This window comes from Ictidomys tridecemlineatus, chromosome 4, assembly GCF_052094955.1.
Source record: "Ictidomys tridecemlineatus isolate mIctTri1 chromosome 4, mIctTri1.hap1, whole genome shotgun sequence".
Taxonomy (NCBI): domain Eukaryota; kingdom Metazoa; phylum Chordata; class Mammalia; order Rodentia; family Sciuridae; genus Ictidomys; species Ictidomys tridecemlineatus.
The window spans coordinates 103,127,984-103,615,570 of record NC_135480.1 but is presented as its reverse complement, the minus strand read 5'-3'; the positions used below and the strand labels follow the sequence as shown (position 1 = coordinate 103,615,570).

General features: G+C 43.7%; 5 protein-coding genes and 4 long non-coding RNA genes across 21 annotated transcripts in view; 4 read left to right on the top strand and 5 right to left on the bottom strand.

Moving 5' to 3' along the window:
- Positions 1–5,908: 5,908 nt before the first annotated feature.
- Positions 5,909–144,399, bottom strand: Arhgef12 (Rho guanine nucleotide exchange factor 12). Of its 9 annotated transcripts, none has more exons than XM_078047171.1 (42): positions 143,570–144,399; positions 80,235–80,258; positions 79,041–79,126; positions 77,295–77,351; positions 67,332–67,376; positions 65,924–66,022; positions 65,125–65,174; positions 62,889–62,946; positions 60,700–60,878; positions 59,379–59,456; positions 59,065–59,184; positions 57,347–57,487; positions 52,303–52,377; positions 49,771–49,866; positions 47,637–47,747; positions 47,238–47,336; positions 44,453–44,495; positions 44,034–44,139; positions 42,228–42,365; positions 41,482–41,514; positions 41,048–41,162; positions 39,998–40,103; positions 38,472–38,684; positions 34,058–34,190; positions 32,925–32,960; positions 32,449–32,603; positions 31,182–31,328; positions 30,004–30,089; positions 27,642–27,767; positions 26,066–26,180; positions 23,720–23,820; positions 20,393–20,470; positions 18,979–19,054; positions 17,963–18,130; positions 17,083–17,170; positions 16,427–16,510; positions 16,206–16,285; positions 15,573–15,806; positions 12,807–13,274; positions 11,510–11,826; positions 10,416–10,485; positions 5,909–9,833 (listed from the first exon to the last, which is right to left on the bottom strand). In XM_078047171.1, exons 1-42 carry the CDS (start codon positions 143,599–143,601, stop codon positions 9,823–9,825), a joined length of 4,677 nt encoding a protein of 1,558 aa, XP_077903297.1. In that variant the 5' UTR covers positions 143,602–144,399; the 3' UTR covers positions 5,909–9,822. The 9 variants fall into 9 exon arrangements, with proteins under 9 accessions (XP_077903297.1, XP_077903298.1, XP_077903299.1 ...); XM_078047172.1 differs by having other exon boundaries at positions 49,771–49,863; XM_078047173.1 differs by lacking the exon at positions 59,065–59,184.
- A 2,921-nt stretch (positions 144,400–147,320) lies between these two features.
- Tlcd5 (TLC domain containing 5) lies at positions 147,321–154,892 on the bottom strand. 3 transcript variants are annotated; one of them, XM_078047174.1, is made up of 3 exons: positions 154,691–154,889; positions 152,099–153,902; positions 147,321–150,845 (listed from the first exon to the last, which is right to left on the bottom strand). In XM_078047174.1, exons 2-3 carry the CDS (start codon positions 152,295–152,297, stop codon positions 150,307–150,309), a joined length of 738 nt encoding a protein of 245 aa, XP_077903300.1. In that variant the 5' UTR covers positions 152,298–153,902; positions 154,691–154,889; the 3' UTR covers positions 147,321–150,306. The 3 variants fall into 3 exon arrangements, with proteins under 3 accessions (XP_077903300.1, XP_005328438.1, XP_077903301.1); XM_005328381.5 differs by having other exon boundaries at positions 152,099–152,298; positions 154,691–154,881; XM_078047175.1 differs by lacking the exon at positions 152,099–153,902 and having other exon boundaries at positions 154,691–154,892.
- A 7,128-nt stretch (positions 154,893–162,020) lies between these two features.
- Pou2f3 (POU class 2 homeobox 3) lies at positions 162,021–243,528 on the bottom strand. The gene is made up of 13 exons (XM_040285378.2): positions 243,297–243,528; positions 236,939–237,007; positions 215,178–215,212; positions 183,010–183,114; positions 181,671–181,773; positions 179,241–179,320; positions 176,302–176,484; positions 175,762–175,903; positions 173,899–174,035; positions 172,095–172,256; positions 166,120–166,186; positions 164,455–164,590; positions 162,021–163,506 (listed from the first exon to the last, which is right to left on the bottom strand). The coding sequence occupies exons 1-13, from the start codon at positions 243,322–243,324 to the stop codon at positions 163,467–163,469; spliced, it is 1,287 nt and encodes a 428-aa protein (XP_040141312.1). The 5' UTR covers positions 243,325–243,528; the 3' UTR covers positions 162,021–163,466.
- Positions 243,529–254,577: 11,049 nt separating this feature from the next.
- Oaf (out at first homolog) lies at positions 254,578–270,330 on the bottom strand. Its single transcript, XM_005328418.4, has 4 exons — positions 270,067–270,330; positions 257,694–257,828; positions 256,682–256,862; positions 254,578–255,154 (listed from the first exon to the last, which is right to left on the bottom strand). Exons 1-4 carry the CDS (start codon positions 270,328–270,330, stop codon positions 254,889–254,891), a joined length of 846 nt encoding a protein of 281 aa, XP_005328475.2. The 3' UTR covers positions 254,578–254,888.
- A 497-nt stretch (positions 270,331–270,827) lies between these two features.
- On the top strand, positions 270,828–273,684 carry LOC144377210 (uncharacterized). Its single transcript, XR_013437953.1, has 2 exons — positions 270,828–271,380; positions 273,507–273,684. It is a non-coding gene; the product is annotated as an uncharacterized LOC144377210 (long non-coding RNA).
- A 65,111-nt stretch (positions 273,685–338,795) lies between these two features.
- LOC120890017 (uncharacterized) lies at positions 338,796–343,773 on the top strand. Its single transcript, XR_005734282.2, has 3 exons — positions 338,796–339,070; positions 340,468–341,578; positions 343,327–343,773. It is a non-coding gene; the product is annotated as an uncharacterized LOC120890017 (long non-coding RNA).
- Positions 343,774–346,581: 2,808 nt separating this feature from the next.
- Positions 346,582–373,218, top strand: Trim29 (tripartite motif containing 29). Of its 3 annotated transcripts, none has more exons than XM_040285376.2 (10): positions 346,582–347,947; positions 356,277–356,372; positions 357,149–357,382; positions 358,747–358,945; positions 361,594–361,695; positions 363,943–364,035; positions 366,311–366,406; positions 367,861–367,959; positions 369,375–369,451; positions 372,137–373,218. In XM_040285376.2, the coding sequence occupies exons 1-10, from the start codon at positions 347,156–347,158 to the stop codon at positions 372,197–372,199; spliced, it is 1,851 nt and encodes a 616-aa protein (XP_040141310.1). In that variant the 5' UTR covers positions 346,582–347,155; the 3' UTR covers positions 372,200–373,218. The 3 variants fall into 3 exon arrangements, with proteins under 3 accessions (XP_040141310.1, XP_040141309.1, XP_005328436.1); XM_040285375.2 differs by having other exon boundaries at positions 367,858–367,959; XM_005328379.5 differs by lacking the exon at positions 367,861–367,959 and having other exon boundaries at positions 346,600–347,947.
- LOC144377209 (uncharacterized) lies at positions 358,414–359,458 on the bottom strand. The gene is made up of 2 exons (XR_013437952.1): positions 359,352–359,458; positions 358,414–358,588 (listed from the first exon to the last, which is right to left on the bottom strand). It is a non-coding gene; the product is annotated as an uncharacterized LOC144377209 (long non-coding RNA).
- Positions 373,219–485,997: 112,779 nt separating the features above from the next.
- LOC120889724 (uncharacterized) overlaps positions 485,998–487,587 on the top strand; it is a 15,238-nt gene continuing 13,648 nt past the window's right edge. Inside the window, exon 1 of the long non-coding RNA XR_005733791.2 lies at positions 485,998–486,332. This is a non-coding gene — a long non-coding RNA (uncharacterized LOC120889724). The remainder of the gene's footprint in view (positions 486,333–487,587) is intronic.

Here is a 487,587-nt window from a genome sequence, read left to right as displayed (position 1 = left end):
CAGGAAGAATAGAAGAGAGAAAAATAATGCTTCTTACCTGCAGGTAACAATGAACAGGAAGAAGCTACCAGAAGACAGACAGATGCCCAAAGCAGAGGGGAGAAAGGACTGTAAGGGACAGGCCTCAGCAAGTGAGGTTAAAATCACACTCTTATCTGGAGCAATACACAAGATCACCTAAAATGACCCAACAAGCCATTGGGTAACTCCGTCTGTTTTCTTATGTCATTAAGCTCATGGGCCATCTAATTTGGAAGGACCTTAAGGAGAAGAATCCTTATCCAACTTCTTCAGGGTGAGATGAAAATACTGAGGCCCAGATAAGGTATATGACTTGTTCCAGGTGAGACAATCAGCTAAAATCAGAGCAGAGATTAGAGAGAACTCAAGTTTGGTTTGCTCTTGCTTCCCTGGTATGGATGGAGTAGAAAACCAGAAATCCTGCTTTACACTAGATTTTAGGCCATGATGCTGGGCTCTCAGTTTGTTCAGAAAAGATTTCAAAGTATTATCATGACTTATTCTCTTCAGTGCAGTAGACAAGGCAATCAATGCATTTTTAGGAAGACAAAATACAAACTCATCAAATAACCATCCGATAACTCAGATTCCCATTAGAAATTAAAAAGAAAGTAAACAGTTTACATATTTGAAGAGAATAAAGATGTTTCAAAACTACCAAGATCTAGCTTTGACTAGAAGACAAATCCAAGAAGTATTAACACCCTGCATGTAGATGGGGGTCTGCAGCTAGACACAAATCACTACCAAACTAATGGAAAGTTTCTGGAACATCTACTATCCCACACTGTATGATCTTTTATTTTTTGCCATGCTGGGATGGTACCCAGACTATACAAGGGCACTTGAGTTCTCTTTAGTCTCTGCTCTGATTTTAGGTAAGCACTCTATCAATGAGCCACACCCTAGCACTCAGACCCTTTAACAGCAGCACCAAAACACAAGAAGCCCAAAACACAGGTTTCTCGAAAACCAAATTTCTTGCTAGATCAAACGTAAAGGATCATTTTTCTTTCTTTACATTTAAATAGAACAATTGGGTTAAACTAGAGGATTTTTTTTAAATGAACACAAATACATAATAGCCTCTGCCAAGAGCCTAGGATTTAAATGTACAAAGCTAGGATAAGAAAGGACTTAAAAACAGCATACTACAGGGACACAGCCACATCAATGTTTGTAGCAGCACAATTCACAATAGCTAAACTGTGGAGCCAACCTAGATGCCCTTCAGTAGATGAATGGATAAAGAAAATGTAGCATATATACACAATGGAATATTACTCAGCAATAAAGAGAATAAAATTGTGACATTTGCGGGTAAGTGGATGGAGGTGGAGAAGATAATGCTAAGTGAAGTCAGCCAATCCCAAAAAAACAAATGCAGAATGTTTTCTCTGATATAAGGACGCTGATTCATAGTGGGGTAGGGAGGGGAGATGGGAGGAATAGACAATCTCTAGATAGCGCAAAGGGGTGGGAGGGGAAGAGAGGGGGCATGGGGTTAGAAATGATGGTAGAATGAGGTGGACATCATTATCCAAAGTACACCTATAAAGTACGAATTGGTGTGAATATACTTTGTATACAACCAGAGATATGAAAAATTTGTGCTCTATATGTGTAATATGAATTGTAATGTATTCCGCTGTCATATATAAATAAAAATTAATAAAAAAGACATAAAATGTAGCTGTATTAGCAAGAGAGATATTTATATATTCTAAACTAATTGGTCTTGTGATTAAGATCCTAGAATGAAAAACAACTCTTGAGACACTGAACCCCTGCTTGGTAATTTTTCACTCAATCCTCCCAACAACTATTGACTATTATGTTCCCTGATTTACAGATGAGAAAATGGAAACCAAGAATGTAACCTGCTCGAGGTCACAGGGCAAGTAAGTAGAAGAGGTGGGAATGAATCCCAATCCTCCACAGTCAGGCGCTTTTCATTATACCAACAGATCTCAAAAGTGTGGCCTAGAAACCTCTGGGGGTGTCCAAGATGCTCTCAGAGGTCTGGAGAATCAAAATGATTTCCATAAAACTACTAGCACACCATTTGCCTTTTTTACCATGTTGTCGTTTACACTGATGACACAGAAACAATGGAGGGTGAAGCTACTGGAGGCTAGCATAGACCAAGGTTGTGACACCAAGTGTCACCAACAGTCACTCCATTCCTCACTGCTCACTTGCAATACAGATCTGCCTTGTCTTTTAAGAATACCCTGGATGAAGCAGTAAAAACTAATAATTTTGTCTGGCATAGTGGGGCACACCTGTAATCTCAATGGCTCAGGAGGCTGAGACAGGAGGATCCTACATTCAAAGCCAGCTTCAGCAACTTAGCTAGGCCCTAAGGAACTTACTGAGACCTTGTCTCAAAATAAAAAAGGGCCTGGGATATGGCTTAGTGGTTAAGGTACTCCTGGGTTTAATTTCCAGTACAAAAAAAAAAAATTTTTTTAAACCCTATTAGTTTTATAAAGTCACAATCCTTGAAAACACACTATTTTTCTTATTACACTGTTGCTGGAGATTGGAACTGGGGCTTGTGCACTTGCCTTTGAGGTATACCCCCAGCCCCACATTTTCTTTTTATTCTGTAATGATATGGAAAGTTTGCATAAAGTATGTCTGCTGCATACCAGAGTACCCTAACTGCAGATGAAGGAAAAGTACTTGTGCAAATGTTTGGGTTGAAACAAAACAAGCCAGTTTTCACTCTTTGTTCATTTTCTAAACAGAAGAACATTTTAACCTCAAAGAATGACTGTAAGCAATGAAAGAACAGACTTAAGAATTTGGCAGGTATTTTCTCAAAAATGAAAAAAGTGAGCCTATCACTTTGAGACAAACAACTACATTCACTGTCAATCATAAAATTCAAGATTTCAAGGAAAAATAGTATTTTGGAAATTTGCATCTACCACTTTTACACTTTTCTGATACAATCAATTGGGAAGTAAATATGATTTTTGGCATACTACAACAAGACAGCCAGCCACCTCAATGTTTAAAGCAGGACAATTCATACTGCCTAAATTATGGAATCAATCCAGATGCCCATCAATAGATGAATGGATTAAGGAACTGTGGTGTATATGTAATGGAGTTCTACTGAGTCATAAAGAAAAAAAATGAAATCATGGCATTTGCCAGTAAGTTGATGGAAATGGAGAATATCATGCTAAATGAAATAAGCCAAACTCAGAAACTCAAAGGTCAAATGTTTTCTCTCATAAGCAGAAGACAGAGTAAAATAAAGGAAAGGGGGAGGGAAGGATAAGATTACATAAGGAACCAATCAAATATAACAGATAAGCAAAAGGAAGTCAAGTAGAGGAAAGAGAATGGGGGGAGGCTGAGGGGGATGAAGAACTCAAACTGACTTCCATGCATGTATGAGTTTTTTTGGACAAATCCAACTAATATGTATAATTATAAAGCTCTAATTTAAAAAATGTGATTTTTTGACTTTATATAAAGAAATATGTCAATATTTGGAAGGCATATTTAACTCAGTAAACTAATGCTTCCAAATGACCAATAAAGGATATTATGAAACCATGCATGGGTAAAAGATACCTTTTCTCACACATTTAAAGTGTAAAAGGGGCCAATGGATTTTCAGTGTAATGGAATATAAAAATTTCATTGATGTTTTTAGATTCTACATTGCATCTCTTTTAAAAATCTACCACATCAATAATCTATAATTATCTGAAAAGGCTATTAAAATACTTCTCCCTTTTAAAAATAAATATTGGAGACTAGACTTTCTCTGTAGTTCATACTTCAACAGACAGCATGAAGAAGCACATACAAGAACCTAGCTGTCCTTTACACCTGAGACTCAAGATGGTTCAAAAACTTCTCAATAACTATTTTAAATTGTGGAAAAGAGTCTCTTTTTTAAATAAAAATGTGATTTATGTTAATGTGTAATGGATTTATTGCTATTTTTATAATAATTCTTATATTATGTAAATTTTTTCATTTTAATTTTGAATATAGTAAATACTGAGAAGTAGTCCACATATTCATAAGCTTCTCCATTAATCTTGAATAATTCTTAAGTGTGTAAATCAGCCCTGAGATCAAAAAGACTGAATATCACTGCACTATGTATCATGCTATCTGCCTTTGATATTTAAAATAACAGGCTTGTCATAGTGGTGCAGGCTTGTAATCCCAGCTACTCAGAGGCTAAGGCTAGAGGATCACAAGTTTAAGGACTGTCTGGGCAACACAAGAAACCATCTCAATAAAATCAAAAACAAAAACAAACAAAATAATAATAGTAATTTTTCCCCCTCTGGAAATACTTCTCCAAAAATTTAAATAAATTACCAAGATAAACCCTAATTAGTATCTTTGATCACCACATGTGCAGACAGACCCAATCCTGTGATCATGTGCACAAAGAGATTTATTTCAAAATGCTTGTAAATCCATCTTTATGCTACAGGTAGATCAAAAAGTACCCTCATCAATGAGAGAAAAGGCTAGGAAAACAGCTCTATCTACCTTAATGCTTTCAAACCAAGACCTCTGCCAGTGCTTAAGGAATGATGACTTCTCACTAACAGTAACAGATGGAAACAAACATATTCCCTGACAGCTAAAATTGAGGAAGTGTTTTCAGTTAGTAAAAAGAATTATTGCTGACATTCCAGGAGTAGAGGGAGGGAAACACTTAAATCTAGCTATTTGTAATATTTCATCATAAAATATCAAGATGACATCAAATTTCATTAAAAGGCAACTTTTAAATACAGTTTAAAAATAAGAGTAGAGCCTCTTATCTTTGAAATTGGTATTAAACTTTTGGTCATTTGGCTTGAAAGAGAGCAATAAAAAGTAGAAGTGACTGCTCAAATGCCAACAGTTTTATTTTCTCCATTCCATGAGAAGATGGCTGAAAGCAAATAGGAATGCTATATTGTTTGTTTTACCAAACACACACACACACACACACACACACACACACACACACACACACACACACACACACACATGCTTATAAACAGAACTAAGAGTAAAATAAGTTCATTTCTTACAGAGCTAAGAGTATAAATACTTAAATACTTTACTTTTAAGTCATCTTAATTTTTAATAGGTTTAAAAGATCTTACAAAATATTAAAATGGCATTTTTTGTTATGCTGCTTAGGTCTACCAGCCAAATGTGCCCCTAAATGCCTGAAAACTAAAATACTATCTCAAAATAAGTCAAATTACAATTTAATTTCCAAACCAAAATACAGAAAATACCAAAAGTCAGTGAGCTTTCTAAGTTGAAATGGCACCTTAAAAGCATAGAAAAACTGGTATGTAGGAAGCTCAGCACTGGGGATAGGAATGATAATAAAGATACCATATTTTTCATGTATTAAACTAGAGTTATCGTCAAGTGAACCATAAAAGCTGGCCCATTAATCCTACTGAATTGTACACTTAAAAATGGTAGAAATGGCATATTTTACATTACATATATTTTACCAAAATTTTAAGAAATTAATAATGTAATATACCAAAACCCATAGGAGTGTATACTTTAAAGGGAAGAACTGTATGATGTATGAATTATGTCTTAATAAATATATTTTAAAAACAGCAACAAAGCTGCCCCACTGCTAGGTGCCCTCTGTGCCATGCAGGGAAGGAAACCATGACCAGTACTAGGGTAATCATTAGCATGGAAGTTCACGTTACAGAGATCAACCAACCAGAGGAAACACGCTCCAACAAGTGGTAAGATGTATGAGAGTCACCGTCAGTAAGATGAGTTAGTTAAAGGCTCTTTGACTCTTTGACTTCTCTAAATAAATTGTATAAGGTAAATGAAGAATGTGTTCAAATAAAAAGTCACATACTGGTTCCTTTAAGCTTATTTAATATTTGAACTCTTATTTTCTATTTTCCCAAACCCCAGAAAACAGAAAGATTTTAGACGACCAATATTTTGCTCCAGAAACATACAGCCTTAACAGCTAGTTCATAAAAGAGCTATTTTACAAAGGTACATCTGGATAATTAGAACAATAAAGTCTTTTAGGCATTTCAAAATGTGATCAGTAAAAATACATGATTATTAATAAAGTTTTTAAAAGATATTTCCAGATTTTTTAAAAGAAATTTCTGTTAAAGAGTACATGATTGTATGGTGAACAAGGAAAATAAAATGTTCTAGTAGGAAGAGGTTTATTAAAAATAACCAACAGTGTGCACGTTTCAGTTACCATTTTTGCAGTATACCTGCTTAGCAGTTGGCACCTGGGAATGGCAGGGAGGCTTCCTTCTAGAAGGAACATTTTTTTTTCCTACTAATTTATTATCAAAACCCTCAGTTCCAGTGGGGAAGGCATAAGGTACAAGACAAAAGGAACTCTTCTTGAAGGAAGAATAATTTTGCAGATCACTCTGAAAAGGGTGCAGAAATGTCAGAAAAACATGATTTAAAAAACAAAAATTGTACTACTGGGGGGAGGGTAGGCTAGCCCACAGTTAGCTGCTATAAGTTCCTGCTAATTTTGTATTTTGAGGTCCTATGCACACAGTTCTCAATGGTGCCCTCTGTGACATGCAGGAAAGGAAACCATGACCAAAGCTCTAGTAGTTCCAAATAACATCATATCAGCTTCAGAGAAGAGGACTTCCAGTGTGAGGTACCAACACCTCAGGAAATGTGCCAAGTTTACTAACATCAAAGAAAAAAAAAAGATGCGAGTAAAAGAAAACTCACAGGAAATGTAATTATTTTCTTTTAGCTTCTAAATAATTGAGAGGGGGAAAAAAAAAGGCCTTTCTCCTGTATTACCACAGTCACTTCTTTCTCCCCCCAAAACAAACAAACAAAATTTTTTAAAAGGGGATTCATCCTAATAGTCATTAGAAGTTGTTTTGTGGGAAAGAAAGCCAAAAATCTTAGGAAATCTACCTCCCATGCAATGTAAGAATTACAATTTAGGTTCTAAAAGTCAACATAGCTCAGGAAGTTTAAGTTAGCTGATTTTAAATTACACAAAAACATATGGTCATGGCAATAATCTGATTTAAAATTATAGCACTTTGGGGGATTGTTGATTTGCCTTGATTAAGTCTATTCTCTGAAAAGGAAGGAGACCCTCCAAATGTAATTTGCCACTTAACAGTAAAAGAGCCGGTAAGCCCACAGGAGAGAACAGAGTATCAGTGCAGGTCACTTCCATAGCCATCATGTAACTTTCTGGCTTAGGGAAGGTTGTTGTCTGCCTCCATCACACTCCTCAGTACAACAGCAGATTCCAACTTCTAGTTACGTAACTTTGAGGAAAATCCTTTAATGGTAACCAATTTCACTCAAAGACAGGAGGAATATCTAATTCTATCTTCCCTGAAGGGGGACAGATATAATATGAAAGTCAAACAGATATGATTAAAATGGCCAAAATGAAATCAAAGTGTGGGAGGTCAGGTTAGGAAGGAGAAGGGAAGAAATTAGGATGGTAAGGTCAAAAGAACACTAAAAGTAGTAGGATAGATTTCAGAATTAACTTTATCTTGGGGCATGAATGTATTTCAAAGTACTAGAGCTACAGTCAAAGTATTTTTCCAGTTAGCCCTGTTTAGCCAAGGAAAGGCTAAATTGCAAGAAAAGAGAAGTAAATAATTACTAAGAACAAAATACTGGCTGAACTAGAAGAGAAACCCAAACTTTGCTAACTTACAACCTTCTTGAGTGCTAAAGAATTATGTAATGACCCTGTAGTGTCTTTCTCCTGAAGGTTTTAGTGTCAAGTGGCTACAGGTTTAACCCTTTTTATTCTATTTCCAGCAGCACAATGTAACCATTTGGTTTCTACTTGCTTCTCCTAAGAGATACAGAAAAGTTCCAAATTCCAAGCTTCACTTATTTGTTAGCTTCTGCCTCTAAACATTTTCAATTTCATTCTGAGTTAAATTATACTTGGCCTATGACTTGAAATATAATTTCAATTTATAGATGAGGTACAAAGATCCAAGTTGATCTACCTAAAAACATAGATCAGTTTTGAAAGGACAGAAACAGGAATCTGGATGCAGATAAATAAGCTTGTTAAGTTGTAGTGGTGTTTATAGAAGTAGTTGGGAATCCTCACCATTTGTGGTGAGAAAGCTTCTGTTTTTGAGGAAGGGGGCTGCAGTGAAGAAAAAAATTACATCCTGATTACCCACAGAGTTCAGAGGGCACTACTGAAAGATGTGAACAATGAGTGAACTCCTTCTTTATTAACAGAATTTACAATTTTGACAAATGAATTCATTTTAGTTGGCAAAATACTCCAGAAATACATTTACCTAATGTACAAAGAAAAACACAGAAAGCCAATATAAATGAAGGAGTTCTCAAGTTATAATTCTGACATATATATCCTCTGTAGGTGCTGCCAATACTGCTATTCATCCTAGAGCAGGCAGTTACCAACACTTTGCCTGCAGTATCCAGTGTATGCTCTGGTCTGCAATTCCTAAGGTCAGTCATGGCCCAGTATGGACAGAGTTTGTGGCAGTAAGGTCAGAGGAAGTGATTCTGGAGCTGGTGTGAGCAGTTCTGCCTCCTCCACCATATCTTTTTCACTCCACCCTGGCTCTCCTCGTGACTCAAAGAGCCCTTTGGCACCATCAGTGCAAAAAATTAGAGTCAAACCTCCAGGTACTAATATTTTACTGGCCTTATAATCAGCAGTACCCGTGGCTTACGATAGCCATGGTTCAACTCAGTAGTGATTCATTTTAGATAACCTTCCCAAACTCTTTACCCACCCCCATCCCACCCTTCCTTAGCAACCCCCACCACCACTGAAGCATTTCCATTTATTTGTTCTTACTTCCTGCTTAATCTGCAGGAATGATTTTACAAGTGCCAAAGTCTAATGTAGAATTATAAAAATGAAACAATATCAAGAATAACAAATTTATAGTCAAGAAAATAAAAAATTTGCTTTCCTCTCCCTCCCAAATCCCAACCCTCATTAGAAAAGATGACAACAGAAGAGAATACACCCATTTTCAAGTGCCTGCTATTTAGTATGTTGAGGATTCCTGTTAATTAGGGGTATATTCCAGCTATAGAGAAGCAGTGCTTGCATTAGGGTAGGAGGAAGCCCACTACTCTCTGACCTCTGGGCAGCACATAGCTCACATCTTCTGCACATAGGGACCACCATGCCTTTGAGGTGACCCTCAGAAAATCAGCCTGCTGCACAGCAGAGAGTATGGAACACAATTAGTGAAGATGAGATGCTTTTCCTCCCTCTGCTTCATCTCCTCTCTACCCAACCTCCTAATACCCCATCCTGACCTTTTTACTTCAGGAGCAATTGATCCTTGGGTGTACTAAATACAAAGGGCCAGAACTCTCACTACTCAATTAAAATAAACAAGGCAAATAAAAATTAAAATGTGCTTTCAAATACGGAATGAAGTCAAATAAATACATCTGATTTTCTTTTTCTTATGTCTAAGTACAATTTCATATCCTACACCCAAAGCTCTATACATTTGGTTTTTGTTCTGAATCAAAACGACTTTCCGACAGTGAGGAGAGGAGAGTGAGAGAATAGACGTTCCCTCACTGACAGACCAGTGCAGCTGCCAGACTGTGAAGAACTAGTCCTGCTCTGGGCACCTCAGGACATAGTTAATCCCAAGTGGTTCACAGGCAGATCCTCTGTCACACTCTCTCTGTGTCCACACTGGAACCAGGATGTGGTTGATACAAGGCCAATGCTCAAAATCCAACAACCTGCAGTCACCTCCAGGACACTCGGCTTTAACTTTTATCTGAGAAAACATAAAGATATGTGGAAACCTGCTTAAGAACAAATGAACACTGCAAAGAATACCATGAAATCTGTAGGCATGGTTATACATTTGTTTCTGAATCAAAAAAGCATAAAAGCGTACCCAAAAGCATACAAGCAAATGAATATAAACTGCTGCACTGAACACACCCAACCGTAGTCAAGGGGAGACCCTGTCCCTGTCAGAAGAGGCATGAAAGCACAGCAGGACCTGAGGAACAACCCTCCATACAAGGGAGTCACACCAGCACATCTCACCCTGAATCTGTGATTTACCAGACCTCCCACAGCTCCACCTTCTGCTTTCGAAAAGGTGGAGAGAAAGAAGGAAGAGAGTATAGCATGGGAACTGACAACTGCAGTTCTTCTGCGAGAAGGAATAGCAGAGTCAGCAGACAAGAGCTTTTGCTTGATTTATGATGTTTAGAAACAAATGGTTTTTAAAGACAGAAAAGAAATGGAATCTCGAAAGGTTTTCATTTTAAAGAATAATAAATCATTTCATTCAATGTACTGTTCAGGCAGGATGATGCTAAAGTTGGGAACCCATAATTTCACATACCTGAGTGCTTGTCTGTGAGGGCTGATCCAGCCAGCCTTTGGCAAAGAATAGTATAACTTTCCTCCACCTTCTGTAAAACAAAACCACAGGTTTTTCATTTGGACATTATAAGAAAAACAAATTTTGTTAGCAGGGGCAAAAAGTAAATTTCCTTTTCCCATTTCTTCCTTGAATTAATAGCTTAAAACCTTCCCATGTAAAATGAAAGCAGAGGGGGATACCCAGTAAAGGCAATTCTCCTATCACAGAAGTCACCCTGAAAATGGCCCCACCCCCGTGGCATAAACTATATAAACAACTTGCCCACAGTGGTTTTCTGGCTATCTCATCTCATCAGCCATAGGATGATATCACATATAATCATATGAAGAGGTGAAAATCTATCATATGAAATTAAAAGAAAAGCTAAGGGAGACCAGTCTTGAGCTAAAAGGCTAAGAACACTTTAAATCTATTCCTAAAGCCTTCCAACTAAACCATGTCAAGAAAAAAGCAAGTGGGCTCTAGTAGTGTTTTCTACTAGGGGCCAACCTGAATAGGGTCCTATTCAACCTGAATAGGCCACACAAGTCAGTTTTGAAACAGTAATATCTTCAATTACTAGTTTTAAAGAATTGCATTAATGTTCAAGTTTCTGGATTACAGAAGCCACTGAAGCCAATTCTACCCATCCTGGCATCTGGGAAACTACCAACATTACTTAGCGAGTCACAGATAATTAACAGGTTACAGCAAGTCAGAGCATTTCCCTGCTGAGATTCACAACTGTGTAAGCACCACCCAGCTCAGCTTACTGTTACTGTCATCTGATGGAGGGTAGCCAGCTGCCCCAAGCACTTTAAACTTCTTGAGAAACCCACACAAACCATAGTTATAGAACTACAACTTTTTCTATTCTTTTTGACTTGTCACAAAATAAACAGTATCGATCTTAGCTTTTTATCCACGCTTACTCATGAAAATGGTCAAAGAAAACATATGGTTTTAGAACCTGAAAAAGTTTATCAACATGAGCATTTCAGTCATTCCATACATCCCCTCTGCTAAATGTGTTCCTTATAATCAAGTCTTGTGGATGCTCAAGTGGGAAGTACCTTTAAGTGTTCAAGGTCAGCCTCTATCTTATGAATGTACTCCATGATCTGGCTTTGTGAATCTGAGTAAGAGGAGGGGCTCTGGATCTCAAAACAGGAATCTTCCATAGTTCCCCAGCGCCGCTGGACCAGGAATTCTGGGGTGAATGGCGAACCTGCCCCATCAGAATGAGCATTCTGGGGAGAATGCTGCTGATGGTGAGTGGAGTCCATAGAAGGGATGCCTGTCACAGGCTGCAGGGTAAATGAGGAAGCAACCTCCTCATCTGTGGAGCTCTCCTGCACTGTTTCATAGCCATCGAGGATCAAACAGTTTCCTATTGATGGAGTCAAAATAGTTAGATGAGATTAGTACTGCTATCAGGACATCAGAAAATAAAAAATAGAGATGGGGTTATATGCTGACAATCTGAAATGCTATTAACAAAGGGAAAAGCCATTAACACCCAAGCTTAGTTTTAAATCCATCAGAATTTTCTCACTTCAGATTAAAGCTAAACCTGGCAAGCTTTCAAGGTAACCTGTGAATAATTTCATATTAGTTGGCATTTTAAAAGTTCAGAGTTAGAAACTACAAAGTCCCTATATGATCTTGTCACCACCTTCCCTGCCAAATACCTCTCTTACTTGGTTTCTTACCGTTTTCTTCCTGCCCTATAAAAACTCCCTAAATACAAAAAGCCTGTTCCTGACATGCTACTTTGACTCCTCTGCTCTCTGCGGGAACACTGCTCCCAGGTAACCATGTGGCTTTTCCCTCACTTCACTCAGATACTACTTGACAGAGGTCCTCTTTCCAATCCCTATCTGCTTCATTACTCTATACCACTGTATCCCAACATTTTTCTTTCTAATGCTTCTCACTATCTGACATCTACTTAATTGTTTTCTTTTTTTTAATATTTAGTTTTTAGAAGTAGTTGGACACAACACCTTCATTCTATGTATTTATTTCTATGTGGTGCTGAGGGTCAAACCCAGGGCCTCACAAATGCTAGGTGAGCACTCTACTGCTGAGCCCCAATCCCAGCCCTTAATTTGTTTTCTTATTTACCATTACTCTTTCCCCTATTAGTACTCAAGCTTCATGAGGAGACTTTTTCTGCATTTTATATACTGTTGTATCTCTTAGCCCCTAGCATGAGGTCTGGTATAAGTAGATTTAGGAATTATTTATTGAATGAGGAATATGTACTACACACATGTAGACATATATGCAAACACAAATAACATTCATTCCAGCATACAAAACATTAACAATAATCAAAATCAAAGTTTAAATGTGAAAGAAACTTGCCTGAGATGCGTAAATTAACATCCTTCTCCTCCTTTTTAACTGCTCCATCACCTTCTGATGGATTATCATCACTATGTGCTTCACGGGCATCAAAAAAGTGCTCTCCACTCTCATCAAGACCCCCTTCTGGCTCTGTGGCAGGCATCTCTGGGGTCATAATCATGTGGTCCATTACTAAAATGTTACTTGCCTGGCTATCTTGGGATGCCAGTACCACTGAATCCCGTGGAGCAGAAGATTCAGTTGAAGTCCGTGGACTGTAACAAGCTGCAATGTCACCAGTTCCAGTTCTAAAGGGCATCTGTCCTTCACCAGGATAAGCCTTTATATTTTCAGAGTTCTGGATTTCACTATCTGCCTGCACCCCCTGAGAGGTTATCCTGTAACTTGGGAAACGCTGCCAGTCTTCCTGAGTGTTCTTCTCAGTCAAACCTAGCTGCTGTACCAGCAACTGCTTCAACAGACCCACTAAAGATTTAGAATGGGGGAAAGAGAAAAGAAAAAAAAAAAAAAAGGAAAGCATATTTATAACCATAGCCTCAGACAGCCAGAATCAGGTAGCTGAGTTTCCAATCATCTCCAAATCTAAGCACCTTTTAATAACATGTTGCCAAAATACCCATTTTATACAATAACCTTAAAAAAAAAAAAAAGCATCATCTTCTACAAATGACTTAACATTAAACTAGACTCAACAAGAGTTAAGCATCATGAATAGGGAGGTACTCCTCTTTAGGAAAAAAAAAAAAAAACCCAAATACCAACATCATGTCTCTATTTTGTTTTCTATATAAGTGGACTAAAACCCAAAAGGTACTTAAGGATGTTGAAAGGCTGTCTAAACTAGACAAACAAACAAAAAAAGCTAAAATTTCTGATTTTTCCAGGAGAACACTATATACATAGGCATTATTTTTTCTAGTTTTATTAGCCACATAGAACATTTATCATTATTAATAATACAAAGAATTTCCCTACATGGTGAAGAAGAAAATAAAATTGCCCTGTAATAATTTAATTCCTATTTTTTGGTAGTAGTGTATCTAATTTCCAAAGATAAGAAGATATTCATCTGGTTTTTAAAAATTATCTTACTAGCTGTATAGCTTCTATATGTTGTAGAAAATAAGAACCAATTAAACTACGAATGAACTAATAAATTTATGTTGAAGTCACTCGTACAATGACAGAGTTCTAGGGCAATGTTAGTCAAACTATCAGAGATCACCAAGACTAGAAGGGTACATCTGTGCATACCTGTAATTTAGCAGTTAGGAGGCTGAAGCAAGAGGATGTAAGCTCAAAGCCAGCCTCATCAACTTAAAGAGGCCCTAAGCAACTTAGTGAGACCCTGTCTCAAAATAAAAAATAAAACAGGCTGGAGATGTGGCTCAGTAGTTAAGCGCCCCTGAGCTCAATCCTTAGCTTTTAAATAACTTTAGCTAATTCCCTACTTTCATCTGGGGCTTAATTTCTATCTTATGTTTCTTTAGGAAATTAGTTTCCACATGTGTCTGAGTGTCTAACCCTCTCTTCTGTCTTTCACTACATTCACTTCCTGAGAGGTGTCATGAATTCTTATGGTGTTGACACTCAAATATCTCCCTGAAATGCCAACTTTGTGCTAGTCACTTTCTCTTGAATGGTTTGCCACTCATTATCTAAATGTTGACATGACTTAAAATGGAGCCCATAATCTGTGCCAAATCATCAAGTGGGGCAAAAAGAGGTGGTATTCTGACTAGAATATTGAAATTATCTTTACATTTTTGCTTTCCTTTGCCCTCACATCCAAATAAGTCAAATGCTCTAAGTATTTAATGATTCCTTAACTTCATTTCTACTCCTAAAACCATTCTAGTCCAAACCCTTTCAGGCTCAAATCCAGACTACTATGATAACTTACTTAGTAAGCATATCACTCTAAGCCTCTTTCCCTTCAAATCCTTGTATGACTTTTAGCCCAATTATTCTTTTTTCATTTATACCCTAGTTTAAAAACCTCAAATGGTTCTCTACAGCTATACCAACTGTTCTTGGACTTTTCCCCACCTTATTACACCTGAGAGATGTATCTTCCTATTTGTAACAGTGATTCTCAACCAGTCCAGAGAGGGAAGGGGGCAACTAATAGAGTGGGGTTTGTGTGTGGCAATAATCTGTGGTAGATAATATGATAATTTCCATGAGAAAGGTAGAAGAATATGTGTAGTTTGAAAAGGCTCTTAAAACATGGTAATATGCTATCCTTGAAGTATAGAGTGCCCAATTTGGTGTTCAAAGTTCACAATGGCTGGGCTGAACAGCACATTTTTTATCTTTTCAACCTTTCCCATAGTCCTGTAACTTACAGCCTCTACCATAGGCCAGCTAGCCTGCTTACTGTCTCTGAACACTTGCACAATTTCCTGCTGATGCTTTTGGTCTTACCAGTATTCTGGTCTAAATGGTTTCTATTCTATGCACCTGTCTGAATCTTACCCATCCTTCAAGACAATAATCACATCTTTCTTGTTCTCTAATGCCTTTCTCTGATTATTCTAACCCAAATCAATTCTGACATACCTGCATTGTTACTGTTTGAATGTTTCCTTAAAAAGGTATAGGTAGGGTGGGTAGGGGTTTCTATCATCTTTCCAATTAGACTGTAAATATCTTGAAGGGAAAAGTTTATACACCTTTGGATTCTTCCTAAATGGCTGTTCAGTACATTATAGAATGCTGGTACTTAATAGGTATCTGCAGTAATTTATGAATAGAACTTACAATTCCTTAGTGCATCCAATGCCCACCGTTCTTCTGAGACAGGCAAGTGTGGATCTGGGATTGTTATTTGATAATTTTCTCCACTTTCCTTTAGTGTCCCATCTGTATGCTGTTCCTTTGCAAACTGTCTCTCAGTCACAAAAAGATCATCCGTCTCTGATTTCCCAGAGATACTCAGTGAATGAGACTGAGGTTTTGATGATATTAAGGGAGACTCTAATCCCAAATCTCTGTCTGTTTAGTGGAACAGAAAAGGTAGAGTATATGTCAACAAAAAGTTTAACTTTTAACATGAAGTATTCAGAAAATACTTAGAAAAAAACAGCACATAAGTTACAAAGCATCAAGTAAAATACACAACACATAAAGCAATGTTATACTGGCACACAGAAAGTTTACAAGTTGAGTTTGTTAAATTGTATAGCTGATGCCAGCACCTGGGTAAACCAAAAGTTTCAAACTTTCTTTAGGTAATTTCAATTGGTAATAGGCTACATTTGTTCATTCTTATCAGTTTTTGTGTTTGATGGTGCTGAGGACTGAACCCAGAGCCTCAAGCATGCGAGACAAGCATTCTACCACTTAGCTAGCTACATCCCTAGCCCCCATTCTTATCCTAAGAGATAAGTTTACCTGGACTTTGTAGACCAGTGACTGAAATGCCATGCTGTTCTACTTTTAATTTTGGTGGTTCTTCTTCATCATTGTCTCCTCTGTAGGAAGAAAACAACAACAACAATCTTTCAGCTTCATGAGGTACCTAAACATCACTGCAAACAAATATAAGAATTACCCATCTCTTTTCTGACCAAAACTACAAAATAAGTCCTATTACAACACCAAGGAACACTTACTCGCAAGCTGGTGACTGTAATGGAATTGGCTTTGTGGATTGCTCCTTCACTGAAGCAGCCATTCGACAGATTAGGTCCTGCCAGCTTCACGAAGTTTGAAAGAAATCCAAAATACAAGAAGCAAAGGAAAAAAGAAATACACTCAGAAAGCAAAAATAAAAGTGAAACAGAAACCAAACTAACCGAACCAAAAACTCCCTACTCTGCCAGAGACTATTATTCTGGCAACACACTATTAAGTTAAGATTCCAAAATCACCCCTGAAAGAAAATTCTAACATGGGCATTTTACCCAGTAAAACAATTCATTTGATACTTCTGAGAAATTTTTCTTTAGAAAATTTACTTGTAATAGAACAAAATCAAAAGACATCAATGTTAAAAGGAACAAGTTCTTAGAGGAATATTTCTAAGAGAATATAGAGGAGAGCTGGGGATATAGCTAAGTTGGTAAAGTGTTTGCCTTGCATTCAAAAGGCCCTGGGTTCAATCCCCAGTACTACATTAAAAAAAAAAAAAAAAGAATATAGAAGAAGTGCTTAGTTTCAATATAGGTTTTGGTTTATAAAGTCTATTATAAAAACAAGTTCATGGAATATTATCCTTGGGATAATAAAAAATGTTAATTAGAACAAAGAAGCTAAATCTAATACATACACAGTCTTTTCAGAGACTGTCTGTGCCACCAATTCATAAATTTGGGCTCCGTTGTCTGACATGGAGATGACAAATAAAGCTTTGTTGTCTGGAAAAGAACAAGACAAAACTTATTTACTAATATGATCTAGAGAGTTCATAAGGGATATTTCTAGGGTCTTAATTTAGATAAAGATTGAATATGCTCACAATGCAAAAATTCATCAAGCTGTACATTTTAATTATGAGCAACTTACTGTATGTTTTACTACATATGTTACACTTCAATAGAACAAAGATTATAAAAATTAACACTAAATTCCACAGTAGTTAGAAAAAGATGTCAAAATCTAAATTACTAAACTGAATGCTATTATTCTTTTGCATTTATTTTGAACTGCCCCTTTACTAAGTTGTCAATAACATTCAGTGAGTATTGAGAAAAAAGATATCATAAATTTACTTTGCCTTCATATAACTAACAAGTTTTGAAAAGGATCATTGTAATACAGTTAAAATACAACTTGCCAACCTAAACTGGCTTTAATAAACCCAAACTACACACACCTCTTCAGTTATCAAAAAACATACCACTCTAATGAACGTCTTCTCATTGGGATTACCTCTCAATGCACTATCTTCATTGGCATTTATCAATGATTTGAACACAGAATAAAGACCAAAATAACTGCAAAAAAAATTCTAAATGCAGAAATCACTCAGAGAATCTAGGCATCCCAAGTAATTTGGGGGTATAAACTTTAAATTTCCTTTCTAAACAGTAAATAAACTGCATTTCATTTGCCTAAGAATAGCCAATTGTGCTATTTAAACAACAGTGACTACTGATACAGCTTCATAATTAATCTGGAGGTTACTATCCTTTGGTGGACATACTTACCCGTTGCCACTTGTCGAACCAACACTGTATTCAACTTAATGACAGGACTAAATGTGTGTTTGCTATCAGCTGTAGATGCCAGAATCTTACTATGACACCTTAACACCAGCCTATCATCCTGTTTTTGTAACAAAACAAGAATGTCCTCCAGCAGCAATGTGTACAGATCTAGAAATAAAGATGTAGAAAAGGTAATAAGTACAGAAACTGAGATATGTTTAATAAACTTTAAAAAAATGTCAGAGAAAATTTTTTTTCTCCATACTGGGGATTGAACCCAGGGGTGCTTAACCACTGAGGCACATCCCTAGCCCTTTTTAAATATTTTATTAGAGGCAGGGTCTTGCTGAGTTGCTAAGTGCCTCACTAAGTTGCTAACACTGGCTTTGAACTTGCAATCCTCCTGCCTCGGCCTCCTAAAGCCACTGGGATTACAAGTGCACACCTCTGTACCTGGTTGAGAAATTTTATTTCTGATAAAGCTAATAAATTTGAAAATTGACATTGGTATTCCTTCCTCCCTCCCTCTCTTCCTTCCTTTCTCTCTGTGCTGGGATCAACCAAGGGCCTTACTCATGCTAGGTAAGCATTCTGTCACTGAACAATATCCCCAGCCCTATGATTTCTTTCTTTCTCTTTTTTTTTAAATTTTTATTGTGTTTTACCAAAGTTAGTCTGTAACCAATAAGAACTAAAGAACAATATTCTCTCACCACACATAATTTGAGAGGTAATGGTCTAAAAAAAAAGCTGATTATAAAGATTCATTAGACTACAATAATGATGGAAATGGGACTGAATCATGAAAAAGTTTTCTGCTGCATTCCTAAATGAATATTTCACACACACACACACACATATATAACAAATAACACAAATAGAAATCCTCTAAATAGCATTGCTAACTCTCTTAAGGGAAAATTGTAAATGGTTCTTTCTTCCCTTTGGTAAAATGAAATTCTTATTCTTTTCCTTTTTCCACTCTTCTCAAAACTGACAGATAATATCAGACTCACCAATACTTTTGTCTCTATTCACCTTCCAAACCAATGGTCCTTCATGAATCATCTTCCTTTTTGTTAAATCCAAATTCTGCCAAAGTAAAGAGAGTTACACGCAAATTATTTCCAAGCACTCAATGAGAAGGTATTCTGTATAATTTAGTTTCTTTTCAAAACATTCTTAATATAATGAATACCATTTTCATTCAACTATTATTATGCTCTCTGTCTTGAAAATGGAATAGTTTACATTAAAGTAACCTGCATCTCTCTCTCTCTCTCCCTGCCCTGCACCCTCTGTGTGTGTGTGTGTGTGTGTGTGTGTGTGTCCCCACTGTGCAAAACAATTTAAAGTATAATTTTAAAAAACTTTAAAAAAAATTAACCTACATAAAATCTCTTAAATAGGAAAGGCATCTTGGAGAAAAACATTCAAGAGTATTATCTTTCAACTCTCACTCCAAAGAGATAATAGCTTATGATAACAAGCAGTAAACCAACTCATTCCCAATCCATCTCTTAACTGCAATAACTAGATGAGGGTGATGTACATGCTTATCTATAAGAGGTTTCTGAGTTCAAAGGTTCTAATTGCAAATAAAGCTTTAAGGCACAGCATTCACCAAGAAAAGTCCAAGTACTATTATTCATGCTTACTCTAAAATCAGTAGCTTTTTAGTAAGAGAATCATTTTTTAGCATTAGCAGCTCTTGGAAAATCTTTTTTGGAAATCAATGGAATAAGTACATTAGCATGCTTCTTGATAAACTGTTACATGTGACACAGAAATCTATTTTAAATAGTCACCAAACGAATCTGCCAAAACAACCACTTAATGAAATGGTATAAAAAAGACTCATCGCGCCTAAAAAGTTTATTAGTATAAAAGTCCACATACAAGTGGTGCAATTAGAAAACACTATTATTCCTGCAATGGTTTCAAGTTTTTATGTTTTTCAAGAGCTTCACAGAAAAATAATTAAGTTATTCTGCTTTACTCAATGATCTGGAAAGTTCTTGTAGTAAACAAGCTATCGAACATAATAAAATGGGCCAGGGATGTAGCTCAATGGTAGAGTGATTGCCTAGCATGTGCCCAGCACCATTATAAATAAATAAATAAATAGTTTTTTTTTTTAAAAAAAAAAAAGAGAGAAAGAATACAGCAACATTACTAATAATTAGTGTTCCTTAGTCTCCTGACAATTCCTGTCATGTAAAATTATAGTTTTTCACAAAATGGTCTAAAGACAAAAATAATTCTTACACAGATAAGACATATAAAAGGCAGAATAAAATCATAAATAAAGATAATCTATGATATACAACTCCTTCAAGTGATGAATATTCCCACTAAGATGTTAATTACCTGCTAGGTCTTTAGTACATTCTATTTTATTTTTAAAATTATGATTAGACCATCTCTCACCCTGAGCTCTTCAACATTTGGGTACTCTGATAACTTCAGATTGGAGGTATCAAGGCGACGCTGATAATCTTCTAAGCGCTGAAAATCAGGATGGAGCCAAGGTTACTGCTTTGGTCATCAATCACCTCTCCGTTTCCACACCAAGTGGACATAATTAATCTGTGTTGAACTGAGCTCCCTGCAACACTAGATATAACTAACAACCATTCTTTCTTAAAACACCTCTTTGGCTTTAGCATTTTTATACTCTATTAACATAACACATACCATTTACATTCAACTATTATTAACACTCTGTCTTGAAAATGGAATAAAGTTTACGTTCAAATAACCTGCATAAAATTTCTTAAATACGAAAGGCATTTTGCAGAAAAATATTCAGGAGTAGTTTTCCTTCCTCCTCCTTGCCTGTCCCTTCTCAATCTTCTTTTCAAACTCATTGGCCTTTAACTACCTTATACTTCTGAATATGTAAATCATATAGATAGTACAAATTTCTGAAGGTTAGTATGGCAAACAACTCTGTTCTTTTGCCCTCTCTCTATTCCCAATTGTCTCTAAAGAAAGCACTAATATCTATTTCTTGGATGGCCATTAAGAAAAATCCTATTCAAAGAGAATACATGCATATACAACCGTGTGTGTTATGTGTGTATACACATGCTTTTAAGATGTGGTAGTATAATATATTCACACATCTATTTTTTCTGGTATTCTTCATTCAATTGGCAGATTAATATATGTATTTCATGTGTGTGTGTATTAGAAGGGGTAGGTGATAGGAAATATATTTTGGAGATTGTTCCATATTAGCACATATATAGAGAGAAGTCTCATGTTTTTTCAAAGACTATGTATAATATTTAACTGAATGAACTATAATTTAACCACCTCTTACTAATAGGCATTTTGATGACTACCAGTCTTCTCTAATAACAAATAATACTGTAATAAAAAGACCTTAAGCATATGCCTTTGTACACTTGTGCATATATATCTTCAGGAGAAATTTCCAGGTAAAAACACTGAATCAAAGGTTATATGCATTTTTCTTCAACATTATGAAATTTCTAAATACACAGAAAAGTTTGAAATTGTGTCATGAATACCTGCATACCCACTACCTACATTCCACAATTAACATTTGTTTTATTACATATTTATCCATCAATTCTTCCTGTATCTATCAAATCAATCCATTTTGTCTTTTGGCTGCATCTCGAAATCATAGATCTAAGTATACACCTCCCCTAAATACTGCAGCATGCATTTCATAAACAGAAGTTCAATATCTGTGTAGAGTTCTTTAAGTAAAATAAGGTGAAGTGCACATATTTTAAGTGTATCTTTATATAATATTTGATAAATGCATATACCCATGCAATTCAAACTCCTATCAAGATATGAAATATCACCATCACCCCAGAAAGTTTCCTTCTACTTCTTCCCAGTTAACCTCCACATTCCCATTTTTCTGATACTTTTCCTACCATAGATTAATTTGGCCTCTTAGAAGTTTATATAAATAGTTATTTATATATAAGTATTCCTTTGTGTCTGGTTTCTTTTCAATCAGCATAATGTGAGATTCATTCCTTTTTATCCCCTGGCAGTATTCTATTTTATGACTACACCACAGTTGGTTTATCCACTTTCCATCTGATGAATTCTTAGTTGTTATGAATAAAGCTGCCATAAACATTCCAGTAAGTCTGTTTGTAGGCATACACCTTCATTTCTCTTGAAATGGGTCAAAGGGTATGTGCATTTAATTTAGATAAATATTGCCAAATTTCCCTTAGGTTTTATCTTTTTACCCTCCAAACAATACATTAGAAAGTACCTACACTGTTGTTCTACAGCCTCACCAACAAAGCTGTCACCATACTTAGCTCCTAAGATATTACACTCATTTCCATGGGTTCAATTAGCCTCTGTATATTCACAATCTGAAAATTTATCTTCAGTATAGTCCTCTTAAAGGTAGACCCACATAGGTAACTAATTACTGCATCTCTCCACCTCCTCAGATCTATCTCCACTCCTCCTGACCATCCACATATGCAAACCAGAAACCTGTGTTTATTCTTGACATAGCCTCTCCTCAAATCTTTCTCTGAATCAATCACCAAATCCTGCCAATTTCATCTCCTAAATATTCCTCCAATTCCTGTCTCTCTCAGAGCCACCATCAGTTATTCTGGACTGTGGTGAGACCCCTAACTTGTATCTCTCATTTAAAACCTACCTCTTTCAACCCACCCTCCACACAGGAGTATGAATGAAACCTCCCAGTAAAAATCTACACACTTCCAAGTGTATAATAAATACACACTTCATGTATATAATAAATTCCTATTGTTCTTGGAATAAAAATCAAAGGCTTTAAAATGGTTGAAAGAACCCTCTGTTGTTTGCCTCTGGCCTACCTTACCTCATTTTATAGTACTCTCACTACTTTATAGGCACGATCCACATTGATCTAACAGTTGTTACTCAAACAGACTGGACTTGCTTTGTATGTCACACATACTGCTTGCTCTCTATACCTGTAGGTTGTCCCTTTCCATGTTATTTTGACTCATTTCTACTCATCCTTCCAAACTTGATTCAAACTTCAATTCCTCTTGGGAACTTTTTCTGAAAGTCATTCTAACATCTCAAAACAAGGTTAGGCCTCCTAGTGAGATACTTACTGATAGTATCCTTAAATTCTCCTTCATACAGTTACCAATACTGACTCAAAATGCTTGTACTATAATCTGTTAAATGCCTTTTGATTCTACTAGATAAAAGTTCAATGTGGAGAGTTATTGTGCTCAATTTCTTAATCCCTCTAGACTTGCTCCCAGCCTACAGTGTATGTTCCACAGAATAGATAAATGAATAAACAAACAGCAAGAGATGTTCAAAAGAGTCAAATACAACTCTGATATAATAAGTTGATCTGAACTTCTGGGAGTGATGGCACATGCCTATAATCCCAGTGACTCAGGAGGCTGAGAAAGAAAAATTACAAGTTTGAGGCCAGCCTCAGCAACACTGGAAGATCCTTGGCAAAGGATCTTGGCAAGACTGTGTCTCAAAATAAAAAATAAAAAAATGCTTGGGATGTAGCTCAGTGGTAAAACACTCCTAGATTCAATCTCTAGTACTTAAAAAAAAAAAAAAATCTGTACTCACATACTACATGTATAGATGTAAAGCTAACAAATGTCCTTGCCCATCAATCAAGTAATGATAATTTCAATTATTTCACAGATCCTAGGTAATATGAATTTAATATTCTTTCAATGCCATCCTTATCTTCTTGCTTTTCCTTTTTACCTGTTTGTTTTCTGCCTCCTTGACAGCCTGATTTACATAATTTAAGATCTGACGACAGTGATCAGCAGCTTTCTTCACCTTCTCTCTTTCCATTGGCCATTCTGAATATGGGGAAGAAATTCAGAAAGTAAAATAGGAAAAATTTAAAAAAGAAAAAATATATAAATATATACATGAGATTTCATCTTATTTCAACAGTTCATAAGAACATACTAAGACCCTAAATATTTTTATGCTAGGTTGAAATGTATGGCAGAATCTCGATTTGGATGGTCTTTGAATAGGTGAGACCTCTGATAACAATACTTTATTTATTTTTATTGTGACCAAGAATTTTTTTATTTGAAGTTTTCTAACAAAAAACTAGATATATTCAGATGAAAAATTTTACAGTATTAAAATAATTTATTATTTTAACCTGGTTCAAGAATTACTACATATCAACATACGTAGTGTAAAAATACACCCTAAACAAATTGTATATTTAATTAATTATTTAAAACCCTTTTTGATAAAGAAATCAGTATCTATTTCTTAAATAGTTTTCTTCATTGTACTCTCTCAAATTTATAAATATAGGCTTGTAAGTGGCATACAACTTGGATTTTTTTTAATAGAGCATTATGGTTGTAATAGTAGTTGGGTTCATCCCAAAAAACTCATTCATGCATGAAGTCAATTTCAGTTCATGATCCCCCTTCCTCCACCCTTTTCCCTTCTGTTCCTTCCCCACCTGCCTCTACTACACTAGACTTCCTTTAGATTTTCTATTAATTAATGCATTTGACTAGTTCCTTATATAATCTTATCCTTCCCTCCCCCTTTCCTTTATTTTACTCTAGCTTCCGCATATGAGATAAAACATTCCACCTTTAAGTTTCTGAATTTGGCTTATTTCACTTGGCTCAATATTCTCCATTTCCATCCATTTACCAATGAACACCATGATATCATTCTTTTTAATGGCTGAATAGAACTTCATTGTGTATATATACATATATATATGTATATATACACACCATAATTTCTTAATCCATTCATCTATTGATGGGCTCAACTGGGTAAATTCCATAATTTGGGTATTGTGAATTGTGCTGCTATAAACATTGATGTGGCTATGTTGCTTTATATAGTAAGCCAATTTTAGATCTTTTGGGAAAACACCTGATGACAGTACTTTAAAACATAAGTTTTCATCTTTAAAAAGAAACTATAATATAGAACCCTAAATTCAGAAATTATGCATTACATAAAATATAATGATCACAATATTACACACTACAGGGGGAAGGTCTCAACTCACTTTGTAAGCTATATAAACAGGACCCTCTTTTCCCCCTGGAATTTCATAATGCAGAGCCTATATAATTATGTCCAGTGGCCCTGTTAAAGCAATATTTTTTAAATAACACAATTCAAAAAAATTCCAAAACAAGTTTCTTTGAATTTGAGATTATATCTAAAGAAAGAAAATCAATTACAATGTTTATATCATTAAAATAGAAGATAAAGTTCACCAAAATGTGCTGAGGCTACACTTTGCCTAAGGGATACCAAAATCAGAACATTCAGAATTATAGTCCTCTAAACAATGGTCCAGCTATACTGAACAGATATAATAAGGTATAAAAATTAACAGGTACGAATGTTTCTCAATTATGCAAATTCTCAGACATAGAAATAGAAATTAGACTGCACAAATATTAATTTAAAAAAAGTATAAGAGCCTAAAGCTAAACTGAGAAACTCAGATTCACTTCATGTTTCAAAACAGGACTGGAATGATAGCACATTGGTTTAATTTAGTAGAACTACATATATAGATTTAAAACATCTCTTCAACCCAATATAGATGTTCTTCAAACAAATATATATGCTCGAATGAGGATGGACAAACTTTTTCTATAAAAAATCAGATAACTGTTTTATACTTTACAGACTAAATGGCCTCTCTTGTAACTATTCAACACTGCTATTGCAGTATAAAAGCTGGCAGAGACAGTATGTAAACAGATAGGTAAGGCTGTGTAAGCCTGTGTTTAATAAAACTTTATTTGTAAAATAAATTTTACAAATAAAGTTTTATTATTAAATTGTGTGCCTGATTTGGACCATAATCCCCACAGTTTGCAAAACTCTCACTATAGCTACTAATGGATACATTAAATCCAATAGTCTAAAGAAGACTGGATTAGATTAGATTTTTTTTAGAAAATCCAACTCCAAGCATCAGGATGCTGTGAGAGATTACTTAGCAGGACATATTCTTTTTCTTTCTTTCTTTCTTTCTTTTTTTTTTTTTTGTTGTTGTTCTTGGCTTTTTTTATTTCAGGGAGAATGCTGTACCTGTGTATTTGGCAATGTTATCCAAAAGAAGTGGGTATTTAGTAAGCCTCTGCATTTGGGTGGGAATGATATCTTTCAGCTGAAGACGACGACAAAGTGGATTACTCTCAGCATCCTAAAATTAAAAGAAATAAATGAATATGTACTCTTATTAGGCAGTACATTGTACCACATAAGCACTAACCGACAGCATCCACAATCAACTAACAATTACCTTCCTGTGTTAAAACTGCTTTATGTTCACCTATTCAAAAAATGTAAGTACACTTTCCTGACTGGCATTCCTATTAAAAGTTGGTTAACTTCTTTGTTATCTGCCATTCCAAGTAGGTACAATGGATCACCAGTCTGGACATGACAGCTTATCTATATCAGAAGTCTACAAACATTCAGTAATGTGCCAGTTAGTAAATATTTAGGTTTTGAAGGTCAGTCTCTTAAAATTACTTGACTCTGCTGTTTTAGCAAAAAAGCAGCCACAGACAATTTATAAATGAATGAACATTGCTTTATGTAGTACAACAACAACAAAAATAAAATCTCTAAGATGGACTCCAAGATTTCCACATTTTGGTGGAAACACTCTGCATAATCCCATCCCACTGAGTGGATGAAATCCATGAATAAAGAGGAATATCATTCCTATGATTAGCTTACTAACTATCAGTTGCCTGTGAGTTAATCACAAAGGAGATTACCCCCAGGTGGGTCTGACTTAATCAGAAAAGACTTGAAAAGAAACCTGGGTCAGAGATCTCCATTCCTAATAGTCTGGAAGAAAACAAACATCTATCAATAGCTGTAAACTGGGGATTATATGACAAAGAGAAACATTCTATAGGAGACTGCTCCCTAGCCAACAATTAATAGGAAGGCAAGGACCTCAGTTATTCATTTTTAAGGAAATGAATTTGAACAACCAGTGAGCTTAGAAGAGATTCCTGAGTCTTAAATGAGAACTTCGGCTCTAGCTAACATTTTGATTTCAGCTGGTAAAACCCTGAAAACAGGATCTAGCTAAATTGTGGTCATATTCCTAAACAACAAAAGATGTGAGACAATAAATTTGCATTAAGTGGTCACTTAATGTATATTATACAATACAAAATAAATACAACTGTGTTCCAATTAAACTTTATTTTTAAAAATAGGCACAAGGCTGGATAATTTACCTATGGGCTGTAGTTATCAACTCTTATCTATACCAATGTAAACACCTACCCCAGTGAGTATGACTACTGTTATAGTCTTCCTTGGACCTGATATAAGCCCATTTTAATGTTTTAACAATATTCTTTTAATAATATATATATGGATGAATTCCTGATAAAATCTCTATGGTAATGTGGATTTCTACATCAAGTATTTTAATCCTAACATATATTTTTTTTTGTTCATCATTCCAAAATCATTTTTATGCTTCCAATAATTTAAGAGATAAATATTGTTATTTTAAATGTTAACAAAAATGTAATCCTGTAAAAGACAGTCTAAGTCAGGATTTTCCAAGTTTATTTGGTAATTGTTAAAAACTTGCATTATTTTCTTTTAACTTCATTATTTTCATTCAACTCACTTGCACAAATGTCTGGAATCGAGAGTCCTTTTTCTGACGAGACTTGATCATTTCCAAAGCGAAAGGTTGATTACTGCAAAACGTAGCAGCAGCATGTTTCAACTTCTCCTCTCCTGGTCCACTGAACTGTACCAAGAATGCAAAGAAAACAATAGAGAATGAGATACAGAGCTTATACAAGGCCATGCAAAATAAGAGACAACCATGATCCTTTCAACATTCTAGTAGAATGTATTCTCAATTGACAACAAATATAGAACTAGATATTTATGTGCAGTATCAATAGCTCTCCATTAGGAAAGGTCTGACCCTGACACATCCAGGCCTTTTCTGATCGGACATCAATGTTTTCTTGCTGGTAACTTATCATAACTTGTTACCTTTCAGCCCACACCACTACTAAATCAGATAGAAAGGTGACATTTGATGAAGGCAAAAAGGAAATAGAATATTTTTCAAGTGCTGTCAACTTCAAGGAAAAGAACTGTCAAACATGCATTGCATATCTATTGAAGCTAACCTTCAGAAATGAAGAAATTTCGATATTCTCAGATGAATGGAAACTAAAATAATTAGCTTCTATCAGACTTACCCTTAAAGAATGGTAAAGGTCTTCAAACAGGAAACTAATCATGGAGCATCAAGAATGATCAAAGAACAATGGAAAGGATAGAAATTTGGACAAATACAATAGATAATCCTTATCTTTACAGAATTAGATATTATGTGCAGTACAAATATACAATGTCCATCTTTTGATAATTATGATGTTTTCATCTTAAATTTCATTTTATTAATAATAAAATTGTTATTTGACTTTAAAAAAAGGGAGGAGGGTGACATTTGGAGAATACGAGACACAAAATGCCTGGAGACTCAGATTAAAATTTCATTTTCACAGACCCTGACACCTTTACAAGAATTACTGCTCCAGGAAACAAATCCTTAGGACACTAGCTTGTTTTCCTACTAACTATGAAATACGCTGTGACTAAAAGCAGTGTAGAGATTAAATTAATTACTGCTGCATTTGTGCAGAGACTAGAGTTGGCTTTGTTGGGGCGGGGGAAGCTATGAGCTTATGAACCTCTTGTGAAAAATTATGCTTTTTAATCAATATTTTTAATTTGTAAATTTGTTATATATGACAGAATTCTAAATGATTATTATTATTTTGGGTACTGAGGATTGAATCCACGGGCGTTTAACCACTGAGCCACATCCCCAGCCGTTTTTGTATTTAGAGACAGGGTCTCACTGAGTTGCTTAGAGCCTTGCTAAGTTGCTGAAACTGGCTTTGACCTCATCCTCCTGCCTCAGCCTCCCAAGATGCTGGGATTATAGGTGTGCACCACCACACCCAGTTTAGAATTTTAAAATTTGATGAAACACCTAACAAGTACTTCATTAATAGGGTGTTCTTACAAGTCAAACAAATAATTCTTTAAATAAGTACAAATCACAGACTTTATTGTAATTCACAGTCTTAACTACATAGTGATGATGGTGGGATGTGATGACCATTATTACCCAAAGTACAAGTATAAAGACACGAATTGGTGTGAAAAATACTGTGATATGAAAAATTGTGCTCTATGTGTGTAATAAGAATTGTAATGCATTCCGCTGTCATATGTAAATTAAAAAATTTTTTAAAAAGTTTAAATCAAATGCCTTCCTCAAGAAGGTTTTCAATACGTTCAAGTTTAGGTCCCTCTGCTATACATTCCCATAACAACTTGTGTTTTTCCCCCTTTTTTTGTACTCATCTTGCATTAAATAACTTAAGTTCTGTGAAGGCAGGAGACATGTATGTTTTGATTGCCACTAGCTCCTTTCACAGCACTGTACAGTAAATATTCACAGAGTTAGAAAGATGGAATTTGACAAAAAAACTACTACAGCCTTTGGACTCCTTCCTCATACTGTTCATAAAATTAAGTAATTTTCACTTTTCTACTATTGTGAGAGCAATCATGGATATACACTTGTCTCAGAGTACAATTTCAAGATCTGAACAACAGAAGATGGCTAAAATTCTGTACCACTTATTTTTTTGTGTGTGTGTGACAATATTTTTTAATGTGCAATAACTCCAAAGCCCTGAAAATTAATTTTTCAGATAGAATTACCTCTTGACAAGGATATAAATTATTTAAGAACCATTTTACCAGTTTTTAAAACACAAAGGACCAGTTTATTTCAATAAAATATAGCACTTAGTTTGAGCATTGATTAGTACATATTAATCAAGAATATCCACTCTAAACCCTTGCAAACTGGATGGGTTTGCATATTTAGAAAGACTTGACCTTGAATCTTATCATCAAATGTCTATAAAAACATTAAAAAATTTCCGTACCCAGGTCAACAGATCTTCCCCAATGTGATCAATAACAGAGGTCTCATTCCTCTTTCGAACAGCCTTCATTTGTTCATTCAGCCCAACTAAAGAAAAGAAAAAAAAATTTTAAATAAAAATTTAAAAAAAGAAAAAATTAGTACACAACCTTAAAAAGTTTAATACACAATCTAAAAAATTTTGATTGATAGTTAAGTTTTCAAAAACAAAATTTTCAGAATAGCACAACTCCTAATCTCTGTAAACAAAAATCTGAACATACGCTTATGCATCCAGAGACTGTAAAATAGTGTCTGAACAGTGTTTTTACTGTTAAAGCATCAAACAACATTTTTAGAAACTAGTATATTAAATATAGTGCAGTAGCATCAAACATCATTTAACCTCAGGACTTCATCTTCATAATCATGCTCAAAAAGAACTTAAGTCCACTGTTCCTTTCAAAATGTGTCCTGTTTATAGGCAACAGATGTAATCAGGCCTAAAGTTATCAATGCATTCTGATGGGACCTAACATTACCCAAAAAGTTGTAAAGAACATCAATTTGGTTGATAGGTGTTGGTGGGAAGTGATAATATTCTTGACAAAGAGAGACTGGAAATTTAGAGAAATAGTAACCTACAAAGAGCAGAATATCCTACTAGGAATATCCTACTATTATCTATAAAAGTAGATTATTCAAACAGGGAAAGACATAGGTTGAATTTTTGTATATTTACAAAATGTGTATCAAGCAACAATACAATAAAGCAATGCCTAAAATTTATCATACTATGGGATTCCATATTGTGTATTGCTATTTACAAAACCTACTTCTACATGTATTAGGACATGGGACACATATGTTCAAAACCTTTTATATTGAAATTGATAAGAAATGTTTAAGGGTAATTTTGACTATTCATGTTTTTAAGCTTAAGTGCTGTCTTTAGACCTGAAGCCCTATGATAACACTTCGTATACAAAGCTTGATGACTGTAGGGCAAAAGGATCTAGTCAAAGTTCCATCATTTCTTCATTTACATTATGTGCTCATATATAACTTCAGAAATGCTAATAGGGATATATTTACAAAATTACATGAAATTATATAAAAGTGCCAAAGAACTGCCATATAGACTCCCAATCTTTTCTCTATTGGAAATGTAGGGGCAAAGATCAAGTCAGTTTCTCTTACCATGAAGTTGAAGAATATCTTCCAAGTTTGAAAAAATCTTTCGTAGTTCTGAAGGTGAAAGAATTCCTTCTCTGGATACTCGCTGATAGAATACTTGATCAAGAACCTTCAATGTTCGAACATGAGCTCTCTCGGTGTAGAACAATTCTAAGCAAAAAAAAAAAAAAAAAGGAAAGAAATAGGGGAGGGGAGATATGAGTTATTTCCTCACTTAGAATAATTCCATGGGACTAAATAGAGCCTTTTAGCTGGAATTAGGTAGCAAATGAGCTAAATAATATTTAGCATTTACTTAGCAAATCACTTTGATTCCATGAAATTCTCCAACATAGTGATTCTGAGTTAAATGTAAAAAAATGAAAAATATCCTTCAAAATAATTTTGTACTTAAAAGTATACCCTACTCTTCCATTTATAATATCTACATATCAAAATGACAATATTAGAAAACTGAAAGCCTCAATACCATACAGCCTTTAACTTGAGCCTTCTTCAGAAATAACAGTACTTTTGGCTATCTAATTTTCCTATAAACTCTCATATATGGAACTAGACTGTAACTTCACTATGTTGTAATGTTGTCAGAGACAGGGAGGGTATTTATTCAAATGACATTCTAGGGATAAGGATACAGCATTCATGCCACATATCTGTCACAAACATATTGCAGTAACTAAAGAATGCTGAACCAGGGTTCGAAAGGACATAGATCCTAGTTTTCCCCTTTTCACTTAGGGGCTATATGATCTTTTTTTTAATATTTATTTTTTAGTTTTAGATGGACACAATATCTTTATTTTATTTTTATGTGGTGCTGAGGTTCAAACCCAGTGCCTCAAGCATGCTAGGCGAGCATGCTACCACTTGAGTCACATCCCGAGCCCATCAGCTATATAACCTTAATTAACTCAACGAATCCCATTGGGCTTTTTAGCTTCCTATTTATAATTTCTGCATAAAAAATAATTTAATCTGAAAGTAAAGTGACGGGATAAGTATCTCAATGATTCATCAACTCTAAACTATAATGCTATGGATCCTGAATATCTTGAAGGTTAAACATTCATTCCTATTAAGTTATCAATAAGAATTATAATACCATTTGCATTTTTTGAGTTGAAGCTTTCAAGGATCATTTATCTAATTTAATTCCATCTTTGTTTAAAACAAAGGGGTAAGAGAAACTGAAGCACACTCCAGGGTTGAGGAATTTGCTTTATTCTGATAAAACTCAATATACATGAATGACAAAAACAATTAAACTCACCATTAATCACTTCCTGTCTTTTGATCTCAGAAGGTTTGAGTCCCAATAACACTTCTCTACTAACAAGCTGCTGCCAGTTGGGTGGATCTGTCTCTAGGTCATTTTCAAATTGTTCATCCTCACTTTGACTTTCTCCAAAGGCTATGCTGTCAAACCTAACAAAGAAAAATGATAAATTCTGTTTGAGGACTTCAAGTGGATAATGTGAAGCTACACAAGTCTTAAGATTAAGGTAATCAGTCAGATTTCTGCAATTGATCAAAAAGCCTAAAATATCTTCCTGTTCTACAAAACAGCTTATAAATGTTATATACACCTTACGTTTATCTTTTGAATTATATGTGCATATTAAAAAATTTATACAATTTAACAGATTTGTGTACAGGGCTTCTTTTCCTTTAAGATTGGAACTTTAGGGGGAAAAGCTCTATTTCTTAAAATGTGCCTTTATTCAAAGCTACTTAAGATTTACTTACTTTCTAAAGGGCTTTGGTGTCCCATGTTCCATCACCCTAAAACAGTGGAGAACAGAGTCAACATGACATACAATTTTGAATCCAGAAAATATATAACATTTTTACAAGGGATTGGTACTCGAAGGAATACTATAATTATATAGAAAATTCTTGTGGTAGTTACAGTTCCAATTTTAATATTTATTTCCTTTCATCCAAAATTATAATAATTGATTAGACTTAATTCATTTTTAAGCATTTTAATAATACTTTATTCAGACTGAAATAACAAGACCTGATTATTATAAGTTGGGATATATATGAATATGTCAAAAAACTTTTTAGAAAAATCCATGTTCCTACCAACCAGATATATTTACTGTTAGCATTTTGGAATAGATCCTTCTAATCTTTTTCCAACTTTTTATAAAAAAAATGCATAAATTATAAATATACAGAACAATGAATTTTCACAAATTGGACTACTTTTTTGTATAAACAGCAGCTAGTCAACAAACTAAATACTACCAGCAAATAGAAGTTTCCTTTTCACCTCCTTCCACTTGTTGGAACTCCCTGTGCCCCAAAAGTAAAGCATTTTAACACCACAGATTCATTTTGCCTATTTTTGAGCTCTACATATTATAATGATACAGTATAATTTTTTCATGTCTAAGTTTCTTTTATTCAATACGGTGTGTGAGACTCATTCACATGGTTGCTCATAGCTGTCAATCTTTCATTTTCCTTGTTCTATGTCATTCTATTTTGTGACCACATATCAGAAAGAGAATGTCTTTTTTATTCATTCTATGTTGATGAACATTTGGGTAATTTCTAGTTTTCTGAATAAATAGTACTGCTATAAAAAAAAAAGAGTCAACCTGAAAAAAAAATAACGGATATCAAGGAGTTCATATCAAAGATACTGAAAACTGGGTCAAACTCCAATGGCTAGATAAACAATACTCTCAGAAATAGGATGTATTTAATGTAAAATGAACAGAAGAAAAATTTCAGTACCTATCTAATATTTACTACCAACAAGTGCTAGTTCTATATAAAGAAAAATGCTAGATAGTACACAAGTAGAATATAATTCAAAAAAACCTTAAGCAATGCCCTAAACTTTTTCAGATCTTCTTTCAAATTACCTTTCTACTTCAAACTCCTCCTCCTGCACTTGGTCTAATGCAGGAGGTGGGAAATCAAAGATGGTATTGGGAGTACGAGGTGTGCCATCCAATGAGTCTCCAGATGCTGGTGTTTCTCCAACTTGTTTTGATCCTGAAAAAAACAGAAGTCGGACATTAAAAGTGAAGACTTTAAAAATCTGAGACCCTGGAGATTTTTAAAAATGTTTAATGAGAAACCAGCAGAGAAAAGAGATTGACAATGTGGCAGAGAGTATAAGCAATAGAACAAAGTTTCAAGACGGCAAAAAGAGATGAGGTATTGAATGTATATAAAGGGCAAGGTTACTAGCTGAAGGCGAGGTTTTAGTTAGATGGACAAGGGGATTTGTAGAGTTATGTAGTCTCAAATAATGTTAAAGATGCATTTTGCTTAAACTTTGGATCCTTACACATCTGGAAATGTCTTTATCCTTTCCTCATATTTGATGGAAAGTTTAGGTGGGGGCAAAATTTAAAAGTCTAAACTGTTTTCTTTCAGTAAGTTGAAGGAATTGCTCTTTTGTGTCCTAGCAGTGTTATAAGAAAGGTGAAGCAGCAACTATGCTTCATTTCCTTTGTCTTAAAAGCTTTTAGCATTCATTCTTGGTGCACTGATGTTTCTGAGGACATTTTAGGTATAGATTTTTTTTAAATCACTCATTACATGCAATCATATGCCATATAACATTTCAACCAACAATGGACCATAAATACAATGGTCCCAAAAGATAACATTGTCTAGTGATAGCACAGCCATCTTAACTTGCTTATGTATAAGACTGTTATAGTTATTTTCTATAACTTGTTTTCTACCTTAAATATTGGAAGCTGTGGTGGTTTGAAAATAAATCCACAAACGCTTTGATAATCCTCCCTTCAGGAGTAGATCTTGCTTCCTCTCTCCTAAAGTATGGGCCAGATTCAAGGACTTGGGTCTAACTTGCAGAAGTAGCAGTGTGTACCAATAGACTAAGTTGTTAAGATTGTCGGCTTTCTTCTTGTCTTCTCTATCAGATCATTCTGGAGAAAATCAGCTACTACGTCATGGAACACTAACGCAGCTCTTTGGAGAAATCCATGTGGTGAGGAGCTGAGACATTAAGAAGGGGGTCTCATCCTTTAAAGAGACCAGATGCCAAAACCACCCAGCTAAGCTGCTGTCACATTTTTCACTCACCAAAAAGGTGAGTATTTAACGGTTATATTAATATTTTTTGGATGGGGAGTACTGGGGATTGAACCCAGGGGTACTTTACCACTGAGCTACATCCCCAACCCTTTTTAACTTTTTATTCTGAGACAAAGTCTCACTAAATTGTTAAAGCTGGCCATGAACTGTGATCCTCTTTCCTGAGTCTCTTGAACCACTGAGATTATGGGCCCAGGTTCAGCTTGTCTCTCCTTTTTTCATAGAATCCATTTCTTGCATTATAGATTTGATAACTTCTTTAATGTCTCAAAATATACTACTTAATTTAGAAGTATTTTTAAAAGTTCTTGTCTATTATCAAAAAGCATATTTTCTTTCTAGGGGCAGTTTTCCTATTTGGTTTGTATTCTTTCTTTGTGCCATTATATAATGTATCTGGTATTATATATTATATGAGGTCTTGACTCTCATATGCAGATTTTTCCAAGAGTGAATAGTGATATTCATATTTAAGAATGAAAGACCAGGCAGCTTATCTGGCTTTCTTTTGCTGCTGTATGGAAACAGCTCTGTTCTAGTTGAGGGCCCAAAGCAGAGTGTGTTACTGGCAAGCCTATTATCTGGCTTTACAGGTGCCCAAATGTTGGAATTCCAAGGCATCAACTCCATGAAAAATGTAACTCTCCCTACACAATTCACCCAATTTCTTTGAAAAAGAGCTCACTGAGACTCTTCTTGTCCATAAATAACAGACTACTAAAAGGGGTCAGAAGGTGCTGACATAGTTGTTTTGATTACATTATTATTATTATTGTTCAATGTATTCATCACTGCAGCTCTATTTCTTACTTACGTACTCCATTACACACACTAACTCTGAGCCCAAAGTCTCCCCAGAGTTTCAATGGATAGAATGGCTTCTACATTGGATTCCTTAAACAAATTATTGGTTCTGACTTCCTTTACATTGTTTTATCCCTTAGAACAGTCTTGTCCACTTTCAATCTCTCAAATATTTGTTAAAAACATAATCCCTTCCTCTACTATCCTCTCTTTATGATTTTTAATATCTTTCCTACTACTTTTTTATTTCAATGAGTCATGGAAGCCATGAAATATGAATACACTCAATCTAACACCTTCAGATATCCATACCTGACAAAATCCCAACAGTTCTCCAAATGTTACCCTCACACTTCCTTGCCTTAAATAGAAAACTGTTTACTGCCCCAATCCTTTCAAAAACTAATGTTTCTGTCTTACACTGTATACTTCAAGGTGGAGATATGATGAATAGCCTTCCTTTTCCCTACATGACTTTTAGATTATTATCTTGCTGCCTTCTTGTAAAATATTTGCACCACTGAAGTACTCACTCTCTGGATATTATCAGATGTTCTCCCTCCTCAAAACAATAATCTAGCAGCCCTAAACATTTGGCTGTTGGCTCATACTTCTCTTTTCCATCCTCAAATCATACTAGGTGACCTCCAAATTTTGTATATTAAGCTATTCAAATTCCTGGCTCCTTGGTTCTTTGCCTTCTTCATCCTTAGTAACCTTCTCTATGATATCTTACTGACCACTCCTACAGTCTCATCCTTGATCATGTCATCATCAGAAATGGAACAGCCTTAAGAAACACTAGTATAGATGGGCATTCCCTTCTCCAAATAAAACCAGCTGGTCTCCCAGCTCACTTGCTTAAGAAATCCTTCATTATAACAAGTATAAAGAAATATGGTAATAAGTTGCTTTCCTAATTTTCTCCTGCAATTACTTCTTTTCCTTCTTTACAAATCCCCTTGCCCATCTAACTAAAACCTCGCCTTCAGCTAGTAACCTTGCCCTTTATATACACTCAATACCTCATCTCTTCTTGCCATCTTGAAACTTTGTTCTCTTGCTTATACTCTCTTCCACATAATCAACCTCTTTTCTCTGCAGGCTTCTCATTAAACATTTTAAAAAATCTCCAGGGTTTCAGATTTTTTTTTTTTTTTTAGAGAGTAAACTATACAGATCATTTTATTTGTAACCTCGTGTGTTAAGAAGGGTCACTGTAAAGTAACAATCAATTAGAAAGCAACAGTCAACAAACCAGCATTTAATTTGGTATTTAAAATTAATAATTAAAAATCAAATGGAGCAGTGCTTAAAGTAACTAAGATAATTCATGACAAACACCATTAATTCAAGCTCTAATTATTGGAAATATGATAATTCGACATGGGTAACTTAAATGTATCAGTAGAGAGAGAATAAGGGCATATGTTAGCAAAGTATTAAATAAGTTTTCAGGGAGCCTCTAAAATTATCTTTAAGAACCTTAAAACTAGTTCTCTATATGCAAAAACTGATTAACTACAAATTTCTTTGAAGTTCTTTCATACATGACCTTATTTGAAGCAATGCATTTGCAAAATTCATGTCAAGAAAATATTTTTGAATTATTTCCCAGATCACTAGTTTGAATAGTCACTCCAGAGATTTGTCTCAATTTCTATTGAAAACCTACACTTTAATGAAGACATGCTTCTGAAAATAAGGTAATTTTTCTACAATCTGCTTATGAATAGAAAACAAATCTTTGGTTTTTAGTTAAAGTGACAGGAAGGGCTTTGCAAAAAGAAATACTAAATAACCAAAACAATTAAAAAGCTCTTAATAAGCAATGGGAAACTCCAACTCCATCAAGGTCAATAGAGTACCTAAGGCACCTCAGGAGCGGATGATTCAGTCATCTCCGTTTAGAGTTCTAATAATCTATATATATGATTCTGACCATCTGGAGAAGGTCTCAGATTTTTAAAGTCTTCTTTAGAATATCCCATCCCCCATATCTGCCTCTAACTACTGCCCAGTTCCCTCTATTCCTCTCTTACCTTTCTTTCTTAGACTTGGCACAATCTGAATTTTTCACTTCCTTGACTATTTCCCCTATATAACTAGCTGCATTGGGCAAGCATCTGCCTATAATTATTATATGCTGACTTCTGGTACAAAGCTAATGTCTGACAGAGAGCTCAGTTTTTTGTTTTTTGGGGGTTTTTTTGGATGAATGGGAACTACAAATTATCATTCAGCATAAATTTGTCATGGGTTAGAGAATATTAAAATGTTAAAATCAAATTAAATGGGGACTCAGTCCTGATTAAAAGAATCTGCCTCTCCACTGTACAATTAGTATATTTGTTTAAAAATCTTGACACCAAGTTAAGCTGAACTATAGCACTGGCTCACCTATATCATTCTCTTTCCCTCCTTCTTGGGAAAGAGTAGACCCTGAAGCCACAGAGGACATGGAATTGGCAGGAAGGTATCCAGTGTCTGTTCCTTCATTTGCTAAGCCACATGGCCGCACCTTAGCAGAGTCCTGGGGTTCCGGACTCACAGATGAAGGTGTGGATAAATGCTTAGGATGGCGTGGCTTCTGTAGTTCCATGGCCCTGCCAACTGAACAGAAAATGATAGTTAATAATCTGTGTTGCTAAATAACTTTAAAAAAAGAGGAAATAAAAATATCCAGGAAAAAAAATGCCTGGAATATGGGCCCTAGAAAAACATAAAATAATTATACAGAGCAAAGCACAGAGAAAAATAAAGAAGGGAGTGGAAGGGAAAGAAAGAGAGGTGGGCAACAAGAGAAAGGGAGAGGAAGATGGAGGAGGGAAATAAGGAGATGGAGGATGAACAGAAAAGGGAATGAGAAGGTAAAATCTGAAGGTAAGAGGATGTGGCAGAAGAAGGATCATGAGTAAAGGAGATGAGAGAGCGATGTGGGGTGGGGATGCTGATAGACAGAGATAGGTAGACATGTAGCTGTATCATTTGTTAAAAATAAAAAAGAAGCCCTTACTCTCTGTGATGCTTAGCAAGCCCCATTCCACTTTTTTCCTAACACTCACAACTTCATTATCACAATATGCCTCAGACCATACAAAATTATCCCTATTCTGTTCATTATCCTTATTCACATGCATCATTATATGAGTTGCAGGCACTCAGGTTATCATCCACAGCATTGTATATCCTAACATCTTTCCAAATTCCAAAAACTTCCTCTGTATCCCTTGGAGATCATGACAACATCTGTGGAAACCTCCAGGTCCTCAACCTCCTCTCAGTATTTCTCAATCAGGGCACTACTGGCATTTAGTGAGAATTCCACATCATGGAGGATACTCGGTATCACTGTTCCGCAACTCCACTTCTACCTCCAGCATGCCAGTAATTTCAAATGTGGTACTGTCCAAGACAGGAAGCACTACATGATCCAGTTGCTCTTCCCAGAGTACCACTATCCCTAATTCTCCTGCAACCCTCTTTAGTGGTCTGATCTCTCTCTACTAGGCCAGGGACTGAGGTGGAAGGAGATCAGAAAATAAAGCACAATGAAAAGGTAAAGAAACAGAACTACCAAGAAAGTAGTAAATGAGACTAAACAAAGTATGGTAGAGAGATCCATGCACATATTGTTTTTTAAATTTAACAAACAAAACTTGAATGCAAACAAAATCAAAAGAGATAAGTAAAATCATATCATGGACATCTAACAGAATACTGCCATTAAAGATGCTTATGACAATTACCCAACAACATAGGGGTACTAAGATTAGAAATAGCACTGAAAGGAAATGAACTATGTTGGAAGTTCAGTGACATCATCTCAAGAACACCTTCCTCCAGCCACCCATTCTAGCCAATGAGTCTCTGATGTAAACACTGCATGGAATGGAGGGAACGCAGCATTTCAAACTTCAACGTACTTGCACTATTGTCATGACGACTTGGTCTCCTTGGGGGTCCTAGAATGCTAGGGAATCCTCTTCGCTTCCCTTTTTCTTCGCCTTCTCTATCTTTCTTCATACTTTGCTAGAGTTGAGATATAATCAAAGAGATAAGAGAAACCTTATAGAAGATTTCTTTTGCTGCTTTCGAACACATAAATGTAATTCTAATGGCTACTACACACACACACACACACACACACACACACACACACACACACACACACACAAAATACTTCTCAGAGGCTGGTACATAGTATTATGAATACCTCAACTTCAAGATGTCTTTTCAAGCCCTTTAGAGATAATAATTTTAGGAAATAAAAGAGTAGTTTTACCAGGAGCTTATTATTAACTGGGTGAATTTACACATTACCAGGAGTTTGTTCTAAACAATTCATTCATCCATCCAACAATTTTATAATGTGAAAGCACTATGATAAAAGCTGGGGATATAATAACAAGAAAAGTCTTTGACCTCATAGAGTTTTAAAATCTAGCAACATGAAACACAAGTGATTACAAACTATTACAGGTACCCTAAAAGTATAAGGCAATAACATTTGGGGAAGGTGCTCTGTATAAACTGCTATTTTCATGTTTCACACGAATTAATAATAAGCTTACATATCTTTATCACTAGTTTCTTGACAATAGGGACCATATCTACCTATTGTTATGCCTAGTGCTAATGTGCTGATTTAGCAAATATTAAAAGGCAGGAAAACAGTGCAACAAATGTAAAGAGTACTGAGCCCTGATCACTTTTTTATCATTCCAGTTTTCATCTTTGTGTGTGTGTGTGTGTGTGCGTGTGTGTGTGTGTGTGTGTGCGTGTGTGTGTGTGTGTGTGTGTGTGTGTGTGTGTGTGTGTGTTAGGGATTAAACCCAGGGGTGCTTAACCGCTGAGCCCTTTTTATTTTTTATTTTGAGACAAGGTCCCACTAAGTTGCTTAGTTAGGTCCTTGCTATGTTGCTGAAGCTGACCGTAAACCTGTGTTCCTCCTGCCTCAGCCTCCCAAGTCTCACCTTGATTTTTGGAAGGAATCCAATCCGACCCCGCTTGTGCTCCAGATTTCGAGGTTCTTTCACTTTTACTCCTAAATGCTTCATATACATGAGAATAACATACTGCATTGTGGAACTGGAGAATTAAATAAAAATAAGACTTCTGAGAACGGAGGGTCAGTATGAATAAAGACCAAAACCCCAATCCAACAATGGAATTATTAAAATTAATTAAGCAAAAAGGAAAAAAAACTTAGGATTTATTCACTGCACACAGAGATTCTCCTCATATATCACTAGAATATTAATCAAATATAACACAAGGCCACCAGGGGGAAACCACAGTACATTTTTAAGTTAAAAGAAATCAATTGTAATTTAAGGCTCATAGGAGAAAAGAAAGTTTCCTTTTTTCTTAAAATTCTCGGGGTGGGGGGTCAGAACAATTATGTTACCTCTTTTCTTCTTCTACAGCCTGAGCAGTCAACCTAAAAGTACACATGTTTAAAAATAAAACATATAAGTTTAATTAAAATTTTGCTATTGAACTTAAGACACCTGAAACAACAGAACAAAACCAAATGCTTTGTACCCCACCAGTAAAGAAAAAGAACAGAACTATGGAGAGAATAGTAAATGAGATTAAACAAAGTATGGCAGAGAGACCCATGCACATATAAATCAGAAGAGATAAATAAACCATATCATGGATATCTAACAGAATAAACATCATCTAGAGTAAAATATCAAGAGAACCCTAATCCCCAAAGGAATTCTACCATTTTTGCACTTATCAATTGTACATGTTTTACCATAAGAAATATTTCCAAAGTCTATGAGTTAAAATCAATGAAAGTATTCACCTGTTTTGGATCACTGATTAGAAATTCCAGTGTTATTCATTTACCAACATCCAGAAAAGAAATGCAAGAACTGTGTGTGGTGTGTGTGTGGGGGTGGGGTGTTGGGGAGGGTTGGGGATCAAATCAAGATCCTGCACATCCCAGGCAAATCCTCTACCAATGAGCTACATTCACAATCTAAGAACTTTTTCTAAAATGAAATGTCAGGGGGAAAAATCATAGTTTTTGAAGTTTTATAACAAAATAAACACTTCCTCTTATACACTGACTGCCCTTTTAAATCTGTCTGGAGTACTTCAAGCAATATTAACTTTTCCACATATACTTCTATTACTTACAACACTTCTTCAATTTTGGCAACGATCTGTTCTGCACATGCCCGCTCCTTCTCCAAAATTACCCGGTCCTTGTCTCGCTCTGCATCAAGTTTAGTCAGCTCACTTTCAGCCAAGGTCAGTCCCATACTACGTTTCTGCCTAAAGGGAATAGGAGAAATCTCCTGAGGTAGCCTAGGGGAAAACCATCTCCTTCTGTAGATGTTTCTCAAAGTCTCCATAGCTATAAATTTCTAGGAACAGGCAAAATGTCACATCACCTATAATGCCAAAATTTTACAGGCAATCATTAAAAGATACATATCCTGAAAGAATATACCGAGCATAGACACAATACTGAGCTCAAATCTTGAAAGGACACAGAAGGTAGACTGTAGACTCTCAGTTCCACTCTAACCCTTTGACTCCAGATGTCTGAGGTTGTGGCTCAGAGGTAGAGCGCTTCGCCTACATGCATGAGGCACTGGGTTCAATCTTCAGCACCACATTAAAAAAACAAAATAAAGATATTGCCTCTACCTCAAATAAATAAATAAATACATTGTAGTCACATATAATAGTGGGATTGGCATATTGACAATGTTTTCTCCATTTCAATCCCTAGTATTATATCCTTCTGTACCTTCCTCCCTTACCCTGATCCCATTCCTCTACTTTATTGATCTTCCTTCTAATTTTTGTGTTATAGTTATATATAAAAATTGTTTGCAGGTAAATGGATGGAGTTAGAGAAGGTAATGCTAAGTGAAGTTAGCCAATCCCATAAAAACCAAATGCTGAATGTTTTCTCTGATATAAGGAGGCTAATTCATAGTTGGGTACAGAGAGGGAGCTTGGGAGGAATAGAGGAACTCTAGATAGGACAGAAGGATGGGAGGGGAAGGTACGGGGCATGGGGTTAGAAATGATAGTGGAATGAGATGGATGTCATTATCCAAAGTACATGTGTGAAAACATGAATTGGTGTGAATATACTTTGTTTACAACCAGAGATTTAAAAAATTGTGCTCTATATGTGTAATAAGAATTGTAATGCACTCCACCATCATATATGAATTTTAAAAATTAATTAAAACTTAAAATTGGAATGCATTGTGATATATTCATACAAGCACATGGCATAATTTGGTCAATGTTACTCCCCAGTTTTTTTCCTTTGCCTCCCCTTCTCCCTCATCCTTGGTCCTCTGCTTCTAACTCTATTGTTCTCCCTTCTATTTTCATGAGATTTCCCCTTTTTTATTTCTTATATCTCTCTAGCTTCCATATGACAGAAAACATTCAACCTTCAACTTTTTGATTCTGTATTATTTCACTTCGCATGATGTTCTCCAGTTTCATCCATTTGCCAGCAAATGACATAATTTCATTCTTCTTTGTATCTGAGAACTCCACTGTGTGTGTGTGTGTGTGTGTGTGTATGTGTGTATATATATGTGTATGTATATGTGTGTGTATATACACACACCACACGTTTTCTTTATCCATTCATCTAGTGATGGGCATCTAGGATTGTTCTATAACTTGAGTGTTGTAGGATGTGCTGCTATAAATACTGATATGTATGTATCACTATATATACTGATCTTAGATCTTCTGGATAAATACCAAGGAGTGGGATGACTGGTCATATGGTAGTTCCATTCCTAATCTTTTGAGACATCTCCATACTTTTTTCCTATTCAATAACAGGGATAAGACCACCTAGTTTACTTAATTGATAAGTGAAGTTTTTAATGTGCAACTTTTCCTATTTAAGAAAAATTAATTCAGAACAACCACGTAAGGTTTTATGTACACTAAGCTTACCGAAAATCTTCTAAATGCCTCTGAACTTCTGGGTGGACTCTTTCTTGCATAGTTTGGATATAGTGACGATGTAGATCCTCAGGAATAAGTTCAGGTCTCCTCTTTTCTGCATAAAGAAGAAAGGAATTATTTGATCTAAAGGTATGTCCTCTACAACATAAGTTCACTGGCAACATAGCAATGTTACTTTGTATCAATTTATCACGGAGAACCCCAAAGAGAAATTCTTAGTGCAATTCCTGCATTTGATCTCAGAATTTAGATTTCATTTCCCCTAAAATTTATTATACACTCTCCTTCTATTGTAATTCAGGGATTTAACCAGTTACTAAGCATTAGATAAAACCTTTAGAACTGAGTTGAGCTACATACAAAGAGGCATAGTAAAATTCTGCAGGATGTCGGTGCTCCAAACTTACCTAGATCTACAGATATTTCTTCAGGAACAGAAACCTTCAGATGCTAAAACAAAATCAAACAAAGGTGAAACAGCACTAAAGACTTTCTTTTCACAATGCTTATAAATATTTGTATAAATGGATAAAACAAGAATACCTACTCTGACAGGCATATTCACAAATGAGCTCATTTACTCATTCAGATCTCACAGCCCCAGAGTGTTCTATTGTTTAAACTTAAAAACAAGCCCTTTTCCCAGTTTTGTGGTATGAAGGAAATATCTACAGTTCTTTCACTTACATGACTGAATGTTTCAGTGTCATACTTGTTCCTAATGAATAGACCGATTCTGATTTCCCTTTTTTCTTTCTTTCTGGTACTGGCGATTTAACTCAGGGGTGCTCTACCATTGTGATATCCCCAGCACACTCTATTTTTTATTTCAAGACAGGGTCTTGCTAAATCACAGGGGTTGGACTTGAACTTTCAATCCTGCCTTGGCCTCCCAATCTCTGGGATTATAGGCACGCACCACTATACCAGGCTTGGCTTTGGTTTCCTAAAATCATTAGTTAATACAACAAGTTACATAGCACTTGAATTAAAATAGGTAAAACCTAAACTATGTGTATGTTGTCATAGGAAAAAGTGACTCATCTAACTGTGAGGTTTATTTCCTGGATTTGAGATGCTCACCCTACAGACTTCCAATTATTTTTCAATGTAAAGTTAAAAATCTGTAGGGTTTTTATTTAGTCACACTTACAGTGAGCAAGTATTGGATGTCAATGTTGAGTTTTTAATCAGTAATCATCTATAGTTTTTGCCACTGAACTAACTAAATTGAAGGTCTTAGAATTTACTTCTTATAGCTAGGATTTTCCCCATGATAACTACAGTTGTTCATCTCACAAGCAAACAGATTGTTGTGTTTCCCCTCCAACAGTTTGAGAGAAAACTTTATTACTCTGTATTTAGAAGAAATAGCTTAGGCTCTTCATTCTAATAAAGTATCGAATACCTATTTCAGTGATATACTTCCAGAAATTAAATGATTCCCATAAAGTTATCAAGTTTTAAGTTTTGAAAATAAGTCACTGCTAAAAAATTATGATCTCTCATATTCACTTTAAGAATAATGAAACAGACTGCAAAACTTTCTCTTTATGTTGCCAAGCAGTAGCTCAAATCATTTTTTTAAAAGTCTTTCTAGTACAAGTACAAAAAAATAAAATTTAATTTGTGTATGTGGAAATCTATATGAAATAAATATGACCTGTAGCATTAAAACATAATTAGTAAATTAACCAATCCTTCTTATTCTTTAATGTTGATATACTCTAGATCATGAGCAGCAAAGTATAGTTTTGACTTAGCCTGGAGCTCTCTTATAAAATAAAAAATTTAAACATACTTAAATATTCTGTCATTTCTTCATGACAATAAGCTATTTTAACAAAAGTGATGTATGAAAACAATGGCAGTATAATTCACTGAATAGATATATATCAGAAACTTCAGTGTTAGAGATACTGCATCATACAAATAGTCTTATTGAAGCTTATATTCAGGCCAGGAGAGCAAGTACACACACAAATAAAATTAATAAATAAACTATAAGTCCTAGAGACAAAAACAACACAGAAGAAGTTACAGTGAAGGGAGTGAGATTTAGAAAGCTGGTCAGGAAAGGCCTTGTGGGAAAGGAAAGTATATTTAGCAATACAAAAGTATGTAGACAACTTTGTAAAGGAATACAGAGAAAATGAGGTAGGAGCTGAAGGGAGAAGTACGATCAAAATGTGTATGTTTATTCTAAAATAAAAGAAAAAACAATGTTTTACATGTTAATGTAATGATTCAATAGGGAAAAAAAATCAACAATGCAAGAGAGCAGGGAAATAATAGCTAGAGCAAGGTCTCTGAGAAGTTATGAGGAAATACACTGGGTAAAAAAGGGAGAGCTGGCCATGGATAGAGTTTGGACAATTCCTCAACAGTATCCGGAAAAAGGGCTGAGTATATGATATGATGGAAGTATGTGACGTAACTTGTAGAAGTTCTTTTTTCTATACTTTAACTTCTGCAGAGAAACAAAAAGGTCATCAGCTGAGAAAAAGCTAGAACAGGAAGTGATACACATGTTAGGGAGAGAAAAGGTATGAAGTACTTGTCTAAGAAAACTGAAACATGAAAGGGTGCAATCCAGGCAGCATGATCACCCATTGAAGCATTAAGAGCTAAGTGCTTTTTGCTTCTAGCAAGGCTAACAATAAAACTTACTAGTTTAAAACCCTTACTGACATTTCTATTAGTAAAAATAAAGCCCTATTATCATTAATCTCAGTATGTGAGATTTTTGCCTGCCACTTTTTAGTTAAATTTGTGCCTCTAAGCTTCAAAGAGGCCATACAGATTTCAATTATACAATTATTATCCCTTGGAATACTAACAAATAAATGTGTGTGTGTGTGTGTGTGTGTGTGTGTGTATACATCACACTAGAATATAAATATATATTAGGACTAGCTTATTTTATACTTATTTTACGTTTTTTTCATTCCCTTATTCTAATTATGCACTTATAAAAGCATAAGTATACATATATAATCCCCTAAAATCTACTGTGAGAATTCATATGCCCAAAATTAATTTAGAAATTACTGTAAAAAGTAATCAATAATTGAGATATAATACAGATATTTAAAAGCACAAAAAAGTCCAAAAAATGGGAAGGACTACTGGAAACAGCAGGATAATAAATCAATGTACTAAAGCAAAGATAATATTAACATTTAAACTTACTGCAGATCGATCCAGGAAGAACTGATGAAACTCAAGAAAGATGCGACGAGTTTCTTTGGAATTGGTCTGTTTGTACAGGTCTGAATAGAGATAACAGAGCTGTCGTAGAGAAAGAAAAGGAAAAGACAAAGTGAAAAATCACCAAAAAAGGTAATTTGCTAGATCCTTACTGAACAGGAATGTTTGAACAGGCATGTCACCATCAACAATATAGTTTTTACCATGTAATCAAGTCTTTAAAAAGTGAATTAATAACATTTTAAGTATCTTTCATATCTGCCTTTATGTGTTTGGAAAACTAAAAGAAGTATATATGTGAAATCTTGTAAATATGAAAAGATCTATTAAAAAAAAGGTTCAATATAAAGACTGAATCAGTTAAATTGCAAAATAAGTTACCAATGTTGCAGGGTCAAACTGGGAAACTACATGGTGTAAGAAAACAGCCAAGTGAGCAGGGCGAGATTTTAGCAACTCAATGCTCTGGAAACAGCTGCACTGCCCATTGATCTAGAGGAAGAAAAAATCATACATCAATAACTCTGACATACAAATATGAAATGCAATGTAAGTTCAACTAATCACAACTATCCAAATTTCACTTTGATCTCCCTATTTAAAAACAAAAAACTCAATATTTTAAAAATTCCACTAAAAGTTATTAGCAAGATAGGCCATGGAATCTGAATTTCTTTCTCTGAAAATTAATCATTTCCTGGGATCAGAAAACAGACCATTTTAGGAGAATGGAAGTTCAGGAAATGATCATGTAGGAGCACATACTGTCTTCAAATCAGTATGTGAAAACAAATAAAATTCCTGAAACTGTAGAAAAGTTTTTTGCTCAACAATGGAGAGATGTTTTTCCTTTGCTTTCGGGCTAATCACAGAAAGAGAGTGTAAAATGGAGCTGTATGATTTTAAGTTAACATATTGTCATTTGTATAATCCCTAAATACTCTGAACATAGAAAATAGGTAACAATTAAACTTAAAGACAAACTAGCATTACAATTTCCACATGACTTTTCACACTTATATAGAGAAGAAAGTTAATATAAACAAATAATAACAAATAAAAAATACAGTGTAAAAAAAAATACCAATTCTACATAGTATCTGCCCAAAAATAGGAGATCACTTCCCAAATCATTCACAAGGCCAACACTATCTGACTATCAAAACCAGACAAGATATTACAAAAAGTGATATTCCAGACCATTATCCCTCATACATACAGAAGCAAAAAATTTTGGCAAAAATAAAAGCGAATTACATACAATATAAAAAAGGGATAGCACATGATTTGACTGGAGTTCTTTCTAGAAATACAAGGCTGGTTCAACATTCTAATATTAATCAATGTAATCTGCTACACTAAGAGACTAAATGTTTAAAAACCATATGATCATCTCAGGTTTTCAGCAAAATTCAACATCTAGTCATGATTAAAACTCATAGCAAACCTGGAATAGTCTTTTATTTAATAATCCTTAACCTAACAAAGAGCAGCTACAAAAATACCTATAGCTAACACACTCAATGATGAAGGACTGAATGCTTCTTCCTAAGAACAGGAATAAGGCAAGGATTTCTCACCATTTCAATTCAACCTCATACTATAAGTCCTCACCAGCGCAATAAAAGCAAGAACAAGGAGAAGGGGGGAAGATACACAGACTGACTAGCATGGTGTTGCACACCTGTAAACCCAGCTACTCAGGAGGCTGAGGCAAGAGGATTGCAAGACTGGAGCCAGCCTGAGCAACCTGGTGAGACTCTGTCTCAAAATAAAAATAAAAAGGGTTGGAGATGTAGCTCAGTGGTACAACACTTGAGTAGTACGCACAAAACCCTGGGTTCAATTTCTACTACCACGATAAAAAAAGAAGTGAAACGATACAGCTGGGCATGGTGGCATATACTTGTAATCCCAGAGGCCACGGCAGGAGGACTGAAAGTTCAAGACCAGTCTTAGTAACTTAACAAGGCCCTAAGCAATTTAGCAAGGCCCTGTCTCAAAATAAAAAAATTAACAAAGGACTGGGGATGCAGCTCAGTAGTAAAATGCCCTGGAGTTCAGTTACTGGTACCAATTAAAAATATATATATATTTTTAAATGCAAAGACTGGAAACTAGAAAAAGATAGTGTAGTTTTTTATGTAGAAAAATCCCCAAAACTATTAAGAAGCTCCTAGAATACAAGGACAAGAATTAAGCCAGATATTTCCATATACCATCAATGAATAACTGGAATTTTTAAAGTTTTTAAAATATTAAATATTCAATAACATCTCACCTCCAAAACAAAATGAAAATATAAATCAATGACCTAACTCTTACGGCCTTGGAGAAAATAAAAAAAAAAACTTCCATTGTTTCCACTGGCCAAAGGTAAAATAAGCAAAGTTAGTTCTAAAATTAATTTCAAATCCTTACAAATGTTATTTTAATCTCCAGAAAATGTTAATTTTTGCAACAAATGAGACATCTCAGAATGTCAAAAATTGATTTTTAGGAAAAAAGTCATTACCTGTTCATGCTCAGTACCAAAATCATCATCCTCTGCTCCAATTATATGAGGTGCAACACGGGTTGAGGGACTCCCAACAAGTGACTGAGTGTCCTGCTAACAGAAAAGAAAAACAGAAAAATTATCAGGTGGTCAAATTCAGAAAAAGAACAAAGCCAAATCATCAAAAAGATAATGGTTCACTTATGAGTAGGAGTTCTTTTTGTTTATTTTCTTTAAGGTACTTTATTTTCAAACCAGTGCTTCTCAAATTTTTAAGGCCATAATACCACTCCAGTTTAAAAAAACAAAAAATGACCAAAGTAGTATTGATAATTTTTTGGGGAAAGAGGGGAAACTGTTATTGACCCTTAAAATAATAAATACTCTTTGTTCACTGTACTTTTGGTTATCTGGTTCTAATTAATTGCTATATACCTCAGGTATTAAATTATACATATTAAATTATACCTTTTACATAAAGACATAAAATCGGCTTATAAGGTTACAAAAAACTTAAAAACAAAAGTGAATGAGGACAGCCCAGCATGGTGGTGCACACCTGTAATCCCAGAAACTCAGGAGACTGAGGCAGGAAGATCACAAGTTTGAAGCCAGCCTTAGCAATTTAGAACTTCTCTCAAAAAAATGGTGGTGGGGAGGCTAGGGGTATGGCTCAGTGGTACAGAGCCCTAGGTTCCATTCTTAATTAAAAAAAAAAAAAAAATGAAGATAAAGATAACAGGACAAAAAAAAAAGGAGAGCAGAAAGACAAATTTAGCAGAGGTTAATAGACCTGAGAAGTACAAATCAAAAATTTTCATTGAAAATATAATTAAAATCTCTCACTGAGCCCTAGTTTTTCATTTTGAATTCATTTTTATAAGTGTATAATGCAAGGTTTCTCAACTCTGTCATTATTGACATTTTGGTCCAAATAATTCTTTGCTATGGGGTTGTCCTGTGCATTGTATGAAGGTTAGCAGCATCCCTAACTTCTACCCAGCACTAGATGACAGGTGCAACTTTCCAGGTGTGATAATCAAAAGTACTTCCAGGCACTGACTGTCAAATGTCCCCTACAGGGCAAAAATCACTCCTAGTTAAAAATCACTGGTATATTACAATAACATTTAAAAGTAATATCACAAACACTGCTACAGAAACAAAAATAACCAAATTATAAAAGTAGGCTGGCAGATATCATGCCATGCAATAATTCATCTGTTTGTCTTCTCACAAAATAGGATTTAGCATTAAAAAGGCAGTACAGAGACATTAACATAATGTGATGTTTGAAGACCATAAACAGTAAAATAAAAAACCATATAAGATTAAGATAAGTAAATATTGGGAAACTGACAGCACTTGAACATGCAAGATCTGGACCTTGGCAAAGAAGGGTGGAGCCATATTGGTTTAGGAATTGTCTGCATAAGAAATTAAAGTTGTCTATATGTAAATTAATCCACAAATTATAAATTGAGTGGATAGTATGTATCTGTAGTTTTTCTTCCTTAAGTATGTTATGATACTGCATCTCCTAAATGCTCTTACTCTGCCTTTTTTTTTTAAATTACTTTTTTATTTCTATGACTTCAAGATTTTTATTTTTAAAAATTCAGGTAAAAGAACAGAAAATTGTTTAGAACAGTAGTCAAATTTTAATTTTATAAGTGATTTGATGTCTGCTTTTCAATAATTCTTATGTTGCCAAAAATCAATGTGTCACAAAATTCATTAAATATTTTACTATAAAACTTCAAACAAGTTGACCATGATGGCACACGCCTGTAATCCCAGAGACTCAGGAGACTGAGGCAGGAGGATTGCAAGTTCAAAGCCAGACTCAGCAACTTAGTGTGTTCCTGTCTCAAAATAAAAAATAAAAAAGGCTAAGAATGTGACTCAGTGGTTAAGCCTTTCTGGGTTCTATCTCTAGTATCAAAACCAACCAAACAAAAAACTTCAAGCAAATCTAATTTAAAAGTAAAATCAGAATACTAATACTTGGGTTTCTTCTACCTTTGGCTGTTGTAAATAAGGGTGCTCTGCTTTCAGTTCTTTTGGGTATATACCTAAAAGTGCGATTATTGGATCTTACATATTTCCAAAAGAACTGAAAGCAGAGCACCCTTATTTACAACAGCCAAAGGTAGAAGAAACCCAAGTATTCATTGTGCTGGGTGAATGAATAAACAAAAAGTAGCACATAATTGGGGAATATTGTTCATTCTTAAAAAGGAAGGAAATTTTGTCACATGCTACAATATGAAGATATTATGCTAACTGAAGTAAGCCAGTCACAGACAAAAAATATTGTAAATTCTATGTATATGAATAGCTAAAGAAAAGTTAAGAAGCTGGGGATGTGGTTCAGTGATAGAGGGCTTGCCTATCATGCACAAGGCCCTGTGATTGTCCAGCACCACAGAAGGTGGACAGGGGGAGGGGGAAGGAAAAGGAGAGAGAAGAGTAGGGAAGAGAAGAAGGAAAAAAACAAGAAGAAAAGGTAAAAAAAAAAAAAATTCACTTTGTGGATTTCATACTCACAGTGTCCTGAATTGCTTCACTTTTCTCTGGGCTTTCCTCTAGATAAATCCTCTCTTTCATGCCACTCTTGGGACTCTAATGGGAGGGAAAAAAAAAACTACTCAGTTCATTTCAACAGGCTCACCAAAAGACAATAAGGAAAAACAGTATTTTTTTTTTTTTTACAAAAAAATAGCATTCTGAATTTCATGTTTATATTTATAACTATTAAATAACTTTCATACAATACTTGACTCTACTATGTTTTTCCTGACTTTAGAAAGTCACTTAATCCCTCAGCTTTTCAGTTTTATGTTGATAAAAAATACAGAACCAATAAAACAGTTTTACCTAACTTCTACCAAATAACTCTAACTAGATACATTACATACTTCAAATGCATTATGTCAAAATCAAATTCTATTCATCTTCTCTAACCTCTGCCTTTTCCAACTATCCTTTCTTTTCAAATTAAAAGCATTTTGCCTAGGGCTGGGGTTACAACTTAGTGGTGGAGTACTTGCCTAGTATGAGCTTAGGTTCACTCTCCACTAGCTCAAAAACAATCCAACCAACAAATAAAAAACTCTTTTGCCCTATTTATATAGGGATGCCAATATAAAATACAAACTATATTATGACATGCAGAAAATTCAATTCTGGGAAAATGTGGAACTCCAAAGCAATACAGCCATTCCTCAGAGGAACTGAAAAGGAGGAACAAGAACTTGTGTGTGAAAGCCACTGGGAAGACAGACATTATCTATCATCATGTGTACTTATGAATATATATATGTGTGTGTGTGTATGTGTATGTATATATAGATATAGATATAGAGATATCAATATATCACAGTAGCTTCAAATCTATGGCCCACTTTAAAGAAACAGATAACTCTGGAGCTTAAGATAATAAAGACTAGAATAATTCCAACATAAAAAGCAAAAAAAACTATCAAAGATACTAAAGAATCAAGTCAAAGTAACAAAAGAAACAACCTGAAGGCACTCTCACATTCCAAAAACAGGGTAACTCTAGTTAGAATCTCTTAGTTCAAAATATTACATTAATTCATTCATATTCTCTCTCTCTCTCTCTCTCTCTCTCTCTCTCTCTCTCACTGGTCACCCTTGGAACATGTTAGGAAATCAACTCTTCTGAAAACAATCAGGGAAAAATATTTATCCTGCATTTTCTGTATAAGCTATATTTTAGGGTAACCTAAACACCTGTAAGGGAAAATCGTTCCCTATAAAATAATTCCATATAATAAATACTATAGAAAGAGCCAGGGGTGGTGGCACATGCCTGTAATCCCAGCAGCTCGGCAGGCTAAGGCAGGAGGATCAAACCTCAGCAACTTATCAGGACCAAAAGCAACTCAGTGAGATCCTGTCTCTATATAAAATATTACAAAGGGCTAGAGATGTGGCTCAGTGGTTAAGTGCCTTTGAGTTTAATTCCTAGTACCAAATTTTAAAAATAATGATAAAATTACAAAATCATTCTTCTGAAACCCCTAATTACATCATGAATCTGGACATTTAGGTCACCAATGGCACATAAAAACATTATGTAAAAGTCTGATAGGGAACTCTGTAATGAAGTTCCTCCTCTGAATGAACACCTTAAACAAATTTAGAACCACAGTAAGACAACCAGACATTCACTTCCTAATGTGACATAAAGAGATGTACATAGAACCACCAACAAAATGTTCCTGCCAAAAATCACACCTTAATCTGATCAAGACTCTAGATCAAACTATCAGTTTTCAGGAAATAAAGATAGAGGAACAGGTTACATAACACTGTGAATACAACTGAAAAGTGAGTTGTTTTACTAGTATATGACCCAATTTCTTTTACCAACAGAGTCCTACTACAATGACTCATCAACCAAAGACAACATGAAATCCTTGACTGAATCCAAATTCAAATAAACTATAAAAAGATTTTTTAAAGACGAGTATCAAAGCATATATTAAGAAAATATTAATTCTTACGGTTTGATAATGATATCATAGTTATATTTTTTAAACATCAAGTCTTTCAAAGACACATTAATGAAATAGTCTTTAAAATAACTCAGTGTTTGAAGGGTATGGAGAATAGAAGTTACATACAAAGCAAGTTTGGGTACATGTTGATGACTGCTGAGACTGAATTATCAGTGACATGTCAGGAATATTTTTGAATGTGTATGGTAATTTTCAAAAAAAAATTCAGAAATTGAAACCCAGAAGCAGATGCTCTGAATTTTGGATAATGATGTGGGACCCAGTTCCTTATCTTGAGAGCGGTGTTATGTGAGCATTCTTTAAAACCTCCAGTAAAGTGAGCAAAAGCAGAAATTTTTAATAATGATAGTATCACAAATACCAGAGTATACTATTTTAAAGGAAGGAAAAGAAACCTCAAAAAAAATAAAATCAGTGATTCAAAAGTTAAGAAAACAAACCGGTTCCTCCAAACTTATTACAGTACAATGGAAACAAACATGGAAATCCATAAGCTAAAAATAGAACATCTTTAGCCTCAAACTAACACTTGTAAGAATTCTCATAATTTTCCACAATATTCATGTATTTGTTTTGCCCTAATACCTCATCTTTAGTGAGAATTAAAAATATATGTATACCATTAGGTACAACTTCTGGCAGAAAGTAGGTATTCAATAAATGTTAACTGTCAGCTATTCTACATACATTTGTTATGTTCTAATTCAGTCAAGCAATTTTCATTTCTTACAGATCTCCCTGTTTCTATACTGCAATTTATTTTTTACACTGACATGTTTCTGATGGTGCCCTTCATCTGCATGCAAGATAAAACCTAAACACTTGACTCATTTATTTTGTTGTTCATTGAATACTACAAAATATCAATTACATGCCAGTCTTAATTCATTGGAATGCCTGTTACCTATACTTACCAATTAACTCACTGTTTCATAAAGTTATACTTCTAAGCCACAGATTTTATTGTAACATTTCTCTAAATAAAAGATAAAATGCAAATTTCTCATAGGTATCACTTGCTCTGAATACCTATTCTTTGGAAACATGAAGTCACATAAGAGTATCTATGCTCTCAAGGAACTTCTTAATGGTAGACAAACCATAAAAACAGAGAGCAATAAATAAATAATAAAAAAACGAATATAAGAAATATTCCCAAGGAGCACTGCTATCTAAGCTGAAGCCTTTATGGCCTCTACTCAAGATAATCTCAAGCCACTTCATCCATAACCCTAACACACTAGGTTGCTCTAAAATTTTCACTGCTCTCCCCAAATGGTATGTGTTTTCATACTTTAATAATGTTGTTTATATTGAGAGTGCTGGTACTTTGGAACTAGACAGAGGTAGATCATTTATTAACCGGATAAGTTTGGCAAAGCAATTAATTCCCTTTGGTCTCAGTTTTTCTTTCACAAAGTTACAGTAACAATTATACTACTTCATAAGGCTGTTTTGAGAATTAGTTTAACTAAGATAAGGAATATAAAACACTAATGTATGGTATGTATGACCAATAAATGTTAGCTATTATAATTTTTTTCTTGAGTCAAAATTGAAAGTTTCCGCTGCCATGAGTGGGGGCGCATGCCTATAATCCCAGCAGCTCAGGAGGCTAAGGCACAAAGATTCTGAGTTCAAAGCCAGCCTCAGCAAAAGCAAAATGCTAAGCAACTCAGACCCTGTCTCCAAATAAAATACAAAATAGGGCTGGGGATGTGGCTCAGTGGTCAAGTGACCCTGAGTTCAATCCCCCACACCCTCCCCCCCACCCCCGGCAAATTGAAAGTTTCTATTAAAACCTTTTACCCAATCATTAGACTCCTATCACAAAACAAAAAGTTTTCAAATTTACCTTGAATGAGGAACTCAGTCATTGGGTCTAACCTTCAAAAGGCAACCTGAGCCCACCATGTCTGTCTGCAATTCCAGAGAGACTCAAGAGGAATTGTTTGACCCTGATATCCCTGAGGAAGGAGGATTATAAGTTCCAGGCCTGCCTTACCACTTAGTGAAACCCTGTCTCAAAATAAAAAATACAAAAAGAACTGTAGATGTGGTCAGTTAAACACCCCGGGTTCAATCCCTAGTACCAAAAAAAAAGTAACCTGAATAATGGTTTATACAGTGACTCTCAAATTTTTTTTAATCACAACTTTCATTAAGATAAAAACCTTACATAGTTTACCATCACTTACATGTGTATGTGTGTATACAACAAAGTCACAAGAAATAAAATCTTCTATATACAAAGCACATTTATTTCCACTTCTAGTCTTTAAAAAATATGTATCTATTCATCACAATTTACTAACTTGATTTTTATGATCCATAGCTACAAAGACACTGGCTCAGACTACCTCCCTCATTCACTTTTAAAGAAAGTAACCTATTTTTAAGTCTTTTTTCCTGTTGCTTCATGCTTCTAAGAGAGTACTGATGAGTAAATAATGCTTAAATTGGCTTTTAACATCAATGTGGCCATGGTGCTACAACATATTTAACTTAATATATTTTATTACCATCTTCTAAAGAAAGACCCATGTTCACCTGATAGTCTCTGAGTTAATCAAGAAAGTGCTGTTATTAAACCTGTACTATTAACTGAAAGCTATCCAACAGAACTAAGGTTTTTCCTCTTTGTAATGGCAAAATGCCCTGTGATTCAAGCCTGAGTCACTCTCACCACAAATGGAATATTAACATGCTCTTAAAGATATCAACAGTTGGCCTCCTAGTTCGGTTAAAAACACTGGCATTATTAACTTCTCTACCCACAAACAAGAAGCCTACTGGGAAATTCCATTCCTGCAAGAGAAAAACTTGGCAATTGGTGTCTGAGGGAAAAAATGAATTCTGAAATTTAAATTTCATATCCAATAGTATTCAGAATTTCTGTTCATCAAATTGCTATATTAAAGACTGGGATGGTAGTAACTAAGTATAAAGATAACACTTCTAATTCACATAACTTAAAATTAAATCAAGAAAGAAGCTGTAAGAAGAGTACAAGAAGATCAAGATTTAGAAAACTTAATGCTTACATCTGCATTGTCACTACTAGGCCGAGATGCATCTCCAGTGCTCCAGTCTGTCCTGCCCAGTCCATCTCCAGGTTCTATTTCTGTCTCACTGCCTGTTAAGGCATCACCTAAAGGCCTGGAGGGTGTAACTACAGCTCCATCCTAAAAGAGAAGAAAGGAGGACACACATACAAACATGTAAAAGAGAATGTTCATTACTGGCTAAACAAAGAAACCAAATGGCATTGTGGTCAACATGTAGACTGCTACAGGTTGAATACTAATGTGATCAAGAATACTTACTGTTCTCAATAAAAAAAAAAAAAATTAGTAACTACTAACTCTATGATCTTAAGATGGAATGACCATAAAGACAGAAAAAGGGATATTTCCAAATATAGCCAAGAAATATATATATATATATATATATATATACATACACACACACACACACACACACACATATATGTAAATTTACATTATACATCTATAAGTAAAGAATTATTTACACTATAACTTCTGATTAACTGCCTTTCAGTGCTTCGGAGTTACAATGAATTGCAAATTCTGGGACAATTGCTATAACATAAGTTAATGTTAAGCTTTTAAATAAGGAATTACATTTCACTGTTCAAACAGGGTAAGACCGTGGCCTTCGATCAATAATAATAATGTGAAAGTGTCAACATTACTCCAGCATAATACTCAAAATGTGACATAGCAAAATTAAAAGTAATGAAAAAAACTGTGTAATGAAAAGTACATTGATACAAAAAGGAGACCTACATACTTTGTGACCTTGAATATGTCCATTTAAACAGTTCAGCCCTAGTTTTCTCAACATGATTTTTCATTTGAAAATGAGATTAGCCTAGATGATCTAAGTACCCTTTTAGTTCTATTACTATGTGGTTTTCACTTCAGCCTAATTCAAGAAGTGATAGATCATCAGCTTTTTCACATTTTAAATGGCTAAAGCAAAATTTGTCCCATTTTTCTTTCAGATAAAATATAAGAAGCTTTATACATCCTACATAAGAACATTACAAAATACATCTGGTTGACATACAAATGCTGAGCTATTTTTTCTAATGAGACCATTATCTGCATAACATACCTATACAGCAAATTCTATGTAAATCTATTTTTAAATTAAAATAAAAATATAGTAACTAAGAGTATAAATGTGTTTTGAAATCCTCAGACTGGGTTTGAATCACAATTCTATCACTTCTGAACTGTACTAGTTCAGAAAGTTGCTTATCTAAGATTTTTAAACTATATATGTAAAATGGAAGAAAACAATAGTATCTCACTTCAAAGGGATGTTGTGCAAATTAGAGAATGCTTGCATGTGTATTTAGTACAATGTCTATCACTGTGCAAAATCTTATGTCCCTGTTTAAAAACATATTTACTGCCATTCTTTCAAGATGGCAAAATGAACCACAAAAATGCAAATATATTTATCTAAATACATTTTTGTAGTTTATTACATCAAAGCAAAAGTGCTGGGTTCTTTTAAAATTATGGAACAAAGAAACATGATATGAGCAAGCAAACAATCAGAAGCCCTTATTTATTTTTGCTAATCATTACTTTTGTAATATTCTACGTAGGACATCTCGTCCTGTGTTCGAAAAACCACTTTAAAAAGGCAACTGCAACATTTTCTGACACATTCCCAGAAGAAAATTTTCCTACAAAAAGTTGGGTAGCATTTTTCATAGTGATGCTACCTGAGCAGAGCCTGTGGCTTTGGATAACTGCTCTTGCAGCTGAGGAATGTGTTTCTTGGCTTCTTGGATCTCTTTTAGCAATCTTTGGGCAGGTGTTCGGTTGTAATCTTCCTGCAATAACTGAAAAGTTATAAAAATATTTTGAGGATTAATTATGCCATGAAAATATAGAAAAAGTTCATTATTAATCAGTAAAATAGTTGATGGAACTGCTTACAATTCTACGGGACTGTGATTATGATAAACACCAACTCAACTATGCCCACTCACATTTTTACTGGCCTGTAAACAGCCCCCATTTCTACTTTAGTTACCTGTAGCCGTTCCTGTTCTTTCTGCAACATTTTTTTCAGAATTTCTACTTTCTGGTTATGAACCACATTATTTTCTTCCTGGAAAAAGAGAAAATGAACAAAAAAACCAACATGTGGAGAGTGAAGCTAAAAACAGAGAAAACAATATAGAAAATGTTCTGCCTCAGTTCTAACTATCAGTACTTTTAGGATTTTCTTCATTCCTGCAGTTATGAAGATGGGTATTTAGATCAATTCTTAAGGATAAAAAATTACAGGGACATTTCTGTCCTTCTATTTCATTTTTACTAAAGAGAACTTACAAGAACATTACTAATATTAGTTGGAAAACTGAAATTGCCTTCATTACATAAACAGTATCTTATACTTCCTTCCTTTGGATTGTTATTATCATTGCATGGCTCAAACTCCCAGTACTTCCTGCCTGAAATATGAAGACAATTCTCTAATTCCTCCTTGTTTCACAACTCTTTAATATTTTACCAATTTAATCTTCCTATAATCCTGTTACAATCATGTCACTCACTTGCTCAAAAGAATGTTGAATGGAATCTTATTGCTTATCCAATTACACCTGTTAATCAGTCTGATAATTGTGAAACATACATAGGCAATTTACTTTTTTCAAGCTCATCTTCTACCATTTACTTGAATAGGTATCAACCAAACAAAAGTCCTGAGTGCTTCCTGAAATATTTGGTGCTTTCTTGGCTCTTTATATCTATTTATCCTACTTCCTTTACATGGGTTACTTTCCTATTACCACCACTTAAATGTTACCTGTTTTACAAAGTTCAATACAAATAAAACCCTTTTATGAAAGCTTTCCTTATCACAACTGGATGTACTTTCTTCCTCCTTTGAACTCTCATAGAGAGTTCACCATACATGCATTCTGCTTTTATATTATGATTGCTTGTATATTCTTGATTCAGTCTCAATGAAGGTTTATTATTAAACACCTATTATATGTCAAGTAATATTTCAGGTTCAGGGAGACAACAATTAACAAACAAAAAGCTTCTGTCTTCTTAAATTATTCATTAGAAGATGACTAAAGACCTGGAACAGAGAATATCTTAATTATATTTTGGGGGATGACACATTATTTTGTATACAGTAGGTGTTTATTATTTAATTAAATTTGCCATGACAATACTCTGCAATCTTCCACATTACTACATGATTTCATATTAGGAAATTATTTTCTAGAATCTTGAACTTAAATCTGTCAATCAGTTCAATACCTCAAAACTCTTAGTATCAAATAAAGAAATCTTTATACAATTGAGCATTTACTAAGAAATTTTCCTACTCTTACCCCCATGAGCACAGGACTAGTGATTCGCTCCATATTCCCAGATGCTCCAGGTGAGTGAGGGGATGTCATGATGGGAGACATATGTCCAATGACTGATGGTTCTACTTCAGAGTCAGCAAGTGGAATCTGGGGCGACCCAGGAGGGCGTCCCTGAACAGTGAGAGCTACATAGGAACCAGCTTGGGGTGTAGAGATGGGAGAAAGAGAAGGGGAAGGAAAATAACATCATCAAGAAACTTTATATAGCATTTCACTACTTAATCTTTGATAGTTCTAAAACTCCAGTCATGTGAGAAAGTCCCATCATCCACTAATCATGTCTCCACAGAAAAATAATGCAATCTCTTTAATGACTGCCCTAAAAATTGAAAAAAAATATACTTTTCTATAGGAAATTACTCATAAGATCAGACTAACTAAAAGAAAACAAAATTTACAATCCCAAGAATATACTTTCCCAATTTAGAGATGATTAACATCAACCATCTACTAATAGATAAATTCAACTAATTTCCTAAATGTAAATGTTTAAAATCATCATATTTGAAGATAACACTAATTAGGCAGGGTTTAATTGACATTTTAGAATGTAATGGCACAATTTCAAAATAACTTTAAAAAAATGAATATGACCAAATAATATCCCACAAAAACAGGGAAAAACACAACAAGCAGAGAATTGTAACTGAAAAAAGTTGGAAGAGTAGACAGTAAAATTCACTAGACACATGAGAGGGAAAAAATATAGACAGAAAAATTATAACACAAAGACTCAACATTATTTACCTAGCATCAAAAAGAAATGAAATGTTCCAAATAAATGACTTTCTAGATAAACTGGTTTTTTAATGATAAAACCTTTTAATCAAGTTCTTCAATACAACTTTTAAATGTATTTCACACTTGCTTCCCAATTTAATCCTCCCAATAAACTCATTATCAATTATTTCATAATGTATAAGGTTCTAAAAACTATTTTTTGTTAACTAAATAGTCACAAATGCTATGTTGCAGGTGAGGAAAGTATAAATACTTGTTAACATTTTTTGGTCTTATTGCTCTGTCAAGAATGTCATCTATCACCTTACTTGGAAAGCAGGTGGAGTTAAATGGTAACAAGAAAGTGAAACTGAAGCTAGGGAAATATACAGTATGGAGCCCAAACTTCACTCACTTCTGAGATTCCCAAATACGTACTGCTATCACTTGCAAGCAAAGCTCAGAGGGGTAACTGAACCCTATCTCCTCCCTTTGCAGATAGGAAAATGGGCCTTACAAGCAATGGGGTCTGGCCTACCCATGTCTCACTACCAGGTGGAGAAGTACTATCATTGACCCTGAAGTACTTAGAGCTAGTTAGTTGCAAACTCTCACTGACTTGAACCCCAATTACACTATGAAGAAATAAATGCAGGGGCGCTACATACCTGAACCTGAAGATCACCAATTCTTAACCCTAAACTTTGTGAAGCCACTATTCTGGGTTATATAATCATTTACTTCCCTGAGGGCAAGAAAATGTGCTACATGATTTCTAAAGTTCCATTCAGTTCATCAGGCCATTGTGTCTGATTTCTCAACCTCCTCTATCTCAGGGGATGCATGCATAACAATTTGTCTTTCAAATATATGTATTCAATATCATCAAGAACTACAAGGATAGGGCTGGGGATATGGCTCAAGCAGAATCTTGCTCGCCTGGCATGTGCAGGGCACTGGGTTCGATCCTCGGAACCACATAAAAATAAAATAAAGATGTTGTGTTCACCGAAGACTAAAAAATAAATATTAAAAAAAATTCTCTCTCTCTCTTTAAAAAAAAAAAAAAGAACTACAAGGATATAATCAACCATATACATGGAGTTGACAGAAGATAATTATTAGTAAATTATAAGTTTTTACCTTAGTCCTTCCTTCAATGCAGGGATTGGAAAATTCCAGCCAAGGGGCTAAATCTGGCCCACAAACTGTTTTGATAAATAAAATTTAACTGAAACAGCCACATCCATTCGTTTACATATGTTCTATGGCTGCTTTTGTGCTACAATGACAGAGTCTAACAGTAAATAAACTACATGGCTCGCAAAGCCTAAAATATTTGCTATTTGCCCTATTATAGAAAATGTTTACTGATCCTCATTCTAAGGGTTTAAAAAAAACAATTAAAATTGAAAATAGCATTCACTTACATTTGATTAGCTTCACCACCTCCAAATGGTTTGAATGAGTCACCAGAGTTCCATTCACCTATAAGAAAATGAAAATAGTGTATGCCAGATACATTCTATTGAGACAATGGGTACGTACTCTAATTACAACAGTTACATCAAAATATGTATATATTTGGTTCAAAATGTGCTTTTATCACTAGTCTATAAAGTGTATTCAGCAACAAAATGAACTTGAACACAAAATCAGTCCTCTATTTAAATTACAACTTACTCACCATGACAAATGACAAAATATGCCATGAAACAGATTTAAAAATCCTTCACAGTGAAGAACTACTGTAATTAGAAAAAAAAAATCTCTGCTTTTAATTACCAGTTCACTGACTTTTCAAAGTTATAATAAATCAAAACATGATTAAAAAGTAATGTTTCCATAATGATACACAATTTACTTTTAGTTTTCCAAATATGACCTAATATTTACCATGAAAATTAATTTTCAGACAGGTTATATGTTAAAAAAAAAGTCATACAAAGCCTCCACTAAACTAATATATAAAGGTAAAAATATCAAACATGGATTTAACATTAATTTCTTTCTCTGAGGTAATGTTAAAGTTCGAATACAAAAGCACCCCAGATATGTCACATTTAACTATGATATCTAATCTTTGAGACACTCTTCTGGCATACAACACTATATGAACTGCACACATACATACATATAACTTCCTTTTTTTACATTGCACTACATATATCTTTCAATAAAGATTCAGGTAGACCTAATCTATTCTTTCTAAAGGCTGCAACTAAAAATGTAGTTTCTCCAGCCCTCATTTATGCACAATTTAGATTGTTCACAAGTTTTTGGTGTAATACTGGCAAAACCAATTTTCCTGTGCACATATCACTTCATGTTTGCAAACTTATCTCTTCAGGTATGTTCTTAAAAGCAAAATTGTTAGTCAACATTTAGATACTTTCTTAAAGGTTTTTTTTTTTTTAAATAAGTATTCAACTAAGTTTCTATTCAAACAAATTTTACCTAATTTACACTCAAGCTTATAAGAGCAGCCATTTATCATGCCCAAACTATGCCAACTATGGATTAGCAATCTTGTAAATTTCCTTACAACCAAATATATTTTTCACTTATCACTTTAATTTCAAATTAACTAAATCACTTAAGTTGAAAATATCCTAATCAATATGCTATTTATTCCAATTACTTTATGAAATTGCTGATGAAATTCTTTGCCTATTTTTCTATTAGAACTATTATTTTCTTAGTAATTTAAAAGTGCTTTTTAAATAAGGACATCATATTGTATAACACATTCAAGATTTCTCCCAAATTATTTTTGTAAAATATGTTCATGGAGTCTTTCCTTGTAAAATAATTTGATTTTAGGTAAACAAGTCAATTGTTTCAAGTGTAACTACTCACAAACCTATTCTATTTCTGCTGGTCAGAATTCAGAATTGAAGATATGTTTTTGAATTCTCCATTGTGTTCTACTGGTCTACATCTATACCAAGTCTACTTCTAGACTAGAATGACATACTCAAAATTAATCAATTCTTTCTTTCTCTCATTTACATAACACACTTTTTCTTTAGCTATTTTTTTTTAATGGTGCTGGGGATGAATCCAGGACCTGTATACCCTAGGCAAGCACTCTACCACTGAGCTATAAGCTCCATTTCTCTTTAGCTAATCCTAAAACTTTGTAAAGTTCATCTGTAAGAACAATCAGTTTGACAAGTAATACACTGCCACAATTTTATGCATATAAGCTATATATATAAAACACACATAAGTTTTATACACATACATACACACACGAGTGTGTGTATATAATTTATTTATTATTTTTGTGTGTGTGTGGTGCTAAGGATTGAACCCAGGGTCTTCTTCATGATAAGCAAGCACTCCACCATTGAGTTAAATTCCCAGCACTCCATATATTTGACAAGACTTTCTTGCTTACAATTAATATGGACAGAAATGATCTATAAAACATAGGGAGTTATTCTCCTACTTAAGAACATACATGCCTACTTATTGAAGTCTTTCATTATGCCATTCAGTAAAAGGTAACATTAATTTAAAAGAAATGAAATAGGGTTTTACAGTTAATGGATCTACATACAATGTGCTTCTTTTTATAAAAATCCTAGTGGAAAAAACTATATAGCTAATACATGTTGTTTTATAATCTTACCATGAGTGCTGTAATAGTCTTTTCCTTACCTTGATGATTCGATCACCTGTCTGTACTCCAGCCCGCATGGCTGCTCCATCTGTATAAAAAATTAATTACATAATATATTGATTCATTTATATTCATTGATAAAAGAGGAAGTGTAGCAAAGCAGTTAAAAACACAGGCTTAAAGTCAGATGTACTTATTCAAATCCTGCCACTGCCACTCACTATTTCTGTGACTCAGACTTATTTTGTTTTTTTACTCTAAGCCTCAGTATCACCTAAAAAATGGAGACAAAAAATATCCACCTCAATGGACTGGAGATACAGCTGCATTGGTAGAGTGCCTGCCTCGCATGCACAAGGCCCTGGGTTTGATCCCCAGCACTCACCGCCCCCCCCCCAAAAAAACCCTACCTCGAATTACATCCCTCCACATAAAGGAAGTATTCAATATATGGTAATAGCAAAAGGTGATATCATTATCATTTGGGAAAAAGAATTGATAGTTTTGAGCCCATTACCATCTCTTTATCCTTAGCAAAATATCACTAGTGTTATGAAGAAATGAATTCTACAAACTTCTAAAAGTGATGACATATAAAGTGTCATGATCAAGGAGTAACATGATTTCTAAAACTAAGAACTGTTTTCTTTCTATGAAGTATAAAGAAATTCAACTATGGTTAATTTGTTCCTTAACACTATAGATAAATCTAGTACAATAGTCCTCATGACCTGCAATCCCTGCAATTATTCTATTCTGGGCAACAGACACTATTTAAACTTTTCTATTCTTACTGTTTGCTTCCAAATAATAGAACTGTTTTTAAAAATGCCTTGCCTTCTTTCACAGACTGTACGAAGACTGGATTGTCTCCACTGACTGTCAGCCCAAATCCATTGTCATCTTTCTGGATGATTACACAACGCTGAACAAGACCTATACAAGATCCACAGAGTAAAGAGAGAGAGAGAGAGAAATAGGGAGAAAAAGGTAATGATTATATTTTAGTAATAAACTGTTTTCTATCTAAAGAAATGTACATAGCTTATGAAACTCACATATTATAAAAACACCAACCCATAAGTAAAACAATAATATCACAAGAGTCATAAATATTGTCTTCTCATTAGAGAAGTAAAGTAGAATTGTTCCAGGATTTAAAACAGTGATGATAAACTGGAAAAGAAAGTATCAGAGATGGGACAATTAAAAGGAAAGTCCACCCACATATATGCTAATTATTTGTAATATAAAATCCTACACCACTGTACTCTAATTGGTGTTTCACCTAAGAAAATTGAAGACTACAGGACATGAGGCCAGGAGTGTCTAATTCCAGAGAAATTCAATCTTAACCTCAATAAAATATACTCAGGAAAATAGAAACAAAGAAAGGGGGTGCTTACAGAATACCTGAAGAAGGAAAGAGTTCAAGGGAAGAAAAACTCTGGCTCATAGAAAAAATAAAAAGAAAGTCGGGCACTTTAGCACACACCAGTGATCCCAAATATTTGGGAAGATAAGGCCGGAGGATCACAAGTACAAGGCCAGCTCCAGCAACTTAGCAAGTCCCTGTCTCAAATTAAAATATTTAAAAAGCGCTGGGGATATAATAACTCAGTAGCAAAGTGTCCCTGGGTTCAATATCCCATACTGAGATAAACAAATAAATAAAAGAGGAGAAAAAAAGCAGAAAAGAGGGCTGAGGATACAGCCTAGTAAAACAGCACTTTCCTAGCATGCACAAGGCCTTGGGTTTCAATCTCCAGCACCACACACACACACACACACACACACACAAAAAAAAAAAAAAAACCGAACCTATGGGCCCAACCTATCCTTTCATGTTTTTCATATACTCACCTGATTCCTACAGGACAATTGGTTCCCTTCTACTTAAAACTGTCCAGGCAAGGTGAGAGAAAAAAGGGCCCAATCAAAGAAAGAGGAACATTTCAGACTAGAACCCTGATTACTTGTTTTTATAAAGGATCAAATCTGAAGTTCCTAAACTCTGCATTGGACAGACTGTATATTTTCAGTTTTACAGGAAAAATACACACACACACACACACACACACACACACACACACACACACACACAACATATAAAATAACAAAGAAAAAGATGATTAGAAAAACAAACACTTCTTTTAAATAAAGATTTTTATACCAAGAACCACAATCTTTTAAATAAATCTGATGTACAAAGGATAGGTTTAATATATTAATAATATATTCTTACCATAGTATATGCTTGCTGATAATGATGCACTATGAGTATGTGAGCCTATGAAATACAAAAAACTAGTAATAACAGGATCCCCATATAGAAAACATGAACCTCAAACTTATATCCCACACAAAGACTAATTTAAAACAGATCATGAGGGCTGGGTATGTAGCTCAGTGGCAGAGCCCTTATCTAGCATGTGCAAGTTCCTGGATTTGATCCCCAGCATCATGAAAAAAAAAAAAAAAAAACCAGACCATGAACCTAAACATAAAAGCTAAAACTTTCCAGAAGAAAACATAGAATCTTCAAGATCCAAGGATAGGCATAGATCTCTTAGTAGAAAAAGGGAAACAACTGTAAAAGAAAAATCTGGTAAACTGGTCTCAAAACTGAAAAACATTTGCTCTCTAAAAGCACATTGATACAAAAATGAAAAATCAAGTCACAGACTGAGAGAAAAATATTCACAATATAGTACAAATATCTGACAAAGAGCCTGTATCCAGATTATATCTTAAAAAGCAACTCTACAGTTCAACAATGGAAGACAAATTTTAAAAGGAGCAAAATATTTAAATAAGCATATCACAAAGAAAGATATACCAACAGCCAAAAAGCACAATGCAAAAGTGCTTTAACATCTGCCATCATCAGGAAAATGCAAATTAAAACCACAACGAAATTATTTTCTACCAACCAGAAAGCTAAAAATAAAAAGACTGACGATAACAAAGTTAGTAAGGATATGGAGCCGCTGGAACTCTCACATTGTTGGTGGGAGTGTACAAACCCTTGGGAAAACAGTTTGAAATTTTGCATAAAGTTAAACATAATTTACATATGAACCAGCAAGCAATTTCATTCTCAAGTAATGAAAATTCATATCCACAAAAAGACTCAAATGTCCACCAACAGATAAATGGATAAACATATTGTGGGTCTAACCATACTAAAAAATTACCTAGCAAGGAAAAAAAAAAACTACTCACATATACAACAAACATGGATGAATCACAAAAACATTATATACTAATCAAAACAAGCCAAATACAAAAGAGGGTACACATTATATGATTTAAATGCAAAGAGGAAAACCTAAAGTACAGAAACAAAAAAAGCAGAATAGTGATTGCCGAGGAGAGGAGTGAGAATGACTACAAAGAGAAACAAAGGAACTTTCTGGGGTGATGGAAATGTTCTATATCTTAATTAAGGTATGGCATGAGTATATTCATTTGTCAAAACTCTTCAAACCTCACACTTAAAATTAGTCATTCTTATTTCAATAAAACTGGTTTTCAACATTAAACAACTTGTTAGCCATCACTCTAGGGATTACTAAGTACTAAGCAGTATTTGTTTTCACAAATTCACCACTCCCACAAAACAGTAAATTCTAATGAGGGTGAAGAGAAATAGACTATAAGAATTCAAACTCTTTCATCTGTTCAATGGCCTCCTTCAATCAGAAAAACCACAAATCAGAAGGGTATAAACTATATAAAGTTAATATAACATATATAAAGTACTTAGCTCAATGCCTCACAAACAGAAAGGGTTCAGAAATGTTAGCTCTTATATTGTTATGATTAGGGACATTGCCCTTGGAGTTTGCTGCTCGGAAATATATTAACCATCTAGCTGAGTGCAGTGGGTACTCCTATAATCCCAAAGGCTCAGGAGGCTGAGACAGGAAGGTCACAAGTTCAAGGCCAGCAACAGCAACCTAGTAAGGCCCTAAGCAACTAAGGGAGACCCTAACTCAAAATAAAAAGGGCTGGGGATTTAGCTCAGTGAGAAAGCTACCAGTTCAAAAAACAAAAATGTATTACCCATCTATCCATGTCACCATTAAAAACCAAATACGAATACTTTTATATTAATATACTCTAATCATTAATGCAAATGATTCTCAGGACAATCAATCCTCATTCACGTTTTGGATGGGGAAGAAAGAGAGAAGGGAGATTTTCAAGAGCAAGGCTTCTTTTATAGTCAGCTCTAGAAGATGAAGGACAGCAAAAAAGTCAAGAAACAAATCGTATCCTCTTAAAAGCTTCTCCTAGGGCTAAAGATGTAGCTCAGTAGCAAGGCATTTATCTAGCATGCACAGGGCCCTGGGTTCAATCCCTAGTACTGCCAGGAAAAAAACAAAACCAAAAAACTTTACCTAAATATCCTCATGTAAACTCCCCCTGCACCTCTATTTACTCCTATCACATCACGTCACCATCAATGAATATTGATGGTATTTGGTTTTATTCCCTCATTATTATATGCTTCAAAAGTGCAGAGTGCTATATCTTGTTCACTATTTTAGTTCAGAAATTGGCATGTATTCTGGCACAGAAGAAACTTTTAAAAACTTGCTAATGAAATTCAGAAAAGTAGAGGAGTCTAGAGATGAGTGGAAGCCCAAAGAGGGAAGTGATTAAAAAGAAAAAAATCATAATTACTTTTACAAATATGTCTAGGGTCCTAAGAGGCTGCTACGGGTTAATATATTAGGATTACTGCATACATTATTTACAGAATACTGTAAATTTGCTTTTTCCAATTCATAATAGTTCCAGCCTGATAAACTTCTCTCTTAATTCTATATCAAGGAGATAATGAGGTACAAGGGATAAAGAGTAAAAGGAAAAAAAGCTAAGCACACATCTATTCATCTTTCTCTTCTCTCCATCCCCAAAATATGATTCACTTTTGTTCTTCTAAGTCTACTTGCTAATCTGAGACTCTAGTGTACTTCAACACATAAGAATTACTAGACCTCCACAAAAAGAATGCACTTTACATTTTAAACATGTAATCAGTTCAGAATCTATGAATTCAAATTAATTATTATAATAATTATTATTACTAATAATTATTATTATTACTAATAATTATTATAATAATACCCTATTGCCCTGTTAATCTGTGCCATCTGCATAAATTTAGATTTATGGTCATAATAAAGGGAAAACTAAGTCATAATTCAGAAATCCAATCTCAAATGCTCGCTTCTATGATGTTACCTCCCACTCACAAACAAATCAGATTTTTTTCTTTGTTCTAGAGATACATGATCTACTTGTAGAACAGAAGCTATTCTGACCCACTTCCGGGGAAATTCCACCTTCTGTAAGAGTGAAATCATCAACACTGACTAAATTATTACATCATAGCAAAGTCCTTGACCAAAAAACCTACTTTTGTTTTAGCAAATTTGTTTGAGTATTCATCTACTAGTTAGTTAACACTGCAGTCTACAGGTGCTGTAAAGATAAAAACAGAAAACTACTAGAAGTCTTTGCTCTCAAAGAACTTAAATTTTTAGATTTGAAATAACTAAGAATCAGATTATGGTACAGACAAGAGGCCCTATATGTTATAAAAAGAAGAGTAAGAGAAAAGTGCAATCTAACACCAAAACAGACATTTTGAATTTCATGAATTAAAAAATCCCCAAACTAACATTTATCGATTTTACTTTTTCTGGTTGAAGGCCATGGTTTTGTTTTGTTGCTAAATCCCTCACTATGATAAAGTTTATCAATCTAACTATCATACAAATATGTATATCTCTGAATGAGTTTTACAAAATCATACAAACACTTGGATGTAAGCTGTATCCCAGCACTTTATATAGAGACAGAGTGTGTTTAAGAAGAAGACAGTAAAAAGGCTTCAACTTCCTTGAAACTCTTATCAGAGTAATATTTTTTCACCCTCATGGTTCTTAGTGTCACATGAAGATTGTTCACAGATATCTATTTTTTAAGTATATATGTGGTATTGGTGAGTAAGTGTATCTCTAAATGCATTTATCAAAAGGTATTGCAAAGCTTTCTTTTGTACTAGCCTATGAATGTGTAGAAAGCAAGTATAGACTCCTATTATTTGTTTTCCTATTCTTTAGCACAGTGCCTGGCATATAATAGGTGTTCAATAAAGCATTACTAAATAAATCTGAATTTATTTTACATAACAGAGATTTGAAATAAATCATACTCAATTATTTTTAAATAAGAAAATTAGAGTCCTAAAGACCATTCAAAGTAAATAAATAATTCTGTAAGGACACTAATTAATCTCTGGTCTGGCAAAATTCCAACAAAAACAATTTGATCCCCAATCTACCCCAAACTAACCCCTCTACTTAATTTTTTTTTTAATTTTCTGTCTTGATATTTCCCCCTGGAAGCCAATAAACTGATATCATGCTTATTCTCAGTGAAATAAAAATATTCTGCCAAATTTACATAAATTATTCCTTCCTAAATTTTATTCCCCTTTCATAACAAAGGACTTTTTTGTTATAAATAACGTGGCATATGAAACCAACACAAAAAGACTATTTGTTGCTTAATAGGTAATTTTCAATGATAATATTTTGAAGGTGAAAAAAAAGTAAATCTTTGTAATGCTTTGGAGTAAAGAAGAAAAAGTGATAAATATGTATTCTGAAAAATTTGAGGGTCTGGGCATGTAGCTCAGTCAGTAGAGTGCTTGCCTCACATGCACAGGGTCCTTGGTTCAATCCCTAGCACCACAAAAAAAAAAAAAAGAGAGAGAGAGAGAGAGAGAGTAAGTATTGTCATATTTCACTATATTTTTTTAAAAGGTCAGAGCTATAGTGCCAGATAGTAAATTAATGAAAATGGAGTGTTAAATATGTAAGGCAACATGCTAAATCTCCTATGCTACTTTCGCCTTAGAGAGCACGCATTTTTAGTTTTTCTTCGCCTTTTCTTTTATTACATGACCAAACTTCTTTAAGTCTCACTTCTTAAGAATTAGCTTCGGGGAAGGGTGTGAAGAAAAACCATGTGCAACCTAATAAAAACAGCTCATTTTTAAACTGCTGCCAGACATACATGTTTTATGAGTAAGTCCTCAGATAATCCTTTGATTAAGAAGCCTCTGCATTCTAAATGCACAATGCTGCCAGAAAGAGGAGCCTCAAGTTCCAAGTATACTGATTTTATTCTTTTAGACCACTATCAGAAACAAGTTGCTTTTCTTTTCTTTTTTTGGGGGGGGGGGGCCCTACTGGGAAATGAACCTCGGTGCACTCTACCGCTGAGCTACATCCGCAGCCCTTTTTATACATGAGACAAGAGTCTCACTAAAGTGTGAGGCTAGTCTTAAACTTGTGATTCTCTGGTCTCAGCCTCTGGAGTCACTGGGATTACAGGCATGTACCACCACACCCAGTTATAAGTCTCTTTTCTAAGTTACTTGTACATCTACTTTATACTTTTTCAGAAAGGAAGAAAGAGCCAATTAAGATGGGACAAGATGTTATTCTATCACTTCTGTATACTAAAATACTTGATTTCAAATTCAGCAATCATTCACTTGAAACACACTTAAGAAAGTACCTCTCCACAGTACAATTCACAATAGCTAAATTGTGGAACCAACCTAGATGCTCTTCAATAGATAAAGAAACTGTGGTATATATATATATCCACTGGAACATTACTCAGCATTAAAAGACAATAAAATCACGGCATTTTCAGGTAAATGGATGGAGTTGGAGAACATGATGCTAAGTGAAGTAAGCCAATTCCAAAAACCCAAAGGCCGAATGTTTTCTCTGATATGTGGATCCTGATCCATAATGGGAGTGGTGGGGGGAACATAGGAGAAATGGAGGAACTTTATATAGGGCAAAGGGAAGGAGGGGAAGGGAGGGGGATAGGGGTAAGAAAGACGATGAAATGAGATGGACATCATTATCCTAAGTACATGTACGAAGACACAAGTGGTATGACTCTACTTTGTGTACAACCAGAGTAATGAAAACTTGTGCTCTATATCTATATTATGAATTGAAATGCATTCTGCTGTCATGTCTAACAAATTAGAATATATATTTTTTTTTAAAAAAAAGGAAGGTAATAGGGTAATGGGTTTGAAACAATAAAATTGAGAAAAAGGTACCTCTCCAAAGAGCCAGGTACCATAGAGGGTGCAAATATAAATATAGATGCAAATAACCAGACACAAAGCTGGATGTTAAATTCAGAAACAACAAAATTAGCTGAGCAGCTTTGGAAAAGCCCTGTGAAAAGACAGTATTTTTTAATTGACAGATAAAATTGTATGTATTTATAGTGTATAACAAAAATTTTAGATTTAACTATTCTACAGTTTGTAAATATTTAACTAATTAGCAAATGTATTAATTCATATAGTTATCATTTTCTGTAAGAACACTCCACATCCACTCTCGGCATTTTTCAAGAATATAACATATTGTCACTAATCACAAGGAACAATAGACCTATTAAACTTATTCCTCCTATTTAACTATAATTAAGTATCAGTATTTGAACTGCGCCTTAAAGGATGGATGGGATTCTAAATTACAGGACATAAACCAATCATTCAAGACAACAGTATATGAACTGAGTAAAGGTATAATATCAAGATATAGTTGGAGAATGCAAAATTTGGAAGAGCGTCTGGTACCTTTAGGTGAATACTAGTAAATTAAGTAATAATAATTTAGAAACAAATTATTACATATCTTAATAACTATTTGTACTTTATTAACAAGTAAATGACCAAATACTTATTTTAATAATATTAATCTCATGAGTCAAGGCAGAATATAGAAGAATAAAGACAAGGAAGTGAATAATGTGAAACTGAAGTTAAACAAAGTTATGAACCTATTAAAAAAGTCTCATGGTATGCAAAACTAAACAAGGCAGTGTGGATGGAATCAGAATGAGGGATAAAAAACACTGAGATGGTATAAAACAAGGTGGCCTGGCAAATAGTTGAAAAACAGGAGAAAACAGTTGAAAAACAATGAGAAGTAAAAGATGACTATAAGGAAATAAGAGGAAGTAAATGGAAGAACTATAATGTCATTGAAAGAATTAGGTAAATCAAGAGGAAGATTGATCTCTGGTCATTCTGAATTTGAGGGTGACTTAGAGTGAAACTATACCACAAACAATTAAAACGTAACTGGCAGCTAGAAGAAAGATTAGGAACAGAAACAGTGTAAGACAAGGGGTAAAAAGCAACCAATACACAAAGACAAGACAATTACAAAGATTTTTTTTAAAAAAGCCAAATTGATGAAATATAGAAAACAAGGAAAAGTAACTGCATTGCCAAATGGCTCTGAAGGAAGGTAAGAACCAAGAAAAGCTAATGGATTTTTCAAGCAGGATGTCTTGGTTCATAGTTCAGATAGCATGAGTTCAGAAGTTAGTTTATAAGAGGTTAAGAAATGAAAGAATTATAAGGACACCGAAGGTTCATATAGAACACTCTTCAAAAGGCTGAAGGGGGCTGGGGCTAGGGCTCAGTGGTTAAGTGCTTGCCTGGCACATGTGAGGTGCTGGGTTCAATCCTCAGCACCACATAAAAATAAATAAATAAATAAAGATATCATTCCAACTATATCTAAAAATATATATATATTTTTAAAAAGGCTGAAGAAGGACAGGGGTTGTGACTTAGTGGCAGAGCGCTTGCCTTGCATGTGCGAGGCCTTGGGTTCTATCCTCAACGCCAAATACATATTTATTTAAAGATATTGTGTCCATCTACAATTAAAAAATATATTTAAAAAAACACTAAAAAAAAGGAACAATCTGATGGGAGCAAAAATCAAACAAGAACTTTTCTTTTGAAAGATGTGAGAAGTCTGATTAAGAAAAATATATGCATTTTTTAAAAATACATAAACTATGAAGTACCCAAACCAAGATATTTAAAGGTCAGGTTGATAATCCTAATCCAAAAACCTGAAATACAAAATGTTTCTAAATCTTAAACCTCTTGAACATGAAACTGGAAGTGGGAAGCTGCACACTTGACCTCATATGATAAGTCTCAGTCAAAACAATCAAAATTATTTAAAATATTATATAAAATTATCTTCAGGCTATGTATATAGGCATATATGAAACATAAGTGAATTTCATATTTAGACTTGGGTCCCAAACCTAAGATAATGAGTTATGTATATCCTCATATTCCAAAATCCAAAAAATTTAGAAATCTGAAACACTTCTGGTCTCTAGTATTTCAGATAAGGGATTACTCAGACTGTACTGTTTATTCCTCAAAAGTCTGAAGTAGGCTTGAAATAAGACCATACACTAAAGCAGAAAGTCCCCAGTAGCTATGACTCTTCTCAGACATATTGTCACATTTCCAGTCTTTCCATGACACCTTTGAGTATCTTTTCTACCCATACTAACTGCATACAGTCTATATAAGTCTATCCACACAGTTGATAAAACATTTGTAATGTGAAAGAGTTACATTAGCACGCTAACTCACTAACTCTAATCAATTCGTCTCTCTGAGGAATGCTTTTTGAGGACCAGTGGCTCAGTTCCTTCCAAAAAAGGTATTTCAAGAGTTCTTACGGAGCCACACCTCACTTCCCAACTACCACTTAAAATGCTTCTATCATTACCAAGCTAACAGCGTGTCTGAACTAGTGTAATATTCCTATCACTGGTAAGGAAAATATTAGTATAATATTTCTTGTCATAGATTCCTAAATTTTTGCCCTCATCCAAAGCAAACAACAAGTAACTACATACAAACCACATATCTAGGAAAATGGTGAGGAAGATGAAACATACTACAAAGGCTACTATGAAAGACTGGAATTATCAGGACAATGTTGATGTTTCCAAGGACAGACTAAACCATAGGAAGCTATTTACATATAACAGAAAGAGAGGGTACAGGAATTGGGAAGTTATATTTCTTATTCATTGGAAGCCATATTTTGGAGGAAAAGAAAGCACATAAAATTTACATGCCACAAAGCCTTCTAAACATTGTCTGTCAAACTATACAGAAAAAGTCAAGTAAAAAACTATGGCTTATATATCTAATGTAGAATCATTAACTAATTTAGAACCAAACACTGAGCCTTCATAATATTAAACAGTATCAGATATTATAGGCTCAATTGTAGGAAGATGTTTTAAAAGAGGAAGGGGCAGTTGCATATGTTTTCCTCTCATATACTTCAAACTAGGAAACACCTACATCTAGGTAAACTTTCATTTGATCAACTCTATTACAAAAAATTTGGGTTTTGGGTTTTTATTTTCTTGAGGCTGAATTTGAAATTTTCCTAAAAAGAAGTATGTTATTTTTTCAGAGAATACTTTTAAAAGTCTTACTTCTGGTAATGCCTCTCCTACTCACTTTTCTCGAAAAACTTATTAGGTGCCAAAATAAGTGAAGTAAGCAGGTAAAACTGCAAAGGAAAAGGAAATTTCTACAAATATGGTTTTTTTATCTTTGAAAGATAGGATATGGTTTGAAAATATTAATGTTTTCATCATCTATTACAAAAGCTGACCATTAAGGTTAAGCTTGTTCTTTGTGAAGATTATTTTCAAGTTATCATTGAAATTTTCACATTCAGAATAAGCTTCAGGGAAATTTCAGAAAGGCACAAATTCTTCAAGGACGAAAATAAAATACTTCTATATTTTTGCTATTATGGATACATTCCATAAGAATGATTCTTCCAGGTAATGAAGCAATTAAAAATAAACAAACATTCCACAGATCTGCTAATATAGTAATTTAACACTTAGAGGAAAATATTTAACATTAACTGCTTAAACTCTACATAATCCAAATAGCAAACAAGACATAGGAAGAAGATGCCAAGAATTCAAAGCCAGTCCACGTTATTTGGAGGAACCAGACCCAAACATATTAGAGACAATCACTTTCCTAATATATACAGGATGAAAGGCACAAGATGAGTAATGTGGCCTATTCTTAATCTTCAATGTTAGTTTCTAGCAATCTTAGGCTTCCACATCACAGCCACATTAGAACCCCAGGCTCCCTTTCCCTGCAGTAGATCATGCCATGCAGAGCAAACACAAGAAAGGATGCAGTTACAAAAAACAAAATGAAACAGCATGAAGCAAGCTCCAAAGGTGCAAGGCTGAATTAGCTACATTAGCTTACCATATATCTCGGATCTACTCTCCTCTGAACTAGACTTTGTCTTCTTGGAGGAACTATCTGCACAAGAGCGGGAGAAAAGGAGAGATATAGAAAATATGGAGACCAATGTAAGGGGAAAAATTCATGGGGAAAAAAGAATGAATCATGATCAAGTTAAACCGTGCAAACAAAGTATGAACATCACAGATGATAGCACTTAGAACAGTCATGAATAGCACAGGTAATGACATATTTAAAGATTTATCAAAGAAATGACAGTGCAATAAAACTACAGTCAAACAAAACAACACATGAATAGTCCACAAAATACATCATCTGTAACTGGGAGAGATGCCAAAAGCACTAAAAGCTACAATAATCTCATTATAAAGTAACATACTTCTTTGTTAAATCTGTCTTTGGAGATGAGGATATCACAGAGGAATACAGAACAAATTTAACTAGACTATAATATTTTAAAGAATATAGGGCAGAAACTTATGACTTATTAGCAAGACAATTGTAACTACTCATATCAGTGAAAGGTTCTGAACCCCATGACTTCAAAATTAGGTGTCAGAGAATTCTCTCTTTACAGAGATCCATAGCTGACATTATTATTCCTACTTCCCAAAACTCCAAAATCAATGACTGAAATTACCTTTTACCTACTATCCAATATGAAGGTAAATTATTAGCTATCCACTTTGTAGTTTTCCTAGATAATATTTACAATATGTTTTCAAAATAAAAGAGGCACATATATTAAAAGTATGAAACATTTTAATCATATACAAAACATATCACTGTTAAATATTTAAAATTACATTTCTAAGTAAAGATATTTTAAGACACTATCTGAGATTATAGCGTTTACTTGCTTTATCTTTTGTAAAACTAAATAAAACACTATGTGATCAAAGAACATGTATCAATTTCAAATGACAAAAGCAAAACTATTAAGCAATTTTTATAAATTAAATACTGAGTTTACAAGGAGGAAGCAAAAAGCAAAGCCTATATTTTATAAAAGGAATTCAATCTATATGAACAGCATTAAGAATACAAAGTATGCTAACATGAAAATTCTAGGAAAGATTAACACTATAGAGGCTGAAAGACAGCTCCCTGAGGTAATAATAATTTCTGACTGAAGAAAAGGGATATCTGATCATTTGTTTACCCTAAAAAGATAATCATTAAATTTATAAAATTTCATTTTCTCTAATACTCAAATTCCCTATGATCATATATGAATTTTTAAATTACTCCAAAAGTTTGTAGTTATTATAACCTTGATTTTATGACATACTACCATTCATACCATAATTCATGTGTGTGTGTGTTTTCTGGGTTTTTTGTTGTTTTGTTTTGTTTTTTTGTGGTTTTCTTTTTGTGGTGGTGATGGTGGTATTAGGGATCAAACCCAGGGCCTTAGGCATGCTAGGCAAGCACTCTATACCTGAGTTACATCCCTACACCCCATGATTCATCTCAAAAAAAGTCCTTGGTGTGACTCAAATCTTCAATTATGATATACCCATTTCTTTTCATCATTTTTAAAAATATGATGTTTCCATAGTGGAATCTATAGTGTTAAAAGTCAAAAATGCAGGCATTCCTATTGAATGCAAAGATTTGATATTATATAACAGGAGTATACAGAGAGTACAGCAGATCAAACAAATACTCCTGAGGGGTTCAGGTAACTTCAACAGTATTATTCTCATATTCACTATTCTCAATATTCCCAACTAGTGTTTTTACCTGTGGGGTCAAAGTCATGTGATGCACTGCGTTCAACTTTCTGCTTCTTATCTGTTGGTGACTCTCGGTTCAAAATACTTCCATGCCTAAATCAAATCAAAGCAACCAAATATTTACAAGAAGTAAAGCATTAGAAGCATTAAAAAAATCCCAAAAGCATATTTTACAAAGGAAACTCGGAAAACTAGTTTACCTTAAACAGCTTCATAAGCCTCTCTAGTTTATATTTTTCAAAAGGTTTTAAAATCCAATCTATACTATGTTTAATACATAGTCTATTTACTTGTTATAAAAGTGCTTTCAAATAATAAAAATAGTATTCATTACTGACGTCTTATTTTATTCCTAGAAATAATTGCTTACAGTTTTTTGTGGTTTTCACAGGTTAATCACTATCATTTCCATTTAATGGATAAGAAAATGGAGCCTAAATGGAATAAACACATTCCTTAACCCAATATATACATCTAAGGCCTAATCAATTATACTGATCAGATAATGGCTAGACAACAAATAAGACCCTAACTATGACACATATACTACTATGGCACATATATATACATATATACGTGTGTGTGTATATACATGACATATATACTATTAATTAATTGCACTGTTATCCTGGAAAATTCAGTCAGTAAAAATGATAAACATACTGTAATAATTGGGAATAACATATTACATTTGAAATAATATTTATTATAATAATTAAGATGAGAAAGAAGAGAGCTATCTCTTTCCCAGGAAATTAATAAATATATAGATATAGACACAAATCTGAACATTTTGGATGTTTTTATTTATTGTCTTAAATTAATTAAGACTAAACTAGTACAAAAAGTTCATTAAAGGTAGCTAGCAATCCATTTTCACCTTACAAGCAACTCACAATTCAAAACAGTCACAAGCAGATTTTAAAATTAAATCTCTTCATAGGGAGTGACCTTAAATATCAATTTGAACAAACTTTTTAAATGCTTGTATTAAAAACACACTGAAAATATTATCAAAACAATGCTGTTCCAGAAAAAATACACAACACCTGTTACATTTTAAATTTGTGAAGCATTATGAAATTCTTTATTACTTAAATACACATTCTCAAAACCCATAAAAATCCCTGTAATTCCAAAGGAATGCTTTCAATTAAAATTTAACCTAAATTTTAGAATGAAAGGCAAATGAACAACTTACCTTATTGGTTTTTTGAGGGGAAACCTATAAGAGAGGGGAAAAAAAATAAAGGATGTCTGTAATTACTTCACTGGTAGGATTCTGTTATTAAATTTATTAATTATACTAAACCAGAATAAAGATTTTAAATCTTATGTTAGCTTTCCTAAAGAAAGATTCAACAAACAGGTAGAATAAGAGGTGTGATTTTTTAAAATATCTTTAATTTTTTAAACCTTTTTTCCTAAATATTTATATTTTGGTTTTAGATGGACACAATATCTTTCTTTTACATTTGTATGGTGGGGAAATTCCAATCCAGTGCCTGGTGCATGCTAGTCGAGCACTGTACCGCTGAGCCACAACCTCAGCCCCTAATCTGTTTAATCTTAAAGTATAAGTGCATTAACCACCAGTTGTCCCTGAGAATAACTTTCTTTAAAAAAATCCAAGGAAACCCTCCCACTTCCCAAAATATCTGGATGCTGATTATTGCACTATGGATCTGTATTTACCCTTTGATTAAGATCAAATCATAGAATTTGGGCATGGTGGTACACACCTATAATCCAGTTATTTGGGAGGCTAAGGCAGGAAGGTTTTAAGTTCAGGGCTGTCTGGCAATTCAGAGACCCTGAATCAAAATAAAATTTTTAAAAAGCTGGGATGTAGCTCAGTAGTAGAGAGCTTGCCTAGCATGTGCAAGGCCCTTGGTTCAATCACTGGTATAAACAACAACAACAACAAAAAAACATGATCCTCAGTTATTTATGTTTAGCTTTACTTAGAGAATTCTTTTTTTGTAAAATTATCCAGGGAGTACTGTTAGCTATTAACAATACATTCTAGTCAGGCATGGTAGCACATGTCTATAATCCCAGCTACTCAGAAGGCTAAGACAGAAAAATCACAAGTTCAAGGCCAGCCTGGGGAACTTTGAAAGACCCTGTCTCCAAATAAAATAAGAAGGGCTAAGAATGTAGCTTGGTGGTAGAGTGTTTGCCTAGCATGTGTAAGGCCCTAGGTTTGATTCCTAGTACTGCATGCATGCATGTATACATACATAATTACATAATTTTTTTTAAGTTTCAAAAGTAGAATGCAAAGGATACTTTTTTGTTTTCTTTTATTTGTTTTTCTGAAGATTCTGTAAACTGCAAGAACCAAAGCATTTCCTCCTGGTTGTCTTCCTTTTAAAGAAATATTGAGACTTCTTGATAAGCATTTGATGGTACACATAAACACTAAGTCAAATATCTTCCCATTATTTCAACCTATGATATTTTTTATAAAGATTATTTAGGTAGTAAGAACAGTGAGTGCTTTACTAAGAACATCAGTAAAAGTAGAGTTTTTTTAAAGGCTATTAATAAAAGATAGTAACAAACATAAAGCAATGATACTTGGATGAAACTATATTTTTATTTGGATGGAGGTAGTTTTGTTTTGTTTTGTTTAAAAAAAAAACTTGAAAGACAAATTTAGTTACAATTCCCTTTAACTACTATTTAAGTCAAAAGTGTCCACAGTGGGCTGGGGATATAGCTCAGTTGGTAGAGTGCCTGCCTCGCATGCACAAAGCCCTGGGTTCAATCTCCAGCACCGATCCCCCCTACAAACACACACACACACACACACACACACACACACACACACACACACAGACAATGTCCACAGAAAAAGACAACAAATCTAAAAATTTCCCTAATAAGTGATGGCATGTGAACACACAACGAATTTAGCAGTAACAAGGAAGGGGATTTCTGGGACAAGAAAGAGGATGCCACTCTAGGGACTATACCAATTATAAAAGACAACCAAATCTTCAGAAGCAGGAGTTCCTATGTAGTCCAAATATGCTTGCTGGGACAATGTGGGAAGGAATGGAAACATGTTTTTTAATTTATAGATATGTATACAAATTGGCAGAAAAAGATTTCCAACTGATCTGCAAAGGATAACACACTTGCAGTTATCAACCTTAGCTAACCACTCTGCCTCACAGCATTATAAAAACTCCTTCCCTAGAACAATGCTACTTGCGTCAGGATCTACAACATCTAGGGGGATTGGCAAAGAATCCTGGAAGTTCCCAGATTACTGACAGTAACCCAGTTTCCTGAAATATTTTCCCTTACAGGAGAATGGAAAAGGAGTGTAAAGAGACAACAAAACAAAAAGATAAAGCACAAAAACCATCACAATACAACTCACTTATCATAATGGACTTACTACATCCATAAGAAACAGATAAGAAAGAATTTTTCAAATAAAAAATTTTAAAATCAATATTTTTTCTGAATTCCACTTCAAAGTATATGCAAAACCAAATATGCACATACAATATGCAAATATATACATACATATACAAACATATGCATATACACCATAAATAACACTGTCAACAGCCTATTTTATTATCTTTCTATTTGTGATAAGAAAATTGAGACAATCCTAAACTTTTGTAAAATTTCTACCAGCTTCTGATTACTAAGACAGAGATAAAATCAGAGAGCCAGAAGTAGGAAGCCATAATCCCCAAGAAAAGCCTGGGGCCACAGTTGTAGATTTGACTCATCAACCTATTGATGGTCACAGCAATCTGCAATAGAAAGTCACAGAAAATTGCCAAGGTGCAAATCCTTGGGGGGGGGGGGACATAACATGACTAACAGATGCAGGATTGAGAATGGAGATAAAAGCCAATGACAGAGTTTAAGATGATCAATCAGAAAAGCAGCCAAGGAAGAGAAGATAATAAATACTAACAAATGCCACAGAGAGGCAGATCAGAAAGCTAAAAAGTGGCCCTGTTCAACATTAGCCTTATATGATACAAATTTTGGAGAACAAAATCCTATATTCTCAAGTCTCTGTCCACCACTAATCTAATCATAAAATCTCCTTTGTTTATATGTTTGCATGGAACAGCTGTATTTGAATGGTAACATAACATTAGAGGTGTCTAGTGAAACTGTGTCTGGCTTTCAAATAGATATTCAGTAGATGAGACAAAGGGGAATACAGAGAAGGAAGGGGAAAGGAAAACGAAAGAAAGAGGAATGAATTGGAAATAATTTTCCTATGTTCATATATGAACACACAATAGTCAATCCCTCCATAGTGTACAACCATAAGAATGGGGTCCTAAATAGAATGAGATATATTCCATGCTTGTATAATTATATCAAAATAAATTCTACTATATGTATAACTAAAAGGAACCAATAAAATTTTAAAAAAGAAAATACTAGGTTAGGTACATAAGCAAATAATGAACATCTCATATATGTGTTATGCATTTTTCTATATATCAAAGTCAAAATACCAGTATTAAGAATCATGATGAAAAAAAATGGAAAGGATTATCAGGAATTTGAGTCACTGAGATCAAGGGGACTAGATGCCCTTATTTTATTTTCCTATTTAAAGCATAGTTGAATCCCAGAAATCCCAAACAAGCGTCTTAAATGTTTAGAATACATTCCTTTACTAGATTCAGAATGCCCTTTTCTAGCTCTGAGCTCTAATATTAAAGTTCAAGGCAGCAATATATTAGAGGTCCTTCTTCACCCCCTCCTAATATGTTATTTCAGTGTAGAGGAGAATGTGATTGTTAATTAAATATCCAGTAAAAAATGAATAGGAAAGAAAAGCTTGTACATGCGATGGAGAGGGGCGTTTATAATTGGCATATTCCTTTAAGATTAAAGATTATTAAACAGAATTTTCCCTTTGGATTAAAGAGAAATTTCAAAGGGTCACCAAGTTTCTGTGTTGTCACATATTGTAATAAACCATTTATAAGAAATCATACGTTTTAATGAATAAAGAACTAGCCTTGACAATACTCCAGTAAAAAGTGCTGTGAAATCACATAAGAATGAGGACATCACACTCCAATTTTTGCCCTTCTCTTTCCTCCAAGGGATTAGAAATTTTTCTCCATATTTTTAGTTTTAATAGAAAATTTGGGAATATAGAGGGATCTTCTAAATAAGAGATGACTAAAATGAGGAAGACATAATTAAGGAAATTTTATCTACACTGAATAGTTGCCAAGATTATTAGCAGTCAAATAATGTTAGAATAATTTAGAATTATTAAGAATTCCACTGTAACATACATCCCAATTTGAGCATGTTATAATGTGTGTATATGTGTTTGGTGGTAGGAAGGCAGGGTACCGTACCTTCAGATCCATGAAATACAACACCATTTTATTGGAATCCAATCCAGTGAGAAGAATTACTAGACAGAAAAACTGCACAGTAAATAACAATTAAGCTAACAAAAAACTTCAAATTAGATAATAAGTTAATTCTGACATTCAGCCTTCATAAAAATGTTGATACATATCAGTGCAGAAGTCAGAAATGGGCAGGATGAGATTAGAATAAAGTATTATTGATTATTTTAGTCAATCAAAGTTCCATGTAATTTCAAGAACTTGGGTGCAGGGAACTCCTCAGAAAATAATAACTAAGTTCATATTCTAGTTTCACAGTTTAATAGGAGCTTAAAATTACAAGTTGCTTAACCTCTCTAGGCATCACCTATAAAGCAAAGATAATACTAGTACTTACCTCACAAATTTGTTTTGAGGATTAAATTAGAAAATGAAAAACAATGCCTAGCAAATAACATGCCACTTAATTATTAGCTATTACGAAGAACAGAAATAAAATCTGAACATTAGTGGCTTGAATTCAAATGAAATAGACAACTCAATTTAAAGACTAACAATACTCAGAATAGATTTTTAGTAAAAATTTGTAAAATGTACAGAAATGCAGAATTCAAAGGCACTGATGAAAACTGTAGATTTAACTCACCAAGTCATAGTACATAAAATTTACATCAATACTCAAGTTAATAAACTTCTCACCTGCCATAGAGTTTTAAAAAAAAAAAAAAGATCAGGTTAAAATCTAAACTTTAATTTTCCTGGCAGGTAGCATCAGTGATTTTTTTTTTTCTTTCAAACTAGTGAAACTGTGTTGACCATACCCACCATTTATTAGCAAAGAAGTCCTTTATATCCTCATTGCCTTTAAAATAGCAAGACTGAATGATTAAGACATTCCACAGGTTGGATCTTTATCTATAAAATAATTTAAACAGCCTAAAGTATAATTCTTCAAATTTGGAACTAAATTAGAATCTGAACCAGTTTGTTCTAGTATTATGTCATTTTAACAAAATAACAGCTAAAAGAGCATTTGTCTGCAAAACATAAAAAGTACAGTATTTAGCACATAGTGTCAACAGTAGCTGAACTGTTAATTCAATCTTTAGATCTATGGACAATAAGATCACAGAATGAAAAGTAGTAGATGACCACCACCCATGCCCAAGAGCAAAAAAATATAGTTCATACTTTCACCACCATCTTATAACTTGTCTGTCCAGCCTAGAGTCATCAACAGAGCTAAGGTTATAGAACTGACAAAAAAAAAAGTAAGAAAGGAGGAGGGGGCAGGTAGGAGAAGGAAGGAGGTTGGTGACAGAAGGAGGAGGAGGAGAAAAGGAAGAACTGTCCATATTACCGAGATACTTTATTATTAGCATATAGATCCAGAGAGCAAAAACTGGTTAGGAGAGCTGCCAATAAAACATTAGCTATATCAAATGGACTGTAAAGCAGAAGCTACAGCTGACAGAATGACTCATGGAGAATTTTTCATGGTGTTTTTAGCTTTAAAGCTCTGTACCTTGCAATACAAACCACAGAATGACAAGAATCAACGAGCTCACTTCTGGTATAAAATCCAAAAATGATTCACTATAATGTAATGTAATTTCTCAAATTAACTTCTATATAGATTAGTATACCACCATTGTTACTGAAGAATTTAAACACCCAAAGATCCTTAGTAAGGCTCTCTTATTTTCTGGGTGTATTTTGACAAATAATAGATTTTTTTTTTAAATTCTTTAGTTGTTGATTGATGTTTATTTGTACTTATTTATTTATATGTGGTGCTGAGGATCAAACCCAGTACCTCACAAATGCTAGGCAAGTGCTCTACCACTGAGCTACAACCCCAGCCCTAAATTTTTAAAAATAATTTTCATCCTTTCAGCCAGAGCTATTATAAATTGGATATTGGTTGTTATCTCTAAAGTGGGGAAATAATTAACAATGACTATAATGGCTATTAAAGGCTTTATTCTATTATGGATAATCTGGGAAATTATTACTTTTGTGAACATTTCCTAGAAGATTTCTAAATGACTTTCTTTTGAGATATGGACTATCAGTATTACCTTACATAATTTCTTTCATTTCAAAAAGTTGGGTAAAAAGAACTACCAAGAAAAAAAATAGTTCAAACATGATTAAACAGGTATCCTCATTCTATTAAACATCATTCAAACCAACAAATTCATGCTTATGGAAGAAGTATTAACATCATTAAACAAATAAAATAACCTGAATTCTACAAAATGACCTCATGATTTACAAAAAAAAAAAAAAAAAAACAGGAATTCTACAAAATGACCAAGATTTACCAAAAAAAAAACAAAGAGGTTTAAATCTTAATCTCATTTTACATTGCCTTATTTCAAGTTATGGTGGTAAAAATAATAAGAAAAATGTTCACTTAATCAGAATTGGGGGCATTATTCCCAGCCAAATTTTATATAAAATACATTGTTAACAATTTGCAAAACACATGAGAATTGTTGAGCAAAATCTGTTAAGACAATCTGCTTTGTACAAATTTGCTAAAAGACACAACTGTGCTTCTGAAAAATTAGACAGTTTTAGCTTTTACCAGCACCACTGAAGTGCAATGGAGACAAGCTCCAACACACAGTAATTACTTTTCAATGTGAACTTGAAAATTTTATTACAATGTAAAATTAAAAAATAATGTCAATTATTTCACTTTTTAAAATAAATATAGCTAGCATATCTTCTAATATAAAAGAGTTCTACTCTAGATTTCTACATTTCACTTGAAATTGCAAGTATATTTGTAGTTTGGTTGCATTAGTTAAAAAAGAAGAAATCTAAAATATCCATAAGAATAGCAATCTGTAGCAAGGAAAAAGAATTTTTTAAATGCCTGTAATCCTAAAGGCTCAGGAGGCTGAGACAGGAGGATCATGAATTCAAAGCCAGCCTCAGCAACAGTGAGGCACAACTCAGTGAGACCCTGTCTCTAATAAAATACAAAATATGGCTGGGGATGTGGCTCAATGGTTGAGTGCCCATGAGTTTAATCCCTAGTGCCAAAAAAGAAATCATAATGAGTTTATCTTACAAATTCATAAACATTTCTTACAAAGAAGCAATTAATTATAGGAATAGGAATGTTTTATTTAAAAATCTGATGAGGAAAACCAACCATATTTACATTAGCCTCCAAACCACAGAGTATTCAAGATCCCTGCTTATCTTCAGGTACTGTACATGGTATGCACTTAATCTATGAAGTACAAAGAAGCATGATCACAGCCAGGCCTATATCAGAAAGCTAAATAGATGAGGACTTGCCCAGAATTCACAGGAGAAGGAAGCAGAGGAGGTCAGAAAAATATAAACTTAAGTTTTCTCCCATGTGCTCTAAAATTGTTCAAAACTAGAACTAATATACATCTATTGTGCAAAAAGAAAAAGCTCATATATTTTTCATGTAGAACTCTAGTGGAATAAAGATTGAGCATATTTCATGTCTTCTACTTTAATTTTTAAAATTACATACGAAATGCATTATGGAGGGGCCAGAGTTGTGGTTCAGTAGTAGAGGGCTTGCCTAGCATTCATAAGGCACTGGGTTCGATCCCCAGCACCACATAAAAATAAACAAATAAAATAAAGGTGTTGTGTCTTTCTAGAACAAAAAATATTTTTTTAAAAAAGAAATGTATTATGGACAAGTCTTTTGGTTATATATCTCTAAATTTAGGTCATCATGTCCCTCAACTGGCAAGTGTTTCTCTATAAATACATAAAACTTAAGACACTTTATGAATATATAATATAAAATATAAAGACAAAATAAAACTAAAAAAACTGACCACAACCAATAGCATTACAATTAAATCTTCTATAAAACACACTTGAGCCAGGCATGGTGGTACACACTGTAATCCCAGTGGCTCAGGAGGCTGAGACAGGAAAATCTGAAGTTCAATGCCAGCCTCAGCAAAAGCGGGGCACTAAGCAACTCAGTGAGAGCCTGTCTAAATAAAATACAAAATAGGGCTGGGGATGTGCCTCAGTGGTCAAGTGCCCCTGAGTTCAATCCCTGGTACCAAAAAAAAAACCAAAAAACAAACAAACAAACAAAAAAACACCACTCTAGACACCCAAAGAAAGTACTTTGTTCTCTTCTTGAGGAAATTTTTTTCATTAAAATATTTTTACTGGATCTATTCAGAAAGTGTGTGTGTGTGTGTGTGTGTGTGTGTATGTGTGTGTGTGTGCACATATATGTATATAAAATATTTGTGCATTTTATATACTATAAACTTGTATATAATATAAAATATATATAACATGTTATATTAATGTTAATATATGGAATACATTAAAAGCAATTCTTGGTTTTCTACTAAAGAGATTTTTATTTAAAATATTTTTTTCTCATGTCAAATATTAACAACTCCTCAATCAGAATTAGCTAGCTATCCACTTATTTTATCACAGAACCACATTCTTGCCTTCATACCACTACATAGGGGGAAAACACCTCATTTTTACAGGAGAAAGGTGAAAGAATTAGTTATATGCATTCCATTTCAAACTTTCTGCTACAAAATTTTTTTCTTGACCCCAAACAAAGGAATTAAAACAGGGGTATATGTTCAACAGTACAACGGCTCACCACAGCACTGAATCTGAGAGGATTGGGCACAAGGTGTCTTTATTTCTTTTTCTTTTTTTTTTTATTTTGATACTGGAAATTGAGCTCAGGTTCTCATACATGGTAGGCAAGTGCTCTACAACATAGATATATCCCCAACACTCCTCCCTACTTATTCAAACTTTGAGACAGGGTGTCAGTTGCCCAGGCTGCCATCCTCCTGCCTCAGGCTCTCAACTAGCAGGGACTACCAGAGTACACTACCACACCCCACTCTTAATGATTCTGACATTCTTCTTATAGCATTCCAGAATTGGGAACCACTGTTCTAAAAGTTCGGTTCATTTTGACATTCAAGTTCCATGCTCTCCCTTAGCTGCTAAATATGTGGCTTATCTTAATATTCTAAACACATAGAACTACTGATACTAATAGTTTCTAAGTAAACTAATAACATTATTACATTTTCAAGATAATCTCTTTTCCTAAGGGACTGAAAAATGGGATTTATCTTTCTAATATGTGAGATTTCCAGCTGGGTGTGGTGGCACACACCTAAAATTCCAACAATTCTGGAGGCTGAATCAGGAGTACAAGTTCAAGGCCAGCCTGAGCAAGACCCTGCCTCACAATAAAAAAATAAAAAGGGCTGGGAATGTTGTGCAGTGGTTGAACCCTTGCTCAGCATGCATGAAGCCCTGAGTTTATCCCTAGTACTAGGAAGGAAGGGTGGGAGGGAGGGAGGAAGGACAGATGGCAGGCAGGCTGGCATACAAGCAATGCTTCTCTACTTTTTATTATGAAAAATGTCTCTTTTTCTTTATACTCAAAGAAATACATGAATAATATTTTAAAAATTAAAAATAAAATAGAAAACAAGAATCACCCATAATCTCATATTCAGCAATTTTTGTATATAAAGCACATTTTATTTTTCTATACATAGATTTCTGTATACAGTGTACAAAAGTTCTTTTATGAAAATTAAAGAATACTGGATATATTGTAACTTTAACTTAATAAAACAACATATTTTACATCACTAAATACTTCACTATAGCATCAGTTTTAAATATGCTCCATTAAATCCTAGGGGTTCATAAGAAGCCCCTTCTGGAGCATGTATCAGAGCTGGTTAGCTTTATTTTTATATTTGGAACTTCCAAACAAAACAAAAGATTTGATAATGAATAGAAATATGATATGCTTCTAATTAAAAAATGGATTTTATTTCAGCTTTCTATATGCCTATCTGCTTAAATATAATCATGTTTATGTTCAATATTATCTCCTAAGTATTCCTACCATGATCAAAAAAAATTTTGAAAGTGTTCCTGCTAATAATAAAATCAACCAAATTTTAAAAAATAGTATTTAGGTAAATTTTTAAATTTTTTTGCAATCTATAAATTATATTTATCCATGTTTTAAGCTATGTTTTATTTTAAAGTATTAAAAAATTATTTGCTTAATTATTTTATAGTTTATTAAATCTCATTGTCATCATATTGGATCTTATACTCCCAAAATGACATATGAAGTCATAAATAAACATATTTGAATAAAAAAATTGAAAAACAGAGCTGTAAATATTTTTTGATTGCAAGTTCTTATAATATGGCTATTTAATTAATTAACAAATTTCCTTTTGTACATATTTAGGCTGGGTCCAGTTTTTCAGCATAATAATGTTGTAAAAAAAATATCCCTGTAACTCAAATCCTACACTTCACCCTTGATTTTTTTTCCTTAGGATGAATTAATTCATTTAGATCAAGGAATCCACATGGGAGATGGATTAGAAATAACAGGAGTCTGTGTAGGTTCTAAGTAAATAGAAAAGAGCATACACTTATCCTCTCACTCAATTTCATGTACTCATAACTAACTTTTATGGAAAGAGACAGCAGTAGAACCTGAAGCAGCTATTTTGGCATCAGATCTTATAAAACAAAGGACCAGGGTAACATTATTTTGGTGCCCAACTAACAAGATATGGCACAAAGTGGTAAGACTCCCTATTTCTGCTAAAAATAAAAACAAAAACAGGAACTCACATAATATCTACAGATAGACAATCCACAAATTGAATAAATGACAAAAGCTAGAATAAATTCATAATATTCCTTCAGAGGAATTTGTGTTTTATTAACCATAACACTGATATATTAGAAAAGAGTAAGCATGGATGTAGAAGATACAGTACATGAAAAGGTGTATAGATAGATTCTCAATTTGCCTATCTTAAACAGGAAAATAATCCTTAATTGGGAACAAATTACATTTGCTATTGGTTGAACTGTATCCTTCAAAGATTAAAGCCCTAAGCCTTAGTACCTGTCAGTATGACTTCATTTGGAAAATATATGTGTGCAGGAGCTTTTAATGTCACATCTAAAAAACCTTTGCCTGACCCAAGGTAATAAAAATTGTCCCCTACATCTTCTTCTAAAGTTTATTGATCTTTCAGTTAGTTTTTCAGTGTACAATACATTTTGCAATAATTTTCTCATAGGGCATAAAGTATTGATGTAAGTTTACTTTTTCTTTTTGCATGTGGATATCCAACAATTCCAGCACCATTTGTTGAAAAATGGTTGTCCATATATGTGTAGGCCTATTTCTGCAATACCACAAAGGTGAAGTGCCCTTTTTATCACCTATCAGGGGGTACAGGTTATCAACATGAATATAACTATGATATTTACCTTGGTCATCTTGTTAAGTAACTGCTTGTGAGGCTTCTCCCTGTAAAGTTACCGTTTTCCCCTCATCATTCTTCATTCTTTAGAAGCAAGTCACTAAGTCCAACCCACTTTAGGATTTGAGAGGATTAAGCTATTGGAATTTTTCAGTAAGGAAGATTTGTGTCTTCTCATCCATATATTTATGCAGTCATTTATATTAGTATAAGCACATATATACTTATTTTATACTTTTATTCCAATACGTCATTTATTTTTCTGTTCAAATTGTTCCAACTTAAGCCATTGAGAGTTCTTTCAGGTTGGCACCTACATCCCTTTGACACTCCCTTACCCTTGTATACTTTTAGCACTTCCTTGTTTCTGGCACTAAAGGTGCTCTAGGCTCATTATAGTGCCAGAAAATATAAGAACATTTTTTCCTATTCCAACCTTATAATCACCATTTTTCCTAGATACCATTTTACTGGAGAATGGTATTTAGAAACCAAGATCCAATGGCCAAATGTGTCCACTGTTAGTGAGATGACACCATTCCTAAGCTCTAATAACAGACAGAGCTAAGAAATTTGTGTTTATCGTGTGTATGTGTGTGTGTAGAGAGAGAGAGAGATCTATAATTATTTCAGTATCTAGTGCTAAAAGCTAAATATAAGTTCATACTGATATCTGATTCTAATCCAGTACCACAGGGTTTGTCTTCCCTTGTTCACCTTCCCTGAGTGAGCACACTAGTTCCTACCATCTACAACTGATTTACTTAGATTGACTCAAACTGTTTGCAATATTAAACCAACCTTATACACATAGGTTAAACCTTACATGGTAGATATGTATATGTATGTGTGTGTGTGTGTGTGTAATATAACATATTATATAATACATATTATATAATATGTATGTACACACAGTACAGTATATTTGTATTTTTCATATCTATGTATATACAATATACATAGGTATATTTATGTACTTATATATTATAATATATAGTTGGAATTTATAAAATTCCCAACCATACTCCATCTAAATAATTTACTGGCATAAAGTCATTCATAATGTTCACTATTGTCCTTTTAATATCTATGGAATCTGTGCCGTGAATCTTTTCTTTCATTCCTGATGTTGGTAATGTTTGCGTTCTCACTTTTATTCTTGATCAGCCTGGCTAAAGGTTTAATAATTTTATTAATCTTCTTTAAAGAACAAGGTTTTAAGGTTAATTTTCTCTATTGTTTCTCTGTGTTCTTTTTCTTTGACTCCTGATCTAATCTTTATTAATTATTTTCTTGTGTTTACTTTGGTTTAAACTTGCTCTTCTTTTTGTAGTTTCTTAAATGGAAGTTGATGTCACTGATTTTAGACCTTCCCTCTTTCTAATAGGTGTTTAATGTCTATAAATTTCTATGTAGTGCTTTAGCGGCACCCCACAAATTCTGATGTATTGTGTTTTCAAATTCTGATTTGTTGTATTTTCATTTTCATTCGACACAAAATATTTTCTTATTTCCCTTTTTGATTTCTTCTTTGACCCTGGGATAATTTAGAATTGTGTTATTTAAATTCTAAATATTTGTAGATTTTTCCAGAGATCTTTCTTTTATTGATCTCTAATTTAATTCCACAGAAATCAGAAAACATATTTTGTATGACCTGAATTCTTTAAATTTACTGAAACTTATTTATAGTCCCAAATATGCCATCTCAGCGAATATTCCACACACCCTCTTAATAAGAAAAAAATGTATTATGTTGTTGGCTGGAATGTTCCAACGATGTAATTAGATCAAACTGATCAACAATATTGTTTAACTATTTTATGTCCTTTCTGAATTTAGTTATTTCTATCAATTATTGATAGTGAAATCTCTGGCAATATGGCAATGATAGCAGATTTGTCTAATTGCCTTTGTTAGTTTTGAAGCTGTTACAAGGTATATAAAGGTTTAGAAATGTAATTATGTTTTCTTTTTAAATTGATCCTTTTTATCATTATGGAATGATGTTTTCATTCCAAGTAACAGTCTATGCTCTTAAAGCTACTTTATCTGATATTAACATAGTCACTTTAGTTCTCCAGTTTTTCTTTGATTTATGTCAATATGACATATCTTTCTCCACTATTTTACTTTTAAACCATGTGTGTCTTTATTTTAAGGTAACGATTCTTGAGAGCAGTGTATGTTAAGCTTAATTGCTTCAATCTTATACTCTCTGCCTTTTAATTAGGATGTTTAGACCACCTTAAATGAGATTACTGATGTCTAGTTTAAGTCTATAATCTTGCTATTAGTTTTTTATTTGTCTTACCTGTTCTTTGTTTCCCCTTTTCTCTTTTTGCCTTTTTACAAAATTATGTAAATCAATTAATTGATTTTTAAAACAATTTGAATACTCTATTAATTAGTCTGACTTACTAAATTATCTGAAGAAATGAACCATGTTCTATTTGATTTTGTGTTCTAATTAACTAGTATAGTGCAATATTCAGAATATACTTAATTCAATACGTTTATCATACGAATTCATTTATTCAAGAAATTTTCATTAAGAATTACATGGGATATAAATAATTTCTGATCTAGAAACCACAGCCTTCCTAAGCAAACTCCAATTTTTTTTTTAATTATCTACCACTCCCCTCAAAGCCAAGATGACTCAAGGGGAGCTGATCCCATTTGCAACAACAATTTTTTGTTCTAATGGTGATTCTATCCTTCAGTAAGTGACTGGTTCAGAAAGAAGCATTGAGATTAGAAAGTATATTCACTAGAAGCATCTATGAAAGTAACTTCTGTATTCTTAATATTCATCCTTAAAGACTAGTTTAGTACAAAGTTGATACTGATAAAAAGATAGAAAATGACTGGACCCTTGACATAGATAAACCACTAAATCAAAAACTCCTGAAGCCTACTTCTGGACGTCCTTTTTATGTGAGCCAGTAAATGTGTTATACTTAAATCAGTTTGACTTGGTTTCCTATTACAGGCAGCTAAATGCATACTAAGTGACTCTGTGCCACTCTGTGCCAGGCACTGTTCTAGACACTGGAGGCTGTTTAGCAGTGCAGAGATAAGGCCCTTGCTCTCAAGACACTTATAGTCTATAGGAAGAAGACAGATTGTAAGCAAGTAAACAACTGTATCAAAGAATTTCAAATAGTGATAAGTGATATGAGAAAAATTAAAAAGATGTGACTGTGACTATATGGGGTAATTCAGTTTATTCAAAGAAGACCTCTGAAACCCAAATGAGGTGAAGGACCAAACCCTGAGAAGATCAGGGATGGGAGAGTTATAGGTAATGGAAAAAGCTTGCCCATGGTTACAAACGATAAGCAGCAGAATATTTGAGAAATACAAAGTCCAAGGTGGCTTTAGTGGAGAGAATGATCAAAAAGAGTAATAGTCAAATGAGGGGCCAGAAAAATGTAAGAATGTGTATATCATGAAAACAAGTTCAGATTTTATTCATAACATAGTAGAAAACCACTAGAGAATTTTAATTATGGTCTCATTTTGTCTTAAAGGAACACTAATGGATGGATAAACCTTCATATCACACAGCTTTGAACACTAAGAAAGTCAGGTTCAGTCTGTGTTTACAGTAACAACGTATTTTACCCCAAATGTCATCAAATACTTACCAAGTACCTAATATACAGAGAACACAGCATAAAGCGTGCAATATTGACAGATTCTTTCACTTCTCTGATCTCTCAAGCAAGAATTCTACATTATCTTCAAGGTAGATCATATTCATGAAAAAAAGACTAAATTAAAGAGAAATTAGCAAAGAATGAGGGGTAGCTGTTATGTTGTCCTTTCTACATCAATTTCTCTAGATAATGTCTCACAGATTTAATATTTTTTTAAAAGTGTGACACAACTGGGAGGTATTTGATAAACTTAGAAGTATAGTTCAGCTATAATCTCTGCCCAGGCAAGTGATTCGCCCTGTTCTAACACAAGTATTTGGATTTTTCCAAGAGCTGATGTCAGGGCTTTTCACAGAAACAGAACAGCATTTACAGGCCAGAAAAGGAAAAAGGGTTTCCCCAGCAGCTATGCTCAATGTGGCCTTTGTATGGTTCTACTGCCAAAGGCAGGAAGACCCTGCTAGATAGAGCTATTCAGTTCCTGAAAAAAAGTCTTCCTAGGAGGGTGGAGGATGGGAAGTGACCAAATTCACCATTAAGGGAACTCTATTTTCTATCAGGGCTTAAACCCTAATTAAAATGAGCTCATCATCAAAACATAGGTTTCTTAATTCTTATTCTGCTTAACTTACATAGGAAGAGGAGAAAAACAGGCTATAATAAGCATAAATTATAGAGATAAAGAAAAATACAACAAGCTGTGCCATTTTTTTCTGGGCTTCGTGTTTCTGAAAAATACTCAATGGTTTAAGAATGATTAGTTGAAAAACACTCCAAAGCTTCAAGCTACCTTTGAGTCCAAAATTATGAAAGGCTGATTGCTCCAAACACATACCATTCAGTATCCATAATAAGAATGCATAAAAAAATAAAGCCATGACAATAATAGTTAAAAATTGAGTAGTTTACTTGAGTACTTCAGGGTCTCTACTTTAAATACTTTCTATGTATTAGTTCATTTAACTCTAATAATAATGTTGTGAAATAGGTGTTATTTTTAGCCTGATTTTTATAGAAGAGAAATGTGAAGTTCAGAAAGATTAAGTAACTATAATTCACTAACTAGCAGATGAAGGAGCTTGGATTTAAAACCTCACTGTTTAACTAGAACCCCTACTCTTCACATCTGGGCAACCACCTTACAACAGATATTACTGACTTCCCTTTGGGTAAATTTTTATACTCAACCCAATGTTTTTTATAAGTAGAAGTCATAAAATTAGATTTAGTAATAATTACAAGGCATTTCATCTCCCAGTGCTACAGAATCTGCATTTCCATATCCCAAAACTCAGTAGAGAATTCAGTTAATATCTAATTTACTAGATGGGCAACTTGCCAGCTATATATCCAAAGACAAACATATTTCTACCTGAACAGAAAACTACTGGCTCCTAAATACAGATTAAATTACTTTTAATCAAGTCTAAAAGCAAAATTAGAAGGGGAAAAACTAATCTTCAAAGAAAGAAGAACATTATTAAAATCTTAAAACACTAACTATAAAACATACTTGCCAAATCTATTAAGTTGTGGATCAAGATCAAGGAAGTCCTGGTAGATTTTGACAGGAAACACAACTCCCTAAACATAAGGATCACAGACCTTAAATGCAGATGCCAACTATCCTTGGATTCAGAAGGCATATGGAGGTGTGTAGATTGTAAAGATCCAGAACTGGCACACTTCAAGATTTAGTATGCTTCTGGAGGTAAAGTAGATATGATGTGGAAAAGGAAACTGTCACCAACTCATAACACAGAAAACAATGTGTCCTCAAGCATTTTGCTATTTGTAAATTGACAAAAAAGAACAACAGAAAAATGACATAGTAATAACAGCTAACAGTGAGCACTTAACATATTACTATTATATCTGCATTACATATATTACCTCATTTAATGTTAAGTACTATTATTATCCCTATCTTGTAATTGAATAAACTAAGACACAAAAAGATTAAGGAAATTGTCCAAAGTCCGTGAATAAGCAGAAACGGTAAGATGTAAACCCAGACCTTATAGCTCGAAAGTCTTAAATACTGTGTTTTATAGGAAATAAAAATAAATTTGCAAAAATAATAGAGAAAAAAATCCAAAAACTACAAAATGATTTGATTCTGAAGACTGAAAGGGCACACTGTGTCCTAGAAAAACAGATACAAAACAATCAATGCTAACATATACACTGCTTAAGTTATGAAAACTTAAAATTTTAAAATAAAGAGCTATATGAGCATGAAGAAGGAGGAAGGGGGGAGAAGAGGGGGGAGAAGAGGGGGGAGCAAGAAGGGAGAGGAGTAGGAGGAGGAGTCATGTGCAAGAGGGAAATATTAAGCTGGTCTCAATATTTCTCCATAAAGACTTACTAACATGCCAGAAGACTCAAATATGAGAAAATGATGATAACAATGTCTAAAATTTCTTTCCTTTTTTTCTTCTTCTTTTTACTTTCGCCCTCAACTTTTTTTTTTTTTTTTTGCATACTGGAAACAGCAATATAAAAAATACTCAGAGAAGGAAATGAAGTAGCCACAGCTCTTCTCAGAGATTGGGGGGGGGGGGACTGGAAGATAAAAATCCATACAATAAGACTCAATCAAAATAACTTAAGAATATAGAAGTTAAGGTAAAAGGATTGAGGGTAAGCACTGGATCGAGTAACATACAGATACTAATAAACAAAATACTTTTAACAAAAGCTATCTCTACCTCATCTAACAAAACACTAGTGCTTTTTCAAGAGAGAACTAGTCTTAACTTTGTATCCTCACTATACCCCGTTTGGTACATCTGTACAAAGTAGTTACTTGACAAATGGGTTTTTTAAAAAATGAGAGTCTGGCATCTCCCTCTACTCTCATCCACCCCACTGGAATATAACAGCAGGGTCCTCTGGCTCACCACTATATTCTAGGATGGTGCTAAGGATTAGGTACTAAGAAATAAGTGTGTAATGATAGACTGGATACGAATATGGGCAGTTAGACTTGTTCCGTTTTCTGAGTTCATATCAGCAGCATTCTAGGCTCAAGCCAGTAGCTTTCTGGGTATATTCATTTAGATACAGCATGGCATCTCAAATTCAATAGATTCAAAACTAAATCCTTACTTTGTACCCCAAAACTGATTTTCTATCTCAATAAGTAGACCACCATCCACTCAGCTGACCTAGATAAGAATCTAGAAATCATTACTGACATCTTTCTCTCCCTCAGTACCCATATCTAATACCCTCTCTCCATCTATCCAACAATAATTATAGAACACCATATCAGATACTCTCTAAAGTCTGAAGACACAAGAATAAATAAAACAAATCTGATGTTCCTGGTGATTTGCCATCATAATGAAATTATTTTATCCTTAATACATATCTCAAATGTATCTTTTTCTGACAGTTTCCATTGCTAGCTTAGAACTCTTCACCTTGTTAGGCTTAGCCTATTGCAATAGTTTACAGGTCTTGCCCCTTCTATTCTTGCACACATCCTCCAATTCATTTTTCCATTTAGTGATCATACAATTTCAAAACACAAACCTTGTGTCTCTCTCCTATTTAAATTTCCTTCAACAGCTTTCTACTGCACTTACAAATATGACATACAAGGGCCAAATATAGCTCTCATTACCTTTCTAACCCCAACTATCACTCTCCTGTTCACTCACTATGCTTTAGCCATAGTGGCCTTCCTTCACTGCCTCACATGCATTCCATCCCCCAACAGGATCTCTCATGCTGGTCTATCTAGGACCCTTTCCCTGCCCTTAAAGCTTGCTAGTTCAGAAAGACCTTTTCTCTATGCTCCCCAATCTGAGTTAGAGCCCTCCTGTTATCATCTCCCATAATTATCCTATTCTCTTTTTTAATACCACTTACCACATCCTATACTTATTTTGTGTTTCATGTTAGTCTGTATCATCAGACAGTTCTATAAGCACATAGTAAAAACCACACACATGGCACAGCTCTTAAAATAACTCTATAAAAATTAATAATTCAACCAAGGAAGAAGACAAGCAAATATTCTAAAAAGGGAGAATTGCATGACTAAGTGTTTGGAGAAAATGCAAGTAGCTCAGTATTACTGCAGCACCAGAATTGGGCAGTTGGAGCCTAACGATGTGTAGAGAGAAATAAGCAGTAATACAATCAATTCAGGTCAACAGACCATACAAAGAATTTAAATTTTGTTATGTAAAAAGAACCCCTGAACCTTGAGGTTAGGGCTGGGGATTAAGGAGTTTCTGGAGAGACTCAACATAGGTCCATAACATCCCTCCTCCAAATAATCACTACTAAAGACAATACAGGCATACTGACAGGTTTTAAACCAGGCAGTAATATGATCCCATCTGGATTTTACACAAGCAAACAGCATGGAGAATGGGTGAGTAACACAGGAAAATGGTGGAAGGGAAACCAATTAGAAAATTATAATAGTACAGGTTTTTTTTTTTTTTGAAATGAGAGCAAAATCAGGGTTAACAAGAAAAAGGGATAAATATAATAAAGAATATTATGGAAATAAGCACTGAACCTCCAGTAGACTTAGAAAAATGAAGAAGAAAAAGGAACTCCCAGGATCAGGGTTAGATGATAAATTTACTATGCTACTCAGCAGGAAAAGAAATGCAAGAGCAGGATTGGGAGAAAAGTTTTGTCTGTCAAGGTCCCTGTAGGACACTGATGGAGATATCTATTAAGGACTTGAATTTAGGGGAGAGATCTGATCTGGAAATTCAGATTTGGATGACATCAATGCGTCAAGACAAATAATAAAAAAGATTTCCCTAGAAAATATACTTAACATCATCTGTAAAGTATAAAGGGTAGACCAAATCTGAAATCCTTCTAAAGTTATATGACTTTACTCATATTTTTATGGAATCATAAAAATTTATAAACTTAAGAAAACAAGTTTAAAAGTTCTTATCATATACCTATAGTTTCTACTTCCCTGTGTTCTTATAAAGTATTTTAAATTCAAATTTATGTCACAACTGTTACATAGCACAAAAAAAAATATTGAAAATGTTTAGTTATGACTTCTTTGGCAATATAAAAAATTGGGAGTGGGAGAATTTACCCATTTAAAAGAGTATTATATTGTAAATTACTCTGAAGGTCTCTCTTAAACAAATGTAAATGTAATCTTCTCTTTTATAAGATTTTTACTTCATTACAATCTATATTTCTAGTCCTTCCAATAAACATTCATAAGAAGCTCAACAAGAAAAAAAAACTATCAACAACAAAAACAACTACAGTTAATATCACACTTAATGGTGAAAAACTGACTGCTTTTTCTCTATAATCAGGAATAGCACAGTGTTGTCTCTTCACTTTTACTCAATACTGTGCCATTCTAGCCAGTGCAATAAAGCCATAAAAATAAAGGTATACAGATTGGAAAGGAAGAAATTAAACTGTCTCTATTCACAGACTAAATAATGGTTTTTATAGAAAACCTTATGTAAACAAAAAATTATGATTAACGCATTTAGCAAGGTTGCAAGACATGAGATCAATAATCAGTTGTAGGGGGTGAGGCAGTTCAATCCTTAGCACCACATCAAAAACTAAACAAATAAAGGCATGCTGTCCATCTACAACTAAAATTTTTTTAAATCAGTTATTATTTCCATACTAGCAATAAACAAAAAAAATTCATTTATAATGGCAAAAATATTAAATATTTACAGAGAAATTTAACAAAATATGTGTAAGACTTGTATACTGAAAACTTAAAGACATGGCTGAGAAAAATTAAGACCTAAATAGAGGTGCCATATTTGCAAATTGAAAAATCATTACTGTAAGATATCATTATCCCCAGACTGATCAACAGATTCAATACCTTTCCAATCAAAATCCCAAAAGGCTTTCTTGAAAGAAATTGACAAGCTGATTCCAAAGTTCATATGGAAATGAAAACATCTTGGGAGAACCAACAATCTTGAAAAATAAGAACAAAGTTGGATAACTAAAACTACTTAATTTTAAGATTTACTACAGCTGGGCCTCAATACACTGCTGAGGCTGGCCTCAAATTTGCAATCCTCCTGCCTCAATCTCCTGAGTCTCAGGGATTACTGGTGTTCACCACCTCATCCAGCTATAGTAACTGATACTAATAGTATAAAACTTGAAACAATCCAAATGTTCATCAACAGTTAGAGAAACTTTATGTTATTCTTCATGAAGCATCTTATGAGTAAAAGACTCTATGGTCTAAATATTTTCAACCCATCATAAATTTAAAAGGATTTGAGAGTATACATAAATCAACAGGTAAGTTCGCCAAAAGAGAACTTTGTTACTGTGCTTTTCCTGGCATAATGAAAGCATCTAATAATGTATTAGTAATTCATTAAACATAATAATAGATAAATACATGGTTATCAAGTTACAAAGCAGCAATAATTTTGTATAGCAAACTTAAGATTACTTGACTAAACTTGTTTTATAGGCTTTCTTCTTTTCAAGATTTCTATACACATTAATGCCATAAAGGATCATTGCAATAGTAAGATGAATAATTTTAGGCCCAATAGAATCTTCTATTATTAAAACAGTATTGAGTCACTTATATATTCTACCAATCTATAACTGCACACTATGTAGTCAGGTACCACTCTAGGTCCTTGTGATGTATTTGGGAAAAGGAAGAAGGAAAACCATAGACAATAATGATCTTGATGATTAAACATATATTGTATGCAATATGTTAGAAGATGACTGCATCCCAGTTATCTCCTCTCTCTACCCAAAGAAATCAGAGCAAGTTATAAAAGATCAGTAATAGAAACTAAATATATTTATAATAAGAACTCTAAAGCAGCAATACTTGTTTCCATAGGCACATATTATATAATATTATAACTGAATTTTATATTAACTTGTTCAACCCTCACACTTTATAGATAATTCTAAATAATTTACTCAGTCACTCAGTTTTTGGCAGAGACTAAGATCCCTACCTCTGGTCACTCCACAGACATTACTGTGAGGTCAAATAAAGGTGATAAAATGCTTTAATCTGTGCACATATACAATGGAATGAGTCTGACTGTCCTAGACTATTCCACTTCATCGCTTTGTTACTAATGATAAAAATACTTTATCCTCTTAAAATTAAATTTTCTCATCTATTAAAGAAGATGAGGATAATTTTTTACTTGGTTGTTATAAGGAATTAATATAGCAGCTTATATAAAACACCTACATTTCAGTACATAAACATATAACCAATACTTTAGCACCAAAATGGTATATCATCTGCATGAGTTTCTTGATACCTCTACTAACCTTGTATACATCTAAGGTACCTAGCATAATGTAAATGCTCAATATCAATAAGCATGTAAATTTACTTCTTAAGGTCATCCAGTTTTAAAAATGCAACAAACAGTATGATAATTCATATCAATGTGATAGAGATAATTAATAAAGCTTTATAATATGATTCAAATGTTTTCAACCTGTCTGCAGGAAAGTCTGCAGTACTAAACATTTTAATTTTATAAATTATAGTCTTGTCCTTCTGTCCACCAGAAAATCACTTCCTCTATGAAAACCACCTTTGGAGAAAAGCATTTTGTATCACTTCTATTATTCACATTCATGCCTCAGCTCCTCTATTTACAGATATAACAGGGAGTGCAAGGGTAGAATGCAATTCTGATGCCATCAGAGCTTTTCAGCAGCTTCTTCATATTTACAATCAGCATTTTAGTTGAGCAAAAATATCACCAACTGAATAAAGGACAAAATAATTCAAATTAATAAAAGAACACTTGGTGCTATGGATATAACCTTTCCCAAATGATTATATATTTTAATTTAGTTTCAAATGGAAAAAAAATCAGGAAGATTACTCTGTAAAAACACTCCCTTCTCCCACTCAAAGATGAATCCCTGCCCCCCATGTCCCAATCATGGTCCCTTGGGCATCAAAGGGAAACAATCATCCCGAAGCTTGAGATAATTAAATCACAATTCACAGAATAATAAGTCAAAGTCCTCAGCTAAGACTCAAGAGCCATTATGCCAGTTCAGTTCTAAAAAGGTTAATAGAAGGATGCTGCTTCCTATCCTTCTGAATAAAGATATTCCTGCAATGCTGTATGTTAAAACCTTTGTTCTCAGGCTAAGCAATTAAGGCATGGTTTTTCAAAACTAGGAATTTTCTTCCTTTAGGTCAAATAGGCTTTTTTAAAATAAGGGGGAAGGGAGTGTTTAAAAAGCTATTGTAAGAAATAATAATGAATTATGTAAAAATATCCTTTTCCTTGTTTAATTTCATTTCTGTTATAGCTACATCCCTTTCACTGAAGCTATTTTTCTACCATTTTGCCACATTTCATATATGACCAAGAAAACAAAGACTGCTATAGATTACCTGGATCACCAGACAAATCAGCAGACGAGTAGAAGCTCAAAAGGCTTGTTTCCATGGAGTAGAGAATGAAATCCTCACCAAACACACCACTCCCTTAGCAATCCTAGGCTTTTCCTTTATACATACATTCCACATCCTTTGAAAGGCATTTGTCGGATAATTTTACTGACCACAGAGGGATGATAAGATGAAACCCCACCTCTTCTCCCACCCCCAATCATCTACCATCATCATCTGAAGCCCAACACAGCACAGCTAATGGAAAGGCAGAGAACAGCATCCACATATATTTCCTTAGATTATACCATAAAACACACATAAATGACAGAGAAAGCAAAAATTCAGCCGACAGTTTTTTAAGAGAGCAGGCCAAACAAGTCCCAATTAAAAATACTTCCGGAAGATCTAATTATAGAGCTACAAAAGCAATTTTCATTCTGAATATAGTATGATTTTTAAATGTGAAACTTCCTGAGTACATAAAATGGAGTCTCCCAAATATCTTAAAAATGTGTTATCATTAATGCTCCTTTCCCTAAAGCCAAATAAACCAAATGTTAGCATTGGGGGGGGGGAGTCCCCTTTTGTTGGTAGTATGACCTCTTCAAAAGAATCTGGGATAGAAGATGGGAGTGGAAGAGAAACAGATAAAAATGGGGGGATGGGGTATTTTCTGCCCCAATAAGTCTAATTAAGTTTGTAAGCAAGGCTGGGAGGATTGAAATTTCTTCATGCTATTCTGTCTGTTTGTGTTTGATTGTTGTAAATCTTCCCAGGTCTCTAACTCTGCCCCAGGCATTACCATGCCTAGCACTTTGTTAACTAAAATACTTGCCACTTACAATAGAATGAGGGTGGTAAGAGACACACTCATTCAATCTAATCCCTACAAACCCTGTAATTTTGTTAAAAACAGTAATCTGCCTCAAACACTGTTCTCTAACAAATGCACTGCCACACTAGGAAAACTCATTAGCCTCTACTTTCCTTTTCTGAAGCATCAACCCAGCTTGGCAATTTAACATATACTGCATGTAATTTCTGGGATAAACATATTAGTAATGAATGGAAAAATAGGCTTTGTTTTATGAAACATATTCCTTGGAACAAGTAACTAAACCTAATTTCAAGTTAAATTCCAATAATTAGCTAACATACATAAATAATAACCGAAGATTCTGTGACTTTATAAAGGAATTCACAGGACCTCAGAACTATAGTTAGTGATGTATTAAGAATCAGCTTCCAAGGAAACCACATCTTGACAAATGTAGTTTGTTTTAGGAAAAAAAAAATATATCTGTGCATTTATACACACATACATATGTACTTTTCTATATATCTTTAAGATCTTCAAAATAATGTTCACTGGGCAATATTAAAAAATTGATTTACTGGGCTGGGGATGTGGCTCAAGCGGTAGCGCACTCGCCTGGCATGTGCGCGCGGTGCTGGGTTCGATCCTCAGCACCACATACAAATAAAGATGTGTCCGCAAAAAACTAAAGAAAAATAAATATTTAAAAATTCCCTCTCTCTAAAAAAAAATTGATGTCCTGAACTTATGGTTTAAGTACTTAATAAATTAGTAGTTACTGATTAAAGAAAACAGCCTTGATCTGCTAAAGAAACAAGCCCTAATCTTCATCACGTGGGGTCAGGCCCCAAATTCCTTAATAAGACACCTATAGCACAAGAGTTAAAATCAAGATCAACAAATGGGACAAATTCAAACTAAAAAGTTTTTTCTCAGCAAGAGAAGAAATAATGTGTGGTGAGGTGAATAGGGAGCCTACATCCTGGGAACAAATTTTTACCCCTCACACTTCTGATAGAGCTCTAATCTCTAGGGTATACAAAGAACTCAAAAAGTTAAACAATAAAACAAATAAGCCAATCAACAAATGGACCAAAGACCTGAACAGACACTTCTCAGAAGAGGATATACAATCAATCAACAAATACATGAAAAAATGCTCACCATTTCTAGCAATCAGAGAAATACAAATTAAAACTACTCTAAGACACCATCTCACTCCAGTGAGAATGGCAGCCATTAGAAGTCAAACAACATCAAGTACTGGCGAGGATGCTGGGAAATAGGTACACTCATACATTGCTGGTGGGACTGCAAATTGGTGCAGCCAATTTGGAAAGCAGTATGGAGATTCCTTGAAAAGCTGGAAATGGAACCACCATTTGACCCAGCTATTCCTCTTCTCAGACTATACCCAAAAGACCTAAAAACAGCATACTATAGGGACACAGCCACATCAATGTTTATAGCAGCACAATTCACAATAGCTAGACTGTGGAACCAACTTAGATGCCCTTCAATGGATGAATGGATTAAAAAAATGTGGCATTTATACACAATGGAATATTACTCAGCACTAAAAAATAACAAGATCATAGCATTTGCAGGGAAATGGATGGCATTAGAGAAGATTATGCTAAGTGAAGTTAGCCAATCCCTAAAAAACAAATGCCGAATGTCTTCTCTGATATAAGAGGGGGTTACTCAAAATGGAATAGGGAGGAAGGGCATGAGAAGATTACCACTAAATAGGGAAGAGAGGTGGGAGGGAAGGGGAGGGAGAAGGGGAATTTCATGGAAGATGGAAAGAGACCCTCTTTGTTATACAGAATACACATATGATGATGTGAGGAAAAAAAAAAGAAGTGTGTCACATTAGATTGGGTAGAGAGAAGTGATAGGAGGGGAGGGGCAGGGAAGGGGGGAGTGAAGGACAGCAGAATAAAATATAGACATATATATATATATATATATATATATGTATATATATATATATATATATATATATATATGGGGGTGTGTGACTGTATGACCAAAATGATTCTACAACCCTGCACACTCAGAAAAATGAGAAATTATACCCCATCTGATTCAAATGTATGATGTCAAGATCATTTGTGTAACTAATTAAAACAAATAAAAAAAAAGAAACAAGTCAGACTAGATTACTGACTACTGATATCAACAGATTTCTACCACCAATCCTGCAGTCTTCTGCTCCTCTGATGCTTAGCACTTTCTGATGAGCCCATCTAAGAGTCATGAAGTTCCCACAGGTTGAAAAATCTGTTAACCTACATAGATGAAGCAATTTCAATCCACATGTCAGTTTAAAATTTGAAGTTAACCAATTTCATATCTCAACATCTTTATCATCATAAGTCACCAAACAAAGTTTGAGTTACCTGTTAAACATGTAACACCCCTCGTCTAACAAAATCTGCCACTACTCCTCTCTCCACTAAACTGTTTCTCTGAGTACTCTAGAACTCTTTCATAACAAACCAAATAGTTTTACATTCTCAATTTCTTTATGGTATGCACTTCAACTTCCTTGCCTTGATTAAAACTTGACTATCCTCAAGGACACTGTTTCTCTTACTATCTTTTTAAATGGAACCCACCCCTCCTTCCAAACCCAACATTTTCAGAGTCCAGAAGGAACTTTATACCTTCTCAATATTCCTGAAAATCCAAATAACCAGTACACATATAAAAAAGCTGCTCAACTTTAAGAAAATGTATATTAAAATGGCAGGGGGGGACAGAAAGAAAATATACACAGTATTCACTAAGATATGGAGCACCAGGACCCTAACATACTACTGGTAAGAATTTAAATTGGTTCAGTCACCATAGAAAATTGTCTGGCAGTATTAACTAAAGCTGCCCAGCAATTCCACACTTAGGGAAAAAAGTCTACATTTGCTGATGCAAAGACAGGTCCATGAATTTTTTTAAATACATATATTTATTAGATGTTGATGTACCTTTATTTTATTCATTTATTTATATGCAGTGCTGAGACTCATACCCAATGCCTCACACATGCTAGACAAGCACTCTACCACCAGCCTCCCATGAATGTTTTTAGCAGCATAATTAGTAATAGTCCCAACCTAGAGACCACCTAAATGTCCATCTGTAGAATGAATTTAAAATTGAGATATGTTCATACATTAGAATATTAATCAACAATGAATAAATTATGACCACTCAACAATAGAGACAGAGGCCACAAACAATTTAAGAGAAAGAAACTAGATGAAAAAGAGGACATCCTGCATTTCTCCACTTAAGAACAAAAGCAATCAACAGTTAAATACAGACTCATCATATGACCTGCATATGACTCTTAAGGTGTTGATCCAAGTGGATCTGAAATTTTACATGCCTACCCAAAAACCTGTCCAGGGACATTTATAGCAGCTTTACTTATAAAGAGACAACACTTTTAAACTCATTTTCTGAGACCATGGCTACCCTGATACCAAATGAGGCAGACATTACTAGAAAACTAAAAACAATATCCCTCTCATGAACAAAGATGCAAAAATCTTTGTTCAAATATTAGCAAAACAATATTAAAAGACCATACATATTGACCAAATGGGGTTTATCCTAATAATGCAAGGTTGGTTTAACATTCAAAATATCAGTCTAAAAAGGAAAAACTGTATGATCATCTCAATAGATACAGAAACAATTTTTGACAAAATTCAATAGCTATTAACAATAAAATTTCTCACAAACTGTAAATAGAAGGATATTTCTCCAAACTGATAAAGGTCATCTATGAAAAACATTCAACATTCTACTTAATGATAAAATATTTTCAACTAAGATCAAGAACAAGGCAAAAATGTCTACAGGTCTGAGCTCTCCAATTTAAAAAAAAATCATTTTAGCTAAATGAGCAAGATAATGAAAACATATAAATAAGATTACATGTGCATATTGGATTACATGACTGGTGTAACTCCATATTATATACAACCAGAAGAATAAGAAGTTATACTTCACTTACGTATGATGTGTCAAAATGCATTCCACCGTCACGTATAACTAATTAGATCAATAACAACAACAACAACAAAATTTAACCTCAAAAATTTTCTTTTCTTAAAAGATTATAGACTGTTGCGATCCATCCATGGGCTGCATTGTGAGTTACCGTGCATTGAGCCTAGTGGTAAGAACATCTGGTATCTGGGAATGACACATTGTGAATTTCCATCCCGCTCTGCCATGTCCCATACAGCACCTGAGACGGATGTGCTGCCAAGATGCCAATCAACCTGCTGACTATAAGATATCACAAAGCAAGACTCTGCCCCTAAATCTTATCCCTGCCTTTGATATACCCCCTTAAATAAACCACTGGAGCCATCTTTCCTTTGTCTACTTCCAGCTGTCGTGTGGAATGGACCTATAGGGGGGTTCTGCTTTTGTAAATACATTTCTGACTCTTTGTCTTTTGTTCTTCACTAATTATTTCAGACTTTTAAATTTCCAGGTAGTTTACACCCCCCTCAGCAGGAAGAAGAACCCCTCAATGAGATGCTGGTCATTGCCCCCATAACAGACCTCATTGCCCCCTTAACAGACTGGAAACAAAGAGGCAAAATTGCCTTTAATCACAAATGACATGATCATCTACATTCAGAGATCTATAAGAAAAACTAATTGAACTAATAATTAAGTTTAGTAAGGTTATAGTAGATAAACTCGATATACAAAAATAAATGTATTTCTATATGGACACAATAATCAATTAAAAATGAACATATGAATACCATTTATGATAACTTCAAAACACATTAAGTATATAGGGATGAAATATATGCAATACCTATATGCTTAAAACTCTAAAATCTTCTGAAAATTAAAGATGATTACTTAAATGGAGAGAGATATTATGCCCATGTACAACAAGACTAAATTTAAGATGTCAATTCTCCCCAAGCTCATCTGGATTTAACACAACCTTAATTGAAATCTTTAAACAGAAATGAGTATGCTTATTCTAATATTCATATGAAAATGCAAAGAACTAAACAAGCCAAAATAATTCTTAGGAAAACAACAAGGCTGAGAGACTTACATTATGTTATTTCAAGATTTAAGATAAAACTAAGGTAATCAAGATATACAGATAGGCATACTGATAAAAAGAATATTATGGACAGAAAAAGTTACTATACTGAACATCATTCAAATTAATAACTTCTGCACTCTGACCAAAAAAAAAAGTGAAAGGCATTGTTAATGAAATAAAAGCACTAACTACAAACCAGGAGAAATATTCTCAAAACATATCTAATAAACCAGTTTCAGCACAGGAGGCTGAGGAAAGAGGATAACCAAATTCAAAGCCAAACTCAGTAACTTAGTGAGGTCCTAAGCAACTTGGCAAGACCCTATCTCAAAATAAAAAATAAAAAGGGCTGAGGATGTGACTCAGTGGTTAAGCATTCTGGGTTCAATCCCAGTACCACAATACAAAACAAAACAGCAAGACTGGCAGTCCCTTCTCTGGCTTCTCATTCTAACATGATCTTTCCCTCTTGCACACAATCCCATCACTGTGATTACACACTGGAAATGACTTTATTTACATTAAGTGGAAAAGGCAAAGCCATTGTACAGAATGTTGTAAAGTATTGAATGAAAAGGTGCAAGAGAGAACTTTTTGGGATGACAGAAATGTTACATGTCTTAATTATGGTATTGATGCTTAAAAACTATACATTTATCAAACCTCATCAAAGTATACACTTAGAATGAGTGAACTTCACTGTGTGTAAATAATATCTCAAATAGTTTCTTTTTTAAACAAATATAAAATGAAGGGAATAAGTCTAGGTGTCTAGAATGTAAACAGATGTCAAATTGACCAGCTTCTTTTAACTTCCTAAATTATTAAAACCTAAATTATTCCTTTAAATAAACATAAAATCTTTAGAATTTCACAAGAAAGCACACCTTTATTTCAAAGTAGACTTGGAAAGGCTGAATACTTTAAAAATTCAATTCTTGTCTCTGAATGTTATCTGTAAAAATATTTAACATTTCTTTGAGCAGAATATATCAATGTGATAACCTTACTATACATAAAACCTAAGCAAAAGTAGCATAACAATTCACCAAACTAGGATAGTCCTATCAGAACATTCTAGTACTTTAAAGTAGAAAAAAACTGATAAATACTACTTTGGCCAGAGTTATGGTTTGGATATGAGGTGTCCCCCAAAATTTATGTTTGAGACAAAGCAAAAATGTTCAGAGATGAACTAATGATGAGTTGCAACGTAATCTGTGGTTTAATCCACTCATGTGGATTAACGGGTGGTAATTGTAGCCCGGTTACAGCTGGAGGAAGTAGGTCACTGGGGGAAGGGGATGCTTTGAAGTTTATATTTTGTCCCTGGTGAGTGGATTGCATGCTCGCTCTCTCTCTTCTTTCTTCTCTCTTTCCTTCCTGGTTGCCAAGTCCTGAGTTGCTCCTTCCACCATGATATTCTGCCTCACTTTGGGCCAAGAATAATGGAGTCAGCTGTTGTCAATATTTGGTCACAGTAATGAAAAGCTGACTTAAAACAGCCAGGTAATCAAAGTCATCATCAACAGTCACAAATCCTGCTAACAGTACCCTCAATATGAGGTGACAAAGATGGATCTTCCAACAACACTTATTCTAGTTTTGTCGTTTTATACATTGCTGTGGGTATACCCCAGGGCCTCCCACGTGCTAAGCAACTGCTCTATCACTGAGCTACATTCCTACCATTACCCATAACTCCGGTCAAATCATATGAAAAATTCTTTAGATGAATTCTCATTTTACAATATACCTGACTAGTACTCCTCAGAACTGTCAAGGCCATCAAAAACCAAAGAAGTCTGACAAGCATGGTGCTACAGACCTGTAACTCTAGCTACTTAGGAAGCTGAGGCAGGAGGATCACAGGTTCAAGGCCAGCCAAGGCAACTTAGTGGGATCTTATTTTATTCTCTTAAAATAAAAATGTCTTTAAAATAGACTGGGGATGTAGCTCAGTGGTAGAGCACTTACCTAGGATGTGTATTCAATTTCTAGTACTACACACACACACACACACACACACACACACACACACACACACACCTCATCATAAGAAATTAAAATACTACAGGGAAAGTTGCAAGGGGAAGGAAACCAAGAAAAGAACTGTACAGCTGCTATTTTAAAGAATATAACAATAATTTCAGTTAAAAAAATATATTATACAGCCTTCCCCCTATATTTTTAGTATAATGGAAGAGGAAAAAACTAAAAGGAAAAGCCAAAAGATGATGTAACAGAGATGTTAAAAATATTCTTTCCTGCTGCTTATACAGCTGTACTCATGGTTTTGACGTCAATTTCAAGACTCCCATGGATTATAGCAACAACTTACTCTTTGGTGTTTGCTATATAAGTTTCAAAGTAAAACCAGTTGTTAATGTTCACAGTTTCCATGGTGAATATACTAACTTTGCTTAACACCTGAGACACACACAGTGGCTAATTGTGGGAGGAGGAAGGATAGAAACAGGATCATTCTGAGCGTGCTTATTTGAGTTGAAATTATCTTCTCCCTTAGCTCTATAAGCCATTTATCTCCTCTTTCTCAACCTTAACTGGAAAATTAAAGTGAAATGCCAATCTCTCCTGTTTCTTTTACAAGCCTAAAAAGGGCTGATGGGTAAATCACTAGTGTACTCTTTTAAATAGAGAGGTAATATAAAAATTTTTGAAATTTCAAAATACAGTGTATTGTGTGGTGAATTTTAACTTAACAGAGCTATGACAGTAATTTGAATCACAAATATATTTGACTTAATGTATCACTCATTAAAAACAAGTTCTTTGCTGTAACCAACATATAGGTAGTAATTTAAAGAGAAACATATTTTTTGATTTGTTTTCTCTGAGTTTACAACTACATAAGGACTGAGACCATTAAACAAAAACTTACATGGTCAGTTTTGCATACTAGAAGTTAATGTGTGCTATGTTGTAGCAGAGGAAATCACCTTTATCACCAGACATATTTAAATTCCATATTTAGATAAATAAAGCTATTGATTAAAGAGTAAACCTTCGAAGGCAGTCACAAAGACCAGATCAGATGTTCAGTAGATCAAAAAAGCTGTTTTTATCAAGTATAATGTTGATACATGTACTTGGCCCTACAAAGTAACCCAGCTAGATTCCCAGAAGTATCACCCTACACTTTATAGGTGATTAAATCAAAAAGAATGACTATTTCTTCCCTAAAAATAAAATAACATAGCAATACCATAATTATTAGACTTTCTTTTTAAATTTTAACTAAGCAAACACTTCCTTCTTGTGAGAAAAGCATATCTAAAAGTCAAAGCATCTCTCTTGCACTGAACACAGCTACATGCTCAAAAGATGAGAAATAGGAAGAGCTGTGCAGCAGTTAATGTGAACCACTGGAATAAATGAACTATTTATTTATTTATTTTTGATACTGGTGATTAAACCCAGGGGCACTGTACCACTGAGCTATATCTCCAGCCTTTTTTGTTATTTTTATTTTGAGACAGGGTCTCACTAAGTTGCCTAGGCTGACTTTGAACTTGCAATCTTCTTGCATCAGCCTCCCAAGTCACTGGGATTACAAGAGTGTACCACTGAGCCCAGTTTACTGAATTACATTTAAAGAAAGAACAATAAAGTAAAGACATTCAGTTATGGGCATCCATAAAAATTTTTTCCATATTTTAATTATTTATTAAAATAAGTTTTTAAGTTGCCACCATTATCAATATAAGAGTTTCTCATTGTAGAGAAAATGGGGGAAAACTAAAAAATATAAGGGAGCAATAGTTGCTCACTGTAGAGAATACAGGGGAGAAGATGTGAGGAAAAAAACCAAAGTCCTTCCACACATCATCTTACTGGTTAAACAAATAATTATACAGCCATCAAAATACTGTATAACCACAGACTATAGGCACTCACATAGAAATAAATCATTTCTAAAGTACACTGCTAAATAAAATTTTCAAGTTAAAAAATAGCATATCTTGGGTATCTTAATTTGTATAAAGAAATTTAATGGTGGTTACTACTAGTAAATCAAATCAAACAAGTGGGAAAGGGGAAGTATCTTGTTACTTTATATCTTATATGGCTGTAAAAGATTAAATGGCATTTTTATTACTCAAGTTGATAAAAGGTTACTGAAGGTTAATTAAGTTATTCTAATTTTTATGCATGTCTGAAATTTTATATAATATTTTCATTCACTTGTTACACTTTTAAAAACTGCTAAGAAAAATTCCTGTTGAGATTAGATTAATCCTGAATCTTTTTTTTAGCCTGTATTTATTTTTAATTTAGGGGTAGGTCCCTCTGGTAGATTGCTCTTTTAAAAAATCATCATAAAGCTAAAGTTTAATAATTTTTAAAAAGCAACCATCCAAAGTCCCTTAAAGTAGATATTAGAATAGATACGAAGGGGTAATGAGACAAAAGCTGAGTTAAGAATCTATGTAACTTTTTTCAAGGTCACTCAACAAACAAATGGTAGGGCTAGGATCTGAACCCAAGACTATCTGACAGTAAATCCTGCCGGCTTTCTACAAAAAGTTAAAATTTTGTGGGGAAAGGCCCACAAAAAAGGAGCACCTTGGGCTGGGGATGTGGCTCAAGCAGTAGCATGCTCGCCTAGCATGCATCGGGTGCTGAGTTTGATCCTCAGCACCACATAAAAAAATTAAAAAAGATGGTGCATCCACCAAAAACTAAAAAAATAAATATTAAAAAATTCTCTCTCTTTCTCAAAAAAAAAATGAGCACCTGTCTTACCATCTAAAACAGCACTTCAGTTTTCGGTAAGTAAATCTTTCAAATGCAAGGAGTTAACAAAATAAGGATTTCTATACTGCATTGGTCATTTGCCTAGAGAAGACCAAAATGTATTTGAGACCACACTTGAATCCCACAAAGCAAATTGCTTAACAACAACTGTAGAAAGGTCTGTCCCAAAGAACTTTGTACCAGACCAATGTATGACACAATGTGTGCTAAAGCACAAAATAACTACAATTCAGGGGCATTAAATAATCTTGATGCCAAAGTTAAAGACAGAACATCTACTAGAAAATGTAAGTATTTTGATTAAAGCAGATCAGCAAGCAGCCAGCTATTATCAACAAATTAAAAAGAGAAAGCAGTGACTTTATTTTAATCACAGGCATTACCTTGCTGTTATTACTATTTATCAAATGTTCCCTTAAAAAAGTCTAGTGGCCTTAGAGATTTCACCAAAAATTCTAATATTCAAAAGTTCATATTTAATATAAAAATATTGGAAGCTATCACTTGTGCTAGATGATAATCCAAATTAGTGCCTCAAAACTTAGACTGTAACATTAGCTTAGTTTTCCTAAAAAGAATCTGTTTTGGTAAATTGTGCTTTATGTTATTCCTCAGTTTTTCTGTTAATGGTCATTATGAAAGCTAACAAAACATTGATCTCTCACTTATGAAAATGTTATAGCAGATATGTCTCCGATGTTATCTTGAAACTCACAGGAACTTTTTTTTTTTTTTTTAATTCTGTCTCCTTTTCTTTCTGTGCACGTGGGCGCACACACAGTAATGGGGATTAAACCCAGGGGCGCTCTACCACTGAGCTATATTCCCAGCCCTTTTGATTTTGAGGCAGGCTCTGGCTAAATTGACTTTCTAACCTCAAACTTATGATCCTCTTGCCTCAACCTTTGGAATAGCTGGGATTACAGGCATGCTCCTCTGAGAACAGCACGACATTTTAAGAACTTAACATCAGAAAAATAATACTTGTTACAAGGGGGAAATATATCTACCAAGAGAACCAAATCTTATTTACCATTTTCCCACAGCATTCCAAAAGCAGACAGATTTAAACAAATGGCTATAGCAGCCTTTATTATTATCACATTAACATTTATCTCACTGTAATAACTTAATTTGTATTTAATTATTTTGTGTGCTGATGAGAATCAAACTCAGGGTTTTACCACTGAGATATAACCTCAGTCCTTATTTTAACATCTTTAATTGTGTTTGTTCATACATGTGCATTATTAGAAACCACTACACATCCTTTTTTTTTTTTTTAGGAGCCTGGGTATAAGTATTGTAATTTTTTATTTTATTTTGGGGGCTGCTGGTGATTGAACCCAAGGCCTTACACATGTAGAGCAGATGAGGTGCTCTAACTCCCACCCAAGCACTGTAATTTTTAATTTAATTTTAAGTTATGTATTCAAGACATTTTCCTTTCACAATGTAAATTTTTAAAAATACCTACAGCTGAGTTGGAGTAAATGGACTTTTCTCCTCCGTTAATAACTCCTTTTTGTATTTGAATTTTTAATTAGGTAAAAACCTCACACATACCTCATTTGATATGTGACCAAAATAGTATAAGCATAAACATTATTCTCCCTATACAGATTAGGGAACAGGGCTCAGAAGAAATGACTTAATTATCAAATAATTTTTGAAGAACAAATGTAGGGCTCATTTCTAGACATTCTGACCATATACTTTCATCTGTATCATACTACCTTAAATGAAACTTTTAGCCAAGACAACATTAAATTAAAATATCAGATGATAAGGGGCTGGGGTTGTAGCTCAGCAGTAGAATGCTTGCCTAGCATATATAGGGTGCTGGGTTAGATCCTCAGCACTACATAAAAATAAAATAAAGGTATTGTGTCCAACTATAACTAAAACAAAATATTCAAATATATATATATATATATATCAGATAATAATGGAGGAAAGGACAGAAAGAAAAAAAGAAAGGATGGGAATGGAGGAAGGGAAGGAAGAAATGAAGAAAATAAGAAAGGCAAAAAATGAAGGAAAGAGATTGACCAATCATTCATAATGGTACTGAAAATCATAAAGTACCTAGGAATAATCCTACCAAAGAGTCTTTTATTTTAAGACTTCTATAGATAAAACCACAAATTACTATTGAAGAAGAATTACCATAATTATTATAAAATAAGACCTGAAATTACTAAAAAAAAATCATGTTCATGTACAAAAAGACAATATCATAAAATGTCCATTTTCTCCACACTAAATTAAATATGCAATACAATTTCAATTTTAAAAATTCATTAAAGCTGTTAATGAAACTGACAAGCTGATCCCAAAATTCTTCAGAAAAAAAAAAAGCCAAGAATATCAATGAAAATTCTGAAGAAGGAAAAACTAGTAAGGGAACTGGCTATGCTTATAGAGAGAAAGTAATTCAGACAGTTTGGTGTTAGCATAGAAATAGTCATATCGGTGAAAGAGAAAGCACAAAACCAACCCACAAATTATGTTAACATTACATACAACAAAGATGGCACTGCAAATCAATAGGGAAAAGAAACTGTATAGTGTAATGGGACACAATTGGTTATCCATAAGAAAAAACAAAATTCAATCCCTCCTTATACCATATTCACAACATTTTGTTAACATTTATTAACAATGTTTATCATAATAATTAGTAGTTTATTAATATTGTATTCATAAAACTAGTTTATTATGCATATAATGCATTAAAATATTTTTAAAAAATAAAAGAAATTCAGGATATAACAGGGATTCAAATTTTACAAAGTATAAAATTTGTAAAAAAAATCTATAATGTTTAAAGATGCAAACTATGTATCAAAAGCATTAAACATATGGAAGCAATAAACACCAAATTTACAGTAGAGTTTACTTCTAGAAAGGGAAAGAATAGAACTAGAAAGAAGTACCAAGTAGAGCCTCAAATTTATCTCTGTAACTTTTATTTCTTCACCTCTCCCCATTCAAAAGATGATGCCAGATAAATAGGTACATGGATGTTCATTATTTCCTTTTTTTTTTTTTTTTTGGTCGTATGCTTTGCTGTATTTCACAATGAAGTAAAATGAAGAGGAAAAGAAATTTTAAAACTTAGATGTCTTAAAATCTTAGATGTCTTTAAACTCGTTTAATAATACTGAGAAAGCCTAACTTTTTAAAATGTAGAATTAGCTTAAAGAACACTTTTATATAACCCAAATAAACTGCTTTTGTTGAAACTATGCCACTCCAATTAATGAAGATAAAATTATAAATGTAATGCTTAAGGGGCTTAAGCCACTGATTCTCTAAAACTAATACCTGTTTGATCTCCATTATCTCTGAAATTTACAAGTTTTCAATTAAACCAAAAGATTTGAGTGTATAGTAATTTACTCATTAGTCACTATGTAAGATAATACTGTAACATGGAGATAGCTAAACACTATCTCCAACTCCTCTTTTTTAGCCACTAAAGAATAACCACCTGTATTATAAATGCTGGCAAATAAAAACTATTTAAGGGCTAGATGACATTCACTTATAAAAAGCCTCTAAAAGGGAAACATAAATAGAAAAAAGAATGGGTTTTGGTACTAGTTAGAGTGAGGTCAAAACCTACACATCCATAGGATCTTGAGCAGGTTACTGAACCTCAATTTCCTCACAGGTGATTAAACTAAATAAGAATGTTGTAAAGATTAGATAAGACAGGTACATAGATAGCCCAGTGCTCAGGATGTCTGAAGTAATAAATAAATATTGATACCCTTTAATAAAATACTGTTACTATCTTAAATCCACAGCAGTTTTCGTCTCTTATTCCACAATGGAATCTTTTTTATTTTTTTAAATAAAAAAATAATAATGGAATGCATTACAATTCTTATTATACATATAGACCACAATTTTTCATATCTCTGTTTGTACATAAAGTATTTTGAAACCCAATTCATGTCTTCATACATGTACTTTGGATAATGATGTCTATCACATTCCACCATTCTTGGTAATCCCCTGCCTGCTCCCTTTTCCTCCCTCTCCTCCTTCCCTATCTAGAATTCATCTATTCCTCCCATGCTCCCCCACTCCCTACCCTACTATGAGTCAGCCTCCTTACATCAGAGAAAACATTCAGCATTTGTTTTTTGGGGATTGACTAACTTCACTTAGCATCATCTTCTCCAACGCCATCCATTTACCTACAAATGCAAGGATTTTATTCTCTTTTATTGCTGAGTAAAATTCCATTGTGTATATATGCCACATTTTTTATGCATTGATTCACTGAAGGGCATCTAGTTTGGCTCCACAGTTTAGCTATTGTGAATTGCTATTATCTTATATTAGACAAAGGTGCCAAAAACACGCACTGGAGCAAAAATAGCATCTTCAACAAATGGTGCTGGGAAAACTGGAAATCCATATGCAACAAAATGAAATTAAACCCCTATCTCTCACCATGCACAAAACTTAACTCAAAATGGATCAAGGACCTAGGAATTTGGTAAACCAGAGACTCTGCATCTAACAGAAGAAAAAGTAGGCCCTAATCTTCACCATGTGTGATCAGGCCCCAACTTCCTTAATAAGACTCCTATAGCGCAAGAATTAAAACCAAGAATCAATAAATGGGATGGAATCAAGTAAAAAGTTTCTTCTCAGCAAAACAAACAATCTGTGAGGTGAACAGACAGCCTACATCCTGAGAGCAAATTTTTACCCCTCACACATCAGATAGAGCACTAATCTCTAGGGTATATAAAGAACTCAAAAAGCTAAGCACCAAAAAAACAAATAACCCAATTAACAAATGGGCCAAGGACCTGAACAAACACTTCTCAGAAGAGGATATACAATCAATCAATGAATATATGAAAAAATGCTCATCATCTCTAGCAATTAGAGAAATGGAAATCAAAAGTACTCTAAGATATCATCTCACTCCAGTTAGAATGGCAGCTATTATGCATACAAACAACAATAAGTGTTGGCGAGGATGTGGGGGAAAAGGTACACTCATACACTGCTGGTGGGACTGCAAATATGGAAAGCAGTATGGATATTCCTTGGAAATCTGGAAATGGAACCACCATTTGACCCAGCTATCCCTCTCCTCAGACTATACCCAAAGTACTTAAAAACAGCATACTATAGGGACACAATGGAATCTCTGGGTATTCCTTTTATCATCACAGAAATATTCTAACAGGTTTTTTTTTAAATTATTGAAAACACAAACTCTAGATAGCGCAGAGGGGTGGGAGGGAAAGGAAGGGGGCAAGGGGTTAGCAAGGATGGTGGAATATGATGGATATCATTATCCAAAATACATGTATGAAGACACAAATTGGTATGAACATATTTTATATACAACCAGAGTTATGAAAAATTGTGCTGTATATGTATAATAAGAATTGTAATGCATTCTGCTGTCATTTACTTTTTTAAAAAATCTATTTTAAAAAAAGAACCTAAGCAATAGAAATTGTTTTTATGCTGCTTTATAATACTTGGAAAAACTCCTATTGACACATTTTTCCCCAAACCATAGGAAGTTTCAAAGCTATTCACAAATCATAACAATTTTAAGATGCGATTATCAGAATCCTGGATCATCTACTCTTTTTTTCCCACATTATGATTCCTACTTGTGTAAACATCAAAACAAATACAAGATGTCTGCTGGACAGCAATTAAGCTTGTTAAAAACCATCTAACTCTACTTTGCCATTATAGCAATGACTGGCTAAAACTTTTTTCTTTCTACTTATTATTCTACCCTCCTGTGTTGGATAGAAATATAGTGACATGTGACCTTAGGGCTGGAAAGATGGGCAAGTTTAGAATTAAGTAATTTGAGTCACAATATTGGAATCAGACTGTGGTCATGTTAATTTACCTGTTGCTCATAGCCAGAAATAGGAAGACATCAGCCAATTCTTTAGAACAAAAACAGGGAACTAAATAGTCAGTCTGAATTGCTACAACACAGTTTTCACTCAGTATTTTCATTGCCCACAGCATAGCATGAAAAGACCAAAGCAAACACATCTAAATTTAAAATAAATTTAGGGTCCTCAAGGAAGAGCTATTTGGTATTGTTTTCTATTTTTAATTGAACTTTTGCCTCACAATAGAGGAATAGTTCATGGGATCACTTTTCTGCCTTTTTGTTGTTGCTTTTGGAAGTTCTACCAAGAATATGAATAATTTCCATAAATTTAACTAAAAATTATTCTTCTCTAGTTGCGAAGTGCTCTTTTTCAACTAAGAATATTGTTACAGAAGTGGTGCACATAAACTGATGAGCAAATCAGCCAGTCTTTATTAAAATAACCAGATCAACCAATTATTAATCTATAAGATGATATAACACATATCATCTATAAGATGATATTAACACATCTTCAAACTATTTGTCCTTTTTCCCTTAACAAATTTGAAATAGGATCTTTGACAACATAGGATTTAAAGAACCAAAATTATAAGAAAAATAAATCTGAAGTTGTTAATGACCTCACTAAATTTAAATACTCCTCAAGTAACACTTTTTAAGAGCTAATTTTTTCATATCAAATTCATTACATTTACATCAACACCCAGAAACTTAAGAGTCACCCTAGACACCACTCTTTTTCCTTTCATATTGCTCATTATAGTCATCTCTAATTTTACTATCACCACTGCCCTAGTTCAGGAACTTCTTATATGTACCACTGGAGTTTTCCATCTGCATTCCTAGTCTCAATAATTACTTCCCTCTAATCATCTATCAGACTACATACCATTTTTTATTAAAATAAGGATAAAATAAAAACAAAGTTTTCAATTAAAAAAGTTCTCATAACAAAAGATTACACACACACACAATATTTTTTACTGGAAGCCTATAAAATATAAGCGTAAAAGAATAAAACAAAAATCATCCATAATCTCACAATCCAGTAACAGCAATTAAATGTAGTACACATCTTAGAAGTCTTTTTCTTTAAAGCATTATATGTACATTTTTTTAAAGCACAATTGAAGCTAGGAATACATCTCAGTAGTAGTGTGTTGGCCTGTCATGCATAAGGCCCTGGGTTCTATCCCCAGCATATTTAAAAAAAAAAAAATGAGGGCATTATAGCTAGGCACAGTGGCATATACCTGCAATCTCAGCGACTCAAGAGGCTGAGGCAGGAGGATCACCAAGTTCGAGGCCAGTCTCAGGCACTTAGTGAGACTCTAAGCAACTTAGTGAGACCCTATCACAAAGTTTTTAAAAAACGGGGATCAACTGGGGATGTAACTCAACTGGAAAACACCCCTGGGTTCCATCCCCAGTACAAAAAGCAAGAAAATAAATTTAAAAGCATTAACTTTCAAGTTTTATCTCCTCCTTCTCATACCATGGACACTTGTGCAGTAAGCCTTACTTTAAAATGTCTTTAATGCTTACGCATATTCTATCAAATAACATAAGAGTTATTTGGGAGTTCCTTGCCATCACAGTTCCTAGATCTACCTCTTCAGAGGCACTAGACTTAGACTGGTTCCTCTACTTCTACTACAAATAAAGCTGAGGTTGATATCTTTGTATAAAAACTACAGCTAAGTCTTGATTTCTTTAATATCTTGAGATATTTACCCAAACCGACCTTACTAAATTCAAAATGTTCAAATATTTCTTAGGATTTTGCACTATATGTCAAATTATTTTCTGTAAGGTTTAAACAAATTTATATGCCACAAAGTAAAGGAAAGAGTCCTTTACTGAAATTCTCCACTTTGGGTGTTAAGTATTCATTTAAACTGTAATTAATATTAAAAAATAAAAATGAAGTTCCCAGCACAGGTTGGCATGATCTTGGGAATTTTTCTGAAATTTTCTGGTTGATACCCATGACTTGGCTTTATGCTATGGCACTATGACCTTCTCAGTCTGGTTTGGGACCTGTCTTGGAAGGGAGGCAGTTCCTACTTGATCAACAGTCTGTGACAAGGGGAAGTGGTAAGACTAGAGAAGTTAAAGACTAAGTAAAAAGTGGTCTTAAATGCAAGTTAAGAAACTTGCCTTTATCCTATAAGGTGTTGTTTCCCCGGCTTAAATGCCATTTTAATGATTTGCCACAGTCACATAAGCCCTGAACCATTAGGAACTTAATGTTCTTCTTTAACATTTTCATTTCCAAAAGAAACTTTATTTAAATAGGAAATCAGTACTATGTGACAAAACAAAAGATAATAGCAGAGGAAAAAAATGTGTAAATTATCACTCAAATTCAAAATATTAAAAAATGAAATGAAAGTAAAACATTCCTGGGACCAGGAACAGTAAATCACACTTATAGTCTGCTCATTATAGCAGTCTCAAATAGGAGACATTTCATATTCTTCTAAAAATCTCTTTAAGTCATGACATGACTTTAGTCATACAGCAGAAATTATCCTATCCAATCCACTAGTTCCAGTGGCTGATCATTTAACAGAAAAGAACAGTTAACAGCCAGGCACAGTGGTGCACACCTGTAATCCCAGTGACTCAGGAGGCTGAGGCAAGAAAGAGCACAAATTCAAGGCCAGCTGAGCAACTTAACAAAACTCTGTCTCAAAATAAAAAAATAAAAAGGGTTACATGTACATATAGCTTAAGTAGTGGAGCATCCATGGATTCAAACTCTGGACTGGAGGTGTGGTGAAAGGAGAGGTGATGAGATTTAAAACAGAAAATTATTTAAAAACATAGGTTTTTACCTTATTTCAACTTAAAATATATAAATGTATAAGCATTTTCCAATTTTTGAATATAAGATCAAAGCTTTTCCTTTAAGTGAGATAATCATGAGGGCCCCATTATGTCTCTTGGATAAGCTATACTAAAATACAATAGTTATAATTTCCCTCTTAGTTTTCTTACAATGGATCAAGAAACAAAAGATGCTCACAAAAACCTAGAGTATATCTTTTCCCCAAAGAGCTAATTTTTTTTAATCCCCAGCTAATTTGACAGCAATTTCTTCAATGACAAATCTCTATTCATATTTTCAAATCACATAAAAATCAGTTTTCATAGATAAAACCTCCTTTTGTGTTCTTATTTCATCAGTTTTCATAATATTTAATTAAACTATCTAATTCCATTACCACAAGCTGAGATTACCACAATCCAAACAGAAAGAATAGAAGTATTGAGACATACTATAGAATAGCTACACAAGCATTTAACCTACTGTGGATAAAGCCATGATCTACAGAACAAATGAAGTAAGTCCATTAAACTAAATAAGACTATGTATGTGTGTTCAACCACTGTTTCTCCTACTACTACTCAAATATATCAGTCACTTCTTCCAAAACCTAATAAGGCTTAGCCTCCATTGATGTTGCAGAAATTCATGAATTCCTAAACGGCTATACATCTTTACCCCATGTTGTCTCCAATAGCTCCTTAAATGTTCTGAGACATTTCGAAATTTTTATTTTAACATTAAGCATGAGACTCTTTCTTTGCAGTTTTGTATCATCTCTAACACTTTGGATGCTTTTTGTCACCCATTACAGCTCAAAACCATTTATTAAAAATCTTATAAAAGTATTCGTCACCTAACTTCAAAAATGGAACTACATATAGTGTTTGGCAGAAAGAGTGAAAAACTCTTTACACATCCATCAACACATTCAGGAAGAATTACAAATATTTCAGGAAGAAGTCTTCAACTGTGACATCCCTGTATGATGGAGACAAGCTTTCCAAATAGATACATCTGGGCAAATAGATTGCTCATGTGACCAACTTAAATTCATACTGACAAATCTGAATATTTTACATACAAAATGAAGTGAACAAGATAACCATAAAACTAGAACTATGAGACACATAGATAAACAGAATCTAAAGATGACCTTAGAAGGCTTCTCAGAACAAAAAGTTAATTTTTATTAGTATTTAACAATATACCAATGTAGAACATTAACTGAATTACAATCTTTCCAACTACAAAAACTTGAGTTTGAATTCTTGGTGTTACAATCAAAATTTTAAAAGGATGTGTCCTACTGATCTCATCTTATATAATCCAAACAAAGGTTATAATCCAAACAAAGGTCACTTTATTGTTAACTGACCAAAAATAATCTTCTCACAGAGAAACTTAAATTCAGGTAGGCAAACTGTAAATCAAGGAATGCACTATTGTATCTATTTCATTTTTCAATTTTTTAAATTTAATAACTGTACTTTTTCTACTGTTGCCATTTATATGTGGTAAACAATACTGGTTTTCTATTTGATGTTTCTTTTGGAAATGGATATTAAAATGTAACTTTACTTAGAGAAAAACATTAATAAACTAATAGTTCGGGGGTTATAAGACTATAGCAGATCATTAAGATGGTATCCAAATAATCTAAGTATAGGAAATAGTCTACAGGATAAAGGCAAGTTCCTTAACTGCATTCAAGACCATTCTAAATGGCCTTCCATTCTCTTTTCTCACCACTTCACTTCATCACAAACTTCATGTCCTAGCAATATCCCACACGTAACATACCATTCTTTCTGCCTAAAATGTCCATGTTAGTATCCATATTAACACTATCATCATAGTATGTATATAGTAATATATGTATAATATATATTTAGTAAGATATAGTATATGTATATATACTATATAGTGTATATATAGTAATATATGCATATATTTAGTTATATATAGTAATATATAATAAATGTTATAATATGTATTATATAATATATACAAAATTTTAAAATGGATGTGTCCTAATGATCTCATCTTAGTTATAATCCAAACAAAAGTCACTTTATTGCTAACTGACCAAAAACAGTCTTCTCACAGAGAAACTTAAAAAAATATATATATATATAATATATAGTAATATATATGTATAGTAATGTATATATAGTACTATATATACATATAGTAATATATGTATAATATATACATATTAATACTATTATCTTAGTATATATATATAGTAATATATGTATAATATATTATATATAGTAATATATGTATATTATATATAGTAATATATAGTATATATACTTGTAATATATGTATACTATATAATATATATGTATACTATATATAATATATAATATATATGTATAGTATATATGATATATATGTATAGTAATGTATGTATATTACTATATACATATAGTAGTATATGTATAATATAGACTATACTATATATACATATAGGTATATAATATACACTATATATTATATATATACAATATGTATAATATTATATATACACACACACAGTAAAGAGAATGAGGAAGGAAGGAATGGAGGGTAAGTAAGGGTAAGTACTAGAAACTGAAATGGAACAAATTATATTCTATGCATTTATGTCAAAATAAATCCTAATCTATAACTATTATGACGAATTAAAAAATTAAATACACAGTGGCGCATACCTGTAATCCCAGAAGCTCGGGAGGCTGAGACAGGAGGATCATGAGTTCAAAACCAGCCTCAGCAATGATGAGGTGTTAAGCAAGTCAGTGAGAACCTGTCTCTAAATAAAATACAAAATAGGGCTGGGGATGTGGCTCAGTGGACAAGTGCCTACTGAGTTCAATCCTATATACCAAAAAAAAAAAAAGAAAAAAAGAAAGAAAGAAATCCAAATTTTACCACTCAATACACATGCCACTTAAACTTCCTAAGTTTCTATTTCTTTCCCTATAAAATGGAGATTATAAAATTTATTACCTCATGAGGTCGTTGTGAGGATTAAAATATGTATAAAATGGTAGAGTGCCTAGCACATAATTTTTACTTAATAAATGTGATTTTGAATGGTTATTAATGATTACTACAAGGATCTACTACCTCATCAGAAAATTATTGGGCATTGCAAAAAGATTTGGTCAAAAATATATAAAAGGATGAAGAACAGAGAACCTACACAAAGTAACACAGTAGAGACTATAAATCTGGTGGTGACAATAAAGGCAAGAGTACATGTAAAAGGATATGGGGGAGAAGGAAAACAGAAGGCAAAAGAGAGGGAAGAAAACACAAAAACTGGAAAACAGAAACTTTCCAAGTAATAACAAGATTGAATATGTTCTCATATTGTTAGACAGTTCCTAGGATAAATCATGAAATTGCAAATTTTAGGCTATTTTGACTAATAAAATCGATTAATAAAATGGATTAGGCCATTTTAAAATTATAATAAAAATAATAATGAATAATAAAATAACAAATAAGAATAAAAGCCTTGGGATTTCTCAGTAACTCTATTTTACATTCTACCTTTGCCTTGAGTGCCTGAATGCAAGGTTCCAGCTCATAAGACAAAAAAATTAGACTCTTTAATAAAGTATCCTGGAGGTTCTATGGAACACAATTTAAAAACTTCTGCTATAATTTATATCAAAAGAAACTAAAATAATCTTTGGTTTACTCTTCTCATTTGAAATTTAAACTTTGGATTTGTGTTGATATTTAACTTCACAAAAAAAGATAGCTATATAAAATGTGTGCAGTAGCAAATACAGTGAACCAAGAGTTAAAAGACCTGGATTTTAAACCTTGTTCCAAAAAAGTTCTCACTGGAAAATACTAGACCAGTAAATTCACATCTTTGAATGTAAGAATTTTCCTCTCTGTAAAATGTCACTAACATGTGACTTGTTGGGTTATTATATGTATAAACTATAATATTTGTAAAGCACCTAGGATAATGCTTTATATGTGGAAGCTAGTCATTGTCAATAGGTGAGAAAATAGTCATAAAAGTATAATAAATGCAAATGTAAGCCACTAGTGTTTTCATACAACACGAAAGAAATAATTTGTTAGGGGCTCGGGTTATGGCTCAGAGGTAGAGCGCTCGTCTCACACATGCAAAGCCTTGGGTTCGATCCTCAGCACCTCATATAAATAAATAAATAAAATAAAGTTATTAAAAAAAAGAAATAATTTGTTAGATGTGACAATTTGTTAAAAGTGAATTATGCTTTTTGTGGTGATAACCTCGTCTCAAAAAATAAATTTAGGACAATGAGCACTGATAAATGTATCTATAGTAACCAAATTATTTATTGAATATATATTATTTACCCCCTCATAATTTTTCCAATTTGACTTTTTAAGTTTGTCAACCCTCAAAGAAAACAGAACATTCTCCAGATGAGTCATATTGATAACAGTAAATTTTTCAAGCTGGATAAGCAAAGATCTCCTCACTGCTAAGAGTGTGAGGAAGCAATGCTAGCTAAAATGAGATATGGTAAATATTTATGCAAAATTAACAGACCTTTACCCCACAGGGAGGCTGCTAGCATGGGAAAAAGCAGCTTCCCAGAACTCAGCATAGCGGATGTCTGTAGATCTCCCTAAGGGCTATAAACTCTCCACATCCATAAGAATGCTTCCAAGAGCACTGCCTTTTTGCATGTAGCCTCTTGGTAAATCTTAAACATAGTAAAATTCTCAAATTTCAATGCTTTAGTCTTTTACCTCCTAACAACCATACTTACTAGGCAGAAGACTTCATTTATGGGCTTTCTTTTTAGAACTACTATCTGCCAAGTCTGTTCTACATTTTCTGGAGTCACTAAGAAAATGTATAAAAAACAATTTATGGTTAAAAAGTGTTGGGCTAAATTTTTTTAAAAAATCACACACTTTTTCTCTCCATGTTGTGGCGTACATGGCTAGACTGAAATAATTCATGCTACAGTAATAGGAAAAAATTCACACAGAAGACATGAAGATTAAAAGTAACAAGGTTTTGTGGCTCAGAAAATTAATCTATACTTATACAAATTTACACCTATATATGAATATAGACTTTAAATGGTAGAAAATATAAACTAAATAATAAAAGGAGAAAATCACTATGCTAACAAGACTGTTTTTTGTTTATTTAATCTCCATTGCCACTTAGCTAAACATAGATCCTGGCTTAAAAAAAAATGCAACCCAATTTACTTATTACTCACTTAGGCTTCACAGAGGCCTGATCATCTACAACTAAAAGGCAGTTGCTGCCTTCACCTCCCCCACCTTACATATTCAGTATAATAAATTTGGGGGTCACTTCCTGTTTGCTTTGTGTTCCTATAATACTAAAAAATGTAAAACTTGTATTAGCTAGACCTTAAATTTCTTAAAAGAACTTTAGAATAATTATAATGGAAAATTACTTATAAGCAACACAGATTAAGTTCCAAAACAATCCAATTTATAAAGACCTGTTTATATTTAAAGCAATTAATAACATCTAATTTAAATGTAGCCTTCTTTAGAGGAAATTAGATAAAAAATCCTTACATCAGAAATGGAAGAGGGGATAGATAAATAGATTATGAGCAGAAAGAAGATACAATTATAAAATTATAATGTGAAGACTATTTTTAATACTGTTGTGGAAGACAAATACATTTTCTCAGTTCCATTCAATTAGATCAAAAGATCAACTGACCAATCTGAATAAGCCAATCAAAATAAGCAGAACTGACGGGCTGGGGTTGTGGCTCAGTGGTAGACAATTGGCCTTGTATGAATGGGGCACTGGGTTAGATACCCAGCACCACATAAAAATTTAAAATAAAGATATTGTATCCACCTAAAAAATTAAAAAATAAATATAAAAATAAGCAGAACTGAGACCATTACTACTCCCCAAATTTTTTTAAATTTCAAAAGGGAATCAATGAGTTGTAATTTCAACTCTTCTTTTTAGAAACTACATGACATTCAGTATGTTAGTAAACTTCTTAGAGCCTTATTTTTCTCAGTTTGAAAAGGAGACAACATTTAACTTACGTATAGTTAGCTATATTTAAAAAAACAGAAAATACCTCTAACACTGCCCATTACTTGAGTATCCAAATATTCTTTTCTATACCCCAAGTTTCATTATAAGATTTAATTTTATTTTTAAATGCTCATTTTCACCTATATTACCTCTTACCACCTTTCAAAATCTAAAATAGAGCAAAGAGTCATTATGATTTGAACATTATCTTGCTAAGCAAACTAGAATCCTTCATGGACCAAACTATTCCCATGTTTATCATCTCTTCACTACATGTTCAAAGCACAGACTTATAGGACTGCTACTTAAAGAAATCCATGAGAGAGTTCACCTTAAAGAAACGAAAATGCCTAATCAGTAAAAGGTGATTTCCTCTATCCAAAAGAAATAGGATCAGGGCTTGATACAGCATATAGCTCAGTTGGTAGAGTACTTGCTTTGCATGCACAGGCCCTGGGTTCAATCCCCAGCACCACCACCAAAAAAACAAAAACAAAAACAAAAAGCCAAAGGAAATGGGCATCTAACCCTCTTTAAATTTCAATTAACACCAATGCCCTTTCCATTACAGTTAACTCACTAAAATGTAATTCAACTGAAAAATAAGTTAAAAAGGAAAAAAAAAAAAAAAAGGACAGTATGTGATACGAAATTTTTTTTTAATTTGGAAAATAACATCAATTTAACTATGTTCTCATACCACTATATCCCCCAATGAAACTTTTTGCTTTAATCTTCAGAACTAATCGATAAATATCACTCTTAGGAGTAAATTTTTGAATGTATAGCTGTAATTCAGCAGATAGCAAAAGTTCAAAAATAACTGCCACAACAATGACCTACAAAGAGCAGGCATTCAATATTTACTGAATTAGTAAACAAATGAAGTAATATTGAGAAATACAAAAATGCTCAAATTTTGAGTGACCAAAGACAGATATAAAAGTGACTGTCGGTACTGGGGTTATGGCTCAGTGGAAGAGCGCTCGCCTTGCACATTCAAGGCCCTGGGTTCGATCCTCAGCGCCACATAAAAAAAAAATAAAGTTATAAAAAAATAAAGTTTCTTAAAAAAAAAAAAAAGTGGCCAGCAATCACTTTATGGTGCTTTGGCTGGGATGGAGTGTAAAAGTGAACTGTTAATTCTAAACATCTTACCCATGTTTTTTATTATTATTAAGAGTTGCAACTAGTCTACAATCTGAACTTTTAAAAATCTATTCATTACTTCTAAATACACCTGAATTCTAAAGAATAACCTATAAATTGGGGCTGGGGCTGTAGCTTAGTGGCAAAGCACTTGCCTAGCATGTGTGAGGCCCTAGGCTCATCCTTAGCATCGCATAAAAATAAAATAATTAAAAAATAGTCTATAATTATAAATATAAAAGATAAGGTAATTATCACAGCAAGTGGGGAAGAGAATAATTATCTTTCAAGCAGCAGCAGCTGAAAGTACATGTGAATTCAAAATCATTTCAAAAGCATAGATTTAAGGCTTAGGAAAACATAACTAATTTCTGAGGTTTTAAACAGTAACAGCTACTATGGCTTACCTCGAACTATGTGCCAGATACTTAAACTCTTTCTTATTTAATCTTCACAACAACTCTTCAAAATAAGTATATTCCCATATTTTATAGATGAGAAAACTAAACTGCTGTTAGAAAAGAAAATTTGCCTAAGGTCTCCCAGCTAGTAAATAACAGAACAAATCTAACACCAAAATCCTGACACTAACATCATCCTCATTCAGTTCCTTTCTACTTCTCTTGTAAGAGCAAAGAATGAACACATACACACCCCCTCATATATTAAATTCAGAGCTGAAACAGATTTCATGTTAAAAGGTACTTTTTATCTCTGACAAAAAGAATTATCTTGGGGTTAGGGTTGTGGTTCAGTGGTAGAGAGTTTGCCTAGCATGTTTGAAGCCCTGGGTTTGATCCTCAGCACCACATAAAAAGACAAATAAAATAAAGGTATTATGTCCATCTATAATTTAAATATATATATATATATATATATATATTAAAGAATAATCAAGAAAACTCCTGACAGGGGAGTCAGAATTAATATAATTAGTAATATTTGGGCATATGTGACTTAATTCCCATTTTTGTAAATAGACTAATACACTGTATGCTATTAAACTATAATTGCATGGTAGGAAGTTTCTCTCTCTCTCTCTCTCTCTCTCACTCTCTCTCTCCTCTCTCTCTCTCTCTCTCTCTCTCTCTCTCTCTCTCTCTCTCTCTCTTTTTTTTTTTTTACTGTTCACATCCAGGCAACACATCCAATTTACTTTGAACACTGTCACAAGAATTCTAATCATATAGGATTTCTGGGTAAATACAGTTAATTAGAAACCATAAACCTTTCCCCAAATTACCTACTAGCAAATAAAACTGAAATGCAACTAAAGTACATTTCCTTAACAAAGGTACTGACAAATTATTATCTCTAAAAAATAATGTTTTCAATTGTGATAAAATAGAAAAATAATAAGAAAAACAGCAAATCAAAGAATTATTCTCCATGGGGGAAATGCAGTTTTTTTATATTTTCAATAGACTATATTTTCCCACACAACCAAAGACAGAATCAACTCAATGACAAGAAAAACCCAAATTTAAATAATTTTATTTATAAGCCAGTTATGACCATTTTTTTCCTATACTTCCTAAAAAGATTCTGAAATAAATTTAACAATATAACTTTTAGCTAACTAAGGCTAATACCTATAAAGACTAATCTAAGTGTCTCTGTGCACAGTGATAAACCCAATTAAGAAAATAAATTTGACAGTAATACTATACTAAGATACTTTCATTGTGTTATATACAATAATTTATATATACACTAAGCTATGTAAACTCTTTGACTACCTACATTGTCACCTACCAATCTATAAACTGAAAAGGGGATTATCTCTTTAATTTGCTTCCCACTATTTCCCCCAAAAGAAAACATCCTATAAAACTGATAATAATCTTACATCTATAACATAATACCTCTTGCACCCTACAACCATGGAAATGACAAGTAAACTTACTGATGACACTGACATCTAGAATCCAAAATGGAGGCTTTCAGGTGCTCTAATAAATTAACTCGAGCTGCTGAAAGTGGGTGGCTTTAATGATTTCTAAACTAAAATTAGATAAAATTACTTTCTTACTTTTATATCATCTTAGAGATTGCCTTGAAGATATGACAGACCCTTTCTCAGTGTAACAAATAGCATAGGTGAGCACAGAATTTTTATAAATGATTCTGATGTTCTTCTCCAGAGTAAATAACATCACTGACTGAGAGCTCCCAGAAGAGCTGGAGCCATTAAGAGCTGGGATTCCTTTCAATTGGCATCATCCCAATAGAGGCTCAGTGAGAAATGAAACCTCCTGCAAATCAAATCTGTTGCAATGTTATTTTTTCCAGAGGTTAATTACCTGCTTCTGCTACACACACACACACACACACACACACACACACACTCTAAAGTGGAGTAAAGGCTGGAAAATAGATGACATTCTATTGTAAGCCTCCTCCAGAAATTTCAAAATGAAATCAAAACAAGCCCTCACTATCAAATTCCAGATACACTCCATGAACATCCTCTCCCACTTGACACCTATCAGCCCACAGCCCCAGGACCTCAAACCATAATACAGAGAGAATTTACTATAAGAAGTTACATTTTCAGACATCATCTTTTGGAGATACTCAGTAAAATATTTATGGGTAAAATTATGATATCTAGAAACTGTTTCAAAATAATTCCTTAGGAACTTAGAACAAAAGAAATAGATAAACCTAGACTGTCCATGCATTAATAATTGTTGGAATTAATGATGGGAACGTTCAACATACCATTCTCTGTACTTTTGTATATGCTTAAAATTTTTCCACTTAAAAAAAAGCTAAAAAATTGTTCACAGACTCAAAACAACCCATGTAACAAGCATTTATGGAGCACCTCCTATGGTACATTATATTATTGTCCTTAATTATTCAACTTTCTCTTTCCTTCCTTAATAGGATTACATACCCTTACCCATTACCATGTGACTTATAATGCCACCTGTGGGAGAAGTATATATTCCTACCTCAGAAACAATCAGCTTGACCATATTACCTTTTTTCAATCAATGACATTTGAGCTGATATCAATGATGTACACCATGACTGAGTGACATTAACTAATATTTGCATCAGTTTTCTTTGCTATTTTATTCTGCCAAAATAATGGCGTATCCTAGGCAGGTAATGTTTCTTCACTCAGGGTTCCAAAATAAGATACATGAAACAATGCTGCAGCCAATCCTGACACTACAGTTTGAAGATGATGATATGGCAGCATAATCTAGCAAAAGCTGATAGGTCCACCTACTATGGGAATACAGATGTAAAAAAATATTAAAATGAGAGGGTGGCATATTTTTTAAATGTTTTGGATATAGACCAATAAGTGTAGTTACCATTGAGGAGAGTATCTAAGAACTAATGAATGCATTGGGATAGAGGCAAGATCAAAAGAAAACTTTTTATTTAATACCATTACATATTATTTGAATTTTCTGTGCGTTGTATATTTAACCTGCGCAGAAACATTTAGTAGTTGGATCATTTAAGCCATTTTTTTCTTCCTTATGCTTTTCCATATTAAAAAAGAATCGAAGAAAGTAAAGCAAATAATTACTTTAAAATGATTAAGAATTATCCTCCTTCCTTGAGGAACAAAAAAATTGACAATTCATATTTAAAGAAAGCCTCCTCTCTACATACCCCAAAATAAGGCATATGACATACTCAATTCTATCATTTTGTTTATTTTCAGACTTCAGCAAAGCAAATATAGGGTTTTGTATATGGATAGCATAGCTACTGGTCTCAAAAGGAAATTCTCTAAATTTCATTATTTTAGTATTCCAATAAAACTGATGAATAAATCTGCTGTGTTGTTTTCTGAATAGGCTTTAACCAGTATCATATACAAGATACTCTACTAAGTTAAATTATGTAGGGTAAAATTTAAAAGGAGAACTGGAAGAAAAAAGAAGGAAAAATTCTAGTTACGACTTTTCCTATTTCTCAGTACTGAGGACTGAACCTAGAGATATTAGATATATCCCCTAGCCTTTTATTTCTTTTTTTTTAATATTTTTTAGTTGTAGATGGACACAATACTATTTGTTTGTTTGTTTATTCATGGTGCTGAGGATAGAATCCAGTGCCTCACACATGCTAGGCAACTGCTCTACCACTGAGCCACACCCCCAGACACATTTTTATTTTTTACTTGAGACAGGCCTCATACTCGAAATCCTCCTATCTCAGCCTCAAGAGCAGCTGGGATTACAGGAGTACACCACTGCAGCTGGCCTTTGACTCTTTGGAAATTAAACAACACTTCAATTGTCACAGAAATCAAGTTCAATAGAACAACATTTTATTACATGTTCCTACTTCGATTGAGCAGTATACATAGCAGTAACCTGCAAATATGACTATGTCTTCATTTTTCATTCTAGGATCTCAAAGCACTTTACAAACATTATTTTAATCCTCCTATCACTGGAGAGATAGATATTATACAACATAATCTACCTACCACTACAAATATTTAAATACCCTTTCAGTAGTACTTACTTGTCCTGAGAAGGTCTTGCCCAAACAGCCAGTAATACAGGAAATAAGCTGACAGTGCATGTGCCACCAACAATCTCCAAAAGGATCAGACCTTCACCCACAAGAACCACTTCCTCTGAGTAAACCACAGAAACTACACTGGGCAAACCACAATATATCAGCTTGTGTCTGTAACACAGGCAGATAACCCATCTAAAATCTATAGAAGAATATGGTTATACACCTTCATAGAATTTCCTATGCATGTTAAAGTGTACTGGAGAGAGAGCCTATTCTTACAGACAACATATAATCATATTCAGCATTATGTGATCAATTTCAGGTACAGTTCCTTCATACACTGATAGTCTCCAACAGTTTCTGTACAATAAAATAATCTACATTTTCATAATTCATGGAAAATCTACAAAATCCTCTCTGCTCTTTTAAATGTATGAAATGAAAATTAGCATTTATATGTTATATTTGAGCAAAACAGTGGTCTGAGAGCATTACCTTTATTTTTTGATTTATTTTTCAGAGTATAAGCATTAACTAAACCAAATTTTCTTATATACTTCTAATTTCTGCATGAACTCACAGTCCCAAGATAGGAAACAATTTTTCACTGGCCATTAGATTTGCTTGTTTCTAAACACTGGGAAACCACCCAGGCCTGTCATGTGATTATAATTTTAAAAACCAGGACTCAGCATTCGAATTAGTAAAAGATCCTGTTTTGGTATGAATCTGTCAGCTGTGCTGGTGCATGTTAACTCAATAAGGTAAACTTAGTCTCTTCTTGAATAAAAGTCAACGCCACACATGCTTATGTAACTTGAGCACAGAATCTGACCTTCAGCATCAATTTATGTATTATCTTTAAAGATTAAAAAAAATAAAAATCATTTCAGTCTTGGTTTCATAAAATTCTCTTGAAGTCTTAGAAATATCTTTCATCTATGGCTATCTTGATATCCCAGACACTATAAATTGAAAAAGTAAAATTCTCTAGATTTGGCATGTTTCCAAAATTCTAAAATAACTATCAAAACATAAAGATATCCATGTAAATAATCTTATACTCAATTAGTATCAAAGAAAACAGTCTACAGATAAAACAATCAAGAGTTCTATAATCTTAAGTATTTTACAATAATTTATGCATTTTTTCTGTTATAGTCTTGTCATTAGTAACAATTCTTACAAATATAAAGGCATCAAAGTAAAATATTTCAATTTGAATTATATATTTTGCTGGAAAAAATACTGCTAAACATTGCAGGCAGTTTCACTAACAGAAATAACTCACAGGAGACAAAAAGGTAAAACAATGAAAAAAAGAAAAAACAACATACAATCTAAGGTAACACAGACTGAAAAAAAAAACCACTGGAAAAGTAACAATTTCTGGATGTATCGCACAATATTACAACAGATACTTTATCTTAAAGCTACAGTCATCTCTTCACTTCAAAGACGGTTTTATCTCACATCTAACTAATTTAAAATATATATTTTTATTAGTTGTTGATGGACTTTTATTTTTATATTTATTAATATGCAGTGCTAAGAATTAAACCCAGTGCCTCACACATGCTAGGCAAACACTCTACCACTGAGCCACAATCCAACTGCCTGACTGGTTCCTAACACTTAAAATTTCTATAGTCTACTTTTTTGTCATATAATTAAAACATCTGTTACATTAAGGGCACTTATTTGAAAGCATAAGTTTGGAAAGAAGACTTCTATGATGTCAGTAATTGTTTAGTTGACTTGTTAATTATACAATTTATATGTTTGTTTCATTTGATTGCTACATTTCTTATATTAATTCTGAAAACTACCTAAAATAAAACTGGGGCTGAGGATGTGCCTCAGTGGTAGAGTCCTTGACTAGGATATGTAAGGCCCTGGGTTCAATTCTTAACATTGCAAATGACATGAAATAAAAGTTAATTAAAACTGAAAATCTTTCTACCTGTAATTTTTGATTATTCCTGAATCAAAGACTTCTGAATCACTGTAAAATTTTTGCTTCTCTAAAATATGGGTCAAGCTTGGCATAGTGGTGCATGCCTCCCAGCGGTTTGGAAGGTTGAGATAGGAGGAGGATGAGTTCAAGCTAGCCTCAGCAACAGCAAGGTGCTAAGCAATTCAGTAAGATGATGTCTCTAAGTAAAACAAACAGGTTTGAGGATGTGGCTCAGTGGTTGAATGCCCCCAAGTTCATCCCCAGTACCCAAAAAATAATAAATAAATAAATAAAGACGAAATATAGAATATTATATTTTGTACTAGGAGAGAAACTAAAGAAAAAATTGTTCTAGAAGAGCAACTGGGGAAAGCTAATAAAATATTAACTGAGACAGGTTGATTTTTAGACAATGGATCAACAGAAAATATACAATGTAGCTAAGCAAAAAATAAGGAAGGTAGTGGAATAGAAATAGTGATGAATAACTATTTGAACCATTTAGTCATATAAACATTAAAGAGGAAGAAAGCATTATGTAGCTTAGGATAATAAGAACATATAAGTACAGGAAAATCCAAAAGTTAAGTTTGAGCTGGCACGGTGACACACACACCCATAATCTCAGGGACTCAGAGGCTGAGACAGGAGGATCACAAGTTCAAAGACAGCCTCAGCAATTTAGTGAGGCCCTGTCTCAAATTTAAAAATTTAAATTAAAAAAAAAAAAGTTAGTTTACAACTAACTCAGTGGTAAAGCACCCCTGGGTTCAATCCCCAGTGTGGTGGTGGTGGTGGTGGTGGTGGTAATGATGATGATGATGATGATGATGGAGGAAGAAAGGAAAATAGAAAAGTTTGGGTTAAAGATCAGGAAAATCAGCCAGATGCAGTGGCACATGCCTGTAATCCCAGCGGTTCAGGAGGCTGAGGCAGGAGCATCCCAAGTTCAAAGCTGGCCCCAGCAATTTTGCAAAGCCCTGGGTAACCTATCCTGTCTCAAAAAAATAAATAAATAAAAAGGGCCAGGGATATGGCTCAGTGGTTAAGTGCCTCTAGGTTCAATCCCTGGTGCCAAAACAAATAAACAAACAAAAAGATCAGGAAAATCTTCCAAGACCTATCAGTTTTCTGTTCAGTCTCCTGAGGAAGTGATAGACACTTTATCTCTGGAGGCAGATATTTAAAGTTAGTATAGATGAGTACCAGAAAGAAAGAATCCTGCAAGAGAAAAATCCAAGTGAGGTTGGTAAATTTGGAAAGTAATTAAAATATAACAGAAAAATAATACACATAAAAGGACAATAATTTAAAATGAAAAATGGGCAACTTGAAAGTCAGATAATCCAGGTTAAAATCTTGGGCCTGTACTTTCCTGTTTTATTATCTTTTCTTAAACTCCATGTTGTCTTACTATGTAATGACAAACACAGGATCTGCCCTTTATGTTGAACTGAAAATATTGCAAACACTTAAAAAAAAAAATCACAGTACCATAGGATACCATTAAATACATGAACATATTTTATTCAAAACAAAAAAATAAAATTATAATTTTATTGGTTTTAAGATTTCTATTCAAATAGCCCTATTTTGAAAATTAGGAAATTACTAAAAAATAAAAAAAAAAGGAGCATGTCTTCAAATTAAGCTTTAAAACATCATAAAAACCAAGTTTTAACAGATGAGACCAAATGAAGTTAAGCTTTCTGTTCCATATTTCTGAAAACATGGCAGGCCACTTTCTAGGAGAGAAATGATTATATAACTTTTTTTTAAATATGTGTGTGTGGTCCTGAGTACAGAGTCCAGGGCCTCTTGCATGCTAGCTAAGCACTCTACCACTGAGCAAGACCCCTAGCATGGTAATAAGTGTCTATAATAAGATAAAATTATTAGCTGCAGAAGAATGCCTCAAATTATCTCTGGTGAACCATTCAAATATCCTGCTATTTCTGTGACCCATGGCAATCACATATGTATACTCAAAGATTTGTTTTTCCAATTGTTTGCTCACAGAATATCTACAATGTAAAATTTATAGGTTCCATGAACATCTGCCTCATACTTTTTTTTTTGAAAATTCAAAAGTAGTTTTTAGAAAAAAACAAAAATAAACCTACATGTCAACTCAAAATTATAGACTATATGTTGACAACTGGGAACCACAGAAGTGATTAAGCGGTATCACCAGGTTAACATACTTTTGAAATGATTTCAAATAAAATTTCTCTTGTCAATTCAAAGAATTTCCTTCTTAAAAGTGTGCCATTAGTAAAACTACATGACTTAATACTTTTTAAAAATTTGCTTTGTACTCTATATATGGACTCATAGAAAAATGTACAAGTGGATGCACTACTGCATTCCTATATGAACCAAGATTTTATAATGAACTAAAATACAAAAATAAAACAATGCAGGCCCAACACGGTGGCACAGGCCCATAATCCCAGCAACTAGGGAGACTGAAGCATGAGGATCTCAAGCTTGAGGTTGGCAAGTTTGAGGGCAGCCTTAGCAACTTAGACCCTAAGCAACTTAGCCAGAGCATGTCTCAAAATAAAACAAATTTTAAAAAAAGAAAAAAAAAAAAGTTGGGGATGTATCTCACTGGTAATGCACTCCTGGTTTCAATTCTCAGTACCCCTCCCGCCCCAAAAAAACTAAACTAAAAAATAAAATACTGCAAAGTTAGCACTGTGATTCTTATCCCCTATTTCAATTTTGTGTTAATCAACCGACTAGCTTTACAAGAAAATGTTACAAGTAATTTCACCTTGCAGATAATGACTCATACAACCTTAAATACAGCAGACAAGTATGAATTCTTTTTTTAGCCAAAAGCATTATTATATGCAACTGTGGCAGAAGAAGTATCCTGAATAAAAATGCTAATTACTTAGTACATGCATATAAAGTTACAGGTCTCCACATTCACTTTAAAAGTGTGCTTGAGTTAAACAAGCTTAAAGCTGATTTCAGTGCTAAGAAAATTCCATTACAATCAAAAAACTTTATCTACAAATCAAAAACAAGAAAAATCCATAAGTCACAGACAAAACAAAGATCCATTTATTTCAAGAAGGACCCTTATAACTTTCCTGCCCTGTCCTGTACTTGAAAATTCAGTTATGGAATCTGTCATAAAATCATTTACTGAGTCCACTGAAAGAGAACTCTCTCCTTATTATCCCTCCAAAGAAACTCTAATTATCATAGCATGGAAAAGCTCTCAGGAATAGAAGAAAGGCAAGAAAGGAAGATTAGAAACAATTAGGATATACTTTAGGTCTGAAGGCTGCAATTAATGTAGACTAAAAACCAGCAATCAGACATTTCTACCACTTTTCGAATGCTCATTCTAAACATTGAAAACTTATATAGTCTGCTGGTTTTCATAGAAGTTACAGCAAGCGACCAGAAGGTATACATATATCAATGACTTAATTTTTTTTGTTTTGTTTTTTTGTTTTTGTTTGTTTTGGTGGTGGTACTGGGGACTGAACCCAGGACCTTGTACATCACAGGCAAAGCACACTCATCCACTGAGCTACATCCTTGGTCCCAGATTTTTTTTTTTTTTAAAGCTGCTTAGATATACCACATAGAATCAATAGCTACCATGAATGTAATTTGAGTTTTTTAAGTTTAAAAAAAAAAAAAGGTAACTGAAGAGTAAAAGAAAAAGGGGGAAAGAAAGGAGCAAATGAATGTGTTAATTTAACTGCAAAATAATAACAGGATGTAAGAGAGTTCTAAGTATCCAAAGTGACCAATCAGAGACTAAACATAGCTGAATTCCATCCCAGCCCCAGCACGTCCCTAACACAAGAATAAAACCCTTCTTATCTTGTTCAGCCATGTGTCGCCTGCCACAAACTGCAAAACAGAACAACGCCCAAAACCAGCTAGTCTGATTTCAACTGAGGACAGACAGACTCTGTAGTGAGAAGCACCACAATGAAAGAACTCCAACTCACACAGCTGGCCTGGTGGTTCTGTATACTCTACAGAACAAAGCCATACCACATAGAGTACTTCAAACTTGAAAGGATCTCTAAAAAGCTACACTGGCACTATTAATTTGCCAATAGTCCCAGAATCAGTAAAATACACCCAGCACAAATTAGAGCCAGATAGTGGGGGGAAAAAATGAAATAGGTAGGGTTGAGAGGAAGCTAGAAATTATTCTACATTTATAATTTTGTTAAGGCACCCTGGCATAGAAATAATACCAAAACCATTACTTCCAGATTTCACCTCAATGTATATTCAAATAAGGAATCTCTCTTGAAGAGAAATGGCTGCTTAATTTTTTATAGAATAAGGTGATAAGGTGTGTTTGAAAAAAAGTCATATAATAATTCCCATTTTTAAAATATTAGAATAAATTCCTAAGAATCAGTTCTCAGCAAAATTAAGCAGCTTCTGATTTGTTCCTTTATCTTTTAGAAAAATATGTCAAAGGCCACGCACAGTGTCACAAGCCTATAACCCCAGTGACTCAGAAGGCTGCAGCAGGAGGATTGGAAATTAGAGGCTAGCCTCAGCAATTTTGCAAGACCCTCAGCAACTTAATGAGACCCTGTCTCAAAATAAAAAAAAAGAACTGAGGATATAGCTTAGGGGCAGAGTGTTCCTGAGTTCAATCCCCAGTACTTTAAAAAAAAAAAAAAAAATAGTAAGTTTAAAAAAAAAAAAGCCAGGTGCAGTGGTACACACCTGTAATCCCAGTGATTCAGGAGGCTGAGGCAGGAGGATTGAGGCCAGCCTCAGCAACTTAGTGAGGCCTGAGCAACTTATCGAGACCCTGTCTCAAAATAGAAAGGGCTGGGGACATTGGCTCAGTGGTTCAAGCATCCCTGGGTTCAATCCCCACTACCAAAATATTTAAAAATAATTAATATTTAAAAATTAAAAATAAATTTAAAATAAAAATTACCTCATTGAGCAGCACCTAGACCATTGTTAATCCTCAAAACAATTTAAAGATTAATCTTAAAATAATCATCTTTTGTGCTCAGCCCAATGTCTGGGAAAGAACAGGCTTTCAGTAATTGCATGGTTATTAAATATTATTACACTATCTAATTTACAAAAAAGGACACAAATCCCAAGATTTTATTTCCAAAAAATGAGACACCTGAGAAGCAATGCTTAAGAAATATCATTTCTTGGGGGCTTTTAAGTGACTTTTGTAAGGAATCAGTTGGTGACCCTAAGTTCTGTTTCTACAAATTAAACACCCAGCACCTCAATGAAAATCAACACCACATCAATTCCTAGTAAGACTTCTTGTCTACATATTCAATGAAAAGGGCAAGAATTGAGTGGACCAGGAAAACAATTATCCACACACCCGTGAAAGTGATTTCTCAGAAGCAAAACACCCTCAAAGGAAAAGAAATAGGGATAACTAGAATAAAACAAGAACACATTACTCATGTGAAGTGTATTCTCAGAAAAATTAAAAATTTATTCACTGAAAATGAAAGCCCACTTACCAAAATATGCAATGGATAAACATAAATAGTTTAAATATTTAATGGAATCTTTTAGGTGAACATTCATGTGACACTGCAAAGCCATCAACAGGAAGAGGAAGTTCTGTTTCTGGAGTAGCTGTTATGGTATGATAATGGAATTTGGCCCTTTTAAAATCAACAAATGAGTCTTACAATTGGGTGAAACCCTCTTATTAGGAAATTAAACTACTTTCTGAAGGAACACTATTGTTGCACTCTTCACCTGAGATTTGCCTTTAAATTCAAGTTATTTGATCTATTTTTATGATGTAATAGTTTGAAGGCCGACTTCAATATAAAAGTGAGCTGACTGAAATTTGGGAGTAATATAGTCCTAAAGAAATTCAGAAATAAAACGTGGTAAAGCAAGCAATATGCTTTTATCCCTTAACTTATGATTAACTCTTAGAGACTAAGGGAACTCCAGTTCAACCACACATAGTCTATACATACCATCCTGCAACACTGATAAGTAAACAAAATCCACTTGCCATGCTTGCGCCTTGCTTAGAGTTTCCATCCCTTAAACTTAAATGTTTCTGGGAGATGAAATATGAAAATATATAATTAAAGGCAAGTCCCATAGTTTTTTCTCTCATTGCTTTCAGCTCCTGGATTCTGCCTCCGGCAAGAGCCTTTGATTTACTGGCAATGTCAACATTCTGGAAAATTATTAGACAATTAATAATTAAACACTTCGGGTCAACACTCAAAAGAGATCAAGTTCACAAATCACCATGCAGCAGGCTGAAAATTAAGTCCAAGGATAGAAATTTCAAAAATGTAACAATGTTTAAGAAGTAAATCCAATGATGCACCAATACCCATGGACTTCAAGAACTGACCTTCACCCAAAATGACCTTCCTCTTGCTTCAAGATGGGTACAGAATTCTAATGCACACTTGAGACAGAAAAACACAATCGTGGTTTCCACTACCTCTTCTCTGGGGAAAGTTTCTCTCCAAAAAGCACTACATTTCCAAATTCAATCAACCGGATAACTTGGCAGATCCCCTAGACTAATTGCACAGCTCCTTTTTCCTATGCCTGTCAACTTCACCGGCCAAAGGCAATCTGCAATCACTGACTTTCCTGTTGGATCAGGCCAAATCCAGCGAGGAGGAACTCATACCCACCTGTCCGTGATAGTCGACTGTGTGCCACTCATTGGGGCCCTTGGCGAGAGGTCCTCCTTTTATCCAACTTGCATTTTAAGGTAACACCTCCACCCCACCCCCAGTGCTCTAGGATCAGGCCCGATTCCGGCGGGGACACAAAAGTCCAACTCAAAACTCCATTCAGTCATCTAGAACATCCGATTGATGAGGGTCAAGGAAAGGGAATGCGGATTGGAGCAAAACAAGTTATTTCCCAAAACAAACCCAGAGAGTCAGCGGAAGGCAGTTCTAGAGCTAGGGATAAAATCCTCCAGAAGGCACAAGGAGAAAACTTCGTCACAGAGGGAAGTCCGCGAGCCGTGGGGAGGGGACCTGAGAATCCCTCCGGGGCTGGGGTGGAACTGGCTCAGGGACGGGCGTCGCCTACTGCTCCGGAGTCGCCGGGCCTCGAACTGCCAGCCGCGGCAGGACCGGACCTTCTGGCCCCGGCTCTCTATCTGGGGCTGCCGGCGGCTCGCGGCCGCACTCTTGGCCGAGTCTCGGGCCGTCCCGCGCCGGTCTCGAGCAGCCCCATGTCCCCGGGCCCAGGGCCCCTCTGGTCTTTCTCGCAGCCCCCACCAGGATCCAAGCGCAGGGTCTAGTCGCGGGTGCTGAGGGGGAGGGGGTCCCACAGCCCCAGGTGACAGGGACCGGGTCTCTCAGCGCCGCGGGCTGCTCCCCATCCCTTTAAGGCCCGGACTCTTCCGCAGTCGGCACCGGAGGCGGCGGCTCCTCCCCGACACCCCGGCAGGCGATGATTCCCGCGAGGAGCTGAAGTCCCCGTCCGGCCCAGCCTGGAAGTCCCGGCCCAGGAGCGGGAGCGGCGGCGGCGGCGACTGCAGCACTCCCAGCGCAAGGCCGGCACGCCGGGTCCTGGGGGCCCTCACGGGAGCGCGCGTGGAGGGCGGAGGAGGCCGCGGGTGGTGGGGGCCGCGCGACAATTACGAGCGCGCGCGGGGGTTCCGGTTCCGGTTCTGTCTTCCCTGGCCCCGGCGCGTCCTGCGCGAGCGAGCGAAGGAGCAAGCTCGTCCCCTCCCCCGCCGACTTTTTGGGCCTCCTCCCCTCTGACTTCGGGAAGCCGCCTCACCGGGATCCCTCCGCCGCGCGGCCGGCGCTCCGCACCCGCCGTCCGCGCGCCGTCTCGGTTTAGCGCCGCCCTCGAGCGGACGCCTCCGCCGAGCCATGTTCGAGGGAGCGAAAAAGTAGTTCTGCGGGCCCGAGGGAAGTGGCAGCCTACTGGTCCTGGGACTCCCACCCAAGGCGCCTCGTTTCTCCGGGCCTCTGAGTGCTTGGGGTGTGCACCTTCGAAAATGACTTGCACCGAGTCGGCTTTAACACAGCCGCCCTTCAAGGAGCATTCCCTCCAATCCCAAGGAGTTCACGATGTAGGGTCTTTGATATTATCCGCCCCACTTGTCCTGGAAACTTTTATTCCTGAGGAGGATGTACTTATTCATATTTCCTGACAACATTTATCAAATGCTTTTGACTTTTGGACGCGAGCTCAGGTCCGGGTGCCTCCTTCTCTCATGGAACAAACCCCAGCCTAGACAAGTTTTGGCGATGACCGCTCACCTGAGGCACCTGCTGGCCTCGTCCTCCAAGGGGCCCGTCACGCACAAGCCTTGGCTGCCAGTGCTGGGCTGGAAGAGGGAGGCCCGGAGGGCTGGCAAGAAAGGATTTGGGGACTAGGGCCAGCGTTTCTTGGTATAAATATTGCTTTTAGGCTGTTTTGCCTTGGCAAAACGAAGTGTATTATTTGCCAAATTGAGGAAGCATGGTGTTTTCCATAGCGACTTAACAAGCTTGTTGTGGAAAGAGAGAGAAGAAAATAAAGTATAAGTATTCAGTAAATAGCATCCGGTTCTCTCTGAAGACTTCTTAATTTTAATTATTTTTCTGGTTTCTTTCTGTAGAGGGTAGACACTTTAGATAACTATCTAGTTTTATGATGAAATTATTCAGTATTATGACAATTGGAATACCACATACAAATATAGTTCTCCAATCTTCCTGTGTAAAGTAGCTATCTCTTTTATCCAACTCTTTTCTGACTTCTGAGATTAAACCTGCATCGGTGGTAAAGAGACTTTCAGCCATTTTGTGGAAATCCAGTCTAATAAACAGTGGATGTGGAGAGAGGAAACAATTACCTCTTAACAATGCTGTTTCTAAAAGTCATTCCACAACAGTTCATGAAAGGATCATTATCCCTGAATAGATGCATGAGTTCAAGCTGACGTTCGAAAGGGGTAAAAAAAAAAAAAATAGAAAAGATAAACAGAGCCAATGATGACTCTCTTTTTGCTGGATTTTTTTTTTTTTTTTTAAGTTCAGGGCACAGCCAGCTAATTTTGTAATGTTTATTTTTGGAAAGAATAGAGGCAGATTAGGGTTCCAAGCCACTTTCCTATGATTAGACCTGGACACATTGCCACCTGCTGGTGCATTCCAACATGACAATTCTATTCTGGAGGCTCCCAGTTAAATTGTTTCTATACATAACTAGAATGAGTTCACCATTGGTCCATATTCGGCAAAATACACACCTTATCCCCTATCTTAAGAAATTGTCCATAAATGTACTAAATGTCTTGTTTTCCTTTATTCTAACAATGTTACAATATACATATGGAAAGAATTGGACCCCATGACTCATCAAATGCATTTTAAAAATTAGTTCCCATCTTCCATTCAAGTGTGCCTCAGTACTTAAGCTTCAGGAATAAAACAAACTGGGAAAGTTTCCTAATTCACCTTCTCTTCCTTGCATACAAAACCTCTTGGCAAAGGGCTGTCAAGATCCTTCCAAACTTAACAGACCTAAGGTTCTAGCTGTGAGCAAAGAAGGCTGTGGGAAAGCTTCAGAAGATGGTTAAAAAAAAGAAGAAGAAGAATTGAAAAACTAATGGTTATTCATCCCAGAACTACACTTTTTAAAAAATTTTTTTAGCTGTAGATGAACACACAGTATTTTTATGTGGTGTTTTATGTGGTGAACCCAGTGCCTCACACATGCTAAGCAAGCACTCCACCACTGAGCTACAACCCCAGCCCCCTACACTTTTTTTTTAATAATGAAAATCTCTATAATCACCCACAAAACACTAGTGATAAAAGCAACAACTTACAGTTTTGGTAGAGCCACTATTCTAAAGACTCTCTGTATGAAAGTTCTTCAGAAGAGTCAAGCTGGCCCACATAGAATACCCTTCCTTGGGTTAGAGTCCTATGCCCAGAAAAGTGACAGTGGTGACACAGACCACTAGTCAGACTCTTTGAGAGGTTTTTTCCAATAGGAGTTATTCTAAACCACATCCTCATTCTGTCATTCAGTTTTTCAGCATGCTTATTATGTACCTACTATGTGTCAAGGACTGTTATAGGCCCTGGAAGTTCAGGCCTTGAGATGGCCAGAAGCCCTGTCTTCAAGGACCCATTCAACATCATCATATTCAAGGGAACTGCCCAAACAGGTGGCAGAACTAGAAAGAATTAAGTTCTTCCTCTTTTGGCAAACTATTTTCTGTATGTTGGTTATTGCCTCTCCCCAAAATAAAAATATTGTAGGAATGATTAATGTTAAACAGCAGATTAGAGATATTTCACCAGTAAGTGTAAATAGGAATCAACATTTCTACAAGTCAAAGGCAACTACTGGGCTTCTTTCCTCTTTTTATTTATTTTGTAACTTCTTGGCAAAACTCAACAAAGACATAAGGGCAGACTCTGAATTTATAAAATGTTATTTTATTTTTTATAAAATTTAGTACAAATCTTATCGAAATATAAATCCTTCTTGAGCAGTGTTAGTTATTATTACATAGTAATCCAAATGCAAATGAGTACTTCATTTTGTCAGGCCAGACCACAGGTTAATTAGCCCTTTATCTACTTGTGGTGCAAAAACTCAACATCTTAACTGCTGAGTCATCTTCATTTCACACTTTTCTCCCAGAGAAATTTCTTCAGTTATTAGCACAAAACCAAAAGAGCTGAAATGAGGGATCCCCCAACCCAGCATTTATTCAGATTTCTCATTATGAAACAAAAACAAACACATTCCCATGAGAGTACCCCAACAGCAAGATCTGCAATCCCTTTACGTCTGATGGGTAGGGAAGAAAAGAACTGGTACCAGATTAAGCCTATTCATTTGTCTGGTATGGAACAGGTTGCAGAGTGCCAAAATTCAAGAGCCAGCTTTTTCTTTTTAAGTTCATGCGCCAAGCCACTCTTTTCTGCTAGGCTTTTGCTGAAATCAGCATTCCCCCACATCCTACTTTGCCCACAATTTTGCTGGAAAGAAGTTCACCAACATTTTAGGGATACTGATCATAAAGAGGTGGAGATGCTGTCTGTCAGATTATTTCAATGTCCAGCAAAACTTTTAAATTACAGTCGATTTAATGTGCCTTTAAAGTTACTTTTTCCTTTGCAGTAATAACTTTATGCAGTATTAGACCTTCCCTGTCCCCAGTTTCAAAGGCCAATGATTTTCATTTTCAAGACCACTTATTAGGTTAGTATCTCCAGTGGCCATGGACTGATACTTCCTGTTGACCTTGACTTCAGTAGCACCATTTGCTTACTCACCAACCAATCACCATTGGTCAAATAAGATGGTAAAAATAAATAAGCAATAAATACATAAATAAATACTACTTCATCTTTTTCATAAAAACCCTACATTAAAGGCCTCCATTAACAAAATGCCATATAATATCTCTATGAAATACAGAGTATTTCATTCATTCACCTGGGGTTTAAATTGAGAACAAGAGTAGACAAGTGACATGCTTAAATGATCTGGCAAGGGAATAGCAAAATCAGTTAAAGTAAACTCAGGAATTCTTGATTCCTAACCCCTTGTTCTAAATTCGTATTTAAGTTCCTCCTATGTGAGATTAAAGATTATCACACTAAATAAAAAAAAAAAAAATTTCCCTTCAAAGACTGGCCTTGTCATTTTAGTTTGTTCTTAGAGACTGGCACCAGTTTTAGAGAAAGGACAACAAATAGTAAGAGTACTAAAAGGGAACGTACCTGAAATGCAAAAAGAAAAGAAATTAGCCTTATCACCCTGAGGCCACACATTAAAAAGTCTTTGGTTCTAGTTTGCAACACGTACTCAGAGCTGAAACCTGAACTCCCATCTCAAGCACAGTGGAATCCACATGGTAAATCCCTATGGAATTTAGTCATGGCCTCTCATGCCTAGGAGATTAATGCACAAAAGCCCCGAGAACTGGCATAGTTTTCCTGGTTGGGCAAAACCCGTACAACAGGACTCAGTAAATCTACCCACACCTCATTCATCTCATATCCAAAGTTCTGGCTCTTATGATTTTTGTGCAAAAAAAGTTAATGTAACAGACCCGACCTGCTCTTCTCGGAAAGGCCTACAATGTTGGCCCTTGATGGGCATCTGGGAACTTAGATTATGAAGGGCTCTCACCATTCACTGATAAGCCTGGCTCAGCTGGGCATGGTGACACATGCCTATTATCCCAGTGATTCAACAGATCGAGGCAGGGCGATCACAAACTTGAGGCCAACCTCAGCAACTTAGCAAGACCCTCAGCAATTTAAGGAAGAATCTGTCTCAAAATTAGAAGGGCTAGAGATATAGCTCAGTGGAAAAGACCCCTTGGGTTCCATCCTTAATACCAAAAAGTAAATAATAATCATCATAATAATAAAATTTTAAAAGACTGGCTCATTGTTCCTTATTTTTGTGTGTGTGTAAACAACAGGGCTTGTGCTGAATGCTGTTTTCCTTTTGGGAATCTTGAATCTTGCTACATGCCAAGAGGCTGCCTGTATGACCAGTCGCCAGTAGAAATCTTAGGCACTGAGTCTTTAATAACTTTCCCTGATAGGCAATATTTCTCATAAATTGTCACAAAATATTTCCAGAAGAATTAAGCACATCCTGTGTGATCCAAATGGAAGAAGACTCTAGAAGTTTGTGTCTGGTTTCCCTTGGTTCCAGGTGCCTTTTCCCTTTGATAATTTTACTCTGTATCCTTTTACTATCATAAATCAAAGTTGTGAGTGAGACTGTATGTTGAGCCCTCTAATTCCTCCTAGTGAATTATGGAACCCAGGGGGTAGTCTTGGGGACCTCCAACACAGTGGGCACAGGGAGGTTCAGGAAGTGACCACCTACCACTGCCAGTTTCACTCACCTCTTATCACCCTTTGTTTAAGCAGATCCAATTCTCTGATCAGTGCTCAGAATGCCAAATGTACATCTCTTCCTCAATGTCCTCACTTTATAGTACATGGAATGAATTTAAATAAATGGGCTACATGAAAAGCAGGAACAAGTATATGCTGAAGAAATTCCCAAAGGAACAAGAAACAGTACTAAATTTCTTCCAGTTTCTTTCAAGGCTATCTGAATATCATGCTTCCCAAGGACAAGAGGACCCAAGGTCACTGTATTTTGAAAACGCCAGTAGTTCTCACCTCATGGTCCTGACATCTTCCCAGCAATCACTGAGGATTCTCACTTTCCACAACTGTGCCATTGTAGATGTTACTGTTTTAATACTGTATATGCTCGGCTTGAAGACTGACCAAAGTGATCAATAAATTTAGCCCTTTTTTGAAACCGAAATTTGTTATGAGCGTGATTCCACGACAGTCAGATTTCTGACCTAGTTCCCATGGCTGACTCAGTCCGATCCAATATCGGAAGCAAGCCTTGGCTAGTGTGTTTTGAGATGTCCATTATGTTTTAGCTGCCGTTCCTCACTCCGCCCGCTTCTCCAGGCATGGTACTTCTTGATGCTTTTCTTCCATGCAAAACGCCAGATGCTAAACATAAAACACCAAGACACAGCATACATCGCTACTCCCCCGACTTTCACAAACCACTTGGGTGTGGGGGAGACCATTTCACAGAAAAGCAGGCGAGCTCCTACACCAATCCTCACTCCAGTGAACAGAGCCACAAAAAGGAAATCCACCACATCTCCAGTGAAACTGTGATAGTGTCCTGTTTCACGGAGAAACCAGCGTATCTGGAGCAAGGGGTTGGTGATCTCACTTCCAAAAAGGACTGCATTGACTTCTGTGCCTGACTCCCCAAGCACCAGGGCCATGATAATGCCCAAGATACTCAGTGTGTGGTGAGCCAGCATCAGGGCACCCTCAGACTGGAAGTAGATGCACCAGCCCAAGTCGAAAATGAAGTAGCCCAAGGTGAGACAGAGAACGTGAACTTGGAGAGGTGTGTTGGGTGAGCCTGAAACAAACCAAGACAGAAGCAAATTGAGTAATTGGGGATTGTGCCATCTTGCACAGTGATCCTACATTGTTCTTTCAAACCTTACAGAATCACTGAAGGATACAAAAAAATTATGGCAGGCGCAAGCTTTTGAATGATAACAACAAAGACTAAAATCTAAAACCTTGATCTTTATCAAACTGAATGATGTTGGCCCCAGAAAATGCCATTCTAATGAATCAGAACAAGGAGTGTTCTCTGCTGTCAATAATCTCAGGGTCCTCTCTATAGAACAGTATAAAATCAAGTCAGTATGTTCTTCCAATTAAAATCAATAAGGATTTTTTTCCTCTTTTATTTTTTTAATTTAATTTCTTTTTCTTGGTACTGGGGATTGAACCCAGGAGCTTTACCACTGAGCTTAGGTTCCTTTTCTATTTTTTTATTTTGAGACATTATTTTTAGTTGCTTAGAGCCTCATTCAATTGCTGAGGCTGGCCTCAAAGTTGCAATCCTACTGCCTTGGCATCCTGAGTTGCTGGGATTACAGGTAAGAGGCCACTATGCCTGGCTTTCCTCTTTTCTTTAACCAGGTAAAGATCTATTTCCACACTTGGGTCATTCTGTCCTAAATGTCAGAAAAATTTCTTAACTTAATGGATTAAGTTATTGGATACTAGCAGCACTAACCATTTTGAAAGCAGACTCTGGAAAGAACCCCCCAAATTAGGATATTCCCATGTCCAAGCACATAGCGTGCAAGAATCTGATATGCTTGAAACCATTAAGAACCATTATATAAAACAAAGCTTAAAAACCCCTTTCACCTCAATTTGACAGATTTGGGGAAAACTTGAACACTCAATTTGGGAATCTAAGGAAATTTTTTAAAAATCTATGGAATTTTAAAAAATCATATTCCAATGGAATTGTGGGTTGAATTGTGTTCCCCAAATTCTTATGTTAAAGCTCTAGCCTCTTATACCTCAAAATGTGACAATATTTAGAGATGGGACCTTTAAGAAGGTAACTCAGTTCAAATAGGGTCATCTGGGTGATCCCTAATCCATTAGGATTGATGTCTTTATCAGAGATTAGGACACACACACAAACACAGCAGGGTGACTATGTGAGAGGGCAGCCATCTACCAGCCAAGGAGAGAGGCCTCAGAAGAAACCAACACACCTTCCACCACCTTGATCTCATTCCTCTAAAACTATCCCTGAAATCATGAATCGCTATGGAAAGATCCCTAATGTCCTCTACCTACCTGGGTGGGTAAAAGGCCAAGGACCATCGATGAAGCCAATATAAGCTGAAAGGACTATAGAGAGGACTCCATGGGTGAACGTCACCAGTCGGCAGCTCCACTCATAGCTTCGGTGCTTATTCAGGTGACAGAAAGATGCATAGATCGAGAGCCAGCCACAGAGACTGCATAGCACCTGCAGACACAGAGCCACTGCCATCCTATGACAAAAAGACCAAAACCAGAGAACAGCGGATGCACCCTAAGAAAACAGCACTGGGGTGTTCTGTATACAGGTCCTCATTACTGTTATTGAATAGTTCAAAAGCAGCGCTTTTACTGAAATGCTTCTTCCTTATCTACATATACAAGAATCTTCTATTGCAGTATGGCTATATATGGGGCCACTCCAGGGTCCTTAGAGAAAACATGTTGGCCACTGGAGAAAACTGTAAATGAAACTAGGAACTGCATTCTAACATCATACGTTATGGTTTGTATAGGAGATGTCCCCCCAAAGCTCGTCTGCTAATACAGGAATGATCAGAGGTGGAATGATTGAATTGTGAGAGCTCTGACCTAATCAGTCCATCCTGGTTGGAATGGACTAAATGGGTGGTCACTGTAGGCTGGTGGGGCATGGCTGGAAGAGATGGGTCACTGGGGGCGTGCCCTGGAAGGGTGCACCCTTCACAGATCCCTTTCTCTCTTTTTCTCTGCTTCCTGGTTGTCCTCTGTCATATCCTTCCCCACCATGTTCTCCCTCATCTTGGATCCAAAACAATGGAGTCAACCATCTATGGACTGAGACCTCTGATACCGTGAGCCAAAATACATTTTTCCCCCTCTAAGTTTTCTTGTCAAGTATTTTGGCCACAGTGACACAAATGCTGACTAAAACAACATATTATAATGAGCAGATGTCAACAATAACCCTCTGGCAATGACCAACCTTTGACAATAATACCCAGAAAATATAGTACATGTATCTGATGTATTCACATCTCAAAAATCTCAGTGCATAGTTCCCATGAAAAAGCACAACACTTCGGTTTCTGCTAGAAGTCACGTGACATGCGATAGTTTCATGTGGTTTTAAGCTGAAACTAAATTCAGCTGAGGTTTGGATTTGGGTCACGGGTTTATCAGTGAAAATCAAAATTTGAGGTAAACCCAAATATAGAACTGAACAAAGAGTCCAGACATCCTGGAAGGGTGTCTGGAAAAATCCAAATTGAGTCTGTTCTGAAATCCAACTCAACCACTAGGGAACAAGAATTCTGAGGCACGAGAGGAGTTTTTATTGAGATGTAAAAATACCTGTAAGGCAATTATTCAGTTAAAAAAATGAAATAAAAATCATAAAGTTATATTTTGGAATTTTTACTTAAATAAGTTTGGACAAGAACAACTATTGAGTGAATTTGGCCATACAGAAATAAAATCCAAAAATGACCAAGATGCCATTATTAATATTCACTAGCTCCTCTGTTGAAAATACAAATAAAAAAAAGTCAAAAATATTTCAGGTATCTGTCTCATCTCAGCAGGAATTTTCTGCATGGCTACTCTTAGTGCTTAACCCTATTCTGACAAGTGAAATAGTATCTGTGGACCAACACACTTCAATACACAAGACACTCCCAAGAATGTTATCCAGAGAGGACTTTATGAAGGTCAAGTTCTGTACAGCTTTCATCTGAAATCAGATTTCCATTCAAGAAAACAGCAGGTGTCCATCAAAGACCTAAGTTTCATTGGGTCTCTGCCCTGAGCTAGCAGCATGAGTGTGGGCAAATCACTTCAATGGCAGAGACTGTTTTTCCTAAAACAAAAACAAAACAGAAGATAAACGGGAGGAAAGAAAAAAAAGGACTTGGAGAACTCTCTAGTCCAGTCCAGCTCTGACATGGAGTTCTAAGACAAATTTTGCAAAACTTCAAGGCCAATTTTCAGAGCAAGGAACAGAAAGACAAAGTATCCCGAATGAAAAGAAGGGTTCCCCTTATTTCCTTTTGAAGGCCAGAGTCACGGCCAGTAAGGCGGATCAGTTTGGACATGGCGATTAGTATTTTTAGAGTCTTCTTCTCTGAATCCTAATTCCCTGACACATCAGAGCAAAGAAGGGACATTTGTAACTGGCAGATGCAACTCTGTGACCTTGGAGCTGCGTGTCTGGGTGCCGGCGTTGTGGATGAACTGGGGGTCCCTCTCAAAGGCCCTGGCGGTTCGGAAGCCGAGGCTCCTCTGCGGCGGCGGGCACCCCAGGCCGGGCAGGCGAGGAGGGCACGGGGCTGGCTCCTTCTCGGAGCAGGCGTGGCCGGCTGCGAGCTGAGCGCCGTGACATCCCCGCTCCGCCGCGCCTGCAGCAGGCGGCCACGCCCGGCGCCAAGCCCGGGAGCCCTGGACCGTTATCCCGGCACCCGGCGGGGCGCCCGGAGCCTGGCGCAGAGGCCCGGGCGCCCACGGGCAGGAGGAGTCCCTCCCGGCCCGAAGCCAGGCCGGCCCTGCCGCCCGCCCGCCTCGGTCCTTTCCGCAGGCCGCACGGGCTGGGACCCCCGCGCCCGAACCAGCCGGTACCCATCCCGCCGGGCGGCTCGCCCGCGCGGTTACCTGCGGAGCGCACCGGGAAGCCTCCGGCGCCTCGGCGCCCACAACCCAGGCCCGGGCCACAGCAACAGGAAGCAGCAGAAGGAGGGGGAGAGGATGAGACTGACAGAGGAGGAGGAGGAGCCAGGGGCCTGGGGGCACCTGCTGGCTGGGAGGACAGAGCGCAGAGCCGCAGCTGGATGAGGGTCACTCAGAAGGAGAACTGGATGGAGGGTCCTCCTATTTTGGGCAAGGGAGGGGAGGGCGATCTAGGGGTAGCGAGGCCGCAGGCTGTTGCTTGGTTGGTTGGTTGAAATCATCATCCATCCATTCCTCCCTTTCCACGGTGGCTCACCCTATCTATTCACCATTTATCCAGCGCCTACTAAGTGCTTGCACCCCTACCAGGCACTGTGAGTGATGCAACACAATCCTTCCTTAATGCTTGAATCTGAGGTGTGAAGGAGCACACGTATGATTGGTTACCGGGAAGATGCTCAGACCCAGGAATTAGAAGTTACACTAATTTTAGTGCTGTCACAAGTTTGGCGGTACAGCATAGGCTTAAGAGTAAATCCTGCTGGATATGCTTTTGGGTGGGTTATTTTCCTATCGCTCCCTTTTTGATTTTTAAGAAATAGTTTTTATTTATTTATTTTTGTTCTAAGTAATTATACATGACAGTGAGATGCATTTTGACACATCATACATAAATGGAGTATAACTTCTCAATCTTCTGGTTGTACATGATGTAGAGTTACACTGGTCGTGTAATTGTATATACACATAGGGTAATGATTCCTTCTACTATCCTTCCTGCCCCACACCCCTTTCCTCCTTTCCCTCCCCTCTAATTCAATGGACTCTTTTCTTCCCTGGGCATTGCCCCCCTTATTGTGAGTTAGCATCAACATATCAGAGAAAAAGTTCTGCCTTTGGTTCTTTTGTCTCTCCCTTTTCTTGTTTACAGAGTAGGAACAGTAATAATACCTATGTCATAATTGGGAGGGTGTTTGTTTGTTTGTTTGTTTATACCAGGGATAGAATCCAGGAGTGCTCACCCTGCAGAGGTTAGCCTTGTATTGGGATCCTCCTGCCTCAGCCTCCCTAGTGGCTGAGATTATAGGTGTGCACCACCATATCAGCCTATTAAGAGAATTTTTTAAAATTACATCTGTAATGTGCATAGAACAAAAGGGACGTGGAAGTCACCATATAAATATGATATATTGTTTTTATTTCACTTTGGGTAAATCCTTATTCTTCTTTGGGTCTATTTTAATACCAAAGAGAAGGAGAGCAAGTTCAAAGAGAGAACTATGAAAACTCAAAGGGGTAAGGAGGTTGTCTGTCCTTTTGATCAAGATGAACAATGATGGGGTACTGAGGACCCACACATTCTTCAAAAGACGAAATCTTTAGCAGATGTGTTTATGCATTGGGCATATTAAATCTTCTCATTAGGTCATTTATCTTGTCAACCCCTCAAAGGTAAGGGTGGCACTATTTTCATCTTTTTCCCCCCTAGTGCAGATGCAGTTTGTTGACTGAATAATGGAAAACTATTGAAAGCATGTTGAAGTATCTAAAGTTTGTTTACAATGCATACTACTTGGAAAATGTTTTCAAAATACCCTTATGCAGATGTCACCTTGAATATTGTGATTTAATAAGTTTGGTGGGGGATCCAGGAATCTGTAGATTTTTTTACCTGCCCCAGGTCATTCAGATGATCGATTGCATTTGAGAACCAATGATGTTAGAGGGCATTTACTGCTTCTATGATGCCAGGCAGCAGGGTTGGGGATCTTCTTACACGGAAAAGAGGAAACCTATGTGTTTTGTTTGTTTGTTTATTTGTTTGTTTTTGTATCAGAGATGGAACTCAGGGGGGTACTTAACCATTGAGCCACATCCTCAGAACCCCCACCTCTTAAATATTTTTGGTTGTACTTGAACACAATACCTTTATTTTATTATTTTTATGTGGTGCTGAGGATTGAACCCAGCACCTCGAACAAGCTAGGCGAGTGCTCTACCACTGAGCCACAACCCCAGCCTCCCCAGCCCTTTTTTTTATATTTTATTTAGAGACAGGGTGTCAGTGATTTGCTTAGGGTCTCACTAAATTGCTGAGGCTGGTTTGAACTCAAAACTCTCCTGCCTCAGCTTCCCAACTTCTAGTATTACAGGTGTAATATATATAATCATAGGCCCAGCAGATGCCTATGATTTTATATATGTATATATATACTGGAGATTGAACTCAAGGGTGCTCTACCACTGAGCTACATTCCTAGCCATTTTATTTTGAGACTGGGGCTAAGTTGCCCAGGCTGAACTTGTACTTTCGATCCCCCTGCCCCACCCACCAAGTAGCTGGGGTTACAGGGATGCATCACCACACCCACCAATTTTATTGAGCAAGGGAATCATATTACCATGCTCTCCAAGCTTGTGCTACTTAAAGCATGGTCTGTGGGCAAGCAGAATCTGCATTGCCTGGCAGTTCATTAGAAACACATAATCAGACCATAATTCTGGAACTACTAAACCAGGATTTGCATTTTAACAAGGTTCCAATGAATTGTTCACACATTTAGGCAGTTGTTCTCAACCTTGATCACACAGAAGAAATGTTTGAGGAGCTTGCATTTATTTGTTTATTGTTACCAGCCATTGAACACAGGTGCACTTAACCCCTGAGCCACATCCCCAGCATCCCCAGTCCTTTTATTTTTTTTTGTTTATTGTATTTTTATTTTTTTATTTGGTCATAGTTTTTTATTGGTTCTTTTTTTATTTATATATGGCAATAGATTTCTGTTGTTGTTTTTGTAGGGGTTGGGTGGAATACTGGGGGGTTGAACTCAGGGGCACTTAACCACTGAACCACATGCCCAGCCCTTTCTCTAAAATATATTTTATTTTGAGATAGGGTTTCACTAAATTGTTTAGGGCATCACTAAGTTACTGAGGCTGGCTTTGAACTTGCTATCCTCCTGCCTTCGCCTCCCAAGCCACTAGGATTTCAGGAATTCCCCCACTACACCTGGCCAATAGAATTAATATTGAAATAATTATAGATTTTTTTATTGTGAGACAGGATCTCACTAAGTTGCTTAGAACTTCACTAAGTTGCTTAGCCTCACTAAATTGCTGAAATTGGCTTTGAACTTATGATCCTCCTACCTCAACTTCCCATACTGGAATTACAGGGTATACCATGGTGCCTGGGATTTTAGGAGATTTTTTAAATCCTGATGTCCTGTCCATACATCAAAGTGAATCAGAATTTCTGTGTATCAACTATTTTTATCCCCCACCCCCACCCCCCGCAATTCAGATGTGCAGAATTGAGAACCCTGCTCTGGAACTACTAAATCAGAATTTGAATTTTAACAAATTGCAAGCAGACATGACTAAATTTTAAATTTTAACAAATCACTATAAGATGAATTGGAGAAGACCTGTTACAAATGTGTTGGAATAGACCTAATAAAAGGTGATGATACCTTGAAGAAAGAAAACATCCCAAGATTCATTTCAGTAAATGGATAGTATGCAAATCTCAACCTTTCCCCTGTTTGTTTTGATTATAGTATTTTTTTTCATTCTTTTGTATCTGCATTTGGGACTTTCTTTTTGTTGCCACCATTTTCCATAAAAGAATACAGCGTTGGGCTGGGGATGTGGCTCAAGCAGTAGCGCGCTTGCCTGGCATGCGTGCGGCCCGGGCTCGATCCTCAGCACCACATACCAACAAAGATGTTGTGTCCGCCAAAAACTAAAAAATAAATAAATAAATGAATTCTCTCTCTCTCTCTCAAAAAAAAAAAAAAAAAAAAAGAATACAGCATTAAAGCCTTCAGGAGTCCAAAGGCTGAGGTGATTAAGGAAGGCACCTGTCCTTTAGGCTTGGGTGACTAGGATTCCAGGTTCAAACACCATAACTTGGGATTAAACTTTATTAATTTATATATCTTTGGCCACAATCTCTGTTCCACCAAAACAGATCCTTGTTAATACTGGAATCCCCCAGGAAAGATTTGGGTTATTAGGGAGAGCAGAGAACAGGAAACTTTTCACTGATTTCATAACAACGACCCAATAATCACAATAACACTGACAACACTTATACAGCATTGCCTTATTAACTCACCAGACATAATTTAAGCATTGTTCAAATATTAATTCATTCAATCCTCATCATAACATTAAGGAATGGGATCTGTTTTTACATCCATTTTACAGGTGAGAAATTAAGGCACAGAACAGGAGAGAATTTTCCCAAAGTGACATGATTAATACGAAGCAAAGGAGGCTGAGGTTGTGGCTCAGAAGCAAAGTTCTTACCTACATGTGCAAGGCACTGGGTTCGAGTCTCAGCACCACATATAAATAAAATAAAGGTCCTTCAACAACTAAAAAAAAAAAATAGGAAGCACAGGTGGGCATGATCTCAGGGAAGATAATTTTGGGGTGCTCCTAACCACCAAGATATGGTACTAATTGGACTAGATCTCCTAATATGTATACTATGTTTTGAATTTGTATCTCCTACCACAGTAGATAATATTAGAAGTTGTTTAGAGGAAAAAAAAAGAAATTCTACTTCAAAAATCTTAATTGCCTGGGCTGGAGTTGTATCTCATGGTAGAGCACTTGCCTCACCCTGTGTTTGATCCTCAGCACCACATAAAGATAAATAAATAAAGGACAAAAGAAAAAGGACCATATCTAACTTTAAAAAAATCTTAATTGCCTATTATGTGTAGGCACAATGTTAAGTATGGGGACACTGAGAAAAAAAAATAAGCCCCAACTCCAAGGGTCTGCTTCCACACTGTAAGGAGCATCTGCCATAGACAGGCTGGGACATGCTGGGATTCACTAAGTTGCTGGCCATAAGGAACAGCAGCCATTGACATGCTTAGTCATGTCTGCTTGCAATTGATAAGGAGCTGTAAAGGACACTAGCTATAGGCAAGCTTAGCAATGACTGGATACAATTGATAGGGAGCACAGCTCCATGGACATGCACGAAGAACATGCCCAGTTGCAATTATATCACCTCACCAGACGTAACAATGGACATTGACTTTCACTGGGTGTAACTAATCACAAATGTACACCACCAACTTGGAACTGTGTTTAAATTGCTTGTCCTGCCACCTTAAAGATATTTTGCTCCAAGGACATCAGTGAGACTGGCCACCTTGCTGACTGTCCAGGACTGATTCCACCATTCTCTGACATCCAGCCATTGGTTGGAGAGAACCACCAGACAAGGACAAGTCTGCTCTTTGGGTAAGAGAAGTCACGTGGCATTGGAGGTATTTTGGGGCTTGTGGTTAGCCTAGGATTGTGTGATTTGCTTATAGTGTTTAATTATCGTGCATTGAATTGTAGTTGGGGTGCTCCCGCACACCCAACACTTTTTGTATTAATTGTTTATATTTGATGATTGGTGTGATTAAATATACACTGGCATTTAAAGACAATCCACCTCCGAGTAATTATTAATAGCACCACTTGTGACACACACATACACACACACACACACACACACACACACACACACACACACAATCTATGGGAGCAGAGGAACTCCCAAAGATATACCAGGAGCATGCAAAGTACCCATAGAGGGGATCACTGCACCCAGAAATTTAGGCCTCAGGGCAGACTTTCTGATTTGAGACCTGGGGTTAATAAGTGCCTTCCCTGAATTGAACCAAAAATCCTTTGCCTTAGGAGCCCACAGTTGTACTCACCAGCTTTGAGTGAACTGAAGATCAAACAAAGAATGAAATAAAATTTGAAAAGCAACAGTAACAATCTTTTCCTCTTTTCTTTCCCCACTAACAATGATTGGTTGTTGCCCTTAGATTCTTATCTATAAATAGATGCTGAAGAAACTAACCAAACTTCTAGTCAACTTCCCTGGAATTATGGATTTCAAAGAATCATGCAGACATGAAAGTTAAATTTGTACTCACTTCCAGGTTAGACTCTGTGCAGCAAATGTCCCAGTCAATGGAACCTACAGAGATGGAACAATTAGGCTACAATTTTGTTTTTCATAAAAATCATGGGCTGCTGGGTATGGCTGTGCATGCCTACACTCCCAGTGACTCAGGAGGCTGAGGCAAGAGAATTATGAATTCAAAGCTAGCCTCAGCAATTTAGCAAGACCTTGTCTCAAAATAAAAAAAATAAATGTGAGGGGGGGGAGGACATGCTGGGAATGTGGCTCAGTGGTTAAGCATCCCTGGATTCAATGCTGGGTACCAAAAAAAAAACAAAAAAAAAACCATGAGCCCTTGGATGAAAACCAGAGTTTGGGGACAGTGCAAGAGACCAACTTTCAGCTCACTGATTTTAACTAGATCTTTTTTCCCCCTTCTTCTTCTTCCTCTCTCTCTCTCTCTCTCTCTCTCTCTCTCTCTCTCTCTCTCTCGCCCCCCCCCCATTTTTTTTTGGTGGAGTATAATTTATTCTAAATAGGGTCCCATTCTTGTGGTTGTGGATCTTTTTCTTGAGAAAGTAACTGCTACCAATAGCCTTTCTCCTACCTCATGGCATGAACTACAAGTCTTAGAGTAAGCCCTATTCAAACATCCAGAGGAGTCCACTCCTAAGGATTTATGTGTAGGTTTCCCATGTGGATGCTACTATTTGCAACAACTGTTTAATATTAATTCTAGTTTTTCCCCATTCACCATTACCCAGGGGTGCTTTACCACTGAATGACATCCCCGGTCCCTTTTATTTTGTAACAGAGTCTTGCTACATTTCTGAGTCTAGAACTTCAATCCTTCTGTCAGTCTCCAGAGTCACTGGGATTACAGGTTTGTGTCACTGTGCCCAGATGTGTAGCTGCTTAAGTTTTTATTCAACTAAGAGAAAACACAAGGATGCCTTGTCTGCATCTCAACCTTCTTCATATATATGGTTATGAAATTTACTCTGCCTTAAATTTCTAAGGCTTCATGTTGTGAATAAATTATAATTAATGTTCAGGACATCTGAGATAAGAGAGATTCTCCTCAGCTCCACCTCTGGAGTCTCTGAGTGACTTGGTCTTAAATATTCACCATTGTCCCACTTACAAAATGAGGAAAATAATTCTTGCCTACTGTGCCCCAAGATAGTTGTATCCCAAGAAGTAAGAACTCTGAACTCGTTAGGGCCCTGTGTCAATGTAGACCATCTTTAGCCTCCCCTTTGGGGGCAATACACTTCCTGTACCAATTGAATCATTCTTCTCACCCCATTTCTTTATATGCACTCACATCCCCTCCCCTTTCCCACTCCTCACAACGAAAAGGCACAACACGGTAATCTAAACTTCTTCTACCAATGATGACATAGTTTATGTCATCACTATACAGATTTATTTAGAAACCGAGAGATTCCTTTGGGTCTCAACAGTTTCCTGGATATGCAGTCTTTAAAAAAAGAAAAAAAAAGTGACCATTTCTGGGATGGCTTCATGTTAGAGCTCTACACACTGGCCCACAAAGGAGACTCTAGAGATAATATTCCCAAAAAAGTCAGCAGACTCCCAGCCTGAGAGGGAACTCTGGAAGTATTTCACACTTTGGTATTTTTTTCCTTTTTTCTTTTTTTTTAAAGAAGATAAAATATTACAGAGACATCTTCAAAATTCACACCTGAGTTAAACATCTTTCTGGAAAATTCCACATTAAGGAGAGAAGAACATAATGTAAAACCAGGAAAACACTATGTACAGATTGCCAACAACATTTGTGTGTTTGCTCTTGGGTTCTTCCTTTTATGTAGCCAGGAGAAAGAGGGAGGGTGGGCTAAGGAGAAACACGGGGAAAGAGAGGGAAAGCAAGTACTCTTGAACTCTGGGGTAGATGTGAGCCAACAGAAGAGCACCAGGGGGCAGAGCAGCATGCCCAGGGGACAGATGGTGGCTCAGCCATCTGTAGAGAGGAAGGTACTTGGGAGAATGCAAGAATGGATGGAGCTGGCTGGGTGTGGCACATGCCTGTAATCCCAGCAACTTGGGAGGCTGAGGCAGGAGGATCACAAGTTTAAGACCAGCCTGGGCAACTTTGTGAGATCCTGTCTCAAAATTAAAAATAAAAAAAGAACTAGCAATATAGCTCAGTTTTTGTAGAGTTCCCCTGGGTTCAATCCCCAGTATCCCCCACCCAAAAGAGAGAGAGAGAGACAGAGAGGGGGGGGGGGATGGATCTGTTTGTAGAAAGAAAAAAGGGTGAGCTTAAAAAGAAAATAGGGTGAAATGGTGAATCACTGGGAAAACTACTAAACAGAGAAACCATCAGGCTTTGGTAGAGACAGGATTCAAATCTTTCCACAGATTTTGGGATCAGTTTGGGATTGTGGCTAAGTTCAAAATCAAAACCACTGTCTCTGGCAGTATGGCACACCAGGCAAATGGCTGTCCCCAGAATCCCATGGATGAGTTGGAGAATAATGACAAGAAGTCCTTTTCTCTGAAGGACTATTGCCTTGGTGAAGTCATGGTAGAAGCTCAGGGCACAGGCAAAGACGGTGAAAACGAAAACCTCCTGGGAGGGAGATGTATTTCAAGAGCATTAGAGTCAGCACATGGCTCTATCACAGTTTGGCTCTCTGGAAGCCCTTGCTCCTGAAGAAGGCAAGAGTCTGGGTTCACTCATAGTGGGGCTTTTCTTCCACGCTTCTGAAAGTAATCTGTCCACATAGAGGGGGCGTGGCTCCCTTCCTTGGGGGTGGGGGGTCATACAGGGCCAGGTGCAGCAGGAGGAACGTTCTGGTCTCAGTGGAGGTAGGTGGGATGATTCCATCGGTACCAAGATCTGGAAGGAAGAAGGAAACAGGTCTATCATAAAGTAACTAATGTGCTTGGAAAAGATGGAAATGGGAGCGACCACTAACACATACAGGGGTTTTTCTGGGGTGAAATGAAAATGTTCTGGAACTAGGTAATGGTAATGGTTGAATGACCTTGGCAATACACCAAAAAACCCCACTGAATCGTAGACTTTCCAATATGTCTCATACCTCAAAGTAATTTTGTAAAGCTCCTAATAATATATTATTTGATGTCTCTCTCTCTCTCTCTCTCTCTCTCTCTCTCTCTCTCTCTCTCTCTCTCTCCCCCTTTATCTCTCTAGTACCAGGGGAATTCCATCTTTGGGGACTACACCACAATTGGCCAGTAAAAGCTGACTGTCTTGTTGAACCACCTGGATTGGGACAAGCAGATGCATCTCTTCTTACAAGTTCAGGTCTAGAACCTAGAGTCCAACTTCCAAAGCCCTGGAGGCTGCTGTCCTCACTGCTGCCCAGGCGGCAGTGGGAGTAGGGGTTGGCATCACCTCCCTCCTTCCTGGTATCATCCATGCCTAAAGCCCAGGGTGTTCTTTGTGCTTAAGCTCTTGGCTGGTGTCAGAACATCCCGAGAACCGGGTTCCTGACATGGACCAGCGTGCCCCTGAGCCCAGCAGAAGACCTGGTTCTTTCGACAGGATGGCTTGGAAATTTCCATTGTCCAAGTGAGGATGGAAATTTTGGCTTTGTTGACATCAGCTCCTTCCTAGGACAGCTCCCTGGCTGCAGTTTAATTTTAAAATCCCTGTTCCCTAGGGACATGGTCCAGTCTAGTTGTCCACTCTGTTCTCTCCCTGCCAGCCCATTCCTCTGTTCCAGTCCTATGACAAGCTCTCTGTCCCAAGGCACTGGTCCAACTCCTCACATGCCCCTGGGCTTGCCGGCTGCCTCTGTACTCCCCCCCTGGGTCTTACCCTGAGGAGTTAAAGCTGGAGGAGGAGTTCATGGCTGCTTTGGAGTTATTTTGAGACGCAGTGGGACTGCTGGCGTGGAGTCCTGAGCCAGGAGACGAAGGCCTGCTGTTGTTCCCAGGGGAACAGGATGACGTTACTAAGGACAAGGAGAGGCAAAAATAGAGGGAAATGAATGCTGTTGGATCCTGGGATGTTGTGATATGGCCTTTTTAACACCTGACTTCCTGGTATATCCCCAAAGGGACCTCACCCTTCCCCTACCCATCTGCCCACTTCCTATCGCATTAGCATCAATGTCCACCCGATGGCCTGACCTGTCCCCAGAGAGACTCTGATGGCAGATGCTCTCTGCAGCCCAGGCCCTCAAGAGCAGTGTGGCTGGTTCTGCAAGTTCAGGACTTGCCAAATGCAAGGAGGATAGATGCCAAAATCATCCTACTTCACGACACACCCTGGGCTGGGCATCTGTAGCCCTAGACCAAGAGGCGAGAGGGGAAAAAGAATAAGAAACATAGGAAAAGAAGAGAGGAAGAAAGAAAGAGAAGCATACAGGGAAAAAGAGAACCCAAGCACATAACTAATGACTCTAGTTTTCCCCTCTCCGCCCAAGAAAAGGCATGTGATCTCCTTGAAAGAGTGCTGAACCAGGAGAAAGGGGACTTGAGTCTCATCTTGGTCCTGGGTCATTTACTAAGCAGTTCTGTGGCCTGTGCCAACCTGTTTCACTTCCATAAACTCTTTTTTGTCCTCTGTAAAATAGAAGATTTGGACTAAATGGAATTCTTGTGTTTGGGCTTCCCAAACTGTGTTCCATGTATAGGGTGACCTACATTTTACCATCAAACTAAGACACTTTTAAAAATGGAAGAGAGAGCTCGGTGTGGTGGTATACACCTATAATCCCAGTGGCTTAGGAGATTGAGGCAGGAGAATCACAAATTCAAAGCCAGTCTCAGCAACTTAGTGAAGCCCTAAACAACTTAGCAAAACCTTGTCTCAAAATATAAGAAAAAATAAAATAGACTGGGGATGTAGCTATTAAGCACCACTGGGTTCAATCCCTGGTGCCAAAAGAAAAAAAAATAATTATGATAATTATTGCAGGATATGAAGCAGCCCCTGTGGTTGTCCTGGGCATATTTGGACATATCACCAACATCTCTGGCTCTCTGAAATGCTACAGGTGATTTTTGAAAAATAGAATCCTGTTAAAAATTAGTTTGAGCCAGGTGTGGTGACAAACACCTCTAATCCTAATGACTCGGGAGGCTGAGGCAGGAGGATTGCAAGTTTGAGTCAGCCTCAGCAACTTAGCAAGGCCTTGTCTCAAAATAAAAAATAAAATTAGTAATGGAAAACCCTGCCTTCCTTTGGCCTTCTCTACAGCTCATTTTGCAATGTAGTATGTGTTTGATTGCTGAGAAGTGCTGCCATTAAAACAAACACATTTGTCTAAACTTTTCTTACCCAGAACTTTCCAAATTTATTTGATTATGGAATCCTGTTCTCAGCATGGATTTTAATGTCCCTTGAAGTGCATTTATGGGATGCTAGTTCTCCTTTAGATAACAGGATATTAGAACTAAAAGGAATCCTTTCTGATTCTAATATCCTGTTATCTAAAGGAATTATGGAGCTATCTAGAAATATTATTTTTAAGCTCACCTGTTCCAGGCATGGTGCTGTGGACAGGAGGGACAGTGAGGGGGCCCAAAGTCCCTGAGGGAGAGACCTGAAAGGCAAGAGAGGCTGTAAGTATCCACTCCCACTACCTTTTCCAACCTTGGGTCCTACTCCCAACATGCTGGGTTCCAGACTGCAGAGACCAAGGCTTGACTTCATTGATTTCCTATTCCCCAAACCTACACCCCATTCTTCTTATAAGAAGGCCTGTGGACCACGTACTGCCCCATCCAGATCTCGCCCTGGTCTGTTCTGGAAGCTCCCTGGTCCTGACACCCTGCCTTCCCCGACACTGCTGTGCCCCAGCAAAGTTTCTTTGACACTACCAGGCTGAAGGTGCCTTGCCTGAATGTCCTGGTGGGAAAATGAGCAAGCCTCGGGGCTATGCTTAGCAGATGCTGCCAGCTGCTGCCTCATTTCCAGTTCCCACTTCTCCCTTCCTGAGAAAACCCTGCCCGAGTTCAGGGCAGTAGAGTGCAGCCCTAGCAACCTTGCTTCTGGCCAACCCCCCCTGATGGGTGAATGCACCACAGATTCTCCAGAGACAATGGGAGGAGTTGAATGTTGATCTCTGGAGCTTTTTATTTTGCCCTGGATACTCTGTAGCATCATCAAGTCTGAGATTAGAAAGGGACTTAAGATAACTGAGTTTGAGCTCCCCCTCACTGTCACTACCCTAGAACAAGATATAACAGAATGGATGGATCTGGGCAGAAGACCTGGCCCCTCATCCATGTCATGTCTGCATGAGTCCAGGCAAGTTATTCAACCCCATTGAGATTCAGTTTTCTCATCTGTAAAGTAGCAGGAACATCTCCCTGATATTTTCTTTTAATTAAGATTTAATGAGATAATGTCCATAAAGCTTCCAACCCCATGGCTGGCAAAGAGGGCCAGCTTGTTAAAGGTTAGTTTCCTTCCTTCCTAAAGGAAAATGCTCTCTACCGATGCACACCTATAGATGGTTTTCAACTCGTCTTCTGAGCTGAAATCTGCATGCTTTCACTCCCCGCTCCTTCTCAAGCTGACACAGGAGCTCTAACCAGAGTTTTCAACGGATATTGACAGACAGTTCTGCCAGGGGCCTGTGATGTGATACTCCTCCCCTCCTCGGTTTGGAACAGCCTGTCCTAACAGGATGCAGCATGTTCTCATTTCCTAATTAATCAGCAATGGTTCTTGCCTCTTGCATTTACCTTTCCTTTTACAATGAGCCTCCTCAGTAGGCTGGGGATCTGAGGAGGGTGGAGACAGGCTGGGGCACAGTTTGGGAGGGGTGGCCCAGTGCTGAGAGATATAATCAGTAATCTCCCTCCTTGCTGCCACACCTGAGAAATTTGTTGTTGTTTTCAAATAAATAATAATGTTTTTAGTCACTGTGATCCGCTCCCAGCTCCTGTCTCCTTCTGAAACCAGGCTGTGCATCTGCAAACATACAGACATATATATGTTGCCCTCCCCTTTTTCTGTACTGGGGATTGAACCCAGGGTCTCATGTACACATGCACCCTACCCCTGAGATATATCCTGGCCCTTTTATTTTGAAACAGGGCCTCACTACATTGCCTAGGCTGACCTTGAACTTTCAGTACTCCTATCTCAGTCTCCTGAGTAGCTGGGGTGATAGTGTGTAGCACTGCACCTGGCCCCTTTTTTATTGTTTATAAATATGGTAACCAAAATTATGCCCACACTGGTATGCACCATTTTGTCTTTTTCCTTTTTCTAAATTAACTATATATTTTGGAGATCATTTCATATCAGAAGCAGAAGAAACCATGTCCTTGTCTTGTGAAGACAGGGGAAAAAGAGAATGACATCACATGTGTGTGTGTTATCATGTGCTTGTCCCCTGTGGCTGCAGGCCTCGGAGAGCAGGGCAATGCCTGTGCAGTTCTCTGCTGTATCACTAGTACCTTCACCCAGGCCTGGGAGTTGCAGATCCTCAAAAAATGTGATCAGGGAATGACAATAACAAATGAAGCTCACTCACCCTTCCTCCCATGTTGGTGTCCTGGGTGGAAATGAACCACTGTGAGACCTGCCTCCTACATTTTCTAACCAAAGCCCCATCTTCAAAGATCCCAAAGCTCTTATGGCATGGACCAAGTTCCTTAACATGGCCTCCAATGCCCTACAAATGCCCACCCCTGCCTCCCACTCCAGCCTCCTCATTCACACTCTGTTTTGCTCCTGGGCTCCCCCAATCCCAATCTTTATGATTCCTCTTCTCCCCATCCCTGCCTGACTCAGGGCCTTTGCATATACTCTCTCCTCTGCCTAAAATGTTCTTTCCGATGGTTGCTCCTGCCTAAACCCCCCAACTCAGACACTTTTCCCCATTCATATCAATAGTGCCATTCTTTTTTATGAGGTCGGTTTAAACATCTTTTCTCAAGGAAGCCTTTGACACCCTGGAGGAGGTGAGTCCTTAAACACCTGCACATCCTTTTTGGCACCCATCACAACAGCATTTATTCAGTGTGTTTTCTGTAAGCAGGAATCACATGTATGTTGTACACCATGGTATCCCTAGTACCAAGCATGCAGTGAATACTTGAAGAAGCAATGATGAATGGCTACCATGTTATTTCCAACTTAAAATATTCAGCGGTTCCTTGTGGCTTTCAGGGTAACGCAGAATCCATGACACATCATTTTCCAGCCCTCATCAACCTTTCTAATTTTTAATCGCAAACCCTTGGTTGGAGCCAGACTGAAATATGTGTGATTCCCCAAAGGCGTCATGCTGTTTTATAACTGCAGGGCTTCTCGAAAGCTGCTCCTTCCTCTTGTGTGCAGTTCTTACTAATTCCTAATCTCTTCTTCAAGCATATGAGGGGATCTACTCTCCAGGACCCCATTCTGATTTAAGTGACTTTCTCGTGTGTTCCTGTGACTCGCCTACAGGCTCACCCCTGCCCACACCTCTCACACCACCTGCTTGCAATTTCTTGAACTTTTCTGGCTCTTGCTTCTCAGTTTCTGTCCCTGGTCCTCCTCCTCTGCTGGGGGTACTCGGGGTTGGAGTGTGGACCTTCCTCTTTACTCCCTCCATACAAGCTTCACAGGGAAACATCTTCTCTCCCAGGATTTCAAGCTTGGCCCGTGTGCTTGTGACTGCCCTGTCCAGGTCTCCATCCCGGCTTCTCTTCTGACCTCCAGACCCATCATTCCAGTGCCCAGGGACATTCTTGCTTAGATCATCATGATGTACAAAGCTAAACCATCACTTTTCCTCACTCCCAAACCAACTCCTCTCCACTGTCCAGTTTCCTACAGGGCGCTGCTGTCTACCCCTGCCCCAGCCCAGCCTGAATGCTCAGAGTCTCCTCAAAAGTTTCTCTGTCCCTCCTCACCCTTCCTGCTCCCAGCCAGCTTTTGATTTATTAACCACAACCTTCGGCTTCTCATTCGAATCTCTTTTGTACCATGGCTTGCTTCACCCTCATTTCTCCTCTGTTGGATAAATGTGCTCACATCCTGTCTGTTCTCTCTACAGTGCATATTATATCCCTCAAGCCACCCTTTATCCTGCAGTCAGAGCCATCACTCGGAGCCAATGCCCTGCTTGAAATTCTTCAATGATTCTCCCAAACCTTCACTTCTTTTTTCCTTTTTTCTTTTTCTTTTTTTTTTTTTTATACCAGGAATTGAATTCAGGGGCACTCAACCATTGAACTACATCCTAAGCCCCTATTTTGTATTTTGTTTAGAGACAGGGTCTTCCTGAGTTGCTTAGGGCCTCACTTAGTTGCTGAGGCTGGCTTTGAACTCACAATCCTCCTGCCTCAGCCTCCCAGCAAACCTTCATTTAAGTCCACACACCATCCTTCAATATCAACCCAGCCTTGTCTCTCAAGGCTCCTCCTCTTGGAACTATTCGCAGTTGGGTGAATGAGCCATATGATCTGCTCCACGTGGCTGCTCTCCTGCTCTCTGAGGAGAGCTCCGCCTCACACTTCCCCGCCTCTCATTCCTTCCTGCCCTTTTAGACTGAGCTCAGGTATTAATGATCTCCTTGGAGAAGTGTCCCTAACCGTCACCTCCCAAGGTCTGTTAGTAAGTGCTAGAGAAATGATCATGTTGTTGTTCGTCGTTTGTTTATCTGTCTGCCTCCTCTGCTAGGCAGCGAGGTCCTCTGGGACAGGGAACAAACGGTATTTATCTTTTCATGGTTAGAAAAAGATACCAGCTCTCAGCACAAAGACCAGTAGGTGGTCAACAGATGTTTGGTGAAAACTCAATAGTGATATAATTTTTATGAAATTGCTGTGTCTCACCCTGATAAGGCTGATTTTTTTTCAATTTTGATTATTGGTGCATTATAATTATATATGATGGTGGAATTTGTTGTTACATAGCCATACATATAACACCATGTAACAACATAATTTGGCCGACATCATTCCCCAGTATTTCCCCTTTTCCTCCATCTTCCCTCTCCTTGGTCCCTTTCCTCTACTGATGGCCCTTCTATTTTCATGAGATCCTTTCCCACATTTCTTTTCCTTTTTCCTCTCTAGCTTCCACATGAGATAAAACATATAACTCTTGACATTCTGAGTTGGCTTACTTCCCTTAACAATGTTGTCGAGTTCCATCCATTTTCCTCAAATGACATAATTTCATTCTTCTTTATGGTTGAATAAAACTCCATTATATAGGTCTACCACATTTTCTTTATCCATTCATCTATTGATGGACACTAGCTGGTTCCACGGTTTGGCTACTGTGAACCGTGCTGCTCTAAACATGGGTGTGCAGGTATCACTATAGTGTGCTGATTTTAATTTTTTAGGATAAATACTGAGGAGTGGTCCAACAAGGCTGAATTTCAACCACAGTAGGTGCTAGAAGACCCAAGGACATCATCATTTCAACTTTCTTGACCTTCAACCATCACCGTCCCAGAGATAGGGGAGAAAATCTTCTCCCCTGCCATCCAGGTCCCGTGTTCCCCTATCCCCCAAATTTCCACATATATTCCTGGAACTCCAAATTATTCCCACCCTGACTTTTCCCTTGGACACCAGAGTCACAGACTTAACTCCCCAGTTCCTCTTGGATGCCTAGTAGCATGTCCAACTTAATAAAACCGCCCCAAATTCTCAAGTTCTTTTGTCCCTCAAGCCTGCTTTTCCTGCCATCTTCATCTCTAAAGCTGATGGGGCCTCCCAACCAGCTGCGCAGTTTCCAAAACCTTTAAAGTCACCTTTGCTCCTTTCCTCACAGTCCCTACTGAGTCATTGGCACATCCTGTTGGCTCCACAGCTGAAGTTTATGCAAAGTCCTACCATGTCTCACCCCCGTCACCATGGCTACCATCCATGACTACCACCCCAGCCAAGCCTCCACCGCTCTCAGGCTGATGACCATAATTCTCCTCGTCTCCACCCAGGTCACTCTCCACGCAGAAGCCCATGTCAACCCGCTCAGACTTCCCTGTGGGACTCTCCAACCATCTCTCGCTCTACTGAAACTAGAATCTCAGGTCCTTTGGTGAACTCCGAGACCCTGGGGGAGTCTGCTCCCCGCTACTTCTCCTTCCTTCCTCCCCTTGCTCTGCCCCAGGTACAATGGCTTCCTTGCTGCTCCTGGAACATGCAGCATCTTTTACTTCTTGGCCCTCTGCCTGGGTCCCTCTTTCCCCCAGATATCCACGTATTTCATTTCCTAGCAACACTTAGAGTTCTGCTCAAATGCTACCTTAACAAAGAGGTCCTCGCTAATCTCACTCTTAAAAATCCTCCCACCCATCACTTTACACCCCATTGCCCTTCCGGTCTTCTTTATGTTATGTATTACACTCAGCATCTCCTTGCTTATTTATGTGCTGCATATCCTGCGCCCCACTAACCACCACCTTCCCAGGGTGCAGGTGACTCTGTGTCGCGCCCCCATCCCTCTGCACTGCCCATAAGTACCTGGCAGGCACTTGGTTCCTGGCCACTTACCATCCGGGAGCTGTAGACAGGTGACTTCATGGGTGTGGCCACAGGGCAGTTGATTCGCTTCTCCTTCTGGCGTCGGTTGCAGAACCAGACCCTCACCACCTCCTTCTCCATGGACAGCTGCTCTGCAATCATGGAGATCTCTTCTGAACTGGGTTTAGGGTTCTACAGGGATGAAGGGACAGAATGTGATCAGCAGAAGGGAACAGGATCAAAAATCAGGAATGAGGGATAGATGTTCCAAAGAAGCAGGATTGGACAATATATGGATCAGAAGCTTTAGAGTCAGTTCTAGGATGGGATCCTCTTAATCACTACACACTGTGTGTCTTTGGGAAACTTTATTACCCTATCTGAGCTTCAGTCTTATCTATGAAATAAGAACAATAGTGCCCATCATGGAGGGTTACGGTGAGGATTAAATGAGAAAATGTGTGTAAATTGCCAAGCAAAGAACTGACAGAGTACAGGCTCCATAACAGCAGGTCTCGGCTCTCGCTCCTTCCCTCAGGAGCAGCTCTGAGGACAGAGGTCCAGGGTGAGCTACGTGGGGTGGGGAGCAGAATCCCCAGAACCCGTGCTTTCTCAGAACCTGATATCCTTCCTCTTGTCATCTCTTACAAGGAGAGGAGGATGCTAAAACTCGTGCCCTTGTCACGTCTTCAGGGTAGCTGTGCAAGAATATGAGGTCATCATGCCTCATTCAGGCCCTGCCACCCAGGTCTATTTTTATGTTTTGGTGCTGGGAATTGAACCCAGACCCAGAGGCACTCAACCACTGAACCACATTCCCAGCCCTATAAATATTTTATTTAGAGACAGGGTCTTGCTAAGTTGTTTAGGGCCTCATTAAGTTGCTGAGACTTGGCTTTGAACTTGTGATCCTCCTGTCTCAGCCTCCCATGCAGCAGGGATTATAGGCATGTGCCATCAACCCAGCTCCAGTCTGTGGTTGAGCCCCTCTCTCCACACTTCTGCAACCACCCTATACTGTCCTGTTCTGAGAAGGGAATGCCAGCTTTGGGAATCCTGCCAGCAGTATGCAACCATCAAGTCCCTGAGTCAAATGCACTGGGGGATCTGCTAGTGGGGTGGCAATCTCAGGCTCAGGCCTATAAGTTTGGGTGAGAGCCTGGGCCTCAGAGGTGGGTGGTACCAAGCATGGCTCTGGAGGCTGGAATCTGAGAGATCCTGGCTGGAAGCTCTTGGGCTTCTGTTCCCTGGCTCCCGGTGGGGTCCATAGCTTCCACATGCTTTTGTCACAAAAGTTCATAAAAACATATAATATGATAACAAGTGCACAATATGGTCACAAGCACTTAAATGTGCACAGGAAAAGGGAATAGAAGAACATGTATTCAGATAGCACTGGAGGGTACATTTTTTTCTTTCTATTTCTTTCCCTGTATTTTCCAAATTGTTTAGGATGAAACTTTATTATCTTTCTAATTTGAAAAATGCAAAATTTATCTTTAAAAAGATGGAGTTTATATAGGACACCCTGATTTTTTACCTTTACCCTGATTGGACACAATCTCCTGGGTCTCTATATTCCTCCTAGTGAGAGGGACAACGGATTCCAAATAAATGCCAGAACACAAAGGTTCAGTGGTGGGGAGATGCTTCTGGAACCCTAGGTGAAGGGCAGCCTTCCACTCAAATCCCAGGGCACTTGGAGACAGAAGGTGATGTGACAGGTGTGCTGGGGAAAGAGCTGGTGCCCAGGGCCCAGCTTCCCAGCCCTGTGGTGCCTCCTTGTCCACCTGAGCAGGTCGGCCCACCCATTCTCACAGAGGGGGCTGCTCACATCTTGAAATCTCTTCTCCAGAGTCAGGCGGATGTTGGTCTCGATGCTGGTCCGTTTCTTCCTCTTCCTGCCAAACACTTCACTGAGGGTGGGGTAGGAGTTAGGTGCGCTCACTGAGGGGTCTGACGGAGAGGACTCTGAGGGAGGCACAAGAGCAAGAGAAGCTCAGAGAAGGGGATGCACAGGGGGTCAGGCCCTGCCACGGTGGACTCGAGGTCCTACAGCCCTTCCCAGTGGGTTCTGCAGTAGCTCTTTCAGGACGGGCCCCCTCCCGCAACAGGGGACCCAGAACAGACCAAGATCCTGCTTCTTCTCGTTGCTCTGGGCAAAGGTCCTCCTGCCTCTCACCACAGTCTCCAGTGTTTGCGGTCATGGTTCAGGGAAGTCCGGACATGAGCGGCATGTGTGGGTGTGAGTGGGCACGGGCAGAGCTCCAAGTAACACTGGCGACTTTGTTTCTTAGAGATATGTCTGGATGTGAACACCAAGTAAAATGGCATTCTGAGCCAAAGACACTGGTACTTGGTGGCAGAATGTTTGTAGTGAAGCCATTTGTTGGTCAGCAAGAGTGCTGAAGCTAAGGCTGTAACTGGGCAGGAGGGTTATGCCTTAGGAAGGACTGAAGCATCAGTCGGGGTCACTCTGCAATGATCCATAGGCCCTTTCTCAAAGATTCTCGGGCCCTCTAGTCATTTCTTTTCTTCTTCTCTCTCTCTTATTTATTTATTTATTCATTTTGGTACTGGGGCTTGAAATCAGGTTCACTCTGCCACTGAGCTATATCCCCATCCCTTTTTATTTTGAGCCAGGGTCTTGCTAAGTTGTCTAGGCTGGCCTTCAACTTATGATCCTCCTGCTTCAGCCTCCCAATTAGCTGGGATTACAGGTGTGTGCCACTACACCCAGCACCTCTGATCATTTCTTCTACTTCAGTGCTTCAGTAGAAGTTGTCTCAGGGCCGGCCTGATGGGGCAGGACTTCCTTGCTCCCTCCCAAGCTTCTGCATGGAGGGACTTCAACAAGGGTCACATACCCACTCTGGCTATCCACCCTGCCCTGTCTGCCCTCTTCACCTAGACCAGGGGTTCTCAAATAGGGGCCACTGCACCACCACTCCCCTGGGGACACTTGGCAGTGTCTGGAGACATTTTGAGGTGTCTCAACCCAGGGCAGGTGGCTGTTAACTATTCTGCAATGTATAGGCCAGTCCCCACAACAATAGGCCACAAATGTCCATATGAGAAACCCTGTCTTATGCTCACCCTGACACCAAACTCTTCTGGCATTGTCCCAAACACCTGGCCCCTTGGCTTACAACCTTGACCTCTCAGAAAGACTGATCCTCACGGATCCTCCTGCATACTTGGCCAGTCTAGATGGCAATTGCTGCCTGTCCCCTAAATCCTACTCCAGAAGTGTCTAGGGAAGACCTTGTGCTGTGCTGTGGTCTCCCCATCCCACTGAGTCTCTTGAAGCCTGACTGTCCTATCTCTCTAGATCTACTCTAGAGAGCAATCTGGGTAAGTGCATCTGCCCTGCAGACCCAGATTTACCTCCAGGGAGATTCCTAAGGTCTAGGCTGGGTGGTTCTAGGGTAAGAAGTGGAATGACCTGGGAGCATATCTTCATGGCTACAGACCTAAAGTCATGTCCCACAAAGAGCTTTCTCAGTAATGAAGCTGATCCTGTCATCTCTACTTGCCTGTCTCCTAAGTCTTATTTCTCAATTCATTCTAGAATCAGGAGGAGGAGAAAGGGGTGCTATTTCTGCAACCTCTAAAGCCCCGCACATACACATATCACTGGAATGATTCCTAAGGCCCCCGTCTAGGTCCCCCTCCACGTCCCCTCTTCCAGGCCTACCTGCATCATTCAGCCACTTCTCTAGTAGCGGCTTGAGCTTGCACATGTTCTTGAAGCTCAGGTTGAGGGCCTCGAACCGTGAGATGGTGGTCTGGCTGAAGTCGTTGCCATACAGCTTTCCCATCGCCAAGCCTACATCGCCCTGCACAGGGGACCGAGAGGGAGGGTGTGATGGACAGGCTCCTGTTGCCTGCATGCCCACCACACTGGCCCCATCACACATCCAGCAACACCATCAGTACCCACCCATGACTTCAGCTCCTTTCTAAGTCTTTTCCCACTGCCTGGTAGAGGAACATATGTCCTTAGACTCGGAATAGACTGAGTCCTTTCCGGGCCTTCCTTCCTCTCCTCCCCAACCAGCAATGTCCTCGGTTGCCCCGCTACTGATAACTGTGCTCTCTTCTCGGGGAGCTCAGGGACATGAAGGGCTTGTTCCAAACACATGGAGCCTCAGGTAGCTCTTGAATCCTGCACTTGGGAAGCCCCATTCCCCCTCTCTCGACTTCACTCTTTCCATCTCCTACCCCCAAACCAAACCTGTGTGAAGCCCAGCTTAATGCGCCTCTGCTTGAAGGTCTTGGCAAACTTTTCCAGCTCCTCGAGGTCACTAGGCTCATCTGCCCCTCCAGAGTTGGGTAGATGCTTAGGCACTGGGAGATGCTGTGATGCTTCCAGATGGGGTTCTAAAGAGGATCCTGGCAGCCCAGGGCGCCCAACTGCCTGGTAGGGGAACACATACCAAGCAGGTCCACAAAGATTTCAACAGGCTGAAGAACATTCTCTGTGGAGTTTGTTACTAACAGGTCCCACTAGAGGATGGCTTGGATACATTTAGTCCTGTATTAGTAATGGTGTGGAAGTGGAACATGGAGTTTCTATAATGATATAGCAAATAACTGGGCTACCTGGGGCAGAAACCACAGGAGTTCAGGATAGGGAGGTGGCTTTCTGGGTTTTGGTCCATGACTCACTGTTTGAGCAGGTTATTTCCTCCTTTCAGTTTTCCACCATAAAAGGAGATTGCAAGGTTGTTTACAGAGATTCCAAAAACAAATCTCAGAATGGGACAAGAAAAAAGGTGTTTACCTTGTCTGTGTTTTTCCATATGCAAGGTAACATGAGGTGTCCAACAGGCACCAACTGAAGATAACAGAGGATATCGGGAACTCATGGCTTTAACAGAACTTCCACATGGTCTCAAACTCCATGAGCCCTACTTTACTTTCTACACCACCATTTTCTCTTGTAAGAGTGTTTTGATTTTAATCAAAGGTATATTTATCAGTGCAATCGAAATGTGCCTTGATCTCATTCGTGGTTGTCAGGAAATACTTTTTTAAAATATATATTTTTTAGTTGTAGACAGACACAATACCTCTACTTTATTTATATATTTTTATGCTGTGCTGAGGACCGAATCCTGTGCCTCACACATGCTAGGCAAGCGATCTACCACTGAGCCACAACTCCAGCCCCCAGGAAATACTTTCTTTAATCTGTTTTTGGAGGGAAATGTACTATTAAATCTGCCTGTTCGAGGGTCAGAAATCCAATCTTGAAATAACTCTGATTCCACAAAGATGAGTGCAATCCACATCTAGGGGGCCAGGCACTGTGTCAGCTCAGAGGCTACTGCCCATGTGGACAACTCGGGCTAAATCCATTTTCTCTCTGCTTCCCGGTATTCTCTTTTCCAAAACTGAGCTAACTCCTCTCTCCCAAAGATATTCAGGGTTACCAGTCAGGTGGGCATCCTTATAGTGAAGAGGAGAAAAGAACCAGAGGCAAGTTAAGGACTCTTTTCCCCAAGAAAAGTCTTTTAAACAGAATGGATTGAAAACCATCATGGAGTGGTCCCTGTTTTGCAGGGAGAGGATGGGCAGGGAGGTGGCATACACTGGACCTTCAAGGCAAAGTCTCAGTCTTCTTTGAACCTTTCTTTTCATTATTTGTTCTTTCATTTGACAAATACTTATTGAGTTCTCTGCTAGACCACTTTCCTCCCCCATCCCCTTCACACCACATCAGTTACCAAGCTGGTCAGTGAATGCCTGTAATCCCAGCAGCTCAGGAGGCTGAGGCAGGAGGATCACAAGTTCAAAGCCAGTCTTAGCAACTTAGTGAGACCCTAAGCAACTCAATAAGAGCCTGTCTTTAAATAAAATACAAAAAAGGGCTGGGGATGTTGCTCAGTGGTTAAGTGCCCCTGGGTTTAACCTCCGGTACAACAATTTTAAAAATTAGTTATCAAATTGCATAGATTCGACTTCTCAAACATCTTCTTACCCATTCCTTCTCTCTATTCTTATTACCATAACTCTAAGATAATCCCTTATTACCCTCCAGAACAATCTTCTTCTTCTTCTTCTTCTTTTTTTTTTTTTTTTTTTTGAGATGTTGCCCAGGCTGTCTTTGAACTTCTGGGTTCAAGTGAACCTCTTGCCCCAGCATCCCAAGTAGCCCTGGGACTGCAGGTGCACCATCCCACATCAACTACCACGATCTCAATAATCTTCTAAATGGTTTCTCTGCAACCAGTTTCTTCATGATCAAATGTTAGAAGATGAGAGAATTTATCTTGAATTCTCACTAGGTCCTCTTCCAGATCCAAGTCTATGACCATGAGACTCTGGAAGCAGCCAGGAGGAGGAGGTAAGGTGCAGTTCACCATTCTGGTGTCACCATTTCTTTTAACCACTAGGTGGCGTCTCCTGCTTCCACTCCTCCACTAGCCCTCCGCAAAGCTGGGGCCCTTAAGAAGCCATGGGGATCTTAGCACAGAGAAAGGACACTGTACGTGTCTGCAGTCACTTCCAACCATCCCATCCATCTGTAGAGAGACAAGTCCTGCCACTTCTAGGAGCGCCCAGATGAGGGAGTAGATAGAGCCACTGCTGCTGTTGCCAAGCCACACACCTGGCACGAAGCTGCAGCTGGCCAGATAAAGAGGCATCTTTTTTTCCCTAAGTGGCAAACAGGCACTGTGTGGAACCATGGTAGCTCTGCAAATGGCCTCTCTCCTAAACCCAGACCTGTGCCCACTGCAGGACACAGTCTGGAACAGTGGGCCTGAGGTGAGAGACATGGGCTTTGTAGTCCAGGACATCAGGCCTACGGTACTCAACTCTACTTTTTGGGGCTTGAGAGCACCCAGGAAGACATGGTGGTCACCTTGCCATACCTGGGGAGCTAGATGACTCCTGGTCTTCAGAGGAGAGCTACTAGGGCCTGCAACACGCTGCAGGTTAGAGTGGGAGTTGGAACCCCTGGGTTCTCATTCTAGCCTCACTATAGTGACCATGAGAAAACCATCTCCCCTAACCGCACCTTGGATTTCTCTATGCTGCAGTGGCCTGGCTGATTCCTTTTCCCAGAGGAGTAAGTACCCTAGTAAAGAAATAGGGAAACCCCAAGGAGCTGAACTCTGCCTAGAGCTAAGACATTCCGAGAGTAAACAGGAGGAATGTGGTGTTTACCTGGGATGCAAGGCCAGGCCCCGTCTGTGGGAGGATGAGGCTGTTCTGTTGTGGAAAGGGGAGAAGATTTGGCTGCAGACCTGTAAAGGGGGGACAGATAAAGGAAGAAACAATAAATACCAGGCCATCTGAAGGACACGCTCAACCCTGGAACCAAGGAGTACTGTCCCCCCACCTGCTACTGATCAAGTCTCTAGACCCTCCTGGAGCCCTGTGGAGAGGCCCCCATAGGCACTGCCAGGTATTGCCACATACAGGCGGAGGCAAACCAGACACAGGGATAAACAGAGATGTAAACAGCAGTCCCCAAACCAGTCCTTCCGCTTGTCTGCCTGCCTGGAGAAGCACAAAGGCTAAGGAGGGTCAACCCAATCTAGGCTGGGATCTGACTAGCAGGGCTAGGAACCCTGAGGGCAGGGTGCAGGGCGATGGCTGAGAATCTCAGTGGGAGATGAGAATTTCAGTTTTTCCTGCGGGGAAGTAACTGGGATGGCTACAAAAGGCCATGCTAAATCTGCAGGAATGTCAGACCAAGCAGATGGCGCCATGCAGCTCTGAAGGGCAGTGAGCCATTGGTCAGAGGCTTCCGGCCAACCAGGACACTGTTTAGTTGAAAGGAAGGGCAGAAAGAGGGGAAGGACACTCCCTTGGGTGGTAAGGTAACACCTGCGGCACTGCCTGGGGACCTCTTTCTCCTTCTTTCTCCATGTCCATAAAGGCTCTGCCTGTCTGTGGCCATGATAGGTGACCCCCAACCTCGGGAAACCTGCAACTGGAATTCCAAACTCTCACAGAAGGGGTGGGACTATCAAACTGGCAAAGCAGACAATGGGGGGGCAGGTCACCCCAATCACCCCAAAGAAGCACCCTGGGGTGTCTGTTGTCCCTAGGCTGTTTTGGGTCATTGATGTTCTGCATCTGCTGATGTTGACCTTTATGCTCTTCAGTCATGAAAAGTCAGGGGATAATTGTTCCTTATTAAAATAATTAGGCTGGGCTGAGGTTATGGCTCAGTGCTAGAGCGCTTGCCTAGCACATGAGGCACTGGGTCCAATCTTCAGCCCCACATAAAAATAAATAAAGCTATCTATCTATACTTAATAAACAAATAAATAGGCAATAAAGCTCTTATTAGGAACCAATAGCAACTGAGACTTAGTACCAATAGCAACTCTAACTTGATATTGCATTGTGAAGTGTACAAAGTCTTCTCACCTGCATTATTTCAAGTAATTCTCAATAACCTTGGGAAGTAGTGTTTTAGTATTCGTTCTTTTTTAGGGAGAAGGCAATAGAAGTTTTGAGACGTTAAGTGAATTTCCCCAAGGACACACAGATAGTGAGTGATTTTCTTTTTTAAGCAATGAGCTATTCTGACTCAAAATTTCAAATTTCCCCCCTCTTCTTGCATCATATACAAACTCACTGGTTATGTGTCTGGGACATTTTCATGTCACTCTCTTGTCTTCTGCAAACACTGAATTATGTTATCTTCCTATTCCTATGATGTGTGCTGTTTAGCTGAAATAAACACTTGAAGGTTCAAATATGTTCCTGTTCATCCCTAATGATATTCCGAGATGCCTTAAACACTAAGTATAGGGACTACAGTCTGGGCAGGTGCTAATGATGGAAGGCAGATTTGCATTTTGTTTGGAGTCTGGAATTTCAAATCCTCTACTTGGGATTTATGAAACTGGCAAGAATTTATACTTTCTCCACCATTTTCAGCCCTAGTTGGTGGAGACGGGAGTGGGAGAAGCAGTGTAGTGTGATGGCCAAGAGCAAAGATCTCAGACTGCTCTGGAACTTCCCAGTAGGTCATCAGAGGCATAATGCAACTGCCTACCCTACGAGGTTATTCTAAGGAATAAGTCAGGAATATCACTTAGCAGAACCCTTAGCACATTGTGCTCAAGAAATGTTAGTTATCATGATTAAGAGCATAGTCTGTTTGCTCTTGGCCAGAGAGAAGCTCCCTGGGAGTTACATATCCGCAAAGACAACCTGAAAAGCCTTCTACAGCCTGTGGGAGGCACTGCTGCTCCATCCAAATAAAATCCCAGCCAGACTTCAGGAGGCCAAAGTCTGCATCAGTCTGGCAAGATTGCCCAGGAATCAGGATGTATCTGGGTATCTGCGCGGCACTTCCCAGGGGGCCCCTCCGTCCCTGTACCCCTGCCCACCAACCACTCCTGCGCTTTCAGTCTCAACTCTCCATGAAACTGAGGTGGTGGGCCAGTCCTGGCAAGAGGCTGGGCAGGGGCAGTAGGGAAGGCACTAAACCTACAGAGGCACTGCCAGGAGCCTATTCCGACAAGCTGATCTGAACACTAGAGGGGTAAGCAGTTCCCTGTGTCCAGGACCCAGCAGGCAGCAGTAGTACCCGATCGACCGGACTCGGGCTTTGCGGAAATCCCAGGTTCTCACCTTGCTGCCCAGGCTGGGTCTGAGAAAGCAGGAACTGGGAAACAGACTGCAAGTGGCCGGGAACCAGCACAAGCTGTTGGAGCGGATGGAGAGAAGCCATGTCCTGCAGGAGGGAAGAGGCACAAACAGAGCAGAATTTAAAAGCTTGGGGACCCTAGCTCCCTCAGCCTGCGGCCCACCCAGGCCCTCCGTGTTCAGACTTGAAGTTTGCAGGCAGTGACCTTGTCTCATGCTACCACGTGGCCCCGGCACATGGCACAGAGTAGCTACTCCACTGATGCAGCAGGTGCAGTTACGCTTCCCTGCTCAGCCTCGCAGTCCTCGCAATGCTCTTAATTCTGGCCTCATGATTTAATTTTTCTGTGTGTCAACTGTGTCTCACAACTGTAAATGCCCCAAGGGCCAACGTTGGATATTACCCATGTCTGAAAGATTTATCCTAGAAATGGCATGCAATCCCAAGTGTCTTTTGCTTATTTTTTAACCACATGTCACTTGATTACGCCCAAAGCCATGCTTTAGCCATTTTCATATCTGAGTCTTTCTAGACATTATTGAGGAGGGAGTTGGGAGATGGGGCAAGCTATGGAGTTCTTAATAAAACCAATTTGGTTCAACAGAAAGTCCATTTACCCTGGATTTCTCTCACCAGCTCAGGTAGAAATAGCAATCCCAACCTTTGGGGAATCTGGGAGTCTTCTGTGACCCAGACCCCAGGGCTCGGTACCCCTACAGGGTTGAGCTTAAGTCTGTGTGGAGAGATTTGGTAACCCTTGCTGAAGGAAGGGGTGAGGGAATGCCGCAATTTCTGGGACAAGGGAGGCTCTTTCTTCCCCAGGTGACCCAAATTGAGAAAAGAGCTGGCCTCAGGAACACCAGCTAAGACCTGCACCGTAACTGTCTCAGTACGCCTCTCTTCCCGCACCAGCACTCCATCCTAGTTTAGCTTTGACATATAACCTTGGAGGAGACAGAGCGGGCCCACTAGGGACAGAAAACTCCTGTGGCTGTATGTGTCACCACAGACTGCCCTGAGGCACCAGTAGCATAGCTGTTAGGTCCTTCATGTTGGCAAGACTGGGTCCTTTTGTCCCACAGAGGTAGAGACCTGCCTCTCCACATTCTTAGCCAGGATTTACCTTTCATGGACTATTTAGGGGTGACCCTCCCCTTTCTCAGGCCTCCTAGATGTCCTCCCATTGCCTACAGGGGGTTCTTCAGACCCAAATAGATTCACAAAGTGCCCAGTGTAGAAGTCTAGATTTTGTAGAGGGATTGGATTAAATTCACTAGCCCACTGGAAAAAAATCAGGATTCCCTGGCAGGGGTTGGTACTCACCCCAGACATTTGGTTCCCAGACATCATGGCAGGTCCTTGGCTCAGGTGGCATGGCCGGTGGGAGAGGGTCTGCTGCAGGGAGTCACTGAGGTCCTCCGTTTTAATCTGCAAGCAGAGGTGGAAGGAGTGTCAGCTCTGGGTCTCTACAGGTGGGCAGAAATGAAAATGCGGAGAAGACAAAGCTAGGAGAGGAGGGACGACCTTGGGCAGGGCAGGTGGTCAGGGATATGTGTGTAGCCACTGGACTCTGGCGCACTGCTCTGTAAGACAGGGAGCCTGCTTAGGCTGGCGGTGCCCCAAGACTGTGCTGAGGGTGATTAATGCTCTTCCTCATTCAAATGAGAAAAACCAGGATGTTGTAGTGACTTCAAAATAAAGCTCAATGGATGAAATTCTGGTAACTTCTGAGATGGAATTTTTTTTTCTTTAGCAGAGAAGCTATTGGGATTTTTTAAAAATGAAATGGTGGTAATCCTGAATGATATTTTTAAAAATTCTCCACTCCAAAGAATAAAGCATTGGCCGTGCACAGTGGTGCATGCCTGTAATCCCAGGGACTCAGAAGGCTGAGGCAGGAAGATCACAAGTTTGACGCCAGCCTGGGAAATTTAGAAAGATTCTTTCTCAAAATGAAAAGGGATGGAAGTGTAGTTCAGAACCTCAGAAGAACATACACACAAACGGTGAAGAAATGGTAACCGTTTTTGATTTCCCCAAGTCTTTTTTATTTTCCTGTGGAAGCCTATCCATGAATACCTACTCTGGAAACTACTGATATGGAGAACAGGGCTTCCCTTGATCTCTTCTTCTCCCCTCTCTGTGTTAAGCTGCCTCTGTAGGGGTCCTCTTGGCCTGTGTGGCTCTGGGGACAATTTGCCTGTCTCCCTACAGGTGGGGACATGTCTTCTTCACAGCCACTGCTGCAATTGCAGCCTTCAGGGCCTGCGGTGCTTTCCAGCTCTCTCCAGTTTCCACCACCCTTCAGTGACACACCAACCACCCACCTGTGGGCTTCCCAGGTGTCCTGGGGCAGGGCAGGAGGTGCTCCACCCCAGGAAAACTACTCTCTTATAGCCTTTCAGGAAGTCCACTGGGAGGGGAGCCAAGTGACTTTGAATTCATATAATATGGCAAAAAACACAGGATCTAGACCACACCTTATAAAAGACATTGACAAGACCCTTTGAATAGGACAGCTGGTTGTCCCCTACCCAGATGGAAATGGCCATAGAGATTATGACAGAAACCACTTTCTTGATCAACAGTGGAAATATCACTGACATCCGCATCTCTCCTGTCAGGATTATTTTAACCCCAGTAAAATGTTGAGACTAACAGCTGTATTTGTGCTTCATCCCTATAGAGAATGACACTTTGGAACACTTCAGTAGGACAGTTAGGACAGTTAGAAAAGTTCTCCCGAGTGACACTGGAGACCACGGGCAGAATTAATATCCTACATATGGTGGCTTGCTTGCTCCTGTGGGAACTCAAGGAATGTTAATTGAATAAAAGACAAAAATCCACCTCTGCAGAGACTCCAGTAAGATAAGGCGAGGAAGACACTGGACAGGGAGTGAGGTTGTCCCCGTTTCCAGGCCTGACTCCGATTCTAATTACGGAATCTTGAGCAATCATTCTGCCTTTATGGGACTCAGTTTCCCCATCAGTTTTGCAAAGACTACATGGTTTCTCTGCCTTTCTCCCTGTGCATTTGGCAGCTTGGCTAGTCCAGGTTCCTGCAGTGTTCTTGGGTGAAGCAGATCCAAGAGGACACTGAAAATCCCTGGAGAATGGTAAGAAGCTGGCTTCTACAGGCACAGTCTATTTTTTGAGACCATCCTGGAACCTTGGAAGCAAAGAGGAGAAAGCGAGATGGACAGTCGCACTATGAGGACAGAAAGTAACTTTCTGAAACCTCAAAAGTTTTGGTATGTGAGTAGTCTCCAGTGAGCCCCCCTTCGCCCCACCCCCACGCCCCTTGAGCTCTGCATATCATTCACTCTAGGCACCTTTAAGAAGTGCTAGTGCCAGAGTTCTGCACCCAGAAATTAGAGTTTCCACATCCTAGGTTCCTGGAAACACCTGTAAGCAGGTTTTTTAAAACTAGAAATAGATGATAAAACTAATTATCTCAAAACAACCACCACAAGAGCTTTAAGGTTTGCTCTGAGAAAAGAAAAGGCTTGGCCTCCAGTTCCCATCCCTGCTCTGTCCCTCTCTCACACCAGGGCATCTCTACCCCCCCACCCCCCTACCCCCCAGTCCTCCGTCCTGCTGGGGGGGGGGCGCAGCAGGACGGAGGACTGGGACCAGAGAAAACGTGAAAAGCTGGAGGTGAAATCTTGCTGGTGGAAGCGCCTCCAGCAACCTGGCTCAGCTCCAGCTTGGAGGCAAGTGGCAGAGGTTCCTTTACAGACTCATTATGCGCAATGGAGAGATAAGGAGGTGCAGCCGTGACAGAGCTTGAAAACATGCGCTTTGCTTCCAACCCAGGCGCTATCTGTTAGAATCCCTGCCAGGTCGTCCTGCAACACTTAATTTCAGAAACCAGAGCCACCATAAAAGAAGACTCACCCTTTCATCTGCTTTCTGGATCCATTGCCCTCCAAACTCCTTTGGGGGACACTCCTGACCTCCCACTTTTGAAAATGAAGTGCTCTTGTAGTAGAAGTCCCTTGGGTGTGACCTGGGGCTTTCTGACAACTCTGTGTATTATTCCACTTTGGATTTTTTTTTTCTGGCTTCATTCTATTATTTTTTCTAATTCCTCACCCTCGGGGGTGAGGTGCTAATGGTAACCCCCAAAGAAGACAATCCTAAACTAGCCAAATTGAAAGACAACAAGGAGACCTCTTTCTGGATGATAAGTTTTAAAATTTCAGCTTTGCTGACTGGGGGGCGTAGCACTCGCTGGGTTCAACCCCAGCACCACAAAGAAATAAAATCGAGGCTTTGCTCCGTGGGCTCAGAGCACAGTGGCATGTACTTGTAATCCCAGCAGCTCCAGAGGCCGAGGTAGGAGGATCCCAAGTTCAAAGCCATCCTCAGCAATTCAGCAAGAACCTGTCTCTAAATAAAATATAAAAAATGGCTAGGGATGTGACTCAGTGGCTAAAGGCCCCTGGGTTCAATCCCTGGTACCAAAAAGAAAATGAAAAAAAAAAAATACAGAACTGGAATAGGAAGGGGAGTGGAGAGGGTACTGCCTCCTGCATACCTGTGAACAGGGGCTAAGAAACTAAGAAATCAAGAAATAAAGTCTTCTCTAATCCAAAAAATCCCTTTTCACAGCTGTCGAGTGGAAAAGGTTGGAACCTTTCCAGGCAACTGGGTGTTGGCTGTGGATCTGGAAGATGAGATAGAGAGACTTCTGTTGGATCCCATTGACTTCTAAGGTGAGAACCGCAGGCGAATTGGACGAAAACCCAATTTCCCCCGTACTTGTGAAAACCCAACCAAACCCACAGCCTGCCTGGAACCACGAAGATCCCCTCCAGGGTCTCTCTGGCAGTTTTTCTCACGCAAGTGGAATATTTCTCCGGGCTCTACCTGGAATGGCTAATCCCTGGGGACAGGGGCCACCATGGCACGCTCTGCTCTGTCCCAGGCACGAAGCACGGTCCTCCGACCAGACAAGGTTTATTAGTCTAGGATCTTCTCCGCCCACTGTGCTGTGGAAAGGTGTTACACTGAGTCTTGGGCAGTGACCAGGGAGGTGAAAAGGTATCATGAATGATTATCTTTTCTAATCCCAGTGAACTCTCTGACTTCACTCACTGTAGAAAGCGGTAGCTCCTTCTGGAAGGCGGGAGCCCCTTCTGAGGAGAAAGCCCTTCACACATTCCCTTCTGGGCTCTGCCTTCCAGCCCAGAGGATGAGGACAGGGCTCTGCTTCCCATCTCACAGAGGCCCAGGGAGCTTCAGAAATGGGTAGGAAGTTATGCAGCCAGATGCTGGCAAAACTCCTGGTGCTCACTCCACCAGACAGAACCAGAAATGGCCCAGAAATAGGAAAAGAGAGAAGACCACAAGTGAGGGGGGAAGTGGTGTTCCATTCCAGACATATGCCTGGGCCTCCCCATTGCCTGCCTTTTGGGGGGCCTTTAGGGGTACTGTCTTTAGATCCCTCCCCAGGACATTTTCACATGCCCTCCCGGGATGGGGGGGAAAGAGTCCAACACTAATGAATATATCACTGGTGATGAAAATGATCAAAGCTGTTGTCCTAGTTGCATAACTCGTTGTGGAAAGTGTTTCATAAACATTTCACAAGAAGGAGCATTTCAAAGCGTGAACATCTCCCGACCTGCCTTCAATTACAGGCAAGGCTTTTTTTCTTTCTTTCTTTCTTTATTTCTCCCCCCTTCTATATTTCTCCCTAGCAGTGAGGAAGAGTTTCTGTTTTGTAACTGATCCATAAAGAGCTGGCAAGTGTGTTCCTCTTGCAAACATTCTAAAAATATATTCCAAGTGGTGTAATGGGGCAGGCAGGTAACTCATCTAAAGGTTGAAAGTACCCCATACAGGTGAATGTTGGCTGCATGCTATTGTTTTTTTCTTTCTTTTTTTTTTTTTTGCAGTACTGGGGATCGAGCCCAGGGCCTCACTCATGTTTGGCAAATGCTCTGCCACTGAGCTACACCTAGCCCAGCTACATTTTTGCTTGGGAGATTCTCCTCTCTCTGGGCTCTTGGTTATTCTGTAAGAGCCCATAGACCCTGCCTCCTTGAATCCTCCAGGAAGTACCCAGGGAGATCGCCTCATCCAGTCTCTGGTCTCTGAGTTAAGCTAAGATCCGGCAGCCTGGATACACCTTTGTCAGTGCAAAATGGGATCATCTCACTGAGAACATCAAACTTTCACGCAAAAGCGTGAAAAGAGATGAAGAGAGGAGACACAGGACACAAATGCATCTGAGCGCGGTGGTGCATGCCTGTAATCACAGCAGCTGGGGAGGCTGAGGCAGGAGGATCTCAAGTTCAAAACCAGTCTCAGCAAAAGTGAGATGCTAAGCAACTCAGTGAGACCCTGTCTCTAAATAAAATATAAAATGGGGTTACAGATATTGCTCAGTGGTTGAGTGCCCCTGAGTTCAATCCCTGGTACCAAAAAAAAAAAAAAAAAAAGAAAAGAAAATTAAATTAAAAATAAATTTTTAAAGTTCTCCTTCAGAAGCTGGAGCCAAACAGTGTTGCCACCCCTGAAAAACAGCTTTCTAAAAGGATATCCTGTGTTTCCTGCTTGTGCCTACACTGGAAATGCAACAGGCTTACCAGTCATGCTCTTTAATGCTTTGGCTCTAGTGCTTGGGACATAGCAACGCTGTGCTGACACATGCTTGAAAAATCCCCATCATTTTAGTCTTACGAAAGTTTTCTTCTCCATCTAGATGTGAATTCAGGCTTAAACACTCTAGAAAGGGGCTTTGCCTCATGAAGGACACACTCTCTCAAATGTTTCCTGGTGTCCAGGATGTGATTGATTTTAGCCAGCACACTGCTATACTGCTCTGTCTGGATACATTCAGTGTCTGCTCCAACAGGAAGCTGCATCAATGGGAGTTCCCTTTTGTGGCCCCGACTCCTTCAAACCAGAGTCCCCTGATTCTCCTGGTGGCTCACTGGTAAACAAGAAGACAGAGCTGCCCACTCCAGTTCTTTGGCTGGGGAGGAATACCATATAGACCTTTCGACTGGCCCACACAGAGGTATCCTCCACCCCTAAATGAGTAAAAATGACAGGAGGTGGGGGTGAGGCAGGAAGAAAAATGCTGAGCACCATACCCCAAGGACTATCTCCATGTCCAGTGGCTCTTCTTGGGAAGGTCTAGTGTGTGGAGGCAGCGCATCGTCACACTGGGTTCTGTGACATATATGTGGGCTTCTTATCATGGAAAGTCATTGTGTCCCTTCCAGAGCTGAGAATGAGGGAAAAAACCCAGAAAACAACCACAAGGCTCATCCTGAACCAAGGCACCTGGCTTCAGTGTCATCCCTGCCTCTAATTAATTGCATGATCTAACATTATTTCATTCATTTTTCTAGGCCAAGATCATTCCTCCACAAAAGGAGGGAAACAGACGAGATGTGATCTTGTTTGCAAGCTTGTACTCACATGAGGAATTTAAAGTGCACCCCCAATAGAATTGCACCAACTCCCTTGCCTCGATGCACCCAAACTTGCTTATATATAAAAGCAAAAGCCTTGCTGTACCCGGGGCTCAGACTTTGAGAACAATCCCTATGGGCTGTGGCATCACTAATAAAGTGTTGCTTCCAGATCTTGGTGTCTTGACCCTTGTTTCCCACTACAATCTAGTAAAGAAATTTATAATGTATAAAGAGAGAGAGTAGGAATAGACTTGTGAGCCTGTAAGAATGTTTAGTATATTACTAGACCCATTTTACAGAAGAAGACTAAAGCTTGCAGTTTTATGTTAAGAAAACTGCTTAATGTCACATTGCTGGTAAACAACAGAGCTGAGATTTCAATTCAAGTCTTTCGGATTCCATAACTCTTTTCCATAATCCTGACTCTTGCTTACACTGTGTAACAGAATAATTGAATTATAAATTTTTAAGGTAGCCTGCAGGTTGTGCCAGGTACACGGCAGATATTTTTAAAGTATTGATTAAGGCTGGGGATGTAGCTCGGTGGCAGAGCATTTGCTTAGCATGTGAGACCCTGGGTTTCCTTTCCAGCAGTGGGGAAAAAAAATCCAGAAAGTGTTGATTTCCTTCTTTGCCCTTTAGAACTGGAAGGAAATATAGATAGCACCTGTTCATTTTATATGTGACTCCTGAAGCCCAGAGAGGTAAAGTAACTTGCTCAGAGACACACACAGTTGCAACCAAGCTAGGGCCAGTTAGGACAGGTCTTCTAACTCCTCATCCAGTATTCAGTTTGTTCCACTGTATTGCAGCACATTTCTATATTCTATTTCTATAGCTCATGCTGTTGCCTCCTCTGGCTTCTGTAACAACTGAGCAGTAGCCCTAACCCTGTTGCCCTAACAAGATTTAGACTCAGCCAAAAGAAAGATTTCTACTCCGAGTTCTCCATTTCTGTCCAGGGTCAGGTTCAGATTCAGATGAATCACACATCCACCTGATATGGTCACATAATGCACTTTGGAACTAGTATTCTGTATTTCCTTGACTCTTACATAGAAATGAACTCCAGGGGTTTGTTAATTGCTCTCTCCCTCCCTCATTATGGAGAAGAGAGGTGACGAAGACAAAGAGAAGGACCATGCTGGCCATGGATTCTCCACCCTAGAGTGTACTTTACTATGGGGTTCCAAAGGACACACTGGAAAGAAGTTCAGGTGTCCTGACTGTCCAGGACACACACACACACACACACACACACACACACACACACACACACACACACACACGTAACACCAACCTACAGTTATGAAGCACTACACAGATTAGGTCCAAGAGCATCAGTTCAAGAAAGACAGAAAATGATATTTTCAAAGTAATTTAAAGACTAAAACCATTTTCTAACATCATCATCATTTATTCTTCAAGACAATTCAATGTGAGAAGTAATCTTATCAAATAATTTTTTGTTTGTTTTTGTAGTTCTGGAGATTGAAACCAGGGCCTCAACACATGCTAGGCAAGCTATCAAATCATTTTGACAGATATGGGAACCAAGGCCTAGAGAACTTAAGCAACATGCCTGATGTTACAGAGCTGGAAAGGGCAGAGCCTGACTTTCTACTTGGCTCTCTGATCTCCACACCCCCACTCCCCTCACCCTGTCTTCTACCTGTACCATGCTGTGAGGCAGCTCTCACACTTAATTTTGGAACCCCTAGAAGCTACTAAAATGTGTTTGTGGACTCCTGCTTCTTTTGTCTACTACATACATTATTTTTGTGCATGGTGCATAGTGGGTTAAATACTTCCACAATTGTAGCCTGGGACTTTTACACACATATGTGGCCTAAGTAGTTATTGAAAGTAAAGTTTTGACAAGTTTAAATTGAGATTCTCTTTAGCATTTCCAAAATGCCAAAATGCTGAAAGTCAGAGCACTGGATAAATGAAAAGTGTTTTTCCTTGTTAATCTTCATCTTTTAGAAGTGTTCCAGTAAATATGAGGTCCCTTGTTCCTTGCATTCTTTTGGCACCCAAATAAAGTGAAACATCGCCATTTGATGCTCTGATGGCCAGGGAGTAGGTGGTCTTCCAGATGATGTGTTAAACAGAGATTTCCTACCTTTTATCACTGAAAACATTCAACAAACATTTAAGAAGCACCCACTGTATATTAAAAGGCACTAGGGACATAAAGATAGAGAGTTCTGAGTTTAACTAGGAGACCTCTCAAGTCAATAGTCACCTCCAACAGGGAATGGTGGCATATACCTGTAACCCCAGAGACTATGGAGGCTGAGGCTGGAAGATCATAAGTTCAAAGCCAACCTCAGCAACTTAGTGAGATCATAAGCAATTTAGCAAGACCTTGTCTCAAAATAAAAATTTTTAAAATAGTTGGAAAGGTCTGGGGCTATAGCTCATTGCAGGGCACTTGCCTAGCATGCATGAGGCACTGGGTTCAATCCTTAGCACCACATAACAATTAACAAATAAAATAAAGGCATTCTGTCCATCTACAACTACAAATTTTTTTTAAAGCCCATTGGAGATATGGCTCAGTGGTTAAGTGCCCTTGGGTTCAATCCCTGGTACAAAAAAAAAAAAAAAGTCACCTCCAGCCGGCTGATACTTGGAAGGATCAGAAGTCAGTACAGGGCAGCATAGAAAAGGGTACAATTACCATGTCAGGGAGGAGGACAGCTAGAGAAAAAAGAAGGAAAGTCTTTTCTGAGCAGCCCTGAAGGATGAAGAGGGGTTTGCCAGGCAGAGAAGGTAAAGAGGGGTATCCTAGGCCCAGGGCACCACAGAGGATGGAACAGCCACTTCCTACTAAGGAATGCCAAGCTACAGGGAGCTGCTGCTGTGGTGGGTGGGAGGGACAGGGGAGAGCAGGGGTACCAAGGACAAGAGGAACTCTGGGGGCAAAATGTGACTGGAGAAAAGGGAGGGGCATATAGTGTTAATTTGGTTCTCCCAGCAGCCACGTGGAACAGGGATTTGAAGAGCATAGGTCTGTTCTTTCAAGCAGGACAACTAAGTAAAAAGCTGTCTATAGCAATAGTCTAGGTGAGAACTGATGAGCACGTACCTGAGGCCAAAACAGAAGGCACCGCAGAGGAAGAGGCAGAATGGAGTGCTTTTAGGACAGAAAATACTATACCACCCCTACAGATTTATCTTTATAACAAAGGATTCCAGGAATTCTCTGTTCAATGCCTGAAGGACAAAAAGCACAAGTACAGAAAAAAAGTCTAAAGGACCCTCAGCCAAACTGCTAGTAGTAGCTGGAGTGGAAATCATGTGGGGTTCTTAATTTTTACATTAAAATTTTTACATATTTCTGCAATGTTTGATTTTTTTTAAAGAGAGAGTGAGAGAGGAGAGAGAGAAAGAGAGAGAATTTTATTTTTAATATTTATTTATTTATTTTTTTAGTTCTCGGCAGACACAACATCTTTGTTGGTATGTGGTGCTGAGGATTGAACCCGGGCCGCACGCATGCCAGGCGAGCGCGCTACCGCTTGAGCCACATCCCCAGCCCTGCAATGTTTGATTTTTTAAAAATTTTTATTTATTTACTTATTTTTAGTGCTAGGGACTGAACCCAGGGCCTCATGCATGCCAGGTAAGCACTCTACTACTAAGCCATTATTGTCAGCTTGAATTTTAAAAGCTAAGTACTCATTTTAAATTATAACAATAATCATTCAAAATGTCATATAAAAATAAGCTTTTTTTTTACTATTATTCACAACAATACTCAGCTTAAACATTTATGCTGGTTGATTGTGATTTAAATTGGACTTTTCATCAGTGCAATTTAATATATAGATTAAAAATTATTTAACCATAATAAGTGGATTGGCAATATATGGTTTTATGTTGAAGTTTTTCTTCACTTATATATAAAGACTATATGTGAGTACTATTTATGAACATAACAAAGGATAGGCCTATTTTCTTTAGTTGAATAAACTATTCATTTATATAACTATTATAACTATTGATTTATATAATCTGATTCAATTAATACATGGCCAATTAATACATGGCTTCAATATGAGATCTTTTTCAAAACTATTTTCCTAACAAAACATTTATTTCATAAGACTATGTTCAACCCTGTACCCGGTGTAATTTTAAAATTAATTACTTATAACCTCATTTTACTAATAATGTTTATTGTCTTTCCTAATAATGTATTAACTGGTTAATCAGGTCTTTAAATTTTTATAAGATGCTTTTCACAAAAAGCTTATGTCAAAAAATTTAAGATATCATCATGAGACTGAAATAATACTTTTTTGTGTATAAATGAACCTGTTGTTTTTACTTGCAGAATTTCGTGATTTTAAGTTATATGGAATTAACATAACTGATTCTGTTTTAATTGTAATTTGTTAACTCCTGTATATATCATTAAAATAAATTTGAAGATGAAAAACAGTTTTCATATAGCTATATGGGATTTTATCATTTCCAAGGATTAAAGTTAATTGGAGTTTCCTCTTTGCTCCTGGTAAAGGATGCCTTGGGAGGTTCAAAGACACGTCATTTAAAATAAACAAATGACACACATTTGCATATGTGTGTGTATACAATGCACACATATTTTAAAATACATATGTGTTTAAACTGACAACTGGGAATCCAGCTTCTTGTCTCACCACCTCCTGAGTCCCTGCATCCCAGCAGACCACACATGGGATGTGGCCTGGGGACTGTCGTGTACATTTCCGTCGTGTGCAGTTTACAAAGCACTTTCAAACGCACCACTTCTGTGGATTTTCAGACTACTCCCAGAAGGTTGGAAAGGTGGATAATGTTAAGGAATAACATTGGGAAAACGAGATTCCTGAAAGGTAAGGGATTTGTCCCAGGCACACAGCAGGCTGGCAGGAGAACTGTGATTGGAACCCACATCATGTGACTGAACAGTCAACGTTTCCTTGCAAAGCCTTTCTTCTGAGGAAGTCTTCATAAATAAATAGATTTTCAAAGTCACTGAAATCTCTCCCTTAAAGCTCCAAAACCTTTTATTTCTATTTTGAATAGCTATATATTGGTTTCTTTTTGAATAGAGATCTTGCTAGAAGGTATTATATACATCCCTATTTTCTCTTAAAGAGCACCTGAAAGCCAATTTAGTCAATGACTCAGAGTCATAATTTCAAACTACTTTGGAAAGCAATCACACCCTTAGGGACACTGAAGTGTTTGGCCTCTGTTGGCAATGTACTCCATGTCCCCAGACTGATTGCTCTTCCTTCCTTTCTTTCTCTCTCTCTTCCTTCCTTCCTTTCTTTCTCCCTTTCCTTTCCTTTCTCCTTCCCTCCCACCTTCCTTCCCCCTCCTCCTCCTCCTCCTCCTCCTCCTCCTCCGCTCTCGCACTGAGTTCTGTTTTCCCCCCAAATGTTTGACTCCTATCTCACAGTTGGGTTTTCCTCTGCTGTTGGTGGTGTGCTTGCCAGCCCCCTATTCCAGCTTAAATTTTCAGCTTTTACCTGCTAAGGGCTGGAAAAAACAGAATGTCGATTAAAAAGCAGAATCATTGTAATTGTCCCTAAAACAAAAGTTTGAGGCTCTGACAAAGGGCCTGGCTTGAGGTTTGGTTTTGCCCTGCTCTTACTCTCTGCCAGGTTCTAAATAAGTGAGGCTCTCCAGATAGGCGAGGTAACACAGCATTCCTATCCCCCCTAACCCTGGACTTGCCCTGGGGTGTCATTTTTACTGAGTGCAGCCTCTTCTGTTAACCCTGTTAACTTGGGACAGGCCTAGAATCACATGGTTGGTTGAACCCAGGCAATTGGCATTTTAAACTAAATTCACCGAGGGTGAGGAGCAGCTACTAAATTTGTTACCAAGACGCTGAGTTGAGTGGACTTGAACCAGGGGACACTCTTCTTGTCATACAGTTTGAGTAACCTTTATTCAAAATGCTTGGAATCAGAAATGCTTAGAATTTCAAATTTTTTTCCAGTTTTAGAATGTCTACATATACCCATTGAGATATCTTGGGGATGGGACCCAAGACCCAGTTCATTTACATTTCATATACACCTTATACATATAGCCTGAAGGTAATTTGGTAATACATTTTCGTGTACCTGTGTTTTGACTGCAACCCTTCTATCAAGAACAATGGAGTTTTCCATTTGTGGTATCATGTTGGCTCTTAAAACAGTTTGGATTTTGGAGCATTTTGGATTTTGGATTAGGGATATTCCACCTGTATCTCAGTTTCCCTGCTTACGAAAGGGAAACAATCCCTGGTACTTGCCCATGCCTCACGGGTGAGGGCTAAATGTCCACAAAGCCTGTTCTAGGGAGGGCTTTCCTTATTTTTGTCACTAAACCTATATGAAGATTATGTTAACATATCGAATAATGTTAAATGTTGATGATGTTAAATATCATCAACAATCCTAAAATACAGGAAAAGGGGGTCTCAGGAAAGACAAATGATTTCTCAAGTCCACACAGCTAGGAAATGGCAGAGCCGGAATCTGAACCATGGTCTGACTAGATTCAAAATCAACCCCTTTTCCACTGTGTCACATAACTTAAGAAGTCGCCCCAAACTAAGTTCATAGCCTTTCATATAAAGTTCCTAGAATGGGGCATTAGGCAGATGTTATGATTAGAACATGTCCATATGTATACTTCTACGTACATATTGTTCCTGGAGATCAAAATGGGGTCAAATGGACTGCAATAGGGTTGAATGATAATAGAATACCACCTCCCAGGAGAAATGTCTCCAGCGGCAGGCCACAGTGCTCCCTCTGCCTGTGGTCCAGCCTTGCTATGAACGTTAGCGGGAACTTGGATGAACATATAGCTTGCATACTTATCAAATCTCTTTGAGGAGCAGGCCCTTCTAAGTACTTTGCCCAGACAGCAAGATTCAAACAGAGAGTTGGAAAAGCAAAAATGTTTATCCCTCTAATTTTAATCCTGAAAAAATAAAATAAAACAAAGAAGAGAAGATTAATTAAGCAAAGTTAAGAACTGACAAGAATTCAACTTTCAATGGACCTAAATGGACTGTGGCTCACTCCTGGGCTCTTTCCTGTTGCTTCTAACAGACAGAACAGACAGTAGTTTACACACATGCTGAATTTTTCCTTTCTGGCACATGATCTAAAGGGAAGGCATTCCTTACACCATAGAGCTTCACCAAGCTCTTTTACACAAGTGCAAATTTTGAAAGGTAGCACTAAATGATGTCTCTCAAGATAAAATAGGTCCTCCCCTCAACAAGTATTAAAACAAGGTAAAACTCTACTAGAATACAAAAATATAGAAACTAATCAGGCCAAACATGAATTTGGAAAAGAGAAAATATTTATTAAACCCTAAGTATTTTATGTTAGTTACTGACCAAAAAAAAAAAAAAATCCTAAAGTACAACATCCTTATTCTTCACTGAATTACTTATATACGTCAGAAAGATGCCGCAGCCCTAATGACTGGTTGGTTTAGTCCCTTCATATGTGAATCTATTCAAATGTGAGTAAAATGTCTTAATTTGGTTTATTGATTCCTTAAAAAAAAGAAAAGAACATGATAAAAAGCAGAAATAAAAGTAAAAATCCTTAGAATATGAAAATTAACTGCACAAGTAAAAGAAACTTGAGATGTATTAACAGACTCTAAGAGCATGTAAGTTGATGATGTGACACAATTATCTTTAAAGAATCTGTAGTATATGGGGGCTGGGGTTGTGGCTCAATGGTAGAGTGCTCACTTAGCATGCACAAGGCACTGGGTTCAATCCTCAGCACCACATAAATGTAAGGTAAAGATATTGTATCCACCTAAAACTTAAGAATAAATATATATATATAAAAAAAGAATCTGTAGCGTAAACTGTACTAACAGAAGTAGAGAGCCCTAACTGAGGGAGGTTCCCTTACTCAATCATGTTCATTTCATGGAAGCAAGCCCCATTACCTCCTTATTTGCAGCTGGCATCAATGGAAATCAGGGCACAATAAAGAAATAATGCCTGTTCAATAAAATGGAGTTGAATGAGTAAGTGGATGGACGGTGGCATGTGCTCTGGCCTAGCCAGATCTCATCTGAACGCTGAGAGTTACACACTTGGGTTGCCAGTTTTAAAGAGGGTGACTGGCAAACCAGAGCATGTGCAGTTAAAGGCAACAAGGCACAAACAAGGTCAAGGAGTTCAAATGAGCATTGTAGAAAAAAATAATTTTTTCCCAGCAACCTAATAACCATCAATAGAGGAATTAAAAATGATACAATAATACGTGGTCATTAACAAAAATCATAACTCATTTATTATACCATTAAAAAATCTATAAATTGGGGCCGGGGTTGTGACTCAGCAGTAGAACACTTGCCTAGCATGGGTGAGGCCCTGGGTTTGATCCTCAGTGCCACATAAAAATAAATAAATAAAATAAAGGTATTCTGTTCAAAAACAACTAAAAAAAATAAATATTTTAAAACCATCTATAAATCTTTGCTTATTTTTAAATTTAGAAAGTTGCAAAAAATAACATGCCATGTAATTTATATGTGTGTATGTATTTTTTAAATTTCATAAGTATTTATGAATTTCCATTTATACTACATGCAGAGAAAAAATCTTGTAAAAAAAATTAACTACACTACACTGGTAACAGGAATGACCTTTGAGAAGAGGGTTGAGACTGAACTGGGATGAAGTCTTTCTTCTTATCTCTATTATTAATTTTTTTAAAAGAGAGAGAGAAAGAGAGAGAGAGAGAGAGAGAGAGAGAGAGAGAGAGAATGAATAGATCTTTTTTGTAGATGGACACAACACAATGCCTTTATTTTTATGTGGTGCTGAGAATGGAACCTGGTCCCACCCTTGCTAGGCGAGCCAGAGCTCTACCACTGAGCCACAATCCCAGCGCCTAGTATTAAAGTTTTTACAACAAGAAAGTACTCATGTTTTATGCATCTAATTGCTTTAAGGAATTATCTATGTAATTCAGAATATTTACATTGAAAAGGGAAGATCTGGGGATGAGGCTCTTCTCAAGTATTGAGAAACTGTCATGGGAAAGGGGATGGGCCAGGCCTGGAGCAGAAGCAGGTAGGGATGCCCCCAGGGAGAGACAGGTGCTAACAGGAGAGAGAGAACTCCTAACCTTTTACTCTGGAAGTTGGAGTAGGCCGACTTCTAGGTGGTCTGGCAGAGACGTGGGGCCGCAGGCCATGAGACAAGGGTGTCAGCAGCAGAACTATTATACGAGGTGGCCAAAAGCCACTCGTTCCTGGGCCTCTGAGGTTCATCACTAGCAAATCTTTTTCTTTCTTTCTTTTTTTTTTTTTTTTGAGAGGTCTTTATTTTTTGTCAAATAAGAATATATTAAATTAACTAACATCATCAACACTCACCATTGTTTCATTATGTAAATATATTAACACCAAAAAATGCAAAACCTTGATTGGTAAAAATAGAATATATTCAGCTTTATAAAAATTCACTATATTTTCTCCTGTTTGAATTTCACTGAAGACAGTGAAACCTGAGTCATGAGACGTTATAACTATGAATAAACATGTCAATTGCAGGATAAAGGGAGAAAGAGGCAAGTCCTGGCGCCAAATAGGGAGCTCTGGGACTCACTGCTGAGAACAGGGCCAGGACCTGAGGACACTTTAGCCCTGAGGGTCTGTACGTCTCTGCATCCCAGGGTAGAACACAAAATCATCTTCATGGTTTATGAGAAATAAAGTCATTGTGATAACAGGTGTTATGGGTGCCCTCAACCACAGAGTCGCCACTACAATGGCCAGGAGCGGGTGACTAGGTAGAGCCTCATTACTCCTTAAATGGCTTTATAAAGGGTCTTGCTCTGGCTGGGGACAGTTAGCTCCAATCTCACACTAGATTGGCAGGACTCCTATGCACCAATCATGGGTCCCTAGAGACTAGGGCCTAACACCCAGCAACCCATGCTAACAGCCAGCGAGTGGCAGAGTTGGGAAGTATTTACCAGAGCAGACTTGATGGAGCCCACTCATTCCTATTTACATAAACCCCAAAAGCCCACCTCCTGGGAAAAGGGGTGAATTTCTGTGGATCACTGGTTAGGGGAAAAGACAACAGGGAGCAGAGCCAAATGAAAGGCAGAGGAGAGGGGGATCCATGGCCCCCAGGATAAAGGGTAGGTGGGTAGATGGGCAGGTTCATTCCAATTGTCTGTCCACGTACTTATTTGGGAAACACAGACAGTATGTCTACTGTGTGCTGGGCCCTGTTCTACTAAAGTAAATATGTCTAGACCCTTTCCTCCAATATTCCACTGCCTGGTTGGAAGACACATGCCCATACAGCAGAGGCCCATCGATGTGCAGAAGGTGGAGGGGGTGGTCCTGGAGGACCATGTGCAGAGCGAAAACTGTGAGCTGAGTTTGGGAAGATGCACGGAGTTTGACAGCGATATTGAGAGTGGAGGGGCTGGGCCAGGGCTCAGGCAAAGCAGAGTCGAGATGCCACCTTCTCTGTTTCCCTCTGCCTTCAGGCCCTCCTTATTCCAAAACAGGTTCTCCTTGCTTCTAACAAGGACCTGGGCAGTACTAGGGAGTCCTTAGGCTCAGGAAAGAGGGGGACTGGAGGCCTCTGGTGAAGTTTGACTCCGGTTCCCGTTCCCTCAGAGAGCTACCTGCCTGTGGAAGATGCAGAACAGGACAGCCCACCCTAGGGAAACGAGGCCCCTGCTGAGCTGCCACATCCTAGGCAAACCCTAAGCCCTGCTGCCCTTTGTCTTGTTTTATGCCAGGAAGCTGCCATCCCTCCCAGGCCATGTGGGCAAGGCCAGGCTCCAGGGAGCACACTGCTAGCCAGGATGCTGCCCAGCCAACATAGGGGAAGTACCAAATCCTCAGAAGGGAAGTGTCTTGCTCCCTGTCAGAGACCGAGGAAGGGACTCTTTGCCTTGCAGTGTCAGGCTTCCTTTCCTGGAAAGAGGGTGTCAATCCTTTCTGGCCTGGCACCTCTGGCCTTAGAGTATATGATCAGCTTGATCACTCCTTTCAGTGCCAGGGTGCCAGCCCAGAGCTAGGAGCACAAAGCCCTCTACCACTGGCCTCCGTAGGACCCGATGTCTACATGCCCAGGGGTGGGGGTCCAAATGTGTTTAGGTCTCAGTGTGCTACCTACATAACTAGCCTACAAAACCCACCTCCAAGGCTTCAGATGAGCCCCTTCACAGCAGCGACCTAGATTAAATTTTCAAAGTGTCCTTGTTAGGGTCTGGCACCGTGGTACAGTCCTGTAATCCCAAAGTGACTTGGAAAGCTGAGGAAGCAGGATGGTACGCAAGTTTGAGGCCAGCTTAGGCTTACGCAACTTTGTGAGACCCATCTCAAAATTAAAAAAAAAAACAGAGAGTGGGGTGCCAAGGATGGACTTCACGAGTAGAGCACCCCTGAGTTCAATCTGTAGTACCACAAAAAAAAAATTTTTTTTTGTTAGGGTCACACACTATCTTTAAGATGACATCAAGGGGAAAAAGTAAGATTAACCTATAACTTTTTTTCTGCCTTTTTCTTTTCTTTTTTATTTATTTAATTTTATTTTGCAGTACTGGAGCTTGACCCCAGGAGTGCCCTACCACTGAGCCACATCCCCTACCCTATTTATTTTGAGACCAGGTCTTGCTAAATGCTGAGACTAGCCTTGAACTTTTGATCCTCCTGTCTCAGCCTCCCCTACAACTGGGATTATGGGTATGCACCACCACGTCCTGCAACATGTAATTCTCTTGAAGCAAACACAATAGTAAAGATTGGCTCCAATTTACCATAAAGAGGCATTCTTTGTCTGAAAAGATTCAGACTAATATTGATTGATTGATTATACTGGAGATTAAATCCAGGGGTACTCTACCATTAAAATATCCTTTTTATTTTGAGACAGGGTCTTGCTAAGTTGCCAAGGTTGACCTTGAACTCTGGATGCTGTGCCTTAGCCTCCCCAGTAGCTAGAATTACAGGTGCATGCCACTGTGCCCAGCTAGTCTAATTTTTAATTTTTAACACAGGCTCTTTTGGTAAGGAAAAATAAGAATTCATTTACAAAGCTGCTCTGTATTCAAAATTTCAAAAGCTAGCCTCTTAGGTCCAGTGAGGTATGCCTGTATTTACCTGGCATAGACAGAGCCTGGCACATCTCTCATCATTGCTCTAGGAATGGGCTGAGTCTGGTGCAGGGGCACAGGTAAGAACACTGAGAGGAAGGCCAGGTGGGGGATCTGAGCAGAGCTGCCAGCTGGTCTCCAGAGTCCCCTCAGGGCAAGATTGAGAAGAAGGGGCAAACTGGCAGCAGAACAAAGTGAAATGGAGCAATTAGAACCCATATTGCTGCAAAATTCTTGAAACAAGGACAATAACACATTTATTGAGGACTTTAAGTGTGTTGCACACTTAACACTCAAAATCTCAGTTCTTTTCCTAGCAACATTAAACATTTGATGTTGTTTCACCCCATTTTGCAGATGGGGGAACTGAGGCTTGGAGAGAGACCACATAACTCTTATTGGTAGAGCTGAAAGCTTAATACAGCTGGACCTATGGTCCCCACACTGTCCTCCACGGGGCTGGAACCAGGGATACCCTGCAGCTGTGCACACTAACCGAGGCTATGGGAGGTGATATTAGACAGTGCCAGTGCAGGGGAGGGGCTACTAACAGCGAGAAGCAAAATGGGGTGTGAACTAAGGATCTTCAGGAATTGGGAGACAGGAGGGCAAGCATGGGAGAGCGAGGCAGCAGCCATCAGTGGAACAAGCTGGATTTGGAGACAATGCACCAGTACTGAGATAAGCAGGCACTAAATAAAGGTGGATGGATTAAGTCCCAGCTCTTCAACTTAACTGCATGTCACATCGCCATTCTGAGCTTCAATTTCCTTATTTGTTAAATGAGAACAGTAATGCCCGTGCCGCACAGTTCTTATGAGAGAGAAAAAAGTATTGGCTTAAAGGAATCCTTGTAAAAGTGTCAAGCAGAAAGACTTAAAATGAGAGGTGACCTCAAAGTAGGTAGGGAACTGTGCATGTTAAGAGAAACAGCACTAGAGCCCAAGGACAGTTTCAGAAGCCACTCACATGCAGGCCCAGGGGACGCTTGAGGTAGAAATGTTATTTTCAGAGGAAGCTGTGATTCTTGGAGAAGTATATTCTGCCAGTTACTAGAGCTGCTTTGACAGCCCTCTGTGACTAGGGGGCAGAGGGAAAGCAGGTCCCGCCCCTGCCCTGCAGGCACACACACATGCAAACACTGCTCTCCTCCCTGCTTCCTTCTCACGCACAGGTACAGGGAGGTGGCTCTCTGCAGGGCCAGGGGAACCCTCTCTGGGTGGGAACCCTTCTCCACCCACCCTTCGCCTGCCAACCCTCCCTGCAGATATTATCTCTGCCTTCCTAGCTGGCAAGTCCCACTTGTGAGAGGTCTGCAGGAGTTGGTAGGAGTGAGAGGGCTCTGGAAATGTGGAAAAGGACTAGATACAGTAAATGAGGGGCTCTGGTAACATTAGGTCACGTCTCATTTGCGGGAGTCTCCTTCCCTCTTTCCCCGCCTCTTCTCTTTCTCTAAAGCAGCTGGTATGGTGGAGTCCTCCGGGGCCTGTCTTACATCTGAGCTCCACCTTGGACAGGTTACTTAACTTCTTTGAGCTATAGTTTCCTCAGCTATATAATGGGAATAACAATGCTTACCTCACCGGGCTGTGGTAAGGATTGAGTAATATCAAATAAGATATGACCTATGTAAAGAGCTGGGCACACCACATCAACCTCATTTTGAATCCTGGCTCTAAGCATGTCACTTGACTGCTCCCAGCCTCAGTTTTCTCATTTGTAAAATGAGAATTATAACACCTATTTCTTTGGGTTGCTATAAGTTTTTAACAAGCGACTACTTGTAAAGCATTCATTCTAGGGCCTGTTATAAACTATTAATACCAATAAATGGTATTAATTTCTCCCATTATGGTTTGGGATCAAATCTAGCTTCCCTTTTAAGAGCCCCTTTTCCAAAGAGACTCCTGTAACAGAAGGGGTTAGGATGGCCCTGCTTTGAGTCTTTAGTTTTATCAGCCTCTGTATCCACCAAAGGCAACTCACTGATATCTCCAAAGAGAATCCACATTTTTGTACTTCTTTCTCTCTCTCTCTCTCTCTCTCCCCCCTTCTCTCTTTCATGGTGCTGGGGATTGAACCCAGGTTTTCACGCTTGCTAGCCAAGCACTCTACCTCTGAGCTAAACCCTCCAGTACCAAGAACCTACTATTTTTTAAAATATGGTGCTGAGAATCAAACCCAGTGCATTCAAAGACTGAGCCACAACCCCAGCCCCAAGAACCTACTTCTTTATGATTGCAGAATAAGGGAAAGAACTTGGATGCCTTTCTCTCCCTCTTTAATCCTCATTGTTCATCAACTTACACCCAAGCTAAGAGGAACATTCCAGAATGTATCCATAGACTCATGGCAGTACTGGAGCCTGAACCAGCTAGGTCCCAGATTGAACACTGCAGAGGGGCTTTTTATGGCTTGTGGTATCTGATAAACCAGCAAATACTAAGGACAAGCCTTCAGAGAACCCAGACAGCTGCTCCTGCCCCTCTCTGCTGCTGTTCTCCACAAGGCTTGGTCCACCTGGTACTGGGATTGTTGCCCAGGCTACAAACAGGAAGTAGCTAACACCTGAGCTTCAGGCCAAAGCACCAAGTATGGCTGGCAAAGGGAGATGGTTTCCCTACCTCTAAAAGCAAATGCATTTATCATTGCTTCCCCGCCCAAGCTTGGGGAGGATGGTGGGGCTTGTGTCAGAAGATGATGGATCCCAGAAAAAAGTGACCTTTCAAGAAACATCTACAGGGCTGGGGTTGTGGCTCAGAAGTAGTACAGCACTCAACTAGCATGCATGAGGCACTGGGTTCGGTCCTCAGCACCACATAGATATAAAATAAAGATATTATGTCCACCTATAACTAAAAAATAAATATTTAAAAAAAGAAACATCTACAGCCCATCCAATGTGGTACACACCCAGCAAAGTAGCCAACAGGGAGAGAAGCGGGGAAAGTGCTGGATTCCCATTCATCAGAAAATATTAAGAGCTGATGTTTATTGTCAGATTACTGTGTGTCAGAGACTATTCTAAGTACTTTAACCATATTAATTGTTGTTATAACATCCTAGGAAATAGGTACTATTACTGTTCTCATCATTGGATGAGGAAGCTGAGACAAAGGAATTAACCAGTAGGAACCATCTGGTTCCACCACCAAGAAGATGTGCAGGTCGTGTGGTGGGCAGAACCATGAAGCTGGGAGGCAGCAGGCCGGGCTCTATGTTCAGACTTCCCCATTTGTGGACAATGTGACTATGTGAAAATCCCTTAACCTCTCTGTGCCTTATCTATAGATCGAGGATAATACCAACTACTTTAAAGGATTGCTGTCATTATTATTTTTTTTAAAGAGAGAGTGAGAGAGGAGAGAGAGAGAGAGAGAGAGAGAGAGAATTTTAATATTTATTTATTTATTTTTTTAGTTCTTGGCGGACACAACATCTTATGTTGGTGTGTGGTGCTGAGGATTGAACCCGGGCCACACGCATGCCAGGCGAGCGCTGTCATTATTAAAAGAAATAATGGCCAGGCTCTGTGGCACACTCTTGTAATCCCAGCGGCTTGAGAGGCTGAGGCAGGAGGAGTGCGAATTCAAAGCCAGCCTCAGCAATGACAAGGTGCTAAAAAATTCAGTGAGACCCTGTCTGTAATTTAAAATACAAAATAGGGCTGGGGATATGGCTCAGTGGTCCAGTACCTCTGATGCCCATGAGTTCAATCCCTGGTACCCACCCCACCAAAAAAAGGAAAAAGAAAAGATAGAAAGAAATAATGTATGTATAGCAGTTTGTACTCCATGCATGCTGCACAGTCAAAGTTCAATTAAGTATTTTATTACCATTATATTATGACTGCAATGGGGAAATCACTTTGGAGGAGGGAGTCATTTAATCTTGCCAATTATCTCTTGCCTGAAAATTCTGTTCCACACTTATTTAGCCAGCCAGTCAGGCCAGCTTATTTCCTGCAAAGGTGGCCCTAGTTCACATGCCTCACTCTTGACATTTTTAGGAACTTTTCAGGGCCGTCTCCCTCACTGAATAGCAAGTGGGGCTCTCGGAGGGCAGGGCTGTGTGTGTTACCTCCAGGGTCATTCCCCTGTGCATGGTGGCTAATGCCTTCTATCTCTCTGTGAAAGGTCTGCAGCCAGAGTTATATCTAATCCTTGGAACTCCTGGCAGGAGAAGTGACATGTCCTTGGTGAGTCAAGATCAGTTATTCTCACTGGAGGTGATAGCTACCTTGGGACATGTTTTCTGAAATCTATGGGATGGTTTTTTCTGACTATCTTAATCATTAGGAGGCTCTGTTTGCATTCACTGGGCAGAGAGTGAGTCCTAGACATCTTGCACTGCAGAAGAGAGCACCAAATGAGAAACACTTGTGTCTTGATTAACTTTTACATGATTTTCAAATGCCCCACCAGGCCATTTGTGCCGAATAGCCTGCTTTTAATCATAATAGTCTACAACTCATTCCATTTTTTAATGCAAAAACAAAATATATATACTCAGTATACACTTTCCCCAGGGCTCAGGGATGTTGTTTTCTGTATTAAGGGAAAAAAATGTGTTATTTTGTTTAGCGTTTTACCAAGGGCTGTTTAACACTTTGGAAAATAATGGCTTTTTTCTTTTCTTTATTCTTTTTCTTTTCTTTTTTTTTTTTTTTTTTTTGGTGGTGCTGGTGATGAAACTCAGGGCCTTGTACATGCTAAGCACATGCTCTACCACATACACCCCCAGCCCTAAATCATGGCTTTTGAGTTACCAATAGAGCATATTGATACCAGTCTGTTTGTGCTGTCACATTTATAGAAGCATAAACATCCCATTATCCCATTGATCCTTCTGGGGGAGTGTGTCCAATAATTTATTTACTAAAATGCATATTTTGTCATTATAAATGACTTTGGGGCTGGGGATATAACTCAGTTGGTAAAGTGCTTGCCTCACATACACAAGGCTCTGGGTTCAATCCCTAGCACCACATACACGCACACACAAAAAAAGATTTTGCTTTCTTCTTTTCATTCAAATTAGAACATCTTGCTGATTTTTGTTCATATTTTCTATAAATTTCATTTTAGAGGGGCTTTCCAAAATCCTTGTTACAAAGGATAGTAGGTCTGATAAGGAGGAGAACAAGTTTAGAAGGAAGTATGTGTAGGCAGTGGGATGAGGGCTGGCTTGGCCCCTTCTGGGTCTACTATTTAGATCTTCCTGTGTACCAACAGGGACTTTCTTCTGGTTCTCTCTGTGACTAGTGCATGTGTTTAATTTTGCAGTGAGGTCTTAGAAATCCTATTGTGGCCAGGCAGAGACACCCCCTCTCCAACACTTCATCTATCAGGCTCCTCTATCTACAATTGCTTTGCTATATTTGGGGTGGGGAGACTGTAATGCACTGGTATTAAAACTCTCACTACTTAGGATTGACAAAATGTGGCTGGCAGGCTCCTCACTCCCTTATTTCTTTTTCTTTTTTTGATACTGGGGATTAAACCCAGGGGTGCTTAACCATGGAGCCACATCCTCAGCCCCATTTCTTTTTAAATTTAGAGACAGAGTCTCCCTAAATCCTTAGGGCCTCTCTAAGTTGCTGAGGCTGGCTTTGAACTCCCAATCCTCCTGCTTCAGCTTCCCAAGCTGCTGGGATTACAGCTGTGCACCACCACTCCCCTTCTTTCTTTTAGCCTATTTTTCTTCCCCCAGTAATCCTGCCTCTACCTGGAAGGACAGGACTAAAGGCTGGGTCTGGCAGCAGAAGGAAACAGTCCTCAGAGAAATGAGAATTTTGACATCCATAATTCTCAGCCGCCCAAGTCTTTCACAGGAAGTCTGGGTCTCCTTCTGGCATGTTGGACCCACTACCTGGAGGCTGGATCCACCTGAGTGGCTTCTTTAGACTTCCTGAGCCAGCCCCATGGGCATCATTGTGTGCAGGGGCCCTCTCTCACCTCTGCAACCTCCCTCACAGGACTGGAAGCTCCTATGGGGAGGCGCCATGTTGTACTCCCTAGAATCCAGCTTATATACAGGTTTATGGAACTAAATAACCAAACCCATCAGTTAATTCCCTTCCACACCCAGTGCCTGGCTGCTCCTAGGCATCCTGGGGTGGGGGTCTGAGCTTTCTCTGCCATCACCTCGCTGTGCACTTGACAGCCTAGTTCTGCTGCCCCATGTCTCCATCACGGGCCTCCCAAGAGAAGCCTCTCCATCATTCTGGTTCCTCAGAGACTATTCCTTGGGCTCAATCTTGGTTTTTTGGTTTTGTTTTGTTTTGGCACTGGGGATTGAACCCAGGGGGGCTTAACCACTGAACCACATCCTCAGCCCTTTTTATTTTTTGAGACAGGATCTCACTAAGTTGCTTAGGGTCTCGCTAAGTTGCTAAGCTGGCTTCCAACTTGTGATCCTCCTGCCTCATCCTCCAGGCTGCTGGGGTTACAGGTGTGCACCACTACACCTGGAGGGCTGAATCTTGTTGATTTTAGAGAAGACACTCCATTGATCCAATTACATATCATGAATCAGTGAGCACCAGGAACAACCAGAGAATCATGGTTATTATTCTGTTGTATTCAAGAAAAAAGAAAAAAAAATCCCAGTTGGTTTAAAACTAAATGCTACATAGGGGCACACCAGGGCAACTGCTTTGGAGGAGCTGGTCTGGGGGCCAGGGAAGAGCACAGGAGAGCTGTATATTTCAGGTGAATTTAGAATGCCCCAACAAACCTGGGACTGAGAAGATCAGACCAGAGATTCTCAACTCTGTGAGCAAGAAACAGAGACAAGTACACATGCCAAATTGCTTCAGACTCATCAGGACGTCTTTGAGCAAGATAATATTCAACATGAATACATGAAATCCTGCCCTTATCTGATGGAAACCATGGCCCAAGATGATGAGAGATCCAGAAATCACCAGAACAGAGCAGGCGTGAGGCTATTTAGCTGTGCACCTGTCCTTGAGATTCCCAAGACCCTTTAAGGCAATTCTACCTCCCAATGTTCTTCTGCAGTTAGCTGTTGGCCCAAAGAGCAGGAAATTGAATGAAGGAACTCCCTGAGAACCTAGCATTGCCCTGGGTTCCTGAACTCACAGACAGGGCGCCCCACCTCCTTCCCTCTCAGAAGAGCCCTCCTCCTCTTCTAGGCTAAACCCTCCCCTGGATTCTGCCACCACTATGTCCTCTCTGCCCTACTACATCTCCTCTCTACTCCTCCCAAGTCTCCCGTAGCCCCCAAAGCCTTCTCTCAACACTGTCTCCTTTGAGGCCAACACCTCCATCTCTTCATCATCTCCTTTCTTGAAAGAGAATCCTGCAATTCTTGTCTCCATCATTTCCTCAACTCCACTCACCCTCCAGCTGCAGCTGCCTGGCATCTGCTCTCCCCATGCACACTCAGACACGACAATAAAGCCATCACCGTTGTCCCCGCTGTTCCATCTGCTAGCCCACTTTCAGACTTTGAACTCTGCAACATCTCTACATTCTCTGGTGCTATTGGCTCTTGCCACCTTCTCCTCTGTGGGCATGGCTCTTCTCCTGTCCTTTTCACCATTCCTTCTGAGTGTCATCTTCAGGCACCCTCCTCAGGCTGTCCCCTAAGTACTCCCTCTCCTGATCTGCCCTTGGTCCTTCTCCCAGTCTGCACACCTGGGTGACCTTCCCTCCTCCTTCCCATCATTTCATGTAACATGGCTCAGCGGGACCTCTGAGCATACAGCTTCAATCCTGACCTGTCTCCTGGGCTCCAGATTGAAATTTCTTACCATGAACGGGACACCTACAGCTCATTATCTATCCCTCTTTCTCTTCTCACTATTTGGACAAGTTTGCTCCATCTCCTGTCCTCTTGATCTCTGATTTCAGTCTCACTAATGCTCAGCATCTCAAGAAAGAAATTTCGAGATCACATTGGATCAGTCCCCATCCTTTGCTGTCTATATCTAACCTGTTGTAAAAATTATCCTAATCTTCTCTCACAGCCCTCACATCTGGTTCTCTCCATGCCTACTGATACAGTAACAAAAGAAAATAAGTACAGAGTGATGTTCTAGACACTTGTGTTAAAAGGCGCACGCGCACGCGCGCACACACACACAGGTTCACATTTGTTTGACCCTCACAACTACCTTGTGAGCTAGATAACATTATTCTTTCTATTTTATAGATGAGGAGATTGAGGCCAACAGAGGTGGAAGAACTGGCCCAAGGTCACACAGTCAGGTATTACAAAGCTGGGATTTAAACTTGGTTCTGTTTGTACACTTAGCTTCTTGCTAGAATCCCTTCCCTTACACCGCCCACTTCAGTATCCTACAGTTCCATCCAGCCTCTCAGTCAGTCCTTCACCATCCTCCCTTCCCTCCTCACCCACACCCCTCTCAGCACTCCTCCAGTAATCAAACTAGTCCTGCTTGAAAGTGCCCCGTGGCTCCCTACTGCCCACAGAGTAAACTCCAAACTTCTTTCCTGGGCATTCAGAGCTCCTCCTAATCTGGCCACTGCGGTCCACAGCTCCAGCCTCATCTTCCACCAACTCATTCCCTGCTGACCCTCCCGTGGTTCCCCAAAGCTGGGCCCTTTTCACTAGTGAGGCTTCACAGTCACTGTGTCCTATACTGGAACATTCTTCTTGCCCCTTCCTGTCGGTCAAAGCTCTACTTTTCCTTTACACTGTAATAGTGGTCCACTTTGTGCTTTGAATATAGCCCTTGCTGCTGTGCCACTGCAACTTATTTTTAAAATGGACATGTATCTTTCTCTTCCTCTCTCCCTATTCCTCCCTAATCTCTCCCCTTCCTAATCTCAGGGGAAACAGGATGACCTTTCTTCCCTATCCTAGGCAGATTCATCTGTCCTTGAGTACACACCAATTGTAGGAGCGAAGTAATCCAGACTCTGGACATGGTACCAGAAGACCTCAGAAATGACTTTCTCCCAAATTAACAAGTGGATTACAACTCCAACAGAGAGCATGCGGAAAGCAGCCTTTGAATCACCTCTATAAAAGCTCCTGTTCCTGTTAATGGGCAGAATCACAGTCTCTGGGACAGGAGACCCCTGTGCTTCTCCTTTGCTAGCAAAGTAATAAATATTCTTCTTCCTTTTTCTCAAAACCATGTCCTCGTTACTAGATTGGCATCCAGGACAAGGATCAAGCTTTTGGCAACACCACTAATTTTATGATGTCCTTAGGCAGCACCCTAGAGCTCTGTATTCTTAGGTCTCTTATAGAATTCATTGTGTATATATTGCAGTTTATCTTACAAATAACACTGTCCATTTAGCAATAAAGAATGGATAAATATTCAAGGAATAAGTGGATGGCCCCAGATGTGGCCTGCTGTGTCTTTACTCCAACATTTCAAATGGTGCTTTTCACTGGATCACACGTGATCCTAAATGCTGGAAAGGTGGCCTTGAAACTATTTCCCCTCATTTCTCTCTCTCTCTCTCTCTCTCTCTCTCTCTCTTTTCTTTGAAGTAGTGGAGACTGAACCAGAAATACTCTACTACTGAGCTACGTTCCCAGCCCTTTTTATTTTTTAATTTGGCTGGCCTCAACCTTGTGATCCTTCAGCCTCAGCCTCCTGAGTCCCTGAGATTACAAGTGTGCACCACAGCACCCAGATTTCTCCCCTCCCTTTCTACAGATCAGAGTGATCCTCTTCCACATTTCTCTTTCAAGAAAAAAATAAATAAAAGGTGAGTGGAAGTCAGAGACCAACTCATCAGTTAGAACGTGGCAGGAGGGATAAGATGGCACCATGGCACACAGACTGTAAGGGTCTTAGGGGTCATCTCATCCAAACATCCTCCTTTTATTCATGAGGAAATTGAGACCCAGAAAGAAGAGGTCTACATAAGTACAGCGACTGTGAGGGGCAGACAGCCCTGGAAGCCACGAGTTCTGAGTCTCCATCCAGGAGACTGTTGCCGCTCCACTCTGCCTTACCCACCCTGGAGGCTAAGGGGTAGCCCTGCTTCTGGATCCTTCTGCCTCACCACAATTGTCCCCAGAACAAGCTCAGGCTCTTCCTGGAACCAGAAAGAAGCTAAAGGCTCAGCTTAGAAGGGCCATGAAGGTTGGATGAGCCACAGCCGCACAACCTGGGGACTGTAGTTGACCCCGCCCCGGCTGCAGCTCTCCATGGGAGCCTCACCAAGGGCAGTGGCTCTTCTTTGGCTCCCCGCGTTTGCCAACCCCTCGTCTGTGTCTGACACAGAGGCTGTTTCTCCACAATGGTGCTTTCTTCCCCTCCCTACTCCCTCTCCTCGTTTCTTCCTACTTAGTCACAGTGAAGTCACACTCAGTGTCTGACTCCCAGGCCTCTCCCCAGGAGCTGTGTGTGTGTGTAAAGGGAGAGGGAGGCTGGGAGACTGCAGAGGAGGATGCAGCAAGGCATCATGGAAAAAATGGGCTCCACCGTTCAGAGATGTGGGTTCAAATCCTGACCCAGCCAGTTGACAACTGTGTGACCTTCATCAAGTCATTTCATCTTTAAAACTTGCTGAGAGGCTGCCTGGGAGGCAGTTTCCTCACCTGTAAAACAGGGATAGTAACATATAGTTACCTCACTGGTTTACAGTAAAAGAGAAATGAGATTACAGTGCTCAAAGCACCTTGCCCAGAGCCCGGTGCTCAGCAAACGTAGGCAGACTTCCTTTGCTGTGAAACATGAGGGCAAGACTCCCAAGGAGAGGCCCAGTGCACACCTGTAAGCCTGTAGGTGAGCTGGTCTGAAGGTGAGCTTGTGGGTGTTGGATCTGATGACCTCCAGGGACAGACAGAGGGAGGAGGCGGAGCCTGAGAGAGGCTGCAGATGTGATTGGGTGCAGAGAAGAGCATCACTAGTCTCTCCCCCAAACTCCTTCCATAGGACAGATCTGCTGGGTCTGTTCTTGTGAGCTATAAGGACTCCATCTCCCTCTCAGGTAGGGGTACAACCCCCAAGGCTCATCCAAGGGAAATGAACAAAGGTGAGTCTGCTCCAGAGTCAGTCTAGGACCAGAAGGGCTGCTCCTAGCCTGGTCCTCAGCCCCAGGGTTTCTACAGCTTCAGAAGGATCACACAAGCTGCCAAAGCCACTGGACCTGTGCAGCTGGTCACCTCTGGGAGGGCAGGTGTGGCTACATGTTGGTGTGGGATAGAGAGTCTCCTCCTTATGCTTCCCGCCAAGGCCTAGGGGAATGAGAGGTGGGCCCTGGGCTGGGGGTCCTGAGTCCTCAGGACACGGTACGTAGGGCGTAGCCCAGGTCCCAACCCACTTGGCACTCTCCTTCAGGATCACAGATTACCTGGAAATCTCCAGCATCCTTCCACCCCCGAGGCAAACCTGGCCAAAACATCTCTTAGATAAGAATCTGTCTCCCATTTAAAGACCTTAAGTGAGAAGCTGATTCTACAGTTTTCCTCCCTTGGTAGTTGTTGCAGGGTTTAATAAATTTCATTGCCTGGAAGTCCTTCCTCATAGCAAACCTAGATCTTTCTTTGGTGAAGCCTATCTCTGTTATAGGTTTCAAGTAGAGGGGGAGAAGAGTTGGTCTTTATTTGTTGGCAAATTTTCTAGCCTTCCTGATGAACAAAATGGCACACATTGTCTGCCTATGTTTGGGCTTAGAACTCAAGATTATTCCCTTCTCTGACTGTGCAGGATGTACCCAGAATCAATGGCTTTTTAGGAAACATTATTAGTGACTTCAGATCACTCAACAGATAAAGGAGGAGGAGAATATGTCAAATTAATATCTGTGTTTGATCTGCTACTCCATCTTGCACTTCTATCCAAACCTGGACTCAGAATATTACCATGACTCGGGGCTGGGGATGTGGCTCAAGCGGTAGCGCGCTCGCCTGGCATGCGTGCGGCCCGGGTTCGATCCTCAGCACCACATACAAACAAAGATGTTGTGTCTGCCGAAAACTAAAAAATAAATATTAAAAAGTTCTCTCTCTCTCTCTCTTTAAAAAAAAATTTAAAGAAAGAATATTACCATGACTCGATTTGGTGGTGCATGTCTATAATCTCAGCCGTTTGGGAGGCTGAGACAGGAGGATTGCGAGTTCAAAGCCAGTTTCAGCAATTTAGCAAGTCCCTGAACAACTCAGTGAGACCCTGTCTCTAAATAAAATAAAAAATAGGGCTGGGATATGGCTCAGTGGCTAAGTGCCCCTGAGTTCAATCCTTGGTATCAAAAAAAAAAAAAAAAAAAAACCTAGCATAAAGGGAAGGAGCCCAAGTGATTGACGCATCCCTGCATTGCGATGGTCTTCCCTTACCTCTTTCTGTCTTCTCCATGCCATTCTTCTATGCTTGACAAATCCCTCCCTACTCAGCCCTCAGAGCCATCTTCAGATACCATCTCCTCCACAAAGCCCACCCTGAGCTCCCAGGAAGAACTAACTCTTCCCACTTCTGTTTGACTTTTTACCCGTGGAGTAACACAAATGATGATATTATAATTAGCCACTAAAAGTCTCTCACAATGCAATATTACTAACCATACAGAGGAACGAAATCCGGTCATTTGTAGGAAAGTGGATGGAAGTGGAAGACATCATGTTAAGCTATATCAGCCAAACACAAAAATACAAGCAGTACATGTTCTCTCCCATATGTGGAAACTTAAAAAATATTGATCCGAAAGCAGAAGAGGGGCTACGAGGGAAGGGGAAAGAGGACAGGGAGAGAGGGGAGGAGCAGAGGCTATCAGAGAGGTGGAGGGACATAAGGAATATAGGATTTATGCATGTACGAGAACATCACAGTGAATCCCATCAATTTATACCCTAAAGATGTTAATAATCGTACTTCTAAAAATTACTAAATAAAATTTAATGAATCTATAATTTAAGAAATAGAATCTCTCAGCTTCCTCTCCCCATATATTTGCCCACCCTCTTCTAGTGCTAGATTTTGGGCTCCTTCAGCATAGAACCCATGTCTTAATCTTTCTCTGTATTCCCATACCTGGAATAACGTAGGTGCCTCTCCTGTAATTGATGGAATAAATTAATTTTTCAGCCAAGAAAACTCAGGCTAAAAAATATTAAGCCAAGGTTATGTAGCTAGTTAGTGGCAGAAATGGGACCCAAGCCCAGGGTTTCTGACTCTGTACTTGATCCTCGCCTCCTCCCTCTGGGATCCCTCATTACTGCTTTCTGCTTGGCAGCAGCTTACACTCTCTCCTCCCTGCAAACTCTTTCCATTCCCACCCTCTGCTGGGACACCACACCTGGTCCTAGTCCCCCCCACCCAGGCTCCTCGGTAGCCTGAAACCCCCAGGGCAAATCTTCTGCTTTGGCTTCACCCTTCTCCTCCTCCATCCACCTCCATCCACCCTGTGAGGTTTCCAACACCACCTCCCCCTGCCCCGAGCTCTCTCTAACTAGGTTTAGGCTCACCCACCTTAGTTGCCTTCCAAGGCAGCATGCAGTGTCTGTTTTGTCCCCAGCCTGGTTACGTGCTCCCTCTGGGCTCTCTATTTCCCTATCATGGTCCCTATCACTTGCTCCCAATCAGGAGTGCCCCCAGGACAGCTAGGCGTTCTGTCCTTTGCAGCTCCACACATTCCTCTCCATGTAGTCAGCCCTCGCCAACAGACTCACCAAGAGGCCATCAGGCCAAGCCTGGACAGAAAGAACTGTTGTCCTAGATTTCTGGACTACATGTGGCATGCACCCTAATGGCTGCTCCACTGTTCAGAACTCTGGAGGGAATTCTAAGAGAAGAGCCTAATATCTGATTATGGTTGATGCAGGGGGCTGGATTCAGGATCCCTTAATCCTGAAAGCTAAGTGTTTGTAAATATTCTCCTGTGAACTTACTTAGTCTTTGTATTCCCCATACCTGAAACCCCCCAAATTTATATAGGATAAATCAAGTTCTTACCTGTCTGTTGAAATCTAGGCCATTTCGATCATTTCCTGAAAGAGACAAAAATATTTATATACATGTATATCCACTGCTCGCAGGATTGGAAGAGGTGACTGTTAGAGGAAGAACAGGAGGTTGAGGTGAGTGTGTCTTTATTTCGCAAAGGGGTTCCGGCTGCCCCTAGAGCCAGGATCCTCCTGTTCGTCCTGTTTTCTGAAAGCATCTTGGGAGAGTCTCCTCCAGGGAGGTGGACAGCCAGGGAAAGGATCGCCCTGGAGGGCAGGCTAATTTGTACTAGGCCACAATGCCGGACAGGGTCTTTGGGGAGAACAGCTAACCGGACCAAGCCTCCTTCAGCTGCACATGGCCGTCCTGCACAGCTGTCCTGCACAGCTGTCCTGCACAGGACTCGCCCTGGGGCAGCCGTGATGTCCCTCCGTGGAGGAGCACGAGAAGCCAGCCACGGTTCCTAAAGGAGCTACCCTAAGGCACAAAGGCCTCCCACTAGGTGACCCCTCCAAGGACGCTTATGCCTGATCCAACTCGGAGGACAGGCATCTGTCCCACTCCCCCACACTTCCATTCATTGTTTTGTCATCTTTTTCCTTTTACAATAAATGTTATACTGATAAAGTAAATATGTGCTTATATTTTGGGGAACAGAAAAAAAATCTAAATAGAGAACTGCTCTGCCGAGAGGCAGCCATAACTAACAACATTGTACGTTTAGTCCTTTTTAAGCTTGTTTTTCTTCATGGAGATATACCACTGCATATAGATTTTACCCTGCTTTTTCCAGAAAGCACATCAAAAAGTTCTTCTACGCTATCAAGGAACATGAAATCGAGGCATGGTGGTGTACGCATGATGCGGCTCAGGAAACCGAGGCAGCCTGGGCAACTTGGCAAGACCCTGTCTCAAAATAAAAAAATAAAAATTTTTAAAGGACCTGGATGTGGTGGCACACGCTTGTATCCCAGTGACTTGGGAGACTGAGGAAGGAGGATTAAGAGTTTGAGGCTAGCCTCAGCAACTTAGCAAGGGCCTAAGAAACTAAGTGAGATCTGTTTCAAAATAAAAAATAAAAAGAACTAGGGATGTAGTTCAGTGGTAGAACACCCTGGATTCAATCTCCAGTACCAAAAGAAAAAAAAAAGGGAACATGAATTTTTTTTAATGCTCATAAACCTCATTTTAATGTCTATATAAAGCTAGGCATGGTGGTGCACGCCTGTAATCCTAGCAGCTCAGGAGGCTGAGGCAGGAGGATCGTGAGCTCAAAGCCAGCCTCAGCACAAAGCGAGGTGCTAAGCAACTCAATGAGACCCTGTCTCTAAATAAAATACAAAATGGGGCTGAGGATGTGGCTCAGTGGTTAAGTGCCCCTGAGTTCAATCCCCAGTACCCTCCCCCCAAAAATTTAATGTCTATATAACATTCCATTATATGAATTACCATGATTTGCTTAAACACATACCTCATACCTATCACTTGAGGAATTATTTCTTTTGCCGTCATATAGTTTTTCTTCATATTGCTCTCCAGGGAAGGAACTATCACACAACTTTCTTCCTTTGGGTTGCATGGATTACTGACTCCATAACGGTAAAGAAAATGACTATTTAATATAGTGCACCCAGAGCCTAGCACCATGCTTAGCATATAATAGGTACTCAAAATATATTGGTAGAATGAATGAATAAACAAATGATGAGCAAATCAGAGCTCTAATGAAAGCTTTGGCATAAAGTTCCAATTCCCTAGCTAGAGTGAACCCCTCTGGTCCCGTTTTCCACCTACCTTTCCGCATTACCTCCTGCTGCTCAAAGCCCTGCCTTGCTCCCTCCTAGATACCCTGAGCTCTGACCTCATGGAAGGCTCATTTGTGTCCACACGTTCCCATGTTCCCACACACTGTTCCCTTGTGCAGGGTCAGTCCCTTTCCCTTTTGGGATCCAGGAGACCTCTCTACTGGCCACCTGTACTTGCTGTGTGACTCCTTATTCATTTGCATGTTTTCATCTCCCACTAGGCTATGAATTCCTTGGAACAGGACAGTGACACCTATTTTGTGTCTTTCGGGGCCACAGAATGACCACAGTTTTTAACACAGATCAGAGGCTCAAGAAGTGCCTGAGAGTTTAATGAATGGGATCTAAGAGAATCCTCTAGAGCTTCAACCTAAGCCCCTTTCTCTCTGCTCTGTTCCAGGGATTCCAGGGATGTGCATCCCAGTCCTGTAGGGCATCTCGAGAACAGCTGGGCCTGCAGGATGAAGGGCCAGGGGCCCCCACCCCCAAAGGAGGACTATGGTGAACACAAAATGACCTCTAACAGAAGCCTGATGTTGAGATTAGCTAAGACAATATTAAAATGGGTGAGGGGAGCTATAGTCATTAAGGGCCTCCCCCATACTAAAATAGTTGTGCTTACATGGGTAGAAAGGGAAAATTACATTTACCTTATATAAAAAAATCCTAATGTGACATTGTATAGTTGGCCTGACAAAGAGTAATTTTTTAATATTTGACAAGAAGCAAATTCATTAATTCAATAAATATTTGCTGAGCAGTAGAATGTATCAAAATGCATTCTACTTTCATGTATAACTAATTAGAACAAAGAAAAAAATTTTTAAAAAGTGGTTGCCAATCATCCCCCCTCAAAAAAGAAAAAAAAATATATATATATTTCCTGAGCACACAGCAGGTGCCAGACACCAGAATACAATGCTGGAGAAGATGGAAGAAGATAGTCTCATGGAGTTGCTTTTCTTGGTAAGGAGACATAAAAGGAATAAACAAACAGATACACAATTTCATTTAGAGATGGTTGCCATACAGAACAACAGGACAGGGTAGCAGGACAATGTTCAGAAGCAGGATGGGGGCTGGGTGGGAGCTCCGTAGGAGAGCATTTGCCCAGCATGTGTGAGGTCCTGGGTTCAATTCCCACCCCACCCCACCCCCCCAAAAAAAGCAAGATGGTTTGGGAAGGAGGGGCCACTCAAGGGAGGTGACATTTTTACTGAATAAGGTGAGGTCCCAACCTTTTGGAGGTCTGAGGGAAGATCATCCCAGACAGAAAGAGGGTCCTGAAGTAGGAATAGGCTTGCCTGCCATGGGGATATAACGGGATGCATGTGACTGGAGAGAGGAAGCCCAGGTGAGGTGACATGGGTGAGGTCATGGTGGGTCAGACTGCAGCTGGTAGTCCAAGAAAGGCAGTGAGCCATGGAGCAGAGGAGTTGCAGGTCTGAGGTAAGTCTTCAAACCTGCATGGATGGGCAGGAGCGGGGCAAAGGAGCCCAAAGGAGACTAGCTGGGAGGGCGCTGGGGAGGCCCAGGTGAGAATGGCCGTGGGCTGGACAGAGCGGCGAGGCAGTGAGAGGGCCTGGGTGCAGGGTGCGTCTTGAGCCTATGACTGACAGGACGGCTAGAGGGGCTGTGGAGTGCAAAGGGGGGGATCAGAGTGATGGAGTGAGGGGCACCATCACTGAGATGGGGGGACTCAGGGAGGGGCAGACTGGTGGGAGAAGACCAAAAGGCATGTTTTGGATATGTTAAGTTTGAGGTGACAATTAGATATTCCAGTAGAGGTGGGAAAATGTGTTTGGACTTAGGGGAAGAGTGAGGTCAGGAAGTGTAATTGGGTAGTTATCAGCTTTTAGTGGTATTTATTTATCTATTTATGTATTGTGGTGCATGGTTTGAACCCTGGGCACTCCACCACAGAGTTACATCTCCAGTCTCCATTTTATTACACTTTATTTAGTCAGTCTGTCTGTCTGTCTGTCTGTCTATCTATCTATCTATCTATCTATCTATCTATCTATCTATCTGTTTTGTGGTACCCAGGATTGAACCCAGGGGCACTTAACCTCTGAGCTACATCCTCAACCCTTTTTTATATTTCATTTAAAGACAGGGCCTTGCTGAGTTGCTTAGGGCCTTACTAAGTTGCTGAAGCTGGCTTTGAACTTGTGATCCTCCTGCCTTAGCCTTCCAAACCATTAATTACATTGTATTTTAAGTCAGGGTCTCACTAAATCGTGCAGGCTGACCTCAAACTTGCAATTCTCTTGCCTCAGTCTCCTGAGTTGCTGGGATTACAGGTGTGTGCAACCATGCCTGTTTTGTTTTTTTTTTTAAACGGTATTTAAAGCCACAGAACTTAGCTGAGGTCACAAAGATACTGAGTCCAGATGAATAAAAAGAGTACAGGTTGGAATAAAGAGGAGCCAGTAAATAGGACTGAGAGAGAGTGAACATTCAAGGGGAAGGAAGACCAGGGAAGTATGGTGTTCTGGAAGATAAGAGAAGGTGTTTTCAGAGGACATACACCTATACTCGTGAACAAGACCTAGAAAGAAAATCACTGGGACAAGAGCCCAGTGTGGCTTGGAGAGGGTCAGCTAAACATGTCTTTGCTTTTGATCTCCGTGAGAGCCACTGGAATGCTGTTGGTGAGGTCTACAGAAGAAAATGAAACAGGTGGGCAAGCACCTTCACTTTTACAACTCGCCCGCCAACAAAAGCAATACTTTCTCTCACTTAGAAATTGTCGTGGTCTTTCTCAAGGGGCCGTTCACCGTGACCGTGATCAGAGCCTGGGGATGGAGTTTCCCTCCTCGTCAAATCTACTTTACCTGCATGGTGATCTCTACCTAGCACTTTTTTTCCTTTTTCCTAGGACTAACTGACTCTCTGAAAGAGAGGTACAGGGCCAGCAAGGGCCTCCCAGGATGTTCCAAGAGAGCAGAGTAGATGTAGTTCAATCCTTTGACACTTAATAAGCTACTTCTATTCCTACTGGGCTTCCCCTATAAAGCAGGAAAGTGTGTTCTTGAGAGACACAGCTTCCCTCATGGCTCCCAGCCGACTAGCAGGTGCTCAGACCATGCAGAAGTCTAGGTTGAGACACAGGAAGACACTGAGCTCTTAATCTGATGAAACTGTTGATTGCCTCTCCAGATCTGGCTGGAGGGAGCCGCCTCAGCCCTCACTTCCCCACACACTGGCTCCTGTTGCTCTCCTACAGTCCACTGGACTAGTTCTGCCTGGACCTTCCCCACCCAGTCTACAGGAAAGCCTGGGAAGTGGCACCCTGGAACTGCAGGCTGTGACCTGGGACTTGGCTGCTGCACCAATGCTCCAGATTAAAGTGACTGGAAAGCCATTCCCCAAATAATGAGAAGGATGCTTCCGTTTCCTAGATAAAGGAAGGGAGACCATGATCAGAGGGTACTAACCAGAAAAGTCCTTCTACCCCTTAAAATGCTTTCCACCCCTTTAAGGTATAGAGGAACAGCAAGATGTACTTAAAAGGAGTCTTGGGACTTGATGTCAAAAAACTAGAGTTCAAGTCCAAACACCATCACCCCCAAGCTATGTGATCTTGGTCAAAGCAGGGACCTCCTGAAGGCTCAAGCTTCTCCAGGGTAAAATAAGGTCATATTTCCATATTATGCCATTCCCAGTATATTCGAGCCTCAGGCTTGAGTGGGATAATGCTGGTGACTTCACTTTGTCAATTGGGAAGCACTGCGAGACTGTGGAGCTGGGCTCCAGACATCCTGGCTCTGTCCCCAAACCGGCAGAGCCTGGTCTGGAGGGATTTAAGGATTTTTGTTAGGGATTTTCCCTCAGATTGGAATGTCTTTCTCTTCCTCTTCTCTATCTAGAAAATACCTACTTTTCTTTCAAGACTCAACTCAAACATCACATCTACCATGACACTTTTCCAGAGCAAATGAAAAGATAGCTTCCTCTTATTTCCCGCCTCTTCTTTCTGTCGCTTACAGGACACGCCACATTTTTCAGCCAGTGGTCTACAAGTCAGTTTCCCTCCTGAGACTGTGGGCTCCTCCCAGTGGCCAGGGTTGTTATCACCTTATTCATCTCGAAGGTCTAACGCCATGCCTGGCACTCAGTAGTAGGTGCTGAATGGCTTTGTTTAACAGATCCAAATGACTGAGAAACTGCTACAAAAGCTAACTTTCTATTCAACCTAAGAAAACAGCCCTTATCACATCTGCAAAATCCTCATTTGATTTCAAGTCCTGGGTCTCCCTTTGGGAGCTTCTTTTGCCACTTGCTGGAAAGACAGAGGAGGACACACATGGCCAGGAACATTCTTTTTAGAGTCCAGGCTAGATCCAATCCCAGAAGGGAAAACACCTTGCAGTCATGCAGACTCGGAGAACCTGAATCAGGACAAGAGTTCATATTTCTCGACTCTTCGACTCACATGATATTCCCAATATCTACTACATCCCATATCTGACCCAGAAAACCTGAGCATTAAACTTTAATCAATAGCTTAGGCAATAAACAGGAGAGATACTGATGGATTTGGAAGTGACTCAAGGCAGAAAGCAGAAAGCAATACATAAAAGTATATATTGGATCAGGATTCTGATAGAAATCCTTGCATGTATTTTATAATTATATAGTTAAAAAATTACATATTTAAGACAAAGATAGGAAAGGCCAAACTGTATACTTAGAAATGGTTAAATTGGTAAATTTTATGTTTATAATTTTTACCACCACCACCACAACATCAAAATGTTTTAAAAGCAAACTAAATATTTGGTTTTTGTTAGGGAATTCTATTTTAACAAATAATGTCACCTGGAAATCTGCTTTTGTAATTCATAATGGAGAGTCAGCTAAAGTAGTCAAAATTGCTCAAAAATATGCCCCACTTTTAAGACCATCTGCTGCAATGTGAAGCCAGAAAAAGACTTTCTTCAGCAATACCAATAATCACCCTTAAACTGAAACCCAAAATACAGATAACCATAGCTGATATATATGGCAGTTGAAAATTCAAGTAGGCATATTTTAAGATATTTGACTATCAAAGTTGTCTTGAGAATTAAACAAGGTATTGGTCTTATAAATAATGATATTGTGCTTAAGAAAGAAAATGTTTATGCTTTAGAGATGCATACTTCTAATTTAGGACTGAATGCTATAATGGCCATATAATTTATAAAAGAACATTCTAGCAACAAGAATGGCAGAAATGTGATGGTGGTTCAGAGAGGGTGATGAGTATATGGGGCCTTGCTGGATTTGTCTCTGTTTCTGTGTGTGTTTGAAAATGTTCACAATAAAAAAATTAAGCTGTCGTGGTGGTGCACACCTGTAATCCCAGTGACTGGGAGGCTGAGGAAGAAGGATCACAAGTTTGAAGCCAGCCTCAGCAATTTAGCAAGGCCCTGGGTAACCTAGCAGGACCATATCTCAAAATAAAAATAAAAAGGGCTAAGGATAGGGCTCAGTGGTAAAACGTTCCTGGGTTCAATTCCCAGCACCAAAAAAGAAGTTTAAAAGGAAAATAAAGTTATAAATAAAGTACTGCAGAAAAATAGATGAAGCAGATATAGCAAAATGTTAATTATTAAATCCATATGATAGTAGATGTTGGTTCATTAAACTGTTTTTTTCTCTTTTCCATATGACTAAAATTTTTCAAAATAAAAGTTAAAGAGAATTTCAATGAGGGAACATTTGAAAGCATCTGGCACAGCGCCTGGTACGTAGTAAGAAATAAATGTCAGTGAACTTTTCCTTCCTCCCCAAATATTCACAGGGAACAGAAGCAGGCTTAGCTTGTGGCTTCAAAAAGCAGAACAAGCACCAATGGTGGAAACTATAGGGAAGCAACTCAGTGTAAAGACGAATTTTGTAAAAGGCAGAGTTGTCCAATGGTGAAGCCTGCAGTTTCTCGTGGGCGGAGCTCCCCATCCCTAGGAATATTCAAGCAGAGGCTACTTACTTGGGGGCTGGGACAGTAGCAGTTTTTGAATTGATGGAACAATTTTTTTTATTTGCTTTTTTTTGTTATACATGACAACAGTGTATTCTGACATTTCATACACATCCGGGGTATAACTTCCCATTCTTATGGTTGTACACCATGTGGAGCTACACTGGTCGTGTATTCATATGTGAATATAGAAAAGTTACTTCCTATTCATTCCACTGTCTTTTTGATGGGACAATTCCACAGCATTAATGGGAGGGCTCTCTAGTGACCTATAAAATCCTCTCCATTGATAACATCTTGGGATTCAATGCAGTTGATTGAAATGCACCAGAGCTTTTTCTTCTTCTCCCAGAAGCTGGCCACCATGTGCTGTGCTGTGCTGTGTCTGCAGAGAGGCGCAGAGAGGACCAAAGAATTCTTCACCGTCCTTCTCCCTTCTGTTTGTTCGGCACACAAATGAAAGATTAAGTGCACAAGAGGGGAGGGGTGGGGCAGAAAGTGCTCACAAAGCAAGCTTCAAAATCCCCTATTTGGTGGGCACATGGATGAACTCTGTGCCAAGCTGGAAGAGCCACCTGCCAGGTCTCTCTGTGCCTCTTTTAGCTTTTATGAACCCCCGTGAATCTTCAGGTGAAAAGCTTCCATAGAAAGAAAATAGGCAGATGGCAAATACCTGAGATCCCAGGTTCATGGCCCAGGAGGGACCTCAGGAGATCATCCAGGCAGTTTCCAGCACATGGGAAGACAAAGTTTTATTATTTACCCCATTTCACGGATGAGGAAATGGAGTCTCAACAAGCTTAAAGTAACAGAGCTTTTAAAGCATGGGTGTGAGTTGGGAAGGATCCTCAGAGAAAGACAAAAAACCCAGGTGTCCAGCCCCACTGTGCTTTGACTTCCCACTCCAGCATGACTCCATGGCTCCCAGCTCTCAACCTGGAACAGTGTCTGCTGAGGACTCATCCAAGGCCTGACTTAGCTCCTGAGACTCAGCAACTTCCGGTTCCTCACAGTATCCAGGACTGTTCATCTCTACCTACCAGCTTCCAAAAAAGGAAGGGGCCACAGCTCTACATTTGGAAGGATTTGGGTTAAATATGAAGAGAAACCTGTCCTACAGAGTTTGGGCTAATATGATCAAAAGAGAATAAAAGGTTCAATGAATTCTTGGGGAACCAAGAGTAAAATCCCTTTAAGCCAGCATGGTCATAATGCCCAATGCAATAAGAAGTCCAAGGCTCATTGTGAAGAGCAGCTGTCTCCTCCACCTCTCTTCCCCCTAGCACCTGGTGGACACTGGATCAGCAATGCCTGGCATTGCCTGGCCAGGCCCCCCAACCCGGGGAGCTAGGCATGGGCCCCCAGGGAGGCCACCCACTTCCCCACCTCAGTTCTGAACCAACAGCCTGGCCTTGCCGAGAGTGATTTGCATAGCTTTGGCAGCCCTGGATGTGAGTTTGCCTGGGGAGTAATTCTCTGGGCGAGGGAGGTGGAAGCAGGAACCCAGAACTGTTCAAGCAGGATTTTTCACTTCTGCCTGGTAAACAATGCAGACAGCATTCAGCAAGGAGGTTCCGTCTCTCCCACATCTGGACTATTCTCTCAGCCGCTCTGCTCCCTGGTAGAACACAATAAGATTTCCAGTGACACTTTATGACCACTTGGAAACTTGCTGGCACTTCCTGGGTTAGAGATTATTTTAAGGGCCAGGTCCTTGGAAACACTCCTGAGCAGCCAGCCACCAGGGTAGGCCCAGGGACTTCCAGTGTGGTCATTTAATCCAGTTAAAACCAGACTTTTTTCCAGGGAACCTCCCCACACATTATGTCTACATTTTTTGGTACTTAAGATGCCTCCGGGGAACTGGGAAGTATAGTCTAATGACCAGAGTTCTGTCCAGAGAACACATAGTAAATGGGGCTCTGGGATCACTTCAAAGGCTATTTTATGCCACACTTAGAGCAAATAGCTTAACTTCCTTAGGCTTCAATTTCCCTTAAGTGTTAAAAAGTTTCTGTCCCCTTTCCTGCTGCTTCCTTCTTAGGGGTGAGAAAATATCCAGGAGGAACCTGAGGCCAGTCCTTGAAGTTGATCCTGAAGGACAGGGCACAGGAAGACTCAGATGGACTGTGGGAGCTGGGCTCAGGGGGACATGCCTATAATCCCAGCTACTTGGGAAGCTGAGGCAGGAAGATAGCAGTTCTGAGGCCAGCCTGGGCAATTTATCGAGACCCTATCTCGAAATTAAAAACATAAAAAGATCTGAGGATGTAGCTCACAGGTAAAGCAGCCCTGGGTTCAACCCTTAGTGCTACAGAAAAAGAAAAAAATTAAATATGGACCATGGGAAGAGCATTGGTTTAGGAGACACAAAATCGCATATGTTTCTGTGGGCACACAAGCTGTGCCCAGGACAGACATCGCTAATTGAACTTGGAATCCCTTTCCTTTTCCCAAACTCAGTTTGATGTGATCACTACTGGATGATCTTTCTACTTCCCTCCAGACTATGACAGTCTGCAGATTTGGAGGTTTTCATGATTTAAAGCTTCTACTTCTCTAGCTTGAGGAACAGAACAGCAGGGTTCACATGATCATCCTCAGGACTTCCTTTTGTGACATGGCCTATTGAGTGTCCCCATGATTGTCCTCTTCATGCACATTCATAAGATGGAACCCAAAGTGGGTTCTCCATCCTCTTTCCACTGGTTGCCTGGGGCCATGCCACAGGCAACAGGGGAGCTGGGCTGCACCCTTTTGCTAAAGAGAAGCCAGGTATCCTCCATATTCCCACTGTAATTTTCCACAGTATTCTATGATAAAGGAAACACTCCTCGGCAACTCCTCTTCTAATTTGATAGGAAACAGAATCTATATTTCTTCTCCATCTGAGCTATAGATGGGGCTCTCTAGAGCTCCCATGCTCTGCCCCTGGATTGCCTGTTGGCCTCATTATTGATGCTGCAGTCATCATCACAGAGGTCCAAAATGGACAGCATGATGGGGGGGGGGGCTGGGTGGGAGGAACATCCTAGGGAGATGGCACCAGGTCTTAGAAGGAGTCTAGAGAACCAGGTGTGGTGGCTCATGCCTGTAATCCCAGTGTCTAGGGAGGCTGAGGCAGGCAGGAGGACAGCAAGTTCCAGACTAGCCTTGATAACTTAGAGAGATCCTGTTTCAAAACGTAAAAAAGGGTTGGAGGTATGGCTCAGTGGTTGAGCACCCTGGATTCAATCCTGAGTACCCATGTCCTGCAATTAAAAAAGAAGAAGAAGAAGAAAAAAAGGGCTGGGATGTAGCTTACTAGTAGAGTGCTTACCTAGGTTTGTACTTGTGGAGTTTTGCACAAAAAAGTAAATAATGAAGACAAACTTGAACTAGGATCAACATAAACAGCCCACAGGGGTTGATTTGACAGATGCATCTCCTTGAGATGGATTCCGTGAGGTGACCACTTAGCTCTGGTAGAGTCTGTCACCAAAGCAAGCTTCCAACTTGAGTTCTGGACATGGATGGACATGACACTGTGCTGAACAGGAGTGAACTCGTAGGCCACCTGCTCAGGAGACAGTCCATACTGCAAGCCAAGGCGCCTGAATTGGCTGTGAGGCATTGCATCCACCCTGTGAACACTTGGTTCTCCAGAGACAAATAATAATAAACAGCATTACTAAGGCGGCAGGCACAGCGCCAGGTACTTTACAAATTCCTGCTCATTCACAGCTGCCAGGTAGGTGCTCTTAATATCCCCATTTTATAGGTGAAAAAACTGAGCAGTGAGCCTTTAAATAATGACCCCAAGTCCACCATGCGACCAGCGCACTGGTTTCATTAATGAGATTCTTGGCATAAAAGTTAACTAGTGAGATCGAAATAAAACGCACAGACTCAGTTACCTTTTTCTATGACCAGGTCCGAGATGGCTCCCCCCTCTGGTTCCCTACCACCAGGTAGGGCAGCAAGGATTACTCAGGGCTAGCAGGAGAGAGAGAGAGAGAGAGAGCACGCCAGGGAGTAGCCTTTTATTGGGGAACAAGAAATTCAGGGGAGAATTCCATCCAATGAAGGTTGAGGGGGGCCGCACTCCAAGGTCAGGGTCAGTGATTGGCCCTCCGGGGTCAGTGGTCAGTCACACCCCCACACGGACAGGCTCTCGCACCAGGAGAGGGCCGGGAAAGCTCCTACACAGTTTAGCCAGAGCGCCTCAGATCCAAACGGGGAGTTGCCCAGTCACGTGTTGAGAATGGCTCTCCACACCCAAGGTCAGAGTGGGCTACAGGAGCAGAGGAGTCCTTTCTAACACAGTAGAGAAGCCTAAGGGTGCAGCAATTCACATCCTTCCAAGGGTCTAGCACATGCTAACTGCTGTGTAGAAAGGACGCCTGGAAGGGAAGGGTCGCAGAGACCCTCAACTTCAGACTCGTCATCTGATGCCTAGACTCAGGCCTGAAGAGGGGAAGTGACCTAGGGAAGGTTGCAGGTGGGTGGTAAAGATGAGCCTAGATGTCTTCCCACCTCCTCAGTCCAACAAGAAAGTACTGAGATCATTTCTCCAATTAAAAACCTGAGATGACTAGTCTGTGTCACCAGAGGAAGGCTGGCCTGACCCCAGGACTAGAACTCACTCAGTGGTCCTTACCCTGGAGCTCAAATATCTTTAGGGCACTGAGAGTCTAAACTGCACCCCGGTGCAAGAGGGACGACCTCGAGGATTCTCCTGCAAGGCAGAAGTCACAGCACCCGTCTTGGAGTAGATTCCTCCCACCACCAGCAGGCCTCCAGGGACCGGTGGCATGGGCTGGCAGGGGAGCCAGCCAAGGGCACACCTCTCTTTGATAACTTTGAGCCCAGAGCCCACGCTTGTCAGCTGGCTTAACCCCTTTTGTCCACACTTTCCTCCTCAAGAAAACCTTAATCATCCTCATTTGAATTTCAAATGACCTCTCCCCTCTCCCTCTCCCCACCCCAACAGGCTCTGAGGCAGGGATATGGAAATTCACCCTGCAGTATGGAAATCAGCGCCCTATGCAAATGGCGCACAGAGACCCCATCGTCATAGCAACCACCCGGTTTCCTTTCCTTTCTGCACCTCTCTGGGCTCCCTGGCTTAGATTTTTTTGTTCCTCTTCCCAGTTTGAGCAGGGGTAGGGGATGGACAAGCCCCCTACTGGGGGTTTTGCTGGAACTGACTGTAGGTAATTGGGGCAACCTTAACTGGGTGCCCCTTGGGCCACCTGATTGGGCTACCTCTCCAATAAACCTGGACCAGGCACACCCAGATAAGACCAACTGCTGCTGGTTCTGCCAGGCTGGGCTAACCAAACAACACATTAATGGTGTGTGTGCAGGCTCTGGAGCCTGGGGAACACAACAAAGCCCCAGACAAGGTGGCAGGACTTTGTTGGAGTCCATTGGAGGAGATGAAAGGAGCTCCATGGAACCTGTATGTAAATGCCATGCAAATGAACACCTATTATTGTTTGAGTCAACAACTGCTTGGGTGCTTTTTGGGAGATGTCTGCAGCTCTGTTTCCCAAACTCCCGGCTTGGCACAAAGGCCTGCCCTCCCTGAGTCTCCCTCCTGTCATCCTACTATGACCCTGCGCTCACCATGAGCTCACCAGTCCATGGAAAACCCACACAGGCACTTTAACTGCTGGTGGCCGAAGCCCCTGGACATAAAATCCAGCCACTGTTGAGGGCTCTGGTCATGCTCTGACCACACCCTGGCCTGCCCTGCCCTGGCCTACCCTGCTGTGCCCTGGCACTCATAAGAGGGGGAATGGGATGATTGCATACAAGTTCCCTTCCAAGTATACTGAACTCTAAATTGGCCACCGTCCCCCAAAACCAAAGGCTGTGGGGAGTGCACATGGGAGGAAAACTGGGTGTCCTTTCTGTCCTTGTCCTTTCTGCTGCTTCTCCCCCTTGTACTGCCTGGATGGATGGGGGGCAACCTAGACAAGACTTCCCACGGGGGAGGGATCTAAACACAGAGACTCACTAGCAAATGCTGGCCTGAAGCGCCACCTCCCATCTCTCACACCTGTTGGAGGACCCAAGCCTGCCTTTGAGAGAACCTCGTGGACCAGAAAAGAAAGACAGCCTGCAGGTGTGCCCCTGGGTTTGAGGTGGAGTTTTGAGGAGTGTGAGTTTGTGCATCCCTGTGTGTGTGCTCGCACACTTGGGTGTGAGGCAGGACAAACCGTAACCGAATTTTAGCTGCCTGGGTTTGGGCTGCTTCTCAAGCCCCTAAAACTCATCCTAATTCAGGTGCTCAGCTCTCTTTAAATTCTTTGTGCTCTTACTCAGCACTTTCCTACACCTGGTGTTCACTGCGCTAATTGTTTCTTGAGGAGGAGGGTGAACCCATTTACTCACAGCTCGGGCTGGCAATTTGGGGGCCTTAGTGAAGGCGTAAAGCCCTGGGAGCTGCAGCGGCCTGAGTCTCTGGACAGTGCTCAGTGTCCAGCCTCCGGGTGTGCTGTGTTAGGGGGTGGGGATGTCACTCCTCCAAGTCAGCAAAGGAGCCACTGGAGCCTCCCTCTCCTGCTGGGCCCCCATCATCACCTCCAATCATCTCTAGAGCAGGAGCAGGAGAAAGGCCAAGGAGGTCGCTTGGGTCAGATGTAGCCATTGCTCATGAGATGTCAAGGGAAGGGACAGACTTATATGAACGCATGTAAGTCCTCTAAGGTGGCCTAACCACCAAGGCTGGTCTGCAGGCTGTTTGTTAAGGTCCCGAGTCAGACACATGCAAACAGAGTAAGAATGTAGAGACCTAATCACACGCAAGCAGGCGATTATAGGGTCTCCCCGTTGAACTCGATACACACCAGTTTGGGTGCTGTTGAAAGTGCTTGGCGGGTAATGAGCTTCACACTAATCACGCACCATGGGGCTGGGTGCTGGTCTCCAACAGACTGGAAGTGAAAACAACTGTCCTCCACAGAGACTTAAGTAGGAGTGACCACTGAGGGCCCGAGGGGACCCCAATGGTAAAAGAAGGCCCATGGATGATGGCCCATCATCTCCCTCACCTATGTACCCTCTTAAGTTGGAAAGAAAAGGGAGTCCATGTTCTTCTGGGGGCTGCAGAGGTGGCAGCTGGGGTCGCAGGGGGGTATTTCCTTAAAAAGACCTCCAAGGAGAAGACAGAATGGCACTGGGGAGGACCGCCCAGCCACTCATGGCTTATCTGAGCAGTAAGATCCTGTCCTGTCTACCCTGTGGGTTGGGGTGGGCATCCATGGATGACAAAGTTCCTGTGGTTGGAAGTCATGACACAGGTGTGAGCTGCCATTGTGACCATTTTACTTGCTAAGGTTCTCTGTGTCTTAGAGCTGGGCACTTCCTGGCACCATGGGCCACTCTCTTGAGATCTCCAACATACGGAGCTACAGTCTGAAGTGGATGAATCACTACCTTTTAATTTCCCTGTCACAGAAATTGGAAGCAAGGCAGGATGCAAGCCACTCTGGTTTTAGTAGGCCAAAACAAAAGACAATGTGTGTATGTTGCAGCATGGGGATCTTAGGTGAGAGATAAGAAAGAACTTCCAGGCACTAAGGATTGTATCATATAAGAATAGGTAGCCTTGGCTGAGCATGATGGTGCACATCTGCAATTCCAGCTCCTTGGGAGGCTGAGACAGGAGGATCTCAAGTTCAAGGTCAGTTGGGGCAATTTAGTGAGACCTTGTCTCAAAATAAAACTTTAAAAAAGGGTTGGGGGACACAGTTGCCTAGCATATGTGAGACCCTGGAAAATCCCTAGTACTGGGGCAGGAGGTAGAAAGTAGCCAAGAGAAATTGTGGAGGCTTGGCTTTTTTTAAGGGATGAAAGGTGAGAAAAAGAAATCTCTAGAAGAGAAGGTTCTCTCATTTTCCAAGGATGGACAAGTTGTCCTTCCAGAATCTTTATATCCCCAGGAATCCATTATTAATTCCCATCAAGATCTGGAGGCTGTGGCTTCATTCTGCTCTTCCAGAGAAGAGAGGGATGGCGCAGGCAACCACCTTGCCCATATTTTCATTTTATTCCCATCTATTTACTTTATCCCCCAATTACTATGAGGAAACTCAAGTCTTGGGCACTCATTGACAGAGCTTCACTTTTGTCCCCTGAATTTTTCAGATAATTATTTGTTTTGGTGGGGGCGGGGGCATTGCTGGGGATTGAACCCAGGGGCACTTAACCACTGAGCTACATCCCTCAGCCCTTTTTATTTTGAGACAGGGTCTTGCTAAGTTGCTTAGGGCCTCACTAATTTGCTGAGGTTGGCCTTGAACTTTCGATCCTCTTGTCTCAGCCTCCGGAGCTGCTGGGATTACAGGTGTGTGCTACCACACCTAGGTTCCGATAATTATTGATGTAATAATGGATTGTCTTTATATGGTGGTGTACCCTTTTCAAAGTGCTCTCATACCCAGTCTGTCATTTCATCATAAAAAGGGAAGGCGCACAAGTGCACGTGCCTGCAGGCGCTCACACACGAGCCTCATTTAGAAACACTGTCAATAGGAGACTTCACTAGGCCTTCTCCTGAGTCTCACCAGTCCCTCAAGTGCTTCCTTGATATCTTCTGCCCTCTCTGCCATTGAAAGACTAGTTTTAGGGCTGGGGATGTGTCTAAAGGTAAAGCGCTTGCCTGGCCCTGGGTTCCGAGTTTTATTAACATCTGGATGAAAACCACACTCACCTTAGAGTCATCTGCCTGGTCCTACCCAGAACTTCACCTCTTGGTTGCAATCCTCAGTTTATTTTCTTGGGAACTCAGGAGAGTAGAGACCCTGAGACCCAGGAATGAGCTGACCCTTGACTGTGAGTGCTGTTCAGTCTTCAGTCACCCACTCTTTCTCTGGAACCTTAGGAGAGACCTGCTAATTTTCTGTGCCCCCATGGTGCGTCCCTGTAAAACCACATCCCTCCTGCTTAAAACCACACTGGAAGTTCCAAGGGTCAGGCGATAAGACTTTCTGCAAAAGGGTCCCCACACTGCTGACTCTCCTTGGTATCCCTTCTGCACTGGGGACTCATGGTTGTCATTCTACCTCAGGAGAACTGAGGTCAGGAAGGAAGGGCAACAGGTAGGGCTGAATGACAAAGTCCAGGGCCCTTCCTCACCTTTAGTGTCCCCTTTCTTCTCCTGGGCTCCCCTCTTGGAGCTCTTCTTTACCCAGCAGGACAAGGGTACCAGGGCACTGGCTCCTTGGCCACCTGGATTTGGGACCCCACTGCACTCCCTCTGTCAAATGACAACTGAGCCTGCAGAGGGGTGAGGGGCTAGGACCCTGATGCGGGGTGGGGAGACCAGGAGGGAGAAGAGAAGGAAAATGTTCTCTCCTGGGCTAGATCTTCAACCTCCACAGTTCAGAGAGGGAAGCAGCTGGCTCCAGTCCTTCTCCTCTCCTCTCCAGCAAGCAGGGAGCTTTAGTTCAAACCGCTTCTGCTACTTGGACTAGATCAATCTACCTACAGGTGGCCTGGGTCCCCTCCAGCCCTGACACCCTCCACCATTTTGGCATCCACCCTGATCTTCTTGTGTTTGAGGCTAGATGTGATCCTTTAACATCCTCCGTCCTTGGTTCCCAGTGCTGGTCCCCAGTCTTCCCAGCATCACCTTTAGGAAAAAAGTGACTAGAAAGATCCAGGCTTCATTCTATCATCTTCCAGTTCAGAGTCCTTGGAAATATCAGCTAATCCTCTTTCTCACTGCCAGCCTCTATTTCCTCACCTGCAAAGTGGGATAATAACACCTACTCTCACAGAGCCGTTGTAAAGGCCAGATGCATGATGAGTTTTGGAATGCGCTCACCGACACAAGTTGTCGCTATCGACCAAGCAGTCCTGAATCCCTGCACTAGGCCAACTGCTCCTTGAGGACAGGGATTTGTCCTCATCTGTCTGAGCCCAGGGTCTGACCCAGAGTGGTGCTCCATAAATGGTAAAGGAACTGCCAGTTAGGTCAGAGAAGAGGATTGGAGCCCTCACACAGCAAAACAGCTGGAGACACTGGAGGAGATCATTAAAAAAAAGAAGGGGGGGGGAAGAAGGGAACCAACAGGGAGTGGCTGAGGGAAACCATGGGAGAGCTCAGTACTTGGGAAACTACACACCAACACGAGACGTGCACATGATGGATGGGAGAAAGTTCTGAGGAGCAGAGCCATACACGCAGCTTTTACAATTCAGCCCTTAGAGACATTGAGTCCAAACCCCTCCTTTATAGAGAAGAACCTGGCAGAATCACAAAGGCCTGAATTAGGTTCCTGGTTATAAGCTGTGCAACCCCAGGCAAGTTAGTTTCTCACACTTGGCCACCATTTCCTCATCAGTGAAAAAGGAGACAATAATGCCTCTGTCTCCTAGGCTTATTGTGAGAATTAAATGAGATGATGCACATAAGATTGCCCACATGGGCCCAGTCTGGGAAGCAGGCTCTGCAAATGTCACTGGTTTTTTTTTCCCCTTGCTCCTGAGTTCTTCATGTTTTCTCTTGTGTTTGAGACTAGATGTGAGAAGTGGGATTAAAAAGTCACAGGGTGAGCTGGATCCATGCTTGGGGACTGACAGTTTCAGCCTGGGGGATTTTGAAATGTGAGTAAGGCTATATTCTTTTCAAGCCTTTAATTGAGAACAGATAAATATTGTCAGCTCCAAAAGTGAAGGAGAAGTAGTAACAGGTGGGCAGATATTAGGAAGGACAGAAAAGTTAATAGTGGAGCAACGTAGAAAGAACCTCTCTCTTCTGTATGTGTGTGTGGGGAGTGTGGTGAGGACAAAGGTTCTGGAACCTCTGCCTGGTCCCTAGTGTTGCCTAAGTTCTTAGACAATTTCTTCTCTTCTGTGTTGGAGGAGAAAGGAGGATGAACTGTCTTGCCAGGTCCCCACCAACTGGGAGGTCTGTGTTGGGCCTGAGAACCCTCTCCTTGGCACTCCTGGCCAATGTGGATGGGGAATTTCGTTTCATTTTCCTAGCTCCCACCCCTAGTGCCCCTTGGGGATTTCACACAACCCTGGGGTGCTCTCATGGAACACGGGCTTTCTAGGTCATCTTTGTTTATAGTTCCTTTAAAACCCAGAGACAAACCACCCATTAATTCATGCACTGCTGGGAAGGCGAATGTGTCTTTTAAAATTTCAAAGGAAGCCATTAAACCAAGTTGGTAACCATTGTAACTCATAATAAGCTTTCCTCTGTTAAAAAAAAAAAAAATGAGTCAGAGTGACTTTCCAGGAAGTTTGGTTACTGTAATTAGCTACTTCTTTTTTCTTGCCCTTAAAAACATACAGTAATTTGAGAATCACCTAGGCATTGATGCTACTAGCTAGGAGCTGAGCCCTGAAGGAAAATGTGGAGGGGCGTAAAGCTGTGGCCCACACAAAAGTTGCAGACATCGCTATTTCTTTTCAGTTGAGAAGGAACCACACAGAAAGGATGAGTGAACAAAACCAATCCATGAGGAGGATCCACTTACTGTTGAGTGAAGGGGAACAGGGCACCCCAGCCACTTGTGTTCCAAGAGCACTTGGCAGTGATGCCCATTCTGTATATTATAAAATCGCAGCCTCTTAATGAGGCCATTAGAAGCAATAATGATCACAGCTGTCCTGCACCAAGCCTATGCTAAGGGCTTTAGATATCATCTCGAGTAACTCTCAGCCCACTTTCTAAGACAAGCATTTATCTTCCCTCTTTACAGAAGAGAAAAGGATAAATGATTAGGTCACATAGCCAGTAAGCAGCAGAGATGCTCATTTCTCCAAGGTCTGTTTGATTCTAAATCCATACTTTTCAAAGCTCATCAGTTCCTGCCTCCTAAGAGGGCACAGTGGCTGGTCTGAAGTCACATGATACCTTGGCAGTATCCCTTGATGATATTCAGATTCTGTGGGTCCTAACCTAATGTCTGGATTCCTTCTTCCTTAACTACTTTGTGCATAACTCCCACTGTCTCAGGAAGTCAGAATTTGTTCAGATGGTCTGTAACACATCAACCTTCCTAAGCTCCTCCCAGGATTGGATCCCCACCCCTTTTCTGGCTCACCTTCCAGGGTTCTGTGCAACTCGTTCTTACTCTTAGTACAGTCCCCTGACTTGCTCAGGGTAATTGATGGCAAAGCCCCTGTGCCAGTGTTAAGTATGGTCTTTACCCACATGGACACTTGCTTAGACGTGTCCCAGGTAATAGGGCCCAGGTGAAAAGAGTTGGCTCTGGCCAGCCTGCTTCCAGGAAAGAGCAACCCAAATTCCTCAGGATCGTGGCTCCTGGGCTGATTTTTCTCCAAGGGAAGAGTGTCAGTGTGGGCACTATGCCCATCACTCTCCAGCTGAACTGATCTCAGATTCTTGAGATTAAAAGAAAATTTCTTCTCAACTGGGAAGAACAGGTACTCTCCACCACAGATCTTAGTAAACCATATCCAGCTAATAAAGTCATTGAAAAATGGGTGCCACTATCCTCAGTCCAGCTGTTCTTCCATACAAAGCAAATAGAAAGACTGGAACCAGGCAGGCTAGCTCATGCCTGCATTCCCAACTATTTGGGAGACCGAGGCAGGAGGATTGCAAGTTCGAGGTCAGCCTGGGCAACTTAGTGAGACCCTCAGCAACTCAGAGAGATCTATCTCAGAATAAAAAGTAAAAAGAACTGGGGATGTAGATCAGTGATAAACTTCCCCTGGGTTTAATCCCCAATCCTCAGTACATACCCCAGATTGTAGCTACCTGTAGTTATATGTGTACTGCATGCAAGTAGACACTATTTCAATAATAATTTGGAGAACACAAAAGCTTATGGAAAATGCATCTTGCAGATGAACCTCCAAGGCTTCCCAACTATCTTGTCTCTGATCCCAGATCTTTCAGCTTCAAGAATGGAACTAGAGTATTTCAGAAGACTTGAAAAAGACTTTAGCTTTAGGGGACATTGATTCTCTTCTAATTTCTATGTCTCTAATGATCCAGATGAAAGGCTAATTGAGGTCTTGTTGGGATGCTGTTAAAATTATTTGGTAGAGTTACAATTTCTACTTATCTTTCTGTAAATTCTCTTTAATTACATAGAGTTTTCAAACCAAAGCTTGGGTCATGGAGGGAAAAGGAAGAGAGCTGTGAAACTTTCTTCTCAATCTTTTCTGTCTTCTTTCTTTTCTACATAAAGTAAAATTATCTCTAGGTATCAAGTCCTCCTCTCTGAGCCTATTTACCATCCACACACACTTTATTTGGAAGGGAACATTTGTGCATGGGCTTCTTTGATTAGTTTCTTAAGGACTGTTAAGCTGGGTGTGATGGTGCATGCCTGTAATCCCAGCAATTTAGGAGGCTGAGGCAGGAAGATCACAAGTTCAGGGTCAGGCTGGGCAATTTAGGAAGACCCTGTCTCTAAATAAATAGATTAATAAATAAATAAATATTAAAGGGCTGGTGATGTAGCTCAGTGGTAAAGCACTCCTGGGTTCAATCTCCAGTACCAATACATAAAATACAAATGCATAAATAAGGACTATTGAAAAATATGGGGCTAAAAGACCCTGGTTCCATCTACCAAAAGAAGTCTCTACCTTAAGTTAGTCAGTGGCAACTGGAAACACAGCCTGCTGCTTCTAACCATGTTGGACTGGCATCTCAAAATGAATCACAGGTCTGAGGGTCTAGCTTAGTGGTACAGCACTTGCCTAGCATGTGCAAGGCCCCTGACACCCATTCCCAACACTGAAAAAGGAATTGCCCTCCTAACTTTTTTGATTTGGTTTTGTTTTCTTAAGAATCTGGCTCTTTCCTGACTTCATTACAGAGGTTTGTTCCAGTGAGACCAGTATCTGTTATTCCAAAGCTCCAGGGTCCCATTTCAGATCACAGAGAATCCCCTTGCTTCCTAAGACTGGATGAAAGACCAAGCAAGAACAGACATTACCCTGCTGGACATTTTCCAACAACTTCCTCCCATACCCTGCTTGCCTGTTCCATCCCCAGAAGAGAAGCCCCTTACCTGGCTCCACATGGCTGAGAGCACCTCGGGCGTCAGTGGAATCTGCTACATCCCCACTCATCTTGATATCTGCAGAGAAAACACAACTGATCTTAATAACAGGTCACAATTTTTCTTGCTATGACATATGTGGCTTTAACTAAACAGCAAAGATGAATGTGTAATTACAACAACCATCAGACTTTCAAATTCCTGATTCCCGAACATACAATCATTAGAATATTCATAAGCTTAGGGGCACAAATCCCCTCCTCCCGTGCCTGCCTCCTCTCCTTGTCTTCCTCCCCCTCTCCATTGCTACTTCAGGGTCTCACCTTTTGCATCATTGCTACTTCCTTCTACCACCAAGACTCAGTTGGCAAAAATGTAACAAGGGGAGGGGCATTGAGGTAGGGTGCGGAGCCCTTCCCATTCCCATCCTTCATTTTCTTTGGGATTTGGGAGATTTGTTTTATTTCTTTAAAGTAGCACCAGAAATCTCTCTCCTCCCTGCCCTGCTCTACCCAGGAAGGTACCTGTGAACCAAAGTTTACCCATCTCATCTTAGGTCCCCAGTTCTCTGCCTAACACAGAGATCAGTTCACCCTCTAGGGATCAAACCCTAGCTCCTGTGTCACTCATGTCAAAGATCCTGTTCTTTGGAGATCCTTACCTTCTCTTCTACTCCTTCAACTTGCTCAGTGAGAAAGGGGTGGCAGTATGTCACTGCCCTGCTGAGAAAACATACCTACACAGGGCCCCATTATCAGCCCCCCAAGCCTGGCTGGTCTGGCCTCTCCCGCCCTGCTTCATTTTAATAAATTAAACATTTACCCATAACAGTCAGCTGCCACCACCTATGAGGCCCCTAAGTCTCCTCCCGGGTCAGCAGAGGCAAGGAAAGAGGCAACTTTGAACTAACTCTCTGGACTCCTCTCCTTATTAAACCACCCAAATACTGAAGCTATTAAAGACAGAAGAATATTTTATTCAAATCAGGGTGACCCCCCCTTTCACCCTCACCCTCTTCTCTAGGGCAGCACTTTAACTCTTTCAAACCTGATAGTCTTGGTGAGCCAATTTGCATAGTCGGCTCCCCAGCCAATCCCACTCAAGAAGGCAGCCTTAATTTGCATCAGGTAATCAGACAGTTGGCAGTCTGGATGTCTGAGGTCTGGAGATGATCAGAATGAGGGGAAAGGCTGGACTTCTGCCTCAGGAAAAGAGGGGAGAAAGCCTGTGTTTTTAAAGGGCAGTGATTGTGTATGGCTCTGGCAGAGATTTACACCTGCTGGGTGTTGTGACTGAGGTACCAAGCACGATGGGAAGAAGGGGAGTCAAGAACACTCCAGGAGTCAGTGGGGAGTGGGGGACTAAGACAACCCTAGGAGTTCTATGAGACCTGTCGATTGAATGAGAACTCCTTGGTAAATACTTGGTGCTCCATGAAGCCCTCCCCAGACACTGGGGATGCACTTAGTGGAGACCCTGCAACCATTTGACCTCCTGGGCATTGCACCTGGACATTTCTTGAGCCTGACTTCAGTCCTTCCTGCTTCGATTTCAAGCTGTACTGTCTGCCATGCATGAGCATGCAGAATGATCAGTGTGAGCCATCTGAACATATTTGCAAAGGGCCTCTGTGGTTGCTCGCTCCTGCTCCAACGGAGAAGTGGGCTTCACTTTTTCCCCCACCTCTGCAGTGCTGGTGATCCCTGGAACATGGGCATTGCCCAACATAGACCTGAGCTCATACTGCACTGCGGGGATTCTTCAACAGGGTTGAGAAAACCCCACAATCAGAGACTGCCTGGAAGGCACAGGGTGGAAGTTCTCTCCCTTTGCTGGTTTTAACCTGCTTCAGTAGAGCTGGGAGTCAGAGCAGGAATCTGGGCGTCAGACAAATCTGGGTTTAATCCCTGGCCCATCACTCATTAGCTGGGGGACTCTAGATACATATGTGAATGACAATTTTCTCATCTAAATAAAAAAGGGGGATAATGAAAAATACCTCCCAGGGTTATTGTGAGAATTAAATGAAATAATGAATAAAAACAAAGTAAGCACCTAATAAAAACACTAATCCAACAGACACTGACTTAGCCCTTCCTCTCTGGCCTCCTTGTCCTGCCCCTCTCTCAACCTCCTTCCCATTATCAGAAACAGCTTTGGTTTTCTGTCTTGGCAACTTTGTAACTTGTTCTTGACCTAAGGATCATTAATATCCTCCAAATTCTGCCTTCATAGGAGAAGTGTTCAAGGGGACAGGGAAAGGTTGAGAGGCAGGGAAGCCGGGGTGATGATCAGAGTCTCTGAATCGACTTATTTCAAACTCCTGCCTTTAAAAGGAAACTCTTTGAGCTAAGCCAGAATATTACACTTGTAACCCAAATTCTTCCAACACCCATTCCCTACATCACTTTTAAGTATACCCAGAGCCTTTCTCATTCATCTTTTAAGTTAGCTTGAACTTTAGTTTTTATGTCTAAAGGTCAGTTTTGAGGGCATCAGAAGACCCTCCACTCTGCCAGGGCTCTGCAACATCATAGTGCTTTAGGCTTGGACAGGGATTTGAGTCTGCTTGGAGGGACAAGGCAAGATGACCTGTCAAACCTCTCCTTCAGTCCCATAGGATGCTAAGATACCCAGAACCTGTTCTTGTTGGGTAGGAGGCTGAGGCTGATGGGTGGGACAAGCGCTTGGGTCTCAGCCTAAAAATGGGCCAACACCGAAACTCGCTGGGACGCTTAACCCTTCACCTGTTGAACAGCACTTGCCAGGAGGCAGTGAGAGAGGTGTGGGGTGGGGCCAGGATTCTCTGTGTTCTTATCTCAGCCCTACTGAGTAGGCTCCTTGCCATCATCACTCCCTTCCCTGGGGAGGCTCAGCTGTGCTGTGTAAGAGCCCAGACCCTCATCTGCCTTAGCCAGCACCATCATGCCCTAAAGCTGCCCTAGACCTCCCTGAGCTGTGGCCTTGAAGGAGAAGCCCCTCCTTAAAATCTGTGAATGGGAAGGGAAGCCCCAGAGGCATTCTTCCCCCAGGTTGCTGGCTGTTAACAGGCTGAGTGACCACAGTGCCCAGAAAACCTCCTGGGACAAGGTTACTCTAGGAAAGCAGAAGCCCAACATGTCTCACTTGGAAGCCATTTTCATGTCATTGGAAAGGACTGAATCTTCTACCTGGATCCTCCCTCATAAGCTGTTGGGAGTACTTCTACCAGGGAAATTTTAAGGAACCTGCCAGTCCCATTTCTGAGCTAGCCAAAGCCCCAACTCTCCCCTGGAGGAGATTCCGTCTCTCTTCTTTTCCCTCCCATAATCAGGCCATATGACCCACATGTCATTCCTGAGTTCTAACTGACTTTGAGATGCTCAACCCCTCTTTCCCAACCCTGATGGTGAAGAGCTCACAGACAGAAGCGCAGAAACAGACACACACCCTGGAGCTAGCCAGGTATTCCCCCTCTGCTGGATTCGCACCATTTCTCCCTGTCCTTCCCTCCATAGCTGACTGGCTGGTCTCACAGCCTGTTTTTGGCCTAAGAGTGGGGTGCCCCTCCTGGCTGGGAGCCCCTGTGTCTGGTGGCCTCTTGCCTACTCAGGTCTTAGTGTTCCTATATGAGAGATACTTTGTAAAGTACAAAGTGCTAAAGCTCCAAGCAAACCTAAGTCATGGCTTGCACACAGGTTATCAGAGAAAGAAGACGGCACTGACTCAGGGGCTGCAGAGCTAGTGGAGCTGTGTGAACCGACCAGGGGGCAGGCTATGTCCTCGCCTGTGTGCTCTTATTCTGCTTCCTTCCCCCATCTAAAATGCCCTAGTAAATCAACCAAGGAGGAGTTCCCAGGCCCCAGGACTAGCAATTCACAGGGGAAGTCCTTTTTATCAAGGATCACCAAGATACTGGATCATTATGGTCAGAAAAACATGGTACTGGAGAGAGACCAACTTTCTACAAAGAGAATCCTAAAGAACCTTAGAGAGGGGCCCATAATATGACAATACATAGAGGGAAGAGGGACCCCCACATGCACAGCAGGGCCCATTCAGAAAGGCCCTACAAAGATAACCTTGAACTGAAAAATCCACCAAGAAAACCCAATCAAAAACTGCACAGAAAGTTTCAAATTGAGGGACCCATTGGAGGTGCCCTGAAGGGAAACCAGATAGCTCAGAAGAGCCAAGACTGTTGGGGGTAAGGGTGAGGGTGAGGGTGAGGGTGGCCCAACAGCCCTGAGGGGAGATGGACTGAGTGACCATAGAGAGATGAACCTGCCCCAAGGTGGAGGACATCTTTGTGCCTGGCATCCTCCTGGCCATCAGGAGAAGGGGGTGAAGCTGTTGTCTGGGAAGCATCAGCCCAGAGCTGGCTCCAGGGGAAGCCATCGGGGCTTGGGTCTCTCTTCCACCTCACTTCCTCTCCCACCATCCACTAGACATTCTTAGCCCCTAGGCTGCTTCCCTACCAGGTCCCAGCTGTCCCACCTCCTCCCATTTCCCCAGAGCAGGAGCTTCCAGTAGATGAGGAGGTGGAAAACCCCCAGGAAGTCTCTGATCTTGGTCCTGAAGAACTCCCCACCCTCTCCAGGGGCCCACCTTTGTAGGAGTCTTGTTCCTATTTGAACCCTGGCCTTCTCAGCAGGAAGCAGAAGAAGGAAAAACAGGGGTCTAGGGGATCTGCTCCAGGCACCCCCACCCCCGATGTCAAAACCACAGGGTCTAGAAACAGACTTTCCTCAGATACTGGATGACACCCAGCTGGATGGTTCCTTCAGTCTCACCTAGGCCTTCCTGGCACGTCCTGGGGAGCCACTGAATATCAACACCTCTCTGCCAGCCAGCCTTTCACTCAGGCCTGCTGGGAAACAGTGCTTGAGGAAGTGAGCTCCCCAGCTCCCCTGAGTATCCACTGCCACTTGTTTTTAGGATTGGTAGGACCCAGGAAGGGCCTTCAGCCTGCTCTTTTCCTTAGGGTGGGTCAGGAGTTGCCTCCTCCTCCTCCCTGTTCTTAGAGAAAGGAGTGCAAGCAAAAAACGAAACCCTTAGCAACCGTGGAATTCTAAATAAAGATCACTTGGTCCTGGCCACTTTGAGACAAGGTGCTGGGCTTGAAGTGACCAAGCCAAGTACAGATTTCTCCCCCAACCCCTACTCCCCACCTCCAGTACTGGGGACAGAACCCATGGGCACTTTACCACTGAGCTACATCCACCGTCTTTTCTTTTTATTGTATTTTATTTTGAGATAGGGTCTCACTAAGTTGCCAAGGTGGGCCTCAAACTGGTGATCCTCCTGCCACACTCTCCATAGTCACTGAGATTACAGGTATGCACCACAGCACCTGGCAAGTCAGATAGTTTTCTTGACTTTGTTATTTGCTCACCCTCACCCTCACCCTCACCCTTACCCCCAAGCCCAACCCACTGTCCCAGCATAGCTGCAGAAGGAGGGATCAGCAGGGTAAATGGAGGGATCATGGTTCACTCTATGCCCATGTTCATTCATTCAGGGAAAATGGACTCCTGGCAATGGTTTTCCATGTCCTGCATGCCCAGCCTCAGGAAAGGAGGTCATGGGACATGGGACCCAGAGGATGTAAATGTCACCACCCCCTCTGGCACACAGGCCCATCATGCACCTAGCCTAGAGCACAGCAAAGACCTGCAGAGCATGTGAGTGGGCACACCTCCCACACATGCAGACACACCTGGAATGCATGTGCAAGTATTTTCAGTCCCCACAACATTCCACTTCCAGGGTCTGCTCCACCACGTCTTCCAAGACACATGGGGACAGGTAAATATTCCTCCGAGACACACACAGATACATGTTTGCACAAGCCCTAATCAATACACGTGCAGTATGGCACCTGCCCCCAGGTGTGCCTCTATAATTGCCCCACCCCACCCACTTCTTCTAAGCCTCCCCCAACAAATGCCCACTTTGCCTCCATTTCACATAGGTGCCAGGACACCAAATGTGTAGCATGTGGATACACGTATTTTCTTCACTTATACACTCCCAGGTCCACACCCCTGGCTGAGGGAGCGAACCACCCATCTCCTGCCACATCATGGGACTACAGCAATTCAGCACACCCAAGTCCCTTGCAATGCCGGCTCCCCAGGTCTGGGTCTTCAGGAGTGCCCCACGCCCTCACCCTCTTTCTTTTCCAAGGTTCCTTATCCTAGACTTATTCCCTTTAGTTCCCCAGACAGTAACCCACTCCCGCCCCAAGACGACCCGCTATCCACACTGCCCTCTCCTGGCCGCTGGGGAATAAGTCCCCCTCCCGCCCCCGTCGCCCCCTAGTGTCCCTCTCCTTCACCCCTTTCCGCGCGCAGTGACACCTGTCAGAACTCCCTCCGCCCCTCACCTGGGTGCGCGGACTCCAGATTCACCATCCTGCCCCAGGCGGGGCCAAAGCCAGTGCCTCCCCAGGCCCCTCGCGTCTGCCCCAGCCGGGCTCCCTGGGAAGCCAGGGTCTCCTTTCTCCCGCCCCCGGTCGCTGCTGCCGCGGGAGCCGCTGCCGGAGCCGTCGCCACAGCCGTCGCGCGCTCCGCTGCTCCGGCCCGGCCAGCACTCGGCGCGGCCAGGATTGCCACACTCCCCAGGTGAGCACGCGGCGCGGGGCGGGGGCCGCTGGCCACGCCCCCTGGCAGGGCCCCCGCGCCTGGCCTTGGGCCTATGCAAAGCAGCATTTGCATACGGGGGAGCTGGGGGCCTGGCGAGGGGGTCCGGGTGCTGCCGGGGCCGGTCCGACTCCGCAGAACACCTGTCTGCCGGGACCCGGCCTGGCGGCCCCTCCCCACCACACCCGCAGCGGTCCAGCGCGCCCTTTTTAGGAACCCTGCTGGGGTATCCAGCCCGGCCTGAGCTTCTGTCTGGATAGGCTCCCAAAGAGTAAGCCTGCGAGGAACCTGGAGTGTTTGGAGAAGCCTTGCGGGTGTGCTGGAAAGAATCTGGTGTTGGAATCCTTCCTTTCAAGCGCTTCCCAGCAGTGCGGTATGGGACAGGCTCTTCACCTCCCTGAACTCATGTTACTCATCGGTAAGACCGGGCAGGGACAGAGCAAAATGGGCATCTATCTGGGTTAAGCAGGTGTCCAAGCTCACCTAGTTCCCAATGCTCTCTCTCAATATTGTGGGACTTAGATGGCCCCCAGCTTATTATCACATTTTCCAGTGGAGGACAACTGCCCCTTGCCTGCCATTCCCTGCCCCCAGGTTTCAGGTTGCTGTGAGACTCTATGAGAAATGGATGTGGAGATTATTTGCCAGTGCTGGGGGGGGCGGGTTGTGGTGACAGCCACTTTCCAAAGCTTGTGACTTGTCCAATGGTACAGGATTCCCCAGTAACAGAGTCTGGCTGGAATCAGGTCTCTGGACTCCCATTCTAGTCTCTTTGCAGCACTCATCATAAACTCATTGCCCAGGACCCCACCCATCCTCTTTCCTCCTCTCTTCAGGGGCCAGTAAATGATTCCAAGGAAAAGGGACCACCTGCCTGAAAGTTCAGAAAGCCACGTGCAATCAGGAGGATAAGGCCCCACCTTACTTTCCAGAGGACACCCTATCAACCTCCCATCACCTTACTGCCAAGGTCTGTTTTCTGCTCACAGAGCAGGTCCTGGACTTTTCTGCCTCTAGGCCTTGTTTACAACGTTCGTTTCTCCTGGAATGTACACCCTGATAATTCCTAATACAATACCCAGCATTTATTGCGCTTTCACTATGTGCCCCGCATGGTGCTGACCAACAGTTTAAAGGCATCTTTGATACCTTTAGATCTCATTTAGTACACATAACCAGTAAATTGTACCATTATTATTTCCATTACAGATGGAAAAAATGAGCTGTCAGAAGTTTGACTTCCCATGTTACGCAGTCAGTGTGGGAGCTCCTGACCTAAAAGCACTGCTGTCTACTCCGTCTGCCCACCAATCATATGTCCCCTCCTTTTAAAGTAGAAAGTGATCTGATCTTTTTCTGAATTACTAGGATATTTCAATGTTCTTAATAGCCTTTGTGGAGTGTTATGTGAGACTCTCCTTAGGCTCCCTCCTGGCTGTTCATTTTATTGCCCCTCTTCCAAGTACCCTAGAACACTGTTGGGCACATACCAGGCATTAGAAGGTGTTTAGTGCCCAGCAGCTGAGGCAGAATGACAGCAAGTTTGAGGCCAGCCTGGGCAAGTTAGCGAGACTCTGTCTCAAAATAAAATAAAAAGAGCTAGGGGCTGGGGATGTGGCTCAAGCAGTATCACGCTCGCCTGGCAGGCGTGCGGCCAGGGTTCGATCCTCAGCACTACATACAAAGATGTTGTATCCGCCAACTAAAAAATAAATATTAAAAATTCTCTCTCCTCTCTCACTCTCTCTTTAAAAAAAAAAAAAAAAAAGGGCTGGGGATGTAGCTCCGAGGTAGAGCACATTTGGGTTCAATAGCCAACACTGCAAGAAAAATAAAATTTTGAAAGAGAGAAAAGAAAACGTGAAAAGATGTTCAGTGGGTGTTGCCAGAGTCCTGGAGGAACAGGAAATGCTTAAGTGCATAATGCCAGTCATGTCCACCTCTCCTGTCCTGGAAAGAAGAGAGGGATCTTCTTTTTGTTCCTTCTGGTTCTTATTAGGGGAAGAGATCAGCAATGACTTCTTGGAGGCTCAAGTGACCCCAGGGGTCCCTGTAAGGACACTCTTAGCCTTTGTCCCTTCCTTCCCTCCCCACTATCCTCCTTTCCTTCCCCTCCCCCACTTCATGTTTGGTCCCTTCCCTGAGGTCCATGTCTTATCTACAACTGCACTCACCTGCCATGGTCCTAGAAAAATGCCTGCCTGAAGTTAATATACCCCAGTATACTTGTGATTTCCATATCTCTATTTGCATATCATTTGCATGGCTATGTGCACCTAGGGTCTAGTTCTCTGGCACCCTATCTGGGACCTGTTGCACTTTTCCATGTGCAAAGTCACATATTTTTCCTCTTGGGTTTAGTTTTCCAGAAGCCAGAGAAGCTGGTATCTGATGATGTTCAAAGGTCTCTGGGGCTCCAGCAGCCTGGAATTCTGAGGGGTGAGAATAAGGGGAGATGGAGCTCTTGGGGAGGGGGACACTGAGAAAGAGATAGGCACTTGCAAGTCTATAGTTGGAAGCAAACCTTTGGGTTCCAAACCTGGGGCAGGGAGCTAGGAAGATGGGAGGGATGGGGTCAGGGTGGTGAGAGTGGCAGGTATTACCTCAGGTTCAGCCATTCACTCATTCATTTCAATAAATATTGGTTAAGTGCTTCCTACATGCCAAGAACTGTGCCACAATTGAACACGTGCTGTCTTTTTTAGTCAGCACAAATTTACAAGGAAAGTACGATCATTAGACCCCTTTTATAGACAAGGAAACTGAGGTTCAGGGAGGTTAACAGTGGATGGCAAGGTTGGAATTTAGAAGCCGACAGTGCTTTAATCTTGCCCTGCAGCTTCTGAGCCTTCCCTTCTCTTCCCTTTCTTTTATTATCATATAACTTGAAGAACCTAGAGATCATCTGCCCCCGTCTCACAAAACCTGAGGCCCAGAGCAAGAGGGACTTGTCCCAGGTCACAGACCTAGTGGAAGGCTGAACAGAGGACCACCTCTTTTTCCCTGCTTGTGCATTTCCTGGGTCTTGAAAGTCTGTGTGTGTGTGTGTGTGTGTGTGTGTGTGTGTGTGATGTGTGATGTGTGAATGGAGCCAGAGAGAGACATTTTCTATTCCCTCTTTCTCTGATTTGCTTAATAATCATTTTAAGTAGATGAACTGAATTGCGAGTGTGAAAGACCCCTTATCCCCCCACTCCTCTTTCCCAGCACAGTAGTCTCCATGAAACCAGATTTTTGAGTTCTGGGCTGGTGGGGAAGCTGCCCCCCCCCCAGGCCTAATAACTCCAAGGAACTGTTAGCTCTGGAGAGGAAAAGCTGTGGGGAAGAGAGAGATAGGAGGCTGCCTGGAAGTTAAAAAGGAACAGAGGAAAGAAGGGGAAAAGAAGCAAAAGACAGGAAATTTCAGTGCCTTTGGACATCAAAAGAGTGATATGCAAATGAAATGCAAATACAATGCAAATTACTGCTCCCTCCTTAACCCCACCTTCTCTCAACAGCTGGAGGAGTTTTTCAGAGAGTAGCCAAAGTTTTACACAGGGACACAGTAGTTCTGAAATGGTGATCCACTCTGATCCCTATCCAGGTCCTCCGGGACCTTCTGGTGTGACATCTGACCCTACTGTGGGGGAGTCACAAACTCCCCCAGGCTTTATTTCCCCTTGAGCATAGGATCAGCTTCTTTTGTTTCAAGGCCAAAAGAATGTAAGAGCTGGGGTACCCCTTCCCACCACGAGGGCTGGAAATGACCTTAACCTGGAGAGTGTGATGGCAGAAGGGAGATGGCCATGGCCCTGTTTCTCCTTCTGTGGGCAAAAGTGGCCATCTGTTCTGCAGGCCTGCTCACACTCCCATTTCCTGTCATGTCGGCTGGATTGAGTTGTCAGGGCTGGGAGAGGGAGGAGAAAGAGGAGTCCTGGAAGGCCACCAAGCAACAAGTACCTTCTAGCTTCTTCTATCTGTCAGATAGGCCATGCGGACCAGAGTGTGGGGATGCAGGGTGGGGGGTCACTCCCTGCCTTGGGGCAATCAGAGCAAGTGGATCCAAGTTCAGATTTCCCTCCAAAAAGCAGATATAAAAAGGTAGAGGCCAGGAAGAACTTCCAGGTGTTTTGAATCATACCTGGAAACCTGATGGCATCAACACCAGGAGGCTTTTTGCAGAAGGTTGGCAAAGGGGTTAGTGCCAGGGTGACAAAATGAGAGGTGTTCTGGGAACCAGGATAAAATAACTGTGTCTGGGGAGTGGACAGAAAAGTATGTGGGAGTCACGATTACAGAGCTATTCCCTGTTCTGATGTCTCTGAGACCCCGCCTCTCTGCATCTCCATGCCAGTACCTTGCCTTCACCCATGGCCATTTTGCCCTTGAAGTTTTGGAATAATAGGTGAAAATAATATGGCTCTGTTTTCCAGTCAACCTTTATTATTATTATTATTATTATTATTATGTTACCTTTAATTCAGCATTGAGCCTGAGCTAGACCTTCCTAATTGCACCTTCAGCAGAGCCCTTTCCTGGCTCTCAGCCCACTTCAGGCCAGGTAGGCCTTCTCAGGTTTCTGTCCATCTGAACGTTCAGCGCAAGTCTAGGCCCAGCGCGCCCTCTTGTGGCAATCCATTCATGTGCTCCTGACTTTTTGCACCCCTACTATAAAACTGGAGAGGTCTCCACCCAGGAATGCACCTGTGGCTGGGGGAACCCTAGGTGAGGACCGCAGGTTCAGGCAAGCAGGAGATATTGACTTCTATATTCAGATCACTGTATGGTCTCCAGTTTCTTCTGCCCACCAGAGGCTGGGCCTCCACAGAACCCCGCTGGAATCAGTAGGCTTGGTTCGGCTTAGTTGACACAGAGACAGGAGCCCCCAGCTGTCTGTCCTGTGACTGGACAGCTCTGCCATTAACATGTCATACCTCTCCACTGCCCTTGAGCTGCTGGGCTGCATGCCTGCCCTGCACCCTCACACAAAGGGGATCAGTTGTACTGAGTACACACTAGAGCTAGGAGCAGGGGATGTAATGAAAATTGCCCCTGCCCCCGGGAAGATCCATCTGTTGGTACTTGTGGGCCAGTGAGCACATCCCTCATTCTATGACACCTCCCCTACTGGGAAGTGGAGGGTGCTAGGGGGACCTGCTGTGGGGCAAACCTTGCCCAAATCTGGTGGTGGGCATCAGGAAGGGTTTTCTGGAGGAAGAAACATCTAAGCTGAGATCCTAGCTAAGAGGGGAGGGAGTGATACACACAAAGAGAGCCCCTGACACACCAGAGGGTGCGTGGACATCTGAGCACTACAGGGAAGGACTGCGTATGCGACGTGGAAAAGCAGGAATGGTGGGATGGTGACAGCAGGGAGGACCTCGAACCTGCTGTGACTTAGACAGGTGGAGATAGTTCACTGATGCCACTACCAGCTGTCTGTGACACACATCACGGCCAATTGCAGCACAGCCTTGAGTCCCACGTTGGGAAGTGTTGAGAGGAGGCTGTGATGGAACCCGGAGAAGCAGGACGGAGGTGGAGAGGAACTTGGGTTTCAGGCATATTTAATGTTGTTCTTAAGATGGGAAAGAGTTCAATACTGCCAGGCAGGGCTGATGGAAGAGATAAGTAGAAGAGAAAGAGGGGATGATATTCCAGAGAAGTAGGTCCCCAAGGAAGGGGCTGGGATTCAGATCCTGAAGGTGGGGGAGAAGGGACACTTCTCCCATTACACTTCTCTGACCTGGATGAAGGTCAGAGAGAGGTGCAGTGTCCCAGCCTTCTGCTCTCTGTGATGAAGGAAAGAAGGGAGCTAGCCGAGCATCGTGGTGCACACCTGTAATCCCAGCAATTTGGGAGGCTGAAGTGGGAGGATCATAAGTTCAAACCCAGCCTCAACAACTTAGTGAGGCCCTAAGCAATTTAGTGAGAACGTATATTAAAAAGTAAAAAGGGCTAGGGATGTGGCTCAGTGGTCAAGTGCCCCTGGGTTTAATCCCTGGTTAAACAAAAAGAAAAAGAAGAAAGAAAGAAAGGAAGGAAGGAAGGAAGGAAGGAAGGAAGGAAGGAAGGAAGGGGGCAGAGAGAGAGAGAGAAAGAGAGAGAGAGAGAGAGAGAGAGAAAGAAAGAAAGAAAGAAAGAAAGAAAGAAAGAAAGAGCTAAGAGTAGATCATCAGTGTGAAGAGAGAGCACCTACAAATGGGAGAAAATCTTTACCACCTGCAGCTCAGAGCAATAATCTCTGGGATATATAAAGAACTCCAAAAATTTAACACACACACACACATACACACAGTCAAATAACCCAATCAATAAATGGATAGAAGAACTGAACAGGCACTTCACAGAAGAAGAAATATGAATGGTCAACAAATACATGAAAAAATGTTCAACATATCTAGCAATTAGAGAATTGCAAATTAAAACTACACAAAGATTCCATCTCACTCCAGTCAGAATGACAATTATCAAGAATAGTAGCAACAGTAAGTGTTGGTGAGGATGTGGGGAGAAAAATACACTCATACATTGCTGGTGGAACTGCAAATTGGTGCAACCACTCTGGAAAGCAGTATGGAGGTTCCTCAGAAAATTTGGAAACCATTTGACCCAGTTATCCCTCAGCATATACCCCAAAGACATGGCCACATCAATGTTTATAGCAGCTCAACTAACAGTAGCTAAACCATGAAACCAACCTAGGTGCTCTTCAACAGATGAAGGGATAAAGAAAATGTGGCATATATACACAATGAACTGCTACTCAGTCATAAAAAAGAATGACTTTTATGACTTTTGCTGGCAAATGGATGAAACTGGAGACTATTATACCATTATAATTTGGATATGAGGTGTCTCCCAAAAGCTCATGTATGAAACAATGCAAGAAGGTTCAGAGGAGAAATGACTGGGTTGTGAGAGTCAATCTAATCAGTAAATTAATCCCAATGGGATTAACTGAGTGGTAACTAGAGGCAGGTAGGATATGGCTGTAAGAAGTGATTAATTGGGGGGCATGGCTATGGGGTATATATTTTGTATCTGGAGAGTGGAGACTCTCTCTCTCTACTTTCTGATCACCATCATGTGAGCTGCTTCCCTCCTCCACCCTCTCCTGCCATGATCAGCTGCACCTCGAGCCATGAGGAATAGAGTCGGCCTTCTGCGTACTAAGACCTCTGAAACCATGAGCCCTCAAATAAACTTTTCCTCCTCTACAATTGTTCTGGTCAAATCTTTTAGTCACAGCAGTGAAATAACTGACAAAACACATGCTAAGTGAAATAAGCCAACCCCCCAAAACCAAAGGATGAATGTTCTGTCTGATAGGCAGATGCTGACACACAATAAATCGGGGCAGGGAAGAACAGAAGTTCTTTGGATTAGACAAAGGGGAAGGAAGCGAAGGGAATGGATGGGAATAGGGAAAACCGTAGAATGAATTGGACATGACTTTCCTATGCTCATATCTGAATACACAACCAGTGAAACTCCATATCATGTACAACCACAAGAATGAGATCCTAATTAGAATCAGGGTGCAGTGGTGCCTGTAATCCCAGTGGCTTGGGAGGCTGAGGCAGAAGGATGGCGAGTTCAAAGCCAGCCTCAGCAAAAGCAAGGCACTAAGCAACTCAGTGAGACTCTGTCTCTAAATAAAATACAAAATAGGGCTGGGGATGGGGCTCAGAGGCTGAGTGTCCCTGAGTTCAATCCCCAGTACCACCCCCCTCAAATAAGTTATACTCTGTGTATGTATAATGTCAAAATACACTCTACTGTAACATATATCTAAAAAGAACAATTTTTTTTTAAAAGAATGGATCAGGCTAGGGATATAACTCAGTTGGTAGAGTACTTGCCTAGCATGCACAAAGCCCTGGATTCAATCCCCAGCACCACCAAAATAATAATAATAATAATAATAATAATAACAATAAATGGATCGTCACTCCATCCTGCCTCCTCCTGCTTAGGAATCAGGATCTTTTCACAGCATGACATGCAACGAGAGCCAGAGTCAAAGCAGCCAGGGTCAGTCAGTCAGGAGGATGTGGACATCACCCTGAAGGGCAGAGGCCACAGGCTGGTTCTGCTGGGCCTTGGTGCCTGGAGGCTGAGGTGGCTCATGCCCCTTCCAGTCCCTTGATGGGCTTTGGTTCTTCAAGCTTTGGTTCTCCAGAATGGCTTCTGCCCCCTTTTATGCCAGCCTCTTCTATTCCATGAAGACTGGGCAGAGGTCCCTAACTGTGGCCCTCATCGTTCCCCTTCCTAAGACCTCCCTTGGCTCATGAGATGCAGAGAGAGAAGCCTGGAGAAAACCCCAGGTAGGGCCCAGCCCAGACTGGCGATGCTGCCAGGACTGCCAGATACTATGCTCATCCTCTCTGGTCCCAAGAGGCACCAGGGAGGTCTGGGCCTCGGTCTCCCTGGAGGGCACCTTCCCTCAAAAGGGAAGCAGACAGGAATCTTTTTCTGCTAACTTTGGTACCAGGGAAACCTGAGTCCCTCTTCACCCCCACAGAGCTAGTACTGGGAGCTGGTGCTCCCAAAGGGGGGTTTCTCACCCCCCCCATCAAACCCATGTCTCCCTCCCTTAGGTGAGCTGTGCTCTTGGAGGCTCTAGATGATCCATCTGATGACCTATTTGATTTAGGAAGTGGCATAGAGAAAGATGGCCTGGGGTCAGATCCCAGCTATGTCACTAGCTGTCTGACCTTGGGCAAGTCACACAACTTTTATAGGTGAGCCACACCTGCAAAATGTTCCAGAATCCCTGCCAGGAACCAATGGGCTAATGCATATGAAGATATTTTGTAAGCCCTAAAGTGCCACAGAGAAATGACGACTGATTATATTACCTGTCCTGGGAGTTTCCACATGGCCACAAAGGCCTCCTGAGGATAATGAGTACAGCCTCATCTCCTTGGGACTCAAATGGCTGATCATCTGTATCTGCTTTAACAAGTTCCTGTATGATTATGATGAACACAAAAATGTGAGAATCTCAGCAGCAGACTTTGGGGTGGAATTCTAGGCACTGGGAGTGGGCCCAAGGCTGGGAGGGAGGTTTGCAATGGTGGGCTATTACTTGTCCCTGGAATGTGGCACCCTTGGGAGGTGTCTACTTTGTTGAGAATGAAGGTCAGCCTCAGACTCTTGGGAAATCCCTTAGTACTGGGGATTGAACCCAGGGATGCTCCACCACTGAGCTACACCCCCAGTCTATATATACAAATTTTAGTTGTTGTTATTGATGATGGACCTTTATTTTATTTATTTTTATGTGATGCTAAGGGTGGAACCCAGTGCCTCACATATGCTGGGCAAGTGCTCTACCACTGAGCTACATCCCATCCCCCGAGGCCTTCAAATCTTGAAAACAATTTAAAAAAATAAAAAGGTGTTTTGAAGGTGTATATCCTGCAGGCTCTACACACAGGGTGGAATGGGCCTTCTCAAGTATCTCCTCTTCTACCTTGAGCATGGTTGGGGCTCAAGACTGAGGTCTCAGGTTGGGCAGAAGGAGGAAGGAAAAAAATGCAGTGTGCATCTCCCTCCTTCAATCCCTGGGGAGGTTGCAGCAGGTCCTTGAATGCTTAGAAGGCAGCATGTCCCCCCAAGGCTACCTCCATGGACACTCCGCCTGACCACAGCCAGGACAGCTTGGCCCCCACAGCAACACTCTTCTGCACAAAGCCTGTTCTAGAGACGCAGGAGCAGGTAGAGGGGAAAGCTCCACGAACCCTGCTTCCTCCCCAAGACCTTGAAGGAAGGATGGGTACCCTACAAGCTCCCTTCTAAGGAGCTGGGTCCCCTGTAGGACCAGTGAAACCCTCTTGCCTCAACTTGGCCAAACTGTTGTCATCTTTCAGCCTCAACCTATATCCATCTCTTCCAAGAAGCCTTCTACACTCAAACAGCCTATACATCCCTCCTTCTGGCTGCCAGCACCGGCCCAGCACTTTCTTTTTATACTGGAAGATGCTGGGGAAGTGAAGAGCCTTCCATGTCTGCTTTGGTGGTCTCAGGTTCATGGGTGAGGCAATGTCTGATCTTTTCACCAATAGTAGCCACATTAATAACAAAGGCTAAGGACACTTACTGAGTGATAGGCACTTGACGTGTTATGAAGTCACTTTAAATCTTACAAATTAGGATTATGTTATAACTGAGGCACAGAGAGTAAAGTAACTTGACCCAAGATTGCACAGCAAATATGTAGCAAGGCCTTGTGTAGTAACTGCAGAGAGCAGTCAGGTCTTGTAGTTTCTATCCATTTGGGGACATCTCTTCATCTGTTGAAGAGCACTTAGGTTGGTTCCCTTAATTTGAATGCTGGATGGCTTGTTTCAAAGTCTCATTTTTTTTTTTTTCTTCCCAATGCTGGGGGTGGAACTTAAGGCCTGGCACATACTAGGCAAATGTATTACTACTAAGCCAGACCTCAACCCCTTGTCTCTCAATCTCTTGAGTGCACAAGTTTTATTCTATCCTTCCCTGATACCACCCTCCCTCACACCTATCCCTTTCCCAAGTGATAGAGCACACAATGGGTACTTTAGAAGGTGCTGTCCCCAGATGGGTCACTGATCATATAGGAGGACACTTCTGACACCAGGTGGCAGTAGTGGATAAAATTTCTCTTTGATCTCTGGGTCTAGTGTGTCAAGTAAAAATTTAAAACTTTTATTTATGGTACAAATGATAAATACTTTGTATTAAAAATCTGGAATTCAAGTTTTCCTTGTACTTCATACTCCCTCCCTGCTCCAGAACCTTACAAAAATATTTCTGTTTAGAGGGAGGAAGAGGGGTTGCCCGCTCCAGGGGCAAAGTCCAGGTCTGGGGAAAGGCACATGTGGTCAGTGTCAGGGGTGGTAGGCGTCTGCTCAGCCCCACACCCGGCCTGGCCTTGTGAGAAAGAAGAATGCATGGGATTCTGGAGGTGCAGATCCTTTCATTGGTGGGGAATAGGAAGGTGTGGCAAGGCCAGCTCCTTCTAGTCATGAGTGGGGAGATGGGTTAATAGGCAGAGACTCCTTTTAGGATCTAAACCTTTGAAGAGCTGAATTCTAGGCTGTCACATTTTGGTTGCTTGAAAGTGAACACTTCAGGGGAGATGAGGAGGGGAAGGGGGCAAGTGTGGAGAACTAGCTTTGTCTCTCCCTGCCCCCAAGGAAGGCACAGGGTGGGAGGGGGCTGCCTTCATGAATGACCCTGCTGTCCCACCCCTTTCACAGTCATGCAAGAGGCAGGCAGGCCGAGGCTTCAGGGCCAGAGTGGGGGAAGGGAACTTAAGGCCTTAGGTAGGGTGGCCACCTCCTCTGGTGGCAGGGCCCAGAGCAGCCCTGCTAGGGGTCCTCATCCCAGAGACACAGTTGCCTCTGGGGCACATAGAAGTCAAAGTTATAGTTCTTCTGGCAGCTTCGGATGCCACACTTGTAGGGCGCGGGCCGCTCACGGCTGTGGCAGTACTTGAGCATGCAGGGGTACCAGGCCAGGCTCAGGCCATAGCGGCAGGTGCAGGGCTTCTCACGGTCCCCCACCTGCCTGCAGCGAGGCAGTTCCATCTGCTCAGATGCCTTGGGTAGAGCCTCGAAGACAGAGCTGTCCACACCTGGGGAGAAAGGCAAAGATGAGAAAGGGAGGGGGTATCCTAGCTGCAGGCTGCAGCCCCCTCCCAGCCTCTTTAGTTACCCCCTTCCCAAGCTCCTTTGGGTATATGGAGGTAAGTGGGAGGCACTGAGTCACAATCACCTTCATCTATTGAGTCCCAACTATGTGTCAGGGATTCTACATTCAGTACCTCTTTCCTTCACCCATGAGCTAAGCATTGTCACCCGTCTCACAGATTAGAAAACTGGGGCAGAGCCAGGCACATGCCTGTAATTCCAGTGGTTCAAGAGGCTGAGGCAGGAGGATTGCAAGTTCAAAGTCAGCCTCAGCAATTTATCGAGACCCTATCTCCAGTAAAATATTAAAAAGGACTGGGGATGTGGCTCCAATTCCTGGTACCAAAAAATAAATAAATAAATAAAAGGGAAAGAGAGAGTCAGGTCTGTCTGACTTCAAATTTGTACTTGGCTTTAAAACACCACTGTACTGGAGTGTGCCAAAACAGAGGTGTTGGGGAGACTGGGGAGGAAATCAAGATGGTGTCTTGAGTAGGGCTAATCAGGGAGGGGACAGCCCAAACTTGCCCATAGAAGGCAGGGACTGGGCCAGGCTCTGCTCAGTGACTGTGAGAGGGACCAGCTTCTGTGGGGTATTAGTGTCAGGCTTATACCTTAGTTTGGGGCACAGCACATGGGGAAGTGGTGAGCCAGGCATGGCTAGCCCTATGAGCATCTCTCAATCCAGTCCCGCCCAGGGAACAGCACGCATTTCTTTAGGCTCAGGAGGCTGGGTGGAGAGATCAGGGGCCAGGAGCTGGAATAGTGATGTTTTCCTGTTCCTCCCACATAGAGGACCTGTGGGCAGTCCTAGGAAGGGCACAGAGAGCTGGGCCAGTGTTGAATTCACATAGGGACAGCACAGGGCGGTGGGCAGGTCCCAGGGATCATGGGGAGAGGTATCAAGAATCATGAGGGAGACACTGGCACCGGGGATGGTGCAAAACTGATTTCTGGGAGGCAGCAGCAGAGGCAGGCAGGGAAGAATGGGTGCCTGTGATCCCCTCTCATGACAGAAGGTCTGTGTCCCAAGGGCAGGGATATGGGGGAGAGTCGGAGAATCTCCCTCTGAAGGGTCTGGCAGTCCCTTGTCCCTCCTGGAATGAGTCCCTTTCATCTGGATGACCCTTACTGACAGCTACACAGACACCACTTCTCTAGGAAGCCTTCCTGGACTGATCACAGCATGGCTTAGAGGTTCCACCCTTGAATGCCCGGGTTCATTATTATGCACTCTGCCAGACTTAAAGCTTTGTCAATCTAGCCCCCTCCGCCAGCCCTGCCCAGGAAGCTCCTAGGAACAGGAATCAGGCGTCTCTGACCCCAGGTTGACTCATCTCTGCAGGTGCTCAATAAACATCTCCTGAACAAATGAAGGAGCCCCTCAGTGAGGTGCCCCTTTGGCCATCTGTGATGTCCCTCCACCCCCTTCTCTCTGCCGTGCTACAGACAGGGCCCAGCAACTAACTGACCTTGTTCCAGCCAGAACCGGACATCCTCCTGGCGGGTGTAAATGGCATCTGCGGCCTCAGCGCATACGTTGTGAAGATGGGGACTCAGCAGGCCGCCCTGGCTAAAGTTCACAGCGATGTCCATGTGCAGCTGTTCCAGGCCCCGCATCTCCTCAGCCTGCCTCACTGCCCGTGGGTTTTTCTGTGTGAAGAGAACAGGAGCCACTCCTACCTGGCCTTGGAGTGCTCCCTGCCCAGATCTCCCATGATCCCTGAGAGCCCCGGCTGGCAGTCAAGGGGCACCCAGCCCCACCCCTGGAACTGCAGAGGGCAGTGAGGTCTTGCAGCTTCTATCCAGAATGAACTGCTCTCCAGCTGACCGCTGGAGCCTGATGGCCTATTCTGCGGCGCTCCTGGGAGGTGGAGGTGGGCAGGCCAGGCTAGTAGTTGTCCCAGGGTAAATGACCTCTCAGGTCAGGTTTTTTTTTTTTTTTTTTTTTTTTTGCAGTGCTAGGGATGGAACCCAGGGCCTTGTACCCCTCTGCTACTAAGCTACACCCCAGCCCTTGTCATGTGCTAACCACACCCAGGGAGCTGAGTCTCTCTGGGAAGGGCAGGTGAAAGGGAAGGGAGGAGTTCATGGGGCAGGCCTGTTTGTAGGCCAGGCAGAATAGATGAAGCCACCAGAGGACTGGGGTCTAGGGGACCAGCAGCAGGTCAGCAGGTTGTAGGGCTGTGAAGGTCATGCTGAGCACATGTATTTTCTCACTACATTCTCTCTTATAACTCATTCCCTTAATAAGAAAATTGAGGCTCTGAGGGTAAGGTAATGTGTCCAATGTCACCAGCTTATGGGTATGGTGATACAAACCTGTAATTGCATTGGGTCTGGAGGCTGAGGCAGGAGGATCCCAAGTTCATAGCCAGCTTCACCAACTTAGTGAGGCCCTAAGCAACTTACTGAGACCCTGTCTCTAAAAACATGGGGGTTCTGGGTCAGCAACTGGCCAGGGCAGTCCAGGTGGATACTCACCTGCCGTAGCTTGGCCATGGCCTCACTGGGGATGATCTCATTGTGGTGCAGTCGGGTGACAAAACAGAGGGCCTGGAATTGACTCTGCCCCTTTTCCAGCTCCCCCAGGATCAGGGCCCGGAAGATCTTCACATCCTGAAGGGAAGAGCAGGAGGATGGGACACCAGATGGAGAGAAGGGGAATCCATTCCAGCCTTCCATTCCAGCTCAAGCCCTGGAGAAAAGGGCACCTGGATACCCACAACAGACACCTTCCTCTTCTGCCTTAGGACTTCACCTTTCCCATTTAATCTCATGACTTAAAAGAAAGACCCCCATCCAAAGGTTCCAAAGCTTTCTGGGAAATTGACAAAGTGAACCCATCAGAAAGAATCCTTTAGCCAGGCCTGTTAGTGCACACCTATAACCCCAGAGGCTCAAGAGGCTGAGGCAGGAGGAGTGCAAACTCAAAGCCAACCTCAGCAACTTAGTGAGACCTTGTCTCTAAACAAAATATAAAAAAGGGCGGGGATGTGGCTCAGTGGTTAAGTGTCCCTGGGTTCAATCCCTAGTACCAAAAAAAAAAAAAAAAAAACCCCAAAAACCAAACCCCCAAAACCAAAGAACCCTTTGACAGTATGGAGCTTCACCTTGAAGATAGTACCTCTTTTTTTTTTTTTTTTTGTCTGTTTTCTTTTTTGCAGTGCTGAGGATCAAACCCAGGGCCTTGTACGCAAGGGAAGTTCTCTACCACTGAGCTACATCCCCAGCCCAATAGCACCTCTTTTTGGCATCTGGTTTGTTCAGGGCTGAGGCTTCCACTGGGTGGAGCAGCTGCCACCACCTGACCAGGGCATCACAGGGAGGGACTGCGCTTTCACAAGTCAGATTCCAGAGCTTCTCTCTGACCTTATTCAGCAGACTTGAGGACAGTTCTCCAGATGGCCCTGGTGCTTCTGATTAGCCAGGCTCCTGGCCACCCACCTCTCATTTTAGGGCTAGTGGGGACAGGGTTGTGTCAAGGGCAGGCTGCAGCTGTTGCTGCCTTCCCTTCCGGTCAGGGGGAGCTGGGATGGCTCACCTTTCCCTCCCCACTTCCCCTTTCCCTAGGGGGTACTAATGGCATGATCAGCAGGCCAAGAGCTCCTTCCTGTTACTGACTCACCGAGTGAATGGGGGAGCCTAGAAGGGAGCAGAGGGAAAAAGGTCCCTTTCCAATCTGGCTGTGGCTGGAACCCTCTGCTCCACCCACCTGCACCCCTTACTCCCATCCTCCCATAGTTCTTAACGACTCTGTGCCTCGGTTAATTCTGCTCCCAGTGTGAAGTTAGCAAGTCCCAGTAAAAGTGGTTTGTGTCTGTCAAGACCCTTCCTGCCATGGACACACCCTGGCTTCCAGGACTGTTGGCTGAGAACCCCCCCCACCCCCCCCCACCTCTGCACAGGCACTTACATACAGCCTTGGGCAGTCATTCATCTTTCAATGCTTGTGCCTGGGGCATCTCCTGCTGAGAGAGCCCAATTCATTCAGTGCTTAATATACCTCTGCTAGAGTATAAGGGTTTTTGAGATCAGAGACCAAGTGTTCTCCTGGATGCAGACAGCAGGGGCCCACATTTCACCCCAAAGCTGCATTGTATTAGCTGGTACCCTAGGTTACCCCCAATTTCTCTAAGCTTCACTTGTGAAACAGGAAGAACACATTTGCCTGATAGGTTGTCACCTGGAAGCAGTAAGCGCTCAGCATGTGTTAGCTGTGGTTACTGTCACCGCTGCAGTGACTGGTAAAGGCTGCAGATCCTCTGCAACAAATGGCTGCCTAAGATCTCCGAAATCCCTGTGTGCTTCTGCCACCCTGTAATTCTGCAGGGGTTGCTTTTACTTCCTTTAGCTGTAAATGATTTCTGGAACAATGGGGTGTGCGAGCATATAGGTTGATTTTCCGGAAAGGGAAACTGAGGAAAGTCCCATCAGGTTCCTTATGATCCCAGAGACTTGTGGAGATGGTGAATCAGAGCTCTACTTCCCCTTGACAGGAAATCCCTTCTTGGGTCACAATGCTGGCATCTCCTTTTCCTGCCAGCCTGGGTCATCTGATCTTTCATTCACTCGGGTTGGCTGAGGGGACACTGGCGGTGAGGACACGGGTGGCATATTCCACTCTGGGTTCAATTCCTGCCAGGTGAGACTTGACACCAGACTTCCCCTGCCAGAAATGAGTCAGGCAGATGTCCCTGACTGGATCCCCCAGGCAGGATCCAAAAATCCACCTCCCTGGTATTTTCACCTATGACCCTTTAAAACAAACCCTGTCTGGATGTTCATGTCTTCTCCATTGTATGTGCACTACCCTGTGGTCTGAGGACTGCTAAGGGGTCTCATTGCTTGGTGACATCACTTGCCCATCACTAGCAGGAGAATGCGTTTGAATTTTTGGAGCAAAGGGGGTGAAAGAAATTTGCTTGAACTTTCTCCCTGTGTCTATATTAAATAATCATAGCAATGACAACAACATAATGCTACAAAAATGAGAACCTAACGTGGGGGGGGATTGAGAAAGATGATTTCCTCTCTCTCTCTCTCTCTCTCTCTCTGTAGGACAAAGAGTTACTGAAGTCTATAACTGGAAGGGAGAAATAATTATTATGGATCAAGCAGGATCAAAATCCTTGCACAATAGAACTCTATTACCAAGTTTGGACTGGGTAACTTGATCAAGGTCACAGGCTGTGAGTAAAGGTAGCCAGGACTTTCACCCAGGCAATCTAGTCTGAATCCAAAGCCTGAGCTCTCTTAATCACAATGCACACTTGCCTCCTAGATCAATGAAGCTAATCACTCTGATGTTCAGAGGAGGCGAGGTCTGTTGGTGGTCCCTCAGCTAGAGTGGCAGAGGCAGGATTAGAACTTGGTTCCTTCTTCCCATCATGCCCATCTGGCAGGAGTGCATAAGTCTTCATATACCTGCTTAAGCTTTCTGTACTGGAGCAGCTCCTGCTCACACTAAGTGATGAACAAATCATGCAAATAAGAAGGAATGAGGCAGGAATATCCTTCTAACCAACCTGCCTGCCCTATTCAAGACCTCTATACTCTGAATTCTCTGGTTTTTCTAGTTCTTTCTCCTGAAAACCACATTCCCTTGCAGCCTCTGGGAGGAAGTGGGCAGCCCTAGTCTCTGGATCTGACTCTTAGGTTACAGGGCTCCATTATCGTGACCTGTGTCCCTTCCACCTACTCCCTACATCTGACTCACTAAAAAAGTTCCAGGGCTCTTTTCTCCAGAACAGATAGAAGGATAGGGTAAAGAAGTCCCCCAGCTTAAAGAACATCTGGCCAGATGGAAATTTTGGCCTTTCTTGTCTCTCAGGAGTCCCCTAGGATGATTCACCCAGGGTCTACAGCCCATGGCAGATGGCATAACATGGGTGGGAGCCCATGGCAGGCGCTGGAGGCAGGTACCTCAGGCTCAGAATGCAGGCTGGATTTCCAGGACAGAAGGGCTCCACAAGGCTCCTTCTCCCCTGAGTAACCAGGAACCTCTAGCCCATCAGGAAAACATGGGAACATACAGCAACCAGGGCCAGAACCTGGGCATGTGGAGGGTGTGGCAGGTGTGCCCCAGAGACCATGTTTGCTGAAGTGTCTGTAGTTGTAATAAGGAGTTGGTAGGTTCCAGGACATCACAGTAGTGCAAAGATCCCAGATCCTGGCCTTGCCACCATTAGCGACATATCCTTAGGGGAACTTGCTTAGGCTCTCTGTACCACAGTTTCCACACCTGGAAAGTGATCGAAAGTATCTACCTTGAAGGATTGCTATAAGGGAGAGATGAGTGAAAGTTCTCGGGTCACAGTGGGCTGGGCTGTCTTGTGGCTGCAAGCCCTCACTTTGCTTGCCTCGCTCCCACTGAAACCGACTCCCAGCCTATAAAGTAATGAAGAGCTCTCTCCTACAGATGCACTGGAGGCCCAGACAAGTCAGGAGTCCTCTGTGGCTTGCAAGTAACCAGCAGATTAATGGAAAGTCACTAACATGACTTGGGGCAGGACTTTCACAAGCACAAGGCTGGGCAGGGAAATAGCCAAAGCTAAGAAGGCCCCTATCTTTAGGGGACTCCCAGGAAAGGCTGATATTTGAGTGCTATGGAGGCAAAGGATGAGGCTGGGGTGGAGGGAGAACCTTTCAGTAAAGAAGGGGATATTTAGAGAAGTAAGGAAGGTGTGAGGGTCTCCTAACAGTCCCCCCCTCAATCATTCCTCTACTGTCACCTGAGCTGCCCAACGCCCTTTAAAGCTCCCTTTGTTCTCAACATAAGCATACCCCCAGAGGCAGGCACCCCAGGTTCCCACCCACAGCAACTCTTGCATAGCCCCACACTGAAGTGAAGAGATTGCAGTTCGCAGGAGCTGCACCATGGGACCCCTTGGGCCTTCCCATGAGTGATTCCTCTGCTGGGTTGCCCTGTTCCCATCTATCCACCCTCCTTTAGCCCCAGTCACATGCATCACCTGCTCAGGCTTCTTCCTATTCCTGCCCACACGAGACTCCAGCAGAGCCACCCCTGGCCCCAATCCTGGTGTGTGGACTGTCCTCCTTACCTGTCTTCCCTTCCAGACCCAGCTTCTTGAGGCTGCAGTATTTTGTTTGCAGTGGGCCCTGTCCTCATTCTATATCTTCGGCCCAGGCAACAAGTGATCCAGTTCCTCTGTGATCTGACCCTGGCTCAAGTGTAATGGCTCCATCTTATTTATGCAGTAGCCTCAGGGTCTGGCACACAGCTGGGCTCCACACACTTGATGGCTGGGTGAGCAAATAGATTCCCTAGAGCTGTCAACCCCCTCAGACCATCTCTTATTGGCCTTGCCTACAGCTGAGCTCCTACAGGCTGGTAGTCCTACAGCTGCTATTTTGGTTTCCAGAAGGTTTAGGGGATCATCTACTTTATGGCCCAGTGAGGTTCCAGTAGGGAAAGTGACCTTCACAAGTCACATAGCCACAGAGCCAGAACCAGAAGTCCAGGCCTTCCGATTCTCAGTCCAGTGACCTTCACACTCGCAAGCTCCCTGCATAGCTAACTTTCTGGATACTCCATTTCTCTCTGTCCTCTTCCTGTCCTGCCATCTCTTTGGCAGGATACAGTGTCCCCAAGAGAAGGCTGCTTTGGCTTAGCTGTGCTGGGGTTCCAGGTGAACATGTAAGAGATGGCACAGAGCTGTCCTAGAAAAGCACTTAGGACACAGATACCCAGTGCAAGGTCCTCAATGCCACCTCCCTGGCAAGAGGCCCAGGGAAAGCTTCCTGGAGGGAGGGAAAGCAGTACTGCAGAGGGAGCCCGGGCACATGTGCCCCCACAGCTGTCTTCCAGACTGAGATGAGACTGGAACGAGGGGAACACATTTTTTTTTTTGCTTCAAACACTGTTATTTGGAATTTTATGTTATGCATAGGCAAGTCTAATCGCAACCCACACTAGACTCTCACCTGTTCCCTCCCACTCATGGGCCACATACATCTTTTGTCTTTCACATAGACTTGCTAGTCCTATCTCTCTCTGTCCCTCATAGCCACTTCCACCCCACCCGGTGGCTCCTGCTCTCCCTCCTATGCAGGTGCTCACCTGGCTCCTGTCTTCCTCAGTCTCTTCTAAGATGCCACCTCACCCCTTTCTTGCAGAGACAGTCTCTCCCACCCCCTCTGGGCTCAGGTCACACATTTCCTCAGTCTCCAACACCCTCCTCCCTGTCTGAATCCCCTAGATCTCAAGCCAGCATCTCCAGTTCCAGCTCCCACACACCCTGTCTCCCCTACAGCCTGTCAGCTCCCGGCACCCTGCCACACGTGCTCACCCCACACTCGACCAGCTCCAGCCCATCAGCCTCTCCTTACCCTCTCCAGCCCTTTGTTCTGACACTCCCAGCTGCCTCCCTGTCACCAGCTCCTAACTTCTGGGCAGTGGGTGGCAAGATTCCTGGTTTCAGACTCTGCAGCCATCCTGCCACCAGGGCAGAGAGAAACTAAGGGGACAGGGGCATCAGAAATGCCTTTCCCCATGTCCCCTCCCCGCCCACGACTGCACACAGTGACAGCCCAGGGCAGGGGCCATTGCTCTGGGGCCCAAGGGAAGCAGCTTGTCCCCTCCCAATCCCCTTACTCCTGGACATCTGGTGCTTGCTGTCTCCTGGGAGGGTCCTCTGTCATCCTGGTCTCCTTCCCATCATCACCAGAGCGCGTGATTCTGAGGCCCAGACTGAGCCAATCTAAATATTTATTCCTTTGCTCCTGGCTGGGGCTGCTTCGTGGCTAGAGAGGAGCCAGTTTCACTGGGCTGGGGAGGGGAGAGAGAGGAAGAGACTGGCTTGGAGAGACAGCCAGGGTCCTTCCAGCCCCGTGTGGCTGCCTCATGGCAGACACAGGAACACCCTGGTTGCCCTGGCCAAGCTCTCTCATGGGAATTGGGGCAGATGTGCTCAACCCCAATCCAGACCAGTGCTCAGGGACTAAGGGTTGAGAGAAGCTGCACCTCAGGGGCAGGCCCCGACAGGGGATTCTTGTTACTGGGTATTAGTGCAACCACTAGCCACAGCCCGCCCCAAAGCCCCTCATGCTCTGTCAGCCAAATCCCAAAGGTCACCACTATCCTGAGTGCCCCAGGGAACAATGTGAGGCTTTATGTGGATCAAGTGTGCCCCACTGTCCTGCTGACTCAGGGCTCCTGAGATGGGGCTCCACACTTTCCTCACTTAGAGTCCAGACCCGAAGCCTCCCTTGTTCTCTGCTCTTTATCTGAATCCCCAATGGCAGGTGCTTAAACACTTGTCAACTTAAAGAACAGAAGCTCCTCATGATGCTTTGGTCCCTGAAACGGAAAAAGAGGTGGCTTATGCTTAATGTCTGAGGAAGGAGAGCTGTGAGGAGGGGCCTGCTCAGCTGCCTGGCCCTGCACTGCACTCCTCAGGCACCTATGCCAGCCTCTGCTCTGCAAAGGTCCTGTAAGACACTTCTGGCAGCCTTGAGCATCACACTGTTGTCCCTGGCTGCAGGCAAGGAGTCTGGGGCTCAGAGAGGTTAAGAGACTTGTGAAGTCACACAGTTGGTAAACGGCAGTAAAATGTACACAGTGAGTGATCAATAAGTATCTGTGACATATTTTTTAAAAGCATTGCCCCATCACTCCCTCCCTAGAGGTCATCCAGGGAAGGAAGGGTCCTATACACTGCCAAAGACTCCATACCCTATCCACTGGGCATAATGAACTTGGGGAGCAGGGGCCTAGCCCAAGTCCATATAGAAGAGAATTTACATATTTGTTCCTGTGCACCTAGATCTTCTCAGCCTCCTCCTTCCCCCCCGCCGCCCAGGGTCCTTCAGCTGTCTGGAAGGATACACTCAGGGTGCCACCAAAGTCCAGGAGGTTGGGATATGATGACAGGATCCCTGGGTCATAATCCTGGATCACTACCTTTTTGATCTTGTCAAAGCGACCGCTGAGCTCAGTATGCAATCTGCACCCTGGAGGCAATCAGTGCCTCACGATGCAGTGCTGAGGACCTACACAGGCCGTGAGTGCTATCTGAAGAAGTGCTCAGTGGATGACAGCAGACAAGTGGGCAATCTCCCAGCTGGGCCCTCTGCCTGCCTGTCTGGGGAACAGGCATCTAACCCAGCTTATTCAGCACTACCTCTGTAGGTTAGGGACAGAGAGGAAGAACTCCACCTCTTTCTCTCCCCACTGTCTCTCCAGCAGCCCACACCATTGTCTCCAGGTGGTGATGTTCATGGCTGTCCTGGGGTCTTTCATAGTACCCTGCTGGGACATAGCCCTTGGGGGTGGGAAATGCTGGTCAAGGTGCAGGTAGCACACTTGAACTTCCAGACAGGACTGCTGATCCTGATCTAAGGAGGAGTTCCTCAGGTGCAGAGGAGGGACGGGTCAGACATACACAAGCCTGTTTGTAGATTTCACATAAATTCCTGAGAAAAGGCCCTGTGTTTCAGAAAGTTCTGGGTCTCCTTTGAAAGCACTTCTACTGCCCTCTGATCCCTAGGGAGACTTCCCTTCTACCACATGCCTCCATGCCAAATCACAGGGGATCTAACACAGGGTAGGGGGTTGCTAAGCCCCCAAAGCCTCTGCTGTGATGTGACATCCCTTGGAATAAACAGGCTCAAGCAGCACCATGGCTGGGTGCACCTTGCAAATCCCCACTGACTATATCTCGTGGCTTTCTGGGTTGCCCTCCAGACCAAGAGCCCCAGGACAGGAACCCCGACACTCCCTGGACAGTTCTTTCCTCTGGCTCCTACTTTCCCATCAGTGCCCAGGGCAGGGTACAAGTTTTCAATCTTCCCTGGTCCCTGTCCCTTCGTTGTGATGCTGAACTCATCCCCAGTGCTATGTGGCTCCCTAATTTGGGTCTTCCGTCCAAGACTCCAGCCCAAGGGCCCCCATGACCCCCTACTCCCTCACTTTCAGAGTGTCTCCTTCCCATCCCATGTACCCACCCGCCTGATGCAGTCACACATGACTTTCTTCATATCTTTCAGCCCCACCCTCCCCATCCGGCCAGCACCAAACCAGGCTGCCTGGAACATGACTCATCCTTTCCCCAGCTTTTGGACACTCAGACTAGGGGACAGAGGCAAATGAGAGCTTGGACAGGGACAGGAGCTGGGGGTGAGGGGACCAAGAGAGCTGTGAGACAAGCATCCAGGTGAGAGACTGGGGATGGTGACATGCCTGTTATTAGACATGCCCAATGGTTATGAACACACAGGTCTAATTACATATATAGGATCTGGATTATATAGAAGACTATTATTGCCTGTTGAGTGTATATTAGGAATTAAAGTTTAGGTACCCAGGGCAGAGAATTAGGCCTACAGTATATGTGTTGCCTACAACACATGGGGGGGGGGGGCTGTGGATGTAGGTAAGCAGTGGAACACATGCTCAGCAGGTTTGAGGTCCTGGGTTCCAGCCCCAGCACCAAAGCCAAGCCCTAGGGTTATTAGGGGTAGAGCATTGGGTTTCAAATATGTGGCTAAATTTAGGCTCACTTTCACTTCACAGTCGAACCTGGTTCTTCCTTCAGGTGCCCTCTGTTTCCCTGCAGCAGCTAGGCCAAGAGGTTCCCAGACTTTGCTGCCCACTGCAATCACCTGGATTTCTTTAAAAAATACCACTGCCTGAGTGCACCCTCAGATTCCGTGAGGAAGGAGTGCCACCTACGCATGGGAAGTTTTCAAAAGTCCCCAGGTGATTCTACTGTGCAGTAAAGCTGGGAGCCTCTGAGTAAAGCATGACATTCTTTCAGAGCTTTGGCTCAGTCAGCCTGGTGGCTCAGTCAGCCTAAGGCAAGGCTTGTAGTGACACATGACAACCATATGACACTCCACACTGATCATGGAATCTGAGAACCCAGCCTGGGTTCCAGTGGCAGGTCCACAATGGCAGAGTGGAGGACAGTCAGATGTTACTGGAACCAAAACCTGGGAGCTGGAAGGAGCTGGAGAGAGGGGGCTGGTTGGGGGGTGGGATCAGCAGGACAGGGCTATGTTCTGTCCAGCACAGGGGGATTTTTACTGTGGCCCTGCGTCTTGGACAAGGATGGTCACTCCAGACCAGAGGGACTGGCCAGCAATTTTCGAGACCCAAAAAGCTCCAAGGTGATGATGAGGGACTCAAGTCCCTTCTGACCTTGGCACTGACTTTTGTGACCTCAGGTCAGTCATTTGACCCCTTTGAGCCCAAGGTGATGATGGCAGGGAGGATGATGGCTAAATGCTTAGAGCCACAATTAGCAAAGCAAAGCTTCTCTACTTCCTGAGCACCTAAGTATTCTGATGCAGAAGAGTGAAGTGGGCCCTCTTCAGGTGCCAATAGCCAAGAGGGGGCTGTGAGTGACCGCTTTCTACATTTCTTAATGAAGGCTCAGACAGATGGAAGAGCTGGCTCAGGATTAACCAGCTAGAGTGGTAACCAGGCCTGTCTCATTAGATCAGGACTGTCTCTCCCAAAGGTGATTAGATGGCAAACATTACTGTCCTCGGTGAATTCAGAACTTTTCCCAAACCACCCCAAAGTGGCTTTGGTACACAAAACACAAAATCACAATTCCAGGCCTTTTTCTTACAGGAAAAATCATTACTTCTAGAAAGAACTTTGTGGTGGAAATCTGCCAAAGACTATAAGATATGAGACCTTGAGAAGTGAGCCGGCAGAAGGGACTGAAAGGGCTGGGGCGGGATTTGGCTGATGGAGACGTGGACGGAGGTGGGTAGACTATGCCTTCCTAATTCCTGTACACCCCAATGCCACCCTGCCCCAGGCCAACCGAGAAGCCTGGAGTTGGAGGGGCCTTGGAGCTGGTTCCCTTTTGTGCCTTCCGCTACCAAATCCCTCCCTTGCTGATGAAATTGGAGATGCCAAGGGCGGGTGTGAAGAGCCAGCTTCTGGGTCAGAGGCTAACCTGAAAAACAGACGTCAGAAACCTGGCTGGAAGTTTGAACCACTCTGAGGATTAAAATGAGTCGCTAGCCATCAGCTCAAATGCACTCTCTTACTGGGCAGTCAGGTGCCTCCCATAATACTCAGTCTCGGGCCCCAGGCCCTCACCCCCACAGACAGCCACCACCACCCCTATTACAGCTGGGCTCTCCTTCTCCTTTCCCTTCAGGGCCCAGCAATAAAAAAACCTTCCAGCTGTAGCCAGAGGCTGTAAAAGTACAACCCCACCCACCGCAGCCAGCCCAGCCCCTGCCTTTCACAGCCCTGGCCACAGCCTCAGCCTTGGGTACTGGAGAGGTCCCAAAAATGGGCAGGTATCCAGGGTTCCAGGGTAGCCACAGTATTTGGCCAGTGAATAGGGTGGCCTTCCAGACATACAGCCTGGCCTGAGGCTCACCTCTAAGGTCAAAGGGCTTAGAAGGAGAATTTGATTCCTGACTGCTGATGAACTCAGCCACTTCGGGTTTTCCAAGGAGAAAACATCATCGAAAAAATTCCCCTGAAATTCAGAATGGACACAAGGGATGTTCAGGCCCTATCAACTTCCATTTCTCCTCACAAAAACTCATCTTTCCTACCTCCATCTGAGCTACCAATCTAGCTTGGGCCTGAGGAGTAAGGATACACCACCTAGTTTTCCCATCTGTGACAGCTCCCCCACCAGCTAAGGCCTATGACAGTGACAACTTGGTGGTCCTGGGACAGATTAGAAGTGGAGCCTTACCTGCTATTCTACCTTCCACTGGATCTTCTTGATGCCTACTATCCATGGCAATCTCACTGGATTCTTAGCCAACTCCCCAAATTCTACCCCTATGCTCCCAAAGTCCTAGGCCAGCTCCCAGTCTCTAGGAGGGAGGAGGGAGAGGTGGTCAGCCCTGGCCCTGGCTTCCACAGCAGCACAGTCATCTAATCCACCGCATTTCTGTGCCCCCCCCCCCAAGAGACAGAGCTACACAGGGCCTTTTTGTTACTAGGGAACGGGATGGAGGTAGGAGATCAGGAGACTCTCTTTGACACCATTTCCTGCTACTGGGTCACTGTTAGTCACCCAGTGCCCTTCCAGGTACATGTCCTGATGAATACCAAAGTACCTCCACTGTACGTACCCCTTCTGGTCCTCTCCACAACACATTCACACATTGAGTAGGGGCTCATCTCTGACCCCCTACAAGCAATCTGGACCCAAATTTGGGGTTGGCCAGCCCCAGCCAGGCAGAGTAAAGGGTGGCACCTCTTCCAAAATGAAGGGCCTCACTTGGGGGTCTCTCCCCAGGTCCTCCAGCTGCAAGTGTCCTGGCCTTCCAGGCCAAAGAGGAAGAACTTCTCCTTGGCTTGGGAGGGGCACTCAGCTCTTCCCAGGAAAGTGAAACAGGGAGAAGTGGTTCAGGGATCTCAAAGTGTCAGAGCTGGGAGCCCTCAAAGTCACCTCATTGCCCTGTACAGTCACCTCATTGTCTGTTGCTCTAGACCACACAGCAACATGGGGAGAACCCAGGATGCCTGTTACCTCTCCTGGGAGCACAGAGAAATTACAGGGAGGAGCTGTTAACAGGAACTTTTGAAGGAGGATCAGCTAGGAGAGCTGGAGAGGCTGGAGGGACAGCTAGCCAGGGCACGAGAAGGGGGGCCCCTACCTAGAGACAAGTGGTGAAAGGCTGGGAAGCTGGTGGAGGAAGCAGCAGCAGTTCACTGAGAATGACCGGGCGGGTCTGGGCGTTGGGGAGCGGGGCAATGGGGTATAGGGAAGATCCTGCCTGACTTTGGACAAGTCACGTTTCCCTCTTGGCCTGGGTCTTCCCATCCGCAGACTCAGGTGTGCCTGAGTCCCCGAGGGGAGGCTCTGGGCTCGCAGGTCCCACCCAGCGAACGAGGGGACCTCACCTTCTTGAAGTCAGCGGTGAAGGAGACGAGGGTGCCATCCGGCTTGCGCAGCTCCAGGCTGATGCTGTCGGCGTCGCTGTCCGCTTGTAGGCTTTCCTCGGTCACCTGGCCGTCGGGCAGTCGCACGCGGACCCGCAGCTCGGCAGGAGCGCCCACCCCCGCGCCCACGCCGCGCGGCGACCCCAGCAGCAGCAGTAGCGGCAGCAGCAGCAGCAGCTGCGCGGGTAGCTTCGTGGGGACATCACGGCGACCCGGGGCGGGCATCCCCGGGGACCGCCGCGGCCCTGGCGCGCCGCGTGGGGGCGGGGAGAGGCGCTGACAAACTTGGCCCCAAGTTAGGGGCTCGCTCTGGGCGCCTGGGACCGCTCTTCCAAGGGATCCTGCGGCGAGATCGCCCGCGACGTGGCGCGGACGCACGTGGACGGCCCTCAGCCACGCCCGGTGGCTCGAGTCCGAGACGGCGCCCCCCGCCCGCCCCCAGCCCCGCGCCGCGGCTCCCGCGCCCCCGACTCCAGCGCTCGAGACTCGGTTTTGCACTTTTCATTCAATCCCACCCCCCGTCACTTCCTTCAGAAAACAGAAACCACCAGGACCTGCCTTAAAGAGACCGCGCACCTCTCGGCCCTTAAAGGGCCCGCGGCGGCCCGGGGGAGGGGGCGGGGAGAGGGGACCGCCGCCAGCGGCTTTGTGGGAAAGGGCTCGCTCAGTGTCCCTCCCGCCGCGCCCCGGCTGTGTCAGGATTCTGCCCTAGCAGCAAATCCCTTCCTCCCAGCAGGGGCGGGACGGGAGGCTCTTCCCCCGCCCCTCTTTTTTTTTTTTTTTTTTTGGCTCGTTCTTGTGCCACGTGGATGAAATAATCGGGCTTGGATTTTTAGGGGTTTTGTTTGGTCCTTTAGTTTTTCTGACACAGCGAGTTTCTCAAAAGAGTCTGCAAAATCATACCTCATGTCTCACTCCGCCTTTTTCCTGCCCTAGGTCTAGCGTGAAGCAGGGATTCTTGCCCAGCCTTGACTCAGGTCAGGTGCGAGATAAAGAGAGGCTACCGAGTAGAAGAGACCCTCAAAACGCCCATATTTTGTGAATCCCTGTTCAGCTTTCTTTTTCAGTCCAGTCTCCCTCATCTCCCCAGTTCATGGCCTTTCCTAGGTCCAGCCCACTTCCTCGGAGTCCTTGCTCTTTCCAGGTAACAGATGGAGCTCATCCAAGGAAATGTTAGATTTCAAGTCACTGGAGACACTGGACACTGGCGCTTCACATCAGGAACTCACCCACAAGCCGTGAGAAGATATGCCTGCCCTGCCATGCACCCCACCAGTGAGCTGGCCGGGGAAGATCTGGAAATGGCTGTCTCTGCTTAACTGTGTCATTTGGGCATGTTTTAAATGTACTTTGCACCTCCGTATCCCCCTGTGAATATTGGGTTGCTGCGGTACTGCCAGCCCCCTGCAGAGCACCAGGGGGATGTTCAGAACCTATTGTTCCCATATACTCATTTTCACTTGTTTGTGCTAGATCCCCTGTTTTCTCTGGAATATTGATGGCAGCCTTCTTCCCTCCTAGGGTGTCCCCACTCAGTGCCCTGTGGGCTGCCAGAGTCCACTTCTTACTTCCAAAGCAGAGCCCTTCCTGTTACACTCTGTTGCCTAAATTTAGGACTGAAGGGGATTTGAGATTATACCTAATTCATGGTTTTCCAAATTTGTCTTACCTCAAGAATCACTTGGATGCTTGTTAAAAACCCATTCTTGGGTATTTACACTTATGGATTGAAACCCTAGGGAAAAGAACAGAAAATCAGCATTGTTGACAAGGGCCCATATGATACTTGATTATATCAAGAGTGACAGTTGGCACTTGACAGAAGGTTAAACATAAAGGATTTAAAATGCACAGCATCTTTCCTGGGAAGCCACCTGGCCCTTTAGCACTTGATCTTCACCTTGGGGAGATGAGGCAGACTGCTCCTCTAGGGAGTCCCACCCTGAGCTGACAGTACTGAAGATGAGAGATGCTCAGGGTCTCAAAACTGGCCTCCGTCTGACTGGATGCTAGATGTCAACACTGCCTTAAAGCTAGGTCTTCCCTCCTGAGTCAGCCACACAGTCATTAAGGGCCTCACCCTTATTTTCTAACTTCCCGTTTCAGGTCCTATCCCACCCACCATCACCAGCTCTGTTCTCAGCCACGTTTCCAGGTCCCTGACCTCCCCAAGAGCCCAGAGAAGTAGCCAAAGAACTCTGGATGTCCACTTTCATTTTTAGGTCTCTGAGGCTTTGTCTCTATTCAAACTTTACTTTGGAAAAAAGTGTGGAAGACCTCACCTCTTCCTCAACCTCTTGCCCATAATCAACTTCTTTCTCTACTTCAACCACAGATCAAAACAGAATTTTCTTCATTTTTTTCCTTTTCTTTCTTTCTTCTTGTTTGGTTTTGGGGACTGAACCCATGGGCACTTTACCGCTAAACTACATCCCCAGTCCTTTTTGGTTTTTATTTTGAGACAGGATCTCACTAAGATGCTGAGAGCCTTGCTAAGTTACTGAGGCTGGCCTCAAATTGCCATCCTCTTCCCTCAGCCTCCTGAATTGCTGGGATTTATAGGTGTGTACAACTGTGCCCAGTTGAATTTTTCTTTTAGAATGATAGTGAACAATGAAATCTCCATTCCATGAGTCCCATCTACTTCTGTCACTCTTCCTTCCTTTTAACTTAGTGTAAGTCCTCAAAATTCGGATCAGAACTCAAGTTTCCCAGCAAGACTTTCTCAACTACCAACTGATCTATAACTCTAAACCACTATGCTCTCTCCTGCCTCTGGACTCCAACAATAATAGTAATTATTATAACAGCTACTACTAATTCTCTTATGTCCAGGTTCTGTGCCAGATCTTTTACGTGGGTCATCTTATTTAATTTTCCTAGCAACCCCCCCTCCCCAAAAGGTTTTATTCTTAGCCTCATTTTAATGACTAAGAAGCCAAAGCTTAGAGAGGTTGAGTAACATACCCAAGGTCACACAGGTAGCAGAACCAGCTGTGTTTGCCAGGGAGTCTGCCTGACCACAAAGCCTTTGCTTTTAACCACAGTAGCTTCTGCCTGTCTGTAACCCTTGCTTTCTTCCAGTCCATTTTGGGCACACATCCTGTGCTATCTTTTCCTGTTATCTAACGGTTTCATGTGTGGCAATCTTGTATCCCCAGTGAGGCTGTTAGTTCAAACAGGCTAGCCCCGTGCTGGGAACAGAGAGTGCTTCCCTTAAACCACCCAGGCATAGAAGCATCCATTCATCTTGCATGTAAAGGCCCTCGGAGGGAAAGCTCTAACAAGCCTAATTACCCTGACTACAACCAAACAGCCCTCATTGTCAGAAAGTTCTTTATGTCTAATCTTGAGCCCTCTGCCATGCCATAAACCAATTTCCTTTCCTTTTTCACTGCTAGCCCTGGGAGAGCAGTTTCTAGTACTGGTGCAGAGCAAGGGCATCAGGATCTCAGGCTTGGAGCTTGGCCACGCATGAGCTGTGTGATTCCGTGAGCCTCTGTCTTCATCTGTAACATGGACATGTAAATGCTTCCCTCGCTGGGTTATTTTGAAATTAAATGCAATATTGTGTATCAATCACTCTTCAAAGTGTTCCTCAAGCTTGGGCCTGCTTAATAGTAGCTATTATTATTTGGTAACTGTTTATTCTTTTCCATTGTCTCAAATACTAAATCCCTGTTTGACTACACATGCCAGGTTTTCCCCTCTATGCATAGAAAAAAGTATAAACATAGAAAAAAAGTGTAAACATAGAAAAAAAGTATAAACATAGAAAAAAGTTCATAAACAGTTTGTCCTTTATACTTTTTAGGTCTTTCAGTTTTACGCTGTTTGAGATCTCTAAAACTGGGAAGTGGGCAGCAAAACCTGGGGAGGCACCTCCCATTTTCTTTTGGTGTGGGTGTGCCTCCATTTGGTAGAAAGATAAACCCCGTGCCATCTCACAGCCTGGGACAGGAAAGCAGGTGATGACAGGGCATATAAAAGGGTGAAAGGGAAACCGAATAAATGGCCTCTATGGGCACATGGGGGCAACAGGAGAGGCATCTTGTCTTTGCAACATGGAAAGACTTTTCTTGATGTTTTCCCAGGGTGCCTATTTGCTTTGGGTTACAGTATGCCCTTCCTTACTGCAGATAGGGCAAGCAATTTGTGCTTTGAGGCTGTGGGAGAAGGCAGGATAGGGTGGGGGAGGTTCGTCCTCTATCTCTCAAGGCCCATACCAAGCTCCAAACACTTCACTGCCTGAGCAGAAGTGCACATTAGGTTTATGGAATCACATGACTACACAGTTTACATCAGTGGAGGGTGTGGTGGGAAACCTGCTGGAGAAACAGTGGAGGAATGAAGAGTGGAATGGGAAAAGCAGGCAGGATGGCCATGGGAAGCCCTTCTTCCCAGGCAGAAATCCAGGTGAGGGGATATTTAGATGGAGGGGGGATGCATCAATAACCTTCAGTAGGGAAAAGGAGACCTGAATGATCTGAACTGCAAGGGAAGGCAGGTCTGAACTCATTGATCCCAGACCCATGACCCTGGCAGGTCCCAAACCTAATCATCTCCTCTTCCATGCTAGTTCCTCCATGCTCCACCTCCTGGATACTCATTCATTCATTCATTCATTCAGTCAATCAGTCAGCCGTGTAGCACAGAGTGAGTCACTATGCTGGATGCAGCAGACACAACAGTGAATCAAAGCAGGCATAGCTATTCCTTATCCTGCAGCGGGACTGCCAGCTGCAAGGGAAACGGGCATTTAGAAAAAAATATGGCAAAATCAGCCAAGGTCATGGTGCACTTCTATAATCCCAGTTACTTGGGAGGCTGAGGCAGGAGGTTTTTCAAGTTTGAGGCCAGACTGGGCAACTTAGCAAGTTCCTGTCTTAAATTTTAAAATATTTTTATAAAGGACTGGAGGTATAGATCAGTGATAGAGCATCCCTGGGTTAAAAAAAAAAAAGTTATGGCAAAAGAAAAATTATAGTTGTTATAACTGGTACCATGGAGAATAAGAGGGGACTTTAGCTTAGACCAGGAGGCCTTCTTTGAAAGGCTTTGCTGGGTATAGTCTAAACTTTAAAGATAAGTCAGGCTACTCTGGAGGCTGAGGCAGGGAGATCACAAGTCCAAGGCTATCCTTGGCAACTTGGAGAGACCCTGACTCAAAAACTGGAAAGGGCTGCTGGGATAGCTTGGTAGTAGAGTGCTTGCCTAGAATGCACAAAGCTGTGGGTTCAATATTCAGTCATGGGGTGGGAGGGGAGAATGAATCAGAATTGATCAGCAAAGAGAATGTTTCAGGCAAAGGGAACAACTGGTGTACAGGACCTGGGTCTGGTGGGCTTGCCAGAAACTTGATCAAGTAGCTGAGAAAGAATAGTTGCTTGAAATTAAGCAAGAGAGTTTGGCAAGCAATGCAGGACCTGGTAGGCAAGGCTAGCATTGAGGTTTGGTTTTGTTTTCCTAAAAGCGGTGGGCAGTCATTGAAAGGTATTATGTAAGCAGGTGACATGATCAAACTCGTATTTTAAGAAGACGGTGGAAATGGATTGTAGCCATCCAGATGGGAAGTGATAGAGGGCTGGACCATGGGGATGGCAGTCAGGGTGTAGGGAGGTGCTGGGCTCAGGCTCGGGCTATAGAATCTAGAAGTAGGATTTGATGTTTCTTAGGACTTAGAAGGGGGCGAGTTAGAGGGAAGGGCCAAGGACAATGCCTGGTTTTGGCCAGGGCAGTTGGGGGTACCATAAATTGGGATTGAGAAGCCTGCAGGAGAAGTCTTGAGATTGCTTTTGTGGTAGTTCTTCAGGTACTTTTCTCTTTTTTTAAAATTTATTTTATTTTATTTTATTTTTAAATTTTTATTATTGGTTGTTCAAAACATTACAAAGCTCTTGACATATCATATTTCATACATTTGATTCAAGTGGGTTATGAACTCCCATTTTTACCCCATATACAGATTGCAGAATCACATCAGTTACACATCCACTGTTTTACATATTGCCATACTAGTGACTGTTGTATTCTGCTGCCTTTCCTATCCTCTACTATCCCCCCTCCCTTCCCCTCCCCTCCCCTCCCATCTTCTCTCTCTACCCCATCTACTGTAATTCATTTCTCCCCCTTGTTTTTTTTCCCCTTTCCCCTCACTTCCTCTTGTATGTAATTTTGTATAACAATGAGGGTCTCCTTCCATTTCCATGCAATTACCCTTCTCTCTCCCTTTCCCTCCCCCCTCTCGTCCCTGTTTAATGTTAATCTTCTTCTCATGCTCTTCCTCCCTACTCTGTTCTTAATTGCTCTCCTTATATCAAAGAAGACATTTGGCATTTGTTTTTTAGGGATTGGCTAGCTTCACTTAGCATAATCTGCTCTAATGCCATCCATTCCCCTGCAAATTCCATGGTTTTGTCATTTTTTTAGTGCAGAGTAATACTCCATTGTGTATAAATACCACATTTTTTAATCCATTCATCTATTGAAGGGCATCTAAGTTGGTTCCACAGTCTTGCTATTGTGAATTGTGCTGCTATGAACATTGATGTAGCAGTATCCCTATAGTATGCTCTTTTTAGGTCTTTAGGGAATAGTCCAAGAAGGGGAATAGCTGGGTCAAATGGTGGTTCCATTCCCAGCTTTCCAAGAAATCTCCATACTGCTTTCCAAATTGGCCCACCAATTTTCAGTCCCACCAGCAATGTATAAGTGTACCCTTTTCCCCACATCCTCGCCAGCACTTGTTGTTTGACTTCATAATGGCTGCCAATCTTACTGGAGTGAGATGGTATCTTAGGGTGGTTTTGATTTGCATTTCTCTGACTGCTAGAGATGGTGAACATTTTTTCATGTACTTGTTGATTGATTGTATGATCTTCAGGTACTTTTCACTTGAAACCAGAGGGTATGAAAGAACTGAGGCCAGCTGCTAGTGGTGCCACTCAGATTGGAAGCCTGGCATTCTCAAGCTAGGCCTAATCTCATCCTCAGATGCTGTGCAGAGCTTCCATTTCCTCCCTTCACTTAGAGTCTCTGTGTGCTCGACCTGGCTCCTCTTTGTATCTATGTCATGCCCAGCATGGTGCCCTGTGCACTAGCCCTGAACTAGGGTGCTCAATAACCATACCTTCCATAGCCCTAAGTACCTGGCACTGTGCTATGGGGAAGAGAACCAAAGGTGCAGTGTCTGCCCTGAGAATCTTTTTGGTCTTTCGGTCCATGGAGAAGAGGGCCCTCCCAGGGTAGGCTAGGCTACTTCATCAGAATGGAGGATCTCAGGCTGCTTTCAGATTCCAGGGTTCTTCTTGCCTCCTGGAAAACACAAGAGTATGTACAGAACGGGGAGGCACAAGTTTCTGTCCTTATCTTTCATGTCCCCACAGACCCATCACCAGGACTCATGCTAGAGACCTTACAGAAGAAGCGCCTCACCCATTACTCTGCAGAGTTGATGCCCTAAGGTCTAATGCAGACCTTAGACCACATGCAGCAAGGGGACAGAACTGACAGGGTCTATGTGCCTTGTGTTGATTACATTTTAATGGTTAAATATATTTTATGCAAAGCCCTGAGGAAATTTATTACTTAAAATTTAAAAAGCAATTGGATTTTCAGTTCTGTTTTTTACTGCTCTTGCAAAATGGACGAGCATGTTATGGCTTGGTATGAGACAACCTGAGTATGGGCAGGTTGGGCCTAGATCCTGGACAGGGGCCATATCTGGCCAGAGCCATGAACTTGTCTCCTTTTTCCTATCACAGTTGCTGTGGATCCCTGTTACTTCTCTGAATTGCTATCCGGCTGATGGTATCATCAGAGTCTAAGTCTAAGAGGGGCTTAATATTACCCCAGAGGGAGGGTCAGGGCCCTCTTCCATATCTGATAGAAAAGGGAACACCCTCCTTCCAAATCAGGCTCTCACAACCACTGTCACTATCTCTTTACTTTTTATTTATTATTATTATTATTATTATTATTATTATTATTATTATTATTAGTGCTGGGGATTGAACCCAGGGCCTTATGCATTCAAGGCAAGCACTCTACCAACTGAGCTATATCCCAGCCCTATGTTTACTTTTTTAAAAAAGTTCCTTTATTTTTCTGTTCAAATGGAAATATAATACCATGTTTATTAATTATTATGCTAAAAAGATATGCATACATTGAGTGCATTTCTAATTAATATCTCAAGAGGACTTAAAATTTTTGAAAAATGGACTTTATTTTTTAGAACAGTTTTAGGTTCAAAGCAAAATTGGGATGAAAAGTACAATGTTTCCATGTACCTTTTGAGTCCCCCCCACCCTGCCCTCAACATCCCCAGCAAGAGTGACATATTTGTTAGAGCAGATGAATCTATGTTGACACACCCCAAGTTCACAGTTCACATTAGGGTCCGCTCTAGCATTGTGCATTCTATAGGTTGTGACAAATGTGTCATTATTGTATCATATAGAATGGTTTCACTGTTGTAGAAATCCTTTGTGCTCTGCCTATTCATACTATTTTTTTTTTTTTAATGCAAGTAATGGGTTTGAGAGACTAAAACCAGCCAATTTTTATTTCAAATGATCTTCGGAGCTTTGTGGCTTTAATGAAGTATCACTGTGTGTCTTGTATTTCCTGTTCTCCTTTTCTCAGTGTGATTTCATACATGTATTTCCATGTATTAGTGTAGTCTACATATCATTTTTAATAGATACATCATTTATTAGATAAGTGTCTTATAGAGTGTACCACGGTGTAAACAGTTGACAGCTTACTCTAATCATTGTTATTATTTTTCTCCTATATGATCTTGTAGAAAATATTTAAAAGGAGACTATGAATTGTGATTCTGATGCTTTTTGCGGAGATTGAAGCCTACAGCATAATCCATACCTCCAGCCAGGTTTATATCTAGAAGCCCCCCTCCCCCATCTCTCTTTTTAATGTTTGTGAAGAAAAAAAGACCCTATACTGTCCCAAGGGGACTCAGTTACAAATATCAGATCTCAGCCAGCTTTGAACTAGAAAGTTCTTTCTCATGTACAATACAGTTCTTTTTGACTTAACTGTAAAATTTCCACCTTGTCCTCAATTGTGGACAGCCTCTCTTACCTATATATAGTGTGTGAATGAGGAAGAGGAGAAGTAAAAGACTAAGAGACTATGAATGGTTCTGAGAATATGAGTGCAAGATCTCTTACCTATATATAGTGCAAATCAGAAGAGTGTGGCCCATAATAGAAATTGTTTATATGTGTTAAGATTCTTTTAGGAGACTATCATAAGTTTTTCATGAAATCTTAGCAAATCCCAGACAAACCTTTGAGCAAGGCACAGTCATGATTTCCTTTTAATTTTTTTTTTTAAATTTTTTGCTTCCTCAGGAAGTAGGGTACACCAATTTCAGGAGGCCCTTGAACTGGTCAGAGGGGACCAGAGTAGTTTTCAAACCCAAGACCTTGGGTGGGATAAACCTTGACTTCCAACCCCTAGGGGCAGAGTCCTGGCAGCTCCTCCCTTGAGCACCTGACCTTCCTTTGAGCTTCCTTCCCCTTTGTCCAGCTCCCTACTATTAAAAGTGACTCACAGATCAAAGGACAACACCACTGCAAGGATCCTTAGCCCAGGAGAGCTACAGGGCCCAGAACTCTGGAGTTATAGGTAATCCTTTGGGTATATTTGCATTTTTGTGCAAGTAGAATTCTCAGGGATCCCTGACCTCTCTGCATGGGTATGAGGTAGAAGAATGACTCTGTGGTGTTTCTTCTGCTCATACTTAAACTTTCCTTAGAATTTAGACAGCAACTTGCAACTTCAGTAGGGAAGTCTTGTCCCAACCACAAAAGGGAATGGACCAGAGATAAAGGGTCCACCTCTTCCCTGAGAGGGAATCCTGGAGGAAGACAGATCTTGCACTCAGATTCTACAGAACCATTCATAGTCTCTTAGGCTTTTACTTCCCCTCTCCCTCATTCATTCTATCACCCAGCATCTCTTGCATAGCTACGGTGAGCATGGTTTGGCACTAAGTAATATTGGACATACAAATGTCTTTCCTGTGTGATTTAAAGTGTGTTCTGCAGAGCTGTTACCAACACAGGTTCCTGGGAGTCGAGGGTGTATGTAGCCCAGTGGCAGAGGCACCAAACAAAACAACAAAAAAACTGGTTCCTGGACTCAATCACCCAGGGCATTGCTTATGACTATGCATTTTAAACAGGATCCCTGGGCTCATTAAATTAGTTTTGAGAACCACTGCTCGACTGGCATCTCCTCCCAGGTGCAGCCCTTGATATTGGTACACAGTAAAAGGCCCCCATCATGGTTACATTCAAAGAATGTTGTATGACCCAAGAACACGGTCCTGACCCTTGCATAGGTGATGGTAGCCCTGTCCTTTGCTGTCCCCTGGCTATCTTTCTCACAGGGTGAGCCTTGCAAGGGGCGAGGGAGGCAGGAGCTGCCCACTATACTGCAGTTGCTCTGGGTGCACAGTCCTGGGCCGATTGTGAACCCGGAGGGCAGAGAGGCTACCCGGCATGCACTGTTCCCTCCTGACTGGGCAAAGATCTGATGGTACCAATTAACGTTAACGAGGCTCCCTCTCCGCCTGGGCCTGTCTTGAGGCTTTGCTAATTAATACCTCTATGATCCCTTGGGTCCCTAGAATGAGAGGTCTGGGGGAACCAAGTGGTTTTATTCAAAAGGATCTTTCTACCCAGAATAAACACAAGGAGACTGCGGCCTGGAGTTGGAGGGGAGGGGACGGAATAGAGAACAGCCCACAGTTCCTGAGCACCTTCCACTGCAGCAGCACACTTCTTTCCTGCCTGACTCCAGCTGAGGGGACAATTATTTCCCACCTTGCCCAGAGGAGGAAGGTGAAGCACAACACAGGCTTTAGGCCAAGGTTACACCCGAGAGTGGCAGAACTAGGGCCACATCTAGGCCATCTGACTCCAAAATCTAAGCTCTTCTCTCCAGAGCCTGCTATGACCACACAGCCCTTTGTAGCCCCCTAGGCCTCTTGCCCAGGGCCAGGTATTTGCCTTCAAGTTGGGTCCAGCAGAGGCGCTGGCAGTGCAGACACTCACCCTGCAACAGTCCTCAGCTCTCTCTCCCAGCTGTGACTTTGGACCTTATCATGAACTTCCTGTTCCTGGGGAGATAAGGCAGGGTGGGCACAGGCCTTTCTCCTCTCCATGTCCCCAGCCTTTGGGAGACCTGTCACCTTGTGCCCTCCTGGGTAGTGCTGATCTCCTTTGCCCTGGACTCCTCCCACCTCCAAGGGGGACAGGGGCTTTGGCTGGGCCATTAGTAACACATGGGCTTGTCCCAGGAGCCTATTTCCAGGAGTGAGTGTGAGGTCACTTTGAGCAAACTGTAGGTTTCTTGGAACTGGTAGGTCTCAGTCACCCTCCCTCAGATGTCTGACTTGCTGAGAGATGGGTAAGTGCTCCAACTCCAGAATGGGTGGCATGGCAGGGCTATGGAGCCCACAGGCCAGTTCTGTGCTGGGCCTGCCACTTTCTAGCAGTGTGGCTTGGAAAAGTGGTTTAACTAACTTTTTAAAGCTTTGGTTCTTAGTATAATGGATATAAAGATTCCTATTCTGTTGGATTATCATGAGAATTAAGTGAAATACTGTGCTAGATACCCCTGGCTCCCCACCCTCTCCACTCTGTCCCTAGGCCAGGGTCAGGCAGTGGCTTTCCCAAGGATCTGAAGCAGAGCCTGGCCTCAGCTGCACAGCTGGAGGTACTGAGTAAATTCTCTACAAATGGCAGCAGTTTTTTCCGTACTTATGTCCGTGATCCATTGACAATATCACCTCAAATTTATTAATTAGAGACAATGGAGGGCAATTCGGGGTTATACTTGGAGATTCCAAGGAGAGAGCCTTGAAATGCAGAAAGGATTGGGTGGGTGGGTAGGTGGGGGGGGGTGGTCCCAGGGTCTGGCTGTGGCAGGAAGTTATGTTTTCCCGTTCCCTCCTCTTCTCCCATCCTCCCTCAGGCTGCCTCCCGTGCACTCTCCCTCTCCCGACTCCCCCCTCCCTCCGCCACATCTGGATTCAACTAGGGAACAACAGGCTTTCTGTGAATGCCCCCACCTTCTTCAGCCCTCAGTCCACTGCGTCAAAACTTTGATTCTCAGGGGGTGGAAGGTAGGGCGGAGCGAGGTGGGGGTGGGGTTGGAAAAATTTCGAACTCTCTCTTCCCAGATTTATAGGGTTAAGTCTGCACAACTCGCCGCCCCCCCCCCCTTGTCCTTGCTGGAGATCCACCAAAGAGCCTGGAGCCCCAGTTCAGAGCTGGGGGTGGGGTGTCTCTGGAGGCAGGGGAGGCTGCAGTTCCTCAGCCCCCACCCCATCCCAGGGCCAGCTTGCAGCCACCTCTCCCTGCCTGGGAGAAGCCCTGCTGGGCTCTGAGGCCAGGCAGTAAATTGGAATGCAGAAGTCACAGTCCAAGGCAGCTGTAACTCTCATTAAAGTGACATCAACCCCACCTCGGGAGGATGCTGTAAATCCAGGGAAAGGGGGCATTCATCCAGGGAGAACCGCAGAAGCAAAGAAAAAAAACCATAAATAGAGGAGACGTGGTGTCTGGAACTAATGGTGGGGCCCTCCCTGCCCAAGGCTGTGCTGAACTGGGGGTGGGGAAGGAGCTAAGGCCAGAGGAGGGGGATGGGGGTTCTGAGCCAGGCCCTAGGGCCTAGTGAATCCAAAGGGCACAGCCAAAGCCCTGCCTACAGTTGATTGTCCTCTGCCCTTTCTGCACATTCTCTTGGGCTGAGGCTGGCACTAGGAATCAGAGTTGGCTTTTGTCCTTGGGGGAATGACTAGGGGCATGTCGCTATTCCTGGGCTTTCCCAGGGACAAGAGAAGCTGTTGGCTTTGGCCATTAAGGTTTTGTCAGCTCTCCTGTGATCAGACATCTGGGGGTCAGTCTCTGGGTTTATAACCCATCACCGGAATTCAAATCCTGTCTCTACTACTTGCTTCCAAGCTGTGGGCCTTGGAAGAGTTGCTTCAACTTTAAAAAACCTCAGTTTAAGCCTGGCATGGTGGACACATCTGTAATCCCAGAGACTCAGGAGGCTGAGGTGGGAGGATATCCAGGAGGCTGAGGTGGGAGGATAACAAGTTTGAGGCCAGCCTCAGGAACTTAGTGAGACTCTGTCTCAAAGTTTAGAAAAAAGAAGCCTCAATTTTCCTTCAATAGAGAACTGGAAAGGTCGCCCACCAAAGCTTGATGTGAAAACCCAAGTAGAAAACACAGACCATGTCTGGTGGTGTGTAGGTATTAATTGTTGAGAGACTAAATGAATCCCAGGTCCCCCCACCCCATCACTGCCCAGAAACAGATTTATTTTCAGCCTTCCTTCCTTCCTTCCTTCCTTCCTTCCTTCCTTCCTTCCTTCCTTCCTTCCTTCCTTCCTTCCTTCCTTCCTTCCTTCCTTCCTTCCCTCCTTCCTTCCTTCCTTCCTTCCTTCCTTCCCTCCCTCCCTTCTTTCATTCCTTCCTTATACTGGTAATTGAACCCAGGGGTGCTGTACCACTGAGCTACATCCTTCTTTAGACAGGATTTTAATTTTTAGTCAAGTTGCTCAGGGTTGCTTAGGTTGCTGAAGCTGGCCTTAAAATTGTGATCTTCTTGCTTCAGCAAGTGCTGTGCCACGGTGCCTGAATTCCTTTGTGCCTGACTCTGGAGTCAGTTGCCAAGGGACATTAGGCAAGTCACCTAACTTTCCAGGACTGAGTATGGGTGTTGCTTTTTTCCTCCTAGGAAGTGAAACACTGGAGGGAGGCAGGGTTTGGAGTGGAGAGGGCGGAGTGTGCTGTTTGTAGTGGAAGCACCACCCCTTTGCTTTAGGGTCTATAGTGTAGCCCAGGTCTCTCCGTCCCTGGGAACCCCAGGCAGGCTGCATTCTAGAACCTTCTCCTGGGGTCATTCTAGACTCCCTCCTCCTCACCTACACCAGGAACCTCAGACATAGGCTGGGAGGCCACCCCACCTCTGCTCTCTGGCCCTGGGTGCTAGTGGCCACCCCATTCCGGGGAAGGGTGAAGGCAATCATGTTCTCCTGAAAGTGTGAATGAAGGAGAATGAGTGGGCCAGAGAATTCCTTCAACCTCTCTCTGGGCCTTGCGTATCAGTGTGCCTCAGGGTCCCTTGAGTGCTTGTTAAATCACGCGTGGTGGGCCCCGCCATAAGCAGGAGCCCTGTTTCAGCAAATCTGAGAGGAGGCCTAAGAATCTGCATTTCCAATGTCATGCACTTTGAGAACCACTTCTCTAGAGTGGTCTTGTTCGAATTCAGGCCTTTTTTTGGGGGGGGGGTACAGGAAGTTGAACTCAGGAGCATTCCACCACTGAGCCACATCCCCAGCCCTGTTTTGTATTTTATTTAGAGACAGGGTCTCACTGAGTTGCTTAGTGCCTCACTTTTGCTGAGGCTGGCTTTGAACTCAGCCTCCTGAGCCCTTGGGATTACAGGCATGTGCTTCCGCGCCTGCGAATTCGGGCTTCTTTTGCTCCATCATTGTAGACTTGCAGCTGCAGCAAAGAACTGGCTTAGGTAGACTCCACCATGTGGGTGTGTAGACTTTCAAATCAATTAGGACCCTCAAGGGCCATCAGTCACAGCTGTGCAAAGAGCTGGCAGCTGAAGGGTGTGCTTGGTGAAATATGGACTTGCAGGGTGGGCTAAAGACCTGCCTGTTGTGTTCCCTTAGTGACATAAACATCCATGAGAAGGGTGTCACACCTGGCATGCAAACAGGGGGAAGCAAGGAGGGGAGAATGGTGACCATATGTGACACACTGATGGCCAAAGAGGCATCAAAGACTTGTGGGGTGGGCATGATCATCTGTGTGTTTAACAAACTCCCCCGGCAATTCTCGTGCATACCCATGTTTGGGAGCTGCTGCCATGGAGGGTACTGGTGTTAGAGATTGCGTTTCCTTCGAGGGCCTCTCTCATCCCTCCTTGCTCCCAACCAAAAGGGCTTAGAGAAAAAGAGATTGGGCGTGGGAATGCAGAAATTAAATTGGGTGAAATGGTCTATGATTCAACTAGGGGACAACAGGCTTTGTTCTCTAGTGCTTGTGACAAGAGTCCAGCACAATCAATTGAAAGGAAAAGCAATAAAACCAGGCTTTGAAACACCCAGAAGTGATGCCCAGAAGGCTGGCTTGGGGAGGAGAGCATGACCTTCCCCACTGTGGATGGCCAGGGAGACACACAGGCAGGTAGAGGCAGTCCTGCAATTCATGAGGTTGCTTCTGGGGCTCACTCCGTGAGGAGGCTGAGACTTCCTGGGGACAGGAGCAGAGGTGAAGTGAGGAGGGGAGGCCACCTGCTTCCCCACCAGGACATGGCCAACCAATCAACCAGGACTCAGAGGGAACACTCTTGCCCCTGGGACCCCCAGTCTCCTATCCTGACACCCAATGCCCCTCACCTCTTGTGAAAGCCAGTTCTGAGTCCAACCTTCTCTCCAAGGGCAGCATCCAGGGCTCCGGCCTTGCTGACCACACACCCATCACTTTTCTCACCAGACCTGGAATGGCTTCTGGGGCCTTCCAAGAAAGCCCCTCAGGGTGAGCCTCTGGTGAGGGAGACCTATTTCCTTCACCTTTCAAAAGGACACAGCCTGACAGGAAGGAATGGGCTGAGGAGACACATAAAAGAATAAACAGGGGTTAGGACTGCTTTAGACATTGGGTTGTGTGAGTTTTCCATGTTGTAATGATGCCATAGGTGTCCAAGCACTTCACAGTTTGCATTAGGGCATTTTACCTCCCCCCAGGGAAGGCAGAGGGGTTATGAGATCCTATTTAAACATGAGAAAGCTGCGGGCAGAAGAAATGAAAAGACTTGTCTAAATCTACCCTTCAATGCAAGGGTTTGGACCCAAACAGGAATGTGAGCTTTTTGTTCCCAGCTACAGGAAGTTGAGTTCACTTCTCAGAAACTGGTATTAGGTTTGGAGTAGAGGGAGAGAGAACTGAAGTTGCAGTGAGTATCTGGGTGCCTGGCCAAGAATGTCCTTTGCGATGGAGATACTCATGGTCCCAACTGCACAGTGATGACTGAGAAGGCCCACAGCTCCATCCCCTTGGAATGGCCCTTAGCTTAAGGGAACTGCACTGTCCAAGGTTATGTCCCCCTCGAGGTAGGGGACCTTGCATCCAATGACAGATACTTTGGGGAACAAAGGGGCAGTCCCCTTGCCTTAGTGCAGGACCTCTGTGCAGGCCCTCCCCAGCCCCAGAGCTCTGCCAAGGGTTGGCCAAGTCCTTGGCCACAACTGCAGTAGCCCAACTTCTCTCCAACCCAGGCCTGCTCCCTTCATTCCCCCACAGGGGTTCACCCAATAAATGCATATGTACCTCTTAAAGTCTGATTTCTGGGAGACTGAGTTAAGAAGGGAGCTAACATTAAGATGTGTTTGCTTGTTTATTTGTTTTTGAGATGGTCTCTCTTAATAAAACAAATCTATGAAACAAAACATTTTTTGCTGTTTTGTTCTTGGGGAAAGTTTAAAGCAATTGTCAGGATCACATATTAGGGGGCTGGGGTTGTGGTTCAGAGGTAGAGAGCTTGCCTAGCATGCTTGAGGCACTGGGTTCAATTCTCAGCACCACATACAAATAAATAAAATAAAGGTCCATCAACAACTAAAAAATATTTTTTTTAAAAAAAAGATCACATAGTAGGCTGGGTACAGTGGTGCATGCCTATAATTCCAGCAACTTAGGAGGCAGAGGCAGGAGGACCACAAGTTCAAGGCCAGCCTGGGCAAAAGCAAGATCCTGTCTCAAAATAAAAAGGGATTAGGGGCTAGCTCAGTAGCAGAGCACTGGTTTAGCATGTGAGAGGCCCTGGGTTCAATCCCCAGTACTGGGGGGCAAAAAAAGATCACCTAGCGTCTGGCAAAGCTGAGACCCGAATCCAGGTCCACTCTGACTTTGAGGGCACATGCTGTAGTCACTGTCCACTCTATGGAATGTGGCAGAGTCCCTGACCCTGACCTGAGGGGTCCACAGTGGAAAAGTCAGCAGGCTAAAGACCTGCCTGTTGTGTTCCCATAGTGACATAAACACCCATGAGAAGGGTGTCACACCTGACATGCAAACAGGGGGAAGCAAGGAGGGGAGAATGGTGACCATATGTGACACGCTGATGGCCAGAGAGCGAGCAGGCAACTCTGGTGGAGGAACACCTCAGGGTGACCACAGGTCTCAGAGCCAGAGCCACGGACACTATCAGCCCCTGCCAGCAGCAGCCACAGTGGCCAACTGAACCTCTTTCCATAGGCCCCACACAGCAGGGACTGCTGGCTCTGAGTCTCCCTTGAGCACAAGAGGTTGGCAAGACCCAGCCCCAGTCCTGGCCCAGTGAAGAGTGAGGGACCCCTGGACCTTTCTGGCTATCTGATGCTCCATCTGGTCCCCACACAGTTGAGTACTGCCTGGACTCTGGGACTGATTTGGTAGTAGTCAGGGTGAGTTCAGGGTCAGCATCTTGCTGCCACAGCCACAGCCCGTCTGTAGCGTTTCCCTCAGGCCAACCCCAGAGCTCTCTGGAGATAGGAGTAGAAAGAAGGCTCTTCCCCAAGTTTTGTCTCTGGAGATCCCAACCTGATTCTACTTTCACACATTTAATTCTAGATGGGAGACTAATGCTGGAGTCCTCCTGAGGAGTGGTGGCCTTGGAACTGCACCTGGGGAAGAGCTGCAAGTCTGGAGACACACCAAGCAGGTGCCATCTTGGTTCTCGTGGGTTTGTTGGCATTCATTGGCAGCTCTTAGTCAGCTTTGGCATCAATTCAAAAAGTGACTTTTGGGGGTTCATCCCATCACCTGGAGATTCTGAACACATGCTTATAACTCACACACACAGAAACAAATATAACTCTTTTACTTTCTCTTGTTAAGCTAGCTCTTCCCCTGGGGACATGAGCTGGGAGATATGCAGCCTTCCCCCAGAAGATGAGACTCCCTGGGGGAGAAGGCAGGTGTCTAGAAGTAACACCTGCTGAGTGTACCCCGCCAGCTGGAAATCTCCTGTGCCCAGGGCTCAGGTGGCTAGTGATGTCACTCAGTGGCAGAGTGCTTGCCTCGCATGCATAAGGCCTTAATTTCCATCCCCAGAGCCACAAAAAAGAAAAAGAAAGACTCTCGGCCCTTAGGATGTTCAACCAATGTGTGAAGAAAACTCCTTGCCCCAGTAACCAGGATGACAGGAGCAAGGGCAGGTGTGTGTGCCAAGGGCTGATGTCATGAGGAAGGGGCAGCAGCAAGACCCATTTAAAAAAAAATATATATATATATATATATTCATATATACAATTAAATATATACACAATTATATATATACACAATTATATATATATATAACATTGTAAATGGACACTATTTATTTATTTATTTATTTATTTATTTATTTATTTATTTATTTATTTATGTGGGGCTGAGGATGGAACCCAGAGCCTCACATATGCTGGGCAAGAGCTCTACCACTGAGCCATAACCCCAGCCTCCAGACCCATACTTGAGCTGGGCCTCGGTTTCCTCACTTGGTGGGGAATGTTCTTCCAGTCATGGGAATATATTTGTGACTGCTGTCTCTTCTCTTCCTTATATATTTTTTTAATCTTTGTGAGAAAAATCCTGCTGTTCTGCTTGTTTTCTCTGAGCCGTTTTGTTAGTTGAGGTGTTTGCATGCTGAGCAACACACACTAATATTTTCCTTTGTAGCAAAACATTAATTATCCCATCCAGTAACCTTTCTCTCGGGTATTTTGTTCTTACCACCCCCTAAGCGGTTGGACACCAAGCAATTTCTGTATTTTCTCATCATCTCAGCAAGCCGACTACAAGGGCTGGGGGGAGAGCGAATAGTCCCACTTGGCTGTACGCAGGCCCTTCTTCCAGACACTTCCCGACACACACACAGTGGCACCCAGTACTTGCAGAGCACCCTGCGAGGCTGCTGTCCCAGCACTTTTCACGCTGTGTGGGAACTCTCTGTTTACATCTCCCAAGAGGCTGTGAATGCACTCATGTCTCTATTCCAACTGTGCCCAGCACACACACAGTGGCTGAGTGTGCTGTATAAGCAGATGGGTGAAGGAAACTGCAGGACTGAACAAAGGATGCGCAGCCCCAGAACCCAGAGCAGCCGCCCATTGGCCCCTCAGCCTCCATCTCTTGCCCATTCACACAAGCAGCAGTGGAAGGTGCGCTTTGCACCTTGGCCGTCCCTGCCACTTGGTGAGCCTCTGTCCCCACCTGAAGCTATCCTCAGCTGCAGCCTGTCGGTGCGCTCACCACTGGGAGCCCAGTCTCCTCTTCCCCAGAGTGAGATGGGACAGAAGGAGGATTTGGAACCAGGAGTCCCAGGAGGCCCCAGGGAACAAAGGCAGAATGTGAAAGCATCTTAGCAATCCCTGGGCACCAACCCTTGCTCCTCCCACCTCAAAGACCAGGGGATTCACCAGGCATGGTGGCACTCGCCTGTAATGCCAGTGACACAGGAGGCTGGGGCAGGAGGATCACAAGTTCAAAGTCAGTCTCAACAACTTAGTGAGGCCCTCAGCAACTTAGTGAGACCCTATCTCAAAATTTAAAATAATAATATTAATAGTAGTAGTAATAATAATAATAATAATGGCTGGGGTTGTAGCTCAGTGGTAAGCATCCCTGGGTTCAATCCTGGTGCAAAAAAAACAAAACCAAACAAACAAACTAACTAACAAAAAACAAACAAACAAACAAAAACCCATGAGGACAGTCTCAGGGTCTTAGAGAGCTGGGGGGTCAGGTCCACAGTCACTTACATGGTAAATGGAGGAGTTGGGACTCAGCCCTGAACAGTTGTCAAGAGCAAGAACCTCCTAATTAATTCTGAACACAGGGCCTTTCAAATCCCTTCTGCTGCCACACTATGTGCCACAGAGAGGAGGGAAAGGCCTGGTGGTCCCCATGTGTGCAGCACACACCCCTTCCCTTTCCTGGCATCCTTCTGAAGGAGGCAGAGTGGCTGTGACTTCTTCATTTTGCAGATGAGGTCACTGAGGTGCAGAAGGTGGAGCTGAGCTGCTCATAGTAGCAGAGCTGTCCAGAGCTGCCCAGCCCTACCGTGCTCTCCGGCTGGATCCCTCTCCTGCTCTGTCCTTTTCTCCAGGAGCCTGAGAAAAGGACAATAGAGATACCAGATACCCTGCTCCAGAGGTGTCTCCATGGGTCCAACCAGAGTCCAGGATCCCTCCTCCTTGCCCAGGGCCGGGGCTCTGCAGATAGGGCCGTCCAATGAGGCTTCAAGCTGTGGGCTCTAGGCCTGGGGGTTGGAGGGCGGGAGAGTCTTCAGATGGTTCCACTGGGGCAGCTGAGGTGGCCGTGAGCTCAGCATAGCCAGAACAGCCCTGCTAAAAGCCCAAACAAAACCCTGGAGCTCCTGATTGGCACCGCTAGGCCTCCCTCCCAGGACAGCGGGATAGGAGATAAAAGCCCTCCTCCAACTGGAGACAGTTCCAGATGAAACCTCCCAGAGCATTCATCCTGCCCAGCTTTGGAAAGTGGGCAGCAGGTGGCTCACAAAACCCTTTTCATTTAGTCTCTGTCTGTCCCAGTCACTTGTGAAAGTCACCTAGTCTTTGGTCCTAAAACCAAGTACGCTTTTCTCTACCAAGAGTGAGGCCTGGTCTCTGGCTTTGTCCACAACCCAAAAGGGTAAAGGAGGCTCCTGGGAAGGGAGGCGTGATCAAGCCACCTCCCTCTTATGAATTGAACCCTTTGCATGTACCTTAAATGATCCCCCAAAACTAGACCTTTACATCATAACCAGTTTCCATCTGGGACTGGTTCCCATTGGCTGACCTGAGGGTGAAGCTAAGGAGAGAAGGTGCATCTGAACTTTTCCTGTTTATCTGATCATCTGTTTTTATCTGTCCCCACCCTTATAATGTAAACTGTAATGCTATAATAGGTTCATGTAGAAACTTCAATGCTAAAAGTCATATATCCTGTTACTATATAGTGGTTGCCTATCAGCTGGGGACATCTGAGACCAGATGTCTCATGGTCAAGGGGATTTTGCACTGACTGGCTAGGCCTGGGATACACTGGTCTGTACACATGACTCCCCTGCTCACACACCCTGTGGCTCCCACTGCAGGATGTTGAGTCTGCTTCCACAGCCTAACCTTCAAGGCCCGCCACCCTCTTACTTCTGCCACACTGACCTCCAGGTTCCCAAGCTTTGGCACATGGGTTTTCTCCCTCCTTGCCTCCCATTTTTCCTTCCTCCCTCCCTCTCCTTAAAGAACCCTAGACGCTCTTCTTTTGGGGGAGGGTACTGGGTATTGAACTCAAAGGCTGTCAACCACTGAGCCACAACCCCAGCCCTATTTTGTATTGAGGAGAGGGTCTCACTGAGTTGCTTAGCACCTCACAGTTGCTGAGACTGGCTTTGAACTTGCGATCCTCCTGCCTTAGCCTCTCAAGCTGCTGGGATTATGGGCATGCGCCACTGTGCCTGGCCCCCAGACACTTTTCTAGGAGCTGGAGACACAGGCATTAAGTGCAGTGGACAAGGCACAGGAAACCTTTGCTTTCACTGTAGGGGTGAAACAGACATGCAAATAAGATGAATTCAGATGTGCTTCGAATACAATAAAACAGGGGGATGTGCTAGGGGGTTCTGTGGGGTTGGAGTGAGCTCCAGTTCTTCTCTCTACTCCCTGATCTGCACAGGTACATGTTGCTTAAGGCCTCCCAGAGGCCACCTCCTCCAGGAAGCCCACCTACCACAACTCCTGGTCTGGCAGTTCCCCACCTCCCACTGGACTCCAGACCACTTTGTTCCCTTTCCTCTGAGGGAAGGGTATAGAGTGTCCTGTTCTGTAGGCAGCATCTACCCCTGCTGCTGAGCTGAGTGCAGGGCAGAGCAAGCCTGTACCTCCCTCTTGCCTGGCACATGCCAATGCACAGAGCTGCTGCTCGATAGGTTTTACCAGGGAAACTATGCAACGGTCTCTCTTCCTTCAAGGGAGAAGAGCCACCAGGGCTGAGCCCCAGGGTCATTAACTGAAAAGAGAGCTACTTCTAACCCTGGTGAGGACCAGGCCTGGGGATGGGGTACAGTTGAATGGAAGAATCCATTTCCCCAGTGGGTGGGGGCAGTGATGGGTGGGTTAAAGTAAACCCAGGGTCAGGGATGTGTCCCATTCTTTTTTTTTTTTTTTTTTTGATAATGGAGATCGAACCTGGGGATACTTAACCACTGAGCCACGTCTTCAGCCCTTTTTGTTTTTTAAGTTAGGAAAGCTAAGTTGTTTAGAACCTTGCTAAATTGCTGAGGCTGGCCTCAAACTGTGACCCTCCTGCCTCAGCCTCCTGAGTTGCTGGGATTATAGGTGTGCCTGGCAACCTTCTTTTAAACCTTTAAATGGTTTGCTTTGATGAGGGGGCTAAAAACAACACAATGCCTCTTCCTTGGCTTAGAAAATTCTGAACTGTGTAGCTCTGTGTGTGTGTGATGGGGGAGGGTGGTCCTGGGACATGTACTTTGATAAGGGGTAGGGGCGGGTGTGGGATGGCTGTGGGACGGCTGTGGTTTCGAGCATGTGTGCAGTGGGGGTGTTGGTGTGCTGTCTGAGTGTGGTTCTGAACAGTGAGTGTAGGATGTGAGAGGCTGAGTGAATGTGTGTGTGAACGCAGTGGTGATGTGCATGGGGGCTGGGGGCTGCTGTGGTGTGCATGCTGTGTTTGGCTGGGTGATGGTGTGGCAGTGGCTAGGATGCCTGTGTGCCTGTGGTGAACCCCCCGACCTCCGATGAGGGGTCCGAGGTGCAGACAGGGAAAGGGAAGGTGGAGCAGCTGTGGTCAGGGCTCTGTGGGGCCAGCATCCCTGGCAGTTAGGCCCTCCCCCAGCTGTGAAGACCCCACAGCTGGAAGCCATCGGTGCACCCCCCTCCCCATCCCCTGATGGCTTTTGGGGGTTGCACTTGCCTTTTCAGTTCCCTCAGGTTTGAAGCCCTCTCCTCAAGCCCCATCCCCACTCTCTTTTCTACTGCCCAGAGCAGACACCAAAATATTTCTGCATTTCCTCTGGAAAAATCCTGGGAGGTCTGTTTATGGCAGTAGCTGAGGAGCGCACATCTGTACACAGTTTAGCTGGGACAGCTGGAAACTCAGGAACTGGAGTTTGCTTGCATTTGGAGCACATGGGCGCACACAGTGGCCCCCACTCCATCCTTCCCCATCTTTGCAGGGTCAGGTCTCGTTGCTATAGACAGACAACCCCCCACTGTCCCTGTATGCACACACCCACACATGCAGACACACTCTGGCACACACTCGATATCAGGAGAACTCACAGAGGCACAGACATGGATGAGGTGGCCCAGAGAACTCAGTGCACACAGGTATGCTGGCATATTTGAAGAGCACACTTGGTACAAGCTTGGCTCCTCCAGCCAGCCCTGGAGGCCCCTCGCAGTGCACAGAAGCCGCATCCTTGAACCTGTCACCCACAAGCTCCATCTACAGCCCCAGACACGCAGGACAGCACATGCTGACTCAGCACGCCCACTCGGCAACCCGAGGCCTGGAAGAAGGTGTGACTCATCTCCAGCCTCCTACAGAAACCCAGTCAGAGCCCCAACACTCAACTTTGGGCAAGGCCTGCCCTCCCCTGGGAGACCTGAGTACTCCGCAGCCTGGGAAGGTCCCTGTTCTTCCCCATCATGCCCTTTCCCTGACAGAGGCTGGGCCCTCAGCTGTATTATATGTCCCTCTGTAGGGCAGGGGAGGACAGGGGAATCGAGGACGCCCAATTCTGACCTGCCTCTTACCCTCCTTCTGTTCCTGCACCACAGATCTTTCCAGAAGCCCAGGAAGTTCTGGGGCCACTCATCTTACCAGCCTTCCCTCTTCCCTCCACCCCTGTCAGGAACTCATCCTTCCTCAGTCCCCAACACTGCACCCTCCTTCTGCCCCCTCTTCTGGCTCCTCCTTCTGCCTCCCTCTTTCCTCTGGCCCCATCTTCTCCCTTAGCCCCAGGCCTCCCAGATTCCAGCAAATCTTCATGGTCAGGATAGGAATTTGCTCTTTAGGGCTGGTGGGGGAGGGGCAGTTGAAGATAAGGGAGAGTGGAGGGGGGGGGGTAAAGTGGAAGGAAGCAGAAGGAATGGCTATTCAATGCCAAGTGTCCCACTGTGGGTTTCCCAGGGTTGGGAGACCAAGGGGGGCAGGTGTTGGAGTGGGCAGGGACAGGTCTGTGCCACCTAAGCCCGCCTTGCTTAGGAGGGCACCAGTTTTAAGGCTCTGCCTGGCCCACATGGGGATGAGTTTGTTGTTCTTGGCCTCTCCTAATCTTCTCAGTCTAGACCAGGATTCTCCAGACCAGTTCTGGGCCTCCCCTTCAACCGCCTCCATCCTCCCACAGTCCTGTCTTGGTGGTGGCCTTAGGCCCAAGTAATCTGCACTCTCTCAGGCCTTGCCAGTCCTCCTGGGGCTCTCCCTCTGGCTGGGAGCCCAGGCTGTCTGCAGACCCTGCCTCCCTTCACCCCTTCCCACCCCTTCCTTCCAAGTTGGACCATCAGCTATTTTCAACTTTCTGTCCTGAACAACTGTGGAATTTTCAAACCCAATTCATGGGTTAAAAAACACCCTTGAAACTCCACTGGGAGCCTCAAAGCACTCTCTGTCCTTCATTTCCTCTTTGTGAGGTTGGGGGCAAGCTTCCTCAAGCTTTGCACCTCAGGTTCCTAAATGCATTAAAATGGACACCAATCTATTAGACGACTGGAGGCCAGTGTTTGCCCAGTGCCCAGTTCAGGGCCTGAGAGTTAGCTCCTGACGGATGTTAATCCCCTCTCCTTCTTCCACTTTCCCCTTTACTCTTCTAAACAGTTTAAGCCAGGAAAGGGCAAGCTGACCCCACTGCCCCAGGGACAAAGGAATGGTGGCCTCAGTTCAAGAGCAAAGTACAGGAGTTTTTGATTAACTCAGAAACACCATGGACTTCCAGCCGCCCAGCTGCTCTGGGGTGGGGTGAGGTGGGAGGGGAGGGGAGGTGCTGGGGGAAAATGCAGGGGAGAGACTGGGAAATTCAGAACTTAGGACTTGAGGGCAGGGGAATGCTGAGGCTGTCCCCACCACCTCGCTAGGGCCCAGGCAATTCCACAGCCAAGAGGCAGAGCCCGTGCAAGGCCTGGGCTGGCCCTGAGCGCCTGTCCTGCACCCTCTGTGAGAAGGCTGGGTGCTGTCTGGGACTGCAAGGCCATGGGTGCGCCCCTCTCTTCTTCGTCTCCCCTCCCCCAGCCTGGGGTGCGTCACAAGGGTGTTTTTCTAGACTCAGCTGGAACAAGGTCATCTGGGCTTTGGAGGGGAAGAGCTGCAAGTGCCCTAGGTCAGTGCTCCCAGGGACTTGGCCAGAAAGCACACGGTCGGGGTGGGGGTGGGGTGGAACACAGGGAACCCTGGGAACCCTCAAGAATCCCAGGGCTGCTCTCAGCCAGAGAGGTCTCCCCGGGACCACAAAGCCCCTCTCTGCCTCCATGCCAGAGAGATCCCAGCCCATCCCATCCAGGAAGAAAGGCAGATGTTCTAAAAACCCACCCTTTCACACAGTGGCTGTTGGTTTGGTCTACACAATCTTCCCCATTTCTAATCTGAATCTTTTTTTTTTTTTTTTGGATACCTGGGATTGAACTCAGGGGCACTGGGCCACTGAGCCATATCCGCAGCACTATTTTGAATTTTATTTAAACACAGAGGCTCACTGAGTTGCTTACCACCTGGTTTTTGCTGAGGCTGGCTTTGAACCCTCAATCCTCCTGCCTCAGCCTCCCAAGCCACTGGGATTCCAGGTGTGTGCCACTGTGCCTGGCTCTAACCTGAATCTTTTCTGCAAATCTGAAAGACACCTTTGGGTTCCAGGAGTTATTCATGATATCCAGGAAGCAGTTTGTTTTTCCTCTTGTGAATGAGCCAAATTTGGGGAAGAGTCTAAGCCGCTGGTCTCCAGCCTCGTGGCCCCCAACCCTCCTCCCCACCCAGCCACATGGGAAAATGCCCTGTTAGCCCTTCCAGTCATGTGAATGAGGCCACGATTCAAAGGCAGTGGGCAAGAAGGAGGCCACATAGAGCAGCCCGAAAGAACCAGCCCTTTGTGCTAGGCTGGGGTCCTTGGGGGATGAGTGCATGTTTGGCGTATTTAGAAAGATTTCTTTTTTATATAATGAGCAGAGAGGAGGAAAGGGGAGGGAGGGCGAGGCAGAGAGGCCAAAGGCAGGACTTGGGAAAAGAGGCAAGAGCTGGGGTGAGAGCTGCAAGAGCCACTAGAAGAGCAAAGGGAGGGACATAAAGGGGGCCAAAGAGTGCAGGGCAGGGAGAGGGGAGTCAATTTATTTTTGGGTACTGGGGATTGAACCGAGGGGTGCTTAACCATTGAGCCACATCTCAGCCCTTTTAAAAAATTTTTATTTAGAAACAGGGTCTCACTAATTTACTTAGAATCTTGCTGAGTTGCTGAGGCTGCTCTCAAACTTGAGATCCTCCTCTTCAGCCTCCTGAGCCTCTGGGATTACAGGAATGTGCCATCGTGCCTGGCTGAAAGTGGGCAATTCTTAAGACCCACAGAGATGGTGACTGTGTGGAGTTCTTCAGAAAAGCAAGGTTGCTCACTTATTTGGGGGTGGACGGATGGATGAAACGGAGGTGCCAGGAGAGGGTTTTCCTTCGATTTTACCTGGGGGAAGAAGGAGACTAGCTTTGACCGTGCTAGGACGTGCTCGGTGCTCTATAAGCATTACATCATTCAGTCCTCACAACAACCAAATGAGACAGGGACTATCTTTAGCCCCACTTCACAAGTGGGGAGCCAGAGCCCTTGAGAGGGTGTGCAGTTGCTAATACCTATCATGATAGTGGTCAGCTAAGAAGCAGGTCTGCGTGGAATCCCGCCTTCTGGTCTTTGCTCACCATGCTGCTAGGCTAGGTGAGGCATGGTGCACCTCAGGAGAGATGAAAGGAGAGCCCCAAATCATCCAACGGGGGTGGGGGCATGCCAAGAGAAGACTTGGTTCTAGGACAGTAATATTTTCTAGCCGTCTCAACAAGCCTGCCTGGGATCTTTTTTGAGGGTCCTTGATGAGGTTGGGCACCCCATCTCCCCCCCACCTGGGATCCTCTCTGCCACAATCTGATCCTCCCATAGAGAATAGACAGAGGGTCATTTCCTTCAATGTCCCGCGTCCTCAGTAACCAGAGTTCTGGTTGGTGGCCCAGGAGACATCTTTCCTTCTCAGTTCTTAGCAAAGCAGGTATAACCATGGCTCTCAAGAGCCCCTGTTCTCCATACCCCCTCCCCTCTCTTCTTCCTGTTTTCCATTCAGCCTCCCCTCTGTTTATGCATTTATTTCTCCAGGACCTGCCTTCACTGGCCTGGAAGAGGGGGTCATCTGGTTCTGGGCTGGAATCCTCAGGTTCATACACTCAGAAACATTTCTAGAGCAGAGTCTTATTTTGGAATAAGCAAGGAAGTGGGCAATAACATAGTCTCTAGCTCTCACAGGGCCTGACAGCTGGGGCGATGAAGGAGCCAATCAACGAGTTCACCATGGAGCCAATCAACGAGTCCACTGCATGGTGATGGGGATGGCTGCAGGGGCCCTGGGAGGCAGGGAGGAGTGGCAAGTTGAGGAGGGCTTCCTGGAGGAGGTGGGGACAGACAAGTCTTGAAGAGAGACTTTATCAAATTCTAATTTACTATTCTCTTTTCTCTGCTCTTGCAACCCATTTTTGTAAAACAACAACCATTCATCCATTCTGCTAATGCACTGCAGAATGTGTGCCAGGCACTGTGCTGGTGTTTGGAATTCACCAATGGTGAAGACCGACTCGCTGCCTTCCTGAAGCTGCCAGACCAGTGAGAACCACCAAGCAGGCAAGCAAGGACCCCACAGAGCCCACGTGGAATCTGTTCTACAGATCTCTTAGAGAAAGGCCTCAAGTCAAGGAGGAGAACCAAAATGGCCATTTTACAGAGGTGGTGGCTTATCCAAGCCATAGGGCAAGTACACAGGGAATCTGAGGCCCCACCTCGGTGGTCAGGCCCTGAGTGCCTGTTCTTGTCTCCTACTTGAGTGGTCCTTGCAGAAGAAAGGGGCCAAAGGTAAGCTTGCTACCTGAGGGTGACTGGGTGTGGGGTGGGCAATTAGGCAAGAGAAGAAATTGAAGGCATTCAAACAGGAAAGGAAGAAGTGAAACTGTCACTGCTGATAGGATCATATGAGTAGGAAGCCGTAAGGAGTCCATTATGAAACCGTTAGAATTCATCGAAGTGTACAAAAACCAACACACACAAATCAGGAACGTTTCTATTTGCCAACAAAGAATTTTGTGAAAAAATAAATGTAAAGAAATTAAGAGAACAGCTCCATTTACAATGGCTACAAAAAATACTTGGGAATAAATTTAACCAAGGAAGAGAAAGACTCGTGTAACAAAAACAATGAAATGTGGATTAAAGAAGACAGAAGTGAATGGAAAGAGATCCCCTGTTCATGGATCAGAATCGGAATAATTAATACAGCTAAAATCTCCATATTTCCCAAAGCGATCTGCAGTTCAGTGCAACCCCCATCGAAATTTCAATGTCCTTTTTCCTAGAAATAGAAAATCAGGTACTTTTCTTTGTAACCCGGGTCTAGTATTCAGTTTTCTTCTGCTTCTCTCTCTTCTCCCAGTAGGTGGGGCCATGGGAAGGGCTAGGAAGGGCTGGGAAGGCGAAGGCCGGGAGGTAGGTGTTGTAAGTCCCTGGGCTAAGCCTGGTGGGGTGCACAGAATGTTCCTTGGCTTCTACATCATCCCCCTCTTCCTCCCACCTCCTCCAGCTCCTCTCCAGCCTTCTCACATTCCATCTCCCCCTCTTCATCTTTCACCTTTTCCTACTCCATTAATTTCTTCTTCCTTTCCCACTCATCTTGCTTTCTCCTTTCCTTCCTCCCCATTTTTTCTCCCTATCTTTTATCTCCCCCCCCCCTTTTACCCCCTTCTTTTCTCCCTCGAACTAATTGCTCAAGAGGTGAAGACCAGGTCGACTTGTGAAAACCCTGATCCATCGCCATGGTGATGCTAATTCAAGCTGAGTTCAAAGGAAATTGCTCCAGTTAAAACTAACAAGCTGGAGCCGGCGCCCAGCAAGGACCAGTGCCAAGAGGAGCGAGCCCTGCGCCCCAGTGCCCAGAAAAATAGGAAAACAACCCCAAGGGCCTCTCACACGCCTACTCCTGACCGCGCCCTCCCTTGCAGCCTTCAGGTCTGTCCCAGCCCAGAGCAAATCTGCAAGGTCTTTGCAGCAAGCCCCCTGTCTCCAGACCAGACTCCCCAAGCCACGTCAAGCAGCTGGGCAGCCAGCACCAGCTCTGTTTTAAAGCCATTGCACACTCTCCTTCACGCTGCGGTTCTGGGGTTTAACCACCCTTGCTTTGGAGAGTTCTTTACGGTCCACACCATCACGTCGCATTGCTTTCTAGTAAGGACGGACTTGGAAGTACCAGGAGCAAAGGAACAAACCTGAAGAGATGCTTGCTCTGAGTTCGATGCTGTCCTAACACTTCACGAGTGTTTGCTCAATTTTGCGGGAAAGATCCCAATGGAACAAACTGCTTGGAGCCTGGGGTGACTCCAACAAGGTCTGGCTGGTTTAAAGAACCACATGGCAGGCCTCAAACTGGGGGGAGATGCCTCAAAACTGGAAAGAGGAGGGCCTAAGTACCAGTGTCAGCCTTCAGGGCTTCGCCTCCTCCAGTCCTTCCTTCTTGGCCCCACAGCCTGCTGCTGTAGTGCCTTCCATCTCAGCACATGCCACTTGCAGTCTGGTCACCTGCATGTGGTTCTTCTCTACTCTGAGGGCAGGGTCCGTGCCTTCTTTGTGCACAGAACAAGACCTGTTCCATAGCAGGCCGTGGCCCAATATTAATTTCATATCTGAATGCTGAAGGGGAAGGAATCCTAGATCCTTGGGAGGTTCAAAAATTTTAGTTCCCTCAGGTCATGAGACTCCGAAGGAGCTGGGTTAGGGGAGTTCTGTCCCATGGTACCAACTGCAGACCAGCTGGAGAATTTCCTGTTGGATCTTGTAGTTCTAATCCATTGGCGAGGCCACCCTGGACACCCTGCTTCTTAGCAGCTCTCACCCCTCTGCCTTTGACCTTCCAGAAGACCTCATTCCTTTGCTCAACACCCAGTTTTGTGTTTTTTTGTATCTGGGATTGAACCCAGGGATACTTTGCCATGAAGCGACATCTCTAATTTTTTTTTTTTTTTTATTCTGAGACAAGTTCTCACTAAGCTGCTGAGGGTCTTGCTGAGTTGCTGAGGTTGGCCTTGAATTTGCAATCCTCCTGCCTCAGCCTTCTGAGGTGCTGGGCTTACAGGGCATGTGTTCCCTGTGCCTGGCTTTTCAATTCAGTTTTATTGCTTTAATCCCAAGATATCTAGTGATCCTCCTAGGAACCAAAGAGGTACTGGTCTAGCAGAGAGAGAAATTCCTTGAAGGCCAAGACCACATCTATGCAACCATCACCTTCTGGTAACCAAAGCACATAAAAATGCTGTGAGCTCACTGGAGGGCGCCACATTTAAATGAGCTAGTGACCTGAGGCCTGGCTGCCCCATGGGAAGGAGCCCGAGGGCTTCAGCTCTGCTTTCCTCAGAGGTGCTCCTCCACTTTGGGAAGGCTCCTCTGCTCTTTGTGCCTCAGCTTCTCCAAGTGTAACAAAGGATGCTCATTGCTCAGCCACCTAGCGCTCCCAAACACGTCAGGAGAGTCAGGAAGCTATGAATGTGGGACAGCGTCCCCATCTGCACCAAGGCCGGCAGCGCCTCCCTCCCCAGCCCAGGAGGTAGTGAATTGAGGTTCAAGCCCAACCCATGTCCTACAGACTCTGTGGGATGCCCCCCACGTGCACCCCAACAACTGTCCTGAAGGGGAGAGTTTGGTGTGTCTGGATTACAGAGCCCAAGTCCTGCCAGGAGGGAGGAAGTGACTCAGCAGGGGCTGGGAAGGCCGGCCAGCCTCCCACTCTGGGACAGCTTGCAGGGAGCTTTGTGCTCAGCCCTGTTCCTTTCATCCCAGCATCTCAAAGCCCCTTTCAAGCTGGAAGCAGCCCTGGGAGCTGGGTCATTATCTCAATTAACAGGAGAAAGCTGAGGCCCAGGCTGGTGGGGGCAACTTTCTTCTGAATTAAGCCTGGGCAGCCAGGACTTCCCAGCCCCAGGCTTCTGACCCCACTCAGGGTTGGCTGCAGGGGCCTGCTGTGGAGCAAGCAGGAGGGGGCTGATTTGCCCTTGCCTGTCACTCCAAGCAAGGATCAAGGTCTTGCTTGAGGACCTGGAGGGGATACTGGCAGTGCTGGAATTTCCTAGAGAACAGTTCAGTGATGCCAGGTGCCATGCGGTGGCACACGCCTGTAAACCCAGTGGCTAGGGAGGCTGAGAGAAGAGGATTGAGAGTTTGAGGCCAACCTCAGGAATTTAGCCAAGCCCTAACCAACTTAGTGTGACTCTGCCTTAAAATAACAAATACAAAGGAGTGGAGATGTAGCTCAGTGGTTAAATACCCCTAGGTTCAATCCCTAGTACCCAAATAATACAAAACCAAACCATCAAAACAACAATAAAAAAACCAAAACATTTCAGTGTCCCCCATCCTCACAGTTGTTGCTGGGGAGGAACTTATATAGAACGTGTTTTTCCAAGCTGGAGAGAGGGGCTGAGGTGAGTGAACTCATTCTAGGAGTAGACGCAGTTTGGTTTGGGGAGATCGTTCCCCTGGGGGAAAGCATTACTAATACCTAGGCTGCGGAGACCCCGAGCCGTTTTAGCCAGCGGATTCTATTGAGTTTCTCCCATCTTCACTGTTAGGATATTTATCCAACAATTCAACCAATGATTGCTGGGCTGGTGTGTACCCAGTCTGAGGCAAACAGCACAGTTCTAAATCCTGCTCAGGTGCTGCCTGGCTGTGCAAACTTGGATCCTTGCTTTAACCTCTCTGAACCTCAATTGCCTCAAAGACTCTTTGGCTCAGTATCTAGACTGCAGGAGACCCCAACCTACTAATACCCCAAACATGAGTGATAGGGCTTGGCAGGAATCTCCTTCATGTCCCTCAGGGAACAGGGCAGATAGATGACATGGCATTCCTCAGGTCACACAACCAGGGAACCTGTGTTGTCATGAGAAACCTTCAAAGGGAGTGTGTTTGTGCCTTTCTAGGTGGGATGAGGCGGCTTCGCTGTGTGCTGCTGAGTCAGGGGGAGAGGCTGAGCTCAGCATGCCGGGATCAGAAAGGGAGCGTGCAGGTGGGGTGTCGTGGGGAAGCTGGGGCCGAGGAGAACCCAGGATGTTGCACAAGGAAGAGCGGGGGTGGGGGAAGGGCCCCTTTTATAAGGCTGTGGAAGAGGACAGGGCCGGGCTCCCTGGACGGAGGGCTGCCCGCCCCCGTGATGATGCTTCATACTGCAGGGATCAAAGCTGCCCTGTGCTCCATTCCCTGGGAACGGGGAAGAGCGCTGGGGCCACGAACACCCGAGCTTCTCGCGGGGCCTGCTTGATGTAGCTGCCTCGGTTTCTCTCACGGCCAGCTCCCGCCCCCGCTTGTATCTGAAGAGGCCCATTCTAGCCCAGTTGTCCTCCCGCCGCCTCCAGCTTGGGTGGCTGACTCAGCCCCTGGCTTGATGTCCAGGGGGCCTGTGGCTGTCCGTCTCATCAATGCCAAGCTTCTCTCTCTGGCTTTCACTGGCTTCTGCACATCAGCCCCCACCTCCATCTCTCTTTGTCCTGGACTGTGGCTCTGGATTCGCCCTAGTTTATCTGTTCAGTGACCTTGGCATCTGACTCAGTTTTGTCTTTGGTCTTTGCATAGACAGACACAGGGCATGCTTCGGCTCGGCCCTCTTCCCACCCTGTACTTTAGAAAACTCTCAGTGGCCGATGAATCCCTGCAGCCTTCTCTGTTAGCCTCTCTCTCTCAGCTTCACTTTCTGTAGTGGGCCCTGATGAGGCCCGGCTCAGGCCAGAAAGCCCAGGCCTGTTTCAGGTCTGTCTGTCTGTGGGTGGCTGCTTGGTCTGGCACAGGACCCTGGGTGGGGAGATGAGAAAGCCTGGTGGAAGGGAGACAGCTGGAGAGTCCTCTGGCCAAGTCTGGAAGACACAATGGGGTGGTGACGAATGGGAAGGATTCTTCAGAGGGAGGGGACCTGGGCTGGGTATCCAGATCATAAGGAGAAAAGAATTTGAACTTTCTTCTGGGGTTTGTGCATTCTAGTGAATAATTTCTGCAGTATGACTTCTTAGATCATTATTTGAAGTTTCCAAATATCTTCCCATTAGGACCCCCTCTGTCTCTCACCCCTCACATTCCTCCATTCCTTCTCTGGCCTCTAGCTCAACTGCCCCTGCCCTTTTAGTACAGGAGACTGAACCCAGAGGTGTTTTATCAGTGAGTTACATCTCAAGCCCTTTAAAAGTTTTAATTTGGAGCCAGTCTTGCTAAGTTGCCCAGACTAAACTTGAACTTGTGATCCTCCTGCTTCAGCCTCCCAAAGCCGGGCTTACAGGCATGCATGCAGCTGCACCTGGCCTGGTTTATGTTGAGCTTTTTGATTTCTTTGAATGAGTGTTAATTTCCCCATTTTGCGTACATAGGCTTAGAAGGATCTAGTAATTTACTTACAGACTCAAAGCCAATAATGTTAGCCTTGGGAAATGAATCAAGTCCACCTGAATCCAGAGCCCACGCTCATCCCTTTACACTCTCAATACAGATATCTGTGTGGCATATGCACGTGTGTTCTTGTATGAGGTTTGTATTTTCAACTGTGTGTGACTGCCTCAGAAGTGGGCTGTATTTGCTCACGACATTTTTTTCCCCCCAAGCTTCATGGAATCCGAAATGACAGTGTTAGCCCAGCATGGTAGTGCACGCCTGTAATCCCAGTGGCTTGGGAGGCTGAGGCAGGAGGATCAAGAGTTCAAAGCCAGCCTCAGCAAAAGTTGAGGCACTAAGCAACTCAATGAGACTCTACATAAAATGCAAAATAGGGCTGGGAATGTGGCTCAGGGGCTGAGTGCCCTTGAGTTCAATCCCTGGTAACCCCCTGCCCCAAATGCCAGTGTTTAGCTCTTCAGCTTCAGAACCTAGCTTCTGCCCTGCCCTGGGGAAGAGGAAAGTGGTTTCATCGCTGTCACCTGGCATAGTGGCAGTCATGGCAACGATGTGGCTTCTAGTTGAAAATGTACAAGTGGGGTCTAGGGATGTGGCTCAAGCGGTAGCGCGCTCGCCTGGCATGTGTGCAGCCCGGGTTCTATCCTCAGCACCACATACCAACAAAGATGTTGTGTCCGCCGAAAACTAAAAAATAATATTAAAAATTCTCTCTTTCTCTCTCTCTCTAACTCTTAAAAAAATGTAAAAGTGTTTGTAATGGTAAAGTGGAGAAAGAGGGGGTCAGGGAGCCTGTGCTATAGGCTCAACCAGCCTTTTACCAAGTACAGGACCCTGGGCAATGTCTTGACTTCACTCTCCTGAACTGTACAATGGCTGGGGGCGGGGAGTGTTGGATTAGAAGACACAGTGTGAAGAGCATTCTGGGTAAAAGAGAAGGTATCAGCCATTCATAAATACCGACTGGAGATGTTGGAGAGTTGGGACACATTTCTCAGCTGGCTTTTGTTTTCTTTTTCTTTTCCCTTCCCTCCCTTTCTCCTCTTTCTTATTCTTTTTTCTTTTCTAATACTGGGGACTGAGTCCAGGGCCTCACACCCATTAGCAAGAACTCTACAACTTAATGTATTCCCAGCCTTTTAAATTTTTTAAAAAATTTTGATCTAGGATCTTGCTCAGTTGTCCAGGCTAGCCTTAAACTTGTGATCCCCCTGCCTTGGCCTCCCCAGTAGCTGGGATTACAGGCGTGCACACCACGGCATCCAGCTCTGTTCCTATGGGACATCTTGAGGACAGTGCAACCCTCCATCCCCCTAATTGGATAGGCCATCCAAAATGAGACCTCTCATAATGGCAGAATGGACAACCTGGCAGCCTCCCTTCCTCTCATCAGGGGGCATTAGGAATTATTAAAAATCAAATTAGTCATTCCAGATGCTAAGAACCCTCAATGATGAACGTGGTGACGCTGCCCTGTGAGCTAAGCATGGGAAGGGGTGATGCTCCTGAGTGAACTAATGTTGGGATGCTGTTTTATAAGGGGCAGAGTCAGAGACAAGCTGGGAGCAGTGGCCTTCCCCTGGTGAGAACCAGGTGCTGAGGGAAAAACCCACCAGTGCTCATGGTGAATGGAGACACGCCTGTTCCCGGCCTGAGGAGGACATTGGCTGCCTCTCTGTGGGAGCCTGAGGGCTCCAGAGGGCCACCGCTGCTCTCCTGAGCCAGCAGCTGCTGCCAAGGGAAGGGTGTGCATGAGCAAGTGGCCAAACTCTGGGTTATAAAAAGATGGAAATATGGGAGTGATGTGGTCCATGTGATGGGAAAAAAGAGACTTTAGTTTCCTAAAGGACAGGAAATCAAAGAGCAAGACCAAGAGGGAATGGGACAGAACTCTGTCTCAAGGTCTTCTTTGTTGGGATTTGTAAGTTAAGAAATCAGCCTTTTTGCTGAGCACGGTGGCACACGCTTTTATAGGCTCTTCAGCTATTCAGGAGGCTGAGGCAGGAGGATTGCAAGTATGAGGCCAGCCTCAGCAAGACCTTGTTTCAAAATAAAAAATAAAAAGGACTGGGGATGTAGCCCAGTGGAACAGTGCCACTGAGTTGAATCGCCAGTACTGGAAAAACAAAAAGCAAAAAAAAGAAATGAACTTTCTTTGAGGTTGTGCTGTGTGTTGCTGTTCAGACCTGCCGGATCCTCCAGTGAGATGAGCCAATAGGCCTTGCATATCTCCATTTTAGCTCTCCATAGTTGACCTGGGACCCATTCTCCAGGAAGAAGTTATCCAGAAAAAGGCTAGAACTCATCCTCTATTTTCTTGCAGGGGATCTTGCTGAGATGGGATGGAGGAACACTGAATCCTGGTGGGTGACTGGCGAGTCCCCATGGTTACTGGGAGCAGAAGGAGGATCCAGGGGTTAGTAGTGGTAGAGATGACCACCCACACACGTGTGAGAGACTGCATTCCCTGAAGACTGTTCAGGTTAGCAAGGAATGACTTATGGGAGACCAAAGGAATAAGATATGCTCAGGATCTAGATTCACAGATTCCTCAATGCCCATTCTGGCACAGATGATTGGACTGGAAACATAGCCAAGAGGTTATTTTGTCCATCTTCCTGCCTCAGGCAGGACTGACTAAATTTTGATACATGGTTGTCTTCTTGTTTCCCTAATCTCCAGGGATCACCATATTATGTTTTCTTCTACTCACCCACCCATTCACCTGTGCATCCAGCCATCCATAGTTTACTGAGGATGAACAAGGCAAGGTTCCTTTTCCTTGAGAACTCTTAGTATAGGGTGCAGATGTTGCTCAGTAGGAGGGCACTTGCCAAGCATGTGTAAGACCCTGGGTTCCATCCACAAAAATCAAAAACTAACAGCTCATAATATACTTTTCCCAGGTATTCCAAGGCCCAGCCAACTGGAATAAGGAATAATTTCTAAATGTAGAGGTCTAATCTCACCTAGTATCTACTATTTAATGCTTTCATTTTATAAACAAAGATGAACGTAAAGCAGGGTCATTCATTCATTCCTACAGGCAAACATGAATTCATTCATTCATTCCACACACTTTTTGTGTGTGTGTGTGTGTGTGCTGGAAATTGAACCCACAGCTTTGTGTTTGTGAGACACAAACACTCTACCAACTGAGCTACACCCCCAGCCCCTCACCCATATTCTTGAGTGTGTCGTCTATTCCAATTGAAGTGGATGATACCCTTCTATTTTGGAAGCACTACTTAAATTTCAAGCTCACTACGTACATTCTAACACTGAGAAATGAACCAGCATTAAAAAATGTTGTCAAGAAAAACTCATTTGTAATGCCATATTGGGATAAAATGGAGCTTCTACAACTCCTTCTGTTTAAGGATCTCAAATATATAAAAGCCTGATCATTTCCAGAGGCAGCACGTGTGTGCTGAGGGTTTTGTATCTGGGCTGGCAGAGGGCAGGCCAGCTCTCCTAATTCTTTGCCATGAAGCCATTTCTGGAGGAGCGGGAGCAAGGTTGGCCTCTTGCTCTGTCTGAACCTGCTCCCCAGCCCTTCCCTGGGTTCCCGCTGCCCTCCCCTTGCTTCTCTCAGCTTCTGAAGTGAGAAGGGAGAAGGGGAGGAGGTGGGTTGTGGACGGGGACAGGAGTACCCCTTGAACCCCCAACCTCTCTGGATTGATCAAAGAGGGGCTAGCTGGTTGATGGAATGAGTGGGGGCGGAGAAGAGAGGGAGAGAGAGAGAGTGCTCACCAAGCTGGGAAAGATCCAGAACCTCGTTAATGTCTGACACCTCCAATAAAAGCTGCATATTCCCCAAAAGCGATTTTTGAAAATCCTAAGCTCTTTGAAGCCTGGTGTTTAACAGCCACTCCTTCCACGCACTTAATAGGAAACCAAGCCCCTTGGCTTGCTCACTGGACTCCACCTGGGGCAACTCCCCTCCTCCAAGCATTTGAGGTCCTGTGTGGGGACCCTTGAAGCTTCTTGTGGCTTGGCATGAAAGGCAGCCCTTGGTCCCTACAGAATGAAGGGGAGCTGCCCCCAGGGGCGATGACTAGGTGGAAACTGAGGCACAGAGGCTGCAGCGGGTCAGAGTTGGGGGAAGGGAGCAGGGATGAGATCTGCAAGTTGGAAGGTGGATGGAATTGAGAAGTATGGTTAAGCCCAAGCAGACGGTTTCCCATCTCTACTTTTTTTCTCCTTCCTCCTCTACCTCTTCCTCCTCCATTTGACTGAAAAAGCAGCACACGCATATATGCTAAAGTAGGAGCATAATGAAAACTAAGTCCCCCTTTACTGAAGGCCACCTATCTCCCCAAATGCAGGCAACTTGGTATTATCAGCATTTGCATATCATTTAAAACTATTCTGGGGCTGGGGTTGTGGCTGAGTGGTAAAGCACTTGCCTAGCATGTGTGAGGCCCTGGGTTCAAGCCTCAGCACCACATAAAAATAAATAAATAAAATTAAGGTATTATGTCCAACTACAATTAAAAAATTAAAAAAACCCAAAAAACAGAAACCAAAACTATTCTGGCCAGGGTGTAGTTCAGTGGTTGAGAGCTTGCTCTCATGTGTAAGGCCCTTTGTTCAATTCCCAGCACTGCAAAAAAATAAAATAAAAAATTTATGTGTTGTATGTGCCTCTTGTCTTTTTTTTTTTTTTGCCATTTTAGGGGAACATATTGTATACACTTTTCCATATGTGACTTGCTCTTAACAATCTATCTCAGAGATTTTCATATAAATCTACTTCACTTATATATACATAATCATTTATGTACACATATATAAATCTATTTCACTTTTTGCCTAGTACTGTACAGAATGGGGACCACAGTTTATCTTTCTCATCCTCTAATGAAGGGCTTTTAAGTTGTTTTCAGTCTTTTGTTATTACAATGAAAACTGTAGTGGTCAGCCCTGTACACATACACGGGGTACTTTCTGGAAGAGGGATTACTGCCACAGAGAAAAGTACCTTCAGTTTAACAGGCACTGCTCAGATTGTTTTATGATGAGCCAAGATCATCTCCAAAGTGGTGGGTGAGTGGGTTATCAATCTACATCCCTGTCCCCTCCCCGGTGTAGGAAAGTGATGCAATGACATGGGTAATTCCCCCGCGGGGTAAATTGAAAATCATTTCTGCTGGGCTTTGGAGAACATGAAGAGATGGTTTCTGTCTTCTAGTATTTGGGACTGAACCCAGGGAAACTGAGCCCCATCTCCAGCCCTTTTTTGTAGTTTATTTAGAGACAGGGTCTCCCTGAGTTGCTTAGCACCTTGATAGATGGCTGAGGCTGGCTTTGAACTCTCAGTCCTCCTGCCTCAGCCTCCCAAGCTGCTGGGATCACAAGTGTGCGCCTTTGTGCCTGGTGTGTTTTCTTTTCTTGCAGAGCACTCCAACCTGCTAATGCTGCTTGCTCCTGAGCAGAGCTGCAAAGAACAGGACCCCCGCCCCCTCCGCCTCCCGCATCTGCTGAGCTTCTCCACAGAGCAGGCCATCCTGGAGTGCTCCACCTCTGCTCCTGAAGCTGCAGTAATGCTAATCACTTGCACCGTGGTTTTAATTTTTAAAAGCCTTTTGCAACCAATTTTGTTGCCTTTCAGCTATGAGGGAGGCCAAAGGCATCAAAGTTTAGATGACAAAACTGAGACCAGAGAGGCCACGTGATGATGGAGTATGGTCCTTAGAAGGTAGTTGTTCAAGAATTAGGGAGTCTAGGGTCCAAGTCCAGTGCTGAGTTCGATTAGCCATGTGACCCTGGGTCTCTGGGGAAACATTTGGACAGGAAGGTCACCAAGCCCCTCACCATCAAGGATGTGATCTGATGACTGTCCCAGATCTTGTGTTAGCTTGGGGACCGATGGGACATGGCTATGCTCATCCAGCTGGCTGCTCATGAATTGTTGGGCAGGTGTTGGTTTGTCCCTCATACGATGGCTCCCTGCTGGTACTACTGTCCTGATGTGGCTCCTGTGGAGCGAGCAGAAGGTGTTTGTTCCCTGTGGGTGGTGGCATGTCCTCTCAGGTCCTGGTGGGCTGGGGGTGGGTCCTGTGCTGCAGGCAGGGAGGCACAGGAGTCAGAGCAGAGGGGATTGGTCCTGGCTGCTAGGAAGGAGGTCCCCGGTACAACCCCCTTCAGAGGCACTGTGGGAAACACCCCTCTGCCCATGAAAGTCCCTATAATTGAAGCCATCTGTCCCCTGTGAAGTCAACCAATCTCCAGAGTCTGATTCTCCTGATGGCCTTGGGAGCCTAATCAAAGCCAGACACCTCCCTAGCCTCCTCCTCTACTACTGCTTGTTAGTAGCTGTTGGCCACGCTGGCTCCAGGCTCCCTCACCCCTGCACCCCTGGCTCCCTCACCCCTGCACCCCTGGCTTCCTCTTCCTCCTGGGACCTCTGATCTGCTGCCTCTCCATCACCCTGGACTAGGGGCACACAGAGGAGGCCATTCCAGAGTTAGTGCAGTTTCTTGGGAGAATCACTAGGTTGGGATCAGGAGGCCTGAGCTCCTCTCCTGGGGCCACCACTGACTTGCTTTTTTTTTTTTTTTTTAAATTTATTCTAATTAGTTATACATGGCAGTAGAAAGCATTTTGACACATCATACATAAAGGGAGCATAACTTCTAATTCTTCTGGTTGTACATGATATAGAATTACACCAGTCATATAATCATATATGCACATAGTGTAGTAATATCCAATTCCTTCTACTATCCTTCCTACCTCCCTCCCCCTCCCCTCCCTCCACTACCCTCTGCCTAATCCAAAGTATCTCTATTCTTCCCTAGCTCCCCCAATTGTGAGTTAATATCCACATATCAAAACAACAACAACAAAACAAAAACAAAAACAAAAAAACCACCACCACCAACAACAACAAAACAAAAAACATTCAGCCTTTGGTTCTTTGGGATTGGCTTATTTCACTTAGCATGATATTCTCCAGCTCCATTCATTTACTGGCCAATGCCAAAATTTTGTTCTCCTTTATGGCTGAGCAATATTCCATTGTGTGTGTGTGTGTGTATGTATATGTGTGTATATATATATATATATATATATATATATATATATATATATATATATATCATACTTTCTTTACCCATTCATTTGTTGACGGGCTCCTAAGTTGGTTTCATAGCTTAGTTATTGTGAATTGGCTATGTCACTGTAGTATGCTGATATGAAGTCCTTTGAGCATATACTGAGCAGTGGGATAACTCAGTCAAATGGTTGTTCCATTCCAAGTTTTCTGAGGAATCTCCATACTGCTTTCCAGAGTGGTTGCACCAATTTGCACACTGACTTGCTTCTGGGAAAGTCATTTAACCTTGTGGGGTCTCAGTTTCCCTGTCTTTGGCAACCAACATTTATATTGGAATAAAGAATTTACAAATGTTTTTCCCCTACCTAGTCTCATTGAATCTTCCAAAAGGAGAAGATTATGGCTCTTTAGATTATCATCACAGGGGAAGGTTCAGGAAAATGCAGGTGTATAGAACAGGAAGCAATACAGAGGTCAGCAGTTACTATGCCACCCTGAGCAGGTGGCATGAGCCTGTCTCTAGGCTACTCATGGCCATCCTGGAGATTCCAGAATTTCTTAAAAATTCATTTTTTAAAAATATATATTTTTTAGTTGTAGATGGACACAATACCTTTATTTTCTTTACTTAGCTTATGTGGTGTTGGGATTGAACCCAGTGCCTCATGCATGCTGGGCAAGTGCTCTACCACTGAGCCACAACCCCACCCCCCTAAAAATTCATTCATCATGACTCTCTAGGGACTGAGGTGCTGCTACCTGAGACTCCCAACAAGACGCCAAAGTGGTGGGGGAACTTGGAACTTGGAGGAGGTCAGAGAGGAGGCTCCCCAGGGATCTGCAGAATGGGGTCCTATATGAAAGCAACTGCTGTTCCAGGCCACTCAGCCGAATCCAATGGAGCAGGGGTATGGATGAGTCGTGGCAGTCCTCAGGCTCCCAGGAGTCAGGGCCTGTGTCCAATGAAGACAAAACAGGAGGAGATCCACTAGAGTAGCAGCCAGGATTGAGCCAGAGCCATGAAGTGCTAAGAACTGGCCGGCCCTGGGCGGCTGGTTGAGCAGTGGTATGGAGACACCCTGTGGTGAGAACGAGGAACCACATTTTGGCTCCCCATGAAAGGTGATGGAGCAGAAAAACCAGGAAGGAGCCTGATTCCAGTCAGCCCTGTGTTGATTCCAGATGGATCTCCTTGGCTTCTCACAGAAGCTCTGGGAAGTCGATATGCCAATGCCACCTTCAGCATGCAACAGGGGCCCAGTCTCAGCCACTGCCCACCTTCCAGTTGCACTAACCAGCAACTTACATGACCTCTGGAAGCCACAGGGGTGCCACAGAGTGCTTATCCCAAGGTCTGGCACTGAATAAGAGCCAAGTAAAGTTCAGCTGTTCGTAGAGACGTCTTGCCCAATGTCTCATAGCTAGTCAGGGACCTACCTTGCAGGAGAGCTTGGACCCCAAGCTTACGTGAACCCTCACAAGGGGAGATAGACCTCACAGCAGGTGGGGTGAGAGGTAGTTGATCAGTCACACCTGGATTTCTGGAATGCCACTCCAGCCAATGAGAGAGCAGGATCTCTGGTGGGTAGGTGATGCTCTTGGGTTCTCCTGTTCCTTCTTGGCCCCTTTGCCTACATTCCTGCAGGACTCGTCCTTGGTATGGAGGGGGACTGTCACCCTTCCATTTCAAAGAGGATCATAGGCTTCAGTGGTCCTTGTGGCCTGGACAAGACTGAACCACTGAATTGGCCAAAGGATACAGGGCTGTGGGACTGAAGTTCAGATACTGCCCCAACCAGGCCACCCACCTGATCTGCTGCAGGACACCTGTCACTGGACAGCTTTCCTTCCCTGCTATTCTTCATTCTCTAAGGACAGTCCTAGGGAATTGTTAGGGACAAGAGGACAAGTGCAAGCCTGTACATCTGTGACCCTGCTTTGGTGCCCTGGTTGTGTTCAGGAGAGCTGCCCTGCTAGCAAACCTCATTTCCTCCTTTCACCTCTCAAGGGAAATAGCAGGGGTGAAAAATAAAATGGACAGAATAAGCAGTCGTTGGTTGGGTCCTAGTTTGATTCAGGCCCCTGGGGGACGGGGTGGTCTCCTGTGCTGGGAGCCCATCCAGAGTCAGTATGGGACCTCACTTGGAATATGCTAGAACCCTGGGAGGCCAGGCCACCAGGCCAGGGTCTTAGAACTCTGGCTAAGGCAACTGCTGGCCTGGCTTTCCTTTGGTCCTGAGACCTTTCACAGGCTGATGCTGCAGGGCTTGTCTGTATGTGGATGTGTTTGTGCACCTCTGTTATGGATAAGGAAACTCAGGATGTAGGCACAGGATCTTGGGCTGCCCACCCTTAGAGGTCACACCTGGAGTTGGTCAGTCTGAGCTGCGGGGCGTCTGTCTGGGTGCCAGGCTCCTGATCCCAGAGGAAGACTGAGGTGCCCCGAATTTGTAGTTCTCCTTATGTGCTCACTCTATGTTCAGGAATGCCTCCCTCCTCAGTATGACCAACTGCCCTGGGAGAGGGCAAGGAGGGTGAGGATCCATCCTTCACACCTCTCAGGCCAGAGTGCCCTGAGTAAACTGGCAAGAGGTGCTGTAGCTGGATTCTAGAATAGACTTACTGAGTGGCACAGAAATCTCTGCTGGGTACATTCAGTGATAGAAGATAAAGGAAGGAGACAGACTAGGGGGCTCAGATGACCACCTCAGGGCTGGTCCCCATTGGCCAGTGGCTTGAACCTGCCGTCCTGATACACTGTGGACATAGCAAGTAAAGAATGCATTGCGAACTCCTTGGCCCTCAAATGCCCAGACCAAATCCCAGCTGTACTCAGTGACAACTCTGGGTAGCCAGTAAGTCCTCCTTAGGGTCCTACCCACTCTGCTATGTGCCCATGCCATGGGTTTGCCAAGGGTGCTGATTCAGGCTGAGAGCTGAGTGTCAGGACAGGATGGGTGACAGTGAAGTTGCTGAGTCATGTGTGATATGGAGGAGGTTAGCTAACACCCCCTCTGATCTTCTTTGTGCCAGCAGCAGTGAGCCCACTGGCCCTCCCAACAACCCCATGACACAGATTCAGCACTCCATCCATTTTACCAATGAGAAACGGAGACAGAGAGACAGAGGAACTGGCCCAAGGTCACACAGCAAGAAGATAGTGGAGCTGGGAGTTGAACCCAGGTCACCCAACTCCACAGCCATACTTTCCATCACGGTGCCCAACAGTCTGCATAAGGAATAGTGAAGTCTGACTCCACAGAAAGTGGCGCTGTGCAGTTAGTGGGGGGAGAGTTGGGGTCAGGAAGCTTCAGGACCTACTGGGCAGTGGGGACTTAAAAAGATGGGGGGGGATTATTGAGGAAAGAACCAATGTTGTCAGACCCCTTTGAAGGCGAGCACTCTTGGAGAGGGATTGGAGGCTGCATAGCCCTGTCTCCAAGAACAGAGTCTGACCTGAGGCAGGATACATCAGTGTGCAAGACAAGGTTACAGGTGTGTGGTCAAGATGATTGTCTCACACCTGGTTCTCCCAGTGGTCTGGGGTCCTGGGTCCTCAGCCTCTAGTTGAGAGCAGCTCATCGCCTTGCCCCAATGTGCCATGTGACATTCTCATTTTCATGTTGAAAAAGAGATAGGGGCTTGTCCTTAGAGCAGCCCCAGCAGGGAGTCACTTGGTGTCCCAATCGTGCCAGGTGCCAGGTGCTCAGTACAGCAGACTCCATTTCAACAGCTGCCACTGTGCTCCTGGGTGCTGGGCACAAGCAGCCCACTCCTGCTCTGATTGCTCTGATGCTCTTTGGGTGGGCTCAGTCTGTCTCAGGGTGGGCTCTCTGCCCTGGAGCTGGCGATTTAAAACTCACCCAGCTCAGGGAAGCTCCCTTCAGAAGTCCATTTTATCCATTCAGCATCCCTGCACCTGCTGCTCACTTCTGTGTGGCATGATGCTGGGCAGGTGACCTCCCTGGGCTCCAGGTTCCTCATTAAAGCAATAATGATAATAAATGGCCCTTGCAGAGGGTACTTGGGAGCGTTAAATGAGCTCATATGTCCCTTAAGCGAGCCTTTGCTAACTGCCTGCTCTAAACCACGCTTGTTGATGCTAGGGACGGGAAATGAATTAGTCCAACATGGTGCCTACTCACAAAGAGAGGAGGGGTCCTAGGGGCAGGGACACAGACCCAGGGACAGGAACCGTGACACCAGAATAGGGCTCACAGCGGAGCCCAGAACAGAGCTCAACACCAGCCCCCACGGGAGGGATCGCTGGACAGTGGATTTCGGAGCAGCCTTCTGCCGCTGCAGCGAACCCGAGGGCGGTCATAAAGCCCGTTCCCGCGCGGGCCAGGAAACAGGCCTTTGTGGCGGGCGGGAGCTGCCATCAAAGCCCAGCGAGCTGGGGCAGGCCCGGCAGCGCTGAGAGCCTGGGTGCCGCCGGCTTCCCACAGCCCGGCTCCACCGCTGCGTCACCCCTCGCCGCACGGGGGCGCGCGCCCCTCCGCGTCCCGCCGCGCCCGACCTCGCCCCGCCTGCCAGGCCCCTGCTCCCTTTCCCCAGGCCCTTGCTGGCATCCTTCCGGCCTGCCTCTTGGGTGTGAACGACGCCCACCGCTTGTGTAGTGCTTTGTAACTGCAGGAGGCACTTGAACCTGACTTGATTCCTTTGATCTGTTTCGACAGCTAAGGAGGCTTTAGGATGCGACTCAGAGCTCAGGTCCTGGCCCAGGACGGTCACTCATCCCCTAAACTCCTATTGCTAAATCCTGAGCATGCAAGGTGGGGCCAGGCTGCCGGGCTTTGGACCCTCTGAAAGACTTGGTCTCCATCCTGAGAGCAACCAGAGTCCTTGAAGGGATTTAGGTTGAATAGGGTGTGTGTGTGTGTGTGTGTGTGTGTGTGTGTGTGTGTGTGTGTGTTTCTTTGTGAGAAGATCAAGTTTATGTTTCAGAAAGATTCCTCTGGCTGCTATATGGACAACGGATCCGAACGAGCCAGAGTCATGTAGAGAGAGCATCAGGGTGGTGGCGGAGACAGGGTCACACACATGCAGATCCAGAGAATTATAGGTTTGTGGGATTCAGGTCTTGTGTATCCCTTCCTCACTCCTTGTAGCCTTCTCAAGTCATTACTTGTTGAACGTAGACTCTTTCCCCAAGTCATGATGTGCCTGTCCTAAGGCTAGGTCCCAATTTGCCACACCACCACTAAGCTATAACCATAATCACTGTCACCATGCCCACAGCCAGGTGCCCATAGGACCCCATGTCAAGCCCTCAACAGGCTGTAACACCTAGTATATGTATGGGGGGTTGGGATCACCACAATTTGGGATCTGATTCCTGTTTTCAGAGCCTGCACCCTATCCTGTCAGCATGACCTGAGGCAGTCCATCTCCAGGGAACTGATTCACGATAATTAGACCTCTGGGAGACTGAAAGAGAAGGCACAATGGCAATGTCCAGTATGCAGCCCTCACAGCGTTGTTGTGAGACATCTTTACAATTGGGATATTTGGCACATACACATAGGGGTTAAAACAGTGCCTGCGCCAAGCATGTTAGCTACTACATAATGAACTACATAATAAGAGGGCGGTATTTGGATCTGTCACATGTGGTTCTTCTCTGGGAGGCAGATTATGTCTTCTCATTGAGATTGTAATCAGAACACATGATGGTTTATCCATTGTTGACAATTGTCACCAGGAAGTCCTTAGTGAGGCCTGATGATCTGCGCCTGTCTTCCAACAGTTGGAAAATGCCTCTCTGGTACCTGGAATGTCTCTGTTCTCCAGGTATATGGCAGGTCTCCTCTGGTCTCCCAAAGAACTGTGGGATGATACAGAAACATCCTCTTTCTTCTTTTTTCTGGCTCTCTGCCATCCACCACTTTTTCTTTTTTTCCATATCAGGAGCACTCCACCACTGTGCTACATCCCCACCCCTTTCTATATTTTTTTTTGTTTTTTTTTATTTGTCGTTTACCAGTTGTATAGGGAAGGCAGAGAACTGGAAATGGGATCTGGGAACATGAGTGCTGAGAGTAGCTGAGGATTGAACCCAGTGCCTCACATGTGCGAGGCAGGCACTCTACCACTGAGCTACAGCCCCAAACTCTCTTTTGTGTTTTTTGAAAAGGGTCTTACTAAGTTGCTGAGGCTGACTTTGAACTTGCAAAACTCCTGCCTTGCCTCTGGGGTTGCTGGGATTATAGGCGAGTGCCTCTGCACCTGGCTAACTCATTGATTTTTGATTCTCACAATCTTTCTCCAAACAAGGTGTGCATCAAACATATGTATTTCTTATTTCTAGTGCTGAGTATAGTCAATTCTGCTTCTCTGCACATACCCTTGTTCCTGTGACTGAACTTTTAGGTTTCTAAATCTTTTCAGCTTCATATTTATGGGCCATCTCTTGGGTCACCTCCATACCCTTCCTGTGTAGTTACTACCCAGGTTAACTCTTGGAGGACTACCCCTGGAAGCGTCCCTCTGTCCTCATTGCTGGCAAAAACCACTGTATGCATGTGGCCAGGTTCACCACCTACTATCCTCACCAGGCACTGATGACAATGAGAAGGATTCAATTTCACAAAATTATAGTGTACACACACACAAACACTCTTCTTTTGATCCCCAGAACAACACCATGATCCTGTGAATTATCATTCATCTATACACATAGGAAACTGAAGTTCAGAGCAACCATTAGAGTAGTCTCAGTTCTCTTATTGTTCGTTATGTGCCAGATTGAGAGCTGCCCTCAGCACTCGTGCTCCCAGATCCCATTTCCAGTTCTCTGCCTTCCCTGTACAACTGGTAAACAACAAGCACCTGCTATGTCCAGGCTGCTGCTGCAGCTGACCTCCTCACTACCAGCATCACTGTTCAGCACCGGTGTGGCCAAAAGCCCCATCACACCTCATCAGTTGTGCTGACAGTGGAAGAAAAAAGCAAGCTCACCTCATGAACAGTGGAGTGTTCACCCCCCACCCCCCGCCAAGAGTGAAACTGTTATAGGTGAGAAGAGGCATTTCAGAACAGAAAAAGATAGGCCCTCCCACCATCCAAATGTGGCAAGACCTGTATATTGGAGTTGATTATTAGCTGCAAGACTTTGGGCCAGGTATATCACTTCTCTCTGGGCCTCAGTTTCCAACTATGTAAAAGGGATACTAAAGTTCTGTTTTCCAGTAGTCTAAAAATGGCTTGGTTGGACTAACTTTCCAACCCCAAACAGCCACCTGCAGCAGATAGCAATTATAAAATCCAGACAAATTTTTAAAATTTTAAAATTTAATTTAATTAATATTACTTTGTTCAGTGCTGGGGCTGGGACCTAGGGCCTTGTGCATGTTAGGCAGGTGCTCTACCACTGAGTTATACCACTAGCCCTTTGACCATCATTAAAAAAGAAAAACAATTATTTGAAGACATTGGAGAATGACTAAAAGCAAAAAAATGACCTGGGTGGGGGAGGTGAGAGTGGGAAAGACAGGAGAATGAATTGGATGTAACTTTCCTGCATTCTCATGTAAATACATGGCCAGTAACTCCACATCATGTACAACTGCAAGAATAGGAATGCATGTATAATGTCAAAATGCATTCTATTGTCATGTATAACTAAAAAGAACAAATAAAAGGAAGTAATAAAAATGATTTGCAAGAAATGATGTTTGTGAGTGTGCAGCCTTTTTGTAAAGGCACACCATGATGAGTGAATCTAGGGGTAGAATCTGCGGGCTTACTAGTGTGAACTGTTTGGGTGGAACAACCAGAAAATTGGAGAGGGGAGCTGAAAGGGAAGGTATTGAAGAGCAGTTGAAATCCAAAGTCTTTATAAAATCTATCCATATAAAAGTGGCTCAAATCCTTGGCTGATGGCTAAGTTATTAAGTTAAAACTATCAAACACAAAGGCAACCCTTGCAAAAAAGTGATAACTAGAAGCTGAAAGAACCGAGCAAAGATATCAGATGTTGCTCACCATAGGGGAGACAGTTTGGAGTTTGATTTCCCCCAAATTAACTGAGAGCTAGAATAATAATAGAATATAGAATAATAATAATAGAATGACCATTCACAGAAATACAACAGAACCCAGAGTTTCTATAACAAATCATTCATAAGTATTTAATCAGCACTCACTAGACATGCAAGGAAATAGGAAAACATTATCCACACTTAATTTAAAAATCAGTTGATCACAGCCCTGAGATGATCCAGTTATCACAATTATGAAAGATTTTAAAGCAGTTGTTACAATGTATTTGAGAATTTGAAAGAAAATATTTTAATTATGAATGAACAGATGGAAAAAATGGCAAAAAATACTATAATGAAAGAACCAAATGGAAATTCTAGATCTGAAATTACCAACAGATGAAATAAAATGTCACTGGAAGGACTTAACAGTAAATTAGAGATGTCAGGAAACAGAGTTAGTGAACTCGTAAATAGACTAATAGAGATTATTCTGATGGAAGGACAAAGATAAAAATACTAAAGAAAATTGAAGAGTTTTTTTGCAGGTCTGTGTTAAAGCATTCTAAGAAGAATCTAAATGGAGTTAAAGAAGGAAAGGGATGAGAGAATCAATCAGCAAATATAACAAAATGACCAAAGAATTTATGAATTTGGTGAAAGATATCAACTTAAGAGATCTGAGAATCTCAGTGAACCCCAAGCAAGATAAACACAGAAAACCCCACCTACGCACCTGAGGACCAAACTGCTTACGTCCACAGATGAGAGGATATGCTGAAAGCATCCCTGGAGGAGAGACAGGTGACGACTGACTTCCCATAAGAAATGATAGAGGCCACAACACAACTCAGCAGCATCTTTATTTTATTTTTTGCAGTACTAGGGATTGAACTCACGGGTGCTCTACTACTGAGCTAGCTCCTCAGCCCTTTTAATTATTTTACTTTGAGGCAGGGTCTCTGTAAGTTGCTGAAGCTGGCCTTGAATTTGTGATCCTCCTGCCTCAGCCTCCCTAGTTATTGGGATTACTGGAATGCACCACTATGTCCAGTTCCAAACAACATCTTTAAGATGCTCAAACAAAACAACAAAATCCTGCCAACTCAATTCAGCAAAACTGACTTTAGAACGAAGACAAAATAAATTTCAAGATAAAAATAAATAAAATTCATTAGCAGCACAACTACACTATAAGAAATGTTAAAGGAATTTTTTAGGTTGAAGGGAAATGGCAGCAAATGGTAACTCAGATTTTCAGGAAAACCAAGGACTATCAGACACAATGAATAGGTGGGTAAATATAAAAGATATATTGTCTTATCCTTTCTTGCATTCTATAAAAGACATATGACTGTTTAAAATAAAAATTATAATACTAGTAGTGAGGGCCTTATTATCTTTGTAAGTTAATATGAATTACTAAAAGTCCATGAGAAGAAGGGGGTAAATGTAAATAAAACTATATATTTCAAGATTCCTATATTTCATGTGAACCACTATAATATTAACATTTTGGTAAATTAAAGATGCATATTATAGGGGGAGAGGAATAGGATTGAACAAATTATGCTATGTGCATGTGTGAATATGACAAAATGAATCCCACTATATGTATAGTTACAATGCACCCATTAAAAAGAATACATGTTATAATACCTAGAACAACTTCTGAAATTGCAAAGAAAAATAGCCAAAAAGCTAATATAGAAATTAAAATAAAATATTTAAAAATATTTGATTAGTTGCAAATAAATCAGAAAAGGAGGAGCAAAGGAATAGAACAAATGAAAGAAATAGAAAATAGCAAACCTAAATGCAAATTTGTCAATAATCACATCAAATGACATTTGATGTAATTAAATGTCATTTGATGTGATTATTGATAAAACGAATGAATTAAACACTTTAATTAAAAGCTGTAGATTATCTGACTAGATTAAGAGTCTGGAATTAAGTGTGTACTGACTGTAAGAGGGGTACCTTAAATGCAGAACCAAACAATTTGAAAGTGGAAGGATAGAAAAAAGTTAATCATTTGTGATTGTTAGTTTGTTTGTTTTGTTCTTGTTGTTTTTGGTACTGGGAATTGAACCTAGGTGGGATTAACCATTGAGCTACAACCCCAACCCTTTTTATTTTTTATTTTGAGACAGGGTCTTGCTAAGTTGCTTAGGGCCTCACTAAGTTGATGAGGCTGGCTTTGAAATTTCGATCCTCCTGCCTTAGCCTCCCTAGCCACTGGGATTAGAGGTATATCCCACCGTGCCCAGTTGTGATGGTTAATTTTATGTGCCAATTTGGCTTAGATGTAGTACTCATTTGCTCAATTCAACACTAATCCAGTTGTTACTGTGAAGGTATATTGTAGATATGGTTAACATCAATACCCACATGACTAAAAGTCTGAAATTATTTTCCAGCATTTGGGTAGGTCTCATCTGATTAGCGAAAAGCCTTTAAAAGCAAAACTGAGAAAGAGGAAATTCTGCCTGTGGAATACAGACTCAGTTCCTGCTGGTGAGCTGCCAGCTGGCCCCCTACCCCGACAGATTTCCAACTTGCCAGCCCTCAGTCACATAAACCAATTCCTTAACCTTCATTCCTCCTACCTCTCCACACATCCCCCTGCCAATATATCTATGTACAGCTCTCCAGTAGGGTCTGTTTCTCTGGATGAACTCTGACACCATTTAAACATAAATCATCAAAACACTGTAGTAATTATATTAATACCAAACAAAATAGACTTCAAGACAGGATTATTACCAGAAATGAAAGTGATATTTCATAATGACAAAAGGGTCAGAAATTAAGGAAGCATAATAATTATAAATGTGTTCTAAAATCGAGTCATAACAATTATGGAAGTCTGTACTGAAACTAATAACAGGGCTTCAAAATGCACAAAGCCAAAACTGACAGAACAAAAGAGAAAAATAGACAAATTCACAATCTCAGTTTGCAGATTTTATCACTTTCTTCTCAATCATTGATAGCATAGTTAGACAAAAATTCAGTTAGAATAGAGAAGATCCGAATCCTACTACTGACCCCTTGACTCAACTGACTTTTATGGAATCCCACACAGGGCCACTGCTGAACCCTCATTCCACCCAAGTATTGGAAACATTCACCACGGTGAGCCAGATGGTGGGTAAAATATGAAGTTCAATACATTTCAAGAGTATGGAGAATGTTTTCTGACCAAAATGGAATTAAATTAGAAATCAATAAATATTTAGAAAATTTTCAAATATTTACAAATTAAGTAGAACTCTCCCCGCCACCATCCACCTTGTTTCTGTACTGGGAATTTAAGCCACAGGTGCTTTACCACTGAGCTACATTCCCTGCCTTATTTATTTATTCTTATTCTTATTGGTACTGGGGATTGAACTCAGGGGCACTTAACCACAGAACCACATCTCCAGCCCTTTTTTGTATTTTATTTAGAGCTAGGGTTTCTCTGAGTTGCTTTAGGGCAACTCTATTTTTCTCTAAGATCCTGAGGCTGGCTTATTTACTTATTTATTTTTGTACCAGGGATTGAACTCAGGGGCACTCAACCACCGAGCCATATTCCCAGCCCTTTTTTTTTTTTTTTTGCATTTCATTTAGAGACAGGGTCCCACTGAGTTGCTTAGTACCTTACTGTTGCTGAGGCTGGCTTTGAACTCGTGATCCTACTGTCCCAGCCTCCTGAGTCACTGAGATTACAAGCATGAGCCACTGTGCCTTGAACAAATTAAATAAATTTTTGATATGACATGTTTTCACTATCATTTAGATCAAAATATATTTTTGCTTTTGGTATTATGGATTGAACCCAGGGCACTCTACCACAGAGCTATAGATAGCCCCAGTCATTTGTATTTATTATTTTGAGACAGAATCTCACTAAATTGTCTAGTTGGCTTCAAATTTACCAAACTGCTGCCTCAGCCTCCCAAGTTGCCAGAATTATAGGCATGCAACAATACTGCACCCGACTTCAAAATGCTCACTCAATCCTTCCTTCCTTCCTTCCTTCCTTCCTTCCTTCCTTCCTTCCTTCCTTCCTTCCTTCCTTCCTTCCTTCTTTCCTTCCTTCCTTCTTTCTCTCTTTCTTTCTAGAAGCTCATAGTTTCAGACTCTATAGACAGCTGAGTCCATTGCTCTGGGCCCCAGGTGAAGCAGGATATCATGGCTGAAGGGTAGGACAGAGGAAAGAAGCTCATCTCACACTGGCCAGGGGCTAAGAGGGAGGGCGATACTTTTTAATTTGTGTTTTAGCTTTTTCTTTGACCCATGAGTTATATAAAGCTATATAATTTCAAACTGAATCCAATAATATGTTTCTCAACTTATGTCAATAAAGTCTCACTATGTCCCAAAAAACTCATTGTAAGTTGAAAATATTATAAATTAAAAAAAATGGGTTTACTATGTCCAACCTGCTGATATCAGAGCTGAACAGTGCCGTATGCTTTGGAGTGTCAGTGACCTATTCCAGTCAGTGGCTGACTGGATCTCTGGATCTCGGTCCACTGCTGCTGCCTGTCATCATGGGAGTATTGAGCTGCACACATATCATTAGCTCAGGAAAGATCAGAACTCAAAATTTAAAGTGTGGTTTTTGCCGATGTGTGTCACTTTCCTACCAACATAAAGCCAAAAAATCACAAGTGAAACCTTTGCCAGTTAGGGATTATATGTATAAAAAAAGACTATATATCATCTGACTAATGAGGCCTATCCATTTTATATTTATAAATCAATTATTGTAACCCACTTTTCTTACAGAATTAAGGAGAAAATTCATGTTATTAGTTTCAGAGAAACCTGATGTATGAGAACCAGCTGCCCAAAGTGGAAGGTACTGAGACTGAAGAAAGAGGCGGCCACGTCCAGGACTGCACAAAAGGCAATTTACCAGGAGCTTATGGACACACTAAGGAAGTGTGTCTTGGGCAGCAAGTCAGGAGGATGCCAAATTCCAAGGCAGTTTATATGCTAAGCTAGACAAAGTTGGGCCTCCGTTAACCAGAATGTACCTGGGCTTTCTCAAGAACTCTACCACTGAGGTATATCTCCAGCCCTGTTTTATCTTTTGCTTTGAGACAGGGTTTTCCAGGCTGGCCTTGAACTTGCTATCCTCCTGCCTCAGCCTCCTGAGTCACTGGGATTATACACATGTGCCACCACATCTGACTTTGGCTGGGTATCTTTTTTTTTAAAGAAATTTATTTATTTAATGTGGTGCTAAGGATCAAACCCAGGGCCTCACACATGCTAGGCAAGGGCTCTACCACTGAGCCACAATCCCAGCCCCTGGTTGGCTATCTTAATGACTGTTTATAGGGTTTAGAATGGGTGTAGGCTCACCTGGTGGGTAAAATGGTAGTTATAACCACGTTGGTGTTAGTCAGGTCAAACTGGATCTCTACACTATTATATCAATAAATGCACAAAAACATTTGAAAAAAATTCTACCCATGGTCAAAACTTTTAGAAAACTAGAAAAATGAAAGACTTTCAATCTGATAAAGTGTGTTATGGTTTAGATATGAGATGTACCCTCAAAGTTCCTGTATTAATGCATGAATGTTCAGAGGTACAACGATTAGATTATAATAGCTATAACCTAATCAGTGGATCAATCCTTTTGGTGGATCAATAAGTTGAATGGATTAGTAGGTGGTAGCTATGGACAGGTGGGGAGTGGTTGGAGGAAATAGGACACTATAAACATGCCTTGGGGATTATATATTCTGTCCCTGGCTGCTGCTTTCCAATCTGTCGTAGGCTAAACAACTTTCCTCCACCCTGCCCTTGGACCATGTTAATCTGCCTCACTTCTGCCCAGAGCAATGCAGTTGGCCATCAAAATAAACTTTACCAACTCTAAGTTGTTCTTGTCAGGTATTTTGGTCACAGTGACAAAAAGATGAATAATACAACAGTCATCTATGAAAAAACTAGTTAAAATAATCCTTTCTAATGAAAGATTAAACATTTTTTCCATAGATCAAGAAAACTTCACTGCTGATGAAGATCATGCTGAAGATCACAGCCTTTGAAATAAGGCAAGAAAAAGAAATGGATATGGGAAAGGAAAAAATAAACATTATGTATTCACAGATGACACGATAGTTTATGTTGATAAAAATCTTACTAAAATTAATAAGTGAATTTAGAAAGATTGCAGGATACAAAGTCAATATTACAAATAAATCATGTTTCTACATACTAACAATTGGAGAAGCAACTGGAAAAGGGAAAATATCAAATAATAGAATTATTAAAAAATACTTAAGGAAGCCTTAGCAAAAGCTATGCAAAAATTGTACACTGAAAATTAAAAAAACAACAACATAATGCTGAGAAAAATTAAAGAGTACCTAAATAAATGGAAAGATGTGTCACCACTTATGAATAGGAAGACTCAATATTAAGATATAATTTTTGCCAAATTAATTTGTAAATTTGATGTAATTTCAGTCATGATCCTAAAAGGCTTTGCTGGTAGTATTTTACAGGTTTATTTATAAAGTATATGAAAGTACAAAGCCAACATAATCTTGTAAAAGAAAAACAAAGCAGAAGAATCTGTACTATATTGCTTTAAGACTTTACTATAAAGCCATAGCAATTAAGGCAGTGTTGTATTGGCATATAGACAAGTAGATCAATAAAACCCAATAGAGAGTCTAGAAACAGACTTGCATTAGCACAGGTAATTGATTTTGGACAGAGGTACCAAGGCAATTCTATGGAGAAAAGAAAATCTTTCAACAAGTGGTGCAGAAATAAATGGACATCTTTATACAGAAAAAAATTAACTTTGACCCCTAAACCTTACATCATATATTAAAAAATTAATTAGAGTTTGGTCATGAATCTAAATATAGCAGCTAAATCTATGAGGTTTTTGAAAGCACAGGAGAATATTTTTGAGACTCAAAGTTACTCGAAGATGTCTTGAGCAGAATCTAGACATCAAAAACCACGAAAGAAAAAAATGATGAATTATCCTCCATTAAAATAAAAAAAAAAACCCCTTTGCTCAACAACACACGTTTCTACTTTCAGCATGATGGAATAATAGGGGCCAGATTTACCTTTCCATTTTAAACAACTAGAAAATTGAACAAAATAAATAATGTTTTTCAGATACTAGACAATAGTCAGTGCAAGGCTCTGACCCCTGAGAGAAGGGAGTGAATGGAGAATGTCCTACAATTGCTTCAATGTATTCCACGGAGGAAGTTTCTAGGTCACAGAGCAAGAACAGAGAAGCTAAACAGAACTGACGGTCTCGCTGAATTGAGGAGGAGGTGGCTGGATTGCAGGGAAGCCAAGATGCTAGAACGTTCAAGGCAGAGTACCAAAGAGAAGAGAGCCATCCACAGAAACGCAGAGCTCTGAGGCCAGCACCGGCTCGCCCTGAGTCTTTGGCTATTGATTTGCAATGTCTGAGAGGAAATGACCCAAAGATAAGAAGAATCACCAAGCAGGAATGAGCAGAACAGTTTCTAGAGCTTACACAGAACTTCTAAGAACTTGTGTTTCTACCAGTCAGAGTTGAAAGCCTTATAATCCATAACTAACTACAATGTCCTTGGATAGAATGTTCAGAAGGCTATTGCCTTAATAGTATTGAATCAATAGCTATGGAATTAATTTTAGTTTAAAGGCTGTAGCGGGCCTACTTTTACAAAGCTTCAACACAAAGCTTGAAAGGCTCCAGCTTAACTGTGCACCAGAGGAAAGTTCAACACACCTGAAAGGAATATGACAAAATCCAGCATCCAAGACACAAAATTTACATGGCTGGGGTTGTGGCTCAGTGATAGAGTGCTCACCCAGCATGTGTGCAGCCCTGGGTTCGATCCTCAGCACCACATAAAATAAAAATAAACATCTTAAAAATTATTTATATGAATAAAAATGGAGAAATATAGACCATAATCAACAGATAAATCAAGCAAAAAAAAGCATATACAATGAAATTAGCAGACAATAATACTAAGAGTTATATATATATATGTTTCATAGGTTGAAGACTATAGAGGACACTATGCTCATAAGGAGAGAGAAATGAACAATATAAACAACTCCAGTGAACCTTCTAGAGAGGAAAAATATAACGTCTGAAGTGAAAAATACAGTGACTGGGATTAACAGATAAGAAACTGCAGAGGAAAGGATCAATGAACTCAAAGATCCAGAAATATAAAAAGTGAATCACAGAGAGAAAGATGCTGGGTTAAAAAATGAACTCTAGTGACTTACGGAACAAGGTGAAACAATCTGATTACAGGTATAATTGAACTATCACAAGGAGAGGATTGAGGAGAGGAATAAAAATTTTTGAAATATTCATAACTACAATGTCCTCAAATTTGATGAAAATGTATAAACCCACAGATCCAAAAAGCTCAATGGATCTAGTAAAATAAAAATGAAAAAAAATTGACAGAGGCACAATCTAATGTGATATGGTCAGTGATAAAGAGAATATCTTAAAAGTAGGCAGAGAAAAAGACACCTTGCACAGAGCACAAAGATCAGAATGACAGAGTTCTTGTCAAAAAATGCAAGCCAGATTAAGAGTGCAACATCTTTAGAATACTGCAAGGAAAACAAATACAAAAACCAATCTTTGAAAGCTAGACAGCTACAGAAAGTTAAGTATCTTTAAAAAATGAAGATGCAGTATGGGATTTTTCAGACAAACAGAAACAGAAAATTCATTGCCAGTAGAATTACACTACCCCCCCCAAAAAAAAAGTAAAGGAATGTCTCAGGCAGAAGACAAATAATGCCAGATGGAAATCTGAATCTACCTAAAGAAATAAAAAGCACTGAAAATAATAGAGATTAGGGTATATATATTTTTTCAATAGTTTTTTCAGTGATGATAAAGAGTTTTTTTGTTTGTTTGTTTGTTTTTTCAGCGCTGAGAATAGAATCCAGGGCTCTATGCATGATAGGCAGATGCTCTATCACTGAGCTATAACCCCTTCATTAAAAAGTTTAGTAGGATTTTGAAGCAAAAATAATGATAATATATTTTGGGTTTATAGAAGTAAAAAATGTAGAAGTGAAATTATGTGACAACTATGTAACAGAAGGAGGGGATGTATATTGTTATAAAGCTTTTAAAATAGGAGTTGACCTGTCAGATAAATTTAGACATCTATGTTTGATGGCCCACAAGTTGAGTAGTTTTATATTTTTAAATAGTTGGAAAAAATCAGATGATGATAATATGTTGTAACATGTAAAATTATATAAAATTCAAATTTCAGTGTTTGTAAAAATAATTTTATTGCAACACAGCCATGCTAATTCATTTATGTATAAGCTGTGGCTTCTATTTCCACAGTTACAAACTGAGTATTGCAACAGAAACTGAACAGCCCACAGTGCTTGATATTTACTATGTGACCTTTTCCACAAACATGTTTACTGAGCTAGGCATGCTAGGGCACGCCTGTGATCAAAGTGGCTTGCAAGGCTGAGGCAGGAGGATTGCAATGTCAAAGCCTACCTCAGCAACTTAGTGAGGCCCTAAGCAACTTAGGGAGAACCTATCTCAAAATGAAAATTAAAAAAGGTTAGCTCAGTGGTTGAGTGTCCCTGGGTTCAATCCCAGGTACCAAAAAAAAAAAAAGTTTACTGACCTCCATTTTAAACAATATGTGAAATGATAAATATTTTTAACTTATTTATAATAAGTTAAAAAGCACATTATAAAGTTTAGTACAACCACTAAAATTAAAATAAAGAGAAACAACTAATATACCACTTGTGGAGATGAAAAGGAATAATAAAAAATGCACAATTATTCCCCCAAAAGTCAGAAAAGAAAGACAATAGAACAAACTGGGCTAATAATAAACAAATATGAAGAAGGTAGGATTATATCTAGCAAAAGTGATAATTACAGTTAATGTAAATGGTCTAAATACCTCAATTAAATTTCAGAGATAGTTAGATTGAATAAAAAGGTGAGATTCAAGATATATGTTGTTTACAGAACATAAATTCTAGATATAAATATATAAATTAATTAAAAGTAAAATTATGTGAAAATACTTGCAAACTCTGATAAGATATTCGGGAGACTATATTAATATTGATCAAAGTAGACTTCATAACAAAGAACATTATAAAGAACAAAGAGAAATATTCACAATAAAAAATGGGTAAAATAATTAATACAACACACAGATCCTGTTTTAGTTTGGATCTGGAATGTCCTCCTAAAGCTCAAGTGTTGAAGACTTGGTCCCCAGTGCAGCAATGTCCAGGAGGGGCTTTGGGTTAGTGATTGGATCATGGAAAATGCAGCTTCATCAGTGCATTAATCTACGGATGGATTAATAGTTTGAATGGACTACTAAGAGGAGGTGGAAACTACCTGCAGGGGGGGACATGGTTGGAGGAAGTAGGTCACTAGGGGCATGGCTCTGGGGACTGTAGCTTGTCCCTAGTTCCTTCCTTGCTCACTCTCTCTCGGTTTCCTGTCTACCATGAGCTGAGCAGCTGACTGCTATGATGTTCTTCCCCACTTCAGGCCAAAGCAATGGAGTTGGCCAACCATGACTGAAACCTCTGATACCGGGAGTCAAAATATATTTTTCCTCCTTTAAGTTGTTTATGGCAGGTATTTTGGTCATGGTGATGAAAAGCTGACTGGCACAGATCCTAAATTTAATAACAGAGTTTCAAACTGTATGTAGTGAAAACTGATAGATCTGAAAGAGAAATAAGCAAATTTATAATTATAGTTGTAGATTTCAACACTCAACTAATAAAATGACTGGAAAAGATATCAGTTGGGGTACTGAAGATTTGAACAACATTTATTGCCTTGATTGAATTGACATTTATAGAGCACTGCACCCAATGAAAGCAGAATACACATTCTTTTCAAGTGTACAGGGAAGATTTACTAAGATATACATTGTTCTGGGCTATAAAACAGGTATATGATTTAAGAAGTTTGAAATCGTATAAAGTATGTTCTCTGACCCAGTGAAATAAAGATAGAAATCAATAACCAAAATGTATATAGAAAATCCACTAAGTATTTGGAAATTAGACAATATACTTCTAAATAAACTGAATCAAAGAGAAAATGTTTTTTTCCTATAAAAAAGTATACACATAATATATAAAATTTCTGGTATGCAGCTAAATGGTATGTGCTTAGATATAATTAGCATTGCCAGGCATGGTGGTACACTCTTGTAATCCTGGTGGCTTGGGAGGCTGAGGTAGGAGGATTGCAAGTTCAAAGCCAGCCTCAGCAATTTAGCAAGGCCTTTGACAACTTAGCAAAACCCTCACTCAAAATAAAATGGCTGGGATTATAGTTTAGTGATTAAGTGCCCCCTCGGATCAATTCCTGGTACCACAGAACAAAGCAAAACAAAACACAACACACAAAAAAACCAAATAGCATCAAGTGCTTATTATACTTATTAGAAAAAATGTTTTCAAATAAACCATCTGAGTGTCTACCAAAAGAAACTAGAAAAAAGAGAAAATTAAATGCAATTAAACAATGAGGGAAATAAAAAGATGTTAGCAGAAATCAATGAAATAAGGGGAAAAAGAGAGAGAAGCAGAAAGGTTTGCAAAATCCCAAACTTATTCTTTGGAAATAATTTTAATTGTCTCCTATTCACCCAGTTGGTGAGGGATTCCTACTCTAGGGTTATGGGAGTGGTTGAACGTACAATACCTGACACTGGATAGATGAGAAGGAAAGTTTATTCGTCACATATGCACACAGCCAGGGTGGGAAAGATACAGCATAGCATACAGGGGTGTTATATTTGGCAACAGAGATGAACAACTACAGGGGGGTTATACTTGGGAGCAGAGCTAATCAGAGGCTCTGGGAGGCAGTACCAAGGGGAGGAGGGTGCCCCATGGTTCCTGCAGGAAGAAGTGATTGGCTTATTTGAATAATTCTAAGGGCCATCAAGGAATTGTCTTGCTATTTGTGGATAAGCAATTATACTTGGTCCTCTTGAGGAAGAGCATTTGCCCAGGGGACATTTATCACAGAGAAGTCAGGAGGGAAACTCACGGTTAGACTGGATGAGCCCCTCAGTTTTACCAGATGTCAAGGCAACATGCAATTCTGGACCTTACTCTTAGGCCTTATACCATCTGGCAGTGTATTGAACTTTAAATTATGGCTTTGTCAAACAACTCATTCACAAAATTCCTAAAAATTTACAATAGGTTTTCATGAGCAGGAGAGTCAAAGCCAATTCTGGGATAAACTAAAAATTTAAGGAAAAACTAATACTTCTTTTTATAAACAACTGTTACAGAAAATAGAAGAGGAGGGAACACTTTAAAGCTTATTTTAGGAGTCCAGTATTACATGGATACCAAACTAGGCAAAGACATTATATGGAAAAATAAAACAAAAACAAACTACCAACTACTGTTCTTCAAGAACAGATATAGAAATTCTTTCTTTCTTTCATTCTGTTTCTTTTTTTATTTTGGTGGTGGTGGCATACTGAGGATTGAATTCGGGCGTATTTTATCACTGAACTACACCCCCAGCACCCCCCCTTTTTTTTTTTTGAGAAAGGGTCTCACCAAGTTGCCCAGGCTGGCCTTGAAGTTGTGATCCTCCCATCTCCTGAGTACCTGGGATTACAGACATGGACCAGGCTCCAGATACTGAAATTCTCTTTCTTTTTTTTTTTTTTTTTTGTACTGGGTATTGAACTCAGGAGCACTCAACCACTGAGCCACATCCCCAGTCCTATTTTGTATTTTAGTTAGAGACAAGGTCTCAACTGAGTTGATTAGCACCTTGCTTTGTGCTGAAGCTGACTTTGAACTCACGATCCTCCTGTCTTAGCCTCCTGAGCCACTGGGATTACAGGCATGCACCACTGGGCCCAGTCAAATACCAAAATTCTTAACAAAATTTTTAGCAAATCAAATTCAGCAATATATAAAAACTATAATAAATCATGATAAAATAGCATTTGTCCTAGAAATTCAATATTGATTAAACATTCAAAAGTAAAATTATACATAACTTGGATGACTCTTGAAGACATTGTGCTGACTGAAATAAGTAGTAACCAAAGGACAAATGCTATATGATTCTGCTTATATAACACATCTAGAGTGGTCAAAATAATTGAAACAGAAAGTAGAATGGTGGTTTCCAGGAGCTGGGGGAAGGGGAAAATAAACAGGAATTAATTGTTCAATAGTTATGTTTCAGTTTTGAAAGAAAAAAGTTCTAGAGATCTATCATATGACTATGTGAATATAAATAACACTATTGAACAATTAATGGCTAAGATGGTAAATTTAACATTGTGTTGTTGGTTGCTTTTTCATCATAATTTAAAGAAAAGTCCATCTACAATTTACCACAGGCACTTAGCAGAATATTTATTTCCTACTCTCCAGAATCTTTAAATAAGGTATTTTACATAGCCAATTGGTTTTGCAGATGTGATTGAGTTAAGGAGGTGGAGACAGTGGATTACCTGGGTGGGCCCAATATAATCACAAGGGTCCTTATACATGAAGGGAGGAGGCAGGAGGGTGAGAGTCAGATGAAGAGATCTGTGATGTCAGAATTAGGTATTGGAGGGCTAGGGATATGGATCAGTGGCTAAATGCCCCTGGGTTCAATCAAGAAGAGGAAAAAAAAATAGGGATCGGACTGATTTTTTTTTAAGAGAGAGAGAGAGAGAGAGAGAGAGAGAGAGAGAGAGAGAGAGAGAGAGAATTTTTTAATATTTATTTTATAGTTTTTTTTAGCGGACACAACATCTTTATTTGTATGTGGTGTTGAGGATTGAACCCAGCACCCCATGCATGCCAGGCAAGCATGCTACCGCTTGAGCCACATCCCCAGCCCGGGATTGGACTGATTTAACTGACGCAATTGCTGGCTTTGAAGGTGGTAATGACAAATGAACCAAAGAATGTGGGCACCCTTTAGAAACTGGAAAAGACAAGGAAATGGATTCTCCTAGAGCTTGTAGAAGGAATGCAGCCCTGCTAACACCTTGTTTTTAGCTTCATTAGATCCATTTGGACTTTTGATCTCCAGAATCACAAAATAATGAATTTGTGTTGTTTATCCACTAAGTTAGTTATGTCAGGAATAGGAAACTGTTATCCCATAAAAAAAGACCTAATGCTAGGAGCCACAGCAAAAGTATTATGATACATGGCACCCTTGGTTTAGGTGACTGCCAGCTAGCCATTGAGATGATATGATTATGTTAAGATTTACATTCATATGGAAATTGGACTCCTGCTGTTCACCTCGCCTGCTACGGGACTCATGTTACGGGACTCCCGGAGAGTTCCCATTGGTTGGGGAAGGATAGTAGGAGGGAATTTCTGGGGGAGGTCCGGGCCCCCGGTTCCGGTAGACGCACACACGTGTGTGGACCAGCTTGCTAGCCAGGCGCACACGGGGCACTGGCGGCCTTTTTAAAATAAAACTTTGTTTTCTGCTTGAGCGGCTTGTGATTCTGTGCCCAGCCGGGTTGCGGCAACCTAAAAAGATTTCTTCACATTCTTCAAGTTCATTTGAATGTGATCATATCAATAGGAGTAGGCAAAGTTTTTGACAAAATTCAACATAGATTCATAATGATATAGTCTTAGCAATTTGGGAACAGATGGGAACTTACCCAATCTGGAAAAGGGCATCTATAAAAAGAATCCTACAGCTAATATCATACTTAGTTGTGAAAGACTGAACATTTTTCTTCTCAGGAACAAGGAAAGGAAGTCTATTATAACTGCTTATAGACAAAAGTTTACCAGAGGTCTTAGTGCAATAATTCAAGATAAAGAAACACAGGGCATATTGCTTGGATAAGAAGATTAAAAACTGTCTTTACAGACAACAAAATTATCCACTTAGAAAATCTTAAGAAATCCACAAATAAGCTAAGAAACTAGAAATAAGTGAGGTTAGCAATGCTAGAGTTAAATATGCAAAAATTAATTTTATTCTACATACTAGAAACTAACAATTGGGAATTTTAATTGAAAATGACACTTATGTAGCATAAAGGCATGAAACACTTGGGGGAAATTAGCAAAATTTATACAATACATTGAAAACCACAAAACACAGCTGGGAGAAATTAAAGCAGATTTAAATAAACACAGAGATATACCATGTTCATAGACAAGAAGACTTGATATTTTCAATATCTCCCTGTATTGGTTTTCAGTTTTAATGTATCCTCAGTCAAAATCACAGCAAGATTTTTGAGAAACTGACCAGCTGGTTCTAAAATTTATATAGAAACATCAAAGTCTACAATAACTACAAAAAATATGAAGAACAGAGCAGATTATGCTTAGTGAAGCTAGCCAATCCCTAAAAAACAAATGTCAAATGTCTTCTTTGATATAATGAGAGCAACTAAGAACAGAGCAGGGAGGAAGAGCAGGAGGAAAAGATTAACATTAAACAGAGACATGAGGTGGGAGAGAAAGGGAGAGAAAAGGGAAATTGCATGGAAATGGAAGGAGACCCTCATTGTTATACAAAATTACATATAAGAGGTTGTGAGGGGAAAGGGAAAAACAAAAACAAGGGAGAGAATTAAATTACAGCAGATGGGATAGAGAGAGAAGATGGGAGGGGAGGGGGAGGGGGATAGTAGAGGATAGGAAAGATAGCAGAATACAACAGTCACTAGTATGGCAATATGTAAAAACGTGGATGTGTAACCGATGTGATTCTGCAATCTGTATTTGGGGTAAAAATGGGAGTTCATAACCCACTTGAATCTAATGTATGAAATATGATATGTCCAGAGCTTTGTAATATTTTGAACAACCAATAAAAAAATACGAAGAACAAAGAAGAGTCTAGGAAACTTATTACCTTATTTCAAAACCTACAATAAAATGAGTACTTGTTAGATAATTGTAGTACAGAATACATATTTAGATCACTGGAATAGAATAGAGAGTCTGGAAACAGATTTATGCATATATGGTTAATAGATTTTTTTCACAAAGATGCTAAGGTAATTCAATGGTGGAAAAAATAGTATTTTTTTTAAAACACGTAGTATAGAACAATAAAAATAAAAAGGGCTGGGGATATAGTTCAGTGGTAAAAGTATCCCTGAATTCAATCTCCAGTACCAATAAATAAATAAATAATATACTAAGTCAAACATAGAAAACACAACCTACAACAACAATAAATCAATAAATTGGAGTCCATCAAAATGAAAAACTCTTGTTCTTTAAAAGACCTGACTAAGAAAGTAGGGGTTGAAAATATTTGTGAAACATTTATCTAACAAGTACTCGGCTACAGAATATTTTTACAAAATTTCTTTCTGTTCAGTAAGAAGACAATCAGTCTGATTAAGAACTGGGCAAAAGCTATGGAGTGACATTTCTCCACTAAAGGTAAGCAAATGACAAAAAGGCACATGAAAGGATGCTCAGCATCATTAATCACGAGATAAATAAGCTTTACAATCACACCAAGATACCTCACAAGTACTTGAATGGCTAAAATTTTTACAAGACTGATTACACCCTATGTTGCAAGATGAGAAACAACAGAAAGCCATGATTTGTTGGAGCGAATGCAAAATAGCATAGCCACTTTAGGAAACAGTTTTGATAGTTACTATAAGTTAACCCTCTTACTCTAACCCAGTAAATCCACTTCTAGGTACTTATCCAGAGTAATAAAAATAATCACTCAATGACACTTATGAAATTATTCACAGCAGCTCTATCTATAATACCCCAAGCTGAAACAAAGACAGATGTCCATAAAAGTGAATGAATAAATAAGTTATGTACTATCCTTACAATGGAATACTATCTGATATTAAAAAGGAACCACTTATCCAGGCAACAGCCCTGATGAATCTCAACAACGTTTTGCTAAGTGAAAGAAGGCAGGCAAAAAAAGATTATATACTGTAAGTTTCCATTAATGTGAAATTCTAGAAAAGGCCAAACTCTGGTGTCAGAAAGCAGATCAGTGATTTCCAGGGGCCAGCAGTAGTTGATTTACCCCAAGGGACCATGAGGAAAGTTTCTGGAGCAACAGGAACGTTTCTGTATCTTGCTTCTCAGGGTGGTTTCATGACTAAATACATTTGTCTGAAACTCATTGATTGGTACATTTAAAATGGATTCATGGATACTATGCCTTATGTAATTTATGTTGTATTAATTATGTTTTATATAATCTATACTTCAAAAACTCCAATAAAAGCATACATTAAGAAAATTAAGAGGCAAGCCACAGATTTGAAGAAAATATCCACATATCTGATAAAGACTCAGAGCCACCAAAATATACAAAGAACTCCTATGATTCCACAATAGGGGTTGGGGGGTGAAGCTGAGTGGTAGACTTGGCATATGGAAGAGTCTGGGTTCAAGCCTAAGCACAAATAAATAAACAAATAAGCAACCCTATTAAAAATGGACAAAAGACTTGAATAGATACTTCGCAAAGAAAATACACGAGTGTCAATATGTACACAAAACACTGCTTGACATAGTTAGCCATTAGGTAACTATAACGAGAAGCTACTACACACGCACCAGAATGACTAAATTTAAAAAGCCTAATAACAGCTCAGCACTGATGGGTCCCTGGAGCAACTGGGATGTCTCCGAGATGCTGGCAGGAATGCGAAGTAGGGCAGCTGCTTTGGAACCAGGTTTGTTTCTCATAAAGTCCAACAGACCTCTACTGTTTGACATGGTAATTCCACTCCTAGGTATTTATCCAAGAGAAATGAAAACATGCTCACAAAACCAAACATTCATAGAAGGTTTATTTATGATAGTCCCATACCAGAAACAATCCAAATGCTCAACATCAGAATTGCTTGACAAATTCCAGTGTAGTCACACAGCGGGGTCCCAAGAAATGACTTGCGTGCATCAAGACAGACGAATCTCAAAAGCGTAATACTGAGAAAAAAAGCAGGACACTAAGTAAGCAGCACAGGTCTCGTGACTCCACTCATGTCAAGTTCTAGATTAGCCACTACAGATCTATATTTGGAAACTAGGTTAGTCTGGAGTGGAGGTGGGTGGTGAGATTGACTCTGAAAGAATGTGAGAGAATTTTGCGGGGAGGTGGTAATGTGCCTATTATGATAGGCATGTGGGGTACTTGGAGATAAACATTTATCAACACAGTACAGCTAATATTTGTACATTTTAATGTATGTAAATTTTCCTAAAACATAGTAATGTCAAAAATAATAAAAAACCGAGTGGGTAAAAGTAGGAGGAAATGAGAACGGCAAAGTGGGATGATTGTTGAAGCAGGGTGATAGGCACCCAGGGATTTAAATTATACTATTATGTTTACTTGGTGTATTTTTTAAGTTTTCCATAATAAAAAGTGAAATAAAATAAAGGGGAAGAAAAGGATAATTATACCTCCCGGGGCTGATGTGTTGGTGTGAGGCGAGGCTGGGGAGAGGTTTTGTAGGCTGTGAAGTGCGGCTGACATAAGCTCTCTCCGTGGAATCGGCCCCCCTCTCCCTCTGCTGGGGTTCTTGTTCTCTTTGTGCATTCTTGTTCTCCTTCCTGAACTCCCTGTTTTCCTCTCTCCCATCTGCCTAGCTCCCTTCTTTGCCTCAATTACCCTTTGACAATGGATGGCTCCAGATTTATCCTGGGGCTCTATGGCATCTGTCCCTGACTTTAAGGGAGATGATATAGAGGGGGCTTGCCCCCTGCCCCCAAGGTGCTTCCTGCCATTTCTCCGTGTCCCTTTCTCTGCTCCACTCCTCCACCCGTATGTCTCCCCAGACAGGGAAGCAGGTGACAGGCGATGCTTTGCTGCATTATTGTATTAGAGCTAGCACCGGTAACAGAGCAGAGAGGCTGTGTGGCCCTGACTTGTCACCTCCACCTGGTTTCCCTGAAAACTCTCAGAATACAGGGAAGTCTGGCTCTGGTTCCCAGTCCTGCACCCTGCTCCACCCAGCCCTCCACCTCTTCCCTGGCTCCCAGCTGACGGGTGACAGCCTCACTGCACTGTCAGCACCCAGCCCTTGCACCAGACTCACTTTTGCCAGGAACCAGCTGAGCACCTGGCACTGCTCTGGAAACGCTGGCTTAGGGGCAGTACCTAGGAGAAGCCCGTGCTCTGTGCTCACCTTTGTTCTCTTTTAACCATCCGTGAACTCAACAGATATTTATTGAGCACCCATTGTTTGCTGGGTGCCGTGTTGATGCTGTGGCCATAGAGATGAGCCTGGGTTATGGTCTGGTGGTGGAAGTGGCATAAACAGATGGTCACGATACATTATGACATTATGGTCAGGGACTGTTCCTGGAGTCCCTGGGAAAGCTGTGGGGCTCACTCAGCCTGGATTGGAGTGAGGAGGTCCAGTAGTGATTCTGGAGGAAATGCCAATTAAGCTAGAAACCAAAATGGGTGGAGGGGCACAGGAACAGCGTGGGGGATGGCTTTAGGGTGTGCACTCCTTGGAGGGGCTTCCCGGGAACTGCAGTGAAGTGGGGGGGGGTCCAGCGAGCGAGGAGCCTGGAGAGCCAGTAACCTCCCTGCCAGAAGCAACCTGATCCAGCCTCCCAGGGCTCCCCATCCCTGTATGGATCAGGAGGACTCCAGGGGGTCCACTGGCCTCTCCTGGAGTAGGAGCAGCAAAGGCTCCATCCTAGGAGGACGGTGCTATGCTGGGGTCTCCGTGTCCCTCTCACTAGGCTGCCTTCTTCACCAGGGGCCTCAGGCTGGACAGTGACTCAGGCAGAGCTGGCCTCATTGCCTTCCATGTGACTCACACCTTCCTTCTGCCGCTGTGGGCTCAGGTTGCCTCCTTCAGCTCTCAGGGAGTCCTCTGGCTCTGGGTCAAGTTTTGGTTGGGCTCTGAGTCTGGTTCTGGCCTTGGGCGTAGCTGTGCCCTCGGGTGAGGCCATACATGAGAAGCCAGGCCTTGCTGGGGACAGGCCAGGATTCTGACTACACAGCCTCCTCCTGGAGAAGGGCCTCTCTGGATTCCTGAGCTCCGGAGGCCAGGGTGTGTGCAGGGGCAGTCATGCGGTGGTGACTGGCTACGAGTGACCTTCCCAGAGATGGAGACTGGAAGAACATGGAGGACTTGGAAAGAATTGTTAGAGACATCACAAAGGTAGCTGCTTGACTTTAAAATCAGTTAGCCTGCTCAGCCAGGAGGAAGAAAATTGCCAGCATAGTTTAAAGGATTAGAGAGAAAGTTCTAGCGTGAGATTATGTGGAGTTCAAAACCCAGTTCTGCTAGTTATTAATTCTTGTGACTTGGGCAATTAACGTAACCTTTCTGTGTCAGTTTCTTTAAAATGGAGGAAAGCATCACTTCAAATTATGGGAGGACTGACCGAGAGACCCATGTCAGGGGTTTAGCTCTGTGCCTGGTACCTTGCTTGGTACATGCTTAGCAAATAATGATGAAAATGCTATTTATTTTTATTCTGTCCAGTCCCTCTGATGGACAGGTGAGTGACCCTTGTCTGCCACTCACTGGAGAGCCTCCCAGGGATTTCTCTCTCTATCTCTAGAGATGAAAATGCTGCAGCAAGTGGCAATGCCCCATTGTTCTCAGGAGGGGAAATGTTTTAGAGCTGGGACACCTGGCTTCTTTGGTTGATACTGAGTGACTGAGGGCAATTAGCTCAACTCAGTCTTATTTCCTCTTGATTAAGATGGGGATAATGTTATCTCATGGTCAGAAGTGAAGTTCAGATGGCAGGGGTGAGTAGCTCAGGGCTGACTCCCGACTCTGCTGGGTGGCCCTGGAGGAGTGCCTGGCAGAGAGGTGGCCCTCAACCAAAAGAGTAACTAGCATTGCTGTTCCAATGAAGTAATGCTGATGATGGCAGAGGTTCTTACAGGAGAGGCCTGGCCGAGTCCCAGGCTCAGGATGAAAACACATCACATTCTTCCTGGGAGATCAGCACTACCTGCACCTGGGCAGCTTGTGTGTGAAAGGAACGGGGAGGAGGGCATCTTCTGGGGTCAGAGGAGCCAGCCTGGAGCACAAGCTTCACTCTGAGTAGCCTTCATGACCTTGGGACTTCCCTGGTGACTCCATTGTGCCCAGAATCAGTGGAATGCCCCTGGGCCAGCATCCCTCTCCCATATCCATGTTCAGTTTGCTCTGTCCACCTGTCTGTTTCCTCCTATCTCTTGCAATTTTGTAAAGATTAGCTTCTAGAATTCAAATAGCAGGAAGAGAACTCAGAGGTCTTCCAATCTGTTTCCAATACAAATAGAAAGGATGGATGCTATCTCAGCAAGGCAGACACACTGCAATCTAACTTCAGTCCTTCTTGCGCCTGTTAACCAGTTTCCTCTCAATTTTTCCCTCTAGAGGGATAGAGGGAGGCTGGTTAGGCCTGCATCCAAACATCCCTCCCTAGCTTAGGAAGGGTGTTAGGAAACTACCCCTTCTCCAGGCTAAATAATTCCACCACCTTTAACCCTTTCCTCTCAGGTCCTATTTTTTAAGTCTTTAATTATCTCCGCTGCTCTTGTTTCTGTGTATTTTAGGATGCAGCCCTAAAATTTTACAGCTGAAAGTGACCTGGGACATGCCTTCAAGAAGAGCCATGAGCAGAGGGTTGTGAGCCTCACCCTCCCCAGCTGCAAGAACAGGAAGGAAACTGGACAATTCTCCTTTTCGAAGCCCTTCCCCATTCCTCCTCCAGCAGAGGAAAACCCTGCTCATTTTCCTTCAAAGCCATAAGTTAAACAAAAACTTATGGAGCACTTTTGATGCTCTGCACAATGATGACCTTCTCCATCCCTCAGTAGTCCCACCAGGGAGTGAGGAGCAACTTCATTTACAGGCAAGGAAACCAGCTGAGAGAGTTTAAGTAACCTGCTCAAATTCACACAGCAAAGTCCCTGGGCTCCTGCACCCATGCTCCCTGGCCTGCCGCTGTCACCTCAATTCCCACCGTCCCCACAGAGAGCCAGACCTATGGGCCCTCAGGGAAGCTCCTCTCTCATTGAGAAGCTGTTCAGGCCCCAGGGAGCCGGAGCTGGGCTGTGGGGGCAAAAAGTCAAATTCCACCGTGAAACGGAACCAGCAGGATATGTATCTCTATGAAGAAATTTATTTCCACAAACTGGCTCAGGTGATTGTAGGGCTGGCGAGCCTGAAATCCACGGGGTACGCCGCCAGGGGGAATCTGGGCTGGAGCTGATGCTGCTGAGGGAGGCGGAATGTTTTCTTTTGAGAAACTTCAGTCTTTAACTCTTAAGGCCTTTGGACTGATGAGATGAGGCGCACCCATGTCACTGTCACTGAGGGTAATCTTCACTGAAAGTCAGCTGGCTGTTAACCACACGGATGAATACTTTCAAGGCAACACCTAGATTAGTGTTAGATAACCGACTCTCACGGCTTAACCAGCACGGCATCCTTGATGGTGTTGGTAGAGAGCCACGGACGAGGCTGGCCTGATGCAGGGGGCATTTCCCCTGGCTAGTGTTGACGAGGTGCTGAGGAAGGGGTCTTGGGGAACCATCAGATTGCACCACCAGCCCCAGGCCTGACCCCCTACCCCAGGGAGGCCCCACCCAGCTTCTGCTTACCTGAGAGCCACTTTGGGGTCCAATGTATTCTCAGGGGACAAAGACCTGGAAGGATCACAGGGTAGGTCTTGGGGTTGGGGGAGAGGGTTATTGCTTGAATCCCAAGGGACCCCTTGAGCATGGGCCGAGTGTCTCCTTTCTCCCTGCATCCCAGGGTTGGGACCAGGCCTGGGCCACTGGAGATGAGCTATGCATGTGTGTTCCTTTGCCTCCCCCTCCGCCCCTAAAATATTCTAGGCAGGTAGAAATCAGTCCTGCTTTTAAAGTGCTCCGAGAAGGGAATTGTGATAGCAGGAACGGTACTTCTCAATCCAAAGAGTTCTTCTTAATCCGTAATTGAAACCCCCATCCCCGGATTTCAGGATACACTTTGTTGTATTAGGCTAGCATAAATGAGGAAATTAGACTTCAGACATTTTATTATTACTATAAAATGTCAAACCACTGCAGGCTCCCTGCGCTGTCTGTAGCTAGAGGCACTCTAAGAGAACAAAGTTACCATGACCTTAAAAGAACCACAGAGACATTAGGACCCAACCAGAGCCCTCCTCATTGATTCTCAGCTCATCCTTGGCAGAGCCAAAGGCTCAGTTCCTCAACATCAACTGCATAGTAAACTGTCATTTTTAGAGTGTGTTTAAGTTAGACTCAAAGAAGAACTGCCTGCAGCAAATAGTTCTAACGCTTGAAATAAACAGATGAGAGAGGCTGTGAAATCATTTTCCTCCTAGGTCTTTTAAAGGCTATATAGTTAAAAAATGTGTGTGTGTGTGTGTGTGTGTGTATTTTTTAATTAAAAAAAAATTTTTTTTCATTCTAGAGGCAGGGGGATAAAACTGGTGGTTGCTCTCCTCCAATCCTGGGGTTCCAGGGAAGGTAGAGGAGGTTTTTGTTTTTTCCTTTTAAGGGGTTTCCTCTTTCATGAGAAGATGATTGGTGATAGGTGTTACCAGGCCACTGCAGTGGGTGGGTGAGGCTGCTCCACCTGCTGAATCCAGGGAGGCTGCCAGGAGGGGAGGAGAATGGCTGTAAGATGTCTAATGAAGGAAGCTTGGGAGGAAGCCTGGGGCTGGCTGGGGGAGGGCGTGGGAGAGGACTCCGTGGGGGCTGGCTGGCAGGCCACACCTGATCTGAGAGAGCCCAAGAGAACAGGTAGAAGTCACCTCTGCTTCATAAGGATTTTTCTCTGGAAGCCACACCTGCCAGCTCCTCCTTCCTCCTGGTCCTTTAGGGATGAGGTCAGGGCCTGCAGCTAGAGTCCCTCGGTTGCAGAGGGAGAACGGAATAGGGTGGGAGATGATCGCCTGAGGACGGTCACCGAATCCTTTCCTTCTTTCAAGGCTTTTTAAAATGAAAAGTTCCCTCTGCTTCAAGGTCCTCTGTCAGTCACAGTGGTAGATCTGACAGCCTTTGGAGATTTTTTTTTGCCACTTGGCATGTGACAAATAAGATCTGGGGGCCACCAAGAAACATCCTTTCAGGGAAGCGGTGCAGTAGAGTTGAGCTGGTGAAGGGCAGGAGCCTCGCAGGGGACTTTGTGCATAGTCAGGTTCTTCAGTGGGCAAAGCCAGAGAGAGGGACCTGGGGGAGCTTGGGGAACCATCACCGTCCCTGGGGGGTCCTTGATGTCCACCTCACACCTCAGTACGGGAGTGTGGAAGCCCTTGCCTCTTTGGGGAGCTGGTGGGAAAAGAGATGGTGGTCTTGGACTGGAACTGGAAGGACAATGTTTCTTTGATTTCTTTCTCTAGGAAGTTCTTTTTGGCATTGGAATTTTGGGGGTTCACAAGAGAATCTATTTTCCACCAGGTTTTGAGGTGAACAGCCCCACACAGGAGGGGAAGCCTGCCTTCTGGCACATGAAGACCAAAAGACCAGTCAGTCTACACCGGCTGAGAGTTCAACTGAATAAAAATCTGCCGAGTCAAAGCAAAGGCCGCCCACCTCTGTCTGGCGGAGAGGACACTCCTGAGCATGGACATCCAGCCCTGCCCAGCCTGGTTGGAGAGACAGGCCTCTCTCAGGTTGTCCTGGGCTGTTACTCCTCTGGGCAGCTCAAGCCCTGGCACATATTTCTCTTATTCATTGTTAACTCCAAATTCAAGCTATTTGCTTACTGATCTCTTTTCCCACTGGACTGTCAACCCCAGTGGCAAGATGGGTGACTCATTTCTGGCTGTCTGACCAGTCCTTGCTTACCACCTGGTCATGGTAGACTGTGCAGTAAAGATGTGAATGAATGAATAGTGAACGGCACTGGTGGTCTGAGCTAAATGCTTTCTGAGTAGGACAGACAGGGAGGTTGCAGCGATAAGGGTGTGGGCTCCGTGGGGCAGCCTCCTAGAAGACAGAGCCATACCTCTTCCCATATGCCTTGAAGCACTGGAACCTGCTTCCTTCCCTTAGGACAACTGAAATGGGCACTTTCCATCATCCTTCTATCCTCCTCCTGTGGTCCATTCTCCTGCCTCAATCATCATCTGCTGATCCTCCCAGGTTGTGTTGGAATGGGCTCACCTTGGCTTAGGATGGTGGCTGTGCTTCTTTTCCCAGCATGCCTCTCAGTGGTACCTTGAGATTGGCCAGGGTGCAGAAATTCGAAAACACTAGAAACCAGTGTTTTGTTTTTTTTTTTCATCCTGGAAGAGCCAGTTGCTAAGCTTCTACTAGCACACACCTGCAATCCACTCCATTACCTACTGTGTATACACCTTTCTCTTGTCTCTCTCCTTCCTACTTACATCCCTTCCTCTCCCTTTCCCTCCATCTTTCCTTTCCTCTCTTCTTTTTGTTCTTTTATCCAGTTCTCCCTCTGTTTGTTTTCTTCCTTCCTTCCATCCATTCTCTCTCCACCCACTCATCCATTACTACCCAACTCCTATCCATCATTCATCCGTTTCCATTCATATCCATCTAATTTTTATTTCTTCCTTCTGTCCATCTGTCCATCTATACACAATTGTTTTGTGGGCATCGTCTCTCTGTTAACTTATTCCTAAGGTTCAGAATATTCATGGAGATTGCTGCATGGCAGGTGCATGAACTCTAAGGTCTAGCAGAGGCCTGCCGGGCTCAGCCAGCATTGATATTGAATCTTTACCTGGACTCCTCTGGCCTTCTATGTCTTCTTGTCCTCTCTTTTCTTTTATTTTTATAGTCTATTCTCCTGGGGTAAAGGACCTTCTCGGGGGAAGAGGGAGGTGCATGTCCTAACCCCAGACCAGAAAAATGTTTTGCTCTTTCCCTCCGGCCTCCAGCTTCAGGCAAAAGCCCCGATTTTTTTTCCCCTTTTGGGGAAAAAAACCCTGGGGTGTATAACCACTGAGCCACATTCCCAGCCCTCCTTACTTTTTTTTTTTTTTAAATAAACTTTTATTGTGTTAAGCTGCTGATATTTTAAAGGTCTTTTTTTTTTAGAGAGAGAGAGAGAGAATTTTAATATTTATTTTTCAGTTTTCAGCAGACACAACATCTTTGTTTGTATGTGGTGCTGAGGATCGAACCCGGGCCACACGCATGCCAGGTGAGCACGCTACTGCTTGAGCCACATCCCCAGCCCCCTCCTTACTTTTTATTTTGGGGCAGAGTCTTGCTAAGTTTCTTAGGGCCTAAGTTGCTGAAGCTGGCCTTGAACTTGTGATCCTCCTGCCTCAACTTCCCAAGCTGCTGAAATTATTGGCATGCACCACCAAGTCTGGCTAAGAGCTCAAGCTTTTTGAGAAAGGGATTCCTCATCCTAAAAGTTCCCATGAGATCTTACAGTTAATGAACAAGAGGGGGCTCCTGTGGAATCTGAGGACAGGAGCCTCAGGTAAAGGGGAATCCCTATCATGAAGTCAGCACTAGCCACCCCTACACATACCTCCTCTTAAAACTTGGCTGCTTTGTGAGCTAACCTTGTCTCTGCCCTTGTTCCCAGGGCTGTTGTTGCAAAGGATTAGCTGTCAAAGGCTGGTGAGCCAAGGGGCGGGGGCTCCTGGAGCCTGACCTAGATTCGAGAGGAAAGATGGGAAACCCACTCCCCTCCGCACAGCCCTGAACCTGCCACTCCAGCCACACCCACTGTCTGCTCCACCCTGACCAGCGCAGCCCAGAGAGGCATAGCCTTGTATTGGGTGTATGTCGTGGGGTAGGGGGTGAGTGGGTGGGTGGATGGGGTGGGTGCTGGCTTCCCACAAAGTGACCAGGAGAGATGAGGGTCCCAGGATTTTTGTAGGGTTCAGGGAGAGGAAGAAGTGGAATAGCTCTCACTTTTCTTCTGGAGAGTCCAGAATTATCTGAATCCCACACTGCACTGACCTCATTTTGCAGGACTTTACTTGTGGCTTGCCTGGAGAAGGTGGGAAGATTTTTCTGAGTCACACAACAAACTTACTGTGGAGAAAGGTGAGACTCAAGTGTTTTAGCCCCAAGGACAAAGCCACCTGGCTTGTGTTGCCTGTATTCCCTCCATTACTGTGTCTACTGTGTCTCTGGCCTTTTGATGCAAGCAAGTTCTGACATGCTCTGGTGAAATTCTTAAGGTCCATATGTATCTTGTTAGGGCCACCAGGATAAGAAAGACTTCAGAAACAATCTTGTGGAGAGATATTTAGGTGGCTTCATGGCACCCAGGCTGAAGAAGGGACTTGAGAACCATAAAGGTCTTTGGTTCAATCCCAGCTCTGCCACTTGACTGACACCAATAAGTTAGCTTAGCTTCATTTTTCTCAACTACTCAAAAGGCGTGATAGAGGTGGGTACGGTGACACATGTCTGTTTTCCCAGTGCTGTAATTTCAGCAACTTGGGTGGCTGAGGAAGGAGAATCACAAGTTGGAGGCTAGTCTCAGCAAGGCCCTAAACAACTTAGCAAGACCCTGTCTCAAAATGAAAAATAAAAAGGGCTGAGAATCTTGCCCAGTGATTAATGCTCTTAAGTTTAATCCCTGGTACCCCCCCCCCAAAAAAAAGGCATAGATTGAAGTGAAGCTTAAATAAATTCACATGTAAAGGACCTAGGACAGTGCCTGGAAGTTGATAATAATAGGTGGCCACATCACTCCAAATCCTAAAATCCAAATCAAATTGAAGCCATATCTCCCCGGAGGGTGAGAAGCATCTCCACTCTCCCCAGGTGGAGTCTGTCTCCTATGAAATCCAGCTTCGCAAATTACAAGGCTATTTGGCTTGTGTGACCCAATTAACAGCCCTCTGTCCTGTGGTCCTCTTGCAGACACCTCGGCTTCTGCCCCAGGGGCCACTGGGCTCAGAAAATCCTGTCCACCTGAGGATAGAGGCTCCCGGCTTCCCTGATGAGAAACAAATGCGTCACATAGAAGCAGCCCAACTGGTTGCTGAGTTGTGAAAAATAATTAAACTGGGGGAGAAAAAACACACACACACACACACACTTCTTTAAAAAAACCAGGTTAGGGATGAATGTGCAGGGCGTGGGCCTGAATAATTGGCGGAGCCACCGCCTCTCCCTGGCCCGTTGTGTCAGGCTGGGCCGCTCCTCCCCTCCGTCTGCAGCTCCTCCTCCGGGCAGGTGTGTCCCAGGCCCGCGGCTGCCTGCCCCACTCCCTGCCGAGACACCCGCTGAGAGGTCACCCACCACAGCCCCAGCAAGCCCGAGACAGACCACTTGGTGATCTGCCATGGAAGCTGCAGATGCCTCCAGGAGCAATGGGTCGAGCCCTGAAGCTAGGGACGCCCGCAGCCCGACGGGCCCCAACGGCAGCCTGGAGAACGGCCCCAAGGTCGATGGCAAGGAGACCAAGACCGCCAACGGGCATGGGCACGGAGGGGAGGTGGCCGAGGGCAAGAGCCTGGGCAGCGCCCTGAAGGGGGAGGGAAAGAGCGCCCTGTTCTCCGGCAACGAGTGGCGGCGGCCCATCATTCAGTTCGTGGAGTCGGTGGATGACAAGGGTTCCAACTACTTCAGCATGGACTCTGCGGAAGGCAGGAGGTCGCCCTATGCGGGGCTCCAGCTGGGGGCCGCCAAGAAGCCGCCCGTCACCTTTTCGGAGAAGAAGTCCATCTTCTCGGAGCCCCGGAAGCCCTCCGTGTCCATCGTGGAGCCCGGGGAGGTCCGCAGGAACAGCTACCCGCGGGCCGACGGCAGCCTCCTGCGCTCCAAGTCGGGCTCCGAGGAGGTGCTGTGCGATTCCTGCATCGGCAACAAGCAGAAGGCCGTCAAGTCCTGCCTGGTGTGCCAGGCCTCCTTCTGCGAGCTGCACCTCAAGCCCCACCTGGAGGGCGCGGCCTTCCGCGACCACCAGCTGCTCGAGCCCATCCGGGATTTCGAGGCCCGCAAGTGCCCCCTGCATGGCAAGACCATGGAGCTCTTCTGCCAGACCGACCAGACCTGCATCTGCTACCTTTGTATGTTCCAGGAGCACAAGAACCACAGCACCGTGACGGTGGAAGAGGCCAAGGCCGAAAAAGAGGTAATGTGCTGAGCTGTTTGCTGTCCCTCCAGACCTGGCCTCCCTCCCCTGCCCTCTGACCTAACTATGGGGGCTTAAGACCATTCCAGGCTTGACCCTTTTAGAAAACATTTCTTTCCCCTCTGCACCCACCGGCTGGGAATCAGAGGTGGCTCCCAGCCAACTAAAGTTTTAGGAGGCAGGGACATTTTTTAGATAAGCCAAGAGAGGCTCAGAAAAGATTGCTTGACCAAGGTCATAGGTTACATTCAAGTCTAGGCAAAGAGTCAGACCTAATGGTGCAGAACTCTCTCCTGGGCTCTGCCTGGCTAGGGTTATCTCTCCTTTTCCTCCTGTTCCTTCTCTTTCTCTCCCCTCCACCCCCTTCCCACCTGAGCAGGACTGGCCCCTGGGGAATAGGTCACAAGTGAGGGAAGGTATTAGAAGGACCGAGTTTGGGGACCACTAAATTGTCCCTTTTGGCTGGCTTCTGGTTTGCATTTGCAGAACAGTGGCTCCTTGTTCGGTGTGATTCCCTCCAGGCTCTTCACTTTGCTCCCAGCCTCCTTTATCCTTTGCTCAGCAGGGCTGACTGTGCTTTGTGTGTGGTTGCAGGTGGACAGGCCTGTGCCTGTGGGTGGACATTTCTGGATTTTGTATGGAGGTGGGGCGTAGGTAAATGCGTATGTGTTTTCTATACATGTGGGTGTCTATGTGTGCATGTGGATGTTTGCACATATTTGTGTATGGGATACGTACTTCTTTTGCATGAATTCCGTGTATGTAATTATGCACTACTTCCATGAGGCAGAGCAGAGGCAAGTGGAGGCTTGTGTATGTGGCACACCTGGGGAAGATATTCTGTGCTGAGAGTCCAGCTGTGGCCGTTGCTTCTTGCCCCACAGATGCTGGGCCCACCACCTGGCCCTCCTTACTGCAGGAGGACTCTGTGGGGGTCAATGCTGGCAACTCTGCATTCTCAAGAGTTTTTGTACCCCTCAGAATGAGGCAACACAGGGTCCCTCCCTGCCCAGCTTTCCTGACCAGTAACTTTTGATTATTCTCTCTCTCTCTCTACCTCCTGTTCATACTCCTGGGCAGGGAGGGATGAGACCGAGATGGGAACAGAATCAAAGATCCCTTCCAGAAACTTCATTTGGCCTCAAAAGAAGATATCCCCAGCTCCCTCTGGTCCCTGCTTTGTACTGGGAGCTAGAGGTGGGACATGACCATGGAACCCATTCTCAAGGACCTTATTTGGAAAGTTGAAAAAGAACAAAAAAAAAGTTTTCGGCCACAGAAGCGAAGACATTGCAGAACCTCAGACTGAGTTTTAGGAGATGTGACCAAATTCTAGTCCTGATTTTTATATCTAAGTAATGGTAGGACAGCGAATAAATCCTTTCAATTCTCTCAGCCTTGGCTTCTCTCTATGTGAAGCTGAGTAGTTGGGTTAGATTTCTCTGTGGAGCCTAGGATTTTTGGACAAGAATCAGGGTGACAAGAGGTACCCAGAACAAGGACGTGCTCAGAAGACACAGGATCCAGGTTACCACTTCTATTGCAAGCAAATAACACTTACTGACCTGTTTTCTATGCAGAGTTGGCCCCAAATATCATCTGAAACAAAGGTGTCACCATTTAAGAACATCCAGAGTGCCTGTGGAAGAGGTGGGCAGGAGGGTTTGGGGTCTTGTTTCAAGTTCTGGTTCCAGGGGCCACAGTAGGGCTCATGCAGTCCTTGTCCTTGAGGACCCATGATATAGATCAGGAGGCAGAGCTCAAACACACAACAGGACTGGGGAGCACCCTTCCAGTTACATAGTAGCAGCTGGGAGAAAACATGGAAGGACAAAATAAATAATAAACAGAGGACAGAACACCAGGCCTCATGGAATTCTTGAAATCCCAATGCCTCCTCTTGCACCTTGTAGATAAGGACACAGGCCCAGAGAAACAAAGGACCTGTTCAAGATCCTGGTGGGAGGAAGAAACCCCCTAAGTCTTCTTTCAATGTCTGAGAGCACCTCAGGGGAAGGGCATGGGGAGCATGGAATTCAGGATGCGTGTGCTTTAGGAGAAAATGCCTGATCCTCTGACAAGGGCTGTGATAGGGATCTTTGGGCAGCCTGTGTGTATACACATGTGTGCACGTGAAGCACAGAGATATGCAGGCAGAGCAGGGCTGAGAAGCCAGGGGACTAGCTAAAGCCATTTGTCTAGACCTGGCTCTGCTGGAATGTTGGTCGGGGGTATAGCATAGAGCAGGGGTCATGGGTGGATGGACCAGAGCGACTGAGTATGTCAATCCTGGCATCCTCTGGAGGTATCTCCTGCAGACCCAGACAGCCCACACACAGCTTCTTGCAAGGAGCCTGGGAAGAACCTGTTCTGCAGGCCTGTTGGTGAAGGCCAGGTGAGGTAACCCAGCCCAGCGTGGGTTAGTCGCTTAGAGCTGAAGATGACACCCATGGCTGCAAGTGCTCACTTCCTGGGCCTTGGTTCTCCCCAAACTCCATGCTCTGAAAGGATCAGTTAGAACTGTTTGTAGCAATAAGATGGTCTTTTCCCTGGAGGACCCATGTCACAATATTTCCCCTCTCACCCCAAATACCACAAAGGGTCCCATGATGTCAACTGGTCCACCCTCCACCTCTGGATATTTTCCAAGATAGGTTAATTAGTGAAATGAAAATGGATTAGGTATCTCCTTTCCTGTGTCTAATGTCCCTTCCATCTAGTCTAGTTCCCTCCTATGTAGCAGGCCAGGGTGTTAGGACCTCTCTTGGGGGTATGACAAGCTGTTCTGGAGGCACTGCCACATCCAGCCTAGGTTCTGGGGTAACAATATCATCAGCATAGTAATACGCACACCCATCACACCCAGCCACCAGTGTCACTTGGAGGGGCTCAGCCTGGGAGCCTCATCCACTGTCCACTGCATGGCTTCGTTCAGTTCATCCCTTTCTCCATGCCCTGGACTTTATTTCTTATCTTATTGCCCAACTCTTCTAGGAAGGCTGAGCTGACAGACTGCTGGGTTGCATGCCCCTTGTCTTTGAGTTTCTAGCTGTGCTGGTCTGGGCAGGCAAGCTCTTTGGACAGACAGTGAGGCTGAGATTTCAGATGAGGGCCCAGGCTATCAGCCAGGGTGCCCTGGACCCAGTCCCAGGAGATTTTCAGGGAGAAATGTCTGCTCTGGGACAGGGCATGAAACAGGAGGTGGGATGACCTCTCCAGATGCTGAAGATTTAGAGAGAGGAATTAGGAGCAAAGTGACCAGCAGATAGGCAGGTAGCAATTCAGTCTGTGTGGAGCACACCTGTGTGCTAGTGCTGAGCCTAGCGTGTGCGTGGTTACAAATGCCTGGTCTTGTGGGTGGGTAATGTACCTATTTTATAGAAGAAACAGGTTTAAAGATGCTGAGAGACTTGTCAAGGCACAGTGTGGGAGAGGGTGAAGCTGGGATTTCTCGCCACCATTTTAAACCTTTTCTCCCCATAGAATTGGAAGGGTCTCCTTGGGATCACTGAGTTCAGTGGCTTCCAGGTGGCTGTCCTTGGGTTGGTATCACTTGATGACTTATTAAAACACAGATTAAGGGCTGGGGATGTGGCTCAGGCGGTGGCGTGCTTGCCTGGCATGCGTGCGGCGCTGGGTTCGGTCCTCAGCACATACAAATGGAATAAAGATGTTGTGTTCGCCGAAAACTGAAAAATAAATGTTGGGAAGGATTCTCTCTCTCTCTCTCTCTCTCTCTCTCTCTCTCTCTCTCTTAAAAAGAATTTAAAAAAAACAACACAGATTAACAGGCTTTATCCCAGGACGTTCTGATTTAGGGAATTGGGGCCTGGGGTCTGATTGTTAATCTATGATGTTTACACATCAGGGATTCTGATGTGCAGCTGGAGTGGGAATCAGAAATCTAGTCTATTGTCACAGGGAAACCAAGACCCAGGGAGCTGAGGTGACTTCTGCAAGGTCCCCCTGCTCATCTGCAGATGCCAGGGTGAGCCCTTTCTTGGCCCAGCTTGTACCTCCTCTGTCCAGAGGCTCTGAGGAAGCACAAGGGACTGGGGGTGTCCAACCCAGCAGTTGCACTGATATCACGCATTTGACATCTGAATGGAAACAGGGAAATCTACCCAGCATTTCAGATTCCTATCTGGATAATTACCATTTGTCTGGGAGTACAAATTTGGCAATTAACTAACTCATTTGGCAAATGTCACAGCCCACGGCCCATGAGGTTATTTCAGATTAGGGGAAGATCATGGTCTATCTCCCCTTCCTTGGGGGCAATGCAGGTACAACTGTCAAGGTGAGTATTTGGGTGTGCCAACACCTACCCAAAGGCACTGCCAGACTGTATTATCCTTCTACTCCTTGAAGAATTTCAAGGTTGAGTGGACCACACAGGTGCCATCTCAGGTATGAGAGAGAGAGAGAGAGAGAGAGAGAGAGAGAGAGAGAAAGAGAGAGAGAGATGCAACCCAGTGTGGGAGAGCGAAACAAAGGAAGCATTTAGGGACAGGCCTAGGCAGGGTGAAGGGGAAAAATCAGGGAGGAGTAGGAAGTAGGCAGGAGGGAGGTGTGAGTAGGGGAGGGACTGTGGAGAGCTGAGGCCCTGTCAGACATCAGGGGCTTCAACTGCATTCTGTAGGGGGAGGCTTAGGAGAGAGAAAACTGGGGCCTTGGGCAACGGTATGGGGAGGAAAAGGGAGGTAATAAGAGAAGAGGTTGAATTGATGAAGTCTATGCAGTAGACTTAGTTTAGCAGGAATGAAGGAGGAAGGGCAATATTCTAGAGGAGAACCTGGTGCCACCACCTTTGGAATTGCCTCTGAGGCTGCAAGAATAGGATCTGAGACCTGTCATTGCCTTTTGACCTTACTGCTGCTTTCTTTCCAACTGTGAGGACTCAGACCTCACCACTTTTGCAAAAGGGGGCTTTTACAGAATTAAAGAAAATTCCTGGGCTGGGAATGTAGCCCAGTGGTAGAGTGCATGTCCAGCATGAGGTCCTGGGTTCAACCCAGTACCCTGAAAAAGAGAAAATTCCTGGAACTTAGTATGTACTTAGTAATTAAAGTTCTTTTCCTTTCCTCTCCTAGAATTGCAGGAGAACAAAGTATCTTTGGAAACTTCCCAGGTTCTATTACTTCCTGTATAGGATAAGTCTCAAAGAGCTGAACATATATGAAGTGCCTTCTTAGACATCCGTAGAGCTCTTACCCTGAGCCTTCTTCCTTGACAGGGTAGGACTCATCCCAGAGAAAGGATCATTCTAGCAGCATACAGATCCTGGTCCCAGGACCCTTTCAGAACCCTCTGTGCCCTGCAAGTCTGATCTTGCTGGCTGTGCTGTGGGAGCCAGGCCCCTCCCAGCCAAGCCTGACTTTCTTAGTGCCCCAAAGAAAAGGAGGACCAGTCTCCTCTCCACCCTGGCCGATTCTTCCACCCACTGCTGCAGACAGCTCGTCTCCACTTCTGACCCTGCCCTTACACATGTCCAGACTAGCCACCTCTTCTCTTCCCCTCCCAGGCTGCTGGCAGACACTCCAGCTCTCAGACCTCAGCTAGCTGGTTGCCCTCTCCCCACCCTCTCTTACACAGGATGGACTCCCAGGGGGCTGACCTGTCTCTGCCTTTCGCCCAGATGTTCTAGGCCGCACTGGACTCTCTGTGCCCTGGTCCCCTGTACTCCATCCCTCCTTCCTCCTTCCCTCCATGCTCACCTAATTGACACATTTTCTCACCTGTGGACTGACCATACAGCTTCTATTAGGTGTTCCTTTGGCACAGCTGTTCACTCCTGACATTCAGCTCCTTAACCTTCTCCTTCTCTAGTCAAAGCTAATCAAAGCTCCTCTCCCTGGCAGTGCTTAGCCTACCCTCTTCCTCTCTTCCAACCTCTGTTCTGTTTCCCTAGTATCCTTCCACCGTCAATTACTCATGTTCTAACCCTTTATTTTGCATTTTCAGTCTAATGTCTTGACTTCCCAGCCTCTGTGTACCCCTTACACTGCTCTCTGGACTGTGTCCATACCACTTCTAAACCCCAATCCAATGACATACACTGTTATCACCACCCAACACCCCTGAGACCTCACCTGACCATGCCCTCTCCTTTCACTTGCTTATGTCCCACGGACCTGCCCATCCCTCTGCCCTCATTCCTGCAATTATGGTGACAATAATGATGATGGGGACCATTGTTCAGTCAAGGCTTGCTCTGTGCCAGATGCTTTCTGGGATCTTCAGTCCCTGATCATTTTCCATCCCAGGTCCTCCATGGGAGGCTGGTCCTCTTACTACCTCTGTGGGACAGATGGACCTACTGAGGCTCAGAGAAGTTAAGCAACTCACAAAGGCCCCTGCCTGTAGGTGGCGGTTACCAGATGCTAACTGTTGGATTCCCCATCATGTGCTCTGGGCGGGCTCCCTTCTGGATGCCCCACCCCACAATAGCTCATTTCATGGAAGGGTGACCCATCCACTTACTGGCAATAGGGCTTTTACTGGGGTTGGGCCTGGGCCTGAGGGTGGGAAGGGGTGCACTTTTGCTCTCTGTCATCAGACCTTGTGAAGTGCCCCTCCTCCACATGCCAACTCCTCCATCCTTCAGGTTAGGATGCCTCAGCTGGGTGGTGGGAGTTCTGCAGCACTACCTCACCTCAAGCGTCACTCAGGAGTTCTTCATGGGTGGGAAAGTCGCCTGGGACAGACCTGTTGTCCAGCCTCTTAGTCTCTTCCCTAGAGCCCAGATCTGCCATCCAGGCCTGGCCTTCTCAGGGTCTTGGCCACTGGATCTGCCAACCTGTTTTCTGGGCTTTCCAGCTTTGGATCCTCAGAGTGTCCGAGGGGTCAAGTTTCTACTACCACAGTGTCTTCTCCCAGCCTTGTTCCAGGGACCAGGCCAAGTCCCTACCCTCCTCTTCTTGTGCTCCTCTTCTCTCAACAACCCATCTCCATCTCTAGCAATGCTATGCTGTGGGATTTACAGCCGTCTCAGGCAGGGGTGATGCTGATTAAGAACTTCTTTGTCTTGATCATGGGGAGCCCAACAATATGGTGGTCATTGAAGGGCAGGCTGTGGGGAGGCAGGGGCTCCCTGTCTGGGGAGCTCGGTACCTCATGCCCCATGCCTTCCCCACCCTCTGGTGCCAAAGGCCAGGAAGACCTAAGCACCATCAGATCCTCTTCCCTGGGTGTTTCCAGCAGATACCTCACAGGCCCCTGCTCAGCCTGATGGGATGTTCAGGGGTGAGCTGTGTGGTGATGCTCTGGGCCCCGGCTGCTCATGACTCCTGCTGATGGAGCCCATGTTCCTCATGGTTTGTTGAACCTTGACTGTTCTCATGAGCTCCTGCGAGAGATGGCTAGATAAAGAGGTAGGCCTCCGCATTCAAAACCCATTGGTCCTGGAGACCCTGAGCAATCCAAGGCTTCTTGGCTGCTTGCTTATTGGGTAGAAATCACCCCTTGTCTTCTGTGCTGGAAGGCACTTTGGAAGCTCTAGAGGAGACTCAGAAGAATAAAAGAGGTGCCTCTTGACTAGACTGGGGGGCCTTGGCCTTGAATTCTTGCCTCAGTTGGACATGCTTTTCAGACAAGGGCCTTTCCCCACATGGAAGGCAAGTGTGAATATGAGCACATCCTGATAGAGACTCTTCCCAACCCACTCCACACCCCTACCATCCATGTGCCTGAGGGCAGGGGTCCTAGGTCCTCTCCCTCCATCCCAGCCTTTCCCACTCTTCGAGCCTCATTCTCTAGCCTTCTCCTTCTCCAGAGACCCCAGGTAAAAGTCCCTGTCTCACCAAAACTGCAGGATGTGTTCCTTCCCATAAACAGGTTTATAGCTGAGCCTGCCCAGACAGAGCCCAGGCCGGCGGCAACCCGGTTCCTGCTTGCAACACACACCCCACATCACGCCATAGAAACGTTGCACACAGTTACAACCACAAGACACTCCCTGGCTGGGTTGGGCTCAGTCCTCTTCTTTTCTCCCTCTGTGGCCCCAGGTCTGTTGAAAGGAGCAAGAACCCCCAAAGTGAGCACCCTCCCACTCATGTTGGGTGCGGGGATAAGGGAGGTTTAGTCCCCACAAAGGCATGATGAGGGCAGCCAGCCCTAGTTACCTGAGAACAAGGAGATGGTGTTTGACCCTTGGTAACTGGCATGGAGCCTGGCATGTCTGAGGTCCTGAGGGATGTTTATTGGGCAGAGAAATGGATGCAAGTGAGCCCTGCCTGAGACTTGGATCCCTGGGTGGGCCCATGCCCTAGTTCTCTGTGTCTGTGCCCCTTTCTTCTCAATTTCTCCAACCCTGACTCTTTCCCTGCAGACAGAGCTGTCACTGCAAAAGGAACAGCTGCAGCTGAAAATCATTGAGATTGAGGATGAAGCTGAAAAGTGGCAAAAGGAGAAGGACCGCATCAAGGTGAACAGCCCCCAGGCTCCCCTCGCCACACTTGCCCTACCTGTCCTGCCTGGGAGGAGGCGGGCCTTGGTTCCTGTTCAAGGTTTTGGCCCTCAGTGACATCCCACACTTGTTTGTTGTGGATTCTCTCCCTGACCCTTTTGCATTCCCACCTGGCACCCAGATAGGATCCCACCTGTCACCTAACACTCATTGTATATCATCTTAGCAGAGCACATCCCAGACCCACCCTCCAGTGTGTTGTCTAGTGTCTGCTAATGTGTGCTCTGCCCATCCCCCCAGACTCCCCAGCCACCAAATACACACCATTTCTCTTCTACTTGTGCCAGTGTGACTGGAGGTATGTCTGCCACGGTTTGGGGATTTACAAATCATGTCTGAGATTGTTGTCTCTTGATCCTGGCCACACCAACAGCCAGACAATACACTTTTTGATTTGGTGTTTTGTTCTGGTTGGGGTTTGAGTGAGCACACCTTGATTCTTGGGAGAATGTCTAGGCACACAGGGAATCACTCAAGTGTGGAATGGTTGCTTGGGTTAACTGCCGGCCCCCAGAGGAAGGAGCCACAGGTGGATAAGGAAGGGTGGGCTGTAAAAACACTGGCATCTCTGTCCCTCTTTGATGCCTTTAAATGAGATTCATAGCCAGACAGTCTCGCCAAGTTAGGGTTCTGGGAGTGCCCTGATCCTGAGTTGAGAACCTAAGGGTGTGTTCCCCGAGGGAGGTTAGTTTTCCTTAATGAAACTCTCATCCCTCCTCTGATTCTGGACCCAGAGCTTCACCACCAATGAGAAAGCTATCCTGGAGCAGAACTTCCGGGACCTGGTGCGTGACCTGGAGAAGCAAAAAGAGGAAGTGAGGGCTGCCCTGGAGCAGCGGGAGCAGGATGCTGTGGACCAAGTGAAGGTGATCGTGGATGCCCTGGACGAGAGGGCCAAGGTGCTTCATGAGGACAAGCAGATCCGGGAGCAGCTTCATAGCATCAGCGACTCAGTGCTATTTCTGCAGGTGAAAACAGAGTCTTCCACCATTCAGTTTCTAAATCCCGCCATCCTCTCCCTTCTCATTCCATCCACTTTCCCACATCCTCATTAATCATCCTTCCATCCATCCATCCATGCTTCCTTCCATCTGCCCATTTAATTTTTCCATCCAATCTACTTCCCTACCTCCTCTAAAGATGGTGCACAAGCACCACCTTGTACCAACTTCAATTGGTATGTCCTAGCAGTGCTCTGGGTACAGTGGGAAGGAGTTCTGTGGTGGATTAGTAATGTCTGCCATGGATAAGGGAGGAATGGTGTAAGTGCTGCATACTTGTTATCTTTGATCTAGTCAGTTTGGCTATTTATGCATCCATCTTTCTGTCTGCTAGAATGTTTTGTGCACTCCTTGATGCCCAGACTCTATTAGGTGTTGTGGTGAATAGAGAAGTATAAAACATGTTTTTCTGCCCTCAAGCAGCTGCAATCCAGCTGGGAAGATAAGACATGTACAATTAGGGAACAATATAGGAAAGCGTGTAATTAAATGATAAAGCATGTGGCTCAGGAGATAAGTGCCTGTGGAAACCCAGGGAAGGGTGAGCAGGCTGGAGCAATCTAAGGACAACTTTGTGCGGGAGAAGGAGTCTGAATAAGGTCTTGCAGGCCACTTAGAATTTGAGAAGGAGGAGGGACTCTCCAGTGAGGGGAAGGGAGGGGAGAAGCACGAATGTGCAGAGGCAGGATGGAGTGAGGTGTGTAAAGGTGGAAGGTCCCTGTCTCACCCAAACTGCAGACTGACCCAGAATGCTCTGGTAATTCCTTGCACTTCTTTCTACTTTCTCCTGGAATCTCATTGTAGGCTGTGTCTCTCTCAAAAACCCCTGTGAGGTAGGAATCCTGCGCCCAAATTAGAGATGTGAACCATGGAGTCATATATCTGAATGCTAAAGCCACCAGGATGTTAGCATCTGTGAACTTTTTTTTTCTTTTTCTTTTTTTTTTAAGTACCAGGGATTGAATCCAGGGAGGCTTAACCATTGAGCCACACCCAAGTGCCTTTTCAATATTTTATTATCAGGATCTTGCTGAGTTGCTTAGGGCCTCGCTAAATTGCTGAGGTTGGCTTTGAATTCATGATCTTCCTGTCTCAGCCTCCTGAACCGCTGCTATTACAGGTGTGCACACCACTGCATCCAGATGCATCTGTAGATTTTAATTGAACTTTTGCCTAATGAGAAAAAGTGAGGCTAGTTAATTAGCTGATTTTAGAACCCAGCTCCTTTGGCTCCAGGCACTGAGTCTTCCAGAGGGGCTATAAGAGCCCCCTTGTTGACAAAAGACCCAGAAAAACTCAGGAAACTAATGGCTTCTTTCCTTTCTTGGTAGGAATTTGGTGCTTTGATGAGCAATTACTCTCTCCCCCCACCCCTACCCACCTATCATGTCCTGCTGGAGGGAGAGGGCCTGGGGCAGTCACTGGGCAACTTCAAGGACGACCTGCTCAACGTGTGCATGCGCCATGTTGAGAAGATGTGCAAGGCTGATTTGAGCCGTAACTTCATTGAGAGGAACCACATGGAGAACGGTAGGTCCCCTCTGTGTGCAGGCCCAAGGTCATGAGCTTTTCCCTCCCAGGTCAGTTCCTGCCTCCTGGTGCAGGTTGGCACCTAGCTAGCTGGCCTCTCGTGGTTTTCATCCACCCATTCTTTTATGGGGATTTGAACTCAGGCTCAGGGATTTAGTTCCCATTGAGTTTGCAGCTATTACAAGAGGTCTCCAGAGGAGGGTGATTCCTGGGCATTGGCTGAATAAATGCCTCCTCTCTGTGGATCATCCTCAAACTTGGGGATTGGTTTCAGTCAGATCTACATCTGATTGTCGAGCCCAACCTAGCAGATGTGTGCATGCTGTTGCCGTGTGTTGCCTGGTGGCTTTGCAAACTCCAGCAGAAGTGACTTAGAACTGCACCTGTTCTTGGAGGGAGGACTTACCTGTCACCATGGCTGTGTTGAGTAGTGTTGAGCCCAGAGGCTGCACTTGGCCTGATAGGCTGGGGACGACAGGATATAGCCTGTCTCTGTGACTCAGTGTGTCCCTGAAATCAGCCCCTCTTCTGAATCATGCTGTCCTTGCAGAGGTCAACTGAATCATCTCACAGACTCTCCAAACCTGAGAAACTACCCCTATTAAGTCTTTTTCTACCCAGTCCCTTTAGGGCCTGAAGCCTGAACACTTTCCCCAAGGGCCCACCCAGTGGCCCAAGCCCAGCCCAGCTGTTAGAATGAGGTTTTCAGAATGCAGCCTGATTAAGATCTTCCAGCCGTGCACACTAAAGGAAATGATCCCTGTCTGCCCTAGATGGAGCTCAGGATTCTCGTAGGAGGAGAGGGCTGAGTAGGTCACTGACCAGGGTCAGGAACAGGGACACCTATATATCTTGGTGATTTCACACAGCATCCCTGTAAAATACAAAGGGACATTCAATTATACCTGAGGACAGATAAGACATTTTAGCAAGACAATCATTTGACTTTAAATGGCACTGACAGCCTCTTCCTCATGACAATAGCAATGCTCCTGGTGGTGACAGAGATGGCAGAAGATGACTGAGCTCCCTGAAAGCCGCTTGTAGGGCTGAGCTCTTCACTTCTGTTGCTTTATGGTCCCTTTGTGAAGCATTGCATTTTATAGATGAGAAGGCTGAGACTCAGAGAAGCATGTTCTCAAAGTGCAGGTCGCTGGGCAGGGGTGCTATGCAGTCCCCTGGGTCTTCTCATCTGGAAGGTGTCATCGGTTGATGGGTGTGGTGATCATTGTCCCAAGGTTCAAACCTTAACAAGACCTGGGAAGATGGCCAGGCCCTGACTGGACCTGTGAGCCTTGCAGAAACCATCCAGCCTTCCAGTTGCTCACATCCCATTTCTAGCTCATGAAGGTGCTGGCCTGGTCCCTGTGCAGGTGTGACCCTGTGTCCCCTACAAGGTCTGTGGTGAGGTGGCAGCTGAGAGCAAGGGGAGCTGCTGAATCAGCAGCCCTGCGCCTGTGCCTGGAGTCACCCGGGGAGCCTCCTTTGCCTCTGTTGTTATTTTTGGTGTCTTCTGTAAGAGGTGGTGGATGGGAGGCTGGTGAGGTGAACTGTGGAGTGACGATCTATTGCTCCCTGATGGTGGGCTCATTCCTACCCTCACAGACAGGGGTTAAGAGGCAGCAGGCCACCTTCATCCTGGGCTCAGTGGGCAAGTTTATACCTGCTCAAGGGCAGGTGGCGGGGTACCTTATTGTGTATACATTTATTCTTTTTTTGTTTGTTTCCGTGGATTGAACCTAGGGATGCTTAACCACAAAGCCATATCCTAGCCCATTTTTATTTTGAGACAGGATCTTGCCAAGTTACTTAGGGCCTCATTAAGTTGCTGAAGATGGCTTTGAACTTGTGATCCTTCTGAGTTGCTGGGATCACAGGCATGTGCCACTGCTTCTGGCTGCATTTATTCTTTGAACTACTGCTGAGTGCCAGAACCTGCTAGATGCAGAGGCTGGAGAGGAAGGATGTGTCTGAGCCACACTTCCCTCCTCTTTCCCAGGAGAGAGAGAAAGGGAAGGAGAGAGAAAGTAGAAGAAAGGGAAGTGGTAGGAGACAGGAATGGGGTGGAGGACAGCTTGGAGAGGTGGAGCATCGAGCGGTAGATTTCTTTTGGTCAGAGTCTTCAGGTGGGTACAGCTAAGTGCTCAGCTGCCTGGATTCCTGGACCATGGAAGTCCTTACTGGGACCTTGATCCACCACCTGTGACTGTCAGGAGTGACTGGGGCTGAGCTGTGAAGTGGGGAACCAGGGCTCAAACCCCAATGCTGCTCTTCTTGACCCATGTGACATGGGTCAATTTGCTTCTGTCATCTCCTGAGCCTTTTTTTTTTCTTACCTGTCACAGAGAGAGGTTTATATACCTGCTCAAGGGTCAAAGTACAGACCAAATGAGAAATGGATATCATAGTCCTTCTAAACTGAAAGTGCTGTGCACACGACCTTGCTCACAAGGGGCCAGTCTAACAGAGTGAGTGACTCATTGCAAGACTTCCCCTGTCCCACTCCAAAGACTAAAGAGCAGCACTCTGAGGCTGTGGGACCTTGATTGTCCCCAGGACAGAGCAGGTGGGCTATGGGTTCTCAGCCAGCCAGGCATGTCCCAGTGGGTAGGTTCCTCCTCTCCATCTTCTGATCTCTTTCTGCCCAGGGGGTGACCATCGCTACATTAACAACTACACAACCAGCTACGGGAGTGAGTGGAGTGCGCCCGACACCATGAAGAGATACTCCATGTACCTCACACCCAAGGGTAAGGACGAGCCTCCTTGGCCTAGGTCTGGCACCCCCCTTGCTGCTCAAGAGCCCCCCTGAGTCCATGGAGCGACTCTTAGCCAGGTTCCTCCTGGGTGGAGTGGCACTACCTCCAACATGCCTGGGGACGTCCTGGCTGTGGTCTTGGTGTGATTATGAACAGCGCCTGCCTTCACCCTCACAAGTGACAAGTGTAAACTGACTAGATGACAAATTACCCAGCACCCTACTCCTCAGAGGGCTCCATCCTTGACCCAGGCAGCTTGTCCTGCCCCTTCCTCTCGCTCCCCTCTGCTGGGCTGGAGCTGTGTGGAGCTTCCACTTAGGTTTCTTCGGGCTCAGGCCCTGGGAGGGCTGCCTTCTCTGGGGCCTCCTCTGGGGTCAGCTGCTGCTTCTCCTCGTTCTTCTCCTGGCCACTTGGCCCCTGAACCTTCTCTCCCTAGGTCCTGCAGAAGCCCAGCCTGCAGGGTTACAGTCTGGTGGGGTCTAGACCAGGGCCTCCCTGTCCTTGTCCTGGGAGAACACTGGCACATTCTTGGACACCAGCAACAAACCACAGCAATGCCCGTTACATAAAGGAGGGTGTGCCAGGCCATCAGCCCAGGGTGGAGGGGGTTGTACACTTGCATGTGTGGGATTGGGGGACCTGGAGAAGAGTGGGGACCTCTGGGAAGGGGACGAAGGAGACCTGGGGAAGGTGAACCTGAGGCTCTGAGCTGTCACTCACATACCTACAACAGGAGGGGCTGGGGATTTGGAGGAATGAGCTCACTGGAGAGGAACCTTTGTGCCCAGCCCAATTTGAAAACAATACCTGAGCTTCTTCCAGCGGCCAGGTGCCCGGTCCCCTCCTCAACATTCCTGGTGTGGGCCAGGCCTCCTAGCCAGTGTGCCCACTCCCCTGCCCAGGGCACTGCCTCTTTGGGCCACTTGTGTGAGAGTATGAAATGCACTAACCAGGCAACCCCAGTGTCACTTTCCTCAGAAGGACCCAACATGACTGTCCCCAGCCTGGTGCCTGTGGCTCTCCCCCTTGTCCCTAGATCAGCCCTGTTGACCCAGCGAGTCCCCCAAATGGCTCCTTCTTGACTATTTTGCTCAGTGAGAGACTGAGGGCCAGTGTGACCTCCCTTCAGTCCACAAGGAGGGAAGAATCAACCTGCCTAGGTGTCACCTGGAGAGTCCCAGGGCCTGGGTGACCTGGGGTGGTCAGTGTTCCATGTGGCTTCAGCGTTCCTGTCTGAGAAGATGCAGTTGTCCCCAGGGCTAGAAGCCCTCCCAGCTCTGCCCCCATGAGTCAATCTGTGACATCTGTAGGTGGAAGAAACCGGTTCTCCCGGTGTGCCTGCCCCAGCACAGTAGGCAGAGCCCTGCATGGGGACAGGAGAGGCAGGACATCTGCCTTCTGGAGGGTTGGGTAGAGGAGAGGCAAGGGAGAAGTCAAGGAGATTTGTCAATATCAGGGAAACAAGGCCACTTAAGGTCACCAGGCCCTGGGCCTGAGAGGTCGGGCAGTGCTGGGACTTCTCAGGAGAAGTGGGTCTGGTGGCTCCCTGAATGAGGAGCTGTGTGCCCAGGAGGAGGGTGCAGGGGATCCCCAGCACAGGTGCAGGAGTTTAGAAGGACTGGCTGGCGCTGGCCCTGGTGGGCCAGGCTTGGGGAATGGAATGGGTGGACCCAACAGGAAGGTCCTGGCACACACGGGAGCTCATTTTCTGCATCTGGGAAGTGGGGACATTGATCCACTCTGCCTTGTTCACAGGCTGTAAGGCTCCCATAGCCCAAGCCACAGTGCTGTGCTGGTACAGATTACCTGGCCACCTGCTGGTGACTCGGCCCTCGCTCAGCCAGTGGCCCAGATGCTCCTGTCATCACCAGGGCCTCTCCTTCCTCTCCGGCACAGGGGACTGGCTCAGGAGGGAATTGTTGGCTTGTCAGCCTCCTCATGGCCCCCAGGCTCCCTAAGCAGAGTGATCCTATGTGTTAGTAAGTTCAGGACTCTCCTCAGGGCTCAGGGAACCATGAGCCTCTTCACTCCCTAAGGGGTCTCCATTTAGATGGTAATTAAGTGACAGCTTAATGCTAGACCCAGTGACTCCTCTTAATGTGGAGTCCAGGTCCCTTGGTGGGCAGTTGGAGACCTGTTTAGGATCCTGCCCAAGACCCCAAATTAGAGTCTATGGCACCCCAAGTTGAGCCAGACCCACCTTTCTGCAATGACAAGCTTTCCTTGTATGCTTCATAGGGGGCGCCCGGACCTCCTACCAGCCGGGGTCCCCCAGCCGCCTCTCCAAGGAGACCAATCAGAAGAATTTCAACAACCTCTATGGCACCAAAGGTAGGAGGGGCTCAGCTCAAGGCTGGGCAGAACTCATGTGAGGTATAGGCTGGGGGCCAGGGGCTCCGAGGAAGATGACTGTGGGGAGCTGGGACAGGATGGGCTTCTACTGAGCTTGAAGTGTGTGTGTGTGTGTGTGTGTGTGTGTATGTATGTGTGTGTGTGTGTGTCTACACGTGGGTGTGCACAGGTGTACACAGCGTCATTAGTTAGGCTGGAGAGAAGCTGCTGGAACCTCAGCATCACTGTAGATCCCTGGATCCATGTGCTCTTCTTGTCCCTGAGGATGAGTTGGAGGAAACAGGGTGAGCGGCACCCCTGGGGTAAGGTCTGGGGACCTCTCCCAGCAAGTGTCTCCGCAGAAGAGCTCTGCTGGTTTGTGTACTCCTGCACTGAGAAGTTGTATGTTGGCTAAAACAAATGAGCTTAACTGTGGATGGAAAGGAAGGCATGGTAGGAAATGGAGCCACCCCTGCAAATCCAGGAGCCACCACTGTCACTTGGGCTGAGCAGGAGACCCCTTAAGACCCAAAAGAGGTGAAATGGGGGCTGGGACGTGCCTTTCCCAGGAGAAGCTGCCAAGCACAGGGTCTCCCTCTGTTCCGTGTGATGAGAGGTCCACTATGTGCCAGGACAGGGCCATGTGCTCAGTAAACACCAGCTTTGGGAGACCCTGGCTCCTGGGTGCTGCCTACCATGTGTGGAGAGGAAGGGGACTGGGCCAGCTCCACCAATTCCACCCAGATGCAATACCAACACCAGAAGGACACTTCAGTGATGACCAGGCCCATGGAGATTGGAGTGGACAGGGCATGCCCAGGCCTCTCTGTTCAGCATTAGATTCCCAGCTGGGACCCACCACGGCCCTCTCCTCCATATCTGCAATAGTGGTATCTGCCCTGCTCACAGCTGCAAGCTCAGGGCCCAGAGTGGAAGAGCCTAGAAAACAGTCATTGAAAGCCAGAGAGAGGGAAGGAAGAAGAAAAGGGCAAGTCCTCTGTCTCCCAGGGTCTTGGTCCATGAAGGCCTGGCACGGGAGCTTCCCAAGATCCTTGTGGGAAGGACGTGCACCAGGGAGGGCCCAGCCCCAGCCACCTTTGACCCCTAAGCCCAAATGGTATCCTTGCCCTCCCCCAGGCAGCTATGTCAGAGGACACAGGGACTGGTGGTCCCTGCTGCAGAGCAGAGCTGACTGGAGAGGCTCTGGGCCTACTGAGAAGGGGCTGGAGAGCGTACGTCATGTCTGGGGCCCAAGTCCAGGCTGGGACATCCTCATGGTGCCCTGCTGTTCCTTCCACCACCTTCCCACCACGTCCTCCTCTAGATGACAGGGACGTATTTGCACAGGAACATCTGTTAGCCTGTTCAACCTGGCAAACAGGAATCCAGGTGTTCAATCAGCTGCCTCTGTACCCAAGTTTTAGGATGTGTTGGAACGTGTTTATTCAGTCGCTCATACGTTCACCATCCACCAGACAGTGAGCACCTTTCAGAGGCCGGGCTCTGTGCCAGGCACCAGGTGTGGTTCAGGGCCAGTCAGGCATTTCCCCAGGCCCCATGGAGTCCTATTGGGATTTAATTAAATAATTGCATCCCAGAGGACAGGGAATGTAAGTGCTGTGAGGTGTAGGGCTGAGGCACACCTGGACTTGGTGGAGGTGGTGTGGATGCTCACATGTGAAGACTCACTCCTGGGTGCTGCCTACCATGTGTGGAGAGGAAGGGGACTGGGCCAGCTCCACCAGTTCCACCCAGACGCAATACCAACACTGGAAGGACACTTCAGTGATGACCAGGCCCATGGAGATTGGAGTGGACAGAGCATGCCTAGGCCTCTCTGTTCAGCATTAGATTCCCAGCTGGGACCCACCATGGCCTTCTCCTCCATATCTGCAATAGGCAGCAGTGGTATCTGCCCTGCTCACAGCTGCAAGCTCAGGGCCATCTTTGGGGAGGAGGCAGGAGAGAAAGTGAGGGATGCTGAGAGGAAGGGATGCAGCCAGGAAGAGGGTAGATGGTGGGGGCCTATTTAAAGGACTTGGCTCCTTATTCTGAGGACAGTGGCCTTTAGGTAGGGCAGGAACATTTTTAAGTTTTAAAAAGATAACTTTGGTGGCAGGAAAAATGGGGGAAGGCATGACTAGGGACATCAGCATCCTGTCTTGGGAGGTGGCAAGAGGCTGGAGAGAAAGACTCACAGAATCAGCAGTGTCCTGGTCCCGCCCTCCCTCCTCTGTGCCCTGCTGAGGTCTGATGCCCCTCTTTGCCCTGCCAGGTAACTACACCTCCCGGGTCTGGGAGTACTCCTCCAGCATTCAGAGCTCCGATGACCTGCCCGCAGTCCAGGGCAGCTCCTCCTTCTCCCTGAAAGGTGAGCGCTCCAGCTGGTCGCCTGCTGTTCCTCTGCAGCTGCCCGGCTTGTCTCTGCCCGCTCTCCTGCCTTCCTCCCTCGCCTTCTAGAGACCAGAGTCCTGACCAGAAACAAAACAAAACAAAACAAAACAAAACAAAACAAAACAAAACAAAACAAAACAAAACGGCTAAAAGCTTTGCTGTCGGGAGGGCAGAAGATGGGGCTGGGCCACACCAGCATTCTCAGGATTCCTTGCTTCACACACTCGTCCCTCAAGATGTGCTGTGACCAGAGGACTCAGATGGGGGAAGGATGACTCCTCAGTACTCTTGTGCCCTGCCCCCATGGGCCATGGGCCCAGGATACTAGGGCTTAGGGCAGGGCCTTCCTGCTGCAGAGATTATTTAACTTTGTGGGCCCAGTGACTCCCAGGCCCCTGGGCCATGGCGCACCCTCAGTTTCCTACAGAGCCAGGCCTGAGGGAGCCGCTCTGGAGAAGGTGGGCCAGATGATTGCGAGGCCCCCCAGGTGTGATCTCCTTCCCCTGAACTCTGACACCCCCTGCCTACAGTGCTCCCCAGAATTCTTGGGCCAGCCTGAGGGATCGATGCCTCCTGTCCCCTAGAGGGTTGGGGTCATCTTGAGGGGCAGTCTTGAACCAGACCTTGGTTGACAGTAGGCCTAGGGCCCTCACGTCTCTCTTGTTGGGTCCTAGGGTCAGCTCTGGTGGGCTGCAGTGGGAGTAACCCTAACTCCTCTGACATCCAAATTACTGGCCTGGAAGAAAGGATCAGCGGTCCGGGGGTGGGCAGGGAGCAGGAGGGAAGGGGCTGTGAGATGGTCACTCATCAGCGAGGCCTCTAGGGTGGCTTTATCACCCAGCAGTCTCTTCCTGGAGCAGGGTTCTTGGCTGAACCAGCCAGGTGGAGGAGAAAGTAACAGAAAGGAGGGCATGTCCTGTCCCTGAGCCTGGCCTGGGCGGCTCTGGGGCTCGTCTTGACCAGCAGACATCTTCCTTGCTTTCGGTCAAGTCTGGCCTGAAGGTCACCTGGCCTGGAAGACAGCCACCCTGGGGCATGGTTTGGATGCCTCCTGACATCGCCCCCTGGGCCTGCACAGACCCTCCTGTCTCAGGCCTGGTCCTAGGAGGGACTCCCATGCCTCGGAAGATGAGCCCAGAACATTCCTACTTTCATGCAGATCAGTTTGTGGAGCCCTTCAGGAATGGCCCTCAAGAGGGTTCCAGATAGGTGCTGCCCTGTGTGCCAGGAGAGCCCCAACCTGCCAGGACCCAGCCCATCCACTCTCTGTCAGCAGCCCACAGGCGGGGACAGTGCCTGGGCTGTCTGCGGGCTCCAGGGCCTGAGAAAGGGCTGCAGAGCACAGAGCGTGCAGAATAGATACCACAGGGAGTGAGGGCTTCCGGCCTGCTGGCCAGTGCTTGCCGCTAACACCTCTCTCTCTCCCAGCAGGCACTGGGAAAACCCCCTATCAGTTCACCACCTTGGGACAGGCCACTGCTGAGTTTTCCAAGCCACTGGACCGCAGTGGGCTGTTTAAAAATAATCCTGGTACCTGCCCCTTTTCCAACCCTTCCCTTTCCCTCTCCCACACCAGGGCAGCTGGGCACAGGCATGACTAGAACCTTGTGGGGGTTCTCTGACACTTCTAGGGTGCCCTGGTCCCTCCTCCCCAGAGGGATGCATGTCCCCAGCTACCACCCTCCCTCACTCTCTGTCTGGATTTCTACCACTGCTCAAGGTTGCTTCCCTGGGCCACCCCTCCCTGCCCAGCCCCCATCCTCCCCCCCTCTGGTGGCTGCCATGGGATTTTCTTTCTGGTTATTGGGAGGTGAGGTGTGAATCCTCCCTCTCTCAATCTCCACTCAGGACCCTGGGGTCCTGGCTCTGTCTCCTTGCCCTGCCACCTTGCTCAGTGTCATGGGGAAGTGCTGCAGGTAATTGCAAGTGATCTGGGCCTGCTCATCCTGGTGCAGAGCAGGGCAGGAGAATGCTGTCCCCAGGTGGGCAGGCATAGTCTTGCTGGACAGGGGACTGTTCAAGGACAAACCCTGTTTATTTCCTGAGCTTCTCAGCATCCAAGTCACAGCCTGTTTCTTCCCGGACTGTGTCCTGTCCCTGCAGGCTGATGGCCAAGGCTGAGAGTGCTCTTCCCTATTCCGAGGACCAGCGCTCCTTACGGATCCCCTGGGCTGAGGGGAAGGGCAAGGAAAGTGGCTGCTGGGCCTGGGGCTGGCACCTTCTGATCAAGCCCAGGCAGTGCCACCTGCTCTGGTCCTCTCTTGGCCTGCTGTCCTAACCCTGGGGGGCAGCCACCCTGGAAACTCACTGCCATTCTGTGGGCCCCAGTCTCCTGCTAGAGGCCGTGGAGCGGTGGAGCCTGGTGGAAGGAGCAGGCTTAAGGGTTTTGGAGTTTGGCAAAATCTGATTTCCAGTCCTGACGGCTGCTGGGCGAGTCAGACACACTGCTGGGCGAGTCAGACACACTGCTGAGCTCCCGGACACAGGGAGGGCTGGATGAGAAGCCCGCTGCAAGCCAAGTGCCTGGCACGGTGCTTGGCACAAGTGGGGCTTGGCAAAAAGGAAGCCTCGTCCTCCCAGCACTGGGGAGTCGGGAGCGCCTCCTGCAGGAAGGTTCTGCAGGCAGTGGGCTGGGGGCGGGGAGGGGCCATGGTGTGAGCCGGGGTGGGTGGAAATCCCTGCAGGGCAGTGTGGTGCTGACCTGGCCTGGGGCCACCTCGCCTGCTGCTTGGCAGGCTCCTCCTCTGCCTGCCTCCCTGCTTCCGCCTTTGGCTGGCCTCCCCAGGGTTTTCTGTTGTCAGTGGCAGTACCAGGCTGCTGCACACCTCTTCAGGTGGCCATCTTGGGTAAGGGGCTGGATGGCGCTTGGTGGTCACTAGAGATAGCAGCTGTGCTGCTCCACTACCAGCCAGCCCTGCCTCTGACAGAGCCTCCTGTCTTCCCAGGCTATCCCTCCCTCATCCGCAGCCAGACCCCTAAGGCCCAGCCCCAGACTTGGAAATCCGGCAAGCAGTCTGTGCTGGTGAGTAAGATGCTGCCAGAGGGCCAGCTGGGCACAGGCATGACCAGAAGCCTGGGCATGGAAGGGGTTCCCCAGGGCCACTGGTCTTCATGTCCCAGGGTCTGTGGGAGGAGGAGGCCTTTTTTGAGCTATGCATGGGGGAGGAGGCAGCAGTGGCCATAACACCCATAGAGATCCAGGGCTTATGGGGAGGGAGCTGGGTAATCACATTCTGTCTGGGCCTCAGTTTTCTAATCTGTGAAGTAGGCCACCTGGTTCTTTATTCGGTGAGTGTTGGGTGTCTGCACTTGGTGGCTCATCCTCCACCAGCTCTGAGATTGTAAAAGGCTCCATCGAAAGGATGAGCCTGGAGATGGGTCCCACCTCCCTGGGGCACTTTTCCAGCTCTGACAGCACAGAGGCCATTGGGATGATAATGTGGAGGAGATGGCATGGGAGAGGCTGGAATGCTAGGAAGAGGCGTGTTGGGGGTTCAGCAGAACATGATCCTAAGCCAGGCCATCAGAAGAGCAGCACCATGAGGGCTCCTGGCCACCCCGGCCCTGGCATCTTGGAGGAGTGGGAAAACCTCTGTGGGATTGATGATCCCCTCAGCCCTTTAGACCTCATGTGCCTGAGCCCTGGCCAGGACCTTGGGGGTCAGGGACTCCCAGGCTGCTCTCCAGCTTCCTGAGGCTTTTCTCTGAGGCCCACACCAGGCCCTGCGGAGGAGCTGCGATGGCTCTGCCATGCGGGTAGCATCAAGGGTTTGCTGGGGACAGGCCTGAGCCCTGGGCTCCTGCCGTCTTTGCATTTGGAGGTTGGAGCATGGGGAGGTGACTCGCTCTGGACCACAAAGAGTGTCTGGGGGCTGGTTTAATTGGAAAGAAACTTTAATTTGCTGGTGATGGGAGCTAAGTGATGGCGTGTGTAATTTGGAGCTGGGCCCCGGGGCACCGTGGAGAGGAAAAGAAGCCTCCTACTCTGGGACTCGGCCCTTGGCCACCCTGCCACGTTCCCACTACCTTCCCAGAGCCTGGTCCCCACAGAGAAAGGGCATCACCACCTGAGACTCTGGCAGGACAGGGTCCAGTGTCCAGCGAGCTCTCAGGGCTGGGAGAAGGGGGCCAGGTGCTAGCAGGCAGAGGCTGGCCTGGGCATCGGGCTGCCTGGGCCTCAGCCCCAGTCCTCTTGCCAACCTGCTGTGTGACCTTGTATGAGTCATTCTCCCCCATGCCTCAGTTTCTCTACCTGAAACAGGAATCAGATGGCTTGGATGATTTCATGCCCTTCTAACTCTCTGGAGCTAGGCCCCCCGAGCCAGGCAGGAATGGAGAGAGGGCACCTGTGGGTGTCACGGGGCCACATTCCTACTCATCCACCACTCTGGGCTCTTAAGACGGTGCTGTTCACTGACCTGCAATCCACGTTACGGACCTGGCCTTCCTGAAGGAAAGGCTTCTGCCATGCCCAGCGCCATTCACTTCACCCTGTGAACCGTTTGGGGGTCCAGGCCAGCACGAGGGTGGTTGGAGACCTGTTCCCAGCTCTGCTCTGAGCCCTGCAGAGTAGCCATGTGACTTTGTCTCCCTGGGTCTCAGTTTCTTCCATTGGTAACTAGTGGTTTAGCTGAGGCCTGAGCTCTGACGCTCAGGCCTGCACCCTCTGGGCCTAGTCCAGCTGCAGACCAAGTTCAGGCAGGGTGCTGGCTGGGAGGGGCAGGGCCAGGGCAGGCAGGGCCTGGTGGGGGCTGAGAACAGCCTGGGAGTGTGGGGGGGAGGTGGTGTCTTCTGTATGGGGGTCAGTGGGCATGGGCAAGCTCAGTCTCTGACCCAGCTCAGGGACAAGCCCACTTCCCTGAGACCTCTAGGGGGACAGTTCACATGGCCAAGCAACAGCTAAATTTTGCTTTTGCATTTCATCCTGAAAGACCAGCTAAATTCTCAGGACCTGGAAAAGGGGTTAGGAGGAGAAGGGGACACTGCTTGGTACAAGTCGTGATACACAGAGAAGGCTGGGAGAGATGTTGCTGGCTGTGTCCAGAGACGCTCCCTGAATACCTCTGAGGGAGGCAACAGGGCTGTGGGGAGCCCAGGGCTGGGGGGCCCAGGCCCACTGGGAGCAGGTGCAGTTGTTTGCCTGTCGGCACCTTCTCTGTTGGGGACAAGCAGATGCTTGAAGTCCTTGAGACTCAAGAAGCGATACGGAAGCCTGGGGGTGGGAGATGGGGTGGACTCTGAGCCACACTGCTGGGGCGTCAGTCCTGGATCCCCTACTCACCTACTGAGTGACCTTGGGCAAGTTGCCTAGCCTCTCTGTGCCTTGGTTTGCTCGACTATAAAGTGGATATGATAACAGTAACCTATTTAATTGGGTGGTTGTAAAAATTAAACGAGTTCGTCCATATAAAACCCTCAGCACAGTGTTGTTGGGCTTTATGGAGTGGAAGGCGCCACGGCCTTGGTGCGGGCGGAGGCTGCAGCGCATCAGCCATCTGGCAGGAGTGAACTCCAGTTAGGATCCGAGCTCAGAGATTCTGGTGACAGTAGGGCCCCCCTGAGTAGATAGATCTCGTGGGTCTGGCCACGGGGCCCCTGGACTTGTTGGGGTTTGGGCCACTGCTGCTTCCAGGGGGCCGGGCGTGGGGAGGGCTGGCCCGCGGGCTCGGGGCCGTCAGCTTCCCTAACCTGTCTGGTCTCCCCACAGCCTCACTACCGGCCGTTCTACGTCAACAAGGGCAACGCGATGGGCTCTAACGAGGCCCCCTGAGCTCCGGCAGGAGGGATGAGGCACCGCCACCCCTGCCCTCTCCGCTGCTCCTGCTGCTCCTGCCTTCTAAGCCACTGTGCTCTTCCGGGTGGGGGTGGGGGGCCTGGCCCTTCCCTGCTGCCCCCAGTCCCTGGCCAGCCCTCCCAGGACTTCACCCAGGCCCCCGTCTTGCTTGGTGACTTCGGGTGGGCCCCTTGTTCCTATGCCGGGGCCAACCCACCACAGGGGGAGAACAGGGTCACTTCTCTCTCCAATCCACCACCCTTCTGCTCTGGGGTGGGGTCACCGAGGCCCACGGGGTATCAGCCTGCCCTCCTGCCCATGCCCCGTGGTCTCAGGTCTCTTCCACTGTGGTGCCTGGTGAAGCAGCTGCCTCCCTCCCATCCCGAGGACCTGCCTTCTTTCCAGCAGGTTGGCCCTGAGAGGAGAGGACTTTTGTGTTGAGAGGCCCCTGTGTCTTCTTGGGTCCTACCCAAAACAGCCAGCCTGGAGGAAACTACAGGCCTGGCCACAGAAAGGCCACTGTCTTGGTCTCCACCCAGCCTGGGCCATGGGTCTCTGCCATATCCACTTTGAGTCTGAGTCCCCAGAGGGTGAGCGGGTTGACTGTAGCCATGAGGCTTCTCTCCTCCACCTGCGAGGATGAGCAATTCCCAGACATGAGATAATCCACCCATGAAAATAGCTACTGGCCCGGCCGCGCCAGGGAAATACCACTTACCTTAGAATCTCATTAACTTCTAATGGATGGTTCGCCTGGCGATGGAGAGCCAGCTGGCTGGTAGTGGCCAGTGCTGTTTACCAGGGTGCCTTGCGTTGCCCTCAAGGGAGCCTGCCTCTTCCCCTGCCTGCCCTCTGTGTCACATGCCATGGGGCTCAGGGAGACAGACCAAACCAGGAGCAGCACGGCGGGGTTGTCTTTGACCCCAGTTCCGGTGGGGGCTTGAGGTGGCCAGCTTGCAGGGGGTGGCAGACTTTCAGCTTGGGCTTTCCCCTCCCGAATAAACCGTGGTCACTCATTTCTCTTGTGTTGAATGACTGGCTCTCCAGGGTCCCTGGAGGGCTCCGAGTGTTCGGGCCTCTTCCCTCTTTTACCTTGAAGACGGGGCCTCCCTCCACCCCTCTCCATCCCAGGCTGATTCTCTGGGGTGCAGGAGACTGGAACTTTCTGAGACAGGTCTTGATTGACATTAAGCACAAAGGGTGGGAGCCTGGGGATTCTGGCCAGCCTGCACCAGGGTCCCCAGAGAGTCTTTGGGAGCTAGAACCCAGAGCCCTCTGGTGCTCAGATGCCAGAGGTAGAGGCCGACTGGAGACTCTAGACCTGGGGGTCTCCTCAGTGTGGGGAGGGCCTCCGAGGCAGGGGAGCCTGCAACTGAGGCTGACACCTGAGGACAGCTCCATCCTGGGCGGGTGGAGGAAGGAAGGCCATGAGGCCTTTCAGTCCCTGGGAGGCCCAGAGAGGCCTAGAGGGGCAGTCAGGGCAGGCATCCCGGAGGAGGTGCGTGAGCCGGGGGGGTGGTCCTGGTGGAGGTTAAGAGGGTGCAGAAGCCATGGCCTTCTCTCTGACTGGCTGGCGCACCGAGGCCCTCTCTCTCCTGGTCCTCACGCTGCACTAGGAGCAGCAGCCCCCAACCCTGGGAATCGGACCCATTGCTGCGGGTTCCTGAGGGGACCTGTCCCTCCTCCCTTTCCCAGTGCTGCTGGGCCCTGGAGGCTCTGGGTCCAAGCCAGGGACAAGGCTTCCCAGGGGGAGGCTCCTTGAAGCCAGAAAAGGGAGGGGGGAAAGAATAGGAAGAGAAAGAAGAGGGGAGGGTTCAGCAGGCACAGGAGAGGGCCGGGCCCCGGGGTGGGGGGACCTCGGTGCTGCGGGGCGGAGATGCGCCCACACAGTGACCAGAATGCTATGGCCACCCGGGGCTCCTCCCGTGGGAGCAGGGAGGACAGAGAGCTGCTGGGTTGGCTGCTGCTCCCTGCAGCCCCTGCCCGGGTGCTGGTCCTCCCAGCAGTGTCCTCTGAGGAGTGCCCTTTCAGGGACCCAGCAGGGCCAACTCACAGGTGTCATGGAGCCTCCTGGCCTTCAGGACCCACAGTCCTCGAGGCTGTGACAGGGGAGGCCACGCTCTTGGGTCCCATGTTGCCTACACTCTGAGGCCCAGGGACTCCTGTGGGCCCTGCCCTCAGCCCACCTGGCCCTGGTTGGGCTGATTCCCCAGGCTGAAGGTTGTGGGGGCAGCCGGGTGCCGCCTGACCTGGACCCGGGCCTCCTCCACCGGCCGTGTGGAGGGTCCAAGATGGGAAGTCAGGAAGGCCGCAGTGACTGGAGGCCCTGGCGCTCTGCTGGGAACTGGGAGGATGTTCCGAGCATCCCATTCCCCCCATCAATCCTCAGCCCTCAGAGCTGTGATTACACAGCAGTCAAGGAATTCCCTCCTGTTTTTAAGACTCCGCCCCCGGGAGCGAGGGTGAAGACAGGAGCCTCATGCAGGTCCCAGGGCTCTGGGGAGGGGAGGCAGCTCTTTCTGGGCATGACATTGGCAGCCTGCTGGCAGACAAGGGAGGTGGGAGGCAGCCCTGTGCTCAGTAGCGAGCCCTGGTTGCATGGCTGGGAGACCTGAGTTTGCATCCTGGCTCTGTCACCTCTGGTTATGTGATCTGAGCAAGCCACTTGCCCTCTCTGGTCCTGATCTACTTCATCTATAAGATGAAGTCTATTTACCAGATCATTTCTGGGGTTCTTTCCTAGCTCTCATAGTCTGTGAAATACAGACAACAATGAGGGAATTGGAAGAGACTGGAAACTTGGAATAGGTCACAGACTGGAGCTCTGATTAGGACTGGGTCAGGCAGTTTGTACTCCCAGATCCCCTAGACTTCCCTTGCCCAGTCCAGTGGTCTGCCTCTCCTTTAGACCTGACTGTCAAAGATTCTGGTTCCAAGCCTTCTGGCCCAGAATGGAGGGAGGTTGGGGGACTCAGAGTCTTCTAGTCTCTGCTCTGGTCCTCTTGAACCCCTGGATCTGGACTCTATTTTGTCCTAGAATTGTTCCCAGCTCTGGACGGGTCCCAGAAGCTGAGATGCAGTTATCTGGGAGGAGGTGGTGGGAGAGGAGGGTGAGAGTAACAAAGGGGAGTTGTGAAGGTGTCCAGCGAGGGACGCCTAGGGCCCTCTTGGGAGCCGAGACAGATTTCCAAGGGCAGCCAGACTACCAACTTGTTGCCCTTGTTGGCATCCTGGCTGTGCCACCCACCAGCTATGTGACCTTGGCAGGCTTCCCAGCCTGTCTGAGTCTCAGTTGGGATAACAACTTAATGTTTTGAGCAACAAAACCAATGAGTGCTGATACCTGCAGAGTAAGAGCTCAGAAATAGAAAGGTCATATTATTATCATTAGTATTATTGTCAATTTAACAACAAAGCAACAGTGAAACAGCTCAAACTTGGAGGAAGCTTGAGTTTCCCATCTGGGGAGGGACAGGGTGACTGCAGTCCGACTAGGTTCCCTTTTCCATCACTTTCCCAGCCACAGAACCCGTGCCAGGGCTCCTGCAGTTCTGAGGCATGACCAGCAGGTGGCAGCATTTTACCGTGGTTAATGGGCACTCTGCCTCCCTCCCCAGCCCCGGTGGTCAGCAGCACTGGGTTCCACAGCCCTAGCCCTAAGCCCCTTTCTTCTGCTTCTAGACCCTTCCGTCCTAGACTGGAATGTGTGACCACAGGATGGCAGACCTCCAGTCTGAGCAGGAGTGAAGGGTGGGCTACCGACCCCACCAGTCCCTGCCCAGGCTGGCATGGAGGCCCCAGGTAGGACAGGGGGAAGGTCCCCTCTCTGTGGGCACCACCTTGGCTCTGTCTGCAGGAGGCTGGCCTGAGGACTGGTGGAGTGGGCATGCCACGTTAATTTCTGCAGCCTCGTGACCCATGCCTGTTTCTCCACCAAGCCCTCAAATCATCCCCCAAGAGTGACCCGGTCAATTTTATCTTTCTGAGTATTGACTATTAAGTTTGAAAATGAGCTGTTGTTCAGCCACATAAACGAGGGAGATAAACGCTAATTGCTTGGTGGATGTGCCAACTTCTGGTTCCTAATTTATCACCTTGCCAAAGCCGAGGCTAAGAACAGGCAAAGGGAGAGAAGAGATGGCTGGCCACCGGAACCTCTGGGGCCAACAGACCCTCTTTCAAGAGGATGTGGCAGTGAGTGCGAGAGCCAGGAAGCCCCTCCCCAGGGGATGAGAGTGATTCCAGGGGAGGACAGGGAGCAGGGTGAGGAAGGGATGGGAGGCCTTTGGCTGGGTTTATGGTTATCAGGAAAATAACCTCATATGGACAGATAATTTGGTTCTTCACTGGCCTGTGGTGGGCCTTTGGTACCAAACTCTGACTTTCTCTAGTTTTGGTCTCATTATCATGTTAAGACCCTCTGTGGGCTGAACTGATGGGCTGCAAACCCCATTCTTGATTGGCAGCTTGCAGGAGGTTGATCTGGCTGCGGAAGGTACAGCCCCAGAGCCTATGCCTAGGGCTCCCATGTTGGCCTAGGGATGAGGACTGACTAGATGACCCTGCCCAGGTGAGACAGAGGAGCAGAGGGTCCTTTGGAGGAGCAGGACAGGAGCAGTGGGAGGGAAAAGACCTCGTTCCTTTCCAGATATGATGGGCCCTCTGCATCTGAGGTTCTGAATCCCGATGCAAACAACCGTGGATAAAAATACTAGAAATTGCGTCTGTACTGATCATGTAGACTTTTTTTCTTGTCATTATTCCCTAAACAATACAGTGTAACAACTAATTACAGAGCATTTACATTGTATTAGCTATAAGTAATCTAGAGATGATTTAAAGCCTACAGGAGGATGTGTGCAAATTTGACATCCTTTTCTATAAAGAACTTGCACATCTATGGGTTTGGGTATTCACGGGACAGAAGGAACCTGGACCCAATCCCCTGTGCACACCAAGGGTGACTGTATCTGTGTTGTGACAAGACATGGGGTGATAAAGCAGGGACGCAAGGTCCCCCCTCATCCCCTGGGGGAGGTGAGGGTGGATGGGCTGTGGGCTCCTCCAGGTGTGGGAAGCAGGAGCACTACACAGGGTGGCGGGAGCTGTGCTCTCTGAGGAGGGGACCGCTGTGCTGGAACTCTGCTGGGAAGATCTGGGGAGACCAGACTTGGAGTTGTCCCTGGGTGTGAGGAGAGCAGAGGCCAGCCCAGGAGCAGTGAGGTTAGGGCCCCATGATTTGGCTGCATAAAGAGCTGGGACCTGCAGGTGCCCTGACCGCTTCCTAGGCACAGGAAGGATCAGATAGTGCTCTCAGAAAAGGGCTCAGGATGCACTGCAGTGGAGGTCTAGGAGGGTGGCTTGGGACATAGATTAGGGACTGACTGTGACAGGTGGAGGGATAGACACACAAGCAGGACACAGAGCAGAATCTCATGGTTTGGGAAATTCCTAGGGGGCAGAGGTCTGTCTGGTAGGCAGAGGAGTGTGGGGGGGTAGGTCCCAGCTGCAGGGGACACTAACACCAGGGAGGGGTGACTTCTGCTATAGGCTCAGTGGGGAAGCAGAGACCTGACCCCAGAATTCACCCCTCCTCTATGACCACGTGGAAGGCAGCGTGCTCCCTTGGACTGGAATCCTGACCCCATCAGGGAGCATCTTGGTCCATGGCACAAGGTATTTTTCTTCCTGATAGTCAGTTTTCTCATCTGCAAAATGGGACTAATATGGGTGATCAAATTTCTTTCTTTCTTTCTTTCTTTCTTTCTTTCTTTCTTTCTTTCTTTCTTTCTTTCTTTCTTTCTTTCTTTTTGGTGAGGATTAAATGAAAGGAAGCAGGTGAAGGGTCACCACAGCGCCTGTACATTGTAATCACTTGGTAAACAGGAGCTTCATAACAGAGCCAGGCAGAGGGCTGGACTTTTCCTCCCTCCCTGTTGTTTCTGGGAGGCTCCTGATTTCATTGGTGGGGGCCTGGGGAAAAGCCTGCTTATCTCCTCCAGGCCACCTGGCTGTGGCTCCTGGGCCCTTCCTCCCCTGGTGAGCATGCAGCCACAGGTCCTCTGGGCTACAGCTGGCAAGGGAGCCAGACTGCAGGAGGCCAGAGCTTCTCCTCCCCGCGCACAGGGCCGGCCGCTACATGCACGGGTGGCTGGGGTAATTAATTTACACATTTCATCCTGCTTAAACTAATAAGCTTTCCTGCTCCGCCTTTGCCAAGCCTGAGCCTTCATGCTGGGCCTGCCAGAGACGTCACACGGGCCCCTGGGGAGGCTGACGTTCCCCACTGTTGTGCAGGCCCTGGCCCCAGGCTCCAAGGCCCTGGGCCCAGTTCCTGACCTGCTGGACCAGGAACGCCCCAGAGCCATCCTGAGGTGCCCATCAACAAGTGCAGTGGGCCCTCCCTACCCACAGGTTTTGCACCCGTGTGTTCGACAAACTGTAGATAGAGTATTTACACCTGCACTGGACACGGACAGAATTTTTCTGTCATCATTCCCTAAACAATGATACCTATTTACAGAGCATTTACATTGAATTAGCTGTTATTTGTAATCTAGAGATGATTGAAAGCATCTGGGAGGATGTGGGTAGTTATATAGAATCACTGCACCATCTTATGGAAGGATTTGCGCAACCCTGGATTGGGGTACCATGTGGGTCCTGGAACCAAGCCTCCGTAGAGGACCCTGTACACCCATCTGGAGGAGAAACTTGCCCTGGGATCCCACCCTTCCAGCCCCTGCCCTGCCAGCTCACCCCGCCTCTGAGCAGGGCTGGGCACAGAGGTCTGGGAACACAAAGATGCCCTGTGTGAGGTGATGAACACCTGTCTCTACTAAAGGTGGTAAAGCAAATGTAGTGGAGTGGAAATAATATGTGTCACGTTCTGTTATTTTGTCAAGAAAGGGGGAGACGCATGTACATATCTGCCTGGATGGGGAGAAGGCTCCTGGATGGGTATATGAGAGATGGGCAGTCCCCGGGGAAGAGCTGGAAGCTTCCAGGCGCAGCAGGGAGACTCTCCCTGGAGGTCCATTTGTGCTTCTTGAGTCTCGAGTACCATGAATACATCACATGTTCAAAAATGTTGAGAGATCAATACAAACGGAAGGCGAAATCCACCTGGGCAGGGTATATATGTTGGGTGCCCCTTTGGGTGTGGGAACCAAGGCGTGGGAGAGTGATGGTCACAGCTTTCAGAGGGCGAGGGATGAAGAAGAAAGGTAAGTCTTTGTTTATGATGATGGCTGCTGAATGGATCCCCCGGGGAAGTCCAGATCCTCTGGTCGATAGAGGGATCAAAGTGGGTAGCTCAGGAGGACTTCCTGGAGGAGGGGATGCTTGAGGAGTTTTGCAGGTAGTATACGAGCTGACTGGATAGAGAAAGGAAGAAGGGTTGAATGTGACTGAAGTGCAGGTCCTGTGGTGACCAGAGCCTTGGGACACTGCTCAGGAGCTGCTAAGGAAAGCCATCCCAGCCCCTAGGATCCAGTGATCACCCATCCAGCTGGAGCAGGAAGTGGGCACTTTAGGACCCAGTTCTGCACGGGCTGCTGCTTTACAGAGACACTCTCTCATTAGCTGAGCACCACGGGCCAGCTCCTTCCGGCTGCCTCCCCCTACTTATGGATTCCACTTGTATACTCCGATTCCAAATCCTGCAGGATTTAATATCCACTCTGTAATCTACTGGCACCAATAGGCATTATCTAACTAAACCTTAAATTGAAAATGCTAGGCTTCCATTTTCCCTGCGCCGTCGGGAGAAGTCGGGACTCTCTTGGTCCGATGTAATTTACTCTTACACTAATTAAAGTGCATCTCTCTGCTGTCCTTGCAGGCACACAGCCTGCCCCAGCACCCATGGATGAGCAAGGCAGGGCCTGGGCTGGCCAACCAAGAGCTGAGACTGTCACTGGGTCTATGCCAAGTGCCTTTGCTTTAAATCCATCTCATTTCCTGAGAGGTCAATAGGTCCTTGCTAACATTTATCCATGCATTCATTCATCCATTCATTTTTTCATCCTCTGTTCATTACTCCTCCATCCCTCTCTCCCACATTTACTTAGCACTCAAAGCAGGCACAGAAATAAAAAGTGCTAAACCCACAGTCGGGCTCTTCCTACCTGAGCCCTCTCCCCGTTTGCCTTGATGGTCTTTTATGACACCAATTCCCAGGTCCATGGAGGAGCCACAGGGGAACCAGGAGCAAGAACGGCTAATGTTAGAGATGCCGACTCTCCACCTGACACTACTTAAGCCACTTTCCTTTTTAAACAATTAAACGTTTTATTTTGAGATAATTATAGATTCATATGCTATTTTAAGAAATAAAAGAACCTGTGTACTCTTGACCCAGTTCCCCCCAATATTGCAAAACCATAGCACAGTATCATGTCCAGGATGTTGCTGACGGTCAAGATTCAGAGCAATTTCTTCACAGAACCTCTGCTGTTGCCCTTTCATGGGCTCCTCGTGTTAGTCAGTTTTCCATTGCTGTGACTAAATGCCTGAGAGAAATCAACTTAAAAGGAGGAGAGGATTATTTGGGTTCAAGTTTTAGTCCATGATCACTCGGCTCAGTTGCTTTTAGGCCTGTAGTAAGGCAGAACATCATGGTGGAACTGCTTGATAGGATCGCTTGGTGGCACATGCCTGTAATCCCAGCGGCTCTGGAGGCTGAGGCAGGAGAATGCAAGTTCAAAGCCAGCCTCAGCAACTTAGTGAGTCTCCAAGCAACTTAGTGAGACCCCTGTATCTAAATAAAATACAAAAAAGGGGATGGGGATGTGGCTCAGTGGTTCACCACCCAAAGAAAGGTCCAAACCAGATTACTTCTCCTTTTCCCTCCTCCCTTCCTCCCTGACCCGACAATCACTAATCCTTTCATTTATGAATTGGAACCATTCAGTGTGCTACCTTGGGGGAATTGGCTTGAAAAGCCCTCTGATTTAAACAACTTGGCAGGTGAGACACACACTGTCATCCCATTTTACAGAAATGCAAGTGTCTGGCAGTGAAGTAACTTGCAGAGGCAGGACCAAGCTCTGGTCACCTCACCCCCAGCCAGGCTCAGATGTGACGCTGAGTGGTAGATGCCACTTGAACTAAAGGCTCTCAGTTCTCCTCATGCCCCGGTATTCCCCGTGGACTCCAGAACACTGCCATAGGTCCTGCCCTAGAGCAAAGTGCCAGCCTGTTGCTCTAGCCTGACTTCTCCAGGGTGGACAGAAGGGGCCCACCTCAGGACTTCTACTGTGGGGAAGGGGTCTGGGGGGATGTGGACTTGGGGGTCCCTCCTACCTCCAGTGCGGCTGGGGCTCAGGCATGGAAGTGCTCCCCATCCCAGCTGCCCCTCAGGGCTGCCTAGCCCTCATGGCCTGGGATCAGGGGCTCAGGCCCTCGGGTCAGGTAAGCCTCCAGGTCACAACAGGTAACTTTTGAAATGGTGCCACTTGCAGAGCTGACCTAGTGTGGGACGGCTCAGCTTGCTGGAATGAGTGGTTCCCTGGGGTCCCCTTGTCCCGTCATCCAGCCACAGGCCACTGCTCTGCTATTCTCACCTGGATCCTGATGGGTCACAGAGTTGTGCAGAGCTGTGAAGGCTGTATTCACGGGTCCCCTTCACCATTGAAGAGGGCCTCATCTCCCTGTGGTGGTCACAAACGCTGATCCCTGGAAGGGGGCCCGGCTCTCTGCAGTGGGAGAGGCTGGCTGGACATGTGGGCTGCACTCCCCAGTCTCAGTCCCCAGGTCAGAGGGCCTGGGGACTTCAGCATGAATAGGTGAGGGGAAGGGAGCCTGTGTTCCTGAGTCAGTTGGAGTCAGCGGAGGGGACACAAGCCTTGGGCCTCAGATGTCCTCTAGAAGACAGAACAGGGACCAGTGGGAAGGAGCTGTATGGGGGATGGGCCACGCTTGCTCCATGGCAGAAAGAATTTTGTTCAAATCTGAGCTGAGGGACTTCTATCTAGGATACATAAAAAACACTTATGACTCTATAATAAGAACTTAATTATAAAATAGGCAAAGGATCTGAATATATAATTTCTCTGTGGAAGATATACAGAAAAAAATGGTGCAAAACAAACAAACTAAAAACAAACAAAAAACCCCCAAAGCAAAAAGACTCTTTACATTATAAGTCATCAGGGGAATACACATCAAAGCCACACTGAAACCTGGTGCCAGCACACACCTGTAATCCCAGCTACTCAGGAGGCTGGAGCAGGAGGATCCAAGTTCGAGGCTGGCCTGGGCAATTTAGCAAGACCCTGTCTTAAAATATAAAACCAAAAGGGCTGGAGGTGTAGCTTAGTGGTTAAAGTGCCCTGGGGCGCAATTCCTGGTACCAAAAAAAAAAAAAAAGAAAGAAAAAAGGGATGATAACAAACATTGGTGAGAATGCAAAAAAAAAATTTTTTTTTAACCTTCATAACACAGTTGGTAAGAATGTCAAAGGATGCAGCCACTTTGGAAACCAGACTGGCAGGTCCTCAAATGATCAATTGTAGAATTACCAGGTGACCCAGTAATTCCATTCCTAGCTGTGTACTCAAGAAAGTTGAAAATGTATTTCCACACAAGCAACTTGTACAGAAGTGTTCATGAAAGCATAATTAATAATAGCCCCAAGTGGAAACAAGGAAAATGTCCATCAACTGATGAACCGATAAAATGTATTTGATCCATACAACTCGATTCAGCTGTAGAACGTTCCACGGTGGAGCCTTGACGCATGGTGCCAACTGAAATAAGCCAGTCAGGAGTCCACCGAGCATGGGACTCCCATCCGTATGAGAGCCCAGAATAAGCAAATCTGTGGAGACGGACAGTCGAGCCATGTCTGCTTTGGGCTGCAGGAAGGGGACAGAGAGGAGATGGCTAAGTGGCATAGGCTTTTCCTTTTGAGGTGATGAAAATGTTCTAAGATTGATTGTGGCAGAGTTTGCACAGATCACAGATATACTCACAGATCTGTGAATATATTAAAAACCATGACGGTGCACACTTTAAATGGGTGAATTGTGTCCTATGTGAATTATGTCTCAATAAAGCTGTTTAAAGGGCTGGGGATGTGGCTCAAGCGGTAGCGTGCTTGCCTGGCATGCGTGCAGCCCAGATTCGATCCTCAGCACCACATGCAAACAAAGATGTTGTGTCCGCCAAGAACTAAAAAATAAATATTAAAATTCTCTCTCTCTCCCCCCTCTCTTCTCTCTTTAAAAAAATTTTTTTTTTTTTAAAAAAGCTGTTTAAAAAGGAAGGGAGATAAACTCACAAAGAAAATTCGAGGCTGAGTGTGAGGCCTGGTGGAGGTGGTGGCTGGAGACGCGGCACAGCCACGAGCGGACACCTTGAGGTCGTGGGCCTTGCTTGGAGGACTTTCCTGGGTGGGAGGGTGGACAGCCCTTGGAGGAGTGCCTTTTGGGGAAGAGGTGCTGTTGGGCGCAGCCAGGAGGTGCAGAGATGACAGGGGGCTGCGGCAGTGGGGGCTGGCAGTGCCGGGGCCTTCCACAGGGGAGGTTCTTCAGTGGTAGGTGGGGAGTTCTGATGGGGGTCCCCATCCACTGGCAGTTTCTCTGGTGCTGAGCAGTTCCCAGGGGCTGTACCCTGTCCCACCTGTAGTACCCTGTCCCTCCATGCAGAGTTCATCCCACCACCAACTTGATTCTCTGCAGATGGATAAAAATGACCCACTCAGTGTCCCCTGGGGCAGAACACAGGTGAAAGGTGCACAGACAGGGAGGGTGGGAATCTCTGGCTTCTGTCTTTTTATCAGTGGCCTTGGGTGCAGTTCTCCCCTCACTGAGTTGCCAGCATGGCAGAAGGAGTTCTATTAGAGGCACAGGAGCCTGGTGCTGTGGCACATGCCTATCATCCTAGCAGCTCAAGAGGCTGAGGCAGGAGGATCCCAGGTTCAAAGATAGCCTCAGCAATTTAGCAAGGCTGTAAGGAAACTCGTGAGACCCTTTCTCAAAATAAAGAAATAAAAAAGGGCTGGGGATATGGCTCAGTGGTTAAGCACCCTTGGGTTCAATCCTTGGTACAAAAAAAAAAAAATGCACAGGGTAAGGTACAGCTGGTGGACAGAAATTGACTTCAGTGGATCCTGGACTTGGAGTCAACCCTGTGAGCAGCTGCAGAGCTGTGATTATCCCCATTTTACAGATGAAGAAACAGAGGGCTGATGAGCATTGGTGATTCCAAAGCACACATTGCCAAGAGGAGCGTTCCACTGCGAATGCATGTCTACCATCATATCCTCCCTGCCTGGCTCCTGAACCGGGCAAGGTGGACACCTGCAAGAGCTCTGTCAAGATACTCTGAGGTTCGTTCAGCCAATGAAGACACACTTCTGCATAAGCAGGACAGGTCTCATTAGACCCCTCTCCCAGGTGGGAAAACAGGAAGCGCCTGAGGTCCTATAACTGACAGCCATGGGCTGGGACACTGTAACTTTCCTCGCTCAACCTGGTAGCCAGCTGGATCCAGTGGGGGAAGGGCCAGAGCACCCCACCTGCTGCGGACTTCAGAGCAGCCCTGTCCACGGTCCTGGCGATGGAAGCAAGTCTCTCTGCAGGAACTGAGGGGGCGCCAGGAGGTGTGCGCAGGTGCAGGGGTCTGTGGGCTGGTAGACCCTGTGCCACCATTTGCAAGGCCAAGTGTGGGGAACCAAGTGATTCCCCTCAGGGGACCTTTCTGCCTCTCCGGTGGCTGAGGAGAGATGAAGAGACCCGAGCCTGCTCTGCCCAGGGAAGGTGGCTGCATATCAAACGGGAATCGTACAAGCACTCTTGATAAACAGCAGGCGGCTCCGCTCCCGCCGGCTAACAGGATTAATCTAAATGCACACAGACGCAGCTGGGCAAAATCAAAACACAGAACCCGGGCTAAATTACACCACTTAGCCGTGGAGCCCTCCAAGCCTGCCACGAGTCACCTGACCTGCTCGCTGCCAAGAGGCGGGGCCAGGAGGGCCCCGGGAGCCGCTGCTGTCTTCTGAGGGGCACAGGACACCCACGTGCAGCAGGGCCAGTGAGGTGGCTCTGCAGTAGGGCTGGGGGACAGGTGATGGATGGCTCCTCAGGGAGGCAGGCATTCAGACAGCCATAGAGGGGCACAGGCAGTGCCTGAAGGATTGCAGCAGCAGGCGGGGTGGACAGTTGCTCCTGGAGAAGTGGGCAGGATCCCACGTGCCCCCGTGACTGCCGCTCTTCCCCATCAGACCTGCCTGATAAGTTTCCTCCCCAGCGAGAGTCACTTGAAGGAGGAGAGCCTGGCGTCCTGGGCTTGATCTGGACTGAAGGCAGAGGGACACTTTTCCAGATGACCACATTTGGGCCCTGCTCAGAGGAACTGCCATGAACCCCACCTTATGACTGAAGAAACTGAGGCAGGATTAGGTGTGGGATCATGTTCTCTGCATGGCCCTGAACCTCCTCCTAAATCCTGGCTTTCGTGAGAAGTCAATGTCCTGCTCTGGGTCAGCTCCAAGCCCAAGGTCAGAACACAGCCTGTAACTCCCCAGGGCCCAGGCCCTGCTTCCCTCCAGTTTCAGCTCAGGATAGCCATCACCTGGGGGTGTCCCCAACACTATTTGAGAGGTCAGTGACTGTGGCCAGAAGCCCCAAAAGGCTGTATAGGGAGGGACCTCTAGGGGGAAAGGAGAAATCATTTCTTAGGCTCCTCAAGCTGGGCGAGAAGTGGGGGGTCACCATGTCCATCTCTTGTCCTCTGGAGGCAGATAAGCCAGGTGGTAAGAAGCTCCCTCTTCCTGCACCACAGGAAAGATACAGTCGCTAATGTTCACAGAGCATCAGTGCCGGCATCTTTGTATCTATTATCGCCTCTGATGCACCTCAGCCCCGCTAGGAGTGGGTGCTGCTGCAGTCTGGCTCCATTGTCTAGGATGGTGAGGTCACATAGCTGGGAGCCAAACCCAACCCCAAAGTCCCGTGATCGCTGTCTTTCCAGGATCCAGTGCAGTTCCCAGCTCCTCCAGGGTGGGGAAAGGAAACAGATATGTAGACACTGGAGTCTCCTTCCCAGGCATTCATCAGGGACAGTAAAGCAACAGACTTGACACTTGTGTTCAGGTTTCTGCTCCCCAGTACCTGCTTTCATGGCCTGGATGACCCCCTTGCCCCTTGGAACCTGAAATTTCTGTTTTGTTAAATAAACAAGAGGGGAGGAAAGAAAATCTTGTCTTTCCTGCATGACTTCATTGTGGAAATCGATGATAAAACTATCTATGATTATGGTGTTCATGCTGCGAGTCCTCCTTCATTAGGACACTGCACCCCAGAGCAGGCACGTTCCTGGGCTCTGTTTTTTTTTTTTTAAATTTTTAAATTTTTTTAATTAATTTTAAATATTTTTTATTTTTATTGAAACCAATTAGAATGATCATCGTATTATAATACAAGACAGATTAAGAATGACTTAACAATGAGCCAGTGGCGGATCCCGCACCTCTGCACGTGGACCTCGATGCCCAGCGCTGAGACACCGTCGCCTCTGCCCAGGACCCAGCATCCCTTTTGCAATGAGGTAAACTGAAGCTCTGGCAGGAACAAAGACCCGCCCGTGGTCTCCCGGCCCTCCGGTGGTGGAAGGTTCTGGGCTTAGACTGGGATTTCTGAGTCCTCGCCCTCCCACGGCGAGGGCTCTGCCGCCCTGAGTGATTTATGGCAGGAGCCGAGACGGAGCGCTGTGTCAGCATTTCACTCCCGCGCCTACCTTCCCACTCTGGTCTCTGCCTCCTTTTATCTGCCACTCTCGCCCTGCTTTTCCCAGGGCTGCCACTCACCTCCGACTGCGCCCTCTTCCCCAGTTGCCCAAGGCTGAGCTGGCCCTAGTTTCAGCTCCTTCCTTTCTGGGGCTGAGTACTGTGTGCTGAGCTGTTGGAGGCCAGCAGCTGGGGAGGTGGAGGGGGGACTGGAGGGGGGACTGGAGGTCGGTCGGGCAGCTGGCAGGTGCCTGGGCCATGGGGCAAAGGACATTTGAGCAGAGGTCTGTGACTCCAGGCCCATGAGTGCTGAGTGTCACAATACACAGGGTCCTCAATGCCTGGGCACCAGGGCTGTGGGCAGAACTGCTCCACAGGAGCCATAGACCCTGGGTGGAGGTCCTGGTGCCTTGCCATGGATCCTGGGGCATGAGGAGCAGCAACCCCGATTCCAAGTCCACGTGGGATTCAGGGGCTGAGCTTCTGTGCTGAGGCCTGGGATCTGGAGGGCAGAAGCAGACACCGGATTCTCCTTCCCAAGCATTCATCAGAGACAGGAAAGCAACAGACTAAGGGCTTCTGCAGAAGTAAACAGGGCCACCAGTGGGTGCTGCCCTGGCAAGGTCATGAAACAATTAAACACAAACAGCCCATATTAAGTTTATGAAGGCCAAGGATTTATTGTATCAACTCATTTTTAACATGGATCAAATGAAGTTCAGAGAGACTTTTTAACTTGTCCAAGATTGCACAGCTAATGGATTCAGAAAACAAACAAACAAACAACAACAACAACAAAAACCAAAAACCTGTGGGCTGGGCCAACTCTCCCTCCTAACCATGAAAGCGAGGCTATGGGTCACTCTGGCCTGTTCCTGGCTATATTGACTTTGCTGCCCTCACCCCTTTCAGCATCTGGAACTTCTGGAAGCCTGCTCTGTTGGGCCAAATTCAGAGTGACCATTCAAGGCCACGGCTCAGTTTCCCTGACTGTAGCTGCTTCCTCTACATCCAGGACCTGGCTGGGCCTGGGGAGCCTGGGGAGCCTGGGAAGGTCCTAGAATTACTGTTGCTCTCTTTTTGAGGATCATGGCATCAAATGGGCATTTTGGAGGCACTGATGGTAGAGAAGGAACTTGAGGAGCCAGGACCCTAAGATTACTCAAAGGGAAAAAAGAGGGTGTTCCCGGGAGAGCAGGTACTAACCCCACGGAAGGGGCAGCGATTCTTGAGGTGCCAGCACCTGCCTCTCACGCCCTCTCCTGGTCTTCCCTGCATTCTGGGGCCATGAAACAAATATGCATTGTTGGTCCAGTGGGGCCCAGAGCCTCCCCCTGACTCCCTGCGACTGACTGACTGTCCAGCTGAGGAGGCAGGCACTGGCAGAGTTTCCACCCCATGGACACACTTGTTATTATGTGGCTGGGCATGTGATTTGCAGCTAATTTGTTAATCAGCCACAGCTTAATGTGACTTGGGTGAAGATCCTCCAGGCTGGGGGAGCAGTGATGGTGACGTGGGCATGGGCTGGCGAGACCCTCACGCTCAGGAACCTCCATCAGCCCTTGCTGCCCTTGTGTGACACCGCTTCCTCTGCCCCCAAACCAGACACATCCCTTGAGACCACCTTTGCCCTCTGATGTCAGCTACCAGGGCCTTGGGCAACTTGCCCCACCCTGGAGGCCTCAGTCTCCCCAATTTCTAACAGCAGCAGATTCCTGATCTCTGTGAAGATACCTCTCTCATCAGTGCTGTGCGGATGGAGGAGCTGGCTTCTATGGGCTCACGAGAGTTGAGTGTTCAATTTCTAGTGATTTTGTGAGCTGGTTGATAAACATAGCTATTACTAAAATTAAATTATATAAACTACAATTAAACAAGTTACATTAAACACAAAGGTGATAAATACTCAAAACTCATTACTTCCTAATTATTTTACTGCATTTTACTATTATCTATGCTCTTGAGGTTATTTACATTGGACTGTATCTGTCTGGGGAAAATTCTATATAAGGGCAGCCTACCAAACATCTCTTCCCAATGCCACATTCAGGCACGTTATATGGCTGGCTTGAAATTGGCCAGGGTAAAAATATTCACAACATGAAAATAGGCAAATGCTGTAAATCAGAACTTTATTGTTTTGTATTTGTCTAGACTTTAAAAAGTGATGGAGAAAAATCTTAATAATGCGTCTTAAACCTCAATGTACGCTGTGTCTGCAGCTATTATGTTGCAAATAGCCCCCCAAATGGAGGAAACAGTCTTTAAGTGAAAACTATTATCTGATGCAGCAAAGAAGTCGCTCATGTAGCTGATGAACAGAGGAAGTTCCAACAAATATTTTCGTTGTTTCACTGTCTTTTTCCCCAATAATGTAAATGAAAAAACTCAGCCAACATTCATGTGGGAACTACATTCATTTGTCAACCGCAGTCATCACTGGCTACAAGTACAGGCGTCCTGCAAAAAATCATCTAGAGCATTCTATGCGAATCAATTGTTTATATGGACTTTGCAATAAAGGGTATTGCATATTTTATTATTGTTTGTAAAATATGGGCCACACATCTTTGTATCAGTAAAATCAGCCCCACATATGTGCTCCAACACACATTTTTCCTGGAGAGCCAGTTGTTAAATTTGACAGCACAATGTCCACACAAGAGGACATTATCCTCTTCTTTCCTGTCTCTGTCTCAGCTCTAGGTCCCATATGGTGCCATCTGCCCTTAGTAACTCCTCCAGATGTTGGGGGGGGGGGATAATCCTTGACCTCCTCATTACCTTTCCCAACCCCTACCAGAGCAAGATGTCCCTAGCTGTGGCTGGGCCTTTCACTCTGGAGTCCTGGAAGAGAAGTTGTCCTTACGGTGCTTCTCTGGGCACAGAGCAGAGCGCCCAAGGCCCTGGCACTTGTTGGCTCAGCTTTGGGAGCATCTCCACCCTTTTCCTGGGTCCTTCCAGCACCCCACCAGTGGCAGCACCTAGGGGAGGTGTTACCTGTGACCTGGCTTTTGACAAGAACCTCCTAAATGGCTTCTCCTCTTCTATCCTTGTCCCCTCTACATGTAGCTAGTGGCATCCTTTCAAATCCCAAATTAGGTCCCCTGCTGGACCTCAATTACCTCCCCGTTTAGTGTCTTCACCACAGCCCACAGGCACCCCAGCCTCAGGCCACCTCACCCCATCTCCTGCTCTGCACCAGCAAGGACTGTTGATCGTGTTGTTTACAACATGTTGTTTATATTTATATACGTAAATAAAAAGGGATTCATTATGAGGAGTTATGGAGGCTGATAAGTCCTGAGACTCGCCGTTGAACGTGTGTTGATATTTCATTCATGTTATTGGATAAAAAAGCAAGCGAAACAATGAAAATGAGCCAGCACGCCATTAGCACATCCCTGTCTGCCTGTCCTAGCCCCTGTGGAGCAGAAGGCGCTCGGGAGCTGCAGGCTGGGTGACCGTACCTTCCACCAGATGGGCAACGCTGCTGTCTACGTGGTCGGTCTCACTGCTGTTCCTCTTCTCCCTGTGCCCCAGGACCCAGAACCTGGGTGAAGAGGAGAGGAGAGGTAGCTTAGAACAAGCTCAGTGGCCCTGATGCAGTCTCCATTTCTCACCTAGAATATAGACTTAAAATGGAAGCCCTCATCTCACAGCTTACTTCTCCAATAGGAAGCATGCTGCCAAGCCCAAGGTGTTAATCTTGCAAACTTCTCATCTCTGGGGAGTTCCTGACCATGCCAAGGAAGGACGGAGCTTCTCATGCCCCTAGGAGGCGAAGCAAGGCTGGGGCCTTTGAAATCAACTGCAGCCACATCATACATATTCAGGAGGGTGACTGAGAATGGGTCCTTGCTCCATCTTGAGTCCTGGAGAGAATCGTCAGACTGTTGGATTGCTCCTCTTCTGGATTTGCCCATGGGGAGGGATCTCTGTTCTGAACGAGGTGGAGTAGTTGTAATATGGCTGCAGCTCCATGCCTGGGGATAGTGGAAAGACAGATCTGTCCTGGGAGAGTTGTGAGAGGGCATGTCTGAAAGCAAAGGGATGAACTAGAGACCTGAGCTCCTGATGCCCAAAGGATGAACGTTTCCAATGCCATTTCCCACCATCCTGGGCACATCCCTACCCCCTGGCCCCGTGAGGCTGGGAATGAAAAACTAGAAGAAACACTCCTTCGCCCACGTCTCCACTAGTCAATAGTGGAGACAAAATTCAGGCAGAAACTTGTCTGGCTGGATTGCCAAGATGCCAGGGTCATCTGCTACCTGCTCCAACAGCTGCTTGGCAAGGGGAGTGGGCACACCTGTGCAGGGACACTGGGAGCCAGAGGCACTGAGTGCTCCCAGTGCAGGGGCCTCTCAGGAGACAGATGACTGGTGTGGATCCTGCACTTTACTGGAGTGGATGTCCCTCCTCTCCTGAACCTGGCAGCAGCAGAGAGTGGGCACACCCCAGCCCTGTCCTCTGGGAATGCCACGCCCCGATACCCATCCTTGGCTCTGTGCTGGGGCTACAGCTCAGAGGGTGGGTATGAGCTGTTTGGTTTCAGGACAAAGATAAGGTGGGGCTGATTAATTCATCCAATAGTTATTTATTGGGAGTCTGTTCTCTGCTCCTGAGCTGGCTCTGTTTTGAATGTGGAGATCCAGGAACAAACAAAAGAGACAAGGTCTCTTCTATCGTGGACAGAACATTCTAGTTGGGAGATGTCAGAAAGCACGTGAGAATATTTAAAGAAGAGGACAAAGGGCTGAATTTGAGTCTGCATTTAGGATATGTCACATCCTACCTGTGTGGTCTTGGGCAGGTTATTCAATTGCTCTGAGCCTCAATTTCTCATCTTTAAGGTCAGGACTATCGCAATAACACTGATTTCATAGCGTGTTGTGAAGGTTATTTGAAGGAAATTATATGAAATATGCCATAGAGCATTTGGCTTAGCAGACATACCTGTCCTTATGTGCACCTATTATTATTGCTATTGTTATTATTCATAACACATATTCAGAGATGAAAGCAGGAGAGACCAAAATGTTGTCCTTTATTTCAGCAAAGGCGTACCTGGAAGAAGGGAGGCAAAACCCACATCCACACAGCACCACAACCTTCAGTTGGTAAAACATCAATTCGGCCAGCTCCTTGAGTGTTTGGTCAACAAAGACTCTAACGACTGACATTTTTTCCCCACTGGTGGGATCAGGTGGTTGTTTGAATTGGATGAACCAATTGATTGTTTTAATTGAATGAATCAATTCTTTGTTCTGGTGTCGTGGTGACCCAGTCTAAGATTGGCCACGATTTATCCAAGGCCCGGTGTTTTTTCTTTCACAGTGAGCCTCTTGGCCTTGTTCCATCTTAATTTTACAGCTGTTAAAAATCTGTAATTGAGCACGAGGACACACACGTGTGCATGCACACATACACACACACGTGCGTGCACACGCACACAGCAGGCATACCAACTTGTTATTATCCCACTGAGTTGAGACCGAGAGAACCCCAAGCTGATCTTTCTGCCAACAGCTTTTACCTCTTCCCAGCCAGGTTTTTTTTTCCCCCATTGCAGAAGCCAAAGAGCCAAATGGCAGAATCTGATGTGGTCACTTCCTGCCAATCACTGGGCCAGGCTCTGGCTGTTGGCACACCGCTCTGCTGCCCATGGTGAGACAGCATCAGTTCTGCCTGGCATGGAGAGGGGCAGGTTGGCATTGCTGGCCTGGAGGTGCTCCTGGGGGGGGGGTGGAGGGAGAGGAGGCTGGTTACTGGCAGGCAAACCTGTTGCCACTAAAACTTGGCACGTCTGGGCGGCTTCAGCGGCCCAGACAGAATTAGCAAGGAGAATGAGCCCACAGCAGTGCCAGTCTGGCTCCTTGGTGCTGCCCATGGAAACATAGTTCTTTCTTAGCAGAGAGGTTGGTACATTGCACAGGCAAATCTACATGTAGTGGGGTAGATCTACCCATGATCCCAGGATGACTGTGATGCCATCCTGTAGGAGTGGTTTTTTAAGGGGCTTTTGCCCTGTATGTCTGGAACTTGTATTTTCTAAGTTTTTCTTGCAGGGAAAATAAATGCCACTTCTGAGCTCTTAAAAATTGGCAAGCTGATGACATCTTCGGAATTGCTCCTGCCTGCTCTGGGAGCATTGTTTCCCATTGTCACCCTAAGCCCTGCCTTGATGGTATCCATGGGACTCAGCTAAGCCCTTGCCTTGATGGTATCCATGGGACTCAGCTTTCCTGGGGCATGAGTCAGGCTGCTCAGCAGGGCACCTTTCTTTCCATGTGCGGACAGATCGATAGCACTGAACATGGACCGGGATCCCAGGATCCCAGGGTCCATGCTGCCTTTTACAAGCCATGGGATGCGGTCAGGTTGCTTAGCTTCCCCGGGCCTCAGTTTCCAGCTCCCCTATCAGCTGTTGCAAAGATTGAGTGGACGGCAGCCGTGACCTACGGCGTAGGAACTGTGATGTGCTGTCCACCAGACTAGCCCCCTGTGGGCATTCTCCTCCCTCAGCCTTGTTAGGGAGCTATGGACTTGGATAAAACCCTCGGGAGACGGGATGTCCCTTCTGGGGGAGCCCCTCCCTCCTGGCCCATCTGCCTCATCTCTAGATTTTTCTTGGAACATCCTGATGTTCTAGAGCTAGTCTTTCAGCAAGCACAGACTCAAGGAAAGGAAGGGACAGCGACAATGAACACAGAAACAAAAGATAAGGATTCTCTTTCTATTCCTTTCTTGGTTTCCTATTCTGAACTGGGGGAGCGGCCGGATTTATTTTTGACGAATATATCTGCATTATGAATTATATTGGGGATGGAATTGTTACATTAAATCAAAATTAATTTTCAACTTCTGTTCAAGGCGCCATAAATAATCAACTCCAGGGTAAGGTTATGGACTGAAGTCGCCCAAATTATGCTAATAAGGATGATTAAACTTTTGAATTCTAAGTTTCTGTAAGAATAACAATCAGTTAGCATTTACATTTCTACTGTGCCCTAGGATCTGCAGCTTTTTTGGAAGGTGATATTAAATATAAATAACAATACCATCTTTAAAAGCCAAGTTGAGCCCTTTGAGGCATATTCTATTCTCTTTCCTGGTGCTCAGACTCTATAGATGTATTTGAGGCAGCCAGAGATGGAAGGGCAGGTGGAGCCGAGTGCTGTCGAAGCTGGGCACTTGCATTTGCCTTTGAACTCAAAGGAATTTTCTTCTTCTTCTTCTTTAGCAGTCCTGGGCCTTGAACCCAGGGCCTTGTGCATGGTAGGCAAGTGCTCTACCACTGAGTTACTTCCTCAGCCATTTTTATTTTTTATTTGTAGAGAGGTCTTGCGAAGCTGTCAGGATTGCCTAGAAATTGCCATCTTCCTGCCTCAACTTCCCAACAGGCTGAGATTATGTGTGGGCACCCTGTGCCTGGCTGGGATTTTCAATTATTAGTTCAATAATTAAATGTTGCCTTGTCGATTTCGTGAGGAATGCTTGGGAGACCTCTCGAGCTTTGGGGGTGCTATCCCCAGTCAGTGGGGGATGATTTCCAAGCGTTTTTAAACTTAGAACGAAAACCATTGCTCTTTGCCTTTTCTGTTGACATGCTATGTGTTCTTGGGTCCAGTGCATTAATTTTCTGGGCTTCGTTGTCCCTCTACAGATTCTGGGGACCTTTTAAGGGAGGCTGCTCCATTCTCTAGTCTGGCTTAAGAAGGGGCAAAAAGACCCAGCGGATTCCCAGCTTCTGTTCGTCAGCCACCTTCTCACAGCTTCCCCCAGAGATGCTCATCTCCTGACGTCTGTGCAGGGGCCCGGGCAGCTGCTATCAAAATGACAGGTCAGCCCAGAGGTGAGGCTGCTGGCTGAGTGGCTATTGTTTATCCCAGTTTCAATTTCATCGTCATGACAACCCACACAAGTCATTGTCCCAGCGATGCCTCTGTGTGAAGGTGTGTGGAACGCGCTTTGTGCGGGCTCACTGGGCCTGACGCCTGGCGGAAGAGGACCCGTCTCTGCACTGGGTGGCTGCTCCTTTCTCTGCTCCACGTGTCCAGAGTGTTCTTATTTTCTCCACCACTTACCCAGAAATTGTTTTTGAAAAGTATCTTATTTCAGCTGAATTTGGCCCAGAGTGATTGGGAATATTGCTCGACGGGGTTTGTTCTCCCTCCTCAGCTTCCTAGCAGGCAGCCCTCGGTGTCTCCAGAGCTGCACGGATCACTGCTGGGGGTGGGGGATCTGACTGCTTAAGCCTCACAGCCTCCAAGGGAAGGTCTGTGAACGTTCCGCTGCCACCACCCTGTGTAGATGTGAGACACCAACATTCATGGCATAGACAATGTAACGGAGGAGAGATTTATTCTGGCTCATGGTTTCAGAGGCTTGTTGGTTGGCTCCATTGCTTTGGGTCTGAGATGGAGGAGAACATCATGGCAGAATGGCAAAGGTGGAGGAAAGCTCAGCATATAGCAGCCAGGGAGGAAGGGGGACTGCTGGGGACAAGAAATGCCCTCTTTCCAGGGCATGTCCCTAGTGAACTACTTCCTCCAACCATGCCCCGCCACCTAGAGTTTCCACACATCCCAACACTCCACTCAGCTATCAATGGATTAATCCATTGATGATGTCAGAGCCTTCATGAATCAATCACTCCTCAAAAGTCCCACCTCAGGGGGACTTGCTGCATTGGGGAACAAGCCTTTAACACGTGAATCTTCAGGGGACACTTTGTATCCAAGCCCTAATACAGGCTTAATGCATCTTCAAGCTAAGGGGTACTATGTCTCCTTGAAAATTTCAATAGATAACTGGCGTTTTGGTTCGCTCTACTGCCCTGAGAAATCCTCAGTCTGTATGGGGCTGTTTAGACACCAGCTCACGTTGTTAATGTCAGATTTACCTTGGAAGAATGGAGCATGTGTCCACTGAATTTCTCTTCCGGTCCTCGTGTGCTTTATGATTCTGAAGATGCTTGTTCCTTTGGTTTAGGAACAGCCTCCCGCTTTACTTATTTTTTAATTTTATTGGTACTTTGTAGTTATACATGACAATGAAATCCATTTTGATATAATTACAAAAGTATGGAGTATATCTTATTCTAATTAGGATCCCAGTCTTGTGGATATACACAATGGTGAGACTCACTGTGGTGTATTCATATATAAACATGGGAAAGTTGTGTTAAATCCATTCTGCTGTTGTTCCTCTTCCTTTTCCTCTCCCTTCCCTTCATACCTCCTTGTCTACTCCAACAAACTTCTATTCTTCCTTCCACCCCTTATTGTGGATTGGCATCCACATATCAGAGAAAACATTTGACCTTTGGTTTGGGGAGATGGACTTATTTCACTTAGCGTGATAGTCTCCAGATCCATCCATTTATTGGCAAATGTCACAAAGTCATTCTTCTTTATTGCTGAGTAATATTCCATTTTGTATATATGCCACATTTTCTTTATTTATTTATCGGTTGAAGAACATTTAGATTGGCTTCGTAGCTTAGCTATTATAAATTGAGCTAAACATTGATGTCAGCCTCTCCTTGATTCTGGCTCTTGAGAGGAAGCCCTGATCAGGTTTGCTCACTGCTGAGGCTTATAGGCAGGCCAGTCTCAGAAAGACACCCTGCTGTCCCAACCAGCCTTCCATTGGAGGAGGCTTCTTTGTGGTTATAGGATCACTTGTGGTCAAATACTGGCTTTTTTTTTTTTTTTTGTCTAAATGTAATAGTAACAGGACCTTTTATTTTTCAAGATATTAAGATTGCTTTGTCCAAAAAAGAATGTAGTGGGTGATTGGGGGACCAACCAAGTTGCCAAGTGAAGGAAGTTTGTTCTGGAGATGGTGGATCCACTACTAAGGGACAGGCTGGGCTTAGGCCCAAGTGCTTGGGCCCCTGTTGTCATGGATGAGGAAAAAGTTGAGGCAGACAAGGGAGGAGGGCGGGGCAGAAAGGAGGAAGAGAAGTCAGGAAGCAGGAGCTGAGCAAAGCCGGGGAGGAGAAGCCTGCTTGGAAGGTGGTCTGATTTGGGGGCTCAGGCTAGCAGCCCAGCTGAGTGCAGCGGTCTTCACCTTCTTTTGCAGGGGGGCACTGAGGATTGAACTCAGGGGCACTTGACCACTGAGCTACATCCCCAGCCCTATTTTATATTTTATTTAGAGACAGGGTCTCACTGAGTCGCTTAGCACCTCGCTCTAGTTGAGAATGGCTTTGAATTCAGGATCCTCCTGCCTCAGCCTTCCGAGCCTCTGGGATTACAGGTGTGCACCACCACGCCTGGCAGTCTTTACCTTCTTATTCCCCTACATTCAACACGTGTGTCTGGAGCACCTGCTATGTGCCAGGAGCTTGGTCCTCACGAGTGGGTGGTGAGTGAAGGAGACCAAGCTCCCAGCCCTAACAGATTTACTGTCCCCTGGGAGAGCAGGATCCCAGGAGATCATTCAGACATTTAGCATGTCAGATGGCAAGTGGTCTATGTCAGGAGAGGGGCATAGGGGGTGTGTGTGGTGACATAAATTAAACTGGGGTGATCAGAGGAGGACTTTCTGAGAAGATACTGCTGCAGCCAAGAACAAAAGGAGGTGAGAGTGGAGTCCTGGTGACCTCTGGGAGAAGACAGGGCAGGGGGACCAGCAGGTGCCATGCCTGTGGGCCAGCATGCTGGAGGACCCGGAGGGGACCTGTAAGGCTGTAGCGGGTGACAAGGGGCAGAACCACAAGGATGAGGTACAAGACATCACGGGGCCAGATTGCACTGGGCTTGGCCTCCATTGGGAAAACTCTCCAGGAGCAGAGGGAAGACACAGGGCTGGGGCCTCTGGGCTCTTGTAGGATCCCTCTGGCTGAGGCGTACAGAATCTGTAGAATCTTAGATCTCAGCTGCTTAGATTAGTTCCTCATCACTAAACTGCAGGTGGTGTACGTGATGACAAGATTATCTAAACTCTACTCGGATTAGAGCATTTCTAGGAAAACATTGAATTGAACGTGTCACAAATTTGTACCAATGAACAAAGTTACAGGGAGGCAGACTTGGCTCAATCTAAGTATGAGCCTTGCCTCAACTGTCCACCCTGGCATTCGGGACACCAACCGAAGCCAGCTCCTGTCCTGGTCCCCTCTGTGCCTCTCCTTTTAGCAGGGTACTGGTCTCCAATCTGCCATACGGGACCTCATTCAGGGCTGCTGGTCTCCCCATGGTCCTGCGGGATCCCCCAGTGCAGCCCTGAACTTCTCCCCTGCACTCCTGTGGCTCTCCAAGCTGAGGAAACAATCTCAGGACAACATTACAGCTCCCGCTCCTGAATTGAGGAATCTGTGCAAAATCTCCCTGCATCTAGCTTGAATCTGTCCAAGCTCTCTGACTTCAGCTCTCTGACTTTGGAATGACTTCTGTGCTACCTGGGAGCGTCCCAGCCCCAAGGACTACAGTCTCTGGTTTTCTTGGGAGTTTTAATCTAAAGACTCCTGGATCTACCTATCAGAGAGCAAGAATGCACCTCATTGCTCTTTCCATGATCCCCAGACCAGAAGGGAGATGCCCTAGAGGCATATCACCTTGTCCAGATTTTTGCTCTGAAAGGACAAAGGACATTGGAGCCTGGGGAGGCAGAACGTTTCTGTCTCCATGGGGGGTCTATCAGATTGGCCAGCGTCTCCAGGTGGGGAGAGGGGCCTGGCCTCTATGGCCTCCACAGTCCTTCCCCCTCTGACCTTTACTACATTTGTGTCCTAGCCCTAAGTTTGCAGGGACTTACTTCCTCTCCTGCTTTGCAGGGCTGAGTCTGGAGGTGTCTTTAGGGATGCTGCTAACCGAAATTCTTCCACACCATTGACAACAAGGCTTTGTGAGTTACTGACTGAGGAGAGATCTAAGCTGGCAGAATCAAAGGAAGCGGGTTTAGGAAAGGATCCAAATTACATTGAGGGAGATCCCACTGCTGTTTCAGGCAGTCAAATACCCCCTTTTGATTGAATAGGCTTGTTATTAAAAATGCATTTTAAAAAATGAAATCGAAAGCAAATCCCTTCAAATAAGATTTCAGCCTCGTCTCAAATCCAGGGGTTTATTTGGAAGTTCCATCTTCTTCCACTCCGCAGAGAACTGTGTGAGAGAGATCACAGCCCTGTCTCCTGAGTACAACGAACCAGAAAGGTAGAAGTGAGTCAGGTTTCCTGAAACCAGTGCACAAGGGACCTCCCTTGGGTATTTTGTGGTCTACTCACCTGGGGGAGGTGGTCACCTCACCTGTATTGCATGTCACTTTATAAAAGGGCTGACCCTTGAACTCAGAGGGGGCCTGTGACTCATTGGTAGTTTCCTGCTAGCCCACCTGCTTCCTGGGTGTTGGCCTGATGGCCTCCCGCCCCCTAGGCCAGGTTCAACAGGAAGCTCTTCTTCGTGCAGTACAAATAATCCCATGCTGCTCCTAAAACCTGCTCGATCCGTGAGGAGGAGGAGGAGAAGGAGCCAGAAAGGCACATCAGCCGGGACGGTGTTAATGATAATCCTGCTTAATTCCGATTCCATGATGAAAGACTCACTTGGAGATTTGATTGAGGTGAGTTTAGGTCAAATAAGAGCAGGCTTCATCCAGCCACACAGTCATTTATTCATCAGCCATTCACAGAGCTGAGCCACAAGGCCGAGGAACAATGGCTCCTGCCCAGAGGAAACAGAAACAAAGAGGGAGTCACTACAATATGTGCAATCAGTTCAGAAGTGAAAGTGTGTCTCAGGGTGGGACAGCACGGCCCTCGAGGGTCAGCTGTAATTCTGGGGAGGGCACCCAGAGGCAAGGGGATGGGGAAGAACAGACGCTGGAGCTGGATAAACTCATGGAAGTGAAGTCAGGGAGCTCCTTAGCTCCTGGGGAGATCACTAGCAGCAACCGCAAGCAGATTCTGGCCGGATGGGGAGAGAGTTTGTGGATATTCCCAGAAGACGCCTGGACTTGCAGTCGGAGGGGCAGGTCCCAGCTCCGTTGGCCAGGATTCGCTCCTGGGCAAGCCATCCCCATCTCTGTGCCTCGCTCCCTCAATAACAAAGCCTGTCCTGCTTTTCTCCTAGAGATGCTCTGAGGGTCAAAATTATCATTGCATAAGAACATGCCAGAAAATAGTTAAGAACAAGGCAAATGCAAAGGCATTATTAGGCATTTTATTTGGAAAATAATTTCAAATTTACAAAGAATTGCAATACTAAATTAGTGCAAAGAACATTCATATACACTTGACCTGGATTCAACTATTATTTGCAGTTTATCCCATTTATCGTTTATTCTTTCTCATGTATATACATATATGCATATGTAGTTATAGACTTTGTTTACACACAATATGTTTTCCAAATCCTTTTGTATGTATTACCTTAAAGTTTTCAATGTGTATTCCTAAAAATAGGATTTTCTTTTATACATATATATATATAAACACACACATATATATATAAACATATATATAAACATATATATAAACATATATATATATATACATATATATAGTAATCAGTTTAATAGATTTGCATTGATATGTTACTTTTAGCAAATCTATCACCATGTTTTATATGTATGTGTATATATGTGTATGTGTATATATATATATATATATTTTATTATTTTATTGTTGTTGTTGTTTTTGTTTGTTTGATCTAATAATCCCCTTTATGGCATCTCCCCCTTCAGTATAGATCTGGGGTCAGACATTGCATTTGTTTCTCATGTCTCTTTTAGTCTCCTTGAATCAAAAACATCCTCAGCCTTTCTTTGTCATGTGTGACTTTGATATTTTGGAAGAGCACCTGCCCCCTTTTTAAATACTGCATTTCTTCTTTTGTATGTATCTGGTGTTTCTTTGTGATTAGGCTGGGGTTATGCTTTTTCAGTACCAGCACAACAGAGGTGATGCTCTGTACTTCTTGGAGTATCATCCCTGGAGGCAGATAATGCCCCCTGTCCCTCCTGGGTGAGATTGTTTGGTCAATGTGTTGTGTGATTTCCTTACTATTTCTTATTTTCCCCTTCTTTGTAACTAGTAAAGAGATACCTTAAGAAAGTTTCTGGTCAAAATTTCCCCTACATTTAATATCCATTAAAGACTCATGACTCCCCAGTCATGGTGGTTGCAAAACACTAATGTCCCAACTCCAGCACTCCCTCTACATTGACCTGTTGGCCTTCAGTATTCCTGTCTGCCTCTCTAGCTCCACTCTATCCATCCATCTATCCATATCTACTTTTTAATATTTTTTACATGTTGATGGACAATTATTTTATTCATTTATTTATATGCGGTGCTGAGAATCAAATCCAGTGCCTCACACATGCTAGGCAAGCACCCCACCACTGAGCCACAACCCTAATCCCTCCATATCTATTATTGATATGGACTCATGAATTCCTTCTTTATTCCAATAATTAAACATTCATTTTTAAGTTAATTATTTTGTTGCTCAAATTACCCCAGATTGGGCCCTTCCAATATGACTCTTCTATTCTGTGACTTTCCCCATCATTTGGGGGGAGCATTTTCTTACTTTTTTGCATAATAAGATCTTTCAGGCTTATCTTTGCCTACTCTGCCCAGTCCTGGAATCCTGATTCCTTTTAGTGGGAAATGGTATTAGAGACCAGCATATGGACATTAGGTGTGTTCACTGCTAATGAGGTGTCTTGGATTGTTGGCCCTTTCAGTGGTCAGAGCTAGGAATACACATATGTATGCACAAATGTGTACGTATACATATACACATGCATATGTACATGTACATACATGTTTATGCATGTGTATGTAAACATTGACACACACATATTTTAGAAATCCTGAGTTCTCACCAATGCTTTCAATTCAAGTATGTTCTGATGGGATTCTCCTCCTCCATTCCCTATTTGCAAGGGCCCTTCTTCCAAGTGAGAACCCTGCAGTTTATTCCACTACCACAAACAAATCTACTGTAAAGATTTCAGGATTTATTTGCACTTCTTCCCCACCCCCTTCCCTCCGCGTCCCAGCACACACACAGCCTATCCTGCCCCAGCCTGAGTGTATGTGGTCAGATACTATTTTCATCAGTTAACTGAGATTAGTTCTTTCTCTTCTCCCCACTTCAGTGTGGTTATAATTCACACTTAAGATGAAATTAGGTTCATGTGCTTCAGTCTTTTCCCTCTTCTTATTTTTACAAAATTAATTTTTGAGTTGGCGTATTATTGGCATGCTTTCAAAAGTCAAAATTATTTTTTTTTTAAAGTGTGCTCAGAAATGTCACATACTCTCAGATCCCATTCACCCCAATTCCTTCCTGCTCTTTGGAGGTATTCAACTTTATTATTTTCTAGTTTATCCTTCCTGTGTTTCTCGCTGTTTTTTTTTTTAAGCAGATATATGTTCATTTCCTCATTTTCCCTTATTTCTTACACAAAAGATTGCAGACCGAATATGCTCTTTGTGCTTTGCTTTTTTTAACCCGCCAACAACTGGAGCTCGCTCTCTATCAGTTCATAGTGATTCCTTCACTTTTGGACAGCTGCATAGTATTCCACTGTGTGTATACACCAGGTGTGTTCAGCCAGTCTCCTGTGAAGAGCTTTTATTTCATGAAAACATTCACTAGAGAAACTTGATCTTTCTAAATGCGCATCACGTGCAGCATGAGATGAGGAGCATCCTGACTACATAATAAACTGGATGTGTCAGTCCTTACACCCCCTGTTCCATGCTGGGGTTTGGGTGTTTCTGGCAATTGTTGAGCAGTGCTTCTCTTAGTGTGTATGCACAGGGACCAGGGGCTCCTGAGATGGAAGTACACACCTTGTCTACTGTTGGGGACTGGACACAAACATATCTGATGGATGGGGGTGACAGGGTACTTGCCAAGGGAGAAGGGTGTCTGGAACAGTAGTTCAGACCCCTCACAGGTCCCAACCTTCACAGGGAACTGTCGATACTTCCATCTTCCTGACCCGGCCTCTTGGTGACAGGCATGCGGCATATGATAAAGGGGCACATATATGCTCATGAACTGAAATCTCCAGGCCATGTGGCCACTCAGAAACCTGTGCTGTGTGAGCGCCCTTGACTTAGTGAGAAGCAGCATCCTCACAGTTTGCAAAGTCAGAGTTGCTGGCGGAACTGGCACAGATAGATCTCTGGAGAGGTGGGGTCTGGGATGCACTTGGGGTAGAAGTTGGGCTTGAGGGCAGTGGGTCATTGGAAGAGCACCTGTCCTGGTGCTGGTTTTTGGCAAAACCACCATGGATGGAGGCGAGGCCTTCCGCCAGCTAGCCCAGGGGAGCAGGTGGGCCCAATGTGGCCGTGGAAGAGCTGCTTGGCTACTCGGTGACATTTTGGGTGCCAACCTCACGTTGCTCTCTGAGCTGAGTGTTTTCTCTCTGACTTTACAAAAATAACAGTCATCTCTTGGTATCCCAGGACTATGGCTTCAGGACCCCTCATGAACACCTTGTGGATGCTCAAATCCCTTATATAAAATGTCACAGTATTTGCGTATAATCTACACACATCCTCCGGGGTACTTTAAGTCATCTCTAGATTACTTACAATACCTAATACAATTTAAATGCTCTGTAAAGATGGTTATATTGTTTAGGGACCAATAAGAAAACAAAGTCTATACATGTTTAGTACAGATGCAATTAAAAGAATTTTTTTTTTTTTTTTGATCCACAGTTGGTTGGGTCTGTGGGAGCAGAACCCACAGATCCAGAGGGCTGCTGTTCTGAGGGTCAGCTTTTCCAAGGGTGGTAAAATCCTAGGCAGCATTTCTGTTCACTAATTTGGGCTTCACCACAGTGGTCACCGGGGAATGGTGGCCACAAACCACAGAGAGAATGAAGTCCAAGAAGGGGAACCTCAGGGACACTTTTGGCCCTGGGACTTGGGTAGGAGTAGAGAGCAGGGCCAGGGGGCCTCTGTGCCCACATGGGACTTACCTGGAGAGTCTCAGGGAACCCGTGACTCCCTGAAAGCCTGTACCCTCTCTGCCACCAACAGCTGGGGGCTTGGGACCTTGAGACTTAGGCATTAAGGTAAATAGAACCTCGGCTTTATTTCCTGGCTGTGGAAGCCTGTGACATTCAGGTTGTACTCAGGGAGAGTCACTGTAGAGACCACTGGTGCCACCCCTCCCCCACATGCAGCTGTCCCTTGCAGTCTGCCTGACAGATGGCCGGTTTGCATCACATTAATTGGCATTTGTTCCTCTGTCCTGTGTGCATGCCTCGTGCCCTTTTCTCCTGTGCTTGCCCCACTCCTCTGAAGAAGGTGGCTCTCTCTTCCCCTTCCCTCTGTCCCCACAGATTTGCCTCTGGACTCTGGAGACTCCCATAGCATTTTGATCAACACGCCTGGTAATTGGGGCTCAGACCGGGACCTGAGGTCTTGGGACTCCAGGGGACTTGGATCCCCGAGGGAGAGAGTAGGCCATGGGACACCCTGCTCCTATGTCCCCATCGCCATCCTCCCCGACTCTGACTTGGAGTTCACCACTCCACTGCCCACTCCCTATTCATTTGCTATGGTGGAAGTTTCCTGAGCCTCACTGACCTCCTCAGACAGAAAGAGGCATTTGGGCATTTGCCCTCAGTCTTAGAAAACCTGTGCGCAGCTGGGCTATGATGTGGAGCTTACCTAGAAGTGCCCTTGCTGCTATTCTTGCTCAAACTCCCTGGAGGAGCTGGCTTCGTAGCGGCCACGTGGCTGCCAGGCCTGGGGCTCACCCCAGCTTCGCAGGTTCCAGAGCTATCCCTGGTTTTCTTTTTTCTTTTCTTTTTTTTTTTTTTAATTTTTAAAATTAGTTATACATGATGGTAGAATGCACTTTGATATATCATACATAAATGGGTATAATTTCTCATTTTCCCTGGTATTCTTAAAAAAAGACAGACTCAGTGCCTCATGAGACTGGCCGGGTCTCAGTGCTCAAGAGTGCTCTGCTTCTGGCCCCAGGCCGGGGAGTTAGCACAGTGCCCCAAAGAGTGCTTGCGCTAGCGTAGACGGTACCTCCTGCACACAGTGCGGGTAATTCCGTGAGCTGCACTTTGACACGACTGGCCGAGCAGTAGGTTTGGTTATGCGAACACCATGACAAACAGGAGTAGCTATTGCGGTGATGGCTGCAAGCTGCTAGGAGCCAGGAGTGTTTCAGCTCCGTTACAATCTGACGGGACACACAAGCAGTCAGTCACTGGCACTGTGACATGGCGCCAGGCTTTATTGCCATCCTGGGCTCAGGGATAGCTTCAAGTTATGTTTGCTACTGATGAGACCTCGACCTTGCCAGCAATTCTGAGACAGGCACTTGCCTTGGCACCTGTGCCCCAAACCTGTGCCTGGTGTGGCACAGAGAGAGCCTGCCCTGTCTGTCTGGACTTACCATGACACTGTCCCCAGGTGCCCCGGCCTGTGAATCTCAGCCCCCAGGCTAGGCCCCTGCTAGCACAGGACAGTACGGGGAAGGGGCAAGTTCAAGTCCTCTCTTCCTAGCTGACAGACTATTCGGCAAATATTAATTAACCTCCCTGAGCCTATTTTAAAATGTTGGAGTAGATGAAAAGAGACAAATAAATAAACATTTTTTTTTTTAAAGGCTCAAGAGTAGCTCTATTTATTTACTCTGGTACTGGAGATTGAACCCAGGGGCACTTTGCTGAGCTACATCCCCACTCCTTATTTATTTATTTATTTATATTTTCTGATAGGCTGGCTAAGATACCAGGCTGGCCTCAAATTTACAATCCTCCTGCCTCAGCCTCCCTAGTCACTGGATTACAGGTGTGCACCACAGTGCCCAGCTAGCTCTTACAACAACTGCCTTTCTTGATCCTGGACTGCTTGCTTGTGCCCTCTCATCTCCTGGCTCCATGTCACCCTCCTCTTGGCTTCCAGTCCTTCCCACCTCCACCCCCACCTGGACCTTCTCATTCCAGGCAAAAGGCCCTTGTCCTCTTGAGTGAGCCTCTTTCGACTTTGAGAACAAAAGTCCCTCAGGCTTCTCCAAGAGACAGAGTGTGCACAGGAATTCCTGAGGAAGGTCACTGTGGTTATTTACTTTGGTCAGTAAAGAGGAGCAATTAACCACCAGCCCCTTCATGAAACGCAAGTGCTAATATGTGAATTAAAGCAAAAATAACAAACAAGTTTGGGTGGGCAAGACTTGAAAACTAGTGTTTTGGGTTCTGGCGTGCCCAAACTTTGCCTTCTAAGGCAGAAAAAGCAGCAGGTGAGGGGAGGCCAGAGCAAGAGGCTGTAGGGGTGTATAGGGGGGTCTGCCCAGGCACAGGCAGAGGGGCCCCGGGTGGAGAATTCAGAATCCACACGGCCTGAGGGTCAGTCTGCTGTTTGTGACTCCAAAGTACTGGAAATTCCAAACATTGTCAGTGATAAAATATTCCTCCCAGGAGTGTTTGGTTGGCCTAAGTCCTAGGGATTGCCACTGTGCCCATTGAGTGCAGTGACAGCTATGGAAGCTTTAGTTTGGCACATTATGACTTTGTTTCTCCTTTTGTGGTCCTAGGAATTGAACACAAGCTAGGCAAGCCCTCTACCATTGAGCTTCACCCCAGCCCTTATCGATTATTCTTTATTACACACGGATGTTAATTCAGAGAATTTCTGGTTGATCAGTTGGCCTCCCACACACCTGGACTCTGAGCCATGAGATTGTTGAGTCGAGGCTCTGGTTGTTGGGAATGGGGCTCCTTCAGATATTTGCCTCTACCTCTGGGGTGCTCCAATCCTGCATTGAAGGAGCAGACTCTCCATCCACAGGGCCAGTAGAGCACGTTAAAGAACAACCAGCTGGCCGGGTTGTAGCTCAGCAGTGCGTGCCTAGGATGCTAGCAGCCCTGGGTTCAATCCCCAACACTGAAAACAAAAAATCAGATATGGAGTTATTTCAATTTTATCCTTCTATGGAACCACTTGAAATTTTTATCTGTGTTTAAAATTTAAAATGATGAAACAAAGGAAAGCTATCAAGTAAGGTGGTTTTGTTTTCTAAGTGCAAATTTTAGTTCCTATATAAAATATTTTGCTTAATTTAAATATCTTTAAAATAATTATTATTATCTTCATGTCTCTAATATCTTTAAAATTAAAATTTATTATTCTTTTAAAAGTATTAACTGTTAATTGTTTGCTGAAAGTTAAAGAATGAATCCCTCCCAAAGAGAAAATGTAATGTCATTGGCACCATTTAGCATTTGCCTAAGGTGTGCCATTTGCAAATGCTTAGGTTTTATTAAAATTTACTTATTAAATTACTAGGCAATTATTTATCCCAAATATTATTTTTAAAAATTCTTCCATTGGAATGATCCTATATAGATGAGGTTTAATAACAGGAACTTTTTCACTGTTTGTGTTTTTTTTCCTGACCGTTATTATTGTTTTATTTCATGATTATAAAGAAAATACCTTTGTTGAATAAAGGAAAGAATTTTTTAAAGTCCTCCACTCAGGGTGTGGAATATACTAGCAGGTTACTGAATATGTCAATGGAGTGTACCAATGGAAGGCAACCCCTGCTTCTGGTGTCCTAGCCCTGGGGACAAGGACCCATGGAATGCAGGCTCTGTTCTGATGGACAAGGTAGGTTGGAGAACTTTCTTGGGAGTTGAACCTTGCTATGGTGAATGAACTTGGGGGAAATTGCCTAAGACCCAAAGTTAAGATACAAGTTTAACTGCAACAATGTTATGATAGACTCTGATGCAAACATGGCTTTACAAAATTAAACTGTATTCTCTCTCCTGCCACAAGGCTGTAGCTCCATGGTATAGGAACTCAGACCTTTTCTGTCTTGTTGCTGTGGCATCCCTGATTTGCCCCGTTCAAGTGGCTCCACCAGAAAGGTCTGTGTTCCAGCCAGTGGCAAGGGTCCAGGGGGAGGGGACGGCATTTACTTTCCCATAAGCCTGGATCTGTAATTTGTTCATCACTTCTGATCCCATCTCGTAGGCATAAGTTAGTCATATGGCCACAGCTAGCTGCCAGAGAGGCTTCTAGATGTCCACCTAAAATCCTATTCCCATGCACAGAAAGAAAAATGAATATTCAAGGACAGCCAGGGGTTTGTTCCACAGAACCAGGACTTCCTTCCTTTCTTCAACAGTCGGCAGAGGTCCAGTGAAGCATAAGTCCACCTGGTACACCCGTCCTGAGGGAGCTGCTCCAGCTACTAGAATATTCTTCCTGAGGGCCAGAGGAAAGATAGAGGGAAAAATAAATTAGTACAACTTCTTTTGCCCCACCGACTCTCAGAGTGGTGATGTATCCTCTTTTTAAGCAACTCGGTGTTGCACATTCAATTTTGTGGACTCAAGTGGATGAATTAAGGAGGCTGGAATAAGGGCGTGCTTCCCAAGTTTGCCCTGAGACCTGCTTCATGGGTCTCAAATATCCTGGGTGCATCTCCTAATCCATCCTGGAGATTCTGATTTGGTGCATTGGGAGGGCACCCTGGAGTCTGGCAGCTTGACAAACTGCCCATGTGAGTTTTAATCAGGCAAATTAGCAAAACCCTGTGTTGTTTCCCAGTCTATCCAGGCTGCCAGAGCACGGACACTCATTGCAAGGATATTCTTTTTTTTTTTTTGGTACCAGGGATTGAACTCAGGGACATTCAATCACGGAGCCACATCACCAGCCCTATTTTTTGTATTTTATTTAGAGACAGGGTCTCACCGAGTTGCTTAGTGCCTCGCTTTTTTTTTTTTTTAAATATTTTTTATTTTTTAATTTTCGGCGGACACAACATCTTTGTTGGTATGTGGTGCTGAGGATCGAACCCGGGCCGCACGCATGCCAGGCGAGGGCGCTACCGCTTGAGCCACATCCCCAGCCCAGTGCCTCGCTTTTTGCTGAGGCTGGCTTTGAACTTGCGATCCTCCTGTCTCAGCTTCCCAAGCTGCTGGGATAACAGGCGTGCACCACCGCGCCCAGCAAGGATATTCTTGAAAATTCTCCAGGACTGGAGCTGTGGCATGGGGCACTCCTGGGGCTTGGGCTAAAACACTGGGTGAGATGGAGGTTCTAAGAGGTGTTGCTCTTTGGACAGAGTTCTCCAAAGCCCCTGAACAGCCAGAGCAGCAGGACCTTCTCACTTCTCCCCTCCCACCAACGGCTTCTTTCTTTTCTGTTCCATCGAGAGTCGGATGCACTCAGCTAATGGCTGGTGAACTCATTGCTTCCTGTACCTGTTCATTTCCCAGGTCTGTGGTCACCCTATGAATTGGATGTCCTTGGGATTGTATCCCCCCACATCCAACTAGGCTCTAAACTGGAGCTACGTTGGGGTCCGCCAGGCTCCATCCCCTCAGTCTGTGCTCCTGCCTCAGTCAATAATACCATGTGTACTCTCACCCTGGGAGATGGCGAGATGAAACGTGGCATTTGCATGGAGACTGCAAACGAGGTGGAGCCATAGAGGTACCAGTGGGCTTTGTCTCAGCACCCCATGTCTATGATGTGTGACCTTGCTGAGTGGCGTTTCCCACAGCCCGTGGCCTTCTCTGCCTCACAAGCACATCACTTGAGTTATGAGATGCCCATGGCAGACGTGGAAGAGTTAATCAAATAAAAGGGATTATCATTCACAGGTCCTTTCACTGCACTTAGGAAGTGCACATTACGGAGTCTCCCTAGCTGTTGAGGAGGAGATCTGAGGATCAATGGAGGGGAAAGTGAACATGAGGAATTTTCCTGCCAGCCCCGTCAGCACTGCAGCTGTCCATCACCGCACCCCGGGAGAGCTGCTCCTCATCTACAGGCAGGGAACAGGGAAGCCAGGTCACACGCCAGGGCCCGCCTGGGCCTGCCTGGGCCCTGAGTCTTGCCTTCCCAGGACCCCGTGCCCACTCTGAGGTTGGCAACAAGGGGCAGCCCCCTCTTCTCTGCAGGCGAGAGGGGGTGACTGGTGCTTCCTAGCCCATTAACACGGTGCACAGAGTGAGGTTAATGGAATCGAGATGGAGCTGGCAGGAGTGGGAGAGCCCTGAGGGGACCACACAGTCCACCTCCTGTCCCTCATCCTGCTCTTTTTCAGCTCTGGGCACCTCTGCCTGGAGAGAGGGAAGTGAGGAGGGGCAGAGTGGCAGAGTGGCAGAGAGGCAAGGGGTCTTCCGCTCAGCACTCTTACTCACAGGATCCCGAGGGAGGGCAGCCATCAGCTCAGATAAGGAAGCCATTAGAAGAGAAAATCTGTGCCTATGCCCCCAGATGGGGTTGCGTGATTGGACTGTGGGTACAGATAGAGTCAGGCTGAAAATATCAGCGAGCAGAGCCTCTGTTTGCTGGCTGAGGGCTGAAAGGGCAGGAGAGAAGGGGAAGCACCACATGGCGTGGGCGTGGTTCCCATCAGCCCGGCTCCTGGGAAGCATCATTCACTCCTAAGTGGAAGGAAATGGCTCTAGGAGATGCAGATGGGGCCGAGGGGCTGAGGTCTGCTAGCACATCAGATACAGATGGCATTGGAGGTAGGAGGTGAGAAAGCCCCACCTCTTCAGGGAAGATATGAGGTCAGTGGGTGCAAATCTCACAGACGAAAATGACACATTCCACAAGCCAGTTCTGGTGGACTTTCACACCCATTGATTTGAAAAACAGCCAAAGCTGCTCAGACTTCTCTTTCTGATGAGGAAAGTGAACTCCCTCCCAGCAGTCCAACTTCCCTCAGTGACTCTCTGGGTAAAGGAGCACGGCTCGAGGTTCTATGTGGTCCAAGCTTGAGAGAGAGAACCTCCCAGAATCCTGCCTTCCTCTCCCTCACCATCCTCCCCTGGTGGGGTGGGCACAGCGCGTGCACGACGTGCAACAATCAGGACAAATCAATCACCATGTATCCTTAGTTCCACTTGAGACATAAAAGACAAAGTTATTTCAGAAGCAATTCAGTTGGATGCAAGGAAGGACTTTCCCAAACTGATATGGGACAGGGACAGCTTTTCCTGCAGGAAAAAAATCTTGCTCTGACAAGATTTTACAAACAGGATTGCTACTGACACCATCTAAGACAGGTGCCTCTAATATCTCACCCTTCCCTAAGACTTGGCAATTTACGAAGTATCGTAAATGCTTTACAAAGCGTCCATTCTCGTTTGTCCTGTAAAGCATGTGGATTTCACTGACTTCCACAGATGGAGAAAATAGGCTCAGCAGTCACCGGGGAGCTGGGGCACAATTGAGGTCTCTGGGCTCCTATTCTGGTGGTCCATTCATCTGATGCTGCATCTGCCATTGGGAATAGAGGGCTGCCCTAGATGCCTCTAGAAGGTCCTGCCCACCACAGAGGATGGAAAACCAATGATCTGTCTTGGGCCTCCTCCATACCCTTCAGGTCTTTGGTGGCAGTATCCTCCCACCAAAACGGAAATTAAACCTAGGCTGTGGATGTGGGTCTGGAGCCACAGTGTCCTTATGATAGTCTCCTTGACCCAGGGCCATGGGTGTGTGTGGGGGGGCGGTAAGGTGGGGGGAGTGAGTGAGGCACGTAGATGACAGAGGGCCTTGCAGGAATCCTGGCTTCCTGGAGCAGGAGGGACACTTTGCCTTCTTCCTCTCAGTTTCTGAGATTTCTTCCAAGATCCCTTTAATTTCCCAGTAGGCACTAAATGGAGAAGAAGGAAAGTGTCTCCTAACTTTTGGTTCATGGAAATATTCCAGTCTTGGGGCTTACAGAAGTATAGAATTTGAAGCTAGTGGTGGTGTAGGTAGGAGTGAGGGATGTGTATGTGTGCTTCTGGGTGTGTGTGTGTGAGTGTGTGTGTGTGTGTGTGTGTGTGTGTGTGTGGTTTGTGAGTGCACAGCTTCTGTTCCTAATGAAAAAATAAAAATTTGAAAGGGATTTGTTAAATCAAATAAAAGAGTCCTTTGGGATCTCCGTCTCTTTCATGCATGAACCTTTTCCCAGTGTGTAAAGGAATCAGGACCACATGGATGAGATTTCACTCAGAAACTGTGCTGGCTTATGAAATCCAGAGAGAAAAATCACCAAGATCATTTTCCCCCCCATCTCTGTGTTCACACGTTCCCAGAAGCTTGCTCTGACTTCTCCATCCTCTGGGGTCTTGGAAGGTCGGTATGCTCAGGGAGAGGAGTAGGAAGAGAAGCCCCCATCAGGAATCTACCTAGCCCAAACCATGGGAGCTCCCGGGGCTAGGCACCTTATCTGTCATAGAGAGTCTGCACGCTGTCCCTGGACACAAAGATTCAGCCTGGGAAGTGGAGAGGAGATGGATGCTTGATCCTCCACGGAGGTTTCTGGGGTGAGGAGGGGGGAGACAGGAGAGCATTTGTCTTCCTTTCCATCTTTCCATCTGCCTTTTAGGGCTGCTGACCCCTGTGAAGCAGAGGATGATGTTGGTCTGAAAAAAAGTCCCAAAGGAAGCCAAGGTCTCTCTGGGTGACACACTCCTCATGTGCACTGGGGGAGACCTTGGAGAAACATATTTGGTCTTTGTCCTTGTTCCTGGCAGAGGCCCTAAAGTTCTTGGAGTTTCCTAAGTGATGAGATTGTCCTTGTCCGCTCATGACGGGAGCCAGGCCAGGCAGGTGGGTGTGTCTGCAGTTGTGGATACTTCCAGGATGTGGCCTCGTGGCCAGAAAAACTGAGCCAGGATTAGAGGCCTAGAAATTTCTACTCCACTCCACCAGCCTCCTTCTGGGGAGGAAAGAAGGGATGGAAATTGAGTTCAGTCACCAGGTGACCGAGGATTGAATCGACCTTGCCTATGTGAGGAAACTTCTATGGAAACCCCACACCAGTGTTGGAACTTCCAGGTTGGGGAGCACACTGATGTGCCAAGAAGCTAATGTCCCAGAGAGGGCATGGGAACCCCGAACCCAAGTCCTCCCTTCAAATTCATCCTGTGCATGCTTCCATTTCACTGTTCCTGGAGTCTTTAGAATGTTTGAGGGAATTACTGAATCTGAGGGGAGTTTGTGAGAATCCCTGATTTATAACTCATTAGTAGAGAATACAGGTGGTTCCCAGGACTTGTGACCAGCCTCTGAAGTGAGGGCCATTTAGTGGGACTGAGCCCTTGAAGTGCTGGTAGTGTCAGGGTAGGACTGAATCGCAGGACGCTCGGTTGGAGTTGGAGAATTACGGAATTGCTTTAGTGTTAGAAAAGTGACACTACCTAGCCAAAGCCCAGTTCTCCCAGGCTCCATGTGCCCAGACTGACATAAAACAGGGTGATACTTACAGAAGGGAGAGGACTGGAAAGGATCGTTAGAGAAAGCCCCTTTGATGTGGTGACCTTGAAGTCAAAGGCTGACTGAAGAAACCAACCATAAGTATAGGATGAGAGGGGTGCAGGGTGACAAGACCCTAGGAGCAAGGACTGTGGGGAGGAATCAAGGTGGGCCTATCTCAGACACAGAGCCAGTGGGCTGGATTCTATGAGTGAGTGGAGATGGCACAAGACTGTTGGAGAGGGGAAGGGCCACCTTATAAGGTCATGAGGAGGCGAAGGAAGGGCCGTAGTAGGTGCTGGGAGGTGGGGTTGTTATGGGCCAGGCCATACGGGCAATGACCAAACAGACTCCACTTTACCCTGAGACTCCGTATCATGTAAATATTGCTTCTCCCACGAGAAAGCCCCGCCTCTGTCCCCATTGATAGTTACCTGGCATAGCATACTTGGCAACACTAAATAGCAACTGCTGTGGTAAAGCTACCTGATCACTTGTAACAGTTCCTTGCTGGAGTAGCAAGAATGGAGTCAGTATGGCTATACGAACAAGCAGTATGGCTGTAGGGACTCCATGTCAACTGTCCTAGACTCCACCTTAGTTTTCCTGTTACTGCTCCGTGAAGAGACAGCTGCAGAACCCATTTCTGAGAAAGCAAAATGAAAGCTGCTAAATTCAAAAAAATATATTGCCTTCTGTACTTTGTACCCCACAAAATGTATTCAACCCAGGATATGGTGGTCTTCATGACCTATATGACTTTGAAGTAGATTATTGCCCCCACTGATCACCCGCTCAACGGTTGCCTAGCACCTGCTCAGACCCAGGATGAGGTTGACTGAGTTGTTCTGCTAATAGCTGTTTTAGCATTTGTACCTGCTTGCTTGCAGTTATGTCAACCCAGATGTGATTTTTGCAGTTTTTGCCTTTAAATATCCTAAAATGCTCAAGCTCAGGGCTGTTCCTTGCAGAGTCTGTTATGGGTCCTGTGGGGAGCAGTCAACGGCCAGCTAAATAAAGAGTCTTCAATTTGGACAAAACTGGGATTTGGTGTGTTTTCTGAGCGACCTACCCCACAACAGGGTAAAGTCACTGCAATTGGTCAGGCATGCAGCTATTGAAGGGTGACCTGGAATTTGTTAGTGAAAATGGAGAAAAGGATTTGGGAGTCACTTGGGAATTTCCATTGACAGAACTTGCTGAAGGACTGGAGCAGAAGGCCAAGGAAGATGGACATGTCGTGGAGGGCACTGAGAGTTCAGGTCCGTTGGAACACTTGGGAAAATGGAATGACCCCTAATCTAGGGGAAGAAACTAGAGGCTCAGAGAAGTTAACTTGCCATAGTCAAAACCCTTGTGGTAAGTTGACTAATGGTCCCCCTACCCAGATGTTTAAGTACCAGAACCTATAGGTATATTCTGTTACATGGAAAGGGAATGAACATCAAAGATGAAATGAAGATTATTAATCTGCAGTGAGACAGGGAGATTATTCTGGATGATCCACACACATCCAATGGTCTTAGAAGGGTCCTTAGAAATGAATAGTTGAGTCAGGGGAGTGAGGGACAGAGTCAGAGAAAAGAGTCAAAGATGCTGTACTTCTGGTTTGAAGATGGAGGATGGAGCCAAGGAGTGCAGGCATCCTCTAGAAGCTGAAAAAGCCAGGAAACTCTCCCCTGGAGCCTCTAGAAGAAACACAGCCCTGCCCACCTGGTGGCTTTAACCCAGCAAGAGCCATTTTAGACAGTGATGTAAACAGAACTCAAAGGCAGAAAGTTTGCATTGTTTTAAGCCACTTAATTTGTAGCAATTTATTTAAGTAGCCATAGAAAACTAATAATGTATTCCAATACATCATTAAACACATCATTCAAGAAATATTTATTGAGAGAACCATGCTGACACTGGGAATGGGTGGTGATCAGGTCTCTGCCTTGTAGAATTTAGGGGCTTGTCTTCTTTTCCTGGTAAGACTCCTTGAGAGGCAGGATCAATCTTAGCTTCCTTCTCATCTCCCACACACTTGATGCATGGCGGAGTACAGCCACGGTTCAGTTCCCTCTCATGGGCTGATTGAACTGTGAGCTCCTGCAAAGACCGTGCTGTTTTATAGCTGGGTGACCCTGAGCAAATTACTTCTCAATTTGTTCCCCAGTTTCCTCATCTGTCAAGTGGGGGTATTAATAGCATCAATATTTTAAAGCTGTGAGAATTAAATGTGTTTATTAACATACATAAAATGCCTTGAGTAGTGCCTGGTTTGATATAAACTCTGAATCAGTGGTGGTGATCCTCTACTCTTTCTTGCCCTAAGGGCTCAGGACAGCAACTGTGAAACACCGGCTCCCTCCAGGTGATTTTCCCAACCTCTAGGGGGAAGGACAGTCTTGTCTACAGGATTGCCCTGACAAAGCACCAGACTGGGGGGCTTAAGCTATAGACATTTATTCTTAAGGTTCTGGAGGCTAAAAGGCCAATAACAAGGTCTGGGTTCTGGTGAGGACCCTTTTTGTGACTTGCAGATGGCCACCTTCTCACTGTGTTCTCAGAAGATGGAGTGAGAGAGGGATAGAGAGATGAGGAAGAGCAAGGGAGGGGCAGAGGAAGGAGGTGGAGCTCTTTTATCTCTTCTTATAGGGATACTATAAGATCAGATCAGGGCCCCACCCTTATGACCTCAGCTAACCTTAATTGCTTCCTTAAAGCCTCTCCTAATAGAGTCACAGTGGGGTTGGGCTTTAATATATGAATTTCAGTACTGACTGAGTACCAGAAATATTATAGGATTATTGACTGTTGATTATATTAATGAGTGTGTGTGTTGAATAAAAGACTATAAGCAATTTGCCCATGATGTAATGTGAACTGCAGCACTTAGATAAACTGCAGAACTTAGATGAACTTAAGTTAGTGATGTAAAAGTCGACACCTGGGGCATACAACCCAGGGCCCACCCAGTTATCAACTGCAAGCACGACTGGGATTTAAACACTAAGAACTAAATGTGGGAATTAAATGTGGGGGCTGGCAGGGCTAACAGGACCCGGACAGAAAGACCAAGATCTCTACCACTATTGTCCCCCCTGCACCAGACACCTCTAAGCTCAGATTGAGTTCCAGGCACCCAGACTTAAGACACGTCACGGTGAGTGTCTGGGACCCTTGGGTGTAGAGTCAGTTAGGACTGAGCATCAGGATGTGTGTCTGAAGTGTGATGAGAACTAATAAAATAGATTTGATTGAGTCTGAGTGTGCCTCAGATGGAGTCTGTAGAAAGCGCTCGTGACAGGTAGGGGATACCAAAATTTGGCCCATTGCCTGCAGGGAGCTGATGTAATAGGACTTGAATCCGACTGGGCCCATCCTGTTCTGCAGGGCCAGTGGAGGGTGGGCTGGTTCACTCCATGTGACAAAGAGTCTCTGTCTTCCAGGGGAAACAGATAGGGCCCCAGCTCAGCTTCCAGGTATCCAGGCTCCTACTGCCCCTGAGCCCCCTGCCCAGGCTCACAGTCCCATCTTCTGACTCAGGGCAGAAGAGGCTTGGTGACCTCCCTTTCCCCAGAGGCTCCATCCCTGCTTCTCAAGTCCTAGACCATCAGACAGCTTGCACAGGCACATATAGCATATGGTGGCTGTTTTGGGGGACAGAATTTATATCTCCTTTTGAAGCCAGAATCGGGCAGATAGGCAAGGGTCAGATCCAGAGAATGGAGGAATTGCAATGTTAATTCCTTCAGAGCCCTTTCTCCACTAAAGTAACCTGTCCTAGGAATTGCCCCTCCCTACAGGGAGTTGCAAAGTTGTTAACTAATGTGTCCTGGACTGCTCCATCTGCTTCTCGCCTTTTGGCCACCCCAGTCACTTATGCAGGAAGGAGAGAGAGAAGGGGAAGAGAGCAGGAGAACAAAGGAAGCCTAGGACATATAAAAAAGGCAGATCCCTTGCTTCTCAGGATACCAGGACACCCGCTATGGCCCCCTTCTCCCTCCTGGAGAAGGGAGAAGTCTACGTTACCCCTTTTTAAATAAACCTGCTTTATCTGCTTGCATTGGCGTGCTTCTCTAATGTTGTACTTCAACATGGGAAGGAGCAGGACTCGGCACTGGTAACCGGCAGTATTATTTTCTCCTGGAAAAGTGTGGAAGCGATAGGCCAGGCTGCTTTTTCCCCTCTAGGAGACCATGAGGTGTCGGGGCCCCCAGCTCCCCCTCCTCAGATGCTTTGTCATCCAAAGGACCTGGTGCCTGGCTCCTTTGACCTTTGCAAGCACCTCCAGAAATGTTCAATATCTGAAAAAAGAATGGATTGGACCCAAGAGGCAAAAAGTGAACTGCAAAATCAAAATTAATAAGTGTTTGATTACATGTCTACAAAACATGTCAACTAGTCAACTGCCACTTAACTCCTGGTTGTATCCAAATTAGAATTAATGTGGAGTGTGTGTGCAGGCTTAAGAAGATTGATATATTATGGGGCCTTCAAATTTCAGACTGAATAGTGCATGGAGGTTATAAAGTGACCCTGTCGCTCCTCATCTCTGAATCAGAAAGCTTAAGGGGACAGGAAAGACAAGAGGGAGGCCCAGGGAGGGGCCCAGCTCTACTCCTAATGTGGGGCTCCTGGATCACCCCTCCATTAAAATTTAAATAATTCCCTAGGACAAGCCTTCCAGGACAACAAAGCCTCAGCTAAGTTAAAATGATAATCCATCTGAACATGATTGGAGGTGGATTGGGGGGCAGGTTCCCACCTGAATACCTTTAACTTGGACCCCCACCTTTCCTGGGCTTAGTCTATCTGTGGATAACTGGAGGTACCACTGGAGAAGTAAGTAGTTCCCTTTTACTCATCAACATTCAACAAACATGTTTGCCAGGCTTTATGCTAAATGCAGGGGTACAAAGAGAATAATACAGACCCCCTTCTCTCAGGAAGCTTGGTGTCTCGTGGACAATAATTACCTATATTTTTGTCGTAACCTTTTCTCATTTGATTTTCACAAAAACCCTGGGAGCGGTCGGGGATGACATTAGTTTGGTTTTGGCTCCTTTTTCAGTCTAGAAAATGGACTTGGAGAAGACATTCAAGGTGTCTAAGGTGGCAGATACAGAGCCTGGACTGAATGCTGGGCTCCTGTCTCCACCTGCCTGTCTCTCCCTAGTGCCAGGCGGCCTCTCTCTCAGTGATGACCTATGAAGGTGGCTGGGTAGCAAGGAGAAGGGTCTAGCTGGGCTGCTGACTACTGGCTTTGGTATGTGCTCTTGGGCTCGGCTGGGCGTCCCTGTATCCAGTGGGGCAGGGGTGGCTGTTGACTGGTGACTGCTCCATGAGTTCTGTGAACTTCTGAAGTGATCTGGAGCTAATTAGCTCTTTATTTCAGCCAAGTCATTACGTTCTCTTTGAACCTTGCTTCCCTTTCCCTGAGTAAAACCTCTCTGGAATCTCTCTGCCTGCTGCAGGCCGAACGTGCTCCTGGGCTGCATTTGGAACTGACTTTTGTGCTTATTCCGGTGGCCACCACCCCTCCCTCTGCCATCCTCCCTTCTCAGCCACTGCTGCTTTTAGTGGGGGATGGATGGCAATAGCCCACAGCTCTGTCCCAGAAGCACAGGTCCTGCTGTCCTGTCTTCCAAGATGCTAAATCACCCCTGGTCCCTGCCCCCAGGCCCACTGCAGCTGCTGCAATCTCTGGTATCAAAGCGTCCCCTAGTCATCAGGGCTCTGGGCTCTGCAACAAATCCTTTGTCTCCCGCTTCAATCCCTCCAGAGCTGCTGTTCAATCATCCCCTGGCACCGGGCTTAGCTCTGCTCTAGCCCTCCCTGTTGGCTCTGTCACCCTGATCTCCCTGTCCTGATCCTGTCATCTGCTCCAGCAGCCCCCTCCATGCCCCAAGTCACCTCAGATGAAAACCTACTTCTTCCCGCTGTCGCTAGACTTGCTCTCTGTCCCCATCCACCCACCCTCATAGCACCACTGTGTACCACCCACTGTGCTTGGCCCCTTTCAGACTCTGGAAGAGGTAGAAGTAGTGGGAAGGGGGAGGGGTAGGAGGGGAAGCCTCCTCTTTTCGGCCTCCACAATGCACAGGCGCTGGCCAAGGTGGGATGACCTCCAAAGCCAGATGGGAAAACCCAGGAATCTCTGACCACCATAGCCTATGGCTCTTCTCAACACTTCTTCAGCTCCAAATAGTCAAAACCCCCCAAATGCAGTTTCACCAAAAGACACCTCTCTCTCTGGCTTAGGGCTATGCTATTGGGCCTTGGGAAAAAACATTGCAATTTGAAGGACACCAGCCATCAGCAGTTCTTTAAGATGGCGGCTGGGGCCCACAGGCTGATTCCCTGGAATCCAGTTGCCCCAGCAATGGGAAGGCATCCCATAGGTGCAGAAGATGGGGGCCTGGAGAGTACAGAGGGCCAAGATGTTTGTCACTGTCTGCCTGGGGCCTGATGGCCGTTGTGACCTCCTTGCTCTATTTCAAGAGAAGCGACTTTTCTAGAGCCTAGGTGGGCAGGGGCTGTGTAGGGAGAGAGCTGGCTATGCAATGCTGCTTTTTGGCAGAAATGGCAAGAGGACTGTAGAAGTGGTACCAACTGCAAATCCAGCCTATTGCCTTGGGGATCTGGGGCACTGTCAGGACATGGAGCAGGAAATAGAGAAATTATCCCCTCGACACTCACCCACACAGCATCTGTGTGGCTAGCTCTTGTATGTGGCAGTGTTTCTAAGACATTTGATGGGCAAGGCTTTACCCTAGAAGCTGTCAATCTTAGAGTTAGGATCAGGTCCAACATCTATCCTTCTTCAGCAGCCTGAGTACAGCTATCTGTTCATGAGTGTCCTAAACCCTTCCTAACTCATTTCTATTTTCTGACCATGACACCTCTTAGGGAAACAAGCTTTCTGAATTTATGACCAGCTACAATGATTGACCCTGGAAGCTTCTGATGCTCAAAAGGAATCCCTGGTATTCGTGTTTTGGGATTTGGTGAACTACTCTCCATTCTACTGTTCCAATCCCCATTATATTATATAATTTATTTCAAAGAGCATACTGCATTTGAAGTAACTTTAAAATATGATCTCATAGTTGGGTGCAGTGGTGCAAGCCTCTAATCCCAGCTAGTGGGAGGCTGAGGCAAGAGGATCTCCAGTTCAAGGCTGGCCTGGGCCACTTAGTGAGACACTATTTCAAAATGCAAAGGTAGCTCAGTGGTAGAGCATCTCTGGGTTCAATCCCTAGTATTGGGGGGGGGAAGTCCAATTTTTTCCTTGTGAGGCAGCAATTATAACTCTCACTTCAAAGATGAGGAACCAATGCACAGAAGTTGATTTGTCCATTCAATAAGCACAGGGCAATGCCAGCATTGGAGCCCAGGTGTCAAGATGTGCTCAGTGCTTCCTTCAGGATGATCTGGTTACTTCCCAGTCTATGGAAGGGCTCATACAAATTAAAAATAAGAGACTGAATTCAACCTGTTGAAAATATGGGAAGAGACTGTTTCCCTTCTCTTTTTCTCTTTCATAATTTCTTTCTCTGTCCTTTCTAAATGTTTGCCAGTTTTCATCATGTCCAAAAAAAGCCTCGTGCCAGTCTTGCAACTCATGAATGTTTTGGGGACCTGGGAATAAGAAGAGGGACAGTGCTCCCATCTCCCAGCTCTTGAGGGAGGCTAAGAGCCTAACTGGTGGGCGGCCAGCTCCAATGTGCAAAAACTACCCCCTGTCAGAAGATGAGAAGTTTGTTTTTCCTCTGGATTAAGTAAAAACGCTGACACAGATTACAGGAAAAGTAATCAGCTCACTTACAGATGAAGTTAGGATGGACCATGTGTTGCCAAAGACGCCGTTGAGTCCTCTTACTTGAGGACTAGGTATTGTTTGTCTTGAGAACAAATGTAGTGGGTTGACTTCTGCCACAGGTTTCCAATCTTCCCAATTTGTCCTCACCCCACCTCCTCTCTCTAAGGCTCCAACTGCCATTACGTCCATTCCTCAATCTTTTTGGGATGAGGCCTCTGTTCTGAATTCAGCTTGGGTAACCCTGGGGCGGTGCTAGGGATTGAGCACAGGGCCTCATGCGTGTTCGGTGAGTCCTCTATCACAGAACTACACTCCCAACCCATGGGGAGATCAACTTTTAGTGTAGATTTCAGCAGAATAGCATGAGCCCACAGAATTTCCCCACTGGTCTCTCTTCAAGGTTTAGGAAATGAAGATACAACTTTGTAATGTGGGGACCTACAGCTGACTCCTGGCCACCCAACAGTCCACTCAAAGCATTCCTGTAACATGCTTTTGCTGGCCAGTCTGGGATGCTTTGTCTTCCTCTGCCCCCTAGGGAGACAAGGTCTATTTTCCAAGGGCTGGTTCCAAATCCCCTTCCTCCAGGAAGCCATTCAATGCAAGCATTCACATAGGGCCCCTAATCCAAGCCTGCTTCTTTTCCTGTTTTGTTAGGTAGTGCCTCCCTGCCAGGTCTGTGGCATGTCCTTTGCAATTGACAAGTTCTTTTAGAACTTGACCCATCTCTGTTTACCTTGTATGCCAACCTACACCAAGCCCAGGGCCAAACCCGGCCACTTAAACTAATTTTCAGATAGGTCCATCCTCAGTATCAAGGAGAGTCTCACTGTCTCAGGTCTTGTGCTGCTCAGGGTTTCCCAGAGAAGGAGGAGCTGGAGGCTTGCAGCTCTTCCTCTTCTGCTGTTTGGGGGGTCACCGACCCTTTCTCAGCTAATCAGTGGGTGGAAACGTAGCCATCCCGACTGGGCCACCCAGCGCAAAAGGCCTTCCGTGCTCCTCTTCTCTCCCATGAGTAATAAACAGAGTCGTTACCAGGTGCCTCTTGCAGCCTCCTGTACTGGCAGGTTATTTATATGCAAATTTGCCTGTCGGTGGCTGTGGAGGCTCATAAACATGATAACAGCAGCTTCTGTAGGGGCCGGGGATGTGATGGAGGGTGGGAGAGGCCCTCTAGCTTCTGCAGGTAGAAGTTAATATGGGATTAGCCACAACCAATTAGATGGTATCAAACCCAAAGGGATCCAGCGGCTTAGCTAAACTGAAGATCGGGCTGAGAGAGGGGGGCGCAGCTGTGAGGAGGACCTAGGGCACTGGCAGAGCCCGCCCCTAGGAAGTCAAGCTCAGGCAATCCCCAGTCAACACCCTTGGAGATGCGCCAAAGTGGGGATCCTGGGTTCAGTGATAGGGGCTTGCCCAGCACGCTTGAGGCCCTGAGCTTCACCCCAACATTAAAAGAAATAAAAAATTAAAAAACCCGCCAGGGTAGGGAGGACATTGCCCGGACCCTTTAGATACTGGTGGGGGGCATCTTGGAGGTGTACAGGAATTCTGCTCAACTGGGGAATGGAGTTGTCTGCTTTCATGCCCAGGTGTCTCCACATACACTGGCCTTTTGGCCAGCATGGCCTTCTGCCCACTTCTCTGCCTGGTCCCTTCCCTGGAAAGCCTTGTTGGGCCTGTCCCCTTTCTGAGGTCCCACAGGACTTTGTAGGATCCTCCAGTATGTCCACTACTGGTGTCTGTCTTCTGCCTAGCCTGCAAGGGCTACTTTTTTTTTTTTGACTCCCTTGTGAATGTGCAGCGTTTGGTGCAAAGTAGAAAACCAATAAATGCTTTTTGAGAGGATGGAAAGGAAACACAAAAAAAGAAGCACAAAGATATTTAGGCTCGAGTCCTGACTTGATTGCATTTGTTGTCTTGGGCAAGTTATTTCATGCTGTGGGACTCAGTTTCCTCATCTGTAAAAGGTGATAACACTCCCTCCTCAGACTATCCCACCTACTGCAATTGTAAAGCCTGGCCGGTAGCAGTGTGCTCTATCAAGTTAGTTACATTCTCTTGCCATTGAAAGCAGCTAAGGCCTGGGCACACCAGGACATAAATTGCTTAAGTAACAAAGTGTCTTCAGATGGTTTTTCAGGAAATATTTCCAGATCCACTCAACCAGCTTGAAACTGACTTTTTGAGAATGGACATGCACAAAAGATACCAATTAGTCTGGTCAATAACCTTTTGATGTCTCAAGCTCAAAATTCCTCTTGCAGAACAACGCGGTTCATGAAGAGGCATGGCCATCTATGCTTGAAAAAAGGACCCTTAAGCTTCCCTTTCTCTCCATCTAACCGACAGGCAGCCTCTTCTCTCTCCCTTTCTATAAATTCCCCCACTGCCAACTGGTCAGAAAACAAGATTTGAGCTTTGCTTCTGTCCTTTTTGCTAGTCAACCTTGCAATAAAACTTTTTATTTCCACAAAAAATAGTGTAGTATTGACTTCCCTGTGAGTTGGACTGTGAGTCCTTGTTGAGTATATCCATGGACCGCTTCCCTTCTGACCCTTCTAGGACGTCAGGCTATGCGTCAGATATGCTCCTGTCCCTCAGAGGAGTCTACCCTTGGGGAAAGTAAAGAGAAAGGACGAACTCTGCATGAGGAAGCGTCAGCGGAAGAGAGCTGTCTCTGAAGAAGAATCCAAGGAGTTCACAGAGACAAGGCGGAACTTGACTCACGACCAGCGGGGCTCTTGGCATATGTCCGAAAACAATTTTAGCACGCGCCAGTCAAAGACATAGACAGGCTTATTTAGGAAAGTAGATACATATTCAAGGGCGAATTGGGGCAATCTCAAGAAAGACACTCCTTTGGGGGCAAAGTAAACATATTCAAGGGAGAATGTGAGCCATCTCCGGAGGTACAGAGCCACAGGTTGGTGTGAGCTGTTATTATTTATAGAGGGAATAGGAGCTGAACTGGGGGTGGAGCCAAGGCAGTTACACAATTTCCTGCTAAATTCACATGGCCCTTAAGTTACTTCTGCAGATAAGAGCTTAGGTCCAGGCCAGGGCTGCTTTGCTGAACGGTTCATGGGGTGCTTTCTGCATCTCAGTGGTTCATAGGTCGTTCCTGCATTTCATTGTTTCCTGGGTGCTTCCTTTGAGACTCAGTATCTCTCCCTTTGTTCCCAAATTCCCATCTCAGATGCAGGGGGCTGGGCATATTAGAAAGGGAAGGAGCAGAGAATGGCTTAAAGAATGGGGAAAAGGGATGGAGGCTTCTGAAAGCACCTTTGTTATTGTCAGGGCATTCCCAAGAGGCATCGGGAGTTGAAGAGAGAGAGCGATGAGCAAGGAGTCTGGTGGTTTGAAGGGCCCGGTTAACAGGTAGGAAGCAGCGTCCGCTCTGCCTTTGGCCTTGCGGGGCAGACAAAGGTGATGCTGCCCTCAACTGACTTACAGCCAGGTTCCCACACTCTGTCTTGGAATCCTCCCCTGATGATGCTGGGATCTGGCTGCAATTGTGCTGTGAGAGTGCAATCTGCTTTGTGGCCCTTGAGTGAGTCTTTACAGGCTCAGAAGGAGCAGGCTAGAAGGAACATGAGGTCCAAACGCTGCTTTTACAAATGAGGACGATGAGGCCTGGGATCTGGGATGGGCTCCACCTCACAGGGCACACTGGGGCCCCCCAGGAGCTCACATTGCATCATGCCATCAGTGCAAGGAGTGCACTGCCCCTGCATGGGCACTGCTGTCACTGGTCAATGTCCAGGCAGGAGAGACCCACAGGGCACTTGGGCAGTAGGATGGCCATGAGATTTCCTCCCTCTACCAAGAATGATCCACCTGCCAGTTCCTGGATGGGTAGGAGTCACAGCTCTCTGCTCACAGCTGTTTGCTGCTTGGATCTCTGGGAATTTGCTTTCCTGCTGTTAGAGATGTTGCAAGGAATCAAACATGCTTGGAAGCGGGTTGGCAAGGCTAACTTTACTTCTGCAAGAAGGGCTTGCTACTGAACCTGGCTAGCAAGTGCACCTGGGAAGGCCGGCTACCTGCTTCTGTTCCCTAAAGCAGCACTTCCCCTTGCCCTGAGAGGAGGAGCTCAAGGTTACAATCCGCTAAATTGGCTAAATTTAAAATTGGGGAGGGCAAAGATAAAATGACTACTATTGGATCTTATTTCCCATTTAAGGCTTAATATTATATTTTGAAAACTTAAGAGCTAAGTGTATCCTCTCCTCTGTTTGGTGACTGGTCCCACCACCCATTGTCCCATGAGTCCAAATGAAAACTCAGATTCTCTATTCCCTCCTCTCCTTCCCTCATAGCCAACCAGTCCTGAGATAGCCTCTCCTGAAGCCTTGTGTTTATACATCTTAAAAACTCTGAGTGCTGTTATTCCCCTCCGTAATTCCTAGCCCTAGCTGGACCCAGGCCTTCTAAAGCAAAGAGGGAGAAAATCCTGGCATTTTTTCCCCTCAGAATACATGAAAATACTGCCAGCTCCTCCCTGTAGTCAGGGAAAGCTCAGTCTTCAGAGATAGAAGGGCTCAGCTCCCCTCCTGGGGTGGGGGGAGGAGGAGGAGGAGGAGGAGGGGTGGGAATACCTTGCATTCTTTACCAGGAAGCTACAATGGAGAAAGCAAGACACAGCTAGTCTCTCTCACATAGCTATTCTGCCACATGATGATCTTAAACCCCCCTGCTACAATTCTAAAACAAATCGGATCATGTCTCTTCTCTACTTAAAATCTTTCAATGGCCTCCTTGTTGCCCTCTGGTTAAAACACAAGCTCCCTACCACACAAGACTGGATCTGACTGGGATTCACCCAGGGGCTTTGGAAGTGCTGATCCTGTCCCTCCCTCCCTCCCTCCTTGTGTTGTAGCCAACTGAATTTAATTTGGGGTGTGAGGTGTGAACCCCATGGCATAGAATGCTTCCTGTCACTTGGTTGATTGGACAAGCTGTTTCTTTAGCTGGAAGCACCTTCCACTCGTGGCTTTAACTCTTCTTCCTCCATCAAGATTTGGAGGGTGCATCTGGAGCACAATAAGTGTTAAGCAAATTCCACTCTCTGAGCTGCCCAAGCAATCTAGGATTGGCCCTACAGATGTGTTCAGGGCACCATATAACTGCATTATCCTTGAGGTTTTTAGTATTATTTTGCCTGCACCACAGAACTTGCTCATCAATTTTTATGAGATTCATAGTTTCCTATTTCATCTTTAAAATAATTTGATGGTGGAAGTGTCAATTTAGAGGCAGCCAGGGCAGTAAGAAGCCTTTGTTGCCAGTGAGGAGGTAGGTAGTTCTCCCCATTAGTGTCTCCAATAACAACTACCGCCTTAGGCCAGCGTGTTGGGGAAGGTCTCCCCAATTCCCAGGACCACACTGAGGTTCCCCACCCTGGACAGTATTGGGCCTGGCTCCAGACATAACTCAGAGGGAGCTGTTAGAACCGCAGTCCTGTCTCCTGGTGCCCAGGCTCATCCAGACCCCAAGAATGGATGTTCAAGAAGTAGGACTGTAAAGGTAAAATTTCTAAGCTAACTCTAAGCTGCAAGAGTCTGAGTTAAAGTGTAAAAGACTGGGGATTGTAAGGTTTCTAAATTGAAAGGCTTGGGCTAAAAATAATAATAGGCCAGGTATTGTTAAAATTCCTCTGCTACCCCCAGAACCTGTAATCTCTGTAGCTGTTAGAACAATACCTGAACTGCCCAGTAAATATTTCCATTGATACCCTGGTTGTTTATTAGCTAAGGGCTCCAAATAGCTCAGACATAAGCATCCAGGCCACAAAACCAATCAGTTTAAATGTGTACCCCGCTCAGGGGTGACCAATCACCCCTGCCCAGATTGTTCCCGCCAATAGATATACTAATCATGGCTCAGGGTTGTTGTTCAATTTTCCCGCGCCTCAAGATGATTTGTTCTGATGTATGCAAAGCCCCCCACTCTCTCCAAAAAGTGTACTTAAGCTCTGCTTGACCTCTGCTCTGGGCTCTGGGCTGCTCTCCCTTCCTGAGTGAGCCTTGAGCCCCAGCATGCTGGTTCAATAAAACTTCCCCCTGCAATTGCATGAAGCTGGTCTCTTGTGTGGTCTCTCCCTCCGACACTCCGCCGTACCCTTACAGGACTAGTGAGCACTTTCCTAAATTCTGTCATTCTTGTCCTGCAGCCCAACTTCCACCCAACTGATGAGGGGCCTGAAGCAGCAGCCAGGGAGCGTCCCCAGGGAGGGTTCTGGGCTCCTGCTCTAGTGCAGTCAATAAGCCAAGTGGACCAGAATCCATGGGAGAGGCCCAGGAGGAACAAACAGTCGCAGTCCTCCCATAGGGACAGACACTGTTGTGGTTGAGAACAGCATCTTCCTTCCTCGCATGTTTACAGAGATCAACTCTTTCCTTTGGCTCAATTCCTGATCATCTTAATCAATGGGAAGTAGGCCAGAGAGGAAGGCCGTGCCCATGGCTGAGGATGATTCTGGCAAGTGTGACCTCTGTCCTCACTCCTGGAGTTGTGTGTGGGGTTGCCTTGGAGATGAGCCACACGGTGGCCCCAATATGCCCTGTTTTCTGGCCAGCTGACAGCTCTTGCTGCTGGCACTCCAGGGAGCTTGTCACTGTGCAGAAAGAGGTTGCTCCATTTGTCCTCAGTGACAACCCCATTGTCCCGGTACCCTGGTAAAGTCAGCTTGGCTGGTCAAGGCTCTGGAACAGCATGGAGTGGCAATCATGTGGTTGGCACTGCCAGGGAAGGGGAAGTGAGTGGGAGCTCTGAACTTGAGTTTGTGTAGCGGAGGCGTGGGCGTTGCTGCAGGTGGGCAAGCAGACAGTGGGGATGGGCACTTACAGCAGCCTCTCCAGGAAGCGTTTCTGGGAAGCACATGATGCTTGTCACCCATCAGGACCTCATTCAACAGTGCTCTGCATGGTGCCCCTGCTCTCCCGCGTTCACAGCCTTGGAGTCCGTTTTCTCTTCCTTCTCCATAAGGCTCCAGATCAGGTTGGCCACTAGGTCATTTTCATTTCTCCTCATCAAAATCTTTCAATTGAAGCTGTTTAAACTCTGGGCATCCTCGCTGGACTCGGGTTTCAGACTCTGCTCTCACCAAGGCTCAAAAACCTTCAATGGGTGCCTCCTTCCTGGTCATAGAATTGAATGTACTATTAATTTTTTTCTTACCTCTTCACCCTAGTTTTCTTCTCTTGTCAACCCTGGGTACCAATGACCTCATACTGGTAAATTAAAAGCTCCCTTTTAGTCCTCATCCCACGTAACCTTTCCTGAAACTCTGCCCCAGATTTCCAGATATTTCATTTCTTGGATAGCTCCTACTCGGTTTCTCAGACCACTCTTTTTCTTTCCTTTTCTTTTCCAGCACTGGGGATCCAACTCAAGGCCTTGTACTTGCTAGGCAAGTACTCTATCACTGAGCTACATCCCCAGACCTTTTTGTTTTATTTCAAGACAGAGTCTTGTTAAGTTGCCTAAACTGGCCTTGAACTTGTGATTCTTATGCCTCAGCCTTCTGAGTAGCTGGAATTATAGGTGTGCGCCACTGTGTGGCCCTCTGCTTCTTTTCTTGCAGCCCAATTCTTAAATATTGTTGTTTGGATATGAGCTGTCTCCCAAAAGTTCCTGTGTTAATGCAGAAATATTCAGAGGTGAAATGATGGGATTATGAGAGCTGTTACCTCATCCATCCATCCTAGATTAGATGGACTGACTGGAAGTAACTGTAGGCAGGTAGGCATGGCTAGAGGTGAGTCACTGGGGTTGTGTGCTGGAATAATGACTACATTGCCCTGCCTCCCTTTGAGCTAGATGGACCTTTCTGACTAATTTCTAGGATGCAGAGGTGATGTCTGCATTACTTGGAGTTATTTCCCTGAAGGGAAAGAGCTGGTGCTCCCCTTGCCCTTTCTTCTGGCTGGAATCTTCCCTGAGATACCACCCCACCCCCTTCCTGATTGCCATGAGCAGAGCAGTGGTCTTCTGCCACACCTTTCCACCTTTCCACCATGTTGTTCTGCCTCACCTTGGGCCCAGAGCAATGGAGTTGGCCGACCATGGACTAAGCCTCTGAAACTATGATCCAAAATAGATTTTTCTTCCTCTAAGTTGTTGTCAAGTATTTTGATCACAGTGACAAAAGCCTAATTAACACCAGTATCAATGTTCCCCAAATTCTGATCCTTGGAGCTTTCTTCTCCCTTTATGTGCCTTCTCCTTGGGTGGTCTTATTCAGCTCCAGAGCCTCCGTCACTACCTATCTGATAAATCTGTATCTTTAATCTAGGCAGAGGTCTCCAAGGGGGCATGTGCCCAATGATCTTTTGAGGTACAAGAAGACAGATTATGTTTGTTTTAATCTAAAAAGTAAAAAAGAAAATAAGTTTTATAACTAGTTAATATACATATTGACATGCCTGTTAATTATAAACAAATATATATATCTGTTTATAGTCAAGGGTATGTTTTTAAAAAATACTTTACTGACAGGAATGTGTGGTGGGGACTCCTAGCTGTCTTAAAATATTCATTCTCCCTTCTTTCATAATAATAGAAATAAACTGTGCTCCTGGCTGCTTGGAATAATGACTATATTGAGCTAGATGGACCTTTCTGACCAATTTCTAGGATGCAGAGGTCGATGTCTGCATTACTTGGGGTTATTTTCCTGAAGGGAAAGAGCTGGTCCTCCCCTTGCCCTTTCTTCTGGCTGGAATGCAGGCAGTGGCAAGCCATCTTGGACTATGCACATGCAAAAGACAGAAACCTGGCCCTTTGGCTCCTTAGGAAATCACACAGGCTCTACACATATGAGTACAAAACCTTATCTTGTTAAGCCACTACGACTTTGGGGTTTGGGAACAATGACTGAATTTGTATCCTATCAAATACAAGATACATGGAGTAACTTGGTCTGGATTTCTCTTCTGAGCTTACAACCAATACACGACACACCAGGCATCTAGAAATCTCCACCCATGGCATCATAAGTACAAGATGTCTGAGGCAGAGCCTATTTTATCCCCCCTCCTACCACAATCTGCTCCTCCCTCATCCCTGCAGGGGCTCACTGCACCATTTTCAGTGGGCACGGTTCCCTGATAACTCCCACATAGATGCATGCTCAGCTGCTGACATGCTTAGAAGGCTAGGACCCCTTCGGAGTGACCATACACACACACACACACACACACACACACACCTGTGAAAAACAACTTAAAGGAAGAAAGATTTATTTTGGCTCATGGTTTCAAATTAGTCTATGGTTGGCTCCAAGGCAGAAACATCATGGAGGATGAGTGTAAAAAAGGAAAAGCTTCTCAGCTCAGAGCAACTGGGAAGCAGAGAGAGGAATAAAAGAGAGAGGATAGGGACAAGATATAATCCCCAAGGGCATGTCTGCAGTGGCCTACTGCCTCCAACCGAGCCCCACCACCTACAGTTCCCAACACCTCTCAGTAGTCCAGTGAACTGTCAATGGATTAATTCATTGCTGAGATCAGAGCCCTCTTACTTTCCAAAGCCTCACCTTGGGACATTGCTGCACTAGGGACCAGGCCCTCAACACTTCATATCCCAAACATAACAATGAGCTATTTAAAAAAAATTTGACTTTTTATTTTGAGATCATTATAGATTCACATGCAGTTGTAATGCACCTTCACCCCATGTCTCTAATGGTAACATCTTGCAAAACTATAGTACAAGTTGAAAAGTTTATTTTTGCTCCATTGAATTGCTTTCATGTCAAAATCAGATGAATAAATGTGTGGGTCTAATTTTCATCAGAAGGATAAATGTGTGGGTCTAATTCTGGTCCATTAATTTAAATTTCTGTTCCTCTCTCAATACCACAGTCTTAATTATTATAACTATGTAGCAAATCTTGAAATTGGATAGCTTGCTTCTTCTCATTTTAATTCTTTTTAAAAAAAAATTTTTGGAGAGAATTAATATCTTTCCTAAGTCAAATCTCCCAATCCACGAATACTTTATCTTTCCATTTATTTAGATCTTTGATTTTTTTTTTTCATTATAGTTATCAGTAGGTGTATCCAGTGTGTATTTTGTTGTATTTACAACTAAGCAATTTTTTTTTAGTTATGGTAAATAGTTTTTTATTTTTAAATTTTGGTGTCTACATGTGCATTCATTCTTCCATAGATAAGCATAATGTAGGCTGAGGAGTCTTTGGTAGATGCTCTTTGTCAAGTTTCAGGATATCTTCCTTTATTCCTATTTATCTGAAAGTTTTTTCCCCTTTGTCTTTAATGGATACTGAATTTTGTCAAATGCTTTTGCTGCATCTGCACCACTTGAAAGATCTTTCTTTTTCAGCCACCGCCCCCACCCCCATACAACTGATGCTAACTTTTACTTAAACCAGTAGTAGAATTATCCAGTGAAGTCATCTGGGCCTAGAGATTTCTCTTTGGATGAGTTTTAAAATTTAAATTTAGCCAGGCATGGGGGCACACACTTGTAATCCCAGTGGTTTGGGAGGCTGAGGCAGGAGGATCAAAAATTCAAAGCCAGCCTCAGCAACTTAGGAAGGCCCTAAGCAACTTAGCAAGACCCTTTCTCAAAGTAAAAAGGGCTGGGAATGGGGCTTAGTGGTTAAGCTCCTTTAGGTTCAATCTCTGGTATCAAAAAATAAACAAACAAAAGTAAAAATATAAAATTATGAATTTAAGAGGTATAGCAATTATTTAAATGCAATTCTTACTGCATCCTGGGTGAATTGTGGTGACTCATGTTTGCCATGAAATTGATTCCTTTTATCCCTGATACTGCAATTCGTGACCTTCCTTTTTCTCCCTCTCTCTCTCTCTCTTCCCCTATCTGTTGTCAGTCAACCTTATTGATCTTTTCAAGTGCTACTCTTTTTTTTTTCCTTGATTTTCTCTATTATCTTTTTCTTTTTGGTGTGATTACTTTTGCTCTGTTTTGCATTATTTCTTTCTTTGGGTTTACTTTGCACTTCTTTTCTAGATTTTTGAGGGAGGAACTTAGATTAAGGATTTGAGACTTTTCCTTTTATTTAACACATGTTTTTAGTGCTTCAGAGCATTTTCCTCAGTATCCCTTTAGCACATTTTTATATGCTGTTCAGTCTTGTGCCCTATAGAGCTACTTTGATAAATGATAGACTGTGTATTCGGCAATAGTCCCAAAGACTGTAACATATTGTCCTATTTTCTAAAAGTACACTCTATAATGTGTTCACATAACAAAATAGTGCAACATTTTTTCTCAGAATGTATCACCATCATTATGGAAAACATTATTGTATTTTCATTTTCATTCAATTTAATGCATTTTTAAAAATTTGCTTTGACATTTCCTCTTTGACCCATTGTTTAGAAGTGTGTTGTTTAATTTTCAAATGTTTGGAGATTTCCCTGCTATTTTTCTATTATTAATTTCCATTTAATTCCATTGTAATTGGAAAATATGCTCTGTATGTTTTCAATTCTTTTAAACTATATTCTGTTCAATTCTGTTAGTTTTGTTGTATGGCCTAGGATATGGGCCATCTTGATATATGACCTATTGGAACTTGAAAAAAACGTGTTTTCTGCTATTGCTGGGTGGAATGATCTATTAAAGTAGATTTACATCATTTACCCCTCCCCTGGTTATGAATGTCTTAAATATTTTCTCTTTATACAGTTAGAATCACATCAGAGACTATTATAATTTTTTGCTTCTACCACAAAACATAATTTAGATAACCCAAGAGAAAAAGGAAGGTTCTACCATGTCAACCCGTATTTTTGCTGTTCCTTCTCCTTTCTGATGTTTCAAGTTTCCTTCCATTATCTTTTCCTTTCTGTTTAGAGAACTTCTTATAGCCATTCTTTAGGGTAGGTGCTTATGACAAATTCTCTTCATGTTTCCTTATTATAGAATGTCCTAATTTTTCTTTCATTTCCAAAGGCTACTTGTCTGCCTATAGGATTCTGGGTTACAGTGCTTGTCTTTCAGCACTTGAAAAATATTGTTCTATTACCTTCTGGCCTCTATGGTTTTATAGAAGAAATCTGCTGTAATGCAGTAGTTTCTGCCTACAGGTAAATTGCCTTCCTTTCTTTCTTTTTTCCTTTTTTTTAAAGAGCAGGTTATGTTTTATTATTATTATTTTTAAATTTTTTATTCTAATTTGTGTATTTGACAGCAGGATGCATTACAATTCATATTACATACAGGTAAATTGCCTTTCTAATTGTCCCTTTTTTCCCCCTAATTGATTTTAAGATGTGTTTTCTTTGTCTTTAGTTTTTGTTAATTATGATATGTCTTTATATGGATTTCTTTTTTTTTTTAATATTCTTTTAGTTGTAGATGGTCACAATACCTTTATTTCATTTTTTTTTTATGTAGTGCTGAGGATCAAACCCAGAGCCTCATATGTACAAAGTAAGTGCTTTACCACTGGGCCACAATCCCTGCCCCTTTTATGGATTTCTTTGAGTTCACAATCCTTGAATCTGTAGGCTGATGTCTCTTGCTAAGTTTCAGAAGTGTCCAACCATTATTTCCTTGAAAACTTCTCAATCTTATTTATCTTCTTCTAGAATTCTGATAATGTGAATAGGTCTTTTATTATAGTCCCACAGGTCCCTGGGACTGTATTTATATGATTTTTTAAAAAAATCTGTTTTCTCTATTGTTCATGTGGGTAATTTTTATTTCCTATCTTCCAGCTTATGTTTTTTTTTTTTTCCTCCTCTTCATTCTTCTGTTGAGCCCATCCACTGGGTTTTCATTTTCATTATTACATTTTTCTATTCAAACATTTCCACTGGGTTGTTTCTTACATGTGTTATTTCTTTGCTGATACATATTTTAATTCGTTTTAAGCATGTTCGTAATTGTTCACTGAAATATTTTCTTAAAATATCATGGCTCTTTTAAAATCTTTGTCAGGTAATCCAAATAGCTCCATCTTTTTGGTGTTGCATTAATTGATTATAATTTTATAGTTCAGTTTGAGATTTTCCTGGTTCTTGGTACAACAAATGACTTCAATTGAAACCTGGATATTTTCATATTATGAGATTCTGGGCCTTATTTAAATCTTGTTTATTTATTGTTACTGTCAGGTGGAGATAGAAGTCTCTATTCCCTACTCAGCCTTTGTTGAGACTTGATTTGAGATGCTGGCTCCTGTTTTGCTGGACAATGATGGGAATTTCAGATTCCCAGGTGGTCTGCATTGACAACACAGTGGGTGTGTCCTTGTTCTAATGGACAGTGGGGAAAGTCCTGACTCTCCATTAGACCTCCTCTAGTACCACCCCAGAGGAGAAGAGGAAAGGTACTTCATTATTGTTGGGTGGGGATGGAAGTCCATGGTTCCCCATGTCCTCTCCCATGATACTGTGTGATGGTGGTGGTCCCTATGTGATCCCCGCTGTGATCCCCTGGGATGGCTGGTGGTGGGCTTATCCCTTGTAGGCGAGGTATAAGACTCAGCTTCCTATCTGGCTTTCGCCTCAGCAGCAGAGTTGGAGTACTGGGTTACTACTTTACAAGGGTGGAAGTCAAGGTTCCTCACTCAGACCTTTTTTGGCATAAGTGTGAGTGGGGCCATGTTTTTTTCTGTGGCATTTGCAGTAGAGATGTTATTGCCTAAAAGTTGTTGTCTTGCTAGAGACAGCAGGCTTCTGTCGGTGTTTTAAGGTTGCTTCAAGTCTGAGATATATGAGGTAAAAAATGAAACCTGGAGAACTCACCACTGTCTCATTGCTTGGGTCCTGAGGTCCCTGGAAAGTCTGTCTTCTCTTTATGTTTCAGAGTCTTAAATTTGCTTTACATATAATTTTCAGTTGTACTTAGTGAGAAAACAGAGAAAAGTACAACTACTCTCTTTTCCAGAAGCGAAAGCCTCCCTACTATATTTTTAACAGCTTAATTGAGATATAATTCATATGCAAAACAATTCACATATTTAAAGAGTACAATTCAGTGGATTAGTGCATTCATAGATGATCACTGCAATAAATTTCAGAACATTTTTATTACTCCCAGAAGAAAACTTAAACACATCCCCACCCACACACAGTCTCCCAGTTCTAGATAACTGTAAATCTACTTCCTGTCTCTGTAGATTTGCCTATCCTGGACATTTCATTCAAGTGGAATCATGCAATATGTGGTCCTTTATGACTGGTTTCTTTCACTTGGCATAATGTTTCTCCATGTCACAGCATGTTTCAGTACTTCATTTCTTTTTGTTGCTGAATATTATTCCGTGGTAAGGATATACCACATTTTATCTTTTCACAATCAGCTGATGAATGGAAACATTTGGGCTGTTTATGCCTTTTGCTGCTATGAATAATGCTGCTCTGAGCATTTCTGTCCAAGTTGTTGTTGAACATATGCTTTTATTTCTCTTGTATAAATACCTAGGAATGGAATTGCCAGATCATATGGTAACCAAGTCTCCCTATGCCAGACTGCCAGCCTGCTTCCCAAAGTGGCTGCTTCATTTTCATTCCCACCAGCAATGTATGAGGGCTGCAAATTCTCCATATCCTTGCCAATGCCGGTTATTATCGCTCTTTGATTACAGCCATCCTAGTGTTATTTCATTTGTGGTTTTGATCTGCATTGTATTGATGACTAATGATGCTGAGCATCTTTCCTTATGATTATTTTCCATTTGTGTGTCTTCTTTGGAAAACAGTCTATTTTGAGCCTTTGCCCATTTTTAAATTAGAAAATTTTATTTGCCTCATTATTATTGTTTTAATAACTCTTTATATGTTCTAGATACAAGTCCCTTATCAGAACATGATTTGCAAGGATTCTCTTCATCTTGTGGATCATAGTTATACTATCTTATTGGTGTTCTTTGAAGCATAAATGTTTTAATTGATGATATCCAATGGATCTATTTTTTTCATTGGTTGCTTGTGCTAAAAAGCACTCTCTAATCCAAGACCATAAAGATTAAGGCCAATGTTTTCTTCTAGGAGTTTTATAGTTTTAGCTCTTACATTTAGACCTTTAATTTGAGTTAATTCTGGTTTATGTTGGGAGGTAGTGATCTGAGTTCATGCTTTTGCATGTAGATGCCCATTAGCTCCAGCACCATAGTCTTGGCATCCGTGTTGAAAAATCACCTAAGGTGAGTGCTTATTAAATGCAAGGACTTACTTCCAGATTCTCAATTCTATTTCATTAATTTATGTCTTCTCCTCCTCCTCCTTTTTTTTTGTACTGGAGCTGGAACCCAGAGGCACTTTCCCACTGAGCCACATCCCCAGACCTTTTTCATTTTTTTAAAATTTTGAGATGGGGCCTTGCTATGTTGCCCAGGCTGGCCTTGAATTTGCCATCCTCCTGTCTCAGCACCTTGGGTGACTGGGATCACAGTGTGTGCCACCATGCCCAGAGACTTCCATATTCTTATAAAGCTCCTTCAGACAGGAGCCGGGCCTTATTCTTTTCATACCCCTGGTTTCCTTTGCGTCTGGATAAATATAGGTAAATATGGGTCTATTAGTCTCATAGGGCTGAAACAACAAAACTCAACACCCTGGGTGGCTTAAACAGCAGAAACTTATTTTCTCAGTTCTGGAGGCGGAAGTCCAGATCAAGGTCCAGTAGGTTTGGTTTCTCCTGAGGCCTCTTTCCTCACCTGCAGGTGGCGGCCTTCTTGCTGGGTCCTCACATGGCCTTTTCTCTGTGTGTATATCCCCAGTACCTCTTCTTCTTCCTATCAGGACACTAATCCTTTGGGTCAGGGCCTCTCCCCACCCGCCTTAACATTCATTAAAGTCCCTGTCTCCAAACACAGGCACATGGGAGGTTAGTTTTCAACATACAAATTTGGGGAACACCCTTCTGCTCATAACACTAGGTCGTGTGTGTGGAGCTGAACAGAAGACTGGGGCACTTGCTGTGTGACCCTGGCGAGGGCTCACAGGCAGAGATGAGCTTCAGCTGCTCACAGTGCAGCAGGAGGTCTCTGGAAAGTGTGGGCCAGTCCCGGAACTTACCCTGACTTCCTCAGATCAAGCGAGGGCCTGGCAGGGACGTGAGGCCTGTTGAGTGTTGTGAGTGGAGGTGGTGGGAGGGAGAAGCTGATGGGAAGGTCTCCGGTGAGGGTGGAGGGAGATGGGTAGGAGTGTTCTGTGTGTGCTCAGATGGGGAGGGTGGGCAGGGAAACCTGCTCCCTGGCTCCTGAGCAGGCTGAGGGCCTGCTGGCTGTGCTTTCCTTGTAGTGATTTCTGCCTGTTGTTTTTGAACAATGGCTGTGAACGTGCGTGCGTAGGGCTGGCATGACAGGTCCAGCCTCGCAGAGACTGGAAAAACACCTGCAGCTCCCCACCCAGATGAGGCTCCTTTGCTGAGAGGGACTGATGGCAGAAGACACCCAGCGTCTCTGTCGCACTTTGGCATGCCTTTAGGCTGTTAACGATCCACTCTGTGCTTTGCCCGTGACCTGGGTCGGTAGCACCCTGTGTAAGTAACTCACTGAGGTGCAGTTCACCATCTTTATTGTAGAGATGGGAAATGCTTGCCTCCAGCTCACTAAGCCATGGGCTTTTAGGGAGCCTCAGCAGCTAGTCTCAAAGGACTGGGGATGGGAAGTTTCTGGGGGTGGCTACTGGCAAGTACGAGTTGAACCTGAGCAGAAGGACAGACTTGGAGTAAGGAGCCTCCAACCTTCTCAAAGTAGGCCAAGTGTGTGTGATGACTGGAGGTGGAGGCCCAGGAAGCATTCTTGCCGTGCATCAATATCAGAGGGCTCAGGAGTAAGCAACCATAATAGTTTCCATTGATCAGGATTAACTGTCTTTAGGAAGTTTAAATCTGAGGTGGGAATAGTCAGGCAGGAGGGAGGGCGGGAGAAGTGAGCTGGGAAAGCTTCATTCAGCCCATCCCAGGTGGAGAGAGAGCAAGTCCTGGAAACTGGGGGTTGTGTGGGCATCAAAGCCAGTTTCCTCTGCCCAATTCCTTGTGCCGTTAATGTCATATGCTCTGGGCTCTGGAGGTGGCTGCAGGCTGGCATCCCAGAGGAGCCTGCGCTGACCACCTTCTGCATCCTGCTGGAAGTTGGGAGCTCTCTTGGACCAATTTCTTCCTCCCTCCCTTACTGCAGTGCTGAGTTATTGACAACTGTCTCCCAGTGAACAGCCCTCCGCTGTGAGGAGGACCCTTCAGATGCTCGGATCCTTCACCTGCACCTCCTTGTCCTCCTCTGGCACATGATTCTGGGGGCACAAGCTCTAGGGATGCTATCCTATGTGTCTTTCCACATTCCACTACATGCAGTATCTTCTCCAGGCCCCATAGCAAACCTGCATGTGAGGCATGGAGGGCCCGCTCACTGGTCTTAGCAAGTTGGTAATGCTGTGAGGACCAGACCTCAGGGGTCTGGAGGCTCGGTTTCTTTTTCCAGTGTAGCTCATTCCTGAAACAAAATGACTGCTCAAGTGCCCCCTGCCCATTTCCTCTCATTACTCTTTCCCTTCACTTCCCCTGACCATGAAAAGAGTCTAGCAGGGATTTCTAAGAATCGTGGAGAGATGGCTGGAGAGAGTCCTCTTTGCAAACTTTTTCTTAGGTGTCTAAAATTCAAAATAGTGTTCCTGTAGCTTGGAGGGACAGCAAGATACAAGACTGGTTGGCTCAAACGACAGACGTCTATTTTCTCACAGTTCTGTAGTGTGGAAAGTCAGATCAAGGTGCCTGCCAATTCCGTCTCTGCTGGGCTCTCTTCCTGGCTTGCGGACAAGCCATATTCTCCCTGCGTCCTCACACTTTTCTTTTTCTTATAAGGCCAAAGTCCTATAATATCGGGGCCCCACTTTTATGACCTCTTTTAGCCTGATTGCCTCCTAAGGCCTGTCTCCAAATATATTTACACTGGGGGCTACCGCTTCAACATATGAACTTGGGGGTCTAGAGGGAGGACACATTCAGTCCAAAGCTATACAAAACAAATACCCCAAAATTCAGTAGTTTAAAACGAGCAATATGTATTACCACAGAGTCTCTGTGACTCAAGGATCCTGGCACTCCTTCTCCTTGTCGGTGATCCAGGTACAGGTCGGGTGGGAGCCTTTGCCTCAAGGTCTCTCATAGGTTGCAGTTGAGCGGTTGGCGGGGGCTGGGGTCTCATCTGAAGGCTTAACTGGGGTGGGGGAGATCTGGTGATGGGTAGGACTTTTCCCCTTGCTAGCTGGGATCTCCACAGGGGAGTTAGTTTCCTGCAGGGTGAAGAGACAGACAGAGAAAAACTCAAGACAGAACCTGCAGTTTTAAAATAATCTAATCTCTGAACTGATGTCTGCTGTATTCTCTTCACTAGAAGCCAGTCACAAAATTCAGCTCACACTCAAGGAGAGGGCTGATACACGGGTGTGAATACGAGAGACATCTTGTCTACTATAAAAGTATTCTTGCCAACTTTTTTTTGGAGGGGGGTGGTACTGGGGATTGAACTCAGGGATTGAACTCAGTTTTACCAGTGAGTTAGCTCCTCAATCCTTTTTATTTTTAATATTGAGACAGGGTCTCACTAGGTTGCTGAGGGCTTTGCTAAATTGCCAAGGCTGGCCTCAAATTTGCAATCTTCCTCCGTCTCTGGAGCTACTGGTATTACAAGCATGAACCACCATGCCTGGTTTGCCAACAAACTTGGACTTGATTGTTGATCACACTCAAGATCTAACATCCAGTCTACATGAAATTCAGGACGTAAAGTAACAAGTTAAATAGCACCACAGGGAAATAGTCAGACAGGTCCAGAAAGTGGGAATTTCTTAAGTCCACCAGTTTGACCTTTTCAACAAAATCAATATCATGATGGGGGTGCGGGGGGCAAGGACTGGTGGAGGGACCATTTAATTTTAATTTTTATATGACAGTGGAATGCATTACAATTCTTATTACACATATAGAGCACAATTTTTCATATCTCTGGTTGTATACAAAATATATTCACACCAATTTGTGTCTTCATACCTGTACTTTGGATAATAATGATCATCACATTCCACCATCATTAATAACCTCATGTTCTATCCCTTCCCCTCCAACTCCTCTGCCCTATCTAGAGTTCATCTATTCCTCCCATGCTCCTGCTCCCTACCCCACTATGAATCAGCCTCCTTATATAAAAACAAAACAAACAAACAAAATTTAGTCTTTGGTTTTGGGGGACTGGCTAACTTCACTTAGCATTATCTTCTCCAGCTCCATCCATTTATCTGCAAATGCCATGATTTTATTCTCTCTTATTGCTGAATAATATTCCATTGTGTATATATGCCACATTTTTTTTTATCCATTCATCTATTGAAGGGCATCTAGGTTGATTCCACAGTTTAGCTATTGTGAATTGTGCTGCTATAAACTTTGATGTGGCTGTGTCCCTGTAGTATGCTGTGTTTAAGTCTTTTGGGTATAGACTGAGGAGAGGGATAGCTGGGTCAAATGGTGGTTCCATTCCCAATTTTCCAAGAAATCTCCATACTGCTTTCCATATTGGCTGCACCAATTTGCAGTCCCACCAGCAGTGTATGAGTGTACCTTTTTCCCCACATCCTCGCCAGTACTTATTGTTGTTTGTCTTCATAATCGTTGTCATTCTGACTGGAGTGAGATGAAATCTTAGAGTGGTTTTGATTTCCATTTCTCTAATTGCTAGTGATGGTATCATGTATTTGTTGATTGATTGTACATCATCTTCTGGGAAGTGTCTCTTCAGGTCCTTGGCCCATTTATTAAGTTATTTTTATTTATTTATTTATTTTTGGTGTTAGCATTTTCTGTTCTTTATATACCCTAAAGGTTATGCTCTACCTGATGTGTGAGGGGTAAAGATTTGCTCCCAAGATGTAGGTAGGCTCTCTATTCACCTCACAGATTGTTTCTTTGGCTGAGAAGAAACTTTTTAGTTTAAGTTCATTCCATTTATTGATTCTTGATTTTCATTCTTGCACTATAGGAGTCATTAAGCAATTTTGGGCCTAATCCCACATGATGGAGATTAGGGCCTACTTTTTCTTCTATTAGACACAGGGTCACCAGTTGTATTCCTAAGTCCTTGGTCCATTTTGAATTGAGTTTTGTGCAATTTGAGAGATAGGGGTTTAATCTCATTTTATTGCATATGGATTTCCAGTTTTCCCAGCACCATTAATTGAAGAGGTTATCTTTTCTCCAATGCATGTTCTTGACATGTTTTGTGGGTTAGTCTCTGTGTCCTCTATTTTGTACCATTGGCCTACCAGTCAGTTTTGGTACCAATACTATGCTGTTTTTGTCACTGTTGCTCTGTAGTATAGTTTATGGAGGGACCATTTTAGATGACAATTTTAGACAGAAGAGACTAAATAGAAGTCAAAGTCACAACCAGATGAAATACTTCTGATTGGAGTTTGGTATTAAAAATCATCTATAAAAGACATTTGGGGACAATTATCAAAATTTAAAAATGGACTAGATATTAGATAATATTAGCAAACTTTTGATTTTTCTTAAGTGTAGCAATGACATTTTGAGTCTGTAGGAGAATGTACTTGTTTTTAAAAGAAAAGGTCTTAAAATTTAGGAGGCTACTGTTTTCGTGTCTGTAGCTTATACGCAAATAGTCTAGGAAAACACATAAAGCAAACTTGACAAAATGTTAATTGTGAGCATGCAGGCTATTATTGTATTATATTTTGAAGTTTTCTGTATGTGTGAAATATTCTTCTGTAGCAAAAACTTGAGAGGAAAAAAAGTCAGGAAAAAATCTAACCTCAAGAGTTAAACTCCAGTACATTTCTCAGGCTCATGAAAAATGTTCCCAATTTTTCTCATCTAGACAGTGTTCGCCTGAGTTTTTCTTCAAGCCCCATCTTGTTCTAGAAGAGACTCACGGTGACGGTGACGCCTGCCCTCCCCCGCACTGCTTTGGTGCTGGGGTGTCTGGAGAGCACTGGGCAGAAGCACCTCCCACTTCTCCCCCAGGGTTGGCCAGAGTGAAGATTTCTGGTTATAGAAGACAAATGACAGATGAACTCTGAAGCCCAGATTTGATTCCTGGCTCTGCTGCATGCCTTGACTCTGGATAGTCTCTGAACTGCTCTGGGCTTCCTGTGCCTCCGAGGTCCAAGAAGAGAATAAACCACGTGGGGTTGAGGGAGGCTGGCAGCCACGGTGTGCAGTGAGGCACTCTCTACAGAGGGCCTCAGGGCCTCAGGGCCTCAGGGCCTGTTGGCTATTGGTGCATGAGGATCCAGGAGTTTGAGGTTTTCAGGTCCTGGAGTCTCAATGCTTTCAGGGGGACAGCAGGAAGGATAGAGCGGCTCTGAGGGTTCCCTGAGAAGCAAAGGAGGGAGGGGATTGAATAGCACCTCCCAGGGGCGTCCAGAGTGCTGGGAAGGGGAGACATTGGGTGAGTAAGTGCCGTAGGGACTCTGGGCCCTGTATTGCAGTAAGCCTGTCTCACAGGCAGAGCAGGAGCCCAGGAAACAGCTTGGCTTCTTCCTTTCCCGCCAGCACCCTGCTCAGCGAATCAGTCCCTCAGAAAGGCTTCCTCTCTTGTCGTCCATCCCCCTCTTACAGTCCAACGGCTGAGAGGAGTGGCGTGGTTAGGTTGTAGGTCACTCAAAAGGCTTCTGATGCCAGTCACTGGCCTGCCACTCACTGTCCCCCCAAAGAAAGCCCCTGTCCCTCCAGGCCCCGGTAGGAGCAGCCCCACCTGCTAAGGCCTGGAAGAGGCTGCTAAATGGGGCTGTCAGACTCCTTCTCCTGGTCGGTGATCTAGAAATCCAGCCGGTACAGAGTCTCAAATGAACGTGGCCTGGGGCGGTGTGTTGCTGACAGGAGGAGGGATGGGAAGCGGAGCCGAGGTGAGCTGGCTCCTCAGTCAGCTAGAACCACCTGGAACCCTGAGAAAGAGGGGAGAGGCCTGGTGATCCCTCATGGAGACGTAAAAGGGTCTCGGGGGCCCATCTGATTGGTCAAGGGAGTAGAGCTAGAAAAAGCCTCTCTTGGAGCTTGCAGGACACAATTACGGGTGACTCGAGAAACTTCAGGAAACCTCCTCAGGCGACAATGCTAAAATTCCACCATTAACATGTTTTGCCTTTGGGCTAAGCGTTGCCCTTAAAATATCAGCTAATACCTTAAAAAGAGTAAGGAATGAAGTCATTAACTCAGTCCCTCAGTAGAATTCACCAGTAAACACTGAGCTCCTTGGCTCTGCCAGGCCCTGCGCGGGGCTCTGGGGACACCAGGAGTACGACAGAGCTCTTTTCTCCTGCGTGAATGCAGCAGGGAAACACGCAATTACAGTTCAGCGTGAGGAGGCTGCGGGACCAGCTTTCTAATCTGTCCTGTTCTGCAACAGCCCAAGGCTGAGGCTCGTGGAGGAGGCTCTGGATCCTGGGTGGAAGGAGGCGGGCTGAGGAGGGGAGGGGCCCAGCACCAGCTCAGCCATCTGACCTCTCTCTTGAAGGCTCTTCCAGGGCAAACTGGTGTGGTGAGCATGGTGGGAAGTTCACGATGCTAGAGGCCAGGCTCGGGGGACCCGTGGCCAGTCACTTCTCCTCTCTGCTCCGTGTACATGAGTTCAATAAGAAGGTGGGACAAACAGGCCACTGTGGAAGCTTCCTTGGCACCGGTGTAACAGAGGTGCCCAGTCTTTGGGCTGCATCGGAATCACCAGGGGTTGCCTAGCCAACGCATTCTTACCCAGACTCTCTTCAGAAGGGCAGAGCACTCGCCTTGATTATCAAAAATCTGCCCAGATGACTCCATGGTTTAGGGTTGATGATCTGCATTCAGGAAAGATGCAGAAATAGGAACTGTGGGGGGGGGATGCTAGGGGAAGTGGAAGCTGTCTTCAAACCTTTGAAATCCTGGGGTTTGTTTGTGAAACTATCCATAATTCCAAGGAGTCCCCTGGGGGCATTCAGGACCTCCTACTAATGGATTAAATGAGATAATGCTACAAGCAGAGCATTTAGTGTGAGCTCAGTAAATATGGATCTTCCTTACTCTGGTGCATCCCCAGTTGAGTGGCTGGGTGGGAGGAGGATAGTCTAAGAAATATGGACAAACACCGTCCAGTATCTTCCAAGGGGGAAGTGGGAGGGATTTGCAAAATCCCTTTGTGGTCTCTAGATGTTGTTCCCGCCAGGCTAGTGACACATTTTCCTTGCCCATCTGGAGTAAAGAGGCCTGAGATGCAGTGTGCTCTCTATTGCTGACAAGGTGGGAGAGGCATCAGAGAAGATTCCAGAATGAAACTGGAGGTCCCTGGAGGAGCAGGAGCCTCCTAGAGCAGAACAGGAATTCCAGCTTCCCCAGTTCCTGGTGGACAAGGCAGGAGGCAATGTCCCTGCAGGATCTTCATAAGGACAGTCCATCAGTCCCCATCCAGGCTCTCTGAGCCCTCAGCAGGATCAGCAATGGGCAAGGTGTCAGCAGGTGGCAATGGGAGAAGAGAAGAGAAGATGCAGGGGCTTGGAGAGCCGCACTGTGGGACGCCAGGGGCAGGGATGAGGGCCAGCCTGGTGCTGATCTAAGATCCGTCCCTGTATCAACTCATTTAATCCTCATACCTATCTCCTGGGTAGGAGCTATTCTCCCACCTTATAGATGAGGAAACTGAGGCACAGAGGTGCTTACTGGCTCTCCCAAGCTCACATAGACAGGTGGCAGAGCCAGGATCTCTACTGTGACCTGGGCTGGCTGGAGACTGGACAGCCTCAGCTCCCCGGCAGGTCCTGGCTCTCCTGCCTGGGAGCTTGGCCTCACTTTAGATGTCCCTGGGCTCCTGCATCCCTTGTTTATTATTCCGTATGTCTCTTTCTAATATGTGTGTGTAACTGAGCTTGTCTAAGGGAGTCCTCGTCCCTTGTGTAATTGGTTTATCATTCAGGTTAGATTCGGCTGGTGGCATTAACATGAAATATTTATTGAAAATGTTCTTCTCATGTTGCTGTTTCAACTGCAGGCTGGTGAAACTGTGTGCTTTTCTGTCCCTTGACAACATCTTGGGCAGACTCTATAGCTTCCTTTTGGATGATAAATAAATCAAGCCTCAGACTCCTGTCTCCCAGAGGACTGAAATCCACCTTCTTCCCACTGGAAGCTGCACCCTGGGGCTGGAGTGGGGCTGGGCGCTGCCTCCTCCACCCAGTGGAGGGGGGGTGATGGGGGGGGCAACTTCCCCACCACTCCCTGCACCAGGTACGCAGGTGAGAAGAGGGAAGGGAGGGACATTTGCCTAGTACCACATACTGACCTACTGACCAGGGCTCTGGGTGTCTGGGTGTCACTACTCCTCAGAGTCATGCCGATTTTCTGCCACCAAACTCTCCAAATCGCGGATCTAGGTCAGTCAGCTCCTTCCAACTCTTTAAGCTCCTGGCTCCTCTGAATTGGGGGAACTGTCCCCTTGCTTCAAAGGCTGGCCTCATGGGAGGCTACCTGTGGCTAAAGCCACTACCTTCTGTAATGTCCCTTAATCCACAAAAATTTCCTTCATTCTCATCACATCCACAGTGTGGCATGTGTCCTTGCTCCACTCTGCCATCCCCAACCTCCTACCTCCTGTTGAGGTGGGCACCAGGCAGTTTAGCAAGTCTGCTGCCTAAGCCAATGACCTCCTGCCAGGAGGCGAGGTCCCAAGTCCTGTTCTTGTTCCCATCTCTAAAGGACCTTAGACCTGCAATCCCACGACACACGCGTGAGGGAAGCACCAGTCCCCACCTGCACACAGCTTTCCAACAGGAGAGAAGGTGCCGAGTGAGGCTCTGCCCTCCCCTGGCCCCTGGTCCCTGGCCCACAGCCACAGGGGTGGGTCCGCCCTCCACCTAACTGCGGATTGCGTCTTTGTTTTCACGAGTAGCGTAGCGTGTAGCGGAAAAGGGTAGACTTGCAGCCCAGATAGCCAAGACTGCCACCTCAAGGGAGCTGACACTTGGGACAGGCTCTCACCATGGCACAGGAATGGCTTGGCTCACCCCTTGACTGCACTTACTTCTTTCTTCCTGCTCCTAATGAGGCCACAATGTGTCCCTCATTTATCGCCCCCACCCTCTGCCCCCAGTCCCCAAAAAGCAGGCCTGGGGAAGTTCAGAGCTTATGTGTGGCCCAGACCCGTGAGGGACAGTCATTGCTGTGCCTGTCATTGCCCATGCTGCCCTTGTTTGGGTTCCTTCTCTTCCCTGCCCCAGCCCCCTTGCATCCCTTCTAGAATCTTCTATGACTTTTCTATCAGTGCTCCCTTTTGTTCTCAGCCTCCCATGATCTTCCTCCCACCCTTTAATCCACACCCCCACTGCCCTCCAGAGCTCCCACCCGGAAAACCCTGCTATTCCTGTCTTATGGTGTCTTCCTCCTGCCCCAGCCTGGCTCCTGCTGACAGGCCAGGGGCTCTGACCCAGGAACCCCCTGACAACTCAGGCTAGATCCTAAGGCTTGAGAGGGCTGGTTCCATTTCAGAGGCCTGACTTGTGGGAGAGGAGTGGGCAGGGAGAGGCTGCTTGGTGGTGGAGGCTCCTGGCCTCGGCAGGGGACCCTGCCTCCCGCTGGGGACCTGCCAGGGGCGTGTGCCCAGCCTGGTGGCCTGCCATCTCCATATTCTCCTTCACGCAGGCGCACACAGAGGAGGCAGTTCACAGGGATGTTGTAGACAGGGAAAAAAATTATAAGGTTCATTTAGAAAGCAGTAAAGAGGAGATTTCAATTTCCTTTGAAAATCACAACACAGTTATTCTTCCATGGAGGCTTCTGCGGGAGCAGGGGGAGTCTGCTCCTGACCTGCGCTCCTCCAGCCAGGGGAGACCAACAGGGAGAGCTTGTGGGGGCTTCCCATGGAAGTGAGGGTGAATCCCGTGAGCCATGAGGGTGGGGAGGGCCTGTGGGGAGGGACCAGGGAAAGGTGGAGCTGGGGGAGCCCCAGACAAGCACAGGCCACACCCCCTATCAGAGGAGGCCCCAGGCACCTCCAACACAAAACGGAGAGGGCCTTGTCCTGGGGGTATGTGAGTGGCCTCCTCTGCAGGGCACCGCCAGGGGGCGCGTTCTTGGTCCACCTCATCTCAAGGTAACCCCCTCCTCACTGCTTTCTTCTCCTTCCATGTGCATTAAAAACAGTCATGAAGGGCCTGGGGCTGGGGCTCAGCGGTAGAGTGCTGGCCTTGCACGTGCAAGGCCCTGGGCTGGATCCTGAGTATCACATAAAAATAAATAAACAAACAAATTAATAAATAAAATACAGTTAAAAAACAAACATGAAGGAATATCTGGGAAAAGGAAGCCTGCGGGTCTAGTAAACACCTGTTCGTGGGTAAATAAAGAGACCGCTCTCATTTTGGTGGAGTTAGGTTACAAATTGATTGGAATTGATTTAAATATCCAGAGGCTCTTATACTGGGGACTGTTGAGTGGCACTTCAGAGGGAGAACCTCAGCTGAAAGACAAAAATGTCAGCTTTGTGGGCATGATACTGAATGCAAAGCCAGACAGTCTTGGGTTTGGAATCCGACCCTTGGTACTTTTTAGCTGTGTGACCTGGGGCAAGTCACTGTCCTTCTCTGGGCCTCCCTCATACCATGCTGACAAAAACAGGAGCCACAAGCCACTGTTGTGAGCTTAGTGAGACAGTGTTAGAAAATGATACCCAGAAGCAGGGGCTGGGGAGACAGCCTTGGAGGGCATCTTGGGCTCCTCGAAGGAGGGCATCTTGAGCTGCACCCTACATGAGGAAGCCATGTCTGAATGTTCAACCGGCTTTTGCTGTTGGATGGATTTGGAGCTGAGCTGCCCTTTGGCCAGCCCTGCTGTCTCTGGTTTCTGAAGATCAGCTCTCAGAGTGGTGACCTGGGAAAGATTCCTGCAGAGGACCAACCATCATGACCTCTGTTCCACCCTGTGAGCCTCAGGAGCAGGAAGGGGGCCCCTGGCTTTGGGCCCCTGGAGTGTGAATTTTGAACAAGGTGACAGCAACTTTCTGCTCAGCAGTGGAAAAACACCTATCCCCTTTGCAATCACCCAGGCCACTCCACTCTGTGTCAATATGCTTAATGATTTGTGACGTAATGGATACAGAAAGCGAACTTGCTATGATCCATCTGGTGTGGAGGAAATGGAGGCAGAAGAGCAGTTTCAGGGAAAATCAAGATGCAGAGCAGTGTCTGAGGCTGAAGCCCTGAGGTGGAGGCAGGGGAGTGTTGGGGCAGATTCCAGCAAGATTCACACCCAGTGTCCTGCATGATGAACCAAGGAGAGACGACACACTAGCAAGGGCAGGAGGCGGGGAGCTGGGGGGAACCTTCTAGAAGTTAGGAGCCCAGGGCCCTGGAGGCTCCCACTCACCTCTGCCTGCTCCCGTGGGGCTTGGGGGAAGGTGCTTTTCCTCTGTGGTAGACACAGGTGGTGCTGGCCTGGGTCCCCTCTTCTGTGCGCCGGTCCCTGCTTCTTCTGCTTGCAGTTCACACCTACAGAACCTCAAGGATCACTCCTGGGCCCCAGAAGCACCACAACTGGGCGTGTGTGTCATTATGACACGTATTTTGTTTGGTTTTGTTTTTGAACGTGATTCCTGACTCGTAACTCCCTTCTCAAATCAGGCCATAAAAACTAGAGGCTCTCTTCTCACTCTGGCCTTCCCTGCCTTCCTGTCTTGGAGCTTACCAGAAAGGAATCCTTTCTGACCCTCCTCATTCCAGAGGTCCCGGCCCACGCCCTGGAGGGAGGATGCTGCACAGAGAGGCCAAGAAGAATCGGGACAGGTCTTGCTGGGTTCCCCCACCGGGTCTGTCAGCACTCATGCCTGTGCAGTGAAGTCCCCATAAAAGCCCACACGGACATGGTTTGGGGCGCCTCCAGACAGTCGAGGATCCTGAAAGACGGCACATCCAGAAAGGGTATGGAGGCTCCCTGCCTCTTCCCCTGCCCCTCACCGTGAGCCTCTCTTCATCAGCAGTCTTTCTGACTCCTTAATAATAAGCCAGAACCATGTTTCCCTGCATTCCTTGAGCTGCTTAAGCAATTTAATTGTACCTAGGTAGGGGCTGCAGGAATACCCATTTATAGTGATTCCTGGCCAGAAGCAAAGGAAAAACAACCCGGGGCTGAGACTGGCATCTGGTGTGTGGAAGAGGGAAGTCTTGGGGACTGAGCCCCCGGCCTGTGGGATCAGAGCTGCCTCCTGGTAGACAGTGTGGGAAATGGTTTAAAGTAGAGAAGGCTGCTGGGCGCAGTGGCACACACCTATGATCCCAGCGGCTCGGGAGGCTGAGGCAGGAGATCATGTCAGCCTTAGCAAGTTAGCGAGGCCCTAAGCAACTCTAATAAAATGTAAAAAAGGGACGGGGATGTGGCTCAGTGGTTAAGTGCCCCTGGGTTCAATCTCTGGTGCCAATAAATAAATAACTAAATGCCACATTAGAGGATGCTCAGCTGGTCTCTGCTCTAGAAATGATGGCTTGGTGTGTGGGGACTGCCCCTACACATCCAGGGCCAGACACCTTCTGTGCTGACTGAGAGCTGAGGAAAGACAAAACAGACCTTTCCTTTTCGCCACCCAGCCTGCCTGGGAGTAGGCAGGGCAGTATGGGAAATCCAGCCCAGTACCTTTGCCCCAAGACGGGAAAGCAAGCAGCTCTGCAGTTTAACTCACACTCCAGAGCATTCCAGGGGTTCAGGCGAGGCTGGACTTCTGAAACCAGTCCTTTTGTCTTCTCTCCTGTTCCAACTGTCCCACTACCTGGCTGGTCTCTTCAGGTTCCACCCCCCCAAAAACCACCCCCTCCCCCGAAAGAATGCCTTGAACATGTGTCCCTTTCTCAGGATTTGCTTCTGGGAACCCAACTCATGATGGCCCCTAAGCAAGTTTGGAAGGGACTCATGGACAGTGACAGTTAGTACAAACACTCTGGTCATATAGTGGGACCACTGGCCAGGACTGTGATATCCTAGTACCCAGGCCAGAGGCTGGAGGTGGCAAGGTGGACGGACAGCCCTGAGCCACGGAGTAGGATTACACCCAGGTGCATGTTCTCATCTTCAGGTCTGGGTCTGGAGTGGTTCTTCAATATATTCTTATTTTTAATTGACACGTAATAATTGTGCATATTTATGGGGTGCAATGGGACATTTCAATACATGTATACAATGTGTAACAATCAGATTGGGGTAATTGGCTCATCCATCACCCCAGACATTTACTGTTTCTTTGTGATGGGAACATTCCAAACCCTCTCTACTAGCTATTTGAAAATATCCAATTAGTTGTTGTCAACCACAGTTACCCTACTGTGCTAGAGAACATTGAGCTGTTCCTCTTATCCTGCCTGCACCCCTGTACCCATTAATCATCCTCTCTTCATACCCTCCCCTGCCCTTCTCTGGGAGGACGTTTATGGCCGCCCACTCCAGCCCCACGCCCTGCCGACTCCTGCCATGAGTGGATTTGCTTTCCTGTCTGCTTTGCTCAGACAGTCATGGAAGTGAACCAGCGTTCCCTGGGCATGCGCTGTGGATGGTAATAGATGGGGCAAAGCTTACTGAAGGAAGAGACCTTTCAAGTCATGTAGCCTGGACTCCTGGGTTTTGTTTGGAATCCCATAGTACCAGAGGACTCTAGGCTAGGGTTAAAGACTGACCTAGATAATTCAAGGAGAGACCATTGAGAACTGGCTACCTGTAGGCAGATCCTCAGGGCTCAGCATTTGCCTACTGCCTCAGTGACGTGGGTAATCCCATGCCACGGAGGGGCATACACCCGTGTGAATGCTCTCATCTCCAGCTCTTCTTTGAGTAAAGAAGAAAACTGCTCTGTCTTCCTTCTTTCCAGAATGCTCTTCTGCTCAGGTGAGAGGGTTGGCTACTCATTTGTTCACTCACAAGATGAATATCTGCTGAGCACCAATCATGTAGACTTCTTGTCTACCCCATCCTGTAGGAGGTTCCTGGAAGACCACAAATCCAGAGAGGACACGGAAGCTGTGCCCCTTCCCCAGCACCTCACCTTGAGCATCTCTTCCTCTGTATCTGTGTAGGAGGGTCATCTTGTAGGAGATGGCCACACTCCAGTCTCTTTCTGAAGAGGTCCCCTTTTCTTACCCCATGTCTTTTGGGTAAGGTTGACTCTGCCTCTAGGTGGGCATGTGACCCCTGCTGGCCAATCAGAGCACTGGATCTCTCTGGCTTGACTTAGGATGGAGTTATGTACTGAAGAACCCATTGTAAGTTGAAAAAACCATTAGGTTGAAAATGCATTGAGTACACTTAACCTATGAAACATCCCATCTTGGCAGCAGAACACAGTGTGAGCATTGGTTGTTTCCCCTCGTGTTCACAGGGCTGCCCAGGAGCTGCGGCTCTCTGCCCCTGCCCAACATCACAAGAGAGGATCAAATGGCATTACTCTCCCAGGAAAAGATCAAAACGCGAAATTCCAAGTGTGATTTCTATTGAATGTGTATTGCTTTTGTACCATGGTTAAGATAAAAAAAACCTGTAAGTCAAACCACTGTAAGTCAGGGATCATCTGTAATTCATTCAAGGATGGACACATGACCAATTTAGACCCATAAGAGAGGATTTGGAGTTTTTCTTTGACTGTTGAAGAAGAAAGCTCTAGCTTTAACCTGCTGGATAATAATTGGTGAGGATGTGGGGGGTCTGGATCCATGCACAACCACAGAACACCTGAGAAGAAAACAAAATGTGGAAGACAGCAGACCCAAGAAACCAAAAAACCACACCCGTGCTTGCATGAGCTCCTGGATCTAGCTGTTCCTGGAGCCCCAGTTCAGCACTCTCACATCTATGAGGCCATACGCTTATATTCACTTCTGTTGATTTTGTTTCCTTTGTTATTTTGAACAAAATGGATGAAGATATTAGTTCTAGGAGTGGGGGTGTACAGGTCCCAGAGCACACATGTGGAGCTGGCTGAGCGGCAGCACTGGGTGGTGAGGATTCATGGATCCTGGGCTGAAAGGTTGAAGTCCTTGTTAAATAGAAGTGACCTTTAGTAAGGTCCTGTAGATGGTGACAAGCTTAGGTTGAATATGGCTTTCTTGAAAGCAGGCCACATTTACATTAGGCTCCTGGTGAGATCTCCTGAGACCTCCATTCCCTACTTGTGACCTGAAATCCATAACAGCTGAGAATCAGAAATGTGGAGACCTGCACAATTAGAAAGCTAAAGGATCTTTCCCAACTAAAAGTAGCATCCAAGAAGATAGGAGAGTGGCAACCCAGAAACATATGGGTCCTCTAAACCTTTCCCAGTCACCCCCTGTGATGAGCCCCCTGTCAGAGCAGCTGGGATCAAGGAACCCAAGGCTCTACTCCCAGCCTCCAGGCCATTGTTTTTCCTGAGGGATGTGGGGTCAAGATGGAGACCAGCTAGCTGTTGGCTGGGGGCCTGGTCAGAGCACTGGCAGATGGTGCATTCAAAGACTATGGTTCAGGAACAGTGGGGCTTCAGGTGCAACTATGGAGCAGACAGAAGGTGGACACCAACAACTTCACAAATTATTCAGTACGAGAGACACCCATCTGTCCAATACCCTATCTAAGATGCTCATCATCCAAGGAAATCAACTGGTGGGTCTCACTACCCCATCAGGTAGAGAGCTGCTTCCAAAGGCTACATCTTCCCCATTGCCCATACGGAATGTGGTCTTGGAGGACAGTGGCCAGGGAAGAGCTCAGAAATCACACCAAATGACAGGGAACCCCACTCTGCCAGTGGCTGAGATCCAGGTGTGCCATGGATGGGTGTCCCTGTTGCACTTCTCTTTTTTGACATCATTCTGCTCCCTCCACCTCTGTGTTCTGTCGACGACATCACAGGTGGAGGATAGGAGGGTGGTATCTCTCCCAGCCACCTGTAATTGTACCATTTAAACCAAAGTTGCCTGGCTGTAAGAGGCCACTTCTGGAGCTAACTAGGAAAAAGGCACAATTGCATGGTGTTCAATGCACGGGCTGGAGGCCAACAGCTTACTTGGCTTCCTCCCTTCTGTACCTCACAGCTATGTGACCCTGAGCATGCTACTTTACATCTTCCAGTCTCTGTTTACTCATCTATAAAAGGGATTATTCAGGAGGTATCCAAATACATTTGGGATCAGCTCTCTTTGGCCGCCATCTTGCTACTGCCTGGGTGCTGACAGGGAAGTTGAGTACAGAGGAGAGACTGGTGAGACAGGCATGGTTGACATTGTATGAACCCCTGACTCAGTCATTCCCGAGTCTGACTTATGCTTCCTGGTCACTTATATGGAGAATACATTTCCTGAGCATTGAATGGAGTCTGATGGAATTTTTTATCACTTGTAATCAGAAAATGCTAGCTGATGTACCTACTATGTGTGCTAACCACTGTTTTTTAACCTCTGTTTGTAGGAACTCTCAGCCTGGGGGAGACAGATAGATATGTATTGAAGTATGGACCGAATTGAGATAAGAGAAATCTGGGGACGGGACATGGACACACACATCAGGAGTATCCAAGGTAGACATGAGGGATCAGGAACTGATTCCCAAAGTAGGTAACATCTTGGCTGAGTCCTGAAGGAATGATCAGAGCCAGCTGAAGGGGACAGGAGGGAGAGCACACAGCCCCATGATGGAGTGGTCAGTCTCCCAGTCATTGGATATTTTAAGAATGGGCTGGAAAATGACTTGCTGGGGATGTTGAATTGATTCATGCCTTGACTGGGAGGCTAAGCCCATTCCTTTCTTCAGGGAATACAGCCCTTACACAGTGCCATGGTCTCTGCCCAGAGCGGGCATTGACTGGGCGTGTTTTGCTTGATTCATGCCATGTTTCAAATATTTTTATTGCTGCCAGTATCTAAAATTAAGAAGTTGATATGGAAGTCTGAATTTTTGGCTTCTTTTGAAAAAACCAGCGTTCCTGACCATATTGGTTCCCTATTCCCACACACCAACAATGGACGGCTCTGGCCTTGTGCTCTTCTTATACAGGACTTGAGGGTTTCTGGGCCAAGCACAATCCTCCCTCTCCCTCTTGCCTCACAGTGGCCCATTTCACCCATTTATTGACTTTGCCTGGCAGGCCCTGAAGGAATTTGGTTCTGTGAGCCCTGTTTTAGAGTAAGGACACAGCTGACTTGGATTAGGCTTTGGGACCAGTGGCTGATGCCCTGGAGAGTGAAATACGCCTGAGGGGTGACTGCCCTTCTCTGGCTCCTTGTTGGTGCTGGTGGTGCCGCGTAGGTGGGAAGGGCACACTGGGAGACTTGGGTGCAGGTGTTGGGAGCAGGAGGAGGGATGGGGCCTTATTTGGTTTATGCCTTTCAAGGAAAACTGATCTAGGAAATGGAACCTTTCACATGAGCTCTGTAGTAGGTTTGAGAACAAAGCTAGGGCTCACAAAACCACATTTCTTTGTCTTGCCTTATTCCTTTGTTGTATATAGCCCATCCTTTTAAGAAAACACGTAAGGGGCAGTTTTCAGGAATTCCTGGGCCCCCAGGACAGTCTCATAATAGCATGTCAGTGCATATATGTGTGACCTCTGTGTGTCTCTGTGTATGCATGTGTGTGTGTGTGTATGTCTGGGAGGGTGTGAGTGCATGTGTATGTATCTGTGAGTGCATGTAAGCTTCGTGTGTATGTTGAGTATATATAAGTGTGTGTGTGTGTTCCTTTTTGAACATTTATCTGACATTCGTTCTATTTTAACTTTGGGTTAGATTTAAGTGCTGTTAACTCCAAGTCATCTATTTAAATCCAAAGTTGAGGTTGTTCGTAATAATCTTATCCACGGCCTTTCCCCAACTTTATTGAGGTATAATTTATAGACCTATTTTAAGCGTTTAGAGCTCAGTGAGTTTTGATGAATGAAACTCTCACGAAACCACCACCACAATCAAGATATAAACATTTCCATTACCCCCAAGCATCCCCGCTGCGCCTTCCTACTCAATCTCCCGGTCGCTCCTGGTCCCAGGCAATCACTGATCTGCTTTCTTGCCATAAGAGATTAGATTTCTCTTTTCTAGAGTTTCAGATAAATGGAATCATATAACACATACCCTTTTGTGCCTGTATTCTTTCACTTGGCATATATTTTTTTTGGAGATTCATCCATTTTGTTGCATGTATGAGTAATTCGTTCCTCCCTCCACCCCCAGCAATATTCCATTGATTGCACAGATGCACTATGGTTTGTTATCCATTTTCCTACTGATCATGAATATTTGGGTTGCTTTTAGTTTGGAGTATTACAAAGAAGTCTGCTATGAACATTCATGTAGAGGTATTTGTGTGGACACAGATCTTTGTTTCTCATGGGTAGATACCTGTAAGTGGAATTGGTGGGTGTTAGGGTAAAGTGCATATTTAACTTTTTAATGAACTGCCTATTCTTCCAAAGTGGTTGTTGTACCATTTTGCTTTCCCCCGAGAATGTCTGAGAGTCCACTTCATGGAGCCGTGCAGGGCTACGCAGAGCTCAGCGTCCTTGCCAACACTTGCAATTTCTTTCTTTTAAATTGTAGCCATTCTAATGAGTGTGTAGTGGCATCTCATTGTGGTTTCAATTTGCATTTCCCTGATGACTAATGATGTTGAACATCTTTTCATGTACTTATGAACCATTTGTATGTCTTTTCGTGTATAACAGCATCTTAATGCCAACTCTTTCAACCTCTAATAGAGGCAATAGAAGATTATGCAGATAATTAGTGCACAGTACAGCAAATCAGTTCTATGAAAAGGACTGACGAGCTGTAGACGAGCTTACATTTCTGAGCTGGAGCTAGAATGCTGAGATTCTGTCATTTTTCCAGAGCTAAGCAGCTAGGGCCAGTGACAGGCAGGGTTCTTAGACCTGAGGATGATTCAGGGCCCCTGCTCCTGCCTTGTTGGGCTCCCCTGCCGAGCAGATCCCTCTGGGGTGAAACATTGATAGACAGAGTGGCAGGTGGCAGACTCAGAGCCTCACATCCTTTTATTAGGTTTGCTGTTCCTGGGCATAAGGTCTGAGCCTGCCTGGACTCTCCAAGTCTATGAGGGCTCAGGGCTCCCGGCTACCTCTGCTGTCCCCAGCCCCTTGCAGTCGGGCCATGGGGGAGGGGCTGGTCCACACATAGAATGGACCAAGTTCTGCACAGTCTCTGCAGCTGAGTGTGCGGCTGAATCTCAACATCACTCAACTTGCTGGCACCAAGATTTTAACTCAGTCTGGATGAACGAATTGATTTGGGCTGGTGGGGTCCATCAACTGACCAGTCTGTTCAGTCTGAAAACTGCTTTGATTGATTTTTTTTTCGATGACTAGGTCTGCTGTCTAAGTGCCCCAATCAAAATGAAATCTGGCTTCAGGAAGACTTGGCTTAAGTGTGGAATGTCTTGTTCTCTTTGTCAGTTTGGCTTATCTCTGATTCCAAGAGCTCAGGATTTGTCATATGCATCAAAGTGCTGGAGTCTTCTGCCACTAATTGGGTGTGCTATTGACATGACACAGTGGAAAAGGCACAGGTTCTGGAATGTACTGGAACCTGGGTTTAGTCACAGTTGTGTCACTTATAGTCAGCATGACTTTGGATAAGTCACTCTTAAGAAACTGAATTCCTCTGTAATCTGGGGACAGTAAAATTTGCCTTACGATCTTGTTTTGAGGATTAAATTTGACAATGGACATGATATTGAGGGCTACACTTGGTTTTCATTGGTTCTGGGTTTCAGGCTTCTGCCTGAGTATACCAGACCAGTCCCCTCCTGCATAGGACTCCGGGAAATAGAGCTAAGCTTTTATTAGATCATAAAGTCACTTTCCTTCCCCACATGTAGTCTCAAGAGGAGAAGTCATAGTATAATGTGTATCCCAAACATCCAGATTTCTGTAAATAAGAGGAACTTTGAACCTTAATGACAGCCAAATGAACACCTACAAAGTACTATCCCTGGGCTAATAAATTACTTTCGTCTTCCTGCCATCTCCCCATCCAGTGGGCCATCTGCTGGAACAAATCCTCTGCCAAGACAAAGCCAAGTATTAGATTCAGTGGTTGCCTCTATCACAGACTTCCTGAAGGTCCACGGCGGTGCCTCAGTTTCCCTTTTATCCCCAGAGTTCTAGAGCCCAGTTCATTCCCCCCAGGTGGGAAAGCCGCAGTTATCCTCTGAAATGCCCTCTGAAGTCCTCCAACGGGAGTTGGCGGGATGCGTAGCAAGAATTATTATTAATTAGTGAAAATATGTATAATCACATAATTGGAGTGTATAATTGATGCTTCACTGCTGCAGGCAGAAATGGAGGGATGCAGAGATGAAAGCCCGGGAGAAGAAGGCTGCCATGGATCCCAACTGCTGTGAAAGGAGGAGAAATGCAGGGAGGTTAGCACTCCTGGTCCCCTGCAAAACACGGATCGAACACGGGTCGTGCGCTGGGGAGCTGAACAACACAAAGAAACGGCTGTTGAACGAACCCTGAGTATTAGTAGCGGACATAAATAGAGCCGCTTCCCCAGGGAGATCGCTTTATGCCCACATTTGAAGCTGCTGTGCATTATTATTATTATTATTTTTTTTTTACAGCAGCATCAGATTTCTCAGGAAAGAGCCCAGCTGATCTCCGCAATGGCAGAGAAGAGACGATAGCCATCTCACATGCAGCCTGGCTCCCTGGGCTGTCCTCCTGGATTCTGAGTCCTCAATGCTCTGTCAACGCCCGCCTGAGCAGCGCTTCCACCCCCTCTCTGGTCCCAAGGGTCTGGGCTATTGTCGATGGCTCTGGGATCTATTTTGTTTCAGAGCTCATTTGTTGGAAGAGGAGGAATGAGGTAGAAACGGAAGAGTGTGTCTTAGTACGTTGCACTTAGATTTTCCTCCACTCAGTTGAGGGTGGGAAGAAAGTGTTGGGGTGGGGGAGGACCGGAAGCGGGTGTGGGTGATTCTTGGAAGAGGGCTATCATCATAATAATAGCAATAAAAACAGCTGGCACCACGCGCTGAGTGCTTCCAGTGTCAAACTGTAGGCTGGGGTGCGCTGCCTGCGTTCGTTCACGTGGTTGTCAGATACTTCTAGACATGGGCGCTATAATTGTCCCCATTTCACAGTTAAGGAAACGAAGCCAAGGAAAGAAAAGCCACTTGCCCAGGGTCACCCAGCTGGTAAGTGACGAAGCTAGGACTCCAGTCCGGGTCCTGCTCCAAAGCTTCACTCTGAATCCACCTGCTCTGCTCCCCTGGCACTGGGAATTAGTCGTTCTGCTGCTGCCATCGCGACCAAGCCACCTCCACCTGTATTTCCACTTCCTGTGTGCGCCCCCAGCGGCTCCATAGGCTTGTAGTCGGGATCAAATGAGCGGATAGGTATTCAGTACTCACAAGCCATGATTGGCCCTTTAAAGCATGCTATCCAGATGAGTTCTTATTCTTATTTTTCTCATATGCTGATATGGCTTCTCAGTGCCAGACACTCTGCTGGGGGCTGCAGGACTGGAGATAAAGCAGAGTCCCTGCCCTCCTGGGACCTTACATTGAGTTGGGAGAGAGGACAGACACACCAGGTTAAGAAAAGGTGATTCTGCTATGCGACACCTGCCCAGGTCGACAGGGAGTGAGGAGAAGGGACACTGCCTGGGCTGAAAGAGGACAGCTTCATGGAGGAGGCAAGATACATGACCTCAGGCTAAAGGAAGGGCTGAATTTATGACGTTCAAGATGGAACCATTCAGGTGGCAACCATGACCAGAATGTCAGTGTCTCCCGCCCAGGACGAGGGCAAGGATTTCTGCCTGCTTTGTCCCCTGCTGCTCTCCAGTCCCTCCATGGTGCCTGATACAGAGCAACCTCTTTGAAGATGCATGTTGGGAAGAATGGAGAAGAAAATGGAACCTCGGATGGGAAAGGGGGAGTGTTTGGGTCAGATCAGTGGACTGCTTTGCCAGGGTGGAGAGTGGGTGGCGGGATGAAAGGAGGGCAGGTAAGTCAGATTTGGATGGGTGGAAGGAAATGCAGGAGCTGTCACAGGTCTGGTGTGGTTTGGGGTGGATGCCAGGAGAACAAGGTGGAAAAGTTCACTGTGTGCCAAGCTGGTGTTTTCCCACCCTTGACACCTGGGACAGAGGAGGGGGAGGTGGGAACAGGGTGGCTGCTTCAGAGGACAGTGCCGCTCCAGGCTGGTCTCGTGTTTCAAATTAGCAAATGCAGCACACAGACACCTGGTTCCATAACCCTGTGTCCCATCCGTACACACGTCCCCCTCACAACTTGCTGTCCACAATATTCATCTGCTTCGGTTTATGGCAGCATCTTCACTGTGCCAAAGGCTGGTCTCAACTGACTCCTTAGACCGACTGTTTGGCATCTTCAGTCTCAGCAACTGCTCGGTGGACGCTGTGTTCCTACTTTCCAACAGCCTGCTTAGGGACAGTGCAGAATGGTCTGTGCATTTCTCAGTAAGTGTGAGAATTGCTCATGTGTATATCCAGCCCCCGGGTTAGACCTTTAGCTCTAGGAGGAGGGGCATCTGTTTCCTATTTTCTCTGCTAACACCGAAGTCAATGATACTGAACCATTGATTGGGAGCGGGGGAGTTCCTGTGGTCACAGTGGACCCAAGGTAATGCTTTCAAATTGAGTATGGGTAAACATAGTGTGGGTTAGACTTGGAGCAAAGTAATCTATTAGCTAATCCCAGTGACACATATAGAAGATTAAATGTTGGGATCGGGAGTGATAAAAGTAGATAACATAATGGCTTTCTCCTATTGTTTTCCCAGGTAAGACTTTATCTTAGGAGGTTGTATGGGGGTAGTAGGAAGGAAATTCCTTGAAGCTGACAGATTTGAGTTTAGACTCTTTTACTTACGAGTTGATTGATTTCTGGAAAATTCCTTTAACAAAGTAGTTTTCAGCTGGGGGTGATTTTGCCCTCCCTCCTCGGCCCCAGAACATCTGGTAAAATCTGGATACATTTTCTGTTGTCACAGTTGTGGGAAGATGTAGCTCCTAGCATCCAGTGGGCAGACGCCAGGGGCACTGCTAAACATCCTACAGTGTGCAGGACAGCCCCCAGCTCCCCCTCAACAAAGGGTCATCTGGCCCCTAGTGTCCACAGTGGGAAGGTTGAGAAGCTCTGTCTACCCTATTGAGTTTCTGTTTCCTCATCTGTAAAATGGGGCAAAGAGACGAGAACCCGTGGGTTGTTAGGAAGATTAAGTGTAGTCAGGGGGAGTTGGGGCACACAGTAGGCCTTCAGTTCAGTTCCTTCCCTTTTATATCAAGTCTCTTCTTTGTTCTGGGTGTGAGAGTTTGGGGAGAATTCAGAAGTGAATTCTAAGCTAATTACAGGGCGGCGAGGAATATTTTGAAGGCACATGAAAAGAAGTGGGATTATTTAGCCTGAAGAAGAAAGGTGGCTCAAAGGTGACTTAATGATAGTGTTCAGCCTGAGAAGGGTATTATTTTAGAGAAGATAATCCACTGCTTTCCATCTCCACTGAGGAAGAAAAATGGGCCCCAGGTAGGGTGGAGTGAAGCTAGATGTGAGGCAGAACTTCCTTTCTTTGATGATCTTCTAAATAGAGAAACTTCTGCAGCATCAAAACCCACGGACAATCTCATATCTGGACTCAACTATGGTCTATTAACAACACTCATGTGCGGGAGGAGCTGTGGACATGGTGGGGCTCCGTGGGTGAGGGGGGAATACGAAGATTCAGGTAGAGTGCTCTGCACCCAGGCTCTGCACCCCCATGGAACTCAGATGGACTTGGGCTGCGTGAGGGGAGCAAAACAAATGGCTGATCACTAGGCCGAGGGCCCCAGGAGGTCAAAGGTTAGGAGACACAGAAGGAGAAGGAGGGGGCACATTTGAAATGGATCTTGCAGGTAAATCGATGGTTGGCAGATGAAGAACAGAACCGTGTGAGGTAGGCACAGGGGCTGGGGTGGGGAGGGGTGGTGGGCAGGAGATGGAAGAATCTGGGTGCACGAGGAGCAGCAGAGAATCTTCCCGAGGCCTGGCACAGACTTGGAGGCGGAAGAGGGTGGGAGCAGGCCAGGGAGGCAGGGCAGGTTGAACCCAGCTCAGAGGTGGAGCTCTGCGGGGAAGGTGAATGGCCTGGAGGGGTTGGGGGCAGGAAGGGCAGCTGAGGACGGTGACCTGAGGCCTTAGGTCAGGTGTGACGTAATGAGGGTGGTGGTAGCAGGGAGGGGCTGGCAACCCTCCCCTGAGTCCAATTTACTGGGAGGGCCTCTGGTCTCTTCTCTGGGTAGACAGGTTGGCTCCACGTGGCCACCTGCTGATCTCACCGCCCTGGAACCCATCCTGGGGCTGGATCCTTTGTTCTCCATTCTGGAAGTCTGGCCTGTGGCTGGGGCTCTGGCTGCCACTGGCTCTGCTGCTGCAGGGGTGGGGGTGGCTGGGAGCACAAGAGGCCCCTCAGGCTGGCCCGGGCACCAGCTCTCCCTAGTCGACATTCTCCATGCATCCTGTCCTTCCCTGCCTGGTGCCAGGCCAGCTGGGCTGCACTCCCTGGTGGTGTCACGGTGGAAAGGGAGTATAGAAATGAAGGCGGGAGCCACAGGAGTGGTGCCTGGGGATTCAGAAAAGACCCTCATCCTTATCTGCCTGCCGTTCAGCGCTCTCTAACTCGGTGCAGAGCAACCGGGGCAGCACCAGGCCCCTACTGGGGCTCCTGCAGCCTGGGGCACTGGCCAAACAGGCTGCTCTAGTGGTGGCTGCTGCTCCCAGGGGTCCCCCGAGTGCTAACAGTAGCAGCATGACTTGGCAGCCTGTTCACCAGGGCTGGAAGCCCATGCAGAGAGTTTCCAAGAAGGCCGAGGTAGGAGGAAAGGGGTTTGCAGTAAAATGCCTGAGGATTAGGGCTGACCTAAAGGAGGACTTCCTGGTTCTAAATGGTGAGGTGACACAAGGTGCTGCAAAGGGAGGCGATGTCCCTACCACCTGTACACGGAGACTAGCTGCAGATCTCGGTAAACAGATTCCCAGGCTCCAGCCACACCTACGGAGCCAGATCTGGGGGCACTGGGCAGAACACCACCTGCCCTCTTCCTGTCTAGAATAGCGGGGCCTCAGTGCCCTCCAAGAGTTTCCTTTCCGAGGCACGGTTACCTGGCCAGGGACACAGCCATACTCTTGCTGGAGGCGGTGTGGTGTAGTACCGTGAGCAGGGCTTTGGCAGTAGGAAGATCTGGGGTTCAAGTTCAGGCTCCGTGGTATTCCTTCTGGGACCATCAATTAGGCACAAACCCGTACCAAGCCTCAGTTCCTTCATGTTTAATAGATGAGGGTGTCAGTATCTATTTTATAGGATTACTTTGAGGATAAATGAAATAATGTAGTGCCTCTACCTGGTTGGTTCTCAGCAATTAATATTCTTTCCTTCCCGTTCCCATTTCCCCAGGGCTAGGACTGGAGTGAGCCTGCTAGGCGGTTTAAATCATTAGAAAGCACTCATTCTCAGGGGCTGGTCTGGGCATGTGGGAGCCCAAGAGTATGGACCTCCTTGAATTTCACACCCTGGGGTCTCCCCTGCTCACCTGGTTCCAGCCCTGCCCTGTCCTTGAGCACGTTGTAACCTGGGGCACAGACTTGGAGGTTTAATAAGGCTCAGAGAATACCCTCCAGGATCATAGAATCTACAGGGAGAGTGAACAAGACGCCTGTGCGTTGTGAGTCAGAGGTAGAGATAAGCCTGCATGATGAGGGCCATGGACTGACATGTGAGCCAGACCTTGGAGGGACGGGGCTGCGAGGGAAAGTCACAGCAGGAGTTAATCAGTATCACAGACTTCGCTGTAATGGGATCCCAGCCCAGTTAATCTTCTTGTTCCATCATCAGGAGGACAGTTTGGCCCGTGCCCACTCTGAGATCCTACGGTTGTGCCCACAGGATGCCAACCACCTGTGCAGAGAGTGAAAAGCTCACCAGATGCATCTGAGGTTCAGAGGCCTGTGTTAGCCAGCATGCTGCGCCCCAGAGGGGTCTGGGAACACCCCCAACCAGGCGCGAATCCCCCCAGCTGCCCGGCGGCAAGCCCACCGGTTGCTCACTCCTTGGGGAGCAGAAGCACTGTGATCATGAGTCACACGGCTCCCCAATTATTTTGAAAGGAAGCTTCCGCAATGAAGGAGGAGAATTATAGAGCAGCGGCAGCGTTGGGGAAACATGCCCAACCTCCATCGCAGCCGTCATTCCCACTCGCCTCCTTTCTCTTTGCTCGAAGTGCGTGTGACAGGAGCTTCCAAACAGCTCATGAGCGCAGGAAACTCTGTGAGTGCCTGTGTTTGTCTGAGAGTGACTTGCGCCCCTCCAGAGGTTCAGTCTGTCTGCGAGCCCCTCCCCTCTGAGCAGCTGGCAAGGCAGCTCCACAATGCAATGGGCTTGCGGCCCTGCTTCCAGCCGAGCAGGGCTCCCTCGCCAAGCTCTCTCCCTCCAGCACGGGGGAGCACATCTGGAGAGATCCTGAGCTGATGGTGGGGCTCTCAGCAACATTTTTGGAGTTTGACACCCAACCCAGAAAGCTCCCTTCCTCTCTACCTGCCACATAGAACCTGCTACCACCTCTGGCTGCGGCCCTGTAGAAACTTCATGCCGTTGGGCAGGGCTGGGGAGGTTGTAGAAAATGACCTCTGGACTTCTTTCCAGATTTTCTGGTGTCATGATTAGAGTAAATATTGTTGGAGGTCTTTGAAGTAAGTCTCCTGCTGTCGAGGCTCATGATCTTCCATAGTAATGGTCAGATTCTCAGGGCTGGAGAGACTTCAAAGGTCCTCTGGTACACTGGTATACCCTTTCCATCTGATGCTGTCTTCTTGTCCCCATTCCATGCCAAACTCTACAAATTGGTCCTCATTCCATTTGTGCCTTTCTCTTAAAAGGATGCTCAGCATGTGTCAAGACCTAGTGTCCCCTGGACTGTGCCACTGCTTTCCTTCCATTGAGCTGAATTATGTCCACACTGGGATGATTCACTTGGGTTCTCATTCTGCCCCCCATGGAGCCCAGGCCTCTCATGCTTCCCCACGGCAGCCAGACCCAAGCCGGGAGGAGGTTAGCAGGGCTTCCCTCTCCAAGCAGAGCAAGTCCTACTTCCTCACAGCAGAGTTTTTAGTCCCCTTTGAATATTTGAGATCCACCTCAAGTCAGACCCCCTCCTGGGAGACTTAGTAGGTAACACGGACAGCTCAGGGCTCGGCATTTGGGTTTATAAAGGTGACATCATGGATACTGCTCCAAAGTAATTTAGCCCTGAAAAAATCTGTCCCACCGGTGGAGATCAGACTTCCAGGAGTCACTCAGCTGGTGGAGCACTGGGCTTCTCTAGAACGCTGGACTTACAGAAAGCCTCAGAAGAAGAGGAGGCCCAAACTAGCTCCTGTGAGGCCCTCAGAAAAAGGCAGGATCAAGGAAGCAGGAGAATGAGCCTAATGACATTCACAAAGCAGCCCAGAGGAGACGGGTACAGACAGTGCGAATGATGGAAGCGTGCCCAGGTGACCTGGGAGGCAGTTGGGTCCACGTGTAGGAGGAAGCTGAGAGCCAGAGGATGAAGAAGACCTTTCCAAGGGCCGAAGTCAGAGATTGAGTCATGTGAGGGGGCTGGAAGGAGCCAAAAAGCTGTGCTATGGGGTCCCAGGAAATTAGGGTGAGTGTGGGGAGAGATCTTGCATAGAATTCCAGCTGAACATCCGTTTGCAAACGTGCTTCCTTGTCTTTCAAATGGAGACATTGCTGAATCCCCAGTGGACTCTCAAAGGACAGAGAGCCTTTTAGACATGGAACTTTTTGGCCTCCACTCCTGCATTCTGGTATTTTTGTCCAGTATGTGTCGGCCCCCATCACTGAAGTTGAGTGTGGAAGTGTCTCAGAGTAGCCAGGTAGCTCTATACCTTACCAGGACATCATCATATGCAAGAGAGTCCACCCATCTTTGGAGGTGACTGGGTCTGCCAGACTGGCCTTCATGCAGAATGAAAGAAATTTTGGTCTTGGCTTGGGCCATCTCTGGGCTGAGGAAGCAGCAGCAGGTGGGTTCCCCTGACTCCATGGAGATGAAGTTCAGACCTGCGGGATCTCAGGTCCTCTCTGGAAAGAACCAGTTCTTTGGGGAACTGCCTCCCTGCTCCAGAGCATTTCAATTCTTTTCCTCCATCTCTGGGCCTGATTTCCAATTTGCCAGTGTTTTCCATTTCATTTCCCCCTTGCTCACCTTTCCTCCCTGTGGGATCATTTGGGGCTTTGATTTTCCTTTTGTCAGATTGAGCATTTCCTTGTATCACAGCCGCCCCTCTCACCCCCAGGACATTGTTTAATTCAGCTCTTCCTGCACCTGGCTTTGCCTCCCACCCTCGGGGAGGAAAGGCCTGCAGCCTGCAGCCTCTGCTTGGCCTTACTCCGTGGGAGACCACCGACCTCTGCTGATGTCAGGAAGGAATGAGCTTTAATTACTGACATCACGGTGCCTGGAATCAGGTCTTGGAGAAGCCTCTACCTCATTCCTGGTGGTCTGACCAGTATCCTGGCAACAGAATACTAGGATACTCCCACAATCCCCTGGCTGATGGAGATCCCAGCCTCCACACAGGACTGTCCCACAGTCAGTCTACACAGATTGAAGAGGGGTGCTGGTGTGAGAGAAGTCAGAGCCCGTTTGAAGAAGTGTGAAAAGGAATTCTATGTTCCTTCTTCCATGCTCCCTGTCTTGGAATTTTCCTATGGGAACCAATAGCGGTAGCCCAAACCCTGCCCACTGTCGTTTCAGAGGGGCTCCCCTGTAGAAGTGAGGGATCTGGCCATGTTCTTGCTCCCCCGCTGATCGCTAAGGCTGGTCCGGCAGGTCAGCTGAAGGCACACTGTCTCTTTCATGACTTAACCATCTCACTCAGGTCTTTAGTTTGGGTCCCACGGCTGGTGGTTCTGTTGGTACCTTTGGCTCTTCCTACGCAATTCCCAGTGGGAATGGAATGGAGACGTTTTCTCAGAGAAAGCACACCATGGGGCAGGCGTGGGGGAACTGTTGATTGGATGGTGAGACCATCATACCATTGAACCAGGCCAAGCTTCTGATCCAGATTCTCAAACCTGTAACCCAGTGCCATAGAGATTTCAAAGTGAGGGAAGGCCCGGTCTGCCCATTCATCCTCTCACAGAATGACTCATCTCTGACTTTCTAGTCTCCGCCAGTCTCCGTGCAGAGCACACGGGAGACTGAGATCAAGGCAACGTGGAGCTTCTTCCCTGGCCACTTGAAGTCCTGGAGAAGACAAGTGCACACACGTGCACACTGCAGCACCACGTGACAATGCCACCTAGGGGCAAAGCCGCCCGGAATGAATGTGACTGGCTGGGCCTGGGGACTCAAGGAGCAGACTCAAGGGGACTCAAGGCAGCTCACAGAGATGACATGGAACTGGGCCTTTGGAGGGAATGTGGGAATGCTTGAGCAGTACCTGCCACCCAAAGCATAGTGTCTTTGTAGATTGAATATCCTAAACTGAAGGGATCTGAGAAATGGCCAGGAGTAGGAGGATCACTCTGGCCTTCCCCTCTCACCTCCCCTGAAGCAGGTCAAAAACCTAGGAAGGATTCCCTGTCCTCCCCTGAAAAAGGACATTTTCTGATGTGAGATGCCCTTCCTATATGTGGAAGGAAGGAGCGTCCCTTTTTCCAGGCATGAGTGGACACAGACAAGAGTCTGGACAGACAGAACTTGCTGAGTCCCACCCCCCATGTTCCTGCCCCTGGGAAGACCCCACCTCATCATCTGCCTCATTACATTTCTCCACAACTGCCCACTCTCCCTCAAAACCACTGTAATAAACACCGGTTTAACTAATTCTTTGGATCTTTATTTCCTTGTGAAGAACACAGATTAAACACATTTGTATGTTTTTTTTTTCTCTTATTATCCTGTCTTCTGTCATAGGGCCCCAGCCATGAATTTTTGAAGGGTAGAAGGAAAAATATATTTATTTTATAATAGTTTAGACCAGCTGGTCAATTTCAATCACTTTCTGTGTTTTTTTTTTCTTCAATACAAAGAGCATCACATGCAAAATCATGAAATATACCATTAATTTGTTCAGTCAGGTGATGGGAATCTTTAGTATGACCAGCTCTGTATTCTGGGGTGCTTTGCGTGTGACATTAACTGCTACTCAGAAAGGGTGGGAACATCAGGGCACACAGAAAGCTCAGGAAGTTCAGATCTGGAGTCAGGCAAGCCCTCCACCCCTCACAGAGGCTGATGTGGAAATGTTCCAGAAGAACAGAGGGCTCTGCTTACTGTCCGAGGCTGGAGTTCCCAGGGGCACCAGATGTGTTCTAGCTCAAGGTTCAGACACAGCGAGAACATAAATCCATCCAACCACAGGGCCAGGGGAGGTCTGCTTTTGGTGTCTGCTCTTTAATCAATAGCAGTAGGCATTTCGATAGAAAGATCTTAATTTGATAATCTCCCAGAGCAGTCACTGGTTTTGACATGGATATATTACATGACTTCCTGGCTACCGGAGAGACTGGGCCGGCTTCCCAAAGGAATGGGAATGTTGCTTTCTTTATGTTCTCTTTGTATCAAGAGCCAGGAACGGGCTTGGTTTTCATCACAACTTCAAAGGTTAGGGCTGGAACAGACCCTAGTTAGTTCATGTTCCTGCCCCTGGGAAGACCACACAAGGTCCTCCGCGGACTACCCTAGCCAGGTGAAAATAGTTGCCATTGCCAGGGAGAATCCATGAATTTCTTTTCCGAAGAGTCTGAAATATCATCCTTAGTTATATTTAAGGAATTCAGGCTGCAGTTTTGGTGGTTCCTCATTTGTTCTCCTGGTTTCCTCCGCATTTCAAGCCTGGCACACTCATCACTGAGGAGTTAGAAATAGCCCTGGAGGCTGTGGTGGGTGTTCTGGGTGGGCTGTGGTCAGCCATTAGCATCAATGCTGAGCAGCAGAGTTTGTTTTCCCAAGTCTCAGCCAAAGCCAGTGGTGTCCATTCCACTCTTGGGACCAATGACCTTCCCTGATCACTTACCCAAGTGTCCCCAATCCTGCTAACCTGTTTTATTTCTTTCATAGCTCTGTTAGCCTTCCTGGTCCATTTTCCCCACTGGAAGATCCACAAGGGCAGTGACACCGTCTTGTTCATCTTTGGATCCCATAACAAACATATTATAAGCGTTCAATTAGTAGGTAAACGAATTGATGGAAGAATATGGAAAAAATGTGCTGTCTGGATAATGAAAAACAAACCAAACACACATTTTTCTGGACCCATGATTAAAAGATCTAGTCATTGTTAACAATTTTCAGTTACTTTTTTTTTTTTAGCTCACATTTTTCGTTTAGAACCTTTATTTTTACCAAGATTCCTTACCAAGACAATGTATGTAGAAACCCCTTTCTAAATATTAATGCATTATGTAGACATGAAACGATGTAGATGTCTCCTGTTTATCTATTTTTCATTTCTCCCTTTGGGGACGTACCCATCTTCATGGTCTCCTTTGGCATGCCAATCACAGTAGCAGATCATAAAGACGGGCATGTGATCCAGGCCTGGACAGTCACCCCCTTATTTGGGACAATGATTGGTCCAAGTATTTAGCACATAATTCAAATAGGACCAATTCAAATGCTTCCTGGAAACTTATACAAATTTGTGCTAAGAGAAATAAAGCTATGAATCAAGAGTAGTTGATTTATATTAGTTCCCTTCCATGGGGCAGAATATAAGCTGGCAGGGTATCGTGGGATTTCTTCAGATGAAATAGATACAAATAGAAATGAGACACAGATGAAGAGACAGATTTCTGATGGTCTCATGTCCTGGTTCTAACTCTTGGTTGTTGAACACCTAAAAACTCTTCTTTCATTCTTTGACACTGTCAATTATTTTTTCCCATATGACAGCCAACATTTTACTTGGTCTGAACTTAGTGACATGCAACTGAAAAGTTATTCTTGGTCATTCACTTATGCATGTATTCATTTATTAATTTATTAATTAAAGATTAATTGAACATAAACACCATGGTTATAAAATAAAGAATTTAGCTGATTTTTGATCCTGATTCTTGGAAGGGAACTTAAAAATCCTTGGAATCTCCCAAATGAATAGAAGTGTCTTTGTGACTCATGGGGGTCCATGGACCACCCTGAGTTTATCACCAAGGAGATGACTCAGGAAGGGGCAGCTCATGCCAGAGAGACCAAGTGTGTAGAGGGCCTCCTCCAGGGAGGAGAGGGAGCTAGAGGTTGAGATCAATCATGGTTAGTGATTCAACCAATCCCACCTACATAGCGAGATCCCAGGAAGAACTCTGGATTCTGAGGCTCAGCGGAGCTTCCTGGTTGGGGAACACAGGGGTGTTCAGGGGAAGTGACGTGTCCTGACTCTGGGAGGAGGGGACCTGGGAGCTCTGCATTCACTCAGAGCGTCTCCTCATTTGGTTAGTTGGTCCTGACTTGTATCCTTTATAATAAATCTATAAATGGATGCTTTCCAGAGTTTTATAAATCAGTGTAGGTAATTATCAAGCTGGAAAAGGTTGTGGGAACCTCTGAATTAGCAGCCATTGGTAAGAAGTGCAGGTGAACTCGGGAATCCCCAAACTTCAGCTGGCCTATGAAGTGAGGACAGTTTTCTGGAGACTGTACCCTTAATCTGTGGCATCTGTGTCAAGTAACCAGTGCCAGAATTTCACTGGGCTATGGAAACCATGGTATACACCATCCACTGTAGGTATTTACCCAAGAGAGAAGAAAATGTATGTTTTTCCACCAGGTGAAAGACTTGTATAAGGAGGCTCATAGCAGCTTTATTTTTAGTAATCCCAAACTGGAAACAACCCAAATGCCCATCAGTAGGGGAATAGATAAATTGTGGTGTAGTCAATCAATAGGATAGTATTCATTAATAAAAAGGATGAATTAATGAAACATACAAAAACATGGATGATTCTCAATTATGCTGAATGAAAAAGATACACACAAAAGACTGTAGAAGGCACGTATATTCTGTACACTTTCATTTAGGTAAAACTTTAGAAAACACAACATAATCCAAACAGATCAGGGTTTGCCTGGGGAGTAGGTGGGAGGGAAGGATTACAATTGTGCTGGGGGAAACTTGGGGAGAGCACTATTTTTACTGTGGTGATGGTCTCTCTGTCTCTCTCTGTCTCTGTCTCTGTCTCTGTCTCTGTCTCTCTCTCTCTCTCTCTCTCTCTCTCTCTCTCTCACACACACACATACACACACACACACACACACACACACATCACATATGAACTTGTCAAACTACCTCTTAAATATATGCAGTTGCTCTTATGTCAATTGTACCTTGATGGAGCAGTTATAAAGAACACCATGACAGGTCCCATGACAGGGCTGGGATATTCCCTCTAATATCTTCTCAGTAGGTCAGACTCAGTGCAAATCAAGATGGAACTCCTTTTCTGACCTACCTCCCATTTATTCTTGCTCCTAAAACATCCTTTGCTGGTTATGACCCTACCATTTATCCAGAGCCTAGAAAACTGAGTCATTGAATTTCTCTCTTCTTCAACCCACAGCCCATTGGAAGTTAAGTTCTAGCCATTCTCTTTCCTCACTATCTCTTATCCAATCTCTTCTCTCCAGCCTAGATTATTCATCACCTTAAATCTAAACTCTTATAATATTTCTTAATTTCTCAGCTTTTTGTTGTAGAATTAAATACCCAAAGCAGACTACTTGTGAAGAAAAGAGGGTTATGTGGCTCACAGTTTTAGAGGTTATGATGCTGGCATCTGCTCAGAGGGCTCTCTGGGCTGTGTCACATCATGAGAGATTGCAATAGTGGGAGCAGGAGATTACATTTTGACATAAGAAGCCAGAGAGACTGGAGTCCCATAATCCCTTTTGAGGGCACAACCCCAATTGACCTAAGAACCTCTCACTAGGTCCCACCCCTTAAAGATCCATCCACCCACACTGTGTGGAGGACTAGGCCTCTAACACCTGGGTCTTGGCGACCTTCGAACCATAGCAGCTGCCCAACTCATTTACTGGTTTCCAGTCATGTGGCTCTGTCCCCATTCCCACTCTTTGCTTTAATTTTTTTTTTCCTTCTTTAAACTCTAACTCTACCAAGGGGAGATTTCCAGAACCTGTGTATGATCTCTAAGGCCCCTTAATAATGCTTTTTCTTTCAGATAAAATATAAAAATAAAAATGTTGCTCTGCTCTCCTTGTCTAGATAATCTTAACCTTAAACATAGAGATAGTCCCCAACCCCAGGATAGGTGTGCCTCCCAGGAGCACCCCGAGCCCCTTGGCAGTAGTAGTTGGTACTGTCATAAATGCTGAATTAATCCTTCACTGACAGTCTGTCTTCCCAGCTGGACATGCTCTTCATAAAACAAGGAGCCATGTCTTTTGGTTAATGAGCATCCCCTCGTTCAGGGGTCCCATACAGCTCGCCAATCGCAAGGAACTTTCAAGACTCCTCGGACCAATGTGAATTTATTAGGCAAATGACAGCTGCCCTGAAGCATGGCCCAAGGAAAATACTGTAGTACTGTATTTTCCTTGGGCCATGCTTTGGGGAGAGGGGGAGATCCTGTAGGGTGGAAGGGGTTCCAGCCCTTCGTGTAGTAAGAGTGAACTTAATGCTAGGAAGTACAGCTAGACATTCTGCCACAAATGTGGGGTGTGGAGACTAGAGCCGTTCATTTGATCCAGATTATTCACTCACAGAATGAAGAGACTAGTCACCAGGACAGCTGGAAAGGCCTCGGGGCTAGAACTTGGAGGGTGTTAAATATCCAATTAGTTGGTGACCAAGGGGAGCCATTGAAGATTTCTGAACAGGTGAACGACTAAATCAGCTTTGCCAAAGCTGTCTCCTCCTCCCCTTCCTCCTCCCCTTGGCCTCCTCCTCCTCTCCTCCCTCCACCTTGCTCTTCCCCTTCCTCCTCCTCTCCCTCCTCCTCCATCTCTATTGGTGACAAGGATCATGACACCTGCAAGCAGATACTGATTAAAAGGGGAGAGAGACCAGAGGCGGATGTCCATAACGTGCTAGCCTTGAAAGGAAAGGAGGGCGGTGGTGGAAATAGACCTCGCAGGCCGCCGCGTCTGATTCCTCAGGAGGATGAAGGAGAGGGAACATTCGAGGATGAATCAGCACTTTGAACCGTGGTTTACCCAGAGTCCTTTTATTAAGCCTTACCAAAAAGGAGCTTTGGTGGAGAGTCTGGACTGAGTCAGAAAGGGGAGAGGGGATGAATTTGGAATGGATTTGACCTTTATAGCCAGATGAATGCAGTTCCTGGGATTCTTTGATCAAGAAATTCCGGGCTTGTTCATGCTGGGCTCAGCCCTCTGGGAGCCTCTGCCAGTCAAGAGGATGGGAGATCCGTCTTCCCGGAGAGATTTTTTTTCCTCTAATAAATAACAATGCTAAATTGCAAGTGTGTGGGGGAGTATCAGGACATCACTCCTCAATCCTGCTATTGTGTTCACGAGCTAGGTAATTAGTGTCTGATAGTTTTAAACAGATGGGTCTCTCTGGCAGCAAGGATTACGGCTTGAAATCAATCCTGAACAAATATTATATTAATTTCTCAACTCCCTCTCTCTGCGGACGAAACTCGTTCTTTTCCTCTGAACACTGTAATGACGAGAACATTAATATTAGATCATTTAGAGATGAAACGGAAGTGGTAGAGGAGAAAGAAGGGATGGGGCTTAACAGGAGCTGCTGGGGAGGAGGCAGATGCTAAAAGTTTCATGTAGCGGTGGGAAAGGAAATTCAGACAGCACACAGGGTTGTTGGGGTGGGGAGCAGGGAGCTGTTTAGGGTCCCAGCAACCCCCCAATATTCAGCTTCAGCTTCACCGTGGCTGCTTTGGCTTCAGGAAGGGCTGTGTCAGGCAGGTTGGGTAGTCAGTCTCTGATGTTTATTTCCTCTCAGAGAGGAGACCAGTTGCACATAAATAGGTCTGCAGGGGGCCTGGCTAGACTTCTGACTTTCCAATCAAACCTGGCAATCTACAATTCAAAAACAACGGGCTACCTGGAGTGAGCCTGCAGCCTCCCCTCCACCATCACCACCTGGGAGGCTCGCTCCTTTCCCCTGGACTATTAAAAGGGAACATCCTCCAGTCCCAAGCCTCACCCCGACTTAAGGGTGCACTATGACTCATGGCTCTGTTCCCTGCACTGGGTGAGAACTGTGCCTGGAAATGTTGAAATGCACACACAGGCAGCTCTCCATCATAAATGCTAATGTAATTTCCAACCATTCCTCTTTTGCTTTATAGGGTTTTTCCTTTCTTCTGTCAAGCCTTACCTACCTAATCATGCTCGGCTCAGGTTGATATTAAAACATGAAAACGAGCAACACCATGGCATTGTGAAAAGAGCACAGAGTCTGAAGTTGGTCCTGCCCCGCTAATGAGTCTCGAAGTCTGCCTACCTCAGTTTCCCTATCTGTGAGATGAGGCTTTGCTAGTCCCCTGTAGCATGGTTTGGAAGATAAAATACAATGATGGATGCCAAAGTAACCATTGATTTTTGAAAGCCCAAGGTCAAGGCGGGTCATGAAAACTGTGCTGTTGCCCTCTGACACTGGATTCTTGGGGATGGGAGGCTAAGAGAAAGCCCACTTGCAGGGAAACATGGAGCCTGGATGCAAATAATACTGCTGCAATGCTCCTTGGAGGAGCCTGTGACAACTGACTATTTCAGTGCATCTGCTGGGCTGATGTGCTTTGTGTGTAGGGGAAGGATGGCCAGAGAGGCCACTGAAGGAGGCAGAGTGGGGCAGTAGGATGGGGAGGGGGCAGGATGGCCTCAGGCCTTAGCCTAAACAACTCCATTTTAAAACTTCATCTTAAAATAAACCTGCAGTCTCACTAGGCAAGCCACAGATCCCTCCAATATGTCTAACAGGCATAGCCTGATAAAAGCAAGTCACTTTCCACAATCCTTGTAAGAGTCAGGGTGAAGTCACCTGTCATTTGTTGTAACCCTGATAAAGAGTCAGAAGTGTGATATCAGAGCGGAAACCACCAGACCATATGTCCTGACTCTAGGAGGCAGGATGTCACTAGGAAAGCTGGTAACAGCTGACAGGGACCCAAAGGGTGGGAGAAGCCCCCACATTTAGTATAAATAATAGAGCAAAAGGACATTCAGCCAGCCGACACTGATGCACACCAGCCTAGAGCCTGATGAGGACCTGCACTGACATCCCAACTCTTCTCATCTGCCTGATCCTCTGCGTCATCCTCACCACTCTCAAACTCTACAGCAGCCTCTTGACTCTGGTGGGGAAAGTCCTTATGACCATCTCCTCAGCCAGCCGTCAACTCCACCTCAGGAGAAGCCTCTATCGGTTCCTCACCTGGCCGCTGAGGTCTGAGTGAGTATGCATCTGCTGGACTTGAGACCTAAGACTTAAGACTTTAAATCTAGCACTTAAGCTAAGCATGCAGAGGGAATGTCTATAATAGGTCTGTCTTGATTAAGTGTGTTTGCAGTGCTTAGAGTTAACTTAGAATTGTTTGCTTTGAATTGATTATGTCTATTGCAATGCCCCTAGCATTCAGGATTGTCATTTCCTTGATTAAGAACATATAGAATGAAATTGTATTAAGTGATTTGAGTAATAAAACATTGAAAAGGGCAGAAACACGTGGACATTCTTTATCTCTCCCCTGCAGATGTTGCACTTTTGTCCATCGCGATAGGAGGATGTGGAGAGTCTCATATTTTATCCAACTTGCGAGCTGACAAGTTAGCCTGCCATAGTTTCATGGATGCTGGTGGAAGACATGAGACTCTTGGGTCAGAGACAAAGGACTTCATTACATTCAGCAATAGCAGTAGCCAGAGGGTCAGCACTGGCATGATTTCCAAAACCCCAATTCCTACAGGGTGACTGGGAGATGGTCAGCTGACACCTGCAAATCCAGTGTGTTATGCTACTTTTTATATTGGACACTAAACTAAATTTCTCTTTGCTTTGAAGAGATGCAATCTCTATTTCCCAAGGCTGATTGCTATACAAATATCCTTGAAAAGTTTGTTCCAAACAGTCAATTAATAGCACAATATGCAGAAACACAAGAGGCGTATGGAAAAATTTCTCCCGAGAGAGGACTCTATCTTGAAGTAGAGCAGAAAGTCTTCTAAACTGAGATCTACTTGTGATTTCAGTGGGGAGCCACAGACACATTGGGGTCCCAGCAGCTCCCAGCAGGCACCCACTCATTCAACAGCATTTTTTTTTCTTTATACAGCAACCAGGCAAGATCTCTGAAAAGCATACATCTCCCCCCCAGCTGAAAATGTTTTCACTCTTCTTTCTCTTAGACTAAAGTCTTCACTACTTAACACAGCCTAGAAGGAAGTGGTACTGGGGACTATTGATCAGTATCACCTGGAAGCTGTTTGGAAATGCAAATTCTTAGGCTGCACACCAGAGCTGTTAGAAATCTGCAGTGAGAATTCAGATGCATGCTTGGAATTGTGTAGGCAAGGCAAGCTTCACTTCTGCTAGAGGGCATGTTCCCCTCTGGCTAGCAAGTGCACCTGAGCAGGCAGTGCTCCTAGTTTTATCCCTAAGGCTGCGATGTCCCTTGCCCTGACAGGAGGTGCTCAGCTTTATCATCTACAAGATTGGCTAATTTTAAAACTGGGGTGGGCAAAGGGAAGTATTATAGTTAAAATGGCTACAATTGGATCTTATGTCTCAACTAAGGCTAAGGATATGGACCACCAAACTTTCTATTTCTCACAGTTAGAGAATCAGATATTCTGGAGTGGGGGTCCAGCCGTCCATATTTAACATGCCTTCTTGGTGATTCTGATTCACACTCCAATTTGAGAACTACGGGACCAGAAGAGTCATGATCTGACTCTTGTGACTCCAGTCTCATCTCTCAACAATTCTCATTTTGCCAGATCTGCTCAATTTGCCAGATCTTTGAAAACACAATGTTCTCTTTCACTGTGGTCTTTACCACCTGTGTTCTTCCCTTTGCCAAGAACACCATTCTGTCCCCTGGAATTCTCATAGTTGAGTCCTACCTATTCTTCAGTTCTCCAGTTAGTAGTCACCTTCTCCAGGAAGTTCCTCTGACCTCCTCCAAGTCTGGGCAAGTCTCCTTATTTACTGCTTAAGCTCCTTCTCTCTCTCCCATTGCAACATTCACCCCACTTTATCCTGAGGACCTAATCACCTGACCAAACACCCCACCTTCTAACACCATGGCCTTGTGGGTTAGGATTTCATCCATGCAAATTTGGAATTGAGGCAAACATTCTGACCATAGCATTCTATTCCTGGCTCCCCCTACCCCAAATTCTTGTCCTTCTCACATGCAAATATATCCATTCCATCTCATTAACCCCCAAAGTCTTACCTTATTCTCATTTCAACTCTAAAGTCTGAAATCCAGGGTCTCATGTAAATATCATCTAAATCAGATATGGATGAGATGCAAGGTAGGATTCAACTTGAAGCAAGTTGCTCTCCAGCTGTGAACCTGTGAGATCAAACATGATGTGCTTCCAAAATTCAATAGTGGAAGAGATATTCCTATTCTAAAAGGGAGAACAGGGAAGAAGAAAGGAGTTATAGGCCCCAAGTAAGTTTGAAGCTTAGCAGAGCAAACGTTAAATCCTAAGACCTGATTTTACTTTGAGTTGATGTTCATCTTCCAGACATACTAGGCCAGGGCCTGGGCCCCCAAGGCTCTGGGTAGTCCTAACCTCATGACTTTACTGGGGCAGAGCTTTGCTCTGTAGCTCTCCTGGGGTGGAGTCTGGTGCCAGGAGCTCTCTCAGCCTGGCAGGGCCTGCTGGGGCTCTGCCCACAGCTCCGCCAGGCTTTGCTTTGGTGGGAACTCTCTAGGTGCAGGTAGCCACATGACTTATGTGCTCTGTGTACTGGCAGAGGTGGCACTGCATGGATGACACCACAGTTTACTGTTTGTGCCCTCCTGGGGGTAACCACGAAGGCCACACCACTCTTGGAACTGCTGGAGCCAAACCTGGGGTAGCTGAGGCCGGCTGTGCCAGAATGTGGGAGCAGAGCCTTGAGGTGGTTCTAGGCAGCAGACCCCAGGCCCCACAGGTGTCTGTAGCTTCTTCTTTGAAGTCATTCTTTTCCCAGGCCTGGCACTCTGGACCTGTGATGGAAGGGGCACTTCCAATAATCTCCAAACATGACTTCAGGGTCATTCTTCTATTATCTGGATGAATAACACCTGGATAATACATGCCTAATCTCCTTATCAAATGGTCACTTGGCCTTTTGACCAAACTTTGGTGTTTTCTCTCTGACACACACGTTCTCAAGTTTTACAACATGAATAGGCTAAGGATTTTCTAAATCTTTAAATCCTACTTCCCTGTTTATTAAAAATTCTATCTTTAAATCATTTCTCTCTTCAAACATTTTACTGCAAGCATTGAAGAGAAGCCAAGTCGTGCCTTCGATCTTTTGCTTAGAAATTTCTTCAGCCAAATAGCATTTCCAGAAAACACTAGAACATGAACAAAATTCAGCCAAGGTTTTTGGCCACTCTGTAATAAAAATTGCCCTTCTTCTAATTTCTGATAATATATTCCTTATTTCTAAGACCTTATAAGAATGGCCTTTACCCTCCATATTTCTTTGAACATTCTACTCATGAATACTTACATATTCTTTAAGAAAACTGAAATTTTCTTTATGGTTCTTCTCTTCTTCTGAGCCTTCCTTTCTCTTGCCTTTTAAAGAACAGGTCCATGGCAGAGTTGGCTTTTGCTAGCGTGCACCTCAAAACCTTTCCAGCCTCTACCCATTACCCACTTCCAAAGCCACTTCCCCAGTTTTTAGGTGTTCATTACAGTAGCACCCGCACTTCTAGGTACCAATTTTTATTTTGTCCATTGGGATTGCTATGCCAAAATACCACAGACTGAGGAGCTTATAAATCATGGAAATGTACTTCTCACAGTTCTAGAGACGTAAATCCAAGAGCAAGGGGCAGGCAAATTCAGTGTCTGCTGGGGCCTGCTTCCTGGTCCATACAGTCGATGGAAAGCGGGAGGGCAAACCTTGGGGCCTATTTTAGTTAGCTTTTTGCTGCTGTGACTAAAAGACCTGACCAGAACAACTGTAGAGGAGGAAAAATTTATTTAGGGACTCACAGTTTCAGAGGTCTCAGTCCACGGGCTCCATTCCTTGGGGCTCGGGTGAGGCATAATGTCATGGCAGAGTGTGTGGTGTAGGGAAGCAGCTCACAGGATGATCAGGAAGCAGAGAGAGTTTCCACTCTCCAGATAACAAAATATATACCCCATAGCCATGCCTCCCATTCTCCTTCCAGCCACAGCCCACCTGCCTCCAGTTACCACTTAGTTAATCCTTCAGGGATCAATCGACTGATCAGGTTAGGGCTATAACCCAATCATTTCTCCTCCAAACCTTCTTGCATTATCTCACGCATGAGCTTGTGTGGGCCACCTCATATCCAAACCATAATAGGGCCTCTTTTATAGGGTACTAATTCCATTCATGTGGGCTCCTAAAATTCCCACCTCCTAATGTTATCACTTGAGGGTCAGGATTTCAATATGTTAATGCTGTGGGGACACAAAATCAGATGAAATCACCATTGAACTGAAGTCCTTTGTCAAACATTTGTCTTCACCTGGGATCTCTGGGAGAGCAGGGACCATGTGTGGCTCGTCCCTCCTTTATCCCCGGTATGGAGTAGGCCACCAGGTGTTACTTGTTGAAAAAGTCACGTACTATTTCCCTTTAATTCCAGGCCAGTTAGGACAAGGGACACGAACATGCCATATCTCAAGTGGTCGGGGCCAGCCAGGAACTCAGAACCACCTGCTGAGAGGTGTGACTTCCTGAGAGCATTGCTATGAGTCTTGAAGGATCTCAACCCACACTTCCTACTGTAACCCAGGAGATTATCTTGGGGAAAGAGTGGGGTCCCCAAGATTCCATGCTGTTTTGGGGACACAATTTCTACACTGCAGAGGAAGAAGAAAGCTTTTCCTTGATTCTAGGAGAGGACTAGGACACGGGAAGGAAGGGATGGGTAGCTTTTGCTAAGCTGTTGGTGTGGCCCTAGTATTTGACAGGCTCAATCTCGTCAAAGTGTTACTTATCAACCTTGTGTGATAATCAATACTTTGCTAGCTTATAAATAAGTAGAACAGAAACTCAGAAAGGTTAAGATGGCCTTCAAGGTCACAGAGCTTCTAAATGGCAAAACCAAGGTTCTAGACAGCATTGATCAACACGGTGCTATGACTCCTCCTCTTCTCCTCTCTCGGAAATGCATTCATAGAGGGGTTTTCAGAAATCAGAAGGTTTTGCTGTTCTAGGCCTTCAGCATTTGATGGAAGAGCTAGCATTCCCAAGGATCTGGAACCCTCAAGCTGGACACTATTGCATGAAGGACAGAATCCAGGACTCAGATAAGTGCTCACTGACCATCTCAGTGAGGGTGACATCTCACCTTCAGTCTCCTTTGTGTCCCCACCTGTAAGATGGGAGGGAGGTTGGCTTATATGACTCCCAGCCTCCCACCCAGATCTGACATGACCTCAAGCTGCTTCCATACCATGCAAATCTTGATGCATATTGGACCTGAGTCAGGCTCACCCTGCCTAGTAGGAAGGGAAGGGTAGATTCTTAACTTGACCTTCATCAATGGACATCTCTTCACTAAAGGTCTAAATCAAAGGGTGGGAGTTAAGGCAGGAGTGGGAAGGGTTTTGACAAAGATGGGAGCCCTTGACCCTACCCTCTGGTGTTCATTAGCAGGCCTAATGGATGAGAAGAGTGGTCCAACATTAAATGCTCAGTGGAATCACCTGGAAAATGGTGGAACCAATTTGAATGTTGTTGCCTGGGTCTCAGCCCTAAAATTCTAAGTGGTTAGCCTGGAGCATGGCCTGAGCATTGGGATTTTAAAAATCTGCCTGGGAAATTCTAGTGTGTAGATTGAGAACCACTGAGTTGAACAGGAGTGGCATTACCCCTCCAGCCACTGAGGCTCTATTTGGAGAAAGTGACGGCCTATCCTCTTGATTGGAATAGCCTTGCTTTCATTATTTACCTCAAAGAGAGGCTACGGGATTTTCCTGTGTCCTTCGTCACTCCAGACATCCCTGTGTGCTGCACGTTGGGCTAAAACCTTCTGGAATTTTCATTCTGGCCTTTCTGTTCTCCCAAATTCCAAATTTTCTTTGGCTACAGAGTCGTGACCAAGAAAGGCAGAGGTAAGAGGGATGGAAGCCAGGTGGGAAGCAATGTCTTTCTGCTTAGCTTGCCACCCACTAGCTGGGTCCGAGGAGACCAGGGCCTGGGGCTGCAGAAACACTGGGTGCTCCCTGGGGCAGCTGGGGGCTGCACAGGGCTGGGATCCATCCCTTCGGTCATTTAGTCCTGACCCTGCACTTGGTGTCAGAGCAGGGCTGTGGGGTGGGGGTGAGGGGACTGGGGAGTAGGGCCTGTTTGTAGATGGAATCCCTGCGTCTCTCACTGGCTCCTTGGCCCCTCAGATCCATGCAATTGGGACGCAAAATATTTAAGATCTCAGGCCACAGCTGCCCAAAGTATGTGGTAGGAGAGGACAAACTAAATCCCTGTTTTCATTCCTTCCCCCAAATGGAGCTCACATAAAGCCTTTAAACCATCGGCTTTTATCTGTTTTTAGTGTCCAATTTAGGGCTTTGCAGGGGCTCCCTCCAGGGCTTTCTCAATGGATTTATATCACAGCCAGATAGCGTCTTCGAAAGCTCATCTGAGCTAGAAAATAGAGAAACATCCTTCTCCATTGTCAACTGACAAGTGACAGCACCCAGGCAGCTGGCTAGAGTATACAGGGGACCCATTCTGGATGCCAGTGTTGGGGTGGAGGGAGGCAGCCAGGGAGGAGAAATGGGGAACCCTCCCAGGTGGTGGTTCTGAATTGCCTTCACTCTTTTGGGTACAGTCTCTAACTCTGAAAGCATTTCAACAAAGCACTCAGTGTCCTCTTGACTCGTCACCTGCAGGCATGAAGATGTCAGCTCTGGCCAACCACCAGGTGCCATTCGCAGAGTTGTGCACATGGAGGGTGGAGGGGAGGGGGGCAAAGATGCTCCGACTTGCCTGGTTGAAAACAACAGCTCTCTTCTTTACTGTTAAGCTGATTTCTTCCAGCTCCCTCCAGGAGCTATGTTAACCCCTACTCTCTGCCTAGCTTTCTCTTCTAGGTGGGTGTTTCTTTCCATACACATTTATTGAGCATCTACTGCATGCCAAGCAGAGTTGGTATGCCCAAGTTGCTCACGGTGAGTATGAGACACAGGGAAGCAAATAGGTGACACTAGGGCAGCAATTGATGGTGAAGAAAGAAGCGAGCATTGTGTGTTGACAGGCCAGGGAAGGGGCAGAGAGCCTGGTCTGGGGCACAGGGCTCTCTTAAGAAGGATGGTGTGCATCCCAGACAGGGTTCTGGGCAGAAGTTTCTTCACTTAAGAGAACAGGTTCTGATGAGTATTCATAGGGTTCCCAGGACATTCCTGGTTTATACCAGTTGTCCTGGCAACACTTTCATTCTAAAAATGTCACTGTTTGGATGACAAACAGGTGTAAGTCAGAACTGTTCCTGAAAAACCTATGAATGCTAAATTCAAAGGGCAAGTGTCACCCAGGGCTGAAATTCTGTTTTTTGATGCAGAGTCCGTGTGCCTGGAGCATGTGAGTGTGTGTGTGTGTGTGTGTGTGTGTGTGTGTGTGTGTGTGTGTGTGTGTGGTGAAGGGGTGTTATGCAGAATGTGTCTGATTGCTCCATTGGGCCACTAGAGATTATTGAAGTGAATTAAGGGTTGGAGATGGGGGTGGGTAGACACAATAGACACCACTTCAGTTCATCTTTCTTTTTTTAATTCAGGAAAATGAAATCCAGAAAGGGAGAGGGAAGGAGGAAAGAGGAGAAGAGAACAGAGGAGGGTGCCTGGATACCTTGCTATACACTCCAGACTGGGCTTTCATTCATACTCACAATGAATTTGGGAAGTGGATATAGCATGCCCCTTTTCCAGATGAAGAAACTGAGGCTTGGAGAGATTTCATGACTTGCCCTAGGTTCTGAGTAGCTGACTGAGTCTCCTGGTTGGAGGCCAGTTCTCACTCTGGCGTTGGTGAATCACAACTCTTGAAAGTGTGACTTGGGCAGACTTGGCCAAAGCCATGGTAGCTCCAGCTGCCACCTCTTCTAGACTTACTGCAGTCCCCAGTCCCCAGGGTCTGTCCTATTCTTATGAGAGTCACAGTTCCTGGGAAGCATCACAGAGCCCATCTCAACCCCCTCCCTCCTCCGTTCTTGCAGAGCCCACCCCAGGACCCTGAGTGATGGTGAGGAATAGGGGTCTTAGAGGGAAGGAGACTGGAGACGTGCACTCCTTCCTGGGTCTGGCTCTGTCCCCACCAGCTGTGTGCTCTTGCCTCCTGGTCCATGAAATGAGGGTGTACAATAAGTGGCTGTTATTCCAGGGTTAGCATCACTCATTCTGAAAGACAGGAAACCAGAATCTTCAAAAGCCCTCTGCCTCCTCATTGCAAGATCAGAAACGCAGATTCCTGGCCATAGCCTGAGCTGAGGGTCACACAGAAGCTGAGGATCATCAGAGATGGAGAGTTTGCCAGAAGGAGGATCGACTCTCGGGATACCAGGGTCCCTAGCAGGGGCAGGGGTGACTTGGCAGGAAGTCCCAAGGGAGCTCCAGCCAGGTTCAGAGCTGAGGAGGAAACAAGGCTGCTGGTTTCAGGTGCCTGAGCAAGTGGCCTTGCTGGGACTTGCCTCCACCAAGTCCCACTGGCACGCACACCCTTGGCTGGCACCTTTCCCTGACGTCAGATCCCCGTCCTGGCCCCTCTAAGAACAGTCTTCTGGCTCCAGGCCCCAGGACACCTGCCCCTGCCCCTTCCCCTCCCCCTGTTGGCAGCGGCCCAGCTGGGGTGAGGTGGGGGAAGACAATGGAGGAAGCGGATCATCTGTGTACTCAGACTCCTTGTTCAGGTGGCTGCGACAGGGAGTGCCTCACGGAGCTCTCCCTCACCTCTCCAGGTGTGAGAGCTGGCCCGGCCTGGCCTGCAAAGTGTGCTGGGTGGGGCTCCACCTAGGTGTTCCTGGCTGGGACTGTGACCAAAGATGGAGGATGCCCACAGATCATAGCAAGGCCCGTCCTGGGGCCTGCCGAGGGGCAGGGGGCATGGCAAACCTGGGGCTGGCATGGGGCAGGCGAGACCGACAGTGTGGGGTGCATACTGTCATGGCTCTCTTCTTTCAGGGCCTTGGGCTGCGCTGCTTACTTATTTCCATCCCAGTGGACCCTGTGGTGCCCTTTACTGCCACACCATCTACCTCAAGCTCCACAGGCTTTAAGCTGGCTTCCAAGGATCATTGCACCAACTGCCAACTGCCAAGCTGCAGCTCACTAATTCTTCTTCTGCTCCGTGCCAGCCTCTCCCCATCTTCTCTCTGTGCCTTCTCCCTCCCCAGCGTCCCCTCAACCAAGCCAGCTGCCCTCCTTCCTAGCATTTCCTGCCTATTCAGACTCCTCTCTCATCTCTGACTCTTGCCCAGCCCAGGTCTGGAAGTGTCCTAGGGTTCTGACTATCTAGAGGCAGGGCTCTGTCCTGGGAGACAGGCCCAGATTCCTACTGTGCCAGCAGGTGGGCAGGCAGGCACGTGGCCACAAGGCCCACCCCAATCTCCACATCACAACCTAGATTTTCTCCATTAATTGTATTGATTTCTTCTGCTGAACTGCTGGGATCAAAGGCTACCTAGGCAACTCAGCAGTTCATTAAGTCCTGACTGTCCCAGGGGACAGCTGGAGGAAAAACATGTGAGCCGGACGCCAGGCCAGGATCTGGAGGGCAGCCTGCCGTGAGGAGTGTTGGGCTGTGTTGCAGAGGGGGCCCTGGGTGGGGCAGGTGGGAGAGAAGGATAAGGCTCGGGTGGGATGTCTTGGAGTCCCTTCCTCTGCTCTGACCCGAAGGGTGGGAACTGGGCTCCAGGATCCCCAGGACCAGCAGGAACCCTGTCCAGGGATCTAGCACCTGCTCCCGCCTGCACTTCCTGCCATTGTCCTGCCACCAAACACCTCTCAGGCCTTGTGCTGGGCACACGAGGTCAGAAGGGCTGATGACTCGACTCCAGCCCACAAGGAGCTCTTGCTCCCTGAGAGAGCAGGCCCAAACAGACACCTCCAGGCTGGACCCAGGCCCTGCAGCATCAGAATCATTCCCATTGTTCCCAATTCAGAGATCAAGTTTGCTAGAGGCAGAATATTTCAACTAAAGCATTTCCCCTAACTTCCGGTTCTTGATTTTCAAAGTGAGTCACTGGAGAAATTTTAGACAATTTAGATCCTGAAGCACAAAGTCGAGACAAGGCCTGCAGTCAGGGCTGCTCGTTTTTCCAACTCCCCTTCCCTTTGCCTGATTGGCCAGTTGGGGTCAGACAGGGAGCACCTGGATGGGGTTGCCCCCATGTCCTCAGGCCAGCAGAGTCCTGGCAATGGCAAGGGGGGATGTGGCTGTCCTCTTGCCCCCTCAGCCCTCAGCCTACACTTTCTCTCCTGAGCGCTGCCTGCCCTCCCCTCCTGCTCATTCTCTCTTTGCCGCCAACTCACATGAAGTGTGAGCACTTGAGTGGGAGGATGTCCGAGGGACACGAAGGCCTGGAGCTCCTCCCTGCTCCTCCTCCCTCATTTTGAGGGCTGGGAGGACTGAAGGGTCAACTCTCCAAGGGCCTATTAAGGGCCAGGGGCAAGAGGGTCTCTGGAAACAAGCTGAGGCTGCAGGTGCTAATAGAGATCCTCCTACTCCCGGGGTGCCCCATATGTGTTGGGTGCCCCCAACCATGGGGATCCTGGAATAGTGGGGATCAGAGGAATGCAGAGGAAACAGCCCAAGACAGGGCAGCCTGGCTGGTGCTTCTTTCTGAGTGTTACCTAAGCCAGGGACTCAGATCTGGGTCTGGGGAGCTGCCAGATGGGAACATTTTGCGAAGTTCCTGTAGGCAACATAATAGTCACTTCCCTTGTTACAAAGCTCCATCCTTGGCATCAGCCAGCGCTCATGCCTGCACTCTGTCCTCTTCCCGTCTCAGGGAGGGGCTGATGCAATGGCTCATTCACTCAGTCCCTCCATCGGGAGGTGCTTGCTAAGTGCCCGCTGCGTGCCCGGCATGTGCTTGGTGCTGGGCATACAGAGGTAAGCAAAACAGACATGCCCTGCCCTCTGCAGCATCTGCCTCTGGAAACAAGCAGCCCATCTGTTGACCTGAAAATCACCCTGGAGTCCAGGGAGGGACAGGAAGGTCCAGAGAGGAGATTGAAGTTTGTGTCAAGACTGTGCAGGGATCCAAATGGAACCACTCCTCCTACACCAGGAAAAAAGTTTTCCATCCTCTCCAAAACCCTTCCCAAAGATGGGTTCCAGAGAATGGATGTGGGGACTGGGAACTAACACTTGATCAGTTCCTAACATGCCAGACCTGGACTTGGACGTTCCACAATCTTTAATTCACTCCTCTCCCAAACCCTAAGAGATAAAGAGTATAGTCTCAATTTACAGACCAGGAAGCTCAAGAGAGCAAATCATGTCATCCAAAATTCTGCTGGTGGCACATCACCAGGTCTGGCTGCAGAGCCTATGCCTCTTCCCCAATCTCCTTCGTTTGTCTCTGGGAAACATACAGAGCCCTCATTCTCCTGCTGTGTACCGCAGACACACTGACAGCTTGACCCCCTGAAAAATTGCTCCCACTCTAGTTTGGAAGAAAATGATAGGGGAGTGCCCGAGAGAGCTCTTGCTTCCCTTCCTTAACTGCTTCTCTCCTCCCTCCAGCATCTTCCTGGTCCTGGAAATCCCTGGTCCCCCACCCCCCCACCCTCCCACCCTTGCCCCAGAAAATCCCAAGAAGGCTTCATGTGACTCTTAAATCCCCACTCTGAGTACTCAGAACCGGTTCTGGTTTCCTAGTGGGCTCTGGGTCTCCATCTGGTTTGAAGGCTATTTTGATCCACCGGATGCAGATTAGCTGCTGCGATCTGGGGCTAAGCGGTTGGAGAGACGCCTTTATCTATAGGAGAACAATTTAAAACTAACTCAAAGCACAGAGAACAAATAAATAAATTCCTCTCTCTGTTCCAAGCACTCTCCATCCTGTTTCTACAGGTAATTGCAAAGGGATTTTTTTTTTTTTTTTTTGCTTCAAACAGACTCTCGTTTGCATGGAGCGTGGGGTACTTCAGAGTGGACTGGAGACTGGCCGACTTCTTGCCCAGAACACCAGGTGAGGGAGGCGCAGAGTTGAGAGGGGGTATCTTCCCTCCAGGGCCTGGGGCAGGGTGGGGTGCCTTCTGAGGTCAGTGTGAAATCTTATTCATTTGCTCTAATATGACTCTTTTGGGGGCAGGAATCATCTATTCCTTCTCTAATCACCGAAAAAGGGTCTTCCAGGCTATGCTGTCCTGAACTCAGAGTTAATTACATCATTAATGTCCTGAAGATATGGGCTTCTGCATGTCCCCAAGGGGGTGGTGATGAAGATATCCTGACTTGGTGGGCAGTTCACCTGGCAAGGGCAGGAACAGAATTCCAATACATAGTTTCTGTAAGAAGTTCTGGTCTCTGTGCCACAGCCGGCCCTTGAAGAGTTTCAGGGACCTGGTGAGGGTGTGGATGAGCTGGGAGGGATGAGGGTGGAGAAAGGGAGAAGGGAGGGGACATGTTCTCTCTTCTCTCCTCCCACCACCTCCATCCCTCCCTCCCTCCACAGCCCTTCACTCTGATCTCAGGGAGGTGCTTCCTTCTCTCGCTCCAAATGGCACAAGGCCCTTGTCATGGTCAGTGGAATGTTGTCCACCCTGGGTGACCAGCTTTGATCTAGCAGTGGATGATGGGTCCTGTCCTTTTGGTGCAGTGGAGCTCAGGGTGATGAAATTCATTATCAAAAAGCAAGAGCACCTGGGAAGGGCTCCTCTGGGCTGGGTGTGGGACAGAATCTGTGGGAACAGGGACACTCTGGACCTGACCCTTTGGTCTGGGCTCACCCTGTGCTGGCTGGGCATGTGGCCTCCAGGCTAAGACCCAGGCTGTAGTTGGAGTTGAAAACATCAGGGACCTTGTTTTTATATCTTCGTCTGAGAGGCCACTATTAGCAACCTCTTTATCAATGAGAACACAAGGCTCAAAGAAGCAAACTCAAGGCCACATACAGAGTGAAGTTCAAAATCTAGCATTGGAGTCCAGGTCTGTCCCAACCCCAAACTAGAATTTTTACTTAAAAATTAAAAAATAACTAAGGCAGTTTTTCTGAGAGCTCATTTTTCCAAGCACTCAGCAGAGCACTTTGCAGACAACCGTCTCACAGGGTCCTTATAGGGTCCTGGGTTGACAGGTGAGGAAACTGGAACTGAGATAGGTTAATACTTTGCCATGAATGGCACAAATCTTAAGTCAGAGCCAGCCCCAAAGCCTGTGAGTTTAACCTACAGGCAACCCACCACTCCAAACGGACAACAGAGTGGGCTTTCAATTAACCTAAA

What these genes read in the sequence shown, in the direction of transcription:
- Tlcd5 (XM_078047174.1), bottom strand. Translation starts at nt 152,297, where the DNA reads ATGGCAGTGGCTCTGTGTCTGCAGGTGCTATGCAGTCTCTGTGGCTGG. An exon ending in TTGGCCTTTTACCCACCCAG is followed by an intron (nt 150,846 to 152,098) that starts GTAGGTAGAGGA and finishes GGTTTGTTTCAG; the next exon opens with GCTCACCCAACACACCTCTC.
- Trim29 (XM_040285375.2), top strand. Translation starts at nt 347,156, where the DNA reads ATGGAAGCTGCAGATGCCTCCAGGAGCAATGGGTCGAGCCCTGAAGCT. An exon ending in AGGCCAAGGCCGAAAAAGAG is followed by an intron (nt 347,948 to 356,276) that starts GTAATGTGCTGA and finishes CTTTCCCTGCAG; the next exon opens with ACAGAGCTGTCACTGCAAAA. An exon ending in CATGTACCTCACACCCAAGG is followed by an intron (nt 361,696 to 363,942) that starts GTAAGGACGAGC and finishes TATGCTTCATAG; the next exon opens with GGGGCGCCCGGACCTCCTAC.
- Arhgef12 (XM_078047171.1), bottom strand. Translation starts at nt 143,601, where the DNA reads ATGAGTGGCACACAGTCGACTATCACGGACAG. An exon ending in AAGAACAGGAACGGCTACAG is followed by an intron (nt 59,185 to 59,378) that starts GTAACTAAAGTA and finishes ATAACTTTTCAG; the next exon opens with TTATTGCAGGAAGATTACAA. An exon ending in AGTTTGACCCTGCAACATTG is followed by an intron (nt 47,337 to 47,636) that starts GTAACTTATTTT and finishes TCTCTACGACAG; the next exon opens with CTCTGTTATCTCTATTCAGA.
- Oaf (XM_005328418.4), bottom strand. Translation starts at nt 270,330, where the DNA reads ATGCCCGCCCCGGGTCGCCGTGATGTCCCCACGAAGCTACCCGCGCAG. An exon ending in TCACCGCTGACTTCAAGAAG is followed by an intron (nt 257,829 to 270,066) that starts GTGAGGTCCCCT and finishes TCTTCCCTTCAG; the next exon opens with GATGTGAAGATCTTCCGGGC. An exon ending in CCGGTTCTGGCTGGAACAAG is followed by an intron (nt 255,155 to 256,681) that starts GTCAGTTAGTTG and finishes CTTTCTCCCCAG; the next exon opens with GTGTGGACAGCTCTGTCTTC.
- Pou2f3 (XM_040285378.2), bottom strand. Translation starts at nt 243,324, where the DNA reads ATGGTGAATCTGGAGTCCGCGCACCCAG. An exon ending in CTGGGAACCAAATGTCTGGG is followed by an intron (nt 181,774 to 183,009) that starts GTGAGTACCAAC and finishes TCCCTCCTGCAG; the next exon opens with GACATGGCTTCTCTCCATCC. An exon ending in TTAAGCTGGGCTTCACACAG is followed by an intron (nt 175,904 to 176,301) that starts GTTTGGTTTGGG and finishes TCCCCTGTGCAG; the next exon opens with GGCGATGTAGGCTTGGCGAT.